The 532,202-nt window shown below is 40.8% G+C and overlaps 8 protein-coding genes, 2 non-coding genes and 5 pseudogenes across 24 annotated transcripts; 7 read left to right on the top strand and 8 right to left on the bottom strand.

Moving 5' to 3' along the window:
* Positions 1-4,016: 4,016 nt before the first annotated feature.
* CDKL4 (cyclin dependent kinase like 4) lies at positions 4,017-96,161 on the top strand. Of its 3 annotated transcripts, none has more exons than XM_039480323.2 (10): positions 4,017-4,125; positions 19,565-19,791; positions 24,015-24,136; positions 38,496-38,568; positions 47,021-47,111; positions 58,006-58,203; positions 61,432-61,514; positions 64,515-64,571; positions 70,363-70,497; positions 95,415-96,161. In XM_039480323.2, exons 2-10 carry the CDS (start codon positions 19,624-19,626, stop codon positions 95,460-95,462), a joined length of 975 nt encoding a protein of 324 aa, XP_039336257.2. In that variant the 5' UTR covers positions 4,017-4,125; positions 19,565-19,623; the 3' UTR covers positions 95,463-96,161. The 3 variants fall into 3 exon arrangements, with proteins under 3 accessions (XP_039336257.2, XP_003926838.2, XP_074252254.1); XM_003926789.4 differs by lacking the exon at positions 95,415-96,161 and adding an exon at positions 73,276-80,770; XM_074396153.1 differs by lacking the exons at positions 4,017-4,125; positions 95,415-96,161 and adding exons at positions 4,228-4,291; positions 73,276-80,770.
* Positions 96,162-122,674: 26,513 nt separating this feature from the next.
* On the top strand, positions 122,675-125,329 carry LOC101045152 (serine/arginine-rich splicing factor 3 pseudogene; annotated as a pseudogene).
* Positions 125,330-136,171: 10,842 nt separating this feature from the next.
* Positions 136,172-270,265, top strand: SOS1 (SOS Ras/Rac guanine nucleotide exchange factor 1). Of its 4 annotated transcripts, XM_074396201.1 has the most exons (24): positions 136,172-136,863; positions 187,693-187,818; positions 194,026-194,157; positions 196,243-196,407; positions 198,624-198,833; positions 202,138-202,281; positions 213,156-213,266; positions 213,344-213,442; positions 226,826-226,953; positions 227,750-228,405; positions 237,020-237,101; positions 237,870-237,992; positions 238,344-238,447; positions 239,603-239,825; positions 241,213-241,332; positions 245,434-245,596; positions 246,144-246,261; positions 249,454-249,546; positions 254,966-255,138; positions 255,331-255,447; positions 257,342-257,606; positions 263,672-263,716; positions 265,401-265,519; positions 266,987-270,265. In XM_074396201.1, the coding sequence occupies exons 1-24, from the start codon at positions 136,777-136,779 to the stop codon at positions 267,476-267,478; spliced, it is 4,095 nt and encodes a 1,364-aa protein (XP_074252302.1). In that variant the 5' UTR covers positions 136,172-136,776; the 3' UTR covers positions 267,479-270,265. The 4 variants fall into 4 exon arrangements, with proteins under 4 accessions (XP_074252302.1, XP_039331237.1, XP_039331238.1 ...); XM_039475303.2 differs by lacking the exon at positions 249,454-249,546 and having other exon boundaries at positions 136,173-136,863; XM_039475304.2 differs by lacking the exons at positions 249,454-249,546; positions 263,672-263,716 and having other exon boundaries at positions 136,173-136,863.
* LOC101044825 (ATP synthase F(1) complex subunit gamma, mitochondrial-like) lies at positions 151,378-152,485 on the bottom strand (annotated as a pseudogene).
* LOC120362040 (U6 spliceosomal RNA) lies at positions 174,194-174,300 on the bottom strand. Its single transcript, XR_005578045.1, has one exon. It is a non-coding gene; the product is annotated as a U6 spliceosomal RNA (small nuclear RNA).
* Positions 235,348-377,250, bottom strand: ARHGEF33 (Rho guanine nucleotide exchange factor 33). Of its 3 annotated transcripts, none has more exons than XM_074396251.1 (20): positions 377,199-377,250; positions 369,050-369,153; positions 362,476-362,548; positions 337,781-337,890; positions 335,439-335,488; positions 326,432-326,596; positions 325,991-326,112; positions 324,226-324,368; positions 319,721-319,780; positions 317,867-318,091; positions 311,273-311,402; positions 303,268-303,400; positions 300,997-301,080; positions 299,784-299,867; positions 297,389-297,537; positions 296,215-296,379; positions 293,858-294,677; positions 288,895-289,034; positions 281,266-281,423; positions 235,348-235,422 (listed from the first exon to the last, which is right to left on the bottom strand). In XM_074396251.1, the coding sequence occupies exons 4-19, from the start codon at positions 337,803-337,805 to the stop codon at positions 281,294-281,296; spliced, it is 2,625 nt and encodes an 874-aa protein (XP_074252352.1). In that variant the 5' UTR covers positions 337,806-337,890; positions 362,476-362,548; positions 369,050-369,153; positions 377,199-377,250; the 3' UTR covers positions 235,348-235,422; positions 281,266-281,293. The 3 variants fall into 3 exon arrangements, with proteins under 3 accessions (XP_074252352.1, XP_039318348.1, XP_074252361.1); XM_074396260.1 differs by lacking the exon at positions 235,348-235,422 and adding an exon at positions 283,195-283,269 and having other exon boundaries at positions 281,331-281,430; XM_039462414.2 differs by lacking the exon at positions 235,348-235,422 and having other exon boundaries at positions 278,715-281,423.
* Positions 374,339-374,445, top strand: LOC120362078 (U6 spliceosomal RNA). Its single transcript, XR_005578080.1, has one exon. It is a non-coding gene; the product is annotated as a U6 spliceosomal RNA (small nuclear RNA).
* On the bottom strand, positions 376,125-385,407 carry MORN2 (MORN repeat containing 2). Its single transcript, XM_010337483.3, has 7 exons — positions 385,330-385,407; positions 383,908-384,084; positions 383,654-383,783; positions 379,065-379,115; positions 378,569-378,675; positions 377,199-377,335; positions 376,125-376,384 (listed from the first exon to the last, which is right to left on the bottom strand). Exons 1-7 carry the CDS (start codon positions 385,405-385,407, stop codon positions 376,282-376,284), a joined length of 783 nt encoding a protein of 260 aa, XP_010335785.2. The 3' UTR covers positions 376,125-376,281.
* Positions 383,830-460,600, top strand: DHX57 (DExH-box helicase 57). 5 transcript variants are annotated; one of them, XM_074396173.1, is made up of 25 exons: positions 383,842-383,976; positions 385,647-385,742; positions 390,001-390,233; positions 391,765-391,923; positions 393,546-393,734; positions 394,308-395,146; positions 397,270-397,445; positions 399,981-400,102; positions 401,214-401,409; positions 401,956-402,080; positions 408,380-408,513; positions 409,381-409,435; positions 413,538-413,743; positions 419,529-419,645; positions 428,727-428,823; positions 430,119-430,292; positions 430,759-430,959; positions 434,525-434,801; positions 441,163-441,258; positions 441,346-441,429; positions 444,320-444,454; positions 446,107-446,181; positions 452,366-452,500; positions 455,601-455,801; positions 459,959-460,600. In XM_074396173.1, the coding sequence occupies exons 3-25, from the start codon at positions 390,007-390,009 to the stop codon at positions 460,100-460,102; spliced, it is 4,164 nt and encodes a 1,387-aa protein (XP_074252274.1). In that variant the 5' UTR covers positions 383,842-383,976; positions 385,647-385,742; positions 390,001-390,006; the 3' UTR covers positions 460,103-460,600. The 5 variants fall into 5 exon arrangements, with proteins under 5 accessions (XP_039317707.1, XP_003926839.1, XP_074252274.1 ...); XM_074396175.1 differs by having other exon boundaries at positions 385,626-385,742; XM_039461773.2 differs by lacking the exon at positions 385,647-385,742 and having other exon boundaries at positions 383,830-383,976; positions 390,001-390,097.
* On the top strand, positions 446,188-451,018 carry LOC141584003 (argininosuccinate synthase pseudogene; annotated as a pseudogene).
* A 17,239-nt stretch (positions 460,601-477,839) lies between the features above and the next one.
* Positions 477,840-485,596, bottom strand: GEMIN6 (gem nuclear organelle associated protein 6). The gene is made up of 3 exons (XM_003926793.4): positions 485,521-485,596; positions 484,532-484,678; positions 477,840-480,631 (listed from the first exon to the last, which is right to left on the bottom strand). The coding sequence occupies exons 2-3, from the start codon at positions 484,657-484,659 to the stop codon at positions 480,256-480,258; spliced, it is 504 nt and encodes a 167-aa protein (XP_003926842.1). The 5' UTR covers positions 484,660-484,678; positions 485,521-485,596; the 3' UTR covers positions 477,840-480,255.
* Positions 485,597-493,828: 8,232 nt separating this feature from the next.
* On the bottom strand, positions 493,829-495,127 carry LOC101037570 (N-acetylneuraminate lyase-like; annotated as a pseudogene).
* A 3,138-nt stretch (positions 495,128-498,265) lies between these two features.
* LOC101038210 (tetratricopeptide repeat protein 39B-like) lies at positions 498,266-500,024 on the bottom strand. The gene has a single exon (XM_010337575.2). It carries the CDS (start codon positions 499,982-499,984, stop codon positions 498,266-498,268), a length of 1,719 nt encoding a protein of 572 aa, XP_010335877.1. The 5' UTR covers positions 499,985-500,024.
* Positions 500,025-510,317: 10,293 nt separating this feature from the next.
* Positions 510,318-518,307, top strand: SRSF7 (serine and arginine rich splicing factor 7). 4 transcript variants are annotated; one of them, XM_010337487.3, is made up of 8 exons: positions 510,318-510,580; positions 511,909-512,089; positions 512,377-512,553; positions 513,435-513,509; positions 513,921-514,022; positions 515,707-515,760; positions 516,274-516,309; positions 518,006-518,307. In XM_010337487.3, exons 1-8 carry the CDS (start codon positions 510,553-510,555, stop codon positions 518,058-518,060), a joined length of 708 nt encoding a protein of 235 aa, XP_010335789.1. In that variant the 5' UTR covers positions 510,318-510,552; the 3' UTR covers positions 518,061-518,307. The 4 variants fall into 4 exon arrangements, with proteins under 4 accessions (XP_010335789.1, XP_010335790.1, XP_003926841.1 ...); XM_003926791.4 differs by having other exon boundaries at positions 510,392-510,580; positions 513,921-514,031; XM_010337488.3 differs by lacking the exon at positions 516,274-516,309 and having other exon boundaries at positions 510,384-510,580.
* Positions 518,308-528,562: 10,255 nt separating this feature from the next.
* On the bottom strand, positions 528,563-530,631 carry LOC101038529 (WD repeat domain phosphoinositide-interacting protein 2 pseudogene; annotated as a pseudogene).
* Between the last annotated feature and the right edge of the window lie 1,571 nt (positions 530,632-532,202).

Below are 532,202 nucleotides of genomic sequence, written 5' to 3'. Positions count from 1 at the left end.
CCAACAGACCCCAGTGTGTGATGCTCCTCTCCCTGTGTCCATGTGTTCCCATTGTTCAACACCCACCTATGAGTGTTTGATTTTCTGTTCTTGTGTCAGTTTGCTGAGAATGATGGTTTCCAGGTTCATCCATGGCCCTACAAAGGACACGAACTCATCGTTTTTGATGGCTGCATAATATTCCATGGTGTATATGTGCCACATTTTCCCTATCCAGTCTATCATCGATGGGCATTTGGGTTGGTCCCAGGTCTTTGCTATTGTAAACTGTGCTGCAATGAACATTCGTGTGCAGGTGTCCTTATAGTAGAATGATTTATAATCCTTTGGATATATACCCAGTAATGGGATTGCTGGGTCAAATGGAATTTCTATTTCTAGGTCCTTGAGGAATCACCACCCTGTCTTCCACAATGGTTGAACTAATTTACACTCCCACCAACAGTGTAAAAGTGTTCCTATTTCTCCACACCCTCTCCAGCATCTGTTGTCTCCAGATTTTTTAATGATCGCCATTCTAACTGGCATGAGATGCTATCTCAATGTTGTTTTGATTTGCATTTCTCTAATGACCAGTGATGATGAGCATTTTTTCATATGTTTGTTGGCCTCATGTATGTCTTCTTTTGTAAAGTATCTGTTCATATCCTTCACGCACTTTTGAATGGACTTGTTTGTTTTTTTTCTTGTAAATCAGTTTTAGTTCTTTGTAGATTCTGGATATTAGCCATTTGTCAGATGGGTAGATTGCAAAAAAATTTTTCCCATTCTGTTGGTTGCCAATTCACTCTAATGACTGTTTCTTTTGCCATGCAGAAGCTGTGGAGTTTGATTAGGTCCCATTTGTCTATTTTGGCTTTTGTTGCCAGTGCTTTTGGTGTTTTGGTCATGAAGTCCTTACCTATGCCTATGTCCTGAATGGTTTTGCCTAGATTTTCTTCTAGGGTTTTTATGGTGTTAGGTCTTATGCTTAAGTCTTTAATCCATCTGGAGTTAATTTTAGTGTAAGGTGTGAGGAAGGGGTCCAGTTTCTGCTTTCTGCACATGGCTAGCCAGTTTTCCCAACACCATTTATTAAACAGGGAATCCTTTCCCTATTGCTTTTGTCAGGTTTGTCAAAGATCAGATGGTTGTAGATGTGTTGTGTTGCTTCCAAGGCCATTGTTCTGTTCCATTGGTCTATAGCTCTGTTTTGGTACCAGTACCATGCTGTTTTGATTACTGTAGTCTTGTAGTATAGTTTAAAGTCCAGTAGTGTGATGCCTCCCACTTTGTTCTTTTTGCTTAGAATTGACTTGGCTATGCAGGCTCTCTTTTGGTTTCATATGAAGTTTAAGGTGTTTTTTTTTTTCCCAGTTCTGTGAAGAAGGTCATTGGTAGCTTGATGGGAATAGCGTTGAATCTGTAAATTACTTTGGGCAGTATGGCCATTTTCACAATATTGATTCTTCCTAACCATGAGCATGGAATGTTTCTCCATCTGTTTGTGTCCTCTCTTATTTCGTTAAGCAGTGGTTTGCAGTTCTCCTTGAAGAGGTCCTTTATGTTCTTTGTTAGTTGTATTCCTAGGTATTTTATTCTCTTTGTAGCAATTGTGAATGTCAGTTCATTCTTGATTTGGCTCTCTTTAAGTCTGTTATTGGTGTATAGGAATGCTTGTGATTTTTGCACATTGATTTTGTATCCTGAGACATTGCTGAAGTTGCTTATCATTTCAGGAGATTTTGGGCTGAGACAGTGGGGTCTTCTAGATATACAATCATGTTGTCTGCAAATAGAGACAATTTGACTTCCTCCTTTCCTATTTGAATACCCTTTATTTCTTTTTCTTGCCTGATTACTCTGGCTAGAACTTCCAGTACTATATTGAATAGGAGTGGTGAGAGAGGGCATCCTTGTCCAGTGCCAGATTTCAAAGGAAATGCTTCCAGTTTTTGCCCATTCAGTATGATATTGGCTGTTGGTTTGTCATAAATAGCTTTTATTATTTTGAGATACCTCAATTCCGTCAATACCTAGTTTATTCCATCAATACCTAGTTTATTCCGTCAATACCTAGTTTATTGAGGGTTTTTTGCATAGAGGGCTGTTGAATTTTGTCAAAGGCCTTCTCTGCATCAATTGAGATAATCATGTGGTTCAAAATAAATGCAAGTCTATAAACAATTCATCACATAAACAGAACCAAAGCCAAAGGCATTTTTCTTACCCAAATTTGGTACAAAGAAAAAAGGATTTACATAAAATTTACGGTTAACGTATATAAAGTAAGTAGTCAAAAGTCATAACAAAGACTTCCTTTTTTTTTAACTTTTGTGAGATAATTATTTATACAACATATAGTGATTATTTGCAGTGTAGCCAAGGCACTTTACTAGCACTGGAGAAGAGATGGAAACGATTTAATTCCCAACCAGTATGCATCCAAGGAGCACACTTGAATGAACAGAGGCAAACGGAAGTAAGTAGTATTAAAACGAGGTTCAGGCCAGGAGTTCAAGACCAGCCTGGGTTACATAGCGAGACTCCATCTCTACAAAAAATAGAATTAGCCAGATATAATGGCACATGCCTATATTCCCAGCTACTGAGGAGGGCGGCTGAGGTGAGAGAATGCCTTGAGCCCATGAGTTTGAGGCTGCAGTGAGCTATGATTGTGTCACTGCACTTTAGCCTGGGTGACAGAGTGAGCCTCTGTCTCCAAAAAACAAAAACAAAAAACGAGATTGTGCCTAATTCTGATTTGTGTAGAAACATTTGTTTATAGATGAAGAGGCGTTTATCATATGCAGGAAGAAAGCAAGGTAGGAACCTATAGCTTAGGCCAAGGCATGTATGTTCAAGGAATAGTGACACTGAATTGAATGAACCAGAGTTTAGGGTGCCTGGAGCAGGGTAATAGGGCAGGAAGCTGCATAAAAAGATAGGCCTGGTTGTGAAAAGCCTCCTTATGAGAGAAGCAGCTAGGAATCAACAGTTTCAGAAACTGGAAAGCAAGTATCATGAAGATATAAATATGTCGGTGGTTTTGTACATAGGATGATACTTGTATACTTAATGAGAAATTTTTCTATAGCATAATACTGCAAATTATACAGGAATTGGGTAGATGTGAGTTTTATATTTGAGTTTAGTGGAAGTGTGTTTGGTCTCCAAAGAGGAAGGAGATAAAGGTTTTTGGTTTGATTTTAAGATAGGAGATTTGAGCATGTATCTAAGGAACTGAAAGAAACGGAAAAGAAATGAGACGGATGAAAACAGGAGAGGAGAGTCACCTGTGAGGGAAGGAGGGAAGTGCTAAACCTGGCCGTGATCATGGGGAGAATTTTGCTGATGCTGAAACAAAGTAGTGTGTGCTTATTAACATACAGCATTTCTAAGTTAATCCTGGGAACAAAATGGGTAAGCTCTGGCAAAAATTCTCTGTCCCAAGTCATACATTATCTCCACATAGCATTCATTACATTATCTGTTTTATTAACTTTCTTCCCCAATGGGTATCAAACCTGTATCTGATTCTAAGCCCCAGATACGAGTACAATGCTAAGTAAATTAGGAAAATGGCGTCTGAGCCATAGCTGCTTTTCATCCAAAAACCTACATAAGTTTGCTGAAATGGTATTTGGATAATTAAGAAAGACTAAAAAGTAATGACTAATGACAGAAGATCTTGCAAATTCAAAGTCTCTGCAGGGAAACGAACTAATCAATATTCAAGCGTTACCTGTGCTTAATTTTAGTGCTCTCCATGCCTTGGGAAAGAAGGGGACTTGGAGTAATCACAATATTAAGGGGAAAGTGGTTGAGATGTTTCCTGAGCGCCCTCATGCATCTTTTGCTCCGTCCACACCCAGACATTACAGGCTCGGCCCCGAGGCTACCCACCGAAAGAGGAAGGACCGCGGCCGGGGCTGCAGGCGCCCGGGGAACCCGCTCCGGAAGCCGCCCCGCCCGGCGCGGCCTGAGCGTCCTGGTTGCCCGGGAGACGCCGCTGCGGTTCCGCTGGCTCCCGAGTCGCTGGGTCCGCGGCCGCCTCCTCCTCGCGACCCGCGCGCGGCGGCTGGGGCCGGGTGTGGGGCTGCTCGGCGCTGCTCCAGGCTGCGTCACCGTCGCCCCGTCCGTGCCGTAAGTGCGGATTCTGGCGGCGGCGGGGGACCGAGGGGCGGCGTGCGGGGCTGACGGGGGAGAGGGTCGGCGTCTGGACTGCGCCTCCGAATGCGGGAACGAAGAAAAGTTCCCCGGAAGAAAAGCGGGCCCGCCTTCTGCTTCGGTGGCCCCTGGAAGGGAAGGGGTAGGTTAGAGGCGGCAGCACCGACGCGGGCTGAAGCGGCGCAGCCCGCAGCCAGCAGCCCGGGGAGGGGTCGGGGTCGGGGGCCCAAGAGTGCGCGAGGCGGAGGCCCACGTGTGGCGGAGAAGGGTAACTGTTGTCATTAAATGAAGAAGGCTCAAGACCAGAGGCCTGGAAATAAAGAGGATTTATGCCAGACTTGCAGATGCGTTATGTGCACACACGAAATGTGTTACCGTTAAACAACATTACTTTATGGGGTTATGTATAATTACGTGGTCTTCTGGTTTTCTGGGGATGCTTTTCATTAGTCCGATTGTATTGCCAACTGGACAGGTTTGTAAATAGGTGTGTGTACTTTTGAAATTCAATAATTCAGTGTTATGTTGATAAAACAATGATTTAATGGCCCATTTTACTAATCAGGCTTATTAAATATAAATTCATGTTTGGTTTGGTTGAAAATAATAACAGCATATCAGGTTGTGACTTTAACAGCCTGTGGATTCCCTAACTGATCTGGCCTGTTCTTCAAAATCTCTTTTCCCTCGTCATTCATTTTTGTTTGTTTTGTTTTGTTTTTGAGACAGGGTCTCACTTTGTCCCACAGGCTTGAGTGCAGTGGCACGATCCTGGCTCGCTGCAGCCTTGCAGGACACCACACCCAGCCATTTTATTTTATTTTTATTTTTCACCACGTTGGCCAGACTGCTCTCAAACTCCTGGCCTCAAGTGGTCCACCCTCCTCAACCTTCCAAATTGCTGGAATTACAGGTGTGAGCCACCACGCCAGGCCATCCTCCTCATTCCTAATGCTGCTGTTTACAGGAGTTTCCTAAAGCTCCTAGATTAGAACATGTGTTTTTTTGCTCTTCTTTATTTATTTATTTATTTTTGCCCGTACGGGGATCGTCTTCTTTATTTCGACCTCTCCATTTCTTTTGTTTTCCTTCTTTCAGCGTATTCCTTGAGGTCCTCAGGACTTGACTTGTGATGCAATCATGGAAAATAACTCACCTCCAAGCCTATTCTGTTTCTGTGTACATCATTTTGCAAATACTTGAGACTAACGAAATTAAATAGAAATTTTCAGAGAATTTACTGAGCCACACAGGTATCTGTCTACCTCTTTCCGTAATCATCAGTGAGCCCAATTCTATACGTATCTGCCTTTGCACACAGAACTTTATTAACTTGAGAGTGAAATACTTAGTAAATTCTGAAGTCAGGAAGCCCTGTAGCCAAAAGATATAAAGCTTGCTTCAGTTTGAAGGTCACTGATGACTATGAAAAATAATTTCATCAGGCATGGGTGGCTCGTGCCTGTAATTGCAGCACTTTGGGAGGCCAAGATGGGAGGATCACTTGATCCCAGGAATTCAAGATCAACCTAGGCAACATAGTGAGAACCCACTTTTATGAAAAATACAAAAATTAGCTGGGCATGGTGGCATATGCCTGTAATCTCAGCTACTCAAGAGGCTGAGGCAAAAAGATTTCTCAAGTTCAGCAGGTACAGGCTGCAGTGAGCCCTGATCATGCCACTGCACTCCAGCCTGAGTGACAGAGCGAGACCCTGTCTCAGTAAAAAAGAAAAGAGAAAAAGAAAAATATTTTCAACCAATTGAATCTATTTTCTGCCAATAGATATATCACTGTTTAATCTTGATTTCTTGTCCAAGTACTATATTAATAATCAAAATGTACTTAATTGCCTTTGTTTAAAAAGTAAGTCATTTTGCATATTTATTAGAAAGGTTAGAAAATAAAATTACGACAGGACTTCAACAGAGGTTCACCATGTGCCAGACAATGGGCAAACAATGGAAGTCCAGTGTGATAATGTTTTTGAAACGCTAAAGGGAAGTCGTTAACATAGCATGCGTGTAGAGAAAAAGAGCATGCCTTTAGGGATTGGGAAAAGCTAAGCAGAAAGACATTTGACTTGAACTTGAAAAAGATGAAGACTAAAGGGTCAGACATTCCAGGCTGTGGTATCAACCAAGGCTTAGAAACCTGAAAGTGTTTGGGGAAGAATCAGAGAAGTGATGCTGGAAAGGTACATTGGAGCCACAGTAAATTTACAGTTAGAGAACTGTAAATATACTACAGTTTGAACTTTATTCTGTGGCTTTTGAGGCCATAAGACTTTTTTGAGAAGGGATGATACCTGATCCTGGTGATGTTTGAGAAAGATGTCTTTGGTGTAATGAAAGTAAATATAAAGAAGAAAAGTGAGATAAGACACTTTAAAATAGCTCTATTTTGATATAATCATTTTAAGCCAGCAATAAGAGTATAATGAGCTCATATATCTGGACTCACTGTTTATATTTTGCTCAATTTTTACATCATTTCATCGTTTTCTTTCTCTGTGTATATATAACACATGCATATTAATTTTTTGGTACCATTTGAGAGTAAGTTGCAGACATCAGATCCCTTCATCCTTAAATACTTCAGTGTATTCCTAAGAACTAGGACATTTTCTTATATAATCACAGTACAAATTACCAAAGTCAGGAAACTGATATCTAATCTGCAGTCAAAGTTTAGATTTCACCAGTTATGTCAGTAGTATCCTGTATAGTCACGTTTCCCCAGTCCAGGATCCAGTTCAGGATCACACATTGTGTTCTGACTGACATCTCTTTAGTCTACAAGGTGGAGCAGTGCTTTCATCTTTTCTTTCAGGACTTCGACATTTTTTTCAAAGTGTACAGGCCCATTATTTGGAGAATGCCCTTCAGTTTGGCCGTGTCTATTGTTAATTCATGATTAGATTTAGGTCTTGCATTTTTGTCAAGAATACCACAGAGGAGATGCACCCTTCTCACTTGCACACTTGTCTTTTCTATGAATTTCCTGTACTGGAATCATCAAATGTGTGGGGTTTTGTGTCTGGCTTCTTTCATTTAACATTATGTTTTGGGGCATGTGTTTTTTTTTCTTTTTTAATGTTCATCTACCTTATAACAAGTTCATTCCTCTTTATTGCTGAATACTATTTCATTACATAGCTAATCCTCATTTTGTTGACATATTCATGAGTTGATGAACATTTGGATTGTTTTCCGTTGAGGGCTCTCTTATGAATAATAGGGCTGTAAACATTTGCATACATGTCATTGTGTAGATGTATTTTTAAATTTTTCCTGGATAGATACTGAGGAGTGAAATTGCTGTTAATGGTTAACTTTTATGTTTATGTTTTATTTATTTATTTATTTTTTGAGACGTCACCTATGCTGAAGTGCAGTAGCACAATCTCGGCCCGCTGCAACCTCCCAGGTTCAAGCGATTCTCCTGCCTCAGCCTCCCAAGTAGCTGAGATGACAAGCATGTGCCACCATGCTCAGCTACTTTTTGTATTTTTAGTGGAGACAGGGTTTCATCATGTTGGCCAGTCTGGCCTTGAACTCCTGAGCTCAAGTGATTGGCCTGCGTTGGCTTCCCAAAGTGCTGGGATTATAGGCGTGAGCCACCATGCCCAGCCCTATGTTTAACTTTTATGACATTGCCAGACTGTTTTCCAGAGGAGCTGTGCTGCTTTACGTTCTCACCAGTGATGTGTGTAGGCTCCAGTTTCTATCTTATCGACACTTGATATTGTCAGTCTTTGGATTTTAGCCATTCTAATATGTATGTAATGCTATCTTACTGCAATTTTAATTAACATTTCCCTAATAGCTAACGGCAGTTTTCATGTGCTTAGTAGACATTTGTGTATCTTTGGTAAAATGTTGATTCACATCTTTTGTCCATTTCTTAAAATTGGGTTGTTTCACCTCTTATTGAGTTATAAGCACGCTCTGTGTATTCTGGATACAAATATTTTATCAGACATGTGATTTGCTAATATTTTTCTTCAATCTATGGCTTAGCTTTTCATTTTCTTAATGGGGAGATATTTTGAGGAGCAAGAGATTTTTTTTGTTGTTTTTTCCATTTTTATTGAGGTGGAGTTTCACTCTGTTGCCCAGGCTGGAGTGTAATGGTGAACTCTAGGCTCATCACAACCTCCGCCTCGGGGGTTCAAGTGATTCTCCTGCCTCAGCCTCCCGAGTAGCTAGGACGACAGGTGCATGCCACCATGTCTAGCTAATTTTTGTATTTTTAGTAGAGACGGGGTTGTTGGTCAGGCTGTTCTGAAACTCCTGACTTCACGATCCTCCCACCTTGGTGTCCCAAAGTACTGGGATTACAGGCGTGAGCCACCACACCCAGCTGAGGAGCAAAAGATTTTAATATTGATGAATTCCATTTTATCAGTTTTTTCTTTTATTATGCTTTTGCTGTCATATCTAAGAAATCTTTCCCTAACTGAAAGTCACAATGATTTTTCTCCTCTTTTTTTTTCTAAAAGTTACAGTTTTAACTCTTACATGTTGGTCTGTGATCCATTTTGAGTTAATTTTGCTGCATTGTGTGAGGTGTCTGTCTACTGCGTGTGTTTGTTGTTTGTTTGGCATATGGATATCGAATGGTCCTAGCATCATTTGTTGAAAAGACTGTTCTTTCCACGTCGAATTGCTGCAGCACCTTTGTCAAAAGTTAGTTGGGCCTGGTGCAAGTAGCTCATGTCTGTAATCCCAGCGGGCAGATCATTTGAGGTCAATAGTTTGAGACCACCCTGGCCAACAGGTGAAACCCTGTCTCTACTGAAAATACAAAAATTAGCTTGGCATGGTGGCACGCACATAATCCCAGTTACTTGGGAGGCTGAGGCAGGAGAATCGCTTGAAACCAGAAGATGGAGGTTGCAGTGAGCCAAAATTTCGTCACTGCATTCTGCCCTGGGTGACAGAGTGAGACTCTGTCTTAAAAAATAAAATTAAATAAAAATTAAATTTAAAAAGTCAATTGACCATAAATAAAAGGGCTTATTTCTTGATTCATTATGTTTCATTGATATATGTCTTTAAGCCAGTACCATAGTTTTGATTTACCATAACTTTATAATAAAATTTGAAGTCAAATTTAAAATAAATATTTAAAATAAATATTCCAAATTTGTTCTTTTTCAAAGTTGATTTGGCTGCTCTGGGTCCTATATATTTCCATATAAATCTTAGGTTCAATTTCTACCCAAGAAAAGCCTGTTGGAATTTGTATAAGGAATTAGTATTTGTTAATTTTGTTAATTTTGTTTTTTTAGAGACAGGGTCTTGCTGCATTGCCTAGGCTAGAGTGCAGTGGCATAATCATAGCTCACTGAAGCTCAAACTCTTGGGCTCAAGTGATCCTCCCACCTCGACCTCGCAAGCAGCTGAGACCACAGGTGAGGGCCACTACACCCTGGCTAATTATTGTTTACGTTTTTAGTGACAGGGTCTCACTGTGTTGCCCAGCCTGGTCTCAAACTTTTGGGCTCAAGCTATCCTTCTGCCTCAGCCTCCAAAGAGCTGGGATTATAGGCATGTGCCACCACTCCTGACCAGGAATTGGTTTATAGATGAATTTATGAAAAACAGATGTCTTGTTGAGTTTTCAAATCCATGAACATGGCATTTTCCTCCTTTTATTTAGATCTTTAATTTCTTTCAATGGTGTTTTGTAATTTTCAGTGTGCAGGTCTTGCACTTTACTTGTTCAGTTTATTCCTGAGTATTTTATTTATTTTTACATTCTTGTGGATGGAATTGTTTTCTTAATTTTCAAATTGTTTGTTGCCATTATATTAAAAAAACTATTTTGCATGTTGGTCTTGTATCCTATTGCATTGCAAACTTGGTCATTATTTCTAGTAAGCTTTTTGTAGTTTCATTAGGATTTTCTGTAGATAGTATCATGTCATTTCCAAATAATGACACTTTGACTTTTCCTTTTCTTTTTAAAAATATCATTCATATATATTGAGCACTTTATTTAATAATTATTTATTTTATAGAGACAGAGTTATTGCTTTGTTAGTCAGGCTGCTCTCAAAATCCTGGCCTCAAGCAATCCTTCTGTCTTGGCCTCCCAAACTATCAGGGTTAGAGGTGTGAGCTTCTGTACCTGGCCTTACTTTCCATTTTCAATGTTTATACCTTTAACTTCTTTTTCTTGCCTTATTGCACTGGCAAGAACTTTCAATACAATGATCAATAAAAATAGTGAAAGCAAGCATCTTTTTTCCAATCTTAGGGGTAACACATTCAATCTTTCATTAAGCATGATGTTAACTGTAGATTTTTCACAGACGCCCTTGAGAAAGTTCCCTTGTATTCATCATGAATGAGTGTGATTTTGTCAGATTCCTTTTCTGTGTCTACTGAGATGATCATGTGATTTTTTTTCTTTTATTCTTTAATATAGTATTTTACATTATTGATTTTCAGCATTAAACCAACTTTGCATTTCTGAGATAAGTCCCACAGAGTCATGGTATATAATCTTTTTTATGTTTCCAGATTTGGTTTGCTAATTATTTTGTTAAGGATTCTCATGTCACATTCATGAGAATAATCTGTGTTCTTGTGATTTCCTTGTTTGACTTTCTATCAACGTGACATTGGCCTCATAGAATGAGTTAAGACCAATTCCCTCCTCTTCTATTTTTTCAGTTTGTGAAGGATTGATTTTTCTTTGGTAGTGTTTGGTAGTTTTTTACCTGTGAAGCCTTCTGATCCTGGGCTTTCCCTTGTGGGTAGATTTTTAATTACTGATTGAATTTCTTTACTTGTTATGGTTGTAATTAGATTTCTATTTCTTCTTGAGCCCCTTTTGGTATTTTGTGTCTTTCTAGGCACTTGTCCAATGAAGCTGACTAATTTGGTTGCATAAACTTGTTTGGAATGTTGTCTTTTAATTTTTTAAAGTTTCTGTAGTATGGTCCTGACTTTGATAACTTTTCGTTTTTTCTTTTTTATTGCCTAGTCTAGCTAGTGCTTTGATTTTGTTGCTCTTTTCAAAGAACCAGTTTTTGTTTATTGTTTTCTATTGTTTTTCTGATGAAGAGTCAGCCATTAAGCATATTGTTCCCTTGTATATGAACGGTTCTCTGTCTTCAAGATATTGTCTTTAGTTTTCATCAGTTTGGCTACGATGTGTCAAGGTATGGATTTCTTTGTGTTTATTCTATTTGGAATTAATTGAACTTCTAAGATCTATGTATTAATGTTTTCCATTAAGTTTGGAAGGTTTTGGCCATTATTTCATAAAATATAGTTTTCTGCCATTTCCTCTTGCTCCTCTCTTTCTGAGAGTCTCATTACATGTATGTTGATAACACTGATTTTTGCCTCCATAGGTCCCTGAGGCTCTGTTCATTTTGTTTTTCTTCTTTCTTTCATTTTGACTATTTTTTATTGATATATTTTACTGATTCTTTCTTCTGTCATCTCAAATAGCAGATATGCTATTTGTCACATCTACTGGATTTTTCATTTCTCTTCTATTTTTTACTCTAAAATTTCCATTTGGTTCTCCTTTTATTTTCCAATTGAGAGTCCCCATTTATTGAGTCATTGTCATCATATTTTTCTTTAATTCTTTAAATTATAATTTGCCTTGATTATTTGAACATATTTATAACAGCTACTTTGAAGTGTTCGTCAGCTAAATCCAACATCTGAGTCTACTCAGAATCCATTTTTACTGGCTTTATTTTTTTCTGTCAGTCACAGTTTCCTTTTTCTTAGCATGTCTCCTAATTTTTTTCTTTCTTCTTCTTTTCTGCTTCCTCCTATAATCCAGTTTTATCTCCTATTTTGTTGTTGTTGTTGAAAACTGAACATTCTAGGTAATATTATGGCAATTCTGGAGTGTTTGTTGTTGGTGGTGGTAGTTCGATACAAGGTCTCACTCTGTCAACAAGCTGGAGTGTAATGGCATGATCATAGCTTTATTGTACTGTAACCTTGAACTCCTAGGCTCAAACCATCCTTCTGCCTCAGCTTCCTGAGTAGCTAGGACTACTGGCATGTACTACCACACCCAGAGAGTTTAAAATCTTTTTGTAGAGACAGGGTCATGCTGTGTTGCCCAGGCTGGTCTTGCACTCCTGAGCTCAATCCATCCTCAGGCCTCAGCCTCCTAAGTAGATTAATGGTATTTTTTTATTCCCATCTGTTGCCTATTCAATTATCAGTAAGCTTGTTCATCTTTCTTTCTTTCTTCTTTTTTTTTTTTTTTTTTTTGAGATGGAGTTTCACTCTTGTTACCCAGGCTGGAGTGCAATGGCTTGATCTCGGCTCACCGCAACCTCCGCCTCCTGGGTTCAGGCAATTCTCCTGCCTCAGCCTCCTGAGTAGCTGGGATTACAGGCACACACCACCATACCCAGCTAATTTTTTGTATTTTTAGTAGAGAGAGGGTTTCACCATGTTGACCAGGATGGTCTCGATCTCTTGACCTCGTGATCCACCCGCCTCGGCCTCCCAGAGTGCTGGGATTACAGGCATGAGCCACCGTGCCCGGCCTCTTCATTCTTTTAACATAGTTTAGTTACATTACTTTCTACTTTGTCAGAATTTATAACATTTATTTCTTCTTCCACTCTTGTTTCTACCGTTACTTTGATATTTAAATATATTAAATGCTCACCATAAATCCTTTTGCTGAAATTTTCCCAGTCAACCCTTGTTTGGATGAAAGTCTTTCACTAATAAATTCAAGAGGACTATGGGTACAGTATTCCTTGAGTTCTTGCATTTTTCTTTTTCTTTTTCTTTCTTTTTTTTTTTTTTTTTTTGAGACGGAGTCTTGCTCTGTTGCCAGGCTGGAGTGCAGTGGTGCAATCTCAGCTCACTGCAACCTCCGCCTCCTGGGTTCAAGCAATTCTTCCGCCTCAGCCTCCCAAGTAGCTGGAACCACACAGGCATGTGCCACCATGCCCGGCTATTTTTTGTATTTTTAGTAGAGACAGGGTTTCACCATGTTGGCCAGGATCTTCTTAAATAATCTCTTGACCTCGTGATCCACCTGCCTCAGCCTCCCAAAGTGCTGGGATTACAGGCATGAGCCACCGCGCCCGGCCCTTGCATGTTTTAAAATATTTATCAGTTGGGTGAGGAGGTTCATGCCTGTAATCCCAACATTTTGGGAGGACAAGGTAGAAGGACTGATTTCGTCCAGGAGTTTGAGACCGGGCTGGGCAGCAAACCAAGACATTATCCTTACAAAAATAAATAAATGAAATCAGTCAGGTGTGCTCCCAGCTACTTGGGAGGCTAAGGTGAGAGGATTGCTTGAGCTTGGGAAGTCAAGGCTGCAATAAGTCATGATTGCACCACTGCACTTCAGCCTGAGAAACAGAGCAAGACCCTGTCTCACAAAAAACAATTTAAAAATTTGTTTAATGTTTAGCTATAGCTTTGGTACTTGAAGGACACAGCTTGGCTGAATATAAAAATCCTTGGTTTTCACTTTTTTTCCCTTCAGTTTCTTTAAGATGTTGCTACACTGTTACTTTGTAGTGTGCATTGCTCTTAATAAGTCTGATGTCACTCTAATTCTCTTACAGTTATTTAATTTTTTTGTCTGGAGGTTTGGAGAGTATTTTCTTTATCTTTGATTTTTTTTTTTTTTTTTTTTTTTTTTGAGACGCAGTTTCACTCTTGTTACCCAGGCTGGAGTGCAATGGCGCGATCTCGGCTCACCGCAACCTCTGCCTCCTGGGTTCAGGCAATTCTCCTGCCTCAGCCTCCTGAGTAGCTCGGATTACAGGCATGTGCCACCATGCCCAGCTACTTTTTTGTATTTTTAGTAGAGACGGGGTTTCACCATGTTGACCAGGATGGTCTCGATCTCTTGACCTCGTGATCCACCCGCCTCAGCCTCCCAAAGTGCTGGGATTACAGGCTTGAACCACCGCGCCCGGCCTATCTTTGATTGTTTTATTCAAATAGTCTCAGAGTTAGTTGTTCTGGGTCAGTTTTCCCAACTACCTAGTGGGTCTTTTCAATATATGTAATTAGATTTTAATTTATTTCCAGAAAATTTTCTTGGATTACTATTTCAACTATTGATTCTGTTTCATTGTTTTTTCTTCTTCAGGGACTCCAGTTATACGTATGTTGGGTCTTATTTGCCTATCTCCATTTCAACTTTCTGTCTAATCTTTTACCTTTTTTTCTTCATTTTAATTTTCATAATTACTATTCTGCCTTTCTTTAATGCCCCAATCAGATTTTCACTGGAATCTCTTCTCCTATCAGCATCTCATAATTTAGTCATTTCTTAGATGATTTTATCTTTTTCTGATGATGTTTTCTGGGTTCAGTCAACTATCATTTTATATCTTTTATCCTAGTCTGCTCACCAGTAGCCAAAAGAAAAAAGTAAAAGTAAATTTATATGTGTGTGTGTGTGTGTGTGTGTGTGTGTGTGTATGTATACATATATATATCTTCTTAATTTTTGTCTACTTGTGATTTTACTATTTGAATTTCTGATTCAGAGTGGCTTTTCATATCTCCAAATTGTGAGAGGATATTTAAATCAGCTTGGAGTGTTTGTTGTTAGGTTTTTTTTGTTTGTCGTCGTTGTTTGTTTGTTTGTTTGTTTGCTTGCTTCCTGGTTAGATTTTGTGTGTTTCTTTGTAAATGATTTTCATTAACTGAAATTTTTAGATTCTCATTGATTTTTTCTTCCAGTAATACTTAGTATGGGTACTGCTTTCCACTGTTTCATTTCTCAGGCAGGTTTTGGCTGATAGTAACTGGCTATCATTCTAGGCCAAGAGAGTCTTTTCTGTCGCTGTAGCAAAGTGCAGGTTCTTTCATTAATGACACTTTTCCCCCATCTTCGTGGTGTCAGGAGGATTCACATGTCCTTCAATTCAGAATTCTCTTTTGTTTTGCAAGATGCCAAGTTTATCCCTCTTACTTCTTTTTTCTTTTACTGTCCAATCTCTAGCAGGTGCCTTTCTCTTCTCTCTTGTCTTTCTATTCCCCAAAAATGGTGCCATACTGATACCCATATACTTTTAAACCCCTTCCTTGTAGTGAATGCTGTCATCTACCAGGACACTCTTAGAGTATTTTTACACTTGTGATGTGTTTTCTCTTCGGGAAGGAGGTGATCTTAAGTCTTTCTTAGGCTCTTCTTTTCCTCTTCTGTCTTTCTTACAGTTTTTCTAGATCTCAGCCCACTCATATCTTTGCCTTCTGCCAAGGTTTATAGTGGGAGCTCAAGAGATATCCCTTCCAGAATTTGGGCTTTGCTTTTCTACCTCAGTTTTTAGAGCCCTCTGTCTTCTTATGATATTGAAGTCTTTGGATTTGTGCATTTTTATTTGTCCTGGTTGATTTTATTGCTTTGTGGAAGATGTATGAAGAGATTAGGTTTAGGCAGCTGTCAGTGTCCTTGGCTACCTCAAAGTCCCCCCACCACATGTACCTTGACAACCCATTTAGGCACAACGTGAAGCATGTTTGTGAACTTTGGGTGTGGACAGAGGATAAGAAAGAAGAGAAGGCATTTGGTTTAAAATGTTCCCATTTTTTAAAAAATAATAATTAATTAAAAGAAAATAAAATGTTCCCATTTTTAGATGATTCTGTCCATTCATGTGGAGATGTTCATCAAGCGGTTGGATAGTTGAATCTCAGATAAGAAATTAGGAATTACTACCTCCAGAAATTCTGTTACAGTCCTAGTAAGCCAGAATTAGAGCTGTAAATTCCTTTGTGGAATTTCTGCCTTGGTCTAATTCCTGTTTGCATACTCAGACCCATTTTCCATGAATGTATAGTAGGGTTTTTGAAAACAGAAATGTTGAGAGGTTACCAGCTGCAACACTATTTTCTGGAACTTTGTTTTATTGCATTTAGCAGTTTGGTTAATGTGACTGCCAGATCTAAATATTAGTCTGAGGAATCAGTCATTACTGAATCTGTTGAGAAAAAAGAAAAAACATTAAACAATAGATCAAATCAACTACATACAGGGAAATAAGAAAATAGGCTGGGCACAGTGGCTCACACGTGTAATCTCAGCACTTTGGGAGGCCGAGGCAGGTGGATCACAAGGTCAGGAGAGCGAGACCATCCTGGCCAACATGGTGAAACCCTGTCTCTACTAAAAATACAAAAATTAGCTGGGCGTGGTTGCACATAACTATAATCCCAGCTCAGGAGGCTGAGGCAGGAGAATCGCTTGAACCAGGGAGTTGGAGGTTACAGTGAGCCGAGATCCCGCCACTGCACTCCAGCCTAGTAACAGAGTGAGACGCTGTCTCAGAAAAAAGAAAAGAAAAGAAAGCATAAATTAAAACTTCATAATTAAGCTTTTTGTCATATTTATAGTTTCCCCCAGTGACTATAGTACTTATCAAGTAGGTTAAATTAACAAATATGTAAAGTTTATACCAATAACTTTATCTTGTTTTATTTTAGAGACAGGGTCTCACTCTGTCGCCCAGGAAGTAGTGCAGTGGTACAGTCATAGCTCGCTGTAACCTCAAACTCCTGGGCTCAAGTGATCCTCCCACCTTGGCCTCCAAAAGTGTTGGGATTACAGGCATGGGCCAATGTTCCCAGCTAGATACTTTCTAAAGCAAATTCCCAGTTTTTCCTACTCTCTTTCCAGCCATCAATTACTATGCAAATGTATGCATACTCTCATCTACATATCTTTAAAATAATAATACATAGGTAAAAATACAGTATAATAGGGTTTTCAGAACAAAATCTGTGATGGACTTTCCATGTGTTACTTGAGTGTGTATTCTTGAATTTTCTTTCTTTCTTTCTTTCTTTTTTTGAGACGGAGTTTCGCTCTTGTTACCCAGGCTGGAGTGCAATGGCGCGATCTCGGCTCACTGCAACCTCCGCCTCCTGTGTTCAGGCAATTCTCCTGCCTCAGCCTCCTGAGTAGCTGGGATTACAGGCACGCGCCACCATGCCCAGCTAATGTTTTGTATTTTTAGTAGAAACGGGGTTTCACCATGTTGACCAGGATGGTCTCGATCTCTTGACCTCGTGATTCACCTGCCTCGGCCTCCCAAAGTGCTGGGATTACAGGCGTGAGACACCACGCCCGGCTTCTTTCTTTAATAAGAGAGGAAATCTAATTTATACCTAAAAAAAGCAGCACTGTAAAAAACAGTATGTCAATAGTCATTTTATCCAGGTAAACATTTTTCTCCAGTGTATACTTTTATGGTGGCAAGTGGAAGTAGTCAATTTCTTTCACCATTGAGATCATCTGTAGATGGAAAAGACAATATTAGAGAAGTTTTTTAAAATGTGTACTCATTCAAAACAAGAGAAATTTTACAAGTAGTCAACTCTTTAACCTGGCCTTTTGTTATTACCAAGACCTGGATTAAGTGGTTCTTCGAATTATGCATTTTGTTTGTTTGTTTTTGGTTTTGTTTTTGGGTTGGAGTCTTGCTCTGTCACCCACGTTGGAGTGCAATGGGGCAATCTCGACTCACCGCAACCTCCACTTCCCAGGTTCAAGCAATTCTCCTGACTCAGCCTCCCAAGTAACTGGGATTACAGGCCTGTGCCACTACTCCCAGCTAATCTTTTGGTATTTTTAGTAGAGACAGGGTTTCACCATATTGGCCAGGCTGGTCTCGAACTTCTGACTTCAGGTCACCTGCCTCAGCCTTCCAAAGTGCTGAGATTACAAGCATGAGCCACCTCGCCTGGCTGAATTGTGCATTATTTTGAACTTAACTGAGAGGCTGTATAGTGTAGTGATTAAAATTGTGTTCTTTGAAATCTCACTGCCTGGGTTCTAATTCTGTAGTACCTTCACTGTGTCTTAATTTTCTAATATGTATAATTGGATAAAAATATCACCTACTTCACAGAATATTTGTGCCCATTATATGTAATTTGCATAGAACAGTGTTAAGTGCCATTATTATTATTATTATTAGGTTACATTAACAAGAGTCTGCTGGATAAAGTTTTTGAGACAAATTAGAATTTTTATTTTTTATTTATTTGTTTGTTTTTTGAGACAGAGTTTCACTCTTGTTACCCAGGCTGGAGTGCAATGGCATGGATTTGGCTCACCACAACTTCTGCCTCCTGGGTTCAGGCAATTCTCCTGCCTCAGCCTCCTGAGTAGCTGGGATTACAGGCACACGCCACCATGCCCAGCTAATGTTTTGTATTTTTAGTAGAGACGGGGTTTCACCATGTTGACCAGGATGGTCTTGATCTCTTGACCTTGTGATCCACCCGCCTCAGCCTCCCAAAGTGCTGGGATTACAGGCTTGAGCCACCACGCCTGACGACAAATTAGAATTTTTTTACTTTTAATTCTTAGACTGATTTATTTAAGTATGTTGGCCTTATTCATCATTTAATTTGATCACCAAAAAATTCAAGAATGGATGATACAGTACAGAAAAGCCCAGTAATTCTGTAGAAATCACTATAGATGTGAAAGCAGCCATGAAGAATGAATGCTTTTTTGTGCGTGCTTATCATTATTTTCTTTTGGGGCTAAGAACTTAAGAATCTGTTCTTCCATGCAAATAAAAACTAAGAGCAGAACATATTCTAAAAGGATTCTGTTATTTATTTATTATTTATTTATTTATTTTGAGATGGAATTTTGCTCTTGTTGCCCAGGCTGGAGTGCAGTGGCACAGTCTCGGCTCACCGCAACCTCCACCTCCCAGGTTCAAGGGATTCTCCTGCCTCAGCCTCCCAAGTAGCTGGGATTACAGGCATGCACCACCACACCCAACTGATTATGTATTTTTAGTAGGGACAGGGTTTCTCATGTTGGTCAGGCAGGTCTTGAACTCCCAACCTCAGGTGACCTGCCCACCTCAGCCTCCCAAAGTGCTGGGTGAGCCACCGCACCCGGCCTGTTATTGTTTTTAAAGACTGCTTTGTTCAACAGCCCACATTTTCTTTTTCTTATCTCCACCAGGTGGAAGTATAGCACTTTTTGTACCGTGTCTTCTTACACAACTCCTCCTAGTCATTGTGCATGCACTTGGGTTAGAAGAGAAAAGATAAGCAGCATATTCCGGAGTATGAAATGTTCCTTTAGCGGGATTTTACAGCATCATATTTCAGTTATTTACTTGAGGATAATGAAAACAATAGATAGGATAAGTTTCCTTTCCACAAATTCTTTTAATTCAACAGGGGTAAACATAGACCCATTGTCATAAAGAGCATTTGAAATCCTTTGATAGCTGGAAGAACTGCAGAGGACTAAACTAAATGGACAAAATAATATCCAAATATTTTTAAGTGGATTTCCAATTAATTGATGAAAATAAACCTTTGGCATCTGGGCAAATTGGTTGTATGTAAACTGTGAGAATATTGTCTTTCATAGCTTGGTTAAGGTAAGTCTCTTATTTTCCAGGTGCAATATTGTGCTGCAAGTCAATCAATACAATAATAATTTAAATCACTTCAGCTATAATGGAAAAGTATGAAAAATTAGCTAAGATTGGAGAAGGGTCTTATGGAGTTGTATTCAAATGCAGAAACAAAACCTCTGGACAAGTAGTAGCTATTAAAAAATTTGTGAAATCTGAAGATGATCCTGTCATTAAGAAAATAGCACTAAGAGAAATACATATGTTGAAGGTAGGTTAACTTTATATATATATACATATATATAAAGTATCATGGTATTGAGTGAACTATGCATGCTAAAATTACAGAGAATTTTAAAGTTATTTCCTCCATTGGACTTAAATTCCTTTGCATCAGCACCTTTGAATAATAAGTTGATTATCACTTTGGACTTTGACCATTCTGGTTTTGTCTGATATGTATGAATACAGCTATAGATCATGATATTGTAAAGAACTTTTATTCTGGTTAATAAATATCCTAAGTTCCTTCACCCCAGTGTTTAACTCACCCCCAATCCTGGCCCTCCTCTGGATAGCCCTCCAAATACTTCCCCTACCAACTAGCAACTTAAAAAAGCACCTCCTAGCACAGAGTCAGTCAATCCCACACGACCGTCCCACTGCAGTTGATGTTAAGGCATCAACATTGGTTCCTGCCTGCACTGCACCCCAGCTTCTTAGACATATTGAATATCACTCCCAGTGACTTTTACATTTTTTACATAAAGGTTTTTGTTATAATTGTTTTCACTCTGATAAGATTTGACACGTAAGATTCTTAAGTTCTCTATGTAAATGTTTTCTTACTCTAAAAATCTTACACTTTTAGAACTATAAGCAACCTTAGAGATGCTTGTTATCCAACACCCTTATTTTCTGTAGAGGAAACGGAGGTCTAGGGTAGCACTTCTCAAATGTGAATATGCAGTAGAATCCCCAGGACTTTGATGAAATGCAGATTCTGAGTTGGGAGGTCTGGGGTGGCCCTTAGAGTGCGGAAGCTGCTGGTGTGTGGGCTGCACATTATGTAACAAGACCCTGTGATTTCAAGGACACACAGGCGACCTTCATTTTTGACACATCATCTGGTTTTAGAAAATCCCCAGAAATTCAGTTTATAAGGGGGGATAATAATTGTCCCTAATAATTATCATATTATCTCTCATTTTCAAACATTATTTCCAGCAAGTTTCCTCAACTAATACACACTAGGGTTCTGTTTAAAATATAATGATAGGTACGTAGAGTCTTCAGGAACACATCCATCACGATAAAAAAGAGTTCACTGTTAACTCTTAGCCAGCAGAGGGCGCCGGTCAGCTAGCCACCTCTGGCACCCTCACTGAGCTAAGCTGCAGGGTGGGTCTGAACCAGGCTGTGTGGTTTTCTTTTTTGATACGGAGTCTCTATCACCCAGGCTGGACTGCAGTGGCGCAATCTCGGCTCACTGTAACCTCTGCCGCCTAGGTTCAAGCAATTCTCCTTCCTCAGCCTCCCGAGTAGCTGGGACTACAGGCCCCAGCTACCGCGTCCGGCTAATTTTTGTATTTTTAAGAGACGGGGTTTCATCATCTTGGCCAGGCTGGTCTTGAACTCCTGACCTCATGATCCACCTGTCTCAGCCTCCCAAAGTGCTGAGATTACAGGTGTGAGCAACCGTGCCCGGCCAGGCAGTGTGGTTTTCTAATAAAAATAATGCTTTTACCCCTCAGCCTCTCTCTCCCGAGTCTTCAAATAAAATTAATGCTCAGGTAGTACCTTCTGCATTACAAGTGCCCCAACTTGCGAATGAACTTTAAGGTAAAAAGTAGCCCAATTACGACTCAGCTTGGTCTCTGATGAAGGCCCTCAGAATGTCAGAGTGTGCATCTTTCTGCTTTTGGTATGCTGTGACCATGTATGCCCTGAGCAGCTCCTTCTGGGATCAATTTACCTTACTTTCCTCACATAGTCCTGTTACTTAAATTGTGTTTGCCTCTCTCTGCTTACTACCTTTTTTTTTTTTTTTTTCTTGAGACGGAGTTTCGCTCTTGTTACCCAGGCTGCAGTGCAATGATGCGATCTCGGCTCACCGCAACCTCCACCTCCTGGGTTCAAGCAATTCTCCTGCCTCAACCTCCCGAGTAGCTGGTACTATAGGCGCGCACCACCATGCCCAGCTAATTTTTGTATTTTTAGTAGAGACAGGGTTTCACCATGTTGACCAGGATGGTCTCGATCTCTTGACCTCGTGATCCACCCGCCTCGGCCTCCCAAAGTGCTGGGATTATAGGCGTGAGCCACCGCGCCCGGCCTACTACCTGTTTTTCTTTAGGCAAGTTACTGTTTTCCTGGGCTAGGTTAACTTCATTCGCAAAGGAAATATAAATTGCTGCCTACCCAAAGACAGGAGATTGGACCAAGTTTAACCTTGACATTGCATCAAGCTGTAGCATCTGTAAATATTTATTTTTTTGTGTGTATGAGATGGAGTCTAACTCTGTCACCCAGGCTGGAGTGCAGTGGCACAATCTCAGCTCACTGCAACCTCCGCCTCCCAGATTCAAGCAATTCTCCTGCCTCAGCCTCCCGAGTAGCTGGGATTACATACACCTGCCACCATGCCCAGCTAATTTTTGTATTTTTAGTAGAGACAGGTTTTCACTGTACTGGCCAGGCTGATCTTGAACTCCTGACCCCGTGATCTACCTGCCTCAGCCTCCCAAAGTGCTTAGATTACAAGCCTGAGCCACTATACCCAGCCAGCATCTGTAAATCTTTTACTCCCCTAATAGAGACCCTGCTTTGCTTCCATACTGTGGTTTTGCAGGAGCACAAAGCCTCTGGTTTCCCAGATGACCTAGTCTCCTCCACTCTGCCTGTCTGCTCTTTAGGCAGTGGGGCACCTAGAAAGCTAATTCGTTTGGTACCTTGGGCTTTCCTTTTTTTCCCCTAGAGAAATGGGGTCTCAGTGTGTTGTTTAGGCTGATCTCGAACTCCTAGGTTCACGCAACCCTCCTGCCTCAGCCTGGGCATATTTTTAATGTGTAATGGATTGTCTTTTCCCAAGCTGTTGAGCAGCAGGCACACAGTTGTAGGTGACATTTGTTTTGGTCAAGCCATGCTTATGTGAAGAGGTACTGAGGTAGAGGCATGCATTGTTAGTCTCTGTACCTAACACTTTCTACTGGGTCTGCTATTTGTTGAGCTTCTACTATATGCAAAATGCTGACCGGAGCCCTCATCTTTCTGGGTAAATGGTAGACAATTTGGAAAGTTGATTTGTCTGCTATGCTGGGAAAACAGCCAGGACGGGAAGATGGGTTAGGAATAGAGCAACCATGTCTCCTGATTTGCCCAGGACAGTTCTGCTTTATAGTTTTGGTCCCAGTGCCCTGCCTGGTTCACATCCCCTTTCAAAAGCGTCCTGGTGTGGCCAGACATGGTGGCTCATGCCTGTAATCCCAGCACTTTGGGAAGCCAAGGCAGGTGGAACACTTGAGGTCAGGAGTTTCAGACCAGCCTATCCAACATGGTGAGACCCCGTCCCTACTAAAAATACAAAAATTAGCCAGGCATGGTAGCACACACTGTAGTCCCAGCCACTGGGAAGGCTGAGGCACAAGAATCGCTTGGACCCAGGAGACGGAGGTTGCAGTGAGCTGAGATGACACCATTGCACTTCAGCCTAGGTGACAGAGCAAGAAAAAAAAAGTGTCCTGGTGTGTATGCTAAATTATATGGTCACCGTAGTTATAGGCAGTGATCATATGTGCTGGTTTGCCTAGGATAGTCCTGGATTCTACCCATTACCCTAGTTTGGAGGATAAAATTATGTAATCGCTGTAGTCATGGACTATCCTACCTAATCAACATTTTCCCTTGGGTTTTCCTCTTGGTTTCCAAGAGGCTGTCTTGTGAAATACTTCAGCTTGGGAATAGAATTTAACACACAAAAATATCTATGCACAAGAGAGAACAACAGAATCAAGGAACAATGCTGAAAATATAATAAATTTAAAACACAGACTAACGGTGGGGACTTCTAGAATAGACAGCTTAATCCAAATTGAAAGTTGGGATCTGATATTACTGGGAGCCAACACTAGAATCCAGACTGAGTTTAAATCCACATGACATTTACATAAAATCCCCCCAGCAATATGTAAGCTGAGTGGATATTGATGATTTTATAGTCTTTACTCAATAATTCCATTTCCTCAGTTTTCTACTCAGGTTATTTTGTGACTTGAATATATAAAATTTCCGTAAAATACATGAAGCGTTTTTTGTTTTAGTACAGTATTTTAAGTTACATACTTTACTTGCTATCACCAGAGAGATTCAGGTCCTCTTGTTACCACTTATTATAGGTACATTAGATGAATCTTAAATTTCTCCCTCCTCAGGGGTCTGAGGAGAAGCTCTTACTAGTAACAGATCACTAAATTTTGCATTTCAATTCTTTCACAGCAATTAAAACATCCAAATCTTGTGAACCTCATCGAGGTGTTCAGGAGAAAAAGAAAAATGCATTTAGTTTTTGAATACTGTGATCATACACTTTTAAATGAGCTGGAAAGAAACCCAAATGGGTAAGTAATCTGGAAACTGAAATTCTGTGCAGCCAGTTCTCAGCTTCATTGTCTATGGAGTTAACCATGGCACATTTCAAATCCCAGCTACAATTTCCCTCTCTACCCCAACGCATCTGGCTACCCCATCCAGTCTCAGGATGTCCTCAGAAGTCAAACAATGATTTACCTATAGGAGTTATAATTAGGAAAACAAACCTACTGCAGATATAAAATCAAAATGAATTTGAGGCTAAGTTATATGTTGGATTATCTGAATTCAAAAAATGAACCAGGGTTTGGTACTAGGAAACCTATTCACGTAATTCACTAATAAGTTAAAGGATGACAAATACCTATGATTGATACATTTGAAAATTTGAAATTTTGATAAATTCATCATCCTTTCCTGATGATTAAAAAAAAAAAACCCCTAGCAGCTAGGATTAGAGGAATAGTTTCTTAATACACACACACACACACACACACACACACACACACACACACACACACGCCCCTCTTCAAAGCAACTGCCAGTTTTATACACGATGGTAAAACTAAACTTCCATTAAAGTGAGGAAGCAAGACAAGGATGTCGGCTGTCACCACTGTCATGTAACATTGTTCTGAGAACTCTAGCCAACGTAATGTAATAAAAACAAAGAAAACATCGCTTTTGGAAATAAAATTGTCGTAATTTGCTAGATACTAATGATCTTTAAAATCTAAGAAAATCACCTAAATAGTTATTAAAACCAATAGAATTCAGTCCAGTGACCCTTATAATACTACAAATTCCACATGCAAAAACGAACAGCCTTCATATCAAACAGCACTTTAGAAAATCTAACAGAGAATAGCTGGGTGCAGTATCTCATGCCTGTTATCCCAGCACTTTGGGAGGCCAAGGCAGGTGAATTCACAAGTGTGAGACCAGCCTGACCAACATGGTGAAACCTGTCTCTACTAAAAATATAAAAATTAGCTGGGTGTGGTGGTTGGCACCTGTAGTCCCAGCTACTCGAGAGGCTGAGGCACAAGGATTGCTTGAACCCAGGAGGCAGAGGTTGCAATGAGCCGAGATTGTACCACTACTTTCCAGCCTGGGTGGCAGAGCCAGACTCTGTCTCCAAAAAATAAAAATAAAAAAACTCTAGTGGAGAAGGATCACATTCAAATATTGACAACAACAAAAGTGTAGGAATAAAGATAAAGGGTCGTTCTGACACTACGTGAAGACAACTACAAAATGAGATACATAAGGATTTTATTTAAATGAACATGTTTCTAGATGGAAATATTCATGATTATAAAAATATTGCTTCCACAGTTTATCTATTTATTTAAAAAATTCGAATCAGAATACCAATAGGTTTTTTTTTTGAAACTTGAAAAAGACTAAAAAGGGACTTTTAAGTGTTGAATATTAAATCACAGTCGTTTGAGAGATTCCCTTTGACAAAAAAGTACCATAAACAAAACTAAAAAAGAAATGAGATATTGGTTAAACTATTTGCCAGAATTAATAAATTTTATATCTACCTATGAAGAATTTACAAAAAACTTTTTTTTTTTTTTTTGAGACGATGTTTCGCTCTTGTTACCCAGGCTGGAGTGCAATGGCGTGATCTCGGCTCACCGCAACCTCCGCCTCCTGGGTTCAGGCAATTCTCCTGCCTCAGCCTCCTGAGTAGCTGGGATTACAGGCACAAGCCACCATGCCCAGCTAATTTTTTGTATTTTTAGTAGAGACAGGGTTTCACCATGTTGACCAGGATGGTCTCGATCTCTTGACCTCGTGATCCACCCGCCTCAGCCTCCCAAAGTGCTGGGATTACAGGCTTCAGCCACCGCGCCCAGCAAAAAAACATTTTTTTAAAAGTTAACATCCAATTAATAAATATATTCATTCAAAAAAACTGTCATAAATCCAGACTCTGGACCCAGCCATTGCTAAGACTACAGCATTGAACAAAGCCCTCACAGAAAAGGGGCCTCACCTTACATTCCAGTGAACATGGAAAGCAAATCATTAAAAAAGAAAAAGAGGCTGAGTACAGTGGCTTATGCCTGTAATCCCAGCCCTTTGGGAGGCTGAGGCGGACAGATCACAAGCTCAGGAGTTCAAGACCAGCCTGGCCAACATGGCGAAACCCCATCTCTACAAAAACTACAAAAATTAACCTAGCCTGTCATCCCAGCTAGTCGGAAGGCTGAGGTGGGGGGATCACTTGAGCCCAGGAGTTGGAGGCTGCAGTGAGCAGAGATCATGCTGCTGCACTCCAACCTGTATAACAGAGACCCCATCTCTCTCTCTCTTTTTATTTTTTTGAAGACAGGAGAGAGAAGGAAATGACCAATACACCTAAGAAAACATGCTTATCCTTCCCTATTAATCAAGGAAATCTAAAACTTTTTAGTGAGGTACCATTTCTCATCTATTAAATTTAGCAAAGATTTTTCAAAAATTGATATACTCAGTCTTATCAATACTGTAGTCAGGGAATCAGACCTTCTCATTCATGGCTGGCGAGAGTGCCAGTTGGAGGGCAATTTGTCAATATATATGAAAAAAATTTAACTTTTTATCCTTTGATCAAGAGATTCCATTTAGAGAAATTTATAGTAAGAAGATAATCAGATCAGGCAGAAAGTTATATATATGAATGTTCAATACGTCATTATTCATAAGAAAAATATTCTATTCATCTAATTTTCCAATAGTAAAGAATTGGTTACAGGCATTTTGGTATCTCCATACAATAGTACAATATGCAGCCAGCCCATTAGAGAGCATGCTTTAGAATAGTAGTTGATGTCCTGGGGAAATGTTCCTGGGATGATATATAAAAAAATGAGATAACATAATAGAATGTTACATGTAATTGAAAATTTGAGTTTTCTCAGTATTCTGTGAAGGCACATATATTACTTTTAAAATAAAAATTAATATAAAAACAATTAAAATGGTATGTTAATTCATAGTTCAACTTTATTCAGAACTAAATAGGGTGTTGTATGTTGACTTAGAAGACAGATACGTTCAGCCATTCTATAAATTAATTTATAAATTAATATACATTTTCATGAAGTTAGACATTTGTGCTTACTCCATGTATTGTTCAAGGCCCCGAAACTATTATAAAATGTGCATTGCGTATACCAGTTTTGACTGAACTGAACATCTTTCTCTTCCCTACTTGTATCCTAAGCTTTCCTGTCTAGAGACTTAGCTCATGTTCTTCTTATTTTAATCTAGAAGGTTCTAGTTTTCTTTCACTTTCACTGTCTCTATCATAATCTTTGTTTATTTATTTTTTTATTTTTTTGAGACAGAGTTTCACCCAGGCTGGAGTGCAGTGGGGCAATCTTGGCTTACTGCAACCTCTGCCTCCTGGGCTCAAGCAATCCTCCCACCCCAGCCTCCCAAGTAGCTGAGACTATAGGCACCTACCACCATGCCCAGCGAATTTTTGTATTTTTAGTAGATATGGGGTTTTATTATGTTGGCCAGGCTAGTCTCGAACTCCTGACCTAAGGTGATCCACCTGCCTTGGCCTCCCAAAGTGCTGGGATTACAGACGTGAGCCCCACACCTGGCCCATCATAATCTTTCAAATGTGAAATCCTAGATATTTGTAATATCTCTAGGTGTCCTTCATCTGGATGGAATTTCTTCCTTCCTTTGACCCCATGGAATTTTATTTTCAACCCTGTTATGGTACTTGGTACATACTACCGTATATGTTTTCATATGCATACTCTCTCTCACTAGAGCAGAAGTTTTTTGAGGGCATACTTCATGTCTTGTTGATCTTAATGGCTTCCTCATGCCTCGCATTCTTTCACTCAAAAAATATTTCATGGAGCATTTTACACTGGTGCAGAGGATAAAGTTATAATGGCACAATCCTGCCCTCATTCAGAAGCTTAAAATGTAATGAAGAGACAGATACTCAAAGTAACAACTACAAATGGTCATCTTGATTGGTTTAATGCTGATGCAAAGGACGCACAAGAGAAGCAACTCCAACATCTGTTGGCCCCAGGAAGTGAGGGAGATTCTGTAGAGAAGGCAGCATTTGGGCTTTGAAAAGGAAGAGGGGTTGGCCAGGTGGACACTCCTGGAAGAATGCACAGACACAAGAAAGAGCAAGGCATGTTCCAGCAACTCCTGCATTGAATATATATTTAGCAACGCCAAGGACCACTGAACTATCGTGCATGGCACTCTTAAGTTTTACAAGTGTGCTTAGCACTGCTAGTGTTCAGCCCTGAGACTTCAATCTATTATACATGGAGTAATGCAAATAAGAACAATCTAGAATATGCCACTCTTTTTATGAAACATCGGGTACCTCTGGATAATAATGATTAATTTAAAGCATTCATCTGCTTGTACTCCCTTCCTAAAATCTACTTAAACAACATGCAAAAGAGTATTTTTAAAGCCCTAAGTCCAGTGAATAGCAAACAGAGATAAACAACCAGCTAGCATATATCCCAAGCCTTTTGGACTATTGTTTATTAAGGGAAGCACATAGGAGAAATAACTGGTGTACAGGTATAAGATCATCAGTGTGGTGAATGTGGGGTGAACCACGGGATGGTGAGATAATGAAGGGACCCACGGACTAAATTACAGCATAAAGAAGAGTTGGACCGGTCACGACAGCTTATGCCTGTAATGGGATTAATTATACACAGACACTTTGGGAGGCCAAGGTGGGCAGATCACTTGAAGTCGAGTTCAAGACCAGCCTGGCCAATATGGTAAAACCCTGACTCTACTAAAAATATCAAAAATGAGCTGGGTTTGGTGATATGCCTTTATGGCCTCCATAATCCCAGCAATTCAGGAGGCTGAGGCAGGAGAATCACTTCAATCTGGGAGGCAGAGGTTGCAGTGAGCCAAGATTACGCCACTGCAAGCCAGCCTAGGCAACAGAGCGAGACTCCATCTCAAAAAAACAGAAGAATTTATGTCACAGTGAAGATGGTGAAAGTGTACTGCTTCTTCTGCCAAATGAAAGCTTCCCTACTTACTGGATAGAGATAAAAGCATTTGTTAGACCAATAGATGCATCCAAAGTAGTGAGGCTGTGCTGCATTTGCTCCAGTAGAGAAACTGCATGTATAAGAGCAGCTACAATTGGCATCATCTGATTAACATTAAAATAATCTATTCTCATTCTCTAAGATTCATTTTTTTTTTTGCTACAAAGCCTAATAGTAAGTTAAATGGGATAGTGATAGGAAGTATCATCCCTGTCATCAGGGAGGATTTCCCCAAGCTGCCATTGCACTACACATGTTAGAATGATCCTGCCACCAACAAGTTTAAAATCTGGCTAGTGCAGTGGCTCACTTCTGTAATCCCAGAACTTTGGGAGTCTGAGGCGGTGAATCACCTGAGGTCAGGAGTTCTAAACCAGCCTGGCCAACATGGTGAAACTCCATCTATACTAAAAATACAAAAAAATTAGCCAGGTGTGGTGGTGGGTGCTTGTAATCCCAGCTACTTGAGAGGCTGAGGCAGGAGAATTGCTTGAACCCAGGATACAGAGGTTGCAGTGAGCCAAGATCATGCCACTGCACTCCAGCCTGGGCAACAAGAGCAAAACTCCATAAAAAAAAAAAAGTTTAAAATCTAATGAAAAGTCAGATTACATGAGAACAATTATAGATTATGATAGTGTTATAAAACTGCTACTTTGGTTTATAAAAGTGCATCTGTCCACGTCTGACTGATACCAACACATGAGGTACATTGGTAAATTAAACTTGAATTTCTTCATCAGTCAATTGAGCATAAAAATTTACCATGAGGTTGTGGGTGTGGCTTGGTGGAAGGATAACAGTGAATCAAGAGTATTAAGAAACACATTATTGCCCAGGTATGGTGGCTCACGCCTGTAATCCCAGCACTTTGGGAGGCTGAAGTGGGTGGATCACCTGAGGTCAGGAATTCAAGACCAGCCTAACCAACATGGTGAAACCCCATCTCTATTAAAATAAAAAAATTATCTGGGCATGGTGGTGGGCCCCTGTAGTCCCAGCTACTCAGGAGGCTAAGACAGGAAAATTGTTTGAACCTAGGAGATGGAAATTGCAGTGAGCCTAGATTGTACCACTGCATCCCAGCCTGGGCGACAGAGCAAGACTCTGTAAAGTGAAGCCAATCACCAGTGACCTTGAAAGCCACTGTGGTTCACCAGTTTTGGGGCAATAGGGAGCTTAATGATAGTCAGGTGGCAAATGAGTCTTGACTCAAATCCATCTCATGGTCGTCCCAGTGGGTCCACAGATCCATCCTGGTGCATGTTTCCCAATTTCATAAGTGAGTTGCTAAAATGAATACACTAACAAAAGGAACAAAAGTGAAGTGGTTCTCTGGTCCAAGGAATGAAGGCCATTATGGTAGAAGAGCCTAGGAGAAGTATCTGGCATGTTGCTTCTTACCGATATAGAAAACTGAAAGCAATGCTGCAGATTTGGAGAAAAGCATAGATTAGCATTGCCGTTAAATGCTATGGGGAGACAGAGTTGGGAACTCGATGGGCATGGTGTCTATGATAAATTCTCTTCTTCAGCGTTTTTTTGTTTCTTTTTGTTTTTTGGTTTTTTTGTTTCGTTTTGTTTTGAGACGGAATCTCTCTGTCGCCCAGGCTGGAGTGCTGTGGTGCAATCTGATCTTGGCTCACTGCAACCCCCACCTCAGGTCAAGCAATTCTCCTGCCTCAGCCTCCCAATTAGCTGGGACTACAGGCATGTTCCACTATGCCTGGCTAATTTTTTGTATTTTTAGTGGAGACAGGGTTTCACCGTGTTAGCCAGGATGGTCTCAGTCTCCTGACCTTGTGATCCACCTGCCTCAGCCTCCCAAAGTGCTGGGATTACAGGTGCGAGCCACCGCACCCGGCCTCTTCAGCGTTTCGATTTCCTCCAGTCTCTGAATTCCTTCTTCCTCATTTTATTAATAAATTTCTGGCATCTTAACTTTCTTTGGCATAGAAAACCATTTGTTCTAGGTTTAGTCAACCACTTCAGCAACTAACTAGAATCATTCCTGGATACCCCAGGTAGTCTGTTGAAACCAGAATCTGGAGCCAGGTGTGGTGGTTCACACCTGTAATCCTAGCACTTTGAGAGGCCAAGGCAGGTGGATCACTTGAGGTCGGGAGTTCAAGATCAGCCTGGCCAACATGGTGAAACCCTGTCTCTATTAAAAATACAAAAAAATTAGCTGGGGGTGGTGGCAGACACCTGTCATCCCAGCTACTCAGGAAGCTGAGGCAGGAGAATTGCTTGAACCTGGGAGGAGGAGGTTTCAGTGGGCCAAGACCACACCACTTCACTCCAGCCTGGGAAACAGAGCAAGACTCCGTCTCAAAAAAAAAAAAAGAAAAAGAAAAAACAAAAAACCGGAATCTCAAATAAGTTGTGCCCATATTGTTAAAATCAGCCCAATATAAAGTCATATTTCTTCCTCTCTGATCCAACACCCACGAAATCCATTTCCTCATACATTCCTCGTTATAAATCAGCAAAATGTTGTAGTTCTTTTTGCTATGTAAATCCTCTCTTCCTCTGTTTCACTTTGCTGTAGGCCCCCTGGGTCATGCTGGGATCTAACTTTAGTTAAGATTTGGAGACCTTGAAGGGAGCTGGGTAGAAGAGCCTAGAAGACAGTGGGCATACCCACCCAGTGCACCTTCCTCAGGTGAGCTCTGAGAGTCTGCAGCAAGGCACAACCAGCCTCATTGTACAAGTTTGGGGGCTACTTCCCATGAGAAAAGAAATGTGGAAGGAAGTTGGGGTGCTCTTAGTTACGTGAATGCTTTCAAGTGTCACGTTCCAATTCCTGGACTATTTCTCCTTCTCTTTTCATTAACTGAGAAACTAATTATCTTCACATCAATTCAGTCTTTGTTGTCACTGAGCACCCTGCAGGGCGATTGTGTGTGTCAGTTTTTTTAGTAATCTCATGGTAGTCCCAGTGGATCTGTAAAGTGGGTCCTGCAGAAACAAGAAGTAAGGGATTCTTTAGGGTAAATATTGAAATACCTGATTTCCTAACTGTGCCTTGAACCAAGATATTAAAGCTCTGAACCTGTGCTTTTTTTCTTCAATTTCTCCAGTGAAATGAGAAGCAGCCAGACAACCTCATGTATCTGTTATTACTTATGTTCCCCATATTGTTCTGTCACACTTAGTTCACCAAAGCCTTGCCTTGAATCGATATTTTATTCCAGATGACCACAGATGAGTATGTAAATTCCTTTTTCAGGCCAGGTGCAGTGGCTCCTACATGTTATCCCAGCACTCTGGGAGGCCAAGGCAGGCCGATTGCTTGTGATCAGGATTCGAGACCACTCTGGGCAACATGGTGAAACCCCGTCTCTACTAAAATACAAAACATTAGCCAGACGTGGTGGTGGGCACCTGTAGTCCCAGCTACTCGGGAAACTGAGGCAGGAGAATTGCTTGAACCCAGGATGCAGAGGTTGCAGTGAGCCAAAATCACTCCATTGCACTCCAGTCTGAGTTACAGAGTAAGACTCTGTCTCCAAAAAATGCAAATACAAATAAATAAATAAATACCTGTTTTATCACTGGGTGGCCGTCTGCCAGTATCCCAGCCATTAATGGCAATTAGATGCTGCCCTTCAGACCCCATTACATCAGATGCCCAGTCCTAGATTCTCACGGCCTTGGGATTGTTTCCCATATTCACTTCTGGTACCATGTCCTGAATTGGTCAGGATTCAACAACAGAATTCACTCTAGCTAGTTTAAAGAGAAAGAGACTTGTCGCAGGGTGTTAGTTTATAAAATTTGTGGGAGTACCAGAGAAACAAGCTTAATGGAACATCTATTAGGTTCCAGGTCTTGTTCTAGGTGCTGGGGCTACAACAGTGGACAAGAGAAAGTCTTTGCCCTTGTGGAATTTACATTCTGACGTAGTCCAACAATAAAGAAGAGTTATGAGTCTTTGAAGAAAAATAAAGCACAGCATGGAGTTAGAGAATACCCAGGGAGGTGTATTAGTTAGGGTTCTTCAGAGAAACAAAACCAAAGGAATACATAGAAGTACTGATAACAGGAAATTTATTACGGGTATTGACTTATGTGATTAAAAAGAGAGAGAGACGTTCCTCAATCTACCATCTGCAAACCAGAGAACCAGGAAAGCCGGCGGTCTCATTCAGGCCAAGTCCTAAGGCCCAAGAGCTAGGAGACAGAGAGTTTCAAAGTCCAAAGGCCTGAGAGCCAGGACCTTCCACATCCAAGGGCAGAAGAAGATGGATGTCCCAGCTCAAGGAAAGAGAGAGAAGCAGCCCTTCCTCTGCCTTTTTGTTGTGTCCAGGCCCTCAACGATGCCTGCCTGCCCTCACCATTGTGGGTGGGTCTTCTTTACTCAGTCTACTGATTCAAATGTGAATTCCTTCCAGAAATGCCCTCACAGACACACCTACAAATGAGGTTTTGGGTTTTTTCTTTTTTTTTTTTTGAAAGAGAGGGTCTCATTCACTCATCTCACTCTCTGCAGTGGCCTGAACATGGCTCACTGCAGCCTCAAACTCCTGGATTCAAGTAATCCTCCTGCCTGAGCCTCCTGAGCAGCTGGGACTCTCACCATTATGTCTGGCTAATTTTTAAACTTCGAGTAGAGATGGGGTCTTGCCATGTTGCCCAAGCTGGTCTCAAACTCCTGGGCTCAAGCAATCCTCCTGCCTCAGCCTCCCAAAGTGCTGGGATTGCAGGCATGAGCCACCACATCTGGCAGAAATAATGTTTTACCAGCTGTCTGGGCATCCCTTAACCTAGTCAAGTGAACACAGGAAATTACTCATCATGAAAAGGGAGTAGAAGGAACAATAAGCACAAAGATTGAAGGTGTAAATAAGCCTGGCATGTTCAGAGAATAGCAGAAACTAATGGGCTGGGCTGGAGTGACATTGGGATGTAATAGGAGATAAAGTTGGGAAGGGAAATCGAAGTAAAATGTTATCAACAGCCTGGCAGGTCATAGAAACAAGGCTGGATTTTATTCTAGCCTAGGAAAGATTTACTGAGAAGGACCGAGTTCATCTTGGGTAATAATGAAATCAAGCTTCCCCTGTTCTGTTTTTATAACAAACTTACAGGCAATGACTTCTGACGTCAGCATCGTGTCTTCCCCTGAGTGCCTCAAAGAGCATATTCTGGGCAGTTCAGTCTGAATTCCCCCACCATGTTACCCTTTCTTGTTAACCCATTCAGACTTGAACTGTGATGTCTCATGTTTGCTTTCAGGCCTTCATTATAACTTTTAGTATTACTTTCTGTGGCAGAAACCTCCACTACTTTTGCATCAACTGAATATTTGTCTTTGTACTTGCCCAAAATATAATACTTAAACATTGAGCATCAGTTGATTTCACCAAAGGTTTATTTGGCTCCAGGATGCTTTGAAAAATGCTGCCTGTGGCTGAGCAGTTCTGCGGCGCCCTCTTTCTGGACTGAGCACCGCGCGGATGTGTATTCTCTTTGATGCCTGTCTTCTGTTTGCATGGGCAGTGGTGTCGATTTGCGGTTCTCTTTGACGGCCAGCTTCTCTTTGCACGATTGGTGGTGGTGTTTTGCCCCATGGAATCTGCCTTCTTGGAACCTAGCTGAACCAAACGGGGCACTTCCTGTGAGATGCCTTTAAATAGCTCGGGACTTCCCTATGAAACTACTTCATTCTCGAGTCCGTGTTATTAAGGCTAATAATTGGGGCTTTGCAGTTTCCGAATCCTAGCCCCTACCTTGTTTCCCAGTTCCAGTACTTACTCTCCTGCACCTGTAGTCTCTTAGATCCCGACCATCAGTGTTCCGTTCTCGCACCAGTAGAGGCGTGTGTTTCACGCTCGCTAGACCCTCCCAAGGACTGAAATCCATTTCCCTTCCTCTCACTGCTGCCACCATAACCTAAGTGTCTAAATCTCAGTTGGGTAACTGAATTCGTGTCCTAATTTCTCTCTCTGTATGTATGTTGCCCCCCAGAAATCCATTCTCCATATTTTGTGATTTCTTTGCTTGATTTCTTTCAATGGTTTTGAATTTGAAATAAAATCCAAATTTCTTACCGAGATCTAGATCTCTGAGGCCCTCCATGGACTGGTCTGTGCCAGCCTTCCCAGCTTCTTCACTCATGCGTCAGCCACACTGGCCTCACACTGTTTTCGCCACACTCCCAGTTCTTTCTCTCCTCGGGGCCTCTGCTATTCTTCTGCACCTCTTCCATCTTTTTGCAGGGGTCTCAGTCCCATCAACTGTCCTTATCCAATCTCAGACCTGTATCTCCAGAACCCATGTGGGTGTTAAAACCAGACATTGAGGGGATAGATTTCTCAATAAACTTATGAGATATTATTCTATGATTACACATGAGGAAAACCGAAGGCACAAAGAGCTTAGATAAAACGTTCAAGATTTAAGTAGGAAGCAGCGTATCTGGGATTTGAACTCAAGCAACCTGTCTCACAGTGCCCAAAACGGCTATACAATCCTTTCTGCCTCGTATTTTTTCTTTTCTTTTTTTTAAAATTAATTAATTAATTATTTTTTTAAAGATGGGGTTTCACCATGTTGGTCAGGCTGGTCTTGTACTCCCAACCTCAGGTGATCCGCCCGACTTGGCCTCCAAAGTGCTTGGATTACAGGCATGAGCCACCACGCCCAGCCTCTGCCTCGTATTTTTAAAGTGTAAACAATGTTGTTTCAGGTTTGGCCCTAGGTTAAGTGGAGGGAAGAATAAAGTTATATCAGAATTCAATGCTGGAAATAGACGTTTCAAGTGGAAAGGGATTTAATCATGAGAATTAGGTACATTCATAATAATAATTAGGAGAACTAGAGTCAAAGGGTTGTCACTGGGCCACTGATGTCAAGGATGTGCCACAGTAATTGTGGTACAAGATGAGGAAACTGCTCTGAAGAAAAATAGCTGTGCACGTTGCTTGCTGTTTCTCTGCGTATACTTCAGCCTCACATGGTGGTATCTTGTAGCTAGTGTCGTAACTGAGTCATGCGTAGGCCTTCCCACTGTTCTGTGAAGTCAGCTACATCTGTGCATGTTCAGTTTTTATTTTTATTTATTTATTTATTTTTTAAAGCCAGTCAACTTTAGCAGTGGGGGGTTGTATACCAACTTTAGTGACACTAATGTTAATAAGTTCTGATAACCCACTCCCATCGGACCAGCCGCATGTTAAATTTTTAAAAAGTGATCTAAATATACTACTTAAATATCCAAATATGACAAAATATTAAATCTGAGTGATGGAGATGTTTGGGGTATTACCTAATTTAATTTTTTTAATTAACAAAATCCTTGCAGTGGATATTTGGTGAAAGAAACCCTTACGTTTCAGATTTTTGAAAAACATGCAAACAACAGCCACACCTCTGTCAACAGGGCTGAAAGACAAACAACACTGAGAAAAATATTTGCAGCATGTGTAACAGACTGTGATGTACCTTGAGTCTTTCTAAATCAGTTAGAAAACAGTAAACAGACCAATTTAAAAAGCAATAAAGGCCATGAAATGGAATTGCACAAAAGAAGAAATGTAGGATCCAATAAGGGCGTGAAAATTAATAATCACTAAAAATTAGTGAAATACAAATAAAAACCACAATGAGACACGTTTTTATTTTAACCACAGATTGGCAAACATAACACTGGCAAAACCAAATGTTGGCAAGACAATGAGGAGACAGGGACTTTCATGCACAGATGTTTGGTGGGAGTGAAAATGGGTATAACCTTCCTCAGAAAGGGTAGTTTGGCAGTGTGTAAATGTGAAGGCATCATCATGGGACAGTGATGGGAGCGATGGAAAGCTACCAACGGAAAAGTTACAGAGAATGTAATTGCTATAATTTTTAGAGATGGTTACGTAAAGTAGAATACTCCCAGACAGAATAAGTTGCCCAGATTCCCAATCCCCAGTGGAAAATCCACCTCCCCATGATACTTCTCAATATTTTCTACACAGAGGGATGAGTCTGCCAGGAACAAGAAGCTCACACCCTCTCATTCTCATGGGATCTTTATTCTCCCTGGCCTCCTTTTGGGCTATAAACCTACCTGCTTACCAGGGACAAGTAACTATTACAAAATAACTTGAGTGTCTACTGCCAACATGAGTTGGATGAATTGAAGAGCTGTCTTCCAAGTATACTTTTTTCCTGCAAAACCAGGTCTCTGTCTACCTGAATTTTATCCTTGCAGGATCAAAATGTAATGCATGCCTACCATTGGTCTCAGATATCCCACTTCTAGAGCTTATCTTAAGAAGATAATTGCAAAATATCATAAGACGGATGATTACAGATACTCACTAAAGAATTTCTAGAAATAAAAACTGGCTAAACTTAACTGCTCATCAATGGAGACTAAGTAAATTTTTACACATCCATACGATGATCTCTGGAGCCATTAAAATATATGTGTACATGTTGGTATTTGTACCTCTATACATAAAATGTTTCTCAAAGTGGTCAGGGGTGAAATTAAAGAAAATAAATGGGTGGCTAGGTAGATGTCAGGGAGACTTCATATATATACATTTATACTTTTCAAATTTGACCATACAAATGTATTTATTTTTAAATTAAAGTTAAAAAGTAGATACTGGCCGAGAGTAGTGGCTCACACCTGTAATCCCAGCACTTTGGGAGGCTGAGGCAGGCAGATCATCTGAGGTCGGGAATTCAAGACCAGCCTGGCCAACATGAGGAAACCCCGGCTCTACTAAAAATACAAAATTAGCCAGATATGGTGGCACACGCTTGTAATCCCAGCTACTCTGGAAGCTGAGGCAGGAGAATCGAATCACTTGAACCCAGAAGGAGGAAGTTGCAGTGAGCTGAGATCGTGCCACTGCACTCCAGCCAGGGTGACAGAGCCAGACCCTGTCTCAAAAAAAAGAGAGAGAGAGAGACAGGGAGAGAGAAGAACAGAGATGCCTGAAGAGACAGCCACCGGAAGTTATAGAAGTTATTTTGGGGTAGGAAGATTTGACCCAACATGTTTTACTCCTTTTGTTTTGCATATTTTTAAATATTCATAAGCATGTGTCATTTTACATATGTAAAAAATTAAAATTACAAAAGGAAATTATGTAACTATAATAAACGATAGTAAAGCCAAATTTTCATTAAAATCTTTTGTTAGGGCCCCTCTGCACGGTGTTCCTTTCGTTAGGGCCCCTCTGCATGGTGTTCCTTTCGTTAGGGCCCCTCTGCACGGTGTTCCATCCCTCAGCATGCCACTTCTCTTCCCAGCCCTTGCTTCTGGAACTCTATCCTAGGAGTTTTCATTTCCTTTTTTATTTTTTTCCCTCAGAGTTGCTGATGGAGTGATCAAAAGTATATTATGGCAAACACTTCAAGCTCTTAATTTCTGTCATAAACATAATGTAAGTAACATTTTCTAATGTACTTGTTAATTTCTTCATGATGACTTTTTTCTTCTAAATAGCTCAGGGTTTTGTTCAGAGAGTTGAAGACAAAGGGAAAGTAAGACCCAAAGAAGTGAAACAAAAGGAAGTTGAGCCTGTGATCCGAGCACTTTGGGAGGCTGAGGTGGGAGGATCACGTGAGCCCCAGAGTTTGAGACCAGCCTGGACAATATAGCAAGACCCTGTCTCTTCAAAAAAGAAGAAAAGGAAGTAACAAAAGAAAGTCAAAATATGATTTTTTAAAAAAGTGATGCATTCCAATTTCTGTAAGAATCAAATTGCTCATTCCTTATGAATTAAAAACTTGAATAAATGTAATGATTCCCTTTGCCATAGTGCTAGTGACGCCTGTGAATATTTTTTAATTGAGCTAGCATAATTTTTCAGGGCCGGTGTGGGGGCTCACACCTGTAATCCCAGCACTTTGGGAGGCCAATGTGGGGAGATGGCTTTGAGCTCAGGAGTTCAAGACCAGCCTGGCCAAGATGGTGAAACCCCATCTCTACTAAAAATACAAAAAAATTAATCGGGCATGGTGGGTGGGTGGGTGCCTGTAATCCCAGCTACTCAGGAGGCTGATGCAGAGGATTGCTTAAACCTGGGATGTGGCAGTTGCAGTGAGCCAAGATCACGCCTCTGCACTCCAGCGTGGGCAACAGAGTGAGACTCCATCTCAAAAAAAAAAAAAAAAAGAAAGAAAATCAGCCAGCTATGGTGGCACGTACCCGTAATCCTAGCTACTTGAGAGGCTGGAGCTGGAGAATCACTTGAACCCAGGAGGCAGAGATTGCAGTGAGCCGAGATCCCAACACTGCTCTTCAGCCTGGGAGATAGAGTGAGAACCTGTCTCCAAAAATAATAACAATAATAATAATTTTTCAGGATACTGGTGGTGTAATCCCCCACGATACTTGTTTTTATTTTTTACATCTCTTATGTCCTTTATTCTATAGCAATCTAAGTCCCCCTTCCCTTTCCTTTTTAAAGTTCATTTCCATTAATTTTGTATAGCCATAGTTATCAAAGTTGAGCATGCATCCAAATCGCAAGGAAGGCTTGTTAAAACACAGCTTCCTGGGCCCCGCCCCCAGACTTTCTCAATCAGTAGGTCTGCAGTAGGGCCCCAAGAATGTGCATTTCTCATATTTTCCCACGTGCTACTGAAGCTGCTGGTTCAAGAACCACACTTTGGGCCCGGCACGGTGGCTCAAGCCTGTAATCCCAGCACTTTGGGAGGCCGAGACGGGTGGATCACGAGGTCGAGAGAGCGAGACCATCCTGGTCAACATGGTGAAACCCCGTCTCTACTAAAAATACAAAAAACTAGCTGGGCGTGGTGGCGCGTGCCTGTAATCCCAGCTACTTAGGAGGCTGAGGCAGGAGAATTGCCTGAGCCCAGGAGGCAGAGGTTGCGGTGAGCCGAGATCGCGCCATTGCACTCCAGCCTGGGTAACAAGAGCGAAACTCGGTCTCAAAAAAAAAAAAAAAAAAAAAACCACACTTTGAATACAACTAGTAATTTTGGCCAACTGTTTTCTGTATGTAACTTAACTTGTTCTTTCCCTTGTAGTTCCTGTAAATTGGAGTTTACATGTAGAGGCTTGGTCATATTCAGCTTCAGCCATTTTTTAGATAAGAATACCTCCTGTGTGGTGCCGTATACCTCCTATTGCCTCCGCATCGTGAGGCGTTTGGCATCTGGTTGTCCCACTTTCACAAAAGTTGAAATCGATTACTGAGCTCAGGAAGTATGCGTTTGGTCCCTTCCGTTATCATTTTCCCTGTCAACCTTGTTTCCTTGATGGTTTTAGCATCCAGTGATGATTATTGCCTGTATCTAGAATTTCATGACAGTAATTTTCTAATTGTACTATTCCTTCTGCATTTATTAATTGAAATTGTATGGAAAAGAACTCACCCTCATGGACTCTGGCTACTTTTATTTATCAACACTCAGAGTGGTGAGTTGGTATCTTAGCAACAATGACAAGTTTTGGGGAGAGGTGGCTGGAGCACCATTATAAACACGAGTTTTATGTTGTGTTTTCAATCCTTTGCTGTTATTGGTCTCTCTGATGCTCAGATTTTTCCATCTTAGGCCAATGAGAGCTTCTTTTAAGTTGGCTGCTGGTACCTTTGCTATATATCATTATATTTTTGAGGCAGTCTTGCTCTGTTGCCCAGGCTGGAGTGCAGTGGCGTGATCATAGCACACTTCAGCCTCAAATTCCTGGGCTCAAGTGATTCTCCCACTTCAGCCTCCCTCAGTAGCTAGGGCTACAGGCACGTGCCAATTTTTTTTTTTTTTTTTTTTTTTTGTAGAGACGGGGGTCTCACTATCTTACCCAGGCTGGCCTCAAACTCCTGCGTTGGCTGCCCAAAGTGCCAGGATTACAGGTGTGAACCACTGCACTCAGCCAATGATAGCTTTTAAAAAATATCTCTAGACCTTTTGAGTTGGTGCCTAGACAGAGACAGTGCTGAGGCAATGATACAGAGTACCATATGGTCAGTTTTGTTGCCAGCAGAATGTCTATCATAGCAGCCTAGGATTGCTGAAAAAGAAAGTATAAGATCATGGAAATACATTTCAATACGGAGGGGAAGCTTTCTTCAGTTTTAGGAAAGTCAGTGATGTTTTTATTAGGTTAAATCAAAAGCTTTCCTTTTCTTTCTTTCTTTCTTTTTTTTTTTTTTTTTTTTTTTTTTGGAGACAGAGTCTTGCTCTGTCTCTCAGGCTAGAGTGTAGTGGCGTAATCTCAGCTCACTGCAACATTCACCTCCCAGGTTCAAGCGATTCTCCTGCCTCAGCCTCTAGCGTAACTGGGATTACGGGCACCTGCCACCGTGCCCAGCTAATTTTTGTATTTTTAGTAGAGATGGGGTTTCACCTTCTTGGCCATGCTGGTCTCAAACTCCTGACCTCATGATTTAACCACCTCACCCTCCCAAAGTGCTGGGATTACAGGCGTGAACCACTGCGCCCGGCCAAAAGCTTTTATTTTCTATGAATGTAGAAGGACATTTTTTACGAACCAGTAAACCTGTTTTTCATGATGCAAATTGTGCTAATACTTAATAAAGATGATGCCAAATTGAGTCCCTATCTCTGTTGCTTTCCACCATGCTATAGGAGGTATCAAAGTTGCTGCAGGAGTTTTGCAGATAGTTAAAATGATTTCTAAAAATACCACTTACCACAAGTGTTTATACTTTATCCCTATATAACCAAACAGATTCCTGGGTACTTGGTGCTTGAATGCAATGTCTGTGGCTGCTTTATCTTTTTATCTCTCTAATACCTAAGCTGGATTTTTTTCTTTTCTTTCTTTTTGGATTTTTTTCTATAAAGGGTGCTCAATAAATATTTATTAAATAATTAGACAGATGGATGGATGGATGGATGGAGGGATGGATGGATGAGTCAGTCAACCCAAACTGCCTGACTGTGACTTGCTATTTCCAGTGGACCCAAACATTAGTGTAGATCAATACAACTGCTATCATTTCCCTGCTTGGAACAACACATTCTTTTTTTTTTTTTTTTTTTTTTTTTTTTTTTGTGACAGAGTTTCGCTCTTGTTGCCCAGGCTGGAGTGCAATGGCGCAATCTCGGCTCACCGCAAACTCCGCCTCCTGGGTTCAGGCAATTCTCCTGCCTCAGCCTCCTGAGAAGCTGGGATTACAGGCACGCGCCACCATGCCCAGCTAATTTTTTGTATTTTTAGTAGAGACGGGGTTTCACCATGTTGACCAGGATGGTCTCGATCTCTTGACCTCGTGATCCACCCGCCTCGGCCTCCCAAAGTGCTGGGATTACGGGCTTGAGCCACCATGCCCAGCCGGAACAACACATTCTATAGCTTAAGCTCTAAAACATGGAAAACTTCTGATTGATAATCTATGGCCTCTATTTAAAATAGATAATTTTTCAGGCCAAGCACAGTAATAATCCTAAGCAGGACACTGACGGTTAAGGTAGCAAGGGTTTCAGGCCTTGCTACTCCAAGCATGGATCAGAAACATCACCTGGGAGCTTGTTAGAACTGCTGAATCTGACGGCCACTACAGACCTGCTGAATCAGAGTCTGCATTTTAACAAGAGCTCCAGATGATTCATGTGCACATTAAATTTGGAGAAGCACAGGACTTAATACCTACTCATTTTGTTTTGTTTTACACTACAATATCGCTAGAGTGAGGTAACCGAGTGATCCATTTAGCACCATAATGAACACATGGATTTTTATATATTTGATGTATTGATTAGAGAAAAGGGGCTTCATCTCAAAATGGCAAAAATGACTTCTTTTTTCTTTTTCTTTTTTTTTTCTGAGACAGGGTCTTGCTCTATTGCCCAGGCTAGAATGCAGTGGTGCCTTCACGGCTGCAACCGCAGCCTCCCATGTTCAAGCAATCCTTCCACCTCAGCCTCCCAAGGAACTGGCACCACAGGCATATGCCACCATGCGTGGCCGATTTAAAAAAAAAAATTTTTTTTTTTGCAGAGATAGTCTCATTGTGTTGCCCAGGGTGGTCTCAAACCCCAGACCTCAAGCAGTCCTCCCACCTTGGCCTCCTAAAGAGTTAGGATTACGGCATAAGCCATCAAGCCCAGCTGGCAAAAACGACTTCTGTGATAGGAGTGGGTCACGCTGCAACATCCTTCAGCATCTTGTTGATATCTATGTTTTGATTGTCAACGAGGGGGTCCTTTTTCTCTCTCCTTGCTGTATGAGCATCCATGCCTAAGCCTCAAAGAGAATAAATTTCTCAGATAATAAAAAACTATTTATTGTTTTATCAGGCTATTTAAGAAGCAATTTCTGATGTGCAAGTTTGCAGAGATGATTTTAAAGTTAAAAGTCAGTTTTAAAATATCATGGATCTCTCTTTTGGCTGGCTTGTGAGACAAAAAAAAAAATTGCCCATCAGCCACAACAACCCAACCTGAGCAATGTTTGCTAAAAGCTGTGTATAAAACTCAATTTATTAAAATTATTTTGTTAAGAGACTTGCATGATTTTTGTTCTTTGAGGGAAAATAAGCTGATTGAAAGAGGCATTGCAGAGAGTTTGCACGGAATGTGGCTTTGCAGTGGAGTAGGTGAACGCTGTATGTCTAAGCATCTTCATCCCCTGCATCCTGTTTCTTATGGTTCCAATTTTTTGTTTTATTTTTATTTTATTTGTGTATTTTTAAATTTTTATTTATCTATTTTGAAACAGAGTCTGGCTCTGTAGCCCAGGCTGGAGTGCAGGGCTCGATCTTGGCTCCCTGCAGCCTCCACTTCCTGGGTTCAAGAGATTCTCCTTTATCAGCCCCCCCGAGTAGCTGGGATGACAGGCACCCACCACCACACCTGCATAACTTTTGTATGTTTAGTAGAGACAGGGTTTCACCACGTTGGCCAGGCTCGTCTCAAACTCCTGACCTCAGGTGACCCGCCTGCCTTGGCCTCCCAAAGTGGTGGGGTTACAGGCATGAGCCACCATGCCGTCTAGGTTCCAATTATTTTTACTCCCTTTTTAATTTCTTCAATATCCTCTCACTCTTTATCAGTAACTTCTCTTACCTGCTCCTATACCAATACATTTTCCTGTTTCTTTGGGATATGTCAACACTTCATTTCCCTTTGTATATTTGGTCGAAAAATAAGTGCTATAAATTTCACATGGATTAGATCCAGAAAACAGATGTATAGGCCAATGGACAGATATCGATGTAAATCCATTTACTTGGTAATGCTACACATAGTCTAGAAAATACTAGAATTTGATGCAAACTCATTTAAGGAACATAACCTGTTCTAATGTAATCACCAACTGTGTTACTGACACAGAGTGTTAGTCTGTTTCATAAGTGTGTTGCTTAAAAGGATATCAAAACTATGTTCATTTGTATTCCAACAATTTTTTTTTTGAGACAGGGTCTCACTCTGTCACCCAGGCTAGAGTGCAGTAGTGCCATCTTGGATCACTGCAACCTCTACCTCCTGGGGATAAGTCATCCTCCCATCTCAGCCTCCTGGGTAGCTGGTACTAAAGGTACATGCCACTACAACTGGCTGCTTTTTGCATTTTTTGTAGAGATGGAGTTTCACTAATGGACTCAGGCTAGTCTCGAACTCCTGAGCTCAAGCAATCTTCCCACTTTGGCCTTCCAAATTGTGGGATTACAGTCATCAGCCACCATGCCGAGCCTATATATTTTTTTTTAATTAGCATCTATGGCCTTAGTACTTTTAAGAGACCTAAAAAAGTTTCTTCAAACTGCTCTTCATACAAATTGCAAAGCAGTTGACGGTAATTGAGACTAAGCAAGAACGAGCTCCTGTTACCAGTGTCATTTCTGGAACCTAAAATGAATTTAGGGCTCAGCTTTTTCTCTTTCTAGATAGCTATTAGAGAAGCAAAGAAAATCGTTTCAGTATTGTCAATTTGACAGAAATACTTAAAGGTCCTGATGGCATAGCAGAGAAGGAGGCAGTAGTTGATTATTGCGACACTTAATTCGTGGACTCTGTCAGGGACCACTTGCAATCACAGGATTGTTGCAAGGATGAAATAATCCATGCTTTGAATTGAAAGTGCTTTGAAAAGTACAGAGTTCCCTGTGAGGGCCCAGTTGTGGAGATCGATATTATTTTCATCCATTTTCTTTTTTGGGGAATGCAGATAAACTGGAAAGTTCTGAAGAGTAGGCTGCAACATGGAAACCCATTTCTGGAATGCCCATGCTCAGCCTGCCCTCACCCAGGCCCTAGCCTGGCGGCTCCTGTCCAGCCAGGAGTCTCTACTTCATTCAGGGTCGTTATGATGAGGCCACAAATTGTCAGGCTGCTGCATATGAAAGAATAGCAGGGGCCAGGTGCAGTGGCTCACGCCTGTAATCTCAAAACTTGAGCACAGTAGTTCGAGACCAGCCTGGCCAACATGGCGAAACCTATCTCTTCTAAAAATACAAAATTAGCCGGCATGGTGATGAGCGCCTGTAATCCTAGCTACTTGGGACACACCTGTAGTCTCAGCTACTCGGGAGGCTGAGGCAGGAGACTCACTTGAACCCAGGAGGCGGAGGCTGCAGTGAGCCAGAGATCGCACCATTGCACTCCAGCCTGGGTGGCACAGTGAGACCCTGCCTCGAAAAACAAAACAAAAAACAAAGCGTCTTTGAGGTCAGAGTGCCTCATAGTGGGGTCCCACTTCCTCAGTAGGGATTCTGACTCAGAAGTGTTGATTGTTCCAGGCTAGCTCCTTGGTGAGGAGGTGGAAGTGATCCCCATCCTCCCTGAGGCGGAATGCCTCGGAATCTCTGCTAAGTAGGAGACTGTGCCCCAGCTGGCCCAGGGCAGTCCTGGCTTATGCCTGTTGTCCTGTGATTTTTAATAGGCCCCTCTTTCACACTTGGAAGTGTCCTGATTTGAATGATAAATAATATGGGCATTCTAACTAGAAGTGAATTTTGCTTTTTGTTATCATTTAAACGTTTTTCTAATTTCTCAAACCTGCAATAGTTTTTCAACCTGAATTGTGACTCTTGAGTGACAGCAGTTATTAGAGGTGCTCTGAGTCTAATCTCATTTAGGGTTTTACCTCTTACAGGATAAATAGGGCCCAGCAAAATGTGAAAGAAATAATTGTATGATACTCTCTTCTTGAGTTTTTTTTAATATATAGGTCAGGCGTCCCCAAACTACAGCCCGCGGGCCGCATGCGGCCCCCTGCCGCACTTCAGGAAGGGGCACCTCTTTCATTGGTGGTCGGTGAGCAGAGCACAGTATGTGGCGGCCCTCCAACGGTCTGAGGGACAGTGAACTGGCCCCCTGTGTAAAAAGTTTGGGGACGCCTGATACAGGGTCTAGCTCAATTGCTCAGGCTGCAGTGCAGTGTGATCATAGCTCACTGCAGCCTCAACCTTCCAGGTGCAAGTGATCCTTCTGCCTCAGCCTCCTGATTAGCTAGGACCAAAAGCACATGCCCCCATGCCTGGCTAATTTTTAAACTTTTTTTGTAGGGAGAGGGTCTCACTGCGTTGCCCAGACTGGTTTCAAACTCCTGGCCTCAAGTTATCCTCCCACCTGGGCCTCTTAAAGTGCTGAGATTATAGACATGAGCCACCACACCCAGCCTGATACTTCTTTCTTTAAAAAAAAAAAAAAAGACACAGTTTTCTTATGCAATTTATAATTCTAATTGTTTCAATAATAAAACAATATTTTAATAATTTTTTAAACTTTGGTATGACAAGATTTACAAGTGAAAATTTGCCAATTTAAGTTCTTTTAGAAAAATTAAGGAAGCCTGTATTTGTTTTTATCTCAAAAGTTGTGTATCTGTTGTTTAGTAGTTAATGTTTATTCTTTGTCATTTTGATGGTTCAGGAAAATAATCAAATAATGATTTTACAGTGTATTCACAGAGATGTAAAACCTGAAAATATTCTAATAACCAAGCAAGGAATAATCAAGATTTGTGACTTTGGGTTTGCACGAATTCTGAGTAAGTAGCAACATTTTTTACTAATATTTAATTCAGATGATAACAACATAACATGGTTTAAATTCTTGCTTTGGATATTGAATGTACTCCAAATGTTGTATTGTTGTTATTCAAAAAGGAAAATCTCACTTTAGCCTATTTGCACTTCAACTCTGCTCCATTTGGCTGATTTATTGTATGTCACCTTTCTGTGCTTTGCCCCATAGGAGAGGAAAAGAACTCTAAGAGCATTTCTGCTCTTCATGCACTTATAATCTACAGTAAAAGAAATAGAATAATACAAGATGATTAGCAATAAAGTACTAAAGTGAAGGTGCAGATGGTTCCCTGGAGGGAGATATTAATGTGGGCGAGAGTGGTTGAAAAAACTTCATGGAACTGGTGAGACCAGAAAGAGTAAACTGAAAATTAAAGAGACAGGATTCAGAGACAGTGCTAAGAAAAAGGAAATCATTCCAGGCAAGGAGGAACTGAAGGGAAAGGGGGATAAATACTTGTTTCTTCCTCAGTCTAGAACTTTACAGCAGGCAAATATATGTATTAGCAACATACACCTTGCAGTCTGGGTGTGGACATAATCGGTATTCTGATGGGGCCCAAACACGAGTGACTTGGCAATACATTTGGAAGGGCTGAGCAAAACCAAAAACTGATCAAGGCTCTCTGAGGTTGCTGTGCTTTGTGGTATAAGATAATAGGATCCTAGTGATATTAGGATCCTGTGCCATGGGGCTGAAAAGAGAAATAGACAAACACTGGAAGACTCTCCAGCTGTGAACGCTGCACATAGTACCAAGGTGCATCAGTGCCATGAAATGCTAGGCTGTCATTAGCAGGAATGATTGCAGTTTCAGTGACATCAGCAAATGTTTAAGACACAGTAAGGGAAAAAGGAGAGTGAAAACATATGGACACAGTATGATCACAGCTGTATAGGAAATACATTTAAAAATACTGAAATATATGTGACCCTCAATTTAGGAAATTAAGTGAATAATAGTCATCCAGGCTGGATGCGGTGGCTCACGCCTGTAATCCCAGCATTTTTGGAGGCGAAGGCGGGCGGATCACAAGGTCAGGAGATCGAGACCATCCTGGCTAACACGGTGAAACCCTATCTCCACTAAACCCTATCTCTACTAAAACCCTATCTCTACAAAAAATTAGCCAGGTGTGGTGGCACGTGCTTGTAGTCCCAGCTACTGGGGAGGCTGAGGCAGGAGACTGACTTGAACCGGGAGGTGGAAATTGCAGTGAAATGAGATCATGCCACTGCACTCCAGCCTGGTGACAAAGTGAGACTCCATCTCAAAAAAAAAAAAAAAAAAAAATGGCCAGGCGCGGTGGCTCACGCCTATAATTCCAGCACTTTGGGAGGCTGAGGCGGGTGGATCACGAGGTCAAGAGATCGAGACCATCCTGGTCAACATGGTGAAACCCCGTCTCTACTAAAAATACAAAAAATTAGCTGGGCATGGTGGCACGTGCCTGTAATCCCAGCTACTCAGAGGCTGAGGCAGGAGAATTGCCTGAACCCGGGAGGCAGAGGTTGCGGTGAGCCGAGATCGCGCCATTGCACTCCAGCCTGGGTAACAAGAGCGAAACTCTGTCTCAAAAAAATAAATAAATAAACATCCAATGTATGGTATAGATGCGGTGTCACAGATTTGGGGATTTTTCCTGGAAATCCATTATTCTCAGCTTAGTTGCTATTGGTGTATAGCAGGGCCACTTATTTGTGTACATTAATTTTGTTATCCTGAAATTTTGCTGAATTTATTTATTTACCAGTTCCAGGAGCTTTTTGAATGAGTCTTTAGGGTCTTCTAGGCATACGATCACATCATCAGCAAACAGCAAATGTTTGACTTCATCTTTACCAGTTTGGATGCCATTTATTTCTTTCTGTTGTCTAATTGCTCTGGCTAGGACTTCCAATACTATGTTGAATAGTAGTGGTGAAAGTAGGCATCCTTGTCTTCTTGCAGTTCTCGGAGGAAATGCCTTCAACTCTTCCCCATTCAGTATCATGTTGACTGTGAGTTTGTCATAGATGGCTTTTATTACCTTAAGGTATGCTCCTTCTTTGATTTTTCCTGAGGGTTTTAATCACAAAGCGATGCTGAATTTTGTCAAATGCCTTTTCTGCATCTACTGAGATGACCTTGTGATTTTTTAAAAAATTCTATTTATGTAGTATATCACATTTATTGACTTGCAGATGTTAAACCATCCCTGCATCCCTGGTATGAAACCCATTTGATCATGGTGGATTATCTTTTGGATATGCTGTTGGATTTGGTTAGCTAGTATTTTGTTGAGGATTTTTGCATCTATGTTCATCAGGGATATTGTTCTGTAGTTTTGTTCTTTTTTTGTTACGTCCTTTCCTGGTTTTGGTATTAGGGTGATACTGGCTTCATAGAATGATTTAGGGAGGATTCCCTCTTTCTCTGTCTTTTGAAATAGTGTCAATATTATTGGTACCAATTTTTCTTTGAATGTCTGATAAAATTTAGATGTGAATCTCTCTGGTCTTGAACTTTTTTCACTGGTAACTTTTTAATTATCATTTCAATCTTACTGCTTGTTATTGGTCTGTTCAGAGGTTCTATTTCTTCCTGGTTTAATCTAGGAGGGTTGTATATTTCCAGGAATTTTTCTATGTCCTCTAGGTTTTCTAGTTTATGCACATAAAGGTGTTCATAGAAGCCTGAGTGACCTTTTGTATGTCGGTGGTTTCAGTTGTAATATCTCCTGGTTTGTTTCTAATTGAGCTTATTTGGATCTTCTCTCTTCTTTTCTTGGTTAATCTTGCTAATGGCCTATCAATTTCATTTATCTTTTCAAAGAATGGGATTTTTGTATCATTTATCTTTTGTGTTTTTTGTTTGTTTCAGTTTCATTTACTTCTGCTCTGATCTCGGTTTTCTTCTGCTGGGTTTGGGTTTGGTTTGTTCTCATTTCTCTAGCTCCTTGAGGTGTGACCTTAGATTGTCCATTTGTGCTCTTTCAGATTTTTTGATGTAGGCATTTAATGCAATGAGCTTTCCTCTTAGCATTGCCTTTGTTGTATCCCAGAGGTTTTGATAGGTTGTGTCACTATTATTATTCAGTTCAAAGAATTTTTAAATTTCCATCTTGATTTCACTGTTGACCCAACAATCATTTAGGAGCAGATTATTTAATTTCCATGTATTTGCATGGGTTTGAGGATTCCTTTTGGAGTTGATTTTCAATTCTATTCCATTGTGGTCTGAGAGAGTTCTTGCTATAATTTCAATTTTCTTATTTTTTTTTTTTGTTTTATGGCTTATTATAGGGTCTGTCATGGTGAATGTTCCATGTGCTGATGAATACCCTGAGTTTTTTTTCATTGTGTTGTTGTTTTATAGGTCCTGTGAGATTAATGCTTTAAGGAGATTCTATTTCGGTGTACTTCAAATATTTGTTTCAAGATATAGAGCTCCTTTTAGCAGTTTCTGTAGTGCTGTCTTGGTAGTGGTGAATTCTCTCAGCATTTGATTGTCTGAAAAAGACTGTATCTTTTCTTCATTTATGAAGCTTAGTTTTGCTGATCATTGTTTTGCTTAAGGAGGCTGAAGATAGGACCTGAGTCCCTTCTGGCTTGTAGGGTTTCTACTGAGAAATCTGCTGTTAATCTGGTGGATTTTCCTTTATAGTACCTGATGCTTTTGTCTCATAGCTCTTAATATTCTTTCCTTTGTCTTGACTTTAGATAACCTGATGCTTGTTGCCTAGGTGATGATCTTTTTGTGATGAATTTCCCAAGTGTCTTTTGAGCTTCTTGTATTTGGATATCTAGAGCTCTAGTGAGGCCAGGGAAGTTTTCCTCATTTATTCCCTCAAATATCTTTTCCAAACTTTTAGGTTTCTTTTTTTCCTTGGGAACACCAATTATTCGTAGGTTTGGTCATTAAACATAATCTTAATTTTTTTTTTTTTTTTTTTTTTGAGACGGAGTTTCGCTCTTGTTACCCAGGCTGCAGTGCAATGGCGCAATCTCGGCTCACCGCAACCTCCGCCTCCTGGGTTCAGGCAATTCTCCTGCCTCAGCCTCCTGAGTAACTGGGATTACAGGCACGCGCCACCATGCCCAGCTAATTTTTTGTATTTTTAGTATAGACGGGGTTTCACCACGTTGACCAGGATGGTCTCGATCTCTCAACCTCGTGATCCACCCGCCTTGGCCTCCCAAAGTGCTGGGATTACAAGCTTGAGCCACCACGCCCAGCCATAATCTTAAACTTCTTGGAGCCTTTGTTCATTTTTGTTAATTCTTTTTTTTCTTTGTCTTTGTCAGATTGGGTTAATTTGAAAGCCTGTCTTCAAGCTCTGAAGTTCTTTCTTGTACTTGTACAGTTCTATTAATGAGACTTTCCAGTGCATTTTGCATTTCTCTAAGTGTGTCCTTGATTTCCAGAAGTTGTGATTTTTTTTTTAATTTATGCTATTTCACTGGAGATTTTTCCACTTGAATCCTGTATCATTTTTTTTGTTTTGTTTTGCTTATTTTGGTTGGACTTTATCTTTCTTCTGAATCTAGCCACCCAGAGAAGCTACCAGGCTCTAGGCTGGTACTAGGAAGTATCTGCAAAAAGTTCTGTGATGTGATCCATTGTCAGGTCTTTCAGCCATGGATACCAGCACCTGCTCTGGTAGAGGTAGCAGGGGAGTGAAGTGGACTCCGTGAGAGTCCTTAGTTGTATTTTTGTTACGTGCATGGTTTTATGTTGATTGACCTCCAGCCAGGAGGTGGTGCTCTCAAGAGAACATCAGCTGAAGTAGTATAGGGTGGATCAGGCAGTGGGTGGGGCCATAGAGCTCCCAGGAGAATATAACCTTTGTCTTGGGAGATCCTTGACTGTCCCACAGAGCCTGCAGCAGTAATCCACCTTCTTCAAAGGGTCTGTGGATTCTCTTGGCTTTCCTGGTAAATATTTCTTTAAAGAAGATATACAAGGCTGGGTGCAGTGGCTCATATCTGTAATCGCAGCTATTCAAGGGTCTGAAGCATGAGAATCACTTGAACTCAGGAGGTGGAGGTTGCAATGAGTGAGCCAAGATCGCACCACTACACTCCAGCCCGGGTAACAGAGTGAGACCCTGTCTCAAAAAAAATTCAGAATTAAAAAACAAAAAAAAAAGGCCGGGCATGGTGGCTCAAGCCTGTAATCCCAGCACTTTGGGAGGTTGAGGTGGGCGGATCACGAGGTCAAGAAATCAAGACCATCCTGGCCAACATGGTGAAACCCCGTCTCTACTAAAAATAAAAAAAATTAGCTGGGCGTGGTGGCGTGCGCCTGTAGTCCCAGCTACTCAGGAGGCTGAGGCGGAAGAATTGCTTGAACCCAGGAGGCGGAGGTTGCAGTGAGCCGAGATTGTGCCACTGCACTGCAGCCTGGCGCCTGGCGACAGAGTGAGACTCTGTCTCAAAAAAATAAATAAATAACATAAAATAAAAAATAAAAATAAAAACAAAAAAGATACACAAATAGCCAATAAGCACATGAAAAGATGCTTAAGGTAATCATTATTAGGGAAATGCAAATCAAAACCACAATGAGCTACCACTTCACACCCATTAGGATGACTATTATTTAAAAAAAACACACAGAACAAAATAACAAGTGTTGGTAAGGATATGAAGAAATTGGAGCCCTCAGGCATTGCCAGTGGGAATGTAAAATGATGCAGCTGCTGTGGAAAGCAGTATGGCAGTTCTTCAAAAAATTAAACATAGAATCACTGTATGATCCAGCAATTCCACTTCTAGGTACACGCCCAAAAGAATTGACAGGAGGGACTTGAAGGTATTTGCATGCCAATGCTTATAGTAGGATTATTCACAATGACAAAAGGTGGAAACAACCCTAACGTCCATCAAGGATGAGTAGATAAACCAAATGTGGTACATACATATAATGAAATCTTACTCAATGTTAAAAAGAAATGAAATTCTGGTATCTGCTACGACATGGATACACCTTGAAAACATTAAGCTAAGTGAAATCAGACATACAGAAAAGGACAAATATCATATGATTCTATTTACATGATCTACCTAAAATAGTCAAATTCATGGAGACGGAAAAAAGAATAGGGCTGGGGGAAGGGAGAATGGAAAGTTCTTGTTTAAAGGATGAAGAGTTTCCGGCTGGGCTGATGGAAGAAATTCTGGAGGTACCTGGTGGTGATGGTCACACAACACTGAATGTACTTTATGCCACTGAATTGTACAATTTTAAATGGTTAAATGGTAAATTTTATAAAATGTATATTTTACCACAAAACAAATTTAAGCTCCTCCTATATATAGATGTATAGATATATACAGAAAGATAAAATTTTTATTTATTTATTTATTTATTTATTTTTTGAGACGGAGTTTCGCTCTTGTTACCCAGGCTGGAGTGCAATGGCGCGATCTCGGCTCACCGCAACCTCCGCCTCCTGGGTTCAGGCAATTCTCCTGCCTCAGCCTCCTGAGTAGCTGGGATTACAGGCACGCGCCACCATGCCCAGCTATTTTTTTTGTATTTTTAGTAGAGACGGGGTTTCACCATGTTGACCAGGATGGTCTCGATCTTTCGACCTCGTGATCCACCCGCCTCAGCCTCCCAAAGTGCTGGGATTACAGGCTTGAGCCACCGCGCCCGGCCTAAAAATTTTAAAGTAAATAACCAAAGGAGACAATATTTCAAAATTGGTAATAGGTTGATAGATAAGAGCCTATATAAATTGGTTTTTAAAAAAAACACAAAAGCACTGAGTAGAAAAATTAGCAAGATATTGACAGTTCACAAATGAAAGAAAAGGCTAAAAACATGAAATAATCTTTCTCTTCACTGATATCAAATAAATGCACCTTAAAATACTACTCTTCACCAATGAATCTGGCAGAGTATTTTCCTTTTTTTGAGACAGAGTCTTGCTCTGTCACCCAGGCTGGAGTGCAGTGGTGCAATCTTACCTCGTTGCACCTCCACCTCCAGGGCTCAAGCAATCCTCCCACCTCAGCCTCCCAAGTAGCTGGGACTACAGAAATGCACCACCACACGAGGCTAAATTTTGTAGTTTTGGTAGAGACAGGGTTTCACCATGGGGCCCAGGCTCATCTTGAACTTCTGGCCTCAAGTGATCCTCGCATCTCAGCCTCCCAAAGTGCTGGGATTACAGGCATGAGCCACCATGCTGGGCCAGATTTTTCAAGTAATAACTACTCAGAGCTCACAAGGTTGTTTTTAGCGGGAACACAGTTTTGAACAAATCTTTGAGAAAGCATTAAGTACCCTTTGCATCTTTAATTCCACTTTTAGGAATCTCTCATAAGCCAAGATACTACCACCCCCCCCCCCCCCCGCAAATAATACAACATAATGTTTATTGTAGAGGCATTTATTACTGAGAAAAAATTCAGAGGAACACAGTCATTCAGAAATAAGGAAATGGCTAAAGAATTTATCTGACGTAATACTGTAAAAATATATTTTTAAAGGACTTTAATGACATGAGAAATGTTTCAGCTTACAACATGGGGCTAAGTAAAAAAGAACATGTAGCTGCATGTAGACTGGTCCCAATTCTATTCCAAAAGCTTGACTTGATTTCTGTCTGAGTGGTAGGTCATATTTTATTTTCTTCTTTATGCTTTTTTTGTATTTTCCAAGTTTTCTACAAAGAACATGAATTTCTTTAATAATTTTATAAATGATGTTTATACCTCTCAATCTAGTAATTCTACTCATAGAAAATCATTCTAAAGGAATAATAATTTTTAGAGAGATGAGGTTTCATTTACCATGTTGCCCAGGCTGGTCTGGAATACCTGGAATTAAGTGATCCACCCCCTTCAGCCTCTCAAAGTGCTGGGATTACAAGTGTGAGCCACCAAGCTCAGCTTCTTTTGTTTGTTTGTTTGTTTGTTTGTTTGTTTGTTTGTTTCAAGAGATGGAGTCTCACTCTGTAGCCTAGGCTGGAGGACAGTGGTATGATCATAGCTCACTGCAGCATACTCTCCTGGGCTCAAGCTATCCTCCTGCCTCAGCCTCCCATGTAGCTGGGACCATAGGAACATGCTACCATGCCTGGCTGATTTTTTTCACTTTTTGTAGAGACAAGATTTTACCGTGTTGCCCAGGCTGGTCTCAAACTCCTGAGCTCACTCAATCTGCCTGCCTTGGCTTCCCAAAGTGCTGAGATTATAGACATGAGCTACTGTGCCTGGCCTTGAGATAATTCTAAATACAGAAAAAGCTTTGTGCAGGGATTATTGAAAAATAATCTGGTGTTATTTATAGTGACAAAATATTGGAAAATTTGGGGAAGGTAAAGTAAATCCTGGCATATGCACTTGGTAAGCTACACAGCCGTTAAACTCAAGTTTAGGAAGAGTTTATAATAACATAATAAATGCATAGAATTAAATGAAAAAATCAGGACACAAAATTTTAAGTATGATCAAAAGTACATGTACCAGCCTGAGCAACATAGTGAGACCTCCATCTGTACCAAAAAAAAAAAATTTTTTTTTAATTAGCCAGGCATGGCTGCATGCCCCTATAGTCCCAGCTACTCAGGAGACTGAGGCAGGAGGATCGCATGAACCCAGGAGTTCAAAGCTACAGTGAGTTATGATCGTGCCACTGCATTTTAGCCTGGCGAACAGAATAACCCTGCCTTCAAAAAATGGTACTCCAAACTATGCTGAAAGTAAGAAAAAGACTCAAACAAAATATAGCAGAAGATTAACACAAGGTACCTTTTGGTGGTAAAACTTTGGTTTATTTACCTTCTGTTTATTATATATTTTTTCACATTCTCTGCAGTGAGCATATATGACTTTTAAGTAGAAAAATGTTTTAAACAAGCAAAACAGCTGACTTAGCCTGTGAATAGTGAAAATTGTTAGTAGTTGTTATTTTCTTTCTTATTCTCCATTTTCCAAATTTCCTACATGGCATTTATTGATTTTTATCATTTAAAAGTTTATATAATTTTATAAAAACGCAATGAGCAAGTAAAGATGATTTCCTCTTCCCACTCCTATGAGGACTGTTCTTTGACTGGAGCTCCAGCCACTATTTTCTAAGCTGCCTTTTGTGGCAGTCTTTGGGGCTACCCGATGCATTTACCAAGGAGAATTGCTCATTACCTCATCTCTGCAAGCCGGGCTGCTTTCCAATTGTTCCTTCTCTGTAATGCATTTGTAGTGCTTCTGATCTTTCAGAGTCAGGTGATGATTCTGGGATTAGCTTCCACCCACTTGGAGGCAGGTGCCTTGGGTCCAGGCAGTGCACACCTGTGGCATAGGGCAGGGCTGGGCAGTGAAGGTGCGCCCAACTCTCTGTCATCTACCTATCCCATACCACACGTGACCCATCCGTAGTACAAGCTGTCAAATTGAGGTCTTTGTCACAATGGGTTCTAAATAACACACTTGGATAGAAAAATTAATTTACGCAATCGTCTAGTGCTGCATTCGTTTCCCGGGGCTGCCATGATACATTACCACAATTTGAGTGGCTGAAAACAACAGAAATCTATTCTTTCCCAGTTCTGGAGGCCAGACGTCTGCCATCGAGGTTTCAGCAGGGCCACATTTCCTCTGAAGGCTCTAGGACTTGACTTCCATGACTCTCTCCCAGCTTCTTTGTGTGTGTGTATGTGAGTCAGAGTCTCTGTTGCCCTGGCTAGAGTGCAGTGACACTATCACGGCTCACTGCAACTTCTAAGGGTTCAAGTGATTCTCCTGCCTCAGCCTTCCAATAGCTGGGATTACAAGCTGGCACCACCATGCCTGGCTAATTTTTGTATTTTTAGTAGAGGCAGGGTTCTGCCATGTTGCCCAGGCTGGTCTTGAACTCCTGACCTCAAGTGATCTGCCCACCTCGGCCTCCCAAAGTGCTGGGATTACAGGCATGAGCCACCATGCCCGGCCTCTATCCCAGTTTCTGGTGGATGTGGGAAAACTTGGCATTCTTGTGCTGGCAGCGCATCATTCCAATCTCTGCCTCCAGCATCACATGGCATTCTCTGTGGGTGTCTCTGTGTCCCTGTAAGGGTCCAATCACTGGATTTGGAGTCTACCCTAATCTAGTATGGCCTCATCTTAACTAATTAATTACATCTGCAAAAATCCTATTTACAAATAAGACCACATTCACAGGTACCAAGAATTAGGACTTCAACCTATCTAGGGGGACACAATTCAACACACAACAACCACCATGCTGATAATAAAGTGGAAAGCAACAATATGGTTTAGACTTAAAGTTACACTCCAGAAAGTCTCATTCCCTGATCCCTACCACACCACCCACTGCACCAGTTTGGAGTAATAATAGCTGTTTACTGGCTAGGCGCGGTAGCTCACGCCTGTAATCCCAGCACTTTGGGAGGCTGAGGAGGGCGGATCACGAGGTCAAGAGATCGAGACCATCCTGGCCAACATGGTGAAATCCCATCTCTACTAAAAATGCAAAAAAAATTAGCTGGACATGGTGGCATGTGCCTGTAGTCCCAGCTACTCGGGAGGCTGAGGCAGGAGAATTGCTTGAACCCAGGAGGTGGAGGTTGCAGTGAGCCAAGATTGTACCACTGCACTCCAGCCTGGCAGCTGGTGATGGAGCAAGACTCTGTCTCAAAAATAAAAAAAAAATAGTTGTTTACCTAAAGTGCTCTTGAATGCCAAATTTACTATCTCAATGCACACTAACTGTTTCCTCAATTAGTGCCTCATGCATTAACTGTTAAGAGTATCATGGCCTTTGATGGTTATTGAAGCTCTCCTGAATGCCTGATGTGTTCTTGGGAGTAGTTCGTTCACATGTTGGGAGAATTGGCTCACCTGATCTGATTGATGCATTTGCAGTTCCAGGAGATGCCTACACCGATTATGTAGCTACAAGATGGTACCGAGCTCCTGAACTTCTTGTGGGAGATACTCAGTATGGTTCTTCAGTCGATATATGGGCTACTGGTTGCGTTTTTGCAGAGCTCCTGACAGGTCAGCCACTGTGGCCTGGAAAATCAGATGTGGACCAACTTTATCTGATAATCAGAACACTAGGTATGAATTGCATTTTATGGCAACAGAGTTGCTGAATTGTTATAGCATTCATATGTTATTGTAATTTAAAACAAACAAACAAACAAAAACAAGAGTTGTATTGCTTCTCCAAAGTGCCACTCAGGATGATTGTTCTGTGGTCTGGGTTTTAGCCAAAGCCCAATGCTTTTCTAAATATCTAGAACCATAACTCATCTCAGGGAGTTCTCAAATGCCCTTCCAAGAAAAGTCAATTAGCCATGGAATAAACTATACATTTACTTTACGTATCAGACTAAGATAGGGATAAGGATATGAGTCAGCTGCCTAGAGCTCAATCTAAGATATTTGATCAAATGCAATTTCTGTCCACTGTGAAAGAGGTTTCCCCACTTTACTCCAGAGCAGGAATCAGCAAATTGTTTCTATAAAAAGCCAGATGGTAAATATTTCAGGTTATGCAGGCTGAACAGTCTCTGTTGCACTTCCCCAACTCTGCTACTGTAGTGCAAAAGCAGCCATACACAGCATGTCCACAAATGAGCATGGCTGTGTTCCAACAGAACTTTATTTATGGACACTGAAACTTTAATTTCTTATTGTTTTCATATGCAACAAAATATCAGAAAATCTTTTTTGACTTTTAAAAATTTGCTTAGAGGCCGGGCGCGGTGGCTCAAGCCTGTAATCCCAGCACTTTGGGAGGCCGAGGCGGGTGGATCACAAGGTCAAAAGATCGAGACCATCCTGGTCAACGTGGTGAAACCCCGTCTCTACTAAAAATACAAAAAATTAGCTGGGCATAGTGGTGCTTGCCTGTAATCCCAGCTACTCAGGAGGCTGAGGCAGGAGAATTGCCTGAACCCAGAAGGCAGAGGTTGCAGTGAGCCGAGATCGCGCCATTGCACTCCAGCCTGGGTAACAAGAGCGAAACTCCGTCTCAAAAAAAAAAAAAAAAAAAAAAATCTGCTTAGGCTGGGCATGGTAGCTTACGCCTGTAATCCTAGCACTTTGGGAGGCCAAGGCAGGTGGATTACCTGAGATCGGGAGTTCGAGACCAGCCTGACCAACACGGAGAAACCCCATCTCTACTAAAAATACAAAAAATTAGCCAGACATAGTGACTCATGCCAGTAATCCCAGCAGCTCAGGAGTCTAAGGCAGGAGAATCGCTTGAACCCGGGAGGCAGAGGTTGCAGAGAGCTGAGATCACACCACTGCACTCCAGCCTGGGCAACAGGAGTGAAACTCTGTCTCAAAAAAAAAAAAAATCTGCATAAAAATGTAAAACCAATTCTGAGATTACAAACTGTATAGAAACAGGGATTAGGCCAGATTTGGCAGGTCATAGTTTGGCAGACCTCTGCCCTAGAACTTAAGAGTCTGATTTTACTTCCTGATTAGGAGTGGCTGCTGGAGTTTAGAATAACGTTAACACATCTTCTTTGTAAAGTACATAATAATTTACAAATTACTTTCATATGCATCATCTTTTTCAGTCTTAAGAAAAACCTGTTAAGGAAGTTACAACATTTTTAATTGTGCCTGTGTTATAAATGAGGAAACAGAGGCTTAGGGAGCTTCTGTGATTGGCCTGACGTCATATAGCCAGTTAAGTGCAGAATAGGAATATGGGACTCAAAGGGTTTCTTTTGTGAGCTTTCGTTATGTGTGAGCATAACCCAAAAAGTGAGCCAAAGCTTCATGCCAACAGCATGGATGCAAAGAAAGTGATGCCTCTACACACAAGATAAGCATTTGTTAATTACCTCCCATAGGCTCTCCTGGCAGCATGGCTGCTGGACAGTTCCCTGTTCAGTTCCAACACATTCTGGAGAATTCTGCAGTATGAAAAATGTGGGGTAACGCCGGGCACGGTGGCTCACGCTTGTAATCCCAGCACTTTGGGAGGCTGAGGCGGGTGGATCACAAGGTCAGGAGATCGAGACCATCCTGGTCAACATGGTGAAACTCCGTCTCTACTAAAATACAAAAATTAGCCGGGCCTGGTGGCGCGTGCCTGTAATCCCAGCTACTCAGGAGGCTGAGGCAGGAGAATTGCTTGAACCTGGGAGCCGGAAGTTGCAGTGAGCAGAAATCGCGCCATTGCACTCCAGCCTGGGTAACAAGAGCGAAACTCAGTCTCAAAAAAAAAAAAAGAAAAATGTGGGGTAGAGTACCACTACAGGCCATACTTTGTCTGATTGATTCCCTAAAAAGATTCTGCAAATTTACATTACAGACCTGAGTTTAAATCCTGGGTCTGTCAGTTACTGTGTGATGTTGGACAAGTTATTAAATTTCTCTGAGCCTCATTTTTGTCATCGGTACAATGGGGATTTAAAACAGCAACGACTCCAGCCTGGGCAACATAGGCAGACCCCATACCTCCAAAAAAATTTTTAAAATTAGCTGGATGTGGTAGCACATGCCTGTAGCCCCAGCTACTTGGGAGGCTGAGGTGGAAGGATGACTTGAGCCTGGGAGATCGAGGCTGAAATGAGCCATGATTGTGCCACTGCACTCCAGCCTTGGCAACAGAGAGATACCCTATCTCAAAAAAATAAAATAAAATAAAATAACAACTATAGTTGGGAGATTATGAGATAAAGTCTCATAAAATCTAATTTATGAGATTAAATGAGATAATGTGTGCAAAGACCATAGTACCATTATCTCACCTTGTCTTTTGATGGAGGCTGAATGGTGACCAAACCACATATGACAAAGAGACTGGTTTGGGAGAACTGGCCTTACCTGAGAAGACATGCATCTGCAGGATCCCCTTCCTCCCATATCTGGAGGGAACAATCAGACACAATATTTCTTTCACACCCGCACTTCAGGCATTAACCTACCCCCACCCTTTTTTTTTTTTTTTTTTTTTTTTTTGAGATGGAGTCTTGCTCTGTCACCCAGGCTGGAGTGCAGTGGCATGATCTCAGCTCACAGCAACCTCTGCCTCCCAGGTTCAAGAAATTCTCCTGCCTCGGCCTCCTGAGTAGCTGGGATTAGGCACGTACCACTTCTCCTGGCTAATTTTTGTATTTTCAGTAGACATGGGGTTTCGCCACGTTGACAAGGCTCATCTTGAACTCCTGACATCAAGTGATCTGCCCGCCTTGGCCTCCCAAAGTACTGGGATTACCACGCTTGAGCCACCACACCTGGCCCTCAGGAATTAACCATTTAAACACTTGGTTATTCTTTGCCAAATTTATGATAAATTATGTGGTTTACATTTTACAGGAAAATTAATCCCAAGACATCAATCAATCTTTAAAAGTAACCAGTTTTTCCATGGCATCAGCATACCTGAACCAGAAGACATGGTAAACTGCTCTATTTTGAATATTTTATTACTTGTGTTGCAGCTTTCTTACAAAGTTAGTTGTTTCTTATTTATTTTGAGATGATGTCTCACTCTGTCACCAAGGCTGGAGTGCAGTGTCAAGATCATGGCTCACTGCAGCCTCAACCTCTGAGGCTCAAGTGGTCCTCCCACCTCAGCTTCCCCAAGTGCTGGAATTACTCATATGAGCCACCATGCCCGGCCTGTTTCTTTTTTAATATTTGTTTTGGCTTGTTTTCCTTGTGACATACTGACACAGTGGATTAGTCTATTTTCATACTGCTGTAAAGAACTTCCCTAAAACTGGGTAATTTATAAAGGAAAGAGGTTTAATTGACTCCCAGTTCTGCATGGCTTGGGAGGCCTCAGGAAATTTACAATCATGGAGGAAGTGGAAGCAGGCACCTTCTCCACAAGGCAGCAGGAGAGAGAGGTGAGGGCACAAGGGAAAACTGCCACTTTTAAAACCATCAGATCTTGTGAGAACTCCCTTACAATCACTCACAAGAACAGCATGGAGGAACCCCCCTCATGATCCAATCACTCCCTCCCTGGACACATGGGGATTGTAATTTGAGATGAGATTTGGGTGGGGACACAGAGCCAAACTATATCACACATATTGAAGAAACTATATAAAAACTACATTACAATGAGCCAGGAAAAATGCTTTCAATGTTTAATTGTCTTATCTATTCAAAAATTAATGCTAAATTTAAAGTGAAGGTATATTTAGTATTTCAGATACTACATAGTTTTGATCCATTGGTCAAAGCCTTAGGATAATTTTCACTTAAATTATTACATTCTCATAAAGAGTACTTAGCCGGGCGCGGTGGCCGAAGCCTGTAATCCCAGCACTTTGGGAGTCCAAGGCGGGTGGATCACGAGGTCAAGAAATCGAGACCATCCTGGTCAACATGGTGAAACCCCATCTCTATTAAAAATACAAAAAGTTAGCTGGGCATGGTGGTGCGTGCCTGTAATCCCAGCTACTCAGGAGGCTGAGACAGGAGAATTGCCTGAACCCAGGAGGCGGAGGTTGCAGTGAGCTAAGATCGCGCCATTGCACTCCAGCCTGGGTAACAAGAGCGAAACTCCTTCTCAAAAAAAAAAAAAAAAAGTACTTATAGTAGTCTTCTTTATTTTATTTATTTTTTTAATTTACTTATTTATTTATTTTTAGAGCAGGAGTGGACATTTATTTAAAAGGCTTTAGATATTTTTTTTTTAACAGATAGAGTCTCACTCTGTTGCCCAGGTTGGAGTGCTGGAGTGCAGTGGCATGATCTCAGCTCACTGTAACCTCTGCCTCCTGGGTTCAAGCAATTCACCTGCCTCAGCCTCCCACACAGCCGGGATTACAGGTGTGTACCACCACACCCAGCTATTTTTTGTATTTTTAGTAGAGACAGGGTTTCACCATGTTGGCCAGGCTGGTCTCGAACTGCTGACCTCAAATGATCTACCTGCCTTGGCCTCTCAAAGTGCTGGGATTACAGGTGTGAGCCACTGCACCTGGCCAGTCTTATTTTTTTTTTTTTTAAGAAAAAATGCATTTAAATTTTTTTCAGCTTGTAAAACAAAGCTAAAATCAATCAAAAGCTTTTTTCTCAACATATATTTTCACATGGAAGGTTATTTAACAAAATGATCCCCATTGTACTCATTAAACACCAAATCACAGGGATCATCTCTCTACTCTTGCAATGGTTTTTGCCTTTATTTGAAAACATATCAATGACCACTTGACTCTCTCTCTTACTCTCTGTAGACACTGACTTCCTGTGTGTGTAACCTAAGTTCAGGCTATGCTCTTTAAAGCTCCATTTCATCCAGAATCTGCCTATACAAGAAAAAAACTATCAGGAAAATCACGTGTCTGCACTCCAGCTGTGCTGGAGTCAGAGCCATGTGGTGCTGCGGAAAAGTCTGAGAAGGCAGATCGTGATCTATGACAGGTGTGAACTGTCTAAATAACTTGAAATCCAAATAGTTCCAACCATCTCTAGATACCCTGTTCATTTTAAATCAATTACTTCATATAATATCTTGATTTATATGCTGGTTTCCTTTTTTATTGTATTTGTTAAAACCTTTAACAAATGTAATACAAGGTTCAAGGTTGAACTGCAAGGTTAAATGTTACAAAGGAATATTTATGTAACATGTGTTAAAGAATAAACTACAACAAACTTAAGTGTCTGCTGCCCAGTTAAAGAAGTAGATTCCCACCGTTATCTTTCAAGCATCTCCATCCCTTTCTTTCCTCATCATTCTGAATGTTGTGTTTTTTGTTCTTTTGATTTCTGTAGTGCTCTTATGCATGTAGTCCAGTGTATTTTCATGAATACTCAAAAACATCCTTAGAAGTAGATCAGGCACAGATATTATAGTACTGTTGTAGGATTTCAGATGGGCGCGTTCGGGACCCACATTTACCCAGCATCAGCTGCAAGACGTTGTGAAATTAAGAAAATAACTTCAGTTTTATGTATTTCAGATCTTTACACTATAATTCACAATTATATAAAAGCATGATTTTTAAAAAAATCTGAAATGAATTATTCAACCTACTAGAGAGTCTTTCTTTAAAGTTTTGTCATTACTAATATACTCAAAATATTGGTTAGGTGAGGTGGTTCACCCCTATAATCCCAGCACTTTGGGAGACTGAGGCAAGAGAATCACTTGAGGCCCAGAAGTTTGAGACCAGCTCATGTAACTTAGCAAGACCCCATCTCTACAAAAAATTAAAAAATTAGCTGGGTGTGATGACACCCACCTGTAGTCCTAGCTACTCAGGAGGCTGACGTGGAAAATCTCTTGAGCCCAGGTGTTCAAGGTTAGCATAAGCTATTATCATGCCACTGTACTTCACCCTAAGGGATAGAGGGAAACCCTGCCTCTAAATACACACACACACACACACAAAACTTTGTTGTTATGTAATATTGAATGTTTTAACTTTGTTTTCTAGGAAACTCTTGAGGAAAAGTTTTCAGATGTTCATACTGTGGCTCTGAACTTCATGAAGGTACTTAAGAATCAATTCTAACTCTTATTACCTACAAATTGTAATGACTGAAGCTGGTAATTTGGAAAGGGGTGGACAGTGGGTTAAATGATGTCAACATAGGATGTAGTCATTAAAAATGATAAAGAAATCATTCCAGTTAAAGGAATATCAGTGGTTTAAGCAGTGATTGTTCTAACATATCCATTAACATTAGTAGACGAGACAAAATCAGAGCCATGCAGATACCAGACCTAACTCCTCTACTAGGCCCAGGAGAGATGGTCAAAAGGACAGATTCAAATAAACAGCAGAAGAAATTTACCTATGACTAGTCTGTCTTTTTTTTTTTTTTTTGAGACGGAGTTTCGCTCTTGTTACCCAGGCTGGAGTGCAATGGCACGATCTCGGCTCACCGCAACCTCCGCCTCCTGGGTTCAGGCAATTCTCCTGCCTCAGCCTCCTGAGTAGCTGGGATTACAGGCACACGCCACCATGCCCAGCTAATTTTTTTTGTATTTTTAGTAGAGACGGGGTTTCACCATGTTGACCAGGTTGGTCTCGATCTCTCGACCTTGTGATCCACCCGCCTTGGCCTCCCAAAGTGCTGGGATTACAGGCTTGAGCCACCATGCCCGGCGACTAGTCTGTCTTTCATGCTTGACCAAATGGGGCCGCACCAGAAGGTGTGTGACCCTGCCATCTATTGGGCATATTGAAAGCCCATTGGACAATGAGTATGAGGATACTGGAGGGGCATCTGTCTTTAATAATCAATTAAGTTCTGTCTACAGCAGTATCTTCCAAATGTAGCTACTCATAAGAATGGCCGGGGAGCTTTTGAAAAATATGGATTCCAATATCTAGCCTCATATTCAGAAGGAGAATTTTCATGAGTGGGACCTTGGCATGTGTATCTTTAAACATGCCCTTACATGATTATGATAAACTGCTCAGTTTGAGACTCATCTGATCTAGATGGTGGGGCCATTTGGATGACGTATAGTCAACTTTGTAGACCAGCCTTTGTGCAAGTGCTTGTCACTGTCATCTTGCTAACCAGAGTGCTGAATTGCTTCCCTGAGTCCTCAGGGACTTCAACGTGGGTCCTCCTGAGAGTCAGAACCCAGTACCCCTGTTCTCTCAGCCTCCCCATACCATTGCTTCGCCAGACCTCAGCTGCCATCTGCCCTATCTTACTGCCCAAACCTGCCTTCACCCAGCACTCAGCAGGTCCTATCTAGAAGTCCAATTCCCTGACCTTGTTCTTGACAAGTTGTTCTAACCCACCAGCAATTTAGCAAAACCTCCAAGAGAAGAGAGAGGCATTATGCGCTGCAAGCCCAACCAATTCTCAGATGGAAGCCAGAACCTGTGGTTCCCTGGAAAGCAACTCTGGGGTATGAAAACTGCAAGATGTACGACAAGTTCCCTGTCCTCACCTCCAAAGATGAAGAGCCCTTGTTGGCTGCCTAAGGTTTTAGATGAAGCTAGGTTTGTTACTCAACTATTTTATTTAGACCCATAAGTATCAACCTAAGACTCAAGAATCCTCTAAGTGCATCAAGGACTGTGCTGTTTCATGAGCCACACCCTATCTTGTGGAATCCTGCCCCATGTTAGATGAAAGAAGACTTTAATTCTTTGCAGTTGAGACATCTTTAACAGCAAATAAGTAACTGGCTACCATAACTGGTGTTCATCGCATGGGACGGAATCATAACCTACTCAGGTGAATGGCGTATTGGCCAATGGCAGAGCCAAGGAGAGTGGTGGCATGCAGTGGTCAATCTATGGCAGGTCTTTTGTGTGCTCTTCATAAGGTTTAAAATGAGACCATGAGCACAGTCTTTTTTATTTATTACTCATTTATTTCTATAGTCATGATTATCCTGCCACCGTATCAGCTTAATCTGGCCATCAAGAAGAAGACTACAGACTATTGGAAATTTTATTAGAGCATTTTCTGTGAAATTTGAAGTTTGGATTTAAAAAAAGAATCCTGACTTGGACTTTATAGTTCTGATTTCTCATCTCCTATCTTCAAGACATCTTCTGGTTAGGTGTTCTACAGAGAACACCTCTAATAATTCATCAGCTTCTTGATATACAGAAAGTTATTAATCCAGGCAAGCAAGGACTCAGAAGCCTCAGTTCTACTCAGCTCATCTCAGTGCTCCAGAATTAATCAAGCAGTACACTGTTCCAGCTCAGACTCCATGGAGAGCTCAGCATTAGCAGCATCTTCTAAGAATCTAAAAATGTTCTTTAAAATGAAAATTCATAGGTATTTAGTGATGGACTAGATTTCACTAGTTTTGAAAGCTCATATAAAAACATGAATGAGGCTGGGCATGGTGGCTCATGCCTATAATCTTAGCACTTTGGGAGTCTAAGGCGGGAGAATCGCTCAAGCCCAGGTGTTTGAGATCAGTCTGGACAAAAAAGTCAGACCCTGTCTCTATAAAACATAAAAAATAAATAAAAATTATCCAGACATGGTGGCACTTGCCTGTATTCCCAGCTACTTGGGAGGCTAAGGCAGGAGGATTGCTTTGAGCCCAGGAGTTGAAGGCTGCAGTGAGCCATGATTGTGCCACTGCACTGCAGCCTGGGCGACAGTGAAACCTCATCTCTGAAAAAAAGTAAACATTAATAAATTCAAGATATATTTGAAAGGAAAACCAAAAGGACTTAATTTTAACTGCTAACTGGAGAATAAAGTAGAAGAGTTGGCAAGGGTACAGTACCTGTATTGGTTTCTCAGGTCTTGGCAGGTCTGGGCTTTCTCTGAAAACTCTTGGCGAGAGTCTTTCCTTGCCAATTCCAGCTTCTGGTAGCCCCAGGCATTCCTTGACTTGTGGTAATGTAACTCCACTTTCCGCCTCTATCATAGCATGGCATTCTCTCTGTGTGTCTGTCTAACCATCTTCCCTTTTCATATAAGGAAACCATCTGTAATTGGATTAGGGGGTCTACCCTGCGCCATTATGACCTTATCTTCACTAATTACATCTGCAAAGACCTTATTTCCATACAAGGGAACATTTTGAGGTACTGGGAGTTAGAACTTCAATATATATGTTTTTGCGGTAACACAACTCAACCCTTAACCTTGAGACAGACGTTAAGTTAGCAGTTGCACCCGCAGGTCTGGAGTTAGTTCATAGGGGAGGTCTGGAATGGAATTGTAGATGTGGACATGTCTGGTTAACTTTGATAATTGAAGCCATAGGTAGCCAAGAGATCACCTAGAAGAGATGAGAAAAAAAAGGGGTGGCTAGGATTTGGCCTTGAGGAATGTATGTAACCATAGAGGAGAAGAAGGTAAACTAGCAAAGGCCAGTTTGAAAAGGAGTAGCCAGGAGGGAAGAGGAAGGAAAGTGAGAGATTAGAGAAGCCAAAGAGAAAGTTTTAAGAAGGAGGGCTTGCTCAGAAGTGTCTAATACTCTTGAGACAAGAGACAATTCAAAATACATAATGGGCTGAAGGATATGGAAGTAGAGGCCAGAAGTATTAATAACAAGAGGCCGGGTACAGTGGCTCATGCCTGTAATCCCAGCACTTTGGGAGGCCTGGGTGGGTGAATCACAAAGTCAGGAGTCCAACACCACCCTGGCCAAGATGGTGAAACCCCATCTCTACTAAAAACTGTAATGCCTGTAATCCCAGCTACTGTGGAGGCTGAGGTAGAAAATTGCTTGAACTCAGGGGGCAGAGGTTGCAGTGAGCCGAGATTGCACCATTGCACTATAACCTGGGCAACAGAGCGAGACTCTGTCTCAAAGGAAAAAAAAAAAAAAGCCACTTTAATGGAACAATGGAAGCAAAAGCCAGAATGGAGAGAGAAAGAAATAGAGACGATCACAGTTTGTATTCAAAATAGTTTTTCTGGCTGGGTGCAGTGGCTCACGCCTGCAATCCCAGCACTGGGAGGCCGAGGCAGGAACATCACTTGAGATAAGGACTTCGAGAACAGCCTGGCCAACATGGTGAAACCCATCTCTACTGAAAATACAAAAATATACTCGGCATGGTTGCACACGCCTGTAATTCCAGCTATTTGGAGGCTGAGGCATGAGAATCACTCAAACCCGGGAAGTGAAGTTTTCAGTGAGCCAAGGTTATGCCACTGCACTCCAGCCTGGGTTACAGAACAAGACTTTATCACAAAATAAATAAATAAATAAATAAAGTTTTTCTGTCCTGGTGATAGCCCTGACAGTATTAGAGTTTAAGGAGACTGCTTTTCCAGCAGCAGCTGGAGTTGATGTATGGCCTGGGTCATTAATTAGGGGTCATCAGCTTGGAGCAGGCAGGATTGTTTTCTTGAAGAACAGGACTAATCAGATCCCTCGCCAAGGGCCAGGTGATACTACTTAGGGGCAGGCAGCCTGGGGATCTCAGAGAACTGAGGTCAGTTGGGGTCAGGGAGGAACAGACACTACAGGGTAGTCCCAGCTGGGGCAGCCTCAGGCAACGCAATTGTCTGGGCTTGAGAATGCCTCAAATGTTTGTGATGGTGGTGACCCTTATTTCTCTCTTATGGATAGAAGGGAAGAATTGTCAGGTCGTCTGTGCCTGGGTGTTGTAAAGCTGCTGTTTTTAAAAATGAAAAGGGAGAGATGGGGTCTCGCTCTGTTGCCCAGACTGCTCTAAACCTCTGGCCTCCCAAAGTGCTGGGATTACAGGCATGAACCACCAGGTCTGGCTTAAAGCTGCTGTTTATGGATCATAATCTGTCTTTATTGACGGGCAAAGTCCTACTCTCTGGCTGGAGTATCAGTGTTTCTCAGAGAAAACCTCTGTATTAGGAGCCCCACTGAGCCCTCCGCTGTCATACTCCTCCCCAGTCTTAGAAGCAGACCTAGAGGCTTTTAATGGTCTCAAATATAGAAGGGTCATAATGTCACCGTTTCTGTTTTGCCTGAAGTTTTTTTTTTTTTAACACAGAGTCATGCTCTGTCACCCAGACTAGAGTGCAGTGGCACGATCTCGGCTCACTGCCACCCTGACGTCCCAGGTTCAAGCGATTCTCCTGCCTCAGCCTCCTGAGTAGCTGGGATTACAGGCACCTGCCACCGCACCCAGCTAATTTTTGTATTTTTAGTAGAGACAGGGTTTCACCATCTTGGCCCGGCTGGTCTCAAATACCTGACCTCGTGATCCACCCACCTTGGCTTCCCAACGTGCTGGGATTACGGGTGTGAGCCACCACGCCCTGCCTACCTGTAGTCATTCTTAAATGAGTATGTAGTCCCTTTCTCCTTGTTTTAGGTTCATTCTCAGTGACTGAGGTTCTCACTTCCTCAGCCATCTCCTTAACCCAGAGGTTCTCAAACCTGAGCATATGGGCATCAGAATCACCCAGAGGGCTTGTTAGACACAAACTGCCGGGCCCCACCTCCACTGCTTCAATTCCACCGGGCAGGTGGGGTGTAGGACCCAAGAATTTGCATTTCTAGCAAGTTCCTGCAAGGCTGATGTTTTTAATCCAGGGACTACACTCTGCAGACTGCTACAAATGATTTGCTTTCCATAGTGATTTTTAAACCCCATTGGTGGGAACACCAGATCTACAGGTGGCCTCTTTTGGAGAGACATTGTCCATTCATTCTGCCCTCAAAAGACTTGGAAGTGGCAAAAGAAGAGCAATCCTAGCTATTAGAAAGCTCCAACTACTTGATAATATGCAAACTTGAAGATTTTCTAAGCTAATATTTATCCTAACAAGTTATTATTCAGTTTGTGGGCGCTGTAACAAAATAAGCCCCTCCCTTAATATCTTCTTTGCTATTCTCTTCCTCCAAAGGGGTGTCTGAAGATGAATCCAGATGACAGATTAACCTGTTCCCAACTCCTAGAGAGCTCCTACTTCGAATCTTTTCACGAGGACCAAATGAAAAGAAAAGCGCGTAATGAGGGAAGAAACCGAAGACGCCAGCAGGTACTTCCACTCAAAAGTTAAAGTGCTAAAAAAAATAATTCCTTTTTTGTTTTCGTTTGTCTACCTTTCAAACTGAGACAAGGTGGACAGCAAGACCTTTCCTTTGTACTGGTGTAGTTATATTTGTCTAGCTTAACAAATATTGGTAATTGATGTAATAAAACCATACAACAATGAAAATATCAAGATGATTGCAAAATCTTATTCCAAACACACTTAAATCGAATCGTTACACAACTCTTTGGCTGCTCTGATTGGATATACCACCCATGAGATCGTATACTCATAACAGCTACATACAATGAAACACTGTTTATAACAGGACTGAGTTTTGCCAGCAATACAAAGGAATCCAAGTACCTTTCTGTAGCCTCCAGATGTGCAATAAAGGTAACCTGACTTCCATCGTTTCACCCACAGCAGGCACGTTAGTCTGCCTTTCCTAGGCTTTTTCTCAAAATCAAGCTCTGCCAGGCACAAACGAATAAAACCCAGACATCTGGGAACCAAATTCTATCCAGTGGGCCAATATTGGGAACAGTATGGTGACTGTTACGACAAACATTAATTCTGCAGTTTATCAGGTGACTGTCCTTCACTTGCTTTCAGAAAACTTTGAAGTTAAAACATAAACTCCACGGAAATGGGTTTCTTTTGGTTCAGGGCTTTTCCTCACCTGGTAAACCCAACACCTAAAACAATATCTGACATATAGAAGGTACTTAATATTGTTCAAATAAATAAGTAGATGAAAATTGCCTAATAATAAACCAAGTTGGTAATTTTCAATTTATCAGAGGCTAGCAATTTTCACATTTTGCGTTTGCTTAATCTTTCATCTTCAATCTAATTTTCAGTCATTTGTCTTCTCATTAGTATGTTTTCCATAAAGGAAGAAAGTATTGTTTTTTTCCAACCTCTTAAGAGTTAAAATAGAAGTTTGTTTGCAGAGAAAAATCAAACTCACCAAGAAGATGAAATGTTAAATCATTGCTGTGTATCCAAAATCTCTAGATATCCATATTTTGATGACATGAGCCATTTTATCTTTTACCGTTAAGGGTTTGCATATCAAGCCCAGTGCAGCTTATACTTAAATAACAAAAATAATAATAATAATTTAAATAAAGATTGCTGAGGCAACAATTTGAAAGAGTGCAAATTGTGTGTAAAAGGACATTGTCCTGTTAAAAACATCTCAGCCAGGAGCGGTGGCTCACGCCTATAATCCCAGCACTTTGGGAGGCCAAGGTGGGTGAATTAATTTAGGTCAGGAGTTCTAGACCAGCTTGGTCAACATGGCCAAACCCTGTCTCTTCTAAAAATACAAAAATTAGCCGGGTGTGATGGTAAGTGCCTGTAACCCAGCTACTTGGGAGACTGAGGCAGAAGAATCACTTGAACCCGGGAGGCAGAGTTTGCAGTGAGCCTGCAACCTCCAGCCTGGGCAAAAGAGCAAGACTTCGTCTCAATAAATAAATAAATAAATAAAATCTCACTGGATTTCCCCCTCACTGGCCTGGGAGGGTGCACAGTGTCAGCTGCCCCAGCCGGCCTCCTGATCCCCCTAATCACTGTCTACCTGGAGATCTGTCATGGAGCTCTCCTTGCCTCGAGGAGGTTGGGTGCTGCTCTCCCTTCACACCTCCCGCTCTCTGCTTGGGTTTACAGCTGTGTTACCCTTTCCTTCAATGCCTGTAACCCAGCTGATACACATCAGGGACTGTAAACAAGGCCTTCCAAAAGGCCCAGAGGCAACAAAAGGAAAGGAGCACAAAGGGCAGCATGCATCTAGAGAATCTCATTTACAGAGCTCAGGTCATGCTCTCCATGCTCTGTGAACTGCATCCTATCCACCTCTGCATGGTGGGCTCCACTGTAGCACCCACCATTAGGCCAGCTCTCTCCTTCAAGGGTGGTGCCCAGAGAGCCAGGCCAAAAGAAAGACAGGAGTGCTTTTCAAGTTCTGGTTTGCTTTCAGAAGACACACCTGAATCCTAGACATTTTACCATATCAGAAAATAAATGTTACAGAAAAAGTCTTTTCATTCATTGTGGTTTCCTTAAGACTAATGTTTAAAGTTGATAATAAAGAGGTTTTTGTTTGTTTTTCTTTGCTGTTCTGCCAATATCCTAGCTATTAAAAATTTGAGGCCAGATGGGTGGCCCATGCCTATAATCCCAGCATTTCGGGAGACTGAGGCAGGTGGATCACCTGAGGTCAGGAGTTCAAGACCCACCTGGCCAACATGGTGAAACTCTGCCTTTACCAAAATACAAAAATTAGCTGGATATGGTGGCCCACACCTGTATTCCCGGCTACTTGGGAGGCTGAGGCACAAGAATCACTTGAATCCGGGAGGCGGCAGTTGCCGTGAGCTGAGATTGCATCATGCACTCCAGCCTGGGCAACAGAATGAAACGGTGTCTCAAAAGAAAATGTGTTTTTTTGAGATGGATACAATGTGGTCTCCTGAAATTATTGCATGGTAGCTGATGGGCATCTACCTTTTAAACATTGACTAGATACTCAGATTAAGTGTACTGAAATAAATAATAGTATATCCACGGGAATCCTAGAATAAGTAATAGAACCTAATTTTCAGGTATCAGAGAATCACAATTTTTGGAAAGGTAACCCTACTTACTTTTTAAATTGATGTTTTTTGACGTCTTTGTACCGTAATTATCCACTTGTCTTATCATCTTTAAATCAAACTGTACGAATAGAAATTGTTTTGAATTTACTTTCTTATTTTTGTCTTCTTCTGCTATTAGAATCAACTGTTGCCTCTCATACCAGGAAGCCACATCTCCCCCACACCTGATGGAAGAAAACAAGTCCTCCAGTTAAAATTTGATCATCTTCCAAACATTTAGGAAAATGTTCTTTCAAGTGCAGAGTAATTTAATATGTACACATTTGGTAAAAGTGAGATAGGAATTCTTAGTGTTTCAAATGCAAATGAGCCATATGAAAATTAAGATGCCTTCTAGAATTGTTTTGCTCTGTTCATTGCTGATTCCTTTCCCCTTGCTTTTTACATGCCAATGTTATCTTTTAGAATATTTTCTTTAAATGTTATAAAGCCTAAAACTGCACATATGGAGGAGATATTTTCAATTTCATCAGAGCAGCCCCTCCTGAGTCTGTCTATATGGAGAATTTGTGAGATTATACTTTGATTTATGAAAAAGATTTACATGTGTCATCTTGCTTTAGCTGACCACATAATATCTTAAAGCAATATCCAATAGCCTGCCTCACTGTTTGTGTAAGAAATGACATATGTTCCTGCATTGTAATTCATACTTACTGTAACCAGGTCTATTGAGTAATGCTGGTATCTTATTCTTTGTTTTTATATTGGTTTGGAAAGAGAACCTTGAAAGGTCATTCAGCTTTATCTCTAGATTCCAGAGCAGGCTCTACTTTGTCTCATGAGGCATTGATGATTCTATTTTTAAAGGTAGCTAGAGAAAATTACGAATTCCAATACATAGCAAACAGTGAACCAATGACAAGGAATCGTCATCCTCATCAGTAACGCTCTCGGATAATTGGCTGACATCCTTTGTTATATCACCATTCCTTATTCTTTTCTCCTCCTGGCTAAATCATCTCAGGACCCAAACCAATCCTCCTGGGTGTGTTATCTAAATAGCTCATTGCCAGTACTCTCTTGCATACATTTGCATCCATAGCCTCTATGAAATTGTGCAGCCTAAAATTAGTGGGTGCATCATAATCAGGTTGGTTTGTAAACACGAGAGAAGGAAGATTATCTTTCAGTTAATATCACTTTATATCTCTTACGAAACAACAAAGCTAAGCAAACCCCTCAATAGCTGAGCTGAATTTACTATGGGATATTTTCCCAACTAAACTTGACATATGTATATACACATATATTTGTAAATATATACTTAAAATTATGAATTTTGCAGCACCATAGTAGGTGCCTTTTATCCTGGATATCAAAAATAACGCAGAATATTAGAAAGTACGTTTAGTTTGCTAACAAGGAACTCATATAAAATAACAGCATAGGGCTATCACTGCTAGGCAAAAAGGCACAATCAGTGATATTCTTATCAGGAAAAATTAAGAGTATTTTATTAACTCATTTCTGCTCCCGTGTCTGGCATACGTACCTGAATGTTGTCAAATTTTGCAAATACACATTATTCCAGAAATTTTCTGTGTCCGGCACTAAGAGTTAAGGATATATTATAATTGAAGAAACATTATAACATCTTACCTTTATTTCTGAAAGTCTTCTGCACTTAGAAACGTAATCTCCCAGAGAATCTCATTCAGTTATGTAGAAGCATCCATTTAATAAGGAATTATGACATCTAAACAATAGTTTCTTGTTCACAGGAAGGATTTTTTTTTTTTTTTTTTTTTTTTGACAGGTTCTTGCTGTCACCCAGGCTGGAGTGCAGTGGCACAATCACAGTTCACTGCAACCTCCACCTCCTTAGCTCAAGCGATCCACCCACCTCAGCCTGTGGCTTGGACTATAGTGGAAGCCACCACACCTGACTAATTTTAAATTTTTTTTTTTTTTTTTAGAGACAAGGTCTTCTTATGTTGCCCAGGCTGATCTCTAACTCCTGAGCCCAAGTGATCCTCTCACCTCTCGGCCTCCCAAAGTGCTGGGATTACAGGCATGAGCCACCACGCCTAGCCAGGAAGGACTTTTTAAGTGAGCTGATCTGATCTGGCCATTTTACATTTTTAGTGTAAATATAAGCTGTTAAGGACTTCTTATTTTCATCCTGTTATCAAGAATGTGCCTTTTCAGATTTGTGTGTTTCTTGCCTTATTTTTTCTTTTCGAGACACTGTCTCACTCTGTCACCAAGGCTGGAATGGCACAATCATGACTCACTGCACCCTCGACCTCCCAGCTCAAACAATCCTCCTGCCTCAGCCTCTCAAGTAATTGGGACTACATGCCACCATGCCCAGCTAATTTTTTGTAGAGGAAAGGTCTTGCTACTTTTCCCAGGCTGATCTCAAACTCCTGGGCTCAAGCAATCTCCCTGTTTTGGCCTCCCAAGTCACCACATCCAGCCAGTTTCCTTCATTTTTAATAGGATGATACCACGGTTGCAAAAGAAATGAGAAATGAAAGATAAAAGGCAACTTTGCTGAACGATGTATTTTTAGCTTTCATAATGTTTTTCATTTAAGCCTTCTTGTTACCAAACCACTCATACTGCTCTAGCTCTCCTAAATATATATATATCTATATGTTATGTATCTGTATAGATAGTATATTTATGCATATACATATATATACACACATACAAGATATGATATACACATGCAGAAAACAAGACAGCATTCCATTGCCCATTTTGCTTGTAATTGTGTTTCAAATACCAATGAAGTTTTTGGCAGGGATGGTAGGGTGACTATTTTCCCTTATTTTTGCTTACATTAAAAAATTAATTCAGGCCGGGTACGGTGGCTCAAGCCTGTAATCCCAGCACTTTGGGAGGCTGAGGCGGGTGGATCACGAGGTCGAGAGATTGAGACCTTCCTGGTCAACATGGTGAAACCCCGTCTCTACTAAAAACACAAAAAATTAGCCGGGCATGGTGGCATGTGCCTGTAATCCCAGCTACTCAGGAGGCTGAGGCAGGAGAATTGCTTGAACCCAGGAGGCAGAGGTTGCGGTGAGCCAAGACTGTGCCATTGCACTCCAGCCTGGGTAATAAGAGCGAAACTCCATCTCAAAAAAAAAAAAAAAAATTAATTCAAACTAGCATTTCTCTTTTTCATTTTTTTTTTTCCTCCGACAAATCCATCACTTAGGTGTCACTGGGTAAGGGACAGGAGAGAGCATCTAATGCTTAGAAAAATGCTCTGATACAGTCATAGTACTGTGAAGAAAAATAAACAGACTGGGCACAGTGGCTCATGACTGTAATACTAGCACTTTGGGAGGCCGGGGCGGGCAGATCACTTTTTTCCTTCTAAATTAGGTGTCTCACTTGAGGTCAGGAGTTCTAGCTGAGCCAACATGGTGAAACCTTGTCTCTACTAAAAATACAAAAATTAGCCTGGCATGGTGGTGGGCTCCTGTAATCCCAGCTACTCTGGAGGCTGAGGCAGGTGAATTAACTTGAACCCTGGAGGTGGAGGTTGTAGTGAGCTGAGATTACACCACTACACTCCAGCCTGGGCAACAGAGTGAGACTGTCTCAAAAGAAAAGAAAAGAAAAATTAGCTTCTGGTGCTATAAGCCTGTTTAATTGTCCCTAGGTGCCCCAAGCCACATCATAGCATTGCTGCTGCCTGCGTTGCCCAGGATCCCAAGTCTCAAGCTGTAACTCCTTCCTGTTTCAAGTACATATCTCTCACCTCTGTACTGCACAGATTCTCCCACACCTGTCAGCCTGTGCACAACAGTTGCCCTTCAACATCTACTTCCCAAATCGTGTAATGTCTTTCATAAGGCTTATCTTTAGCAAAAAATCTTGTCCCAGACTCTTCACCGAAACCCACTTGATCCCGTAATCATGTGTTTCTGTCAGGTTCTTGTGCAGTTTCTGGATCACCTGGGTTCTGTCTCATTTATGCAAACTTTCCAGCCTTTTAACTTATTTATGTAGCTCCCAGCATTTTGGGAGGCTGAGGCGGGCGGATCATGAGGTCAAGAGATCGAAACCGTCCTGGCCAACATAGTGAAACCCAGTGTCTACTAAAAATACAAAAATTAGCTGGGTGTGGTGACACACACCTGTAGTCCCAGCTACACAGGGGGCTGAGGCAGGAGAATTGCTGGAAGCCAGGAGGCGGAGGTTGCAGCAAGCCGAGATTGCGCCATTGCACTCCAGCCTGGCGCCTGGAGAAAGAGCAAAACACTGTCTCAAATGAAAAAAAAAAAAAAAGAAAGAAAAAATTAACAACTTCATTCTTGTTTTAGTAGAAGACTAAAGGTCTTTAAGAGTAGTAATTAGGGCCAGGCATAATGGTGCATGCCTGTAATCTTAGCACTTTGGGAGGCCAAGGCAGGTGGATTACTTGAGCCCAAGAGTTTGAGACAAGCCTGGGCAACATGTCAAAACTGTGATCTCTCCCAAACAAACAAACAAAAAATACAAAAGTTATCGAGGAGTGGTGGCATGGGCCTGTATTCTCAGCTACTTGGGAAGGTGAAGGGGGAGGATTCCTTGAGCCCCTGAAGTCAGCCATGGTTGTGCCACTGCACTTCCACCTGGGTGACAGGTTTGCTTGAACCTGGGAGGTGGAGGTTGCAGTGAAGTGAGATCATGCCACTGCACTTCAGCCTGGGCAGCAGAGTGAGACTCTGTCTCTAAAAATAAAATAAAATTATAAGAGTGGTCATTAGAGAATATAAATAGATCATTTGGTCTGAAGTTTGGACAGCTAGGTTCTAGGCCTAAACTGCAACTCTCTGTGAATCCTTGGCATAGAATTCAACTTTTCTATGACTTCTGTAATTTTACTGTTTTCTCATTTGTAAAATAAGAGAGTAGTGAGGCTAGATAATTGCTAAGTCTCCCTTTCAACTCTAAACTTCTGTAATTCTTTATCGCACATAGTGTTTTTATCCTGTTTGTATGTCCCACTGCAGGAGGCTTTCTAGAGAGTATTTTTCATTACCAACACCAAGATAAAACATTTGTGTTTATGATCTAGCCAGGAGTTATCTTCCTCTCTCTCACCTCTCTTTTGCTTGCTTGCTTGCTTGCTTTCACACTCAACACAAACACACACACAACTACACCCTACTAGTTCCATCGGGTCAATAGTAGTTTACAGGCAACCATCTAACACAGGTGAAATTTTCTAAATGAAAGTGGGTTTTGAAGCTAAGTATCACTAGATTTTAATGAGTATAAATAAAATAGGCGTGTTTTTAAAATGTAGAGTAATATGTAATCATTCTTTGATGTTTTCATCCCCCTCTACTTAGCTTGGAAATGATGCATATATTGTGAAATACTAAAATATTCATCAAGGCAAAGAACATTTAATCAAGTTTTAACTTCAGGAACACTTTTAGTAGTTTTGGTAAATGATAATTAAATTTTACAGATATATCTGAATTGTATACATTTTATATTTCAAAAGCAAGGACTCAGGATCTCTTTTTTTTTTTTTTTTTTTTTTTGAGATGGACTTTCAATGGCATGATCTTGGCTCACTACAACCTCTGCCTCCCGGGTTCAAGTGATTCTCCTGCCTCAGCCTCCTAAGTAGCTGAGATTACAGACGTAAGCCACCATGCCTAGCTAATTTTGTATTTTTAATAGAGATGGGATTTCACCATGTTGACCAGGCTGGTCTCGAACTCCTGACCTTGTGGGTGGTCCACCTGCCTCAGCCTCCCAAAGTGCTGTGATTACCCACATGAGCCACTCTACCCGACCTGGCTCAGTCAACTTTTAATTTACCCCATAATTTGCTCAAGCTGAGAATTTTGGTATTCCTACCCAACAGGTGTATAGATGATTTGTATTTTTAAAGTTAAAATTTTTCTTTCTATTATGAACACTACTGATTGACCACGTGTCTAAATATTGTCATATTGAAGATTCTGTGTGTCCACTTATGATTTTAGAACATATTTGTGTAGAAGCAGGTATATTTCAAATCACTTGAAATTGTAGCTATATGTTAATTAACATTGAAAATTAGCCAAATCGTAATTTAAACTACTAGAAACAATTCACTAAAAGCAATTTTAGTTTTATTATGTTAAATATATTATGGTTTTTAAAAATTAGCTTAAGATACTTTGAAAACCTACATATGGGATTAAATATTTTGGCGACTTTATATTTGTATATATAACAATATAAATGAATTTTTGATGAATATTTTAGTATTTCACAATATATGCATCATTTCCAAGCTAAGTAGAGGGGGATGAAAACATCAAAGAATGATTACATATTACTCTACATTTTAAAAACACGCCTATTTTATTTATACTCATTAAAATCTAGTGATACTTAGCTTCAAAACCCACTTTCATTTAGAAAATTTCACCTGTGTTAGATGGTTGCCTGTAAACTTGAATATGTTCTTTAGGTTATTTTAATAAAAGTTAGAAATATTTCTGTCTAATTTCTATCAACTCAGCTATTCATTCATTTTCGAATACTTTGTATTTAAATGATAAAAATTGTCATCTTCATATGTAAATTTCATAACTTGTTATTTAATTTCCTACTGGTTGGAATATCTTAACAGCCGGCATGGCAAACTTTTTTTGTGTGTGCCTTGGGTTGGAAATTTTTACAAATGGAAAAACTAACAAAATATTTTCCAGTCTAACTAACTAGATGCTTATCCCTGAGAAAATCTTTACAACTTGACTTTGAGGCTGTAAAATTTTTTTCCTTTCGATTTATCAAAATATTTATCTGATCCCTTATAATACTGAAGCTTCAGGATATGAAATTTTCTTGCATCTTCATTTTCAGGCTATCACAGTAATTTCTGTTGTGGGTTTTAAAAGATGAAAAGGGCTGAAGACCAAACTCAGACTTAGGATCAAAAGAGAGAAAAACAACTATAAAATAATGAATGAGGTCACTATTTAAATATGCTCCAATTCTTTCATTTTCTTTTGAACTAATCTTTCTGCTTTTATTACTTTTAATGGTGCCAGTGGTAAAAAGAGAATAGTAGATTGTTCCCATTGATGACTGCAACCATTTCCCCCAGCCCAGATGCCTTTTGCAATGATATTTTGCCATTCTTTTATCAAAAGGTGAAGTCGCCCTCCTCTGTCCCCACCTTGGGTCCAAGCTGGCCTTGGGATTTCCTGAGGCTCACAGAATGCAGCAGAGGTGATGCTGTGCCATTTCTGGACCTAGCCCTTGAAAGGCCTGGCAGCTTCTGTTTCCTCTCTCTGGGGAAGCTGGCTACCACTCTGCAAAAGAGCTTAGGCTGTACTACCAAGTTACCACATGGAGAGAGAGAGAGAGAGACCACTGGAGAAGCACTAAAGGGCCAGATCCATGAGTGAGGCCTTCCTGGACCTTCCAACTCTGTGCAGCAACCCGCCTAATATAGCCAAACAAGGGTCCCCAGCCAGCACCAAGTGGAATAGGTTAACTGCTCAGCTGAGCCTAGTCAACCCATAGAATTGTGAGAAATAATAAATCATTGTTTTAAGACACTAAATTTTGGGATGATTTGTTATGCAGCAATATATAACTGAAATAGAGTATATTTTTAGATTGCATACCATTATAATTGAAAGCATGTTCCCAAATAATATGCACAGTTAAAATAAGGCATAAGATCTGATGTTATTTAACCTGGAACTCTAAGTACATTCTAGGGAATCTGTCCGCACCACCTACCCAGTCAAGGCTGCTATACTTCCAAGGGTCTTATAAAACATGTATAAGCACTCTATAGGGGAAATCTAAAGCAGTGTATTAAAGAAATGGTCCAAAGATTGTATTTTACCAAATATATGAACACATGCTAGAAATTTGCTCAAGTTTTCACAGTGGCCTAAAAGGAAACTTCCAGTTTTTTTCTTTTTTGAAAAAACAGGAGTCTCATTATGTTGTCCAGACTGGCCTCAAACTCCTGGGCTCAAGTGATCCTCCTGCCTTAGCCTCCCAAGTAGCTGGGCATGGCTTATTTATTTATTTATTTATTGGTAGAGACAGGGGTTGTCACTATGTTGCCCAGGCCAGTTGAACTTCTGGCCTCAAGCTCTCCTCCTTCCTTATCCTCCCAAAGTGCTGGGGTTACAGGAGAGAGCCACCATGAGAGGCCTCATAGAATTTTTTTTAATGCAGTAGTTGCCATGTTTCCTCCCAAAGAAGCATGAAACCTCATCTTACCCAATTGCTTGTATCTTCCATTTGGTGGCTTTTAAATTCCTAATGTGGAAAGGCTCTTATCTTACAGCAAAAAAAATATGTCAGGTTATTCTCTTTACACCAATTTAGCTCATTGACACTCTTTGAAAACGTTTGCTTATTGCTTAGCAAACACTATCACCTGGAGAAAATCAGCCTCGATGGATACTCAGCCACCAGAAGGAAACAGCCTAATGAGTTTAACCTGAAAGACGTAAGACCTCACCAGAAAACTTAAAACACCAACAGGAACATCATGAAATAAATCTGACCATGACTCCAGAAGACTCCTGAGGGATTGGAATGATCAGAGATAGTAGAGTTGGCTGGGGTGGTATCACCAAGTTTTGAAGAAAAAACATTTTTGGTTTGCAAATACACAAAACAAATTTAATATTGTGTCTATTAGACAGTCATTGTGTTTCTTATAGTGATTAGCTATAAGAAACAACTAGGGAAAGGATAGGAGATCTGGGTTAGAAACGCAAATCTTTCTCTTTTTAATTTTTTTTTATTTTTATTTTGAGACAGGATCTCGCTCTGTCACCAGGCTAGAGTACAGTGGCATGATCTTGGCTCAGTGCAACCTCCACCTCCTGGGCTCAAGCCATCCTTTCACCTCAGCTAATTTTTGTGTTTTTAGTAGAGACAGGGTTTCACCATGTTTCCCAGGCTGGTCTTGAACTCCTGAGGTCAAGCTATCTGCCCACTTTGGCTTCTCAAAGTGCTGGGATTACAGGCGTGAGCTACAGCATTCAGCCCAGATCGTGCCATTATACTCCAGCTTGGATGACAGAGTGAGACTCTGTCTCCAAAAAAAAAGCCGGGTGTGGTGGTGCCCCCCTGTAATCCCAGCTATTCAGGAGGCTGAGGCAGAATTGCTTGAACCCAGGAGGTGGAGCCTGCAGTGAGCCAAGATCATACAACTGCACTCCAGCCTGGGCAACAGAGCAAGACTCTGTCTCAAAAATTAATTAATTAAAGATTATTAGTCATGAATTGACTTCAAAGCATTCATTAGAAGTCCTATCTTCAATTTCCAAATGTAAGCCAGGGCTGCTACTGCCCCAAACTCCTGAGAGCCCTACTGGGTTCACACCCTGAAAGCTCACAGTACTTCCCACCTACAACAAAGAATCTCTTCTTTCCCTAAGGCGAACCAGCTTGCTTTTCCCTTCTTGTTGAGCCCTTTTTTACTTGAACTTGAGCAGGATCATAACTAAATCTGTACTATTGACCGGCTGGCCTAAAAGAGATAAAAATCCCTTTCTCATTCTGCTTTAAATATTTAACATTTAAAACTTAGAATGTAATTAGAAGTTAGTTTCAAAGCAATCCCACTGAGAAGGTTAGAGAGATTAAGTACCAGTTTTAAAGGGCTAGCTTTCCCAAGAGCTGTTTGTCATCAGTATGCTCAGAAAATGGATGTGGGGCTGGGGTGGTGGGACTGTTGGATGACCAGAGGGCAACATGAAGGCATTGGAGCTTTCCTTAGGGGTTGGGAGTGGAGGGCACCACAAGAGAGAAACAGAGAAGTTAGAAATTTGCCTATAGCAAACATGTCCGCTTTGGAAATTTACCTATGCAGACCTTGGCCGTCATTTCTTCCAAAGAAATCCATCAAAGCAGTATAGGAAAGCGGAAAACGCCTTGGCTGGGATCTAGAGCTACCTCTGCTACTAATCCCATGGCATTGGGTGTGTCCTCTCCTGTCACTGGCCCCTCAGTCTGTAATAAGGGGTATCGAGCTAGATCAGATGATTTTAAGGATCCTTCCAGCTAAGACACTCTGTGAAATGACATAACAGGCCGAGGGTGATGGCTCACGCCTGTAATCCCAGCACTTTAGAATGCCAAGGCAGGTGGATCACTTGAGGACAGGAGTTCGAGACCAGCCTGGCCAACATGGTGAAACCCCATCTCTACAAAAAATACAAAAATTAGCCGGGTGTGGTGGCCAGTGTCTGTAATATTAGCTACTCAGCAGGCTGAGGTGGGAGAATCATTTGAGTCCAGGAGGCAGAGGTTGCAGGGAGCCATGATCTCGCCACTGCACTCCAGCCTGAACGACAGAGTGAGACTCTGTCTCAAAAAAAATAAAATAAATAATGTAATTAAATAAATAAAATGGCACAACAAATGGCTGCCATCCATCTACTGTCCTGCTCCTGTGTCTCCATCCACCCTCCTTTTCTCAGGTCTGTTGCAGATTGAATTGAGAGGTGAGCACAGAGAGAGGGCCTGGCTATTGATTGTACTCTATCCGCTTCACAAGGAAGAAACTATGTAGTCCCGCATCTTTCCACCATCCTGATCTCCTCTGGGATCTCCATTCTTCATCTTGTCTGCTGTGGAGAGCTACTAGCTCCACAGTGGCAAATGGATCCTGAGGGTGCAGCTGCTTTGCAAAAGCCCGGCTTTTATTTTTAAAACAAGCCAATGATATATAAGAGGTAGATGTTCTGTTATTCAACACTGGGCTTGGTTTTGCTTTGTTGTTGCCGCTGTCCAGTCTTGCCTTAGTAAGCACTTCAGCTCTTTGTTGCCTTAGATGATGGCATGTCATAAATAGAGGAGCTGGAGGCCACTCTGAAGAGGAAGAAGGCCGTTCTTACCTAGTAAGTGCCCAACAGGCCTTTTGATCAATAACATTGACAAAGAAGAATGTGCATGGTGGGGCAGAATAGCTATTAAACACAAGTGAAACCGAAACTTCAATTTTCAAATTGCAAAATTCCTAAGGATTAAAGTAAATCCTTGGCCAGGGTCCTAAGAAGGCTCCATCTAGCAACACTGCCAGGAGATTTTCCAGCACTCTCAGTGTGTAAAAGTCCCAGAACATTATTTGCAGTATTCTGAATTTTATCTGAACTTGCTATCACTTACCTTATCTTGAACAAACTTAGTGGTGTTTTTGTTTTTGTTTTGTTTTTGTTTTCTGGTTGTCAGAACTTCTAAACCCTTAGAACAATAATGACCAATGCAGTTTAGTATTTTAGGGAATTTGACAGCATCAAAGCTAGGAAGAAACATTAAATAACTGGAGAAATCAAGCCAGGCGCGGTGGCTCAAGCCTGTAATCCCAGCACTTTGGGAGGCTGAGGCGGGTGGATCACGAGGTCAAGAGATCGAGACCATCCTGGTCAACATGGTGAAACCCCGTCTCTACTAAAAATACTAAAAATTAGCTGGGCATGGTGGCACGTGCCTGTAATCCCAGCTACTCAGGAGGCTGAGGCAGGAGAATTGCCTGAACCCAGGAGGCGGAGGTTGCGGTGAGCCGAGATCGCACCATTGCACTCCAGCCTGGGTATCGAGCGAAACTCCGTCTCAAAAAAAAATAAATAAAATAACTGGAGAAATCTCAAACTTAATGTAGTAAAAAGGAAAGAAATATTTTAAGTCAATATTCTAAATATAAAGCAGCTATCATATATTGAAATACAATCATTAATACATAATAGAGCTAAATTATGGCTTTTTCAACTCATTTTAATTTTACCCATTTATGCAAGTATCATAGTTACATATGTGTACTATTTTTGCTTTTTAATTAAGAAGTAAAAATGATGCATAATGTACACAAATGTTGTTTTGAAATAATATACATTATGGAATGGCTAAATTGAGCTAATTAGCATATGTGTTACCTCACATACTTAACTGTGTGTGGTAAGAACACTTACAGTCTATTCTCTTAGCAATTTTTATAAATTCAATACATCATTATTAACCAGAATCACAATTTAACTAGAGTCAACATGTTGTGCAACAGATCTCCTGAACTCATTTCTCCTAACTGAAATTTTGTATCCTTTGACCAACATCTCCTCAACATATATGTACTATTACTTCTTTTCTGATGGCCTTTAAGTTCTTCTCACATTAACTGGTCCAAGAGAGCTAAAGTGCATGAAGCCTTAATCAGATGCCAGGCGTTGTACTGGATGCTTTATGTATTTTCTCTCCCGTACTTTCCCAGACAACATAGGAAGTAGGTTTTGATATCCACATTTTACAAATCTTAGGTTCAGAGAGGTAGCCAGAAAGTGGCAAAGCCAGCTTTTAAAATTTCAGAAAATTTTCACCAAATTTTTACCTTATTTTTGCGTTTGAAGTTGGTAAGCATTGACTGCCAAAAGCTAAGTCCCTTGCATGGGCCATTTTCAATTTCCCATCAACTTTTACATCTTGATAACTTGTGATTTCTCTAATGCCAACCTTAGTTAAAACAACTATGTCAGAACACTGTGTCCGTAGCATGACTAGCTCCAAACTATAACAAAAGTATCTCTTTTGGGGAGATGGGTGAGGAGACTCACTCTGTCACCCAGGCTGGAGTGCGTTGATGTCATCTCAGTTCACTGCAACCTCCGCCTCCCAAGTTCAAGCAAATCTCCTGCCTCAGCCTCCCAAGTAGCTGGGATTACAGGTGTGCGCCACCATGCCTGGCTAATTTTTGTATTTTTAGTAGAGACATGGTTTCACCATGTTGGCCAGGCTGGTTTCGAACTCCTGACCTCAAGTGATCTGCCCACCTCAGCCTCCCAATGTGCTGGGATTACAGGCGTGAGCCACTGCACCCAGCCCAAAATGATCTCTGTCTGTGGACATCTCATCATACTTGTAAATAAAATTATCTGCATATTTTTCTGCATATGCAAGGCCTGACTCTAACCAAAGTGACAGTGTTAAAATTATCATGAAATATATGAATGCTACATAAAAAGAGAATTTAAGCCGGGCGCGGTGGCTCAAGCCTGTAATCCCAGCACTTTGGGAGGCCGAGGCGGGTGGATCACGAGGTCGAGAGATCGAGACCATCCTGGTCAACATGGTGAAACCCCGTCTCTACTAAAAATACAAAAAAATCAGCTGGGCATGGTGGCGCGTGCCTGTAATCCCAGCTACTCAGGAGGCTGAGACAGGAGAATTGCCTGAACCCAGGAGGCGGAGGTTGCGGTGAGCCGAGATTGCGCCATTGCACTCCAGCCTGGGTAACAAGAGTGAAACTCCGTCTCAAAAAAAAAAAAAAAAAAAAAAAAAAAGAGAATTTAAATCAGGGAGTCCTTAGTGGGATCACACCAAAATTCTGATTTTACAGATTAGGAAACCAAGACCTTGAAAAAATTAAAAGACCAAAAGAAATGTTAAACATAGATTACATAGGTTGTCAAAACCATATTTGTTATTTAATTATTTATGTCTCTTTACCTTATGTAACGGTGAATTTGAGACCTCTTTTATGTACAATAATTATAAAATAAAATAGAAAAACAATTTTAAAAAGCAAGGATGATGAAATTGTTTAAAAAATAAATAGTGGTGATAGTTGCACAATCTGTGACTTAAAAAAACACTGAATTGCATATTTGGAAAGGGTGGATTTTATGACATGTCAATTAAATTTCAATGAAACTTTCTTTAAAGCACCACTATATTCATTTTTTATAAAATAGAATAGATGATAAAACCAGGTAACGATGCTGGGCGCAGTGGCTCACGCCTATAATCCTAGCACTTTGGGAGGCTGAGGTGGTCAGGTCACCTGAGGTCAGGAGTTCGGGACCAGCCTGGCCAACATGGCGAAACTCCATTCTACTAAAAATACAAAAATTGGCAGAGTGCAGTGGCTCATACCTGTAATCCCAGCACTTTAGGAGGCCAAGGCAGGCAGATCACCTGAGGTCAAGAGTTCGAGTCCAGCCTAGCCAACTTGATGAAACCCCATCTGTACTGAAAATACAAAATGTAGTGGGGCTTTGTGGTACATGACTGTAATTCCAGGTACCCGGGAGGCTGAGGCAGGAGAATTGCTTGAATCCAGGAGGCGGAGGTTGCAGTGAGCTGAGATTGCGCCACTGCATTCCAGCCTGGTTGACAGAGCAAGACTCCATCCTAAAAAACAAAACAAAAAAAAACCTAAAAAACAGGAAATTATGACTTCACTCTTTTCAAGTCTATCTTAGAATATCACCAGTGAATTGGCCCCCACTAGATTATTAGCTTACTGAATCAAGAACATTAACCTATTGCCTCCATTTCTCTATGGTAGAGTTTTAGGCCAAATTTTAAAGTTCCTATTGGGGGTTGAGAAATTATTTCCAAATAAGACTCTGGAATGTATTTCCAAAGAGAATACATTTTTCTCATGAGAAAATCTTTGAGTAAATTAGAAACCATAAACTTTAGGGTCTTGTTGATTTCAATTAGGAAACAAAGTTCAATCTGTTGTTCTTTATGTACACAAGCATGCATTTCAAGCAAAATGCTTTAAGATGAGTACACACAAACTGATCTAGGAATTCCCCTTCTTCAAATTTATCATAGAATGTAATGAACTCAGAAAAAGATTTGAGAACAAAGATCTTCATCACAGAATTATCATGATTTATAATAATGAAAACGTGGAAATAAACCTGAAAGTCCAAAAACAGGAGAATTTTATGGTGTAGTAGAATATGGTGAAGACCTTTTAAAAATGGGGTTTTAGGCGAGGCACAGTGGCTCACGCCTGTTATCCCAGCACTTTGGGAGCCCAAAGCAGGCGCATCACCTGAGGTCAAGGCCAGCCTAACCAGCATGAAGAAACCCCATCTCTACTAAAAATACAAAATTAGCCAGGCATGGTGGCACATACCTGTAATCCCAGCTACTCAGGAGGCTGAGGCAGGAGAATCACTTTTTTTTTTTTTTTTTTTTTTTTGAGACGGAGTTTCACTCTTGTTACATAGGCTGAAGTGCAATGGCACGATCTCGGCTCACCGCAACCTCCGCCTCTTGGGCTCAGGCAATTCTCCTGCCTCAGCCTCCTGAGTAGCTGGGATTACAGGCACGTGCCACCATGCCCAGCTAATTTTTTGTATTTTTAGTAGAGACGGGGTTTCACCATGTTGACCAGGATGGTCTCGATCTCTTGACCTTGTGATCCACCCGCCTTGGCCTCCCAAAGTGCTGGGATTACAGGCTTGAGCCACCGCACCTGGCAGGAGAATCACTTTAACCCAAGAGGCAGAGGCTGTGGTGAGCTGAGATCATGCCATTGCACTCCAGCCTGGGCAACAAGAGCAAAACTCCGTCTCAAAAAAAAAAAAAATGGGGTTTTAAAAATCTGCATTATTTTTCAGATTACAGCGATAATAGCAATATACAAAAATTGCAACAACAAAAAAAATTAAACCTCCGAATACTTCCCCACAATCTGCACCTCCCCCAACCCTTTTTTTAAAGACAGAGTCTTGCTCTGTCGCTCAGCCTGCACACTGCAACCTCCACCTCCCAGGTTCAAGCGATTCTCATTGCCTCAGCCTCCCAGGCAGCTGGGATTACAGGTACCCATCACCATCCTCGGCTAATTTTTGTATTTTTAGTAGAGACAGGGTTTTGCCACAATGGCCAGGCTGGTCTCGAACTTCTGGCCTCAAGTGATCTGCCTACCTCAGCCTCCCAAAGTGCTGGGATTACTGGAGTGAGCCTCTGTGCCTGGCTACAATCCCCCTTTCTGAAGAGACAACCAAAATTAAGTGCTTGGTGAATATTTTATATGATCATCCTATAATACTGCTTTGCAGTTTGCTTTTATATTTCCCAAATTTTCTATGGTTGGCCTGTTAAAAATAGTACTGGCTTTGCTCCATCTAAAAATAATACAGGGTTTTTTTGGTAGACAAACTGGAAAATATAGATAACCCCAAATAAAACATAGGAAGTCACTTATGATCTCCCTATCCTGAGGTAATAACTATTGCCATTTAGATAATACTGTGTGTTTTCTATTTCTCAGAAATAAAATTATACTGGCCATAATTTTTGTAACTGCCCTTTGTCATTTAAATGTATTGTGGGGCCAGGCACAGTGGCTCAAGCCTGTAATCCCAGCACTTTGGGAGGCCGAGGCGGGTAGATCACGAGGTCAAGAGATCGAGACCATCCTGGTCAACATGGTGAAACCCCATCTCTACCAAAAATACAAAAAATTAGCTGGGCATGGTGGCACGTGCCTGTAATCCCAGCTACTCAGGAGGCTGAGGCAGGAGAATTGCCTGAACCCAGGAGGCGGAGGTTGTGGTGAGCCGAGATCGCGCCATTGCACTCCAACCTGGGTAACAAGAGTGACACTCCGTCTCAAAAAAAAAAAACAAGTATTGTGAACAGTTTTTAAATATTATTAAATGCTCTTCTACAAAATAATTATTTGGCCAGAGAGTACTATAATTCATATATAGGCATTCAGTTTTTGTTACCAGTGTTTGCTTTCATAATTGATGCATGAATATTTGTATAGATAAATCTTTGTGCACGTATACTGTATAACATCTGGAGGCCAGGTGCAGTGGCTCGCACCTGTAATCCCAGCACTATGGGAGGCTGAGCCGGGGGGATCACTTGAGGTCAGGAGTTTGAGACCAGTTTGACCAACATGACAAAATCCCATGCACTAAAAACACAAAAATTAGCCCAGCATGGTGGCTGGCGCCAGTAATCCCTGCTACTTGGGAGGCTGAGGAAGGAGAATCACTTGAACCTGGGAGGTGAAGTTTGCAGTGTCCAGCCTGAGTGACAGAGCAAGACTCTGTCTTTTAAAAAAAGTTGTGGAGGAGGCGGAGATTGCAGTGAGCTGAGATCACACTGCTGTACTCCAGCCTTGGCGGACAAAGCAAGATTCCATCTCAAAAGAAAAAAAAAAAAATCATCTGGATAAATAGCTAGAAATGGAATTGCTGAGTCAGGTATTCTGCAACATTTTAATGCTTATGATACTTATTGTCAAGATACTTCAGAAAAAGATTTAGTAGTTTTCTTCCCAGCAGTGGTATGAGACAGTGGTCATTTTCCATGCTTTCAGCAGTGCCAGATGTTGTTAATCTGGGGACTCACTTTTATTATTTTTTCTCTTATTTAAAAAATGATAAAGATTTGTTATAGAAACTTAGTGTGTACAAAGAAAATAAAATAAAAATCACTAATGATATCATCAATCATTGATTTTCTGTTTCTCTGTAGGTACTTAAATGCACATGTACATTTGTATTTTTTAATTTACTAAAATTAAATCATGGGAGTAATAAATAACACCTAATCGTGCCTGTAATCCCAGCACTTTAGCAGGCTGAGCAGGTAGATCACTTGAGACCAGGAGTTTGAGACCAACCTGGGCAACATAGTGAAACCCCATCTCTACTAAAAATACAAAAGTGAGCTTGGCTTTGTGGCACACACTTGTAATCCCAGCTCCTCGGGAGGCTGAGACATGAGAATTGCTTGAACCTAGGAGGTGGAGGTTGCAGTCAGCCGAGGTCATGCCACTGCATTCCAGTCTGGGCAACACAGCAAGACCCTGTTCCCCCCTCAAAAAGAAAAAAAACACGCAAAACAAATGCACACACACACAAACACCTGATATACATACTAATATTACCTTGTGTAATACGTTATGCTATTGGTTTAAAGTAAGTTAGCTCCTTGAATTTTTATACCCCTATATAATAATACTATTGTTAGTAGTTATGTTTCCGTTTTTTTACAAAAAGAAAAACTGAGTGAAAAATTAAGAAACTGACCCTAGGTAATATAGCTGATATGTGGCAGAGCTGAAATTAATCTAGTTTCAGAGCCCCTGTTCTTACATCCAATAGCAGCTTCTCACCTGGGATGGTCAGTTTACTACAACTATAAGTCATGACCTGACTCCTTTTACTTAAACAAGAGGATTTATTACTTTTAACTAAAAGGATGCCTCTATATAAAAATTACTGAATAAATAAATAAACTGGGAGGTAGGGAGCAATCCTTCTTACAGAAGAATTCCAAGTACTGTTATGTAGATATTACTCCCTCCAAAGGGTGGAGCTTAGCTCGCCTTCCCCTTGAATATGGGTTGGACTTAGTGACTCTCTCCCAAAGAACAGGGTATGGAAAGGGAAAAAAAAAAAAAAAAAAAAACTGGGGACTTTGCAAAGGAGAAACCTGGCAGATCCCACCGGAATCATGTGACCCGGTGAACATCACCAGTATGAATCATGTTGATGTCATGTATCCCGGATCTGGTGTGATGAGGAGGGCACCGTACCATTGGCATTCTTAGCACAATCCATAACCCTGGTACAATCATGAGAAATTAACATTAAACAAACTTAAGTTGAGGAACAGTCTACAAAATACCTGACTGGTACTCCTCACAAGTATCAAGGTCAAGGGTAACCAAGAAACTATCACAGATCAGAGGAAGCGGAGGAGACACCAGGATGAAGTGCACTGTGAGGTCCTGGATTGGATACTAGAACAGGAAAAGGGCATTTGTGGAAAAGCTGGTGACATCCAAATGAAGTCTGGAGTTTAATGGACCAGCATTGGTTTCTGTACCATAGTTTCATACGGTGTTAACTTTACGCAAAACCAGATGAGGCATGGAAAGGAATTACCAATGTTATCTTTGCAACTTTTCTGTAAATCTAGAATTATTCAAAAATAAAGGTGTGTTTTAAAAAAGGATGCTAGGTCAAGTGTGGTGGCTCACACCTGTAATTCCGGAACTTTGGAAGGCTGAAGCAGGAGGATTGCTTGAGCCCAAAGAGTTCAAGACCAGCCCGGGCAACACAGCAAGACGCCATCACTATTTTATTAAAACAAAAAGAAAAAAACACACACAAATATAGGACTCCTGTTTCTATATGAACACCACTTGTGGGTAGCAGAGGTAAGGTTCCAGCTGTGGCAGGCGTCTCAGACTGTCAGAACCTAAACCAGACCCCTCTCTTCTTCCTTTTTGGTTTTTGTTTGTTTTGATGGAGTCTCACTCTGTCGCCCAGGCTGGAGTGCCATAGCGTGATCTCAGCTCACTGCAACCTCCGCCTTCTGGATTCGAGTAATTCTCCTGCCTCATCCTTCCAAGGAGCTGGGATTACAGGTGCCTGCCACCATGCCGGGCTAATTTTTGTATTTTTCATAGAGACGGGGTTTCACCATGTTGGCCAGGCTGTTCTCAAACTCCTGACGTCAGTGATCCACTGGCCTCAGCCTCCCAAAGTGCAGGGATTACAGGCACCCAGCCCCTCTCTCTTGTCATTATTTCCTGGTGAGGGGCCATCATCCAGCCAGAGTGAGGTCTATAGGGAAAACTCAGGTACGTAGGGCCAACTGATCTCTAGGGCCTGATCCCAGGGACTAAGAGGCGTTTTTTTGCAAGGGTTCGTTTTATAGTTTCTGCAGAAGTGACAGACCTCTGATATTGATTAGTCCATACATGCCTCTGATACATTTCTAACTCTAAATATTAGCAAGCAAAGGAGGAGATGGTACAGCCCATTCTTTGGTTCACTTCAAGCATGGAAAAGAAAAGTATGTTAGGATCACCAAGTACTCAGAGAACATCAAAACCCTGTGTGTTATCTTTTGCTGGACTATATACCCGATATTTCCTTAGATCATGAACCAGAACTGTTTCCCTGGCTACAAGGACCAACTCACTAAGACAAAGAGCACAAAGAATGTATCATTCCAGGAATACGTAATGTCAAATGCCAAACTTTTGTATGAATATGTATATATGTGTGTCCTAACCATTGGAAAGAGACTTCTTATAGATTTAGAGACTAGTATAGCTCTCAACCACTTTGTAATCTGCTGCTTTACTTTTTTCACTTAATAAATTATGAACATCTGTCCATGTTATTAAATGTTCTTCTACAAATCTTCCATAGATATGATGATCACAAAAGGACTAGATAAATTAAGGGGCACATATCAAGTTCTGTGGTTGTTTAAAAGAATGAAATAGATCTCCATTTGCTCATATAGAACAGTCTCCAAAAATTAAGTGTAAAGAGCCAAGGGGCCAGGAGCAGTGGCTCATGTCTATAATCTTCCATTTTGGGAAGCGGAGGCCAAAGGATCATTTGAGCCCAGAAGTTCAAAACCAGCCTGGGCAATAGTGAGACCCTGTCTCTACAAAAAAGGAAAAAATTATCCAAGTGTGGTGGTGCACACCAGCTACTCAAGAGGCTGAGGTGGGAGGATTGCTTAAACCCAGGAAGTCAAGACTGTAGTGAGCTGTGATCATGCCACTGCACTCTGGCCTGGGTGATGGAGTGAGATCCTGTCTCAACAACAACAACAACAACAAAAAAGCCAAGAGCAGAGCAATAGGTATAATATGCTATCATAACTGGGCGCAGTGGCTCACGCCTGAAATCCCAGCACTCTGGGAGGCCAAGGCAGGCAGATCACGAGGTCAGGAGATTGAGACCATCCTGGCTAACACAGTGAAACCTCCTCTCTACTAAAAATACAAAAAATAAGCCGAATGTGGTGGCACACACCTGCAATCCCAGCTACTCAGGAGGCTAATACAGGAGAATCGCTTGACCCTGGGAGGTTGAGGTTGCAGTGAGCTGAGGTCATGCCACTGCACTCCAGCGTGGACAACAGAGCAAGACCCTGTCTCAAAAAACTAAAACTAAAACTAAAAATAAAAATAAAAATAAAAATGCTATCATATACATGAAAGAAAATATAGATATTCACTTTAACCTGGGAGGTAAAGGTTGCAATGAGCCCAGATCATGCTGCTGCACTCAAGCTTGGGCGAGCGACAGAGTGAGACTTCATCTCAGAAAAAAACAAAAACAAAAAAGAGAAAATATAGATATGACATAGCAGGAGAGAATGTCTCCGAATGGATTAGATTGAAAGGGAAACATTTTAGTTGTCTTCAAGGAGGAAACTCAGTGAGTGAAGGATAGGGATGGAAAAAAGTTTACTTTTTTAACTGAATAGCCTTTGTATCTTAAAATTTTGTATGATATTCATGCATTACTTATTTTAAAGGAATAATTTTTTAAAATTTCAATGTCATAGTTAATGCCTGCCTCATATTTGCATTAGGCTGTTTCTTTCTTTCTTTTAGAGATGGGGTCTTGCTATGTTGCCCAGGCTGGTCTTGAACTCCTCAGCTCAAGCAATCCTGCCTTGGCCTCCCAAAGTTCTGGATTACAGGTGTGAGCCTGGCCTGCATTAGGCTGTTTCTGAGGATCACTATTATAGATAAGGCTATATGCCATCTCTTAGTAGCTAAATCTTTGCCTACATTAATGCTAATTTCCTTCAAATAAATTACTGCAAATAAAATTGCTGAGTCAAAAGGTGGGAATATTTTTAGAATTTTTGGTATGTTTTGCTAAATTCTCCAGGAAAATTGAACTCATACTGACACCATCATATTTCCCTATATCTTTCACTGGTGGTAAAGAGGTTTTTTTCCCCTTCTCATTTTAGTAGGATAAAAATATAATGGAATTTTTTGTTTGTCTGTTTCAGGAGGAGAACATGGATGGTAAGCTTTCCAAGTCCTTGCATATATATCTTCATAGTTTTGTCCATTACAGTTACTTTTATTTTCATTGTTTTAGAGTCAGGGTCCATCTATGTTGCCCAGGCAAGTCACAGACTCCTGGGCTTATGCCATTGTCCCACTCAGCCTCCACATAGCTAGGACAACAGGTGTGCGGCAGAACATTATACATTTTAAAGTTTGAGATAATTTTGTTTGACAACTTTGAAGACAGACCATCTATTATCTTCTAATATCCAGCACTGCTGATGTAGAGTCTGACATTACCTGACGTGGGTCGCTTTGTAAGTTACTAGGTTTCTTTCTTCCTTTCTCGAAGCTTTTATTTTATTTATTTATTTATTTATTTATTTTTAAGACACAGTCTTACTGTGTCACCGAGGTTGGAATGCAGTGGTGCAATTTCAGATCACTGCAACCTTTGCCTTCTAGGCTTCAGTGATTCTGCCTCAGGCTCCCAAGTAGATGGGACTGCAGGCCCCAGCCATCACACCTGGCTAATTTTTTTGTGTGTTTTTAGTAGGGATGGGTTTTCACCATGTTGGCCGGGCTAGTCAGGTGTGAGCCACCACACCCAGCCTGGAAGTTTTTAGAGTTTGGACTTCATAGTTGGATTTTGCTAGATTATGCTGCTTTGCAACCTCAAAATCTTGTAGTTTACAATAACAAGTATTTATCTCCTGCTCATGTTACAGGTCAGAGGCTGTGTTTCCCTGCTGCAGCTCTGCTCCAGGCTGCATTGAGAAGTGATTTCACATGTCTTCTCATTCAGGGACCCAGCCAGAGGACCAGCTCGTATGGTAAATATGCCCTTCTCATGGCAGACGGCACGGGAAACCCACAAAACCCTTAAAATGTTCTGTTCAGGAGTGGTGTGTGTCACATCTGGTCACAGTTCATTTTCCAAGGCAAATTAATGGGCCAAGTTCAAGTCTAGGTCGCCTACCTGGAGCATGTGAACTAGCCTTCTTAGAGTTCTGAACTTTCCCTAGGAAGTATCCAGCCATGAATTCAGCTCCTTTATTTTCACAAAAATTCTATCCAAATAAAGCATTTTGTGAGTAGTAGTCTTTACTAAGGAATGGAAGAAAATATGAAAGCAGAGGCAGGGTATTTATAGCAGTGGCATAAAAAAAAATTTTAAATTGGAGTTTTGACATTCATGGGTATAAAATAAAAGTTTTTTGACTCCCTGACCACAGAGGGTCTTTGGCTCCCTCTTCCCCCCATGTCATAATCACATCTTACTGTCCTAACTCTCCTCTTCGTCCTCATCTCACTCCTCTTCACCTCACGCTCCAGTTCTTGGAATTTTGGGATTGATATTCTGGAACTTGAGCAGGAAGTGGGTGATCTGACGGAGGAAGATTAAACACGGCTGTTTCAGTTATCTCTGGCTGCATAACAAACTACCCCAAAACACAGTGGCTGAAAACAACAGCCATTTGATTATCTCTCACAGTTCTGTGGGTTAGCTGGAGCTGAGCGAGATGATTATTTCTGCTGGTTTCATTTGCGGCCTCACGTGCTGCTGCCGTCAGATAGCAGTGGGGCTGAAATGTCAAGATGGCCTCCCCCATGTGTCTGGAGAAGCTGGGGCACTGAGGCACCCAGGCCTCTCTCTCTACCCCCTATAATCTCAGGGCCTTTCTCTCTCCTGTGGTTGCTCCATGTGGTCCCTCTAGCAGGGTAGCAGGACTGTTCCGTGTTTGCTCAGAGCTCCAAAACGTGCAAAAGCAGAAGCTGCCAGGCCTTAAAGCCTAGGCCCAGGGTGGGGAGAGCATCACTTCCATAGTTTCTCACTAGATCAGGTGAGTTCCAAGGACAGCATGGCAGGTGACCATACAGAAGCATGAATAACAGGAGGCGTGCTACCTTGGGACGCACTTTTGGAGAAAGATACCACAATGCTTTAACAACAGCAGTTAATAGTATTCATGCCCTTGTTAACTGTAATCATGAAGTAGTAACAAAAGTTAATATTCACCATTGGCATTATTAAAGTACTGGCCAGGTGCAGTGGCTCATGCCTGTAATGCCAGCACTTAGGGAGGCCAAGGCAAGTGGATCACTTGAGGTCAGGAGTTCAAGACCAGCCTGGCCAACATGTCGAAACTACGTCTCCATTAAAAATACAAAAAAATTAGCCAGGTGTGGTGTTGGGCACCTGTAGTCCTAGCTACTTGGGAGGCTGAGACATAAAAATCACTTGAACCCGGGAGGCAGAGGTTGCAGTGAGCTGAGATCACGACACTGCACTCCAGTTTGGGCAACAGAGCAAGACTCCATCTCAAAATAAACAAACAAAAAATAAATAGTAAAGTACTGATTTTAAACTAAATCCTTCCATTACTTTGTTAATCGAAGATTTTGATTTTTGAGACCTCTCATTCCTACTTTCCTTCCATTCCAAATAGATAAGGGATTAGAGGCCAGGCACGGTGGCTCTCGGCTGTAATCCCAGCACTTTGGGATTACATCCCAACCCACATGAGGTCAGGAGTTTGATACCAGCCTGGCCAACGTAGTGAAACCACATCTCTACTGAAAATACAAAAATTAGTCAGATGTGGTGGTATCACCTGTGATCCCAGCTACTCAGGAGGCTCAGGCAAACAAAGATTGCAGTTAGCTGAGATTGTGCCATTGCACTCCAGCCTGGTGACAAGAGTGAAGACTCCGTCTCAAAAAAAAAAAAAAAAAGATATAGCATTAATAGGATTATTTAGTTTATCTGTTGAATAACTTTATACTTTAAATATGCTTACACTTTTTTTAAAACAATCAACAGTGTTTAGTTCATAAGTTAGGAGATACTATCACACCTAGCTGTCCTCTAGTCACTTGGGAAGCTAAGCTGGGAGGGCAACCTCTCCTCTCTTCTTGCTAATTTCTTTTCTTTCTTTCTTTTTTCTTTTCTTTTCTTTTTTTTTTGAGATGGGTTCTTGTCTCATTGCCCAAGCTGGAATGCAGTGGCACAATCATGGCTCACTGCAGTCTTGACCTCCCAGGCTCAAGCAATCCTCCTGCCTCAGCCTCCCAAGTAGTTGTGACAATAGGCATGCACTACCACACCCAGCTAATTTATTTTGTAGGTTTGTAGAGACAGGGTTTTGCTATGATGCCCAGGCTGGTCTCAAACTCCTGGACTCAGGTGACCCTCCTGCCTCAGCTTTCCAAAGTACTGGGGTTACAAGAGTGAGCTACCACACTCAGCCCTAACTGCTAATTTCTGTCTGCTATAATTTGCATCAAGGTTGATAACATTTACAGTATTCTGTAATTAGACTTGCCTTTCATACTTCTCTATATATTGATTCTGAAAGTTTAAAAACAATAAGAAGAGTTTGTGTTATCATTTTTCATCCAACTGTTTTTGAGGCCTGCTATGAGATAAGCAGATTCTTATAGTGTTAACAAGACACACAATTCCCCTACCTTTGTCAAGCTTAAATGGGAGAAAGAAACAATCAACTAGAAAACAAATGCAAAATAAAACATTAAGTAGTGCAATGAAAAAAAAAGCCAAGAAAAAAAAGAGAATGTCTGACAGGAGGTGAGTTTACACAGTACAGTCAGGCAAAGCCTTCTGAGGGTGACACAATTTGTTTCATTTTTTTGAGACAGAGTCTCACTGTATGGCCCAGGCTGAAGTGTGGTGGCACGATCTCTGCTCACTGCAATCTCCGCCTCCCAGGCTCAAACAATTCTCGTGCCTCAGCCTCCTGAGTAGTTGGAATTACAGGTGTGAGCCACCATACCTGGATGAGTGATATAATTCTGAGAGAGGTGATGGTTGCACAACATTGTGAATACTCTAAATGCCACAGAATTGTACGTTAAAATTTTTTATTTTATTTTTAATTTTTGAGACAAAATCTCGCTCTGTCGCCCAGGCTGGAGTGCAATGACACGATCTCGGCTCGCTGCAAACTCTGCCTCCACAGTTCAAGTGATTCTCCTGTCTCAGCCTCCCACATATCTGGGGTTACAGGTGTGTGCCACCACACTGGGCTAATTTTTGTATTTTTATTAGAGATGTGGTTTCACCATGTTGGCCAGGCTGGTCTCAAACTCCTGACTTCAAGTGATCCATCCGCCTCAGGCTCCCAAAGTGTTGGAATTACAGGCCACCACGCCCGACCCAGAACTGTACATTTTTAAATGGTTAGTTGGTTTTTGTTTTGTTTTATTTTGTTTTTTTGAGACAGGATCTCTCTTTGTCACCCAGATTGGAATGCAGTGTTGTGATCACAGCTCACTGCAGCCTCAGCCTCCCAGAGGCTCAAGCAATCCTCCCAGCTCCGCCTCCCAAGTGACTGGGACTATAGGCCCGAGCCACCACACCTGACTAATTTTTTGTAGAGATGGGGTCTCACTTTGTTGCTCAGGCTGGACTCAAACTCCTGGGTTCAAGTCATCTTCCCACCCCAGTCTCCCAAAATACTGGGATTACAGGCATGAGCCATCATGTCCGGCCTTAGTGTGTATAATATAAATTTCACCTCAATTAAAAAAAAAATGTCACATTTGAACAGATATCTGAATGAGCAAGAAGCTTTGTGGCTGTCTGGGTGAGGAATGATCCAAACAGAAGAGTCGGTGGGAAACGTCAAGGCAGGAATAAGCTGACTGAGCTTCAAGGATCAGGTGGAGGCTAGGGTGCCTGCAGCAGAGGGCGCAGGGGGCTGGGCAGCGGTTGCGGTGAGCTGAGATCGCGCCATTGCACTCCAGCCTGGATAACAAGAGTGAAACTCCGTCTCAAAAAAAAAAAAAGAAAGAAAGAAGATACTTTTTCCTCATAATTTCTTTTTTTTTTATGAAAGAGAAAGAGAAAGGGGAGAGAGAACAGGAGTCTTGCTCTATTGCCCAGGATGGAATGCAATCTAAAAAGAGATATTAAAAACCTCTTTTATGCCGATAATTGTACTGAACAGTGGAGACAGGAAGGAATAAGGGAAGAAAAAAACAGCCAATAAATATTTCATTTAAATCTGTGAAATGCTATGCAAATACTGACAGTAATTTACTTCCATTTATGTGGTCACTTTCAAAATAGGTGTAATGTGATACTGAAAAAAATGTATGTTTTGTGGAGCTGGGGTGAAGAATTCTGTAAATATTCACTGAGTTTACTTGTTCCAGGTCTGAGTTCAAATCATAAATGTCCCTGTTAATTTTCTATCTCGTTGATCCGTCGAATGTTAACAATGTGGTGTCAAAGTCTGCCGTTATTACTGTGTGGGAGTGCAAGTCTCTTTATGTCATTAAGAACTTGTCTTATGCATCTGGGTGCTCCTATATTGGGTGCATATATATTTATGATCATTGACTCCTGTTGTTACATTGATCCTTTTACCATTATGTAATGTCCTTCTTTGTTTCTTTTAGTCTTTGTTACTATTAAAGTCTATTTTGTCAGAGATGAAAGTTATAACTCCTGTTTTTGTTTTTGTTTTTTTCCTCTCCCCATTTGGTTGGTGAGCCTTCCTCGAACCTTTTGTTTTGAGTCTTGAGTCTTTGTGTGTCCTTGCTTATGAGTTGGATCTGGATACAGCGTGCCGATGGGTTTTGACTTTTTATTCAATTTGCGTGTCTGTGTATTTGATTGGGGCATTTAATCCATTTAAATTTAGGATTAATATTGATATTTGTGAGTTTAATACTGTCATTTAATGCTAGCTGGCTATTTTGCCCATTACTTGATATAGATTCTTCATTATGAAGATACTCTTTACCTTTTGGTAAGTTTTTGGGATGACTGATACTGATTGTTCCTTTCTGTGTGTAGTGCTTCTTTCAGAAGCTCTTGTAAAGCAGGCCTGGTGGTGATGAAATCTCTGAGTGCTTGCTTGTTCGTAAAAAATTTTATTTTTCCTTCATTTATGAAGCTTAACTTGGCTGGATATGAGATTCTGGGTTGAAAATTCTTTTCTTTAAGGATATTGAATATTGGCCCCCACTCTCTTCTAGTTTGTAGGGTTTCTGCTGAGACATCTGCTGTAAGTCTGATAGGTTTCCCTTTATGGGTAACCTGACCTTTTTCTCTAGCTACCCTTAGAATTTTCTCCTTTATTTCAACCCTGGTGAATCTAATGATTATGTGTCTTATGGTTGCTCTTCTTGAGGAATATCTTTGTGGTGTTCTCTGTATTACCTGGAGTTGAGTATTGTCCTGCCTCACTAGGTTAGGAAAGTTTTCCTGAATAATATCCTGAAGAATATTTTCCAGCTTGGATTCATTCTCTTCATGACATTCAGATACACCTATCAAATATAAATTAGGTCTTTTCACATAGTCCCGTATTTCTTGGAGACTTTGCTCATTCCTTTTTGCTTTTTCTTCTCTAATCTTGTCTTCTTGTTTCATTTCATTAAGTTGGTCTTCGACCTCTGATATCCTTTCTTCTGCTTGATCAATTCAAGTGTTAAAACCTGTGCATACTTGGCAGCGTTCTCGTATTGTATTCTTCAGTTCCATTAATTCACTTATATTCCTCTCTAAATTGTCTATTCTTTTTTTTTTTTTTTTTTTTTTTTTGAGACGGAGTTTCGCTCTTGTTACCCAGGCTGGAGTGCAATGGCGCGATCTCGGCTCACTGCAACCTCCGCCTCCTGGGTTCAGGCAATTCTCCTGCCTCAGCTTCCTGAGTAGCTGAGATTACAGGCACGTGCCACCATGCCCAGCTAATTTTTTGTATTTTTAGTAGAGACGGGGTTTCACCATGTTGACCAGGATGGTCTCGATCTCTCGACCTCGTGATCCACCCACCTCGGCCTCCCAAAGTGCTGGGATTACAGGCTTGAGCCACCGCGCCCGGCCTAAATTGTCTATTCTTGTTAGGATTTTGTCAAACCTTTTTTCAAGGTTCTTAGTTTCTTTACATTGGGCTAGAACATGTTCTTTTAACTCACAGAAGTTTCTTATTATCCACCTTCTGAAGCCTAATTCTGTTATTGGAACACACTCGTTCTCCATCAGGCCTTGTTCCCTTGTTGATGAGGAACTGTGATCCCCTGTAGAGGAAGAGGCGTTCTGATTTTGAGTATTCTCAGCCTTTTTACGCTGGTTTCTTCCCGTCATTGTAAATTTATCCACCTGTCGTCTTCATAATTACCGACTTTCAAATTAGGTCTCTGAGTGGATGTCCAACCTGTTGATTCCCAGCGCCAGAATCTGAGCAACCCACTGTGCCGGCCAAAACAGCAGCGTTAAGATTCATGGTGCTTTTCTGCTCGGGAATCTCCAGTCTGGCTTCCTTCTTGAGTCCCTTTTTCAATCAGCTGAATAGGCAACTCTGCCTTCCCGGAGCAAGGGGACCCAGTCCCATTTACTCTGCACCGAGAACTGTCTCACAGGCAAAACCGCCGTGCAGGCCACAAGAGTTGCGCCCGCGACCCGTGGGGCTCCTCCGCTGGGAATCTCCTGGTCCGTGAGTAACAAAAATTGATCTGAAAGTGTGGCCTCCTCTCGTTCTCTGTGCTTTCACTGGGAGCTACGATCCTGAGCTGCTAGTAATCAGCCATCTTGGATCTCTCTCCTCATAATTTTTTTTGAGGCAGGGTCTTACTCTGTCACCCAGGCTGGAGTGCAGTGGCACAATCATGGCTCACTGCAGCCTCAAACTCCCCAGGATCAGATGATCCTCCCAGCTCAGCCTCCAGAGTTGCTGGGACTATAGGTGGACACCACCATGCCTGACTAATTCTTTTGTAAAGGTGGAGTCTCACTATGTTGCCTGAGCTGGTCTCAGAACTCCTGAGATCAGTCAATCTGCCCGCCTCAGCCTCCCACCGTACTAGGATTGCAGGTGACAGCCACTGCGCTGGGCGTTTCCCTCATAATTTTGAAGGCATTGCCTCATACTATTCTAGCATCCAATCATACTGTTAAGAAATTTGAGGTCAATTTGATTCTCATTCTTTTTTTTTTTTTTTTTTTTTTTGAGATGGCATCTCAATCTGTTGCCCAGGCTGGTGTGCAGGGGCATGATCTTGATCTTGGCTCACTGTAACCTCCACCTTCTGGGTTCAAGCGATTCACCTGCCTCAGCCTCCCAAGTAGCTGGGACTACAGGCATGTGCCACCATGGCAGGCTAATTTTTATATTTTTAGTAGAGACAGGGTTTCACCAGGTTAGCCAGGCTGGTCTTGATCTCCTGACCTCAGGTGATCCATCCTCCTCAGCTTTCCAAAGTGCTGGGATTATAGGCGTGAGCCACCGCCCCTGGTGCATTTCTCATTTCTTTATAGCTGACCTGTTTTTGCTTTAGTTTGTTTTTGCCACTCACTCAAAGCTGTTAGGACACTGTTCTTTGTCCTTAGCCTCCAGAATTTTTGTACTGCTGACTCTAGATGCAGCCTTCTCTCCTTTCTTCCTCCCCTCATCCCTTCCTTCCTTTCTCTCTCTCTCTCTTTCTTCCTTTCTTCCTTCATGTCCTTCAGTACTGAAAAATCTTTTATTATTTATTTTATCATTGTTTTTCCTCTGTTTTCTCTTTGGTAACACTTATGAGTGGGATGTTGGGCTGCCTGGATTAATCATGTGTCTTTAACCTTTCTGTCATATTTTTCCTCTCTTTTGCTTTCCTTTAAAGTTGTTTGTTTCCATCATGGCCTATTCTTTTCTGTTTCGAATATTCCTCATAAACCTGCGTATGTAAGCCAAGCTTGTTAACTGAGGGTGAGCAGAGAGGAACTGACTGGAGGTCCTTACTGTAGCATCATCCCATTTCTTTAGCGCACGCCTGCCTTTCTGTGTCGGGGTTGGGCGTGAGGAGTAAACACTGCCGGAGGTGTTGGGTGCAGGGTGTGAGGAGGAAGGTCGGTTGGCTGATTGTTCCACATGCAGATGTGAATTCCACCACTGTTTTCTGCTCCCTGCCTTATTCACTTTGTCTTTCTACCCAACATTTCCAAGTCATCTCCAGGGTTCTTCTAGCATATCAGCTTTCTCCTGGGCTGCACTCCTTTGTCCATACTTCATGCTGTGGCTCTGGCTACATCTTATCATCTCTTAACCTCTCCTCATTGATCTGCTGTCTTTCCCAGACCTGTTGAGATCTCAGCTGCTATGGCTTCTCCTCCAGTCTCTTTGTCATTACAGGTTGCTTTGAAATGACTCAGGCAGAAAGCCTGGAATCTTATCAATAGCTTTGCTTAGAGAGCATGACCTCCTATAAATGGAAAAGTGAAAACTATCCCTGATTTGAGAAACGATCTTCCTCTCCCCAAGTTTCTTTCTTGACACATAAAGTAGCATCTAGTCCTCTGAGCATGCTGGGAATGACCTTCCTCCCTTTTCTACCCAGCTCAGCCGTGCTTTGCCTAAAGAGGAGTAAATCATCTGATGGGGGAGGTCGGGGTCTGATGTGTGGCTGGGCACCTTCTCCTAGGATCAGCTTATCCTCAACAGGGCTGACCCGCCCTTCTTTTGGGAGAGGCTCTGAGACTGTGGAAGGGAGGCTCACTATTGTTCAGGATACGGAAGTTCAACTCTGACTGAGAAAGAGTAGCAAATCTAATTCTGATTATGGCAAGCTACATTCTTAATATGAGGTTTATAGTAGTAAAAATAAAAAAAATTTATGTCATCTCTCAGATGGCTGGGCTCAGTTCATAATTGATTCAGAAACCATAGTCGTATAGAGGCATAACTGATTCTCATCTCTCAACCCCAACGCCCAGAACCTCTACTGAATTTAGAATTCTCTTTAAAACTTTATTGCTATGGGTTTGTTTGTTTGTTTGTTTGTTTTTGAGACAGGGTCTCATTCTGTCATTCAGGATGGAGTGCAGTGGCATGACCATGCTTCACTGAAACCTTGAACTCCTAGGCTTAAGCAGTCCTCTCACCTTAGCTTCCCGAGTAGCTAGGACTACAGGAGCATGGCCCCATACCCAGCTAATTAATTTTTTTTTTTTTTTTTTTTTTTTTTTTTTTAGAGACAGGATTTCACTGCCTCTACATATGTTGCCTATGCTGGTCTTGAACTCCTGGCCTCAAGTGATCCTCAGCCTCAGCCTCCCAACATGCTGGAGTTATAGGTGTGAGCCACTGTGTCCAGTGAGAGTCTAGTTTCAGAAGGTTAGGAATGATAGAAGATCAGTCACATGATCTGGGGAGGGACTGGAAAGGAATTAACCCTGCCTCATTGCAGCTTCAGGAGCCTCTGCAGTACATTCTACTCCATCACCTCCAAAAACAGCTCACAGTGCCTGTAGCATGGGTCCCTTTACTATCTATGGAGAGTTTGCCTCAGGAATACTCACCAGGGTCCCCGTCTCCTCCCTCAGGAAGATATTCTATTGCTGGCACTGGATGTATGTCCCATGCAGGATGAGAGTCACCTCACTCTGTGGGGACCTGACTTCCTAACGTTGACCAACATGTTACAACCAATCCGGTGAACTCAGTGGGCTGGCAGTGAGATTGGGGGAAGGCAGGACAGCAACTCCGTGTCAAAGGAAGAGAAACCTCACCTTCCTTCATGTTTTATTTTTTAGAGACAGGACCTTGCTATGTTGTCCAGACTGGTCTCAAACTCCTGGGCTCAAGCAGTCCTCCCACCTCGGCCTCCCAAAGTCCTGGGATTACAAGCATGAGCCACCATGCCCACCAGCACCTTTCTTGAAGATGATTCAGTTTAAATAGTGAAACTGTCTCTGAAAGAAAATTTTCCCATTATGGCGTTTTATGGGAAAAACTGCACATTCCACTTAAAAAAATCTATTTTGGCTAAAATAAGAAATATATTTCTACCAGGCATGGTGGCTCACACCTGTAATCCCAGAACTTTGGGAGGCGAGATGGGCAGATCATGAGGTCAGGAGTTCAAGACCAGCCTGGAAAATATGGTGAAACCCCATCTCTACTAAAAATACAAAAATTAGCCAGGCATGGTGGTGGGCACCTGTAGTCCCAGCTACTCAGGAACTGAAGGAGAAAAATAGCTTGATTACTTGAACCTGGGAGGTGCAGGTTGCAGTGAGCCAAGATCACACCACTGCACTCTAGCCTGGGCAACAGAGCAAGAATCCGTCTCAAAAAAAAGAAGTATAGAAGTATATTTCCAGGGTACTTTTTATACTCTTGAGAATCCACTAATAGCCTTAGACCTTTTAGAGGTGTGGTGAAAGCACAGGGCTGGGGTGGTATCCAGATTCCCAAAGATGACCGTAATTATTCTCATCTCCTAGTACTCATGTCCTTGTCTCATCTCCTCCCACATTGAATGGGGATGATTTGTTTAACTAATAGGATATGGAGGAAATAATGGATGACAGTTCTGAGGCAAGGTCATAGAAGAGATGGAAGCCTTTGCCTTGCTCACTTCGATCATTTGCTCTAGGGTAAGCTAGCTGCCATGTCATGAGGACACTTAAGTAGTCTAATAGGAAGGTCCTTAAGGCAAGGAACAGGCTCCTGGCAACTAAGCACCCACTTGCCAGCCATGGGAATGAGGCATCTTGGAACTGAATCCTCCAGTCCCAGTCAAGCCTAGGGATGGCCACAGCCTCAGGTGACATCTTGGCTGCAACCTCATGAGGGATCCTGCCCAGCTAAGCTGCTCTGAATTCCTGACCCGTAGGAACTGTGAAATAATATATGTCTATTGTTTCAAGCTGCCAAGTTTTGGGTGATTTTCTTATGCAGGACAACTAATATACCATGGCATGACTTCTTGGCAGGATTGGTTAGCATCTGACAGATGTTATAGGGCTTGGCTTCTGGCAGCAAACTCTTAGCAGATTACGTAAATAGGTCTAATGTTAGCAAAGAGCAGAAAAACAGCCCTGGGGGTTGTCTCAGGAGGTGATTTCTCCATCTAGAAAGAAAAGCGATACCATTACCCGTTTCTGATAGTATTATCCTTTTATTTTATTTGGAATATATTAAAATATTAAATATTTTTATCCATTTGACATTTTAGTACAGAGTGCTTACAAGGAATGTGTTAGAATGACAGATTTTTTGGTTTGGGGTAGGGCTTGAGCCAAGAGAAGTATAACTCCCAAAAACAACACAAAGGTTATGCATAGTTAGCCCTAAGTCATTCTGGGTATTTTTTTTTTTTCTTTTATTGGCATGAGCCCCTATTCTGGGTATTATTACACACAAAGTAAAAATAAATATTTTCAGAATTTAGAGAAAGAAAAGTGTCACAACAAAGTGTAAAAAAGTAACTATCTTTGAGATTGGGCCTCAGGATGTTTTGAACTCTTAGTGGAAAGCTTGGAAAAGAACTAGGCTAACTTGGTATTAGCTAACATGAGCGCTTGGTGCCTCATATATGGTCTCATCAATGGCCGAATAGCTCAGACTTTGAGAAATATACTGACACACACGATTTGCTGTTGGCTTTTGCCTTATGTGGGTGAACAAAGTTCACCCAGAGATCTGTTTCTTCTGCCTTTCTGATTATTATTATTATTTTTAATGTTCATAGAGATGGGGGTGAGGGGGACTCCCTATGTTACCCAGGCTGGTCTTCAAGTCCTGGCCTCAAGTGATCCTCCTGTCTCAGCCTCCCAAAGTGCTGCAACTACAAGTGTGAGCTACCACACCTGGCCCTGACTTTGCTTCTTAGTTACCTGTATCCTTTCTGCTCAAACTAGATAGTTTTTTTTTTTATTTTCAACAAAGAATCCTGGCCAGTTTCCTTAGTTTGCTCGGGATACCACAAGAAAATACCTTAAATTGGGTAACTTATAAGGAACAGAAATTTATTTCTTACAGTTTTAGAGGCTGAGAAGTCTGAGATAAAGTCACCAGCATATTTGGTGTCTGGTAAGGGCTCACTATCTGCTCATAGATGGTACATGCTCACTCAAGCCTCTTTTAAAAAAGGTCTAATCCCATGCATGAGGGCTCCCTAATCATCTAGTCAATTACTAAAGTTCTCACCTATAAATAGTATTTCATTGGGAATTAGGTTTCAATATATGAATGAGGATGAGGGACAAATATTCAGGCCATAACAACGTTGAAGACAACAGTTTCTGGTTATCTTCAGGCAATATCTTTAAAGAAATCATCAGATTTGGTGAAGAGTTACAAAAAGATAAGTGTTCCAAGTATGTTGACTTTTAAGTAATGACAAGAGGCTTTTTAGTAACTATAGAAATTTTTGGAGTGAAACAAATCAGACCACCTTTTCAACACATAGGTGATATTTTAACAATAGATGATATAGTAACTGCTTTTAGAAAGAAACACATATTAGAAAATTTGTTTCTGAAAATACCCACTTGGGAAATTTTCCTTCACTATGTGAACTTTTGGAAACCTCAAACAACATAATTATATCTAAAAGGAAAAAAGCTCTGCATATCTGCACGCACAAAAAACTTGGAAACAGAATTTTCTGTTCACAAATCTTCCAAATGAATTCTATTTTAAATGCACTTGTTAAAGATATAAGAATTAGACAGTTTCCAATTAATCTGTAAGAATAACTGATTGAGGCCAGGTGCAGTGGCTCATGTCTGTATTCCTAGAACTTTGGGAGGCCGAGGCAGACAGATCACCTGAGGTCAAGAGTTCAAGACCAGCCTGGCCAACATGATGAAACCTCATCCCAACTAAAAATACACAAAAATTAGCCAGGCATGGTGGCAAATGCCTGTAATCCCAGCTACTTTGGGAGGCTGAGGCAAGAGAATCCCTTGAACCGGGGAGGTTACATTGAGCTAAGATTGTGCCATTGCTCTCCATTCTGGGCAACAAGAGTCAAACTCCTTCTCAAAAAAACAAAAAGCAAAAAACTAAAAAACTGAAAACAGAAACTGTTTGAACTTAGGGAAAATTGAAAACTTTACTAACTAATTTTCAACAAAATACATAATTGTTAGAATTGAAAAATGAGAGGCCCAGTATGGTGGCTTATGCCTATAATCCCAGCATTTTGGGAGGCCAGGTAAAGAATCATTTAAGCCCAGGAATTTGAGACCAGCCTGAGCACCATAAGGAGATACCCCATCTCTAAAAAAAATTTTTTTTAAATAGCTGGGTAAGGTGGCGCACACCTATAGTCCCAGCTAATTGGGAGACTGAGGTGGGAGAATCATAACCCTAGGAGGCTGAGGCTGCAGTGAGCTGTAATGGCACCACTGAACTCCTGTCTAGTGACAGACCAAGACTCTGTATCAGAAAAACGAATAAGTAAATAAATCAACTTCTCTGTGAAAATAAAACATTTATAATTTACTGTTCTAAATTACATAATAGATAGGGCAAGGTCGCTCATGCCTGTAATCTCAGCACTTTGGGAGGCCAAGGTTGGTGGATTACCTGAGGTCAGGAGTTCGAGGTCAGCTTGACCAACATGTTGAAACCCCATCTTTACTAAAAATACAAAAATTAGCCAGCTGTGGTAGCACATGACTGCAATCCCAGCTACTTGAGAGGCTGAGGCAGAAGAATGCTTGAACCTGGGAGGCAGAGATTGCAGTGAGCCAAGATTGCTCCACTGCACTCCAGCCTGGGCAAAACTCCATCTCAAAAATAAATAAACAGAGAGATAGATAGATAGACAGACAGACAGATAGATAATCACATAGTAATTCAAATCCCTCTTGCAGGGGGATCAGAGAAATGTCAGGGAAAGTTTGAGGGCTACATAATAAATACAAGTGTGGGAAGTTGCTCAACATCATTAGCCATTAGGGAAATGAAAATCAGAAGCACAATGAGATGCCTCTTCACACATGCATTAGGATGGCTATTATCAAAAAATTGGAAAATAAAAAATGTTGGCTATGATGTGGAGAAATTGGAATTATCATGCATTACTGGTGGGAGTATAAAATGGTGCTGTGGAAAACTTTGGTAGCGCCTCAAAAAGTTAAACATAGAAGTACCATATGATCTGGCAATTTCACTTTTAGGTACATACCCAAAGGTATTGAAAGCAGAAATTCAAACAGATACTTATATGTCAATGTTCATATTAGGATTATTAACAATATCTAAAAGGTGGAAAGTACCCAAATGTCCATCAATAGATGAATGAATGAACAAAATGTGGTATGTGCTTATAATGAAATATTATTCAGCTTTAAAAAGGAAGGAAATCCCAACACATACTAAAACAGGGATAAACTTTGAAAACAGTATGCTAAGTGAAAGAAGTCAGACACAAAAGGACAATGATTATATTATTCCAGTTCTATGAGATACCTAGAATAGTCAAATTCTTAGAGACAGAAATTGTAACAGTGGTTAAAACAGGGGTTGGGAGAAGGTAGGTAAGACGTTATTGTTGAATGCGTACAGAATATTGTCTGGGATAATGAAGAAGTTTTCTTGAAATGGATCATGGTGATGGTTGCACAACACTGTGAATATATTTAATGCCACTGAATTGTACACTTAAGATAGTTAAATGGTAAATTTTATGTATATTTTAGCACAATTTTTTTAAAAAGCAGTAAAAGAAACAAACTATGAATACAATCAATCACATGGATGAGAGATTTGCTATCTCAGATAAATGATGTTGAGTGAAAAGAATCCAGACATGAAGAGTCATGATTCCATTTATAATATGAGTTTGAAATAAGTATATCTTTTTTTTTTTTTTTTTTTTTTTTTGAGATGGTGTCTAGCTCTGTCACCCAGGCTGGAGTGCAGTGGCATGATCTTGGCTCACTGCAACCTCTACCTCCCAGGTTCAAGCAATTCTCCTGCTTCAGCCTCCCAAGTAGCTGGGATTACAGGTGCCTGCCACCACGCCCAGCTAATTTTTGTATTTTTAGTAAAGATGGGGTCTCACTGTGTTGGCCAGGCTGGTCTTGAACTCCTGACCTCGAGGTATATCTATTGTTAAATAAAATGTATAGGAGGCCATTGATTTAGACTGAGCTTCTGCACTAAGCCCCAAAAGAGCAAATCAAAATGCAGTCATTCCTGCTAAAGTTTCATGTCACCAAATTAAATTGTTTATCTGATCTTCCAAGAAATCAGGGGAAAGAAATAGCCAAATCCCTAAACAGGCCACTTTTAGCCTAGTATGTAAGAAAGTCTCCTCAGTTTTAGCTCTATAAGGAAAGAAACTTTAAAATGATCAATCTGATTTTTGTTCCCTATTTCTGCTTTCTTCAGTCTTTTTCTGTTCATAAAGCCAACTTCCTCTGCTCAGCTCATTGGAGCCTTTTCTGAATTTTTAGAGAAGATGATGTCTTTGTTCATAAATCACAAATAGAAGCCAATTAGATCCTTTAAATTTTTGATAATTTTTTCCTTTGACACTAACTTAACAGTGACAGGAATCAGAAGAGTGGTTGCTTGTATTTAGGCTGAGGCAAGTGAGGTCGATTGGAAAGGGGCACAAGGAGAGTGCCCTTGAGAGGGATGAAAATGTTCTATATCTTGATTGGGGTAGTGGTTACAACTGGTGGTGTATACAATTGTCCAAACTCATGAAATTGTACCCCTAGTATGTGTGCACTCTATGTAAAGGATATGCCAATTAAAAGCAAACAAACAAAACAATATGATGCAAAAATAAAACCAAAGTAAAAATTTTTTAGTTAAAAATAGAAATAAGAGATATTGTAAAACAAAATGATACAATTCTGCTTTAAGACTTTAGGGTTTTCTGAGTAGTCAGAGCTCATTTCTTCACTGCTCAGTCAATATCAATATGAAAAATCCTCAACTCTCAAGAAGAACTTAAAATATGTTGTAATTATTTCTTGGGGCCTTGTTTTGTTTTGTTTTAGCTTATTTTTTATTTTTTATTTATTTATTTTTATTTATTTATTTATTTATTTATTTATTTATTTATTTGAGACGGAGTTTCGCTCTTGTTACCCAGGCTGGAGTGCAATGGCGCGATCTCGGCTCACCACAACCTCCGCCTTCTGGGTTCAGGCAATTCTCCTGCCTCAGCCTCCTGAGTAGCTGGGATTACAGGCATGCGCCACCATGCCCAGCTAATTTTTTGTATTTTTAGTAGAGACGGGGTTTCACCATGTTGACCAGGATGGTCTCGATCTCTTGACCTCGTGATCCACCCGCCTCGGCCTCCCAAAGTGCTGGGATTACAGGCGTGAGCCTCCGCGCCCGGCCCTTTTTTTATTTTTTTGAGACAGAGTCTTGCTGTGACCAAGGCTGGAGTGTGTGGTGCAATCTTGGCTCACTGCAACCTCTGCCTCCTGATTTCAAGTGATTGTCCTGCCTCAGCCTCCCAAATAGCTGGGATTACAGGTGTGTGCTACCAAGCCTGGCTCATTTTTGTAATTTTAGTAGATACAGGGTTTCACCATGTTGGCCAGGGTGGTACTGAACTCCTGATCTCAAGTGATCCACATGCCTTGGCCTCCCAATGTGCTGAAATTACAGGCATGGGCCACCGAAACCAGCCTTGTTTTAGCTGTTAATACAAGTTAACTTTCATCAGGAAAAGAGCTTTAATCTCCTCAACTCCAACTCCAAAGTATTGCTTTCCCAAGCATCTCCTTTATGGTCTATGTATTCTTGAGAACTTCCTGATTTTAGAAAAATACTCCCCCTAGGCTGGGCGCGGTGGCTCAAGCCTGTAATCCCAGCACTTTGGGAGGCCGAGGCAGGTGGATCACGAGGTCGAGAGATGGAGACCATCCTGGTCAACATGGTGAAACCCCGTCTCTACTAAAAATACAAAAAACTAGCTGGGTGTGGTGGCACGTGCCTGTAATCCCAGCTACTTAGGAGGCTGAGGCAGGAGAATTGCCTGAGCCCAGGAGGTGGAGGTTGCAGTGAGTCGAGATCGCACCATTGCACTCCAGCCTGGGTAACAAGAGCGAAACTCTGCCTCAAAAAAAAAAAAAAAAAAAAAAAAGAAAAGAAAAATACTCCCCCTATATACTGTATGATAGTCTACTCAGTGAGATACTAATTTTGATAAAAACATATTTGGTGACAAAAAAATTCTGCTTGGTTTTCTGCTGAAAAAGGCATAAGCAATTGATTAAATCATCAATGCAAACTGAAATGTAAATCCCAAACAAAACCTTCTGAGAACCACACCCAACTTTCAGGGTAGTAGGGCAGAGCCCGGGGAAATAGGTCAGCCAGGGCTGCAGGGAACTAGAAAGATAGATGAAAGAGGGAGGATCCCATTCATTTTCAGTGCCATCCACTGTTTTAGGAGCTTTACTGTAATTATGTCATTTAAAGAATATGAACAAGAGTATGCAAAAGGGATTGGAACAGAGGTCAAAAAATTCCTCGCTCTTTACCCACCAAGCACAAAAACATTTCTTGGCAGAGGCTGACAATGGCAGATTCCAGGAAGGCCTGGGTAGAGGTGGCTGCCAAGAACAGTCACCTCACCTCCCAGGAAGTCTAACACCTCCCCCCATCCCAAACAGGTGGCTGGGTCTTTGTAAGACTTGGCTAAATAGCCAATATAAGAAAGCGTGTGTTTAATTTTGGAGAAAGGGCCTGCTGTTTTATATGATTATTTTTAATTAGCTATTTTCTGGGGCTTGATTAAATTTGGAAATAATTGCATCTTGGGAACTATTCCAGAACCTCAGATTGTAAACCTAGGGCTGCCTCAGGAATCTGGGGATGGGTTGTCACCCTCTCACCAATTCCCAGTCCTGAAAACAAGCATCCTTTGTCTATAGAAGAGGTCGTGGCCATGCAAATTTTTCTAGTTCTTCTCTGCCTGGAAAGAGAATCCCATCTGGCTGACTTCTCTTTTTTTCTCTATTTTCTTGTATGAAATATGCAAAACACAAATGCATGAGCCACCAGAGCAGCAGACTATGTCGCCTGAATATTGCAGATAAAATGGAAACATGACAAGAAGTTAAAATTTGCCCTTGGGAAAAAGCATCCAAAAGATACTTTATTTGCATAATGATATTATAACATTTTTAATAAATCCAAAATGGGAAGTCACATAAATTATGGGAGAAAAAAGGAAATTTGCCGGCTTGAAAAATTCAGTCATAAATAAACTGTAAAGAAAAATACTTTAAGTATCTAGAATATTTAAAACTGGGACATGAACTCACTGTTTTATAAATAGAAAAACCTAAGTTTCTTTTTTTTTTTTTCTTGAGATGGAGTCTTGCTCTGCCGCACAGGCTGGAGTGCAGTGCGATCTCGGCTCACTACAACCTCTGCCTCCTGGGTTCAAGCCATTCTCCTTCCTCAGCCTCCCAGGTTGCTGGGACTACAGGCATGCGCCACCATGCCTGTCTAATTTTTTTGTATTTTTAGTAGAGATGGGGTTTCACCATGCTGGCCAGGCTAGTCTTGAACTTCTGACCTCAAGTGATCTCCCCGCCTCGGCTCTCAAAGTGCTTGGATTACAGACGTGAGTCACCGCACCCAGCCAAAAAACCTAAGTTTCTTTATAGTGTTAAGATTATGTGTCTGACCCATTTCTGTTTATCACTTTGCAATTTACAAAACACTATTATGCCCATTATACTGTCTGATACTCATGACAATCTGTGAGTTAGGTAGAGCAGCTATTATTAGACCTGGTTTATACATGAAGAAACTGAAGTTCAGAACAGTGCTGCTCAAGGTCATATGTGAGCTTTAATTGGAACCCACACACAGGTCTTGACATTCAAAACTCCTGAACTCTTTACATAATATCCCACTGCTTCTATTCTCTTCCTGAAAATATTATGAAACTAAATAAGTTAATCATAGGGCAAAATCCTTAGTTAATTATATTTACAAGCACAAATTTAGAAAGGCTTTAGAGTGTGGTGGTGAAGACCATGGAATGTGAAAACACTGCTTAACTGTGTGACCTGGAGTAAACTACTAAGCATTCTATGCCTCTGTTTACTTTTCTGTAAGATAGGAATAATAAAAGCCCTTATCTAATCCAGGTTTCGAAAGCAACACATGAGTTAATACATGTTAAGCACTTGGTACGGTTTCTGGTTCATAGTAATCACTTAATAAGTGCAGGTATTATTGTTTTTGAAAATTAATTTTTGTGCTTAGGGTACTCTGGTAAGAGTAATTGAGATACTTTAAGTAGCTTTGTATGTGTTGTTTTACATAGATCCTGAAACTATACAAAATAAAAACTGAAACCAGATATTTCCCTATCTCTAGTTTGCTCCTGTCAATTATGAATATATTTCTCTGATATCTGATTTGGGATCAGACCTCAGAGTCAAATTAATTCACCTAAAGTTGTAACAAAATACATTACATCAACCTTGCATTCTCCTAGTCTGAGAATCACAGGAACTTCAATGTAACTGTGAACAGCCTTTTGCCCTTTCCAAACAAATGGTCAAACACTTCCCTTGCTCAAGTGCATTTTTTATATAGAACATTATTTAGGTATCAAGTCCCCTCAGACAAATATTAAATAGCAGACTTAGTTCTTACTCTCAAGATTCAGTGTAAAAACAGGCAAATACAAAGTCAAATTATTGAGTCTTTTTGCATCGTAATGCAAGGATGCTCTCAAAAACTCTGGGGCCACCTGGAAAGAACACAGGAATAGCTTGAAGGGGATTTTATCAGATAAATGAAGAACTAGCTGGACGTGAAAAAGAATGGTGGCATTCAAGAATTAGCAACTGAGTTTCCAAAGTCTATGAATCCATACTGATGGGGGTGGTGATGGGGGAGAGATGGGATAAAGAGAAAGAAAGGCTTTTCTGTATAGAAAAATGGCAGCTAATGAACGTTCAATGAATACTGGAAATTTACCAGTGTTATAATTAATTAAAGCAAGGATTATGTAAACCAGGGGTTCTCAAATGTCAGTGTGCATCAAAATCACCTAGAGCCTTGTTAAAACACAGATTACTGGATGCCATCCTCAGGGTTTCTAATTCAGCAGCCCTGAGGTGGGACCGAAAAATCTGCTTTTCTATCAAGCTCCCAGATCATGCCAGAACAACACTTTGAAAACCACTTATCTAAACAATCAGATGACGGGTTGTTGAAGAACAGGATATTGACACAAACAAGCCTTCTTCTTTTCCTTCTTCTTCTAATGTAATACTGTTTAACTTCAAAAACATTGCAGCCTTCTAAACAAAACAAAGCAAAAATAACGGAACGTTGCAAGTTGCAGTTAGGTACAGAAGGTTCTTGAACTTTCATTGATGGGCAGTGGCTCTTCACTTTGCTGACAATGAAGACTTCTATAGTTTGTTTAACAAACACTTTGAAAACGATTATATTTAGGCTGGGGGAGATGGCTCACACCTGTAATCCCAGAATTTTGGGAGGCCGAGGCAGGTGGATCACAGGTCAGGAATTCAAGAACAGCTTGGCCAAGGTGGTGAAGCCCCATCTCTACTAAAAATACAAAAATTAGTCGGGCGTGGTGGCTGGTGCCTGTAATCCCAGTTGCTCAGGAGGCTGAGTCAGAGAATTGTTTGAACCCAGGAGGCGGAGGTTGCAGTGAGCTGAGATTGTGCCACCACTCCAGCCTGGGCGACACAGCAAGTCTCAAAAACAGACAAACAAACAAAAAAACTATCACACTTAACTGGAAAAAAAAAAATAGCAAAGCTGGGCACAGTGGCTCATACCTGTAATCCTAGCATTTTGGGAGGCCAAGGTGGGCAGATCACCTGAGGTCAGGAGTTCGAGACCAGCCTGACCAACCCACTAAAAATACAAAATTAGCCTGTGTGGTGGCACATGTCCGTAATCCCAGCTTACTTGGAAGGCTGAGGCAGGAGAATCACTTGAACCTGGGAGGCAGAGGTTGCAGTAAACCGAGATTGTGCCATTGCACTCCAGCCTGGGCCACAAGAGCAAAACTCCATTTCAAAAAAAAAAAAAAAAAAAATCCAAGGACTCATGCCAACTGACATTCCTAAGTTGGAGACAGCTAAGAATGGCAGCAGAATGCTATGTCACTATGTATAGAAACATGACAATCTGAAGCTAAATGTATGCCTGCTGCAAAGTCAACAGGTCCAGCCTCACCATGCACGCCCTGAGCCGCAGCTGCTCCAAAAGGCATTTTCCCCAACAGCCTCAATGCTAAACAAGAAGCAGCAAAAGTTTGTTTCAGTTTTGTTTTGTTCTTTTTACAAACCATAGATATATACAGTATCCACTGGCCACTGAGGATAACTTTTGACTCTCAAGAAACTTAACTACAAATGGCCTACTGACTAGAAACCTTACTGATAACATAAACAATCTATTAACACATAGTTTGTATCTTATATGTTTTATATACTATATTCTTACAATAAAGTAAGCTAGAGGAAAGAAAATGTTACTGAGAAAATCATAAGGGTCCAGGGGTGGTGGCTCATACCTGCAATCTTAGCACTTTGGGAGGCTGGGGCGGGCGGATCACTTGAGGTCAGGAGTTCAAGACCAGCCTGGTCAACATGACAAAACCTCATCTCTGCTAAAAATACAAAAACTTAGCCAAGTATGGTGGCATCTAACTGTAATCCCAGCTACTTGGGAGGCTGAGGCATGAGAATCACTTGAACCCGGGAGGCAGAGATTGCAATGAGCTGAGATTGCGCCACTGCACTCCAACCTGGGCGACAGAGCAAGACTCCATATTAGGAAAAAAAAAAGGCAGGGGAAGTGTCTTAAACTAAGTGTTTTTGGTAATGGCAGAGGGTTACAAAGCCTGAAGAAATTAGGCTGGAAGACATTACTGCACCCTGCAGCTTTGAAATAAAAAAATAGCAATAGAGAGACACCATCTCCAGTGAAAATTATTTTTGTAGCATTGCATCAGAGATTTCTTTTTCTAAGAAAGACGCTTGTCTTAGCAATATAGAGTTTAAAATAATGTGAAAGATAAATGTTTTAAGACAAGTTTAAAAAAATCAACGTTGCTGCAGCCACTCTGCTTTATATGGGTGACTAGGAATCACTTTACTCTGCAAAAATAAATTAACTCAGTTCTTTTGAACTATTACTTTCTTGCTAGATGTAAAACCACAAACCACTTTTGTGAAATTCTTTGTGTGATAATGCGGTAGATTAAGGGAGATATTTTCAGAAAATATATGTTTCTTTGCTCAGTACTATCTGTAAAACGTAGCTAATTGACAATGCAATTCTGGCAGGTCTGAGGCTTCTCTCCTTATGGAATCTGCATTCCAATCTTGAGGCCGTTCTGAGGAATAAATGGACTCAGAGATGCAATGGGCATAATTTCAGCAGTGCCTCGAAGACCACCTCTCCAGCTCCTGCCTTTTTTATATGAATCTCATTAAAGGTTTTGATGGGTATCCATGGGGAAAGGTCGGTTCCCCAAAGAAAAGCTCCTACTAGAGGAAGGGGTAGAGACAGGAAAGGCAAAAATACAGACTGTATGTCAGTGTTTGGTTCAGTGAAATCAGAATCTCTAAGGAAACAGGAGTTTGGAATAGGCAAGTGACAGGCTGGGACAGCAGGATTTGGGAGACAAATTATAGAGGTAGCCAGTGGGCAGTAAGAGTGGAGGGAAGCTCTGCGTAGTCTGAAGGCTCAGCCTATCTGTCGGGTGGGGAAGGAGAAGGTGACCCAGAGAAACAGGGCCTGCTTTCATTTTTCCTATGTTGCAAATGCATTATAAATATCACTTTCGGCAAAGCTGATAAGGCTGAAATTATGCAGCTCTGGGCTTAACGTTTTCTATATTTTTATCCCATGCCTCAATCAGCATTGCCTCCCCCTTCCTCTTCCTCCCACTCTTTACCCCAGTAAGATACCCTTTTGTCACTTGCTGTCACAGCAATGCATTGCAGAGCCAGGAAAGGAGGGCAAAGCAAAGGCTTTGAAGGCTGAGACCTATGTTACTCGGTCTGCAGTACCCAGCTCCTTCCTTGTCATCTCCAAGGGCTGTAGGAATTTTCCCAGTGGTTCCAAACTCTAGTTGGGATCTGCCTTTAGGTGGAAAGCCGTAGTCAGATGTGCCAGTTGAGAACCCAGAAGGGAAATTATGTCCAGCCTTTTTGGCTCATCTGCATTCCACGATAATGATATACAAAGAAACACATAATTAAAGACATTCCAAGGTGCACATAAGCATGCACACTTATTTATTTGGTTTTGAGAAGATGTTTTAATATTGCATAGTTTTAAAAGTTTATAAAATTGTAGAAAATTGCCTTTTCTTCTTCCTCTGATGATGTTAACTTAGCATGGCTTTCATTTTTTTAGAGCGCCCAAATATAGAGTGGTACATGCAATGCATATATCACGAACACAGAAATGTGCTTTCGGTTTGATGAACTTAGGTCAAGGATCCATTTTTCTAGCATTAAGTTTTAAGGGTAAGAGTTGAATAGTGACTAACGATTATACTTACCTCCTAAAAATAAAATGCTGAAGAACAAGAAAGAGATTGAGCAAGGGGACCTCTTCAAGTCACAGCCTGCCATCAGCCCCAGCAGGACCTGGCAATAGCCTTACACACTGATGTCCTTCAAAAGATTAAAAAACAAAGTTATTGGGACTTTCCTTTTGTAGACAGTCTTACTTTTTAAAAAGATAAATCTGAAACAGCAACGTACACACAGTCTTTGACATGAGAACCTACTGGGATGGAGTGAAGCAAGCACTGATCTTGGAGTTAGCTGACAGCTTTGCGCTGGGCAATATAGGTAGGGCAGAGGGCTTACATTCACTGGGCCTCAATTTTCTCCTCAGCAAAATGGGGATATTAACACCTGCCTCAAAATAAAATGTAAGCAAGGTACCTGGGATGTCAGATACTCAAAAACTGCTAATTTCCTTCCCCAGCAGCAAAAGTAATTATTTGAAAGAGGCAGCATGGGGTGATAGAGCATAGCCTATGTATGAAGAATGAAGCAGAAGGCTGGTGTGGCATGGTGGCTCATGCCTGTAATCCCAGCACTTTGGGAGGCTGAGGTGGGAGGATCCCTTGAGTTCAGGAGTTGGAGCCCAGCCTGGGCAACATAGTGAGATTTTGTCTCTACTAAAAATTAAAAAATAGGCCCAGCACAGTGGCTCATGCCTGTAATCCCTGCATTTTGGGAGGTTGAGGCAGGCAGTTACTTGAGGTCAGGAGTTCAAGACCAGCTGGCTAACATGGTGAAACCCATCTGTACTAAAAATCCAAAAATTAGCAGGGCATGGTGGTGCATGCCTGTAATCCCAGCTACTAGGGATGCTGAGGCAGGAGAATAACTTGAACCTGGGAGGCAGAGGTTGCAGTGAGCCAAGATTGCTCCACTGCACTCCAGTCTGGGAGACAGACTGAGACTCTGTCTCAAGCAAACAAAACCAAGAATGAAGCAGAAGGTAATGGCAACCTGAGGGAGCTCTGGGTTGATTATTTTGATTTGCTCAATAAAGTAAAAGTCAAGGTCAAGAAGAAAAGGCAGGTGGAAATGGGTGGAAAAATAAGGTAAAAGAAAAGAGGAAAAGCTGTAAATTAGATGTTCCGAAGATTGACGTATAGAGTTTACTAGAGATTCAGTGTATTTCTGGGTGACATTGAGCACTCCTTTGAGGCTTGAGATTAGGAAGTTAAGGTGACACCAAGTGGTACAATTGTATGATTCTCTAGCAATGCTTGGGTGCACAGGTGCACACACAGAACGAGGGGATGTTTGAGGTTATTTGAGGCTGGACTTTTTGCAAGACAAGTGTGGCAAAAGGAGGGAGGCAAGGAAATGGGAAGTATGTTCAAAGGTGTAATCATAATAATAATTATGAAATTTAAACCAAAGAGAGAAAAAAGACAGCAAGAGATTGCTCTGAAAGCAGAGGGAGTGTTATTGATATTCATTTCACATCTAATGTGAATTATGTTACCTTCCTCTTAGAAGGCATAAGCAGTTAAGACCAACTCTGTTTTGTTTTTTATTTTTATTTAAATAGGGTCTCACTCTGTCACCTCACTCAGCCTGGAGTATAATGGTGTGATCTTGGCTCACTGTAACCTTTGTCTCCTGGGTTCAAGTGATCCTCTGGCCATAGTCTCCCAAGTAGCTGGAATTGCAGGTGCCCACCACTATGCCTGGCTATTTTTTTTTTTTTTTTTACTGGAGACAGGGTTTACACCATGTTGGCCAGGGCCAGGCTGGACTCAAACTCCTGACCTCAAGTGATCCACCTCCCAAAGTGCTGTCATTATAAGCAGGAGCCACTGCACCCGCCCCCAACTTTCTTTTGAAATAATAATATTTTATCTCCATTACATTAGCAACTAAATCCAAAAGTTCATCAACAGAATAATACAACATGAGCATTAACAGTTTATTTTAGGAATACACAAGTGCTTAAATATTACACTGAATGACGAAAGAATTACCAAATGATCATATCATCAGATACTGTTATCAGCTATTGTGTAACAAACCACCCAAAAACTATGTAGCATAAAGTAACCAATGTATTCTACTCATAGATTCTCTGGGTCAGTAATCAGAACAGAGCACAGCAGGGACAATTTATCTCTGATCCACAATGTCTAGAGCCTCAGCTAAGAAGACTCAAAGTCTGGAGTGACTCGATTGCTGAGGGACAGAATCTTCTGGAGGTATCATTACTCACTTGTTTGGTACTCGAAGCTGGACATGGTTTCAGACCTCAGCTGAGTCATCAGATGGAAAACTTACACATGGCCTCTCCAGGTGCTTTCTTCAGGGGTTAATCTGAGCTTTCTTACAGTATGACTGATGTGTTCCAAGAATAAGCATTTCAAGAGAAGAAGGTGGAAGTGCTTGGCATTTTTTTTTTTTTTTTTGATGGAGTCTTGCTCTGTCACTAGGCTGGAGTGCAGTGGTGCGATCTCAGCTCACTGCAACCTCCGACTTCCTGGTTCAAGTGATCCTTCTGCCTCAGCCTCCAGAGTAGCTGGGCTTACAGGCACGCACCACCATACCCAGATAATTTTTGTATTTTAGTAGAGACAGGGTTTCACCATGTTGGCCAGAATGGTCTCGATCTCCTGCTCATGATCTGTCTGTCTCAGCCTCCCAAAGTGTTAGGATTATAGGCATGAGATACCATACCTGGCCAGTGCATGGCATTTTTATGATCCAGCCTCATAAATAACACGGTAGCCCTTCTGCATTACTTTTTGTCCAGGCAGTCACAGGGATCTTCCTAGATTCAAGAAAACAGGATATGGACCCCAACAATCTGTATTAGTCAGTGTTCTCCAGAAAAACAGAACCAAAAATATATATACAAGAGGGGATTTATTATGGGAATTGGCTCATGCAATTAGAGACTGAGCAGTCCTATGATACGTTGCCTGCAAGCTGGTGAGGCAGGGAAGCTAGTGGTGTAATTCAGTCTCAGCCCAAAGGCCTGAGAACCAGGGAGCCAATGACATGACCCTCAGCCTGAGGCCAAGGGCTGAGAAACCAGGAGCCGCTGGTTGAAGCCTTAGAGTTGCAATGCTCAAGAACCAGGAGTTCTGATGTAAAAGGGCAGGAAAAGATGGGGGTCACAGCTCCAGAAGACAGAACACATTTGCCTTGCCTCTGCCTTTTTATTCTATCCAGCACCTTGGTGAATATAATGGTGTCTGCTCACGTTGGATGAGGACAGATATTCCTTACTTAGTCTACTAATTCAATGGTCATCTCTCCCAGAAACACCTTCACAGACATACCCAGAAATAATGTTTTACCAGATGTCTAGGTTTGCCTTAGAAACTGACACCTAAAATTAACCATCACAAGTTCACCCCTTGACAACTTGTCACACATATTTCTTTTTTAAATTTTAATTAATTTATTATTATGATTATTTTGCCAAAGCCTAATACTTCTGAACCATATGCCTCCCCTTAAACTACACTTAATCTTCAAATAAAGACAATAACAAGCTGGGTGTGGTGGCTCACTCCTGTAATCCCGACACTTTGGGAGGCTGTGGTGAGAGGATCCCTTGAGTCCAGGAGTTCCGGAGCAGCCTGGGCAACATAGTGAGACCCTGTTTCTACAAAAATAAAAATAAAAAAATTAGCCAGGCCTAGTGATCTCAGATACTGGGGACTGAGGTGGGAGGATTGCTTGAGCCCAGGAATTCAAGGCTGCAGTGAGCCATGATTGTGCCACTGGACTCCAGCCTGGGCAACAGAGAGAGACCCTGTCTTAAAATGAATGAATGAATGAATGAATGAATGAATGAATGAATAAAACAGGGTTATAGTTCCACCTAATATGATATAATTATCCTGTGCACAACTGAAAACACACTAGTTCCTTCCCCAGTAGAGGAGGTAAAGTTCTTGAGTAATGTTTACTCTTCTCCTGATAGCCCATAATTTAAACACCATGATATAAAATTATGAACACTTAAAAATACTGATGTAAAGTCAAAACAGCTAGCTTATCTTACATGACAAAGGATTAAGAGAGAAGCCGTATCTTGGATGCTGGGTGAGCTTGAGCATCAGGAAGACACATCGGAGCGTGTGGATTTGAGCCTCTGCATTTTTTCACCCTAGATCTCGAAATGCATTGTGATTCCTGTCCGTTGGACTGTAAGGTTTATGTAGGCAATCTTGGAAACAATGGCAACAAGACAGAATTGGAACGGGCTTTTGGCTACTATGGACCACTCCGAAGTGTGTGGGTTGCTAGAAACCCTCCCAGCTTTGCTTTTGTTGAATTTGAAGATCCCCGAGATGCAGCCGATGCGTCCATGAGCTAGATGGGAGAACACTATGTGGCTGCCGCGTAAAAGTGGAACTGTCGAATGGTGAAAAAATAAGCAGAAATCGTGGCCCACCTCCCTCTTGGGGTCGTCGTCCTCGAGATGATTATCGTAGGAGGAGTCCTCCACCTCATCGCAGGTCTCCAAGAAGGAGAAGCTTCTCTTGCAGCCACAGCAGGTCCCTTTCTAAAGATAGGAGAAGAGAGAGATCGCTGTCTCGGGAGAGAGATCACCAGCCGTCCCGATCCTTCTCTAGGTCTGCTAGCCATTCTAGGTCAAATGAAAGGAAATAGAAGACCAGTTTGCAAGAGAATTGGTGTACAGGAAATTACTTCATTTGACAGGAGTATGTACAGAAAATTCAAGTTTTGTTTGAGACTTCATAAGCTTGGTGCATTTTTAAGATGTTTTAGCTGTTCAAATTTGTTTGTCACTGTTTGAAACAGTGACACAAAGGTGTAATTCTCTATGGTTTGAAATGGATCATATGAGGCATGTAATACCAAGAACTCTTAGCTTTACAATGTTCCCTTAAGCAAAATTGAATTTGCTTTGATTTTTAGTTATGCATAGACTGATAATAAACCTCTAAACCCGCCCAGCAGAAGTGTGAATTTTTTTTAAATACGGAAACAACTGGCAAAAATTGAACTAAGATTTACTTTTTTGGGATATAGGATGCAGCTATAGTTGAATAAACAGTCTTTAAGTTACTGTGAAACACAAGCCATCGGGTAAAAAACGCTGCACTAGTAAATTAGAGGTTTTTGAAAAAGCCAACTCATGTTTATCCTGGGCAGAGGTTGCCTAGTTGGTATAGAATCTGTTAAGTTTCAAGAAAGTTTATCTTCGCTTAGGTCATACGTTCCTTATTTGATTGCTGTATATGAATACATGGCTGTTCATGACATTATTTGCAAATTTGAGATTTCAAAAATGACCTGCCAGTTTAAGGGTACATTGTAGAGCCGAACTTTGAGTTACTGTGCAAGAATTTTTTTCATGCTGTCATTTGTAATATGGTTTGTGAGAATCCTTGGGATTAAAGTTTTGGTTACAAATTGTTGTTTAACTTGAAAGCCTGTTTTTCCTTGCAAACTCAAATTTGTGAGCTTGGTACCAAGTACAGGTATAACATTCTTATTGGAAGCCATACTTATATTTTCTTGTAAAGTGCTTTTGAATTAATAAAATATTAGCATAATTGTGTAATAGTTTAACCCACTGTTACCAGTGCTCTTATCCCATGGAAAGCAGTTGGTTACACGATTCTTATAAGAAACACAGGTGAGATGCACTGTGGATTAGTCTTCGTAAGTGAAGGAAATACAGTTGTCACCTAAGTGATAGTTAACCCATTTTAGGAGTAGAAGCCAGTTCAGGGTCCCTGATATTTAGTGACCAACATTCTAAAGTATAACAGCAACCTGTTACGTTGTAACACAAAGTAAGTTGCCCATTAAAAGCAGCTTTTATCTTTAGCATGAAAACTTTCCACAGTTCTAAAAATTGCTTCCATTTTATAATTTCAGGTGTTGCATGGGAATTCTAAGCTGATCCATCATGATGTAAAGTTCACAATATGGTTCAAATGTAACAGTGCAGAATTGAATATGGAGGCATGCATAACTTTCCTCTTAGAAAATGGGAGGAGTTGTAATTTCAAATTTTTGTGCAATTAGATTAAATCATAATGCAACAAAAAAAAAAAAAAAGAGAAAAAAGCCTGTTTTTGCTTAATATGTGTGTACATACACACAAATGTATTTTTTGGGGGGCTGGGGTACAGAATCTTACTCAGTCGCCCAGGCTGGAGTGCAGTGGCATGGTCTCTGCTCACTGCAACCTCTGCTTTGCTGGCTTAGGTGATCCTCCTGCTTTAGCCTCCCAAGTAGCTGGAACTACAGGCACACACCACCACACCCAGCTAATTTTTGTATTTTTAGTAGAGACAGGTTTTTGTCATGTTGCTCAGGCTGGTCTCAAACTCCTAGACCAGGCGTCCCCAAACTACAGCCCGTGGGCCGCATGCGGCCCCCTGAGGCCATTTATCTGGCGCCCCGCCACACTTCAGGAAGGGGCACCTCTTTCATTGGTGGTCAGTGAGAAGAGCACAGTATGTGGCGGCCCTCCAACGGTCTGAGGGACAGTGAACTGGCCCCCTGTGTAAAAAGTTTGGGGATGCCTGTCCTAGACTCAAGTGATCTGCCCGCTTTGGCTTCTTAAAGTGCTGGAATTACAGGTGTGAGCCACCGTGCCTGGCCACAATGTATTCTTAACAAGATAGGGAGGAAATTCTTATGACAATTATAGTCTTTGAGTCCATAACTGGTCACATGGTTGTCGCTCTTATTTATAACTAACTTCTATTACCTATTCTGTATTCTCTCTGCCTTCAGTAAGTACCTCACCTGGTCACAGTTCTTTATCTGGTGAGGTGACCCAAATCTTTATTTCCAAAGGATCTGGACCATTTGAAGTCCTGCCTAGTTTTAGCTATAGTTTCCCATTGATTTTAATCACAGGGCATGGTAATACTAAGATGTACCCCAAGGGATCTGCTGTATTCCAGACATACTATTTCTTACCAGCATTGTGGAGTATCCAATTTGGTAGTCTAGCTCAATCATCCCAGCCAACACTGTAACTCTCTTCTTAGCCTGCTGACCAGAGTCATGAGGCACACAAAGTGACCAGGTGGCAGTCTTAACTTCCAATTCAATGAAATCATTGTTGTGTCTCCAGACGAAAGCATTCCTCCCTGTGGAACTAAAGACCTTTGGGCCAGCAGAGAATGTCTTGGGAACAGGAAGCAAAAATTTTGCTAGTGGATCACTAGGGGTAATGGTGAGTGGTGCCACCTCCATTTCCACCCCTTGATTGCTGGACCCATGACTTCTAATTCTGGGAGAAACAATACCATATATTGGACGCTGATTCAGAAGAATATGCAGCCTTCTGGAGAACTTTGCCCCAGTTATATTGCCTTCTGGAGAACTTTGCCCCAGCTCTATAAGGTATTGTCACATAATGGGAAATAAAACTGCATCTTCAAAAGTCCATTCCACCATTCTATCAAGCCAGCTGCTTCAAGATTGTGAGGGACATTGTAAGACCAGTGAATTCCATGAGTATAAGCCCACTGCTGCAATTTTATAGCTCTGAAGTGAGTTCTTTGGTCCGTCCACAGATGACAGGTGGAAACAATGGAGACAGTGTCAAGCATGTGGAATGAGAGATTCTGTGGCCATCTTAAAAAACAATGTGCCAGCCGGGTGCAGTGGCTCATGCCTGTAATCCCATCACTTTGGGAGGTCGAGGCGGGTGGATCACAAGGTCAGGAGTTCAAGACCAGCCTGACCAACATAGTGAAACCCTGTCTCCACTAAAAATACAAAAATTAGCCGGGGGTGATGGTGTGCACCTGTAATCCCAGTTACTCAAGAGGCTGAGGCAGGAGGATCACTTGAACCCAGGAGGTAGAGGTTGCAGTAAGCCAAGATTGCACCATTGCACTCCAGCCTAGGTGACAGAGCAAGACTCTGTCTCAAAAAAAAAAAAAAAAAAAAAAAAAAAAAAAAAAAAAAAAAACTTGCTACAGATACTGAAAAATTATCTAATAAAATTCAGCAGCCTTTTCCATTTGAAAGCTCTTAGATCAAAATAAATAGAAGGATGGATATATATGCAAAATAAATGAAAGCAGCATCCCAAAGAAACACTTGTGAACCCAGGTTCACAGCAGCATTATTCACAATAGGTCAAACAACCCAAATTTCTGAGATTGCAATGATCTGAAATTTATTCATCTTGGATGAATAGTGATCTGTTGAATAAAGAAATGTATTATATACATATAATGGAAAATTATTCAGCCTTAAAAAGTAAGGAGATTCTGACAGATGCTATGCTACAAAATGGATGAACCTTGAGGACATTATTCAACCTTAAGTGAAACAAGATAGTCACAAAAAGACAAACACTGTATGATTCTACTTATATGAGGTATCTAGAGTAGTCAAATTCATAGAAACAGGAAGTAGAATGGTGGTTCCCAGGGCCTGGGGGTAAGGGAAATGGAGAGTTGTTCAATGGGTTCAGAGTTTCAGATTTGCAAGGTGAAAAGAATTCTTGTGATTGATTATACGATAATGTGGATATACTTAACACTACAAAACTACATATTCTAAATTGATTACGGGCTGGTCTGAGTGCAGTAGTGTGTACAGCTAATTGATTACAACTAGTTACAGATTTCTTTGTTACTTCACTCCCACTGCTTCACCTGACTAGCTTTAAAAAAAAAGTAAAATAAAAGGTTAAGATGATAAATTTTGCGTTATGTGTATTTGATCATTTTTTTCTTTTCTTTTTTGAAACAGAGTCTAGATCTGTTGCTCAGGCTGGAGTACAGTGGCATGATCTCTGATCATTGCAAACTCCACCTCCCAGGTTCAAGTGATCCTCGAACCTTAGCCTCCCGAGTAGCTGGGATTACAGGTGTGTGCCTTCACTCCCTGCTAATTTTTGTAGAGATGGGGTTTCATTATGTTTGCCAGGCTAGTCTCGAACTCCTGACCTCAGGTGATCCACCCTCCTTGGCCTCCCAGTGTTGGGATTACAAGCATGAGCCACCTCGCCTGGCATAGAAAACTATTAGAACTAATGACAAGTTAAGTGGCCAGATTTAAGCCAACTACATGAAAAACAATATTTTTTCTTTAACCCAGCAATAATCACGTAGAGATGTAATTTAAAAATCCCGCATCAGATGACAAAAAACTTGATAAGAATCAGGAATAAATTTATAAGAAATGCACTAGACCTATCAGCACACAAGTTTCATTTCAGTCCTCTTTCCCTCTGTTCCACATTCTCCGAACTAAATCAATAAACAACTAAAAGGAATATTATAAAAGACTATTTCATGAGAACTGTAGTCTCAGTAATAAGAAAACCCAGTTTTGCCTGATCAGCTGAGCAAATTAAAATTCAATGCTTCTTTAACCATTACTATTTTCCATCCCAAGGTTTTGTTTTTGTTTTAACTTCTACATTAGAGTTAAGAAAACAAAAACTCTATACCCCGTAAATCAAGGCAAACTTTTTCATTTTTAGAGAAAAAGAGGTTAGGAGGGAAACAATTCTAAAGAAGCAATGTTTCTGCCTCGGGGAGAGAAACCTTTAAAACAATCCTGTGAAACTGTTCCTGTCATTCCCTTCATAAATCATGCATGTTCAAAGATTTTGGGAAATGAGCTGTTGCACAAGGGATGATGGGATGTGTTATTTTGTTTCTGTATTTTTCTTTCTCTTTCTATTTTTTATAGTTGCTGGTCATTTATTGGTCAAAAATAAAGAGGGTGTCTCTGTCAGAAGCAGTCAAAAAAGAATAGATCTGATGAAATATGGATGACTGGGCTATATTCATCATAGTAAACTATGTTTATATTTAACGTAAGTAAACTGTTTAAGAAACATAGCCAAGTTGGGCACGGTGGCTCACACCTGTAATCCCAGCACTTTTGGAGGCTGAGGAGGGTGGATCACAAAGTCAGGAGTTTGATACCAGCCTGCCAATATGGTATTAAAAATTAGCTGGGCCTGGTGGCGGGCACCTGTAATCCCAGCTACTCAGAAGGCTAAGGCAGGAGGATCACTTGAATCTGGGAGCTGGAGGTTGCATTGAGCCAAGGTGGTACCATTGCACTCCAGCCTGGGCGACAGAGCAAGACTGTCTCAAAAAAAAAGCAGAGAAAAACATAGCCAAATGATGGTAAACTGCAAGTTCTTTCCTAATAGATTCAGAGCCACATCAATTTCTCCACTTTTTTGATAAAGGAATCACTTTGGAAAATTATATATTTCTATAATCAATGAATTTGAGGTATTTATATGGATTTATGATTAAAAATATGTTATCTTGTAAAATAATATACATATACAAATCAGTTGGGTCCTCTGGGAAGCAGGTGCTGAGCCGAAATTAAGAATGCAAAAGGCTGGGCTGGGTGCAGTGACTCACACCTCTAATCCCGGCACTTTGGGAGGCCGAGGCAAGTGGATACCTGAGATCAGGAGTTCAAGACCAGCCTGACCAACATGGAGAAACCCTGTCTCTACTAAAAACACAAAATTAGCCAGGCATGGTAATACATGCCTATGATTCCAGCTACTCGGGAGGCTGAGGCAGGAGAATCACTTGAACCCAGGAGACAAAGGTCGCAGTGAGTCAAGCTTGCACCATTGCACTCCAGCCTTGGCAACAAGAGTGAAACTCTTGTCTCAAAAAAAAAAAAAAAAAAAAAAAAAAAAAAAAAAAAAAAAATCAAAACGCTTATTGAAGAGTAACATACATGAAAGGAGAAAGGAGGAAGAACTGGGTCAGGGAGCCATCGGACCATGATGCAGATCAGCTGCAGACTCAGTTGGCCCAATAGGGAGCTCCGCAGCAAAGATTGCCCATTAGAGGAGTCCTGCATAGGGCAAAAATAGCCAGGCTCTGTTTCACCATCTTGCTGAGTTACCGATTGGGGCCACCTCAAGAAAAGTATGACCATGGCTCAAAAGCTAACAGACATGTAAAGGAGTTAACAGCTGGAGGCTGTTGGCTAAATCACATAGTTCTTGCAGTTGAGCAAGAAGTCCTATCTTCTTTCGAGTGGGGGAAACAGGGTCTCACTCTGCTGCCTAAGCTGAAGTGCAGTGGCGTGATCATGACTTACTGAAGCCTTGACCTCCTGGGCTCAGGTGATCCTCCCTACTCGACCTCCCAAGAGCTGGAACCACAGGCACAAGCCATCATGCCCAGCTCATTTTTATATTTTTTTTTGGAGAGATGGAATTTGGCTATGCTGCCCAGGCTGGTCTCAAACTCCTGGGGTCAAGCAATCCTCCCACATCAGCCTCCTGAGTAGTTGGGACTATGGGTGCATGCCACCATGCCTGGCTAATTTTTTAAATGTTTGAGAGACTGGGGTCTCTTTGTGTTGCTCAGACTGGTTGTATACTCTTCACCTCAAGATTGTATAACCTCAGCCTCACAAAGTGCTAGAATTAGAGGCATGAGCCACTGTACCCAGCTTGAATTGTCTTTAAAGTGTTTTTTACTAGCATTTAATTTCAGCCTCTTCCCATTCTAATCTATAGTTAAAATCAAGAATTTTTTTTTAGGCCAGGCAGTGGCTCATGCCTGTAATCCCAGCACTCTGGGAGACTAAGATGAGTGGATCACCTGAGGTCAGCAGTGTGAGACCAGCCTGACCAACATGGTGAAACCGCATGTTTACTAAAAATACAAAAATTAGTCATGTGTGGTGGTGGGCACTTGTAATCCCCGCTACTAGGGAGGCTGAGGCAGGAGAATCTCTTGAACCCAGGAGGTGGAGGTTGCAGTGAGCCAAGATCACGCAATTGCATTCCAGCCAGGGCAACAAGAGTAAAACTCTGTCTCAATAAATAAATAAATAAATAAAACAATTGGTTCCACTTGCTAGAGTGCTAAGGAAAATAAAGAAAAAAAGAAAAAAAAGATTTAAATAAATAAATAAATAAAAAGAATAGTTGAGATTACAGGCGTGAGCCACCATGACCTGCCCTTTTTATATATTTCTTAAGTGCATTTCTTTCTTTTTCTTTCTTTTCTTTCTTTTCTTTCTTTTCCTTTCTCTTCTTTCTCTTCTTTCTTTCTTTCTTTCTTTCTTTCTTTCTTTCTTTCTTCTTTCTTTCTTTCTTTCTTTCTTTCTTTCTTTCTTTCTTTCTTTCTTTCTTTCTTTCTTTCTTTCTTGACAGAGTTTTGCTGTTGTCCAGGCTGGAGTGCAACGTCATGATCTCAGCTCACTGCAACCTCCGCCTGAAGGGTTCAAGCAATTCTCCTGCCTCAGCCTCTCGAGTAGCTGTGACTACAGGCGTGTACCACCACACCTAGCTAGTCTTTTTGTATTTTTGGTAGAGACAGCGTTTCACCATGTTGGCCAGGATGGCCTTGATCTCTTGACCTCGTGATCTGCCTGCCTTAGCCTCCCAAAGTGTTGGGATTATAGGCATGAGCCACCGCACCCGGCCGTTTTTATAATTTTGCTTTTTGCATTTTCTTCAATCCAATGAGATTGTATTGTGTAGGGTGTGAGTTAGCAGTACATTTTTTTCTATGTGCATTTATCTATTGTACATTATTTCATTCACTGAACAGTATAGTCTTTACCTATTCATCTACAATGCTTACGATATCAGGTTCCTATATATATTTGGCTGTCTGCTGATCCATTGGTGTGTAGGTTCTTGGGCTAATATCCACTGTTTTACTTTAGCTATGTAATCAGTTTTCACATTTGGTAAATCAAGTTCCCCTATCTTCTTCTTTTACAGGAGAATTAGCCTTTTGCTCTTCCACATACATTTGAGAATGAGTTTATCAAATTCCGTAACAATCCCTGCTGGGAATTTCGTTTAAGTCCCATTGCATTTGGGTATGATAAATTTGAGGAGCTATTACAACTTGAATCAACTAGAAGGAGACTTTTGCAAAAAGTCTCATCTTCTCTCTTAGAAGATAAGCTTGGGCATATCCTATAAGCTCCCTGCAGGAATCCCGAAAATGAAGTGCGAGAAATAGTCTCATATATCTTGGAAAACCTCTGATAATCTCTTCTAACTGTACCATCTTTGCAAAGGCAGGGAAGGAAACGGGGGTTGGGGGACTCGAAGTATTAGCTAAAGGTGAGTAAAGGGTGGGCATCCAGTGTTCTCAGTCACTATTTTTCTGGTGTATTTTCTGAAGTCATAATATCTGGAGGAGTGGAATTGAAAGGAGGCATTGGAAAGAGAGAGGGTGAGGAAAAGAACGAAGGGTGGATATGTTCTGGAGGAGAGAGTATGTTAACTGATGATGGCTGAAACTGCTGTTTCTTCTACGTGTTCGGCTCTGAAGTTCAAGGGAAGGAGTCCTGAATAGAGGTTGGAAAAAAAACAAAAAAAAACGTTAGAGAAAAGGTAACATTTGAGCTGAGGGCGCGCAGGGTGGATAAGAGTTCCAGCGCAAGCGTCTACCCAGGAGCTGGGGTGGGACTGTGGCGGGCGGCACTGGAGAAAAAAGGAGACAGGCATTCTGAATAGCACATGCAGGAGACAGAGACAGAAGTGCTGTGCTTGCAGGAGGCAAGAGCAGTTCATTTTGAGTGGGAGATACAGCTTGCAAAGGTAAGTAGCAGCCCGATTGTGCAAGGCCATGAATACCAGGTTAAGGACTTTGGACTTTATCCTGGGACTCCAGTGTGAGTTCTTAAACAGATGAGTAAGTAGCTGGGTCCGAAGTTCGCGTCAGGAGGATCACTGTGGTTGCAGGAAGGTAGAGAACCAGGTGACCGCGTCCTGGCCAGCGGGGCTGGCAAAGGCGCGGCGTGTTGCACTTCCACCTGTAGGGGGCACACCGAAGGACCGAACGCCCGCCCCGCCCCCGTCCTCGCCTCCCTACTCCGACGCGCGGTGCTCGGAACTCAGCTAGCCTGCCCGGACGCGCCCCTCTCGGGCCTCGGCTATTCCGCCTGGACGCGCTTCCGTGCGTCACGTCCGCTGTGGCGTGGGGCTCGTGAGAGCTGCGGAGGGGAGCGAAACGAAGCCTCTGCGCCTGCGCCAAGGCTCACCCGTCGGCTGTGGAAGCCGAGGGGGCTGGTGCCGGGGATCGAGGGGGGACGCTTTGACGTTTACACGCGCCTACACGTCTGCACGTTTCTGAGTCCGCACGGTTGCTTTCTCTTGCTGAATGGCTATGGGTGTTTTGTTTCGTCCCAAGAGATAGAGGCAAACAGTCCTGTGGTTCGGGAGTGCTCCTTGACCTTAGTGGTGCTGACCCTGGCGCTCCCTCTAGGTCTCTCCGCCGCCAAGCACAGTCTGTTCACTGCAGTTTCCCTCCAGTTGCTTGCCCCGTCTGCGGCCCAAACTGCCATGCTAGTGAAAACCTGTCCTGGCCGCTAAGCATGCCCAGCCCAGGCTGTCATCCATGTTTCTAGGGCTTGTTTTCCTCTGCAGTCAAATCAGATTCGGAGTTGAAGGGGGCCTTAGAGGTCAACATGCCCAACCCCTTGGCCCTAGTGAGTGAACGTACGAATTTTACTTGCACACCCCGAAAATCGCCCGTTTCCTGGGATCAACGTTAATTATGTAATCCTGGAAGTTTCCTGCATGCAAATTTTATTTCTTCAACGTTTGTTGCTACCTACTGTGTACAGGCATTGTAGGTCCTGGGGATACGATCAAAACCGGTGATGCAACGAAACTCACAGGATTGTTGCTCTTGGCCAGGGGCAGTGGCTCACGCCTGTAATCCTAGCACTTTGGGAGGCCGAGGCAGGCGGATCACAAGGTCAGGAGTTCGAGACCAGCCTGACCAATATGGTGACACCGCGTCTCTACTAAAAATACAAAAATTAGCCCGGGGTGGTGGCGTGCACCGGTAGTCCCAGCTACTCCGGAGACTGAGGCAGGAAAATCACTTGAATCTGTGAGGTGATGGTAGCAGTGAGCCAAGATCTCTGCATTCCAGCCTGGGCGACAAAGTGAGATTCTGTCTCAAACAAAGATTGTCGGTCTCTAGGAGTTTATATTCTATTTGGAGGCAAAAGGGAAACCAACAACCAAAAGTAAAGGCCCGATTTGATTTAGTGCTAGTAGGAAATAAAAAGGACATACGGTAGAAACATACAGGTGAGAATTACTTGGAGTGATAGGAGAAGGTCTCTGGGAGGCGGTGATGTTTGTAACCAGCCAAGTGAACAGTTAGGAGTTCTGGACTGAGAAAAGAACAATGTTCTTGAGGCAGGTTCTTGTTTTCTGGGAATAGACAGAAGGCCAGTGTGACCGGAGTGTGGTGAGGCAAGGCTGTGAATGGTGAGAAAACGTTGAGAATGTGAGCAGGAGCCAGATGCATGCCTTTGTGGTGTACGGAAGAAGTTTGAAATGTATTCTAAGAGCAATGGGAAGCCAAGCAAAAGTGGTAGAGGCTTGTGGTATAGGCCTATACTTATAGGTATAGGTATAGTTTGTGGTATAGGCTTGATCTTGGTTCATTTGGAACCATACAAACCAATCTTTTCCCCCAAATCACAACCCTTTAAATATTTGAAGAGAGCTGACATGTTCTCCTGAGACCCCTTCTCATGCCCCCAGCTCCTTTCCAAGCTGGAGTTTCTCTACATCTTCTTATCCAAAGGATTTATGGATGGATTTCAGAACATTTCAAACTCTTTGAAAGTGAAGAGTTTTTCAAATGTAAATCATGTATGTATGTTTTTATTTTTAAAATAAAAAAGTAGAGATGGGTCTCGCTAGCCTGGTCTCGAACTCCTGGGCTCTAATGATCCACCTGCCTCAGTCTTCCAAAGTGTTAGGATTACAGGTGTGAGCCACTGTGCCTGGCTGGGGTATGTGTGTGTGTGTGTGTGTGTGTGTGTGTGTGTGTGTGTGTGTTTTGAGATGGAGTCTCATTTTGTCGCTCAGGCTGGAGTGCAGTGGCACAATCTCAGCTCACTGCCACCTCTGCCTCCTGGGTTCAAGGGATTCTCCTGCCTTAACCTCCCAAGTAGGTGGGATTACAGGCGCTCACCACCATGCCCAGTTAATTTTTCTATTTTTAGCAAAGACAAGGTTTCACCATGTTGGCCAGGCTGGTCTTGAACTCCTGACCTCAGGTGATATACCTACCCTGGCCTCCCAAAGTGCTGGGATTATGGGCATGAACCACCTTGCCCGCTGGCCTGTATATTTTTAAAGGAAATAACCGAAGACTTTCTTTTTAATTTTTCAGATTTTCAAAGAGGTCCTGTAAAGATTAAGAACCACTGAACATTTCTCATCTACGTGATCCTGGCTGTCGTTCTTAGGAATAGCAGGACACAGTGTCAGCTTCAACCCAGGCTAGTTCCTCTAAACTGCATTCTTATCGGTGAAATGAAAATAATAGGGTTGCTATGGGGTTTAAATGAGATGATACTCCAAAAGTGATCATTAATGATAAACCATAGGTGTCTGCCACAAAGTGCAACTATTATAAATAAACAGCGGCCTGGAGGGACAGTTTATAAATACTGGTCCTTTAGTATTCCACTAACATTCACTGAATGCCTGTTCTGTGTAGAGGACCTGGTGAAAAAGATCTGCCTTCCAGTTTATTACGTAGTTGAAAGAACCACAAAAGATACAAAACATGATAGACCGAATGCCCTGAGAGAGGAATAAGTGCAGTGTTCTGGGAGCTATAGACGAGATCTCAGTATCCATTGGAGGAGAGTGCTTATTGGAGTTCATATTTGGAGAGGGTTGAAAAAATGAACAAATGCAATCTAACACACAGAAAATCAATACTACATGTACACATTTTATTCCTGATGACGTGGAAAGACCAGTTAGAAACACTGCAATCACTTCTACTACCCAGCAGATACTTAGCAGTAGGTTTCGAGACAGAGCACCTGTATCTTTTGTCCGGTGTGTTTACTATACATTACGTGCTGGGCAGTCCTTATCTTTGTGTTCGGGAACAAAGTACACAAACCCCTTTCCGAAACGAAGGGCCCAGGGACTCCGAGAGGGTTGGGAGCCCTTACACCCAGACCACACAATGGGGGCCTCTTTACCGTATTTCTCACCCCCTCTGCAGGCCCCACTTTGCCAGGGTTCGACTTCTCGGGCCCTTTCGCCCCGCCTCTGGAGCCCCCAGGAGCGCAGCCACAGCCGGGTCGGGCGCCCTGCCTCCCTTCCCCACTCCCTCCACTACCCCCAAGCTTCCCTCCTCCTTCACCGGGAGCCGGAAAACCCGGAGCGAACCAGCCCAGCCCGGCAGCGCATGCTCAGTAGCGAGCAGGTTCAGTTCGCTAGTAGGAAGCTCCAGCGCTACACCGGCGGCGGCGGCGGCGGCACCACCACCTCAGGGGAGCCAGATTCCCCAACAACGAGCTCGGGTCCTTCCCCTTCCCCGCGAGACGCCCCCCCGCAGCTCCGCCCCACCCGGGGGCTCTAGCGTTTCGGAGTCCCAGCTGCGCGGAGCGGGCGCCGCGGCCAGAGCGTCCCTCCACACGTCGTCCCCCAGCCGCCAGCTCCGCCGCGGGGCCAGGCCGGACCCGGGAGTGCAGCCCCGGCAGTTGGCGGCGGCGGAGGGCCGCCCGGGGCGGCGCCGGCGGGCCGGGGAGGGGCGGGGGGCCTGGCCCCGGGGCGGTGGTGCGGGATGCCGCCGCCTCCGGGCCGCGTTCGTTCTCCACGGCTGGTACCCGTGTCGGGTGGGTGGCCGGGCGTGGGCCTCGCCCTTCAGCCTCCTCGCCAGGGCTAGCCCGGCTGCGCGGCGCCCGGAGGGGGCCGGGCCGTCCGGTGGGGCCGCGGCCCTGTTCCGCGCAGCGAGCTCGCCCTCTCGCGGCTCCCCGGCCGGGCCGCCGCCGCCCCTCTCCCCGCCCAGAGGCGCCCCGGGGGCACCATGCAGGCGCAGCAGCTGCCCTACGAGTTTTTCAGCGAAGAGAACGCGCCCAAGTGGCGAGGACTGCTGGTGCCTGCCCTGAAAAAGGTGAGGAGCACGTCGGACCCCGCTTCCCGGCCGCAGCCCCCCAGCGCGGGCGCCGGGCCGGCGCAGGGGCAGGGCTGGGGAGGCGGGGCGCGCGCGCAGGGCCGTCTTCCCGGTCTCGCCGCGTCTCCGAAAGGACGGCGCACACGGGGAGGTCCCCCACACGGCTGGCTCTCAGTGTTGACATCCACCCGGTGTGTGGGAAGGCCGCAGGGAGCCGCGGGCAGTTGGTCCGAATAATCCAGCCCCTGAGAGGTGAATGCTTTGCCCTTTGATTCCGAGACAACGGTTGGAGAAGCCTCAGTTTTCAGTGGAGGTCAAAGCAGGCCAGTTTTCCGCCTTCTCGGTCTTAGCCCGGAGCTGTTGTCAGCCTCCTGTTTTAGGTGTCCAGTATGCTCGTTTTAGTGGCTTGAGAAATGGCCTGGCCCTAACGCTTGCTCTAAGGAATTGCGAGCTCGCCTGCCAGCAGGAACGTGGCCTGCTCTGCTCGTCCTCAGTAATCTCTCGGTTCTCCTGATTTCCCCCGCTCCTCAGATTAACAGAGGCTGGTGCACATGCTCCCAATTTCAGGGGGGTTGTTTTGTTTTTGCAGCGTTCGAGATTCTTGGTGCTGTCATTTGGCTTGTTAAGAATTTTTAGTCTTTGTATGTTTAAGTTTGCTGTATTGTTATCTGAAGTTACATACCCCCGATCTGTGTTTTTAAATGTTTTAGTATAATTAGGAAATGTTACATTTTTAAAGCTTCTAGAGCAACAGTGTGACTACTAGGCTATTTTTGTTTCCTTTTCATTTACCTTTTCTACAAATATTGCTTTACTCGTCTAAGAGTGTTTCTAAACCCCAGTTTCTTGCTGCTCAAAGAAGTTTCATGCTAACTAGTTAACATATAGTTTTGCTTCTACTATGAATGGAGATTATGCTGTACCTTTTATGCTAAGCATTCAAAGGTGTCTGATAGTTCTCAGAGGCCAGTAACTTTTACTTTCCCCTTTGCCCTGTTCTCCTCTTGTCCCTCTTGCTATCTTACAGTGGAATCTATTTGGTTTGTTAGGAGAATTTGCTTTTATATTTCTGACTTAAGTTACTGACATTTTCCCCTTCAAGCGTCTGACCTGTCACAAACACCTATGTGATTTTTTTAAAGAAAACCAAAAAGATGCCGTATATCTTTTCTCTTTCTTTCTTTTCTTTTTTTAAATAAGATGGGGTTTCACCATGATGGCCAGGCTGGTCTTGAACTCCTGATTTCAGGTGATCCACCCACCTCGGCCTCGCAAAGTGCTAGGATTACAGGTGTGAGCCACCGCGCTCGGCCGCCATATATCTTATATACTTTACTCCTTAGAAATTCCATCAGGCTCTTCACTACTTACTTTTGCTTTACCTGCAAGTTTGACTTCTTAGCGTGTAATGGAAGGGGTTTAGGAGGTCTCTGTGATGGGAGAAGCTGATGTCCAGGTTGGGTAAGGGAAGACAGGGAAATTGTTTAAAAACCTGTAAAGGACCTCATAACGCATTGCCAATTAGGGGCCATTTTGCTTAGAGGCAAAAACAGCTATCCCAGGGGAATCACCAAGCTATCAGCTGAGGGTCTTTCGAAGTAGTGGAAGAATACTGTAGGAGTTGACAGACCTTGTTTAATTCTGCCATGCTGGTGGCCCTTGCTGAAATCTGTCCCTAGAAGCATTTTGTTTGGCTGGCACAGTGTTGTTTTATTTTATTTATTTTATTTTTATTTTTATTTTTTTGAGGCGGAGTTTCACTCTTGTTACCCAGGCTGGAGTGCAATGGCGCGATCTCGGCTCACCGCAACCTCCGCCTCCTGGGTTCAAGCAATTCTCCTGCCTCAGCCTCCTGAGTAACTGGGATTACAGGCACGCGCCACCATGCCCAGCTAATTTTTTGTATTTTTAGTAGAGACAGGGTTTCACCATGTTGACCAGGATGGTCTCGATCTCTCGACCTCGTGATCCGCCCGCCTCGGCCTCCCAAAGTGCTGGGATTACAGGCTTGAGCCACCGTGCCCGGCTGTTTTATTTTTAAATGTAATTAGTTGCTAACGTTTGAAAATGGGAGATATTACATAAAATCTGAATTTTCAGCTTTTCTTGAAGAATAGAAAGTTCTTGCTATTTAGGGCCTGTATTCAAGCAAGGCACTAAACTGCTGGAGATGAGTAAATAGTTGTCGTCTTTAGACAAGGTATGTATCTCCACCTTAACCACAACCCCCACTTGTCCTCTTTGTTTATTTATATAGACCAACTTTTGACTTTAAGGTAGAGATACTTTTGCAGTAAGTGATGGGAGAAGGTGAAAGTGTACATAATCTAGCTGATGTGTAAGGTTCTTCCAATTCTTATTTAAATAGCCAATAACAATGATTCTAAGACAAGATTGAAAATAACAGTGTATTTCGTATCTGGATATGTTGTCGGTAGCTCCAAACCTATATTTTTACCTGCCTGCTGGACATTTCATGTGGATATCTCCATATCTTGATTTCTTTTTTTGATTCATTATTGAATTATTTATAGATGCTTCCAACTTGTGTTCACTTACTCTTACCTGAGGCTCTTTGGACATGCTAGTCCCCTCATCTTTCTTTGCCTGATCCAAGACTACTCATCCTTTTAGACTCACTCAGCCTGGACTATCAATCATCAGGGCTGAGTTGGATATTACTCCTTTGTTTTCTTTTCGAGCCTTATCCTAGCTGTGTGAATTTTAAGTTCCTGTTTACTTGTCTATAACTACATTGGTTGCTCTTTGAGAACAGGGATAATATCTTACCCTCATTTTATTCCCCATGCATACAGTGCTTGATACCTGGTGGCCACTCAATTTGAATAACTAGGTGAGGGGATGTACAAACTAAAACTGTCACTTCTCTCCTCCACCTACCATTTAGGTTTTTCTTCTTAATGGCTTTATTACTGCATTTGACTGGTTTGAAATGTTGGAATCATCTCTGGCTTCTCTCTTTGTGTTACTGCCCACACTCAGGTAGAGCCTTTATGTTCATTTCCTTTTGACATATTCTTCTAGTCTGTTCCCTCCTCCAACTTCTCTTAAGTCTCCTTTCTCAGACTACTGTGATAATTTCTTAATTGAATTCACTGCCCCTCACCTCACCTTCTGTTTCTCAAATCTCACCAGTTATAGGATACTTCTTAACATGTCATACTCTTGTTCAGAACTGTTGATGTCTTTTCAGTTCAGCCTATGCTAAAATGCATACTTTTTATCATGGAATTGACAGCGATTGATTTCTAGTTTTATCCTGTTTTTGTGACTGGATTGTCTACCATAATCTTTTATCTTCTTTATGCTTTAGCCAGACTGGACTGCTGCTTTTGCTCAATATGGATGGAATGTCCCAGTGTATCTATTTTACTTCATCTATGAATCTAAATTCTGTCTTACCCGTTGCACAAATATATCATGCCTACTATAGACCAGGTATTGCCCTTGACACTCAGGTTAAAAAGGTTAATGACATAATCAGGAAAGACTAAATTAGAACGTGATGGGAAGTAGCAGGGCATGTCTGGAGAGACAACTGGTTTGTGGACAGTTTTTATATATGTTAAGCTAAGGAATTTGAATTTTATCTTGTGAAGTTGGAAGCCATCAATAAGGTTTCTTTTGTTTGTTTGGTTTATTTGTTTGTTTTGAGACAGAGTCTCACCAGGCTGGAGTGCAGTGGTTCGAACTTGGCTTACTATAACCCCTACCTCTCCAGCTTAAGCGATCCTCCCACCTCAGCCTCCTGAGTAGCTGAGACTATAGGCACACACTGCCACACCAGGCTAATTTTTGTATTTTTTTTGTAGAGGTGGGGTTTTGCCGTGTTGCCCAGGCTGGTCTTGACCTCCTGGGCTCAAGCCATCTGCTTGCCTCAGCTTCCCAAAGTGCTGGGATTACAGGGTGAGCCACTGTACCCAGCCAATAAGTTTTAAGTAGGGGAGTAACAGCACATTTGAATTTTAGAAAATTCACTTTGGCCATAGAATGGAAAATGGTTTGGAGAAGAATGAGACATAAAGTGAGAAGAAAAGTTAGAAGCCTAGTTTAATAGTCCAGTCAAGAGACAATATACATTTGAATTAAGGATGCATTTGAACTAGGATGGAAATGTGGATATGGATTTTATTTTAAATATATTTCCAAGGCAAAATTGACAGGACCTAGTAACTCACTGAGTGATTCGGGGAATGGTAATGGAACAGTAATAGTCTTGTTTCTGACTTGAATGCCTTTAGTCAGAATAGAGAATGTAGGAGAAGCTTTTAGGATGGAGAGAGGAATGGCATAATAAGATGATTTTTGGACATGTTGACTTAAAAGTTCTTTTGGGTTATTCAGGTGAACTTCTTCAACTGGCTATTCGTTGTTGGTGTCTGATGAAGCAGATTCAGAAATTCTAGATGTGTAATTAAAGCCATAAGTACAGATGAAGCCTGTATCTGTACTAAGACTTATACATGACTGTTTATGGCAGCTCTGTTCAGTCAAAAACTAGAAACAATCTGATGTCCATCAACAGGTGAATGAATAAGCTAATTGTGATAAAGCCCAACAGTGGAATACTACTCAGCAATATAAAGGAACAAACTGGCTGGGTGTGGTGGCTCATGGCTGTAATCCTAGCACTTTGGGAGGCCAAGGTGGGAGGACTGCTTGAGCCCAGGAATTCCAGACCAGCCTAGGCAACATAATGAAACCCTGTCTCTACGAAAAACTTAAAAAATTAGCCAGGTGTGGTGGCATGAGCCTGTAGTCCCAGCTGTTTGGGAGGCTGAGGTGGGAGCATTGCTTGAGCCTGAAGAGTTCAAGGCTACAGTGAGCTGTGATTGTGCCACTGTACTCCAGCCTGGGTGAAAAATTGAGACTCTGTTTCAAAAAAAAGAACAAACTTCATACAAATGACAACATGGCTGAATCTCAAAATACACTAAATGAAAGAAGGGAAACCAAAAGAGTATATGCTATATGAGTCTATTTGTAGAACATTCTAGAAGATGCAAACTAGTGCAGATCAGTGGTTGTTTAGGGAGAAGCTTTTTATGTTTATTTATCTTGATTGTGCTGATGGTTTCAGGGGTGTATGCATATACTGAAATTTATCAGATTGTATGATTTAAATATGTGCAGTTTATTGTCTGTCAGTTGTACCTCAATGAAGGTATTTTAAAAAGTAGATGAGACTACATGCTGAAAATGATTTGAGTAAGACTGAAAAAGGGCTGGCATAATAAGTGGGAGAGGAAAAGTAGTATATAGGGAGATAGCAGAGGAAAAAGAATGATGGATGAAAGGAGACTGAGAAGGAAGGAGTCAGGGAGAAGGAATGAAACCCTAGTGTCTGAGAAGTTGAGAGAGGAATGCTTCAAGAAAAGAGTTGTTAGCTGGGTGCGTTGGCTCACACCTGTAATCCCAGCACTTTGGGAGGCCAAGGCAGGTGGATCACCTGTGGTCAAGAGTTTGAGACCAGCCTGGCCAACATAGTGAAACGCTGTCTCTACTAAAAATACAAAAATTAGCCTGGCGTGGTGGTACACGCCTGTAATCCTAGCTACCTGGGAGGCTGAGACACAAGAATTGCTTGAACCTGGGAGGCAGAAGTTGCAGTGATCCAAGATTGCACCACTATGCTCCAGCCTGGGTGACAGAGAGAGACTCTGTTTCAGAAAGAAAAAAAAAAAAAAAAATTAGCCAGGGTTGGTGGCACATACCTTGGTGGTCATGGCTAATCAGGAGGCTGATGTGGGAGGATTGCCTGAGTCTGGGATACCAAGGCTGAGGTGAGCCGTGATTGTGCCATTGCACTGCTGCCTGGGTGACAGGGTAAAGCTCTGTCTCAAAAGAAGAAAGAAACAAAAATAAAGACGAAAGAAAAGAAATAATCATTAATCGTATCAGGCTACAGAAAAGTCAAATAAAGGGCCTGAAAAGTGTTAAGTTTGACAGCTAAGGGGTCATTGGTCATTATGTCAGAACAGTTTTATTGTGACAGTAGAAGATGGAAGAATATGGAAAAAGTAAGAATAGCAAGGGCAGCTGACCTTTTTGTTCAGATTTTTTTTTTTTTCTACAAGCTTAGAAAGGAAAGGAAAAGAGGGCTGAGGCAAAAAAGAGATTTCAAGATGGGCTAAGACATTTTTGTTTCTTATTTGGAGATGACAAAAACTTGTTAAGAGCCTTTGGGGAAGGAGCTAGTAGAGAATGCTGGTGAAGATTCAGGAACACAAAGCAGTGGGATTTGCCTTGAACTGTTTGGCAGAATACCACTTCAAGCACTTCATCCGTGTTCTCATTCATTCTCATAGGATACTATTATGGCTTCCTTTTCACGAGAGAGGAAATTAAGGGTTGGAAAGTTAAATTTGCCCATGTAATTTAGTTACAGAATCTTTATTTTTATTTTTAAAAATTATTTATTTATTTTTTTTTAATTTTTATTTATTTATTTTTTTTTTTGAGACGGAGTTTCGCTCTTGTTACCCAGGCTGGAGTGCAATGGCGCGATCTCGGCTCACTGCAACCTCCGCCTCCTGGGTTCAGGTAATTCTCCTGCCTCAGCCTCCTGAGTAGCTGGGATTATAGGCACGCACCACCATGCCCAGCTAATTTTTTGTATTTTTAGTAGAGATACAAAATTAGTAGCTAATTTTTTGTATTTTTAGATTTTCACCATGTTGACCTGGTTGGTCTCGATCTCTCGACCTCGTGATCCACCCGCCTCGGCCTCCCAAAGTGCTGGGATTACAGGCTTGAGCCACCGCGCCCGGCCTTAAAAATTATTTATTTATTTTTGCACCATGATCCCTCCCCCCCACTCTAAAATCTGTTTTTTTGTTTTTGTTTTTGTTTTTGTTTTTGTTTGTCGCCCAGGCGTGCAGTGGCGCCATTCCAGCTCACTGTAACCTCTGCCCCCCGGGTTCAAGCAATTATTTGCCTCAGCCTCCCGAGTAGTTGGGATTACAGGTGCCCACCACCATGCCTGGCTAATTTTTGTATTTTTTGTAGATACAGGGTTTCACTGTGTTAGCCAGGCTGGTCTCCGACTCCTGACCTCGTGATCCACCTACCTCGGCCTCCCAAAGTGCTGGGATTATCGGGGTGAGCCATCACGCCTGGCCTAAAATCTGTATTTTTAAACACTATGTTGACTGGGCATGGTGGCACAAGCCATTAATGCCAATACTTTGGGAGGCCAAGGCAGGAGGATCACTTGAGGCCAGGAGTTTGAGACCAGCCTAAGCCACCTAGTGAGACCCTGTCTCTACAAGGGGAAAAAAAAAAGCCAGGTATGGTGGTGCATGCCTGTAGTCCCAGCTACTCAGGAGGCTGAAGTGGGATGATTGCTTGAGCCCAGGAGTTTGAGGCTGCAGTGAGCTATGATTGGGCTACTGCACTCCAACCTGGGTTACAAAGTTAGACCTTGTCTCTTAATTAATTAATTAATAAACGCTATGCGATGCTACCTCTGGCAGGGGCAATGACAGCTTTTCTAATGAGATAGGAGGGAAAGTGATAAAGATGGTTTTATAGGTTGGGGAGTAGGGAATTCATGCTAAATCACCTCTATCATGCTAAATCACCTCTATTTTCATGATAAAATGAAAGGCATTCTTTTACAGTGTAAAGAAAGGGAAAGTAGTAAGGAATTTAGAAAGAATGAAGTTTGGGAATTGCTGCTGTGGAATGTAGAGGAGCCAACCGGTGGCTTAGAAAATTGGTGGCTCATGTCTGCAATTCCAGCACTTTGGGAGCTTGAGGTGAGAGGATCACTTGAAACCAGGAGTTCAAGACCAGCCTGGACAACATGGTGAAACACCATCTCTACCAAAAAAATAAATAAAAAATCAGCCAGGAATGGTGGTATGCCCCTGTAGTCCCAGCTACTCAGGAGACTGAGGTGGGAGGATCCGTTGAACTCAGGAGGCTGATGCTGCAGTGAGCCATGGGAAAGAAAGAAAGAGTGAGAGAGTGAGAGGGGGAGGGGAGGGAGGGAGAGAGAGGAAGGAAGGAATTGCTGAGCAGCCCTGAGTGTGGAGACCATAACTTGGAATCGGGTTGATCTGGTGGTTGTGAGATTTTTCTCCAGCAGTACTTATCTGTTCAGGTAAACAGGGAGAGAAGATAGTTGGTTGCAGGTAGCTGCAGTAGAGATTAAGAGGATAAGAATATTTCAAGTGATAGAGAGGAAGTAAGGCTATTTAAGAGAAATAATGGACTGGAAGAAAAATTAGGACTCCATGGATTCAAAGTCTTGGTGAGTTAGAAGGGTAGTGGAAGTAGATAGGGGATTATGATTAGAGAGGACAATTGTTATATTTTGGAGTTTTAAGATTCTAGAGATGGAGGCTGAGGAGAGTAGATCACCTGAGCCCAGGAGTTCAAGACCAGGCTGGCAAACATGGCTAAACCTTGCTTGTACAAAAAACGCAAAAAAAATTAGCGGAATATGGTGGTACGTGGCTGTAATCCCAGCTACTTGGGAGGCTGAGGTGGGAGAATCGCTTGAAACCCAGAGGTGGAGGTTGCACTGAGCTAAGGTCACGCCACCTCACTCGAGCCTGGGTGACAAGAGCGAAACTCTGTGTCAACAACAACAACAAAAATATTCCAGAGATGAAGCAGATGAAACCATTAGGAACTCTGAAGTTGATGTACTGGGTTGCATATGGGAATGATGATGAAGTTCACAGAGATTATGGAATATACTGTAGCAGAGAGGGAGACCATATTCTAGGAGTAGCAGGAAGATTCAGGATTAACAACTGCAAGGATGTTTTAATAAAATAATAGTAAAAGTGGCAACTATTTCTTACCTCCTCTGATGTGTTTATTACAGCTGTAGACAGAAAATGAGAAACTTTGCACTTCATTTTAGAATTTTGTCTTGTGGTAAAGTTTTTACCCTAACATTTTGTCATGAAGATTTTTCAGTACACAGAAAAGTTGAAAGAATGGTACAGTAAATACCCATATACTCATCACCCAGATTTTATAATTAATCTTTTATTATATTTTATTATGTTTGTTTTATGGCATGCCTATCCATCCCTTCATCCATGAATCCATCTTATTTATTTTTTTTGAGATGGAGTCTCCCTCTATCGCCCAGACTGGAGGGCAGTGGCGTGATCTTGGCTCCCTGCAACCTCTGCCTCCTGGGTTCAAGCAATTCTCCTACCTCAGCCTACCAAGTAGCTGGGATTACAGGGGTGCATCACCATGCCCAGCTGATTTTTGTATTTTTAGTAGAGATGGGGTTTCACCACGTTGGCTAGTCTGGTCTCGAACTCCTGACCTCAAGTGATCTACCCATCTTGGCCTGCCAAAGTGCTGGGATTACAGATATGAGCCTCTGTGCCCAGCCCCGTCTTATGTTTTGATGTATGTCAGAGTTCCAAACATTGTTCTACCTTACCCTAAACAAGCAACCTGCACCTTCCAGGCTCAAGTGATCCTCCCACCTTAGCCTCTCAAGAAGTGGGACTGATTACAGGCATGTGCCACCATGCCCAGCTGATTTTCTTTTTTGGTAGAAACAAGGTTTCACCATATTGCCCAGGCTGGTCTCAAACTCCTAAGCTCAAGGAATCCACTTGCCTCAGCATCCGAAAGTGCTGGGATTACAGTGTGAGCCACTGTGCCTGACCCACAAATGTTAATTGTACCATTTGATGCGTTTTGACAAATGCATACAATTAAGTCTCTACCAAAATATAGAATGTTAACATCATTCCTGAAATTTTCCTCACCTGCCTTCTCAGTCAACTTCTGCTCCCACATTCCAGAGGCGACCATTGATCTTTTATCATCCCAACATAGATTAATCTTATCTGTTCCAGAATATCATATTAATAGACTTACACTGTATATATATATATTTTTTTTTTTTTTTTTTTTTTTTTTTTTTGAGACGGAGTTTCGCTCTTGTTACCCAGGCTGGAGTGCAATGACGCGATCTCGGCTCACCTCAACCTCTGCCTCCTGGGTTCAGGCAATTCTCCTGCCTCAGCCTCCAGAGTAGCCGGGATTACAGGCACGCGCCACCATGCCCAGCTAATTTTTTGCACCTTTAGTAGAGACGGGGTTTCACCATGTTGACCAGGATGGTCTCGATCTCTTGACCTCGTGATCCACCAGCCTCGGCCTCCCAAAGTGCTGGGATTACAGGCTTGAGCCACCGTGCCCGGCCACACTGTATATATTTTTGTTAAGGCTTTTGAGGTTGTGGTTATCAACATAACTTTTTTCCATTATATGAATATATATCACAGTTTGTTTATCTACTGGCTCATAGGATAGGTATCTGTTTAGTTTGAAAAGCAGCTGCCACACCTTTTCCCACGGTGGTTGTACCACTTTACATCCTGCCATCAATGTATAAGAGTTCCAGTTGCTCCAAATTCTTGCAACATTTGGTGTTAATAGTCTTTAATTCTAGTCATTGTGGTAAGTGTGTTGTGGTATTTCATTGTGGTTTTAATTTACATTATCCTAATGACTAACGATACCACTTTTTTGTGTTCTTTTTAAAAATTTTTTTATAGCCTACATGATAGAAATAACTTTTTGTGTTCTTATGGGCTGCTTGTATATCTTCCTTTAGGCTGTGTCTGCTCAATTTTTTTTGCCTATTAAAAAACCGAAAGCCAAGTGCAGTGGTATCTGCCTACAGTCCCAGTTACTTGGGAAGCTGAAGCAGGAGGACCACTTGAATTCAGGAGTTTGAGGGTATTATACCCTATGATCATGCCTGTAAATAGTCAGGGCACTGTAGCCTGAGCCATATAGCAAGACTACCTTTTTTTAAAAAAAGGTGTTTTTCTTTTTAGTATTGAATGATGAGTTCGTTTGTCAGATATGAATATTTTCTTATAGCCTGTGGCTTGCCTATTTGTTTCCCTAATGAATTTTTTGACAAGCAGAAGTTTTTGTTTGTTTGTTTTTGGGACATAGTCTCACTCTGTTGCCCAGGCTGGAGTGCAGTGGCGCGATCACAGCTCACTGCAACCTCTGCCTCCAAGGTTCAAGTGATTTTTCTGCCTCAACCTCCAGAGTAGCTGAGATTACAGGTACCCACCACCGCCCAGCTAATTTTTGTATTTTTAGTAGAGATGAGGTTTCGCCATGTTGGCCAGTATGGTCTCAATCTCTTGACCTTGTGATCCACCCGCCTCGGCCTCCCAAAGTGCTGAGATTATAGGCGTGAGCCACTGCGCCAGGCCTGGATTCCCAGGTTTCTGACTGAGGGGTCTGAGTGGCGATGGTGATGAAAGGGGGAATACTGGGAGAGTATCAGGTTTGGAGGGGAACGAAGAAGCCATCAGTATTCTGGAGAAGAGGATGTGAGAGAGGGATTTACTCTTTGGTGGATATCCAAGTATGGAAGGCCTGTTTGATGGACTGTCCTTGATAATCACAGGCAGGTATAGCCTGAAGGCTCTGAGGATGACTCTAAAGTACATTTCAAACACCACCTCCTCCACAAAGCTTTCTACTACAACTCTGTCCCCTAAGTAGAGTAAATCTTTTCATACCCATAGTACATACACCTTAATTTTAGCACTTAATGACATTCTGCCTTTTAAAGTCTGTTTGCACCTGTGTTTTTTCCCCTCTTTTAGATTGGCAGTTCCTTCAAGGGAAGAACAGATTACTGCTTAGCTTTGTATTCCTTGTAGTACTTAGCATATTTCTCTTGTATAGCAGGTGCTCTATATATAGTTGTTGAGTTGTGTATGGTTCTGTCTGTCCCCTCAAGAATACACTACTAATGAGTTAGGTAGGTTTTACTTGAGATCTTCACCAGTTAAAAGGCATGTTGAGTATTTTATTTTAGCAAATAGGGAAGCAAATACTATGTTTTCAAAATAGTTAATGTAAAATGGCTAGTTTTTTTAAAAAGTGTGATGCTTCAAGGGGAGCTTTTTTCATTGTATTAGTCTAGGACCTCTTAGAAGCAGATGCTAAAATGGGATTAAGCATATAAGAAATTTGTTACATGAAATGTTTGTGAGGGGGAAAAAGGAAGCAGACAGGGAGAGTCGTCAGACTGTGATGTAAGTCTGACTCCAAGTTAAAAGAGAGGTAAGGAGGAAGGAAGGAACTCGGGTGAAAGTGTCTTAGACTGCAGTGCAGTACTAAGGAAACTTTGCAAGGCCTCAGGAAGTTTTTGAGTTTCAGTTGCCTATCACAAGAATAATGTGTCTCCCAGGAATAGGACTGCCTGGTGTGCCTGCTGAGCTCTGTCAGTGACTGGGAGGAGCTAAGTGAGAAGCGCAGCCTGGGTACAAACACAGTGATGGATTTGAGTGCAGCTACTGCAGCACTCAGTCTATTATGCTTCCTGTAGTTAGAGAGCTGAGAGGCTTATTCTCGTGGCCAATCAGGGTCATCTCTGGCTATGAATTGCCTGATTCGGGATAAATTATAGTTTTTCCCCATTTCAGGTGGGTAATTGGTTCCAAGAAAAGCCCCTGTGCTTAAAAAAAAAAAAAGTCGGGGGGCGGGTGTCTCAAGGTGAATTTTTTTTTTTTGAGACAAAGTCTCGCTCTGTTGGCCAAGCTGGAGTACAATGGCGCAGTCTTGGCCCCCTGCAACCTCTGCCTCCTGGGTTCAAGCGATTCTCCTGTGTCAGCCTCCTGAGTAGCTGGGACTATAGGCATGTGCCACCACGGCCAGCTAATTTTTTGTATTTTTTAATAGAGACAGGGTTTCACTGTTAGCCAGGGTCTTGATTTCCTGACCTCGTAATCTGTCCCCTCTTGGCCTCCTAAAGGGCTTGGATTACAGGCATGAGCGCCGCACCTGGCCCAAGGTGAATTCTTAAAAGTCAGAACTTAATTTTCATTGAAATTAATGGTACATAATTTACTTCGGTAGGTAATCATATAAACTTTGCATTCATATTCAGTGTTTATGTAATTAAATCTTTAATATGCAAAACCACAAGCAGAACAGTAAGACAAAAGAAAACAATTCAAGTAATATTCCAATTTATTACTCTATGTGAACTAGTGAACCAGGAAAACTTGAGGCAAACCAACAGGAAGTTTCTGAATAGTCCAACCATGTGGCCACAAAGATGACTCCTTGTTGGCTTTTCTTGCTAGTCTGGGCTACCTCACAGGCAGATAGGTGCAAAACAGTGAATGCAATTCCTCAGAAAGTCAAATTCTGGTAACTTCCTATTGGAGTTGGGAGTGGAGATACACATGGGAAAAAAATAAGTAATTTAAAGATTGGGTTTTATGTACCCTGAATCACTCAGACGTTACTTTTAAAAAATTTTGTTTTGAACTGTAACAGGAAGATGATTTGAGAAAAGAGTCTTTAATGCTACTTTCATGCTGATTTTTTTTTTTTTTTTTTTGAGACAGGGTCTCACTCTGTTACCCAGGCTGGAGTGCAGCAGCACAATCTTGGCTCACTGCAGCCTCTGCCCCCTAGGCTCAAGTGAACCTCTCACATCAGCCTCCCAGGTAGCTGGGACCACAGGCATGCACTACCATACCTGGCTAAGTTTTTGGTATTTTTTGTTAGAGACAGGGTTTCACCATGTTGTCCAGGCTGATCTCAAACTCTTGGGCTTAGGAGAGTCACCTGCCTGGGCCTCCCAAACTGCTAGGATTACAGGCGTGAGCCATCATGCCTAGCCTGATTTTTACCTTTTTTTTTTTTTTTTTTTTGAGACAGAGTCTTGCTCATACCCATATATGTAAAAATATCTATCACATGCACCTTCACCATTAGCCTCAACAGACCAAGAAGTCATTATCTCAAATTGATGTTGAATGACAATCCATATATACTCTTAAACTCTCACTAGCCCAGGCTGGAGTGCAATAATGCGCTCTTGGCTCACTGCAACCTCCGCCCCCAAGGTTCTAGTGATTCTCCTACCTCAGCCTCCATGCCTGGCTAATTTTTTATATTTTTAATAGAGATGGGGTTTTGCCATGTTGGCCAGGCTGGTCTCGAACTCCTGACCTCAGGTGATCCACCAACCTTGGCCTTCCAAAGTGTTAGGATTACAGGCATGAGCCACTGCATCCAGCCATTGGTTTGAATTTATTTACCAAATTAGTTGAGCACTTATTTGTATGGCAAGCATGGATATAAAATTTGAAAAGAAAACATAGTTGTTGCTTTTATGAAACTGATATGTGGTGATTTTAAAAAGTCTGTAATCTGTCCATATGAGTTAAGCAGCCCAACTGTAAATACAGTCAATCCTAGTATATAGACCGTAGTCTGGCAGCTAGCCTTGGTGGCTCATGGCTGTAATCACGGCACTTAAGGAAGCTACAGCAGCTCGAGACCAGGAGTTTGAGATAGCCTGGGTAACATGGTGTGAGACCCCATGTCTATTTAAAAAAAAAAAAAAAAAAAAAAAAAAAAGTAGTTCAGGATTTAAAAAAAACAAGTCTTGACAGAACACAAGTTGTTTTTAATTGATACAAACTCTTTGTAGTAAGCTAACTTAAATTTCAGTTATTTTTTTTCTCATTTTAAGTTGTTTATTGTAAGATAATTTACAAATATCTTGCTGTCTTCAGTAATTCAAACAATGGAGGAACAGAATCTTCAGACAAAGACAGCAGTAAGCTAAAAACAAAATCAGCTGGCTGAATTTTCCTTCTTTACCTCTTGTCTGAGGAAAGAACTTGATTTTCCTTAATCCAGAGCTGTAGCACCAGAGATGGTTTCAATCAACTCTTTTGTGATGACAGCCTGGTGGATACGGTTGAATGTCAATGTCAATTTGTCAGTCATCTCGAAGCATTCTTGCTGGCATTGTCCATAGCTGTCATCCTGGCACTCTGCTCACTACTGGTGGACTCCTTCAGAGAATAGTAGATGATGTTGGCCAGATTGTATTCTTGATAATTTTGCAACACATCAGCATCAGTATCATTGTAGATACTCATGCTCTCAGCACTTAAAATGGTATTAAGGGAAAAGATGGGCCTTTCTTCTGTTTTGTAGGAGATGACAGACCTGAATCAATTAAGATGATGGAGACTTCATCAAATTCATATCCAGAATTTAGTAATTCAAGGGCAATGACTGACGCCATCTCCAAAAGTAGGAAGCTTTCTTCCCATTTCTTTGAATGCCGCTAGAAACTGGTCAGAATGAGTCCTATATGCCTCTGATTTTGTCACCAATTCCAACAAGCATAACTTCTTTCCCAGTTGCAGTTAGTGTAGCAACCTCACTTTTCATCTATTTAGCAATGGAGGAATGAACAGCATCACACAGTCCTCGATCTGAGGACACAGCAATAAGGAGGTGTTTTTTCTTGTCTTCAGGCACCTTGATAACAGCTTTTTCATACAGAGCCAAAGATCCCAATCCATATATTCGAGCTGGTTTCAGCTCTCTCTCTCTCTCAGCTCGGGCATATTTTGCTGCTGCTACCATTTTCATAGACTTGGTAATTTTCTGGATGTTTTTGATGGACTTTAGTTGTTCGGCAATATCTTTCAAAGTTGCCATATTTCGAACTTGAATCCACTGTGGCTGCAAGGCCCAGGCCGGCAGCCCAGAGATGTCTGCGAGAGAGAACATGGTAGCCGTAGCCCTGCTGAAGGTCAGTCCTCAGTTATTTATTTATTTATTTTTTTGAGACGGAGTTTCGCTCTTGTTACCCAGGCTGGAGTGCAATAGCGCGATCTCGGCTCACCGCAACCTCCGCCTCCTGGGTTCAGGCAATTCTCCTGCCTCAGCCTCCTGAGTAGCTGGGATTACAGGCACGCGCCACCATACCCAGCTAATTTTTTGTATTTTTAGTAGAGACGGGGTTTCACCATGTTGACCAGGATGGTCTCGATCTCTCGACCTCGTGATCCGCCCGCCTCGGCCTCCCAAAGTGCTGGGATTACAGGCTTGAGCCACCGCGCCCGGCCAGTTTTTTTTTTTTTTTTTTTGAGACAAAGTCTTGCTCTTTCGCCAGTCTGAAGTACAGTGGCACGATCTCGGCTCACTGCAACCTCTGTCTCCCAGATTCAAGCGATTCTCCCTCTTGAGTAGCTGGGGACTACAGGCATGTGCCACCATGCCCAGCTAATTTTTTTTTTTTTTGTATTTTAGTAGAGATAGGGTTTCATCATGACCAGGATGGTCTCGATCTCCTGACCTCATGATCCACCTGCCTCAGCCTCCCAGAGTGCTGGGATTACAGGCGTGAGCCACTGTGCCTGGCCGGTTACTCTTTTTAAATTCCTGAAACAATTATTTTCTATGTATGGCTCAGTAATTTGTAATGGAATGCACTTAGTGATAATTCACAGGTGTTTTGCTTAAGAGCTTTGGTAGGGCCGATTTCTGTAGAACATATAATAACTTTTTCTTTGACTTTTTTTATTGTGGTAAAATATATTTATATAACATTAAATTTGCCATTTTAACCACTTTAAATTTGTAATTGAATGCCATTAATAACATTCACAATGTTGTGCAACCATTACTACCATCTGTTCTCTCCCAGTCCCCAGTAACTTCTAATCTACTTTCTGTCTCCATCAGTTTACCTATTCTAGATATTTCATGTGAGTGGAATAATAAAATATTTGTATTTTTGTGTCTGACTACTTTGATTTAGCATAATATTTTCAGGGTTCATCTGTCTTGCAGTATGTACCAGAATTTCATTCCTTTTTAACACTCAGTAATTTTGTATTTATTCAGGTGGACACTTGCACTTTTTGGCTAAACTGGATACTGCAGTGAACATTGGCGTACAATTACCCTATTTGCAGTTCTTTTGGGTATGTTCCCTGAAATGAAATTGCTGGATTGTTTGGTAATTAGCTGTGGTTAGCTTCTTGAGGAACTGCCATATTTTTCACAGAAGCTGCAATAGTTTACATTCCTACCAGCAATGTAAAAAGGTCAGTTTCTCTACCTCCTTGCCCATGCTTGCTATTTTCTTTCTTTCTTTTTTTTTTTTTATCCCATCCTAGTTGGTTTGCTTAAAGTTTATCTTTTTAGTTTCTTGATAATGTCCTCTGATTAACAAAAGTTTTTAATTTTGATGAAGTCAGATTTATCTTTTTTTTTTCTTTCATTGTCTTATGCTTTTTGTGTCTGATCTTGAGTGCAAAATCCAAGGTCATGAGGATTTGCCCTTGTTTTTTTCTAAGAGGTTTATGGTTTTAGCTTTTAAATTTAGGTCATTGATACGTTTTCAGTTAATTTTTGTATTTGGTATGAGTTTGGAGTCCAGCGTCATTCTTTTGCATGTGGAAATCCAGTTGTCCCAGCACCATGTGTTGAGCAGACCTTTATTTCTCCATTGAATGGACTTGGCACGGTTATAAAAAATCAATTGGCCATAGATGTATTAGATTATTTTGGTACTCTCAGTTTTATGCTGTTAATCTATATATATGTCTATCCGTTTTTCAGTAGCATACTATTTTGATTACTATAGCATTGTAGTAAGTTTTGAAATCAGAAAGTATGTGTTCCAACTTTTTTTTTCTTGATTGTTTTGGTTTTCCATGTTCCCTTGAAGCTCTGTGAATTTGAGGGTTAGCATTTCCGTTTCTGCAAAAAAAGGATTTTGAAATTTTGATAGGGATTGTGTTGAATTTGTACATTGCTTTAGGTAGTATTGACATCTTAACAATATTAAGTCTTCCTACCCAAGAATTCAGGATGGCTTTTATTTTGGTTATTTTAAATTTTCTTCAGCGTTTTGTAGTTTTCAGGCTAAAACTAAACCTCCTTGGTTAAATCTCTTTCTAGATATTCTTTTAGATGTTACTGTTCTTTTAGATGTTAAATGGAATTGCAATCCTAATTTCTTTTTCAGATTATTCATTGCAGATGCATAGAAACATAACTACTTAAATTTTATTTTAAGTTATTCTATTTTTTTTTTTTTTTTTTTTTTGAGATAGGGTCTCTCTCTCTGTCACCCAGGCCGGAGTGCAGTGGTACAGTCTAGGCTCAGTGCAACTTCTCGACTTTCTATGGGATGCCGCTGGGCTATGCCAATGCTACCCAGCGTGGTCTCGATGGGATTACAGATGTGCGTCACCACACCCGGCTAACTTTTGTGGTTTACTTAGTAGAGATGAAGTTTCACCATGTTGCCCTGCCTGATTTCAAACTCCCGGCCTCAAGTGATCTGCCCACCCGGGCCTCCCAGAGTGCTGGAATTACAGGTGTGAGCTACCGCACCTGACCTCTTTGGAATTTTTCTATATAGAGAATTATGTTATTAGCAAATCAAAATAATGTTTCAATTTGGATGCCTTTTCTTTCTCTTGTCTAATTGTTCTGCCTAGAACTATTATTTATTTATTTATTTATTGAGATGGAGTCTCTCTCTTTCGTCCATGCTGGAGTACAGTGGCATGATCTTCCCTTACTATTACCTCTGCTCCTCCCTTCCCCCCTGCCCTCGTTGGTTCAAGTGAGTCTCCTGCCTCAGCCTCCCGAGTAGCTGGGATTATAGGCACCTGCCACCGTGCATGGCTAATTTTTGTATTTTTAGTAGAGAAGAGGTTTCACAGGCTGTTCCGGAACTCCTGACCTTGTGATCCTCCCACCTCAGCCTCCCAAAGTATTAGGATTATAGGCCTGAGCCACCACTCCCAGGCGAACTTTATTATTAAAACTGGTTTTCTTCTGGCCAGTACAGTGTTGAATGGAGATGGTGATAGTGAGTATCCTTATTTTGTTCCTGATCTTAGGGAGAAAGTTTTCAGTCTTTCACCACTGAGCATGTTAGATAAGGGTTTTTCATAGATGGCCCTTTATCATTTTGAGGAAATTATCTTGTATTCCTAGTTTTCTAAGTATTTTTATCATGAAAGGGTGTTTGATTTTTTTCAGATGCCTCTTCTGAGTTAATTGAGGTCATGTCTCACCCCCTTCATTTTATTAATGTATATTTACATTGATTGGTTTATTTAATTTTAGTTTTTTTTTTTTTTTAAAAGAAGGAGCTCACTCTGTCACCAGACTAGAGTGCAGTGGCGTGATCTTGGTTCACTGCAACCTCCAACTCCCTGGTTCAAGTGATTCTCCTGCCTCAGCCTCTCGAGTAGCTGGGATTACAGGCATGTGCTACCGTGCTCGGCTAATTGTATTTTTAGTAGAGATGGAGTTTCACCACGTTTGCCAGGGTGGTCTCGATCTCCTGACCTCCTGATCCTCCTGCCTCAGCCTCCCAAAGTGCTGGGATTACAGGCGTGAGCCACCATGCCTGGCCAATTGGTTTATTTTTTTAAGACACTCAATCACCTTTGTGGTCTTAGGATAAACCCCACTTGGTCAAGGTGTATAATCCTTTTAATGTACAATTGGATTTAGTTTGCTAATATATATTTGCTAATATTAGTTTGCTGCAAAACCATTAAGAATATGTGCATGGTTAGCCGGGCACGGTGGCTCACGCCTGTAATCCCAGCACTTTGGGAGGCCGGGACAGGTGGATCACGAGGTCAAGAGATCGAGACCATCCTGGTCAACATGGTGAAACCCCGTCTCTACTAAAAATACAAAAAATTAGCTGGGCATGGTGGCACGTGCCTGTAATCCCAGCTACTCAGGAGGCTGAGGCAGGAGAATTGCCTGAACCCAGGAGGCAGAGGTTGCGGTGAGCCGAGATCATGCCATTGCACTCCAGCCTGGGTAACAAGAGTGAAACTCTGTCTCAAAAAAAAAAGAATATGTGCATGGTTATCAGCTATTGACTATTAACTGTTGGTCATTTGAGCATATATATATAAAATAATAATAATAATTTATTATTATTATTTTTTGAGACAGTTTTGCTCTTGTTGTCCAGGCTCCAGTGCAATGACACGATTTCAGCTCACTGCAGCCTCAGCCTCCTGGGTTCAATCGAGTCTCCTGTCTCAGCCTCCTGAGTAACTTGGATTATAGGCACCTGCCACCATGCATGGCTATTTTTTATATTTTTAGTAGAGACAGGTTTTCACCATGTTGGCCAGGTTGATCTCAAACTCTTGACCTCAGGTGATCTGCCCACCTCAGCCTCCCAAAGTGTTGGTATTAGAGGCATGAGCCACCACACGGGGTCCAAATGCATATAAATTAAAAGTGAAAAATCTCCTTTCTCTTCCTGAATTGCACCAGTCTTTCTTTCCCAGAATCTATATAGCCTAATCTTTTGGACTTCAGAATCCTTGTTGTTTCCCCTCAATAATGAAACTTTCTCCCCTTTTTAAAAGAGAAGTGGATTTTTTTTTTTTTTAAGATAGAGTCTTGCTCTGTTGTCCAGGCTGGAGTGCAGTGGTGTGATCACAGCTCACTACAACCTCCACCTCCTGGGCTTTAGTGATCCTCCCACCTAAGCTTAGTCTAGCCAAGCAGCTGGGACTACAAACGTGTGCCACCATACCCACCTAATTTATTTTCCCTTTGGTAAAGATGAACTCTCATTATGTTGCTCAGGCTGGTCTTGAACTCATAGGCTCAAGCAATCCTCCTGTCTTAGCCTCCCAAAGTGCTGGGGTTTACAGGTATGAGCTACCACACCTGGCCAAAGTGGTAATTTTTAATTAAAAAATGGATCATAGGCCGGGCGCGGTGGCTCAAGCCTGTAATCCCAGCACTTTGGGAGGCCGAGGCGGGTGGATCACGAGGTCGAGAGATCGAGACCAACTTGGTCAACATGGTGAAACCCCGTCTCTACTAAAAATACAAAAAATTAGCTGGGCATGGTGGCGCGTGCCTATAATCCCAGCTACTCAGGAGGCTGAGGCAGGAGAATTGCCTGAACCCAGGAGGCGGAGGTTGCGGTGAGCCGAGATCGCGCCATTGCACTCCAGCCTGGGTAACAAGAGCGAAACTCCGTCTCAAAAAAAAAAAAAAAAAAAAATGGATCATAAATGAAACTCAATACATAGGCAGGTCATAAAAAATGATTTTTTGTTTTGCACAAACAAAAATGATTTTTTGTTTTGCACAAACACTGAGTAGAAGTAAGCTGCTTCCTCACCTTTACCTGGTGGTACCTGGAGTACATTTTGGAAGTCCTCAACATTGAAATCCTTTGTTCCTGGCCGGGCGCGGTGGCTCACGCGTGTAATCCCAGCACTTTGGGCAGCCGAGGTGGGTGATTACGAGGTCAGGAGTTCAAGACCAGCCTGATCAACATGGGGAAACCTCGTCTCTATTTAAAAAAAAAAAAAGAAAACCTTTGTTCCCTATGTACTGCTGGTAATTAAAGGCAAGAAATTATTGTGAAATTTGTCAAACATTTAATGAAGGAGACAACGCTAGTTTGTTTGTTTTTTTTTTTTTAAAAGTATATTTTAAACATTTCCTTATATTCCTTATATAAATGTTGCTTTGTCAGAAATTTCAACATTTGGAACAAAATTTGATAGTTTCTAAATAAATGTAATTCAAACCAGGCTTAGTTAGGATGGGTGCCCAGAATGCTGTCAGGATACATATAATATTGTATATAAAGTTTATTTCTATATCGTCGAGTTGTTCAACAGTTGATTTAGGCATAATAATGAAACTGCTTTTGCGGTTTGATATAGTTCAGATATTTGACCCCTCCAAATTTTATGTCAAAATTTGTTCCCCTCTAATCTTGCGTCCCAGTGTTAGACAGGGGGTCCTGGTGGGAGGTGTTGGGGGTCATGGCACAGATCCTTCATGAATGGGTTGGTGCCATCCTTGTCTCAGAGGTAATGCGTGAGTTCCTGCCCTATTAGTTCATGCAAGAATTGGTTGCTTAAAAGAATTTGGCACACTTTCCCTCTCTCTTGCCTTGTGACATACTTGCTCCCCCTTTGCCTCTGCCATGATTGGAAATCTCCTGAGGTCCTTGCCAGAAGCAGATGCTAGTGGCACGCTTCTTGTACAGCCTGCAGAACTGTGACCCAAGTAAAACTCTACTTCATAAATTACCCAGCCTCACGTATTTCTTCATAGCAATGCAAACGGACTAAAAGATAGTTAAACACATGTTTCTTTGTGTGAGTTTTTTTCATGTCTCCTTACTATATTTTATGCTTTTTTTTTTTTTTTGAGACGGAGTTTCGCCCTTGCTACCCAAGCTGGAGTGCAATGGCGCGATCTCGGCTCACTGCAACCTCCGCCTCCTGGGTTCAGGCAATTCTCCTGCCTCAGCCTCCTGAGTAGCTGGGATTACAGGCACGTGCCACCATGCCCAGCTAATTTTTTGCACTTTTAGTAGAGACGGGGTTTCACCATGTTGACCAGGATGGTCTCGATCTCGTGATCCACCCGCCTCGGCCTCCCAAAGTGCTGGGATTACAGGCTTGAGCCACCGTGCCTGGCGCTATTTTATTCTATTTTTTGAGACAGGGTCCTGCTTTGTCGCCTAAGATGGAGTGCAGTGGTATGACCTCAGCTCCCTGCAACCTCTGTCTCCTGGGCTCAAGTGATCCTACCTCCTCAGCTTATCAAGTTGCTAGGACTAAGGGTGTGTACCACCACACCCAGCTATTTTTTTTAAAATTTTTTGTAGGACAGGGTCTCATTATGTTGCTTAGCTGGACTTGAACTCCTGGTCCCAAGCAGTCTTCCTGTCGTGGCCTCCCAAACCGTTTAGATCACAAGTTTGAGCCACTACTCCTGGCCTGCTCTCTGTTTCTATATGTTAAACTTTTTGGAGATTTCTACAGATAAGTGATATCATCCAGTATTTTCCTTCAGTGTCTGGCTTATTTTACTGAGTATAATGTTCTTCTCTAGTTTCGGCCACGTAGTTGCAAATGGCAGTATCTCGTTTTTTTAAGGCTGAATAATATTCCATTGTGTGTATCTGTGCGTGTATCACAATTTATTCATCCGTCAATTGACGCATTGTTTCCATAACTTGGCTATTGTGAATAATACTGCAGTGAACACAGGAGCACAGATATCTACCAGGTGCTGATTCCATTTCCTTTGAGTACATACCCAGCTAGGTCATATGGTAGTTCTCCCTTTAATTTTTTGAGGAACCTCTATTACTGTTTTTCATAATGGCTGTACCAATTTATATTCCCATTGACAGTCTACAAGGGTTTCCTTTTCTCCACACCTTCATCAACACTTGTTATCTCTCATCTTTTTGGTAACAGTGTGAGATGGTATCTCATTGTGGTTTCGTTTTGCATTTTTCTGATGATTAATGATGTTGAGTACCTTTTCATTTACCTGTTGGTCATTAGTATGTCCTCTTTAGAAAAAAACAGTCTTGGCAGGACACCGTGGCTCACACATGTAATCCAGCGCTTTGGGAGGCTGAGGCAGGCAGATCGCTTGAGGTCAGGAGTTCAAGATCAGCCTGGCCAACATGGGGAAACCCCGTCTCTACTAAAAATAAAAAAAATTAGCCAGGTGTGGTAGCGCATGCCTGTAGTCCCAGCTACTTGGGATGCTGCAACAGGAGAATCGCTTGAACCTGGGAGTCGAACGTTGCAGTGAGCTGAGATCATGTCATTGCACTCTAGACTGGGCAACAGAGCAAGACTCCATCTCAAAAAAAAAAAAAAGAAAAGGAAAAGGAAAAAACAGTCTTTGGGTCTTTTGTCCATTTTCTTATTGGGTTATTATTTTTTTTGTGTGTGGTTGTTGTTTTGTGATTGAGTTATGTGTATTCTTTTTTTTTTTTTTTTTGAGACGGAGTTTCGCTCTTGTTGCCCAGGCTGGAGTGCAATGGCGCAATCTTGGCTCACCGCAACCTCCGCCTCCTGGGTTCAGGCAATTCTCCTGCCTCAGCCTCCTTAGTAGCTGGGATTACAGGCATGCGCCACCATGCCCAGCTAATTTTTTGTATTTTTTAATAGAGACGGGGTTTCACCATGTTGACCAGGGTGGTCTCGATCTCTTGACCTCGTGATCCACCCGCCTCAGCCTCCCAAAGTGCTGGGATTACAGGCTTGAGCCACCGTGCCTGGCGATGAGTTATGTGTATTCTTTATATATTTTGGATATTAACCTCTTAACAGATACATGGTTTGTAAGGCCAATTGTGGTAGCTCACACTTAATCCCAGCACTTTAGGAGGCCAAGGCAGGCAGATCACCTGAGGTCAGGAATTTGAGGCCAGCCTGGCCAACATGGTGAAACCCCTTCTCTACTAAAAACTAGCAGGGCCTGTAATCCCAGCTACTCCATAGGCTGAGGCAGGAGCATTCTTTTAACCTGGCTTGGAGGTTGCAGTGAGCTGAGATCACACCACTGCACTCCAGCCTGGGCAACAGAGTGAGACTCCATGTTAAAAAAAAAAAAAGATACATGATTTCTAAACATTTTCTCCCAATGCGTAGGTTGCCTTTTCATTGTGTTGTTTCTTTGCTGTGCAGAAGCTTTTTAGTTTGATGTAGTCCAAGTTGTTTATTTTTGATTTTGTTGCCTGAGCTTTTGTATGCTATCCAAAAAATCATTGTCAAGGCCAACATCAAGGAGCTAATATTAACCTATACAATTCAGTAGTTTTTAGTATATTTACAGAGCTGTGTAAGCATTGCACAATCAATTATAAATCATTTTCATCACCTCAAAAAGAACTCCATACCCTTTAGCTGTCATCCTCCAAACCTCCAGCCCCAGGTAACTATTAATCTATTTTCAGTCTTTATGGATTTGTCTGTTCTGGGCATTTCATATAAATGGAATAATAGTATGTCGTCTTTCATGACTGGCTTTTTTCACTTAGTAAAATGTTTAAGATTCCTCTGTATTTTAGCATGTATGAGTACCTCATTTTGTTTTATGGCTAAATAGTATTGTGTTGCATTGACATGTACTACATTTTGTTTATGCATTCATCGATAGATGAACATTTGGGTTGTTTCTACCTATTGGCTATTAAGAATAGCTGGATAAGGCCGAGTGCAATGGCTCAGGCCTGTAATCCCAGCATTTAGGGAGGCCAAGGCAGGTGGATCACAAGGTCAGGAGTTTGAGACCAGCCTGGACAATATGGTGAAATCCCATCTCTACTAAAAATACAAAAATTAGCTGGGTGTGGTGGCACATGCCTATAGTCCTGGCTACTTGGGAGGCTGAGGCAGGAGAATTGCTTGAACCCAGGAGGCAGAGGTTATGGTGAGCTGAAATCGTGCCATTGCACTCCAGCCTAGGCAATAAGAGTGAAACACACACACACACACAAAGAATAGCTGCATATTTTCATTCCCAACATCACTGTGAAAAGGTTTCAATTTCTCTGTATTTTTTACCAACACTCGTCTTTTTTATTCTAACCATCCTAGTGGGTATGAACTCATTACGGTTTTCATTTGTATTACCTTAATGATTAATGATGAGGCAGGGCATGGTGGCTCATGCCTGTAATCCAAGCACTTTGGAGGCCAAGGCAGGCACATCACCTCAGGTCGGGAGTTCAAGACTAGCCTGACCAACATGGTGAAAACCTGTCTTAAAAAGAAAAAAAATAAAAATAATAATGGTGACCGTTTTTTCATGTGCATATGGAGCATTTGTAAATCTTGTTTGAAGAAATGTCTATTGAGATCCTTTACCCATTTTAAAATTGGGTTGTCTTTTTATTGTTGTTGTAAGAGTTTTTTTGTATATTCTGAATATAAGTTCCTTAATAAATATATGAATTGCAAGTATTTTTTCCCATTATGTGAAGTGAAGTCTTCTTATAGATACAGTATCATGATTAATAAAGAATAGTTAATTTAGAAGAGCAGAGTACAAGGTGCAGCAGTGGGAGTTTTGTCAGGACAAACTTTTAGAAAGTTTCTTCCACTGTATGACTGTATTGATTGAAAGGAATGTGGCTGAAACTGTAACCAAAGGAGATATTATGCTTCCAGAAAAATCCCAAGAAAATTATTGTAAGTGACAGTAGATATTGGATCAGACTCTAAAGTGTGGAGAATTAACCAGTTAGCATGTAAGTTGAAGATAAAGTTCTCCCAGAATATGTAGGCACCAAAGTATTGCTAGGCAACAAGGATTACTTCTCATTTAGAGATGGTGACATTCTTGCAAAGTATATAGACTGAAATAAATCACTGTTGAAATGGCATCAACATGAAGCTGCCCATTTACATTCTATCATGTAAAATAATTTTCATGTCTTTCTTTTGTAATAAACTAATGATGCCCAGTGTCTCTATAATTTGATTTTGCTGTACTGATACAAACATTTCCAAATAAAAATATGTAAATTTAAAAATAGTTAATTTAAAGCTTATATAGACATTTTATTTCGAAGAAATGATAATGTTCAGCACTTAAACTGTTTTAATCAATGGTTAAGAATTAACTTCGCTGGGCCCAGTGGTTCACATCTACAATCCCAGCACTTTGGGAGACTGAGGCATATGGATTGCTTGAGCTCAGCAGTTTAAGACATACCCGGGCAACATGGTGAAACCCCGTCCCTACCAAAAGTGCGAAAAATTATCTGGGCAGGGTGGTTGCATGCCTGTAATCCCAGCTACTGGGGGGAGGCTGGAGTGGGAGGATCACTTGAGCCTGAGCCTGGGAGGCAGAGGTTGCAATGAGCTGAGATGGCTCCGCTGCCCTCCAGCCTGAGTGATAGAGCAAGATCCTGTCTCAAAAAAAAAAAAAAAAAGAAAAAAAAAGTCTTGTGCTTTAGATCAGTGATCGCCAAACTTTATCAAGCATCAGAATCACTCGGACAACTTGTTAAAACATTCTTTGCTAGCCTCCATTCCCAGAGTTTCTGAATCAGAAAGTCTCGAGTAGGGGTCCAGGAATTTACTTCTTTTTTTTTTTTAAAGATGAGGTTTCACCATGATGGCCAGGCTGGTCTTGAACTCTTGACCTCAGGTGATCCACCCACCTCGGCCTCCCAAAGTGCTAGGATTACAGGCGTGAACCACTGCGCCCAGCAGGAATTTACATTTTTAACAGAACATGTTGATGCTTTGGTTCATGGACTACTTTCTTAATGATCCCTATAACTGTCATAAAGAATTAGTGATATGCTGATATGTAAGAATTTCTACCTGATAAAAATAAAATTTTTATTTATAGCTCATATTTGCATCTCTTTAATTTGCATATATTTGCATATATAAAGTTTTTATATTTAGTCATGGTTTGTGCCTAAATTGTTGGGTTTCTTTTAAATATAAAGTCCACTTTTTTCCATGGATGCTTGTCTCCTGTCAGATCCTCATGAGTTTCCTTGAGTTTAATAAAATAATAAAGACTCTTAAGCTTAAAGAGATTTTATAGATCATCCACTTCTCCCTATCCCTCAGAGATTAGTTAAATCTCAATCCAAGATTGTATAGCTAATTATTGGTAGGTATAGATAGTTCTTAGGGAGTTTATTTCTAGCAGGTCTTTATTGCTTGAAGAAAAGTAAAAATGTATTTCAGTAAGATATTTTTAGTGACTTTCAAATACAGATCTTTTTGGTAACATTTTATCAGATAATAAGCTTAAGTTATTTGAAATGACTTTACTTGATTATGTGCCAAATGCTATTTGATTATTTTATCCCGAAGTAATACATGAATTTAGCCTGATAAATAATTTTTAAAAGGTATGTCTTATAGGCATCTCTTTTATTCTGTCCTTAAAACATATGAGAAAGAAATAGCTTAAGAATATGTGCCAGTGAGATGTGGCACAGATTTCCATCAATAAACTCATATAAAATTGAGTAGAATCCACAGGTTGTTTTTTAGAGACGTCTGACACCTATTAGAAAGTTTAGAGGGAATGATGAGGAAGGGGTATGTAATAGAAAAAAATATTTCTGTCCTCTTCCTCCTTTTAAAAATTCTATCCCCCTAGCCAAGTCTGCTTAAGGAAAAAGTCTTGCTTTTCCCTGTCTAGGTTATAGGCTTGTAGATGTTCATTTTAATAATTGCCGAATTATTAAAATCTCTTTTAGCCCTTCACTTTAGTAGTCAATCAAGGTTTGTTTTTCTAAATTAAGTGATCTACATTGTTTGCTTCATAGGTGGAATTTGGGTAGCCAAATAGGTAGCTCCACACACATATTTAGCTTCTCAGGTATCAACTATAAAATGCATAGAAAAATACTATTAAACATTAAAAGCAGATTGAAAGCACTGTTGACTGACTTGTCAAATTATTTCCTGTTGCCTTTGGTCAGCACATGCCTAGACTTCTATACAGCCAACATTCTATTTCAACCATTCTGTAATGTTGCTAAGATAATTTTCCTGCTTCCTTGTTGAAACTCTGATGATTCCCTTCTGTCCTCTTTGCACACAGCTCTATCCTATATAAATTTCAGAATATGTGGAATTGAAATAATTTTTATCTCAGGAGCAAGTATTCCTATTAAGGCTTGGTGTGTGTTCATCATTTTAATTTTGCTTAGAATAGAGAACTCATTAGAGTGGGAAATGTACTTCTCCAGATTCAGGAATGAGGAGTTATTTCAGTGTGTCAGACACAAACTTTTAAATGTAGCCTGCAGAACTCTGGTACTTGAGAGCCACATTCTGCCTGGCTGTTAGTTCTCTTCATAACCTAGGAAATATGCCTCACCTTATCTTTTCCTAACTGAATCTGTCATCTCTGAGCTAAGACTTCTCCCCGCCCCCGCTTAATCATAGTTTGTCTTCCTACAGGAAACCTTTTCAGGTTGATCTGTACCCATCCACCAGTACTCAAGTAGTTTCTCAAACTGGAATCCCTAGACATTCTCAGTAGTCTGACAATTCTCTGAGATTTAAACAGTTTTGTGGTTCTCTGTATAGATGCAAATGCCATACATCTGGTGTCTACTGGAAGGTGGAGTTGAAAGTGATCATTGTGAAACAATGCCAGAATCTTTCTGAAACTTTTGCAAGCAGCAAATTTGAACAACTGGTTTACAGTAGAGGTTTTTAAATTTCATTCAGTGTAACTGTATGAAGTGCCTTAGGTGGCTTTTATGGTAACTGAGAGGAAGGATGAACTGGAGGCTGAAGACACCACCCTCATTTCAACCTGTTTGGACCTACTTTTATTTGTATTGTATATTATGGCTCAGTGAAGATTTCTCTTGTGAGATTCTCCCCGTCTAAAAATTTTGAAAACCACTGAACTGACAGGTTTATGGCTTGTGGTTTTGTTAGGGGAATAGGGATGATGTATGTGGCTACGTTATTTGTAAATAGATTTTTTTTAGTTAACCTAACAAAGAATCCTTAGAAATTGTTACTGATAATTGAGAATGTTATTCTAGGGCAGACGTCACCAAACTTTTTACACAGGGGGCCAGTTCACTGTCTCTCAGACCATTGGAGGGCCGCCACATACTGTGCTCCTCTCACTGACCACCAATGAAAGAGGTGCCCCTTCCTGAAGTGTGGCGGGGGACCGGATAAATGGCCTCAGGGGGCTGCAGTTTGGGGACGCCTGTTTGGTAGATAGTAGTTTTCAAGATTTTTGGTCTCAGGACTCCTTTTTTTTTTTTTTTTTTTTTTGAGATGGAGTTTCCCTCTTGCCCAGGCTGAAGTGCAGTAGCGTAATCTTGGCTCACTGCAACCTCCGCCTCCTTGGTTCAAGCAATTCTCTGCCTCAGCCTCCCGAGATGAGCTGGGATTACAGGTGCCCACTACTATGCCCAGCTAATTTTTTGTATTTTTTAGTAGAGATGGGGGTTTCATCATCTTGGCCACGCTGGTCTTGAACTTCTGACCTCGTGATCCACCCGCCTCGACCTCCCGAAGTGTCAGGATTACAGGCATGAGCCACTGCGCCGGCCCTCTTCACATTCCTAAAACATTATTGAAACTCCTCAAAAGCACTGTTTGTACACGTTATACCCATCAATTTTTAAATAAAATTTTCAATATTTATTTATTTAAAAATAATGAACCCATTACATGTTAACAATAACATTTTATTAAAATAGCTGTTTTCCAAGAAAGAAAAAAAAAAAAAAGAAAAAGAAAATAACTGTTTCCTAAAACAAACAAAAAAATTAGCAAAGATTGGCACTGTTTATTTTTGCAACTCTCTCTCTTTGTTTTGAGACAGTCTTGCTTTGTTGCCCAGGCTGGAGTCATAGTGTGATCTCAGCTCACTGCAACCTCCGTCTCCTGGGTTCAAGTGATTCGTCTGCCTCAGCCTCCCAAGTAAGTGGGACTACAGGTGCCCGCCACCACACCTGGCTAATTTTTGTATTTTTAGTAGAGATGGGGTTTCACCATGCTGGCCAGGCTGGTCTTCAACTCCTGACCTCGTGATCTGCCTGCCTCGGCCTCCCAAAGTCCTGGGATTACAGGTGCCACTGCGTCCAGCCTGCAAATCTCTTAATAGTACAATCTGGATTCTCATTTTCTGTTTCTGCATTCAGTCGGTTGTGATATGCTGTTTTAGTTGAAATATATGAAGAAAAATTCAGCCTCTTGCATATAAATATTTGAAAAGAGAAAAGGTATTTAACAGGTTTTTCAGATATTATGAACACTGTCTTTCTTTGATGTCAAACCCCTCAAGTGGTGGTTTCTTTTTTTTTTTTTTTGAGGCAAAGTCTTACTCCATCACCAGGCACCAGGCTGGAGTGCAGTGGCGTGACCTCAGCTCACTGCAACCTCTGCCTCCCAGGTTCAAGCAATTCTCCTGCTTCAGCCTCCCCAGTAGCTGGGACTACAGGCGTGCACCACCATGCCCAGCTAATTTTTTTGCATTTTTAATAGAGACGAGGTTTCACCATATTGGCCAGGATAGTCTCAGTCTCTTGACCTCGTGATCCGCCCACCTCGGCCTCCCAAAGTGCTGGGATTACAGGCATGAGCCACTGCGCCTGGCCAAGTGGTAATTTCTTATAGGTTAATTGCAACATGGAATCTGAAATTACAGCAATGAACTTTTTGTTCCTTACAGTAAAAGTAGCAACGTATCCTTATAAATAGGCTGTAAAGGCCTTCCAATTGGCTTTCCATAATTGCCACTTCATCGCACTCAAAAGTCAAAGTTCTTAAGTGATCTTGCCTCCTACTGTCTCTCTGATCTCATCAACTCTGCTGACTCTGCTCTAGTCACACTGGTCTCCTTGCTGTTTGTTCCTCTAAACAATCTCCCATCTCTGGGCTTTTGTGCTTGTTGTTTCCTTTTACTTCTTAACAAGTAGATTAGATATTGTGTAAAATGATCTTAATTTAGTAAAAACCTACCAGAAGAATATATTTGTTGAATGTGAAAATAATCTGTGAACAGAACTGCTTATACTTGGTAATGACGTTGTAATCAGAAACACTCAACACCTTCATGTCAGACTCTGACCCTGTCATGTCTTGGTGGAAGTGAAAGTTTAGGTAGCACCAAGTCCTTTGGATTGCCAGTACTTTGCTATAGAGTACACAAATGTGCCTCCTCATTGCAATGACACTAGAAATTGTTTACTACTGTAGTTTACAAAGAACTAACCACATAGATGATCATGCATGTCAGGAAAATGTAATAGAAAAAGAAAAGATTCTAACCTAGGTCTTAATTATTCACATACGGAAGAATGACCTGTATATCTTCATTATATGTATAGGAGAAAATAGTGCCTATCTTTCAAGATTATTGGAAGGTTAGATATCCTTTTTGTTAAATCATGTTAGTTTAAAACATGCATTTATTTTAAAAATTAAAGTATTTCTATAGGATTAATAATTGATTTTTTGAGATCTTTGTGCATGCGTAACATGACTTTTTAAGAGTCACATTTTACCAAAGAAGTAATAGTGCCTCTTAAAGTTCTGAAGTTAACATTGTAGCACTTTGATATTTAGAAGTAAATTGTCGTTTTCATTTTAAGCTTTAATTTGGGAATTTAAGTAATATGAAGTTTTTCTCAAATGCCTAGTTTGGAGAGACTAATTTTATAACTAAGAGCTTTGAAGTAGGTTTAAATTTGTCTTGCTTTGAAGATATTTTATTTCATATCACACTTTCAGATTTTAGTTTTGTAAAATTCCTAGTTGCTTTTTCTTGAATTATAAATTTATTTAATGTTTTGTTTTTTAATCATTTATTCATTCAACCCACTAACAGAAATGCCAAGCAGTATTCTAGATACCAGGAGTGGGCAGGTGATCAGACAAAGTCTCTCACATTCCAGTAGGAGAAAGCAGACAAATAAATAGACAAAGAAATACTGTGGTTTTAGATAAGAGTAAGTAGAATAAAGGAAATAAAGCAGTTTGTGATAAGTAGGGTCTGAGAGGCAGGAGAGGAGGTGGTACTTTTAAAAATAAAGGCCAAGGACCGCCCCTCTAAGGCGGTGACGTTTGAGAAGAGGCCAGAATGTTCAGAAGCAGCCAGTCATGCAAAAAAAAATATGATGGAGGAGCACCCTAGGAGAGGGCAGTTAGTGTAAGACCATGAAGCAGGACAAGCTTGGGGTGTACAAAAAACATCAAGACAGCAGTATGTGCAGTGAACCATGATCCTCCCACTACACTCGAGCCTGGGTGAAACCCTGTCTCCAAAGAGAAAAAAAGCAACCAGTATAGTATATATGAAGAAGAATGACAAAAGTTAAGTTTGTAGCGATAGACAAGGACCACTTCATGTAGGGCTTTAGCACTAGTGATAGTAAAACATTCGAGGATTTTAGGTGAAGGAGTGACGTAATCAAATTTAAGTTAAAATTTTAATTTTGGCCAATTTGTGAGGAAAAACAGACTTTCATGGGAGTACGAATGAAGCAAAGTGACTATTTTAGAAAAAAGCAATGGCAGTGGCTCATGCCTGTAATCCCTGCACTTTGGGAGGCTGAGGTGGATCACCTGAGGTCAGGAGTTAGAGACCAGCCTGGTTAAAATGGGGAAACCCTGTCTCTACTAAAAATACAAAAATTAGCCAGGTATGGTAGTGGGTGCCTGCAATCCTAGCCACTTGGGAGGCTGAGGCAGGAGAATCACTTAAACCAGGGAGACTGAGGTTGCAGTGAGCCAAGATTGCACCACTGCACTCCAGCCTGGGCTACAGAAGAGCCTCTGTCACAAACAACCAAACAAACACCTGTGACTATTTCCCTTTTGAAGAATATATTTACCACAGTTGAGCCCAGGAGTCAGTAGACTCCCTTCCTTTTCTAGGACATCCATCCATGTTTTAGTAAAGTAGAAAGATGTGGGGAAAAACCATTTCTAGTATTCCTGTTTTACGCTAATTTTCCTCTAGCCTTCCTGTCTACCAACATGGAATTGTTGGGGAAGGGCATTTTTTATTTTACAGTGATTTAATATCTAACCACTTCTTATTTTGATAGGATAGAGGCATTATATGATAAAATTATTAAAAATGTAATCCAGGCTTGCTTACCAATATCTGATATGTTAAATTGCCTGTTTGCTAATTGCATGTCTCAAAGCTCTCAGCATAATGGGGTCCGTAACTCTTGATCTCTTGTTCCCTCTCCCAGTTATAGAAACATCTGCTCATCTTACAGTATTCCTTATCCTAGTATATGCACCTGCCTCTGGCCAGTGATCTGGGCCCTACCTAGCTCTAATTTCACTTCCTTCACTGTCCCCTTCATTTGTATACATTCTGTTTCCTTTGCGTAGAATGTTATCCCTCTCACTTCATCAATACACTTTTCACCTAAATTCTGCCCACCTTTCAGCTTTCAGCTTTCATCTTTTCCAGAACCACTAGGTTAACTTAAACACCCATTTTGTAGCCTCATGTCCTATACTTTTACAAGAATGTCAATAATAGCTACAGGTAACATTTACTAAAGATCAACAATGTATTGGTACGTAATATTACCAGAAGGAGTAAGTAATTTGCTCAGGATTACACTCTGGTAATTGAAAAAACAAAGATTTGAATGTAAACAATGTAGCCCACACTTACCCTTTTTACTACTCTGCCTCTTACATAGTTATGTTTTTGTTTATTATTATTATTATTATTATTATTTTGGAGACGGAGTTTCGCTCTTGTTACCCAGGCTGGAGTGCAATGGCGCGATCTCGGCTCACCGCAACCTCTGCCTCCTGGGTTCAGGCAATTCTCCTGCCTCAGCCTCCTGAGTAGCTGGGATTACAGGCACGCACCACCATGCCCAGCTAATTTTTTGTGTTTTTAGTAGAGACGGGGTTTCACCATGTTGACCAGGATGGTCTCGATCTCTTGACCTCGTGATCCACCCGCCTCGGCCTCCCAAAGTGCTGGGATTACAGGCTTGAGCCACCGCGCCCGGCCTTGTTTATTATTTTTAAATAAATTATTTGTTTAATGTCTAGTTCCCCTACTGTACTTCTAAGCACCATGAGCGTGGGGTTGTATCTTTTATACTATCTGTTGAATATGTGCATGTATCCTGTTTGGGATACAGCCTCCCCATTACTCAGGAAGTCTGAAACTGGATAAAGTTCATAGATAGAATTCACAGATGATATTGACCATTTTACTGTCTAGAAATGATAGTTTGTATAAATGTGAGGAATTCTGTTCGTCTAATAAATCAGTTTACTGTGAAGTGGTCGTATGTCAGGGAACCTGATTTATTTGGAGACGTTCTGATTTTAAAAAGTTTTTTTTTCTTGCTTGTTACGGTTTTGGTTTACTAGAAAGACACTCAGATCACAGTTGCCATCTGTTGGCATTTTAAGGAAGACTGCCAACGATAGACAGTAGACACATATCACATGTATTGTGAATTGCCACTCCAGCTTTAAATACACCTCTTAGAATGTGGTTGAAACTTAACATAGGGTAGGATGGCTCTGGTGGCCCATGCCTGGAATCCCAATACTTTGGGAGGCCGAGGCAGGAGGATCGCTTGAGCCTAGGAATTTCAGGTCATCCTTAGCAACATAGTGAGACACCCATTTCTACAAAAAATGAAAAAATTAGCTGAGCATGGTGGTGTATGCCTATAGTCCCAGCTACACAGGAGAATGAGGTGGGTGAATTGCTTGGGCCTGAGAGGTCAAGGTTACAGTGAGCTATGAACACGCCACTGCAGTCCAGCCTCATGATAGAGTAAGACCCTATCTCAAAAAAATAAATAAAAATAAAAATAGAGTAGGTTGGATGGGAGACTAGCAGAAAAAACACTGGGAATTTGATAAAGTGCCCCTATCTGTGTTGGGACATCATTGATAAAGGGATACATGCCACTTTTGGAAGATAAAGAGCATAGTTGAAGAGTAACTAAAACACCATCAGAGACACTTTGCTTGAGTCAGTTCCTTATTTTATTGGTGAGAACTCTGTTATCACATAGTAATATTTTTAAAAAGTTGTTTGGGAAGGTCATTACTGTTTTTAAAGCAAAACACATGAAAGATGATATGAATTTAGCACTTGACACATGTTTGCAATTTGGTGTATGTAGTTATCTTCTGTGGGAAAGGACTTTAAATATGTCTTTCCCATGGCTAATATATACACTGGAGTAAACCACATACCAATGAAAAATTTTAATTAAATTCGTATTTTATATACACATAGGTATAAATGTTATAAATATGCATAAATAATTTTTAGTAGAGTTTTGGGGGAAGAATGGTTCATTCTTTCCCTTTCCCCCTTTTTCTTCTCCTCTATACACATCCCTGCCTTGCTCAGGACTATTTATAACCCATGGTGACGAGGAAGATTATATTCTGCTATATTTTGCTGTCATGCTCGTGTATAAATATATACGTATAATTACACATACATGTGTATGTATATGTGGGGTTTTTTGTTTTTGTTTTGTTTTTTAGAATTCCTTGTATTTAACATTCTTCTGTGAGTTTCTTTTTTCTCTTAAGAATAACTTGTGGAATACCTTCTTTGCTCACTTAAGAATAGCTCTAATTTGTTCTTTTTAATGGCTACATGTATAGCTGTATTAGTTTGCGAGGGGTGCCATAACAAAGCACCACAGACTGAGTGACATAAACAACAGAAATTAATTTTCTCACAGTTTTGGAGACTAGAAGCCCAAGATGAAGATGTTGGTGGGTTGTTTTTTTCTGAGGCCTCTCTCCTTGAGTTATAGATGGCTGTCTTCTCACTGTTTCTTTTTGTGGTCTTTCTTCTGTGTCCAAATTTCCTCCTCTTATTAAGGATATCAGTCTTGGATTGGATTCAGGCCTGCCCTAATGACCTCATTTTAACTTAATTACCTCTCTAAAGATGTTATCTCAAAATATATTCACATTCTGAGATACTGGGGCTTAGGACTTCAGCATATGAATTTTGTAGGGACACTATTCAGCCCCTAACAATCATATTCTACAGTGTATCCAACCATTCCCTTACTGGTGATCATTTACCTTATTTCTGGTTTTTGCCACCATGCAATAAAATCTTTGTATATCCTTTCATTTTTATAGGATAAATTCCTAAAAATGGATTCTCTGGGCAAAGGGTATATTTTTAATTTTGATAGTGGTTGTTAAATTACTTTTCAAAAACGTCCATATTGGTTAGCATTTCTACTTGAAATGTATGAGAATATGTTTTCCAAGAACAGTCTGCATTCAGGATCCCTCTTCCCATCTTTCTCCTCCCATCTACTCCTCAACTGCTTATAATTTGGGTTTTGCTCCAGCTACTCTATTCATATTCTTCTCTCAAAGGCCACTAATTTTGTGCTATTGCTACATTAATTGTTCTTTTAAAAATATTCTGTTTGCGTTTTGCAACATTTGAAGCTCCTGGAGACTGGTTTTTGTGTATTACTTCTCCTGACTTCCTTAAGAATACACCCTAACCACCATTTCCTGATTCTTTTGCCTCATCTTTGTCTGCTTGCAGCTTAGATGTAGTTACTTCCAAAGATTCCATTCTGCTTTATCTAGATTGCTCCTTTCCACCTTGGACTAGGAGATTTTTATCTACTTCTATTTCTGGTATTACCTGTGTGAAAGTTAATCATCAAATCGGGTCATTTTTGTCATACTCAACTAAATCAGTTGAGGGGCCAAGGGGAAAGCGCATTCAGGGTCTATAACATTGCTCTAGAAATGTAATTTTCTGCAAGTCTGGCAGCTAAAACTGCCTATTTATAACCCAAAACCAGTTTTATCTACATCTGCTGAGATAACTTGCTATACTCTGGGACTAATTTTGCTCACCAGCTGGAGCTTACCAGCTCCCCAAAGTTTTACTAATACCAATAAATTTTCTCTCAAGACCACACATAACATTTCCTCTTCTTTATAAAACTTCCAACCATATCTTTGTTCTTTGGACATACTGAAGACCACCCAGCCTATGTGTGTGCCCCAAATTACAATTCTTTCTTCCCAAATAAAACAAATTTACAGGTTTCTGTCTACATTTTTCTTTTGACTTTGACACCTGTGGGTGATTGGATGAATCCCAGATCTATGTTTTCGACCATAAGCTGTCTTTTTTTAAAAAATTAAAATAATAACAAATGGAATACTTCACTAATATACATGTCATCCTTGCACGGGAGCCATGCTGATCTTCTCTGTATCGTTCCAATTTCAGTATATGTACTGCCAAAGCAAGCACTAAGCTGTTTCTTGAGCCTCAGACCTAGCTAGATTTCAAGCTGTTCTCTAATAAATTTAAAGTAAAATTTAAAGTAAAATTTGATTATTACCATAAGATACCTCTGGGTTTTTCCTATTTCTCTTTATTCTTTGATTAACATAGATCTGGGTTTTTTGTTTGTTTGTTTTTGCCAGTAACACAGAGAAAGTGAAAGATGTGGTAACACAAAACTAACAATAGCACAAATAATGTAAGCTTTGTGAGGACTGGAACATTGTCTTATCCTGCTTTCCCAGACGCCTTCTATACTGCTTAGCATATGAGAACTCATCTCAAAGACAAAAATCCACCAGAAAACAAAAACTTTTTTTTTTTTTTTTTTTTTTTGAGACGGTCTTGCCCTGTTGCCCAGTGTAGAGTGCAGTGACATGATCTTGGCTCACTGCAACCTTCACCTCCCAGGTTCAAGCGATTCTCCTGCCTTAGCCCCCCGAGTAGCTGGGATTACAGGTACCCGGCTAATTTTTGTATTTTTAGTGGAGTTGGGGTTTCACCATCTTGGCCAGGCTGGTCTCAAACTCCTGACTTCGTGATCCACCTACCTCGGCCTCCCAAAGTGCTGGGATTACAGGCATGAGCCACCATGCCCAGCCCAAAAAACTCTTATGAACTAAATATAAATAATTAACTATTTACTGTTTCCAATTAGTCTTAAAGATTGAACAGGCAAGTTTTTACGGGGGTTGTAGGGATGGCTACTAGGTACAGAAAGTAGTTAGAATGAATAAGATCTAGTATTTGATAGCACAACAGAGTGACTATAGTCAGTAATAGTTTAATTGTACATTTTTAAATAATTGAAAGTATAACTGGACTGTTTGTAACACAAAGGGTAAATGCTTGAGGGAATGGATACCCCATTTACCATGATGTAACTATTATGCATTACATATCTGCAAAGTATCTCATCTACCTCATGAATATATGCACCTGTGTACCCACAAATTTTTTTTAAAAATTGGTTTTATCAAAAAAGGTTGAATAAGCAAGTTTTTATAACAGTATTTTCCAATATTTATTAATTTAATAGCTATGAACATTCTTTTTGAGACAGAGTCTTGCTCTGTTGGCCAGGCTGGAGTGCAAAAATTTTAGCTGGGCATGGTAGTGGGCGCCTTAATCCCAGTTGGCACTCACTGTAACTATTGCCTCGTGGGTTCAAGTGATTCTCCTGCCTTAGCCTCCTGAGTAGCTGGAATTAAGGCACCCACTACCATGCCCAGCTAATTTTCGTATTTTTAGTAGAGACAGGATTTTGCCATGTTGGCAAGGCTGGTCACAAACTCCTAACCTTAAGTGATCTGCCTGCCTCAGCCTCCCAGAGTGCTGGGATTACAAGTGTGAGCTAACAAGCCTGGCAAATTTTTTCCTCCCCAAGACGGGTGTCTCACTCTGTTGCCCAGGGTGGAGTGCAGTGGCGTGATCTCTGCTCACTGCAACTTCTGACTCCTGGGTTCAAACAGTTCTCCTGCCTCAGCCTCCTGAGTGGCTGGGATTACCCCTGTGGGTTGCTGTGGCCAACTAATTTTTAGATTTTTAGTAGAGATGGGGTTTTATCATGTTGGCCAGGCTGGTCTCGAACTCCTGACCTCCAGTGATCTGCCCACCCATGCCTCCCTAAGTGCTGGGATTGCAGGCCTGAGCCACCACACCTAGCCACTATGAACAGTCTTTACTAATAAATAGGCACTATCTTGTATTACAGCTATAAAAATTTTTTTCCTTGTTTTTGAGAAAGGGTCTCACTGTCACCCAGGCTGAAGTGCAGAGACAAAATCATAGATCAGTGGAGCTTTGAATTCCTGGGCTCAGCCTCCTGAGCCTCCAGAGTAGCTGGGACCACCCAAGCCCAGATAATTTTTTGATTTTTTTGATTTTTTTTTTTTTTTTTTTTTGAGAGACAGGGTATCACTATGTTGCCCAGGCCGGTCTTGAACTCCTAGGCTGAAGCAATACTCCTGCCTTAGCCTTCCCAAGTACTGGTATTATAGGCGTGAGCCACTGTTCCTGGCCTTACAAAAATTATTTTGTAGGTTATATTTTAGCCAGCCTATCACAATTCTTCCAAGTTTTAAAATTGTTTCTGTTGCTGATAAAATATCCTTTATTGCTAGCCAACAAATTCTAATTTGGTTAATAAACCAGGCTATTACTGCAAAAAAAAAAAAAAAAAAAAAAAAATTACAGTTGAAAACTTGTAAAATCTGATATGCCTAAATGCCAGGACTGGGTTTATAGTTGTATCAATTTATTGTTTTTCTCAATACTCAGCATCCAAATTAAAAATGAGTGTTTTGTTTACTTTAAAAAGTGATGTATTATTTATATTTGTAACATGCATTGAAGAAAATACTTAAAAACTTCAAAAGTGGAAAAATTTTAATTTCTTAAAGCTTTGAAATATGAAAAATTATTTTAATTTCTTAAAGCTTTTAAAATACACATTAAAAGGAGTGCATATAACTATAGTTTAAATGTTCAATTTAAATTAAGGGTCCCCAACTCCCAGACTACAGACTGATACGTGTCCATGGCCTGTTAGGAACCAGGCCACACAGAGGTGAGCAAAGCTTCATCTCTGTTTACAGCCACTAACCATCACTTGCATTACCACCAGAGCTCTGCCTCTTCAGATCAGTGGAGGCATTAGATTCTCAGGAGCTCAAACCCTGTTGTGAACTGTGCATGTCAGAGACCTAGGTTGCATGCTCCTTATGAGAATCTAATGCCTGATGATCTGTCACTGTCTCCCATCCCCTGCAGATAGGACCACCTAGTTGCAGGAAAACAAGCTCAGGGCTCCCACTGATTCTACATTATGGTGAGTCGTATAATTATTTTATCATATATTACAATGCAATAATAATAGAAATAAAGTAAACAATAAATGTAATGCACTTGAATCATCCTGAAAGCATCCTCCCCACCCCAGTCTGTGGAAAAGTTGTCTTCCCCAAAACTGGTCCCTGGTGCCAAAAAGGTTGGAGACCACTGACTTGAGGCATGCTTCCCCACCCACCACTCCCCAGTCTGTGGAAACACTGTCTTCACAACCCTGGTGTCAAAAAAGTTGGAGACTAATGGTTTAAATAATAATGAAATGAACATATATGTACCTAACATACAGGTTAAAAAATGAAGTATTTCCGGCCAGGCACGGTGGCTCGTGCCTGTCATCTGAGCACTTTGGGAGGCTGAGGCAGGCGGATCACGAGGTCAGGAGTTGAGACCAGCCTGACCAACATGGTGAAGCCCTGTCTCTACTAAAAATACAAAAATTAGCCAGGTGCAGTGGTGCATGCCTGTAATCCCAGCTACTCAGGAAGCTGAGGCAGGAGTCACTTAAACTGAGAGGCAGAGGTTACTGTGAGCCAAGGTCAGGCCACTGCACTCTAGCCTGGGCAGCAGAGCAAGACTCCATCTCAAAAAAAAAAAAAGTATTTCTAATACTTTTAAAGACTTCTGTGTTTTCCTGATTGCATCTTCTTTCCCCTCCCCTGGAGGTAGTAACTGAGTTTTACATTATAAGCTACTTAAATTACTTTATAGTTTTGTCACATATGAATAAATTTCTAAACAAGGAACATGGTTTGGTTTTGCTTTTCTCTGAACTTGATATAAATGGAATCATATTGTTTATACTGTTCTGTAACTTATATTTTTGCCTCATTTTATGTTTTTCAGATTCATTTATGTTATATATAATTTCAGGTCATTCATTTGCACTGGTACTTATATTCGTTTTCTAAATCTACTGTAATATATTGGTACATTCTAATGTTGATGGACATTCTGGTTGTCTCCAAGCTTTGCTTTTTTGTGCTATCACCCATTTTAGAAAATTGAGTTTGTTTTTATTAATACTTTGTTATTATTTATCTTGGATATTTCCTTTGTAGGTTATATGTGTCCCAGTGTGTGACTTATCTTTCCACTTTTTGTGATATGTTGATTAAGCAGTTCTTAATGAAATTGAATTAGGATTTTTCTTCATTTTATATTTCTTGTGTCTTTTAAAATAATTTCCTAACTTGGGTTATAAAGATATCCTGCTGTGACTGTTATGTACTTGATCCATCTTCAGTTGGTTTTATATATAATGTGTGATAGGGAATGATTTGCCAATGTCCTAACACTATATATTGAATGATCCATCCTTTCCTCATGAATCTGCACTACTGGCTCTTTGTTTTACATTATTTTCGTACAGGATCTGTATATGAGCTCTCCATTATGGTGATCTTTTTGTTTCTGCACTAATATCTTACTAACTTAATCACTATAGCTTAGTCATGTCTTTATCTTGCAGGAAAAATAGTTTTTTTGCCTAATTTTTCTTTAGGAGTGCCTTAGTTCTTGGCTTTTCCAAATTTAAGATCAACATCTCAAATTTTCAGAAAATTGTTTCAATTTAATAGGAATTGTAATGTTTAGCACAGGCGTCCCCAAACTGCGGCCCGTGGGCCACATGCGGCCCCCTGAGGCCATTTATCCGGCCCCCCGCCGTACTTCAGGAAGGGGCACCTCTTTCATTAGCGGTCAGTGAGAGGAGCACAGTATGTGGCGGCCCTCCAATGGTCTGAGGGACAGTGAACTGGCCCTCTGTGTAAAAAGTTTGAGGATGCCTGGCTTTAGCATATGGGAGAATTGACATCTTGAGATTATGGTACTTCATTAATACTGTTTAAGGTCTTTTAAATGTCATTCATTAAAGTTTAAAAATTTTTCTTTGTAAAGGTTTTTTCTTTTTTTTGAGAAGCAGTCTTGCTCTGTCATCCATGATGGAGTGCAGTGGCGCGAACTCAGCTCACTGCAACCTCCACCTCCCAGGTTCAAGTGATTCTCTTGCCTTAGTCTCCTGAGTAGCTAAGATTACAGATGCGCACCACGACACCTGGCTAATTTTTGTGTTTTTAGTAGAGACAAAGTTTCACCATGTTGGCCAGGCTGGACTCCAACTGCTGAAAGTGATCTGCCCGCCTCAGCCTCTTAGTGCTGGGATTATGGTCGTGAGCTACTGCGCCCAGCCCATAAGAGTTTTATACACATTTTATAAGATTATCTTCCTGGTTACTCTATTAATTTATTTTTGCAACTATCCTTTTTAAAAAGTATTTTTTCTGTTTGTTGCTTATGTAGCAGTATCTTTTATAGATTATTTCAACAATTTTTGTTTTGTTTTGTTTTGTTTTGTTTTTGAGACAGAGTTTCGCTCTTGTTACCCAGACTGGAGTGCAATGGCGTGATCTCGGCTCACCGCAACCTCCGCCTCCTGGGTTCAGGCAATTCTCCTGCCTCAGCCTCCTGAGTAGCTGGGATTACAGGCATGCGCCACCATGCCCAGCTAATTTTTTGTATTTTTAGTAGAGACGGGGTTTCACCATGTTGACCAGGGTGGTCTCGATCTCTTGACCTTGTGATCCATCCGCCTCGGCCTCCCAAAGTGCTGGGATTACAGGCGTGAGCCACCGCACCCGGCCTATTTCAGCAATTTTACTGAACTCTTTTATTCTTGTAATTTTCTTTTTTTTTTTTTTTGAGACGGAGTTTCGCTCTTGTTACCCAGGCTGGAGTGCAATGGCGCGATCTCGGCTCACTGCAACCTCCGCCTCCTGGGTTCAGGCAATTCTCCTGCCTCAGCCTCCTGAGTAGCTGGGATTACAGGCATGTGCCACCATGCCCAGTTAATTTTTTGTATTTTTAGTAGAGACGGGGTTTCAGAATGTTGACCAGGATGGTCTCGATCTCTTGACCTTGTGATCCACCCGCCTTGGCCTCCCAAAGTGCTGGGATTACAGGTTTGAGCCACCGTGCCCGGCCTATTCTTGTAATTTTCTGTAGATTCTTTTGGGTTCTCAATGAGGGTAATTATATTACCTGCAAATGATAACAGTTTTATACCTTCCTTTCCAATCCTTTCTTATCTTATTGGCTAAGACCTCCAGTACAGTGTTGAGTAGGCATTGTGATAGTAGGTATTCTTGTCTTGTCCCTGGGTTTTTTTTTTTTTTTTTAATTTAATTATTACTTTTTTTAGAGACGGGGTTTCACCATATTCACCAGGCTGGTCTTGAGCTCCTGACCTCAGGTGATCCACCTGCCTTGGCCTCCCAAAGTGTTAGGATTACAGGTATGAGCCACCGTGCCCAGCTGTCCCAGGTTTTAAAGGTAGTTCTTTTAGTATTGCACTATTGACTATGGTTTTTGCTGTAGGCTTTTTGTTTATATCCTTTATCAAGTTTAGGAAATGTCCTTCTATTTCTAGGGCCTGAGTTTTTGCTTGTATATTTGTTAGGAACCATGAATTGTTACCTTTTCTGCATCTATTGTTATTTTTCTCCTTTAATGTGTTAATGTGAGAATCACAAAATATTTACTTCTGTTGAACCAGTCTCAGTTCCTGAAATAAGCCCAACTTGGTCATGGTGTAGTATCTTCTCTAAATATTTCTAAATTTGATTTGCTACTTTTTTTTTTTTTTTTTTTTTGAGGCAAGGTCTCACTCTCACCCAGGCTGGAGTGCAGTGGTATGATCTTGGCTCACAGCAACCTCCACCTCCCAGGCTCAAGCGATTCTCCCACCTCAGCCTCCCCACCAGCTGGGACCACATGTGTGTGCTACTACTGTGTGCGGCTAATTTTTGTATTTTTGGTAGTGATGGGTTTTTGCCTTGTTACTCAGGCTAGTCACAAACTTTTGAGCTCAAGCCTTGGCCTCCCAAAGTGGTGGAATTACAGGGATGAGCCACCACATCTAGCCAAGTTTGCTAGTTTTGTTTATAATTTTTTTTTTTCATCTATGTTCATGGGCAATTATTCTTTCCTAGATAGTGTTGGTTTGATTTAGTGTCAGTTGTACACAGCATACATTGTATCAGGTTGGAATTGTCTATTTGTGGAAAGGTAAAATTACCTTCTTTGTGGGAAGATTTTAAACCTTCTATACAATTTCTTTGATGGTTAGAGAATCATTAGAAATGTCTTATTTCTTTTTGAGTCAGTTTTGATAATTTACAATTTTTAGAAATTTGTTCACTTAACCTAAATGTTCAAAGCTTGCTTTGAAGTTTTTAATAATTTTCTTTTTTAAAATCATATAATTTTCATTCCATCAGATTTCATAAAAAAATTTCTCTTTATAAACTTTGCTGTATTTGTAGTTATGCCCTTCCTTTTTGTGTATAGTAGTATTTGTGCCTTTTCTTTTTTTTCTTGATCTTTTTTTTTTGAGATGGCGTCTCGCTCTTGTTACCCAGGCTGGAGTGCAATGGTGGGATCTCAGCTCACCACAACCTCTGCCTCCCTAGTTCAAGCAGTTCTCCTGCCTCAACCTTCTGAGTAGGGATTACAGGCATGTGCCACCATGCCTGGCCAATTTTTGTATTTTTAGTAGAGACAGGGTTTCTCCATGTTGGTCAGGTTTGTCTCGAACTCTCAACCTCAGGTGATCTGCTTGCCTCAGCCTCCCAAAGTACTGGAATTACAAGTGTGAGCCACCGCACCCAGCTTTTTCTTGATCTCAGACTCAGAGAATCCTCCCACATCAGCCTCCCAAGTAGATGGGATTACAGGCATCAACCACCACACCTGACTCTCAAGTTTGTTTTTAATTTATTAACTGTTGCTTTTCCTTATTTCTTTCCTCCTTTTAGAGGAGAAAGAAAGGTTAAAAAAAAAATTAGGAGCCACTTGATAAAAAAACAATTTCAAGTTTGTTTCCCTAGATATGGTACAGGAACCGTAAACTCATCTGTCAGACTTCAATTTCTTATCTTTCCTGGAAAATAGCACCTTCTACTATTTCCTATTCGGACTAAGTTGGTGGTTATGTCTTGTTGCTGCCCCTACAACCCAACAAAATTATTATCTAAGCCTATCTCCTTCTACCTTAACAGGCCCTTCTTTCCCATCTCCCACTGTTTCTGGCTTGGTCCAGTTCTTCTTTCTCTCTTCTTATAGAGCCTGTGGCATCATTTAAACTAGTTCTGTTTCCCTCAACCTTTTTTCTGTTAGCCCATCCTTCGTACCAACACCCTCCTTCATACTGACATTGTTTGACTTCAGCAAACCGTCCAATTATGTTTGTGTCTTATTTAGAGCCCTACAGTTATTTTCTGCTACCCTGATCACTTCCCAACTCCTTAGCATGATATGCAACCTGGGTCTTCTAGTCTCCCTACATGTACTCTTTGGTTCAACGTCCAACTCAGTCAGTTTCCCTAACACATCATTTTGTTCTTGGTCTCTATGACTTTTTTTTTTTTTTTGAGACAGAGCCTGACTCTGTCACCCAGGCTGGAGTGCAATGGTGTGATCTCATCTCACTGCAACCTCTGCCTTCCAGGTTCAAGTGATTCTCCTGCCTCAGCCTCCCAAGTAACTAGGATTACAGGCCCGTACCACCATATCCGGCTAATTTTTTTGTATTTTTATTAGAGATGGGGTTTCACCATGTTGGACAGGCTCGTCTCGAACTCCTGACCTCGTGATCTGACCGCCTAGGCCTCCCAAAGTGCTGGGATTACAGGCATGAGCCACTGTGCCCAGCTTTATTTTTATGATTTTTATAGAGAAGAGGGTTTTACCATGTTGGCCAGTCTTGAACTCCTGACCTCAAGTGATCCACCTACCTCAGCCTTCCAAAGTGCTGGGATTACTGGCTTTTTAAGTTATTTTTATTTGCACTCACACATTTATTCATCCTTTATGCCCTAGTTTAAGTTTGTCTTAAGAAGAATTCCAATTGTTCACACACTTCAACACATACCTCCGCACCAAAAAAGGTGATTTTTTTTTTTGGTTATCATTATACCTTAAATGTATCTCTATTTAGTCCCTGCAATACCCTGTTGCAGTAATTGTTTACATGTCAAATGTCTCTGTGAGGTGAACTCTTTGAGGACAGATGCTATGTTTTCATTTCACCATTAAGTCCCCTGCCAGTAAATAATGAGATCAGGGAAAAAAAAAAAAAAAGATTGTTACATACATGGGCCTAAAGGGGAATTAGCAGGCCCCAAGAAATAAGTAAATATTTTTAGTCAGTTTTATTTATGGGAAAGATGTAAGTACTCTGGTTTGTTTGCTTTTTGTCTTTTTAAATTTATTTATTTATTTTTTTATTCCAAGGCAGGGTCTCACTCTGTCACCCAGGCTGGAGTGCAGTGGCACGATCTTGGCTTACTGCAACCTCTTTCCTGAGTTCAAGCAATTCTCCTCCCTCAGCCTCTTGAGTAGCTGGGACTACAGGCACGCTCCACCATGCCCAGCTAATGTTTACATTTTTGTTATAGAGACGGGGTTTGGCCAGGCTGGTCTTATTTTTTTTTTTTCCCTGAGATGCAGTCTCACTTTGTCACCCAGGGTGTAGTATAGTGGCGTGATCTTGGCTCACTTCAGCCTGCACCTCCCAGGTTCAAATGATTCTCCTGCCTCAGCCTCCCGAGTAGCTGGGATTATAGGTACGCACCACCACAACTGGCTCTACTTTCTGTATTGTTAGTGCAGACAGGGTTTCACCATGTTGTTCAGGCTGGTCTCAAACTGACCTCAGCTGATCTGCCTGCCTTGGTCTCCCAAAGTGCTGGGATTATAGGTGTGAGCCACCACGCCCAGCCCAGGCTGGTCTTAAACTTTATTTCTTGATGAAAGATTTTTGCCTTGGTTTTTAACCTCAGAGTGAGGAGAAATAAGCACCTGAAACATCAAACATTGACTAAACAATTGTAACACTAAGAAAAAGATTTGATGATTCAGATCTTTATTATTTGGTATAGTAAAGGCTTTGAGAATACCAGTTTTACCTCAAATTCTCTCTTTATATTTATAAATAAAAGTAGCACATCTGGGCCCAAGACATGACAGAACACAATCTAGAAGTCCAATTCTCCAGAGAGCTGTTAGCTAGCAAAGGATTTGAAAGATTCATCAGAATTCAACATAGTGTTTTCTGGCAGTTTACCCAAGGGGTTCCTGAATACAGTTGGAGGCTTGTATCAAACAACTAGAAATTGATATACACCTAAACCCCTTTACCTTTTCAGATTCTACAAAATCTGGCAATAATAGTCAACAAATTGCCTCAGAATCTGCTGGAAGTTACTAGAGACAAAATGAACTGTCAAGATAGAATCAAGTAGTCCTTAAGGAAAGTTTACAATTCAAGAGTTGTCATCTTTAACTGAACATAGTGATTACTCCTTAAAAGAAGAGTTACTATAAAATTCTTATTCAGGCTATTGTTAATTATTTAGTAAAGTATTTGCATTTATTGTACTTAATTCAAGAAAATATAGTTAAATAAATATGACATTTTCTATGTCAGTAAACATAAGTATAAAATGTAATGTTTTTGGAAACTGTTAGGTTGGTGTAAAAGTAATTGATGTTTTGCCATTAAATGGCAAAACAGTGAAAAACCCACATAGTTAAAACCCAATTTGAAGTGCTTATTTACAATTGTTCTTAAACATACATGCAACTCAGTATCAGCTGTACATGACTTCTGAAGATTGCCATAAGATTTGACAGGGTGACCTATTCTGTATGGAGTTGAACAACTTGGATAATTTGATCTATTAAATGTCTCTAAGTACCATTTATGATGGAATGGAGCACTTTAGCTGTAACACTATCTCATGGAATAGAAGTGTTTTTATTCTGCCTACGTATGAAATATAATACTACTTCTGTTTGCTCTTTAGAGAAATATCCTAACAGTATCTTCTTGAAAGAATAAAAAACAGCCTGTGTATTTTTAGGAGCTGGTACTCTACTTGCCTTTTAAGTATGGACCATTGCCTATGTTTTTCAGTTAGAGTTTTTGAAGTTTTATTTTTGTTTTTAAGGGTACAAAGCAGTTTATTGATATATACATGGATGAGTTTTGTGATTCTGATTTGATAGATTTTAAGATGTGAGAAAGATTAATGTCCAGAAGCTTAGAAGTACAGTCGGCATCATGTATTATTTTCTGTTTAAGCTGACCAATTCTTTATTTGACTTACTTATTTAATAGTTCTTATTTGGATATTAGTAACCACCAATAAATAAAATTGAATATGAATTTCCAAAATTTTGCTTGTCATACAAAGTGCCAAACTTAATCAACATTTGAATGATATGTTCTAGAATTATAATCAGTATCATGTTGTTTTTAATGATTGCATTTTCACTGTTGTGGCTATATACAACTCGACATAATTAACATCTATTTCAGTTTCAACTGCTTTTGTATAATGAATGGTTTCTGGTTTAAAGGCTTATGCTCCTGATATCAAGCAAACAACCAGTCTCTCTAGTCTTACCACCACCCCTTTTCAATTTTAATTTTAAGAAAGAAATATTTTATTCCCCTCGCCTCTTATAACACAGAAGCTTTGAGTATCCCCTGAATGTCAGGGGTGTAGAGTGAAAAACAAGGAGAAAATTACTCTGTAAGTATATAAACAAAGCCCTGCCCAATTGGAACATCACTGTCCAAAAGAGGAAACAGTCAAGGGAACATGTAATTATAAGTCAACATGATAAACCCAATAAGAGAAATGTGGTACATGGTACAGGGATTAGCCCACGGAAGAGTATAAAGACCATATGAGTGGGATATGTTTGATTCATATCTGTATATCCAACACCTTACAGAGGGTCTGGTATTTAATAGATTCAACAAATCAGTTAAAAAATTATTACATAGGATACCATCTTTTGTTGTTGTTTTGGGACAGGGTCTCCCTCTGTTGGCCAGGCTGGAGTACAGTGGTGTAATCACAGCTCACTGTAGCCTTGGCATCCTGGATTTAAGCAATCCTCCCACATCAGCCTCTGGAGTAGGTGGGACTACTACAGGCATGTGCTACCCTACCTGGCCTTTTTTTTTTTTTTTTTTTTTTATAGAGACAGGTTTTCCCTATGCTGCCCAGGCTGGTCCTGAACTCCTGGCCTCAAGTGATCCTCCTGCCTCAGCCTCCCAGTGTTATGATTACAGGCATTAGTCACCATACCCAGCCTAGTACACTGTTTATAAAAATGTCCCTGTACACTGAGGCTGTCACACCCTCTCAGTCAGTGAAGTGTAGGACAGACAATACTGTATGCTCTGAGCCAGTGAATACTGTGCACTTTTAACGAGTAAGTGCCCTACTACCTGTTGAGAGTTGAGCATGTTTTGGAACATGCATTGTTTCTCTCCTGGAACTACCTTTTTTGCCGTTTATTTAGTGAGGAACAATTTTGGCCCATATAAAGAGTGACAAAGAGATGCAAGTAAAGATTATCATGCTGTTTATTAACATGTAGGCTTTACAGAGGCCAGTAGCCTGAGGCTCAATTAAAGAAATGGCCAAGGCTTCTTTCCAGTGTGGACTCTTAAGTAAAACTTCTAATTAAAAAAACAAAGAAATGGTTGAGGAAAAAGAAAGTAAAGATTAGGGCACCAATATTCCTAAAGTATAGACAGTCACACATTTTGTGTCCTTTTGATAAAGAGTGACTTTGTGTTCACAAATATTATTTAAATTTATCAAGCTCATAATATGCATGCCTTACACAGTGCTTGCTGCCATAGATGTGCTGGTGAACTTGATGAGACATGTCGCTCCTGGATTTTGTCAGTTAGTAGGAATGGTTAAGTTAAACAAGGGTCAGAGACCCTTAGGAGGTCAGTTTTGCCCGAGCAGAATGTTGAATAAATGGTCTAACTGGTTCCTGGCAAAAACCATATGAACTGTATATTTTGTCATCACCTCGGACTTTCCCTTCCTTTCCCCATTTCTGCATTGTATTGTAACCATAGTATGAGAAAAAGCATACTGAAATTATTTAATTAAGTAAACTGGATCTCCAGGAGCATATAAGCATGTATGGTGCATGTGGCTGGGAAAAAGTGTTGAGAACTCCTGACTTCTAGGTCAGTATCATTCAGATCTGTATTTGCAAGCCAGACCACATTCTTAAGTACAAACCCACTTTTGGGGTGGGGGGTATGCAGGAGGCGGAGTCTTGCTCTGTCGCTCAGGCTGGAGTGCAGTAGCGCAATCTTGGCTCACTGCAGCCTCTGTCTCTCAGGTTCCAGTGATTCTCCTGCCTCAGCTTCTGGGGTAGCTGGGATTATAGGTGCCCTGTACCACGCCCAGCTAATTTTTGTAATTTTAATAGAGACAGGGTTTCACCATGTTGGCCATGCTGGTTTCGAACTGCTGACCTCAGGTGATCTGCCCACTGCAGCCTACCAAAGTGCTGGGATTACAGGCATGAGCCATTGTACCTGGCCACAAACCCACATTTTTTAAAGTTTTAAAAATTTGTTCAATGATATGGAACCCACATTTTAATTACTTTGCTTTTTGTTTATAGGTCCAGGGGCAAGTTCATCCTACTCTTGAGTCTAATGATGAAGCTCTTCAGTATGTTGAAGAATTAATTTTGCAGTTATTAAATATGCTATGCCAAGCTCAGCCCCGAAGTGCTTCGGATGTAGAGGTATGACAAATATTGTCTTGTATTTACTTTATATCTAATTTGTGTATTGGTTTTAATGTAAGTGAAGGGGCAAATAATTTGCTCTTTAATTCCACAAATATATACATATATTTGCTCTTTATTATATGTGTATATATTATATATATATTACTTATATATATAATAAATATATAATTTGCCCTTTAATTCTACAAATATATATATATATGAAAGTGAAGCCTGGATTTCACTCTTTACAGCTTGAGTATTCCTTATCCGGAATGCTTGGGAACAGAAGTGTTTTAGATTTTGAGGGGTTTTTTTGGATTTTGGAATATTTGTAGTATATTTACTGGTTGAGCATCCCAAATCCAAAAATCCAAACTCTGAAGTGCTCCAGTGAGCATCATGTCAGCATCTAGAAGTTTGGATTTTGGCTTGATGTGGTGGCTCAAGCCTGTAATCCCAGCACTTTGGGAAGCCAAAGCAGAAGGATCCCTTGAGCATAGGAGTTCGAGACCAGCCTGGGCAACAAAGTAAGACCCCTTCTCTAAAAAATACTTTTTTATAATTAGCAGGCATGGTAGCATGCACCTGTAGTCCCAGCTACTCAGGAGGCTAAGGCAGGAGGATCACTTGAGCCCAGGAGGTTGAAGCTACAGTGAGCCCTGAATGAAAGAGTGGAACCCTGTCTCAAAAAAAAAGAAACTGAAAGTTTTGGATTTTGGATTTTTGGATTAGGAATAATCAATCTGTACTGCATATATGATAGTTTGTATGTATTCTAGTTGTGAAATTATTATTCCATTTTTTGTTTGTAAGCTAAAACGAACCATTTATTGATGACAGAATGATATACCCATACTTTTAAGAGTGGCATATGTCACCGGGCACGGTGGCTCAAGCCTGTAATCCCAGCACTTTGGGAGGCCGAGGCGGGTAGATCACGAGGTCAAGAGATCGAGACCGTCCTGGTCAACATGGTGAAACCCCATCTCTACTAAAAATACAAAAAATTAGCTGGGCATGGTGGCATGTGCCTGTAATCCTAGCTACTCAGGAGGCTGAGGCAGGAGAATTGTCTGAACCCAGAAGGCGGAGGTTGCGGTGAGCCGAGATCGTGCCATTGCACTCCAGCCTGGGTAACAAGAGTGAAACTCCTTCTCAAAAAAAAAGAGTGGCGTATGTCTAAGCATTTCTTTTATTAAAGCCAGCTAGCATTCCAAAAACATTTCTGTTAATGTTTTGCTCTTCAGTTGTTACATGCATTTTAGGTGGTAAGTGAATTATTTCCCACCAATTGAGGGAGAGGGAAGCATCTAAACACCTAGGAAGGAGGTTCTGTAATCTCTTACGAAGATGCTATGGCCCCTGTTTTTTTTTTTTTTTGAGATGGATTCTCACTCTGTCACCCAGGCTGGAGTGCAGTGGTGCGATCTCAGCTCCCTATAACCTCTGCCTCCCAGGTTCAAGTGATTCTCCTGCCTCAGCCTCCCGAATAGCTGAGATTGTAGGCACTCGCCACCACACCTGGCTAATTTTTTTTTATTTTTAGTAGAGACAGGGTTTCACCATGTTGGTCAGGCTGTTCTTGAACCCCTGACCTCGTGATCTGCCCACCTCGGCCTCCCAAAGTGTTGGGGTTACAGGCATGAGGCAATGTAATGGAGATACAGGTAGATATGTAGTCAGTAACATAATGTGTTATTTTATGAATAAAGAGTATGTGGGAAGCCATGAAAGTGGTAACTATACAGGCTTTGGGGTTTGGGGTAGCTTCCAAGAAGAAGAGATGTCTAAACTGAGTCTGGAAGGAGTCAGAAGTTGGAGAGAAGAAGGTTTGAAGTACCAAAGGTAGAAAATGGGAGACACAGGCTAGAAATACAGACATCTCTGGCAATGATGAAGGACTATTTGACTTTAATGACTTAAAGTATACAGTAGTTCAAATCTTTGGGTTTCCATGACTTTTTGTAGCACTCAAGTGTGAGCACAAAAAAAAAGATAGTTGGACTGAATGTGGTGTTTCCTCATGGATGTATAGCAGCAGAACGGCGGGGCAAGGGAATTGTAAAAACTGGTAGTAGCAGTGCTTTGCAGCCTTTTCAGGACACAACACATATAGAACGTAATGTTTTTATGCCACATAGTGATTGGGTAGGAAGTAGTCTCTAGCTACCTCCGGTCTTGCCCTGATCCCCTGAAGGCTGAAGGATTGATAGACATATCCAATGAGAAACTGCTGAGAGGAGCATCACTGAATTGCAACTGGATAAGGAAAAAAGTGAAATGTGACTATAGTTAATGATGGTATATTGTATTCTTGAAAATGCTAAGAGTAGAAATTGACTGTTTTCACCACAAAAATAACTATATGAGGTAATACATTTGCTGATTAGCTAGATTTAACCATTCTGCAGTGCATAATATATGTACTTCCAAGCATCATGATGTTATACATGATAAAGATGTACAGTTTTATACATAGATTTAAGGAATAAATAAATTTGGCTGGTGTGGTGTTTTACACCTGTAATCCCAGCACTTTGAGAGGCAAACGTGGGCAGACTGCTTGAGCCCAAGAGTTCAGGACCAGCCTGGACAACATGGCAGAACCCTATCTCTGCTAAAAATACAAAAATTAGCCGGGCATGGTGGTGCATGTCTGTAGTCCCAGCTACTCAGGAGTCCTGACCTCAACCGACCCGCCCAGCTCAGCCTCCTAAAGTGCTGGGATTACAGGTGTGAATCACCATGCCCAGCCAAGCCCTTATAATTTCTAATAAGCTTTCCATTAACATTTAGATTACCCAAATCATTTATCCATATTTTCTACCTTTCTAAACAAAAACAAATTTCTCCCACACATACAAAAGTATATGGGGATATGATTTTTTTAAAATTGAAGTACATATATAGGAATTTATATAGGCCCTAGAATATTCTTGGAATTGATCAAGATTATCTTTTTAAACCTATTATGTAAAGGAAAAGACAAGGTTCTGCTAATAATAGAGCTAAATCTCAAACTTTGCTCTGTATCTTATTAATGTTTTCTAAAGCTACTAGATGTTAATCAAGATAGAGTTTCTCATTTAATACAAAAAAAATTAACCTTGAAATTAGGAGAGTAATAATATTTTAATTCATCTTTCATTGATAAGTCCTCCTCGGGCTTCTTTTAAAAAATACATGAAGGCTGAGTATAGTGGCTCATGTGTATAATCCCAGCACTTTGAGCTCAGGAATTCCAGAGCAGCCTGGGCAACATAGCAAGATCTCATCTCTACTAAAAATAAAAAAATTAGCTGGGTGTGGTGACACGTACTTATAGTCCCAGCTACTTGGGAGACTGAGGCAGGGAGATCACTTAAGCCCAGAAGGTTGAGGCTCCAGTGAGCTATGATCTCATCATTCTCCAGCCCAGGTGACAGAACAAGAGACCCTGTTCTCCCCAAAAATAAATAAAAAGTAAAAAAATATAAAGCATTTATGAAAGAAATTTTATTTTGCTATAAAATTATAAATTTCCCACTACAAGAAATAAAGTAATTCCTTGAGTTTTGCCTCTCGGCATTCAAGACAGCTTTTTCTTTGACCCTACTAATCTTTCCCCATGCATTTTGACCCTTGGCATTATCTCCTAAGTATGTATTTGGTAATTTGATTTCATTAATACCCTTGTAAGTAAGTTTAAAATGTGCTGTGCTTCATCATTACCATTTTGCCTTTAAAAAAAATCATTCAATTAGCTGATCCACTAAAAAAAAGAAAAAGAAAAATCATTCGAGATTTTCTTTCCCCTTCTTTCCTTCCTTAAAACAGTAAACCTGGAGTGAGGTAGATATAATTGATACAGATAGGGATTGCTGTTCTATTTTCTTTTTCTTCCACCTCAACTCCTGCCTACAGTTAGTCTCTGTAATTCCACCACTGGTGAGTTTCTTTTCAAAGACATGTAAATCTATTTAGAATTGTCAGGTTGAGTTCAACTTCTGTCCTTTTCTACTGCTTTTATTTTTTTATTTTTACTTTTTTCCCACTGCTTTTATATCTCTACTGTACACCAGTGTTTTTAGATTCCAGATCTTGACCACTGGTAAGTCATAAAATTCCTTTAGTGCATTGCCCAACCCTCATTTTAAAAGGTAAAACAGGCTGGCACAGTGGCTCACAGCTATAATCCCAGCACTTTGGGAGGCTCAGGCAGGTGGATCACCTGAGGTCAGGAGTTCAAGACCAGCCTGGCCAACATGAGGAAACCCATCTCTATTAAACATACAAAATGTAGCCGGGTGTGGTAGCACATGCCTGTAATCACAGCTACTCAGGAGGCTGACGCAGGAGAATCACTTGAAACTGAGAATGGAGGTTGCTGTGCCACCGCACTCCAGCCTGGGCAACACAACAAGACTCTGTCTCTAACAGACAAACAGAATGGAAAATGCCAGTGTGCTGCATATAATAAGGACAGATTTGTTTTATGAAACTTTGTTTCATTTGAGTATGTTTGGCATAGGTTTAAAAAAAAAAGTTGGAAAGCCACAGGGTCATAGCATTATTAGGTTTATACCATGGTTACACTTACTCAGTTAATCATGGGTTAAACACTTCACTATAAACATTTTAATTGAAAATCACATAAGTTAGTCCTAAATCTGGTCATTTTTGATTAGCAAGCCTGCAAAATTAACTTGGAGAAAAGAAAAGAATTCTGTTTTGGATGTTCCTTTCTCTCCCTTTACCCTTCCCTTCTCTTCCTTTACCCCTTCCCTTCTCTCTCTTTTCACCTGCTATGCCTCCTCAGTATTTTGGACCTTTGTATTGCCTTTTGCTGCATGAGGCTGATGTCCTGGCAAACAGCTTTTCAACTAGACAGTTGAAAAGGTTTGTAAATCCCGTTTTAAACTGCTGTATTTTCTTTCAACATACTTCAGGCGGGTGGATCATGGGGTCAACAGATCAAGACCATCCTGGTCAACATGGTGAAACCCCTTCTCTACTAAACATACCAAAATCAGCTGGGCATGGTGGCGCACGCCTGTAGTTCCAGCTACGCGAGAGGCTGAGGCAGGAGTATTGCTTGAACCCAGGAGGCGGAGGTTGCAGTGAGCCAAGATTGCACCACTGCACTCTAGCCTGGAACCTGGTGACGGAGTGAGACTCTGTCTCAAAAAACAAACAAACAAACAAACAAACAAACATACAAAATGGCTGGGTTATACCCCTCAATTATAGATTGGCTTATAAGATAGCCAAGAATCATTGTGTTCTCTGCCCCTCCCTCACCACCAAAGGCATCACATGGCAGTCACTTTTTTTTATTTTCCATTTTACTAGCAACTAATAAAACTTTATATTCAGATTTATAAACAGGGGTTATGTTTAATTTCTTCTAGTAGTTTTTATGCACCAGTTGAATACTTTGTCAAAAAAGTGTGTAAAAGTTATATAGTAGCGACCTCTACTGGTTTTAGTTATGGTATCCTGCAAGTGGGTTTTAAAAGCTTTTAGAGGATGAAAGTGCCTTTTGTTTGAAGTGAATTACATTAGTTTAATAAGGAAGGAAATTCAGCTGCCATAGTAACCCGAGTTCGTTCACTCTCAGTGGAAATTTTAAGTAAAGAATTTCTGGAAATTAAAAATGAAGTATTTTGTTAAAAACAAATGACCTATGGAGGACTTCAGAGAAACTACAATGTATTAAAATTGCTGTTACCAATGCAAAACCATTGCTTTCCATGATTTGTAAATAGTTTTGAAGTTAAATGCCTTTGCATGGTGGATAAAGAATATTCATAGAGGATTCAATTGCAAAATGCTACTTGACCTTGTAATTAGTGCTGAAAGTAAGGACAAGTAAATGAGAATTGGATTTAGATATTTACTTCTTGATCTTGGGTCTTGTTCCTTGAAATTTTATACAAGTACTATTTAAAAGTAGCTTCTACTCATTCTTGTAATTAGCTTTATCACAGTGAAGCTGAAATTCAGGATGTGATATTCACCCTACATAATAGAAAGAATATTTAGTCTCTTATTGCCTAATTAAGGAACTTATACATTGACAATTACTGTTTTTTCTTAGCTTCAATATGTTTGTAATGTAAATTATACCATATGTGAAAAGCTCTACTTTTGGTATTCTTTGATTTTAAAAGTAAATTTTAAGCGAAGAGCACTATTTAATATATTTGTTGCTTAGTTGTTATTTTCCTATTTCCCAAGGAACGTGTTCAAAAAAGTTTTCCTCATCCAATTGATAAGTGGGCAATAGCTGATGCCCAATCAGCTATTGAAAAGAGGAAGCGAAGAAACCCTTTATCTCTCCCAGTAGAAAAAATTCATCCTTTACTAAAGGTAATGCTGAAATGCTACCTCCTTGCATTTTAAGGGAAAAATAAAATCTATCATTTTCATATAGTTAGAGTATATTTTATGGATAATTGAGTCAACTTAAGAGTAAAATTCTCTCTAAGTTTTCCGTTGATTTATGTGGTGGAAGGAGATGCTATGATAATAAAATATAAACTGGACAACATGATTTAAAGTAATTTCATATCAATAGTAGTAAGTTGAAGGACTAAGAAAGTTACCGTGGATTTTGTTTATCTCACATGTACTTAGGACCACAAGGAGAATTTCTAAAACTCATCCTCTCTTATTGGTTAGACCTAAGTGTTCCTGTAAATCCTTTAGATGTTAATATTTTGTGTAGAGACCTCTGTGAAACTGTCATAGGCTATGTGTAATCTTTCACCTAAACTATCCAGTCCTACTTATCATGTAAATAAGTCAGTCAGTCAGTTGAATCTCTACAGAACTAGTAGAGTAACTGCTGGAAGCTCAAATAATGCTATTTCTATTTTAGTTAATATAATGAACTGTTGTTATTTCTCACAACAAAAATACAGATATTATAATAATTAAAACTTTAATTTAGATGCCAGTAATTTTGTACATACTATAATACAGATCAAATGCTAATACATTGTCTGAGTTTTATTACTCATCAAAGTTATTATCCACAGTTTGTAAATGAGGTGACAGAGGCAGAAAGTGAGTAAGTAACTTCTAGGCCAAGTTCACAAGACTCTTTAAGTGATAATGTTAGAAAGTTCAGGTTTGCTTGGTGTTGTCCAAAATTTAAACACTTGAATGAGTTTAAGGTTTTATCTTGTATTCAGTTGTTTGAATAGAAATATCTGCCTTATGGAAAACTACTTCGTCATTCTCTTCTTGATTTTCATTGGCCATAGATTGAATTGTATTCTAAGAGAATTAACAAATTGAGTTATATAAATAATATGTTAATAATACTAAATTTTGAGCTTTATGTGCTAATTGTGAATATGTTTCAATTTATTTTAATAAACCTTTATCGTGATACAGTTAATAGTTTTTACATACCCTAAAAGGTAAATGCAGCCTGTCTCCAATTTGTAACAAACTCCTTATTTCAAAGTTGTTGGTTTTTTCCCTTAAATGGGTTGTTTGGAAAATAGAATTTATTATTCTGTATGAACTGGCCAGTCCCGCAAAAGCTAATATTCTCTTTGAAGTCTAATATTAGGACTATTTAACATTCTCTCTCTTTTTTTTTTTTTTTTTTTTTAAGACGGAGTTTCGCTCTTGTTACCCAGGCTGGAGTGCAATGGCGCGATCTCGGCTCACCGCAACCTCCGCCTCCTGGGCTCAGGCAATTCTCCTGCCTCAGCCTCCTGAGTAGCTGGGATTACAGGCACGCGCCACCACGCCCAGCTACTTTTTTGTATTTTTAGTAGAGACGGGGTTTCACCATGTTGACCAGGATGGTCTCGATGTCTCGACCTCGTGATCCACCCGCCTCGGCCTCCCAAAGTGCTGGGATTACAGGCTTGAGCCACCGCGCCCGGCCAACATTCTCTTTAACAGCAACCGTTATTCAGTAGGACATAGCATGAATTTTATTTTCATAGAAATTGCCAGGGATAGCAGGAATGTGCCATTTTGGTTTTGGAGAGCCCATCTTCCCTGGGAAAAGATAAGCATATAAGCCTGGTAGAGATTCCTAAATACCAATAATATATTAACTCTAATTTTTTGTAAAAGAAAAAAACTTGTTTGTTGTAGTTACCTCTAGGTATTCTGAATTAGGTAACAACGAGCATTTGCTCCCCACCCCAAACTTGGTTTTCCTTTATAGGTTAGGGATTATCTATTTGTAATGTCTACCTCTCAAGTATTTTACATCATCAGAGGTAATTTTGCCTTGCCTTTTCTTCACTTACATTTTCAACAGTAATACATATATTATTCATTGTTGAACCACTTAAAATTAAATGTTGCTGGTAAGCACAAGGCTCAGGAAAAAAGTGTAAGCTAAGTTGCAAATATGTTTTTCATTTTTAATCAGAGTGTTAAATTTATAGTATGTGATGTTTAAACATGCTTTTAATTTTGCAGGAGGTCCTAGGTTATAAAATTGACCACCAGGTTTCTGTTTACATAGTAGCAGTCTTAGAATACATTTCTGCAGACATTTTAAAGCTGGTTGGGAATTATGTAAGAAATATACGGCATTATGAAATTACAAAACAAGATATTAAAGTGGCAATGTGCGCTGACAAGGTAGGAAACAGCTTTTATTTTTTTCTTAAGTTTCTTTTTATGACTTATTAGATGCTAACATACTATTCATATAGAATAAAATTATATGTTTGGGAATATTTCCAGTAACCTAATAGCAGGGATTCAAGATACCCCTTTATAAAAATATTACATGTATAATATTAAAATATGTTTCAATATGCAGTTTTTTTTTCTGTGCTATTGCAACGAGGGTTAATTAGAGTAAACTCTTAATAATTTCTTAAAATTTATTCAGATTGAAAGATTTATAAGGTTATGGATTTACTTAAAAATAATTTTTCAAAATGCAAAACCACAAAACGATACTTTTACTTTGGTATCTACCTTTCTTCAGATACTACTTTGTGGTTTTACGATAATAATAATAAAAGCAAACACTTACTGAAGGTTAAGCACATATGTGGCTTATCTCCATTGGTCCTTACGATATTCTTCTGAGGTAAGTGATACTACCTACATTTTATAAAAGGGAGACAGAAATTCACAGGGATAAAGAAATTGGCCCAGAATTTTCTTTTCTTTTTTCTTTTTTCTTTTTTTTTTTTGCGATGGGAGTTTTGCTCTTGTTACCCAGGCTGGAGTGCAATGGCACGATCTCGGCTCACCGCAACCTCCGCCTCCTGGGTTCAGGCAATTCTCCTGCCTCAGCCTCCTGAGTAGCTGGGATTACAGGCATGCATCACCATGCCCAGCTAATTTTTTGTATTTTTAGTAGAGACAGGGTTTCACCATGTTGACCAGGATGGTCTCGATCTCTTGACCTCGTGATCCACCCGTCTTGGCCTCCCAAAGTGCTGGGATTACAGGCGTGAGCCACCGCACCAGGCCTTGGCCCAGAATTTTCTGAGAAATTTCAAAGCCTAGACTTGGACTCCAGGTCTCTGAGTCTAAAGCTTTTAGTCGTTACCTAAGTTCGTTTTATGAAAACAACTTTGCAGAAAGGAAAATATTTCTGATGGAGCATTTCATTCCATTTCCTCAATATATTCTTACTGATTTGGAATATTCTTTTTGATTACTGATTCCACTAAATTACGTTTTAGTATTTATTTGTTCTTTGAGAATGTGGTCATATAGAGTGAAAAAAAAAAACAAAACAACCTGATTTGAAGAATTTCAAATGTTTTAGTATTTCTAAATGAATAAGTATTTAGTTTTGAAAAATATTATCTAGACATGAATATGAAATATGTGATTTTTTTTTTTTTTTTTTTTTTTTTTGGAGATGGAGTCTTGCTCTGTCACCCAGGCTGGAGTGCAATGGCACAATCTCAGTTCACTGCAACCTCTACCTCCCGGGTTCAAGTGATTTGCCTGCCTCAGCCTCCTGAGTAGCTGGGATTACCCGTGCGTGCCACCATGCCTGTCTAAATTTTGTATTTTTAGTAGAAATGGAGTGTCACCATGTTGGTCAGGCTAGTCTCAAACTTCTGACCTCATGATCTGCCCACCTTGGCCTCCCAAAGTGCTGGGATTACAAGTGTGAGCCACCGTGTCATGGCCTTGATGCTTTTTAATGAATCAGATAAATAAAATATTTTTGAGTACCTACTACATGTTTACACAGGGAGGAGATGCAAGAGAAGTATGTATAAAACAAGGCTCCAGAGCTGATGAAGGTATACTTACATTCATGAAACAGTCAGAAAGCACACAAAGTAGAATATTATCATTTTATGTGTTATAGGGATATGATGCTATAGAAACTCACAAGAAGGCGAAAGATGTGTTTCAGCAAGAGTAGCAATAGACTTGGAGAAAAGTTTGTTTTGATCTATATCCAACAAATTTAGGAAAATAGGACAAATAAAAGGGTATAAAAATTATTTAAATATGAGATATCAAGGCCATGGAATAAAGTGATGATGGCAGGGCATAAAACAGAGAAAACCAAGCCAGAGAAATTAAAGACAGGATCTGGGAACAAATTGGAAGTAATAGGTTAACAAGAGAGACAGACAGATAAATACTAGTAGTGATAGAGAACTTGGAGGAGGGTAGTAAGTGGTATCAGATGTAGAGTTCTGTTTTAGAGAAGCTGTGGAGGAATGCTGGCAATATATCGAAGAGGAGAAATTTGCACGTCTGCTTTTTTTATCCTTTAAGAACTTTATTCAGAGAACTTGGAGCATTTCACTTCAAATTTGACTAAAGCTTCATTTTTTTTATACTTTTTAATACTTCTGACTATGTAGGTATTGATGGATATGTTTCATCAAGATGTAGAAGATATTAATATATTATCTTTAACTGATGAAGAGCCTTCCACTTCAGGAGAACAAACTTACTATGATTTGGTAAAAGCATTTATGGCAGAAATTCGACAATATATAAGGGAACTAAATCTAATTATAAAAGTTTTTAGAGAGCCTTTTGTCTCCAATTCAAAATTGTTTTCAGCTAATGTAAGTATCGTTGTAATATGCTTATCATTGGATGTGTTGTGAAATTTGCATGACCACTTCAAATTTGAAGTTATATAGTTCATGATTACTAATTTGTTCTTTTTTTTAAGTTGTGGGACTTAATTGATGATCACAAAGTGCTGTAACAGTTTCAAGAGACTTAACATCAGAAATTAAGGGACAAAATACGAAGTAGACTGATTATATAAGTGCAGATGAGTTCAAAGAATTGTTCATGTACTCCAAAGGATAAACCTTCTTGTTTAGGTGGAAGATATTTTTGTTTAATTTGAATCATTTGACTCATTCAGCGTCATCAATGCCAACTGTATTGTCAGGTACCATGCTTGGCAGCAGGGATTCAAAGATGGATAAGAAACAGTTCCTTTCCTTAAGTTTAGTCAAGACAGAGACAGAAACTTTAAATTGCAATAAAATATGGTAATTAGCATAGTAGAAACATGATAGCAGTATTATTGGGAGCACAAAGGAAGGTGCCAGTAACATTGAAACTTAGACAAAGGATTGCTGATCTTAGGATAGTAGTCAAACTAACCTAATTGGATCCTGAAGAAATGCTGACTGAAAACAGGTGAGACTATCATAGGAGTTACACACTAGTAATTCCTGGAACTGTAGGCACACAGCCTTAAATGATTGAGAGAGAAACAGTACTCACTATAGAGGCTGGGTTTGGGTTCAAGCTATGGCAATGAGTGAACATTAAAAAATAAAGTAGTAGATCATGGTAATGGTTGTACAAACCTGTTATTCAGATTTACATTAAAGACCATTAAATTATTCACTTTGGCCGGGCACGATGGCTCAAACCTGTAATCCCAGCACTTTGGGAGGCCGAGGCGGGTGGATCACAAGGTCAAGAGATCGAGACCATCCTGGTCAACATGGTGAAACCCCGTCTCTACTAAAAATACAAAAAATTAGCTGGGCATGGTGGTGTGTGCCTGTAATCCCAGCTACTCAGGAGGCTGAGGCAGGAGAATTGCCTGAACCCAGGAGGCAGAGGTTGCGGTGAGCCGAGATCGCGCCATTGCACTCCAGCCTGGGTAACAAGAGCGAAACTCCGTCTCAAAAAAAAAAAAAAAAAAAAAAAATTCACTTTGCATGGTTTGTAAATATTGTTTCAATAAAGTTGCTTAAAAAAATAAAAGAGTAAAGAAGAGGCAAAGGCTTCTGAGGACACAAAAGAACCAAAATGGCCAAAAAGCACATCAAAAGGTGTTCAGCATCATTAATCAGAGAGAAATGCAAATTAAAAGCACGAAATACTACTACATACTGGTTAGAAAGGCTAAAATGTAAAAGACTCATAATACCAAAAGTTGAAATGAGTGTGGAGTAACTAACTGCTTGTGGGAATATAAAATTCCCACATTACTTGAGAATGTAAACTAGTATAAACGTTTTGGAAAATAGTTTGGCAGTTCTCTCTCTCTATTTCTCTCTCTCTCTCTTTTTTTTCCTTGAGACAGAGTTTCACTCTCTTGCCCAGGCTAGAGTGCAGGGGTGCAGTTTTGCCTCACTGCAACCTCTGCCTCCGAGGTTCAAGGGATTCTCCAGCCTCAGCCTCCCTTGTATCTGGGATTCGAGGCACATGCCACCAAGCCTGGCTAATTTTTGTATTTTTAGTAGAGGCAGGGTTTCACCATGCTGGCCAGGCTGGTCTCAAACTCCTGACCTCAAGTGATCCACCAGCCTCAGCCTCCCAAAAATGGTGGGAGGCATGAGTCACTGTGCCCGGTCAGTTTGGCAGTTCTCTGTAACAATAAACATAAACTAAACCATATTGCCCAGCAATTCTAATCCTAGGTTTTTGCCCAGAAGAAATGAAAACATGTGTGTCCATGCAAAACTGGTTCATGAATGTTTGTATCAGCTTTATTTGTAATAGCCCCAAACTGGAAACAACCCAAATGTCCATCAGCAGGTGAATGTATAAACAAATTGTGGTATGACCATACAGTGGAATGCTACTCAGCAATAAAAAGGAATGAAATAGTTATGCATGCAACAACATGGTTGCACCTCAAAAACATGAGCAAAACTAGGCACAAAAGACAATTTATGATTCCATTTATTTAATATTCTAGAAAAGACATTTCTATAGAGACAAAAAGCAGATCACAGGTTTCCTGGGAGTGAGACGTAGTAAGGATTGATGGAAATGGGGCACAAGGAAACTTTTTAAGATGATGAAAAGGTTCTGCATCTTGATTGTCATGGTGGTTAGGAGAGTGAATAACTACACAAAAATCTACCAAAAGAACATTTAAAATAGCCTCAAAGTCGACTTGATAAATATAGTCACTGATAAAGAAATCAAATAATAGTAACCAATTTTAGTTTAACAGTATAAAATGGATATGGTTTCAGATTCCACATTGCAACTAACCTTTAAGAAGCTACCATTTGTTGAATTTCAGTATGGTACCATAAAAGAATAGTCACTCTATTTATATGGAAAGTCCAGAATAGACAAATCCATAGAGACAAAGTAAATTAGTGGTTGCCAGGCACTGGGTAGAGGAAAGGAATGGAGAATGACTGTACCAGGTATTTAGCTATCCACCTTCCAAAAAAATCACAGGGTTTACTCTTGCGATAATGAAATGTTCTAGAATTTGATACTGGTGATGACTGCACAACCAATATTGAAAACCACTGACTAATAAGTACACTTACAATGGGTGAATTTTATTGTATATAAATTTTATCTCAATAGAAAAATTACACAGAAAAGCTAGATTTTCATATACTTTGAAATAATGTATCACAACAGATTGTATGCAGAAATAGATATGAAAATCCTGCTGTCTTCTCTTACACTACGGTCGAGATTTGCAATGTAAAACATTTCCATTCTTCTAAATGTTTTCTGTTGTAGTTTAAAAAAAAACCTTTTTATAAAAGTGCTATTTATATTAACACATAATGGGTTTATTATTTTTAATGAATTAAATATTTTTAAAAATTTTGGTTTTAACTTCTAATGTGGTAAACATTGAAATACATAGTTATAAACAAAAGGTTTTTAGAATCTTCAGTAATTTTTAAGAGTGTGAGGAACCCTGAGAACAAAAAGTTTCAAGACCACTCACCTAGAGAAATGTATTTGCAAAAGGAATTCTTGAATTGTCTTTTATTCATATTTGTAAGTCCTTAAAATTTTTCACTGTATATGCCGTGTTAAATTTTGTGATTATAAAATGACATATTGGCTCAAAATTTGTTTAATATTATAATAATACAGCCTCACTGAATTAATGTGTTTTCCCCCAAACAGGATGTAGAAAATATATTTAGTCGTATAGTAGATATACATGAACTTAGTGTAAAGTTACTGGGCCATATAGAAGATACAGTAGAAATGACAGATGAAGGCAGTCCCCATCCACTAGTAGGAAGCTGCTTTGAAGACTTAGCAGAGGTAAGTTCTTCAATTATATACCCAAAAAGTCTGCATGTAAGCCTACATTTACATTAAAATTGAGAGTCTTACTTCTTTCCAGCTAAAGTCATAGATACTAATTGTTGACTATCTGTTATTGCTCCTTTTCCATAGGGTCATTGTTAACATATGTCTCTGTTATCTTACCAAACATAGAAAAATGGTCTCTGGTTAATTATAGGAAAGCAGATACCACCAAGGGAAGGTATTATAGCTGTCACCCAATGGCCTACTGTAAAAGGTTAAGAAAAGTCAATAAATGAGTTTTTTTTTTGAGACGGAGTTTTGCTCTTGTTACCCAGGCTGGAGTGCAGTGGCGCAATCTCGGCTCACCACAACCTCCGCCTCTCGGGTTCAGGCAATTCTCCTGCCTCAGCCTCCTGAGTAGCTGGGATTACAGGCACATGCCACCATGCCCAGCTAATTTTTTTTGTATTTTTAGTAGAGATGGGGTTTCACCATGTTGACCGGGATGGTCTCGATCTCTTGACCTTGTGATCCACCCGCCTCGGCCTCCCAAAGTGCTGGGATTACAGGCTTGAGCCACCGTGCCCGGCAATAAATGAATATTAAGGAAGAGACCACAGAACTTGGACCTGAGGTCAGATTACTTGTGTTCCGGTCTAAGCTCCACTACTTATTAGTTGTGTGACCAGTGGGAAGTTATTTTGTTTCTCTAAACCTCTGTATCATTATTTGTAAAAATAGAATGATAATACAGGTTGAGTATCCCTAAGCCAAAAATCCCAATCCTGAAATGATCTAAAATCTGAAACTGTTTGAGCACCAACGTGATACTCAAAGGAAATGTTCATTGAAGCATGTTTCAGATTTGGGATTTTCAGTAGGTATACTTCCAAAATGTGAAATCTAAAACACTTCATTTTGAGTAGGAGATACTTGACCTGTAATAGGACTCAGGATATTTGTGAAAATTGAATAACCTATCTGAAGTGTTTAGCTATCCACCTTCACATAGTAAGCTACTCAGTATGTGATAACTGCATTATTATTTAGAATAGGAATGAAGTGAATAGGACAATAACGTCCAGGGCCTGGGTGATTCAGATACCGTGAGAGAGAAAGACAGGTAACTAACTCCTTAGATATTTCAAATACTAAAATACACGAGTCATTAAGTTAGCATTAAGAGTCATTCTGAGGTTTCTAACTCTTGCTGTGTTCTCTAAATTCCATTCATTATGATACAGTATTGAGCTTGTAAAATATTTTTTAAAATGAAGACTTTCAGGCAAAACACAATGGTAAGTTCAAGCACCACCACAGCCTCTACATTCCTGCTCTAAACACACATAAATAATAAAGTATAAAAATTAAAAAGTGGAATATATATATAACTAGACTTGAAAACAAGATTAGAAATGTAATAGACATTCAAGGTAATGAGCTCTGTTATCTGGGTGTTTAGGCTCTTAAGGACAATGAAGTGTTTCAAATGTGTTCCATGAAAGCCAGAGCAAGAGTTCTTGTTCAAGTCCTTCCTTATAATAGGATGCTGGGAAAATCTGCCAACCTGCAATCTACAGTAAAGTCTTCTGAAAAGTTGTAGACTTGACATGGGGAGACAAAAATATTGCCTTACAATAATAACAATTTTCCCACATTAAGTCAATATGAAGCCTGAACCCCCAAAGTCATTCGAAGAGTAGGTTCTAGTTTGGAAGAGTGATCATAAAGGAATGGGAGAAAAAAAGAAAACAAAACATTAAAAGTCTCCCACTAAGTATGTAATACAAAATTCTAAAAAACAAGGCAGATTCTATTTTTCAGAATGATAATCTAATAAAATCAACAATTAGATCATGAATTTATTCTAGATGAAATTAACATTGTACAATAGGTATACAAAAAGTTTAAAAGATTAGGATGCTCAAAGAGATAAGTGAAGGAATATGATCCATTTATAAAGAAGACATTGTGAAACAAAAATAGGTGGAAAGGAAATGAGCAGATAGATATCAAAAGACAGAGACACTGATAATTAAATATATTATATAATCATTGAAATAACTCATATAGTATAACATTTGCTGGACCCAGTTCAAGGATAAAATTAGTAAATTGGAGATTGAATTGAGGACTTCACTGAGAATGTAACACAGACTAAGATAAGAAATATGAAAGAACAATATTGAAAGTAATAAGGATAGCCGGGCGTGGTGACTCAGGCTTGTAATTCCAGCACTTTGAGAGGCCAAGATGGGCAGATGACCTGAGGTCAGGAGTTTGAGACCAGCCTGGCCAACATGGTGAAACCCCATCTCTACTAAAAATACAAAATTTAGCTGGCTGTGGTGGCGCATGCCTATAATCCCAGCTACTTGGGAGGCTGAGGCAGGAGAATCACTTGAACCCAGGAGATGGAGGTTGCAGTGAGCCTAGATCACACCACTGCACTCCAGCCTGAGCAACAGAATGAGACTCTGTCTCAAAAAAAAAGCAAGTAATAAGGATACACTGAGAGGTTTAGTATATATCTAATAGGAGTTCCAGACAATGAGTGATAGAGAAATAATATTTGAAAAGATAAAAATGGATAATTTTCAAGAAATGAAAGCATTAGTTCCCAGATCAAAAATGAATTCCAAATATTGCTCAAGATAAATAAAAATACACAGCTAAAAACATGGCTGTGAAAATAGAGAACATTAAAGATAAAGAGAAAATCTTGGGTTGGGCACAATGGCTGATGCCTGTAGTCCCAGCACTTTTGGAGGCTGAGGCAGGTGGATTGCTTGAAGTCAGGAGTTCAAGACCAGCCTGGCCAGCATGGTGTAACCCCATCTCTACTGAAAAAATACAAAAATTAGCTGAGTGTGGTGGCGGGTTCCTGTAATCCTAGTTACTTGGGAGTCTGAGGTAGGAGAATTGCTTGAACTTGGGAGGTGGAGGTTGCAGTGAGCTGAAATCACACCACTGCACTCCAGCCTGGGTGACAGAGCAAGACTTTCTTAAAAAACAAACAAACAAAAATCTCCATGCCTACAAATCAATAACTAAAACTTCAGTGTTTTGCTTTTTAGCAAATAGGCAAAAGACTTGAGTAGGTACTTCACACACACAAAAGATGCTCAACATTGTTATTCATCAAGGAAATGCAATTTAAAACCATGGAGCAGTTGGAAGTTTCCTTGCTGATCGGGGCTAGGGTGTAATTTGTCACAGTCACTTTGAAAAACTGTTTGGCATGTCTACTAGAGCTAAGCATACAACTGTACCCTATGACCCAACATTTTAACTCTTAGGCCTATACTAAACAAAAATGAGTGCTTACATTCACTGAAAGACATGTTTAAGAATATTCACAGTAGGTTTATTCATAAAAGATAATTAGTGGTATATTCACACAAGGAAATGCTATATGGCAATAAAAAATAACTGCAGATAAAAGCAGCAACATAATGTTGAGTGTAATAAGACTCAAAGTACGTATTATATTGACATATGGAAAGTTCAGAAACAGGTATATAAGATCTTTGGAAACAGATTATTAGAATAGTGGTTGACTGGGAAGCATGAAGGAGATTTCTGAGGTGCTAGAAATGTTCTATTTCTTTATCTGGGTGGTGGTTACAGAAATGCATTGTATACATATATTAAAAGTCATCAAATTACAGACTTTATATAAAGTTACACCTGAATTTATCAACAATGAGGAAAAAGGAATAAATAAATAACCATTTCAAACATAAAGTGACCAAGAGAGTTTACTACCTCTAGACACTCATTCATTATAAGACATATTGAATTGTGTTCTTTAACAAGAAGGAAAGTTTTACTTAGAGTAAAGTCAAGAAATACAATAACTAATGGTGAAAAAGAAACTGGTAGATGTAGCCTGGTGGCTTGCACCTCTAATCCCAGCACTTCAGGAGGCCAAGGTGGGCAGATCACTTGAGCTCAGGAGTTTAAGAGCAGCCTGGGCCACATGGCAAAATCCCATCTCTTCAAAAATAAAAATAAAAATAAAAAATTATACAGGTGTGGTGATATATGCTTGTAGTCCCAGCCACTTTGGAGCATGAGGTAGGAGGATCACATGCACCCAGGAGGCTGAGGTTTCAGCGAGCCAGAATCATGCCACTGCACTCCAGCCTGGGTGACAGACTGAGACACTGTCTCAAAAAATAAAAATAAATATTAGTAAATGTATTAATAAATTTAATGAATTGCCGAATAGTTAAAAAAATTTTTTTTAAAGTTTTTTGTCTTGGAAAAGCTAAGCTATATTTCTATGTATCAGTAACAAAATGAACAGTATGTAAAGTGGATTTGTGTTTGTGATAAAAGAATGACTTTTGAAAAATGTGTAGGTAACTATTTGTTTTGAAAAACATTGAGGAAAATCAAATAACAGAAATAGTACCTGTAGCTTACAATGTATAGCTAAGGAGAAAAGAACTATAGTAATACTTTTTTATTATTTTCACTGATAATAGGAAAGAATAAATGAAGCAAACAAAAACAATGATAATGAAGATAAAAGATGATCTTTAAAAAATCCAACCACATATTTGATTTTTAAAAAATCTACTTCATGCAGCTTACAAGAGGTTCTTAAAACAGAACCACAGAAATATTTTAAGATAAAGGGATGAAAAATCCTAACCTAAAAACAAGTCAAACTTGTATATCAATATTAATTTAAATTAACTGATAAAATTACACAAAGTAAGCACTGAGGAGGGAAAAAGAGGAACACTTCCTAATAACAAGAGGGAAACTATCATGAAGATATAACAACCATTAATGTGTATGCAGCTGCTGATAAAGCCTCAACATATAAGTAGAAATTGACAGACTTACAAGAAATGAAAAAAAATAGCTACCACAGTAGGACATTTTAACACATGTCCATCAGAAATTAACAAATCAAACAGAAAAAAAGATTAGTAAGGCTACAGAAGATTAGACTAACACATTTGATTTTACACACACAGACACACACACACACAGTCTCTCTCTCTCTGTCTCTTTCTCTCGCTCTGAATTAGCCCCCCACCCCCCCTTTCTCTCTCTCTCTTTCTCTCTCTCTCTCTCTCAATTAGCCCTCCATGTCCATGGCCTCTGCATCTGTGGATTCAGCCGACTGGATTGAAAATACTTTTAGAGAAAAAAAGGATAGTTCTATGTGTACTAACATACTATAATGTTCAGCACATTACAATGTATTACATGAGCGTACATTACAATATCCTAAAAAATACAGTGTAATAGCTCTTTACATAATGTACATTATATTAGATATAAGTAATATAGGGATCCTCTGATGGTTATATGCAAATATACCATTTTATATCAGGGACTTGAGCATCCCTGGATTTTGTTATCTGCATGGGATCCCTCACTCATACCACGGGATAACAGAGAGAGTGAGTGTGTATGTACACAGTCATCCCTCAGTATTTGTGGGGAATTGTTTCTAGGACTGCCCTCAGATACCTGAATCCACACAAACTCAAGTTCCATATTGGCCCTGCAAAACTTGCATGGGCCCTGTGGAACCCACATATTCGAAAAGCCAGCTCTCCGTATATGAGGGTTTCGCATGCCACAGATAACTGTATTTTTGATCCTCATTTGGATGAAAAAAATCTGCATCTAAGTGTATCCGTGCAGGTCTAACCCACAGGTTGTTCAAAGGTCAATTGTATATATCTTAATACTGTTGCATTGAGGATTAAGTTTCAACATAAATTTCAGAGGGGACACTGTCATTCAAATCATAGCAGGAGCAAAAGCTCTGCAGAGAGAAGCTTAAGGTTTTACACATTTTTTGAAAAATTAGGAATAATTAAAAATGAATGAGTTAAGCTTTCAACCCAAAAAACAAGAAAGAGAACAGGATACACCTAAGAGAATAATATGTAAGGAAGTAACAGAGCAGAATTAATGAATTAGAAATTGATATAAAATTTATCATGGCTGATCAATGGAAAAAGGAAACACAAATACCAGGTGCGATCTCAGCTCACTGCAACCTCCGCCTCCTAGGTTCAAGCAATTCTTATGCCTCAGCCACCCCAGTAGTTGGGATTACTGTGAAAGAATACTAAGATCCACTTCAAAATGTTTTAGAATTGTAATGAAATAACCCTTAAAAATATATAAAACAGCAGTATCAATGTCCTAAGTTAAAAAAAATTAAAAAATGAATGCATCAAAAGTATATTTCAACAAATGACTTGAGGCATACACCAGGTGTTATGAATGCTGTGGTTTGAATGTGTCCCCATATTTTATGTATTGGAAGTTTAATCTCCAGACTTATATATTGATTGGAGGTGGGGCCTGTGGAGGTAGTTAGGATTAGATAAGGTAATCAGATTAGGGCCCCCATGATGGAACACCTGTCTTTATAAAAAGAGGAAGAGACCTCTGAGCTGACATGCTGTAGTCCCCTTGCCATGTGATGTCCTGCACCACCTCAGGACTCTGCAGACTCCCTATCAGCAAGAAGGCCCTCACCAGATGCAGCTGCCTGTCTTGAACTTCCAGCCTCCAGAAGTGTGGTCAATAAATTTCTTTATGAATTACCCAGTCTCAGGTATTCAGTTATAGCAACAGAAAACAGCATAAGACAATGATTTTTGCCAATCTTCAGGAAACGTTTAATATTACTCTTTCGCAAATTGTTCGAATGAGTGGAGACATGAAGGGTAACTTAATCAGGATTGTATGAACACTTCATCAAAACTAGATAAGGACAATACAAGAAAAAAGTATGGAGACATTCTCAGACATCAACAAAACTGGCAATGAAAATTCAGTTTATAATACAATAAAACATTTGACCAAATATGATATATCTTATGATGTTTATTCTTAATGTGGTTTAACTTTAAAAAAAGTTTTAATGTAGTTTTCTACTTTAGCAGGTTAGAATCTCAAGAAAAAGGGTTTCATAAAATTAAACATTCATTCATAAATTTCTTTTTAAAAATTTTTATTTTTTTTTTAAAGACGGGGTTTCACCATGTTGGTCAGGCTGGTCATGAACTCCCGACCTCAGGTGACCCACCCGCCTTGGCCCCCAAAGTGCTTGGATTGCAGGCGTGAGCCACCATGCCTGGCCTCATTCATGAATTTCTTTAAAATGTTGGGCAAACAAAGAATAAAAGGGAACTTTCTTAACCTAATAAAGGATATTTACTAAAAGTCTGTAAGAGATATAATAATGGTTAAACTACAGCAGAACTGAGAAATTAGAAAAGAATACCACCATCGCCTTCTATTCAGCACTTTAATAGCAAGTACTACCCAATACTAAAAGACAGAAAAGGAATAGACAAGACAAAGTTGTCCTATTTTTAGTCAATGTAATTATATAGCAAACCCAAGAAAATTTATATAGTGTTAGAACTAGTTGGCAAGTTCATCATAGTTGTTGGATAAAAGGTCAGCCCATAAAAATTGGTAGCATTACCGTGCTCACTTATAGTCCATTGAATATATAATATTTTTAAAGGCTGCATTCACTATAGAAATAAGGCTATAAAGTACTTGAACTCCTCAGAGCCATCCATGAGAGTTGGAAATCAACTTCCAAACTCCTGCTAATATGAATATTTTGACCTTTTCCATGAATAATGAATGTTCTTAGTGGCATCTAGAATAGTGAATCCTTTCCAGAGGGTTTTCAATTGACTTTGTCCAGACAGCAGAGGAATCACCATCTATGGCTGTTACAGCCTTATGAAACGTATTTGTTAAATAATAAAACTTGAAGGTCTGAATTATTTCTTGATCATGGGCTGCAGATTGGATGTTGTATTAAGAGACTTGAAACAACTCTTTGCATATCTCAATCAGAGCTCTTAGGTTTCTAGGTGCAATGTCAATATTTTGAAGGATTTTTTTTTTTTTCCCCTGAGCAGTTAGTCTCAATAGTGGGCCTAAAATATTCAGTAAACCATGTTGTAAACAGTTGTATTATCATCCAGGCTTTGCTGTTCCATTTATAGGGTACACGCAGAGTAGATTTAGCATAATTCTTAAGGGCCTTAGGATTTTCAGAACGGTAAATGAACACTGGCTCAATAATAACGGTGAAGAAGTTTGAAATATTTTGAGAATTACCGAAATGTGACACAGAGACAAAATCAGCACATGCTATTGGAAAAATGGGGCCAATAGACTTGCTTCACATAGGGTTGCAATAGATCTTTGACTTATAAAAAAGAAAAAAAGTAGTATCTGCGAAGGACAATAAAATGAAGTGTAATAAAGTGAGGTGTACCTGTATACCAAGTGCTAATTACAGAATTTTTTTTGTTACAGAATTTTTTTGTAATTATGAAACACAAGAAACAGTTACTATCAATGGAGAACAGATTAGAGAAAACTGATATATTCACATGTAGAATATTATACAATTTTAAATAAAAGAAACTATATAAATCGAAATGGATAAATCTTGAAAACAATTTTGAGTATAAAAAGCAACTTACAGAAGAATGTATACATTATGATATTTATATGAAGTTTGAAAGCATGCAAGACTATATTGCTTTGTTTTTTGATACATATATAATTATGATATAAAAATGTAAATGAGAAGGATAAGATTCAAATTCAAGATAATGACTACCCCTGGTGATCAGCAGGAGATGAGCTTATGAAAGGGAGCTCAGAGGAATTAATTATATCTGTAATGTAATAATTTCTTTTCTAAAGAGCTGAGGCAGGTACTATAAAATGTTGAGCTTTTTTGAGTTTGATGGTGTGTATAGTTAGGTTAAGCTGTTCTCTGTACTTTTCTGTCAAGTATGTGTATTGACAATTAAATTTTATATTTTCCTATGAATCTTGTTGCATTTTAAACAGTGACCCTATCATAAAATCATCTATTAACTTATACCAACTGTTAGAATTGCTTACCATTCTAAAAATTTGTTTTCAAGGATAAACCTATGTGAAGAGAATTTGGATTCGTGGTTAATTGTTGATTTTTTTTTCTCTTGAGATTAGCTATTTCAAAATGATAGTACTAGCTACTACCATTTATGCAGTGCTTACTCTGTACCAGACACTATAATAAACACTTTACTTATATCTCATTTAGTTCTGTAAACAACTCTGTGAGCTAATTATTCACATTTCCAATGGGGAAACAGGCTTATAGAAAATAAGTAGTTTGTTGAAGGTTACACAGCTAATAAATAGTAGGGTCAGAATTGGAACTATGACTCTAAAATCCATGTTTTAAAGCCACATTATAAAGCCTTTTCTTTACCTATAGTTATAAAAACTGTATAATAAATTAGAGCTTATTGAAAGGGGAGGAGGGCAAACATGTCTGTGGTATATGATCATTTCTAAGTTGGAAGAGGCCTAAACTATAAGCATCTCTTCACATTTTTAGTCTTCCCTTCCATCCGCTGTATTCATACCTGACTCCATCCTCTTGTTATTTTTGAAACCTTACTGTCAATTTCTGTAAAACATAATAGGTTGCAATTTCTGCTGTCATGATGGCAATTTTTAGTCGAGAAGACAGTTAAAGGAGTTAAAATTGGGAGGTCAACCAGGAGCCAGCTCAAGGAATCCAGTATGACTTGGAAGTTTACATGCCATATTGCATTTTGCAACAACCAGAACTCATGTCTTCTGATTTCTGATCTGGTGGTGTTACTATTCAATCATTCTTTAAAAAGCAATCTGAGGTCAGGCATGGTGGCTCACATCTGTAATCCCAGCACTTGTGAGAGGCCAAGGCAGGAGGATCACTTGAGTCCAGCAGATCAAGACCAGCCTGGTCAACATGGTGGAAACCCTGTCCCTAAAATATACACACAAAATTTAACCAGGCACAGTGGTGTGTGCCTGTGGTCCCAGCAACTCAGAAGACTGAGGTGGGAGGACTGCTTGAGCTCAGGAGGTAGAGGTTGTAGTGAGCCATGATTGTACCACTGCACTGTAGCCTGGGTGTCAGACTAAGACCAAGACGCTGTCTCAAAGAAAAAAAATAAAAAGCAATCTGAAAAAACAACATTAAGGTTGATTAATTCATAACCATCTTTTGTTATTTTATTCCCTTCTACCTCCTCCTACTATGCTACCACTAGATGTCCTCTTCCTCTTGCTAGAATTACCCTTTATGGAAATGAGCTCATGCTAGAATCCAGAGTACCATTTTCATAATAGTTTTATATCAGGAAGAGAGCAGAAGATAGAAGAGTAGCGACTCTATTTCTCCTGCTAAAATCAAGATACCTACTCTCTTTTTTCCCAGAAATCTTCAAAACCAGTAGATTCTAGTTTTAACTGAGCCATTAGAATTTAGTTTATTAATGATAAGTAATATTAATGATGGCAAAGTTTTTGGCAGTTTGGATTTTGTTTAATTGTTCTGTGAAATTATAGCAATGTATTTTAGATGACAAGAACTGTTACCTCTGGTTTACAGAATATGGAAGTACATGTCCACCACTGAGAAAGAACTATATAAAAAGAGTCTGGCTTCAGTATTCTAATGTTTATACTTTACCTAGTTGTACATATCTATATTCTTTGTTGTTCAAGTTAAACTTTGTTTTCTAGAACCAAAAGTCTGCCCACTCTTATGGCTGTGTTTGTTGATAATATTCTGTTGGAAACCTTTCATGAGAGCTGTTATTTAAGGATTCTGTTACTCATCAGAAAGAATTGATTTACTCTCTTGAGAATATTGGGATCTCTTCTATTAAAATTATAATTAATAGTTATATAATTTTTGTTTAGAGACTTTCAAAGAAATACATAATTGTGCTTGCATAGTTGTGCCCCATAATTAAATCTTTTGGTGTTTGTAGTGGTAGATTATTTATGTTTTACCTTCTTTATTTTCTAAGGAACTGGCATTTGATCCATATGAATCGTATGCTCGAGATATTTTGCGGCCTGGTTTTCATGATCGTTTCCTTAGTCAGTTATCGAAGCCGGGGGCAGCACTTTATTTGCAGGTATAGTAATTTTTAAATCAAGATGTACAGTGTCTGAAAAGCAAACTTAAAAAAAATTAAATCACTTTGTTTTCTAGTCAATAGGCGAAGGTTTCAAAGAAGCTGTTCAATATGTTTTACCCAGGCTGCTTCTGGCCCCTGTTTACCACTGTCTCCATTATTTTGAACTTTTGAAGGTAAGAAAACTTACTGTGATTTATAACATATTCAAGTGTGATGAATTTTTTTTGCTACTTCATTTGTAAATTACGTGAGTACCCATGTACATTAGTGTGTATCCATTTTCTTTTTCCAGTTAAGAAGCAAATGCAAATCAGTCTGCAAAAGAGTGGCATATTTTTTTCAGTTTTAGTAGTGAATTTTATTTTTTGTTTTTTAAATTTTTTTTTGTTTTTTATTTTTATTTTTGTTTTTTGTGAATTTTAAAGCAATTGTCAGATATTTTTATCTTGTACCTTTAGTTTTTGTTTACATGGCTGATTCTTTGAAAACAACCTTGGATTTATGCACTGCAGTTTCCATTTGGGGACCTCAGCAGACTCAGGGACTCAGTGTGAGAATAAGGGACCCAGTGTGAGGATAAGGCCAAAGTAATGAGGAAGGTTAGTTTACTTGATTTTCATAGCTCAAGTTGCAACTATATTAAACTATTTATCATTACTTTAGAAACTATAAATTTCTTTTTTTTTTTTTTTTTTTTTGAGACGGAGTTTCGCTCTTGTTACCCAGGCTGGAGTGCAATGGCGCGATCTTGGCTCACCACAACCTCTGCCTCCTGGGTTCAGGTAATTCTCCTGCCTCAGCCTCCTGAGTAGCTGGGATTACAGGCACGTGCCACCATGCCCAGCTAATTTTTTGTATTTTTAGTAGAGACGGGGTTTCACCATGTTGACCAGGATGGTCTCGATCTCTCGACCTCATGATCCACCCGCCTCGGCCTCCCAAAGTGCTGGGATTACAAGCTTGAGCCACCGCGCCCGGCCAAATTTCTATAATCTTAGTAAAAATTGACTATTTGATCACAGTTCAAAGTATTAAGCACTGACCAAAAGGAAAGGGTTTTATTTTCCTGTTATACACTGAAATTAAAGAAAAGAGAAACCTTAGTCTGTATAAATTATAATTCAATAGTGTAGCTCAAAGTGATATTCTCTCTACCTTTGAGGGACTAGCCTTGTAAAGACAAAACAAGAGATGCATTAATAGCATTATTATTTCTTTAGCTTTCAAATGAATATTTCATCAAAGAGAACTTCTATTTAATGTCATGATTCTGTTACGGAAAATATAGTACTGGAAATCATATTTATAGTTTGCAGATGATAAAATGGGCTGTCTGTAATACATAAACAAATGAATAGAAAGTCTGAATTTATTAACAGTAAACTGGAGGAACTCTCATCCTACATTTTCTCAGATCTCTCTGCACTGCATAGTAGTCATTTGGAACTCAGTTTGATTTCTCAAGTAGGAATGTTTACATTGAGAAAGGACTGAGGGAGTTAAAAGGTAATTTTAATCACTAGGCAGAATGACAGAACTCTTAGCAATCTATTTCAGACTTCAAACAGCATACCACTTAAGGTCTTTGGAAATACAGGATGAGTATCTTAAGAAGAAAATCAAGAGAGGAAGCATTTAGTATGTAAAGTCTTTACAAAGAATTCATTATTACTAACTTTAGATAGAATGGGACATTCACTTAGCTGTTTTGTTATATAGAATTTTTCTTTCTAATGGTTTCTCTACTAATGGGATTTTTTTTTCTTACCTGATCCTGTAATGATTTTCAGAATGATTCAGAGGCCATAAAAATTCTTAAGGCCATTATCAATAAAAACAAGAAGGCCAGGTGTGGGCTCTCGCCTGTAGTCCCAGCACTTTGGGAGGCTGGGGTGGGAGGATCGCTTGAGCCCAGGAGTATCAGACCAGCCTGGGCAGCATGGCAAGACCCTATCTCTATAAAAATAAAAATAAAAACATTAGCCGGGAATGGTGGTGTGCACTTATAGTCTCAGCTACTCAAAAGCCTGGGCAGGAGGAATACTTGAGCACAGGAGGTCGAGGCTGCAGTAAGCCATGATCATGCCTCTGTACTTCAGCCTGAGAAACAGAGCAAGCCCCTGTCTCAAAAAAACAAGTGAACCCTCCAAATGAACCCAAGAAGCTTTGATGAAAGTTCAGAAGGTTATAAAACAATCATCTTAATAATATAAAAGAAATTTTTAATCCTTCAAGAGTAAGCAATTAAAATTTCTAAAATTATAACTTGCATTAATAGAATTTTAATAAGTGCATCATTTAGCAATTTAAGATTTCTACTGATTTAAGCATGTATATCCCTGTTTCATATTACTGCCTAAGTTGTATTGCAATGTTAGCAGTATATTGGGCAGGAAATTTTGTCTAATTAATTCATAAGACTCTCATCACTTTTTTTTTTCCTACATTCGCTCAGTATTAATGTACTTATTGGTACTTATTTTTTATTTGTATTTGTTGGTGTGCTGCTTAATTAAATATTTTCATTGAGTAGTATTTTCAAAGTATATTCTATTGGATGCTAGTCTTATGAGATGGTTTCTAAATAAAGTTGGCAGGTATTTCGGGAGTTTGAGGCTGCAGTGAGCTAGGATCACATTACTGCTCTCACTTAAGCTCGGGCAACAAGTGAAACCTGGTCTCTTAAAAAAAAAAAGTTGGAGGTTATTCAGTGATCAAATATGTTTGGGAACATCGCATTCTTAAATTATACCTCTAGAAATTTTCAGTGTGCATGAGAGTATTAAACCTTTGTAAAACTGCACAATAAAGCAATCTAATTGTTTTTCAGGATTTCCCAAATCAATTAGCCCACGGTACCGTTTTATAATATAATGCATTTGTGGATGTTACCTAGGGAAACTATCATAGGGAGTTCCTCCCCTAGATGAGCTAGAAAAAACCTTTCAGTTCTCTAGGATCTAAGCTTTTTTTTTAACTGCATGATGCTTACTGGTTCCAAAATTTTTTTTCTTAGTATTGCAGTTACCCTGGGTGCCAGTCTAAAGTTGGTAATTCTGGACTTGGCAATGACTGCATAAAATTGAGGCAACTAGAGGCAGCAAAACCCTAAGACATCAGTGACAATTGGAAACTAGCTAGGATTTACCTATGGCTTGGAGTGGCTCCTGAAAGCTCATTAGACTGGGTTGAAGTCTGATGTTTCTTCTTCAGTTCTAGCCAGTAGCCTACTAGCTGTGTGGCCTACAACAAGTCACTTTTTTGGAACCCTAGTATCCTTTATTTATGAAATACTTTTCTCACTGGGTTGTTCTGTCCACTAAGATAATGTATGTAAAAATATTTCATATATAGTGAAGAATACAAATATCGAGTATTGCCATCACTAGAGATTTTTCTTTTTGTCCTGCAGCTATCTTAAACTTAACATTTTACTCCCTTCTTCCTTCACTATTTTTCTCCTTCCCCTGCCTGCCCAAATCTGTACTTTTTCCTGTATTCCATATCTTTGTTGAATAACTCGGGTCCCCTCACCAGAAGCCAGAGTACCGTCGTTGATTCTTCTTTCTCCCTTACTGCCACATCCTCAATATGTGATTCCAGAAATGACTCTGAAATATAGGCTGTTCTGTTTATTCTCACTGACATTGCCTTAGTTCAGGCCCTCAGCATCTTTTGCCTGTGGTACCTTCCTTGAATGGTCTTTGTATATCATAAAACTCCCAGTTTGAAAAATGCTGTTGGCTCCCTATCAACTGTGACACAAGGCTAAATTCTTTAGTTCACCATAGCAATCTCTCCAGCTTCATCTCTCAATAGCTGATTCTACCAACCTTTTGCTTTAACCATAAAGAATTTCCTGGCTGGGTGTGGTGGCTCACGCCTGTAATCCCAACACTTTGGGAGGCAGAGGTGGGTGGATCCCCTGAAGTCAGGAGTTTGAGACCAGCCTAGCAAACATGGTAAAACCTCGTCTCTATTGAAAAATGCAAAATTACCTGGACATGGTGGCACATGTCTGTAATCCCCGCTACTCTGGAGGCTGAGGCAGGAGAATCACTTGAACCTGGGAGGCAGAGGTTGCAGTGAGCCAAGATCAGGCCATTGCACTCCAGCCTGGGCAAAAAGAGCAAAACTCCATCTTAAAAAAAAAAAAAAAAATTCCTAGCAATCCTGGATATGCCAAATCTGTCCAGGGTTCCATGTGTATCCTGGTTCATATTATTGCCTTATTTGCTTGTCCTTATTTCCCATTTATCTGGAATTCCTCTTCTACCCTCTCCTTTCATCTAGGAAATTCAAAGAGTTTGTTCAAGTGTTGGTTCCTCTGTCAGGTTACCCTTGGTTTCTTAGGCTGATCCTTTCACTGAGCTCCTTACTGTCTTACTTTCTTTTTTTTTGAGATGGATTATCCCTTTTGTCACCCAGGCTGGAGTGCAGTGGCATGATCTCAGCTTACTGCAACCTCCACCTCCCAGCTTCAAGCAGTTCTCCAGCCTCAACCTCTCAAGTAGCTGGGATTAATTACAGGTGTGTACCACCACGCCCGACTTATTTTGTATATTTAGTAGAGACGGGGTTTCACCATGTTGGCCAGGCTGGTGCCGTACTCTTGACCTCAAGTGATCCGCCCCCCTAGGCCTTCCAAAGTGTTGGGATTTCAGGTGTGAGTCACCATGCCTGGAGTCAGTTCCTTCCTTTCTTTACATACATCTCTTTAGAGAACTTGTCCTATTTTTATTCTCTGCTTTGTCATTTAACTCTGCTTCATGAAGAATGGAGCGCTGTTACCTTTGAATTTTCTTTTTTTTTTTTAAAGTCTGTGGGTAAGCTGTATTTGATTTAGAAACATGTCCATGCTATATTAAAGAAACTTGAAATTTACAAAATAACAACTATCATAATAATCACACATTTGTAAACAAATTCCATGTAAAGTTATATATATAAGTTTAGAAAAGTTACTAATAACTATACTACAAATGGCTAACTCATGAAATCTAGGAAGTACGATTGGAAGATAGATAAATGACCACAGCTTGCTTTTTATCACTGAGAGACTCACTCATTCTTGCTGGCCCTGTTTCAACGAACTTGGTGCCAAGCTTTTAAAAGTTGTGCCCCTTGAGACGCAAAGATGCAAGAAGATCCCAGAAAGAAGCAGTAACAATAGGATTTACGTGATGCTGTCTTTGAATTTTCATACCTATCACAGTATCTGGCATTCAGGCATTCAATAAATGCTTGTTAAAAAATGAATAGCAATATATATATATATTTTCCTTTAAATTCCTATGTCATATTTTAAAGGAAATTTAACTGTAAATTTTATATAATTACATTTATTTTGGAAACTTAGGTAGAATGCCTTAAACTTTACAAAAGTCAAAAAATAAGTTTAGCTATTAATAGTATAAGACTTTTGAACCCAAAGAAATAATAAAATGGTAGTTACCAGAGGCTGGAGGGTAGGGGAGTAGGGAGATACTGGTCAAATGATACCAAATTTCAGTTAGAAAGGCGTACATTCCAGAGATCTATTGTACATCATGGTAACTACAGTTAGTAACAGTATATTGCATATTTGAAAACTGCTAAGAAAGTAGATATTAAGTGTTCTCATTACAAAAAAAAGTGAGTTAATACGTATTAAGTAGTTTGATGTAGCCATTCCACATTATATATATGTATCAAAATATTGTTATACACCATAAATATGATTTTTACTTGATTAAAAAAAAGTACAAGTCTTTAATGCTACTAGAACTTAAAAAATACTCTTTCCTTCAGTAGTTAAAGGTAGCAGTCAAGTCTCTAGACTCCTTAACTTTAAAAGTTAATTTTTTTTCTGAAGTAAAAAAACTTACTTTGTGCCCTTTTGGAAACCATTTTGCTTCAATAATGTGATTTTCTATGTGAAGTTTAATTTATTTTATTAAACAAATTTAGGTTTCTTTCTTGGGGCTAAGTAAATACATTGACCAATATTTTATTTTATTATTTTTATTTTATTTTATTTGAGACAGAGTCTTGCTGTCACCCAGGCTGGAGTGCAGTGGCCCGGTCTTGGCTCATTGCAATCTCTGTCTCCTGGGCTCAAGTGATTCTCCTGTTTCCCATGTAGCTGGAATTACAGGCACCTACCACCACGCCTGGCTAATTTTTGTATGCTTAGTAGAGATAGGATTTTGCCATGTTGGCCAGGCTGGTCTCGAACTCCTGACCTCAGGTGATCCACATGCCTTGGCCTCCTGAAGTGCTGGGATTATAGGCATGAACCACCACACCTGGCCTGACCGCTATTTTAAAGGTTTGCAAAGCAGTACATGTTTGGTTCCACAAAAGTATTAACTTTTTCCTTGTTCCTTAGACATGGGATTTTATCTTCACAAGATACACCCAAACAGACCTTAGAAAAAAATCACTGAGGATGACTTTGAACTAATTAATTCTCTAAAGAATTACCTATTCTTTTTCTCATATGCTGGGTGCTTGTAACCTAAGGGAAAGTAAGTTTCCCTCTGTTTTAAAAATCAGGTTGAAATCTATGTTGTTATGTATACATGAGTGTATTTGGTTTCCTAAGGCTGCTACAGCAAAATACCACAAACTCAGAGTCTTAAAAACAACAAATTTATTCTTTCACAGTTCTGGAGGCGAGGAGTCTGAAATCAGTGTGTGGGCAAGCCAGACTTCCTCTAAAGGCTCTAAGGAAGAGTCCCTGCTGCTTCTGCCTAGCTTCTGGTGGACCCCAGCAATTCTTGGTGGTCCTTGGCTTGTAGATGCCATCACTCCTGTCTTTGCCTCCATCTGCCCATCAGGTTCTTCACAGCTTCACATTCTTCTCTTATGTATCTGCATCCACATCTCCCTTTCCTTTAGCCACTGGATTTAGGGCTCACCCTAATCCAAGATGATCTCATCGCAACTTGATTACATCTGCAAAGATCCTATTTCCAAAGAAGATCACATTCATAGGTAACAGGGGTTAGGACTGGAACATATCTTTCATGGGGGACACAATTCAACCCTTAACAGTTAAGTTTTTGGTACACTATAAAAGTTATATTTATTTTTATTGTTTTCATTCTCCAGCATATACACTGGCTACATTGGCTTTATATGCTGGCTACCCCTCAACCCTCCAACCCCATTTTTTGGAGATAGGTCTCACTCTGTCACCTAGGATGGAGTGCAGTGGCATGATCATAGCTTGCTGTAGCCTGGAACTCCTGGGCTCAAACAATCTTCTCACCTCAGCCTCCCAAGTAACTGGGACTACAGGCATGTACCATCATGCCCAACTAATTTTTTAAAATTATTTTTCGTAGAGACACGGTCTCATTTTGTTGCCCAGGCTGATCTCAAACTCCTGGGCTCAAGGGATCCTCCCATCTTGGCCTCCCAAAGTGCTGGGGTTAAAGGCGTGAACCACCACACCCAAACTTTTTTTTCCTCTCTTTTTTTTCTGTTTTCTTGTTTTGCATTAGGCCAATTAATCATTTCATCCTGATTTTAGATTTCTAATTTTTATTTATTTATTTATTGAGATGGAGTTTTGCTCTGTCACCCAGGCTGGATTGCAGGGGTGCTGTAGCTCACTGTAACCTCAACCACCTGGGCTCAAGTGATTCCTCCACCTTACCCTCACAAGTAGCTGGGAACCACAGGCACATGCCACCACACCTGGCTAATTTTTAAAAATTTTATTTGTAAAGATGAGGTTCCACTGTGTTGCCCAGTCTGGTCTCAAACTTCTGGACTCATGGGCTCCTCCCACCTAGGCCTTCCAGAGTATAGAAGTACAGGGATTATAGGCATGAGCCACTGAGTCTGGCAGAGAACAATGGAGGTTCTCTCTAGTGTACATTTCCTTGAACCAGCTTTCTAAATTCAGAAATTCTTATCTAGAAACCATGGGCTAAGCCAGGCGTCCCCAAACTTTTTACACAGGGGGCCAGTTCACTGTCCCTCAGACCGTTGGAGGGCTACCACATACTGTGCTCCTCTCACTGACCACCAGTGAAAGAGGTGCCCCTTCCTGAAGTGCGGCGGGGAGCCAGATAAATGGCCTCAGGGGGCCGCAGTTTGGGGACGCCTGGGCTAAGCTGTATGGTATTGGAGCTGACCGCAGATGTTGAGTATCTGAAGTTAAACACAGAATAGTATACTACAGGAACCATTGTAAACAAACAGCTAACTATTGTGTTACTCCAATTTTTTGATTTTGGTGTTTTGGTTTTTTTTTTTTTTGAGATAGGGTCTCATTCTGTCACCCTGGCTGGAGTGCAGTGGTACAGTCACTGTTCACTGCACCCTCAACCTCCCAGGCTCAATTAATCCACCTACCTCAGCCTCCTGAGTAGCTGGGACTATGGGTGTGCATCACCATGCCTGGCTAATTTTATTTTCTGGTAGAGACGGAATCTGGCTATGTTGCACAGGCTTGTCTTGGACTTTTGGACTCAAGCGATCTGCCCACCTCAGCCTCCCAAAGTGCTGGAATTATAGTCATGAGCCATTACACCTGGCCAATTTTCAATTTTAAACAAACTAGACTGCTGTGAGGTGCATTTGTAGTTAGTGATGTTTTCTCTGATTAGAACAAAGATGGTTTTAAAAGGTATATTATTTTCGTAAATGACATATCCTAACTTTTTTTTTAGGGTTGATTGCCTGTTTCATGTTCAGAATTGAAATCTCGTTTTGGTTAAGACTTTCATCTTCTCCAGTCACACCTTTTAGATGTGCTGGTACCATCAAATACTAATTAATTTATTTGAATGTCATGACCTTTCTTTTCCTCAGCCTTTAGTGGAATGTTTAAAATGATGTCATGGCGAACAGGAGCAAAAGGCTTAAATTACTCAGCAGTTAGTTAATTCCTTCTGGAATAATTTGGATAATATTTCATACATTTGCTAAGAGGACTAGTAAATCAAGTGTTACTCTTTAAATTTTCCATGTTGTGATCCACTGTGGTGTCTCATCAGACAGTACACAAATATTCCAAAATCAAAACGTGAACCTCATCTTTGCTTTTCTTCTCTTATGTTGTGATGAGCTCTTTCTGTGTAATAATATTTACAAAATGCAGATCTTTATATCCCAAATTTTATACAAATTATAATATGTATTTCTTGGCTGTATACTTTGTCATTCTTGTGCATTGCAATTTACCTGTTTTATGGAATAGGTTTTATTTAGGGAATATTGAGGATTTTCAAAGTCATTTCAGTTATTTGGGTACTTAATATAGTGAAAAAGTGTCTGGACTGAGACTCAAGAATTGTGGGTTCTGGACCTACCTGTTAGTGCCTTCAAGTATATGGTAGTTCCTTCATTGTATACAACGCCATATTGGAGAAAATTAATTCCAAGAAATAAAAATAATTCAACCGTTCCCTTTTTTAACCAAAGGGAAGCCATTATATGATTGTGAATGAATTGAGCATATAAAATGCATTGGGTACAACTATTTATTTATTTATTTATTTAGACAAAGTCTCTCTTCTCGCCACCCTGGAATGCAGTGGCATAATCTCGGCTCACTGCAACCTCTACTTCCTGGGTTTAAGTGATTTTCCTGCCTCTGCCTCTCAAGTAGCTAGGACTATGGGCACGTACCACCACACCCAGCTAATTTTTGCATTTTAGTAGACGGGGTTTCACCATGTTGGCCAGGATGGTCTCGATCTCTTGACCTTGTGATCTGCCCACCTCTGCCTCCCACAGTGCTGGGATTGTGGGCGTGAGACACCACACCCGGCCAACAATTTATTTTTCATGTATCAAACAATCTTGAGTTTTATTCTCCTGAACACCACTGTATTCTTTGTATTGATTGTAGCTTTTTGACAGCTCCTTACATTTAATTCCATTTATCTCCCAAGGTTTCCTTGCACATACAACACACCATATTGACTACTGCCTCTTAGTTCTAAGGGACCAAAAAAATTAGTCACTGATAAATGTGGTTTCTTTCTTGTGAAAAGTTAAATTTTATCATCTCAGTAGAGCATACGAGTTTTTATTTTGCTATAAAATACGATTCCCGGCTGGACGTGGTGGCTCATGCCTGTAATCCCAGCACTTTGGTAGGCCAAGGCGAGCAGATCATCTGAGGTCAGGAGATCAAGATCAGCCTGGCCAACTTGGGAGACAGAGCAAGACTCCAACTCAAATATGTGTGTGTGTGTGTGTGTGTGTGTGTGCGCGTGTGTGTCTGTCTGTGTGTGTGTGTGATTCCCTAGATGAGTCTTAAGTACAATCTCATATGGCAATATAATCTCAGGACTTATTAATTTTTTTAAATTATTGAAATAAACTGCATTTGTACAATGTAATTGTTACTATTGGACATTATTATTAAATAGGCAGTCATGAAAATGTTTATTGAATATCACTGGTACAAGGAGGCTGCTTTGTTGAGTCTCATTTACATACCAGTTGCCACTGCTTTGTATCTGTAGCCACAGTAAGCCATCCCTTTGATGGTAGTTAGCGTGAATTATTTTGTACCAGTTTAAATGAGCTATATTAAGTTAAAAACAAAAAATGCTTAAAATAAAGGTCATTTGTTACACTGTAATTCATTTTAGATGCTTGCCTAATGCTATAAATGTAAAAATGACATTTTAAAAGTATTTCATAAGGAAAGTTTTATGGGTTTGAAATATACTTTGGGTTTGTGGCTTTTAAAATATTAACATTTTTGACATCAGAATATTCTGTATGTAAAATGCTACAGTTAAATAGTAGCTAAATGATTCCAAAACTTGAAACATTTTTAGAAGAGAAAATCAAAGGATGTCCAAATGGATTTTTTCTTTTATGAATATTTTTATGTGTATGAGAATTGTATATTTTGTATACCATTAGGTATGTTTTCCTGAATTAAAAATATAAAACATTCACGACAGAATATCAAATGCTTATTATTTTCATTAGTTTGCTACCTGTTCTTTAATACTGAAAAATTGCCTTGTATCTTACTGACTTGAAATTTCTCTGTGCTTTACTTTTGAGTTATTAAATTCTAAATCAACTCAATGAACTAATTCATTGTTCAGTGGTGCCTTCATTAAGTTTACCTTTTCTTAATGTATACAGCAAGCTTGTCTAACCCATGATCCAACACAAATTCATAAACTCTCTTAAAACTTTATGAGATATTTTTACAATTTTTTAGAAGCTTATCAGCTGTTGTTAGTGTTAGTATGCTTTATGTGTGGCCCAAGATAATTCTTCCAGTTTGGCCCAGGGAAGCCAAAATATTGGACACCCCTGGTATATAGCTTTCAGTGTTACATTATCTGCTGCTTGAAAGGCTAAACTTGATGTTAATGGTAACATTTTATTTGTCTCTCAGAATTCAACCATGTGAGAGAGAAATAGTTTTAAATGATAGGGATGGAAAGTACTTTGAGAGATTACCTGGATTCCAGCCTTCAGCCTACCAGTAATGTCTGTTAGGTAAAAACCTACTATCTTACTTTATGAACACCTGGCCATTGGCTTTCTTTAATCTAGCTGGCCATTGAAGAACAATACTATGAATAAAAGATATGAGTTTCTTTTAATGCATATATTTTTAAAATCTCTTATCCTTTGGAAAATATCTTTCATTACCCTTTTTATGTTGAGTATTGTTATGAATAAATTTTTCTTTTACTTAGCACAGCTAAGACTGAAAATTTTCCTAAAAATGTAGATTATGCCTCTAATAGAAATAATGGTGAGTTTTTAATAATGAATGTAAGAAATCTGAATAAAAGCTAAGTAATATAATATGGTATTTATTACTTTTATAATGTTTGAACATTAAAGAATTTTAAGTAAATTTTAATAAAAATGGTTTAGAATGTAAGTAAGAAATCTGTTTACTTTTCACAGGTCATCAGTGCATGTGTGTGCACATGCATGTAACTGATTTTTATCAATTGAAGCAGAAAGGAATGTGTTGTTGACCTTTAAGGAATACCTATCAAGAACATAAAATCCTTAAAGTACTAATATACTAATGAATAATGAAACTAATTGAAAAGTAAACTTCTAGCCAGGCATGGTGGCCCATGCCTGTAATCCCAGCACTTTGGGAGGCCAAGGCAGGCAGATCACTTGAGGTCAGGAATTCAAGACTAGCCTGGCTAACATGGTGAAACCCCATCTCTACTAAAAATAAAAAAATAAAATAAATTAGCTGGGTGTAGTGGCAAACATCTGTAATTGTAGCTACTCAGGAGGCTAAGGCAAGAGAATTGCTTGAAGCTGGGAGGCGGAAGTTGCAGTGAGCTGAGATCGTGCCACTGCACTCCAGCCTGGGCTACAGAGTGAGACTCTGTCTCAAAAAAAAAAAAAAAAAAGAAAAGAAAAAAAAAGTAAACTTCTTTATAAATCACTTTGAATATTCTTTATAATAGAGTAGGTATTCCTAAATTATTGCATGAAAACTCTATTGATAAAATGTTAATAGATCTCAAACTCCTAGGCTCAAGTGATCCTCCCACATCAGCCTCCCAAAGTGCTGTGATTATAGGCATAGGCCACTGCAGGCAACCAAAATGTGATTTCTTAAATTTCCTTTTGGTAACCAGGAACAGGTTTAGAAGATTTTAGTTACTGAATTATTGTCATTCATATATCTGTTAATTGCTTGTCTGAATCATAGTCACCTTACTGTATTGATAATTAGTAGTCATTGATGACTTAGTTCTTGTTAAGTACAGACTTTGTCTGACATAGATATTTGCCAGTAATAGAAAATATGTTTGAGTTTCATAAATACATATATTGCAGCTTTATTCAAAATCTTAATGTAGATAAGGACAAAGTTCTTCATTACACTAATGTTAATTCTGTAGGAGAATCACAAAGAAAACAATTTATACTTACATTGTATGCTACCATTTACAAAGTATATTGGTTTTTAATAACCCCTAAAAGTAGGCAGGGTAGGCCTTTTATAAGACTTACTTGACAAATGGGAAAAGTGAGGCTCAGAGATCAAATGACTTGCCCCAAGGTCAGACAGAAGTAGAAGTAGAGTCAAAATCTGATCCTAGGTTTTGTATGTGAGATTCCCTCTACCATATTGCATCCTTCTTGGTATATTTATCTTCCTTATCATCTCAATATTATATAACAATAATATAGGGATCAGAAACCTAAAACCAAATTCCACACTTTAAAAAAAGAAAACCTCATCTACATGCTTAGTGCTGTGCTAACTCCTATGATAATTCAATAGATCCAATTGTGCTCCTCATTTCTCTTCAGGGGTATGCACCTTGAGAAACTACGTATTATTGCCTGTCACAATATGTAACCCATCTTAACACTACTAATCTTGGTCTTTTAATGTAGAAAACTTGGTTGTGTATTAATACAGGTAGTAACACACAAGAAAAACACTTCTAAAAAGAATATTTGATGACACATTTAACATTTTATTGTGGTGACAGTTGAATAAACGTTATTTTTGTCCTTAAATGAGCTTATTATTATCTTATCCAAAAGTGTACTATTGGTTCAGATTTGTCTTTTTGGCTTTACAGCAGTTAGAAGAAAAAAGTGAAGATCAAGAAGACAAGGAATGTTTAAAACAAGCAATAACAGCTTTGCTTAATGTTCAGAGTGGTATGGAAAAAATATGTTCTAAAAGTCTTGCAAAACGAAGACTGAGGTGAATATTTTTACTTTTTAAAATACCCTTTTCACCCTGAATATTATGGTGTAAATTCAGGGATCCCAGTTCCCTCCTCAAGTAAACAATGAAGAAAATAGTTTTAGTGACAAGCCTGGTCTTTCAGAGGAAGTGACATCAAAGCCAAGAGAATTGTTATTGTTTGAAAAACCTTTCATATTTGTGCATTTTCCTTGCATACTCCCAGACAAGACCTCCTGAGAGTCAACTGGTAAGCTAAAGGAGAGACACAGTAAAATGTATTGGGTAGATTTATGCTGGCATCATTGTTCTGTCAAAGTAAAATTAGTAGTGTCCTTTAGTTTAGGGATTATATAACTTGAGGCATTAATTCAGATAACATTGCTTCTACTTTCCTAATCATAATAAGTGCTACATGTTTTTTGCTTTGGGTCTTATCCATTTAAGCACTTCTGAATAATTTAATCTTTCAAATCCCTTTTTTTTTTTTTTTTTTTTTTTTTACTGTATTGGGCTTTTTAATATTTGTCATTCTAAATATTTAGTAGCCAAGATAGAAATGATCATTTTGTAGTTAAAATTCGTAGGGTAGAATTTTGTCAATAATCATTGCACTTTTTAGAACACTGAAAAATTTTTCTAGGTTGCTTTAAGTTTCAAAATTGTGTAATTGTGTAACACTAATATATTGGGGAATTAGTGAATACCTTCTCAGTGAGACTTTTAAAAATCTGCTTTTACACTTTCCCTTATTTACGTGAACTCTGGGTTTTCTGTCATCTGTGTACTAATAATGCCTTTTTCTTTATTCCAGTGAATCTGCATGTCGGTTTTATAGTCAGCAAATGAAGGGGAAACAACTAGCAATCAAGAAAATGAACGAGATTCAGAAGAATATTGATGGTTGGGAGGGAAAAGACATTGGACAGTGTTGCAATGAATTTATAATGGAAGGAACTCTTACACGTGTAGGAGCCAAACATGAGAGACACATATTTCTCTTTGATGGCTTAATGATTTGCTGTAAATCAAATCATGGGCAGCCAAGACTTCCTGGTGCTAGCAATGCAGAATATCGTCTTAAAGAAAAGTTTTTTATGCGAAAGGTACAAATTAATGATAAAGATGACACCAATGAATACAAGCATGCTTTTGAAATAATTTTAAAAGATGAAAATAGTGTTATATTTTCTGCCAAGTCAGCTGAAGAGAAAAACAACTGGATGGCAGCATTGATATCTTTACAGTACCGGAGTACATTGGAAAGGATGCTTGATGTAACAATGCTACAGGAAGAGAAAGAGGAGCAGATGAGGCTGCCTAGTGCTGATGTTTATAGATTTGCAGAGCCTGACTCTGAAGAGAATATTATATTTGAAGAGAACATGCAGCCCAAGGCTGGAATTCCAATTATCAAAGCAGGAACTGTTATTAAACTTATAGAGAGGCTTACATACCATATGTATGCAGGTAAGAAATACGAAGTTGGCTGTCACTTTTATTTTCCTGCTTCAAACTGATTTTCTTTCCTGCATGGGTTATTGTGCCTAAAATAGAAAAGAAACTAACAACCAAAGACCTCTTTTCTTTGACTAAAAATACCAACACTATATTTCTTTGGAATGTTTTACTTTTTCTACTACACTTACATACTTTTTTTTAACCTTACCATCAGTTATAGATGAGAAAATGTGGTCACTTGGCTAAATTTATCCAATTAGAAAGCGACAGAAACAAGACAAGTTCGTAATAAATCATTATTAACTGGATCTAAAAAGTTTACTCCTTTATCTTTTTTTCTTCTCTTTCTGTTACTGAGATTATAAAGTAAAAATGTTAATATAACAAAATTGTTAATATACAAATATATACAGCATTGCTTTCTCTTCATTTCCACTCCTAAATCTGATTATTTAATATTAAATGTGGCAATCCTGGAAGCCAAGGATTCCAGTTTTATTATTTTTCACCTAGAAATGTGTATAGTCAATGTATTTATTTTATTGACCCAAAAAATTTGAAAAATAAACCATAGGAAATAGGTTGCCTAGATTTTACATGAAAAACACATTAGGTTACTGTCATTTTTTTTCCACATAAAGCTGTTTTTTGAGAGGTACAATTTTCAGTAGTATCACCTGCTAATTTAGTTGTACTTCACCAACCTTCTCTATATTCTTTATGATCTAGACTACAGCTATAAAAATGTTGTTAAATTACCCAAAATTTGTGGTCCCAAATAAGGGATTTTTAAGGTTATAAAAGTTAAATTAACCTTCTTGCCACATTTTCCTGGTTTTTAAGTCCCCTTAGAGGACTCAGAATTTTTATAACATAACCATTCTAAACTTATCATTTCATCCTAAATATTTTTGTTTGGGGTTCTTAGACTCATTTGGAGTAAAATTAATCTTTAGATTTTTATCTGTGTTTGTAAGAAAGAAGTTTTAATTTTTTTTTTTTTTTCCCTGTAGAGGATTTTAAGTGGCAACTGCCGAAGATTTACTACCGGTGTTTACCGTCACAAGTCAGTGATTTTTGGGCAGGAAAACATTTTAAAATTATAAAATTTGTAATTGTTTCTTTTAAGACTTGATAGTGATAAAAGTTTTCTTTAAGTTGCTATATTTCACAAAGTTTATGATTATTAATAAGCAGCTGAGGAATGACAGCTATTTTCTGAGGAACTATGTTTTTTTATTTTTTAAATGACATTTTAAAGCAAACTTGAATCTGTAGTCTTGAAAGTCCTTAATGTGTACAGTGTTGGCTAAAGTCTTATTATGGATGTGGTACTTTTGTAATGATGCTTTGTTATTTCTGATCTTTTCTGTATCAATTTTTAGCTTTGATATAGAGTAATATTTTGAGTGCTTTACTTCTAATAAATATAAAACACTTAAATTTCAAAATTTATAGAACCTTGTCAAAGTTAAGTGTATTGAAAATTTAAATCAATGGTATTATTTTACTTAAAAAAATAAGGTTAAAAAAAATCCTTCCAATAATTTCTTGAGAAATAAAAGGCCAGTGTTGGTTTTAGAAGTTCTTTTTTTAGACATTTTTCTTTTCTGTCTTCTTTTGGAGCTTAACTGAATATGCCATAAATATATTGCTGGTGAAACTGGAGTCTACAAGCAGCTTTTGTGAGTTGTGGTTCACAGTACACAAAAATTAGTGTTAACTGTTAGCTTATTTGGTCTATTCTGTAAGGTCTGTTACTGAACTTAATTACTGGCAACATAGAATGGGTTTTTAATAGACCATCTATGAACTTGTAAAACTGAAATGGATTTTTAAGGCCTCACTACAATGGCAACAGATCAAGTTACCATTTGTTTTTAAGAACTATCGGTCTGCTCTTCTCTTACCTTTCATCAGCCTACCCAAAGAAAAAAGGGATTTATGATTTGGTTAGTAGGTATATTTATTGGAGAACATACAGTACAGGTTGTGGCTTACACTGAAACAAAGCTAACATTTAACTTACACATTTTCATTATATTATATAAAATTGTAATAAAAGACATTGGATATAATACATGAGAAAATTTAATAATGAATACTATAAGACATCACTTACAGACATCTTTTAGATTATTATAGTTTGGTTAGACATTGTCATAAAAACAGAAGAGAAACTGGTTTAACCTTACTTTATTCAGACTTCACTGTGGTGTTCGGCCAACTTTATCTCTCAGGTGTTTTAACAGTAATGTACAAAATGGAGCCATAGATCTCTAGTGCTCAAAGAGATGTACAAGCCTTCACTCTGTAGACAAATCCCAAGTCCCCTGAAGATATGATTTGCCAGAAGTCATATTACCAGTTAATTCCAGGACATGGACTTGAAATTAAGTTTCTTGATTCAGTAGAGTACTTTTCGCCTAGTTACACTGATTCATATAAGGTGACTGTTCTCATGAATAGATTATGTTACAACTTTTAATTATGTTAATAAAAGGATCTGGTACAGATGTGAACTCTAAAAAATAATAACTTCCTTGGTTTGAATTGCCAATAATATAAATGGCTTGTTCATTTTTGGGCAAATATGTGTACTACGAAGATACTGTCAGCAATTTTTTTTTTCTTATTGAAATAGGATAGAGGTGAGCCCTCACTATAGATACACTTCTGTTGGACTGCATAGATTTTTTTATGTAGAGATACTGATTATCATTTTATTTTTTTTACAATTAGAAAATGGTTAACTTGCTTAAAAGATTGCAACAGGGTCTTCTGTGGAATCTAAAGCTTGACTTGGTGTTTCTGGATGTATCATAATTTCTAACTATATCAGAACTTTGGGATTTGTCCCAAAAGCTAGGGGAAAAATTATCCAATTGGATGGATCATTCTAAATCTGGAAATAATATGAAGAGACTATTTCCTTATCCTAAGTAAGAAAGCAAAAAGCAATATGCACAAAGAAAAAGTTGAGAGTAGGAATTTCACTTCTGTTACAGAGCTGTAGGCAACAAAGTACAAGTTAGTTAATGAGACCTAAAACAACATGAGTAGAGAAATGGTAGGTGGTGCAGTGTCCAGTTTAATAGTGTATTTCAGAAAAATGAGATGGCCCTAAAGTAAGGATAATAATTCAGAATTGACATTTTTTGGGAAATAAAAGCTTTGTATATTCAACTGTGGGAAAAGGTGTTTCCCTTGCATGGGAATTTCTCTTTTACAGAAGATGATACTGAAAAAAACTTAAGCCAAAAGATATTTTTCTTTAAAGTATATACTGCTATTTTATACCTTCATATGGGAAAGCCTCAAAAACCTGAATTAGATTTATTTTGAGTTTGTGTCCTATATAAGCACAGTCTGGGTGTTTTAACTTTTTAAAATCTTGGAACAATTTTTGATCTGTAGGGCAGTGCTGTTCTATTTTTAAACTCTCTGATTTTTTTTAAAAAGTGTTTGTGCGTCAGCATAGCGTCTGTTTCCTTTTTTAAGGAATTCAAGACTGATTGTTTATAAATCCTTGTTGAGGAGCTTATTGTTTCTTGTAGCTTTTTAAATGGCTGCTTTAAAGGGAGAATTATCACATGAACAGACATCCTGATTAACAGTGTTTTACTATGGTAGTTGGGTGTAGAGTGGTCTTTACATAAATAACTTTTTTATGTAATAAATATTTCACAAATCTCATTGACCTTGTCAAATAAAATGTCAAGCGTCAATCAAAACAGGCACATAAGGAAAAAGGATTGGATTATCACTTCCAATCTATATTCTGAACACTAATGTAGGTATATTTTGAGTTCCTAAAATTTTGAAGAATTGGGTAGTAAAATATCAAAGAATGGTGGTTTTACAGTGAGGAAGACAGAGACAGTTAAAAGGCCAGTACACAAAAATAACTATAACTTCTGTTTGAAATAACCTGGGCCTAAACCAGCTTGGTGATGGTACAGTGGCAGGTATTTCTATAGAGTTAGCTGTTTTGAGTAGGGGAAGCAAAGCAGCTAATGAACATGGTGGAAACCTTAGTGCAGGGATTTGAGAGTCAAGTAGCCAAGTAAAGTTATCTCTAATGATGGGGGGGAAAAACTGTAGAAAAAGTTTTTGTTGACCATATTAAAATCCATTAGGAGGTCATGTTTGAAAAAGAACTTTGTGGAATTATCTCCACAAGCAAGTGATAAACAGAAAGGAGAATATAAAAATAGGCTTTTTTTTTTTTCTTTCTCCAATTATATGTTCTTGCTTATGTTTTAAAGCCAAACCCAGCCTGGCTTTTGTATTTTTATGTGTTTACCTTTCATCTCTCTCTGCAACTTGGTTTTAGAATATGGGTAGATAACTGCTGCTCTATACCTAACAATGGCAGTATAAAATTTCACTTTTACCACTGCCTAATCAATAGAATTAGGTACTCTGTTTCCTTACAAAATTATATAACCTGTCCTTATTGATGGGCATTTGTTTATGTTATCTTAGTTCTTTACATTATCAGTAAGATAAAGGTCTCCAGTGGTTAGAGACGTGGTGTATGTTACAGTCATTGAAATGGAGAAACCAATGCAATAGAAATTAAAGTAACTTCTGGAATTTGTATGCTTTTCTGTATAAAATTTCAAATATAAGTATTTTGTCTTCTCTGTGTTTTTGATTCATTAGCAATTTTTCATTGCTTTAGACTAAAAATAGAATATAAATTAATACAAGCCTGGGACTATATGCAGCCTTTAAGATATTATTTCAAAGTACTTAAATTTTTGCCAGATTTTCTTGGTTTATTTCTAGTTTCTGCTACTTTTGTCTTTTGGCAAGACTACTATTAATTCTAGTCAGGCTAAAAACAACTCTAGAACCTAATACAACAGTCATGATTATGGGAATGTTAATTTCGCTGCCAGCTGCAGAAACCCTATACAGCATACGGGAAGGTACAGTTGTTAATTCCTAAAATCTGGAAGAAGACTGATGAAGAGTTACAGAATCACAATTAGACTGCTAGTTTTTCAGTCTTTCTGGTGCATTTAACCAAGATTAGCAGTACAGGTACATTCTGAATTAATCATTCATGTAAGTTTCTATAGTGATAATAACTTGTAATTTAATTCTTTATATTTTGATCTCATAGCTGTGGAAACTTTAAGGAACCCTGGATTTAAGGGTTTCTTTAATCCAGGGAGGTTATATGATATGATAGAAAAGAGCACTAAATCAGGAATCACATGATCTAGGTTCTGGATCCATCTCTGCCACTCTACTGTACGACCTTAGATAAGTCTAGTTACATCTCTTCCTTGTTTCTGCTTGTTCATGTGAACACTTTCTGCAGAAATCATATGAAATAAGTTATGTGAAAGTTTCTTTGAGAATGTTACATAACAGCCCAAGAATTGATGTGATCCCATTTGACTATGCCACTGAAACACATCATGGCTTTCCCAGCATTATAATCAATTACTAAAGTAATGGAATGGCCAGAAGTTTTGGCTTAAGAAGATGAAAAGTTTGTTTAGAAATAGCTTGCCTTGGCCGGGCACGGTGGCTCAAGCCTGTAATCCCAGCACTTTGGGAGGCCGAGGCGGGTGGATCACGAGGTCAAGAGATCGAGACCATCCTGGTCAACAAGGTGAAACCCCGTCTCTACTAAAAATAACAAAAAACTAGCTGGGTGTGGTGGCGCGTGCCTGTAATCCCAGCTACTTAGGAGGCTGAGGCAGGAGAATTGCCTGAGCCCAGGAGGCGGAGGTTGCGGTGAGCCGAGATCAAGCCATTGCACTTCAGCCTGGGTAACAAGAGCGAAACTCCCGTCTCAAAAAAAAAAAAAAAAAAGAAAAAAGAAATCTGGGTAACAAGAGCGAAACTCCCGTCTCAAAAAAAAAAAAGAAAAAAGAAAAAAGAAATAGCTTGCCTTTGGCCGGGCGCGGTGGCTCAAGCCTGTAATCCCAGCACTTTGGGAGGCCGAGGCGGGTGGATCACGAGGTCAAGAGATCGAGACCATCCTGGTCAACATGGTGAAACCCCGTCTGTACTAAAAATACAAAAAAAATTAGCTGGGCATGGTGGCACGTGCCTGTAATCCCAGCTACTCAGGAGGCTGAGGCAAGAGAATTGCTTGAACTCAGGAAGCGGAGGTTGCGGTGAGCCAAGATCACGCCATTGCACTCCAGCCTGGGTAACAAGAGCGAAACTCCGTCTCAAAAAAAAAAAAAAAAAAGAAATAGCTTGCCTTTGGCCGGGCGCGGTGGCTCAAGCCTGTAATCCCAGCACTTTGGGAGGCTGAGGCGGGCGGATCACGAGGTCAGATCGAGACCATCCTGGTCAACATGGTGAAACCCCGTCTCTACTAAAAATACAAAAAAAATTAGCTGGGCATGGTGGCACGTGCCTGTAATCCCAGCTACTCAGGAGGCTGAGGCAAGAGAATTGCTTGAACTCAGGAGGCGGAGGTTGCGGTGAGCCGAGATCGCGCTATTGCACTCCAGCCTGGGTAACAAGAGCGAAACTCCGTCTCCAAAAAAAAAAAAAAAAAGCTTGCCTTTAAACATAGCCAGTTTTCTTAAAACATACTTTAATTCACTTAGAACTTGATTTTATTCTGTTTTTCAACTTAAAATTCCCCTTGATATCCCTCAGTTTTTTAGCCTGATTTTTTGGCATTTGAGAAAACAAATGGATGTGGGTGTTGATTTTAGATTTTTAGACTGAAATAAACTTTTCCTTTAAAAAGGGAGAGGGCACCCTAAATTTGGAACACAGGTCAGGGATGCTTGGAGTACTCTACTGTGGATGTGGTCTCTCTCCAACAGTGACCACTCAGCATTTCTCTAGTGGCCACTGCTTTTGCTTTTTGAGTAGCCTCACCTTACAAATAGATTTGCAGAACAGGAAGAAGATTCTTGAAAGGGAAGATTGTGATGAAACCGATAAAAATCTCTGTATTAAAATCTTGTACAGCCTTCTGTTTTAATATCTTTTCTTCTGGATGAGACATTAGTCTTTAACTTTTGAGGAACTCTGTAACTGAAGACAAACAATAAGATACCAACAGAGAGGAAATTATTAAAGGATTATATGTATTTAAATTACTTTTATCAGTAACCCACTCTAGCCTCAGAAGGTATAATTAAGCTTAAGGAGAAGGGGGCATTTAAAACCAGTGTATTTTTATCCTGTAAATCTTTCTTTAACTTAAAATAGTGTTATTTTAAATTAAAGGTTGTCTGATATTTAAATCAGTTATTATCTTGATGACTATATATATATATATATATATATATATATACACACACACATATCAATAGATTGGAAGTATATTTCTGTTTTATGATAAATCCATGAATTTGCTTTTTGGGGAAACAGTTATTGTAAACATTTTATTTTAAGGCTAAACCTAGGATGGCTCTTAGTGAGAATCAGCCTAAACAGAAATTTTCCAAACAAATACAGTCTGCTTTTGCTAAATCCTATGCTAATAAAAGACATTGTGCTTCTATAAAACTTGACCCACATTATGTAGCCTAACAGAAATAAAGGCATCTGCTACCTTCTATGAATTTACTATTGGAGTTTGCCAGTCCCTAATATAAATAGGAAAAGAATGCTCCCAATAAAAGATTCAAGTTACTGAACTTTCCCCTCCATTTAAAAAAAAAAGACTTACAATTAAATGTAGGCCTTGACAAAATTTGAGTTATAGAAGTGAGTGATTTTTTCCCCCCATTATGGGAGATGTTTTTCCCCCTTTATGCAAAAGACAACAGCCCAAATCTCTTGTGCTGGTGACAGCAGCCTTTCTCCACAACATAGGAGAATACCGTCATCATGGAGATAAGGAGTAGGCCAGGCCTGGGGGAATGATCACATTTAGCCTCCTGTTTTACTTCATGGAGATGTGAATGAAAAGTAGGTCCTTTCATGGAAGGGTTTGGAGACTCCTGTATTTATGATTGACCTCTCATTGTGACTACTTGAAATAAAGGCAATTAAAGGTTAGAATAGGACCAAACCAAAATATTCTAGCACATTTAATAGTTCAATAGCTTATAAGTTTTTGTAAGCATCTTTAAGCAGTTGTGAGATTTTTGGCAAATAATTTAAATACTATATTTAACTTAAGCTACTACTTTATAAGTTCCAATTTCCAGTTGTATGTTCTTTTAACATGATTTAAAGAAAGCTAGATAAGTAATCCCAAATAAACTAAGCTTGATGTAAAGAAAAGTAATGGGTTATTGCTGTGGCCTTTCTCTTTACAAGGGAGATAAACCAACTGGTGATGCTTTGAGATCCTGGTAGCTGGTGGGAGGGGAGCTTGGCTCTGTGCTTTACCTTTGCTTTTCTTTCTTGCTCATTTGTATGAACGATGAGTTTAAGATCATCTTGTCAGTGTGCAGAGGACAAGAAATAAATTGATGTAAAGTTTTAATATCAGTGTTTTCACGACTAATTTAGAAGGCACTAAGCTAGCAGTGCATTACCAAGTCTAAATCCTTATACTTGTCAAAACATTTTGGAACCTTTGAACTTGACTATTTGATCTATCTCGAAAATGTAAATAATAGTTTTAATCATTTTGAATCAAAGACTTTAATAAGATATTTTTCCTTTTTCTTCATAGATCCCAATTTTGTTCGGACATTTCTTACAACATACAGATCCTTTTGCAAACCTCAAGAACTACTGAGTCTTATAATAGAAAGGTCTGTCCAGTTAAAAAATATTTAAATTTATTATTTTTTTAAAAAAGATAGAGCTAAGATCTTATGTTTTTCAGAAATATGTTAGGTGAGCTTTAAAATAGACTTCATGAGCAGTTTTTCAATAAACAAAATCTCTTAGATTAATATTTATAATAATATGTTAGCTTTTATTTAAAGAAAAAAATAAGCATTCTTTTTATATGTGAAAACTCAGCATTTGAAATTTCAAATTTACAGAATTAAAGATCTATATACAATTTATAATTTAGAGTCTAGAAATTCAAATTTTGATGAATCATGTTCTAAATAGAAGTTTTCAAACATGTTAAGTAAAATGGAGCTTCTCAGTGAACAAATACTGTAATAAAAGGAAAATATTTCCTGCACCTAAACAAAGAACAGTCAGTTTTTCTGGAATTACCCTTCAAAGTGATTTTGTCACCTGATTTAGAGTAATTCCATTAACCAAAAATGAGTATCAGTCCCATAACTTTATAGTCACATTTATTTTTAGAATTTGCATGTATTCTTTATTTTGTTTATAGTTAGTTTTATCTATATTGGCAAGTACTAATTTCTTTTAAAATTTTTAAAATAATTTTATTAGCCTTTAATATTATAGAATTCTCACTTGTTTACACTGATATGCATATCTTTAGTAATTTTTTACAGTATTCTCTTTTTGCTGACTGGTAAAAAGGTTTGTGGTTTTCTATTTGTATAACTCTATAATTAGTATTTTCATTAATTTATTCTGTTTTATGTTAGGTTTGAAATTCCAGAGCCTGAGCCAACAGAAGCTGATCGCATAGCTATAGAGAATGGAGATCAACCCTTGAGTGCAGAATTAAAAAGATTTAGAAAAGAATATATACAGCCTGTGCAACTTCGGTAAGCATTAAATAAATGTAGTAAATAAGTCTTTATCAAACTTCCGTTTCAATGTTGAAGTATATAAGGACCTTTCCCAAACAAGTTGGGGGGGGGGGGTGACAATAAAATTAGTAAATTAAATTTACTAATTAGAGCAGTTTTCAGAAATTATAAGTCTCAACATTAGAATTTTAGAAGTGTTAAGCACACTGATAAGATTAATTTGGTAATTGATGGAACTGAAAAAGACAGTATTTAAAAAAAATATATAATTTGGTAAGAGTTAGAGTCTGTTTTCATTTGTATTGTACTATGCATTGTATTTATATTTGAGTTCCAATGTAATTCAATTCTGTGTTAATGCCATAGAGTATTAAATGTATGTCGGCACTGGGTAGAGCACCACTTCTATGATTTTGAAAGAGATGCAGATCTTTTGCAACGAATGGAAGAATTTATTGGAACAGTAAGAGGTATGTTTTTTTTTTAGGTGCCTAGTTTTATATGTAATAAAAGAACCAATATGGTGACTATCAATTGATGTCATTGTGGCTCAGTAGTAAGAAATGTTTATAATAGTACCAGCATAACCATTTGAAAAAGTTAAAATTTTTCATCAAACAACCTTTAGACCTGCAAATTCCTCAATAGTCACCCTGTTGATCCAATGTGTTTTCATTTAGTGATTCAACTTACTGATTGTTTTAGAGTTGGTTAAGCCAATTTTTCATACATATCCGAAAGTGTGAGGGCATTTGGGAACTACATTGTGCCATTATAATACTACTGATGGAGGTCAAGCGGGCCGCAGGGCAATAGAGAGAATCTGAGAGGAAGCAGAGTATATTAAATTGAGAGTCTGTGTCTAACGCTGCCACTAATCAGATACGTGACTTTGGGCAAAATCACTTAGATTCTTTAGACTTCAGTTTTCTTGTCAATAACATGAGGAGCTAGGTTTAATAATCTCCATGGTTTTCCTTCTAGTTTTAAAGATTATATGACTGCTTGGCTCTAAGGATGTCTTAGACTGCGGTAAGCATTAAAGTCTTAGACAAACTTATTTTTACTTCCATTGTATGCTCTAAATTAGAATCAGAAAATAAAGCATTAAATAATAGTACTTTCATGTACAGTACAAAACAGAGCCACATCAAAACTCACATTAAAAATGAAGAAATCAGTCCTCTGGCACTGATATTTATTGGTTTATAAAATGCAGTGTTAATTAGATTAATAGTATTGTACTATTAGATTAATAGTGAATGTGTATAATCTATCCTTATAAATCTTGTGATTTTCTTGGAGGATTATAAAGTAATACATTAAACTGAAGATCAGAACAATAGGGGTAGACAAGCTCTACAAATTAATTACTTTCAAATTTTGTTTGGAAAGGGTCTGGAAGAATACATACCAGACTATTAACAGTGGTTACCCATGTGGAGAAGAAAGAGATTGGGATGGGGGACTGGGAAATGGAAAAGGGAAACTTGGATTTTTTCATTTTGATCATTTGAACTTTTTATAGCAAAGATACATTCAGGAATCATCTTTGTGATTTTAAACTATTTTTAAAATATAAAATAATAATATTTCAATGTTATTTAAAATATAATGTATTGCAGGTAAAGCAATGAAAAAATGGGTTGAATCCATCACTAAAATAATCCAAAGGAAAAAAATTGCAAGAGACAATGGACCAGGTCATAATATTACATTTCAGAGTTCACCTCCCACAGTTGAGTGGCATATAAGCAGACCTGGGCACATAGAGACTTTTGACCTGCTCACCTTACACCCAATAGAAATTGCTCGACAACTCACTTTACTTGAATCAGATCTATACCGGTATGTAATTTAACATTCAAGATGAAAAATCTTTCAAAAAAGTTAATTTTTAAAATGAAATACTGATTTCTGCCTTACAGGGTTGTCATAAGACTTAAATGTTACATAAAGTGTCTAGTAATAAGGCCTGGTAGGCAGTTCCTGTTCTTTCACTCCCTTAGTCCATCTAGCTGAATTTACACCTTCTCTCTTTCTGTGGTCACCCCTAGGTGGTAAGGGTAGGTTTAAATCCTGGCTTTAGCAATTGCTGGCCCTGGGCAACTTTAACGTCCTTGTGTAACTTTATCCTTCTGCCCCTTCTTTTCCTCAGTAGTAAAATGGGGCTACTGATGGTACCCTACTCCTGGGGCTGTTTTGAGGTTTGAAAGCCAGTGTATGTACGTTACTTAGCAGAGAATAAGGGGTCAATAAATTGTTAGCTACTGTTGTTGTGAACTTCGATCATAGCCATTATAGTCTTTTTTTAGTTTATAATACTACATTGATATAATTATCTTGAAAATATCTTTCCGATTTTAAATGGGGACTATTTAGAATCTCAAACTATTCATTTTTAAATAACTAAATGAGAAAATGAGCTAAATTGATTGATCTTCCACTAAAAATCATGTTTCTGAAAATTACAGCATTAGAATCTATTTTATTTCCTAGGACCCTTTTGCGACAGGTTTTTTTCCTCTCCTCCTTTATACCAAAAAAAAAAAAAAAAAAAAAAAAATTCTTTGAACTGATTATTATAACAGCTGTCATTACTTAAATGTCTACTTCGTAATCTTAATTTATTAATAATGTTTATAAGTGCTGGGAAAGATATTATGGAGCAATCTCAACCTTGCCAAAGCAAAATGCTACTATAAAGCAACACTAAAAGTATATAGGTATTTCCATAAAAATTAGTTTTTAAAAATAGTTTTTAAAGGCTGGGCACAGTGGCTCACGTCTGTAATCCCAGCACTTTGGGATGCTGAGGCAGGTGGATCACCTGAGGTCAGGAGTTCGAGACCAGCCTGGGCAACATGGTGAAACGCCATCTCTAATAAAAATACAAAAAATTAGCTGGGCATGGTGGTAGGCACCTGTAATCCGAGCTACTCAGGAGGCTCAGGCAGGAGAATCACTTGAACCAGGGCGGCAGAGATTGCAGTGAGCCGAGATCACGCCATTGCACTCCAGCCTGGACAAGAGCGAAACTCTGTCTCAAAAAAAATCCATAAGGAAATATGAGGCCTAATTATAATTTTTTTGTTATACCTTGTTTTCACAAACCTTTCTTTTGGTATAAGAGGAAAGTTCATATGGGATTTAAATTTGTATTTATCTCATTTACTTAATAAACAAGGTCTATGTTAGAGGAAAAGTGTCATGTAGCATTATGTATTGATTTTAGAGCTGTACAGCCATCAGAATTAGTTGGAAGTGTGTGGACAAAAGAAGACAAAGAAATTAACTCTCCTAATCTTCTGAAGATGATTCGACATACCACCAACCTCACTCTATGGTTTGAGAAGTAAGTATTGCTGGCATTCTTATATTTTATATAGCTGTCAACGATGTTATAAATTTCAATGCAATTTTTTGTTTGTTTTTTGAGACAGACTGTCACTCTGTTGCCCAGACTCGAGTGCAGTGGCGCAACATTGGCTCACTGAAACCTCTTCTTCCCAGGTTCAAGCGATCCTCCCACCTCATCCTCCAAAGTACCCAGGATTACAAATGTGTGATATCATACTTGCCTACTTTTTTTTTTTTTTTTGAGACAGAGTCTGGCTCTGTCACCCAGGCTGGAGTGCGGTGGCGTGATCTCAGCTCACCGCAACCTCTGCCTCCCTGGTTCAAGAGATTCTTAGGCCTCAGCCTCCTGAGTAGCTGGAACTACAGACATATACTACCACGCCCAGCTAATTTTTGTATTTTTAGTAGAGACAGGGTTTCACCATGTTGGCCAAGCTGGTCTTGAACTCCTGACTTCAAGTGATCCACTTGCCTTGGCCTCCCAAAGTGCTGGGATAACAGACATGAGAGCCACCATGCCCAGCCCTAATTTTTGTATTTTTAGTAGAGACAGGGTTTCACTATGTTGGCCAGGCTGGTCTTGACCTTCTGACCTCAAGTGATCCGCCTGTCTTGTCCTCCCAAAGTGCTGGGATTACAGGCATGAGCCACAACTCCCAGCCAATGCAATTTTATTTCTATATGTCTTGTGTTTTCCTTCTGCTACTCCTGTCTTTTGCATGGAGTGTTTTTCATTGAATGAAAATGACAGTATTTTTCATTAAAAAACACTGAATGTTTTTCCAATGTAGCATTTTAGTTTCACTAATTTTTTTCATTAAATTTTTTTGAGGTTCTTTTAGTGGTTGCCTGGCTACTTTAGAGTTTGCCATACATTAGAGTTTGCCATACACATCTTACCAAAATCAGCTTTAGACTTATAGTAGCTTAATAACAGTGATATATAGAAATGTTACTCCTATGTAGCTCTATTTCCTTTCTCCCTTTTTTTGTGGTACTGTAATACATATTACATCTCATTAATGATGCAAATGAAACAATACATTGTTACAGTTACTACTTTACCATTTGTTGTCATCCTTTTAGCCCATTAAAGCTTTGCTGTCACCCACTTCCTTTGTGTATTATTGGCGACATATTACACATATATTACATTACAATATATTATATTACAGTGTTATAAGCCCAACAATATATTTATATTATTTTATACAGTTGTTTAAGTCAGTTATGAGAAGAAATTAGAAAAAAATATGCATTTACAAAATGTCTTTAATAATTACACAATTACCTTTGCTGATGGTCTTTTGTGGGGATTCGAATTACCATCTGGGATCACTTGCTTTCGGCCTGAAGAACTTCCTTTAGTATTTCTTCTGGTGGGTTGGCTAGCAACAAATTCTCTCAGTTTTTGTTTATCGGGCAAATCTTTATTTTACCTTCATTTCTGAATAATAGCTCTAGCTTCAAGTTAACTAATTTTTTTTTTCAGTTCAAATCTATTGAGCCTTTCCAGTACGTTTCTTATTTCAGTTATTGTACTTTTTAATTCCAGAGTTTCCATTTGGTGCCTTTTTATAATTTCTATCTCTTAAATAATATCCTCTCTTTGATGTCATTGTCATCAATGTCTTCCTTTCCTTCTTTTTCATGCTTTCCTTTAATTCTGTGACTGTATTCGTAATGCCTACTTAGAAATCTTTTGTTATTGTTGTTAAATCTGACATTTGGTTGCTCTTACAGACAATTTCTGTTCCCTTTTTTTTCTGCCCAGTATAAGAGTCATACTTTCCTATTTCTTTGCACATCTCTTTTTTTTTTTTTACTGGAAACCTGACATTTTAGATAATATATAGTAGCAACTCTGAGTACTGTTCCACATTCCCCAACCCCATTCCAGGGCCTCTTATTGAGTGGCAGTGGTACTGGAAAGACGCTCATCACTCCTTCCCTGACCACACACACCCAGCTTTTTCTTTTTTCTTTTTTTTTTTTTTTTTGAGATAGATTCTCACTCTTGCCACCCAGGCTGGAGTGCAATGGTGCAATCTTGGCTCAGTGCAACCTCCGCCTCCTTGGTTTAAACGATTCTCCTGCTTCAGCCTCCCGAGTAGCTAGGACTACAGGCGTGCACCACCACATCTGGCTAAATTTTGTATTCTTTAGTAGAGACAGGGTTTCATCATATTGGACAGGCTGGTCTTGAACTCCTGACCTTGTAATCCACCTGCCTCAGCCTCCCAAAGTGCTGGGATTACAGGCATGAGCCACTGCACCCAGCCCACCCAGCTATTAAACTTCACAATTTGCCAGCTGATTGTTCTGATGTTTTCAACAATTTCCTTGTGGCATAAATTGTTATATAAAAATAATGCAACCAAACTGTGGCTCCTTTGAAGGAATGGTGTCTGAGATTTCTGTTTGATACTTGTTCTGACCCCAGGAGGGCTCCTCTCAGCTGTTGTATTTCCTAGTTCTCTCCTGCAAACTACTCTGCCTACAGTCTAGGCTATATCTTCATTAGATCCATAAATCTCTTCCCCATTGCTTTTCACCACAGTTTCCACTGTTCTTAAGGGAACCTTTAAATTTAAACTACTTTATACTTTGTTGTAAATGACAAGAGATTAGGAGCTATCTGTTTGAAACAGAGCTCTGGGGACAATGGCAAACTTTTCTGAGTGACACTTCTGCCTTAGGAATTGAGTGTTTGGTTGAGAGGGTAGAGTGGCAGACGTGGCACTGTAGCCAGAGGTCTTCTTACTTGTGTCTTCTGGCATGGAACTACACCCTTGGGAACCAGAGGAAGGGCTCTTTTCTCAGTATTCTCAAAACGTCACACCCAAGGTAGAGACTTCCCACTTCTCAGCTGCACTCAGTTGGGACTTAAGCCTCAGCAACAGGCAGCTGGGGCAGGATTAGAAAACTAAAGCCCTGCTCTTGTACCTAGCTGGGAGCTAGGTGTTCTTGACTGCAGGAATCTGGAGTAGATGCTGAGTTCACCCTCACTGAGCTGGGAGGAAGAAGGGAGGGAACAGTCTTGGTTCAAATACCACAGAGTCTGTCCCCTCTCTTACCAAATTTTTGTAGATTTTCTTGAATAGATGTTTCTTCATTTGCCATTTGCTCTCAGGGCCATTACTAGAGACTTTGAGAGAGAGAGAGAAAGAGTGTGTGTGTGTGTTATTTAATAATTTTTACCAGTTTTACTCAGTGGAGCGCCTCACACTATCATATCACAAGTCCAGAATCTCAATGCAATTATATATTAGGTTGGTGCAAAAGTAACTGCGTTTCTTGCCATTACATTTAATGCTGTTCCTAGAAACGTAGGAAACATTGGAACAGAGCTATTCCTAGAAATGTAGCCAATTATATATGAAGGAAAGAAAATAAACATTCATCACTAAAATCTTGCAATTAGCTGAAGAATAGAAGGCAAGAGAATTCTTGAATTCAACTAGAACACACCCATATTACAAAGACCTACATACTTTCCACAAGATAGAAGCCTCACCAGCTAGTTCTTTTTTTGTTTGTTTGTTTGTTTGTTTGTTTTTGAGATGGAGTTTCACTCGTTACCCAGGCTGGAGTGCAATGGCGCGATCTCGGCTCACCGCAACCTCCGCCTCCTGGGTTCGAGCAATTCTCCTGCCTCAGCCTCCTGAGTAGCTGGGACTACAGGGGTGCGCCACCATACCCAGCTAATTTTTGTATTTTTAGTAGAGACGGGGTTTCACCATGTTGACCAGGATGGTCTCGATCTCTTGACCTTGTGATCCACCCGTCTCGGCCTCCCAAAGTGCTGGGATTATAGGCATGAGCCACTGCGCCCAGCCCTCACCAGTTAGTTCTAATGCTAATAGAGGATGCATCAAATATAGTAGAAAAATGATTGTACCAGTCTGGAAAACAGGAAAGAGCAGTATGCCTGACTGGAGGTACTACCTTCCTTCTACTTTGAATGTGTGTTCTCTATTGTAGTTATACGATAGCCACCCTCCACTCTCTATTTTATTTACTAAATTCTTTAAGCTATAACTTTATTGGAAAAACTCTAAAATCTTTAGTTCACTTTTTTGTTGTTGATTCCCAGATGTATTGTAGAAACTGAAAATTTAGAAGAAAGAGTAGCTGTGGTGAGTCGAATAATTGAGATTCTACAAGTCTTTCAAGAGCTGAACAACTTTAATGGTGTCCTTGAAGTTGTCAGTGCCATGAATTCATCACCTGTTTACAGATTAGACCACACATTTGAGGTAGGTTTATACATGTGTTTTTAAAATGAACTTTCATTCCCTATTACAAAAATTAGAATTTTAACAATTATTATCTTTAATTTTTAAATGTCTCATTTGTCGTTTTAGTAGCAGATTAAATGACTGAAATATCTAAGTTTTGTAATGAATCGGTTGCTTTTTAAAAATTAGGCATTCCTATTAAAATATATTCACTTAAATTAAAATATATTCACTTCTAGCTTAGGTCCCAGCCTAAGCTAGAAGAGGAAGAAACTTTCAGCACTTAATTTGTAAGATAATATATAATTAAATGTTCACATAATTCTGTAAGGAATGACATGATAAACTAGATCTGTCTCTTTCTCACACACACTTTAAGTAAATTTATACTGAGGTCTATGAAGATAGTCTATTTGAAACAGTATTACAGTCATAGAATCAAATTAATACTATTGTATTGGGCCTTTCTGTTAGCCTAGCTTTTTGTTTTTTTGTTTTGTTTTCTTTTGATAAGACCTTTAATTTCTTTTGTAAACTTATGGCTCCTATTTATTTTTTCTTATAGCAAATACCAAGTCGCCAGAAGAAAATTTTAGAAGAAGCTCATGAACTGAGTGAAGATCACTATAAGAAATATTTGGCAAAACTCAGGTCTATTAATCCACCATGTGTGCCTTTCTTTGGTAAGTATTTCTTTCTTAATTTTTATTGCATTTCTATATAAAACAAAACATTTATTTCAATAAATGACTGAAAAATTACATGTGTAGTATGCCAGCAGAAAATACTTGTTTAACCAATGTTTAGCACCTGAGTGCCCTTAGAATTTTTCTCATTAAGACTTTTTAAGGTCAAGTCTAATATACATTTCGTTTTCTATTTTCATCTTAGGCAGCCATTAGAAATTATATAATACTTTTGTTTTTATATTCATAGAAGCCTTTTTAATTGAATTTTAGTAAGCTAAATACAGGAGAGGCATGGCCAAACTCAGTTATATTTATAATCATTTTTGTAAACAGTTTCACATGGCTAAATATCATGGTGTGCCTGTGCCTTTGGGCCCACAACTCTGGCACATGAAAATTTTATTCTCTTCATCCTCTCTTATTTTTCCCCTTCTGCTTCCTTTTAGAACTGAATCTACCTCCTGAATCTCCCTTTCTGTAGGTCCCTCTATCTTTTTCCATTATTTATTTCCTGTATTTCATGTATTCAATTATCTCTTTCCTACTGTCATCTTTTCTCTGCCTGAGTATATACTCTGATGATCCTTCTTTTGAATGTTTACTGAAACTATGATCTCTCTCTAGTCTAGTATGTGCTGTAGTTTCTTCTAGCCTTTTCCTCATCTACATGTATTTTTTCTATGTAATTTTAAGTTACACATATAACAATGTTATGTCCTGATATTTTTAAAATTTTATATATTTTTTTCCCCACATTTTATTGTTTGGGTTTTAGAGCAACCATTTTTGTATTTACTTCTAATCTTTTTGCAGTGTACATTGTATATAATTGTAATTGTATGATGTGCATATTAAGTTTACTTTATTCACTTAACATATATTTTTGTATTCTATTAGATAATCTTAGTAATTATATAGAGTGGCTGCATAATATTCCATAAAGTTGGACAATTTGTTTAACCATTACTCTGTGATTGGACACATGGTTTCCAGCTTTTTTTGCTTTCTAAATAATTTTCTGATTTAGATTTTCATTTATACTGTTTTTCTGTATTTGAGAATATCTTCTTGAGACAGATCACCAGAGGAGGAATTACAGTAGTGCTCCCATCTCCACGGTTTGGTTTCAGTTATCCATGGTCAACTGTGGTCCAAAAACATGAGATATTTTGAGAGAGACCACATTCATGTAACTTTTATTACAATAGATTGTCATAATTGTTCAATTTTATTATTAGCTTTTTTAAAAAATATCTTATTGTGCCTAATATATAAACTAAGCTCATAGGTATGTATGTATGTGTATGTATGTATGTATATATGTATAGAGTTTAAAACTCTCCATGGTTTCAAGTATCCACTAGGGATCTTGGAACATACCACCTTTGGATAAGGGTCTACTTTACATAGGTTAAAAGGGGTCCATCTTTAAACTGTTGATAGGTATTTTTAAGTTGCTTTCTGAAAGGCTGCCATGAGAAGTGTATGACATTTATGCTGCCATCAAGGGTATGACAAAGCAAATATCCCATGTTTTCCAATTTTGGATACTTTTTTTTTTTAATTTCTGTTATTACTACTAAGTTATTTGTTAAAATAATTTCCATTATTTGATTACCATGGACTTTTTTTCATACATTTCTTTAATATTTGCATTTCCTCTTGTCCATGTCCCTTTTCATATATCCTGCAAACAATCTGCCTTTTACTTTTTATCATTCACATGTTTAGTTTTAAATTCTACAATCTGTCCTTTCTCATTCTGATTTCTATTGTTTCTAATCTTAGAAAGTTCATATAATCTGGTAATTTAATATTCAATCATATTTTCTTCTAGCATTTTTATGACTTTCAAAATTATATTTAACTCTACTATCAAACTGAAGTATCTTTGATATCTTATGAAATACTCAAATTTACTTGCCCACCAAATTATTTATTTGTTAATCCAGGTTTATTGAATGATTCTTCTTTTTCCCTGTTTACATACAGGACCTCCTTCTTTAATACTTATTATGTCCCACTGACTTCTTATACCCCTACCATAGTTTTAAGGATTGTCACTTTATAATCAGTGATTCTCAGCAGGGGGCACTTTTGTCCCCTAGGGACCATTTAGCAATGCCTGGAAGCATTTTTTTAATTGTCCTAATTGGGATTGTGCTGCAGGCATCTAGTGGGTAGAGGATGGGGATATTGCTAACATCTGGCAATGCACAGGACAGTTCCCCACAGTCCATAAGTATCCGGTCCAAAATGTCAGGTGTTGCTAAGACTGAGAAACCCTGCTATATAGTTTTTCGCAGTGATAAAGGTGATTCTTTAGGGTTTCTTTAGTACCTTTTCTTTCTTTTTTTTTTTTTTTTGCCAATTTTGCCTATTTATTTTTCCAAATGAACTTTATAAGTTTAGGTGGAGGGGGATGCCCCCAAATATAACTGGAACAAGCTATCAGTTAATCTGGAAAGAACATTTACTATATTTAGCATTTCCCTTATTTTTCCTAGGTATTTTTGGTTTGATATTCATTCAGTTACCTTTAATTCCAAGAATTTTAATTTCCTTGGGTTCTCTAAATATTTAATCATGTTGCTTCCTTTGAGCTTATTTCTGTGTTATGCTTTAATTGGTCATTACCTTCCCAAACAAAGCTTTAAGAATAATGGCAGAAATAAGCAGCTTATTTTAAACTCAGTTTTAGCAGAGATAAAGTGTAATTTTACTACTTGCTTGATTAAATGGTTTTTAGCCTTTTAAGAAAGCATCCTCCTTGCTACAGAATTGCTTCATTATTTAAAAAATACTAGCATTCAATTTATATCTACAAACATGTTTTTAAAAATTAACTCTATTTGTAATATAACTTTCTCATCTCTATTTTTACTTACTTGCTTTTTCTTCAAAAAGATAGTCTCTAATTTTCTGCTGATTTTATGAGGTTTAAAAAATCACTATTAATTCCTAGTTTTCCTGAGGACTTTCCCCTACCCCCTGCTTTTTTTTTTTTTTTTTTAAAGACAGAATCTCACTCTGTCACTCAGGCTGTAGTGCAGTGACACCATCTTGGCTCACTGCAACCTCCACCTCATGGGCTCAAGCGATTGTCCTGCCTCAGCCCCCCAAGTAGGAGGAACCACAGGTACAAACCACTATGCCTGGCTAATTTTTGTATTTTTTTTTTTGTAGACATGGGGTTTCAGCAGGTTACCCAGGCTGGTCTCGAACTCCTGAGCTCAAGCGATCCACCCGCCTTGGCCTCCCAAAGTGCTAGGATTACAGGTGTGAGCCACTGTGCCCAGCCTGACCTTTTACATTCTTGATTAAAATACTGAATTCATTTATTTTCTGTTCCTGGTAAAATATTAAAGCCTGTATGTTTTTGCTTAAGTATGGTGACTATATTACCAGTTCATTCAAGAGAACTGGAAAGGCTCTGGATATATCTGACGTTATGTCATTCAATCTGTGAGTGTATATTTCTTGAGTCCTACTAAGTACTAGGACTATGTCAGGTGCCTAGAGAAGTGAAAAATACACAGTCACTGTGCTCACCTAGCTTATAGTCATGCTACTCATGATACCCTGTGGTTTCTGGTACACAGACATGAAAAGACCTCAGGACCCATTTATTGACTGGCCCCTGCTACTCCATCACCCTGATGGTGGGTATTTATTCATATTAACTGAAACTGTCCAGAGTCCTCTCTCAGATCGTTGTAAACTTAACTGATCTTCTTAACATGTTCTTTAATTTTTGTATTTTTAGTAGAGATGGGGTTTCACAATGTTGGCCAGGCTAGCCAGGCTGGTCTCAAACTCCTGGCCTCAGGTGATCTGCCCACCTTGGCCTCCCAAAGTGCTGGGATTACAGGCATGAGCCACCGTGCCCAACCATAACATGCTCTTAAATGAAAGAAGTAAGTTTCAGACCTATTTTAGAGTATGATTTCAATAAGGTATTTTAAGGTGAGTAAGTGTGATTTATTGAGTGAATACAAACATATGTAGGTACTTTGATAGGTACACAAAGTTTGATAGGTATAGCCCACCTGCCAGCCTTCATACCCTTTCTTCTTGCTCATCTTCCTAGTTACTGAGCCTCTGCTCCTTTAAGGTAGTTTATCTACATCTGACCCTGGTCAGTTTTGCTGCCTTATCTTTGCTATTCTTAAGCTAAAAGTTACCAGTCAAGGGAGTCAGACAGCCTTTCATGGAGTTCTTACCCAGTGGGTAAAGCCATATGTTATTGCTGCTTCTGAATTCCATCTTGTCTATATGATAGTTTACAGAAACTCCTTCCATATTCTTATCCAAAATTTCTGGATTCTGTTTTTCAAACCCCTTCTATGGGGGAGGGTCAGGGACAGCAGCTGATGTTTCCTCTGTTACCTTACCAACATTCCCATCTTTTGCTGGCACTATCACCATTTACAGAATAAAAGTAGGGCAGTTACTCCTTCCAAAGCTCTGCCAGATGTTTCAGGTCTATATCAGTTTTTCTCCATAAACTAAAATATTCTACTTACAGGTAGAATGGATATGTGGCTAACAAATGAATTTTTTCAGCTGGGCATAGTGGCCCATGCCTGTAATTACAGCACTTTGAGAGGTTGAAGTGAGTGAACTGCTTGGGGCCAGGAGTTTGAGACCAGCCTGGCCAACATGGCAAAACCCTATCTCTACCAAAAATATAAAAGTTAGCCAGGCATGGTGGCGCATTCCTGTAGTCCCAGCTACTCAGGAGGCAGAGGTACAAGAATCGCTTGAACCCAGGAGGCAGAAGTTGCAGTAAGCTGAGGTTGCAATGAGTCAAGATCGCACCACCACACTCCAACCTGGGTAACAAAGTGAGACTCTGTCTCAAAAATAGAATTTTTTTTTAGGTAAAAGGAAGTACCTTAATCAGGTTGGTCATCTGTGTACAAACATACAAGACTTTAGCATTGGCTTTGCCCTTTGTTTTTACACAGCTCTGATCTTGTATCCTCCTTCAGTTATGTGTAAATTAGCTTTGTCTCCATTCTTGCTTTCCAGCTATTTTAGAATTGACTCTCATATCCTGGTCTGTCTTTCAAATGCCTCTCTTCTATTTTAAAATAATATACTTCTTTCATTCAATCAGAAACATTTATTGAATACCTCTATGTGTTATGTCCAGGGCTACATGCTAAGAATACACAAATAGATATAGTTCCACAGTTTCTGCTCCCTCGAAAGAGCAGAGAAATAAGTCATAGCACTGTGTAGTAAGTATCACACTGTATTGTAGAAAAGTATAGATTGAAGTGTGGACAAATGCTATAGAAATCTAGAATCCTAAGCAGCCACTTTCTCCTGGAAAGGGTGGGAAAGACATCAGCAAAAAAAGGTAAAACCTCAGCCGTCTTCTTTATGTCATAATGCTGTCTTTTCCCTTTCCCTAGAATAGCTGCCTCCAGAGTAGGGTATGTTAAATGATACACTGAAGTACAAGAATAACTATTTGTTTATATATTTTTTAAAATATGAAAAACAACTAAGCTTTACTGTAAGTATATAATTCTCGGGTTTTTGTTGTTTACATATACACTATGTTTTTATTAAATTATATATGTGTATATAGAGAGAACATGAGGATAGGTGCTTAAACATTTTTTAACTGATTCAGTGTAAGATTAAAGTTTGGACACAACTGCTGTGATCATTTGTTATTTTAGCTAGCCATCAGTTAGGCATAAAATAATTTCTATATTTCATCCTGAACTATCCCAAAGTGCTACTTATAAGCATTTTCACAACTTCATTCAAGTGTGCTTTCAAAAACAAAGCTGAGAGTCTTCATTCCCACTGCCCCCATTTCCTCCCCAAACCAGTTAGTCAGTTCTTGGAAAGTCTACCTCTTAAATATTTATCCACTCCCCATTAGTCCCATAGACACTAGGGCAGCCCTCATCATCTCACCAGGACTATTGTCAGCCTACTAACTGCGCTTCCTGTTACTGGTCTTAACTCCTTCCAACCCATCTGGCTTCACAGTACTAGAATAATCCTTCTAGAATGCAAACAAAGATCCTTATAATTCCCTAATTATCTCCTAGATAAAAGTTAAGCTGTTTAACAAAAAGCATTTCATGACCCAGTCCAAGCACTAATACACACAAACTCTTCGCAGATGGACCATCAATCTGTGACCAATATGGAAAGTTGATTTGGGCTGCCACTGAATATGCATACTCTTATGGACATGTTTGTCAGACTGAACACTGAGCTGAATGGATCATGCAACTTGTGTGGAGGAGAGTATAATGGCTGAAAGTAAAAGAGCCAAATGATAGGCAGAAGTGAAAATAAAAAAGCCTGTGCTTACTAGAACACACAGTAACTTTGTCTTATGAATGTATCATCAAGCATAGCCTAGGCGCTGAAAAATAACCAAGTAACTAATGCACTTAATAACTGGATATGTTTAAAAACCAAACAGGCATTAATGTTGATCAGATTTCATTATTGCTGATTTGTTCAATATTGATTTGGGTCCTTTTATCTTTTCAAGGATATGACCAAAGATTTCTGTGGTATGCCACTACCACAAAAGCATTTAGAACTATAAACCCAGCCCTTGCCTGTGTCTGTCATATCCTGCCACTCTTCCTCTACACCCCATGCATCAAACCCCTATGGTCTAGCCGTACTGAAGAGCATATTATCTCTAAGTATGCCTTTCAAGCAAGCTTCATCATGAATCAGTGCCTTTATACTCACTGCTGCTTTGCTTAGAATGCCCTTCTATCTTATTCTACTCGTTACAGCTCTCATTTGTTGAGACTTACTTTTTTTTTTTTTTTTTTTTTTTTTTTAGATGGAGCCTCACTCTGTCGCCCAGGCTGGACTGCAGTAGCACAGTCTTGGCTCACTGCAACCTCCACTTCCCAGGTTCAATCAATTCTCCTGCCTCAGCCTCCTGAGTAGCTGGGATTATAGGCATGTGCCGCCATGCCCAACTAGTTTTGTATTTTTAGTAGAGACAGGGTTTCACCATGTTAGCCAGGCTGGTCTTGAACTCCTGACCTCATGATCTACCTGCCTTGGCCTCCCACAGTGCTGGGATTACAGGCGTGAGCCACCATGCCCGACCTTTTGAGACTTATTTTGCTTTTTTTAATCCTCCCAGCTCAAGACAGAGTTTGGAATACCTCCTTTTTGCTCTCATATGCATTACTACTAATATAGCACCTCCTAGTATATAGCAGTTAGCAAATTATACTGTAGTATAATTTGGTTCAAAGTTCTGGACTCCCTGAGGTCAGGAACTCCTTAAGCACTGAACCACTAGAGGTCTTTCTCATCTTTGTACCTGCAGTACCTAATGCAGTACTTGTCTTACAGCAGAGACTCAGTACACATGTGGGCAGTGAGTGAACTCAGATATTCACACTCCCTTTTCCTTCCCCAAAACATCATAGTCAGTACTTTGGGGGAAAAGGTAAAAGCATAAGAAGAGTATTAGGGCAAGATGCAACAACAGCATCAACAATCACAACTATAGCTAATTAATACTTAACTGTTGTCAGGCTATATTTTAAGCTCATACATACATTCACTCATTTGTTTTTCACAGCAACCCTCCTGTCCTAAATTTACAATGAGAAAAGCTGAGGCACAGAGAGACTAATTAAGCAATTTTCATGAGATCATGCACTTAGGCTGGGCACAGTGTTCTCACACCTGTAATCCCAGCCCTTTAGGGGTCCAAGGCGGGCAGATCACTTGAGGTCAAGAGCTCAAGACCAGCCTGGCCAAAATGGTGAAACCCCATTTCTACTACAAACACAAAAATCAGCTGGGTGTGGCAGCACATGCCTGTAACCTCAGCTACTCAGGAGGCTGAGTCAGGAGAATTGTTTGAACCCAGGAAGTGGAGGTTGCAGTGCACTGCACTCTAGCTTGGGAGACAGAGTGAGACTCCATCCCCTCCCCCAAAAAAAAGAAAAAATTAACAATAATAATAAGATCACATATAGAGAAAGCAGCAGAGCTGGTTCCAGAGCCTTTATGCTAGAATAGGAAGTACCTGTTATTCTGTTCATTCTCCTTCTTGTCCAGTGTACAACTATAGTGTTGGGGAAACAGGAAATCAATTACAGGGTTGCCACTAAGTCTAGAAACTATTGAAGACCAGAATATACATAAATTGTATGCAGTCTTTTGTTTGACAGGCTTGGAAAACCTTCCACATTTCCATGAGTAATCCTATCCAAATAGTACTACTTCTGAACTGCAAATCATAACAGCCTCTTGTGGGGCCACCAGAGTTGACTAAGCAGAAACTATGATCCTCTGAATGTAGCATTTTTCCTGTTTGCCAGAAATGATGTGTCATTAGTGACAAAGTTAGTCTTAAAGTTCCTTTAACAAAACTGTGATTTACCTCAAATAACAATGGTTTGGAGGGGGTATGGAAAATTGGTTATTCTTCCTAAAAAATGTATTAATTTTATTAAACTTGATCTCTCCCTTTTTCTTGGATGTTTATAAAATTTAAGTCTTTCACAAGTACTTTCTCTTAATCTGCTGTTTTTCATATCATGGAAATCTAAGCCTTTGTTTTTTTGTTATGGCAGTTGAGATGGTACAGTAGAATATACACACAATTAATGAAATAGAAAAAAACTCGCATTTTCCTTCTTTACCCTTGAAATCATTCCGTTGTATCTTCTAGGAATTTATCTCACTAATATCTTGAAAACAGAAGAAGGCAACCCTGAGGTCTTAAAAAGACATGGAAAAGAGCTTATAAACTTTAGCAAAAGGAGGAAAGTAGCAGAAATAACAGGAGAGATCCAGCAGTACCAAAATCAGCCTTACTGTTTACGAGTAGAATCAGATATCAAAGTAAGTTGAATTATTTAAAGATTCATACTTCTGATTATAAACTACCTAATAAAAGGCAGGTTTATTTTATAGGGGAGAAAAAGTAAAATCAACCTTAAAAGAAATTTACTTAGATTAAATGTTTTCTTTCCATGAATTTCAAACTAAATTTATAATTTTTAATATTAATTTTTTTCTTTGCATTTATTTTAGAGGTTCTTTGAAAACTTGAATCCAATGGGAAATAGCATGGAAAAAGAATTTACAGATTATCTTTTCAACAAATCCCTAGAAATAGAACCACGAAATCCTAAGCCTCTCCCAAGATTTGTAAGCATTTGTATATTTATTTCTTTTACATTTATATACTTTTTCCAGTTGTCATCTACATCTGGTGATGTCATTACTACCATATGTGTTACATAGATGAGTTTTCTATAAAGGTATTTGGGGATGAAGTATACATGTGATAGTTAAAAGTAATGAAAAAGTACTTAATAATTATGCCCAGGAAGATCCCACTTACTTCCAAATAAATGAATATTAATATTAATTTGAGGAAATCTTGATACCAAAGATGATGAAATTGAGCAAATATATAAGTTTTTAAAATTTTGTTACCTCAAAAAGTTATTTATTTAAGATTTTAAGAACAGGAAATTGAATGAATTTATACTAATTCATGTATAATAAATATATCTACTTATGACATTTTAAAAGTAATGACTTATTAAAACTTTTAACTATGAATCAGCCATAAAATACCAAGTTTTGCTAACAATACTTTCTTGGGAAAATAAAGTTTCCATTGTTTTTTGTTACTTTCAGTGCCTGGCCAAACATATTCAGAATCATCAGCTCACTGATTTGACTATGTACTCTCTTATTCATAAAAAAAGTAAAAAATCTGCCAGGTGCAGTGGCTCGTGCCTGTAATCCCAACACTTTGGGAAGCCAAGGCAGGTGGATCACCTGAAGTTAGGAGTTTGAGACCAGCCTGGCCAATGGTGAAATCCTGTCTCTTAATGAAATACAAAAAGTCGGGCACGGTGGTGGGTGCCTGTAATCCCAGCTACTTGGGAGGCTGAGGCAGGAGAATCACTTGAACCCAGGAAGTGGAGGTTGCAGTGAGCCAAGATCGTGCCACTGCTCTCCAGCTCCAGCCTGGGAGACAGAGCAAGACTTGTCTCAAAAAAAAAAAAAAAAAAAAAAGTAAGTCAAGAAAAGAAGCTGGAATTAAACATAGGTGGCTTCTAAGTGACCAAGATAAATCACGTGTCTTTTAATTAAAGTGTATGCAATTGCCTGACAAGAAAATTTCTCAAGCCCTTGTTCAGTTTTTAATAAGATGAATTAAAAACAGAAAATTAGAAATAGGTATATAATCTGCTGCACTGAGGCACTCTGATATAACACTGAGAAATGATCATTTTGCAAGAAAAATGCCATAAAACATACATACGCAAATGAAAATTGGGGTAATTCAATGCATTTGTAAGTATCTCAAATGGTCCTAATGGCATCACTGTATTACAGGATAGGAAGGTATTGTAATTCATAGTGATGATCGTGGCTTTTCAGCAAGGTTAAATTTGCTCAAAATAGTCTAGATTAAAAACCAGGGAGGGCCGGGTGCGGTGGCACACGCCTGTAATCCTAGCACTTTGGGAGGCCGAGGCAGGTGGATCACGAGGTCAGGAGATCGAGACCATCCTGGTCAACATGGTGAAACCCCGTCTCTACTAAAAATACAAAAAATCAGCTGGGCATGGTGGTGCATGCCTGTAATCCCAGCTACTCAGGAGGCTGAGGCAGAATTGCCTGAACCCAGGAGGCGGAGGTTGCAGTGAGCCGAGACCGCGCCATTGCACTCCAGCCTGGGTAACAAGAGCGAGACTCCGTCTCAAAAAAAAAAAAAAAAAACAGGGAAATACACATTTCAGAATAACTTCCATCCAAAAATATTTTAAATAACAACACTCTAATATTTATAGGACTAAAAGTTATTTAAAGAAATGCATTCTTTAATAATTTAGATACCCAGGGCTTCAGCAAAATAGAATGTTAACACTTTAAATTTTCTACTTTTATTTGAATCATTATGTCCTTGTTAGTGAATTATGATTTTCCTCTATATTAGCTGATTTTTACCAGGCACATATAGAAGACTCTTCCTTTCTACTACAGTGTTTAAAGTATTGTGTTTCTTTTGATATGTCTACAGCCAAAAAAATATAGCTATCCCCTAAAATCTCCTGGTGTTCGTCCATCAAACCCAAGACCAGGTACCATGAGGCATCCCACACCTCTTCAGCAGGAGCCAAGGAAAATTAGTTACAGTAGGATCCCTGAAAGTGAAACAGAAAGTACAGCATCTGCACCAAATTCTCCAAGAACACCGTTAACACCTCCGCCTGCTTCTGGTGCTTCCAGTACCACAGATGTTTGCAGTGTATTTGATTCCGATCATTCAAGCCCTTTTCACTCAAGTAGGTGCAAAAATTCTAAGTGCATTAAGGTATTCGTTAGTATTATACATGCTAGAGGTAAAAAAGAATCTATTATTTTGTATATATGTGAACTTGTAGATAAGTCAAATGCCATTTCAAAAGATACCATTATTAAAATATAAGACAAATTCTAAACTCCATCAACTTGAAATTTCTAAAAAAAAAAAAATCTGCTAGAACAGCCCTCTTTAAATTTATGGTACTTTAATGAAAGAGACCTAGTGATAAAACTGGCAGTTTAAATTTCATTTGAGCTTTTCAAATGCATTTCTCATATCCAGAGGAAATGAAGATTACTTTTAAACTCTACAATTAATTGTAGTCCCATATTTCAAATGTTGCCTGCCCCAGAATTATTATACAGGCTGAGTATCCCTAATCCAAAAATCCAAAATCCAAAATGTTCTAAAACCCAAAACTTTTTAAACATCAACATGATGCTCAAAGGAAATGTTCATTGGAAGATTTCAGGTTTTTCTATTAGGGATGCTAAATCAGTAAGTATGATGTAATATTCTGAAATCCAAAACACTTTTGGTCCCAAGCATTTCAGATAAAGGATACTCCCCATCAATTTCTTTAGTAGCTTTAAATTTTGCAGTGTATAAGATTTAAGCCCTTCTTGTCTACCCAGTGGTACCCTCATGGTATATAATGTCTGCTATTACACTGTCTGTGCTTTTCAGTGCAGCCAAACAAATCTCACAGACTGCACACTACTGCTTATCCATCTCTTATTTCTAGACCAGCACTGTCCTGTAGAAATATAATGTGAGCCACATGTATAACTTTAAATGTCTAGTAGCCACATTAGAAAAAGCAAAAATATTTTATTTAACCTACTATATCAGAAATATTGTCATTTCACATGAAATCAATAAAAGAATTTATGATTGAGATATTTTATGTTCCCTTTTTTTGTTCTAAGTCTTTAAAACCCAGTGTGCATTTTACACACAGTACATCTCAGTTCAGACAAGCCACAGTCAGATGCTCAATAATCACATGTGGCTAGTGGTTGCCAAACTATACAACTTAACCTTTATTTGGTCTTTTGAAAGGCTACCTTTTCAATCTAGATCACCATTAATTTTCTAATTAATTTCATGTGAAACTTTAAAGCTCTTCTAAGAATCTTTTCTCATTTGTTCATTATTGAATCACAACTTGAATTCAGTCACCTTTAACTCTTTCATGACCATTTCTACATGCTCTTACTGTTGGCTGTCTTAGCTCGATGTGCTTATCAAGTTCCCCCCTAATACTTGACATAATAGAATCTAATACTGGAGGCAGCATGACATTATTATGGGGGAGGAAGTTGAGAAGCACTAACCTCAAAGTTAGAATTTCTGGTTTATCATTCCAGTCTGCTAATTTGCTTTATGATTTCAGAAAAAATACTTTTTTTGTACCTCCTGGGGGTCAAATTAGATTTTTAAGATTCTCTCAGTTGGAAGAAATGTACCTAAAAATATACTTAAAATAATTCTTTGGTAGTGTATTATTTTGAAATTTGGTCCAGAATCCCACTGGTTTCTTCCTGTAGTATACATACATTTGTAGTTACTGAGTAGTCTTTGTGCCATCTAAACTGTATTTGGGCTGGGCATGGTGACTCATGCCTGTAATCTCAACACTTTAGAAGGCCTAGGTAGGAAAATCCCTTGAAGCCAGGAGTTTGAGACCAGCCTGGGCAATATTGCGAGACCCCATCTCTCCTAAAAAATAAAAAAATTAGCTGGGACTGGTGGTGTGTACCTGTAGTCACGGCTACTTGGGAGGCTGAAGTGGGAGGACTGCTTGAGCCGAGGAGTTTGAGATTGCATTGAACTGTGATCATGCCACTGTATTCTAGACTGGGTAACAGTGAGACCCTGTCTCAAAGTGTATTTGTCTTGAGAATACTGTGACTTGGCATTATTTGGTGACTGAAGATCACTGAGGTTGTTTTTTTTTTTTTTTTTTTTTTTTTTATAAAATTTTTGGTAGAGATAGGGTCTTGCCCCATTGTCCAGGCTGATCTCAAACTTCTTGCATCAAAACAAACCTCCTGCCATAGCCTTCCAAAGTGCTGGATTACAGATGAGCCACTGTGCCTGGCCATGGAGTCATGTGACACAAATAATAAGCTGTAAGATATTTTTGATAAGTTCAAATAAAAACACCAAATAAAAAAATTCCCATTCTCCCCAACTTGCCAAGCCCCTAAATTAAGTAATGAAATGAAACCGGCACCTTTTCAGTACATATGATTTAAAATCATTATTTATTCTGACCCATTTAATTCTTTGCAGGAATTTTTTTCCCCAGAGCAAACAGCTGTAGGTCTGTATCATTAAGGAGTCTCAAATAAATGTGTTATTGAAACCACATAAAAGTCATGAATTGCAAATTCTACTTCTCTTTGTTTAAGTAGCTAAAAATGAAAGAGGTGTAAAAACAGGAGAGAAGCACATTAAGTTCTCTACTAGTGCTGAATCTTTAAATGACTCAACAGGGAAGAAGAAATCATTCTAGAATGCAGTGCTCTGGATCCTGCTTTGTTATAAGTAGTTACGATAGTATTAACAGTATTAAACAGCTGGACAGGTGGAGAAAACACTGTTTCAGGAGTTAGGCTTTGTAATCTTAGACTTGAGGGTTTTCTCAATTTCTCTTCATCTGTGATAAAGAAAAACCTTGAGCCGGGCACGGTGGCTCAAGCCTGTAATCCCAGCACTTTGGGAGGCCGAGGCGGGTGGATCACGAGGTCAAGAGATCAAGACCATCCTGGTCAACATGGTGAAACCCCGTCTCTACTAAAAATATAAAAAATTAGCTGGGCATGGTGGCACGTGCCTGTAATCCCAGCTACTCAGGAGGCTGAGGCAGGAGAATTGCCTGAACCCAGGAGGCGGAGGTTGCGGTGAGCCGAGATCGCGCCATTGCACTCCAGCCTGGGTAACAAGAGCGAAACTCCATCTCAAAAAAAAAAAAAAAAAAAAAAACCCTTATTACTGCTCCCTTTGCCTTTGGTAAAAATTGAAAATAGCCATGTGCTATATTAATCCCTTCCTTAAAACTACTCAGTTGCCTTTGTGTATTTAAGGTCTCCTCCACATGCTTTTGTCTTCACTTTTGCCTAACAGATCTGTGAGTGTCAGAAGATCACCCAGAGCTTCCAACTTGCTACCCACTGTTTAGCCACCAGAGTGAATACCTACTTTCTTGTTTCCCTCAGGGCCTGACAGAAAAGAACTGCCTTAATTGCAGTGGATATCATCCCAACATACTCCACTCAATACAAAGCAGTACAAAGTTCCATTGTTTAAGTTTTTCAAAAGGCAAAGTTTGAGTAGAATTTTTTTATCAGTTACAATACTGTTATTTTTTACTCTTACGGTTTTTCCCCAAAGTAATTACTTTTAAACCTATAATTAATTCTTGGAGCCAGTGTCTCCTACATGTTTTACTCCTTGCCAAGCACTTACATGTCTTCATTGGGAAAGCTTGCAGTCTTACTGAGAGATTAAAAATATTCATAATGCAAAGAGATTCATAGTTAAATTCTAAAAAAGTGATGAATAAATACTGGAGAAACTTATTGAAAGATGACCTCAGAATGGGCAAGAATGGTCATGGAAAGCTTTGTGGTAAAGACAGGGCAGAGAAGTGGCCACCTACTTAGTGCTGCCACATATACATTCAAATCCCTGTTCCACACCTTACCCTGGCCAGGTCCAGCTTTGAGGTGATGACGACAGCTGCTGAGAAAATGAGAAAAGACCACCAGCTCACTACTTGTTTCTACTGCTATAGTAGAGAGGAGAGAATGATGAACGGCTCTTGTTACCTTCCTGTTTGAAGACTCCCTGGTTGTAAAAGGGAGTCAGAGGTCTCTGTATCTCCATCCCTTAGGGGGACTCTTTACCAGCAAAAAGACTGTATTACAAGCATGTTAAGCTGATATGCGAGGCTTTTCCTCCTGGAAGATTGGTGTAGGTGATGAGTTTCTAATCTCAAAAACATGTGTGTTTAACTGGCTTTTATAGGTTTAAGAAGTTATCTATCATTTATATATTTTTTTCTATAGGAAAATGCTTGCTATCAAGAATGACTCCTATGTAAACTGGGGAGTATCTTTCAGAGTGGTTTCAACCCTGACTGTGTAGTTCAGTCTGTTGAGGAGCTTTAAAAAAAATATGTAGGCCCAGCCCACACTAAACTGACATTGGTACCTGGGCATCAGTATTTTTTAAAAACTTCCCATAGGATTCTAATGTACAGCCAAGATTGAGGACCATTTGTGTGTCATCTGGGATTATGCTTAATAAATTAATACTGTTTTAAAAATTAATTAGATTTCATTCCTAACTCATTATTAGTAAATTTGTTCAATATCTGACAAGAATTTCTAGCATATATTTCTTGATTAGAGCGTGTAAATTTCTGAAATAATTTTTGTAGCATTTTCCAGGCAGTAAGACGAAGCAACTAGTGCCCCAAATTTACCAAATGCATGAGTCTAAAAAAGCCTCTGCTATATATAAATATACTCAAAGCCAAGTTTACATCTGTGTACACAAGTGTGCATGCATATGTATAATTATTCTTTAAGAATGACTGCAGTTGTAACAGTCATGAACTTTGTGCTTTAATTTTATTCCTATTCCTATAATGTATTCAGTGTACTATCATGTTCTCGAGGCCTATCTCCAGGAGATATATATATATATTTTTTTTTCCAAGAAAAGTGTGACATATGTAAGTAGGTAAACAACAAAGCTAGATACTCCTTTAATCTCTATTACGTCAGATCTCTGGCTTCCTTTTACAACCAGGCAATCTTCAATTATAGGTGACTAATAGGAAAGAAAATCATTGGCAGAGCAACAGCTTCATGTAATTTCAGAATATAAAAATGAATTTTAATCTTCTGAAAGGTAATATTAGAATTAGCTGGATTGCTACACTTAGGAATCATAGGTTCCAAATAAATACTAGTACATATGGAAAATAGATAATGGGACAGATTACTTGAAATGAGGGCTGCCTAGAAAATAAGACTACCATGTCTATATAAACAATCAAGTTAACAGAAGTCATGACAGCCAAACCTGGAATGTGAGATTATCTTCCTTCTGACCAAATGTGCTTGAATAAAATTAATGTTCCAAGTTATGTGAGAGATTGCTTAGAGTGTAAAAAAAATATATGAATTAAATCAGCTCAGTCTAGTATTATTTTAGTCTCGTGGATATTATAATGTTATCTGTTCCATGTGTTGTTAATATGAGACACCATAATATAAAACAACTATATTGATTTAGAAACAATAGTATTGATCATTTAGCCTTTTGTCTCAGTTTTCCTACTTCAATGCTCTTGGGGCTTTCACTTTTGATTTTCAATTTTTTTTTTCTTAAAATAATATTGTTGAAATTAGACTTTCTAAATTTAAATTTATCAGAGTTTCCTATGTAAAATGAGTCCTAGCACCAAATGTTTATTGACTTTTTTTAAAAAAATGTTTATGACTATAAAAGGAAAAACCCTGTATCACTTTTGAGCTTGTTTAAATATCCAGAGTGCTAGTTATTTTGTGATGAGAACATACACCCCAAGAACATTTTTGAAAGACATGTAATTAGTAACTCTTTTATTTTTCTATTTATATACAATAAATTTACTTGTTTTACAAGTTTGAATTTTCAAAATAATCTTTAGTAAATAGCATATTTATATACATCCAGTTGAACTTTTTGCTTGAATTGGGTTTCTAAATTTTAAAAAGTCTTTCAGTAATATAGGATATTTTAGTGTTTTCATGAATGTTTTTCATTTAATTATTATGAGATCAAGTCAATCTAGAAGGAACCTTTTAAATTCCCAATATGATACCAGTTTTTTCTTCTCATAAGTAGTAATGAGCTTTTACTATAAATGGTTACAGCGTTCTTTAGAATGACAATAACATTTTCATCATAAATACAAATTTTTGCAGATAAGTTGAATATATCAATGAAAGAAAAAAATCTACTTTTTCTTGTTTCCTTTCACAGGCAATGATACCGTCTTTATCCAAGTTACACTGCCCTATGGCCCAAGTTAGTATATTTGGCTTAAGACTCATAATTCTTGCTTTGGCTTTAAAAATCAAACCAAGTATAACCTTTCCTGCTAAAACTCTTCTTGGGTCTGGCAGCATTGGTACCTTGCTTGCAATGTCCTAGAAGTGAGGCCTTCACTTGTGCTATCTTTTGATCATAAATGATTTGCTTAAATTTATGGATTTTTCATGCTTTTTACAAAATCTTGTTTCTGTCTTAAAAGAACATATTAAATAAGTGGCTTCCACATTTAACCATTTCTTTTTTCCAACTGTAGAGTTCTAAATATATTTTAATGCTCAACTTTGAAAAAAAAAAAGCAAGAGCATGCATGCGCATATGGGAATGCTGGCAGCTACATGCAGTTTCTAAATCATAAAATATACTTAGCCTGATGGCAGGATAGATTGTAGACAACTGCTTTTGACTTTAGAATAACTTTCTTATAATTGTAATCATTCAAAGTATAGCCTAAATACTGATAAACAAAATAAAGCTCCATTTTAATTTTAAGGTAAACTAACAATTCACTAAATTTCATTGTATTAATTTTTTTAAGCCAGTTAATATTTTTTACTGTCCTTTCATACAAGTAATTTCAAAATGTGTACAATGGAAAATACTAGTTACCAGCTGAGTTAACTGTATATTCGCAAGGAAAAAGGTAGGTGATCAAAATGTTGATCATTTTAATAGTATCAGTACACAAAGTACTCTTTTTAAGATCTATATTGTTATAACATATAATTGACAAAAAGCTTAATGCTTAAAGGGAAAAAAAGTGCCAAGTATAATTTTGAATGATGGTTTAAGTATTTTTTTCACGTCTTTTTTTATGATGTGTATAAACTAACAACCAACGTAAGTGTTGTTTTCCAAAGTGTAATTATTTATATGCCTACCTTACGTTCTTGTTACCATAAATGTCTGTAAGAGAGGTTCCAATTAGTAGCTTTACTTACCTTTTTTGTGCCAGTTCACCAACTTAGTTCACTAGATTTTAGTGTAATTTCTGTTTTCATTGTCAGGGCTGCCTCAGTTGTCTTGAATAATGCCCATTGCTGGTAAAATGTTTAGGTTTAAAGTATAATGAGCCTCTTTTTGCTTACAGGCAAAGGAGAGCCTATAACTAAACAAAATGAGGAGAGCCCCCTCACCTAGACACTATGATTCTTTCCCTTGCATCCTTTGAGAGAAATGCTAGGGAGAGACATTAGAGAGACTGGTTAAGAGCAGAATCTCTACTCCCAGGGACTATCCAGTAAGGTGGGGAAGTTCTATAAATTCTAATAAAGTCAAAGAAAAAAGTGAACCCATTATAGAGTTTAAAATTACCATTCCAAAGATTTTCAATAGCTCACTGTCTCCTAGACATCTGAGAATCAGACCCAATTAAAAATTCCAATAATGGATTAACGGTGGGAATGTTACTTTGTTCAGGCAAAATAACAGAATATCTTAGGCAGCTTTTCTCTAAATATTCTGCTAAAAAATGTCTGCATGCTTTTATGGCAGTTTGCTTTAATAAATGAAATACTATTGGGTATTGGTTTATTGAACTGCTTTTGGTACTTCTATACATTGCTTTTAATTATAAGCAGTTTCCAGCTAAGCCTTTTCAAGATAAATAAATGAAATAAAATTCCTGCGAACTTTTTCTTAAAAATTTAACATCCTACAGGATCTGCTTCCGTATCATCTATAAGTTTAACCAAAGGCACTGATGAAATGCCTGTCCCTCCTCCTGTTCCTCCACGAAGACGACCAGAATCTGCCCCAGCAGAATCTTCACCATCTAAGGTAAAGGAGGAAACCTTGTTATGTAGAAATTGGAATCATTACAGTTACATTATAAACTGCTTATGTCAGGTTTAGTTCTCACTGGGATAAGATAACATTTCAGAGTATATGGGCTTAATCGTTTAAACAAGGATTACATATGGATTTAGCATGCAGTAATGTTTATTTCTTTTCTTCTGACGGTAGTTTTTTGGCATGCTTTAAAAACCATTGTAAACCTAAGGCTATGGTTATTTTCGGGAAAAAAACAAAAGCTTTAATCTATAAAGTAAGAAGAGTTTGGTTTCAGGCAGTTCTTTAAAACATACAGAGAGAAAATGCTGAAGCTTTGTATGAAGGCACATTATAAGTCAAACTGTATCTTGGCATGTGCTAAAAGTTATTTATCTGAGCCCTTAATAGTAAATCTGACATACTTTTAAATGGAGTTTTCATGAAAATTCTGGGTTTGGAAGATACTCTAAAGGCTCAAAATAGCTGTTATTTCTACTTATTTAAATTTATTTCTTTTTGGCCAGCTGTCAACTTAATTCATTAATTCTTTTTTTTTTTTTTTTCTGAGACGGAGTTTCGCTCTTGTTACCCAGGCTGGAGTGCAATGGCGTGATCTCAGCTCACCGCAACCTCCGCCTCCTGGGTTCAGGCAATTCTCCTGCCTCAGCCTCCTGAGTAGCTGGTATTACAGGCATGCACCACCATGCCCAGCTAATTTTTTGTGTTTTTCTAGTAGAGACGGGGTTTCACCATGTTGACCAGGATGGTCTCGATCTCTCGACCTCGTGATCCACCCACCTTGGCCTCCCAAAGTGCTGGGATTACAGGCGTGAGCCACCGCGCCCGGTCCATTAATTCTTAAGCTGTCCAGAGAACAGAGCACGAGGATAAGTCAAGACATTCTTTGTAGAACTTCATGAATGTTCATATAGTTAAAATTATAAGATAGGTAATTTATGCTAAATTAGAAACATTCTTAGATTGAGTGACAAGCTAAGCAAGCAGTAGCAAACAAAAAAATTGTGAGGAAAAACATTAAAGTAAAAACTTTGGTAAAAAAAATTTTTTTCTGTGAATTGGCAGAACCTCCCATATAAAACATATGACAGCCTTGGCAACATAGCAAGACCGTGACCCTACAAAAAATGAAAAAAAGTAGCCGGCATGGTGGTGCATGCCAGTGGTTCTTGCTTCTTGGGATGCTGAAGTGGGGGGATCATGTGAGCCCGGGAGGTCAAGGCTACAGTAAGCCATGATTACACCACTGCACTCCAGTTTGGGCAACAGAGCAAGGCCCTGTTGCCCCCCCAAAAATTTTTAATTTAAAAGAAAACATACGGCAAAATTACCTGTTCCACCTTTAGCATCCTTCCAATAGCATGTTTGAAAACCCCAACTTAATTCTTAATATAGTCATGGTACTTCATAAGTGTATTAATAAATGTGTATTTTATTCTTTTTTTCATTTGTTAGATTATGTCTAAGCATTTGGACAGCCCCCCAGCCATTCCTCCTAGGCAACCCACATCAAAAGCCTATTCACCACGATATTCAATGTCAGACCGGACCTCTGTATCAGATCCTCCTGAAAGCCCTCCCTTATTACCACCACGAGAACCTGTGAGGACACCTGATGTTTTCTCAAGCTCACCACTACATCTCCAACCTCCCCCTTTGGGCAAAAAAAGTGACCATGGCAACGCCTTCTTCCCCAATAGCCCCTCCCCCTTTACACCACCTCCTCCTCAAACACCTTCTCCTCACGGCACAAGAAGGCATCTGCCATCACCACCACTGACACAAGAAGTGGACCTTCATTCCATTGCTGGGCCGCCTGTTCCTCCACGACAAAGCACTTCTCAACACATCCCTAAACTCCCTCCAAAAACTTATAAAAGGGAGCACACACACCCATCCATGCACAGAGATGGACCACCACTGTTGGAGAATGCCCATTCTTCCTGAGTTCCTCTGTACTGGGATGTATATTTTCCTAGCCCCAAATCCATTGCTGGCAATGGATGCACTGAATGTGCCAGCACTGAGGAGTTAAAATGAGAACTCCAAACACTAACGACTTTTCTTCAAGATGCAGTATAAGACAATGAATTTTAACCTAGATGTAATTATAAAGTGGAAATTGTATTCCAGTTTAGAATATGGAAAGACTGACCTAGAGGAATTGGACAACTGATTGCACCTGAAAATCAAGTAAAGGGACTTTTTCTGGCCAATAGGCTGGAGTCCTCTTTTTGTGAAGTGATCTTTATCATGAAAGGGATGGAAAACAGTCTGGTGTCCAGCAGGCCCACCTGATGACAGTTTTTGTAATTCAAATTATGCACTTTTAAAAAAAACTTAAACAGGGATCTTAATATCTTCCTTTGTTTTCCTTTGCTTTACTCTTCTACTTTAGAATATTTTCTTAAAAATCACTCAAAGGACTGTGAGGAAAGGCTGTGGTACCTGACCTTGTTGAAATCAAGGCCCGGCACTGTACTACAGTCCTGTTTACAGATTATTACAGTGAACTGAATGGGTACCGAGGCTTCACCAAAGAGGTACTTTTTTGTTGTTGTTGTTTTAGGAATAATTATATCAATTTTAAGAGCATTCCCCGTCACCTGTCTCCACACACCCAAACAAAATGTGGTGGTGTTGCCTTCAAAAAAGAGAAGTTGTGTGTCATTAACATGACAGAGGAACTTAAAAAAAAACTGTCAAGTATTCTATTTGCATTTAGGAGACTGTTAATCTATGCTAGATTGTCGTTTTCCCTCCTTCTCCCACAAAAGTTTACTGGTAATCCATGTCATGGCTCAAATTATCCCTCTAACCATACCATGGAAATGCAGGCACCCAATGTGAAAAGGAGCACTTGCTGGGCATCACTGACACCGTTCATGTTTTACTAATAGTTGAGTAATCAGCATCTCTAGAATTATCTTGCATTGCCTAAATCATATGTATATAGTGAATGTTATATAATATACCTGGCAGGTCTGTTTTAATTTAATTGAATAAAGATACAAATACTTTGTTTGGCTGGCATATATTAAATTATTATATGAAGAAAATGGTTGATTCTTATTTCTTTTAGTTGAAAAACACACAAAAACACTAAACATAAAAGCACGTATTGTGGTACGCCTTGGTTTCTAGTTCTGGATATATGTCTTAATCCTAAAGAATGATCTAAAGTCATAGTTTGGCATATAGAAAGATATTTGGTTAGAATAGGATGGGTACCTTTTAAGCAGAACTTTGTAAGTTTTAAGTTCCTAAGCAACATGTATACAGTTTGCTAAGGTTTATATAGAACATTCTACCTTGCTTGAGGTTTTCTGCTTTATCAAATCTATTCATAATAGAACATCTACCTGCATCATCACTATCATAATATGGATTATTCATAAAGTGTATGTACTGTTCTGAGTCTAACAAACACTGTGACTGAAATGCATGCACCTTGTTGAAGAGAAAACATTTTATTAATCTCCACTATAATGTCTGTGAAATGTGCAGTATTCCATCCTTAGAGTTAAGTGGTTCATCAGCGTCTGCATGTATCCTCTGATGAATGAAACATTTCCACAATTCTGTTCATCACACCATTAGAGACATTTTTAGGAGTGCTGCAACATGGTGGGAACTTAGTACTTTAGTAATTTCCTATATTTATTAAAGCGTAAAATATACATCATGATAGTACAGATGTAGTCCTTTAAGACCAGAAGGTATGTTAACTGCACCATCATTAAAAAATCTATCCTGTCATATTTTCTTATTTATTAGAGTTGAATCCTTTTTGTTCAATATCTATACCATTCCTTGATGGTAGCCATTTTTCTCTTTATAAAATATTTCTTCTTTGAAAAGTGTCCTAAAAAATTAATTTCATATCCCTTCTTGGATGCAAAGTGTCCGTAAGACCATCCACTCAACAGTATTTATCTAAGCCAACTTACTAGTGCTGCTACAGCTAATCATGATACACAGTCCAGAATCTCCCAGGACTTTTTACCGCGCCAGCCTCGTTGTCCCTAGGATTTCCCTTTTTATGTCTCATGGATTACTTGTCTCTGTAATTGCCCCAGGCCCATTTCAAATGAGAACCTGATAAAAGTCACATTGGACCCCACTCAATATGTCTTTGGCTAATGAGTTAGCCTTCAATAAGGTGATAACCCCTTTTCACTCTGTCTGTAAGGAGGAAAAATTCAAATTTGGAGTTCTAATCTTATTTCTCCCAAAGGGAACTATTCTACCCCATGGTTCTAGGAGACCACTTCACTGTGCAACAGCTTTATATGCATTGTGGATAGAGGATATTTTTATTCCGAACTGTGACATTTGGGTAAAAATATTTTCTGCAGTGGTAATTGATAAGAAAAATTCCAGTTGGATGCCCTTAGGTGGAGGTGAGGAAACGGTACCCTCACCTTCTTCTCAGTATGAAACATTAACTAGTTGACAAATTTATCTTTGTAACAAAAATATACTTAATGAGGGACCAGAAATGCCAGAGAAGATAAATGCATCATTACAAAATTCTGCTTTTCAATCCTGGACATTACAGGGGGGTAAATGCAGCATGACTTTTTGTTAAACACATTTTAAAATGTGGAACATTTCTTTTAGAAATAAAAATATTTCAAGGCTGACTTGACTTAGTGGGCTGATAATCAATATAAATAAAGAGAAGCTTTTCCCATCTACATACTTTTTAAAGCAGGAACAGATAAGAAATATGTGCTTCTAAATTTATTGAAAAACAGGTTATTTACTCTTCCCAGTCCTCCAAATGTATTTTAAGACTATACATCATCAGGAAGTATACAAACTGAGATTTTGCTTATTTAAAGGTTGTTGGGTATCAAGTTATGTTTAGCAGGTTACTATTCTCTAACAACTCAAGGATGCTTTAACGGATCTGAATTTAACAAAGAGCATACCACACTAACACTACAATCAACAACAGTCCAGTGAACAATTACTATGTCAGCTGGAGGCTATATTATGATTCTAAATTCTTAAAGGTTTTTTTTTTCCTCCTCCATAAATTAAAAATTACCTTATGTAAACCAAAAATTTGTTGGTATTTATGGTCATGATCTTAATTCCCAAGTTTAGCTTACTTTAATCTTGTACTTCATTGTTTTTTAATATGACAAATTCAGATTTTTAAGTGGCTCAGCAAAATAAATGGAGGAGGAGTGTCCCAATTAGTGTTGTACATACTGAGGAAAACCTTTTTGTTCCTTCAGATTTAGAAACAATTTAACCATTTATTTCATGGTATTCTGCTGCTGTGAGTAGGTTGACTTATTCTTTTAACATACATTGTATGACGGACTACACAAGCATAGGTCCTGTTGTATTCCACATTAATCTTTACCAGTAAATAAACATCACAAGGTAAATACTGGTTTGGCAGAAAGAATTATGCAGTAAAATTATTTATAAGGGAACATGATGATTTTATTCAATATTTTTATTCTTTGAAACATCTCATTACTAACTTATAAAATTATTTCATAATCCCTTATACATGAGCCAATGAAGTATTTTTTGAGCTCTTCTTAAGCATGAAGTCTATATTATAAATCTAAACAACAAAAGCACTTGTAACTTGTTTAGTAAATTCCATGCCTTATTTTCCATTTTTGACACCGTAAAGTGCATTTTCTGTCGACTGTGAGCAAATTTCCCTTTTGCCTTTAATGAAAATAGTGCATTAAGTAGCCAATTGCTGCAGAATTATAAAGCAAGTTAGCTAACGGTGGGTCACATTGGACTACCACTCAAAGAAACAAGATATATAACAGATGGAAGGTACATGTGGTGTGGCTTAGGGAGAGCGCACCTGTGCCAGATGCATGCCACTTTCAGTAGCTGCCAAATGTGCCTTTAATTAAGAACATCTCTAATTTTTTTCTTCAGATCAAGTCAGCATTTGGGGGCGGGATTAGGGCAGGGGACTTTGGGGTGCAAATATCTGGTGAAACCACCAGAGAATTTGTCAAAGTGACATGTATAATTTTAGTTGAGACGTGTTTGTGTATATATGTGTATTTGCCTTTGTTTAGTAGCACAGTTATTTACTAAAATTAATTGTCAAAAAAAATTGCTCTGTCGGTCTTACTTTGATGTAAGAACAAAGTGTGGTCTATACATCTAATATGGCCTTTGTACCTAACCATGTTCATAGGTAATCTTTGTACTCTGTGTGCAGCAGTATTTGGTTTGCATTTAAAGTGAAAATAACGGCTGTTATTTTTCCGGCATTACTAAGATAAACCGAAAAATAATAAAGAAAAATGCCTTACATAGCCCACAAGTGTATTATTTTTGCATGTATTTATTTTAGAGAGCAGTATTTTTTTAAATCATTAGTGATTCCCATTTAGCTCATACTTGCCATATAGAAATATTTTGCATTTTATCAAGGTCTTACTTTGGAGGCACTTTTTCCTCTATCAAGTTAGTTATTAAAGGATAAAAGAAGTTTCATATTTCCCTCTGTGTCAGATTTTCTCATTGTAGTGAGTGGGAGGCCCTTGGGATGAAAATTAGTAACTTAAAGTGATCTTGGGTGTCACCTGGATGAAGTTTCAGAATGCTAAGGCATTTGTATTCCATAAAAGAAGTTTTGAGATAAAACCACAGCTCCCTGACAGGCAGCTTTTGCTGAGATCTGCTGGAATGAGGCAGCCTGACAGTAATGCTTTTTAGGCTTGCAATGAAAATATGAGCTTAAGGTTGTAACTAAAGAATAATGCAAATGTACTGTCATTCAGTGGGAACTATAGAATGTAAAAATTAATGAATCCTTAGAGAGCCAAACCCCTGATTTAAAAATAAAGGTAGATGAGGCCTGAAGAAGTGAGATGACTTAGCTAACATCATGTAGTAGTGAATCTGACCACTGATTCAGCTTTGATCCCTGGTAATTTGGAGGACTGCTTTCAGGAATACCTAAAATTAACTGGTGATTTTTACCCCCTGGTTTAAAGACATGATGTCACTGATTTATACAGATTCATTTGGTAGACCACTGTGAAATCCAAGCATGAATTATCGAGTATATTCTAGGAATTTAATAGCTATAGGAAAATAACGTTCTTACTAGTTCAACTTTCTGAATTTTTCTCTTGAAATGTCACTTATTTTGAGCTTTAACCAAGTGATTTACTTTTTAACTCATTTTAATCCTGTTAGGTCATTGCAGACCTGTCATATGGTACAGGCCATGGTTAAGCCTGCCTTTTTTGCTGACAGACACACATAGTGTCCAGAGGGAAGGAGGGCTTTGATATAAAGTACAATTCCAAAAAGGCAGTTTATCCATTCTAACATTTCAGGACTCTTGATTCTTACTGGAGACAAGAAAAACGATAGCCTACTTAAAAGCTAATTTCTCTTCCTCAGTAACTCATGAAGAAAAGGAAGAATCAACTTGATAGAAACAAGCAGGTGCTTTGGAATTATGTCTGTGTTCACCTTCTGGTTCCATGACCTATTACATGAGTGACTTTGGAGAAGTTAATGTTTCACATCAATACAAGGAGGTTAACAGATCTACTATTTTAGTCTATTATGAGGTTTAAAGGTAATATGTATAAAGCACATGCCTTTCACAGAGTAGGTGCTTAGTAAATGCTAACTAAACTTACAAGGGATGCATTGTCAAAGTTTACTTTTAGCTATGTTTTAAGAGGTTGGTTGCTTATCCTGAAGCCCTCATAATTTGATTCTTTACAATCTGACTTCCTTTGCTGTTTCTCATCACTTAAATTGGTTCTGAGTGACCTTAGGTTATAAGCATTTGGTAAGGGCCCATCTGACTATTCAGCATTCAACAAATATTTATTCTTCCAGGTACAATTCTGATATTAGGAATATGGCAATAAACAAAACAGGCAAAAGTACATGTCATCATGGGGTTTATAATCTAGTGAGGAGATGCAGACAAAAAGTAGTAAGCATAATAAGTATATTATACATTCAAATGTTTTCACTTATGAACAAAAAATGATAGGTAATTGGGAACGGGGGGTCCAGGGGAGGTGAATTTAAAATGGAATGGTCAGAAGCCTGCCTCCTAAGAGATGGCATTAATAGACTTGGAAGAGGTGAGGGAACAAGAGGTGAGGGAACTGCACATATCTGGGAGAAGACTATGTCAAGTCACAGGGAACAGCCAGTGAAAAGCCCAGAGGCAGAAGCGTACTTGGTATATCTGAGGAATAGTGACGCTGCTTGTATCTGGAGAAGAATAAATGTGGGCAGAATAGAAGGAGATTCCATCAGAGGTTTGATAGAACCCAGCTCACTTAAGGCTTTAAAAGCCTTTGTAATGACTTTGACTTCTTAGTGACAGAGCAACCAGTGACAAGATCTGATTTACATTTTAACAGGATCACTCTGGCTGCCCTGTTGAGAATAAAATAGTAGGAATAGGGAGACTAACCCAATACAAAAGTGGCTTGGACCAGGATGATGGCAGTGGAGGTGTTAAGAAGAGGTCAGCCAATATGCTGATGGACTGAATGTGAGGTGTAAGAAAAACAGAATTGTTAAAGATGATGTCAAGGTTTTGGCCAGAGCAACTAGAAGGATAAAGTTACCACTAACTGGGGTGGGGAAGATACGGTTGAAGCAGGCTTGGACACATTAAGTTCAATGAATATGTTAGACGTCTTAAGAGATGTCAAGGAGGGAGTCAAAGATGTTAGTCTGGCGTTTTGGAGACTAGACTAAGCTAAGGATATTAAATTGGGAGTCACTTTCATAAAGATATTAAAGCCTGGATAAGACCACAAAGGAAGTGAGTATAGGCTAGAAAAAGAGGAGCTCTAAGCAAAAGGAGAGCTGTGGGGCACTCTAACATTAAAAGACCGGGGGACAGGCCAGGCCTGGTAGCACCATCTACTCTGGAGCCCAAGGCAAGAGGATCACTTAAGCCCAGGAGTTTGAGGTTCCAGTGAGCTATGATTATTCCTGTAGAGTAGCCACTGCACTCTAGCCTGGGCAACACAGAGGTCCTGTCAGAAAGAGGGAAAAAGGAAAGGAAGAAAAGTGGGGAGTGGAGATGGGGAATCAGCAAGTACACCAAGAAGAAACTGCCAGTGAAGAAAAATTTGAAAACCAGGAGTATGTCATGTCTTTGAGTCCTAGTAAAGATAGGAGGACGTGATCAGCCTGTCAGATGCTACTTGAAAGAGTAAAATGACTGAGAAGGAACCATTTGTTGGACAGTATGGAAGTCACTGGTGATCTTGATACAAGCAGTTCAGAGTAGTGGTGTGGGCCAAAGCCCGGGCCTAGTTTAATAAAGAATGGAAGGGAAGCAGAAAACTGGGGCATAGCTAGAACTGTCAAGAGAAGATTTCTTTTGCTTTAAAGATGGGAGAAATAAGAGCATGTTCGTATGCTGAAGGGTTTGTCCCAGTTTAAAAGAAAAATGTGATGAGAAGAGATGGAAGCACAGATGGTATCTACCAACATCTTTACAGTAGATCCTACTATTAATATCTTCAGATAGATAGGCTTACATACATGAGAACAAAAGCCAACGCATTCAGCTTTCTTGATAAGAATTAAGAGCATTTACTGTTATTATGTATCTGAAGGGAATGAGGCACGAAGAAATAAAAATCTGTTTTGTAGATAAGAAATTGTGATGACTTATTCAAGATTATGTACTAAGCTCCTGGAAAACAACAACAGATTTTAAAGTTAACTTGGTTTGGGGATAAAAAGTTTGATTATTTTGAACATCTGACAATCTCCAACAAAAATATTTTTAGCATTGACTAAATTCATCCCTTTATGTTCTATATTTAAAACTCAGCTATAGTGTCACACATCAATTTCTATTTTTTTCCCTTAAAATATACAGGTCTCCATCAGTTTTCTCAACCTTCTTGTAATCCATCTCCCTTTTTGAAAAACTGTACCTCTCCTTTCCTTTCCTCCCAACCCACCCCTACCAGGTGAGACTCACTGGCCCATATACTATAAATATCAGACTGCTCAGATGCTGTGAGTGCTGCCCTTACACCTTCAAATGAACTTTAAGGACAAAAGAATCCCAACCATACCAAAAGCATTACGGTTCTAGACACAGGAAGAAAGTTATTAATGGTGATGTTTCAAGAAAAAGTTTAATCTGAAACTAATTTTATGATACAACTTAATGCAGAAAGATCTGTCATGTTTCTAAGTGCATGCAATTAGTTTTCTGGAATATACAGTAAATTTTACCAGTTTATAAAGAGTAATGATCATGTGCAGACGTACATTCTTAAATCAGAATCTTACTGTGTGTGATAGTAAAGGTCACAGATAATCGTGAATACAAAAATATTCACTGGTTTTCAATGATTTGTTTTTTGTATCTCAAGATAATCAGTTCTTTACTCTGTTTTAAAATCCAGTCTATGAATAGAATCTGAATGCTGAAACTTACATACTAGATCATACTATGTATTGACCTAATAGATGGTATCGCTAAAATTTCAGTGGGACAGTGACTCGCAGGACTACATTAAAATGCAGATTCCTTTGAAAAACTATCAAGTCCTATGCTTACAACCTAGGTGACAAAAAAACCTATAAACCAAACCCCCATGACATACAATTTACCTATATAACAACCCTGCACATGTACCCTGAACCTAAAAGTTTAAAAATGCAGATTCCTGGACCCTACCTCCAGATATTCTAATACAGTAGGACTGAAATGGTGCCCAGGAATCTGCATTTTTACAAGTGCCCTCATGGAGGTGATGTATTAGTTCAGACTTAAAGGCAGTGAGGAAATGAGAAACGAGGTGCTATAGAAAACACTGTTCAAAGGGTTTCCCTGATGTTCTGGTATCAATTCCCAGACTAAACTATTTGTTATAGGATGAAATAGCCCACTGGGGAGAACCCTGGAGTCTGGTCCACAAATCCTTGGTTCTCAAAGGCTCCAATTCTGTAGTCAGAGAAGCAGGACAGTCCTTGCTTGGGCCTATATATACTGATCTCAGAAGGCTATGGAAAGGGCCTACTGTAACTCCTAGCCTGTGCAAAATATCTACGTCATCTTTTGGTAGAATGCTTCTTTCTGATTATCAACCCAAATACTTCTCAAAGACATCTGTGGTCTCCTATGTACAGTGGACTTCTCCAGAGGGCTGGAGGTCACAGATGTAGTGGTCGTTGTCAAGTTCTTTTCCACACTGCTCCATCCATGCATTACTTGATGTGATGCAACATAGTGTCTGGTGGCCCACACCTGTAATCCCAGCCCTTTGGGAGGCTGAGGTGTGAGAAGGCTATAGAGCCCAGGAGTTTGAGACCGGCCTGGGCAAGATAGTGAGACCCTGTCTCCACAAAATTTTTAAATCAGTCAAGTGTAGTGGTGCACACCCGTAGACCTAGCTACTCAGGAGGCTGAGGCAGGAGGATTGCTTGAGGAGTTCGAGGCTGCAGTGAGCTATGACCTTTCTTTTTTTAATTGATGAGGTGTTTTCTAATGCTAGATGCTGTGAAAGTGACAGTGGTGCCTTTAACTGCTTCTAAAGGCAACTATATTTTATTTCCTTCATGACTGATATTTTTTCTTTAAAAAAAAGGCAGGGAGGTAGAGGGATAACTGAAGCTGTCAAATTAAGAGTAAAAATTATTTTCTGTAGCTCTCTATTTATTAAAGCACCACCATCAATGTTGGCATCAACTACTTATTGAGTACCTACTATGTAGTCTTCAAGAGGTTAAAAGGAATTTAAAAATATATGGCAAATATATATATTATACATACATACATATAACATATATATGGCATAGTTCCTGCCCTTGAGGGGACTCACATTCTTACTAGGAAGATACAACAAACACATAAAAAGGTAAGTTACACCACAAGAAATCACAAAAAGATGAAGAGACCTAAACTGGGTCTTAAGATCGGCAGAGAGGAAGGAACTAGAGAAAAGGCATAATGCAAGAGTGAGCCTGGGCAAGGTGCATGAAAGACTGGGAAACAGTAAAAACCCAGTTTACTTGAGGTAAGTCAGTTCACCTAGAACTTTGAAAAGTATCAGATGGTAGTCAGCAAGAAAACCTAGAAACTTACTGGAGAGAGCAAGCCTTGGATGTCAAATGGAGAAGTTTGGAATTTCACTGTAAACCAGTAAAAACAGAAGAGTTTCACATAAAGCAATATTTGGGAATATTGTGTTAGAGACGTGCAGGACAGATGGGAACAAAGAGTGCTTGCACGCAGTTAGAAATGGGATCTAATTAAACTTAAGAGCCCTGCACAGCAAAAGAAGCTATCAATAGAGTGAACCGGCAACTAACAGAATGGGGAAAAAATTTTGCAATCTACCTATCTGACAAAGGGCTAATATCCAGAATCTATGGAAAACTTAAATTTAAGAAAAGAAACCATCAAAAAGTGGGCAAAGGATATGAACAGACACTTTTCAAAAGAAGACATTTATGCAGCCAACAAACACGAAAAACTCATCATCACTGGTCATTAGAAAAACACAAATCAAAACCACATTGAGATACCATCTCATACCAGTTAGAATGGCAATCATTAAAAAATCTGGCCTGGCGCGGTGGCTCAAGCCTGTAATCCCAGCACTTTGGGAGGCCGAGGCGGGTGGATCACGAGGTCGAGACATCGAGACCATCCTGGTCAACATGGTGAAACCCCATCTCTACTAAAAGTGCAAAAAAAATTAGCTGGGCATGGTGGCACGTGCCTGTAATCCCAGCTACTCAGGAGGCTGAGGCAGGAGAATTGCCTGAGCCCAGGAGGCGGAGGTTGTGGTGAGCCGAGATCGCGCCATTGCACTCCAGCCTGGGCAACAAGAGCGAAACTCCGCCTCAAAAAAAAAAAAAAAAAAAAAAAAATCTGGAGATCACACCTGTAATCCCAGCACTTTGGGAAGCCGAGGTGGACAGATCACGAGGTCAAGAGATCAAGATCACCCTGGCCAACATAGGGAAACCCCGTCTCTACTAAAATATAAAAAATTAGCTGGGCGTGGTGGCACGCGTCTGTTGTCCCAGCTACTCGGGATGCTGAGGCAGGAGAATTGCTTGAACCCAGGAGGTGGAGGTTGCAGTGAGCAGAGGTCGTGCCACTGCACTCCAGCCTGGCACCTGGCGACAGAACGAGACTGTCTCAAAAAAAAAAAAAAAAAAAAAAAAAAAAAAAATCTGGGGACAACAGATGCTGGAGAGGATGTGGAAAAATAGGAACACTTTTACACTGTTGGTGGGAGTATAAATTAATTCAACCATTGTGGAAGACAGTGTGGTGATTCCTCAAGTATCTAGAAACAGAAATACCATTTGACCCAGCAATCCCATTACTGGGTATATACCCAAAGGATTATAAATCATTCTATTATAAAGACACATGCACACACGTTTATTGCAGCACTGTCCACAACAGCAAAGACTTGGAACCAACCCAAATGCCCATCAGTGATAGACTGGATAAAGAAAATGTGGCACATATATACCATGGAATACTATGCAGCCATTTAAAAAAATGAGTTCATGTCCTTTGCAGGGACATGGATAAAACTGGAAACCATCATTCTCAGCAAACTGAAAAAAGAATAGGAAACCAAACACCGCATGTTCTCACTCATAAGTGGGTGTTGAACAATGAGAACACATGGACACAGGGAGGGGAACATCACACACCAGCGCCAGCGGGTGGGGGCTAGGGGAGGAGTAGCAGGGGGTGGGGGGACTGGGAAGGGATAGCATTAGGAGAAATACCTAATGTAGATGACCGGGCAATGGATGCAGCAAACCACCACCATGGCACGTGTCTACCTATGTAACAAAGCTGCACAATCTGCACATGTACCCTAGAACTTACAAGTATAATAATTTTTTTAAAAAAGAAAGCTACAGAAAATCCAGGTGTCAAATGATTGGGACCACCTGGGGAGTAAGTACAGCATTAATTATTTCTAGTTTCATAAGCTAGTTTCATAAAATACAACTCAATTATTTTGGAGTTACACTACAGATGTAACATCAAGATTTTTCATAGGATGCTACCAAAATAAAATTGGTGAGGTATGTGATAGTTTTTCAACCTTTCTAGTAACTGATCAATTTTAGTGATAAACAGAAGATGAAAGAGAAAGGAATTTATTGTGTTTACATTTTATTTAATAGGTTGTGACTTCTGTAGTATTTCACTTTCCATGTCCAGTCAATTTGGCATTGTGCTTTCAAGCACTGCTGGCCTGATAATAGAGAAAAATCTAATTTCAAATGAATTCATTAACTTCAGGGAAATGAAAATCTTGGCTTAAACTTAAATATTGCAAACTCCAAAAACTTGGCAGTGATCCTTTTATGTGTTCCAGACAATTACTGTTCCAAATGCACTAGGTTAAGTTCCTAATTTGTCATCAAACAGAAGAAAACTTGCAACACTTAGAAGTGAACTTTTGCCTGTTTTATCAACAAATGCATCAGTAGAGGAACAGCTTCTGAAGACACCAGTTTGAGTAACAAGACTTTGAATGAACATAACTCAAATACCCCTAATTTACTATAGGGAACTGCCTGCGAGTAAAGACAAATTGTTTAAACCTTATTTTTTTTTTCTATTATAAATCTGATATTTGGGGCATATCAAGGATGCTCACCATGTTGGACATATACATGTGGAAACAGCACATTTTATCACCCCAGAGCCAGGCAGACCTGTTGCAATTTGATTCCTCTATCTGAGCTGTTAGCTTTATTTACAAAATAGGAAAACAGTCAAGTACTGCAATCCTGAATTTTCACTTTGACCTGGTGTTTGTAGCAACTGCTGTGTGTGAGCCACTGAAGTTTTGGTGTTATTGCCACCTTCTTTACAGGCTGCAAAGTCTTTCTAAAGGATGTGGCTAAATCACTGCTTTTTTCCTAGTCCATCAGGTCATGAGTGTGTGTGACACTCAAGATCACTAGTGGATCTTGAATACTGAGTACTCAACAAAACAGAGTCTGCACTGTTTCCATCCTCAGCACAACCCACACAAGGGAAAATGTTTGCCTTCCTCTCTCCCCAGTTTCTACAGAAATCCTTGTTCCCTTTACTGATTTCCATAACCACAGAACAAGTTTGTAGATCAATGTGTTTTTAAGCTTTGAACTTTCTGAATCATGGTTTCAGCACAAATTCTCCGTAACTCGGATTTGTAGCATATAAAATACAGTTTGTTAACTAATCCTTTGCCTTAAGAGATGTTAGATATGGCCTTAGGGTTTTTGGAAGACATGAAGCCAGACATAACTAGACCCTAACATAATGTATATTAGTCTAAGAACACTGGATGAATTAATAAGCTAAATGCCTAGGAAGCATAAAATTCACATCCATGTTAAATAGGAACATTCTTAATATTATACTCGGGGAATGACTTCAAGGTAGAAGTTTTCATTCTTACAAACGTTTATTTTCCTTCAAATTTATTGTGTTTTTCTGTAATGATGTGAAAAGTCTTCATTTCCCTTTTCCCCAATGGTGAGGTTCAAAAAGCCAGATCTTAACCAGAAACTAATCTTCATCTCTTCAATGTCTTGTATGTTGATTTAGTTTCATATGTATTTATATTAGTTTTCCTCAGGGATTTATACAACAAGATATATGTGTATATATATATATATATATATATATTTTTTTTTTTCCTACACAGATATATACAAGCTTTTTATCCTCATCTTACCACTTGACAATACAACTTTAAGTATGTTTTACACAGCTGTTCCTTGGTCAAGGTCATTTGCAAGAGCAAGTCGGTTTCTGAAGAAATCTTGTTTGGTGGGTGAAGGATCCATTGAGAGATTCTCATTAGTTTTTTCCCTGTATTCTGATCCACTGGACCTAAAATCTCAGCACACAGATAAAGTACAGGTTGATTTGGTTTTAATTGTTTTCAAATATTTTATCTATCCCAATTGTTTTGCATTTGTAAAACAGTTGCTTCCTAGATCTGGAATACTTTTTACACCCCTGAGTTTCATGACTTAGGATATGTGTATCTAAGATTTGCATTGAACATAAAGAGAGTATCTTTCTAATGCTTTATGGGGACAATTGTGACAACTGTATATGTCAGTGTAAGATACTGTGTAATAATATCATAATAGGGGAACAAAAGCTCAGAAAATTCAAGTAATCCTGTTTTTGATTCAGTGAAGTAACAACTCCACAAATTACCAAGGCCCTTAAATTAAAATGATGGGATTCATGGTTCTCAACCAAGGTTACCAAGAACCTTCACTGAATTTGGTATTACATTACAAACTCTTGCTTTTGCTTGTTTTCATTTTTAAATCAAAGATTTATTGAAGCCAACCACACATGTATGCTACATTTGGTAGAATGCAGAAATTCGTACAGTAGTCAGATTGCAGAGATACTATAATCTCAACCACCACAAAAGAGACCAAAGCCAATCAATAGTCAACAACTCAAATCAGTCCATTTGAGTCCCCAGTCGAGGGTGCATTCTTCCTTTATCTTGGGTAAGCCACTTGGGTAATCCATTCCAGCTCTGTACCTTCTCCAGTTTTCTCATGTCAGAAGTCCCTGGAGGGAGGAGGCTTTCTGGAAATAATCTCTGATAAGCTAAAATGGGGCCCTTTGGCTAGCTTGAACTCTAACCTAGAATGGTAAAACTAGTCCAGACACTCAGAACCAATATCAAAAAACCTCATGCAGGGTATATGAAAGTGATGTTAGACATGAAGTTCTTTGTCCAAAGTTCCTATACAACTGACCAAGTTCTCCATCTGCTGAGGCTGTCAGGTACACTTCCACTGTCCACCAAAGAAGGGTCCAGGGCCTCTGAGTCCTTGCACTATCATTGGTTTGCTACTGTTGAGTCCTCACTCTTGTAATTAGATAAGTTAATCATGACTATCATTTACTAAATTAATGGGCAGAATTCAAACATCTCTTTACATTATTCAAGGAAAGAAGTTGGATCCACAAAGACTAAAAACCCTAATGTCTGGAAAACCTAATGACTGACTAGGTATTTTCACTTTGCACCCTGATAATCAATATCACAGATGAAGCCATAGCCACCTGCCATGCTTTCTACTTCGGGTTTGTAAGGAGCACTTTTCCACTACATCCCAGTGCAGAGGAAAAACTATTCTCTCTCTCAACTCCAGTACATCCGGGTACTCATCAAGCAAGATCTCTGAGTGGGATGAGGTTCTCTTCCTTTTCAGGAACCCCCCCGAGTTCTCCCTTGAAAGAGCTTCCACATGGCCCACCCTAAAACTCCAGGCCTTCTCTCGTCTTTCACAGATTCCCCCTACCTCCAGTTCAAATCATCCCTGATTAGTGCAGTTGTACCCCAAATTTAGGAAGATGTATTTTTGACCATTTTATTCTCTCCCTATGTCTTCCAATATTCAGAAGACAAGGAATGCCTACAGTTTTGGGGGCAGGAAGTAGGGGGCAGGATTTGAATTGGGCTGCTATTTCTTCTTGTTCCCCACAGGACAATTTCTTATCAGAAAGTCATTAGTCAAAACTTGAAATCTTCGCCTGGTATTTCCCCTCTTGGCTACATCTGGTCTCTCCAAAACCCAATATGCCACACTTTGATGGTTCCAACATGCAACTGTTTAGTGTTTACCTGAAAATAGGAAAGCTTTGATGTCACCACCAGCCCCAAGGACCACAGAAATCTTCACCAGTTGCGTTCCCATTTCTGAAACAAATGCCAAAATCGCCCTGTCTAGTTTTCAAAGTCCACAAACTCAGCTTAATTTTTTTTAACTGCTCTTCTCACAAATTGTACCTTCCCTGTCTCCAGTGTCTGAATTTCTCTGCATTTCTTGATATTAATTAAACAGCTAAATTGCTCATCCTTTTCAAAATCCAGCATTCTACTATAGCCATGACTAAAAGCTCATTTTCATCCTTGTAAAGATCATTTTAACTGACCTCTTTATAATGCTTACGTGTATATAGCCACCCGGACTCTTCCAAAGGTGTGACTGTTAGGCTCTGAGGTAGTGCATACCTAAATTACTAGGAAATAACCTGTAGAATCAAGGAGAAAAAGCCAGCAGATCTGCTTTTATTACCTTTCTCTATGAAACAGAAATGGCGTTTGAGCTCCTGGAGCCATGGCGGCTGACTGCAGGGCATATCTGAGCAGACATTAAAGGAACAGGTAGGCAAACACTTGCTAGGGAAGGGCACAATGGCTGCCAGGACATACTGACACATAACCATCCAAGTATTTGATGTGAAGAGGATAAGACAACAGACCTGTTGCTAACTTTCCTTTCACTCAAGGGTGACAAAGAAAATAGCAAATTGAATAGGTCAGACAAGGTCTAGATTTGCTATCAATAAACTTGGAAAGCTTGTTTGGAGCTGGGGATGGGAGTAGTTGAATCCAGTGCTGCAAAAACCTCTGACTTAAGAAGGCTTGGTTCTCTGATCAGAAAGACTGTCTTCCTTGAAAGCTTTAGGAGACATGCATCTGTCTCAAGAAGTAAAGGGCAAGGAAACACACATCCTGTCAGCCAGTCAGCCAGCCCTGGTAATCAAAGCAACAGCCTTGTGTGGTTCCACCTTTATTTCCACTCAGACAACCCTTCAGATTTTAAATACAAAGGACAGCACCATTACCATGGAGGTAATCTGATGGATGCAGGAGGGACTGATCTATGAGACAGGACAAGAGGACTAAGGGAATCCACTGGCCATTTACAAGGAGAATCCCAAACAGCTGCAAGAGGACTGACAGCAATTAACCAACATGAGTTTGGAGAGCCCATAGCAAATGAGCATTTATTTAATGTATATTAGTTGAGTGCCTACTATGTGCTATGTATTACACCTCATATCAATAGTTAGGTTACCCTTACATTGATCTGTAAGCTCCTAATGGGCAGGAATTATTTCTCTTATATCTTTTGTGCTGGACAGACCTAGTATATTGAAGACCCTTAATTGAATGGTTGATTTCGGCTTATTGAGAAACATGTGTAATCAAGGTTAAGTAATCTAAAATGTTTACCCCTTCAACTATCCCCTTTAAAGTTATATAGGAAATGAAATGGAGAATGAGAAAGAACCCCAAACTGAGTAAGAGTGGGAGAGGGACTTGAAATGAGCTTTAAGGAGACAGAGAATAGGTGAGATCAAGTTATCAATGGATTCTTTAGCAGCCCTGCTTTCTATTACATGGTCTGTTGAACAGCTGAAGCTGGGCATATACAAAAACTGCTGGGAAGACACCAAAATAAGACAATTCACTGAGATGAAATGATTACATTCGGGGCCCTGTAGAAGTACTCTCTCTGTGTATGATTAAGAAAATAGATGGTGATGGGATTGGTGGAGGGAGGGTGATGATAAGGAAGGAGACACTCTGACGCGTGTAAATTTTAAAGCGCTAAAGAGGAAGTGGATGAGCAAGGAAGTAGAATTAATCACTTGGAAGCCATATTCTTTATCTTCTACTCCCCTGAAATTTGAGGATAAAAGAGAGTACCATCTACATGCCCTATTCCTAAGCTGTCTCACGTGATCCTCTTCCCCACTGCCACATCTGCCATCGACAATACTCGTTAAGTGGTGCAAGGTGTATATATTAAGGTGACATGTAATTTGCCCCATACTTCACAATTATCTAGGTTTAAGTCTTTGACAGCCTCTGTATAGATCTTTCTAGAAAGGGACAGTTTGTCTTCCATCCTGCTTAAAGGCAGGGGAATAAGTTCCAGTCTAGCATCAGCCTACCATAGTAAGTCTGTTCCCTCTAAGAATACTCATTTAAAATGTTTAAAATCATTTAACATTTCCAAACTTTAAGATATGTAGCCTTTATTCTGATCAATTCTGGGTACCCTTCAGGGACATGTGACCTTGTATCTCCCCAGCACAAATGTGCCTGAGATGGAAACAATCAGAAGGTCATTCTTTTCCCCAAATATTGTGGGCATTTTTCAGGATTTTTTTAATGATGTCAACTTGACTCTCCCTTTTGAATCCTTGTGGGTATGAGCCTTCGGCCCTCCCAGCCTCAGAGGGAAGAGAACCCTTTCTCAGGTTTTCTGTTGCATCTGGCTCCATGCCTAGCTTCATCCCGAAGCAGCATTCTGGGTGTGTGGGGCCACCAGCCAAACAAGCCCCTATGGAACAAAAAGTGTATCAGTGTAGACAGGAATGAGCCTCCAGAGGGCTGTGGGGGAGGAAGGCAGTGAGCCCCAGACATGACACAAGTGGCTTTGCTGGCACTGGCCCATGTGAACCTGTGAGGCCAGGCTCTGCAATGGTTCCAGTACTCAGGATTGGCCACTTCTTAAATTCCCAGGGCTTGCTGCCAGCCTGACCTCCTGACATGCAAGAGGAGAATGGGCTGAATGTCTCTTCTGGTTCCTTCCTATGCCTGTCCACAGGCCCGACTTCAGAGTGCAAGTTCCTGTGTAATGGCTGGGACTATGTCTTTCATGATTCCTATACAAGTGTCTTGCATAGTGCATGCATATAAGATTGAATGCTTAATTGATGAGAAGAATGGTGTGTTCTCATCTGAGTTAAAAGCCACTGCCCTTCCTGTGCTACACTGGGGCCTCCCTGACCTTCCTCTCTACTTTATAATGGAGCAGACTTTCCATCGTACTCACATGAAAACACTCAGAAAATGCTACTTAAGCTGCCTCTTCAACCCATGCAAAGTCTCAAGAGTGCCCACTGCAGCACCCCAAGCACCTGATGGTACTGATGACCCTAGGCCAGATCTAAAAAGCCAGGAAAGCCTGCCAGATGGTCATCTGTGTGGCTCCACCTTTACTTCCACTCAGACAACACTTCAGATTTTAAAAGGGACAGCACCAGTATTGGTGGCAGCAATGTGATTGATGCAGGAGGGACTGATCTATAAGAAAGAACAAGACGACTAAGGGAATCCCAAACAGCCCCAAGAGGACTGATAGCAACTAACCAACATGAACTTGGAGAGCCCATAGCAAGTCCTCTACATTATACCAAGGTCTGTGGGGAGTTACAAAAAGATAAAACCTGGTCTTCTACATGCTAGGGCTTTAAAACTGTTAAGTCCCAAAGCCTCATTAATTTCTTGTTTCAGATGATAAAAAGATGTGATTACCCAGATTGAACTACAACAAAGACAAACTACGGATAAAGTAAATCCCCACACTAGAAAGGACGCTGGTGATTTCTTAAACAATCTCCCATTTGGTGCAGGGATCACTTTCATAGCATCCCTGACCAGAGACCTCTCATGAACCCATTTCCTCATGACGTAGCCAGCTCCAGTTCCAGGAAGATGCATTTTTAGGAAATTCTTCCTCTTAGCCACTGCTCCTAGTTCTGCCCTCTGAATCCAGAGAGGACAAATATACTCCCTCTGCCTCATGTCACTGGCAAAACATTTTCTTACATCTCTGACAAATAGCAATTTGTAAAGGGACCAGTGGTGGATCTATTGCTCATTGCTTTCCAACAGACAGCACCCAGTTATTATAAATGACAGTGGGCAAAAAGTGGCTGTTTTGGGAATACTTTGGTTAAAAAAAAAAAAAAAAAAGGCTCAAGTTGTACCCTTAGGATTTTGGAGTCCTTAGAAGGATTCAGGAGTCTGGCTGGACACGGTGGCTCACACCTGTAATCCCAACACTTTAGGAGGCCAAGGCAGGTGAATCACTTGAGGTCAGGAGTTCAAGACCACCCTGGCCAACATGGTAAAATCCCATCTCTGCAAAAAATACAAAAACAAAACAAAACAAAAGTAGCCAGGAGTGGTGGCAGGTGCCTGTAATCCCAGCTACTCAGGAGGCTGGGGCAGGAGACTAGCCTGAACCCAGGAGGCAGAGGCCGCAGTGAGCTGCGGTTGTGCCATTGCACTCCAGCCTGGGCAGCAGAGCAAGACTCCATCTCAAGAAGGATTCAAGAGTCTAAATCCCAAAGGTGGACTGGAGACGTATCTGTTTCCAGGTTCTCCCACCCCTGTAAACTTGACAGATGTTGGCGCTGGGTCAAGTTAGATCTATGATTCTAGAAAGAGAAATTCAATTCTTAACCCTTCAAACCCTGAGTAAGGTGGGTTGAGGATCCAGCAACGGCATGCAAGCACGCACTGGGTTCCTCGGCAAAACTGAGAGGGAATGCTGGGCTCTGGCTAAGTGTAGACCTGTTGCTCTTTCTTCCTCTTCCCCCTTCTCCAGTAACAACAGGTACCACTAATCTTAGTACCACCCTCCCCACAGGAGAACAATTACAATTAGACAAACCAGCAAAAACAAAGTCCTCACTCCGGGGCTGCCCCCAATTCCTCCATTAAGACCACAATCTAAATCCACCAGTGACCTCAACCTTCAAGGAAAAGGTGATTTCCCTGTGCTTCCTCACTCAGCAGCAGCTCTCCAAAGGCAGCAATAATGCCTCTGTTTAACTTTCCCACCCACTAAAATATGAAGACTTGTTATTTAAAACTGACTGCAAGAGCATCCTCCACCAAGAGTAACTAAGCAGCAGGGAAAATCTTTCTAGGGGAGAGGGAAGGAGGTCTGAGCCAGTGGAGACTGAAACAGCAGTCTCTCAGGCAGGCAGTGGCTGGACTGACAAATCCCTCTATGGTCAAATCCTAATGCTCACCCATCTCTTCCTTATATTTTATGCTGGGCTTTGGCCACTGCCTCCCAGATTGTAAGACAGTGCTGACCAAAATGCTTGGTGGGTGATGTTTTATACAACAATGATGACTTAGAATCTCAGAAGGACCACAGGAGGAAAATGCCTTGTTTTTCCTCCTAAGGAATACGGAAACTACATTAAAGTGATTTCTAACTAGGGCCACGCCAAATCCACTCATTCAGGGAAAGCACTAACAGAAGTCCCAATAAACATGAATCAGCACCCAGGATGACAATAAGTCCCTAAATGCAGAAGTGCTGAGATCCCATAGAAAACTTTCCACCGATGGGGAGATCTGATGGAGCACCCATGACACCCAGCCCCAGCAGTGGATCCCACTCCTCCCAGTCTATAGGGGCTTGTCACCAGCTCGTTTCTCAAGGGAACCACCTCTGCCCACTCCTCTTGGGACACGCGACTTTGGGAACAAGGAAGGAGGGATAAAAGAAGAGGCAGGGCAGAGAGCTGAGTTTGCTTCTACTCTGGGAGATTAAAATGAGAAACAGCTTCACCCCGCAGGAATCATGGCTACTGGGTACAGGCATTGTACTTGAAGCAGTTGTGTGAGACCAGGCTACTTGATACTTATCATTGTTAAAACCTCAAGATTTAGCCCAAAGGGAAATGAGTTACAATGCTGTCTTGTCTAAGGGCTACTCACTTCTTTTTAAAGAGCTTGCGGAAGGAGCTGCGAAAGCCCCCTTTCTGGTCTTGCCTGGGATTTTGATCGCTGAAAGATGTTTGTTCACTTTCTCTTTCTTCTTTGGGACAGAATCTGGTAGTATCTTCTAAATGCATCTCCTGGAAACAAAAAAAAGAGGTTTTTTTTTCACTCCTTTCCAACGTTATTATGGATCCTGACTATGGGCAACTTTGCAATGTTGTTACTTTCCTCTTCCACGCCAAAAGACTACCAGTGGGCACCCAATCCCAACTAAAGCAAACCCTAGGCTAATGAAGAAGCCAGTAGGTGAAGAGAGGATAATTTTCTGCTGAGTATAGTATCTCCTACGTATCAAGGCAAATAGTCTAGTGTAACACAACAATAATTAAGGGAAATAAATTTAGCTAATGTTTAAAAAGTGAATAAATTAAATTCTCATTTTGGCACCAACACTGGTGCTGGAAAACCAGCAGCAGTCCCCTCGTATCTCCAGGTGTTTCTCTTTCTACAAAATAAGGATGTTCCTTACTTGTAATGCTAGTTTTAAAGTCATGTTCCTAACTCTCCATTTCAGACATAAACGAAGGAAGGCATTTTTGAGAAGGCAGATCTGTTTAGAAGTAAATGTTAACTAATATTTCCAACCTGCAAATACACCTGTAATAGTTTTTTCAATTCTTAACCCATGCTATTTGGAGTATAAAGTAAAATAAGTTAAAAATAAGGCTGTATCTTTTGTGAACTCTCTAGCTTCTTTTTAAATGTGAGATGTGCTAAGCAGAAGTGCATGTATATTTATATGCATACAAGTCCTATATGCACTTATATACATGTTTCTATTCCATATGAACGAAGTGTTTACCTTGAGGTGACTGTAATTTAAAAGCAACCTAAAAATAGCTGCTGAATTTTGAAAAACCTTTAGAGAAGCCAAGAAGTCAAAGCAAAAACCACAACAATGATGCCCTGAAAGTTTCATGATTAGATGGGTGACTGCTTGCTGACAGAGAAACAAAGTGTGAGGATGGATTTTTTTTTTTCCAGGAAACATATGGGTCTGACTTTGAGAACTGGGGATCGCAGATACAGAAACTGAGATTCTACTAAGATTCCTAACTAGACCATGGAGATCGACATGCAGCGTTTCTTAAAGTATTGTCCTGTGACTACAGGATCAGCTCGGGCCTTTACTTAAAGTGTAACTTCCTGAGTCCCACCCCAGACTTTCTGAATCAGAATCTCTGCAGTTAGACCTAGTTAATCCTTATGCACACTTAGATTTGAAAACAAATGATTTTTGGGAGGGGTCCTCAACTCCCAGTACCAGCCTGTGACCTCTTAGGAACTGGGCCACACAGCAGGAGGTGAGTAGTGGGGTGGGCGAGCCAGCGAAGCTTCATCTGTACTTACAGCCGCTCCCCATTGCCTGCATTACTGCTTGAGCTCCACCTTCTGTCAGATGGGCAGAGGCATCAGATTTTCACAGGTGCACAAACCCTATTGTGAAATGCACATGCAAGGGATCTAGGCTGCACACTCCTTAGGAGAATCTAATGCCTGATGATCTGAGGTGGAGCTGAGGCAGTGATGCTAATGTTGGCGAGTGGCTGCAAATACAGATTAACATTAGCAGAGAGGTTTGACTGCACAGAGACCATAATGAATCAATTGCTTGCAGACTCATATCAAAACCCTATCAGCGAATGGCAAGTGACAATTAAGTTGCATCTGGTGGCAGGCTTTATAGTGGCAAGTGAGTTGATGTACTTCGGTGGTGCAGCTACATCTGGTGGCCTTAAAAGTAGTTTTGAGACCATTTCAAATCTCCCTATGTTCTGGACTAACGTCAAGGAAGAATATCCTAAGATTGCCACAAAGCACTGAAAAACCTGCTTCCATTTCCAACATCCTATCTTTGCGAAATGGGGTTTTCTGTAGTGACAGCAACCGAAATGAGATTCCAGAGTACACTGGACATAAGCGAGACACTTTGGGTGTCACTATCTCCCATCATCCCCAGATGGGACCATCAAGTTGCAGGAAAACCAAGTCAGGGTTCCCACTGATCCTACATTATTGTGCGTTGTCTAATTATTTCATTATATATTAGAAAGTAATAATAATAAAGTACACAATAAATGTAATGCACTCAAATCATCCCAAAACCACCTCCCCAACCCCAGCCTGTGGAAAAATTATCTTCTCCAAAGCTGGTCCCTGGTGCTGAAAAGGTTGGGGACAACTGACTTAAGGCATGCTTCTGCCCACCTACACTTAATGTTTATATGAATCACCTGGGAATGATCCCAAATTCTGATTCAGTAGGTCTGGGGTGCAAATCCTGCATTTATAACACGTTCCAGGCAATGCATTTACTACTGCCCCCAAGGACCACATTTTGAGAAACGGGCTTTTAGAGATCATTTAGTGACTAAATCTATTAATGATTTAAGGAAAATCTTTCTGTGAAATCATGATCTCAATAGAATTTCATACGTTAAGAAGCCTACTCAAAAACTGTATCTTATTTGGCCTGATCCTCACAGCAACCCTGTGAGGCAGACTGTCTTTATTTTGAGACAACTGGAGGCACAGAGAAGCCAACTGACTTGTCCAAAAGCACAGTTACTGGGCAGCAGAGCCAGGACTAAAACCTAGAGGTCCTGACAGAGACAGAACACTAAACACTAGGCTTTAAGTGGCTCTTCTGGGCAGGGTGAAAGATATACAGAGCACTTAAAGGGATGAAACACTAGGAGTTTTGCAACTCTCAAAAGCAGAGTTGACACCTTTAAGGACAGAGCTTTTGGGGGTTTATCTTTTGCAACTAAAACCCCATTGTGCCGCCACCGCCAACACAAACAGGCAGATATACAGACATGCACACATGCACACACATGTCCATGCATACATGTATACCCACATGGCCTCTGCCCACCTGCACTCTGCATGCCACCTCTCTCTAGGATTCCAAACAACTAGGGCCTTTTAAGTTTTGGAAAGAAAAATTGTGTCCAAAACCAGAAATAAGTAATGGGAACTTGGTGTGCTTGAAAATTTTAATGATACTGCTAGAGAAAACGCCTTTCTTAACTGACTTCCATTTGACGTTTCCTTGGCACCTCATCCTGAACTGACTTGACTCATGTCTTACTCTGTTAGGAGATGAAACCTGCTGTCCAGTATGTGCGATTAACCGTTCCTAATACATTGTTCGTTGTTATTTGGTATGTCTGGTAAACAGCCACAAATATATGACTCATTGTTTGCTTCTTGGATATATATTCATTATTTCTGATTAATCATTTTTACCTTGCAATTGCTGAACCCCAAATTTTTCACACATCAACTAGAAAAGGACATTTTTATTACATATGAAATAAAAGCGCTTTACAGTACAAACTATACTAATTAGAAGGTTTTATATGTAAACCTCTGCTCATCCCAAGTCACACCCAATTGGCACTACAATTTCCATCCTACTTCCTTTTCTATAAACTTCTAAGCTTGACACATGTCTAAGATTGATTTCTCCAAGAAATTCTGCCTAAGCAAATTTTACAAAGCTTGGAGTTGAAAATCAGAGCTAGGGAAAATCTAACAACTCCAGGAAACCTCAGCAACGTTAGCTGAGCACACTATGAGGTATTTTTGTCCTCTGCAGGGACCAGACACAGACTCTGACTGCTGTAGTGCAGGTGGGCAGCAACCTCCTTGGCTCTTCCTGTTCTGCTGGCCTAATTTCCACCACTCTGACCTGGCACGGTATGCCAGAGAAAAGGCATCGCCCTGCTTCTTTTATGCTTCCCTGCCTCACTGTTCCCCTAGCCAACTTCTAGGCAGCTTTTACAATCTAATTCAGACATTCAACTTATCTAGGAGGCCTTCTCTGACCACCATGACCCCAAAGGTTTTAAATATCCCTCCCATGTGTTCCCACAGTTTATGACATAATTTTGTGTTTCTGTGTCTCCTTCCTGTACTAAGCCAGTGGTCCTGAAGGATAGAGACTTGTTTGTTTCAGCAATTAGCACAGAGCCTGGTACACGACAACCATTCAGTGTTTGCTGAAAAACTAATGAATGAAAAAAGTCAGTGATCATGAATCTGTTCCCATTAGAAAATGAGAATAGTTGGAACGGAAGGGTGGTCGCACAGGTCAGAGCTATCATGTTACCTACTCTCTGCTTAAATAGATCAGAGCAATTATTTGCTCAGAAACTATCAGCACTTCATGGGTAAGTATTTAAAGACCTCTTTAAATGACTTCCAGGCTTGCAGACATCACAGCGAAACATCAAAATATCAAACACCTGCAGGCAGCCTGCAGGCAGTAGGGGTGGCCATCGGAATACCTCAACATTCACTGAGGCCAAAGGTGTTTCTATTTTGGGATGTCCCTGTCCCAGTGGACTTTGCAAATTAATATGACACTCTTTTCCAGTCAAAAGGAAAAGCAAGCAGAAATACAGTTGGCTTTGCAGCGCACTGCTCAGCGACTCGACTCTGAGCTAGGGCAACTTGCCTCCCCTCTAGCTACAAGCAACACACTGGCCCGGGATCTGCGTGCAGTGCTCTGAAAAAAAGCGCAACTCTTCACCTAAGCAGGAAGAGTCCCCGTAACGCCCTAAGTGTGTGTGTGATAAATCAAAGACAAAGAATCGCGGGATTCTCTGCTATCTCTGCCGTCCCTCGTATACCATACGAGGCATGCTCTTTGGGTCCTGGTACTGGAGAACACGCGCGGCCACTTCCCTTCCAGGGCCACCGAGGCAGCCTACAGCTCGCGGGGTGCAGGGCTCCCCAGGCTCCCCCTCCGCCTCCGCCCCCCGAGCGCGCTCCCGAGCCCCTAGCCTGGCCCGGCCCCCCATCCCTGCACACTAGGAGAACTCGGGCTGCTTCCTGCAGATCTAGGCCTGGGGCCGCCGACGCTGTGGGTTTCGGTTCGGTGTTACTTTACCCTCCTTACTTCCAAATAGGTCTGTTTTTCGCTTTGGGACCTCTGTTGGGGGAAGAAAGTCCGGGGCGCGCCGCGGGCGGCGACAGCTGCGGCGGCCGGGCCGTGAGGCTGTGCGGCGCGCTCGGCCTTGATGGGCGCGCGGCCGCCGCTGCTGCTGCGCGTGCTGTAGAGGCGCGGGGCCACGCCGTCGGCGGGCGGCGCGCGCGGGAACTCCTTGAGCGAGCGGCTCAGCGGCTTGGCCTTGCCGTGCGCCTGCGCCTGCGCCTGCGCCGCCGCCTCCAGCTTGTAGGCGCCGCTGCTGCCCGCCGGCGACGTGGCGCTCTTGGGTAGCGGCTGCAGCGGGTGCTCCGGCCGCTCGGCCTCCATGGCGAAACTGACGGGCCGCAGGAAGCAGATGTCCAGGCTGGACTCAGAGGAGGCGGGCGAGCAGTTCTCGAAGAGGGCCGGGGCCTGGAACGGCTCCTCGTCGTAGGGCGCAGGCAGCGCGAAGATCTCGCCGCCGTACTCGAACTCCTCGTAGGCGGCGGGCACGAAGCTGCGGGCATCGGGCAGGAGCTCGGCCGGGGCGCGCAGGGAGCGCTCCACGTTGCCCAGCGGCTCGGCCGGAGAGGGGTCGAAGTCCATCTCCGGGATGGCCTGCAGCGGCCCGGCCAAAGCCTTCACGTCCTGCTCGGCCGCGCAGAACTGCGTGGGCGCCAGGAGGCTCTCGGGCCGCTCGTGCTTCCTGCCCTCCAGCTCCCAGTCACTGGGCTTCCCGGGCTGCATGCTCTCCATCAGGCTTTGCTGCTGTTGGCTTTTCTTCACTGGGGGCATCAGATGTCTTTAGGAGGGAAACAGAGTACAAAAGAGGTGTGCTTACAGCCAGTGAGTTCCGGCTTCTCGCCTGCCCGCGCCCCTCCTGGCCGCCACCTCCCGAGCTTCACAAACTTCCACTCAGGCGCTTCCACGAACCCCAGCCCCCAGGCGCAGAGTGGAAATGGTAGTCTGTCAAGCGGAGGCCCGAAGGCATTGTCTGAGCTTCCGGGAGATGGCCGGCGGGTCAGGGATGGCCATCATCCCACGTGGAATCCCAGGCCCTTCCTCACCACCTGCGGTGCTCCAAGGCACCTTCAAGCGCTCTCTCCCTTGCTTGCCCTAGCAAAGTCATACGAGATAATGGAGACTCAACTCTTGTTCGACTGGTGGATCTTCACACTCAAAAAACAAATTACGTTCCTAAAGTAAACGTAGGGTGATCTTGATAACTATTGAATCTGGATGATGGCATGTGGGGTTCACTGTATTCTATGTAGATTTGAAATTTTCGTAATAAAATTTTAAAAGTATTCCTTGTCGCTATAACACATGCTGTATAATTCAGCTCAAACTTCCTCCCACAAAGAATTACCAATATGTAAAACTGTCACTCTGGATATGCCCAATTTCATGAAGGGATTTTGGTTTTTGGCGTCATGGGTAATGGATAATTTACACAGTTTACAAACTAGGACAGGGTACCATCAAATGAGATGTCCAGTTGTGCTGGACTTGACAGATGTAAATTGACACTGACCAGAAGTAGTTACTCTGCTAGTTTATATATTCATATTTTAATTCTACCATAAAAGTGCACAAAGAGTTTGGGAGGCTGAGGCAGACGGATCACCATAGGTCAGGAGCTTGAGACCAGTTTGGCCAACATGGTAAAATTCTGTCTCTACTAAAACTACAAAAATGAGGCGGGCATGGTGGCATGCACCTGTAATCCCAGCTAGTCGGGAGGCTGAGGCAGGAGAATCCATTGAATCTGGGAGGTGGAAGTTGCAATAAGCTGAGATCATGCCATTGTACTTCCATCTCAAAAAACAAAAAAACAAACAAACAAAACCAGAATGCTAAAACCAATATTTCACTCTGGTGGTCTTGCAAATTAGGTCTCACATTAACATGTGAAAGAAATAGTGAAAATATTGACCTCATCTGAATTCTCTTTTAACTTGGAAGAAAAATTGGGGGTTTTATTTTCCACACAAAGTGCAGTGACAGCCTTACTATTCAATTGGTCTAATCTCTAGAGGTTTCATATTTTGGCTCTACTTGTTGCATTTCAAAGAAGATGAAGTTTTGTAACTGCCTCAAGAGTTGAAGTGATCCATGAAGTAAATATCTACTTTCTGCCTCTCTTCCCACTTTCCACACCTGTCCCTCAACATTAGTGCATTCCTCTGAGACCTAAGCATCTGATTGGCTGCTTGGCTGGCACAAAGAGGCCTGATGGGGAAAGGGACAGAGGAATCTAGGCTGCCCGGCTGACCCACACAAACTGGCTGGGTCCCAAAGGCATTGGCATTGACCTGCCCACAGCAACAGGTGCTTACGTGACGGCAGGGCCAGAACTGGGAGCAGAAGGGTAGGGTTGCAGCATCTCCTCTGAATGGATCCCAGTGTCACGGACAGCCTCAGGACCTGCAGTGGGGGAAGCATCTTGCCCAGTATTGGCACACTGGGAAGCCAGCCCTTTGTACAGCTTCGCCATGGATGACCTAACAGAATGGAAATAACAGTTCTCAGGTTGTACAGTGGCAAAGTGGCTCTCTGAACACATAGATTATGCCAAAAAAGAGAGATGTCTCGGATGAAGTTTGCTGTGAAGGTCTCTATCTCCAGGGCCTTTGCAAACTAAGTTGCTTACTTAATAGGGTGCAAGCTAGCAGAAGTAGGGATGCTGATTCACAGGCTGGAAAGAGCTTGGGGGAAGGGCTGGGGTTGTGGAGAGACACATTCCATCACAGTAGCCCTGGCTTGGGAGATAGCATCTTTTTCTGGTCTGAAGCTTCCACAGAAATGATTCTGTTTTCCTCCACAGGAGTTGGGATGAAATTGAAGGAAATCCAGGTCATTAGGAAGCTGTGCTGTGGGTTGCTTCTGTTCCCTCCAAAGCTCAGATTCTCCCTAATCAACCTTCCTATTGCTCCCTAATATAAAACCTAACCAAAATTCCCCTCCCTTATTTGCTTTATTTTTATCCATATCACATATCACCATCTTATTTACTTGCTGACTGTCCAACTCTAAAAAGGAAGCTCCATGTGGCAAAGATTTGGTTGGGGCCATTTTCTTCCTTTCAGTATATTCAGTGCATGGAACAGGGCGTGGAACAGTGCCTGACATAATATAGGTGCTCAATAAATATTTGTTGAATTAATAAAGGGAGCCATGTTGCAGACTTTTAGCTGAAATTTTGACCAGGTAAGTTTAGAGCAGTGAACTATTTTCAAGGTGGTTAGCAACATGGGACAAGAGGGGGTCTATGTAAGCAGTAGAGTGAAATGTTTTTTTTGTTAAAGTAATTTCCCCTGGGTGGTCAGTGTCTTCCTCCTATAGTCAGCCTGACCAGCTCTTTCTCTCCCCTTTTCTCTTCTCTTCTACCACCCATCACTGCATTTCAACTACTTAACACACAACGTGGTTACTTGTGAAAGACACCCACAGTAACTGGTGTATATCTCTACTCTCAGAAGTCTTTAACCCTTTACACCATCAGAACCTTACTTCTTGAGCTTTTTCCGTTTCTGAATAAGCAAATCTTCATTGCATTGAAACAGCAGGGTGTAGTGTGAGATAAATACTCGGAGGCGCTGGACACACACCAGGAGTAGATAATAGTCAGGGTGCTCCTGCTCTGTGAACTTCAGGACATTCTGGATGGAGGGAAAAAGGAAGCAGCATTGCATAATTAGCATGAAAATTTGTTTTGTCTCTTCTGCACCTCACCTTGATCTGTTGTGAGAATTTGATAGCCGTTTAATCAAAACAACTTACAATACACATGACCCATCTAATTATATGCTGAAAGGTCAAACTGGCTGCTCTCTATCACACCAAGGGAAAAATAAGTCACTATCGTTCCTGTTTGAGTTGAACATGAACATTATTTCATTTGAAAAGTTAGAAGCATCTCCTAATTAGACCTCTGAAGTAGTAGAGGCATTCTAACAATTACTGTCTATAAGCAGTGCCTTAACTCAAAAGAGCCAGACCAATGTTAAGAGCATCAGGCATCAAGGCAGGTGAGGGAACAGGATGTTTATGATCAACCTGGTGGCCCCTCCTGTTATATTCCCTGCTGTGCTGTAGCAGAACATGAGTGCGATTTGGATTTGGGAAAGCTAAAATGTATCGAGTACTTCCTATTGCCAGGTAGTAAGTCCTTTACGTATATTATCTCATTTAATTTTTACTGCAACCTACTTACATCGGTACTATTATTACTCCATTGAACAAATAAGGAAATCGAGGTATGAAGAAGTTAAATGCTCTTCATCAGGTCACACCTGTAGTAAATAATGGAAGCAAGATTTGAACTCAACTCAGAGAGTAGAACCAGGGCTTGTTCGCCATATTCTGCGATTTGCAAAACCTGAGTTTCAGTCCTAGGTTTTTTTTTTTTACCTACTAGGTGTGTTAACTTGGGTAAATTCTTAATTTATTTGGCCCTGCATTTTCTCTTGTAAAATATAACGACAATAGTACCTACTTCATGGGATTGTTGTAAGAATTAAATAAGATCATTATTGTGAGAAAATGTTTTTAAGAGCTAAAGCTATACACAAGTGAAAGTCTTTTCAGGCCACGGGTGCTGGCTCACACCTGCAATCCAAGCACTCTGGGAGGCCAAGGCGGGAGGATCACTTGAGCCCAAGAGCTCAAGACCAGCCTGGGCAACACAGGTAAACTCTGTCTCTACAAAAAATACAAAAATAAGCTAGGCATGGTGGTATGCACCTAAGTCTCAGCTACGCAGGAGGCTGAGGTGGGAGCATTGCTTGAGCTGGGGAGGTTGACGCAGCAGTGAGCTATAATCATACCACTGCACTCCAGCCTGGGCAACAGAGCCAGACCCTATCTCAAAAAATATATATATATATCTTTTCAATATTGGTGCTTTGATACTGAACTACTGGACTACTTCTACCTGAGATTAATCCCAAGCATTTTAAGATGCTTTCATTGAATTAAGAAGATCAGTCAGCAGTTAAACCAGAACAGGTGGGTAGTGGAAAGAAAAGAGTCTGGTGAGAAGTTAGTGAGCCTGTCTTTCAAGTCTGCTTCCTCCAGGATATCACAAGCCCTACAGGAAAATGGTGTGAAGACATCAGCTCATCATCTTCATGCCTCTTTGATGACATAAAGCTTGAGCATGGTATAGCAGAACCCTGGACCCATGCCAAAAGAAAGTAGGATAGCAATAAAGTGGGCAGGTTAGAGATATTTAGATGTCGGGGGTGGCGTTTAGATGGCTGTAAAACCAAAGTGGAAAGAACTGGATGAGGTGCTTAGAATCTAGCAGGGGTGGTTACAGAAAGATCCTGCATCAGCTGAGGTGGAAATTGCTGGTAAGTAAAAATAGAACTTCAGAGGTAAGCATCATGAGCTGAAAATTTTTAGAAATAAAGATTTTCAGCTGGTCACAGTGGCTCACACCTGTAATCTCAGCACGTTTGGAGGCCAAGGTGGGTGGATCACTTGAGGTCAGGAGTTCAAGACCAACCTGACCAACATTGTGAAACCCCATCTCTACTAAAAATACAAAAATTAACTGGACGTGGTGGTGGACGCCTGTAGTCCCAGCTACTTGGGAGTCTGAGGCAGGAGAATCGCTTGAACCCGGGAAGCAGAGGTTGCAGGGAGCCAAGATCTTGCCACTATACTCCAGCCTGGGTGACAGATCGAGACTCCATCTCAAAAAAAAAAAAAAAAAAAAAAAAAAAAATTTAGCTCATACCACAGGGCATTATGGGCTATGGGGTAATCATAGCAATCTAGGTAAACACTTTTTAGAAATACTAACGATTCTTGAGGCGTTACAGTCTTTCTCAGTTGGGAGCCAAAGACAATCATTATTTAGCATGAAAATCAGTTCAGTGGCTTTCCCACCCACGCCTACCTGCAGATGTATCAGGTATTCAGGGATGCGCTGGACTATGTGGAAAAACAACGTGTAGATGTCAGATTTAATCTCTTCATCACCCTGAGTGAAAGAAAGGTCAGGTCACTCTTCAGTGTTCCTCTAGCTGTGGCAGCAGAACCTCTGAGTTGGTCCCGCCAGAGTAGGAAGGGTTTCCTCCCACAGCATTTTCTTCCTGGAGATTGTCATAGAGCACTGATCTCTCATGGGAGAGGCCACACGTTCAGGGACACGCCTTAGGGGATAACTCTTCTCCCGAAGGGAGCATTTCATATACTTCTTCTGAATCCACCCAAATCTCCAAACTACCCTCTCCTTCCTCTCATCTTAGCGCAGTTCCAGACAGAAGTGAGTACTCAATAAACCATATCTGAGTTGAATGAATTCATTAAGGCTCTCCACCAAGTCATCATGACAATGGTGTAGTAATAGGCTTGAAGGGAGACTTGGAGCCTCAGGAGAGTGGAAAAGGGAGTGTGTGTGATTCGAAACTGGTGAGCTGGCCTGGCCGCAGAAAACACGCTGCACTTTCTGCACGTCCCTTCCTTCTCCTTCTCTTCTTTCCCAGATACTAGCTGAAAGCTAATATGTGGTAGGCATTATACTGGGTTGGGAGTAGTGGGAGGTTGAAGTGGACACTTAATAAGACAGAGAGCCTCTCATCTCTTGTGAAATTTGATTAATTCTTAGTGTTGGGGCTTCTGACACTGTTTTATCCTATTGATCTGAAATAACTAAGTTGTTACACATGTTTATGGGCTTACTGAGCACCTAATGTATCACTGCAGTAGCAATACTTCGAGCAACATGACTAAGCCACCTTACGATCTTATAAACTGACAAAGGACGAGAAGTTTAATATTCAGAGTCACATCTTCTGAGACTGAAAAAACCCCACCACATACAGCATGTAAACTGCAGCCTGGAGATCTCTAGATAGAACGCCCGTTTCGTTTGCCTGTGATTCCAGTGGAATGGAAGAGAGGGTCAGGAAGGCAGGGAGAGGACCGACACAATGCCACTGATCCGTGATGAGTTCCCCTAATGCCAGGTAGCAGTGTCAGTGGCTCTGTTCAGGCCATTCCCCAGCCTAGAAAGCACGGTGCATGTGCCGTATTGACTGCGTGGATGAACAACATCATATGGATGCCATGTGCAGACGAAGGATAGCAGATACATGGTGTTAACTCACCTCTTTCAGGACTACAACGTGAACCAATGAGATGCACTCAGGCAGGTCCCTCAGGTAGGCAACATAATAATCCAAGAAATTATTCTTTAAAACAAACACATAAAAAGAAAGAAACAAGAAAGTTACTCCAGCTCTCTCCTGATTTAAATATTTAAAAATAATAAAAAGAAATAAACAAAAAAACACAAAAATACATGGTAAGAACCTGAAAACAGGATCAATAATATTTTTATAGAGTTATATATGTAAAACAAAAAAGTATGTTGCAGAGATTATCTTATTCATTTAATTGTTCTTTATATATTTTGGGGCTTTAAAAAAAACTTTTTGGTTTTACGGTAAACATCCCTACTGCTTAGGAACCAAAACTCAGCATCAGCCAGGTGCAGTGGCTCATGCCCATAATCCCAGCACTTTGGGAGGCCAAGACAGGCAGATTACCTGAGGTCAGGAGTTTGAGAAAATCCTGGCCAACATGGTGAAACCCCATCTCTGCTGAAAATACAGAAATTCACTGGGCATGGTGATGTGTGCCTGTAATCCCAGCTACTGGGAGGCTGAGGCAGGAGAATCACTTGGACTTGGGAGGCAGAGGTTGCAGTGAGGTGCAATTGTGCCATTGCACTCTAGCCTAGGTGACAGAGTAAGACTCTGTCTCCAAAAAAAAAAAAAAGAAAAGAAAAGAAAGGAAAAGAAAACCTCAGCATCCTTTCCCTAATGAGAGAAAGTGAAACAATAAACCCAGGGAGGAGGGAGGTTCATGTAAATTGAAATTGTATTTTTTAATCATTTAATAATAAAAACGTATATTTTTGTAATTCCATTTCATTTCAGTCAATCATCTATGTCCAGATGAAGGACTCTGCCCACGCCACTTCATGTTATGCAGACTGGTGGTTCACAACATTTTCTAGTAACTGCATATTTCCACTAATTGAATAATATTCAGAAATATGCAGTTACTAGAAAATGTTGCATTATTATAGTTTATATATATATATATTATATATAAAAATAAACTATGCATTATTCTTTTAGGAAAATCATTATCAGCTTCTAAAGTTATAATAATTCTGAGCTAAACAAAGCCTTCTGAACACAAGAGAGTAAAAGTGATATTAAAGTATAAAATAAAATAAAAGTATATTAAAGTATAAAATAAAATAAAATAAAAGTGATATTAAAGGATATTATATCCACTCTAGTCTATGGAAGAAAATAATCTGTAAACTTTGTATTGTTATCCAGAGTTGAGAATAACTGATATACAAAAATTGATTCCAGGCAAAGTCTGGCTTGCAGACCAATTTTAATTAGCCCACAAAATCTTTTAAAAATCAGAAAATTTCCCACAAAATTCTGGATTTCCAGCTTTTCTTAAAATATCAGAAGCTCAGGCAACTCTGCTCCTTTCTTCCTGCATAATGAGTGGATAGAGCAGAGCAGCTATTCCTTGTAGGACCACACAGGTGCTCCACTCCAGCTCACACTCCGCACCAGTCCATACTGTGTTCACTCATTTATGCCACTGTCTGGCCCTGTAGGCATTTAAGTTTGCAACCTCCAGCTTAGATCATATTTTCTTTGTAGGATATTATAGAGATTGTAAAATTCAAGACAATAGCCACCCATCACATTTTTTAAAGATCTCCAATAAATAAAAATTGTGTGTGAAAATACATACGTATATACAAACTTTCATGTGTGTATATATATATGCATGTGTGCATATATATACAAATATATATATATACAAATATATATACACACACACACATCTTTTTTTCTTTAATTTAATTGAGACAGGGTCTTGCTGTGTTACTCAGGCTAGTTTCAAAGTCCTGGGTTCAAACAATCCTCCTGCCTCAGCCTCTCAAAGTGTTCAGATTACAGGAATGAGCGAGCCACCACACCAGGCCCACAAATATATATATACATGCATTTACATAAACACAAACACAATACATACACACATCCACATGTGTGTTCAATGTAGGCAGTTATAGGACAGTGGAAAGCTATGAACTAGAAGTCAGAAGACCTAACTTAGGATTCTAGTCACAGATCTCCAACTACCTGTGATTCCAACAAGGCTTTTAAATCTCTCTGAATCATGGAATGATCTGCATGCAGAATGAAAAGTTACACTAGATCTCAGCAGCTCCTCTACCTCTGAAATTCACTGCTTCTAGATTCTCCATTAAGAGAAGTAGACAAGTGAGACACAAATACATATAAGTAAAACTTATAGAGGGGCAGATAAAAGCTTACCTCATCATTTGTTAATTTAAGGAATAAATCTCCAAGAACGCCTTGGCGTGGCCACTTCAGGACCCTTTCCTGCAGCGCGTGAAGCAGGTCCAGGTGCTGCTGGACAAGGTACCGTAAAGAGCCAGGGAAGAGGCTTGAAACAGAACAGAGACGAATCACACACACCAGGTGTAGAGAAGAAAGAACCCTACAAATATACGCATGGCAGGGCCCATTCTCCCAGCCATCACCATACCCTGAGTCACAAGCCTGCATTTAGGATTTTTTTAAGTTTTTTTTTTTTTAAGTTTTTCATTGCACACCTAATAGCAGATATCCCCAGACTACAAAAACAACAAAAACCCTTTACTGATGGCTCCTATACAAATACATATTGAACTAATAAAGAGGCCCAGTGTGCCACGCCTGCAATCCCAGCACTTTTAGAGCGGGTGGATCACCTGAGGTCAGGAGTTTGAGACCAGCCTGGCCAACATGGCAAAACCCTGTCTCTACTAAAAATATAAAAAATTAGCTGGGCATGGTGGCGTACACCTGTAGTTCCAGCAACTTGGGAGTCTAAGGCAGGAGAAATCACTTGAATCAAGGAGGGAGAGGTTGCAGTGAGCTGAGATCACTCCACTTCACCCCAACCTGGGTAACAGAGTGAGACTCTGTCTCAAAAAAATAAACACACACATAAATAAAATAAAAATAAAGAGTACATCACTTGAAAGACCTTTTTAAACCTAACCTGGTACTCACTCATTTACACGACACTCGGTGGAAATTCTAAGGGATACCTTTTCAATGTTTTAGAGTTATTCCTATTTGATGGGCAAAATTGTCTATTCTAGTTAGTCTGGTGGATGCAGCACTCAGGTGGCCTCTACATGACCATTCTCAGCTACCAGTAGGAGACTGCTATTTAGGTATGCCAGAAAAATTGTTTACAGCTGGCAACTAAAAAGCTCAGGGAGTTGTAGGATGTGAGAGGGTTTCTTTTTTCCTTTTCTTCGGTGTCTAAGAGGAATACTGGGCCAGGACAGAGTGTTGTTTGGGTAGACTATTCAAATAATTTGGACGTGTGTCCCTGCCCAACTCTCATACTGAAATGTAATCCCCGGTGTTGGAGTGGGGCTTGGGGGGAGGTGACTGCGTCATGAGGGTGAATTTCTCGTGAGTGGTTTAGCGCCATCCCTTTTGATACTGTCCTACCAATAGTGATGGTGATTGAGTTCTCGTGAAATCTGGCTCTTTAAAAGTGTGCAGTGCCTCCGTCTTTCTCTCTTGCTCCTGCTCCGGCTTATGGCATGTCTGCTTCCCCTTCACCTTCCACCGTGATTGTCAGTTTCCTGAGGCCTCCCCAGAGGCGGAGCAGATCATGCTTCCTGTACAGCCTGCAGAACCTTAATCCAATTAAACCTCTTTTCTTTATAAATTGCCTACTCTCAGGTATTCTTTACAGCAATCTGAGAACAGCCTAACACAGTTACTGACCAGGCCCGGCCTGCTACTCCCTGAAATTTGCACCTTTTCTACTCTTCCATCCCTCTCTTCTATTTTGCAATGTACCTTGCAATGTACCTCAGAAGTAATGAAGGGAAGAAGGGAGGCATCAGAGAAGGGTGGGTGGAGAGGAGAGATAGAGAGAATCATGGGAGGAAGCGGAAGGGGGGCTAGCTGGGTAAGAGTGAGGCGATTAGAGGCCTATAGGAAAGAGGAAGAAAAAAACAAAAAGAAGCAGAGTTTTTCTGGGCTTCTAATTTGGTGACTTAAGGTAGGTTCCCTTACGCTTTCAGCACCACAAGTTTAACATACAGAAAAGAGATGGTCTGGTTCATCTGAACTTATCTGAGTATTTCCCCAGGGTCAAATGAGAGTAAGTTGGTGGACAACCGGGGTGCTCTGCCAACAAGCAAACCTTTGTTGGGACAATAGGAAGGACACCAGATTGAGAGGAGGTTTTTTTCCAACTCATTTCCAAGCAAAGCAAAGTGACCCCTGTGACTATAGCTGAGAGGAGACATATAAACACCAAAAGAGGGTACTCAGCCCCCTATGAAAAGATACAAGGAAGCCTGCTTCCTCCACTACCTATGCCTGCAGCCTCCACACATCCAAAGCCAGCTGATCCATTAACACAGGAGAAGAGGCCTCCTGATGTCAGCACCTACAATGGAACAGTGGGCTTAGGAGATCAAAGAAATCCCTACCCAGATCAGAGGGGAATTTGGAGGTGTGGCTAGAAGATATACTAACTGGGAGAAGACCATAAACCGATGGAGAAAAACACAACTGATTGTACTGAAAAAGCAAAATAAGGCTGGGCGTGGTGGCTCACACCTGCAATCCGAGCACTTTGGAAGGCCAAGGTGGGCAGATCACCTGAGGTCGGGAGTTTCAGACCAGCCTGACCAACACAGAGGAACCCTGTCTCTAATACAAATACAAAATTAGCTGGGTGTGGTGGTGTGCTCCTGTAATCCCAGCTACTCGGGAGGCTGAGGCAGGAGAATCGCTTGAACCCTAGAGGCAGAGATTGTAGTGAGCCGAGATCACGCCATTGCACTCCAGCCTGGGCAACAACAGTGAAATTCCGTCATAAAATAAAAAACAGGGCTGGGTGTGGTGGCTTATAACCATCACTTTGGGAAGCCAAGGAAGGCGGATCGCAAGGCCAGAAGTTCAAGACGAGCCTGACCAAGATGGTGAAACGCTGTCTCTACTAAAAATACAAAAAAAAAATTAGCTGGGTGTGGTGGCAGGTGCCTGTAATCCCAGCTACTCAGGAGGCTGAAGCAGAGAACCGTTTGAACCTGGAGAGGCGGAAGTTGCAGTAAGCGAAAATCACGCCATTCCAGCCTGGGTGACAGAGTGAGACTCCATCTCAAAAAAACAAAACAAAACTGAAAGAGCAAAATGCTGAGGCCTCCCCAGAGGCTGAGCAGATGCCAGCATGCCAGCTTCATGCTTCCTGTACAGCCTGCAGAACTGTGATCCAATTAAGCCTCTTTTCTTCATAAATTACCCAGTTGCAGGTATTCTTTATAGCAATGTGAGAAGAGCCTAAGCTATGACATGAAGTGTACTTACTGTTTCATAAGTTACATGAAAAACAATGACCTACAGTGAGTTCTGTATAAAATGTTGAAAATGGGCTTTAAACTTAAAAAAAAATTTAACAAGGGTATTCGAAATTAGGGAGGAGTGTAAAATCAGAAGACAGAGAGTAAAGGGAGAAAGACGCACGAAGCACAGCCACGCTTCACTTATTTCAGTCTTTCGCCTGGCACCAGACCTGACTCCCAGAAGCAGCTTTTTCAGAAGACAAAATATTCAGAGATCAGCTTTTTTTCTTTTCCTCACTGGAGATGAAATTATGGCAAGATGAGTAGTTTATTATTTCTAAAGCCTTCTAAGTATTTATCTCCCAAGAATATATACTTAATCAGTGAGGGAAATACACTAAAAGCAAGCAAGAAAAATCCAGTTATAGTTTCAGGTTAATAACTTAGCTTTTGCCAGCCCAGTAAGAGGCTACAGTAACTCCTGAGCTTCGCAGCAGCAGGTTCCCACCACCTTGGATGGGCATGATCATTAAACGTGTGCCACCTGGTGGTGATCTGTAGCATGACGCTTGCTGAGTTCTTGGCGGACGTAGCACTGGAATTTAGCTTGCAAGGCTAATGGACAATCCTGCTGAACTGATCACTGCCCCCTCCACAAGTGTTCAGACAGCACTGTGATCCTGAGGCTGTGGCTCTACCTAGGTCAGAGCCAAAAAAGCCCAGAACTCCAACTTCTTTTTTTTTTTTTTTTTTTTTTTTTACTACTACTCAGCCATAACAAGGGATGAACAGAACCCCAACTTCTGTGATCCTTCGACACATGACAACCTGGGTAACAGAGCGAGATGCCGTCTCCAAATTAAACTGAAAAATTAGCTGGGCGCGGTGGCTCACGCTTGTAATCCCACCTACTGGGGATGCTGAGGCACGAGGATCACTTGAGCCCAGAAGTTTGAGGCTGCAGTGAGCTATGATTGGGCCACTGTACCCCTCTCCAGCCTGTCTCTAAACAAACCAAACAAATGAACCATAGCCCTCTATCTCTGCCCAGTTGTCAGCCAGCAGCAGCATGTGCCCCTGCAACTTCCAGCCCTTTCGGCCAGGGGCAGGGCTGGCTTCAAACAGGCTAAGGAAGCTCTTGAGTGACTCACTTTTTTTTAAGAAAAACCTAAGGTTTTATTTAATAGGTTGGAGAAGATGTGGCCACCTCAGGCTTGAGTGTCAAGTTGTACTTGCAGTGGGGATTATTTGCATCCAGGTTACTTTACAACAGGGTAAAAAGTGTTGAAGCTTGTGTTTTGTGATGGGAAAGGTAGTAAATGTTAATAATACACTTATTTTCATCTTTGCATGGAGAAAAATGCCAATAGAGAAAAGGAATAATCTTGTTCTGCTTTGTATTTCCTTCAGCTGGAGAAGTTGGGCATGGTGGCTCATGCCTGTAATCCCAACACTTTGAGGCACCGAGGTGGACAGATCACTTGAGGTCAGGAGTTCCAGACCAGCCTGGCCACCATGGAGAAACCTCATCTCTACTAAAACTACAAAAATTAGCTGGGCATGGTGGTGTGTGCCTGTCATCCCAGCTACTCAGGAGGCTGAGGCAGGACAATCACTTGAACCCAAGAAGTGGAAGTTACAGTGAGCCGAGATTGCACCACTGTACTCCAGCCTGGGCAACTGAGTGAGATCTTGTCTCAAAAAAAATAAAGAAGAAAATAAACTGCACACAGAGGTTTCAGAAAAGCTTTTAAAAAAAGAAAAAGATAATGAGTGGAGGAGGATAATGAAAATATAACCCTAGGAGAGAAAAATAGCAGCACCACCAAGCTTAGAACCAGAGACTTCATATTCAGTACTAATGAAGAGTATTGGGTTGAAGCTTTTCCCTGCTTGGTCTGTGCAAAGAAAAAAGAGGGTTAGCCTAGCAAATAAATAACATGAATAGCATTATCATGGATTCTTGAAATAACCATTATGATGGGTTTTTTTTACATGGAGTTTCACACTTGTTGCCCAGTCTAGAGTGCAATGGTGTGATGTTGGCTCACTGTAACCTCCGCCTCCCGGGTTCAAGCAATTCTCCTGCCTCAGCCTCCTGAGTAGCTAGTATTACAGGCATGTGCCACCATGCCTGGCTAATTTTTATATTTTTAGTAGGGACGGGGTTTTTCCATGTTGGTCAGGCTGGTCTCAAACTCCTGACCTCAAGTAATCTGCCCACCTCAGCTTCCCAAAGTGCTGGGATTACAGGCGTCAGACACCGTACTCAGCTATAACTATCATCTTACTATCATAGAGGATTGTATGATACCTTTAATTTTTAATCTTGTAGGATTTGGGGGACAGATCTACTCCTTCCCGGTGATGGGTCAGAAGAGAATTTCTTAGAAAAATAGGAGGTGACAAGGCCAGGCGCGGTGGCTTACGCCTGTAATCCTAGCACTTTGGGAGGCTGAGATGGGTGGATCAACTGAGGTCAGGAGTTTGAGACCAGCCTGACAAACATGGCAAACCCCCGTCTCTACCAAAAACACAAAATTAGCCGGCGTGATGGCATATGCCTGTAATCCCAGCTACTTGGGAGACTGAGGCAAGAGAATTGCTTGAACCCGGGAGGCAGAGGTTTTGGTGAGCCGAGGAGGCACCACTGCGCTCCAACCTGGGCAACAAGAGCAAAACTCCAACTCAAAACAAAAAGAAAGAAGGAAAGAAAAGGAAGATAAGAGAAAGAAGAGAGAGAAGAGGAGAGGAAATAGGCGGTGACAGCAAGTCAACAGGGGCCCTCTCTTTTATCTACCCAAATCCTCTGCAGGGTCTGGCTTCTCCCCTATGATCTCCTGCCTGCTGGAGGCTTGCAACAGGGCTAGATAAACATACCTAGAAGCCCTACTTAACAAATCAACTGAGATCTGAAGGAAAAACTTATGGTTCAAGAGGGAAGATTGGGTTTTAAAATAGGAAGAGATACTCAGTGCTTCTGCCTCTCTGAGAAACTTTACCTAGTGCTGTTAATGAAGGCGGTGGCCTTAGGGAAGTGGTGTGATGTGGAGACCACACGCAGTACAGGGTAGGGCAGGCCTGCTTTGAATCCCGGCACTACTGGGCTCTGTGGCTTTAGACTTCCCTGGGCCTTAGTGCCTGTATCTGTAAGGTAGGGGTCACAGGGTTCTGCTGAATGTTCATGAAGTCATAAATCAAGTGCCTAGCAGAGCAGCTGCTTACTCCTCCCTTCCACAGTAAACAGTTATTTCTCTTTTCCCAGCCTTGCCCCACCTCCCCAGATTTTCAGACTAAGAAGAGATGCTGCTGGCTTAGAATTTTCCATGTGGAAGTAAAGCCACACCAAAGGGTAGACTGCCTTTAGATTTCAAAAGCTATATAGCTAGAGGCCATAGAGACTTCCAGAGGCCTGCAGTGCAGCTGGGAGGGCCTAGGAGGGGCAATGGGAAGGGTCAGATGGGGAAGGAAGTGCTGAGAATCTGGCAGCCTCTGAGAGAAGGTGAGGCCCAGTCTAGAGCCTTGCCTGGTCACAGCGTTAGCTGGGTCACCTTCGCCTTTCTGTTCTTGTCACTTTGTATTTTGTTCACCCTGCTTTTGTAGTAAAATCACTCTTAAAAATAGTTAAGCCCCTTGTGGGTTTGTCAGGGGGCCGTGCCTCACTCAGTCATTTAGGTAGGAGGATCAGCAGTGTGTTTGGGTGACTGAGTGTACTGTTGGCAGCCACCAAGTCCAGTGGATTCGGGGGGATGGTAAGGAGTCGGAAAATATAATTAGGGGCTTCCCTGGGTAGATTCAGAATTTACGAACCACCAGTGTATATTGCCCAATGGAATGTTTAAAGTAATAGTGCCACATATGTTCATAGCGGTCTATAATCCAGATTTCTCATTCCTTTGAATTGGCCTTTCCTCAATTTTTCTGGATTATTACATATTCATTACATTAATCTTTTTAACCAAGTCTCACTTTCCTCCTTCCTGCTTTCTCCGAACAGAGAAGGAAACAGAAAAAAAATCTAAAGACTAGGAACAGATATAGGTGGAGGAGTGCTGTAACATTGGGAAAGCGTGTTGTTACAACAGGTGGCAGACCCTGTGTGTGCCAGTGTGCATTACCCAGTGCTATGAGATCACCCACATGATAATAAGAAAAGCCCAGGTCCAGAGTTGTATCAGCCCTGTGTCATTTCTCTAATGGCCACTGAGTGCTTAAGTTTTCCACACATTCATTCCCTTGTGCTTCTAAGAGATCTGTGACCTATGGAGACCCCATGCAGATGGTAACAGAGAGCAATGCTTCCCTCACTGTAGCATTTGTTCCCCCTTAAAGTTTTTAAAAGGCATGTTAGAGACACTGAAGGCCCAGCAGAGTACACTCATTTTCTTACCTTAATGAAAATCTAAGTTTAAGGCTTGCCAGGGGTTCCCTATTGCTATGATCTAAATGTGTGCCCCAAAATTCATGTGCTGGAAACTTAACCCCCAATGCAACAGAACTAGGAGGTGGGGCCCATAGTGGGTGTTTAGGTCTGAGAACTCCACCCAATGAATGGATTATTGCCACTACAAAAGGTGCTTGAGGGAGTGGGCTCTCCTGCTCTCTCCTGCTCTTCTGCCACATGAGGCTACAACATTCCTCCTCTCTGGAGGACACGACAATAAAGTGCCATCTTGGAGCCAGCGATTGAATCTGCAGGCACTTTGATCTTAGACTTCCCAGTCTCCAGAACTGTGAGAGAATAAATTTCTGTTCATTGTAAGTTATCCAGTCTGTGATATTCTGTTATAGCAGCACCAAGTAAGCTGAGATACCTGCTATCACTGCCTCTTCTCTTTTCAAAGACTGTTTCTGGAACTCTTTATAGGCCCCAGACATCCCAAAGTGGAAACAATAAACCACTTACCTTAAATCCTAATCACTCTGAAAAGCAAAGGCAATGAGTGCATGGATACCTTCTCTCTTTGGAATTCCTCTTTCCATCAGACCCCTGGAATGTGGCTTTTATCTTCAAGATCAGAGAGATGTTAATGACATATTTTCTTTCAGATTCAAGCAGTTCCAGGGCCACAGTCTGTCTTTTAGCTTTAGAAATAAACCAAAGAGGGACTTGATATTAACCATTTCTTCCTAAAATCCTATTAAATGCAAGCAATAAAAAGCGATAAAAGGATATTGAAAGCAATAAAAAGGACCATCTGCAAGTTTTTGAAAGGTAGAAAGCAGAATAGAGGCACAGTAATTCATTCAGCAGAGCAAAGGGCACAAAGTCTTGGTGTCCCCATCTGCAGATGAAAAATCTGCTGAGAAGCAGCCAGAAGGCTCAAGGATTGGAGACATCAGGGGCAACATAGAAAGTGCAAATAAGGGGCAATGCTGAGAGCAGGAGCAATTGTTGAAAGTCTACACAGGAGGCAATTGAACCTCCAGATCCTCACCCCCATGCCAGATGACTTCCTCACTTCCTCCCCATGGCAAAGAAGAAAAATGAAACTAGAGAAGTCCTGGCTTCTGGGATCTGGGCTAAAGACTTTAAACATAGTAGAGTTGAGATGCTAAAATGAAAACAAAAGGGCTCAGGGAAGGCTTCACACTGAACAGTGAGACTTCCCTCAGCCTCCTTCCCCTGCAGATCTAGAGTGCCAGCAGCCAGGTTTAAACTCTTCAGGCAGGAGATTGGAGGGTCTTCCACTTGAGAAACTGAACTGCCCAAGGAAAAAAATCCACCGACACTGAAATAAAGAGGTCAGCTATCTGCCAGGCAAGGTGGCTCATGCCTGTAATCTCAGCACTCTGGGAGGCCAAAGTGGGTGGATCGCCTGAGGTCAGGAGTTCAAGATCAGCCTGGCTAACACAGCAAAACTGCATCTCTACTAAAAATACAAAAATTAGCCAGACGTGGTGGCGCACACCTGTAATCTCAGCTACTCAGGAGGCTGAGGAAGGAGGATTGCTTGGAGGCAGAGGTTGCAGTGAGCTGAGATGGTGCCACTGCATTCCAGCCTGGGCAACAGAGCAAGACTCCATCTCAAAAAGGAAAAAGAGGTCAACTATCAAAAAGTTAATTTGCCATCTGATTAGCCTGTCTATAATGAAACCCACTGATTTGCAAGCCTGGTCAATACATTCCAGGGTTTTTCTAGGAACTCTTTCTTACATATATTTAGCTAAGGATGCTCATGCTTTTGAATAAAGCTTATACTACAAAAGAAAGAGAGGAAAAAAGAATATATACTTATATTTTTTATAAGGAGGGAGTACCCTAAAGAAACAGAGACAATGCAGGATACAAAAGAATAAAAACTTTTAATCTTACAATTCATATTCTCAAAGAGATACAAGAAACATATTCCAGCCATTTAACAATTACAGGATGCTAGTTTTAAAAAGAGAAAATAATTTTTTAAAAGGAGAAACTTTTAAACATCGCTTAAAAGATAGAAAAAATTAAAAGAGTAGAAGATGAAGTAAAAGAAATTTCCCTGCTTAAAAAAAAAATAAGAAAGAGATGTATTGAAGAAAAGTAGAAGAGCAAAAGATGGCAGTTGGAAAATCAGTCCAAGAGATCCAACATCGGATTTCTTTTTCAGAAAAAAGAAAGAAAATGGATGAGAAGATATTATCAAATTAGTAACAGGGGGAAAAAAAATCTGAGGACATGTGTTTCCAGAGAAAAGGGCCCTTATGCCCAGCAAATTTAATGAAAAAGACTCACATCATTCTAAGACATATCACATCACTGTGAAACTTCAGCACACCATGGATAAAAAGAAGATCCTAAAAGTTACCAGATAGAAAAATCAGGTAACATACAAAAAACTGAGTATCAGAATGGCACTGGACTTCCTGCTAGCAAAATTAGAAGCTGAAGGACAATGGAACAGTTGCTTCAAAATTATGAGGAAAAATATTTAATATTTGGCCAAATTATTAATCAAGTATGTAAAACCATTTTTGCAAAATTATGACAGCAAGGGAAATCTGACATAGTTGACTCTATCTTGTGTCTAACCTCAAGCTGCCCTTGTTCATTCCTGGGCATAGGCTGAGCTTTTGAGAGCAATTTTGTTCATAGTTTAACTTAAAGCAAGGATGATAACAGCCCTTTCCAAAACTAACCCCATGCCCTCCAATTTGGTACCCACTATCTTTGAAAAACCAATGAAAGGCCAAAAGGTGAGTATTATGAATTATGAATTCATATGATGAATTATGCTAAGATGTATAGGCATAGTTAAATGATAATCAGCCATTGTTCTGGAGGTCACAAGATTTGTAACTTCCCTGGTTATTGCTATAGATAATATCACTACTGTAGAAACTAAGATTGGTCTTTTGAGACATCTTTCCAGACTTTTCCACTTCTGGAAGCTGACTCACTCCACCTGGATCCACAACCAGTGACTCAACCAGTCTTGTGGCCCTCACCCACAGGCTGACTCGGCATCTGAGGACCAGATTCCTATAATTTCATCCCCAACCAATCAGCAGCACCCTTTCCCTATCCCTCTGCCCACCAAATTCAGCCTTTGAATTTTCAGGGAGATTGATTTGAGTAATAAACTCCCATCTGCTGCTTAGCTGTCTGTATGTTTATTCAACTCTTTCTCTATTGCAATACAGCAGTCTCAGTAAAGCAGCGCCACCTGCACAGCAAGCCAGGCAAGAAGGACCCACCAAGCGATCACATATGTGGAAGCTACTGGACAATGTGTTCCCCCAAAACCAGGAGTAAACCAAGAAACCAAGGATACAGAAGATGGAAAAAAAAATCAATAACAAGCAAACAGGAATCAAAAAGAGGAGAAAGATTAAGGGAATTCTTTTTTAAAAAAAATTTTGTGTGTGTGTTGTTTTTTGGGAGCAGTTCACACTGTAGATGACGGGAATTCTTAAGAAGACTGGAAAGTCCCAGGATGACGGCAGTACACTGGGTTAAAGCAGGATAGGCTGATGGAGGCAAATGCTTGTTAAAAAAAAAAAAAAGGATGAGCCGGGCACAGTGGCTCACGCCTGTAATCACAGCACTATGGGAGGCCAAGGCAGGCGGATTACGAGGTCAAGAGATTGAGACCATCTGGCCAACATGGTGAAACCCCAACTCTACTAAAAATACAAAAATTAGCTGGGCATGGTGGCGTATGCCTGTTGTCCCAGCTACATGGGAGGCTGAGGCAGGAGAATTGCTTGAACCCAAGAGGCAGAGGTTGCAGTGAGCCAAGATCATGCCACTGCACTCCAGCCTGGTGACAGAGCGAAACTCTGTCTCAAAAAAAAAAAAAAAAGATGGCTGGGCTTAGTGGCTTGTGTCTGTAGTGCCAGCTACTTGGGAAGCTGAAGCAGGTGGATCACGTGAGCCCAGGATGTTGAGGCCAGCTTGGGCAACAAAGGTAAACTCCACCTCAAAAATAAATAAATAAATGGATAAAAATAAATTAAAAATTAAAAACATTGATGATGTAAATAGTAAAGTTTCTGTTATATTGCTAAGAAAAATTCAAGAGCTATATAAATGAAGAAATATACCATGTTTTTCGAATGGAAGACTCAATACTGTCAAGATGTCAATTATCTGATAACTGGAATTTTTAAAAAGAGAGTCTAGAATTAGATACCCATATAAGACCACTTGATTTGCTGCATGCAACAATGGAAAACAAAACATATTTTCAACTAATGGTGCTGAAACAACTGGATAGCCATCTGGAAAAAAAAATGAACCTGAACCCCTTTCTCACACTGTACATCAAAATTTATTCAAGATAAGTCATAGACCTAAATGTGAAAACTAAAACTATAAAGATTTTAGAAGAAAGCATACCAGAATATCTTCAGAACTGTGAGATAGCAAAGATTTCTTAGAAAGACAAGAAAGTCGTGAGCTATTTTAAGAGTTTAAAATTGGTAGCTAGGTGCAGTGGTGCACACCTGTAGTCCCAGCTACTTGGGAGGCTGAGGAGAGAGAATCACTTGAGCCCAGGAGATCAAGGCTGAAGTGAGCTGTGATCACGCCACTGCACTCCAGCCTGGGCAACAGAGCAAGACCCTGCCTTAAAAAAAGCTGGTCAATGGACTTACTTAGGCACTTTATAAAAGAAGATATATAATAGCCAAGCATATAAAAACATACTTAATATCAATAATTCCCAGGGAAGTGCAAATTAAAACGACAGTATGATACCAGTACACATCCCTGAGAATGGCTAACATTGAAAGGACTAACCATCCTTCCCAAGTATTGGAAAGTATGTGAAACAACAGGGCTCTCATACATTGCTAACGTGAGTATTATCCAACGGCTTTAGAAAACTGCTTGACATTTTCTCTTAAACATAACCATAACCTACAACCCAAAGATTTCACTCCTAGGTATACATCCAAGAGAAATGAGGGCACGTATCCCCTCAAAATAAAAATTGTACAAGAATATTCATAGCAAGCCAGGCACGGTGGCTCACGCCTGTAATCCCAGCACTTTGGGAGGGATGAGGGGAATTCCAAGACAGGCGAATCACTTGAAATCAGGAGTTTGAGACTAGCCTGGCCAACACGGTGAAACCCTGTTTCTACTAAAAATACAAAAATTAGCCAGATGTGGTGGTGCACACCTGTAATCCCAGCTACTCAGGAGGCTGAAGTAGGAGAATCCCTTGAGCCTAGGAGGTGGTGGCTGCAGTGAGCCGAGATTGCACCACTGTACTCCAGCCTCAGCGACAGAGCAAGACTGTCTCAAAAGAAAAAAATATATATATATTCATAGCATCTTAGTCATAATAGCCCCAAAACTGGAAGCAATATAAATGTCTAGCAACAGGAGAATGGATTTTAAAATTGTAATAAATTTATTCAATGTGATTAATAAAAAGGAATGAACTACCAAATGAATTGTGTACAAAAATATACATAAATCTTTTTTTAAAACATTATGTTGGGAGAAGGAGGCAAGACACAAAAGAGTACACATTGTATTGTTCCATTCATATGAAGTTTAAGAATTGACAAAACTAATTTGTGGTACTAGAAGTCACTATAGTAGTTTTCTGTGTGGATATTGACTGGAAATTTCATGAAAGAACTTTCTAGGGTTCTTTCATGCACAGAAATATTGTATATCTTGATCCAGGTGCTGACCACAGGGGATTTACACATGTAAAACGTCTATCAGCTTAACTGTAAGCTCTGTGAATTTTACTCTATGTAAATTAACCCTCAATAAAATATTAGTTAAGAAAAAAAGTAGTATAAAACTTTTTTTTTTTTGAGCTAGGGTCTTATTCTGTTGCCTAGGCTGGGGAGTGCAAAGGCAGTATCACAGCTCAATGCAGCCTCTACCTCCTGAGCTCAAGTGATCCTCCTACCTTGGACTCCCATGTTGCTGGGACCACAGGCACATGCCATGAACCCAGCTAATTTGGTTTTTTATTTTTTGTAGAGACAGGGGTCTCACTATGTTGCCCAGGCTGGCTCCAACTCCTGGGTCCAGTGGATCCTCCCAAAGTGCTGGGATTACAGATGTACAGCCACCATGCCTGGCTAAACAATTTTTTTTAAACACAGAAGCAGAGGAGGACTGTGTACCCAGCCTGCGCCTGCCATTCTTCCTCCCCTGTGCCTCCAAAAGAAATCATGGAAGCAAGTGCCAGAAAAAACTGTCAAAAGAGTTTAAAGTTGTTGCCACTCTTTTTCACAACAAACCTTTTAATACTATTTGACTTTTCATGGATTTGATTTTAAAAATTCTTTTTTTTTTTTTTTTTTTTTAGACGGAGTTTGGCTCTTGTTGCCCAGGCCGGAGTGCAATGGCGCGATCTCGGCTCACCGCAACCTCCGCCTCCTGGGTTCAGGCAATTCTCCTGCCTCAGCCTCCTGAGTAGCTGGGATTACAGGCATGCGCCACCATGCCCAGCTAATTTTTTGTATTTTTAGTAGAGACGGGGTTTCACCATGTTGACCAGGATGGTCTCGATCTCTTGACCTCGTGATCCACCCGCCTCGGCCTCCCAAAGTGCTGGGATTACAGGCTTGAGCCACCGCGCCCGGCTGATTTTAAAAATTCAAAATAATTTTTAAAAAATTACCTCCCCCCAAATAGCCAGGAGGAAATGCCGTTGTCTGACACAGTAATTGTTCAGCAGTGATTTATGATATGAAGGGAAGGAAGGAAGGAAAAAGGAGGGAGGACAGGCCCTGTTGCAGGTGTGATGTTTTGGTGGTAGACTACTGATGAAGGGTCTGTTTACAGAAGATTCCACATCATTGGCTAAACAGTTCTGCCTTCTTCTCCACCAGCCTCATGCCTCCCCCAACTCCCACCACAGCACTACATTACTAAGTGTCATGAACACTCAGAATCAAGGTGGTAGTCACTGGCCAAGTGCTGGTGAGTCCCTTTACCTCTATAGGCTTTAGTTCATCTGAAAAGGAAACCAGGAACTAGGTGGCCTCATGAGTCCACTGAATCTAAACTGTAAGGATTCTCTCCTTAGGGTTCAAAGCTCTGGTACATCCCGTTCTTTAAACTATCAGCCTGCATTCCCCTTGGAACTTACCAGCTAAGGAGGTTTCACATAAAACATTTTCCAAGGAGCTGTGTCTACCCTGGCTGGCCTCCTTGAGTTTATCCGGGTGGTCTTTGGTGACGTATTCTTCACCCCATTCTTTACCATCCTTAGGCTGCCTCCACATGCCAGATGGGAGATGGCCCTTGGGCTGGATCTCAGCTGAGAGGCAAGACTTGAGGTTTTCTTCTGCTTCTGGAGTTGTTGGGTTCACTCCTGGTGTTGTGGAAACAAACAAACCTGCTATCAAAATCTTTTTTAAAATTATGTTTGTTACTTTTCTTTTTTTTGAGACTAAATTTCACATTTGTTGCCCAGGCTGGAGTGCAATGGCGTGATCTCGGCTCACTGCAACCTCTGCCTCCCAGGTTCAAGTGATTATCCTGTCTCAGTCACCCAAGTAGCTGAGATTACAGGCATGTGCAACCACACCCAGCTAATTTCTTTATTTTTAGCAGAGCCAAGGTTTTACTAAAACCCAGCTAATTTCTGTATTTTTAATAGAGCCGAGGTTTTATTAAAACTCAGCTCATTTCCATATTTTTAGTAGAGACGAGGATTTTTGGCTAGGCTGTTTTGAACTCCTGACCTCAGGAGATCCACCTGCCTCAGCCTCTCAAAGTGCTGGGATTACAGGAGTGAGCCACCACACCCAGCCCTGTTACTCTTTTTTTTTTTTTTTTTTTTTTTTTTTGACTGAGTTTCCGCTCTTATTGCCCAGGCTGGAGAGCAATGGCATAATATCGGCTCACCGCAACCTCCACATCCCAGGTTCTAGCAATTCTCCTGCCTCAGCCTCCCAAGTAGCTGGGTTACAGGCATGCACCACCATACCTGGCTAATTTTGTATTTTTAGTAAAGATGGGGTTTCTCCATGTTGATCAGGTTGATCTTAAACTCATGACCTCAGGTGATCCACCCACCTTGGCCTCCCAAAGTGCTGGGATTATAGGGGTCAGCCACTGCACCCAGCCTTGGTTACTAACTCTTAATGAATCTGCCTCTGTTTGGGTACAGCTATCCCTTGAGGATTAAATATGCCAATTAAGGATTAAAAGTGTCCGAAGCTGCATGGGGTCCCCTCTGTTTCTGGTCTATACATCCTCCATGTTTTATACATAGTCTTTACTAAATAAGGAGTTTTGAAAAATGAATTTATCAAATAGTATAGCTAATTTATAGTAATATGTATTGACTCCTTCTATCTGCTTCCTCTCAGGTGAGCACACCAGGCGCTGGAGCACTCCTGGGAAGAGAATACAGAAAGACGAGGCGGAAGGGTGCCAAAAACAATGTCTTCTTCGGCCGTTTTCTCCTTGACCCTAATGCTAGAAAGGAAGGAGAAAGGGAAGATGAAATAATTTACAAAATTCCGCCAAATTGTCGTTAAGAAAATTAAATAAATCCTTTTTAAAATTTTGTTGTCTTTTCTCTTCTTTTGTTTCTTTTATATTATTTAGTCTTTATTACCTGCACTACACAGATGTAAAAGTAAATAACTTTTGAATTCAATTACACAGCATGTGATCCACGGAAAATTAATGTCATGCCACATTTACCTGAAGTTTCTGCCAAGTGTGAATTCATTAGCCATTGAAGTAAACCAGAAAGAAGGAAGCATACTGGTTTTGACTCAAGCTTTCCTAGCCCTTCTCTCTCCTTGGGTTTAAACGAGTCACCTACCTGCTCTAGCACACATCTTAGAATCTTTGTAACTTTGCAACTTTCTCTTTTGTGAGTTCTTTCATGCCTGTTTTGAAACTGAGGAAGTGGAAGCAGGGAAGGTAGAAGAGGTGAAGAATGGAATTGCTGGAAAAAAAGAAAACTAAGAGAAAAGCCACTTACCAGGACCCATCATTCCCTTCACATTACTGTCTCCTACATGAACAGATCTGGACTCCTGGGCTGCAGAGAAAGGAAAGCATTCATTCAGCGTTCATTCTACTAACATGGACTTAAGCACCTTTCATAAGCCAGGCACTCAGGGCAGACTCAGAGATTCTACAGTTTTATGGGGGAGGCAGAGCAGTAAAAAAAAAAAAAAAAGAAAGAAAGAAATTACAGTATAGTATGGCAAGTGCTATTTTCGCAGCAGTAAAAAGATATAATAGCGGTACTTACCTCAAGGATTACAATAAGAAATAAATAAGTTAGTATTTGTAAACTGCTTGAAGTACTACCTGGCATATTGTAAGAGTTAAATAGTTGTTTGACTATCATGGTGGTGGCAGTGGTATGATGGTAATAATAAAAAGAGACAGAATGATACTGTTAAAATGTAAAATGATACATGTGAAAATGTAAGCCAGCCTGGGCAACAAGACAAAAACCCCGTCTCACCCCCCACCTCCAAACCACAGAAATCAGCGAGGCATGGTGATGTGCACATGTGGTCCCAGCTACTCAGGAGACTAAAATAGGAAGATTGCTCGAGCTCAAGAGGTTGAGGCTGCAGTGAGCCAAGACTGCGCCACTGCACTCCAGCCTGGGTGACAGAGCAAGACCCTGTCTTAAAAAAAAAAAGGGGGGGGTAAACCTGTCACTTCTCTGGTTAGCCCTCCAATAGCATCCCATTTCAATGTCAAAGCCAAAGCCCTTATAATGATCATAGAGTGCTCTAATATCTGCTCCCAGCTCATGCCTGCTGTTTCTTCTTTTTGTTTTTTTAACTGCACCTCCTGTTTTCTCCCTGGTTCAATCTGCTTTAGCCCTGCTGTTCTTTTTTTTTTTTTTTTTTTTTTTTTTTTGAGGAGGAGTTTAGCTCTTGTTACCCAGGCTGGAGTGCAATGGCATGATCTCAGCTCACCGCAACCTCCGCCTCCTGGGTTCAGGCAATTCTCCTGCCTCAGCCTCCTGAGTAGCTGGGATTACAGGCACACGCCACCATGCCCAGCTAATTTTTGTATTTTTAGTAGAGATGGGGTTTCACCATGTTGACCAGGATGGTCTCGATCTCTTGACCTCATGATCCACCCGCCTTGGCCTCCCAAAGTGCTGGGATTACAGGCTTGAGCCACCACGCCTGGCCTAGCCCTGCTGTTCTTCTTGGTGTTCCTTGAACATGTCAGTTATATTCTCACAGGACCCACTGGCTGTTCCCTCTCTTCCTTCCCCTCGGTGCCCATAAGTGAACTTTCTCCTTCCTTCCAGTCTTTGTCTGGCACCCTATTTAAAATTACAATTGCTCTTTACTTATTTTATTTCTTAACTTGTCACTCTCTAACATACCACATATCTTACTTATCTTGCTCATTGTTTGCTTGCCTCAGAGGAAAGGCTCCATGAAGGCAGGAATTTTTGTTGTTTTGTTCATTCCTATATCTTACCACCTAGAACAGTGCCCGGGATGGAGGGAGGGAGAGAAGCAGGAGGGACGGAGGGAGGGAAAACATCAGGATAGCTTGAATGCAGAGAGAAGTCAAGGGTAACAAAATCTAAGTCTGAAGAGAAAAGCAGAGGCAATTTAAAACAGGGCCACATAGATGGTGTTAAGGAACTTGGACTTTATTCTGAGAGTCATGAGGAATCAAAGAGAATCTAAGAAGGAGTGTCCAGAAAGTAGGTGGAAATTCAAAGCAGCACAGTGTCAGCCAAAAGAAGAGCATGTTTCAAGAAGGCAGGTATCAAGGGTACCAAAAACTATCAGGAAAGGTAAGGAAACCGTTTTAGTGAATTGGTAAGACATTCTGCACGTACTTGGCAGCTTGTGTTAAAACTCAAGGTTCAAGAACCAAACATTCAGAAAGTCTTGGCTTATCCACTGTTAATGATAAAATAGTACAACTGTTATCTATCGTCCCAAAATTCAGTAGCTTAAAATAGCAACTATTCACGGTTCAGTTTCTCTGAGTCAGGAATCTGTGCACAGCTTGGCTGAGTGCCTCTGGCTCAAGGTCTCTCATTAAGGCTGTAATCAAGGTGTTGGCTATGGTTGTCATCTCATGTGAACGCTCTACTCAGGGGCATCTATATCCAAGCTTATTCACATGGTTATTGGCAGGCTCCAGTTTCTGTAACATGGGACTCTCCAAGTTGCTGCCTTACAATTTGGCAGCTAGCCTCTCCCAGGGCAAGTGTTCTAAAAGAATGCTCAATACGGAAGCCTCAGTGGGTTTTTTTGGTTGTTGCTAGTTTTCTTTTCTTTTCTTTTTTTTTTTTGAAACAGAGTTTCACTCTTGCCATCCAGACTGGAGTATAATGGCACAATCTTGGCTCACCACAACCTCCACCTCCTGGGTTCAAACGATTCTCCAGGCTCAGTCTCCTAAGTTGCTGGGATTGCAGGAACCCACCTCCATACCTGGCTGATTTTTGTATTTTTAGTAGAGACAGGGTTTTGCCATGCTGGTCTTGAACTCCTGACCTCAAGTGATCTATTCACCTCAACCTCCCAAAGTGCTGGGATTACAGGAGTGAGCCACCGTGCCCAGACCACAGTCTTTTCATAACCTAATCTTAGAAATGGTAGTCCATCTTTTCTGCCATATTCTATTCATTAGAGGCTAATCAGTAAATCTAGCCTTTACCTGAGGGAAAGGATTACGTGAGGACGTGAATGCTAAGGGGTGGGGATAATTGGAGCCATCTGGGGCTGCTTACCACAAAGAGCTGACCTCCCCTTCTGAGAAGGCAACCCCTTTAGGTGAGCCCTGATACAAAAACTTCATTTATGTGTCTTACAATTGTATAACTTGTCAGTTGGAAATGTCATTTTGCAGGCCCAAGCACACCTTACCTTTGGGTTGCTTTCCCCACACAAGACACTCTCAAGATGTTCAGCCTCCCCGTTCCTGACATTCTTCCTTGAGAACATGGAAAACTAATTTTTTGGAAGATATAATCTTCCTATCCATCTCTTCTTTTTACTTCCTGTTTATTCTACCCTTTCAACATTGGCTTTCATCCTTACCACTTCACTAAAACGGTTTCCTTACCTTTCCTGATAGTTTTTGGTACCCTTGATACCTGCCTTCTTGAAACATGCTCTTCTTTTGGCTGACACTGTGCTGCTTTGAATTTCCACCTACTTTCTGGACACTCCTTCTTAGATTCTCTTTGATTCCTCATGACTCTCAGAATAAAGTCCAAGTTCCTTAACACCATCTATGTGGCCCTGTTTTAAATTGCCTCTGCTTTTCTCTTCAGACTTAGATTTTGTTACCCTTGATTTCTCTTTGCATTCAAGCTACCCTGATGTTTTCCCTCCCTCCGTCCCTCCTGCTTACATTAATCTTAAATTGCTGCAGCAACTCAGTAGAATAAACTATGACCACGTCTATGTAGGAGGAAAGAAAGGAGGGGTTGCCACTAAATAGTTCATTTAATCCATGTGGGCACTGAAATCATCTGGATCAGCTGTTCTCAGTAGATTCAACAAATTCTGTGATTATTTATTTCCCTGGGGACTGTTTCACATTGTCTAAACATGTACAGGTTTACTTTGTAAAAATAATTTTTAACCTTTTATCTTGTGAACATGTTTAGCTGCTCCAGACCTGGCACTGAACGTTTACTTTCTAAGCCTATTGTATACTATACTCTTTCCCAGTGACGCTCATCCTCTTATGTAGAGCTGTTCATGTCCTAGAGGAAAGAAAATAGAGCCACCTGCAATGAACCCAGTCCCCAGATGGATCAAGTGAGTTTTCCCAGGTTGTGCTTATCAGTTTCTCAACGAATTACTCAAACAGATAAAAAATAAAAATAAAAATAAAAATAAAAAGGCAGGCTGGGCACGGTGGCTCACACCTGTAATCCCAGCACTTTGGGAGGCTGAGGTGGGCAGATCACGAGGTCAGGAGTTTGAGACCAGACTGGTCAACATAGTGAAACTCTGTCTCCACTAAAAATGCAAAAAGTTAGCCTGGTGTGGTGGCAGGTGCCTGTAATCACAGCTATTCGGAAGGCTGAGGCAGGACAATCGCTTGAACCTGGGAGGCAGAGTTTGCAGTGAGCTGAGATCCCACCATTGCACTCCAACCCAGGCAACAGTGTGACTCTGACTCAAAAAAAAAAAAAAGACTTATTAGAGTAAGTGATTTTTTTCTAACATTTCTCTCTTACGGGTTAGCATAGCATTGATTGCACAATAAATTATTTTAATTCAGTTGAAATTTAGAAATATGCAGATTAGTATTCCCCCACCTAAAAAAAAAGATATTTAAATTGGGCAAACTCTTGTGGCCTCTTAGATCCTCTGGATTCTCCTAAATTCCAGTTACAAGAGGAAAAAATCCAGGCAATACATCATTTTCCTCTAACAAAGATGAAGAAGGGATTAAGCCCATTCTTAAGCCCTAGGAATCAGGAGAAAAATACTTGATTAATTCAGTATGATTTGTGAACTGTACCTTTTTCATAGGCCTGAGAAGGCAAAAGGTTGGTAAAGTCTTCACTTGGAAGAACAGGCTCAGGGATATTGATTGAACGAAAAGGACTTCCTTGTGCTTGTGCAGGCCCAGCCTGTGAGCTGTGTTCTTCTTTCTGAGTTTTCCTAGGAAAGAGAAATAAAGACAAGGCTATTCTGGTTCTTTTTTTTTTTTTTTTTTTTTTTTTTTTTGAGACGGAGTTTCGCTCTTGTTACCCAGGCTGGAGTGCAATGGCGCGATCTCGGCTCACCGCAACCTCCGCCTCCTGGGTTCAAGCAATTCTCCTGCCTCAGCCTCCTGAGTAGCTGGGATTACAGGCACGCACCACCATGCCCAGCTAATTTTTAGTATTTTTAGTAGAGACGGGGTTTCACCATGTTGACCGGGATGGTCTCGATCTCTCGACCTCGTGATCCACCCGCCTCGGCCTCCCAAAGTGCTGGGATTACAGGCTTGAGCCACCGCGCCCGGCCGTGGTCTCTGGTTCTTAATATCTGATCTATTAGGAGGAGATTCAGTTCAGACTAACTCAAGAAAATGTCTGAATTATTAGGTTGAATGATATAAATTGCTATTTTTGAAATTTAAAAGTGGTCAAATACTAGCAATTCATATGGTTCAACTTAATTCATCACCTCAGTTGGAGAAGAAAAAAACTGCAAATATTTACAAATCACCCTTCTAATTATAATATCCACATTCTTCTTTTTTTGTTACTGGCTTTCTTATCATCAGGATCTTCAGAGTTTGCAGTGGTGACAATTTGCTTGAGATGATTTACATTCACTTGGCAATGCAACTCAGAAGTAGCAGAAAGCAGCAGGTCCTCTCCTGAAAACAACCTATTCTCCAGGGTCACACACATATTATTCCTACAATTCTATTTTCAATTTGTTAATAACAAAAACACATAAGTAGGCTGAGCACTGTGGTTCATGCCTGTAATCCCACCACTTTGGGAGGCCAAGCCAGGAGGATCACTTGAGCCCAGGAGTCTGAGACCAGCCTGGGAAAACATATTTCTAAAATCTTTTTTTAATTGCACATTTCTACAATTTTTTTTTAATTAGCTAGCATAGTGGCCACACCTATAGTTCCAGCTACTCAGGAGATTGAGGTGGGAGAATCGTTTGAGCCCAGGAGTTCAAGGCTGCAGTGAGCTGTGATCATACTACTACACCCCAGCATGGGCAACAGAGCAAGACTCTGTCTCAAAAAAAAAAAAAAAAGAAAAGAAAAAAGGAAAAACAAAACCACATAAGTAACAATAAAGATTATGTATGTTTAATGGTGAAACTTTACTTGATTCAACCTGGTCCAGGCATTGTTTAACATAAATTTATTTTCAACCCTAGAAGTAAAATAATAATTGCATTAGAGATATTTTAGAAAATTAATAAAAAAAAATCACTGATGTTGCTACTATCTTAACAAAGCCATCATTATTTTTAAGTATATCTTTCTAGTTGTTATTTTACATATTTTTACCCTTGTAATCAAAGCACTCATGCCATTTTATGTCACTTTCATTTTATATATCATATTAAATGCATTTTTTTTACATAATAGGTACCACCCATCTTTGGTATTAGCCAATGTTATAATTCTATCAGCTTCATCGAATGCTGAGCCATGAAGCACTGTGGCCAGCTAACTAGATACTGATAGTGGGGAAGCTGTTCCGGGTGCCTCTGCAGAAGCCATTGCTTACGGGTTTGCCTTCGGTACATTTTTAAAAGACACTCACTTGGCTTTAACTTTTCGAGATTCTCTTCGCTTCTCCTGTTGAAGCTGTTCAATTTTCTGTTGCATTTCTTCTTGTTTGGAAGTGATGGCTTGGATCATTGACATGGCATTGCTCAGCTCTTCCTAACAAATAAGAATTGCTGTGTTTTAAACTGGCACATGGGGTAAAAGTATATAACATAATCTAGCCTACTGCACACTTTTAATACATGTTTATTGAATGAATGAATGAATAAGATTAAACAAATTACTTCCATTGTGGCCTCAAATTTTAAGACAGAGCTCCAAAAAAGGAAACATGAAAGGTATTTTTCCATGATAATTATGAATGGCCCAGAGGAAAAATTCTTATATTTGGCTGCTATGGAAAAAGGAAAGTTTTCTACTCCTGTTACTGAAACCAAAATTCTCTTGTCAGCAAGGAAATAAAAGAGGGGCTTACCTTGAAATAGTTTAATGAATTCTTCATCTCAGTCACTTTTTCTTCCATGGAACATCTGCAGCTCTTAACCTTTTCTTCCAAAGCATATTCTCCATGTTGAATTCTTGACAGTTCTTGCATTGCTTCTGTGAAGCCAGTTTTGAGTTCAGAGGCTAGGGCCTGCAACTAAATAATGCATGAAAAGTTAATTCAATTTGCTGAAAATTATTACAAGTGGCACCATTGGCCCTTGAATCTTTCTTTTGTTTGAGAAATGAGGCTTCTGAAAATCTACAGACCTCATTTACTAGTGTACTTCAGTTTGGACAACTTAAGACAACCTTGGCCCCATTCGTCTAAGAAAAAGAGTGTCTTCTTTACATAGCACATGCTAAAGCTTGAAAAATGACAAGAAAGCAAGCCATTAATTAAGTTTACAAGTACTTCTGCAAGCTTCTATTTATTCTGACACCTTTGATTAAAATGAGATTTACTTGAAAAGAAACATGTATGTGAATCTTGATCCAATAACTCTTCAAAATCTGTGAAAGAAGAAAATGGGTCATATTATCTCTGGTTATTATAAGAAGTAAGGAAATTCAGTTCTTGTTTTCTTAAAACAATTTAAAAACAAACAGAGTAACAACCAAGCATAACTGAGAATTTATTTGAAAGAAAAGAAGGTTTTTTTAAAAAAATGCTCTTGGACGGTATCATGAGAAAAAGGAGGTAATGGTATTTTCAATGACGGTAGGCTTTAACTCATAAGAAAGGCACAGAAATATCTGATAGAAAATGGTAGGAGCTCAGAATGTTGTTGATGGTGATCTGAGTCATCTTCAGCAGTAAGTCCTGGTCATATAGGAGCTCACACACTGAACTTGTGTTGTCAACTCCAACATCATGAAAGAGGTGTTCAATTTTGGATCAGGTAGAGTACAAATCCTAGTTCTGTCCTAAAGTACTAAGACCTTAGGCATGTTGTAGCATTTTTCTCATCCATAAAATAGGTATGATAATATCTATTTCACAGGGCTGTCTTGAAAATTAAAAGCATAAATGTAGGTAAGCTGCCTACCACAGCACATACTTGGTACACAGATGTTCAAGAAATGTTCATTCTTCTCCCCCTTTAGGTGGCAAATCAAAAAGTTAAGCACAAACAGAAATGTGGAGAAAATGAAGCACTTCTAAAGTTCAGTTTTATTTATTGAACAAATGAAAACATTTTCAACAGACAGTAAGTTAAAAATAACAATAAGATAACATTACTTTCTTGACATTTATGATCTTACACTCTGCTAGTTAGAGGCACTCTTAGCTCCACATGTCTCTTTAAAACAGAATCATTTAGAAGGCTTATTCTATGATCAAGTTTTTTGTTGTTGTTGTTGTTTTGTTTTGTTTTGAGACAGGGTCTTGCTCCATCACCCAGGCTGGAGTGCAGTGGCGTGATCTCAGCTCATTACAACCTCTGCCTCCCAGGTTCAAGTGATTCTCCTGCCTCAGCCTCCCAAGTAGCTGGGACTACAGGCATGCACCACCATGCCCAGCTAAGTTTCATATTTTTAATAGAGATGAGGTTTCACCATGTTGGTCAGCCTGGTTTTGAACACCTGACCTCAAATGACCCACCCTCCTTGGCCTCCCAAAGTGCTGAGATTGCAGGCATGAGCCACCATGCCTGGCCTCAAATATTTTTCTTTTAAAGGAATGAAAACTAAAGTCCAGATACCTTCACAAAGTTTCTCTGAATGTATATTTCTGAACATTTTCAGAATCAGGTCATCCACATGGTTTCCACCTACAAAGGCACCTCCCACTCTACAGTGTCTCCTGTATCACATTTTAAAAATGTAGGATTTTGCCGGGTGCGGTGGCTCAAGCCTGTAATCCCAGCACCTTGGGAGGCTGAGGCGGGTGGATCACGAGGTCAAGAGATCAAGACCGTCCTGGTCAACATAGTGAAACCCCATCACTACTAAAAATACAAAAAATTAGCTGGGCATGGTGGCGCGTGCCTGTAATCCCAGCTACTCAGGAGGCTGAGGCAGGAGAATTGCCTGAGCCCAGGAGGCGGAGGTTGCGGTGAGCCGAGATTGTGCCATTGCACTCCAGCCTGGGTAATGAGCGAAACTCCATCTCAAAAAAAATAAATAAAAAAAAATAAAAATAATAAAAAATAAAAATGTAGGATTTTGTGGTTCATTGTGCCTTACAAAGGATTGCTGGGAGTAGGGAGAAATAAGAGGAACCAGAGAGATCATTTTGAGCAAAAAAGCAGGAACTGTCAAGTGTTTGGGGCTAGAAGGCTGGGAAACATCATGAACAATCTATTTTTCATTTCAATCATTTTAAATTGTAATTAATCTTTGCAATGGATTTTGGCACATGTCCTAATTTAGTCATCATGGTGGATTAAATCACCAGATCAACCACTTTCTGATCTGATAATTTTTCATTATACAAATGTATATTCTGTAAGAAAAAAAAAATTGATAGCTATGTAACATCAAATCAAAAATGTATGCAAGTTTTAAAATTGGAAGAAGAAAAGCTGACATTCATCTTAGTGACATTCATTTAGATTTCCTGATTGGGAAAAAAAAAAAAAGAAAACACTATCCAACAGAAATAGGTTTCATTATCTTGCTCTCCTAGGCAGAGTTTTTTGCAGAGACCAAAACGCAGCAACAAACTCCTAGGAAAAGGACCTTTCCTTCCCTGCAGAACCCCAGCTCTCAAAAAATTATTAAAATTTTCCCCTAACAGCCAGGCGACATAGGTACTCTGGGTCTTTGAAAGCTATTTTTGAATCATGTGCCCATTTCCTACCAACATATTACTCTGAGCTCCATGGGTACCTGCTACTGAAGTCTTGCTACTGCTTTGAAAACAGCTTTACAGCACTGATCAGTGAGGGAAGGAAGCCGTCAGGAGGACACACACCTGATACAACATGTCATTTTAGTTAACAGCCAAAGACGCTAACCAATTGCACCACAGAGACCGTGACTAACATGTCGTTTTAAGATGCTGAGGGATCCTAATATCTTCAGCCCCTATAGAGTGCTTTTCAGCTACCAACCTGACCACTCCCTTGTGAACAATAAATACTGTGAAGACACCGTCTTAACATCTTTTCTCGGCTCTCTCTTCAGCTTCTTTTTTGACAGCCCACAGCCCACCCCAAGGATTAGAAACGGGTGTCTACCTTGTTCTCCAGCGAGTTGAACACGTTCCTCATCTCGTTGATTTTTTCATGAAGCTGCTCTAGAGAGGTTATGATCCCTCCATCCTGCCGCTGGAGGCGGGCTCCCGCTGGAGGTAGGTTCAGGGAAGACTTGTACTTCGAAGCCTACGGTACCACAGAGGGCATCTTAGGCTCAAATAAATAGGGGAGAGGAGTCCGAATTCTTCCTATTTCCTGCTCTTAATTTCTGAGTCTCAATTTTCTTTCTTTTCTTGGCTTCTTAACTCTTCTTAAGATGAATTTTAGTCAGTGTCTTCCAATTTTTTTTTTCATGAAAGGTCTCTCAGGCCTCAAACTTAATTTTCATAAATCTCAACTTGTGTTTTATAGACATTTCTTCCTTTTTGCCACATTATGCAGGCCAGGAGGCTACCAAGAGGTAAATTAGGGGAACTGGACCTGTGCCTTGGGAATCTTGCAAAGTCATAAATGTCGATGTTTGGGAAACCTCCCAATTCCTACAATTCTATAAGAGCACAAGCCAGGTGTTCCGCAGTGGCACATACATGATGGCAAGGAGGCCAAGGTAATTGCCCTGGTTTCCCCCTAAACCAGGGTCACTGCAGAAGCAACATGAGTTTTCTGCCAACTTCCATCTTCCAATTGTAGGGCTCTTTATTGGTCCCCAGAAGTGCAATGATTTAAAATAGAAAGTGAGCAGCAAGTAATTTGAATGTTGAGAGTAAACTTCCCAAATCTACTCCTCTACATTCCCTTAAAGTCATTCTTGCAGGGCCTTATTGAAACTGACAGGAAGCCTGGTGTGCTGGAAATTTCTCTTATTGATCCCTGGATACATTACAGGCCTAGAAGAGTTAACTTCTCTGGTATCAGAAGAACATTCCTCAACGGCAAAAAGAGACTGAGGCTCAATCAGGATTTACAAATCCTAAAAAACTTTCAATGGCAGTTTTGATGATGAAACCTATTACTGTAGGACTGATTCCCAAGTGTTTCAATTAGAGGTCCTTTTGGCACATCACTTCTTTTACAAATTATTTTCATTACAGAGAAAAATAAAGAAGAAAAAAGAGAATCGCCAAATAGAATCATCCCAAATTTCATTATTTCAGTGTTACCATTAACCCTCACATTTCCTTCTATTTTGTTCTATGCATATAAATGCAGATATTTATATTGTCTGAAATTACACTGCAGATACATTTGATTCTACCTCTCTTTTTTTCCTCCTAATATTCCAATAAGGCACTTACAATAGCCTTCAAAATTTTTCTGAATGTCTACTTTTGATGGTTACATAATATTCCATCCTATGAATTTGCCATACTTTACCTACCCATTCACTTTTGTTGGAAGTGTATGTTGCTTGTAATTTTTCAATGTTATAACTCATGCTGCAAATTATGTTTTTGTTTTAAAGTTTTGTATATATTTCTAATTATGTCCTTAGAATAAATTCCTAAGTATGAACTTCCTGTGGGTCAAAGATGTTAGTACTATTTGACCCAAAGGGAAAGCTACCATATCACAGGGAGGCAATCTGTTCAACTAATTAATAACTATACAAGTTATATTTGACCAGATGATTTGAAAAGTTATGGTAATATGTCTGTATATTCTTGGAAATGTTATATATGATATGTAATGTCCTAAATTAGTAGATTTGGAAAAACGTATCTTGAATAATAAAATACATGAAACAATAGAAATAGAAGAAGCCACAGTGTTTACATTCCTAAGGCTACAAGTGAGTTTAAAACAGTTGGAGTTCAAATCATTAGTGTGAATGTTGGGCTAGCACTAAATTGTGCAGTTACTATGTCTGTTGCCTTAATTATGGGATCCCCTTCTTATGTTAATGGGATAGTAATTTTTATAATCCATATGCAAAATGAAGTAATAAAGGGTAAAATGACACCACCTGACTCCGGAAAAGAGATCTAATTCAACAACTCTGAGAGGGGTATGTGCAGTGAACAAAGGATAAGATAAAAAGGAAAAAGGGAATAGACTTTTCTAAAAGTTTCTAAAAATTAAACATACTTAACAGAACTAAATATTATTAATTATTATTTGCTAATTAGTCAAAATATAATACTCCTTATTTTAATCATTGCTTCTTTGAGCTTCAACTTTTTCTTAGCCATCTATAACTTTACTTTGGTAAACTGTCTGTGTTCCTTGCTCATTTTCTACTGTAGTTCTGGAAGTTTCCATTTTTATTGGCCTTCATGAATTACTAATATATGATTAAATGTTTGAAATATTAATGTGTCTGTTCTCACACATAGGCAGGTGTTGAACATTGAGAACACATGGACACAGGGAGGGGAGCATCACACACTGGGGTCTGTTGGGGAGGTTAGGGGAGGGACAGCGGAGGGTGAAGAGGTTGGGGAGGGATAACATGGGGAAAAATGCCAGATTTAGATAACAGAGGGATGGAGGCAGCAAACCACATTGCCATGTATATACCTATGCAACAGTCCTGCATTATCTGCACATGTACCCCGGAACCTAAAGTACAATTAAAAGAGAAAAAGAAATACTGTTGTGTCTTCCTAATTTTGTTATTTGCCTCTAAATTTGTTTAGAATATTTTTATGATGGAAATAGTTTAAATTATAATGCGGATAAACTCAAATCTCTTTCTTTGTGATTTCTTCCAGTGCTTTTTAACTTAGAAAGACATTTCACATTTGTAGACAAATGAAATATTCACTTATTTTAAAATTTTATGGTTTGAATTTTTAATATTTAAACCTTTAATCCACTTCGGAGTTTGTTTTGATTAGAGTATGAGGATCCCTTCTTTTTTCCAAAAGATCCAGACAAAATCTTCCCAACACTGTTTGGTACAAGACTAAATGAGTGCATCGGACCTCTTGGCTCAAAGCAATATAGACATCTTATAATATAGTCATCCATTCATTCATTCATTCAGTTCATATTTATTGAATATGTATTATATACCAGGCATTGTACTTTACACTGAGAATTCAACAGAGCGCAAAATGGACTAAATTCCTGCCCTTAGAGCTTACATTCTATATGAGGAGACAGAAAAAAAAAACAAACCAGGTAATATATACGATAATGTCAGGTAGGGATGGGATCTATCCAGAAAATAAAGTGAGAAAGAGAATGACCAAAATTTCATATTTTACTTCAGGTGCCTTCCCTTCTACTATAGATTTTATTCTGTTACGGTTAACTCCTCCCCAGTTCCCTCCTTCCTCTTTCTCTTCTTCTTTCTTTACTTCTCCTTTTTCTTCTTCTTCTTTTGGTTAAATGTTGCTTGGAGTAAACAGACTGGGGCTTAGGAAGTGTTCTTTTAAAACAAGGATGGCGTTATGACAGCATCACAGAGGTCATAGAGACCAACTTCACTTCCATTGCTTTGTGTGATCCACTGTGAACAGATGTACTAGGATTTGTAACACAATAAGATAATGAGGCCACCCCCACTGCAGCTATATTTAGCCAACATTCAGGGAGTGACCTACATAAAATCTATAATAGACTTTAAATCGTACCTGACTTTAAAGAGGTACTCACACTCATTCAAATGTCATACACAGGTGAGATGAGAACAGAGGGGAGGTGGGCAAGGAAAGCATCTGGAGGACTTGGACCAGTGAGGCATCAAATCAGCACTGAGTGAAAACCCATTTTTGCTTCTAGGCCTTTGTTCAAGCTAGTCCCCTGCCCCAAACAACCTTACCTATACCTACTTGTCAAAAGATCAACTTGTCCTTAAGTACCTAGCTCAAATCCTCCAGTCAATACTAATTCATCCCTTCCCCACAGAATTTTATCAATGCCTCTATTACAATCCTTTCAACAAGTTACCTTGTAAGAGCTATTATTCTTTTTTATTGCTGTTTTTTTGAGATGGAGTCTTGCACTGTCACCCAGGCTGGAGTGCAATGGCGCGATCTCGGCTCACTGCAACCTCCGTCTCCTGTGTTCAAGTGATTCTCCTGCCTCAGCTGCCTGAGTAGCTGGGATTACAGGCATGTACCACCGCGCCTAGCTAATTTTGTGTATCTTTAGCAGAGACAGAGTTTAACCATGTTGGCCAGGCTGGTCTCAAACTCTTGACCTTGTGATCCACTTACCTCTGCCTCCCAAAGTGCTGGGATTACAGGTATGAGCCACTATGCCCAGCCAAGAGCTATTATTCTATGTGTTCTTCAGGTTGTGGACACATAAAAATCAATGAGAATGTCTGTTTTATCTGTTTAATCTGCCACGAGGTCAAGCAGTAGACTTTGCACATAGTAACTGCTCAATAAATGTGCATTCTATTGAAATGAGGCTGTTTCTTCCATTCATCCTATAGCTGGTCTGAGATAGAGGCAATATAGTTAAGTAATGTTTTAATAATCCTGTTGGCTTGCCCTAGTTTGGTCTACAGCAAAGACCTCTTACATGATAATTCTGGGCACTAGTTGTCATTTTCACTTTACTGTCATTTAAACTCAACAAATCTAAATAACATTTCCCCCAAACTATCTACTCTTCTGGACTCATATATTTCTGCTTGAGAAAGCACTCTCTTTTCCTAGTTACCAGGGCTTAAAACCTTAGAGCCAACTTTGAAAGCATCCTTTCTTCCAACCGCCCACCAAGCTCTGTCAATATTTTCTTCCTTTTCAGATATTCCAGAAAGCACTGCCTGAGTCTGGAGAGGAGCATAGATTTCCCTTGCCCAAGCTGCATTTATATTACAAATTATGTCAGAATAAAGTTCCATGATTTTTAAGAACAGAAATATACTTTTAATTTATGGTTGGGAGACAGAAGCCAAGTAAACACTACTTAGAGGACCAAAGCAATCTCATATGACTCTTACTGCAAAGATGTTTTGCAGAACTTTTATCTTCTTGTAAAATAAATTGTTCTCATTGTTTAAAAAGAGCTTGAAAATTTTTCCTATACATATATTTGAACATTTGCAATGTTAACCCCCTTTTCATTCTCAATTCTCCCTGCTGACATAGAAAGTAAGAAAACAGATCTTTCTCTCTCCTCTCTGATGGACACGTTACCTTGCAGTTTAACAGCCATGGCGATGGGGGCAGCAGGCAAGAGAAGCAGAGTGGAGGTGGGGGTGGTAGTGCTGCATTTTATAAATGGGATAAATTGTCTTTCTTTTCTTTTCTTTCTTTTTTTTTTCTTTGAGATAGAGTCTTGCTTTGTTGCCCAGGCTGGAGTGCAGTGGCATGATCTCGGCTCACTGCAACCTCCGCTTCCCGGGTTCAAGCGGTTCTTCTGTCTCTGCCTCCTGAATACCTGGATTACAGGTGTGCGCCACCATGCCCAGCTAATTTTTGTATTTTTAGTAGAGATGGGGTTTCACCATGTTGGTCAGGCTGGTCTGAAACTCCTGACCTCATGATCTGCCCACCTTGGCCTCCCAAAGTGCTGGGATTACAGGTGTGAGCCACTGCACCCAGCAAACAACTTGTCTTTCAATAATGAGTTCTCAGCCAAGCACAGTGGTGCTCCCCTATAGTCTCAGCTACTCAGGAAGCTGAGCTTGAGCCCAGGAGTTAAAGACCAGCCTGAGCAATGCAGAAAGACCTTGTCTCAAAAAAAAAAAAAAAAAAAAAAAAAAAATCAGTTCTCTACAAAGTACACTGTGAGTAGTGGGACCTATTGCACTGCCTGTCTCAAAGCCCTGTTAAGAGAGTAAGTGCAACAATATATATGGAAGCATTTGTGAGTGCTAAAGACGTCTACGCATAAAGAATAGTCAGTCATCACTATTATACATGGAAGCATTCCAAACAATCGATTTGTCTTTACCTGGTAAATCTGCGTGGAAGGATTATTCACCGGCATATGTTCATTCTCTCCTGCAGGGAGAAAGAGCTTTGTTCAATCAACACTACTCATTCTGTCCCTATGCCCTTCAGATATATACAGGAAATAAGGGAACACATAGGATCCTACATTTGTGCCTGCATAACAAGAAACCAATGATTCAAGAGGAACAAAAAATGAGCTGATGTATGTGGTGTCCATATTCACACATCCTAATCACTAAACCGTTATCTGCCTGATAGACTCTTGCAATAGAAAACCACGTTCTACTACAGTAGGGAAGTTTCTCAAGCAAACTGAATGATGTGTGATTATTAATCACACAGAAAGGAATTTGCAGGAAATGTCTTTATTATGTTCTTGAGGCTGACTGAAATTGACCTTCGGGGACAGTTCTACAGTCAGGAAGGCGGCTCTTCACCAGGCACTTACTGATCTTGGTGAGCCTGCAAACAATGTCCTCTACTTCTCCCACCTCTGATCTTGGCCAGACTTCGGAACTGTGCCCTACTGTCACGGCCAAGTTCAGCTAAGGGAATCTTGCTGTCCTCCTGGGCAAGACTGCTGACAGAATTGTCAACAGAAAGGTTCTGGGAAGGATGCAGGCAGAAGAAAACAGTATTGTATAGCACTAGACTTCAAGAAACACAGGGCACACACAGAGGAGGTAGTAGGTTGTAGAAAACCATTCACAGGCCTGGCACAGTGGCTCACGCCTGTAATCCCAGAACTTTGGGAAGCTGAAGCAGGTGGATCACCTGAGATCAGGAGTTGGAGACCAGCCTGGCCAACATAGTGAAACCCCATCTCTACTAAAAACACAAAAATTAGCCAGGCATAGTGGTGGGCACCTATAATCCCAGCTACCCGAAAGGCTGAGGCAGGAGAATTGCTTGAACCTGGGAGGCGGAAGTTGCAGTGAGCCGAGATGGAGATCATGCCATTGCATTCCACCCTGGGCGACAAGAGTGAAACTGTCTCAAAAAAGAGGAGAGGGGAGGGGAGGCAAGGGGAAGAGAGGGGAGGGGAGGCGAGGGGAGGGGAAGGAAGGGGAGGGGAGGGGAGGGGAGGGGAGGGGAGGGGACTGGAGAGACCATTCACAACCTAGGGAGAAAAAGAGGTTGGCCTAGAATGTCTTTTTCAGAACCACATTGGTTGGCCATAAAGATGAGGCAATCCATATAAAACATTCAGCTGGTTGTTTATCCATTTAGCTACTTCTCCAGTATGTCACAATGCATACATTGTGTGCATTAAGCAGTTTATAGAGGAAAGCCCTGGTTGCAAACATTTGGTTGTGTAGATATGTATATTGTTCTCCTAAGGCAAGCTGGTACAGGAAACCCCCTCCAGCCTCGGTATTTAAGTTCATAAATAATATATAACCTTAGCCCAGAATTTATACGCACAGAAGCCTGGCCCTACAAAATCCATTTGATTTGAGGTTACTGAAAATTCCTGCATAAGCTTGAGTAAAAATTATTTAGAGAATTTCATACTATGTCCCAACAGCCTGGTAAAATAGCAAGAATTAGGGCTTTGGAGGAAATATCCAGATCCCAGACCTAACTTTGATACTTTGTAGTTGTCACCTGACTTCTCTATGACTGTTTCCTCTTCTGTAAATTGGAGATGATAAGAGAATCTGCTTCTATACAGTTGTTTCTATATGGTAACGATTAAAAGAGAAAGCACTTACGCTTCTAGGCTAGTTTAGAAGGTGATAGATGTCTAGTAGTTGACTCTGTGTCTTGGCCTTACCCAGCTTGTTGTTCTGAGAGAGTCCTAAAGTTATTGCTAAGAAAAATAAGATAACAATCCAGAACAAATTCTAATAGCATTTCCTATTTTTTCAGCACCCAGTCTATAGTCTTCATAGTCATTATATTATGACAGGGAAATGAGAATAGTTGACATATTGTCCTGTCTCGAGATAGTGGTAAGACAAGACAAAAACCTACATTTCTTTTTTTTTTTTTTTTTTTGAGGCGGAGTTTCACTCTTGTTACCCAGGCTGGAGTGCAATGGCGCGATCTCGGCTCACCGCAACCTCCGCCTCCTGGGTTCAGGCAATTCTCCTGTCTCAGCCTCCGGAGTAGCTGGGATTACAGGCACGCGCCACCATGCCCAGCTAATTTTTTGCACTTTAGTAGAGACGGGATTTCACCATGTTGACCAGGATGGTCTCGATCTCTTGACCTCGTGATCCACCCGCCTCGGCCTCCCAAAGTGCTGGGATTACAGGCTTGAGCCACCGCGCCCGGCCCAAAAACCTACATTTCTTGAATCCTAAGCCCTAAAGCAAGACATAGGAAAAATCTGACCTTGCTTTGTTTTGGTTTTTTCCATAGTGCCGGTTACTTCTCTTCTCCCGCTTATTCTTCAACATTGCATCCTCATCGTCCTGGCTCAGGCCACCTCCTCTTCCCTGCACCTGTCAATTCAAATCGAGAGTAAGGGATAACAGGTAGAACTGTCAAAGAAACTGAACTTACTTCAGGTGTTAACTTTAAAAAATGGAAATGAACACAGCCTGAGGTACATGCAATTTCAGAAGAGGAAAAAATATTAAGTTGAGTAAACATTTAGCATCAAGATAAATGTCATTTTGTGAATACATATAAAATCCATTATTCAAATTTAGGGCAGTTTTTCAATATGTTACATTCTTTTTTGGATCAAACCAATTAATTAAGACCTATTGGTTTTATTAGCAAGTCATAGTTTAAGGAAATTTTCTTTGCCTTTTTTTTTTTCAAACAGGGTCTTGCTCTGTCACCCAGGATAGGGTGCAGTGATGCAATCATGGCTCACTGCAGCCTTGACCTCCTGGGTCAAGCCTCCCACCTCAGCCTCCCAAATAGCTGGAACCACAGGCACATGCCCCCACACTTGGATATATATAAAAATATATATATTTTGTAGAGATGGGGTCTCCCTATGTTGCCCAAGTCAGTCTGAAACTCCCAGGCTCAAGTGGTAATCTGATTTTAGCCTTCCAAAGTGCTGGGATTACAGGTGTGAGCCACCATACCCAGCCCCAAGGAAATTATCTTAAGAAGAAAAAACTTGAGCAGATATGAAGGCCAATACATCTGTTTCCATTCCATTAAATAGTACGTTTCTTGATAGCCTTGTCCCCACTTTTGGCACCTGGTAGACTCATTTGCATCCATGAAATGCTAATCGAATTTATGGTCTGTAAATTCTATTGATCGAATTTACAAATGGTCTGTCATCTTTAAATGGTCTGTCGTGACCATTAGACATGTAGCTGCAAGGTCGGAACACAATCCAACACACACTCAGTTTTGAGGATACTGGCCCTCTTTTTAGCCATCCAGCATTTTAATCCTTTCCTAAGTTTGAAGAATTCCCCTGCCTTGTGAGGCTTGATCAGATGCCTCCCATTATAGAGGCTGAAAGCCCCAGATTCTTCTAGTCTCCCTTGCAGCTAAGGCATGATAGACACATGACCTAGGACACACCACTCAGATGCACCTACCCCAATTAACACCAGCAGTTGCAAAAATAATTCCTACGGCAGATACTTGATATTCTTTCTACCTTCTAAGACAGCAGTGGCAGTGAGGGTAGTGGTGGTGACCATTATTTGTTACGAACATATTAGGAAATTCAAGATGCTGTTTTCAGTGCTTTCCTCACTAGAATAGTTGTACTATGTAATTTAGGCATTGCTGCTAGCCATAGAATCCCAAACTCGGTTCTCCAGCTTCCCAGCAATTACATGAGCTGTCCATCTCCTTTCAACAAATTCCTTTGCTGCTTAAATCAGCCAGAGTTTGTTTTCTGTTGCTTATAACTAAGAAACCTGATTGAAACAACACAAACATCTGAACACTATCCGAGATTAAGAAAACACAACTTTAAACTTTGTTCATCATTCTAGAATAGACAAATCTAATCTATACTGACAAAATGGGATCAACAGTTGCCTGGAGGAGGAGGTGGAGGGACAACTGGGAAGAAGCATAGGCATTTTCTTCTTCTTCTTCTTCTTTTTTTTTTTTTTTTTTTTGAGACAAGGTCTCACTCTGTTGCCCAGACTGCAGTGCAGCGGTTTATGATGGCTCACTGTAGCCTTGAACTCCTGGGCTCAAGTGATCCTCCCATCTCAGCCTCCTGAGTAGCCAGGACTACAGGTGGATGCCACTATGTCTGGCAGATTTTTTTATTTTTGTAGAGTCAGGGGACTCAATATGTTACCGAAGCTGGTCTTGAACTCTGGGACTCAAGCAAATCCCCTTCCTCAGCCTCCCAAAGTGCTGAGATTGTGGTCATAAGCCACTATGCCTGGCTGCACAGGAAACTTTAGGATGATAGAAATGTTCTACTGCTTAATTGTGTTAGTGGTATATGGGTGCACTAATTTGTCAAAACTCACTGAATGTATATTTTAATTGGGTACATTTTATCTTACATAAATTATACCTAAAGAGAGTTGATTTAAGACTTTATTATGGGCCAGGTGTGGTGGTTCATGCCTGTAATCCCAGCACTTTGGGAGGCTGAGGTATATGGATCACTTGAGGTCAGGAGTTGGAAACCAGCCTGGCCAACATTGTGAAACCCCATATCTACTACAAACACAAAAAATAGCTGGACATGGTGACAGGTGCCTGTAATCCCAGCTACTGGGGAGGCTGAGGCAGGAGAATTGCCTGAACCTGGGAGATGGAGGTTGCAGTGAGCCAAGATCATACCACTGCACTCCAGCCTGGGTGACATACCGAAACTCTGTCTCAAAAAAAAAAAAAAAAAAAAAAATAGGCAGGGCACAGTGGCTTATGCCTGTAATCCCAGCACTTTGGGAGGCTGAGGTAGGCAGATCACCTGAGGTCACAAGTTCGAGACCAGCCTGATCAACATGGAGAAACCCCATCACTACTAAAAATACAAAATTAGTCAGGCGTGGTAGCACATGCCTGTAATCCCAGCTACTCAGGAGGCTGAGACAGGAGAATCACTTGAACCCAGGAGGCAGAGGCTGCAGTGAGCCATGATGCCATTGCACTCCAGCCTGGGCAACAAGAACAAAATTCCATCTCAAGAAACAAACAAACAAACAAACAACAACAACAACAACAACAACAAAAACCACTTTACTATAAAATATGGAATGCGTTCAAACCAAAAAATAATAATAAATTGGCAGGGTGGGAAAATACACACTGGTAAAAAGCTATTGGAAAACAGCTACCTAGTTATAAAAGAGGAATATAAAGAAAGGACCAAAGTCAAGGCCATATGCTGTTTAAACTCTTGCACATTTTTCATGTAAGCATGAAAGTTATGCCAAGGTAGGGCATCTTTCATAACTATCTTGAATCTTTTTTCACAGCCAATATAAACATTACTAAGATGAAGATTTTCTCCTCCTTAGCAATTGTTAATTTACTTGATATCTAATCCATTCTAGGATGAATATAATTAAATCACAGAATATTACAGCCAGAGTCCTGAGAAAATTATTCTCTCCAACTTATTCATTTATAAAAGAAGCAAATGAGACCTGAGGAGGGGAAGAGAATTGGCCTGCCCAAAGCCTAACATATCTTTAAAAATGGTCTTTAGAAGTGATTTCTGGCTGGGCGCGGTGGCTCAAGCCTGTAATCCCAGCACTTTGGGAGGCCGAGGTGGGTGGATCATGAGGTCAAGAGATTGAGACCATCCTGGTCAACATGGAGAAACCCCATCTCTACTAAAAATACAAAAAATTAGCTGGGCATGGTGGCGCGTGCCTGTAATCCCAGCTACTCAGGAGGCTGAGGCAGGAGAATTGCCTGAACCCAGGAGGCAGAGGTAGTGGTGAGCTGAGATCGGGCCATTGCACTCCAGCCTGGGTAACAAGAGCGAAACTCCATCTCAAAAAAAAAAAAAAAAAGAAGTGATTTCTGTTACTATTTTGGGGAAAAAAAATCTTTAAATATACAAAGCCATGTCTTTATGGGATTTTTGTGGGTGATTTTTACTGGAGATTTAGTCATTAATCTGTAACTAATTGAAAACAAAAAACAAAAATCCATGTATCATAGGTAAAATGAAAACTTACACATTTTCTAAGCTAGAATATCCTCACACTCATGTATGTACACATGACCACTTATTTCAAGACATAATACTTTATTTTATTTTATTTTTCGTAGAAACGGAGTCTTGATCTGCCCGGGCTGGAGTGCAGTGACATGATCATAGCTCCTGGTAACCTGGAACTCTTGAATTTAAGGGACCCACCTGCTTCAGCCTCCCAAGTAGCTTGGATTACAGGCATATGCCACCATCCACGGCTAATTTTTTACTTTTTGTAGAGAGAGCATCTCCCCATGTTGCCCAGACTGTTTTTGACCTCCTGGCCTCAAGCGGTTCTTCCACTTTGTCTTCAGGTGTGAGCCACCATGAGACATAATAAACATGTGTGATGGACAGTAAGTTAGAAATTTTATTTAGTAAATTACAAAAGCAACAAAACTACATTAGAGGCCAGGCATGGTGGCTCACGCTTATAATCCCAGCACTTTGGGAGGTTGAGGCAAGCAGATAGCTTGAAGCAGGAGTTCAACAACAGCCTGGCCAACATGTTGAAAACCTGCTCTACTAAAAACATAAAAATTAGTCAGGCATGGTAGCACACACTTGTAATCTCAGCTACTCAGGAGAATCACTTGAACCCAGGAGGCAGAGATTGCAGTGAGCCGAGATCATGCCACTTCACTCCAGCCTGGGGAACAGAGTGAAACTCCATCTAAAAACAAAAGATGGAGTTTATACATCAGAGAAAATTTGGAAAGTATATAGGGAACAAAGCAACTGTAACACTTCTACTTAAACAACTATCCTGATCACTTGTTTGTATTGACTGTTAATATTTTTTCTCTGGAATGTTTTAAGTAATTATTAATGAAGCCTATCTAAAATTTTATGTCTACCTTTCCCAACTATATTATAGCATAAACATTTTACTTTCTTTTAAAAATTGGATCATGGCTGAGTGCAGTGACTCATGCCTGTAATCCCAGCACTTTGGATGGCCAAGGATGGAGGATCGCTTAAGGCCGGGAGTTCAAGATCAGCCTAGGCAACATAGCAAGATCCCATCTCTGTAAAGGAAAAAATACAACAAACATGGGATTATTATTGTTGTACAGATAAAATAAATGAAGAAAAACCTTTTAAAAATTAAAAAAATTGCACCATTATTATTTATGCTGTTTTTATTGTGGCTGTTTGAGCAGAAGGTAAAAGTGTTTCTCCCCAATCCCAACTGATGTTAATAATCTGTGGTATTCTTTCATTCTTTTTTCTATCCTCATATAATTGCATGCAGTCATATACAGAATATATATATATATATATATGGACTATGGTTGTCATTGTAGGTTTATATATTATACTTCTCTGCATCTTACTCTCACTTAATACATTGTGGAAATCTCTCCAAGTTAATTGGCATAGATCTAAGAAAATCCTTTTTTTTTTTTTTTTTTTTTTTTTTTTTTTTAAGACCGGGTCTCACTGTCTTCCCAGGCTAGAGTGCAGTGGTAGGATCTTGGCTTACTGCAACCTCTGTCTCCTGGTTTCAAGCGATTCTCTTGCCTTAGCCGCCAGAGTAGCTGGGATTACAGGTACATGCCATTATGCCTAGCTAATTTTTGTATTTTTAGTAGGGATGGGGTTTCACCATATTGGCCAGGCTGGTCTCGAAGTCCTGACTTCAGGTGATCTGCTTGGTTCGGCCTCCCAAAATGCTGGGATTACAAGTGTGAGCCACCACACTTGGCCCTAAGAAGTTACTTGTAATAATATTCCATGGTACAAATGAACTGTGTTCATACTTCTCCACTGATGAACATTCCCTTTATTTCCATTATTTTGCCACTGGAAACGATCTCACAATAAACATCTTGATACATAGAGCCTTACATATTGATGGTTTTATTTATGTGGAGTTTCCATAGGTGTGGCTAGGCTGCTTTCCAAAAAGGCTATAACTATTCTCATTTCCCCCAGGAATGTTGCCTGAGTACCTTTCTCCTGCATTCCAGCCAGTAGTAGATTTTAACACTTTTTAAAGGTTGGGTGGGTGACAAGTGATAGCTCATAGCTACTTTTGCTGATTGCTAGTGCTACTGAGCATCTCTATGTTGTATACTTACTATACATTTAGATTTGCTTGTCTGTAAATTAACCCTCTGATTTGCCTAATTTTCTTTTGGGTTATCTGCCTTTTTTTTTCCCCTTATCAAGTAGTGAGAGCTTCTAAATAATATGTATTAACTGCTCATTTGTTATATGCAATATTTTTCCCATTTATTTTTTTGCCTTTTGACTTTGTGGCACTTTTGCTATTGAAATATTCTTTTTTTTTCTTCTTCTTTTTTTTTTTTTTCTGAGACAGAGTTTCTGTCCCCCAGTGCAGTGGCACAATCTCAGCTCACTGCAACATCCACCTCCTGGGTTCAAGCGATTCTTGTGCCTCAGCCTCCTGAGTAGCTCAGATTACAGGCATGTGCCACCACATCTAGGTAATTTTTTGTATTTTTAGTAGAGACGGGGTTTTGCCATGTTGGTCAGGCTGGTCTCAAGCTCCTGGCCTCAAGTGATCCACCCACCTTGGCTTCCCAAAGTGCTAGGATTACAGATGTGAGCAACCTCACCCACCTGGTAAAACTTTTTTTAAATTATGTTTTATTTTGTCATTAAGCTTATATTAGCCATAATGAATTAGAAGTTTTCCATCTTTTTCTATAACCTATAAGAACTTCAATTATATTGGAATTATCTGTGGGTTTTTTTTTTTTTTTTTTTGAGACGGAGTTTCGCTCTTGTTACCCAGGCTGGAGTGCAATGGCGTGATCTCAGCTCACTGCAACCTCCACCTCCTGGCCTCAGGCAATTCTCCTGCTTCAGCCTCCTGAGTAGCTGGGATTACAGGCACACGCCACCATGCCCAGCTAGGTTTTTGGTTTTTTTTTTTTTTTTTTGTATTTTTAGTAGAGACGGGGTTTCACCATGTTGACCAGGATGGTCTCCATCTCTCGACCTCGTGATCCACCCGCCTCAGCCTCCCAAAGTGCTGGGATTACAGGCTTGAGCCACCGCGCCCGGCTTTATCTGTTTTTTTAAATTGTGTTTTAGGTTTTGGGGTACATGTGAAGAACATGCAATATTGTTGCATAGGTACATACACGGCAATGTGGTTTAGAGCATAGCTATGAAACCATTTGATCTTGGTACCTTTTTTAAAAAGTAGTCAGATCTTCAAAGCCTTTTCAATTTTTTCAAAAGAAATTGATCTAGGCAACTTTTCAGCTTAATTTAGTCATTTATATTTTCCTAGGAACTATGTATTTCCTTAAGTTTGTCAAATTTGTTGACAGAGCCTGTAGTCTCAGCTACTTGGGAGGCTTAGGTGGAAGGATCATTTCAGCCCAGTAGTTCCAGGCTGCAGTGAGCTAGGATTGCACTACTGCACTCCAGCCTGAGTGACAGGGCAAGATCCTGTCTCAAAAAGAAAAAACAATTTGTTGACAGAGCATAGGCATTTTCCCATATGCTCTATAAGGAATGGTGGAGGGAGAAAGAACATTTGTTGGACAGCTGTTATGTGCCAAACACGATGCTTCATATTTTATTTGTATTGTCTCATTTAATTAAATTCTCATATTGATTCTGTTGAGGATGTGTCATTATCCCCATTTTCCAGATGAGACCACTGAGGCTTGGGAAAATGAGGTAATAATATGCCAGGATCATGGCACAGGGAGCCAGAATTGTAATTCAGGCAGGTTCATACAATTTCAGAACTGGTTCTTTTATTTATTACTTCTGGCTTTCTCCAAATAGTTTCAAAATCATTGTATTTAGTGACTAAGAAATAGTTGCTTAAGAAAATTTGTCATCGTTTTCTTTCCCTCCCCCAATTACTAGGGAAGTTTTCTGGTTTTTACTATAATAAATGAATATAAAAAGAAATAGAGTCCCTTTTCTTCATATTTAGGACGTTTTTTTCTTAAGCTAAGTTTACAGAAGAAAACTTCTAGGTTGACAAGAACAGCTGTGATAATGAATAATATGTATTAAAGAGTACATTTTAAAAGGGAGCATAGTAACAGGATTATATAGAAAGGTAATATGACTTATTCTGGAAAAAGCCTTGATATGATTATGAAAGTCCCTTTGAGATCTCACTTGTAGTCTGCTCTTCATTTCATACTGGGAATCCCTCACCCTGAGCCTAGTAATTCCTCACTCTGCCATTGCTAGCCCTCGAGTCACTGCCTACCTTTGAATAAATAACCATCAGATGCTGCCACATGCCTCTCACCAAGTTAATGTGGCTCCTATTCCCCCCCAACCTTCCTCCATTCTTTCCATCTCTATGGTTGCAGTGCTAACCCCTATAAACACCCATTCAGGCCTTGGTAGACCCTCGGGAAAATATTAAGTTTTTAGAAAGAGCCTTTTGGTCTCTATGTCATGCCTGATCATGATATAAAGCAGTGGTTTTCAGGTTATATTTTTCGAAGCCCTCAGTCATCCTCCAGTCTGTCTTGAATGCAGAGAGGAAGCCACCAAGCTGATGGGGTTCTGGGTCCCTCTTCTTACCCGCTTCAACCAGAGTCTCTCTGTTCTTGTCTGGTTCACATACTACAGCTTTTGGGAAGGATTTCCCTTTTTTAATTTTTTTTTTTTTTTTTTTTTGAGACAGGGTGTCACTCTGTCACCCAGGCTGAAGTATAGTCGCACGTTCATGGCTCACTGTAGCCTCAACCTCCTGGGCTCAAGTGATCCTCCCACCTCGGCCTCTCAAAGTGCTGGGATTATAGGAATGAGCCACAGTGTCTAGCAGGGAAGGATTTCCTTTGAAGATTAGTTTCCACTGTTTAAAAGCAAGGGTTCTAAAATTATTTATATAGAGAAATAAGAATGTTGAAACAATAAGAAGTTATAGCCAAACTTTTCAGTATTCTTTCGGTTTCTGTTAACTTATTATTTAAGAAATTTTTCTAAATTAATTCAGAAAAAATTTTAAAATAATAAGTTAACAGAAACCTAAAGAATACTGAAAAGTCTCCTGACCCTCCCCGAGACTGACCTAGAATGTGTACCCTCCTCCCCACATACACACATAAGACTACAAAAACTGAGGATTTTCTATTACTTTCCAATTACTGCTGTGACAGAAAAGGAAAGTTTTACACTTTGGGGAATTGAAATTAATTGAAAGCAGACTTGAGTTAATTTCCATTTCAGTGTCCTTTATTGAACAGGTCTTTAGTGCACATTTCTAATTTAGTAGAATGAGAACTTTTTATGCTGGGGGGAGGGTGATGAGGAAATACTTTCCCCTGAAACTAAAATAATTCATCAGGACAAATCCTGCAACCATTTTCAAGAAGAGAGTCTATATATATGATCTCTGTGATGTAGAAAAAATGCTTTCAAGGTTATGAAAAGGGCTATTTGCTTGTTTTTTTCTATACAGCCTAAAAGCAGCATTATTTTGTGACAGTAACACTTTGTTTGTTCATGTTTTGTAGTTTTCAAAGCACTCTCATGTACGTTATCTCACTTGATCACTACAGCAATGCTGTGCAGTAGGCCAAACACATGTTCCATTCATTTTATACCCAAAGAAGCCATAGCTCATACAAATTATTTGCCAAAAGTAACACCAGAAGTCGCTTCAAGTAAGACGAGTAGTCTTTCTATGATTCTCTAAATAAACTGCTTCATGTCACAGTATTCCAAAGCACTGTAATTTAAAGTACCACTTTAAGGTACCATTGTCATTTTTAAAAAGGTATCATGTGGACTCTGATGGCTATCTGAATAAACAGGTTGGATGGATGGATACAAGGAAAAAAGTTTTGGCAGGTCTGATGAAAGAGATTGAGAGAAAGGGAAATAATACTAAGTCAGATTAAAAAGAGGGATGTAGCCACCAATTCAGAGAACATGAAATATTATTTGTAAAATTCGATATGCAATTTGTGACTAATTATTTCTTTTCTTTTCTTTTCTTTTCTTTTCTTTTTTTTTTTTTTTGAGACGGAGTTTCACTCTTGTTACTCAGACTGGAGTGCAATGGCGTGATCTCGGCTCACCGAAACCTCTGCCTCCTGGGTTCAGGCAATTCTCCTGCCTCAGCCTCCTGAGTAGCTGGGACTACAGGCATGTGCCACCATGCCCAGCTAATTTTTTTTTTGTATTTTTAGTAGAGACGGGGTTTCACCACGTTGACCGGGATGGTCTCGATCTGTTGACCCTGTGATCCACCCACCTCGGCCTCCCAAAGTGTGTGGCCAATGATTTCTAAAAGCTAGGTGAGATTAATAATTTTCTAGGAAAACATACATTACTGAAATTTGTTTTTAAAACACTAGAAATGTTTTAATGCAGAACAAGTATCTGTAGAAAATATTTAAAGGTAAGGTCAAATATCTACTCTCCAATAAGAAATGGTTCAGCATACTATCACATAAATAGATAAATAAATAAATAAATAAACATAGTCTAAATAAAATGCCAGAAAATAAAAATATAATACTATGATCAGCAAAGTTTGTTCTAAAATTAAAGATGGCTTAATGCTTATGAAACAATTAATAGAATTAATTAATCAATGTAACGCAACAAAACAAAGAGTACAGTGTGACCCTAGAAGCAAAGTGGTAAGGAGATAAGACAATTCTCACAATATGTAGATACACAAGTGTTTAAAACTAGGATACCTCAACGAAAATGTAGCTTTTTATGCCCACAACCAAACAAAATCATCCTCGAATACATAGCAGTTTAAAGTGGCAAAGCCAATAAATTAAAGAATTAAAATTAAAATAGGAGTGTGGCGCCTTGACTCATGCCTATAATCCCAGAATTTTGGGAGGCCAAGGCAGGTAGTTTGCTTCAGCCCAGAAGTTTTAGACCAGGCCGGGCAACATGGCAAAACCCTGTCTTTACAAAAAAAAAAAAAAAAAAAAAAAAAAAAAAAAAGCCAGTCGTGTTGGTGCACTCCTGTAATTCCAGCCACTCAGAAGACTGAGGTAGAAGAATCACCTGAACCCAGGAAGTCAAGGCTGCAGTGAGCCATGATAGAGCCACTGCACTCCAGCCTGAGTGGCAGAGTAAGAACTAGGCTCAAAAAAATTAAAATAAATAAAAGAATTAAAATAGGACTCTGTCACCAGACATCTCAAACAGTAAGTGGCCTTATTTTGAAAATGGTCGTTGGTGCACAAGTCAGCCTCTTCCGTGACCCCTTCTCAAATATGGGCTGCTAGAAACAGGGTGGCTCCTGCCACTGAACTAGGTCACAAGGCCATCACTCCTTCTCAGTTAACTGCCTGCATGGCTGTCCCTCCCCAGACTGTGAGCAACTAAAGAGCACACAGGGAGTTCTATTCATCTTTCTGTCTCCAGCTCCTGGCACCATTCTCAACATACTCTCAACAAATGTTTGAAGTGACCTGAATTCTCATGCAATAGACTACCAGAGAAACATACTTTAACTATAACCTCCTTCACATCAACAATAAAAAGTGGTAAATATAAAGAGTTTGGCCTGAAGATAATTTTTATTAGCAAAAAAGCCCTGTTTTATTTTAACAAGCAAAGTTTCACTGGCAGAAACATATCCCCTTGTTCCCACTCCCTGGCTTGAAAAACCAAGAGAAAGCAAGCTCTCCTAGTGAATGGTCCCACCCTAAAACGAACTGTAGTGATGTGCATCACTGCCAGCGGCCCCAAAGTGACCAGAGCCAGTGAGAACAGGAGCAAAGCATAGAGAACAGATCCATAGTTCGGGAGCACAGAAGGCTCAGAAATGAAATAACAAAGATCCTTCCATCCTCACTCCACTGGCAGGTTAATTTTTGTCATTGTTCACCTAAGATCAGTCAAGAGAAAGTAAATTGGTAGAGTTACTATGTGTCTACATCAATCAGGAAAAAAAGAATATGAGCATGCTATCACACACACAAAACCAACCACTGGCCAGAGATTATTTTAAGTTTAGAAATGCCTCATTAGGCTGGGCGCGGTGGCTCAAGCCTGTAATCCCAGCACTTTGAGAGGCTGAGGCGGGTGGATCACGAGGTCAAGAGATGGAGACCATCCTGGTCAACATGGTGAAACCCCGTCTCTACTAAAAATACAGAAAATTAGCTGGGCATGGTGGCGCACGCCTGTAATCCCAGCTACTCAGGAGGCTGAGGCAGGAGAATTGCTTGAACCCAGGAGGCGGAGGTTGCGGTGAGCCGAGATCGTGCCATTGCACTCCAGACTGGGTAACAAGAGCGAAACTCTGTCTCAAAAAAAAAAAAAAAAAAGCCTCATTGAAAACATGAAAACTTACTAAAAGTTTCAGATCAGGGCTGAAAGTCACTTCCAGGGCTCTTCTGACTCATTTTTATGCTTGGCATACATACTTAAATGTCTCAGAACCAGATTTTGTGAGACTGAATGTCTCCCAGTCTCTGCATCTGGTCAGGGAAAACGTGCTACGTCTCTTATCTTATCCTGATTTGACTCTCTTTAACTCAATCTGTCAAACACATTCTCTCCCTGGATTCATCTGAGTGTAAGTTAAAAGCCTCCTGGAGGCCAAGCACGGTGTTCAAACCTATAAATCTCAGCACTTGGAGAAGCTGAGGCAAGAGGACCACTTGAGCCCAGTAGTTCAAGACCAGTCTGGGCAACATAGTGAGACCCCACCTTTACAAAAAGTTTTATTTATTTATTTAACTGGGCATGTTGGCATGTACCTGCAGTCCCAACTACTTGAGAGGTTGAGGTGGGAGGATTGCTTGAGCTCACGAGGTCAAGGCTGCAGTGAGTAATGACTGTCCCACTGCACTCCAGCCTGTATGACAGAGTGAAATCCCGCCTCGGAAAAAAAAAAAAAAAAAAAGCCTCCCGGAGACACTGTGCAAGAGGCAGAGAGCCCCAGTAAATACCTACTTAAAAAGACAAAAAAGTGTCTGTCACTATACATTCACTAAGTAAGTCCCGATTAACAGGAAGGAAAGACAAAGAAGGACAAGAGTGCTCTCCTGGGAAATGCTGGAGGGAAAGAACCCTGGGCTCCAGAGACAACTCCCTCCAGTCCTAGAGATGGCTCTGATTTGCAGAGGAGTATATTAACATGGAAAAACTTTAGTCCTCAGGAAATGTTCCTTCTGCTAAAGCAGAGGCAGTTCCAGGACTCCCAAGATCTGAACCAGGTGGCTGAGTTAGTAGTACCTTGTGAAATGGATCATCAGTCACCAAAGCTTAATTTAGGTGAGAGGGGAAACCAGGTTACTGCTGCCCCTCCTGGGAGAATTTTTTTCATAGTTCAGATGAAATGACATTCAATTTGGAGCTGCCTTTGGCACTTTCAGAACAGCTAGGAAGGAGAAAAAGAGTACAATCCAGTCTTCAGAATGACTGTAATTTCCCACTACTGCTCAGTGAACAAAAACTCCCAGGGAGCAAAGCCTTCAAAAGTTGGAAATCATAGTGAAACATTGAAAATCAATGACCTCAGTTAGAAAAATAGCCCACAGCCCATGCATACTTGACAAGGGTCAGCAGTGGTCTCTGGGTACTAAAGCCACAGTATGTCCCCCTACAGAACTAGTCCACTTACAGGCCTATCTGGAGATTTTGGCCCTACAGTCCTCTGCTCCCTGCCAACCAAGTCCTGCTTAGCCCTCAAAGGGCAGCTCATGTCTTGGGGCAACCCTCAAGAAGCCTGCCTTGGCCATTCTCCTCAACTGTCATCTGTCATCTCTCCTCACCTAACCCAAGGATCATCTTTTTTTTAAGACAGAGGGTCTTACTCTGTCACCAAGGCATGGTGTAGTCATGGTTCACTCAAGCCTTGACCTCCCCGGCTCTTCCCACTTCAGCTGCCCAAGTAGCTGAGACTACGGGAGTGCACCACCACACCCAGCCCATTTTTATTTTTGTTTTTGTTTCTGTTTTGTAGAGACAGGGTTTCACCATGTTGCCCAGGCTGGTCTCGAGCTCCTGTGCTCAAGCGATCCTCCCACCTTGGCCACCCAAAGTCCTGGGATTATTACAGGCATGAGCCAATGCACTTGGCCAAGTCTCACCTTATAACCCATTATTATCACAGAGCCCAGCAGCAGAAGCCTAGATACGGGAAAGAGTCAACATTTTTGTTGACCAATGACAAGTGTAATTTCATCATTAGTTTGATTATTTCTTTTAAATTTCAGCTTATTTCATACGTGCCCTCCCTATAGCTAAAGCATACTGAACCCCACCAATGAGCACATTTTTACCATATCTGAAAAGTTTAGAACAAGGAGAAAAGGGCTAGAGACATTCCATAAGGAAACCAGAACACACCGGGGCAGGTTTTGCTAAGAAGCTATTTTCTGATTCCTCAATCTAGTATTGTATTATTTCAATTTCTTTGTTTGGAACAAGTTGGGACAGGAATAAGTTAATAAAAAATAGAAGAGAAGTGTTCCATCCCCCTGCCTCCAAACTGAATTACATACTTCTCCTTTGTCCCATATAGTTAATAGCAATCCTGTTCTTCAGATTTTTTTTTTTTTTTTTTTTTAGACAGAGTCTTGCTCTGTCACCCAGGCTGGAGTTCAGTGGCACAATCTTGGCTCACTGCAACCTGTGCCTCCTGGGTTCTTTTTTGCAGAGACAGAGTTTCACCATGGAGTTTCACCTGTTTCCAGGTCATGTTGCCCTGATCTCAAACTCTTGGGCTCAAGCGATTTGCCCACCTGGCCTCCCAAAGTGTTGGGATTACTTCAGCATTTTTTTTTTTTTTTTTTTGAGACGGAGTTTCGCTCTTGTTACCCAGGCTGGAGTGCAATGGCACGATCTCGGCTCACCGCAACCTCCGCCTCCTGAGTTCAAGCAATTCTCTTGCCTCAGCCTCCTGAGTAGCTGGGATTACAGGCATGTGTCACCATGCCCAGCTAATTTTTTTTGTATTTTTAGTAGAGACAGGGTTTCACCATGTTGACCAGGATGGTCTCGATCTCTTGACCTCGTGATCCACCCGCCTCGGCCTCCCAAAGTGCTGGGATTACAGGCTTGAGCCACCGCGCCCGGCCTCTTCAGCATTTTTAAAGGTATTTAAGGGAAGACACTAAACAACCTCAGTTGAAATCTATTCTAGGGCTGCTTAAGCATGCCACAAGGAAGTCAGCCCCTGTGTAGATTATGCTCATTTCATCTCTCTCTGATGTTACTGGAAAATGATTCCTTTACCTGAAGACAAGTTGATCTAACAGGGCACATACATGCTGCCCCACACCACTTCCTGCCTTTAATGCTCCTCAGAGGGTCTTCCATTTTGATTTTTGATAATGCAATCTATGAACATTTTCATCAGGCTTCTCACTGTAGAACTAAATAAAAGGGTTCCTCAAAAAGTCAGGAAGACAGGTCACCTGCTGGCTCATACAGTCTGGGAACGGAAGAGTACTAGACTGAGATCTAACCCGTCATGACTTCTTACTGTGGGGCTTTAGGAAAGCCAGGTACCCTCTCTGGGCTTCCATTTCCTCATCTGTAGTATGAGGGGGCTTTCAAAGTCCTGGTAGCTCTAAAATGCTGAGGCTAAAATATAACAGCGTAGTTCCAAATATCACTCAGCAGTGTGGTAACATGGTGATATCACAACCAATGGCCTCCCTTCCCTAGCCCTCCAGCCCCTAGAGCCTTCTATAACTGTTCTTTTGTTTAATCTAAACAAATCACCACCTTACTCCAAACTGAAATTATGCTAAACAGTTCATCATTTCTGAATCCATAATATTTTCACTATGCAGTTTTATCTGTCTTTAAGGAAAGGAAACAAACTGGCTTTTTTTTCCCTTCTTTTTTTCTGCTAAATGAATATCCCTGGTCACCCATATATTTCTCTCCATCGAGTATTGCCACTGGGCTGTTCCCTGGTCACCTCAAACTCCATCTGTTTAGATCACATTGGTAACTTTAACCTTTCCAGTCTCTCCCTTCAGGTTCCCCTAGCTCTGTCACCAGCACCGCCACTGACCCAGGCTCAAGACTGCAGAATAATCGCCTCTCATCCTAAAATTCACGTCGTGAAATCCTTATTCAAATCCACTAGTTGCAAAATCCTTATGAGTCTTACTTTGTAAGTTTTTTTATTTTCTCCTTTGCTTTTCATTGTCACCTCTTTGGTCAGCCTTGACTGCTTCGTGCCTAAACATCTCTAGGAGCATCCTAATTAGTTCATCCATCCTCTTCACTGCTACTAGATTGTTTTCCTTTAAATGTCACTTAGATGATCTTTTGCTTCTGCTCAAAAACTGCAATAGGGGTTTTTTGTTTGTTTGTTTTTTGATACAGAGTCTCGCTCTGTCTCCCAGGCTGGTGTGTAGTGGTGCAATTTCAGCTCACTGTAACCTCTGCCTCCCAGGTTCAAGCAATTCTCTCTGCCTCAGCCTCCCGAGTAGCTGGGATTACAGGCATCAATCACCACACCCAACTAATTCTTGTATTTTTAGTAGAGATGGGATTTTGCCATGTTGGCCGGGCTGGTCTCGAACTCCTGACTTCAGGTAATCTGCCTGCCTCAGCTGCCCAAAGTGCTGGGATTACAGGCATGAGCCACTGCACCTGGCCCGTATTTTTCTTCTTCATAAAATAAAATGGAGATCTCAAGGTCCTCCACAATGTCCCGGGGCCGGCCCTCCAACCTCATTTCTGATGCGTAGGAGGTCTGCCAGCCACCTCAGCCTGGTTCACCACTTGCATTTCCTATTTTGTCTCTCCTCCCTGCTGTCTGGTCTGCCCTGCTCACCCCACTTTAATGGACAAATCTTTGCTCATTCTCCAAAGTCTAATGCAGGCCCATTCCCTTTCTGGAACTTGAACCCTTCAATCCAACAGAAAATCATCCTTCCTTTCTTGGGATAACTGTAGAACTCAATAGGAGTCAAAACAAATTTTTCTACTGTTATTCATCTTATGTAAATAATCTCATTTTCTAAGTTAATTGTAAACTCCTTTGAGAAAAGAGGCTATTTTTTCCACCTCTATTATCCCTGTACATAGGATATATTCTAACATAGAGTAGAAGTTCAATAAAGGTTTATTGACAAAGACACTAAACTGTCCTCAACACTGACAGTGGTAACTCCTCAGCACACAATCCCCCTCAATCAATTATTAATGATTAATTGATAAGGTATTCTCGAATCTAAAAATCATGGATGTAAAGACTAAGGGAGAAATGACTGATAGAAGGAAATACAGACTGGGAGAGTGGAACAAAGGGATTTAATGTTCTAGTTAGGCTCTACATGGCATTTTCAGAGTTACAGGGTCATAAAATAGGATGATCTGCAACAGCTTAGCCCTTGTTACATACATTAGATTCTAGTGTTTTGGATTGAAAAGCAAACTCAATCCTTTTCTTCCTTCACCCACTTTGGAATGCACCTTAGAATCCTTACTGCCTGTTGTCTGCCCACTCCTTTCCTCTTAACACCTCTCCAGAGCTTGCCTTTGGCCCCTAGTGTCTGCCATTCATCTGCTCCTGGATGTTCCTGTCTCCAAACCAAATTATATGATGGGCTTTGAATCATGAGCCACTAGATGCATAATAAATCTAAAAAAAGAAATGTATCCCTTTGAAAATAGTATTTCCAGCCTAGTCCTTGCATCTTTAACTCCTTCCCACACATTTTTTAGTGTAGGTCCTTCCTTTAGCCTGTAGTATAAATCTGGATGTAAAATTCACATGCAGAACAGATCCCTGCTTCTTAAAATCCTGTAAATTCAGTTTTCATAGTTTTTTTTTTTTATGTACTGTTAATTGCCCATTGGTAGAAATTAAATGAATTAGATGCAATACATTTGAAAAGTCATTAAAATGTTAAAATAGACTGTCTGGAATCATAGAAGCAGAGAGAAGCTCATTTGTAAAAATCCTGGGCCGTAAGGCATATGAGGAGGAAGAGCTAGGTTGAATCTCAAGCTGTGATTTATCTCTACCAAAGCCTATTTCTGCCCTGTCTCTTGGCAACTTCAAAGTCTTCTCAACTTTACAATATCCTACTACCCCACATCAAGGATAAAAAAAGATCTAAGGTCTCTGCTTAAATGTCACTTTATTAGAAAGGCCTTCTTTGACCGATACATGAAAGAAAGGAGTCCCAGCCTCTATGCCCGATCTCCCTTTCACTGCTTTATTTTTCTCCACAACATTTACCAATCAAATGATAATGTTATATATTTATTTGCTCATTGACCGTCTTGGCTTATCAGCTCATGAGGGCTTGGACATTTTTGTTCACTCTGTATTCTCCAAGACCTAAACCAAGGTCTAGCACAGAATAGGCCTTAAATAAATAGGTGTTGAATAAATGAATAAACCAATCTCATAGTTCAGAAAGACCAAATGAAACAAAACAGCACCCACCACAACTACTTGCCATATCAACTAAGGAATCAATGTAGAGTGGTAAAGAAAATCAAATGGAAAGAGTATTCAGAGGTCAGTCCCGTCACTTTACAAACACGGAAAATGAAGTCCAGAGAAGACAAGTGACTTGGCTAAGTTATAAGGTCTTGTTTTGACAGAGAAAAATAAAATGATTCACTAGAGAGTCCCAAGTTCTTATACATATATGGTGATTATGGAATTGGATAAAATGTCTTTAATTTCAGTGAGGCAGGACTCAGAAGTCAGTGGTATCAAATTGCTGTCAAGTTAGACACCTTGCCCAGATATATCAACCTCATTGCCTGTCATCAACATTATGACTCTGTTCGTTTTAATCTTGAGAGATTTTTTAAAACACTCTTTAATCTGTTCTCAGCTCATACTTCAGCCAGTTGAGAGCAATAGCGAGAGCCATGCTAGTTGTTAATAGGGAGTAGAAATGGAGAATTTGAGTTTGATGTCTGAAAGATGTGGATTCAAATCCCAAGTCCATGATTTAAATAGCTGGTTGACCTTGGGAAAATTACTCCCCCTATCTGAGTCTGCTAGCCCAGTCTCTGGAATGACCGTTAAGTCTCTAGTGCTGATTATTGCTATGCTTTGCAGTTTGGAAACTCAGCTTTAGCCTGAGATCAGTAGAGATAAGAGAAGAAGCAAATGTGGAGGTCTCCTGAGGAGTCCAGATGTAAAGGTCTTTCAGGATAGGGATGTGTTAGCTTCCAAGGTCTGAAGCACGGAGCTCAGAAATGAGCCCCACCAGGGAGCTGGTTACTGCTGCAGCCATCAGAATGGAGCCCTCCATCCACAGCCTCAGCCCAGGAGTGGGTAGGAAGGGAGCCCACCAGCAACCAGCTGCTTGGCATCACTGGGCCTAAATATGGGGTTAGAGCTGGATGAAGGGGCTGCCCCTGCACCAATCTATCAGAGGTGCTAAAACATCCCTGGAAATGTGACAAGGAGAAAACTAGATTTATCAGGAGTTCTCTTAAGGAAAGACTCTTGTGTGATTGAAATGAATGCTTCCTTCTGATAGGGGTGTGTGGGGGCGGGGGGGGGTAAGAATGGGGTATCCTAAATGCAGGCTTGAGTAGCAACACATGGTCACCAAAAAGCCTTCAAAGAAGGCTGAGTCTGGTTTTCTTGCAGGATTTTTGTTTTGTTGAGTGGTATAGCCACTGTGAAGCCAGAGCTGAACTGTTATTGATCCTGAATAGGAAACTGAGTACTGCTCTTGGGAGCCTCCTCTTCCACATTTCCTCCAGGAAAAGGTCACCCTCTCCTCATTTAAGTGTGAGATATTGAAAGAAAATCTGTTTAAGCAAGTGCCAGATTTTTAGCCTGCCTGCGGTATCTTGACTCAGCTCTGTCTGTGGGACCTTAATCTTAAATCTCAGAAACACCATCTCACTAACTCCAGCTCATCGGCTCTGCAAATCACTACCTCCCCATATCCTGTGGGACTGCTCCTCTAATCAGAGTCTTGAGAGGTTGTCTGGATGGAGCTCAAGGTGTGCCCCTGTGGACAATTAGACACTGGTTGATATGATTTTGCTACTTGTAACAGCTCGTGACTGGACTAGCTGAAGTTACTTGGTTTGTTCCTCTATTTCAGAGTAATTCAAATAAAACTTTATAGTAGTTAGAATATGCATATACATGGGTAGATGATCTCAGTTCATGCCTTTCACCAAACACTTTCATGCTGCTGTGGCTTTGTTCCTCCTATCCTCCGTTCCTCAAACATCTTTCTTTATCTAATGAAATACTTTTTATCCTTCGGGGCTCAGTTCAAGCACCTCTTTCTCTATGAAGCTTGCCCCTATCCTCTAAGTCATAATCAATCAATCCCTGTTCTACCACATTCTCAGACAGCATTATTAGTGTTTCTTCCTGCCAGGAATTTTAGGCAATAGTCTCTGTGTATTTACTTATTTATTTTAGAGATGGGATCTTGTTCTGTTGCCCAAACTAGAGCGAGTGTATAATCCTAGCTCACTGCAGCCTCGATCTCCTGGGCTCAAGCAACCTTCCTACCTCAGCCTCCCAAGTAGCTGGGACTACAGGTGCGTGCCTCCATACCAGACTAATTTTAAATTATTTTTTGTGAAGGTAAGGTCTCGCTTTCTTGCCCAGGCTGGTCTTGAACTCCTTGGCCTCAAGCAATCCTCTCCCATCAGCTTTCCAAAATGCTAGGATTACAGTCGTGACCCACTGTGCCCAGCTGACCATTTCTTTCTTTTTTTTAATTTTTTTTTTGAGACGGAGTTTCGCTCTTGTTACCCAGGCTGGAGTGCAATGGTGCAATCTCGGCTCACCACAACCTCCGCCTCCTGGGTTCAGGCAATTCTCCTGCCTCAGCCTCCTGAGTAGCTGGGATTATAGGCATGCGCCACCATGCCCAGCTAACTTTTTGTATTTTTAGTAGAGACAGGGTTTCACCATGTTGATCAGGATGGTCTCGATCTCTTGACCTCGTGATCCACCTGCCTCGGCCTCCCAAAGTGCTGGGATTACAGGCGTGAGCCACCGCGCCCGGCTCCAGCTGACCATTTCTTATTCATATCCATTGAACCTGGAAGGTAATAATTCTTTTTTAAAATTTCTTTTTTTAATTCACAAATTATAATTGTATTTATTTAAGAAGTGTAGTGCAATGTTATGATAGGTGTATACAATGTAGAATGAGTAACTCAAGCTAATTAGCCTACCTGTCACCTCACATACTTGTCATTGTTGTGGTGAGAACATTTCAAATTTATGAAATCTACAATATGTTAACTAAAGTCAGCCTGCTATGCAATAGATCTCAAAAACGTATTCCTCCTGCCTTACTGAAATTTGTACCCTTTGACCAACATGTCTCCATTCCACCCCCTCACTTATCCACCCCCAGCCTCGTTCTACTCTCCACTTCTATGATCTTGACTATTTAGATTCCACATATAAGTGAGCTCATCTCATATTTGCTGTTTGGTGCCTCGCTTATTTCTCTGAGCATAATATCTTACGATCCTAGAGTGCTGGACTTGAAGCCTCAGGATAAACGGGGCATATCTCCTCACAATAGCAATTTTACTCTTTATAGTAGCAATTTTACTTAATTTTCAGCAATTTAAAAAATTATCAAACATTTTTAATTCTCAGATATTTTATAGAGGGGAGTGCAAAATTAGCTTGAATTTTAACGTAACTACATTTAAATCATTTGTTCACATTCCTCTGACGTGAGGATTATTTGCAGTGGGCACTCAGCACAAGTCTGAGTTGAATTTAATTCCAGGAGATGTTTATGATTAATTATTTCTCTTCCTAAAAAACCCCACAGAACTTTATTTGTTCATATTAATAGCAAGAAGACCCATTTAAAAAAAATTAATGAGTTGGAAAAGGCAAGCTGGAAAAATAATGCTATTTCACCTAAATTGTAAATTTTGGTTTAGGAAAGTTCACTATTTAAACATGCCTGAGAAATCTTTCAGAGCACTACCCTTTGGCAAAGACCAAATGATTCTTTGTATTTAAAAAAAATATTTATAGGATACATTATACATGTAAAGTAGCATATGCAATATATGCATAGTTTACTCTTCCAAGTCTTTACAGTATCTGATAAGTTAAAAAATTAAATGAATAATAAATAATAAGTATTTATCAAGTGAAATGTCCTTGAGACTTTTTGAAGCCACTGCCAAGAAGTAGGACTTAAGACTAATATTTTCCTTTTTTTAAGTATATTAGGTAAAGTACAGCCAAATAGAAATAAACCAGCTATGATGTTATTTGTAAGCCTTGCTTTACACTACATTACTTTAAAATCTTAATCATAAAAGCAATACACACTTAATGTAGAGATGTTAAAAACCTGAACCACTGTACCCTCTTTCTCTTTTCCTGCTCATTGTAGGTGGAAGGGTCAATAGGAAGGCCCCTCTGGAGCTCCTGGAAGACAGCAGAGGGCATGACAGTGACTGAATCAGGAGTGAATGACCCACCTTGAGTGACTGACACTAGCTTGACTGTGCATGGAACTTCCTGTAGCCCAGGAGTCAATGTGCACCCAAATTTTGTGTTTGACAATCACCCTTTTGTCTTTTTTTTTTTTTTGAGACGGAGTTTTGCTCTTGTTACCCAGGCTAGAGTGCAATGGCGTGATCTCGGCTCACCGCAACCTCCGCCTCCTGGGTTCAGGCAATTCTCCTGCCTCAGCCTCCTGAGTAGCTGAGATTACAGGCATACGCCACCATGCCCAGCTAATTTTTTTTTTTTATTTTTAGTAAAGATGGGGTTTCACCATGTTGATCAGGATGGTCTCGATTTATTGACCTTGTGATCCACCTGCCTCGGCCTCCCAAAGTGCTGGGATTACAGGCTTGAGCCACCGTGCCTGGCCTCACCCTTCTATCTTATAAATACAGTTTCAGAACTTTATTCTCCCAACTTTCTTTATAAAAGTAATGGCTTTCCAAGCAATTCTATTTGATTTTAACAATATAACTTTTAAATAATATGTCATTAGTCAATAATCCCCTCCAAAATCAGAATTAAATGATCTTATCTACTTTTTATATTTTATTCCATCATCCAAATCATTATTCCTATGATGATTTATTTAGACATGCACTAATACAGACTTTTTGCCACCTCTGAAAGTCTTTATCAAAATTCTTCTGTGACTCCTAAAGTTCAAATGCCCTAACCCAACAGACAAACCCCTTTGTGCTCTGGCTTCTGCCCAGCTCTGCAGACTCATCTTTAGTCACCTCCATACACACACTGGGTTCCTATCACGAAGACAATCATGTTTCCCCATCCACTCTAGCCTCTGGGGCTGTTCCATCAGTGGACAGTCTTCCCCTGCACCAGGCTAGCTGTCAAACTCCTAGTGCCCTTCAATATTTTGTGCAAATGTCATTTTCCCCTGTCTTTCTTGATATGTCCCAGGAGAGTTAAACCTTGTTTGTCTGTGCTGTGGTCGCATCTTGTCTACACTTCCATTATAGTATTTCTATCAAACTATAAATTTAAAAGTCTCACTTCTACAAGATTGGGGTCCAATACTCTCAAGGTTTCCAGGAATCCTCTAAATTACAGGCAAAATTTTATAGGTTCATTTTCTTCTCAGGAAAGAGTTCAGAGCTCACATCAGTCTCAAAGGAGTCTATAATTACGCTCTCAAAAATAAACTTAGAAACCACTGCACTAGATTATGAGTCCTTAGGAGACAGTGGGTGAATTCTATTATTCTTTGAGTCTCTACAGATAGATGCCTGATGTTAGCTGAATGAGCATTTCAGTTATTGTTTAGAGGTAGATGCTTATTCCAGTAAAGATATATAGTAAACTCAACCTCCTCTGTTTTTTTATTTAAGTAAATAGGAAGTATGATACTGTGAAAAATATAGATACTTTTCATACATTCAAGTGTGATACTGTGAAAATCCTTCCATATCTTTCTTTTTGCCCAGTGTACTTTCCATACTATGGAAAGTACACCGGGCAAAAAGAAAGATATGGAAGGATTTATACTAAACTAATAACATTGGAAAGAGGGATGGGGTTCAGGGTAGGATGGGCTTTTAAATCTTATTTAAACTCTTCTGTCATAATCATGTTTGTATTTTATTTTACAAGAGCACTTTTGGGTTTTGAAGTTTAAAAATAATGTTTTAAATTATGAGACTTTTTTCCTAAGTGTGTCAGACATCTAGCTTCCAATCCCAGCTCTGCTACTTATTCCATTTTGTGACCTGGGAAAGTTAATCTTCCTAAGCCTATGCTCCCTCAAATGTCAAGTGGGCATAATAGTTACTAGCCCACATTCTTATTAAGTGAAAAAGCCCAGTATGCACTAGGGACTCAGAATCTACCACTTCAATGGAAAGTAAATGTTGTCTTTCTTAAAGTTTTTTGCAATCACCAAAGACATTCAAAATAGAACTTAATTAAAACATAGTACTGCTGAATGTGATGGCTCACACCTATAATCCCAGCACTTGCAGAGGCTGAGGCAGGTGGATCATTTGAGGTCAGGAGTTTGAGACTAGCATGGCCAACATGGAGAAACCTCATCTCTATAAAAATACAAAAATCAGCTGGGCATGGTGGTGTGTGCCTGTAATCTCAGCTACTCGAAAGGCTGAGGCAGGAGGATTGCTTCAACCTGGGAGGTGGAGGTTGCAGTGAACTGAGATCATGCCATTGCACTCCAGCCTAGGCGACGGTGAGACGCCATCTCAAAAACAACAAACAAACAAAAAAACCCAACATAGTTCATTCTTGTCTCAATGCTGTCAGCAAGCACTCATATATGCAGTCAAGTCTGATATAATGTGGCTGGTTTAGAAGGTGGCTATTTCCCCTTACTGCTAGCTAATTAAGTAATCTCACAATTTGCTTATTTGATTGTTTTCAAGCCAAGAAGGGTTATAAAATTCTACAAAGAAATTTATAATACTCTGCTTCAAGAATGATCACTGGTTTAATCTGAGCTCTCAGTTTGCCTGTGTTCTTATTAGAAACCAGTTCTTTGCAATTTTCACTCACCTCGTGCCCTGTCTCCACTGGGAGACATCATATCATTTTTTTTGAAGTCTTCTTCCTGATTTCTCTAGAAGTTCTGTAAAAAACAAAATGCCATTGATAATGATAGCTACCTTGAATTTATGCCATCATTTTTCCTATAATTTTGTAATTAAAAGTTTTATTATATATGCAATTCACTGTTGTTAAAAGTTTCTAATAGGTCCAAACCATACAAAGCAAAAAAGTAAAAGTCCTTGTTTTTTCTAGTCTTTTAATTTTCAAGTCAGTTGGTATTGAGTAAGTACAATCACCTCAGCATTCACATGTTTGGGGTGACTAATAAAAATAAATTCCTATGTACTTAAAAACAGAGCTGGAGAACGCCAGCATGGCTTAGAGGGCTTTGCTGAATCAGAAGAGTTCAAAGCAGTTGAATTGACCCTAAAATATTGAAAGCCACAAATCTAGAGTCTTTTCTAATATTCCACATTAAATCATTGATTTCCAGTGACAAATGAAATATGTTTATAATAGGTTTTTCTTTAGAGACTAATTACAGTGATCTATCCTCAAAATTAAGAACAAATCTAATTAGAAAACATTCTGTGATTTATATAATTTTTGCTGCAGTACAGGCAGAAGTCCACTGAATCTTCCTGGACTTCAGTATCCTCACCTGTATGATTAGCTTAGTAATAGCAATACTTGCCTCACGGTGTGGATGTGAGGATTAAGGGACATGAAGACTGGAGGGAGGGAGAATGGGATGTAGGAGTGTGGGGAGGGGAAAAGCCTAACTTGGTCACCTTTTGTCATTTTTATCAAGGGGCCTTTATCCTAGGTGAATCTGTTTATTCCCAGCTTGGCTTGCTCTTTTTTTTTTTTCCTTTAACTTTACCAATTTTTTTCTTAAAAGATTACTTTTGTACATAATGCTGTATTTTGTCTAAAAGAATATAAGAAGCCATGTAAGGTCTGATACTGGCTCTGTCAGACACTGCTAGTTGCTACCCAGTATTCATTGTCCTCTTTTTTTTTTTTTTTTTGGAAACCCACTTAAAAGACTGTATTTCCCTTCTCTCTCACAGCTAAGTGTAACCACGAGACTAGATTTCTACCCATGCAATACAACTAGAAACACTGAGTGACCTCTGGGAAGTCTCCTAAAAGAAGAACACACCTTTTTTTCCCCATTCCTCATTCCTGCTGGCTGAACCCCAGTGAGATCAGTGGAGACCTAGCAATCAGTGAAATCGATGAAGACCTAGCAACCTTCTTGGACCAAAAGGTGATACATTAAGAATGGCAGGAGAAAAAGATGAGACGAATCTCCGTACCTCATAGCAAAGAACTCATCTAACAGCTCTAGACTGCCTACCTTTGTGGGGTTTTTCATTTTGGTTTGTTTTAGTTTTTATTTATGTAAGAGAGAAATATACTTCTAGCTTGTTTAAGCCCCTATTATTCTGTTTGTTTTTTTTTTCCCAGCATAGCATATGCAGATGAACCCAATCCTTACTGATATGCTGGTCTTCTAGGCAGCTATACAGAGCCTAAAAACAACTTTTTTTTCTTTAAAAGAAAGGTTTTCTCTCTGAAGCCTAGGCTGGAGTGCAGTGGTGTGATTGTGGCTCACTGCAGCCTTGACCTCCTGGGCTCAAGCAATACTCCTGCCTCAGTCTCTGAGTAGCTGGAACTACAGGTGCATGCCACCATGCCTGGCTAATTATTTTTATTTTTATTTTTATTTTTTGGTAAAGATAGGGTTTTGCCATGTTTCCCAGGCTTGTCTCAAACTCTTGGGCTCAAGTGATCCAAGAGTTGTGGCCTGCTAAAGTGCTGGGATCACAGGTGTGAGCCACCACACCTGGCAGGAACAATTTTTAATTCTGGAAAGTTTTTTCACATTCCCTTGGAGCCTATGTGTGCTTTCTGCTTATTAACAACAAAGTCTTCAGAAAACTCTAGTGTGTCACTCCAGCCCTTGTTTGTACCCTTTCTCCCTTGAATTGCCTTCATTTCAGATACTACTCACTCCTTTGAGCTCCTCAGATAAAAACCTGGAAAATGAAGCAACTCAATTGCGGAAGAAAGAGGGAGAGTTTGGATAAAATTAAGTTTTTAGGGCTTTTTGTGAAGTATAGGAAAAACAGAGTTCACGTGCATTCAGCAAGTATTTAATAAGCATATACCATATAAAAGGCATTGTACCAGGTGCTGGGAGAAATGCAAGGATGCCATTGCTTCTGCTTCCAGTCTAGCAGGGAACATGAGACACACAAATAATGGTAACATATGAGGGATTGTGACAAATGAAATAAGAAAAGTGTAAAGTGCATAAACTTTTCAGAGAATAGATGAATTCCATTGTGGGAATTGGAGAAAGCATCAAGAAGATAGGATTTGAGCCAGGCTTTGCACAATAGTCAAAAGGGGATCACCAGAGGGGCCAGGCACAGTGGCTCACATCTGTTATTCCAGCACTCTGGAAAGCTGAGGCAGGTGAATTGCTTGAGGTCAGGAGTTTGAGACCAGTCTGGCCAACATGATGAAACTCTCTCTATTAAAAATACAAAACTTAGACCATGTTGGTGGGTGCCTGTCATTTCAGCTACTCAGAAGGCTGAGGCAGGAGAATCGCTTGAACTCAGAAGACAGAGGTTGCAGTGAGCCGAGACTGCGCCACTGCACTCTGGCCTTGGTGACAGGGTAAGACCCTGTCTCAAAAAAAAAAAAAAAAAGAAAAGAAAAGAAAAGCAGAAAAAAAAGAGGATTACAAGAGGAACAAAGCACAAGGCCCAAATGGATTTAGAAATCCTAGGGAGCACAGAAGGTAGAATAGAAGGTGGGCCTAGACAGGTAGATTGGGGACAGATAGAGGGCCTTAAATCTTTTCTTTGGAACTTGCTTTGCAGTAGAGAGAAAGAGTTGTTGAAAATATTAAAGCAGAGATATAGCACAGGTGTAACAAGATCACGAATCTCTGGTAAGAAATGACTTTGTGGTTCTGTAGAGGAAAGAGCAGCTGCAAAGAGGCCAGTGAGCAGGCACCTTTAATAACCCAAGTAAAAGACTATGATGACCTGAATTAGGGAAGTGGCTCTTAGAAAGGAGGGCACAGATAGAAGTGACATTTCAAAGATTGTTCCATGAGCCCAATATATGCTTTGCCCAAGAAAAAGAGTTGGATGGTCACTCTCAGATTCAGAAGGAGAAAATACATTCATAAGATAATTTTTAAAATTGCTCTAAACTGAACTGGGAGACTAAAAGGAGACTAACTATGATGTAATAATGAACTTCTTGGTTATACAATTTTACCAAAGGCTTAACTTTTGCTTTTCCCAAATGTCAATTGGGGTTGCACTGACTAGTTCTGCTAGGAGATGGGGAAAGCACATTAAAAAGCATCTCAGAAAAGAAATACAACCATCCTTTCTTTCTCATTGCTCATCCTTTGCCCAGGTGTTATGGTAAATAGCAGATGTCAGTTAGGTTATTCCACTTTTCCCCAGTTATTCCTTTACCCACCTTTAGGCATCATCTCTACCCACCCCACCTTCCCACACACTCCATAAGAAATCCAATGAAAATGTAAGAGGAGGATTTTTTTTTTTTTTTTTTTTTGTGAGACAGAGTTTCGCTCTTGTTACCCAGGCTGGAGTGCAATGGCGCGATCTCGGCTCACCGCAACCTCCGCCTCCTGGGTTCAGGCAATTCTCCTGCCTCAGCCTCCTGAGTAGCTGGGATTATAGGCACGCGCCACCATGCCCAGCTATTTTTTTTTGTATTTTTAGTAGAGACGGGGTTTCACCATGTTGACCAGGTTGGTCTCGATCTCTCGACCTTGTGATCCACCCGCCTCGGCCTCCCAAAGTGCTGGGATTACAGGCTTGAGCCACCGCGCCCGGCAAGAGGAGGATATTTTTTAGGGAGCATAAGAATTTTCCAGTATTTGCCTCTTCGTTGCTTGCTAAAAGCATGCCAGTGGCCGGGTGCGGTGGCTCACGCCTGTAATCCCAGCACTTTGGGAGGCTGAGGCGGGCGGATCACGAGGTCAAGAGATCGAGACCATCCTGGTCAACATGGTGAAACCCCGTCTCTACTAAAAATACTAAAAATTAGCTGGGCGTGGTGGCACGTGCCTGTAATCCCAGCTACTCAGGAGGCTGAGGCAGGAGAATTGCCTGAACCCAGGAGGCGGAGGTTGCGGTGAGCCGAGATCGCGCCATTGCACTCCAGCCTGGGTAACAAGAGCGAAACTCCGTCTCAAAAAAAAAAAAAAAAAAAAACATGCCAGCATAGCCTGCAGAAAAGTGGAAAGGGCTGACATTGCCCCATAGATGAGAATTATATCCTCAAATCGCTTGAGATAAGTAGACCCCAAAGACAAATCCAAAAGAGCAATTCCCTCATTCTCAGGAAATAAATTCCAGAGATTTCTTCAAATGGATACATTTGAGAATCCGGTTAGCTGCTGCTTTCTCTTTATTTTTCTGGTTATTTTAGGAAGACTTAAACAAATGTTAATTCCTACTACCCTCTTTTTGTCAATAAAAGTAGTAACAGACAACAAAATAATCATGAATATACCAATCAAAAGAGTGCTGTCTGTAATAATAGCAATTTAAGATTTGTTTTGTTCATCTTATTCAGGACATTCAAAGTGCTTTACAAATAACGTAATGAGGTTTTTTTTCCTTCCATGGCTACCAGGGTGATTCCTGGCACTCTCGAAAGGCACAGTGATTAGTCAAGTCCTTGGGGCCCAGCAGCAGTAATGTGATGCGTATTGGTTAAACTGTTTCACATTCATGTAAATTGCGTGTGTGGGGGGGGCGGGGGGGTCGGGGGAGAATCTTCCACACTGTCCTTGAGAAGATTAGCAAGAATTATGAACTTAAAGATTCTTACATTTTATAAAAATCCAAACAAAGAGAAATATTGAACAAATCATACTCTCGTCCTAAAATAAAAATCTCAGGGTCTTAACCTGTGGTACTGGGAATTGGGTTTCATGTCACCTGTAAATCTACAATTGTATGCAAAATTTTGTGTGCTTTTACCTTTTTTTTTTTTTTTTTTTTTTTTGCAGAAATGGTGGACTGGTTTCTGAAGATTCTGAAAGCAATTCTTGACACCGAAAAGGGTTAAGAACTGCTGTCATTAAAGAAAAAGAGAGGAAGGAAAAGGGACAGAGGAAGGGAAGAAAGGAGAGGAAGATGAGGAGGAAGATCAGTTGATCTTTGTATCCACATTGCTTGGTTTACCACTGGCCTGCTATGTTGAAGTACACCCTTATACACAGAGAAAAGGGAAGGTAAATAAAGGGAATAAAGAAAAAGTCAACAGTAAGGCCAGCATGGTGGCTCATGCCTGTAATTCCAGCATTTTGGGAGGCATAAGTAGGAGGAATGTTTGAGATCAAGAGTTCAAGACCAACCTGGGCAACATGACGGAACCCCATTTCTACAAAAAATACAAAAATTAGCCAGCGGTGGTGGTTAGTGCCTGTGGTCTCAGCTACCCGAGGGGCTGAGGCGGGAGAAATGCTTGAGCCCAGGTGGCAAAGTGAGACCTTGTCGAAAAACAGAAAAGAAAAAAAACCTAATAATATGATTATCTTCTTTGAAAAGCCTCTGAGTTTTTAGATGAGCTTAGATTGCATTTTCAGAGTCCATGGTATGAAAATCATAGACATTAATTAATTAGGTTTGTGAAAAATGTTTAGAATAAATATACATCAAAACCTTTTTTCTCTAGTGTAAATTTCTGATTATTGCATTGAATCCTTCAGAAGTAGACTTCAGTGAAATACCTATACAACTTACAGCAATATAATTTTATATTAAAAGAGGCTATTAAAAAATATAAAAGAGTGATATAAAGACAGATTTCTACATATTCAGAACACTATTTCAGCATAAAAAAACTCACATAATTCCAATACTAATTATAATAGAATGCTATTCTCACCTAAGTAAAGCCAGTGTCAAGTGAAGCTCAGTTCTCATTACACACCAAAGCCCCATGAAGTGTTTAGAATTAGGTTTTACCAATAAAGCCCCCACGTAATTAATCAGTATACATTTTCAATCAGGATGTGTTTTCTGTTCTGTACATAGAGGGGTGAATGCTGAAGATTTTTCTGTCTTTTTTCTGTTAGAAAGGAATAAACCAATTTCCCTCCATCCCTAATCTTTTTCATTCTTTCATTATTCTTAATCTCAAAGAGGCATGTCCATGTCGGATTTGTGCTGCCTACCATCCTTTCTTTAAGATTGCTCTCAAAATTTAACTCAGCTTCAACTATATTTATTAATATGCAGAACAACTTCTGTCTCCAGTTTATTGATAACCTGCAAAGGCAGTTAAGACATCATATAAAAATTAAGCAAGGAAATAAATGAACATTTTACAAATTGTTATAACTTTTAAATAAAAGTTATTTCTTTGAATGGCTACCTTAAATAAATGATAGCATACATTGGATTTAAATTGATACACCATATGGTAAGGATTGATGGGTTTTCATCTCTTATAAAATTATTTCCCCTTTCAGTGCCCCTTAAAGCATATAAAAGCACATACTTACCCCATGTTGCTTGGGGTGGTTATATCATCCTCAGATCAAGGCTTATCTGGGTTCTGAATTAACTTAAAGTTATAAAAAGAAGCAGTAGAGAGGTTTGACTTCCCCTGAAACGAGACCGTAGTATGCTAACCAGGCTTTTAAATGAGGAAAACTAGTGTCTCTTCTAATTATATAAGCTCCAGGTCAAATTCTAGCATCAACTAATCAAATAACTGAGCTGCATTTAGTTTCAATGAGTAAAAGGAAGAAACCCATTTAAGAGGAATATCTTTGGTATATTAGAAAATTGAAAAACTGTACATTGAAAAGTTATTAATAGCAATAAAAGTTAAATATTTTAAGAGTAAAATATGTATCTTGCTACATTAAATGAATTGAAAAAAAAATAGGGAAAATTTAGTTTGCAGCAAAGCAAATACTTTTCTATAAAGTATTTTCCAGAAGTTTTTGAATTAGAATTATATGTCCTGGTCCCTGAAAACATCTTCTCACCTTATCTTAACTTGTCCAGTATTTATATCTCTTTACAAATTTCCACATAATAATACTTAATTCTAAAGCCACGCCAACTAATGTTAAGCAACTCATGCAAAAAAGTCCAATTCTTAAAATGTATCTTTGAACACTTATAAATAGGGTCTTTTGAAATTAAACATAGAGCTATTATTATGAGAAACCAACAAAAATGCCATTTTTATTTTAACATTTTAGAAGATGGTACAACCCAAATTTGTGCCAGTACAGTAAAAAATAGATAATACATTTTTTGGCTATAATATGTTGAGAAATACAAATATTCATAAGATTTTGAATAGAGAAATATGACAAAGAAGTTATATATTGCATACAGTATTTTTTGTCAGTTTTAGAATAATAGAGTTTCAGCAAAAACATTCAGGTCTTTATTGTAATTTTTAAAATGTAGCTGACATAATTTTTAAATTATTTTATGTGAAAAGTAAAGAGGTTTTCTGGATATAGACTATATGACAACACACAGATCTACTTTTTAAGAAATTGAGATATAATTTATATACCATACATAAAATTTGTCCTTGTAAAGTGAACAATTCGTGGTTTTTAGCATATTTTCAAAACTGTGCAACCATCACCACTGTCTAATTCTAGAAACCTCATGCCTCCCAATTCCTTCCTCCCCTGGCAACCACTAATCTATTTTCTGTCCCTAAGGATTTGCCTATTCAGATCATTTCACATAAATGGAATCATACAATATGTGGCCTTTTGTGACTGGCTCCTTTTACTTAGTACAATGTTGTCTGTTTGTTGTTTTTGAGATGAAGTTTGGCTCCATCACCCAACCTGGCGTGCAATGGCATGATTTGGTTCACTGCAACCTCTGCATCCTGAGCTCAGGAAGTCCTCCCAAGTAGCTGGGACTACAGACATGTGCCACCACATCTGGCTAATCTTTGTATTTTTTGTAGAGATGGGATTTTTGCCATGTTGCCCAGCCTGGTCTCAAACTCCTGGACTCAAGCGATCCATACACCTTGGCCTCCCAAAGGGCTGGGATTACAGGATGAGCTACCCCACCTGGCCAGTACAATGTTTTTGAAGTTCATCCATGTTGTAGTATAAGTACTTCATATTTTTTATGGCTGAATAATATTCCATTATGCATACATTTTGTTTATATATTCATCAGTTGATGGAGAGTTGGATTGTTTCCAGTTGGAACTATTATAAATGTCTTCGTCCATTTGAACTGCCGTAACAAAACACTTTAGGGTAATTTGTAAACAACAGAAATGTATTGCTCACAGTTCTGGAGGTGGTTAGGTCCAGGATGAAGGCACCAGCAGATTCAGTGTCTGGTAAGGGCTTGCTCTCTTCTTCAAAGATGGCACCTTCTTGCAGCAATCTCTTGTGATAGAAGCAGCAAGCAATCTCCTTCACATCTCTTTCATAGGGCACTCATCCCATCCATGAGGGCTCTGTCCTCATAACCTAATCACCTCCTAAAGGCCTCAACTTTAATACTACCAGAATAGAGATTAGCTTTTTATTGTTGTTGTTGTTGTTGTGTTGTATGTGTGTTTTTCTTTTAGTTTTAGTTTTTATAGACAGAGTCTGGCTCTGCTGTACCTGCTGGAGTGCAGTAGCACCATCTTGGCTCACTGCAGCCTCCGCCTCCCAGTTTCAAGCGATTCTTGTGCCTCAGACTCCTGAGCAGATGGGATTACAGGCGCATACCACCACAACTAGTAATTTTTCTATTTTTAGTAAAGAAGGGGTTTCACCATATTGGCCAGGCTGGTCTCAAACTCCTGACTTCAATGATTCACCCACCTTGGCCTCCCAAAGTGCTGGGATTATAGGTATGATATTAGCTATAATCATAAATTTTGGAGGGACACATTCAGACTCTAGCAATGAATAATGTTGTGTACAAGTCAATTCCCTTGGGAACATACCTACGAACTGCTGAGTCATGTAGTAACTCTATGTCTAATATTTTGAGGAACTATATTCCACAGTAGCTGCACCATTTTATGTTCCCACGGGAAATGTGTGAGGGTTCCAATTTCCCCATATCATTGCCAATCTTTGTATTGTCTTTTTTTTTAATATAGCCATCCCACCAAACAATGCATGTTTTCACTTATAAGTGGGAGCTGAACAATAAGAACACATGGACACAGGGAGGGGAACAACACACACGGGGGCCTGCTGGGCGAGTGGGAGAAGGCAGAGCATCAGGAAAAATAGCTAATGCTTGCTGGGCTTAATATCTAGGTGACAGGTTGATACGTGCAGCAAACAACCATGACATACATTTACCTATGTAGTAAACCTACACATCCTGCACATGTACCCCAGAACTTAAAATAAAATAAAATAAAATAGCCATCCCAGTTGGTGTGAAGTAGTATCTCATGGTGGGTTTGTGGGTTTCAATTGCATTTCCCTTAAGAGTAAGGATGTTGAGCAACTTTTTGTTTACTTATTGAGTGTTTGTATATCTTCTTCAGAGAAACATCTATTCAAATTCTTTGCCCTTTTTTTTTGAGATGAAGTCTCACTCTGCTGCCCAGGTTGGAGTGCAATGGCATGATCTTGGCTCACTGCAACCTCTGCCTGCCAGGTTCAAGCGATTCTCCTGACTCAGCCTCCTGAGCACCTGGGATTACAGGTGCCTGCCATCAGGCCCAGCTTTTTGTATTTTTAGTAGAGACAGGGTTTTGCCATGTTGGCCAGGCTGGTCTCAAACTCCTGACCTCAGGTGATCCACCCACCTAGGCCTCCCAAAGTGCTGGGATTACAGGCATAAGCCACTGTGCCTGGCCTCTTTGCCCATTTTTAAAATTGATTCCTTTTTATTGTTGGGTTGTAAAAGTTCTTTCTAAATTCTGGAAATTAGACTTTTATCAGTTTCATAATTTTTATTGCTATGGTTTCTGGAAGTCTGGAGGTGGCAGGGAGCTCAACCAGTGAGTTTGAGGTGAGAGGGAGGACCACAGGACTATGCCTCTATTAACGTCCATGGATGTTATCCCTTAGGCTTTCCCTCTGGGGTTGTGGATTGGCTAGTTTAAAGAAAACATGTGGAAAGGGGGAACTTATTTTTGCGTGGCTTATGTTGACCTTGAGGTTTTATCATGGTCAGCAGCTGTGGGATGTGTTGGGTTTTGGGTCAGCAGGGTGAGGAACAAGTGGGCTGTATTGCAAACAACTACAAGGGGAAGGAAAGTTTTAACTAGGCCAAGAGTAATGGGATATGAATGGGCTTCGGACAACTTATATCAGGCCAAAAAATAGACACTGAGGCAGCAACTATATTAATCAAATTTCTGACAATCAGATATGATTTGCAAATATTTTCTCCCATTGTGAGGATGGTATTTTCATTTTCTTGATAGTCTCCTTTAATATAGAGATATACTATTTTAAAGATAGAAGTGACAAGAGTTGGCATCCTTGCCTTGTATCCTATCTTAGAGTAAAAGCTTTTCAGTTTTTCACCATTGAGTATGATGTTAGCTGTGAGCTTTTTATATATAACCTCTGTTATGTTTAGGTAATTTCTTTCTATTCCTAATTTGTCAAGTTTTTTTTTTTTAAATAATGAAAAGGTGCTGAATTTTGTTAAATGCTTTTTCTGCATCTGTTGAGCTGATTATATGATTTTTATCCTTTATTCTGTTAATGTGATATAAAACATTAGTTGATTTTTGTATGTTGAACTACCGTTGCATCCCAGGATAAATCTCACTTGGTCATGGTATACGATCCTTTCCATGTGTTGTTGGAAACAGGGGAAAATCTCATGACATAGATCTTGGCAATGATTTCATGGATAATGACACTAAAAGCACAGGCAACAAAACAAAAAATAAACAAGTAAGACTACATCAAACTAAAATCTTCTGCACAGCAAAGGAAACAACAGAGTGAAAAGGCAACAACCTACAGAATGGGTGAAAATATTTGCAAATCATAGATAAGGATTTAATCTGCAAAATATATAAGGAATTCTTACAAATCAATGGTAAAAAATTAATAACCTGATTTTAAAATGCATTGGGAATGGAATAGACATTTCTCCAAAGTAGACATATAAATGGTCAATAGGTATTTGGAAAAATGCTCAATGTCACTAATCATCAGAGAAATAGAAATCAAAACCATAATGAGATACCACTTTATATTGGTCAGGATGGCTATCATCAAAAACAAAAAACAAATGCTGAGGTGGAGAAACTGAACCCTTGCTGTTTTGCCTCTCTAAACCCTCAAATCCTCGGCTGGAATCACCCCAAAAGCAGTAACAGGGGGATTTCCCACAAGGAAAATAGGGCTGGCTGGGATACCAAAGGAAAAAACTCTAAACTCTGGGGTGATTGGTCCAAAGAATGTATTAGGGAAACTTCCTTACTGAGTGCTGCAATAATCACTGAGAGAGAAAAGGGTGTTCTACCCAGTTATGTCTACAGCAAGGGGCTCAGAGTCTGGAGATTCTATGACAGCTGGAGAAATTTGGCTCAGGGATGGCGGCCAGTTTCAGTGTTTCGAGCAACAACCCAAATACCTTTCTCAGTGCCTGGGAATGTTCAAGACCCAGTTTGGGTTCAAGCCTGTAGAGAAAAACCTGTAGCCAGCTGGGTCACAGAGCAGTCAAGGTACTCTGATTTTCAGTAAGGGCATAGTAAGAAAGTGGGAAGAACTGGGCCATACACTTGCCCACTGTTGCTGGGAATGCAAAATGATGTAGCTGCTACCGTAAACACTATGGAGGTTCCTCAAGGAATTAAAAATAGAACTACCGTGCTCACTACAGCAGAACATATACTAAAACTGGAATGATACAGAGAAGATTAGTGTGGCCCCTGCGAAAAGATGGCCTGAAAATTTGTGAAGCAGTCCATATTAAAATAAGAATAAAATAAATAACAAAATAAATAAATAAAACTACAATATGAGTCAGAAATCCTACTTCTTGATGTTTTTTCTAGAAGAATTGAAGCCAGGTACAGTGACTCATGCTTGTAATTCCAGCACTTTTGGAGGCCAGGCAGTCAAGGAGTTCAAGACCAGCCTAGCCAACATGGTGAAACCCCATCTCTACTGAAAATACCAAAAAATTAGCCATGTGTGGTGACACACACCTGTAATCCTGGCTACTCAGGTGGCTGAGGCACAAGAATCGCTTGAAACTAGGAAGCAGAGGTTATAGTGAGCCAAGATTGCACCATTGCACTCCTGCCTGGGCAACAGAGTAAGACTTCTCTGTCTCAAAAAAAAAAAAAAAAAGAACTGAAATGAAGATCTCAAATATTAGCACTCCTATGTTCACTGCATCACTATTCACAATAGCCAAGCTGTGGAAACAAACTAAATGTCCACCACAATGAATAAAGAAAATGTGGTATATACGTACAATGGAATCCCATTCAGCCTTAAAAGAGAAATCCTGCAATTTGTGACAACATGGATGAACCATGAGGACATTATTCTAAGTGAAATAAGCCAGTCACAGAAAGACCAGTACTGTCTGATGCCACTTAGAAGTATGAGGTATTAAAATAGTCAAATTCGGCCAGGCAGGGTGGCTCACACCTATAATCTCAGCATTTTGGGAAGCCAAGGCAGGTGGATCAGGAGTTCAACAGCCCAGTCAACATGGTGAAACCCCATCTCTACTAAAAATACAAAAATTAGCTGGGTATGGTGGCGCGTGCCTGTAATCCCAGCTACTTTGGAGGTTGAGGCAGGAGAATCGCTCGAACCCAGGAGGCAGAGATTGCGGTGAGCCAAGATCATGCCATTGCACTCCAGCCTGGGCAACAAGAGTGAAACTCCATCTAAAAAAAATAAAAAATAAAATAAGATAGTCAACTTCATAGAATCAAAGTGTAGAATAATGGTTACCAGGGGCTGGGTGATGAGAAAATAAGAGGTAACTAAACAAAGGTCATAAAGTTTCAGTCAAGCAAGATGAATAAGCTCTCGAGATCTACTGTACAACACTGTACCTGTAGTCAACAATAATGTATTGTACACTTAAAATTGTGTTCATTATCTTTAGCAAACTATCACAGGAACAGAAAACCAAATACCACAGGTTCTCACTTGTAAGTGGAAACTAAATGATGAGAACTCATGGACACAAAGAAAGGAACAACAGACATGGGGGCTATTTGAGGGTGGAGGTTGGGAGGAGGGAGAGGATCAGAAAAAATAACTATTGGGTACTATGCTTAGTACCTGGGAGACAAAATAATCTGTACAACAAAGCCCTGTTACATGAGTTCACCTGTATAACAAACCTGCACATGTATGCCTGGACCTAAAATAAAAGTTAAAAAATAATAAATAAATAAAATGTATTATAGCCTAAAAAAGTTTTTTTAAAAGAGGGTGGATGTCAACTGGGATACACAGCACAAACTAGAAAAAAAAAAAAAAAAAAAAAAAAAAGATGACAAAACTCAGAGGATTGGAAAGCAACTTTGCCAAGATTTGGATGGTTCTGTCATAGTTATTATAATAAGCAGACTGAATTGAATCACCTAATTCATTTTAAACTAATTATAAAACAATGAAAATGAAGTTCAAAAAGATGTAAGTGATGATTTTATTGGCAAATTTATAGGGGTAGTGTATGAAGTCACTTCCAAGAGCAGATTTAGTTGATTTCCTTACAACTGAAAGCTTCAATTACTACATTTAAACTTTACTGTAACATTATATCTACATGTGAATAACATTTACATGTGAAGCTTTAATTTCAGGTCTGGAGCAGCTGTAAAATGAAAGTTACCACTCCATTCTAGTCCTTGAATATCAGTATATTCCCCTTCACCTTCCACCCTGCAATAGTAAAAAATAAGTTTTTCATTAACCAAGATGAATAATTTACAGTCCAGATATAAGATTGTCTAGCATAATGTATACCAAGTCTGAAGTATTATATCTTTCTACTTTCAAGCTTTACTTTTAAACCTAGCATCCTGCTTTAATAACCTACTAAAAAACAAAAACAAAAAAACCACATACTATTCCAAACAAACACAATTATTTGGTGTCCATGATTTTAGGATCACATAATCTGAATTCATACAAAACCAAAACAATGAGTTTTTAAAAAATGAAATGTTCACATTGGTTATCTAGCTTAATTGCTTTAGTTATTCAACAAATATTTCTTGACCATCAGTGATTTTTGAGGTGTCATGCCACCATATCCGGCCTCCAACGATTTTTAGAAACTAGATACATTATAAAAAATATTTAGAATTAACTATAGTATTTAAGCAGCCGGGCATGGTGGCTCATGTTGTAATCTCAGCATTTTGGGAGGCTGAGGCAGGCAGATCACTTGAGGTTAGGAGTTCCAGACCAGCCTAGCCAACATGGTGAAACTCCGTCTTTACTAAAAATACAAAAAGTAGCCATGTGTGGTGGTGCATGTCTGTGGTCCCAGCTACTTGGGTGGCTGAGGCAGGAGAATCGCTTGAACCTGGGAGGCAGAGGTTGCAGTGGGCCGAGATCACTCTACTGCACTCCAGCCTGGATGACAGATCAAGACTCTGTCTCAATAAATAAATAAATAAATGTTTAAGCAAACATGCCAGAAAAGAATTTTTTAGAGTTACAGTGATTTTTTTTTTTAATTTAACCTTACCTATTTTCATTGAAATTTCCAATATATTTTGCCCCAGTTGGGAATGTGTAAGTCCCCAGGCCATGAAACATGTTATCCTTAAATTGTCCTTCATATACTGCTCCTGAAAAATGTTCAAGTCTTCCAAAACCATTCATCTGTTTGTAACAAAGATAATTACCTTAGAAACTAATCTTCAGTTTCCTAAGAACCTTTAAAAAATGTACAAATATAAGTCTATCACCTGCCAATTATTACTTAATCAACTTTATATCATCCTTTATTTCAATAGTATTAAGACAACATTTTTATCATTTTCCTTCACCTGTATCTATCTGTGAAGCCCACTAAATCAAATGTTCTGGATCTGGGACATTTGAACATCAGGGGGTCCATGACGAAAATAATAGGGGTCATCAAGATACCCTAAATGTATCAGAAATCTTAAAGGGCAACCAGTTTAGTTAGTTCAGGAAACCAGTAAAAAGTAGTTGTTAAGAATTCAAATTTGGCCAGGCACGGTGACTCACACCTATAATCCCAGAACTTTGGGAGGCCAAGGCGGGCAATCACGAGGTCAGGCAGGAGATTGAGACCATCCTGGCCAACATGGTGAAATCCCATCTCTACTAAAAATACAAAAAATTAGCTGAGTGTGTGGTACACGACTGTAGTCCCAGCTACTTAGGAGGCTGAGGCAGGAGAATCACTTGAACCTGGGAGGCAGAGGTTGCAGTGAGCCGAGATCACGCCACTGTACTCCAGCCTGGGAGACAGAGTGAGACCCTGTCAAAAAAGAAGGAAGGAAGGAAGGAAGAAGGGAAGGAGGGAAGGAAGGAAGGAGGGAAGGAGGGAAGGAGGGAAGGAGGGAAGGAGGGAAGGAGGGAAGGAGGGAAGGAGGGAAGGAGGGAAGGAGGGAAGGAGGGAGGGAGAGAGGGAGGGAAGAAGGAAGGAAGGAAAAGAAAAGAAATAAAATTGTCTTTAAAAAAAAAAAAAGAATTCAAATTTGGATTCGAGCAGACCTGGGTTTACTTTCCTGTTTTATCATTTACTAGCTGGACAAAAAACCTGGGCCTGATTTTCCTCATTTGTAAAATAGGAGTATTAATGGTACCTATCTCATGCAGTTGTTATAAGGATTAAATGAGAAAATTATGTAATGGATTCAGCTTTATTCAGTGAATAGGAGATGCAAAAGATAATAATGATGATTAGCTTGCTGCAATGAGTTTAATATTACTCATAAGTTAATACATGTTACTATGATCATTTGTTATTTTTATTATATAGTCTACTCATTATAGGAGTTTTTGATTAATGGTGAAATGCCTGGAATCATTTAACCCACAGGGTTATTTATCCATTGCCAGTATTAAAAACAACAATAATACCTTGTCATCTTTCCAGCTTCCCGTGTAGACAATCCCATTAGGAGTGGTATGAATACCTATTCCATTTCTCTCATAGGTTCCAGAAGATGTTCTTGTACAGTCACCATCTAAACAAGGGAGAAATACTGAAGATTATAAATGAGAATAGTTCTATCTAGGCCTAATTGCAACTACATCTCCTGAGTTTTTTCAGCTCCCTAGCACTAAAACCAGTGAGACCAGAGATGAGTAAATCCATGAATGTAGAACATCTTGTAAACAGTTGAGAATCAAGGGCCAGGAAGACTGACAGATCCCATAGGTTTCCGAGGCATATCGTCTAGAGTTAACATTGAAGTTTTAATTTTAAAACCTGTTTATCTATTAGGATTTCTGTCATTTTGGTTAATAAAGTTAATATTCCAATAGTAGTTTTATAAAATTTAACAGTCTCATTTTTTTATTCTTAAGCTATTTAATTTTCTGTACAGAAAAAGTAACTGAAGTGTATGCTTACCATACTTGTCTCCATTTGGAAAGATAAAGCTGATCTTATACACTTCTGAAGCTGTTTTAAAAGATTTAAGAAGAATGACATAAGTTGACTTTTTTTTTTTTTTTTTTTTCAGTAGAGGCAAAGTTTCACTATGTTGCTGAGGCCAGTCTCAAACTCCTGGGCTCAAGTGATCTTCTCGCCTCAGCCTCCCAAAGTGCTGGGGTTGCAGATGTGAGCCACCACATCTAGCCAAATGTAAATATTCTTATGTCATAACACCTATAACCAATGTGTTTTAAACACTATCCAAATGAACTCACTTCACAGGGTCACAAGCATACGATGATTACTTGGCATTTCCATCATCTAATGTAGGGTTCAGGGGAAATAAATAATTTTGCCCAGATGATCTCTTTTAAGATGTATTTATTATTATAGCTTTATTAATATATAATTCTCATACCACAAAATTTACCCTTTAAAAATATATAATTTGATGTTTTTTAGTATATTCATAGAGTTGTGCCACTATCATCACAATCTAATTTTAGAATATTTTAATCATCCCAGAAAGAAATCCTGTACCCATTAGCAGTTACCCGTTACAATTCCCATCCAACACCCCTCACCCCACTACCCCAAACTCCTGACAACCACTCATCTACTTTCTGTCTTAGTGGATTTACCTATTCTGGACATTTCTTATAAATGAAATCATACAATATGTGGTCCTTTGTGTCTGGCTCTTTTCACTTAATGTTTCTAAGGTTCATCCATGTTGTATCGTGTATCAGTACTTCATTCCTTTTTATAGCCAAGTATATTGTATAAATATTTTGTACAGAAATAGCATGTTTCTTTAATTCATTCATCAGTTCATGGACATTTGTTTCCAGTTTGGGGCCATTATGAATAATGCTGCTCTAAACATTGATGTACATTTTAAAAACACACACACACAGCTTCCCAGGAGTAAAAAAAAAAAGGGTGTACAAATTTTTGTGTGGGTATGTTTTTATTTCTCTTTGGCAGCCCATATGATTTATTGATTGTCCCACAGAGGTAAAGTGAAGTGAGGAATCTCTAATTTGGCAGTAGGAAGAAATGGAAAATAAAGATAGCAAGTGTGGAAGGGCTGGTAGACCCACACAGAATGAGGCTGGAATGGAGACCAAGTGAAAAAGGAAGAAAGAGGACCACAAGACTGAGGGGGACTCGGCCTCTGAGCCCTGGACATTTAGTGAACTAAAACATTAGAAACTGTATTTTCCGATACTGAAGAAAACTTATGTAGAGAGGGTATGCCAGCAGAGATGCTTCTAAGTTCCCTCTCTCTATCCCACATCTACTGAATCCGAGTCTTTATGGTAGGACAAGGGAATTTAAAAATTAATTTAAGTGCCAGTTGAGAAAGGTTGGAGGCTCATCTCTGAGGAAACAGAGTTAACACAATAGATAGAGGACTTAAGCTGTAATATCCTCAGAGAGAAAGAGAGAGTATTAGTATCCTTGAGACACAAACAGGTGATTATAAAAAAAAAAAAACAAAAACAAACGATTAGCAATCCAGAAAATGAATAATATAATTGGTGAAACAAAACTTCTGAGAAGGGATGAAGAGCAGAATAGATACAACTGAAAACAAATTAGTGAGCTGGAACATTAGGTTGAAAAATGTGCTTAGAAAGTACCAAAAAGTGTGAGTAAGATGGCTGGAAAAAACTTTTTTTAATCAAAAAAGAAAGAAAGAAAGTAGCACAAAGAATTTTAAAGTAATGGAAAACAGATCCAAAATGCTAATGTCAGTCTAACAAGAATTGCAGAGGGAAAGAATAAGGGATATTTGAATAAACAGCTAACAATTTCTCAGAACTGAAGAAAATGACTGCTTGGACTACAAATGAGAACTAAGCAAAACCCCACAATAGATAGATTACAGTAAAATTTCATGACATAAAGACAAAAGCCAGTTAGACTAGTTAAAAACAAGCAAACAAAAACGAGATTACCTACAATAAACTACAAAGGACTGACATCAGTTGCAGCGGATTCTAAAAAAAAATGGCATGATATCTTTATTTATTTATTTATTTATTTATTTATTTATTTATTTTTTTGAGATGGAGTTTCGCTCTTGTTACCCAGGCTGGAGTGCAATGGCGCGATCTCGGCTCACCGCAACCTCCGCCTCCTGGGCTCAGGCAATTCTCCTGCCTCAGCCTCCTGAGTAGCTGGGATTACAGGCACGCGCCACCATGCCCAGCTAATTCTTTTGTATTTTTAGTAGAGACGGGGTTTCACCATGTTGACCAGGATGGTCTCGATCTCTTGACCTTGTGATCCACCCGCCTCGGCCTCCCAAAGTGCTGGGATTACAGGCTTGAGCCACCGTGCCCGGCTGGCATGATATCTTTAAAATTCTGAGACAGGTCTGGGTGCAGTGGCTCACGCCTATAATCCCAGCACTTTGGGAGGCCAAGGCAGGTGGATCACAAGGTCAAGAGATCGAGACCATCCTGGTTACATGGTGAAACCCTGTCTCTACTAAAAATACAAAAATTAGCTGGGCATGGCGGCGCACGCCTGTAGTCCCAGCTACTTGAGAGGCTGAGGCAAGATAATTGCTTGAACCCAGGAGGCAGAGGTTGCCGTGAGCCGAGATTGCGCCATTGCACTCCAGCCCAGGTAACAAGAGCAAAACTCCGTCTCAAAATAAATAAATAAATAAATAATAAATAAAATTCCAAGACAAAATTATTTTCAACCTAATATTCTACATCCAATGAAACTGTCAGTCTAAAATCATGGAAACTGGCAGGCATGCTGGTAGGATTAATTAGTGGATCAGGCCTGGAATCCCAGCACTTTTGGAGGCTGAGGCGGGTGGGTTGCTAAAGCCTAGGTAGGAGTTTGAGACCAGCCTGGGCAACATGACAAAACCCTTGTCTCCACAAAAAATACAAGAATTAGCCTGGTATGCTGTCGCATGCTGGTAGTCCCAGCTACGTGGGGGGCTGATTGCTTGAGGGAGGATTGCTTGAGCCAGGAAATCAAAGCTGCAGTGAGCCCTGATCACACCACTGCATTCCAGCCTGGGTGAGAGAGCAAGACTCCGTCTTTAAAAAATGATAAAATAAAAAAGAATTAAATTTAAAAACAGAATCTGATGGCACATGCCTGTAATCCCAATGCTTTGGGTGGGTGAGGATTGCTTGAGCCCAGGAGTTTGACACCAGTCTGGTCAACATAGTGAGATCCCATTTCTACCAAAATTAAAAACAGAAAACAAAAAACAAACAAAAAAAGAATCTGTAACTAAAACTCAGGTAATACCAATATTGAAATGGTGTGGAGGGTAGACAGCAATCTTGCTAGAATTCTGATCTTGTTTAGGGGTTAAATACAGACACTAATTAACACTAACTCTTAGAAAAACATGAATTTAGGTATGTCTGCTCATTTTTTCCCTATAATTTCTATGATTTGGTTGTGGATACAGGGTGAAGTATGGCAGTATATAGAAACTGCCATGTGTGCTCATAAATTGGTTATTTACATGTCTGCAAAATTTGAAATTCCAACTGGGCAGGGACACAGAGCTGCTTTCTAAGTGTTTAATGATAACTAACTAGATTACCAGATCTGCTTGTAGTTTCCCACTGATGCCATGCTGTACTCTGGGTGGAACACCCTTCTCTTCTTTATCTGGTTAATCGCTATTCATCCTCAAGAATTGGCAAAATAGAGTGTGGTAGTTAGGGTTCCATGCCCTGGCATGGGACTACCTAGCTTTGCATCCAGACTCCACCATTTTCTTTGGCCTCGGCCAAATAATTACATTATGCCTCAGTTTTCTCATCCTTAGATGAGGCAAATTAAGTAAATGAGCTAATCTAGTTAAAGCACTTAGCCCAATGTCTAAAGTAAATATTAGCTATTGTTTTCTTGTAGCCCCAGCTCAGGTATGAGCTCTCCCACAAAGCCTTTTTTCTCATTACTGGTCAACCTCAGACTCATCTGGGATCCCCTACAGCACTTTGGGCCAATTCCTACTATAGTACTTAGGGCTCTATTAAAACCATGCTTTTGTATCGGGATCTCCTATCCTACCCGGTTCCTCCAGGACACAGATGGCGGATTAGTCAAATCTCTTCTCACCCTACCGTCCGACTCCTCGTTTAGTACTAATTGTAACAGAACGTCTAGTGAATGAAGGGCACTTCGGAAGCAATCGCTATATGCTTATAAAGCAGAACATTAAACATAAACATGTCAGAAACTGGACCGTTTTCAATTGCTGCTAGAATGTTCTACATTAGAAACTTGGAATGTCGGAGCTAGAGGGAACCTCACAGAGACGGCCAGGCATCATAGCGGACACCGAGGCCCAGGGAAGTTGGCACGCGTCTCGGTGTCTCAATAGCGAATTAACGACAGAATCAGAGCTAGATTCCCAGACCAGGGGTTCCTCCGTGGCCCTCGCCTAGATGGTCAGGAAGTATGTCACACCCCTACAGGAGTTACCAGGGGCCAAGCAAGTTCTGACTCCATGCTAGTCCGACTTAAAGGAGCTCTTCTTTGCCCGGGTCGTTGGGGGGACGGGCACTCACTTGACCGAGAGGTGTTAGAGAGATCATCCAGACTCTGCGTCTCTCCCTGGGCGGCCAGCTCTGCGGCCGGGAGAGACCTAGGCGCCAGGACAGCTCCAGGTGCGACTTGGTTGCTGGGGCGACCGGGCACCTCTCACCCGGAAGCGAATACGCGAGGGGCCGAAGCTGAGCCAATCAGAAGGCGCCGGGGCTGTGCCGCTGTCGCTGGGCCACCACAGTGCCGCTCCAAGTGAGAACCGTGAGAGTAGCCGAACCCAGTGGGGACTCTGACCCTTGGGCAGCACCTCCCGGCAGCCGGCTCGAGACCCAACGCTGCGAGCCAGGTACGTCTTCCACTTCTGCGGACAAGTGATGCGCGTTGTGCGCAAGGTCTGCGCGTCGCTCTGTTTGTGAGTGTGCCTGCTGCTTCCTGCTTCAGGAGTGGTCCGGATCTGAGGAGCATTGCGGCCCAGTGTATCTCAGCCTGTCTGCCTGGGACCGGTGAATCTGGACCAGCAGGATCCCAGGCCCTGGGACCGGACCAAGGCGGAGCTTTGCCGCTGAGATTGGTCCACGCTCAGACCGCAGGTGGGGAGTGAAATTCAAGCTTGGAGCGGACTAAGGGGTTGATTGAAGGGGCTCAGGCTCCTTGCCTGTCTCTGTGTGGCCTTTGTGGGGAGAAGGGAGGGGACGATGTGAGTTCGAAAATGGGTACGAGATCTGTGTATCTGGATGGAGCTGGATATATTGTGATCAGTCAGAGATCTGCCTGGGAGGAGAGTAGTGTATAGTCACTTTTCACCGCCTTGGGTATCAAAGAATACTCTTACAGCCAAACATAAGTTCCTATATCCATGGTGAAGAAAGATAGTTGGAATCTTCCTAGGCTAGATGGAATAGATTGTGTAATCTAACTACGTGGATGGAAAACTCTGGGAGAGTGGTACTTGGTACCACTACAGTCAGCAAATCTTTGTTTAAAATTTTGAGTGCGTATCTCAGATCTAGTTGTAAAGGTAACATTTTCTGGGTTGGTGTGAGGCAACTTGTTTTGAATCAGAGTAAATATCCTCTTGCTTTTTCCTAATGTTTCTCAGTACACAAATTTATGTGGGCTGCATGGTTTTTGAGATGAAGTTCTAATCTGTCTGCTTGATTTGTTATATCCTTTCCCTAAATTTTAGAAATAATAGGTAATTATTGATGTACGACCTTACAGAATTCAGTTTGACCTGTTCTTTTTCTTTCCTGTTAAGATTTTAATGACTACATTTTTGTGAGTAAAGTTGACACTTGAACAACATGGGTTTGAACTACATAGGTCCACTTACAGGTGGATTTTTTTTCCAACCCAACACAGATTGAAAATACAGTATTTCAACCAGGCACAGTGGCTCATGCATGTAATCCCAGCACTTTGGGAGGCCAAGGTGAGAGGATCACCTGAGCTAAGGAGTATGAGACCAGATTGAACAACATAGTGAAACCTCATCTCTACTAAAACTTTCAAAAAGTAGCTGGGTGTGGTGGTATGCCTGTGGTCCCACCTATTCAGGAGACTGAGGCAGGAGGATTGCTTGAGCCCAGGAGATCGAGGCTCAAGAAAGAAAAAAGGAGATCCAGTCTCAAAAAAGAAAAAAAAAAAAAAAAAAGAAAGAAAGAAAAGACAGTATTCCTGGAATTTAAAACCCACATACAGAGGGCCAGCTTTTCCTGTATGTAGGTTCTACAGGGCTGACTGCAGGACTTGAATATGCGTGGATTTTGGCATACATGGGGTTCTGGAACCTTATACCCTGTGTATACTGAGGGATGATCATTTCATGGCTCATTCTCTTAGTTTCTTCCAGATGTCTTTTAAAATGTGATCTTGAAGAGACCTTACCCAACCACTCTGTCTAAAATAATAGCCTCAGGGTTTCTTTTTTCTTGATAGCACTTAAGTAATAATATATATCTATTTGGTTTTTTGTTTTGTTTTGTTTTCTGACAGAATTTTGCTCTTGTTGCCCAGGCTGGAGTGGAATGACGCTATCTTGGCTCACCACAACCTCTGCCTCCAGTTCAAGCGATTCTCCTGTCTCAACCTCCCGAGTAACCGGGATTTCAGGTGTGTGCCACCATGCCCAACTAATTTTGTATTTTTAGTAGAGATGGGGTTTCTCCATGTTGGTCAGGCTGGTCTCAAACTCCTGACCTCAGATGATCTGCCCATCTTGTCCTCCCAAAGTACTGGGATTACAGGTGTGAGTCACCACACCCAGGCCATATTTATTTGTTTAGTATCTGTCTTACCCTCTGGAAAGTAAGCTTCAGGAGGCAGAAATTTTGTCTTCTTTGCTGTTATATCCCCAGGATCTGGTACATAGTAAGTGTTCAATAAATATTTGTGGAATGAATAAATAGATGGACAAATCTCCATTCCCACATAAGTCATTGTTTTCAGCCTTCAATCATTTATTCCACAAATAGATATTGAATTCGTACTATATGCTGGACACTGTGTTAAGGGTACAGTGGTAAGTCATTGTTTTCAACCTTCAATCATTCATTCCACAAATAGATATTGAATTCGTACTACATGCTGGACACTGTGTTAAGGGTACAGTAGTAATCAAAATAGACATATTCTTACTTTCAAAGAGCTTTCAGGGAGTAGGAAGGAGAGACAAACTTAAGATAAACACTGGATACATATGTATAATCATCAAGAATTTTGAAGAAAGGAATACTAAAAGATCTAGTTTAATAGCCACATATTTGTGAGTTGCCCAAATTTTTTCTAGCTTTTGATTTTTAATTCCATTTTGGTTAGAGAACATACTTCATATTATTTATTTCTTTTTAAATTTATTGAGCTTTATGGCTGGGTGCCCGTGGCTCATGCCTGTAATCCCTGCACTTTGGGAGGCCAAGGTCGGTGAATCACCTGAGGTCAAGAATTCGAGACCAGCCTGACCAACTTGGTAAAACACTATCTGTACTAAAAATACAAAAATTAGCCAGGGGACATGGTGGCACATGCCTGTAGTCCCGGCTACACAGGAGGCTGAGGCGGAAGAATCGCTTGAAGGGAGGTGGGGATTGCAGTGAGCCGAGATTGCACCACTGCACTCCAGCCTTGGTGACAGAGTGAGACTCTGTCTAAAAAAAAAAAAAAAAGTATTCAGGTTGTTTTTTTTTAAATCACCTAGCATGGTCTATTCTGGAAAATGTTTCATGCGTACTTGAGAAGTATGTATATTTTGTTATTGGGTGGAGTATTCTATAGACATCTATTAGGTCTAGTTGATTTAGAGTGTTAAGTCTTTTATTTTCTTGTTGATCCTCTAATTGTTCCACCATTATTGAAAGTAAGGTATTGAAGTCTCCTACTATTATTATTGAATTGTCCAATTCTCCTTTAATTTCTGTCAGTTGTTGCTTTGTGTATTTTGATGCCTTATTATTAGGTACATACATGTTTTTCATTGTTATCTTTTCCTGATAGATTAACCCTTTTATCATTAAGAAATATCCCTATCTCTAGTAACATTTTTTGCTTTAAATTCTATTTTGTCAGATATTAACATAACCACTCCACTTTTCTTGTGGTTGCTCTTTGAAAGATCATCTTTTTCCTTTTCATTTGTTGTGTCTTTGAACTTAAAGTGTCTCGCCTGCAGACAGCATATATTTGGATCATGTTTTTTAATCCAGTCTGCCAATCTCTGTCTTTTGATTGGACTGCTTTATTCTCTCACATTTATTTTTATTATCTGTATACTGGGAATTACATCTAATTCTATTCTACTTTTGGATGTCTGTGTGTCTCATTGTCTATTTTTTCTTCTGTTCCTTATGCTTTCATTTGCATTTAGTCATTAAGTGAATATTTTCTAATGTGGTATTTTTGTGATTGCTTTGAGGTTAATCATATACATTATAATTTATCAGAATCAGCTTCAGATTTATACTAGCTTAATTCTAGCAATATTGCTGTGGTTTGAGTATTTATCCCTAAAGTTCATGTATTAGACATTTCGTTTCTAATACAACAGTGTTAGGAGATGGGGCCCAATAAGAGGTAATTAGATCATGAGGGCAGAGCCCTCATTAATGGATTAATGTCACTAGCACGGGAGTGGTTAGTTATAGGAAGAGTGAGTTATTATAAAATAAGTCTGGCTGCTGGTGCCTCTCTCTGTATCATGCTCACTTCTGCCTTCCATCTTCCACCATGAGGTAACACTCTCCAGATGCCTGCATCATGCTCCTGGACTTCCCAGCCTCCATTACCATGAACCAAATAAATTTCTATTGTTTATAAATTACTTAGTCTGTGGCATTCTGTTATAGCAGAAAACAGACTAAGACAGATATATAGAAGTATTCATTTTATATAGCTCTATTTTTTCCTCCCTTTTATAGTATTGTTATACATATTATATCTGTTAATGTTATATGCCCAACTATATATTGTTACAATTATTACTTTACCATCTGTGGACATTTTCTCAGAATAGTACAATTATGCTCCCACCAATCTTCTTTGTGCTGTTATTGGCAAATATATTACACACATATTACCTTCCTATAGGTTACAGGCCCAACATTACATCATATATATATTATCTTATATAATTCATTTTAAAATCATTTCAAAGGAAAGAAGAAACAATACATTTATACTGGTTTTCAAATAAATAAATATCCAGTATAAATTTTTGTGTGTGTGCATTCCTTTATTACTGTGAACATACTTATAATGACTATTTTGAAGTCTTTTTCTGTTAAATCTGACATCTTGTCTCATTCACAGGCAATTTGTGCTTTTCCCCCTCAGTATATGGATCATACTTAAGTGTTTCTTTGCATGCCTTGTGATTTTTTTTGTTGTTAACTTGTAGGTAACAAACTGTAACAACTCTGGGTACACATTCTCCCCTTTCGGGGGCTTCTTCTTGTTGTTTGCTGGTTTAATCTTTAGTGACTGGCTAGATTATTTTAGTAAAGTCTGTTTCCCTCCTATGATTTTAAGCCTCTGCTGTTGCTCCTCTGGGAGGTACAGCTTTGGGTATGCCCATGGTTGGTGGCTCAATTATTTTCAGCAATGCTCTGGAGAGTAAATTCCTTTACAAACTAATCCAACCAAATTGTGACTTCTTTGAAGCAATGATTTCTGAGATCCAATATTTGTTCCTCCAAAAAGGCTCTTCCTAGTGATCTTATCCCTTGGTTTGTTTCCTGCAAACTAGTTGGCCAACAATCTAAACTATATCTTTATTTAATCCTGTAATCTCCCTTTCACCACAACCTCACTGTTTTTTAAGACAGGGTTTCACCATGTTGGTCAGGCTGGTCTTGGACTCCCGACCCTAGGTAATCTACCCGCCTTGGCCTCCAAAGTGCTTGGATTACAGGCGTGAGCCACCACGCCAGGCCCAACCTCACTATTCTTGAAAGTACCTTTAGGTTCGAACTTCTCCACATTCCATTGTAAGTGGAGTCAGTCCTTTGGAAAAAGATTAGGAGCTATCTGCTTTATGGCCTACTTCCCTTTTGCCCCTGGCAGAATCTCTAAACCCAAGCTGTATTCCTGATAGAGCATATGTAAATTTAAATTTTGTCAAAACATATATTAAATACATGAAAACTTCTCTTCTCAACTGGAGTTTTTAAAATCCTATACTAGGCTGGGTGCAGTGGCTCACACCTGTAATCCCAGCACTTTGGAATGCTGAGGTGCACAGATCACTTGAGATCAGGAGTTCAAGACCAGCCTGGCCAACATGGTAAAACCCCGTTTCTACTAAAAATACAAATATTAGCTGGCCTTGGTGGCAGGTGCCTGTAATCATAGCTACTCCAGAGACTGGGGCAGGAGAATTGCTTGAACCCTGGAGGTGGAGGTTGCAGCGAGCCGAGATCATGCCACTGTGCTCCAGCCTGGGCAACAGAGCGAGACTCCATCTCTATATAAATAAATAAATAAATAACTCTGTTAGACCTAACCAAATGAGAATCTAGGGTTAAATTCTAGACATATGTGTTTTGAAACTTCTCCATATGTTTATGATGTACATCTTTGGTTAAGAAATCTGTGTCAGAGGCACTCACTAAGTATTAGTCCTGAGGTGGAAGTGCTTATAAATCTTTTGTGAAGACTTTATCCATGCTACCCCTAAACTGGCCGGCTCTTTTTATTTTGTAGTTTTTAAACTTTTTTTCACTGGAACAGATTCAGAATCCTGACCTAAGGCCAGCTGTTTTTAGATCTGCATTTTCCTTTATTTCTTTAAAGTAGCCTATATTCATAAGTTTGGCAAACAAAGGATTATCATACATGTCTGGTTTTATGATGTTTACATTAATTTTTTCTCTTGTAGGTGAAAATGAGCTCTTCAGTAAGAAGAAAAGGCAAACCAGGCAAAGGAGGTGGAAAAGGGTCTTCTAGAGGAGGAAGAGGAGGCAGGAGTCACGCCAGTAAATCTCATGGGAGTGGTAGTGGTGGCGGTGGCGGTGGTAGTGGTGGAGGTGGCGGCAATAGAAAGGCCTCCAGTAGAATTTGGGATGATGGAGATGACTTTTGTATCTTCAGTGAATCACGACGCCCTTCCAGGTCATTGTAACTCTTTAAATGTTTAAATATGGAAATGGTATTAATCCCCAATGTATGGGACAACAGATGGCTGAGAAGGGAAAAAAAGTCAAGTAATTCTGGTCAAATTAATTGTCCTCCTCTTTGTACCCTTTTCTGAAGGCATGATGGGAAATAACAGCTTTTGTGTATATGTAGGAATTATTATTATTTTATTTTTATTTTTATTATGTTTTTTTTTTTGAGACGGAGTTTCACTCTTGTTACCCAGGCTGGAGTGCAATGGCACAATCTCGGCTCACCACAACCTCTGCCTCCTGGGTTCAGGCCATTCTCCTGCCTCAGCCTCCTGAGTAGCTGGAATTACAGGCACGCACCACCATGCCCAGCTGATTTTTTGTATTTTTAGTAGAGATGGGATTTCACCATGTTGACCAGGATGGTCTCGATCTCTTGACCTTGTGATCCACCCACCTCAGCCTCCCAAAGTGCTGGGATTACAGGCTTGAGCCACCGCTCCCGGCTGGAATTATTTTAAGTATTCCTTAGGCATCATAGATTGATGTTAAAATGATGATGTTAACATTTTTATTTCTCTCTTTTTTAAATAGAGACAGGGTCTTGCTATGTTGCCAGGCTGGTCTCAAACTCCTGGGCTTAAGCAATCCTACCACTTCAGCCTCTTAAAGTGCTGGAATTACAGGCATGAGCCACTGCCCCTGGCATTTATTTTTAATAATCAGAAATAAAGATAATTGGTTCTAATAAAGAAAGATAATTGGGTCTTATTAAAGAAATAAAGAAGTAGGGCCTAATTTTGACAAGGAAGGATGAAATTTCATTTAAAACGAAAAATTTTAAATTTCATTTTAAATTTCATTTCATTCCAATGCAGAATGAAATGAACTGCTCTTCATGTGTAGCTTATTTCTTTTCAGAGCCCTGTAGTGCAGAGGGAACCATCACTGACATTGCTTTTTCACAAGGATTCTTGAGTTAGTGAAGCCAGATTTAACAATTAAGAATCTGATAAGTTTGTTTTTTTTTCTTTTTCTTTTTGTTTCAAGATGGAGTCTTGCTCTGTGGCCCAGGCTGGAGCACAGTAGTATAGTCTCGGCTCACTGTAACCTCCGTCTCCCAGGATCAAGTGATTCTCCTGCCTCAGCCTCCCAAGTAGCTGGGATTACAGGTGTGCACCACCACACCCAGCTAACTTTTGTATTTTTAGTAAAACAGAGTTTCACCCATGATGGCCAGGCTGGTCTCAAACTCCTGACCTCAGGTGATATGGCCTGTCTCAGCCTTGCAAAGTTCTATGATTACAGGCATGAACCACTGTGCCTGGCCAAGAATCTGATAAGCTATTTTCTAGCAGTTCTGATATAATGATGTCTGGTAAATACTGTAGAAAATGGAGAATCTCCTCACATTCATTGTCATCTTTTGTAACATACATGTTAATCCAGTTGTATTGTGTATATTTGGGGACCCTAAGGAGAGTGTAAAAGTTCTGATCTCAAGTATGTGTGTAATTTTCTTTTGTCCTCTATAGACCTAACAACAGTAACACAAGCAAAGGAGAGGCACGCCCAAAATGGAAACCCAAAGCCAAAGTACCCCTTCAGACTCTACATATGACTTCTGAGAATCAAGAGAAAGTGAAAGCTCTTCTCCGAGACCTGCAAGAACAAGATGCTGATGCTGGATCTGAGTAAATTGTTTTATTTGAGTAAATTATTATATTAAGGAAAACGTACTGGCAGTGTGAAGGTCCTGTGCGTCTTTGGAATGCTGTGTCAGCACTGATTGTATTGTGGCCATATAATTAGTTGAAAGTGAGGGCCGGGCGCGGTGGCTCACGCCTGTAATCCCAGCACTTTGGGAGGCCAAGGCGGGTGGATCACAAGGTCAAGATATCGAGACCATCCTGGCCAACATAGTGAAACCCCATCTCTACTAAAAATACAAAAAAAATTAGCTGGGCATGGTGGCGCGTGCCTGTAATCCCAGCTACTCAGGAGGCTGAGGCAGGAGAATTGCCTGAACCCAGGAGGCGGAGGTTGCGGTGAGCCGAGATTGCGCCATTGCACTCCAGCCTGGGTAACAAGGGCAAAACTCCATCTCAAAAAAAAAAGAAAGTGAGCCAAGAGAGATATGAGAATAATTATTCAGCCACAATTTTAGAGTGAGTTTGTTTTGCAACATCCATGGGATTGCCTTTTTATCATTATTTTTTTTCAAGGCAGTGCTCATATGGATTCAGTAACTGATTTATCTGTAACCCTCCAGATAAACCCTTGTAATGAACAAGCAGAAGTAGTACTCTAGGAGCCAATATTGACTCAGTCAGATGCAGTCTTAGGATTTGCTTGTCATGACCATCTGCCTAAGAGAAAGCTTGTATTCTTAAATCTTAGTCGTTTCCCACTCCACTGCCTTTTGGCTCTTTTGCTTTGTGATTTCAGTTGGAGAAGTTAATTCCTTCCTTCCATTTAACAGAATTAATTAGTGGCCAGTCATGAACAGCTCATTTCCATCCTACATACAAATCTCTTATCTGTTTTAGATTTAGAAAATAAGTTTATGCAGCAAAACAAAAAATTAGGGATTTTTTTTTATGAATGAGAAGAGAGAGGATAGCCAAGGTTTCTGTGGTTAAAAACACAGGCTCTGGAATCTGTCTGCCTTTGATACAATCTCTATTTGCCCCTTAATGTGTAATCTTAGGCAGTTTCTAATCCTCTCTGAGTTTTAGTTGATCATCTTAAAAAAAAAAAAGGACATTCCAATAGTACTTGGTACAGTTATTAGGAAGATTAAAGGAGTTAGTTTATATAAAGCACTTAATATAGTACCTGGCATTTGATAAATGTCTGGCAAATGTTAATTGCCAAGATATAAATTAATAGTTCAATATAGGGCCAGGCATGGTGGCTCACGCCTGTAATCCCCGCACTTTGGGAGGCTGAGGCAGGTGGATCACAAGGTCAGGAGTTCAAGACCAGCCTGACCAAGATGGTGAAACCCCATCTCTGTTAAAAATACAAAAAAATTAGCCAGGCATGGTGGTAGGCACCTGTAATCCCAACTACTCGAGAGGCTGAGGCAAGAGAATTGCTTGAACCTGGGGGCTAAGATCACACCACTGCACTCCAGCCTGGGCAACAGAGTGAGACTTTGTCTCAAAAAAAAAAAAAAAGTTCAATATAAGGTTAAATCAGCAACTGAGGAGTAGTCAGGATCCTGTGAATTAAATTTTTAGACTTTTGCTAAATTTTTGTTTGAAGTAAGTAGAAAGTAATATCTAATATATTAAAATGTTCCCTTTGCTAGAAGAGGCATTTCTGGGGAGGAGGAAGATGATGAGCCTGATTGCTGTAACGATGAGCGGTACTGGCCAGCTGGACAGGAACCTTCCCTTGTTCCCGACTCAGATCCTTTGGAATATGCTGGCTTAGCCCCAATGGAGCCTCATATTCCAGAATTTACAGTCTCGCCATTTGCAGTGCAAAAACTTTCCAGGTGATTGCTTTGATCATTTATGGGAGTTGGGAAAGAATTCAAGGAAACCGAAATTATATAAAGCCAACACGGCCAGGTGCGGTGGCTCGTGCCTGTAATCCCAGCACTTTGGGAGGCCAAGGTGAAACCCCATCTCTACTAAAAATACAAAAATTAGGGAGGCGTGGTGGCAGGTGCTGTAATCCTAGCTACCAGGAAGCTGAGGCACAAGAATCGCTTGAACCTAGGAGGCGGAGGATGCAGTCAACTGACATCACACCACTGCACTCTAGCCTGGGCGACAGAGCATGACTCCGTCTCAAAAAAAAAAAAAGAGAAAAAACAAAAACCAACTACCCCTCTTTGTATACTCTCCTATTGTGTGGGTTCCAGCAGTGCCTGATAGGCCTAATATTCTGTCTTACTGGATGGGGGCATTCAGGAGGGCTCATTGTTATCAGGGATACTTTTTCAAAATACAAGCCTTGCCTATGTATAGTCATAACTTCATGTAAACATATTTAAGTGAATTTTACTGTAATGCTGTGATATTCCTTTTTATGTGTCACTTTTATCATGTTTTGCCCTTGACAGGTATGGTTTCAGTGTTGAACGCTGTCAAGCAGTCCTGAGGATATGTGATGGAGATGTGGGAGCATCACTGGAGCATCTCCTTACTCAGTGTTTTTCAGAGACATTTGGAGAGAGGATGAAGATCTCTGAGGCGGTCAACCAGATAAGCTTGGATGAGTGTGTAGAACAGCGACAGGAAGAGGCATTTGCTCTCAGGTCCATCTGTGGAGAAAAATTTATAGAAAGAATTGAGAATAGAGTCTGGACCATTGGATTAGAACTGGAGTATTTGACAAGTAGATTCCGCAAATCCAAGCAAAAAGAAAATACCAAAAATGTACAAGAGAATTCACTTGAAATCTGTACATTTTACCTCAAAGGAAATTGTAAATTTGGATCAAAATGCAAATTCAAACATGAAGTGCCCCCAAATCAAATTGTTGGAAGAATAGAAAGAAGTGTAGATGATTCTCATCTTAATGCTAATGAAGATGCGTCTTTTTTATATGAACTTGAAATTCGATTTTCTAAAGATCACAAATATCCCTACCAAGCTCCCCTCGTGGCATTTTATTCCACCAATGAGAACCTACCTCTGGCTTGTCGTTTACATATTTCTGAGTTTCTTTACGACAAGGCCTTGACATTTGCGGAAACTTCAGAACCTGTTGTGTATTCTTTGATAACCCTGTTAGAGGAAGAATCGGAAATAGTCAAGTTGCTAACGAATACCCATCACAAGTATAGTGTCCCTCCTGTGAACTTTCTGCCAGTACCCTCTAGGACCAGAATCAACAATCCTGCCTGTCATAAACCAGTGATTCCAAATAATTCTTTTGTTTCTAATCAAATTCCAGAAGGTATGTAAGGCATTGATCTTGTGGAGGGAGGCATTCAGAATGATGGGTTTAGAAGTCAAAGCTTTTAAGGCTGGTCTGGGATGGCTTAGTGATCTTGAACAAGCTGAACAAGTCATTTGGTCCCATGGGCAAAAAGGAATGAGAATTCCCTGAAATATAATTGTGTCTGACTTTAACTGTAAGGCCCAATTGTGTTGCTTAAGGCCTAATTGTTTTGCTATGGTTGGGTTCCCTGAGTTGAAAGTTTGTAGTGATGTATGTTTAACTATGTAAAATCTGAGGCTTGGAAGAACCTTAATTTAATTTAATTCCTTTAGTTTTCATATGCTTACTTCTTATGCTGTATACTAGATTACTTTCAAATGAATTTTTAGAGATATTTTGCTTTCTATACCACTATCCATACCCTCCTGCTTTTGGTATACTAGACCCCCAGAATTCATTAGGGATAGCTCTATGAATCCCTAAATCCTCAAATACTTGTGTAAGCTTCCAGCTTTGTCTAGATCCAGGTTTACTGTGCAGATTCTTTTTTTTATTATTATTGAGATGGAGTTTCACTCTTGTTACCCAGGCTGGAGTGCAGTGGTACAGTCTCGGCCCACTGCAACTTCTGCCTCCTGGATTCAAGCGATTCTCTTGCTTCAGCCTGCTGAGTAGCTGGGATTACAGGTGCCTGCCACCACATCTGGCTGTTTTGTATTTTTAGTAGAGACAGGGTTTTACCACGTTGGCCAGGCTGGTCTCGAACTCCTGACCTCAGGTGATCTGCCTGCCTCAGCCTCCCATTGCTGGAATTACAGGAGCTACCGCACCTGGCCTGCTGTGCAGATTCTTACACCACAAGTAAGCCCCTTTCAAAAAATTATTGGCTGAGGCAGGAGGATTGCTTGAGCCCAGGAGTTTGAGGTGAGCCTGGGCAGCATAGCGAGACCCCGTCTCTACAAAATATATATTTTTTCTTAGCTTGTCAGCCATGGTTGTGCACTCCTGTGAGTCCCAGGTAGTCAAGAGGCTGATGTCAGGGGGTCACTTGAGCCTGGGAGGTGGAGGCTGCAGTGAGCCATTGTACTTCAACCTTGGAGACAGAGACTCTATCTCTTAAAAGAAAAGAAAAAAAAAAGGATGCTCTTTTATTTGTTGCTATCTATCTTTCTTCCAGAGAAACAAAAGTTTTTATTATTTCATAAGAGTTCCTTGGTAAACTTCAGTAAGTAGAGAACAGTGACACTGTACTGAGATGTGGCTGCTGGTCAGTTAGCCAATTTCACTCACTAACCACCCAACCCACTCCCAGATGCCAGCTTCTAGCACTTGGAATTCAAATATGTTCCTTGGGAAGTGATAATTAAGTGCCATGGACTTTTTTTCTAAAATAATAGTTTTATTGAGACATAATTTATATACCATAAAATTCACTCTTTTAAAGTATACAATTCAGTGATTTTTAGTATTTTACGGAGTTATGCAACCATGACCACCTTCTAATCCCAGGATGTTATCACCCCCAAAAGAAACCCTGTATTCATGTACCCATAGTAGTCTCTCATTTTTCCCTTCCCCCAGCCCCTGACAACCACAAATCTGCTGTCTATCTCTATGGGTTTTCCTACTCTGGACATTTCATAGAAATGGTATTATACAATATGCAGCTTTTTGACATGGGCTTCTTTCACTTAGCATAATGTGTTCAAGGTTCATTCATGTACTAGTACAAATCAGTATAGCATCCCTTTTTATTAGTGAATAATAGTCTATTATGTGGACATACCATATTTTGTTCATTGATTCATCATTTGATAGACATTTGGGTTCTTTTATGTTGTGGGATTTGGGAACACTTGAAAATAGTTGAAACATTCACTGCTAATTCTTTTAATGTTAATTACTTTGTTTTAATTTGGTTTAAAAATAATCACTTATGCTTGATAAAAGTTTATTTGAGGATGCATTTTAAGTTCCTTAGTAATAGAAATACTAGAAATGAATGAAGTTATTTTATTCAAGTTTTAACTTTTTCTCCATTTTGAATTTTTGTTGTTGACACTCTGTTAAACAGCGACTTTCCTTTTTTGTTAAAGAAAGGGCTCCATATTGAAATGTTTCCTTTTATTTCCTTCAAGTTGAAAAAGAATCAGAATCTGAGGAGTCAGAGGAGGATGAAGGTCCTGCACCTGTTATAGTAGAGAATGAAAGCTATGTGAACCTTAAGAAAAAGATTTCCAAAAGATATGACTGGCAGGCAAAGTCAGTATATGCTGAAAATGGTAAAATCTGCAAGCAGTTCCGAATGAAACAGGTAGGGTATGCTGAGAGAATGATTAGCATTGCTTCCCTAATATCCCGATGATGGGATTAGGAATTAGGAAGCTTTGGCTACCCTCCCTAATGTTCTTTTGGTTCTTTTTCTCCCTGCGTGGTCAAAGTTTCTATAGGCCACAGCAAACTTGGGTGCATATGCTAGATGGTTTTGGGAAATCCTTTAGCTCGTACATATCAAACACACACATATATGCCAAATAGTCTCAGAATCATGTGCCTTTGGTACTGTGATGGACAGTCTGGTATGTAAAAGGAATAGCAAGACTGTGGTTTAATGGCCAGGCACAGTGGCTCATGCCTGTAATCCCAGCACTTTGGGATGCTAAGGCAGGTCGATCACTTGAGGTCAGGAGTTTGAGACCATCCTGGCCAACATGGCAAAACCCCATCTCTACTAAAAATACAAAAATTAGCCAGACATGGTGGCGGGCGCTTGTAATCCCAGCTACTCAGGAGGCTGAGGGATGAGAATCACTTGAACCCTGGAGGCAGAGGTTGCAGTGAGCTGCGATAGCACCACTGCACTCCAGCCTGTGCGACAGAGCAAGACTTCGTCTCCAAAAAAAAAAGAAAGAAAGAAAGAAAAAAATACTGTGATTTAGAGCCAAGCAGGCCTGGTAGCACATGCCTGTAGTCTCAGCTACTTGGAAGTCTGAGGCAAGAGGGTTACTTAAGACAAAGCCAGCCTAGACAACACAGTGAGACCCTATCTCTAAAAACAAAACAAAACAAATATTGTGATTTACATTAGAAAAATTAATATATAAGAGAAGGATAAGAAAGTACTTTTACCCTCTTTCAAAGACTCAAAGGATAAATAATGTGCCCAAGGTCACATGGCTAGTAAGTGGTTTAGCCAATTGCATTTCTAAAGTCCATTTTGTTTTTACCCCATTCACATGAAGATTGTTTTAAAAGAATTCATAAGTAAACTCTGAGGGCAAAGTTAGAGATAGGGCAGAGGCAAGTTGCTTAATCAATATGGAAATTGGATTAAATGCTCTCTAAGGGTGCTTCCAGTTCTAAAGTCCTGTGAGTCTGATTTTTAACACTGTATAACATCATCACATCTGTAGTGTAATAGCCATAGAACATCAAAATGTATATAAATTGCACTGTAGATAAGATGATAGAAACAAAAAATTAGATATTCAAATTTGATCAGTGTGATAAGTTTATGATAAAATTACATGTAGGAAATGGCATGTTCCTGTAAATTTTATTGCAGTATTCAAAAGTATAGCCATAGTTTTAATAAACAAGGCAATATTTATAGTATTGGCCATTAAATATGAAATTGATTTACATAGTTATAGTGATTGGCCAAAAATAACCCTTTAGTGAGTGCTTTTCTATTATTGATTTAGGTAAAAATATGATATTGTTTAGAGCTATGCTGTCTGATATGGTAGCCCCTACCCATGTTTGGCTGTCTAATATTAATTAATTAAAATTAAAACTTCTGTGCCTCAGTACACTATTTACACTTCAAGTGCTCAATAGACACATGTGGCCAGGGGTTGCTGTATTGGACAGCACAGGTATAGAACATTTCCATCAAAATAGAAATTTCTATTGGACAGTGCTGGTATAGAGACTCTTGCTGGGAAGAACTGGATATGTGCTAAGCAAGAGGGCTTTATTTCACTTAGAAAATCTTTCAGTTTAGGCCGGGCGCGGTGGCTCAAGCCTGTAATCCCAGCACTTTGGGAGGCCGAGGCGGGTGGATCACGAGGTCAAGAGATCGAGACCATCCTGGTCAACATGGTGAAACCCCGTCTCTACTAAAAATACTAAAAATTAGCTGGGCATGGTGGCGTGTGCCTGTAATCCCAGCTACTCAGGAGGCTGAGGCAGGAGAATTGCCTGAACCCAGGAGGCGGAGGTTGTGGTGAGCCGAGATCGCGCCATTGCACTCCAGCCTGGGCAACAAGAGCGAAACTCCGTCTCAAAAAAAAAAAAAAAAAAAAAAAAAAAAGAAAATCTTTCAGTTTATTCAGATGTTGGAAAACTATTTAATGTACAGATTCCATGGCTTACTCTGGCTGCTTCTCTGAGCAGCCTTCTGAATAAAGACCTCTACATCCAATCCCAACAAATCCAACAAAGAATCACTCAAGGCCAGGAGTTCAAGACCATCCTGGGCAACATAACAAGACCCTGTCTTGATAATTAAAGTAAAAAAAAAAAAAAAGCTGTAATCCCAGCACTTTGGGAGACCAAGGCAGGTGGATTGCTTGAGCACAGGAGTTCGAGGCCAGCCTGGGCAACCTGGTGAAATCCTGTCTCTACAAAAAAATACAAAAAGCTGGGTGTGGAGGGACACACCTGTAGTCCTAGCTGCTTGGGAGCCTGAGGCAGGAGGATGGCTAGAGGCTGGGAAGTGGAGATTGGAGTGAGCTGTGATCATACCACTGCACTCTAGCGTGGCAAGAGTGAGACCCTGTCTCAAAAAAAAAAAAAAAAAAAAAAAAAGGTAACCCAACTGATGTCTTATCTTTGATTTTATTAGGCTTCCAGACAATTCCAGTCCATTCTGCAAGAGAGACAATCACTCCCTGCTTGGGAAGAAAGAGAAACCATCCTTAACTTACTGCGTAAGCACCAGGTGGTTGTCATAAGTGGTATGACTGGGTAAGAATGCAATTTATTCATATGCAGCTTTCATCTATAAATATTATATGCACCCTGTTTACCATAACCAGTTCAACTTTTTAAAAACTGTAGCTGGATTTATGGGCATTATATACCTCTGCCTGGAGACATAAGTCAAAAAAATCCAGCTGCAGACTTTTAACAAGGCTCATGTTTAAATTTAAAGGATAGTTCTAGAACATTTAGCTTGAAAGCTTTTCATCTTCTGAATTTATTCGGATTTCCTATCACCCAGGCTCGAGTGCATGGCATGATCTCGGCTCACTGCAACCTTTGCCTCCCAGGTTCAAGTGATTCTCATGCCTCGGCCACCCAAGTAGCTTGGATGACAGGTGTGCACCACCATACCCAGCTAATACTTTTGTATTTTTAGTAGAGATGGGAGTTTGTTACCATGTTGGCTAGGCCAATCTCGAACTCCTTGCCTCAAGTGATCCAGTCGCCTCGGCCTCCCAAATTGTTGGGATTACAGGCATGAGTCACCATACCCAGCCATTTTTTTTCTTTTAAAAACAACTTAATGATGGTGCATTATTTTTCCTGTTTCACATTCTCCATATATTATGCAAACCTATTTATCAGGGACAAGTTGTAAACTTAATTTAATTCTTTGTTCAAGAGTATACAATTTAATAATTACATTTGTGTCCAGACTCAGTGATATGGTAATAATCTGTATCATCTAATTTATCTTTTTAATCTCAGCCTAATCTTAGCTAAATTAATACATATCAAAGGGGAAAATGTAAAATATTTTGATAATCATAAGTTAATACTCCTTTTCTTTAGGGTTCCTGTATAGAGTTTACATTCCTAAAAGCATTTACAGACCTTAATCTAATGTCTGTTCAATAGTCCCAGTTTTACAAATATTACTAAACTATTATTTGATTGTCCTTTTGATTGGAGTGCAAATTCCTAGAATTTCTCACCTCTAGGTAATAAGTCAGGAGGTTGTTTTACAAAATACCTGAATCTGAACAACTTGTATTCTAGTTAGCTTTATCACTTTCCTCATTCCATATGATTACTCTTTAATTAACTAGCCCTTGAAAACTTCATTTTAAGACTTACTTGTTTTAATATACAGATGTGGGAAAACCACACAGATTCCACAGTTTATTCTGGATGATTCTCTGAATGGACCACCTGAGAAGGTAGCCAACATCATCTGTACCCAACCCCGACGGATATCTGCAATCTCGGTTGCTGAACGTGTTGCTAAAGAAAGAGCAGAGAGGGTGGGTCTGACCGTGGGATACCAGATTCGGTTAGAAAGTGTCAAGGTTTGTATGATGCTCTGCTTATTTCCTGGTAACAGAAATTTACGATTTTTAGGTATAAAGAGTTTGGGAGGTTAGGAGATTTGTGGGCAATTTGAGATATATACTTTCAGGTTATTTTTAAATTAATGATTACCTTCAGTAGGGTGAAGTATTTTTAGAAATATTTTGGTATAAAAACTCTTATTTGGTTGTACTAAATTTCCTCTATAAAGCTTTTTAGTTTTTACTGGCAGAGTCATGTAGTAAAGACTGTTTTGCTCTTGAACTTGGGACTTAATCCATTTAACCAAATAAGGAGCAGACAAATTGAGAACTGATTTCATTATTCACTGTTTTTTAATGCTTTTTATGAAAATCTTAACATTTTGATATGAAGTAGAAAGGCTGTTGTTACTGTCTGGCAAGAAACTATATTTAGTATGGTTTCCTATTAAATGGAATTGCTGGTATTTTCAATATTATTATCACTATTCAAATGACTTTACAGTAATATTTCCTTTTTTTGAAAATTTTATTAATGATTTATATTACCCTTTTATCTGTAAGTCCTCAGCCACCAGACTGTTATACTGCACCACAGGAGTGCTGCTGAGAAGGCTAGAAGGAGATACAGCTCTACAAGGAGTCTCCCATATCATTGTTGATGAAGTTCATGAGAGGACAGAAGAAAGGTAAAACAAAGATTTTCCCAGTAGACACCCACACACATGAAATGAAAGCATGGCTGAAAAAATTGTTTTGTAGTTCCAATTCAGTTTTATGGAGCTAGTAATGGTAATTTGTCATAAGGAAAGCTATGTTAGAGAAGAGCACCCGCTTTCCTGGTCTCCAGGGTCTATAACACTAAAAAGGACAGCACATGCTCATCACTTACTAGATGGAGTCACCCTATTAGGTTAGAAGGTATACTTCACACCATCCTGGGCGTTAACGCTAAGTTGAATACCGTACTTAGTAGAAATAACAGATGTCATGCATGCTGTGGCTGAACGTATCTTCTTCCTTCCTTGTTTATTTGGTCAGTTATTCATTCCTGACATTGATTCATGTATTTATTGAGCCTGCATTAAATGCCAAGCGACATATTAGTTGCTGGGGATACAGTGATGAACAAGCATGTATAGCTCCCCCTTATCTCTTACAGTCTGGTAGAAAAAAACAAATAATGAACAAGTAAACCAATAATTACAAATTGGAATAAGTACTATGAAAGAATAAATGGCATGCTGTGTTTGGAGGGAGAGACCCATAGATGCGCAAAGATAATATCTCTGTAAGATGACATTTAAATTGAAAACTGAAGTAGGGCCAGGTACGGTGGCTCACGCCTTTGGGAGGCTGAGGCAGATGGATCACAAGGTCAGCAGTTCAAGACCAGCCTGACCAACATGGTGAAACCCTATCTCTACTAAAAATACAAAAATTAGTTGGGTGTGGTGGTGTGTGCCTGCAATCCCAGCTACTCAGGAGGCTGAGGCAGAAGAATCACTTGAACCCAAGAGGCAGAGGTTGCAGAGCCAAGATCGTGCCACTGCACTCAAGCCTGGGTGACAGAGTGAGACTCTGTCTCAAAAAAAAGAAAAAAGAAAACTGAAGTATGGCAGGGTGTGATGGCTCACACCCATAATCCCTGTACTTTGGGAGGCCCAGGTGGGAGGATCGCTTGAGCTCAGGAGTTAGAGCCCCAGCCTGGGCCACATAGTAAGACCATGTCTCTATGAAAAGTAAAAAAAAAAAAAAATTAGCCAGGCATGGCAGCTCACACAAATGGTCCCAGCTACTTGGGAGGCTGAGGCAGGGGAATCAACTGAGCCCACAGGTTGAGGCTGCAGTGAGCTGTGATAGTGCCACTGCACTCTGGCCAGGTCAATAAAGCAAGACCCTGTCTCAAAAAAAAAAAAAAAAGAAAGAAAGAAAAAAGAAAACTGAAGTATGAGAGGGAATCCCATGTGGCAAATGGGGGCAAGGAAAGCATGTTTGAAGTGGGAAGGGGCTTTATGAGTCTAGAAACAAGGAAGCTCAGTTCCACTGCTGTGTAGCAGCAAAGGGGAAAATAGCACAGGAAAGAAGCAGCAGGAGCCAGATTTTCCAGGGCCTTAAGCACCGTGAATAATAAAGCATGTGGGTTTTATCTTATGAAATTAGAAGTCATTAAAGGGTGAGGCATAAAATAAAAATTCTTGCCAGGTATAATGGTACATGCTTGTAGTTCCAGCTAATGAGGAGGCTGAGGTAGGAGGATTGCTTAAGTTCAGGAGTTCAAGGCTATAGTGTGCTGTGATTGCACCTGTGAATAGCCACTTCAGCCTGGGAAATATCAAGAGACTCCATCTATTAAAAAAAACAAATTATAAGTCTCAATATTTTAAGTACTGAGGAGGGCCAGGAAGAAGGATAGCATTAATCATAGTTTGTCATGTGGATCATGCCCTAGAGCAGTAAAAGCAAACTAGTGGGAGACTGAGGTGGGTGGATCACCTGAGGTTGGGAGTTTGAGACCAGCCTGATCAACATGGAGAAACCCTGTCTCTACTAAAAATACAGAAAATTAGCCAGGTGTGGTGATGCATGCCTGTAATCACAGCTACTCCGGAGGCTAAAGCAGGAGAATCGCTTGAACCCGGGAGGCGGAGGTTGCAGTGAGCCAAGATCACACCATTGCACTCCAGCCTGGGCAACAAGAGCAAAACTCCATTTCAAAAAAAAAGCTAGTGGGAAAAAAGAGAAAGTCCTGTGAAAATTATGAAGTTTTCCCAAAAAGTATTATACTACTATAAATATCTTGAGAAGAAGGAAAAAAGTCTAAGTAAACTTGGTGGACTGATAGGAAAGCAGAAAATAGCTGAAAGCAAAACGTTAAGAAAAAAAAAAAAAAGGAAATGAACTTGAAGAGAAGACCCAACTATGGGAGACAAAATGTTTTAAAGAATTGAACAGGAGCTGGGCACAGTGGCTAATGCCTATAATCCTAGCACTTTGGGAAGCCAAGGTGGATGGATAACTTGAGGTCAGGAGTTCAAGACCAGCCTGACCAATATGGTGAAATCCCATCTCTACTAAAAATAGCCAGGCATAGTGGCAGGCGCCTGTAGTCTCAGCTACTGGGAGGCCGAGGCAAGAGAATCGCTTGAACCCAGGAGGCGGAGGTTGCAATGAGCTGAGATCACACCACTGCATTCCAGCCTGGGCGACAGAGCAAGACTCTGTCTCCAAAAAAGAAAATAATTGAAAAGGGAAGACATTTAACCAGAAGAACTATTAAAAGAAATAATGCATTACTATATTAGTAAATAAGAAATATGAAGTAATTAGAAACTAAAGAAAGCAGACTTTTAGATAAAAAGAATAAACCAAAAGAAAAAGAAATAATTCCTAGAACAAGACCACACTAAATATTAAATAACTATACAGAAAACACTGGCAATCTTTAAGGGACACATAATGTTTTTGTAGAAACTCCAGAAAACAATGGAAAAAAATTTAATGGTAAATAATGTCATTTTGCAGCTGTTGGAAATGAATATCTGAAAGAAGTAATTTTTTTAACAAAATCACTGAACAACTTGGAAGAGAAAATCAATTAAACCATTCTCTCAAACTAATGGTATTTAAATGATTGAGTTATAAAGATAAATTTAAACTTTTAGGGAAACTTATATCCAGTATGATTTTGAATATGAAGAATAGTTTTGAATTCTAACATTTGTACTTCTACAAACTTAAAGAAACGAGAGCATAGCACTGGATTTGGTTCCTGGCTAAAGTAGGAGAAAGATTTTTATAAAATCTAATGATCTGTAGAATATGAGCAGTTGAAAATTCAAAAGATTTTCACATCTGAATAAAGGTAAATTATACAGTGGAGAAGGGTACTTCAAACATTTTAAAATGCCAGTTTACAGGAAAGGGTATACAAATTACAGGAAAAAGTAGAGGAATATTTGCTAACTGATTGAAAAAAGCAAAAACTAATAAAATCTAGGAACAAAACTCAGTAAAAATATTGACAAGATTAAAGGTCGAATGTAGAAAGATGACAGTTGTGTTAGTTTGAAATTTTAATAAATTTTCCAATCACAGAGATAACTTGATTATTCTAAAGCATTTAGTAGATACCAAAAAATATAAGAGAAGAATCTCTGTCCCCTATAAAATTGCTAGTTATATGTTACAATTTTGGTCTCTTTTTTTCTGGGACTATATTGGGAGTTAGAAGAGGGATATGGTAGAATGAGATGTATTTCCACAAACACTATTGGGATTATATGGTTTTGTTGTGCTGCTTTTGATTGAACAGAATGATAGCATGAGCTAATGAATTATCCCTTTTTTTTTTAAAAAAAAAAAACAGAGTCTCCACTCACTGCAGCCTCCACCTCCTGGGTTAAAGCAATCCTCCTGCCTAAGCCTCCCAAGTAGCTGGAGCTACAGGTGTGCGCCACCAGGCCCAGCTAATTTTTTAATTTTTTTTAGTAAAGTTGAAGTTTTACCATGTTGGCCAGGCTTGTCTTAAACTCCTGAGCTCAAGTGGTATCCTCACCTTGGCCACCCAAAGTGCTGGGATTACAGGCGTGAGCAACCATGCCCAGCTGAATCATCTGTAAAATTAATAATTACATAAGGAAATTCTGAAGTCTGGATATACCATAAATTACTTAACTATTTGTCTGTTGTTAGATTATTTCCCTGAAAAAGAAACAAAAATAGTGATAAATGTAATTAAATTAGCTCATTAAAAAGAGCTAAGTAGTATAAGAATAGTTTTCATTAAAAACTCAGATAGGCCAGGTGCTGTGGCTCACACCCACAGGCCTCCCATTCTAGGATTACTGACTATATGTTCAAAAATCCCAGCACTTTGTGAGGCCAATGCATGAGGATCACTTGAGCCCAGGAGTTTGAGACCAGCCTGGGCAACATAGGGAAACACTGTCTTTACTATAAAAATAAAAACAAAAAAAAATTAGCCCCAGCTTCTTGGGAGGTTGAGGCAGGAGGATCACTTGAACCCAGAAGTTCAAGGCTGCAGTGAGCCGTGATTATGCCACTGCACTACAGCCTAGGTGACAGAGCCAAACTTTGTTTCAAAAAAAAAAAAAATAGAAAAGAAAAATATTACAGATAAAGTGAAAGTTCCTCTTAATACTCCCAAACCACTCTCAGTTTCTTTCTTAGAAGTAAGCTGGTAATACATCCTTCTATGCATGGATATAGATGTTTACTTTGTTAAAAATAGTTACTTTTGTTTTCTGACCTTTTTTTCTTACACGGATGATATATTCATTTAGTAAGTCAATGAATATTCATTAAGTACTTACTATGTCCCAGGTGTTGTTGTAGATCCTGGAGTAGTGAATAAAATTCTTGTCCATGTAGAACTTCTAGTGGGAGAGCTCATCAATAAACAAGATAATTAAGTAAAATACAGAGTATGGTTAGTGCTAAGAAGAAAAAATAAAGCAAAAAAAAGACAATAGAAATGCAAGGGAGGAGGGCATTTGAAATTTTAAATACGGTAGTCAAGGAAGTCCTCGCTGAAAAAATGTCTTTGGAGTAAGGACTTGAAGGAAGTGACAGAGCTACCTGTTTGAAGGACTAGGAGAAGCCCAGTAATCCAGGCAGATTAATAACATGTACAAAAGACCCAAGATACGTACCTCAAAGACAGCAAGAAGAGCAGTGAGCTGTTGCTGAGTGAATGAGAGAGAGAGAGCACTAGGAAAAGATGGGGGCATGGGGTACAGACCATGCCATGTAGAGCCTTGTTAGTAAGGACTCCAAGGAGTCATTGGATTTTACGTAGAAGAGTGGCATTGATTTTTCTTTTTTGGTTTAAGAGATGGGATCTTCCTATATTGGCCACGTTGGTCTTGAACTCCTGGCCTCAAGCATTCCGCCCACCTCAGCCTCCCAAACTGCTAGGATTACAGGTGTGAGCCACTGCACCTGGTCAGCACAATCAGATGGACATTCAAAGAGCATTATTGATTGGCTGTAATGAGAACAGATTGCATGGGGGCAAGGGCCAAGAGACCAATTAGGGTGGTGTTATTCTGCAGTGCATATTATTCTAGACAACTTGGGATTTTTCCTACTAATGATATGTCTTAGAGATGTTTCCTGTCATTATCTAGAGCTCTACCTTATTCCTTGTATCTATCTGCCTCATGTTATTCCATAGACTGGATGATATTGTTATAATTAACTATTTCTCAGTTAATGGACATTTGGGTAGTTTCTATTGTTTTATTATTACAGCCAATGCTATAATGAAAATCTTTGTATATGCCTCTTTGTGTACATGCAGATATCAAGAAGTAGAATTATCAAGTGTGTACCCTATACCAGCTAAGAGTGAAAAAAAAAATTATAAAATTTGATGATACATCCTGTTGGGATTTTGATTTGATTTATTTGGGAAAGAATTTGTATCTTTCTTTATACAGGTTAGCATCCCTAATCCAAAAATCTGAAATCTGAAATGGTCCAAAATCTGAAACTTTTTGAGAGCTGACATGACACTACAAGTAGAAAATTCTACACCTGACACCTTTACTCTCTGATGGTTCAATATACACAAACTTTATTTCACGGGCAAAATTAATCAAAATGTTGTATAAAATTACCTTTAGGCTATGTATATAAGGTATATATGAAACATAAATGGATTTCATGTTTACATTTAGGCCCCATCCCCAAGATATCTCCCTGTGTATATGCAACTATTCCAAAATCTGAGAAAATCTGAAATCTGAAACACTTCTGGTTCCAACCATTTCACATAGAGGACATTCAACCTATAATATTAAGGCTTCACATCCAAGAACGTGACACATATGAATGTTATGGGTTTTGTTTTTTTTTTTTTCACAGAGATCTTATGTATTTCTTGCTCAAAATATGGTAAAAGTTATCAATTTTCATGTGTTGAATTTGTTTGATACTCGGGTGTTTCTCTTATTTTCTCTAGTGACTTCCTGCTGCTAGTTTTGAAGGACATTGTATCGCAGAGGCCAACACTTCAAGTTATTTTAATGAGTGCGACTTTAAACGCTGAGCTTTTTTCAGAGTATTTTAATTCCTGCCCAGTTATTACTATACCAGGTGATTAAAATGCATCATTAAATATGTATAATTCTAATGCTTTAAGCAAATATAATTATTTTAAAGTTTGACACATAAGTAGATATTTATACCTCTTTCTAGAGAAGTGATTCATTTATAACATAAAATCATAAACCTTTAATGTAGTTGAGATAACATGTCTTGCTGGGAGATTTTAATTTTTTTAGGTGACTTATAAAAAAAGTCATGGTTACTTATCACTAGCATTCCATCATGTTTAACATCAAAGTTTATAGTGGCAGTATGTCATCAAGAGGGAATTTGTGCCTGCAACAGTATATTTGTTCATTTCTGGATTCTGCTAAATTTCTGGATGTTGGTCCACTCTGGGAGAAAGTAAAGTTGGATAGTCTGCTTTTTCTTTCGGTGCTTCCACAGTCTCATTGTGAAATTAATTTATCACCCTGAGCTTTGATTTATCCTTCAATCAAAAAGACTCTTTGGAAGTACTGACTGATAAACAATAATGCGGTTTGTTTTAGTTATAGAGAATGCCGACAATAAATTTAAGGAAGAAACTTTGTGTTTAATCTAGAATACAATTTTTGAATGTTTAAAGATCCTCTACGGTGGAAGTGGGGCAGGTATGAAAGGTGTAACAGGTTAAAAAAAAAAAGTCTTAGGAAATGATCATTTCTCTACCTATACACTGTCTTACTGACTGAAATCTACCCTTTCCTATTTCTGTTACCAAGAACTTTTCTTCTTGATACTTTTAAGACCACAGAACAAATAGGACCTTAGTATGACAAGCTTTGTTTTAAGAGAATTATATATATAAACTATTTCATGATGGTTAAATGGGTGTTCTCAGGCTTTTCTATTTTTATCCCCTTGTTTTTCTAGGTCGTACATTTCCTGTTGATCAATTTTTTTTGGAAGATGCAATTGCTGTGACAAGGTAGGGAAGATACTAATTAAGATTCAGTGAAAGGACCTGGCATGGTGGTTCATGCCTGTAATTCCAGCACTTGGGAGGCCAAGGTGGAAGGATCCTTTGAGGCCAGGAGTTCAAGACCAGCTTGGGCAACATACTGAGACCCACATCTCTTGAAAAAAAAAAAAAAAAAAAAGACTCAGTGAAACTTTGAAAACAGAATAATATTTTACCCTCAGTGTGCCAGAATACTAATACATGTGTTAGTCTTTTTTTCTAATTTTTCTACACTTTGATCTTAGCCAAAAAGCCAAGAAGTGACTTTCTTCTGTTTTTTCTGTTTGAGTATTTTGTTCTCTTCTCTCTTTCAGCAAACAGATTGCCAATATTTAAATCCTTCTACTTACTTTTTTTTTTTTGGAAGTAGAATCTTACTCTGTGGCCCAGGCTGGAGTACAGGGTTGTAATCATAGCTCACTGCAGCCTCAAACACTTGACTCAAGCAGTCCTCCTACTTCAGCCTCCTGAGTAGCCGAACTGCAGACACACACCACCATGCCTAATTTTTTTAGTGGTTTTGTAGAGACAGGAGTCTCGTGTTGCCCACGCTGGTCTCAAACTCCTCACCTCAAGCAGTCCTCCTGCCTTACCTCCCAAAATGATGGGATTATAGTCATGAGCCACCATGCCTGGCCCCCTTTACTTACTACAACTTTGGCAAGTAGCTTAAGTCTCTCTGTACTTTAATTTTAATGAATTAATACTTGCTGATTCTGCTGAGAGCATAAGATAATTAATGAATTAATACTTGCAAAGTGCTTAGAACTGTGCCTGGCACATAGTGCATGCTCTTAAAAATGTTAGCTATTACTGGCCAGGTGCAGTGGCTCGTGCTTATAATCCCAGTACTTTGAGAGGCCAGGGCAGGTGGATCACCTCAGGTCAGGAGTTCAAGACCAGCCTGGCCAACATGGTGAAACCCCGTCTCTACTAAAAATAGAAAAATTAGCTGGGCGTGATGCTACATGCCTGTAGTATCAGTTACTCTGGTGGCTGAGGCAGGAGAATCACTTGAATCCAGAAGGGAGAGGTTGCAGTGAGCTAAGATTGTGCCATTGCACTCCAGCCTGGGTAGCAGAGTGAAACTCTGTCTCAAAAAAAAAAAAAAAAGTTAGCTCGGCCGGGCGCGGTGGCTCAAGCCTGTAATCCCAGCACTTTGGGAGGCCGAGGCGGGTGGATCATGAGGTCAAGAGATCGAGACCATCCTGGTCAACATGGTGAAACCCCGTCTCTACCAAAAATACAAAAAATTAGCTGGGCATGGTAGCGTGTGCCTGTAATCCCAGCTACTCAGGAGGCTGAGGCAGGAGAATTGCCTGAACCCAGGAGGCGGAGGTTGCGGTGAGCCGAGATCGCGCCATTGCACTCCAGCCTGGGTAACAAGAGCGAAACTCCCTCTCATAAAAAAAAAAAAAAAAAAAAAAAAAAAAGTTAGCTATTATTATATCATCATTCTACACACATAGAGTTTGCAGTATAGCCTGAGTGTTAAGATGTCTGTCTAATTAATTTTAAGTACTAGATAGAAAATGGTAATGTCCATTGTATATAAACAGATCTCTCTTCTTTGAAAGCCCTTGAGGATTCCCCAAGATTTCCTTTGCACTGTTTCTTCGCACTGTTAACTCTCCCTTAGACTCGTGTGATTTCAACTGTCATCCCTGTGTCAAGAACTCCCAGATCAGTATCTTCATTCCTGACCTCTGAGCTCTAGATTGAAACACCCCTAATATCTGGCACCTTAATACAAGTCAGAATTTTTCTCCTTCTCTGTTCCTTCCTTCTCTAATAAGCCCCCTCCTAATTCCATATTCATTTAATGGTACTGTATTCTCAAGCTAAAAACCCAAAACCAGTGGCTCTCAAATTTTAGTGTGCAATAAGAATACTTAAGGAGCTTATTAGAATTATTATTTTCTGGGCCCTATCCCACTACCATGGCATATGAGTTTCTGAAGAAATCATCTTTCAACCAGTTTACCTGTCTTTTCTTTTTCAAACTCACTGCTTTCAGAATTTTATATATAAATATATAGGTGTGTGTGTGTGTGTGTGTGTGTGTGTGTGTGTGTATGTGTGTGTGTGTGTGTGTGTGTGTTTTGTTTTGTTTTTTTTGAGAAAGTCTCACTTTGTTACCCAGGCTGAGGGCAGTGGTACAATCATAGCTCACTGCAGCCTCGGTCTCCAGGGCTCAAGTGATCCTGCCACCTCAGAATACCAAGTAGCTGAGACTACAGGTATGTGCCACCATACCTGGCCAATTTTTGTATTTTTAGTAGAGACAAGGTCTCGCTATGTCACCCAAGCTTAGAATTATCTTTAAACATAGAATTGGTAACATTCCTCCTGTTCTTAAAAACTTTCACTGGTTCCCTATCACTCACACTTTGTGGACACTGAAGGCCCATGTCATCTGACCCCAGCCAATATTTAACTTCCTTTCCTACTTTATTTTCCTACCTACGTAAACCTTAGCATTGTGAGACTACTTGTTATTTCTCAAATATGCCATACTATTCCTATCTGTATTCCTTTTTCCCACTTCCTTCTCTAGCCTTTCTTTAACATCCAACTTGAATGCTGACTCCATTACATTTCCTATTTTCTGCTATTAAAAATTAATCACTTCTTTATTAAAAGTCACAGAGTACTTTTCTTGTGTGTCTAATGACATTTATTTCTGTCTTGCAGAATAGTGAGTTGTTTTGTTCTGTTCTCACTAATTTGTAAGCTCCTTGAAAGTGTATTTATTTTTCTATGCTATACCACCACCATCACCATAGTCCCTTGTACAAAATAGACATTCAGTAAATGTTCAATAAACAAAAAACTGGTGAATGTGAAAAGAGTGTATGGCATTTAGTGGAGAGAAGGGGTTGGAGGAAGTCAGGATTATAGAATCATAGGTTTTTAAATCTGTTTGTTTGTTTGGAGACAGAGTTTCACTCTTGTTGCCCAAGCTGGAGTGCAATAGTGTGATCTTGGCTCACCATAACCTCCAAATCCCAGGTTCAAGCGATTCTCCTGCTTCAGCCTCCTGAGTAGCTGGGATTACAGGCATGCACCACCACGTCTGGCTAATTTTGTATTTTTAGAAGAGACGGGGTTTCTGCATGTTTGTCAAACTGGTCTCAAACTCCTGGCCTCAGGTGATCCACCCACCTCGGCCTCCCAAAGTGCTGGGATTACAGGAGTCAGCCACTGCACCCAGCCTCTAAATCTTTTTTTTAACAGGCTACAATACACTTTATGCAAATGAAATCTTAATAGGAAATCATACAGAAATAACAGATAAAACAGGAATTATCAGGCTGAAAGAATAGCCCCTAATTACTTACTTTGCTCCCATTCCCTTACCTTACCTTGGGGCTTTGAGCAACATTTAAGGGTCCAGGAAAAAAAAATTGCGGGATTTATCTATGCTAATTTCCCAAAAGATGAGAAAGTAAAGCCCTTTGAAACTGACTTGCTGGAAGTCTCATGGCAGTTTGGTTTAGTGGCAGACCTAGAACTCAAATCCAGAGCTTTTGGTTTTAAATCTAGTCATTTTTCTGCTTTGCCATGATGTCTAATAGTATTGTCACTAACAAATATTAAACTGACGAGTTATAAGAGTTTTGAAATGTTTTAAGGACAGTCCTAGGTTGATGTTCAGCCAATAGCTAGAAACTTGGGTCCAAATTTCATGGCAACAAAGAGGTGTCAGCTTCCTGGGAATTATCATTGAAACAAGAGGATTGATAAGATTACCATGGAAGAATTAAAAATGAAGAGGGCTGTTACTAAGGCTATAACTCAAATGTGTTTTCTGAATGTCCATGCCATTATTCCTGGATAGAGCTTTTCTCCAAATTCTTAGCTGGTCTCCTAGACAGACCTAAAAGCATTGCAGTGTGTTCCCAACCAGAAATAGGGTACAGGCAGCATCCTGGATTGGTGGAAGGATGGCACATGAATTGGGCAGAAACAGTGACATTTCGCTAATGAGCACATTAAATAGGTGAATTCTTTCGCTCCCCACCAACAGAACCACATATACACAACCACATTCCTTTGTCTTTCTCAGGTATGTATTGCAGGATGGGAGCCCATATATGCGGTCCATGAAACAGATTTCAAAGGAAAAGCTTAAAGCAAGGCGGAACAGAACTGCATTTGAAGAAGTGGAAGAAGACCTGAGGCTCTCCCTTCACCTCCAGGATCAGGATTCTGTCAAAGATGCAGTGCCAGATCAACAGTTAGATTTTAAGCAGCTCTTGGCCCGCTATAAAGGTAACATGCCTCCTGGGGGAATATTATAATTATGCCAAAGATTTCTGACACTCTTTCCTACCATGATTTGGAAAATGAAAAATATGACACTTGTTTCATAGTTACATTGCCTTTAATTCATCAGAGCAACCTTAAACTTAGAAAAACCATTCAGAGGCTGGGCATGGTGGCTCACACCTGTAATCCCAGCACTTTGGGAGGCCGAGGTGGGCAGATCACCTGAGGTCAGGAGTTCAAGACCAGCCTGACCAACATGGAGAAACCCCATCTCTACTTTGAAAAAAAAAAAAAGAAAGAAAAATGGTTCAGATACATATTTAGAATACAATTGTTAACCATACTTGCCAATGGGTTTTTTTCTAATTATAGAAGAAATATGTGCTCATTAAAGAAAAATTATGAGGTAGTAAAATATAAGTTATATTCTTGTGCATTTTGTAGCTTTTTATTTTGATGTAATTTCAAATTTACAGCAAAGTTTGCAAGACTAAACAATCAACTCTCATATATCCTTTACCCCAGTTCACCAGTTGTTAATGTTTTCCTTCATTTTTTGCTTTACCATTTGCTCTGGGTGCATGTATTTTTTTTTTTCTTCTTCTGAATCTCCTGAGAGTAAGTTGCAGATATGATACCCTTTTACCCTTAATATTTTAGTATGTCTTTCCTAAAAACAAGGACATTCTCTTATATAACCATAGTACAGTGATCAAAATGAAGACATTTAACATTGATACAATTATTTAATTCACAATCTATACTCAGATTTGAATAATTATCTCAATAATATTTATTTTTGCTATTTTTTTCCTGATTCAGGATCCTATCATGGATCATATATTACATTCAGTCATGTGTTCTTAGTCTCCTTTGATCTAGAACAGCTCCTCGTCCTTTGTCTTTTAGTGACCTTGACAATTTTTAAAGATTATTTTATACAATGTCCATCCATTTGGGTTTGGTGTTCCCCCGTAATTAAGTTTAGGTTATACATTTTTGGCTGGAGCACCACAAAAACAATCTTGATTTCTTGATGCATCATATCAAAAGGCACCTAGGCCCACAGTGCTGACTTGTCCCATTATTGGCAATGTTAACTTGCTCACTTGGAAAAGATGATGTTAGCTAGGTTTCTCCCCTGAGTAATTACTATTTCTTTTGTAGCGAACAAGTCACTTGTGAAGTGATATTTGAGATTATTTTAAAATCCTTTAATATCCCACTAGTTTTGGCATTATTCTTGGGCTTTTAAAATAACATCGTTTGGAGGCCGGGTGTGGTGGCTCACGCCTGTAATCCTAGCACTTTGGGAGGCCGAGGTGGGTGGATCACCTGAGGTCAGGAGTTCAAGACCAGCCTGGCCATCATGGAGAAACCCCATCTTAAAAAAAAAAAAAAAAAAAACATCTTTTGGGGCCTATCCTGTGCTGAGCTTTTTATATTTGCTGTTAGGTAAACATAAAAAGACTCTATGCCAGACTCTAGCCAGCTACTCTTTTGTTTCTATGTGGTCTTCTATCCATATGAGCTAAACTAAACCCATAGAAACCCAGTATTACTACTTTTGCTTTCTTCCTTGAAGCCTAGACTAGAAGCAGATCTCAGCTGCCCTTCTTTCTCCTTTTTCCCTAGACTGTCACCCCTGTTCCTCTTAGTTCTTCCCAAAAAAGGGATGTTTATCTTTCGTAAGAGCTTCCAACCCCTGTTACTGCTTCTGTAGGATAAGAGGCAAGTGAATTTTCCTTTTTCTGTATCTACCAAAGATAGTTCCCATTCCTGGATGGGGAATGGTAATCACCAAGTAATTAAGACATTAGCCATTGTTCTGTTGTTTAAGAAGGTAACCATAGTTCCCAAATATTTTACTTCATCTTCCTAATATTCTGAGATGTAAAGCTAAGAGAATGGACTGTATTTTATAGACCTGGGTTCAACTCCCAAGGCTCTCATAAAACCAGCTAATGATCTTGAGCAAGTTCTTTATTCTCTCTGTGCCTCAGTTTCCTTATCTATAAAGTAGAGTCATTTAGAGAAATATAATACAAACCCACAAGGATAGTGCCCAGCTAGTAAGTACAGATCTGTGATTCTAATTAAAATACATCTGACTCAAAAATTTGTGTTCTATGTATACATCATACTAACTGATAATTCCCATTTCCTTATTCTATTAAACTGTGGAACAAGAAAATTCCTTTCCAGCTGGGCACAGTGGCTCACGCCTATAACCCCAACACTTTGGGAGGCTGAGGCAGGAGGATCACATGAGCCCAGGAGTTCAAGGCCAGCGTGGGCAAATATTGAGACCTTGTCTCTACTACAAATGTTTTTTAAAATTGTCCAGGTGTGGTGACTGGCCCCTGTAGTCCCAGCTACTTAAGAGGCTGAGGCTGGAGGATTGCTTGAGCAAAGGGGTTCAAGGTTGCAGTGAGCTATGATTGCACCAGTGCACTCCAACCCCAACAGAGTGAGACCCTGTCTCAAAAAAAAAAAAAAGAAAATCCCTTTGGTTTCTCTTTGAAAATTTTGGAGTTTTCTTTTAAAATTATCACTGAATCGGCCGGGCGCGGTGGCTCAAGCTTGTAATCCCAGCACTATGGGAGGCCGAGGCTGGTGGATCACGAGGTCGAGAGATCGAGACCATCCTGGTCAACATGGTGAAACCCCGTCTCTACTAAAAATACAAAAAATTAGCTGGGCATGGTGGCGTGTGCCTGTAATCCCAGCTACTCAGGAGGCTGAGGCAGGAGAATTGCCTGAACCCAGGAGGCGGAGGTTGCGGTGAGCCGAGATCGCGCCATTGCACTCCAGCCTGGGTAACAAGAGCAAAACTCCGTCTCAAAAAAAAAAAAAAAAATTATCACTGAATCTAATCCATGACTTTCTAATTTTAAGCACAAAGGTTACTAAAGTTCAGAAAGTACCTTTGGGACCTCCTTTCTAAGGAAGGAGAATGGAGGAGTTGAGGTCAGGAAACATGACTCTACCACCAGCTTCTGGATATGATACTGGTCTGATTGCTTAGCTTTTCTGAGCTTCTGGTTCCCTGTTTTGTTGTGTTTCTTTTTTTAAAAAGTCCTTACAAAAATTAGCCAGTCATGGTGGCTCACACCTTTAGTCCCAACTACTTGGGAGGTTGAGGCAATGAGAATCACTTGAAACCAGGAGGCAGAGGCTGCAGTGAGCAGAGATTGTACCACTGCCCTCTAGCCTAGGCAACAGAGCAAGACTCCATCTCAAAAAAAAAAAAAAAGTCTTGAACTAGTTGATCTCAGTGTTCTCTTTCATCTTTCAGAAAATTAAATAATGTTTCCTACTTCAATTTTTAAGGCATTTTCTAGTTTTTCTTTGAAAAAATTAATAATCTTTATTTTAAACATATTATTGATTTGGCTGGGCACAGTGGCTCATGCCTATAATTCCAGCACTTTGGGAGGCTGAGGCTGGAGGATTGCTTGAGCCCAGGAGTTTAAGACCAGCCTGGGCATCATGGAGCTGCCTTGTCTCTAAAAAAAAAATTTTTAATTAGCTGGTATGGTGGTGTGCACCTGTAGTCCCTGCTACTTGGGAGGCTGAGGTGAAAGATTGTTTGAACCCCAAGGGCCAAGGCTGCAGTGAGCCATGATCATGCCACTGTACTCCAGCCCGAGCAAAAGAGTGAGACCCTGTTTTAAGTAATAATAATAATTTACAGAAATAAAATTATGTTCAATTTTCTTTTTTTTTTTTTGATTAGTTGATCCTTTCTCCTTTTTGAAATGTCTGGTTTTTTGGAATCTTGGTAAAGAAAAGTGATTTCCTGCTCCACCTTCCTCACTTAACCATACCTTGTTGTGGAGGCTGTTTCTTCCCTTTTTTTTTTTTTTAAGACAGAATTTTGCTCTTGTTGCCCAGGCTGGAGTGCAGTGGCTCGATTTCAGCTCACTGCAATCTTGGCCCCTGGGCCATGCACTCGGACCCTTTTTTCCATTTTTGACCAACATGGCATTCATTCTACCACAACAATATTGTTTTGCAACTGCTTCTTTTTGTTGAGATGGAGACTCGCTCTGTTGTCCAGTTGGAGTTCAGTGGCACAATCTCAGCTCACTGCAGCCTCTGCCTCCTGGGTTCAAGCGATTTTCCTGCCTCAGCCTCCCTAGTAACTGTGATTACAGGCAGCCGCCACCATGTCTGGCTAATTTTGTGTGTGTGTGTGTGTGTGTGTGTGTGTATTTTTAGTAGAGACGGGGTTTGACCATATTGTCAGGCTGGTTTTGAACTTCTGACCTCAGGTGATCCACCCGCCTTGGCCTCCCAAAGTGCTGGGATTACAGGCATGAGTCACCACACCTAGCCGAAACTGTTTTTGTCCCTCTTCAAACTTCTCAGCACCATGTAAGAAGTTTCCCTTCCTTGGTACCAACTATAGTTATTTTGTTCCGTTTAGGCTGTAGTTAGGATGATAGGTCATTAGGAGGGCCTGAGAAAAAAGGGCAGCAGTCATGGAAGAGTTAGTCACCAACAATATGCTATTTGCTTTTAAAACAGCTGAGGTAACTGGGCTCACGCCTATAATCCCAACACTTTGAGAGGCCGAGGCAGGTGGAACACAGGGTCAAGAGTTTGAGACCAGCCTGACCAACATGGTAAAACCTCGTCTCTACTAAAAATAGAAAAATTAGCTGGACATGGTGTTGTGCACCTGTCATCCCAGTACTCAGGAGGCTGAGGCAGGAAAACCCCTTAAACCCGGCAGGCAGAGGTTGCATTGAGCCAAGATCACGCCACTGCACTCCAGCCGGGGCTATAGAGGAAGACTCTGTCTAAAAAATAAATAAATAAATTTCTAAAATAAGTAAAAGAGCTGAGGTTTGTAGTACATCCTAAAGAACTATATTATTTACCAGGCCACAGATAGATTAGAAGATTGTGACAGAGGAGCTTGTGAGGGTCTATGAATAGACTCCATGGGTGTTGGTGAAGCCATTACAATCACATTTATTTTTCGGGGAAGATCTGTCACTTACCATTTTCTCAAAGGAACCTAAAGTTTAAGTGAGTCACTGTTATAAAAATACTGGTGAAAGCTGTGGTCTCTGTCCATTGTTGCCATAGGTTAGTGTTACCTGGGCTTCCAGCATATCTCATTCATGAGTCAACTGAATCTAGAAGGAGTTTCTAAAATGTATTTGACTTTGAATTTTGTTTCCAGAACTTAAGTTTTCAATAAATATTTGAAGGGTAAAAGAGGGGAAGGAAAGAGGAGAGGGGAAAACTGGCCCATCTGGGTCTTTCCAACAGGGGCAGGCGCCTGCTTTTTGGGTCATTGTTGAAGCAAAAATACTTCTGATGAGGCTGGATTTTCTGGGAAACTAAAAGAAAAAAGTAGCCTGGGTGTAGTGGCTATAAACCTACCACTTTGGGAGGCCGAGGCAGGAGGATTGCCTTAGTCCAGGAGTTCAAGACCAGCCTGGGCAACACAGCAAGACCCCGTGTCTACAAAAAATAAGATTAACCAGGCATAATGGTGCATGCCTGCAGTCCCAGCTACTCAAGAGGCTAAGATGGGAGGATCACTTGAGCCTGGGAGGTCGAGGCTGCAGTGAACTATGATCACACCACTGCATTCCAGCCTGGGCGACAGAGCAAGAACCTGTCTCTAAACAAATAAATAAAAGAAAAAAGTTCATTTCAGTACATTAAATGTTAATATCTGTACAATTAAACCAACACTCACCTAATTCACAGGCATATTGTCTTCAACAAGGTATAAATATCCTTCTCATTTTTACCTTTTTTTCAGGGGTTAGCAAGTCAGTCATCAAAACAATGTCCATCATGGATTTTGAAAAGGTGAATCTTGAATTAATAGAGGCTTTATTAGAATGGATTGTGGACGGAAAGCACTCCTACCCTCCAGGTAACTGCTTCTTTATTTAAGCCTGGATGATCCACAAATGAAACACTCAGTCCTTGGCTAAATGGGAACCTACCCATGAGTGTTTGAATTACATGCAAACTCTTTGCACACAGTATACAAGGCTTTGCAGTTTGATAAACTTCCCAGCTCTGCTATCCAGGAATCTTGGAACCTTGAATAAAGTCCTTATCTTTTTTTATGTTTCAATTTCCTTGTAAAATGAAGACCATAGTAAATCCTGTTACTTAAAACTATTTTGGCTGGGCGCGGTGGCTCAAGCCTGTAATCCCAGCACTTTGGGAGGCCGAGGCGGGTGGATCACAAGGTCGAGAGATCGAGACCAACCTGGTCAACATGGTGAAACCCCGTCTCTACTAAACATACAAAAAATTAGCTGGGCATGGTGGCGCGTGCCTATAATCCCAGCTACCCAGGAGGCTGAGGCAGGAGAATTGCCTGAACCCAGGAGGCGGAGGTTGCGGTGAGCCGAGATTGGGCCATTGCACTCCAGCCTGGGTAACAAGAGTGAAACTCCGTCTCAGGAAAAAAAAAAAAAAAACTATTTTGGAGATTAAAAGAAACCATATGTAAGGCACTTAGCACAGTATCTGACATATAGTTAAGGCCCAGTAGATACTGCCCCTAATACTGATGGTATTATAATTATAATAATATAGTCCAGATGTGGTAGCTCACACTTGTAATCCCAGCACTTTGAGAGGCTGAGGCAGGTGAATCATTTGAGCCCAGGATCAAGATCAAGATCAGCCTGGGAGACATAGTAAAACCACATCTCTACAAAAAATGCAAAAATTAGTCAGTGTGGTGCCACACATCTGTAGTCTCAGCTCCTTGGGGTGGTGGGAGTGGGAGGATTGCTTGAACCTGAGGCTGCCATGAGCCATGATGGCACCACTGCACTCCAGCTTAGGCAACAGAGCAAGGCCGTGTCTCAAAAAAATACACATCATGTTTTGTATGTTATATGTATTACGTAGTGTATTCTTTTTGGTTTGGTTTGGTTTGGTTTTGGGGTTTTTGTTTGTTAGTTTGTTTTGAGACAGAGTCTCACTCTGTTGCCCAGGCTGGAGTGCATGATGTCGGCTCACTGCAACCTCTGCCTCCTGGGTTCAAGCAGTCCTCTGGCCTAAGCTTCCTGAGTAGCTGGGACTACAGGTATGCGCCTCTGTGCCTGGCTAATTTTTGTATTTTTAGTAGTTTTAGAGACAGGGTTTTGCCATGTTGGTCAGTCTGGTCTTGAACTCCTGCCCTCAGGTGATCCACCCGCCTCAGCCTCCCAAAGTGCTGGGATTACATGCGTGAGCCAACATACCTGGTGTACATTACTGTATTCTTACAATAAGCTAAAGAAAATAAAATGTTATTTTAAAAGTCACAAGGAAGAGAAAATATATTTACTATTTATTAAGTGGAAGCAATTTATCATAAAGGTCTTCATCTTTGTCGCCTTCGCATTGAGTAGGTTGAGGAGGAGGAAGAGGAGGGGTTCCTCTTGCTGTCTCAGGGGTGACAGAAGTGGAAGAAGTGGAAGGTGAGGCAGAAGAGGCAGTCACGCTCATTGCAACATTAAGGAAACATTGTCATTTCTGTCTCACTTTGCTCTTTCATTTCTCCAAAAATGTTTCTGTATAGTATCAAATCTTCCACTGTTTGCTTTGGTTTCAGTGCCCCATCACAGAATGGTCCATGTCATAGTAGAAGTTAAAAACAATCTTGAACCATTCTGCCAGATTGTCTAAGGTCAATTTGTTTTCTGGCACTGCTGCTTCTTTTACATCTTCTTCATCGTCCGGCACTATTTTGGAAGCACTCATCTCCATCAAGTCTTCTGTTAATTCCTCTGGTGTGGTGTTTGCTAGCTCTTGAATTTCTCCAGGATCCAAGATCTTGAAATCCTTCACCACTGCTACCATCTCCCCACCATGATTTCATATCGATAGTCTCTTTTATGATTTTCTCAATTGCATTATAAATCCTGTGAAGTCATGCACATCTGGACACACAGCTTTGTCTAGCAGGAGTTTATTGTTTTAGGCTTGAGGGCTTTCATGCTTTTTCTGTGACAACTGTGGCATCTTCAATGGAAGAATCCTTCCAGAGATTCATGATGTTCTTTCTATCAGAATTCTCTTTCGTAGCGTTGACAGTCCTTTCCATAGAGTACACTGTATAATGAGCCTTAAAGGTCCTTATGAACCCCTAATACAGAGGCTAAATGTGTTTTGGGGCAAGTAGGTAGATCTCCAGTGTCTTTGATGTTGAACTCATGTCGTTCTGGGTGGCCCGGGACACTGTCCAGTATGAAAAGAACTTTGGCAAGGTACTTCCTGATTCCAGGGACAAAGCACTGATGGAACCAGTCCAGAAAAGAGATTCCCACTGGCCAGCCTTTCTTGTACAACCAGAAGATTGGCAGCTGGTATTTCTTCTTTCGCTTCAGGGCTAGGGATTAGCTTTATAGACAGGGTTCATGAACCCTGTGTTTGCACAAAAGAGTAGAGTAAGCCTGTTCCTTCCTGCCTTAAACCCTAGTACTCACTCCTCTTCCTTACTTATTAAATTGCCCTTTGTGGCATTTTTTTTTTTTCCAGAAGAGGGCACTTTTGTCTGCATTTGAAACCTTTTCAGGCAGATGTCTTTTCTCCTCAATGATTTTCTTAATGGCATCCGGGAACTCATCGTCTGCCGCCTCTTGTTCAGCAGAAGCTGCTGCTTCCGTTATCTCGGTATTTTAAAAGCTAAACCTCCTTTTAAATTATCAAACTATCCTTTGCTGGCATTAAATTTTCCAGCTTTAGATCCTTCCCTTCCATTTACTTTAAGTTGTCATATAATACTTTGCTTTTTCTTGAATCATATTAGACTCTATAGATATGCTTTATAGCAATCTTGCACCCACATAAAAATTGCATTTTCAATAAGATAAAAAGGTATTTCTCAAAAAGCACAAGGCTTTCACACCTGCTGGCATAGCTGCAGTGACAGCTTCACAGATTTCTTTTTCTTCTTTCACAATGGCCCTTACTCTGGATTCATATATCCGGAAATGGCAGGCAATGCACAGTTACAAACCTCTGCAGTACATATTGAGCAATTCAACTTTTGCTTGTCATGACTTCTCTCTGTTTCTTGGGAGTACGTACAGCATCACTAGTGGCACTTTGTATAGATCCCATGTTATTCAAGGTTTACTGTATTCCACTAAACACAATGGAAAATACACAAGAACCACAAGAGATCACTTTTTACTGTAATATACAATTTACTGAAAAACAAATGACTTACGTAGAGATGATTAGTGTCACAGTACATTTTAAATGGATTTTCACAACACTTGAGCTCACTGCAGTAGCAACAGGAGGTGACTGCAAAATCATTTTTAATAAAGTTATTAACAGTTATATGCTGTACTATAGTTCATTTTGTGTAGTTTGATTTAATACTGCATTTTTATATTTGTTCACATTTCTCTAGATGCAAATGGTGCCAGGTACAGTCTATAAGTGTGTATGTGTGGGTGTGTGAGTTTTGATAAATTTAACTTTTTATCATAGATTTGTGTGTATTTTATGATATACTATTTTATGATATAAAATAGACTAGTATTTATATATATCTTATGCATTTATGACATATCTTTTTAAATTTTTTTCATATTTCTAGGCTATGCAGTTCATCTGCTAGTTTTTTATTTTTTTTTTCAAATTGTCCCAAATCTCCAAAAATTTTTCAATGTATTTATTGGAAAAATATTGCCTGAGTATAGACTCATGCAGTGCAAACCTATGTTGTTCAAGTGAACACTTATTATTGTTTTTATTTTTTTATTTTTATTATTTTTATTTTTTTTAAGAGACGGAGTTTCGCTCTTGTTATCCAGGCTGGAGTGCAATGATGCGATCTCGGCTCACCGCAACCTCCGCCTCCTGGGTTCAGGCAATTCTCCTGCTTTAGCCTCCTGAGTAGCTGGAATTATAGGCACGTCCCACCATGCCCAGCTAATTTTTTGTCTTTTTAGTAGACACGGGGTTTCACCATGTTGACTAGGATGGTCTCGATCTCTTTTTTTTTTTTTTTTTTTTTTTTTGAGACGGAGTTTTGCTCTTGTTACCCAGGCTGGAGGGCAATGGCACGATCTCGGCTCACCGCAACCTCCGCCTCCTGGGTTCAGGCAATTCTCCTTCCTCAGCCTCCTGAGTAGCTGGATTACAGGTACGTGCCACCATGCCCAGCTAATTTTTTGTATTTTTAGTAGAGACGGGGTTTCACCATGTTGACCAGGATGGTCTCGATCTCTTGACCTCGTGATCCGCCCGCCTCGGCCTCCCAAAGTGCTGGGATTACAGGCTTGAGCCACCGCGCCCGGCACACTTATTTTTGTTAAATGCTATTACTACTACTGTACTATAACACAGAGCAGTTACTGCTTTTCCCTACTCACTGTCTTCCCATACTGATAGCCATCTTAACCTCACTTGCAGTCCCTTGTCCCTAGAATAAATACTCCAAATCTTCTCTTTACTAAATCTATTATTTTCTTCAGGTTTCTCCTCAATTTACCTCTACAGACCACCCTATCTGTTGTCCTGCCCCACTCCCCTTACTGTATTGTAATATCTAAAAATAATTTTTATTTTCACTGTAGCACTTAACACTGTCTGAAGTTAGAGTTTTGCTTACTGACTGCCTCCTTCAATAGGATGTAAGTTCCTTAAGAATAGAGATTTCTGGCCAGGTGCGGTGGCTCACGCCTGTAATCCCAGCACTTTGGGAGGATGAGGTGGGCAGATCACGAGGTCAAGAGATCGAGACCTCCTGGCCAACATGGTGAAACCCCATCTCTACTAAAAATACAAAAATTAGCCAGGCATGGTGATGGGTGCCTGGAATCCCAGCTACTTGGGAGGCTGAGGCAGGAGAATCGCTTGAACCCAGGAGGTGGAGGTTGCAGTGAGCCAAGATTTCACCACTTCATTCCAACCTGGGTCACAGAGCAAGCAGAGCAAGACTCTGTCTCTAAAAAAAGAATTTTTTTAGGCCGGGCATGGTGGCTCACGCCTGTAATCCTAGCACTTTGGGAGGCCGAGGTGGGTGGATCACCTGAGGTCAGGAGTACAAGACCAGCCTGGTTATCATGGAGAAACTCCATTTTAATTTTAAAAAAAAGAAAAGACAAAAAAAGAAGAAAAAAAAAATTTTTTAATATATATATATATGTGCTGGGTGCGGTGGCTCAAGCCTGTAATCCCAGCACTTTGGGAGGCTGAGGCGGGTGGATCACGAGGTCAAGAGATTGAGACCATCCTGGTCAACATGGTGAAACCCTGTCTCTACTAAAAATACAAAAAATTAGCTGGGCATGGTGGCACGTGCCTGTAATCCCAGCTACTCAGGAGGCTGAGGCAGGAGAATTGCCTGAACCCAGGAGGTGGAGGTTGCGGTGAGCCGACATCGCGCCATTGCCCTCCAGCCTGGGTAACAAGAGCGAAACTCCGTCTCAAAAAAAATATATATATATATATATGTATATATATATGTATACACACATATATACGTATATATATATATACACACATATATACATATATATATACACATATACATATATGTATAAAAATTTATGTGGTCATAAAGAACTTAAGAGAAATAGGAATAGTTGCTCTCTTCTGCTTACACTTTAATCATTATGTGGTTTTCTCTTTTTCTTTCTTTCTTTTTTTTTTTTTTTTGAGACAGAGTCTCTGTTGCCCAGGCAATGGAATGCAATAGCACAATCAGCTCTGCAACCTCTGCCTCCCAAGTTCAAGTAATTCGCCTGCCTCAGCCTCCCAAGTAGCTGGGACTACAGGCATGCACCACCACACACCCAGCTAATTTCTGCATTTTTAGTAGAGATGGGGTTTCACAATTATTTTTCAACATAAGAGTATGTTTTACCATTCTTTAATTGTGTGGCTTTTTTTCCTTTGTATTTTTCTTTTTGCTTATCTTCTCTTTTAATAAAAATTTAAAAAAAAAATTTTTTTTTTGAGATAGAGTCGCTTTGTGACTCAAGCTAGAGTGCAGTGGCACAATCACAGATAACTGCAGTTTCAACTTCCCAGGCTCAAGGGATCCTCCAGCCTCCCTCAGCCACTCGAGTAGTTAGGACCACAGGCATGTGCCACCATGCCCTACTAATTTTTTAATTTTTTAAAGTGACAGTGTCTCCCTGTGTTGCCCAGGCTGCTCTCAAACTCCTAGGCTCAAGCAGTCTTCCTACTTCAGCCTCTCAAAGTGCTGGGATTACAGGCGTGAACCACCACACCTGACCTCAATAAAATTTTGTGGCATTTTAGTAGAGAGGATCATGAGTATGTAATGGAAAGAACATGGATCTGATGCCAGACACCTCAGCTTTGTGTCCAAGCTCCATGCTTATTAACTCTGTGGCCTGAGTCTGAAGTTACTGAGTCACTTGCAGGGGTACTAGTAGGCTTTTTTTTTTTTTGAGATGGAATCTTGCTCTGTCACCTAGGCTGGAGTGCAAAGGCATGATTTTGGCTCACTGCAACCTCCGCCTCCTGGGTTCAAGCGATCTCCTGCCTCAGCCTCCTGAGTAGCTAGGATTACAGGTGTGTGCCACCACACTTGGCTAATTTTTTTGTATTTTTGGTAGAGGCAGAGTTTCACCATATTGGCCAGGCTGGTCTCGAACTCCTGACCTCATGATCTGCCCACCTCGGCCTTCGAAAGTGCTAGGATTGCAGTCATGAGCCACTGTGCCTGGGCTTCTTTTTCTTTTTTATTGAGTTGGAGTCTCACTCTGTGGCCCAGGGTGGAGTGCAGTGGCAGTGGCACAATCTCAGCTTACTGCAACCTCCACTTTCTGGAATCAAGTGGTTCTCATGCCTCAGCCTCCCAAGTAGCTAGGATTACAGGCATACACCACCATGCCAGGCTAATTTTTGTATTTTTAGTAGAGACGGGGTTTCACCATTTTGGCCAGGCTAGTCTCAAACTCTTGACCTCAGGTGATCCACCCACCTCAGCTCCTAAAGTGCTGGGATTACAGGTGTGAGCCACTGTGCCTGGCCACTAATAACCTTCTTAATGGATGGCTATGAGGATTAAGTGAGATAATATATGTGAACATTCTTTGTTACTATGAAATACTAAAAACAAGGATGAAAGCTCTCTTTCAGCCTTCTTCAGAGTTCTAGTTTTGTAATAATTCAGGTATCTCAGTTATTTAGTGGGAAGGATAACTATGACTAAATAATAGGTCATGAGTTCTCTATTGGCAGATGCTTTTTTTATATCCCATTGCACTTCATGTGAGCTGACATAGGCACCCAATAAATATTTGTGGGATTAAAGGAGGGACTGGTGAAAACAGTACCATTTTTCTCCCTGAATCAAGCACAAAAGAAGGTAACTCTTGCTGAGTTACTGCTCTTGACAGAGAAATATACTATAATCAGTTTTCATTCTTATTTTTTAATGTAAAATTTAAAAGCCCATAAACTTAATATGATATTGTTAATTAATGTGCTGTCTCTAAAATATATCTGAATTTAGATTACCAGATTGGCCAGCCAATTATTGTTTCCTTTTTTCATTTCCAGCAAAATGTTTATGGATTTTATTTATTAATAGAGGGAAGAGCCTTCCTGTCTTATAAGGTTAGAATAACTCTTCCTATGGAAATAGAATGTCAAGGTTGAGTGCGATGTTGCATGCCTGTGGTCCCAACTACTCAGGAGGCCAAAGCAGAAAGATTGCTTGGGCTCGAGAGTTCAAGACCAGTCTGGGCAGTATAGTGAGACCTCATCTCAAAAAAAAATAAAGAAAGAAATAGAAAGTAGCCAGTGTACTGAAAAAGTATATTTAAAGAACTTTGCTAGGCCAGGCACAGTGACTCACGCCTGTAATCTCAGCACTTTGGGAGGCTGAGGTGGGCAAATCACTTGAGTCCAGGAGTTTGAGACCAGCCTGGGCAACATGGTGAAACCCCATCTCTACTAAAAATATGAACAATTAGCTGGGCATAATGGCATGTACCTGTAGTCCCAGCTACTCGGGAGGCTAAGGTAGGAAAATAACCTGAGCCTGTGGAGGTTGAGGCTGCAGTGAGCCTGATCATGCAACTGTACTCCAGCCTGGGTGACAGAGCAAGACCTTGTCTCAAAAAATTAAAATTAAAAAAAAGAGTTTAGCTAATAATTATTGGCATTACATTGATAGACATTATACTTTTCCACACCTCAGTTTTTCTGTTTGTAGAATGATAATAATACTCCATTTTGTCCTTATTAAGTCAGAGAATATAAAACATGTAATTTTTTAATTTGTTTTTTATTTGATTTTTTATTTAATTTGATATTTTTATTTACTTTTTTTATTTGTTTTTATTTTTTATTTGTCCCCAAATCCTTGAGAACTTTACAAAGAAAATAAAACTGATAGTGAAAAATTTTCTTATTTTATTTATTTATTTATTTTGAGATAGGGTCTCACTCTTTTTCCCAGGCTGGAGTGCAGTGGCGCAATCTTGGCTCACTGCAACCTCTGCCTCCCTGGCTCAAGCAATCCTCCTACTTCAGCAGGCGAAATTCTCAGATTATTGCATATTTTGGTTTAAAACAACTTTATAGGCCGGGCACGGTGGCTCAAGCCTATAATCCCAGCACTTTGGGAGGCTGAGGCGGGTGGATCACAAGGTCAAGAGATCAAGACCATCCTGGTCAACATGGTGAAACCCCGTCTCTACTAAAAATACAAAAAATTAGCTGGGCATGATGGCGCGTGCCTGTAATCCCAGCTACTCAGGAGGCTGAGGCAGGAGAATTGCCTGAACCCAGGAGGCGGAAGTTGCAGTGAGCCGAGATTGTGCCATTGCACTCCAGCCTGGGTAACAAGAGTGAAACTCTGTCTCAAAAAAAAAAAAAAAACCTTTATAATCTATATTAATTTTTCATTTACTTCACTTATCATATTGATTCTTTTTTTTTTAGGTTTTTTATTTTTCCTTTTCTGTGTCTATGCTTACCCACATATTGATTCTTTTTCTATACCCAGGTGCTATACTTGTATTTTTACCAGGACTTGCAGAAATCAAAATGCTTTATGAACAGCTACAGTCTAATTCTCTCTTCAACAACAGACGTAGTAATCGGTAAGACTTTCTACATTTTAAATCATCTATTGCAGTTACCTCTAAAGATCTCACCACTCTCTTTAGAACCTTGAAGGGTATCACTCTTGGAGCATACATTTGTTTATGCCAGCTGGAAATGAACAAACCTAATTGCTGCAGGAAATCAGTTACTCTCCCTTTATTAAAGAAAAATATTTCTTTTCACTTAGCATAGTGACTTAGCAAATTTGCATATAATTTTGGATGTCAGAGGTGGGGGAAAGGCAGCATTAGTAACAATGAAGTCCTACCATTTTGAAAGAAAATCATCTTCAACAGTTCCTGTTTCAGGAGCAAGACACACTGGGTGTGTCTTCATATTTAAGAGGAAAACTGTTTAACTAACAGTCCCTAAAAATGTAAAAATGAAATTTCTGAGGTTATATCATTGTCATTGCCTCTCTTCTATATACATATATTTATTTTATTTTATTTTATTTTTTGAGATGGAGACGTGCTCTGCGGCCTCGGCTGTAGTGCAGTGGTATGAGTTCAGCTCACTGCAACCTCTACCTCCCAGGTTCAAGCGATTCTCCTGCCTCAGCCTCCCAAGCGGCTAGGATTATAGGCTCTTCTCTATATTTAAAGGAAGAATGATTCTTTGCTGGTTTGTTTGCACTAGGCTTATTGCTAGTAGAATATCAATTATTTATTTCTCTTCATTATTTATTGCTGAATTACACTCCAACATTTTCCCCAAGTTGGTATGAGGCTTTTGGTTCCTAGAACTTAGTAAATATTCTGTCCCCACAAGACCAGAAAAAAAGAAAAAAAAAAAAAAAGAAGAAGTAAATATTTTGTAAGGATCAGAAAGGACTTTACCATTTATTTTATTTATTTTATTTTATTTTATTTTATTTTATTTTTGAGATGGAGTCTCACTCTTGTTACCCAGGCTGGAGTGCGATGGCAGGATCTCGGCTTACCTCTGCCTCGTGGGTTCAAGTGATTCTCCTACAGGTGCCCGCCACCATGATCAGCTAATTTTTGTATTTTTAGTAGAGAGGAGGTTTTGCCATGTTAGCCAGGCTGCTCTTAAACTCCTGACCTCAGGTGATCTGCCCACCTTGATCTCCCAAAGTGCTGGGAATTACACACATGAGCCACTGCATCCGGCCAAGAGTTACCATTTAGAAGAGCTGGGCTCTGATGATAGGTCGTGGAGAAGTTGCTAATACCTAAAGTCATTGTTGGTTTTAGTAGAAATTCACCCACTGTAATCCAGTTTCTGTGTTACGTGCTAGAGTACTTCATGTGCTTTTATTTTCTTCCAGATGTGTTATTCACCCACTTCATTCATCTTTATCCAGTGAAGAGCAGCAGGCAGTGTTTGTAAAACCTCCTGCAGGAGTAACTAAGATTATCATTTCCACCAACATTGCTGAGACATCCATAACCATCGATGATGTTGTTTATGTCATCGATTCTGGGAAAATGAAAGAAAAGAGGTATTCCGTCTTGTGGTGATGTAAGAGAGGGGCTAAAAATGCTTCATTTGGGGAGACAATTGTTAATGGCTAATGCTGTTAAGCTACATGGATTACTTTTGAAAAAATGCTTAATGAAAACTGTCAATGAATGTGTGAGTGATTCTATAGCCAGGACCAGGGACCTTAACATCAAATGGGGATGAAAAGTAATGAATTACTTTTTCTCTCTTTTTTTCATGTGATTTTATATGTGCTTGTGTGAAAAAGGGTTGAATAAAGAAACTATGTCGTTTGGGGAACTGTGTACTTGACACCACTTAAATCAGCACTAGCTGCTCCCACCAGGGACTCAACGATCCCAGAATACACAGGGAACTGTGTCCTTCTACAGGAGGAAGCTGGTTCATCCATTCTGTCCCTGCCAAGCAGTCTTGGCCACGTTTTTGTAAAATGACTCAATTTTATATTTTCTTTTTCTTTATAGATATGATGCCAGCAAAGGTATGGAAAGTCTAGAGGACACTTTTGTATCTCAAGCCAATGCTCTACAAAGAAAAGGCCGAGCAGGCCGGGTTGCATCTGGGGTCTGCTTCCATTTATTCACTAGCCATCACTACAATCACCAGCTTTTAAAGCAACAGCTACCAGAAATACAAAGAGTGCCATTGGAACAGCTGTGTCTAAGGTGACATCTGTTTTTTTGTCTTTTGCCTTCAAAAGGTCTAAATGTTTCTCACCCTATTAAGTTCCACGTTTTCCTTTTTCTCCTGGAAGATATTTGGCTAAGAATGGCCACCGATAATCTCATTTATTTGTGAAGAAAGAGATCCTTAGTGTTGCCTTTACCATTCCTTTTAAATTTCTGCACATAAAGCTCTCTTACATTGGAGAGCATGGCCCTAAAATTGAGCTTAAGAATACATCTGTAGGGCCAGGCATGGAGGCTCACACTTGTAATCCCAGCACTTTGGTAGGCCGAGGCAGGTGGAAAACCTGAGGTCAGGAATTTGAGACCAGCCTGGCCAACATGATGAAACCCCATGTCTACTAAAAATACAAAAATTAGCTTTGTGTCGTGGCACACACCTGTAATCCCAGCTACTCGGGAGGCCAGGGAAAGAGAATCTCTTGAACTTGGAAGATAGAGGTTGCAGTGAGCTGAGATGATGACAGAGTGAGACTTCATCTCAAAAAAATCTAAATAAAATAGAATAAAATTTGAATATTAATAAAAAGAATACATTTGTAGGCCTGGTGTGGTGGGTCACACCTGTAATCCCAGCACTTTGGGAGGCCAGCACAGGAGGATTGCTTGAACCAAGGAGCTTGAGACCAGCCTGGGCAACATGGCAAAACCCCATCTCTACAAAAAATATGAAACTTAGCTGGATATGGTGGCATGCACCTGTGATTCTATAGCCATTTGGGATACTGAGATGGAAAGATTGCCTGAGCCCCAGAGGTTGACGCTGCAGTAAGTTGAGACAGCCAGCTTCTGAGACAGAGAGAGGCGCCATCTCAAAAATCAATGAACAAAATGGGCTGGGTGCCAAAGCTCATGCCTGTAATCCCAGCACTTTGGGAGGCGGACAGATCATTTAGGATCAGAGTTCAAAACCAGCCTGGCCAACATGGTGAAACCCCATCTCTAATAAAAATCCAAAAAAATTAGCTGGGCATGGTGGTGCACCCCTGTAATCCCAGCTACTGGGGAAAGCGGAGGCAGGAGAATCGCTTGAACCTGTGAGATGGAGGTTACAGTGAGCTGAGATCCTGCCACTGCATTCCAACCTGGGCAACAGAGTGAGACTCCATCTCAAAAAATAAAAAGTAAATGGCCGGGTGCAACAGCTCACCCCTGTAATCCCAGCACTTTGGGTGGCCAAGGTGGGTGGATTACCTGAAGTCAGGAGTTCAAGACCAGCCTGGCCAACATGGTGAAACCCTATCTCTACTAAAAATATAAACAATTAACCGGGGGTGGTAGCAGGCACCTGTAATTGCAGCTACTCAGGAGGCTGAGGCAGGAAAATCACTTGAATCAGGGAGGCTGAGGTTGCAGTGAGCCGAGATCACACCATTGCACTCAAGCCTGGGTGACAGAGCGAAACACTGTCTCAAAAATAAAAAAATAAAATAAATGAAGGAATAAAATAAAAATGAAATTTTAGTAAGTGGATTACTGTCAATACATGTCATAAAGTGAAATACATTATGTGATAAAAGCCTAGGTACCAAAAATATGCATGTTAATGAAAATGTAAAATTGTATGTATATAGGTTGGCAACTTAAAAGGGAACTGAATGTAAAGTAAATAAAATTTTATGTATGTTACACTTTTCTCTTAAGTTGCTGACATTCATAATTTGTTTTTTGTTTTTTTTTTTTTAAATAAGAACCCTTTTTCTGGATGAAGTTCATAATTTAAAACACTAGTTTTTAAGAGCTATCACAAGGCAGGACACAATGCAGATTTATTTTATAAATAATGACTGCAACTTTGGGCCAGGTTTGCTGGCTCACGCCTTTAGTCCCAGCAGTTTGGGAGGCTGAGGCAGGTCGATTACCTGTGGTCAGGGGTTAGTTTGAGGCCAGCCTGGCCAACATGGTGAAACCCTGTCTCTACTAAAAAAAAATACAAAATTAGCCGGGTGTAGTGGCACACTCCTCTAATCGCAGCTTCTCAGGAGGCTGAACCAGGAGAATCACTTGAACCTGGGAGATGGAGGTTGCAGTGAGCCAAGATCATGCCATTGCACTCCAGCCTGGACAACAAGAGAAAACTCTGTCCCAATATAAAATAAAAATAAATAAACAATGACTGCAACTTCAGATGTAAGAAGCAATAAGTGGATCATTTAAACTTGTCTCATAAATACCTTTAATTGTACAGCAGTCAGAACTATCTAAGCTAATCATGTCCAGTTTTTTATTATGGTAAGAATACTTAATATGAGATCTATTCTGTTAACAAATGTTTAATTTTACAACACAGTACTGTTAACTATAGTCATAATGTTGTACAGCAGAGCTCTCGAACTTACTCATTTTGCAAAACTGAAACTTTATACATAATGGACAGCAACTCTCCATTTCCCCCTCATGTCCAGCCCCTGACAACCACCATTCTACCCTCTGCTTCTGTGAGTTTGACTATTTTAGATCCTTCATACAAGTAGAACCATCCAGTATTTGTCTTTTTGTGACTGGCTTATTTCGCTTAGCTTAATGTCCTCAAGGTTTCATCCATGTGTTGGATATTGCAGAACTTCTTTCTTTTTTAAGCCTGAATAGTATTCCATATATACTGCACTTTCTTTCCTTTTTTTTTTTTTTTTTTTTTTTTTTGTGGAAATGCTTCATTCTAATATACTGCACTTTCTTTATCCACTCATCTGTCAGTGGACATTTAAATTGTTTCCACATCTTGGCTATTGTAAATGTAATAATATAATACTACAGTGAACACAGGAGTGCAAGTATCTCTACAAGATTTTTTTTTTTTTTTTTTTTTTTGAGACAGAGTCTTGCTCAGTCACCCAGACTGAAATACAGTGATCTGGGCTCACCGCAGGCTTCACCTCTGAGTTCAAGAGATTCTCCTGCCTCAGCCTCCTGAGTAGCTGGGATTACAGGCTAACCACTGCACCTGGCTAATTTTTGTATTTTTAGTAGAGACAGGGTTTCACCATGTTGGCCAAGCTGGTCTCGAACCCCTGACCTCAAATGATCCACCCACCTCAGCCTTTCAAAGTGCTGGGATTACAGGCGTGAGTCACTGCGCCTGGCCCCTCTGCAAGATTCTGACTTCAATTCTTTTGGATGTATACTCAGAAGTGGGGTTGCTGGATCATATGGTAGTTCTATTTTTAATTTTTTGAGGAATCTCTACCCTGTTTTTCATAGTGGTTGCATCATTGTACATTCCTACCAACAATGTGCAGGATTCCAAGTTCTCCACATCCTTGCCAACACTTTTATCTTTTGTCATGAGCTCTATTTCATAATTCGATCCCACTATTACGGAAAGAAGCATTTTGAAAGTTTTTAGAGAGGATTTAATTCTGAATATGAATAAGTTTCAGAATCTGAAAGAGCTTTTGTGGTTTATTGGTAGAAGTAGAAAACATGAGATTTTAGAAATTTCTATTTAAACTTGTAAATTATTCTCACTCACAAAAGAAATTATTCCTCTGTGTCATCCTACCAGAAATAAAATTGACAAATTATCATTTTGTTTTCTTTTCAGAATTAAAATTTTAGAGATGTTTAATGCTCATAATCTCCAATCTGTGTTTTCTCGGCTCATTGAACCTCCACACGCTGATTCTCTTCGCGCCTCAAAAATACGATTACGAGACTTGGGAGCATTAACTCCAGATGAAAAATTGACCCCTCTTGGGTATCACTTGGCCTCTCTGCCCGTGGATGTGAGAATTGGCAAACTAATGTTGTTTGGGTCTATCTTCCGCTGTTTGGATCCTGCTCTCACCATTGCTGCCAGTTTGGCTTTTAAGTCTCCTTTTGTAAGTAAACAACATTCGTCTAAACTGCAGTTTATAACATAGGTTTCTAAAAGGACCATGGGGAAATCAGGGGCATGTGGGCCCCCTAAAAATTTGCTTGAATGTTAGATATGAATTTTTTAGGACACAAATACACAGGAGGGAGAAGGTCAAAAATTAAATTTCTGAAAAGACAAAAACAAATAAAACCAAAAAAAAAAAAGATTTTTTAGGGCACAATGTCATCCAATCCTCAAAGAGATCCATTCCCCAAATAAAGACTAAGAACTGGAGATATAACTTACTAAAAGTAATTCAGGCCAGGCACACTGGCTCATGCCTGCAATCCCAGCACTTTGGGAGGCTGAGACAGGCAAATCATTTGAAGTCAGGAGTTTGAGACCAGCTTGGCCAACATGGTAAAACTCCATCTCTACTAAAAATGCAAAAAATTAGCGAGGCATGGTGATGCATGCCTGTAGTCCCAGCTATTTGGGAGGCTGAGGCAGGAGAATCACTTGAACTTGGGAAGGCAGAGGTTGCGCTAAGCTAAGAGCGCCACTGCACTCCAGCTGGACACAGAGTGAGACTCCATCTCCAATAATAATAATAATAATCCAGATGTGCTTTCTGTTGCATCTGTTATACTTGTTCATTATAGAAAAATCAGATAATGCAAACCAACAAAAGCTGTCTCTGATTTTAAAAACCATTAAATATATTGAGCCTTTTAAAAAACTGCTTTGGCCAGGCGCGGTGGCTCACGTCTGTAATTCCAGCCTTTGGGAGGCCGAATTGGGTGGATCACCAGGTCAACAGATCGAGACCATCCTGGTCAACACGGTGAAACCCCGTCTCTACTAAAAATACAAAAAATTAGCTGGGCATGGTGGCGTGTGCCTGTAATCGCAGCTACTCAGGAGGCTGAGGCAGGAGAATTGCCTGAACCCAGGAGGCAGAGGTTGTGGTGAGCTGAGATCGTGGCATTGCACTCCAGCTTGGGTAACGAGCAAAACTCGATCTCAAAAAAAAAAAAAAAAAAACTGCTTTATTGAAATATGATTTATATATCATACAGTTTACCCATTTAAAGTGTACAACTCGGCCAGGCATGGTGACTCCTGCCTGTAATGCCAGCACTTTGGGAGGCCGAGGCAGGTGGATCACGAGGTCAAGAGATTGAGACCATCCTGGCTAACATGGTGAAACCCTGTCCCTACTAAAAATACAAAAATTAGCTGGGTGTGGTGGCATGCACCTGTAGTACCAGCTACTCGGGAGGCTAAAGCAGGACAATCGCTTGAACCCAGGAGGCGGAGGTTGCAGTGAGCCGAGATCATGCCACTGCGCTCCTGCCTGGTGGCAGCACAAGACTCTGTCTCAAAAACAATAAAAAAATAAAGTGTATAACTCATTACAGGCATACCTTACTTTATTATGCTTAGCTTTATTGTACCTTGCAGATGTTGTATTTTTTACAAATCGAAGGTTTGTGGCGACCCTGTGTTGAGTAAATCTGTCAGTGCCATTTTTCCAACAACATGTACTCACTTCATGTCTCTATCACATTTTGGTAATTCTCACAAAATTTTAAACTTTATTATTATATCTGTTATGGTGATATCTGATCAGTGATCTCTGACGTTATTATTATTATTTTTTTTAAGTTGGGGTTTCATCATGACGGCCAGGCTGGTCTTGAACTCCTGACCTCAGGTGATCCACCCACCTCGGCCTCCCAAAGTGCTAGAATTACAGGCATGAGCCATCGCGCCCGGCCTGACATTACTATTGTAATTGTTTTGGGGTGCATGAACTGCACCCATGTAAGACAGGGAACTTAATTGATAAATGTCATGTGTGTTCTGACTCGCCACCAATCGGCCTTTCCTCAGTCACTCTCCCTCTTTTTGAGCCTCCCTATTCCCTGAGACACAGCTTTGTTGAAACTGGGCCAGTTAAAAATGCAACAGTAGCCTCTGAGTGTGCAAGTAAAGGAAGACTCACACATCTCCCACTGTAAATCATAAGCTAGAAATGATTATGCTTAGTGAGAAAGGCATGTCAAAAGCCAAGATAGGCTGAAAAGCTAGGCCTCTTGGCGCCAGTTAGCCAAGTTGTCAATTTAAAGCACAAGTTCTTGGCCAGGGGCAGTGGCTCTGACCTATAATCCCAACACTCTGTGAGGCCAACATGGGCAGATCACTTGAGGCCAGGAGATCAACAGCAGCCGGGCCAACATGGCAAACCCCATCTCTACTAAAAATACAAAAATCACCGGAGCGTGGTGGTGCTGGCCTGTAGTCCCAGCTACACGGGAGGCTGAGACACAAGAATTGATTGAACTGGGAGGGCAGAGGTTGCAGTGAACCAAGATCGTGCCACTGCACTCCATCCTGGGTGACAGAGTGAGACTGTCTCAAAATTAAAATAAAATAAATAAAGGGAAAGTTCTTGAAAGAAATTAAATGTAATATTCCATTCATGTGTCCAGTGAACACACAAATAATAAGAAAGCAAAAAAGCCTTATTGCTGATATGGAGAAAGTTTTAGTAGGTTGAATATGGAGAAAGTTTTAGTAATCTGAATAGAAGATGAAACCAGCCACAACATTCCCTAAGCCAAAGCCTAATCCAGAGCAAGACCCTAACTCTTTAATTCCATGAAGGCTGAGAAAAGTGAGGAAGCTGCAAAAGAAAAGTTAGAAACTAGCAGAAGTTGGTTGATGAGGTTTATGGAAGGAAGTTGTCTCCATAACATAAAAGTGCAAGGTGAAGCAGCAAGTGGAGGCTGCAGCAAAGTTACCCAAGATCTAGCTAACTGATGAAGGTGGCTATGCCAACAACAGGTTTTTTCTTCTTTTTCTTTTTTTTCTTTTGAGACAAAGTCTTGCTCTGTTGCCCAGGCTGGAGCGTAGTGGTACATTCTTGGCTCACTGCAACCTCTGCCTGCCGGGCTTAAGCCATCCTTCCACCTCAGCCTCCCGAATAGCTGTGACTGCAGGCATGTGCCACCACACCCAGCTAATTTTCATATTTTTTGTAGAGACGGGGTTTCACCATGTTGCCCAGGCTGGTCTCGAAGTCTCAACCTCAGGTGATCCACCCACCTCAGCCTCCCAAAGTGCTGGGATTAGACGTATGGTATTTTCAGTACTGTATCAATGAAATAGTCTTCTATAGGAAGAAGGTGCCATCTAGGTATTTTCATAGCTAAAGAGGAGAAGCAAGCCAGGCACGGCCGCTCACGCCTGTAATCCCAGCACTTTGGAGGCTGAGGTGGGTGGATCACCTGAGGTTGAGAATTCGAGGCCAGCCTGACCAACATGGAAAAAACCCACCTCTACTAAAATTACAAAATTAGCTGGGCGTGGTTGTGCATGCCTATAATCCCAGCTACTCTGGAGGCTGAGGCAGGAAAATCGCTTGAACCCAGGAGGCAGGTAGTGGTGAGTCAAGATCGCACCATTGTACTCCAGCCTGGGCGACAAGAGCAAAAACTCAGTCTCAAAACAAAACAAAAAAAAAGTGGGGTGGGGGGGGAAGGAAATGCCTGGCTTTAAAACTTCAAAGGCCAGGCTGATGCTGACTTTCATGAGATAGGGGCTAATGCAGCTGGTGACTTTACATTGAAGCCAATATTCATTTACCATTTCAAAACTCCTAAGTCCCTTAAGAATCATGATGTATCTACTCTGTCTATGCCTTATAAATTGAACAACAAAGCTTGCATGACATTACATCTGTTTACAACATGGTTTAATAATTTTTTTTTTTTTTGAGACACAATTTCACTCTTGTTGCCCAGGTTGGAGTGCAACGATGTGATCTCGGCTCACCGCAACCTCTTCCTCCCGGGTTCAAGCAGTTCTGCCTCAGCCTCCCAGGTAGCTGGGATTACAGGCATGCGCCACCCTGCCCACTAATTTTGTATTTTTAGTAGAGATGGGGTTTCTCCATGTTAGTCAGGCTGGTCTCGAACTCCCAATCTCAGGTGATCTGCCCATCTTGGCCTCCCAAAATGCTGGGATTACAGATGTGAGCCACCACACCCAGCCGGTTTACTAAATATTTTAAGCCCACTGTTAAGAAGCCCATGCTTAGAAAAAAAGATTTCAGAATATTACTGCTCACTGACAATATGCCCAAGAGCTCTAATGGAGATGTACAGGGAGATTAATGTTGTTTTTGTGCCTACTAATGCAAAATCCATTCTGCAAACCCTAGATCAAGGAGTAATTTTGACTTTCAAGTCTTAATATTTAAGAAATATATTTCATAAGGCTATAGCTGCTATATATAATGAGTCACCTGATGGATCTGTGTAAAGTAAATTCAAAATCTTTGTCTGGGCATGATGGCTTACACCTGTAATCCCAACATTTTGGGAGGCCAAGGTGAGTAGGTTGCTTGAACCCAGAAGTTTAAGGCTGGCCTAGGTGACATAGTAAGACCCCATGTCATTTTCTAAATTAAAAATAAAAAATAGAATATTACATAAACTTAGTTAATAAACCAGTGGCAGGGTTTGAGAGGATTGACTCCAATTTTGAAAGAAGTTCTATTGTGAGGCCAGGCGCAGTGGCTCAAGCCTGTAATCCCAGCACTTTGGGAGGCCGAGGCGGGTGGATCACGAGGTCAAGAGATCGAGACCATCCTGGTCAACATGGTGAAACCCCGTCTCTACTAAAAATACAAAAAATTAGCTGGGCATGGTGGCGTGTGCCTGTAATCCCAGCTACTCAGGAGGCTGAGACGGGAGAATTGCCTGAACCCAGGAGGCGGAGGTTGCGGTGAGCCGAGATCAAGCCATTGCACTCCAGCCTGGGTAACAAGAGCGAAACTCCGTCTCAAAAAAAAAAAAAAGAAGTTCTATTGTGAGTAAAATGCTCTCAAACAGCATTGCATGCTACAGAGAAATCTTTCGTGAGAGGATTTAGTTGATACAGAAAACTTCATTGTTGTCTTATTTTAAGAAATTTCTTTCCTTCAGCACTTCTTGGGACCAAAAAAAAATAGAAATTGCTGGCCTAGGGGAGTGGATCACTTGAGGTCAGGAGTTTGAGACCAGCCTGGCCAACATGGTGAAACCATGTCTCTACTAAAAATAGCTGGGCTAGGCCGGGTGCGGTGGCTCAAGCCTGTAATCCCAGCACTTTGGGAGGCCGAGGCGGGTGGATCACGAGGTCGAGAGATCGAGACCATCCTGATCAACATGGTGAAACCCCGTCTCTACTAAAAATACAAAAAATTAGCTGGGCATGGTGGCACGTGCCTGTAATCCCAGCTACTCAGGAGGCTGAGGCAGGAGAATTGCCTGAACCCAGGAGGCGGAGGTTGCTGTGAGCCAAGACCGTGCAATTGCACTCCAGCCTGGGTAATAAGAGCAAAAACTCCATCTCAAAAAAAAAAAAAAAAAATAGCTGGGCATGGTGGTACACTTCTATAATCCCAGTTACTCGGGAGGCTGAGACAGGAGAATCGCTTCAGCCTGGGAGGCGGAAGCTGCAGTGAGCCAAAATTGTGCCACTACACTCCAGCCTAGGTGACAAAGCAAGACTCCCTCTCAAAAAAGAAAAAAAAAAGAAAGAAAGAGGCCGGGCGTGGTGGCTCAAGCCTGTAATCCCAGCACTTTGGGAGGCCGAGGCGGGTGGATCACAAGGTCAAGAGATCAAGACCATCTTGGTCAACATGGTGAAACCCCGTCTCTACTAAAAATACAAAAAAAATAGCTGGGCATGTTGGTGCGTGCCTGTAATCCCAGCTACTCAGGAGGCTGAGGCAGGAGAATTGCCTGAACCCAGGAGGCGGAGGTTGCGGTGAGCCGAGATCGTGCCATTGCACTCCATCCTGGGTAACAAGAGCGAAACTCCGTCTCAAAAAAAAAAAAAAAAAAAGAAAGAAAGAAAGAAAGAAAGAAATTGCCCCAACCACCTGAGCTTTCAGCAACCATCATCCTGATCAATCAGCAGCCATTAACATTGAGGCAAGACAAAATGTACAATTTGCTGAAGGCTCAAATGATTGATAGCACTTTTTATCAATAAAATATAAATATATTTTTGAGACAGACAGAGTCTCACTCTGTCACCCAGACTGGAGTGCAGTGGTGCAAACATGGCTCACTGCAGCCTTTACTTCCTGGGCTTAAGTGGCTCTTGTGCCTCAGCCCCCTGAACAGCTGGCATGATGGGACACACCTGTAGTCCCAGCTACCAGCGAGGCTGAGGCAGGAGGATTGCATAAGCCTGGGAGATCAAGGTTGCAGTGAGCTATGATCACACCACTGCACTCCAGCCCGGGCAACAGAACAAGACCGTGTCTTTAAAAAAATTAAAAAAAAAAAGGTGTTCTTTAAATATGATTTTCCTCCCTCCTTTAGGTATCTCCCTGGGATAAAAAAGAAGAAGCTAACCAGAAAAAGCTGGAATTTGCGTTTGCAAACAGTGATTATCTGGCCCTTCTACGAGCATATAAGGTAAGCATATAACTAATAGCTTAGTTTTATTACCAGCGTTGGCACTAAAGACTGAGTATATTCAGCTTGATTTTCTCCAAAATTTAGGGATGGCAGCTAAGTACAAAAGAAGGTGTGCGTGCAAGTTATAATTACTGCAGACAAAACTTCTTGTCCGGAAGAGTTCTGCAGGTGAGTTGTGTCTGTGGCCATTTCTTTTCTTCATTTTATGTTAGAGTAGTTCACCAGAGGGTGCTGCGACTTTGTCTCATGTGTCCTGTCTTAACATTGCAAATGTTATTTCTGGAACGTTTGCCTTTACCAGCCATGTAAAACGGACTCCTGCACTGTGGTATCAGACTTTCTGTGCTGAACCTTTCCACTGACCTCCTTTTCCTCTTTGTGTTGAAATTTTGTTTACTTATGTGGAGGATAGGGTAGAACACAGGTACTCTGAAGATTGTTGCTTACTGGTAGTCAGTTTTTTCAGTAATTACACCAGGCAGTCTTAACCTGAATCTCCAAACCCCTGAAAATGTGTACAAAATTGTATGCTTATACATATGTGCATTATTCTGGAGAGAATAGCTTTCATCAGATTTTCAAAGTGGTCCATGGCTGTCTTTAATCCCCTTACCCTCTCCCCAAAACCAAAGAACTAATACTGAACCAGGTTTTGTTAATTTTTCTTATATCCATCAGAACCTACTATGTGAATATAATGAGTATACAAGAAAATGTTTAGCCCAGCCCGGTGGCTCACACCTATAATCCCAGCACTTTAGGAGGCTGAGGTGGGAGGATTGCTGGAGCCCAGGCATTTGAGACCAGCCTAGGAAAAATGACAAAACCCTATCTCTACAAAAAAATAAAAAAATTAGCGAGACCTAGTGACACGGGCCTATAATCCCATCTACTCCAGAGGCTGAGGTGGGAGGATCACTTGAGCCTGGAAGGTCAAGACTACAGTGAGCCAGGAACGCCGTACTGCACTCCAGCCTGGGCAACAGAGGGAGACCCTGTCTCAAAAAATAAAAACAAAAAATGTATTATCTTCTGTGTAATGTAGACAGGCTTCTGTCCCCTGTTGCAACAATGTTTTAGGTGCTCTTCTAAAGTGGTGTGAGGCCAGGTGCTGTGGTTCACACATGTAATCTCAGCACTTTGGGAGGCCCAGGCAGGCAGATCACTTGAGGCCAAGAGTTCAAGACCACCCTGGCCAACAAAGCAAAACCCCATCTCTACTAAAAATACAAAAAATTAGCTGGATATGGTGGTGCATACCTATAATCCTAGCTACTTGAGAGGCTGAGACATGAGAATTGCTCGAACCCAAGAGACGAAGGTTTCAGTAAGCTGAGATTGCGCCATTCCAGTCCAGCATGAGCAACAGAGCGAGACTCTGTCTCAAAAAAATAAGTAAGTAAATTCCAAAGTGGTATGAGAGGCCAAAATAATAATGGCACACATCTTTGCAAAGCATATTTTACTCAAAGATTTTAGAGCCCGGCACAGTGGCTCATGCCTACAATCCCAGCACTTTGCAAAGCCAAGGCAGGCAGAACCCTTGAGCCCAGGAGTTTGAGACCAGGCTGGGCAGCATAGTGAAACCCTACCTCTACAAAAAATATAAAAATTAGCCAGGCGTGATGGTACACACCTGTGGTCCCAGCTACTTGGGAGGCTGAGAATCACTAGTCAAAGGGGGGTATTTATATGTACAGGGCAATAAGAAATATTTTCTCAAGTCATTAAGATGCTTAAATATAAAATGAGGCTATTTCTTTTAAATTACATTTCCTACTAAATTTATTTATTATTTTTCGTTATCATATGTTTAGATTTTGCTGTGACTTATGAGAGCCATCAAACAAGAGTTGTATCTTTTCACCAAACTCCAGCTTAGATTGTAGGATTATTTTTATTAAGATTTCAATTAAAACTTTGTCATGAAATAGAAATTGTGGTAAATCTAAGTCCTAGTTATAGTCTAGTTATCAATGTATACTTGAGCCATTCCAAGAAAATACTTAAACCGTGATTGAGAGACAGGGCAGTGTTGCCTAGCTTTCAGTTCCTTGAATAATCATTATCTCCTCCTTGTCTGATGTGCTGCCTGTATGAGAACAGTAGCCACAAGAGAAAGAAGTTTGTGCTTTCTTTCTCACATTTGTGCTCAGCCAGTAAAAGGAGTGTCCAAATATTAAACCACAGCCAGGTGTGGTGGCTCACGCCTATAATCCCAGTATATTGGGAGGCTGAGGTGGGCAGATCACCTGAGGTCAGGAGTTCGAGACCAGCCTGGCCAACATGGTGAAACCCCATCTCTACTTAAAATATGAAAATTAGCTGGGCATGGTGATGCATGCCTGTAATCCCAAGTAGCTATGCTACTCGAGAGGTTGAGACAGGAGGATCACCTGGACCCTCGCTTGAACCCAGGAGGCAGAGGCTGCAGTGAGCCAAGATCGCACCACTACACTCTAGACTGGGCAACACAGTGAGACTCCGTCTCAAAAAAAAAAAAAAAAAAATTCTTAAACCACTCAATGATGTCCCTATTCCTAGGAAAAGATATGAGCCAGAAAGACCATAAAGTGGGAGAAAGAGGAAACGGTCTGCTGAGTTCCACCATAGAGCACTAACCACTGTAGGCCTGAGTAAGGAACTAAGAGGACAGGAGCAGAAATGCAAGTAGGAAAAGCTAGATAGTAGACAGTGCTGAGCACCTGGAGTTGGAATTCCAGTCAAAACAAACTGCATTTTTTGCTGTCCTAAGAATTTCGTGGAAAATCAGGCCTACCCAAAATCCAATGAAAGTGTTTAAAATTGTAAGCTAGAGTTAAATAAATGATCTTTGGTTTTACTGAATTTTTGTATTTCTGCATAACTGTTTCTGTCTGCCTGCCAGTTTGTGTAAGTGAAAATGGCCTCTTGGAAATGACCAGACAAGATCATCTTAATCCCTGAGTGATGAATTCACTTGGGCCTCATTGCTATCCTCTGAGTCTCTCATTTTTAAAATACTTAACACTTTGTTATACTGATGCCCTTGCTTAAAGGTTTTTCCACTTCTTTCCAGGAAATGGCCAGCCTCAAACGACAATTCACAGAACTATTATCGGATATAGGGTTTGCAAGGGAAGGGCTCAGAGCAAGGGAAATTGAGAAAAGGGCCCAAGGAGGAGATGGTGTCTTAGATGCCACAGGAGAAGAGGTAAAGAATGTGGAGTTGGTTCTTATTTCTCTTTGATTAGCACCTAAATACAATCTTAACCTGGGAGCACTTGTAGGCGTTCTTCTTCACTTAACCTTATGAGCAGTGGGTCAGTGGCATTCTTAATTTTCTACTTTGCACAAATAAGTATCAGCTGGCCTGGCACAGTGGCTCATGCCTATCATCCCAACACTTTGGGAGGCTGAGGTGGGTGGATTGCTTGAGCTCAGGAGTTCAAGACCAGCCAGAGCAACATGGTGAAACCCCCATTTCTACAAAAACATACAAAAATATTAGCTAGGCATGGTGGTGTACCACCTGTATGTAGTCCCAGCTACATGGGAGGGTAGGGTGGGAGAATGATCTGAGCCCAGGAGGCAGAGGTTGCAGTGGGCTGAGATTGAGACACTGCACTCCAACCTGGGTGACAGAGACAGATCCTGTCTCAAAAAAAAAAAAAAAAAAAAAAAAAAAGTATAAAAAAAATTAAGTATAAAAAAAAATCAGCTAACACTCATAAGAATAGAGGGTTTTCTGTCCATTGTTGCTGTTGTTTTTGTTTTTAAAATTTCACACTGGTTCTTGATAAATTTATAAGCAGTAGAACAGACTTCTGGTAGAATTTTCTCAAATCAGGCCAGCATTTTTCCTAACAAAGGTCAATTTTTTTCTATAACTATAGGAAGAACACTTCTGTAAGATGAACCTGGTACCCCAGTTCTGAATGCAGTTAGTACTTTCTGGAGATTCTGAACATCTCATGAACCATAATTTCTTTATCTACTCATACTTAGGAACACTGGCTTTGTAACTGCTTTGCAAAAGTCTAAAAAGTCATTGTAGGCTCCTTGGAGTGGGTCCAATGTGACTGTAGCCCAGTAGATTTTTTACTTAAAAATAGTTTTTCTAGCAAAGAGATAGAAATTAGATGCTCTAGCCGGGCGCGGTGGCTCAAGCCTGTAATCCCAGCACTTTGGGAGGCTGAGGCGGGTGGATCACGAGGTCAGGAGATCGAGACCATCCTGGTCAACATGGTGAAACCCCGTCTCTACTAAAAATACAAAAAATTAGCTGGGCATGGTGGTGCATGCCTGTAATCCCAGCTACTCAGGAGGCTGAGGCAGGAGAATTGCCTGAACCCAGGAGGCGGAGGTTGCGGTGAGCCGAGATCGTGCCATTGCACTCCAGCCTGGGTAGCAAGAGTGAAACTCTGTCTCCAAAAAAAAAAAAAAAAAAAAGAAATTAGATGCTCTTTTTTGCTTTATGATAGAGATCAAATGTAATAAAATGGAAAATTCTAGGGCATAGATAGAAATAGCCATATTAGAGCTGGGTGCAGTGGCTCACGCCTGTAATCCCAGCACTTTGAGAGGTGGGTGAATCACTTGAAGTCAAGAGTTCGGGACCAGCTCGGCCAACATGGTGAAACCCTATGTCTTGTAAAAATACAAAAATGAGCCAAGCGTGGTGGTGCACACCTGTAATCCTAGCTACTCAAGAGGCTGAGGCAGGAGAATCACTTGAACCCAGGAGGCAGAGGTTACAGTGAGCCGAGATGGCACCACTGCACTCTGGCCTGGGTGACAGAGCAAGACTGTGTCTCAAAAAAAAAGCCATATTACTTGTTAATTAACGATATACTTTTCTCATAGGCAAACTCAAATGCTGAGAACCCCAAGCTGATATTAGCAATGCTGTGTGCTGCTTTGTATCCAAATGTAGTGCAGGTAACAAAACATTTTTCCTAGATCCTTCCATTTTTTTGTTTGATTTGTAGCCAAGTAATTTAAGATGTGCACATTAATTTTCTTACAAAGGTATATATACACATGTGTGTACATATATACACCCTTTTAAACTTAGTATATATTTCCAATCCTTCAGTTCCCCAAATCTGTTTGGATACATTATTCAATAACACATTTATTGTATACAATTTTTAATCCTCTGACGTGATATTTCAAAAATTAAAATAGACATAAATGTGAGTCGGCCAACCTATACATAACTAACTTTCTATGTTAGTTGCAAACTTGATTCAACTACAGTTTATCTTACACCCTCTACTCTGGAATAAAAGTAAATGATAAATCAGTGCATTGCCATAAGATCACCTGTGGCCAACCTTCTCGAAACCCTACCTGAGTGCGCTCTTGGACTTTTACCTGAGTTTTGATTATCCATCCCTAACAAGGCACCATTTTCCCCCAAAGAGCTTTAATTTGGCAGAATACTGAATCATTTTTCAAAGCCTTAACTTTTTAAATTAAACCCTCAGTTAACATCTGATTGATTTAGGGCTCATTTTCTGCTTAGCACTTGAATGCTTTTCAAACCACTTGAAATGTACTTTTAAAAAATTGTTTGTGCTTTGTAGTGGGTTTATGAAAGGGAAAAAAAGAAATTTGGATATAGATTTACTAGTTTTGATATTATACTATTTGGATATAGATTTACTAGTTTTGATATAATGTAAGGTCTTACCGTTGGTGGAAGCTGGGTGAAGGGTACATGGAACTCTGTACTATTTTGCCGCTTCCTATGAGTCTATAACTATTTCAAAATAAAAAGATTATTTAAAAACAATGTGGGGGCCAGGAACATTGGCTCATGCCTGTAATCCCAGCACTTCAGGAGGCCGAGGTGGGTGGATTGCTTGAGCTCAGGAGTTTGTGACCAGCCTGGGCAACATGGCAAAACCCTGTCTCTAAAAAAAGAAAAAGAAAAAAAAATAATGTGGGGAAAAAAATCATTTGGGGACTTAAAATGTAGAAACAAAGAACATAAATATGGTATGAGAAGTGTGGGGCTGGGCACAGTGGCTCACGCCTGTAATCTCAGCACTTTGGGAGGCCAAGGCAGGCAGATCACGAGGTCAGGAGTTCGAGACCAGCCTGGCCAACATAGTGAAGCCCCGTCTCTATTAAAAATACAAAAATTAGCTGGGCGTGGTGACAGGCGCCTGTAGTCCCAGCCACGTGGGAGGCTGAGGCAGGAGAATTGCTTCAACCCAGGAGGCGGAGGTCGTGGTGAGCCGAGATCACACCACTGCACTCCAGCCTGGACATCAGAAATGTCTCTGTCAGGGAAAAAAGTAAAATAAAATAAAAATAAAAAAGACCAGGCACGGGGGCTCACGCCTGTAATCCCAGCACTTTGGGAGGCTGAGGCGCATGGATCACAAAGTCAGGAGTTCAAGACCAGCCTGGCCAACATGGTGAAACCCTATCTCTACTAAAAATACAAAAATTAGCTGGACATGGTGGCCCATGCCTGTAATCCCAGGTACTTGGGAGGCTGAGGCAGGAGAATTGCTTGAACTGGGACCCAGGAAGCAGAGGTTGCAGTGAGCCAAGATCATGCTACTGCATTCCAGCTTGGGCTACAGATTGAGACTCCATCTCAAAAAATAATAATAATAAATAAATAAAAATTTTAAAAAAGAAGTTTTGGCCAGGCATGGTGGCTCACACCTGTAATCCAAGCACTTTGGAGGCCAAGGCGGGCAGATCACCTGAGGTCGGGAATTCAAGACCAGCCTGACCAACATGGTGAAACTCTGTCTTTATAAATAAATAAATAAATAAAATAAAAAAAGAAGTTTTAGGCGATAATATAGTTTTGAGGCTAAACCAAAAAGGAAAAGGTGATAGATGTGACTGTGTCCAAGAATTCATCAATATGAAAGTCTAGGGCCCTGCTCTATCACCTGCCACTGTGCCCAGGCCCCAAGTGGTTCACTAAGCCATGAAGACAGATTCTAGATGCTGAGAACTTGTACCTCCCATCCCAGATGCTATGTCCAGGACAGACGTGGTGGCTTATGCCTGTAATTCCAGCACTTTGGGAGGCCAAAGCAGAAGGATCATGAAGTCAGAAGTTTAAGACCAGCCTGGCCAACATGGTGAAATCTCATCTCTACTACAAATACAAAAATTAGCCAGGCATGGTGGCACGCACCTGTACTCCCAGCTACTCAGGAGGCTGAGGCAGGAGAATTGCTTGAACCTGGAAGGTGGAGGTTGCAGTGAGCTAAGACTGCACCACTGCACTCCAGCCTGGGCAACAGAATGAAACTCTGTCTCCAAAAAACGAAACAGAACAAAACAAAACATAAAAACAGATGCTATGTCCAGCAAAGGTTCTGTGGTTCTGGCCTACAGCGGTGGCCTAGATACCTAGGTGTTCATTTAACTAAAGGAACAAGGCTATGATGTCATTGCCCACCTAGACAACATTGGCCAGAAGGAAGACTTGGAGGAAGCCAGGAAGAAGGCACTGAACGTTGGGACCAGAAAGGTGTTCATTGAGGATGTCAGCAAGGAGTTTGTGGAGAAGTTCATCTGGCTGGCCATCCAGTTCAGTGCACTGTATGAGGACCACTACCTCCTGGGCACCTCTCTCATTAGGCCCTGCATCACCCACAAACAAGTGGAAATTGCCCACCAGGAGGAGGCCAACTAAGTGTCCCACAGTGCCATGGGAAAGGGGAATGATCAGGTCCAGTTTGAGCTCACCTGCTGCTCGCTGGGTCCCCAGGTTAAGGTCATTGCTCCCTAAAGGATGCCTGAGTTCTACAGATGGTTCAAGGTCCGCAGTGATCTGATGAAATACACAGAGAAACATGGCATTCCCATCCCAGTCACTGCAAAGAACCCATGGAGCATGGGCGAGAACATCATGCACATCAGCTACGAGACTGGAATCTTGGAGAACCCAAGAACCAAGCACCTTCATGTCTCTACACAAAGACCCAGAATGAAGCCAAAGCCCCCAAGACCCCTGACATTCTCAAGATTGAGTAAAACAAGTTTCCCATGAAGGTGACCAGCATCAAGGATAGCACCACCCACCAGATCTCCTTGTAGCTCTTCATGTACCTGAACGAAGTTGCAGGCAAACACAGCGTGGGCCGTATAGACATGGTGGAGAACCGCCTCATTGAAATGAACTCCTGGGGTATCTACAGGACCCCAGGAGGCACCATTCTTTACCACCCTCATTTAGACATTGAGGCCTTCGCCGTGGACCAGGAAGTGTGCAAAATCAAATGAGGCCTGGGCTTGAAATTTGCTGAGTTGGTGTACACCAGTTTCTGGCACAGCCCTGAGTGTAAATTTGCCTGCCACTGCATCTCCAAGTCCTAGAAGCAAGTGGAAGGAAAAGTGCAGCTGTCCATCTTCAGTGGCCAGGTGTACATCCTCTGCCAGGAGTCTCCACTGTCTCTCTACAATGGGGAGCTGGTGAGCATGAACATGCAGGGCGATTAGGAGCCAATCGATGCCACCAGCCTCATCAACATCAGTTCCCTCAGGCTGAAGGAATATTGTCTCCAGAGCAAGGTCACTGCCAAATAGACCCCTATACGGTGGGGAGCTGGGGCCCCCTCACTTTGCAGATTCCCCAAGTACAGGCACTAATTATTGTGATAATTTGTAATTGTGACTTATTCTCCCCAGCTGACAGTGTAGTGGGGCTGCCAGGCCCGAGATTTGTTCTCTGGTACCCCTGAAGCCTGCAAAAGTGGTCATCAAAGGGAAGGGTCGGGGGCAGCTACAGTAGGGAGCTATAAAATGACAATCAAAAAAAAGAAAGACTAAATAAATGATCTAATAGAACCTAATAGAAAAGTGGGCAAAGGACATGACTGAACCGATAATACATACACAAAAATTACGTTCAGTGTTAATAGTAAAAAGAAATGCAAATTGAAACAGCCTCTTTTTACTTTTGAAATTGGCAAAACTGGGCTGGGCATTGTGGCACCTGGCACTTGGAAAGGCAGAGGTGAGAAGATCACATGGGCCCAGGAGTCTGACACCAGCTTGAGCAACATAGCAAGATCTTGTCTCTGCAAAAAATTTTTTAAAATTAGCCAGGCATGGTGGTGCATGCCTGTAGTCCCAGCTACTTGAGAGGCTGAGGTAGGAGGATAACTTGAGCCTTGGAAGTTGAGGCTACAGTGAGCCATGATTGTTCCACTGTACTACAGCTGGGGTGACAGAGTGAGACCCTGTCTCAAAAAATAATAAATGAATAAATAGGCAAAACTTTAAAAATTATAACACTGCCAGGCATGGTGGCATGCACTGGTAGTCTTAGTAATTTGGGAGGCTAAGATAGGAGGACCACTTTAGCCCAGGAGTTCAAGATTACTATGATTGTGCCTGTAAATAGCTACTGCACTCCAGCCTAGGCAACACAGAGAGATCCTATCCCTAAAATACTTACAGTATTTTAAATAGTATTTTAAAATAGGCCACGTAAGGTGACTCAATACTTACAGTCCTAACATTTTGGGAGGCCAAGGTAGGAGGATTGCTTAAGGCCAGGAGTTGAAGACCAGTCTGGGCAACATAGCAAGACCCCATCTCTACCAAAAATAAATAAATAAATTATTGTTTGATAATAGTGCAAATAAATAATATAATGCTGCTGCTGTCATGAACCCCCCAAAATGAGCACTCTTACTGTGGGTGGTTGAAATATAAGTTTATACCCCCTTTCTAGATAGCAGTTTTATTTCTAGGGATTTATTAGGACATAATTGCATATATTCACAAAGATACAGCTAGGAGAATATTCATTTCAGCACTGGTTATAATTGTAGGCAATCTAAATTTGCAATAACAGGGAATTTATTGGTTAAATTATTATAACTTCTTGTAAGGTCTTATATACCCATCAAAAATTATGTTTTAGGAAAATACGTCACAACATGGAAAAATTTTCTTAATATTTTAAGTTTAAGAAGTAGGCTATAAAAAATGATTCTATTTTAGTTTCAAGACATCATTGAAAATACATCATTTCCAAGATATTTACATTATATATTTATGGTTTTCCACATATAAATATACATTTGGAAGAGAAGATTAAAATTACATTTACTGACTGAGCACAGTGGCTCATGCCTGTAATCCCAGCACTTCGGGAGGCCAAGGCTGGCGGATCACAAGGTCAAAAGATCAAGACCATCCTGATCAACATGGTGAAACCCTGTCTCTACTAAAAATACAAAAATTAGCTGGGAGTGGTGGTGTGTCCCTTTAGTCCCAGTTACTCGGCAGGCTGAGGCAGGAGAATTGCTTGAACCCAGGAGGCAGAGGTTGCAGTGAGCCAAGGTCGTACCACTGCACTCCAGCCTGGTGAGAGAACGAGGCTGTATCTCAAAAAAAAAAAAAAAAAAAATTACCAGACTGGACACAATGGCTCACACATGTAATCCCAGCACTTTGAGAGGCCAAGGCAAGCAGATCACTTGAGGTCAGGAGTTCGAGACCAGCCTGGCCAACATGGTAAAACCCCATGTCTACTAAAAATGCAAAAATTACCTGGGTGTGATGGTGCACACCTGTATTGCCGGCTACTCGGGAGCCTAAGGCAGGAAGAATCACTTGAACCAGGGAGTTGGAGGTTGCAGTGAGCCAAGAGTGTACCACTGCACTTTGGCCTGAGAGACAGACATGCCATCTAAAAAAAAAAAGGAAAAAACAGCAACAACCAAGAAATGTTTTGGGATTGGGATTCATACTCAGATCTCTGGTCCAGTGTTGTCATATGGGTCACTGCACCTGATCATCAAACTATGTTGATATTTTGAGTCTGTACTCAAAATATCAACATAGTTTTCCCCCACCTGGCTGCTATGTGGTTAGTCACCCAGAGCCACTGCACCGATATTCACACTTCTTGGTGCTTAAAAAAAAAAAGGCATATGCTTGTTCTGCTTTCAGAAGGAAACAAAATAAGAAAGAAAGGGAAGAAACAGGAAAGCCATTCAAGGAAGACTGAGCAAGACTGGTTTTGTGCTTTTGTGAGCAAGCCTGGTTTTGTGCTTTTGTGCCAAGGGATACTTTCTATGAGAATACATATATTATATGTCTATTTTTACAAATACTTGTTGTTTAGGTGAAAAGCCCAGAAGAGAAATTTCAGAAGACCAGTACTGGAGCTGTCAGAATGCAACCAAAATCAGCTGAGTTGAAGTTTGTCACCAAGAACGATGGATATGTACACATTCACCCTTCATCAGTGAACTATCAGGTCAGAAGGGTGATGTATACTTATGTTTACAGGTTGTCCGTGGGTGGGAAACACGATTCCTTAAATTCAGCCATACCTTGTTCTACCACTTGCTGTACCCAGCAGCACCACTGACTTAGGGAAGATTGAATAAGAATAAACAGACTGGAAATTGGACTATTTCTGGAAAGACTATTTCCATGTGAAGAAAATTCTACTGAATACCAAAAAGTGCTCGAGCCTGCTCAGATATAAAATTGTTTCTTTGCAATGGTAATTGAAGTCATGAGCTAATTACATCACTGAATCTGTGCCTTAAAAGGGAATGAATGACCTATTCTTGCTGATCTCACTTCCTCAGCTCTCAGCCTCCCACTGTGAGGCTTCTGCCCCCACCGCTTCGCTAAATCCATCAGAGGTTACAATCACTTATTAGTTGTCAAAGCCAGTGCCATCCCTTGGTCCTCATCATATCACCTCTCACATGGTATTTGACATTGCTAATCTCTCTTCCTCTTGAAATTCTCCTTGATGTTATTTTTGCTTCTGAAATATCACTTTCTTCTCTCTCTCTCTCTCTCTGGTCACCCCCTCTATCTCCTTTATTAGTTTCTCTTCCTTTGCTCTGAAACAGTGGTTCTATCCTTTGTCCTTATCTCTCACCATCATGCACTCTTTCTGAACCACCAAAGGCACAACATCACTTACACTTCCCAACCGCCACTTACACACAGACACAGACTCTCTCTCCAGACCTGCAGTTTTTTTATGAGCTTTCCTGCTGGAGAACATCAGCTAGAAGTCTTTTAGTCATCTCAAACATAAAAGCTGAAAAATCAAACTCATTATCCTCAATCCACTCTTCTCTTTCTGTGCTGTCTTTGGAATGACACCATCAAAATCAGAACCCTGAAGTCACATAGATCCCACTTCTTTTCTCACTCCAGTCCAACTGGTCACCAGGTCCCAGCAGTGCCTCCTTTTTGACATCTCTAAGATTTGCCTTTTATCCCCACTGCCACTTCCTTAGCTCAAACCCCAAACATCCATTGCCTGAAATGCTGTAATAATCTTACTTCTGGTGCTTTTTCTCTCCAACCTTCTACTCCTCTGCTGCAAGAATTACCTTTACAAAACATATATTTGACCATTTCAATTTCCTGCTTAAATCTTCATATCCAGAGTGTACTACACACTCTCACATGACCCTTCACATGGCCCTTCCTATACCATGTCCCCAAGTTTGAAGTGTTCAGTCTAGTCTGTTCTCTGGAACTACTGAGGACAGTGTCCACAAGGTACAGAAAGGATTTCCCTAAGCTCAAGGACTTTGAGAGTCAGGAGGTCATCTGCCATTTCAGCTATTAGGAATCAGAGGCCTGAGTTAGCTCCATGCCTCCTCCTTTATATATATATATATGTTTTATTTTTTGCCTGTTTCTCCAAGAAAGAACTATTCTTCTTTTGAGAATCCAAATCGTTCATGTATCCATGTAATATCTACTAGTGCCTACTCTGTGCCCAGCACTGTTGTAGGCTGTTGAGGATATGGAAGAACCTGATGGACACAGTCTCTGCCCTTGAGGAGAGCAGGCAATGCATAAGTAAACGGACTCTCAGGTGATGCTATCTAGCAAAATAGAGCAGGATAGAGAGACAGAGAGTGACAGGAAAGGGGTCCTGCATGTGGGTGGTCGGGGAGGAACTCCATGAAGAGAAAACAACTGAGCAAATCCAAAATGAAGAGCGAGTCATGCCAATATAGAGAAAGGAGAAACATTTCAGCAGAGGATATAAGTGCAGATACCACAAGGTGGGAGTGTATTTGGTGTGTTCCAGGAAATGCTCGAAGAGACCAGTGGAGTGGGATGATCAAGGGTGAGAGTGGTGGGAGAGGCACAGGGACGAGCAGGCAGGAGCGGGGTGGGACAGACCTGTAGCCATGGTAAGGACTTTAGCTTTTATCCTCGGAAACCACTGGAGGCTTTTGAGCCATACTTAGACTTAATGTTTTTATTTTTATTTTATTTATTTATTGAGACAGAGTCTCTCTGTCACCCAGGCTGGAGTGCAGTGGCACAATCTCAGCTCACTGCAACCTCCACTTCCCAAGTTCAAGCGATTCTCCTGCCTCAGCCTCTCAAGTAGCTGGGATTACAGGCATTCGTCACTGCCCCCAGCTAATTTTTGCATTTTTAGTAGAGATGGTGTCTCACTATGTTGGCTAGGCTGGTCTCAAACTCCTGGCCTCTGGTGATCTACCTGCTTCAGTCTCCCAAAGTGCTGGGATTACAGGCGTGAGCCACTGGCCAGTCTCATGTTTTTAAAAGATTACCTTAATTGCTGCATAGAAAAGAGACAATAAAATGCAAAAATAGAAGTGGGGAGAGCACCTACTCAGTGGTCTATGTGAGATGACAATGGTTTATACTAAGTTGGTAGCTGTAGGCCGTGTACAGTGGCTCACACTTGTAGTCCCAGCACTTAGGGAGGCTAAGGTCACTTTGGGTGGTTGACTTGATGTCAGGAGTTCGAGACCAGCCTAGCCAACATGGTGAAACCCCATATCTAGTAAGAATACAAAAATTAGCTAGGTGTGGTAGCGCAAGTCTGTAGTCCCAGCTACTTGGGAGGCTGTGGCAGGGGAACACTTGAACCCTGGAGGCAGAGGTTGCAGTGAACCAAGATCACACCACTGGGCTCCAGTCTGGGTGACAGAGAGAGATTCCATCTCAAAAAAAAAAAAAAAGCCTGGGCATGGTGGCTTACACCTGTAATCCCAGCAATTTGGGAGGCCAAGACAGAAGGATTGCTGGGGCCCAGGAGTTCAAGACTAGCCTGGGCAACATGGTAAGACCCTATCTCTACGAAAAAATTTTTAAAATAAAAGCTTTTTTTTTTTTTAACACAAGAAGTGTGAGACGCTTGTTAAATGTCTAAGAGGAGATGTAAAGTTGGTAGTCATACATGCTAGTTTGGAGCTTAGAAAAGGCACAGGCTGGAGATAAATTTGGGGAGTCATATAATGGACAGGCAGTATTTAAATCCATGGGATTGGTGGGATATTCCCTTTTTGTTGCCAGTGAGATCACTGATATCATCTGAGGTGTTTTTGTTACAGGTGAGACAATTCGACAGCCCCTACCTGTTGTACCATGAGAAGATCAAAACTAGTCGGGTATTCATCCGAGACTGCAGCATGGTGTCTGTATACCCACTGGTCTTGTTTGGAGGAGGCCAGGTGAATGTACAGCTTCAAAGAGGAGAGTTCGTTGTCTCCTTGGATGATGGTTGGATCCGTTTTGTAGCTGCTTCCCATCAGGTAAAGGGAGAATTGGTCTCTTCATGAGGTTCAGGCCATGAGGGGCTTTGACAATATGAAGTTAGGAAGTCTAGTTCATTCCTCTAGGGACCAAGGTAACAGAGCTAATTAAAAATGAATGATGGCCGGGCGTGGTGGCTCAAGCCTGTAATCCCAGCACTTTGGGAGGCCGAGGCGGGTGGATCACGAGGTCAAGAGATCAAGACCATCCTGGTCAACATGGTGAAACCCCGTCTCTACTAAAAATACAAAAAAATTAGCTGGGCATGGTGGCACGTGCCTGTAATCCCAGCTACTCAGGAGGCTGAGGCAGGAGAATTGCTTGAACCCAGGGGGCGGAGGTTGCGGTGAGCCGAGATCGTGCCATTGCACTCCAGCCTGGGTAACAAGAGCGAAACTCCGTCTCAAAAAAAAAAAAAAAGAGTTCCAGAAAGGACACTGGGAGGGTAAGTATGGTATGGACTGGGGTTGGTGTAAATGGCTAGGACAGCCAGGCGAGGTGGCTCACACCTGTAATCCCAGGACTTTGGGAGGCTGAGATGGGTAGATCATGAGGTCAGGAGTTTGAGACCAGCCTGACCAACATGGTAAGACCCCGTCTCTACTAAAAATAAAAAAATTAGCTGGGCACAGTAGCACACACCTGTAATCCCAGCTACTGGAGAGACTGAGGCAGAAGAATTGCTTGAATCTCGGAGGCGGAAGTTGCAGTGAGACAAGATCACACCATTGCACTCCAACCTGGGCAACAGAGTGAGACTCTGTCTCAAAAAAAAACCTATTAGGACAGAAGCTATAAAGTGAGGGTGCTGGACATTCCTTACTATTGTATAAATAATAGATGTTCACCAAAGAGAAGTCAGACAATATACACAAACAAAAATAAATAAGTGAAAAACACCCTGATTCCACCACTACCATTTTGAAAAAAAAGATAATAGGTCTGAATTCCTCCTTTGTTCTCAGGTCTCAATTATTTACTATATGGAATCTCTGTGAAAAACATTTCATGGGGAGTACATGTTTAGGAAGTAAAACTTCAGCTGGGTGTGGTGGCTCATGCCTGTAATCCCAACACTTTGGGAGGCTGAGGCAGGCAGATCACCTGAGGTCAGGAGTTTGAGACCAGCCTGGCCAACATGATAAAACCCTGTCTCTACTAAAAAATACAAAAAAAAGTAGCCAGGTGTGGTGGCGGGCACCTGTAATCTCACCTATTTGGGAAGCTGAAGCAGGAGAATCTCTTGAGCCCAGGAGACAGAGGTTGCAGTGAGGTGAGATTGCACCATTGTACTACAGCCTAAGTGACAAGAATGAAACTCCATCTCAAAAAAAAAAAAAAAAATATATATATATATATATACACACACACACACACATATACATAAAAATACAAAAAAATTAGCCAGGCATCACATGGCAGGCACCTGTAATCCCAGCTACTCAGGAGGCTGAGACAAGAGAATCGCTTGAACCCAGGAGGCAGAGGTTGCAGTGAGCTGAAATCGCACCACTGCACTTCAGCCTAGGTGACAGAACAAGACTCCATCTCAAAAAAATAGATAGATAGATAGATAAAACTTCAGGCTGGGCACAGTGGTACACACCTGTAATGCCAGCTGTCAGAGGCTGAAGTGGGAGGATTGAACTTAAGAGGTCAAGGCTTCAGTGAGCCGTGATTGTACCACTGTACTCCAGCCTGTGTGACAGAGTGAGACTCTGTCCTAAATAAATAAATACATATTCATTTTAACATCTGCATCTGTTAGAATTCTGTTACAAGCAGATATACCAACTCAAACATTTAAAAAATGGATTGGCATATTTAACTGTAAAGTCTAGAGCAGAGGTGTCGAACAGAAATATAATGTGACCCACATAATGTAATTTTAATTGTTCTAGTAGCCACATTTTTAAAAGTAAAAAGAAATAGATGAAATTAATCAATATATTTTATTTAACCTAATACATCCAAAATGTTTTACATGTAATCAATATAAAAATTATTGAGTTTACATTACCTTTTCATATTAAGTCTCAAAATATATCTATTTTATGTTCACAGCACATCTGAGTTTGGACTGGCCACATTTCATGTAGACATTAGATAAGTCACTTGTGACTAGTGGCTACCTTACTGGACAGTGCAGGTCAAGAGGGCCAGGCAGGTTGGTTTGATTTAGCAGTTCAGTGGTGACAAAAACGTGGCTAACCTTGTGGTATCGAAATGGCTGCAATAGCTTCCTGGCATCACATATGTACAGCATACTGTCCAGAAGAAGAGCCAGAAACTTTCTTGTCTACAAGCTTAACCAAAGCTCCCCTCCTGAACCAGTTCCTGTGACCAAAGGGATGTTCTGAACTTGAAGACTTGGAGTACCTGAGCCATTCACCCAGGCAAGGCTCATAGTGTGAACCTCAGTTAGAGCAGGGTCCAAACTGCATGGTTTCCGTACAGTGGGCAAGGGGCAAAACAGATGTTGGGAAGATGTCTACAGTGCCGAGACACCACCGTAAGCAAAATGCTATAAAAGCATACAGTGTATCCCAAAGCTACAGAGATTTATTTGTTTATTTATTTATTTTTTCCCCAAGACAGAGTCTCACTCTGTTGCTCAGGCTGGATTGCAGTGGCAAGATCTCAGCTCACTGCAACCTCTGCCTCCCAGGTTAAAGCAGTTCTCTGCCTCAGCCTCCCAAATAGCTGGGATTACAAGCGTCCACCACCCCCTAGCTAATTTTTGTATTTTTATTAGAGACTGGGTTTCACCATGTTGGCCAGGCTAGTCTTGAACTCCTGACCTCATGATCCACCTGCTTCAGCCTCCCAAAGTGCTGGGATTACAGGCCTGAGTCACCACACCTGGTGCTACAGAGATTTTTTATTCATCTAATATCTACCACTTTTTTTGTTTTTTTGAGATGTAGTTTCACTCTTGTTGCCCAAACTGGAGTGCAATGGCATGATCTTAGCTCACTGCAACCTCTCCCTCCTGGGTTCAAGTGATTCTGCTGTCTCAGTCTCCCAAGTAGCTGGGATTACAGGCATGCACCACCATGCCTGGCTTATTTTGTATTTTTAGTACAGACTGGGTTTCTCCATGTTGACCAGGCTGGTTTCGAACTCCTGACCTCAGGTGATCGGCCCACCTCAACTTCCCAAAGTGCTGGAATTACAGGCTTGAGCCACTGCACCCGGACTATCTACCACTTTTAATGACCCATTTTCCTTCTTCTCCTCATGGGATAAATCATAAAAATTGATCAAACTTTAAAATGGAAAACACTATATAAAAGCCATACTTCCAGACTGAATCTTTTCTTTTGGCAGCAGGAGTTTGGGGGCGGGATAGAGTCCCACTGTTTCACCCAGGCTGGAGTGCAATGGCATGATCTCAGCTCACCGCAACCTCTACCTCCTGGCTTCAAGCAATTCTCCTGCCTCAGCCTCTTGAGTAACTGGTATTACAGGCCTGTGCCACCACAACCGGCTAATTTTTGTATTTTTATTAGAGACAGGATTTCAGCATGTTGACCAGGCCGGTCTGGAACTCCTGACCTCATAATCCACCCACCTTAGCCTCCCAGAGTGCTAGGATTACAGGCGTGAGCCACTGCGCCTGGCCTGAATCTTTTTTTTTTTTTTTTTTTCTGAGACGGAGTCTCCCTCTTCTCACCCAGGCTGTAAGTCCAATGGCACCGTCTCGGCTCACTGCAACTTCCGCCTCCTGGGTTCAAGTAATTCTCCTGCCTCACCCTCCTGAGTAGCTGGGATTACAGGCACCCACCACCACACCCGGCTTAATTTTTGTACTTTTAGTAGAGACGGGGTTTCACCATGTTGGCCAGGCTGGTCTTGCACTCCTGACCTCAGGTGATCCACCTGCCTCGGCCTACCAAAGTGCAATTACAGGCATGAGACACTGCGCCCGGCCGAATCTTTTCTTTAGATGAGATGTGATAGAGGCACCCTTTTATAATGGACTTCATTTAGTTTATTACAAAGTAAAAATATGTTTAGGTTTTTTTGCTCCTAATATAGTTTACAATTAGTACCAGAAATCTAAATAATGGTAATCATAACTGGAATATTTCCCTCCAGCAACCTATCCGGGCTGTTGCTCCAAGCACTGCTTATATTGTAGCTTTCATTTTAGGTGGCTGAATTGGTAAAGGAGCTTCGTTGCGAACTTGATCAGCTTCTCCAGGATAAAATTAAAAACCCAAACATCGATCTGTGTACATGTCCTCGAGGATCCCGGATCATCAGCACGATTGTGAAACTTGTTACCACACAATAAAGAGCAGTCTTAGAGAGTGCTTGCTACTCACCTGGGAAATAACAGCAGAACCTCTACCTCGAACTAAAGACCTGATGGGGCTGGCCCTGGTGGAGGAACCCAGGGCCTGCAGTCCCAGGCAGCTGAGGCAGCACATACCCTAACAAAGACTTGGCCACTCCCAGCACAATTTGGAGTGTCAAGGGTGAGAGCCTAAAACCCAGCTTGCCTTTCTATTCTAGTGACTGTTCTAGAGTGAATTGAGTTCACCTGATAACACAAAAGTGAATGTATAATACAATTCTGTTTTAATCTGTGTATTCTTTTTCTCCTACTTTTTACTGGGGTGAGACGGGGCATGAGGAGAAATAAGCCTTTATTTTTTCTTTCTTTTCCTATTATCAAAGCTCAACTGAGAGAAGTCAGAACAGAGAAGGGGAAAAAATATTATGTGAACAAGAAAAATTAAAATTTCATTTTTAGGCTATTGGGTACTAAATAAACTTGACTTGTGAGGGATTTTTGTTTTTACTCATTAAAGGCCAACTTAAAAAAAATTGAATGAGTTCTCTTTGGGTATTAAAATGCAAGCCGGTCTTATTGATAACACTCCTATTCTTAAAAGAAGAACAATCTGGATGTCTTCATTCTCAAAGTTCTACATTTAGGAATCTTTACTCTCTCCTATGAACTCACCCAGATGAAGTGATCACCGAAGGAGAATTTTTTTTTTTTTTTTTTTTTTTTTTTGAGACGGAGTTTCGCTCTTTTTACCCAGGCTGGAGTGCAATGGCGCGATCTCAGCTCACTGCAACCTCCGCCTCCTGGGTTCAGGCGATTCTCCTGCCTCAGCCTCCTGAGTAGCTGGGATTACAGGCACGAGCCACCATGCCCAGCTAATTTTTTGTATTTTGAGTAGAGACGGGGTTTCACCATCTTGACCAGGATGGTCTCGATCTCTCGACCTCGTGATCCACCCGCCTCGGCCTCCCAAAGTGCTGGGATTACAGGCTTGAGCCACCGCGCCCGGCTGAGAATTTTAATAATATTCCTGAAGCAGTGTTGGCATGGATGCGATCAAAATGGTTGCCATCTGATTTACAGCCATTACAATGCTTTCCATGAAATTGTTTCTTTTCTTTTTTTCCCTTTTTTTTTTTTTTATAGACAGTCTTGCTCTGTCACCTACACTGGAGTGCAGTAGTGTGCTCACTGCAACCTCTGCCTCCTGGGTTCAAGCAATTCTCCTGCCTCAGCCTCCTGGCAACCATTTTGATTGCATCCATGCCAACTCTGCTTCAGGAATATTATTAAAATTCCCCTGAGTAGCTGGGATTATGGCACCCACCACCACGTCCAGCTAATTTTTTGTATTTTTAATAGAGGTAGGGTTTCACTATGTTGGCCAGGCTGGTCTCAACTCCTGATCTCAGGCGATCCACCTGCCTTGGCCTCCCAAAATGCTGGGATTACAGGTGTGAGCCACTGGGCCCAACCAAAATCTCTTATTTTCAACCTCCACTTAGGTTAATGGGGCACTAGCATTTTGAAAATAATAGGGGGGTTACATTTTCCCTGGACATCTATCAGTGTGGCCAGGAAGGATCCCAAATTGCTGAGTAGAAAAAATATTTGAGCCGGGCGAGGTGGCTCACACCTGTAATCCCAGCACTTTGGGAGGCCGAGGCAGGCCAATCACTTGAGGTCAGGAGTTCAAAACCAGCTTGGGCAACATGGTGAAACCCCTTCTCTATTAAAAAATAGAAAAATTAGCTGGGCATGGTGACAGCCACCTGTAGTCCCAGCTACTTGGGAGGCTGAGGTGGGAGAATCTTTTGAACCTGGGAGGTGGGGGTTGCAGTGAGCCGAGATTGCACCATTGCACTCCAGCATGGGCAACAGAGTGAGAGAATTCGACTCAAAAAAAAAATAGACCTTAGGACAGGGTCACTATAGGTTCCATACTATGGATAGAATTCAAACGAAATCAAAACTATCTCACTGAAATCAGCGAAAATCAGTGTTCACTTTTCAAGGTATTATTTTAGTTAAGTTTTCAGGAAGTCTCCTGTGCTATCCAAAATGATCATTAGCAAGTATATTTAAGCTCTGGTGCACTTGAAGAGCTTAGACTCTAAGCAGTATTTTTAAAAGGCATCGATTCATGTCATCGCTTTAAATAAAAAACATACATATGCAAGCACCCACAGAATCCAAATTCTGACTTGCTGTTGAAACAAGGCTCCTATTACGGAACTGATTAGGCTGAGACCTTTAGAAGAAATGAAGGAGAAAGCTGCATTAAGCCTCTAAAAAATTTTTCCTCTTTTTTCCCGTTTTTTGAGACGGAGTTTCACTCTTGTTGCCCAGGCTGGAGTGCAATGGCACAATCTTGGCTCGCCACAACCTCCGCCTCCCAGGTTCAAGCTATTCTCCTGCCTCAGCCTCCAGAGTAGCTGGGATTACTGGCATGTGCCACCATGCCAGCTAATTTTATATTTTGTATTTTTAGTAGAGACAAAGGCTGGTCTCGAACTCCTGACCTCAGGTGATCCACCCATTTTGGCCTCCCAAAGTGCTGGGATTACGGGGGTAAGCCACTGCACTGGGCTTTTTTTTTTTTTTTTTTTTTTTTTTTTTTCAGATGGAATTTCACTCTTGTTGCCAGGGCTGGAGTGCAGTGGCGCGTTCTTGGCTCACTGCAGCCTTCGCCTACCAGGTTCAAGCGATTCTCCTGCCTTAGCCTCACCAGTAGCTGGGACTACAGGCATGCACCATCATGCCTAGTTAATTTTGTATAATTTAGTAAAGATGGAGTTTCACCATGTTGGCCAGGCTGGTTTCAAGCTCCTGACCTCAGGTGATCCACCCACCTCAGCCTCTCAAAGTGCTGGGATTATAGGCATGAGCCATCACGCTCAGCCTAAAAAATCTTTTAAGAATCAGTTTTCACTTTTGGTGCTATTGTGATACTCATGCCACCCTAGCCAGAGCCATCTGCCCAAGTGGACCTGCAGCTTTTAACACAAGTTTGTCCCAGAGCACTCAGCTGGGAGATAATTAACAGCAAAACTTTCCACCCAGTGAAATTGGGAAGTCAGCTCTTGGATGGTCACTTCTAACCACATATAGATGCACAAAAACTGTCATGGTATAGATTTGCCAGAATGTGAAAAAGATTGAGACGCCTTGACTGTTGAGAAATACTAGGTGTGTGATTGCTGAGAAATCCTGAGTGTATGATAGAATAAATTGTTTGCTGAGAAGAAGGATGACAAGGAAAACCTAGCCACCACCCCACCCCATGTAGAAAACTATTTGGGGCATTCTAAAGGGGCAGGACAATATATAAATATCATACACCAGCTAAAACAATTCTTTAAGGCCGGGTGTGGTGGCTCACGCCTATAATCCCAGCACTTTGGGAGTCCGAGGCGGGTGGATCACGAGGTCAAGAGATCGAGACCATCCTGGTCAAAATGGTGAAACCCCGTCTCTACTAAAAATACAAAAAATTAGCTGGGCATGGTGGCACATGCCTGTAATCCCAGCTACTCAGGAGGCTGAGGCAGGAGAATTGCCTGAACCCAGGAGGCGGAGGTTGCAGTGAGCCGAGATCGTGCCATTGCATTCCAGCCTGGGTAACAAGAGTGAAACTCCGTCTCAAAAAAACAAAACAAACAAACAAACAAACAAAAAACAATTCTTTAAGTGTGGGACATCTGACCCTGCCCTTGTGGCTCCCTTGTGGAGAATACTTTTTAGTTTGTCTGTGATCAGTGGTAAGTGTGCACTAACTGCCTACTGGGTATATTTTTGTGTTATAAGAAAATACTGAACATTTGTTGTTAATAATAATCACCTGTTCAGAGAGAATAAACCCGTGGGTCAAAATCAGCTGGAGGCCCTCAGCCCAGAATGCTGTCAGCCCCTGAGGCTCTCAGCTCGGAAGGCTGCTGGCCCCTTGGATAGACCCACTTTGCGGTTCTATCTGGGTGTCTGCTTCTCAGTTCCTTCAGTGCTGCCTGGGTGGGGGTCTCTATGGTTGAGCTGGTCTCGGTGCTTGACATAAGGCATTAAGTAAGAAAATCCTCACCCCAGAGACTAAACTTCTTAAACTCAGAAGTAAAGGAACAAAATAAAAAATGAAATAAAATTACTTCTTTACGACAAAAGATCAGAATGCAGCCTGGCGCAGTGGCTCACGCCTGTAATCCCAGCACTTTGGGAGGCCGAGGCAGGTGGATCATAAGGTCAGGAGTTCAAGACCAGCCTGACCAACATGGTGAAACCCCGTCTCTACTAAAAACTACAAAATTAGCCGGGTGTGGTAGCGCATGCCTATAATCCCAAGTTATTTGGAAAGCTGAGGCAGGAGAATCACTTGAAAGGGGAGGCAGAGGTTGCAGTGAGCCAAGATCAATCGCACCACTGCACTCCATCCTGGACAACAAGAATGAAACTCTGTGTCAAAAAAAGAAAACAAAACAAAAAAAAGAAAAAAAGATAAATCAGAATGCAGTATAGTATTTCAAGGATTTATAACCCCCAACAAGATAGTCAGCATTTAATGTAATTTATGGAGAGCTTGGTAAATAATTTCTTAAATATTTGTTTTACTGGCCAGGTGTGGGGGCTCATGCCTGTAATCCTAGCACTTTGGGAGGCCGAAGTGGGTGGATCATGAGGTCAGGAGTTTGAGACCAGTCTGGCCAACATGGTGAAACCCCATCTCTACTAAAGACACAAAAAAATTAGCTGGGCATAATGGCACAAGACTGTAATCCCAGCTATTCTGCGGGTGGGGAAGGCAGGGGTGGCTAAGGCCCGAGGCAGGAGAATCACTTGAAACTGGGAGGTGGAGGTTGCAGTGAGCCGAAATTGCACCATGCCATTGCACTCCAGCCCTGGCAACAGGGCAAGACTTCATCTCAAATAAAAATAAAAATAAGTCCCGGTTCAGTGGCTAACACCTGTAATCCCAGCACTTTGGGATGCCAAGTCAGGCAGATCAGGAGGTCAGGAGTTCAAGACCAGCCTGGCCAACATGGTGAAAGCCTGTCTCTACTAAAAATACAAAAATTAGCTAGGCATAGTGGGGCATGCCTATAATCCCAGCTACTCAAAAGGCTGAGGCAGGAGAATTGCTTGAACCAGGACCCAGGCGGCGGAGGTTGTGATGAGCCAAGACTGCACCACTGCACTCCACCCTGGGCTACAAAGCAAGACTCCATCTCCAAATAAATAAATAAAAATAAAAATAATTGTTTTACTTCTATTGGAATCTAGCAAGGGAACAACATTGATAAAATACTTGCCCTGAAACAAATCCGCGCTTCTATTTTACTGTGACTAATTGGGAAGATCTTAAGAAGTGAGATTAAGGCCCGGCGCGGTGGCTCAAGCCTGTAATCCCAGCACTTTGGGAGGCCGAGGCGGGTGGATCACGAGGTCGAGAGATCGAGACCATCCTGGTCAACATGGTGAAACCCCGTCTCTACTAAAAATACAAAAAATTAGCTGGGCATGGTGGCGCGTGCCTGTAATCCCAGCTACTCAGGATGCTGAGGCAGGAGAATTGCCTGAACCCAGGAGGCGGAGGTTGCAGTGAGCCGAGATCGCGCCATTGCACTCCAGCCTGGGTAACAAGAGCGAAACTCCGTCTCAAAAAAAAAAAAAAAAAAGAAGTGAGATTAGCTAAGCATTCTGCTAGAAGGGGGTCATAGGATAACAAGGCATGAGCTTCGTCTTCCTCCTTGAGTTCCATGTCAGATTATTACAACTCAAAACTCCCTGGCAAGTAATGAACTTTGATCTTTATCCTCCTTCTATTTAATATTGTCTGAGCAGCTTAATTTAGATAAAAATCTAAGCTCAGGACATGGATCTGTAGGCATATGGTAAATGTGAGTTCCTTTTCCTTTCTAGGGAATGGTTTGAACATGTTCCTTTTTTTCTTTTCTTTTTTTTTTTTTTTTTTTGAGACGGAGTTTCGCTCTTGTTACCCAGGCTGGAGTGCAATGGCGCGATCTCGGCTCACCGCAACCTCCACCTCCTGGGTTCAGGCAATTCTCCTGCCTCAGCCTCCTGAGAAGCTGGGATTACAGGCACGCACCACCATGCCCAGCTAATTTTTTGTATTTTTAGTAGAGACGGGGTTTCACCATGTTGACCAGGATGGTCTTGATCTCTTGACCTCGTGATCCACCCGCCTCAGCCTCCCAAAGTGCTGGGATTACAGGCTTGAGCCACCGCGCCCAGCTTGAACATGTTCCTAAGAGATTATCATAAAATAAGCTATTGTGGGTTGGGCGTGGTGGCTCATGCCTGTAATCCGGGCTACTTTGGAGGCTGAGGCAGGAGAATCACTTGAACCCTGGAGGCAGAGATTGCAGTAAGCCAAGATCACGCCACTGCCCTCCAGCCCAGGCAGCAGAGCAAGACTCCATCTCACAAAAAAATAAAAAAGATCTTGTGAAAGTACTTTGTAAAATTAAAATATAGCAAATGTAAGGTATTAAGACTGAGGATGTGATTTTCCAGGTGCAGCCCAGGCTGGCTCTGTGGGGACTCCAATCTGTGCTGTTTTTTCTTGATTGCAAGGCCCATAGCAGGTGAACTCGGGCTTCACACTATTGAGGGTGGCTTACGGGTGTCATTCAGTTGCCACATAAATGATGGATTCCTGGAGGCAACGGGATATGCTCACGCTGCCATTATTATGCTTGAACAAGCCTAGGCAAAGGCGGCATTTTCCTCCTAAATCACGCGGGAATTAAGCATAATTCCTCCGGCTTATTTTCCCCCACTTGCAGGGAGAGAGTTTGCTTAAAATACTTAGCTAGTTAATAAATACAAGGCTAGTTGTTGTTTTCAGAAGTTAGATCTTGGTCACAAATCTGTGTCAGTCAATATTTGCATGATCATAGTACAGAGGTGCCCTAAATGGAAACAACATAGAAACAACTCATTCAGTTTGTTGTCAGAGAAATAGTTTCAGATTGTTCCAGAGTGATAGGCTTCGCCCATGTCTTTTGGTCCCATAGATGTAAAGCTATGGAATTATTATATGAACAGTTAACCATGATGAATCATTAACATGGAGAGACTTTTTGCCATTTCTAAGTCATCACCTCTAAAATTATTTATCAAGGATATTGGTCTTAGATGGAATTTATAGCTGATCACTTATACCTAAGGGGCTTTAAAATCTTACATGTTTTAGTAATTTGTTTTATCAAAGAGCAGAAAAAGGGAGTTCTTTTGGAGAATCACTCATGCCCTGTCATTCATGAACCCTCAGGAATTAGAGGAATCAAGTTTCATAAAAATACAGGACAGCCAGGCATGGTGGCTCATGCCTGTAATCCCAACACTTTGGGAGGCCAAGGCAGGGGATTGCTTGAACCCAGAAGTTTGAGACCAGCCTGGATGACATAGGGAGAACCTGTCTCTACAAAAAATAAAAAAAAAAAAGAAAAAAAAAGAAAAAGAAAATTAGCCAGGCATGGTAGTATGCGCCTATAGTCCTAGCTACTTGGGAGGCTGAGGCAGGAGGATCACCTGGAGCCTAGGGAGGTCGAAGCTGCAGTAAACTGCGATCCTGCCACAGGATTCTAGCGTCCCAAGCAGCTGAGACTTTGATATCTAGATCCCATCCCAAACAACCAACTAAACAAAAAAGATACAGGGCAGCAACCCAAACATGAACAACCTGTTCCCCCAGATAGTTCAGCCTCTTTGCCCCATCTAGGCTAGCCCCGGGGCTGCTCCTGAGTCAGTTCATACCTGGCTAATTGAGGAAATAAGCCAGGATACAGGGCCCCAACTGAGATAGCAATGATAAGGGACTTAGAATCCAGTCACCTAGATTTTTTCACCTCTTTGAATTTTTTAGGAGAGACATAGCAACAAAAACCATTATGAGACATTTGTTTGGAAAAGCAACTTCTACAGGGTGGGCTTGGAAATTCAGTCCAATCTCATAACTACCAGCAATGAAAATCAATGTTTACAGTGATCCCTGATTTGCTACAAACACAACATTGAGAAGCCAGGTATAATAATATATAAGTATTTAATAAACATTTTCAGCAAGAGCACTTCAGTGAGGTTTTTTAAATTATTCCCTTATTCAGAAAATGCAGTAACTGCTACCTCCTCCATCCTAGGTTTTACTGAAAATGGCCTGAAGGAGTTATTTTTCCTTCTATGTTGAATGAATTTATACTATAGAGATCACCCATGTCTGGTTTTCTTCTATGCTAATGAAGGACAATTAGTGGCTCATGCCTCTAATCCCAGCACTTTGGGAGCCCAAGACCATGGATCATCTGAGGTCGGGAATTTGAGACCAGCCTGACCAACATGGTAAAACCCTGTCTGTACTAAAAATACAAAATTAGCCAGGCATGGTGGCGCATGCCTGTAATGCCAGCTACTTGGGAGGCTAAGGCAGGGGAATCGCTTGAACCTGGGAAACGGAGGTTGCAGTGAGCCAAGATTGCACCATTGCACTCTAGTCTGGGCAACAAGAGTGAAACTCTATCTCAAAAAAAAAAAAAAAAAAAGACAATGAACCTCTAGGTGGACAAAAAGAAAGTAATAATAAAAGACAGGATAGCAGCCAAGAAGATTCGTTTATATCCTGAGATTCCACTTTGAGTAAGTTTTGCTTCATTCCATCCTTGGGTTTCTCTTTTTTTTTTTTTTTTTTTTTTTTTGATGGAGTCTCGCTGTGTCATCCAGGCTGGAGTGCAGTGGCGTGATATCAGCTCACTGCAAACTCTGCATCCCAGGTTCAAGCAGTTCTCCTACCTCAGCCTTCTCAGTAGCTGGGATTACAGGTGTGCACCACCATACCCAGCTACTTTTTGTATTTTTAGTAGAGACAGGGTTTTACCATGTTGGTCAGGCTGGTCTCGAACTCCTGACCTTGTGATCCACTCACCTCAGCCTCTCAAAGTGCTGAGATTACAGGCATGAGCCACTGCACCCACCTTTTTTTTTTTTTTTTTTTTTTTGAGACAGAGTCTCACTCCAAAGCCACTGGAGTACAGTGGCATGATCACTACTCACTGCAGCCTCAACCTCCCTGGGCTCAGGGGATCCTCCTGCCTCAGCTTCCAGAGTAGCTAGGACTATAGGCACATGCCACCATGGCCAGCTAATTTTTTGTACTTTTTGTAGAGTCAGCGTTTCACAATGTTGCCCAGGCTGGTCTATCCTTGAGTTTCAAACACATTTTAACAACGTTAGCCTTTCAAATAAGACTTTATTTGTCCATAGAGATTAACAAATATGGAGCCCTATCCTGTACAAAGACTATAAGGAAGTTTCCTCACCCAGGAACAATGTTGGGGTTTCTTTGTGTTTTTGGTTTTTGAGACAGGGTCTTGCTCTGTAGGCCAGGCTGGAGTGCAGCAGTGCGATCTCTGCCTCTCAGGCTCAAGTGATCCTCCCACCTCAGCCTATTGAGTAACTGGGATTACAGGCATCCACCATCATGCTGGGCTAATTTTTAAAATTTTTGTTTTCTCTTCCCAGGAATTTTTTTTTCTTAATTTTTTATTTTTTTGTACTTTTAGTAGACACGAGGTTTTGCCATTGCCTAGGCTGGTCTCCAACTCCTGGGCTCAAGCAATCCACCCACCTCTGCCTCCCAAAGTACTGGGATTCCAAGCTTGAGCCTCTGTACCCAGCTCAATGTAGTTTTTATTTGTTTTAAACTAATGGTTTTCAAATGGGGACAGTTTTGAGGGGGCAGGGAACATTTGGCAATGTCCAAAGATATTGTTGGTTTTCACAGCTTGTGGGGTGGGAGGTGCTACCGGCATCTAGTGCTTAGAGGCCAGGGATGCTACTAAAAATCCCACAAGCCACAGGATACCCAAACACAAAATTATTCAGTCCAAAGTGTCAAATGGCCAAGGTAAAGAAAACCCTGCTTTAAACAAAATGAGGTAAGTAATCACTAACAAAGTCTATTATTAGGTGTAAATTATGCCCACAGACATCTCTGAAAATGAACATATATTTTGGACTACAGAAAGTAAAAACCTCAGCAGGGCACAGTGGCTCACACCTGTTATCCCAGCACTCTGGGAAGCGGAGGCAGGTGGATAACCTGATGTCAGGAGTTCAAGAGCAGCCTGGCCAACATGGTGAAACTTCATCTCTACAAAAATATAAAACAATTAGCCAGGTGTTGTGGCACATGCCTGTAATCCCAGCTACTCAGGAGGCTGAGGCAGGAGAATCACTTGAACCTGGGAGGCAGAGGTTGCAGTGAGCAGAGATAGTGCCACTGCACTCCAGCCTGGGTGACAGAGCAAGACTGTCTCAAAAAAAAAAAAAAAAAGTGAAAATCTCTGCCAAATCACCTCTAATAAACATGTACTGTGTGAATAAGAGCTTGTGTGTACATTGTGTTGTTATCAAGAATTGTGAGTACTTAAGAATTTGAAGAAATTTTTTTTTCTTTTTGTTTGTTTTTATAAAGATGGGGTTTCACCATGATGCCCAAGCTGGTCTTAAACTTCTGACCTCAGGTGATCCACCCACCTCATCCTCCCAAAGTGCTAGGATTACAGGCGTGAGCCACCGCGCCCGGCCAAATTTGAAGAAATTGTATGTACAAATGAGAAAAGCCTGGCATAGATGAATAGGGATATCTTTACTTTCAAAACATGTTCTACCATTAAATTTTGTTTTGGCTTTTTACCAAAAAAATCACTTTGTTTTGTTTTGTTTTTGTGATGGAGTCTCGTTCTTGTCGCCCAGGCTGGAGTGCAACAGCGCGATCTCAGCCCATTGCAACCTCCAACTCCCAGGGTTAAGCAGTTCTCCCGCCTTAGCGTTCCAAGTAGCTGGGATTACAGGCACGCACCATAAGCCACCATAGCAGAGATGGGGTTTCACTATGTTGGTCAGGCTGGTCTCAAACTCCTGACCTCAGGTGATCTGCCTGCCTCAGCCTCCCAAAGTGCTGGGATTATAGGTGTGAGCCACCATGCCCGGTCAGAATCACTTATTTTGAAAATATGAAGACATGACTTGTACATGAATGCTACTACTGCTAAACCTCTGCACTGCAAAATTCAAGTTGTCACAGTTAGGCCCACATTAAAATGTTTAAAACACACACATGCACACACACCCTCTGTTGCCTTATCTTTGAACAAAGTCCAACCTACTCGACTTTGGCCAATATGCTAAAACACAAACAGGGTTTTGTAGGTAACCCCCCATATAGCCACCGAGGAATGAGAGCTAAGCAGAACTCTGGCACAGTTAGGGCTTGAAGAATATCTCACTTTATAGTGTTACTACTCAGCTATTTCCTTTTATATAATCCTTTATATAATCATATATTAGTTTATAGAATCAGGGCTTGTAGAATCCCTTTATATAATCCTCTATATATAATCATATAATAGTTGATAGTATGAGTGCCTAAAGAATATTTGCCTACATATATACCTATAATTACATCTTGGTTCACAATCGGGAGGAATGCCTAGAGCAGACACAGTGCAGAGCATGGTTTAAGGGAAGACAGTTATACCAGGACAAGAATCCATGGCCCAGGCAGCAGCGTTCAGTATCGTAAAGATACCCGCTGCATGGCAGGCTTGGGGCAAAAGCCACTCCTGATAAAGGAGCTGTAGGACCTTGCTCCAGTTCTTGTGGAAGGCTGCCCTCAGATGGGCAATCCACCTTGGTGACTGTGAACTTTATCAGCTCTTGCTACTGTGCTGCTCGAAAAGCATCTTCCCATAGAACCCATTGGAAGTTGCCAGAAGGTGGCGGTAACCTTGACAGCTCTGTCACTGCTATGTGACTTAAAGCATCCTCCTATAAATCTTCTTAGAAGTAGTTTGCCCATAGATAGAAGTATTGCACACTGTACCCTCTTCACTGTGCACGGCCCGCCTTCAAGCCTCGGTGACCTAATGGGGGTGGACCTCTTACTGCACACGGCCCTTGCCTTCCTGGGAACAGGCCCCTTGCTCTGCACTGTCCACCTCCTGGCCTAGGTGACCTAATGCGGGTGGACCGCATGTTTTATTGCTCACAACCCTATCACTATCCTTAAAGATGACCGCCCTGCCCCCTAACCTATACACAATAAATACTGATGCTTCTGGGCATTCGGGACCTTGCCTGACTCCGCTTATAGGTGGTGTGGCCCCCCGAACCCAGCTGCATTTTCTTTTTTTTTTTGAGACAGAGTTTCGCTCTTGTTACCCAGGCTGGAGTGCAATGGCATGATCTCCGCTCACCGCAACCTCCGCCTCCTGGGTTCAGGCAATTCTCCTGCCTCAGCCTCCCGAGTAGCTGGGATTACAGGCACGTGCCACCATGCCCAGCTAAGTTTTTGTATTTTTTTTAGTAGAGACGGGGTTTCACTATGTTGACCGGGATGGTCTCGATCTCTTGACCTCGTGATCCACCCGCCTTGGCCTCCCAAAGTGCTGGGATTACAGGCTTGAGCCACCGCGCCCGGCCCCAGCTGCATTTTCTTTGTACTTCTGTGTCCTCTTTATTTGTCGGATCCTGCACCTCAGCACAGCATGAGGCTCACCCCACAACTCTGTGGGGCCCTCAGCCTAAAGGGTTTTGTTTTAAAGTATATGACTCCAGAGGGTTATGACTGTACAATTTTTTTTTTTTTTTTTTTTTTTGAGACGGAGTTTCGCTGTTGTTACCCAGGCTGGAGTGCAATGGCACAATCTCGGCTCACCGCAACCTCCGCCTCCTGGGTTCAAGCAATTCTCCTGCCTCAGCCTCCCGAGTAGCTGGGACTACAGGTGTGCACCACCATGCCTGGCTAATTTTTTGTATTTTTAGTAGAGACGGGATTTCACCTTGCTGACCAAGATGGTCTAGATCTCTTGACCTCGTGATCCACCCGCCTCGGCCTCCCAAAGTGCTGGGATTATAGGCGTGAGCCACCTCGCCCGGCTGACTGTACAATTTTTTGTTTGTTTGAGGAGTCTCACTGTGTCACCCAGGCTGGAGTGCAATGGCACGATCTCTGCTCACTGCATCCTCCACCTCTGGGGTTCAAGCAATTCTCCTATCGAGTAGCTGGGATTACAGGTGCCTGCCACCACACCCAGCTAATTTTTGTATTTTTAGTAGAGACAGGGTTTCACCATGTTGGTCAGGCTGGTCTCAAACTCCTGACCTCAGGTGATCCACTCACCTTGGCCCCCCAAAGTGACGGCATTACAGGTGTGAGCCACCATGCCTGGTCAACTGTACAATGTTTAAATGTATAGTGAAGCCTAATTAGGAACTTTAGTTTCTAGGGTCAGTAATGCTTCTCCTATAGTGTGAACTGGAAAAATCAGTTTGTTTTAGGACTTAATTATTAGTAAGACTATCAGACAGAATGGCGAAGACATGCTATGCTCCCTAGAGGACAGATGTCTTTACAAATCAGGAACTATGCTATAGAGTGGGCACCAAGGGACTATCCCAAGTGGCAACTAATCTACTGATTATAGAACAAGAGCAAAACAATCAGTAATTAGAAACGTTTCTGTTAAAGGTGCCCTTCTGTCTCTGAAATTTACCTGTGCACCTTCCCATTTAAACTCTAGCTGTTGCTACTACTTCTAGCTCATAAATATTTATACCATCATTTTTTGCAGTAAGACAATTAATTGAAGCATGTAATCTGATTAACTAACAAGAAAGCAAATGTTTGCTACTTGGCTAGTTTGAAACCCATATTGGGGTTGCAAAAATGTCCTCCACATTTATGCTTCTAATGTTTGCTACTTAAATCTCTCTCTCTTTCTCTCTCTCCCCAGAGTCTTGCTCTGTCACTCAGGCTGAGGTACAGTGGCACAGTCTCGGTTCATTGCAACCTCTACCTCTCGGGTTCAAGTGATTCTTGGGCCTCAGCCTCCCGAGTAGCTGGGATTACAGGCATGCACCACCATACCTGGCTAATTTTGTATTTTTAGTAGAGATGGGGTTTCTCCATGTTGGTCAGGTTGGTCTTGAACTCCCAACCTCAGGTGATCCAACTGCCTCAACCTCCCAATGTGCTGGGATTACAGGTGTGAGCCACAGCGCCCAGCCTAGCAAATTATTTATCTTTTAAGGCACTTGTTTCTAGAATATAGAACTATTAGAACTCAAGTACACAAACACCCTATTTTTAAAATGAGTGCTTTCCTGGAAGTTGCAAAAAAAAAAAAAAAAAAAAAAAAAAAGGTTGTGGGGGGGGGCAAAATATCTGAATAAAGGTTTCACCAAAGATGATAAACAAATGGTTTAATATGCATATGAAAAGATGCTCAATATCCTAACTCACTAGGGAAATTCAAAATGAAACCACAGGAGATACTGCTTCACAACCTAACTAGAATTGCTATCATTAAAAACACAGGCTGGGTGTGGTTAGTGCCTCAAGCATATAATCGCAGCACTTTGGGAGGCTAAGGAGGGAGGATTGTTTGAGCCCAGAAGTTCAAAACCAGACTGGGTGGCACAGCCAGACTTTCGCTTTAATAAAAAATTTTAAAAAGCCTATGTGGTGGCCTGTACCTGGAGGCAGGATTGCTTGAACCTAGGAGATCAAGGCTGCAGTGACCCATGATTTTGCCATTGAACTCCAACCCCTGACAGAGCCAGACCCTGTATCAAAAAAACATTAAAAACTCAGTAAAGTCTAAGAAAACATACTTTTTTTATTTAAAAAATATGGGCCAGGCGCTGTGGTTCACACTTGTAATCCCAGCACTTTGAGGGAGGAAGAAGCTGAGAGCAGATACTATCTAAGAAAAGGAGGATTGCCAGGCGCAGTGGCTCAAGCCTGTAATCCCAGCACTTTGGGAGGCTGAGGCGGGTGGATCACGAGGTCGAGAGATCGAGACCATCCTGAGACCTACTAAAAATACGAAAAATTAGCTGGGCATGGTGGCACATGCCTGTAATCCCAGCTACTCAGGAGGCTGAGGCAGGAGAATTGCCTGAACCCAGGAGGCGGAGGTTGCGGTGAGCCGAGATCGCGCCATTGCACTCCAGCCTGGGTAACGAGAGCGAAACTCCGTCTCAAAAAAAAAAAAAAAAAAAGAAAGAAAAGGAGGATTAAACGCTTATATAGGCTGGGTGTGGTGGCTCACGCCTGTAATCCCAGCACTTTGGGAGGCCAAGGTGAGCAGATCACCTGAAGTCTGGAGTTTGAGACCAGCCTGACCAACATGGAGAAACCCCATCTCTACTAAACATGCAATATTAGCCAGGCATGGTGGCGCATGCCTGTAATCCCAGCTACTTGGGAGGCTGAGGCTGGAGAATCACTTGAACCCAAGAGGCAGAGGTTGCAGTAAGCCAAGATTTCGCCATTGCACTCCAGCCCGGGCAACAAGAGCAAAACTCTGCTGTCTCAAACAAAAAAAAAAAAAAAAAATATATATATATATATATATATATATATATATATACACACACGCACACTATAGAAACAAAGAAAGCCAGGCGCGGTGGCTCAAGCCTGTAATCCCAGCACTTTGGGAGGCCGAGGCGGGTGGATCACGAGGTCGAGAGATCGAGACCATCCTGGTCAACATGGTGAAACCCCGTCTCTACTAAAAGTGCAAAAAAAAATTAGCCGGGCATGGTGGCACGTGCCTGTAATCCCAGCTACTCAGGAGGCTGAGGCAGGAGAATTGCCTGAGCCCAGGAGGCGGAAGTTGCGGTGAGCCGAGATCGCGCCATTGCACTCCAGCCTGGGTAACAAGGGCGAAACTCCGTCTCAAAAAAAAAAAAAAAAAAGAAAGAAAAGGAGGATTAAACGCTTATATAGGCTGGGTGTGGTGGCTCATGCCTGTAATCCCAGCACTTTGGGAGGCCAAGGTGAGCAGATCACCTGAAGTCTGGAGTTTGAGACCAGCCTGACCAACATGGAGAAACCCCATCTCTACTAAACATGCAATATTAGCCAGGCATGGTGGCGCATGCCTGTAATCCCAGCTACTTGGGAGGCTGAGGCTGGAGAATCACTTGAACCCAAGAGGCAGAGGTTGCAGTAAGCCAAGATTTCGCCATTGCACTCCAGCCCGGGCAACAAGAGCAAAACTCTGCTGTCTCAAAAAAAAAAAAAAAAAAAAAAAAAAAAAAAAAAAAAAAAAAAAATATATATATATATATATATATACACACACGCACACTATAGAAACAAAGAAAGCCAGGCGCGGTGGCTCAAGCCTGTAATCCCAGCACTTTGGGAGGCCGAGGCGGGTGGATCACGAGGTCGAGAGATCGAGACCATCCTGGTCAACATGGTGAAACCCCGTCTCTACTAAAAGTGCAAAAAAAATTAGCCGGGCATGGTGGCACGTGCCTGTAATCCCAGCTACTCAGGAGGCTGAGGCAGGAGAATTGCCTGAGCCCAGGAGGCGGAAGTTGCGGTGAGCCGAGATCGCGCCATTGCACTCCAGCCTGGGTAACAAGGGCGAAACTCCGTCTCAAAAAAAAAAAAAAAAAAAAAAGAAACAAAGAAAAAGTATATACATTGATTACAATTACCTAAAAGTTTTTAAAGGATTAAAAAGCAATATGCAACAGTGAAAAACAAGTATGGATACTGGAGTAATTTTTATTTTTGCTTGAAAAATACACTTAATGGGGCCCAGGTGCAGTGGCTCATGCCTGTAATCCCAAAATTTTAGGAGGCTGAGGTGGGTGGACCACTTGAGGTCAGGAGTTTTAGACCACCCTGGCCAACTTGGTGAAACCCTGTCTCTACTAAAAAAAATACAAAAATAATTAGCTGGGTGTGGTGGTACATATTCGTAGTTCCCAGTACTCAGGAGGCTGAGGCAGGAGAATCACTTCAACCTGGGAGGCAGAGACTGCAGTGAGCCTAGATGGTGCCACTGCATCCCAGCCTGGGCAACAGAATGAGACTCCATCTCCAAGAAAAAAAAAATTAACTGCATGGGTAATGTGCACCTGTAGTCCTAGTTACTCAAGAGGCTGAGATGGGAGTATCACTTGAGGCCAGGAGTCTGAGGCTGCAGTGAACTATAATCTTGACACTGCACTCCAGCCTAGGTGACAGAGCAAGACCTTGCCTCTTAAAACAAAAAAACATTGTGAAATTTTCATCAATTCTCAGCAAATTAAAATGTTGTGAATGTTTTAAATGTCACTTTAAAAAAAAACTCAGTGCATGGAAAAATCCACTTCAGTATATTTAGAAGAAAAAAGTGGACTTAGGAAATAAGATGAAAAGGGGATGGTGAGAAATCAGTGCAAAGATTAAACCTTTGCTTCCAAGGAGACCAAAAATACACAGAAGTCAAAACACTCTTTTACTTTAAAAACTATTCTTGATAATGTGTTCAAAGACTGCCCTGGCTACCACCCAGAGCTGGCAACAAATAGAACCAGGTTTGGGGAGGAATCTCCCTCTGGGGAATCTGGAATCACAGATGCTGATAGCCCCAAGGAGGAAACAGAAACAGGTGAGTGAAACTCCTGGGGAGAATCTTAGCTGAGGAACTAGCTAGGGAAACTTCCTAAGCAGGAAGGTTTCTATGGCAGATCTGGATCACTTACCCTTTCAAGCACTCCGGCCTTGTTTGCAGGCAAATTCTTTACACAATCAGAGGACTCAGTTGCCAGGAAACAGTTAATGTCCCCAGCTCATTAGTCCGATGGCAAATAAATCTGCCAATATCAAGGCACCAGGCCTGGTCCCTGAGCCAAGATCAAGTCCAATCGACGCTTTGGATAATTTCCTAAATGGCAGGCATTTATTTATTTATTTATTTAGCCAGTCCAATCCACGCTGTGGATAATTTCCTACATGAGAGGCAGACATTCATACATTCATTCATTTATTCATTCATTCATTCAGGTAAAGTCTTGTTCTGTCACCCAGGCTGGAGTGCATACAACCTCAGCTCACTGCAACCTCTGCCTTCCAGGTTAAAGCGCTTTTCATGCCTTACCCTCCTGAATACCTGGGATTATAGGCACACGCCACCGCACTCAGCCAATATTTTTTTTAGTGGAGAGGGGTTTTTACCATGTTGCCCAGGCTGGTCACAAATCCTGGTCTCAAGTGATCTGCCCGCCAGCCTCCCAAAATGCTGGGATTACAGGCATGAGCCATGGCACCCAGCTGGCTTCTTCATTTTCTTTCTTTTTTTTTCATTTTTTTTTTTTGAGACAGAGTTTCGCTCTTGTTACCCAGGCTGGAGTGCAATGGCGCGATCTCGGCTCACCGCAACCTCCGCCTCCTGGGTTCAGGCAATTCTCCTGCCTCAGCCTCCTGAGTAGCTGGGGTTACAGGCACGTGCCACCATGCCCAGCTAATTTTTTTGTATTTTTACTAGAGGCGGGGTTTCACCTTGTTGACCAGGATGGTCTCGATCTCTTGACTCGTGATCCACCCGCCTCGGCCTCCGGAAGTGCTGGGATTACAGGCGTGAGCCACCGCGCCCGGCCGGCTTCTTCATTTTCAAAGGCCTTCCTCATCTTCTCGGAATCATTTCCATGCTGACTTCAGGGTGTTCATATTCCCCTTCTATTTGCTTTCTGAAGACCTCCCAGGGTTTGAACAGGAGAGTCTTCGTCAGAAGGAGAAAGACTATGTGTGCTAAATTTTGCTTTCAGGATCATGGAACTTTGAAGCCATCAAGGAAGGACTTTCTGTTCCCCAAAGTTTCTGGACTGCTTCTGCAAGTGTGGTCTGGGAATGGTAACATCAGTATCTGGGAGTTTGTTGAAAACACAAATTCCTGGGTCCCAACTAGAACTACTGAATCAGAATCTAGCAATCTGTTTTGAAAAGCCCTGCAGCTGTTTCTAATGCTTGCTAAAGTGCAAGAGGCATTGGGCTATACCATATTGTTATTAGACAACTATGCAGGAAAATAGCTATGTTATCAGACTGTATTCAAAGGCCCTGAAACCTGAATGTTTTAAAATACTTCTTCCAGCTAGATGTGGTAGCTCACAACTAAAATCTCAGCATTTGGGAGGCCAAGGTGGAAGGATCACTTGAGTCCACAAATCTGGGCAACATATCAAGACCCTGTCTCTCAAACACACACACACACGCACACACACACACACACAAAACACAAAAACAGACAGGGCGAGATGGCTCACACCTATAATCCCAGCACTTTGGGAGGCCTAGGTGAGTGGATCACTGGAGGTTGGGAGCTTGAGACCAGCCTGACCAACATGGAGAAACCCCATCTCTACTAAAAATAAAAAAAATTAGCTGGGCGGGTGGCACATGCCTGTAATCCCAGCTACTCACAAGGCTGAGGCAGGAGAATTGTTTGAACCCGGGAGGCAGAGGTTGCAGTGAGCTGAGACTGTGCCATTCATTGCACTCCAGCCTGGGCAACAAGAGTGAAACTCTGTCTCAAAAAAAAAAAAAAAAAAAAGTGGTCAACATGGTGAAACCCCGTCTCTACTAAAAATACGAAAAATTAGCTGGGCATGGTGGCACGTGCCTGTAATCCCAGCTACTCAGGAGGCTGAGGCAGGAGAATTGCCTGAACCCAGGAGGCGGAGGTTGCGGTGAGCCGAGATCGCGCCATTGCACTCCAGCCTGGGTAACAAGAGTGAAACTCCGTCTCAAAAAAAAAAAAAAAAAAAAAAAAAAAGAAAAAGATTTTATTAGTAGTCAAAACTTTCAAGTTTTAACCAAAAAAGGATACACATACAGTTAATGCAAGAGATTTAACAAGACTGTGATCTTACCATAATATTTTATACTAAATCTAACATATTACATTGTTTTCCAAATGCTTTTCTTGCCTAACAAAAATGGGGGTGTAACCCCACCACAAGAAAAGACCCATACAATTCTGATGTCCCTGTGCTAATTTTATTCATGGAATGCTATCCTTGCCCTAGTTCATTAATTTCCCAAGGAAATTAGCACTCATAACCCACTACTTTTATTTTACCAAAACAACAAAGAATTAAAACACACACACACACTCACATACCTTTATAGTCCTACAAATGTATCTTTAAAAATAGATACATTTTAAAAAAATACAAAAAAGATACAAATGTACCTTCAAAATTCTACAATAGGATGGCGAACTTCACATTCAAAACATTTTATGAAAGATAAAAAATAGTCTTTTTCAATCAGTATGTTCACACTTTCTGGCCTCTCACTGGGAAGCTGTAAGATGTCCTTCAATAAGATCCTGAACACGGGACAGAATAATCTCATTAGAGCTGCTGCAATTTTCTGGACCATATGGTGGGTCTATAGTCAGGACCCCAGCCACACAGAGAGTCCTTGGAGAGTCTCCCTGTTCAGTGATGGGGATGTGGTTCTTCTCGAGCCATTTCTTTAGGCTGTTCTTTCTCTCTTCCAGATCCTCCTGGCTGTACGCTTTGCAGTCTCCAGACATAAACAAATGCATCAGCTTCTCCCTCACTCTATGGTCCCCTTCATTCATAGTTTCAACAGTTTGCACAGCATGTCCCATAATTCCAGTCACAGACATGCTGCCATCTTCAAGGAAGTTCACAAGGACGATACTTTGGAGGAAAAGTAAGTTTAGAGGTATCATCAATCTAAGTAGGTCACTAGAATAATAGATGATACTCTTTCCTGTTTGAAATTAATCCTGTCACCAAAAAATGCTTCCATTTATTCAACAAGCATTCATTAAGGATCCTAAACATGTAAACTTTTTACCCAGCTTACAATCATTGTGGGATACAATTAAAGGATTAAACAAAAGGGTTATGAATGACTTAAATGTGTATTAGAAAAGAGGGCAGGGTACTTAACTTTTAGAGTTAAAAAAACAGGGCCGGGCGCGGTGGCTCAAGCCTGTAATCCCAGCACTTTGGGAGGCCGAGGCGGGTGGATCACAAGGTCGAGAGATCGAGACCAACCTGGACAACATGGTGAAACCCCGTCTCTACTAAAAATACAAAAAATTAGCTGGGCATGGTGGCGTGTGCCTGTAATCCCAGCTACTCAGGAGGCTGAGGCAGGAGAATTGCCTGAACCCAGGAGGCGGAGGTTGCGGTGAGCCGAGATCGCGCCATTGCACTCCAGCCTGGGTAATAAGAGCTAAACTCTGTCTCAAAAAAAAAAAAAAAAAAAAAACAAAACAAAACAAAACAATAACTGGGCCAGACACAGTGGCTCACACCTGTAATCTCAGCACTTTGGGAGGACAAGATGGGTGAATCACTTGAGGTCAGGAGATCGAAAAGAGCCTGGCCAACATGGTGAAACACCATCTCTACTAAAAATACTAAAATTAGCTGGGTGTGGTAGCACACATCTGTAATCCCAGCTACTTGGGAGGCTGAAGCAGGAGAGTCACTTGAACCTGGGAGGCAGAGGTTGCAGTGACCCAAGATGGAGCCACTGAACTCCAGACTGGGCAACAGAGCAAGACACCTAAAAAGAAAAAAGAAAAAAAAAAGCCAGGTGCCATGGCTCCTGCCTGTAATCCTAACACTTTGGGAGGCCATGGTGGGTGGACCACGAGGTCAGGACCATCCTGGCTAACACAGTGAAACTCGTCTCTACTAAAAATATGCATCTGTAGTCCCAGCTACTTGGGAGGCTAAGGCAGGAGAATCGCTTGAACCCGGGAGGTAGAGGTTGCAGTGAGCTGAGATCGTGCCATTGCACTCCAGCCTGGGCAACAGAGTGAGACTCTGCCTTAAAAAGAAAAAAAAAGTTATTGTGGTTACATTTATTTAAAAGTCCTTATCTTTTTTTTTTTTTTAAACCACTGTGTTAGATGACAAAGTCCTTATCTTTTAAAAGATATATTGAAATATTTATAAATGAAATTATAGGCTGGGGACTGTGACTCAGGCCTATAATCCTATCACTTTGGGAGGCCAAGGTGGGCAGATCACTTGAGGTCAGGAGTTCAAGACCAGCCTGGCCAATATGGTGAAACCCCATTTCTACTAAAAATACAAAAATTAGGCCAGGTGCTGTGGCTCACACCTGCAATCCTAGCACTTTGGGAGACCGAGGCGGGCAGAACACCTGAGGTCAGGAGTTTGAGGCAGCCTGGCCAACATGGCAAAATCCCGTCTCTACTAAAAATACAAAAATAAGGCCGGGCGCGGTGGCTCAAGCCTGTAATCCCAGCACTTTGGGAGGCCGAGGTGGGTGGATCACAAGGTCAAGAGATCGAGACCATCCTGGTCAACATGGTGAAACCCCGTATCTACTAAAAATACAAAAAATTAGCTGGGCATGGTGGCACGTGCCTGTAATCCCAGCTACTCAGGAGGCTGAGGCAGGAGAATTGCCTGAACCCAGGAGGCGGAGGTTGCAGTGAGCCGAGATTGCGCCATTGCACTCCAGCCTGGGTAACAGGAGAGAAACTCCATCTCAAAAAAAAAATACAAAAATTAGCCGGGTGTGGTGGTACTTGCCTATAATCCTCCCAGCTACTCAGGAGGCTGAGGCAGGGGAATCGCTTGAACTCAGGAGGTGGAGATTGTAGTGAGCCAACACTGCTCCACTGTACTCAAGCCTGAGTGATAGAGCAAGACTCCATCTCAAAAAAAAAAAAATTAGGCCTGGTGCTGTGGCTCACACCTGTAATCCTAGCACTTTGGGAGGCCAAGGTGGGTGGATCACCTGAGGTCAGGAGTTCAAGACCAGCCTGGCCATCATGGTGATATCCCACCTTTATAATAAATAAATAAATAAGTAAATAAATAAGCCAGGTGTAGTGGCACAGGCCTGTAGTCACAACTACTCAGAGCCTGAGGCACAAAATCACTTGACCCGGGAGCACGAGGCTGCAGTGAGCCCAGATCCTCCCACCACTGCACTCCAGCCTAGGAGACAGAGCTAGACTCATCTCAAAAACAAACAAACAAACAAACAAACAAAAAAATTATATGATGTCTAGAATTGTATTTAAAGTATTTGGAGGGAGTATAAAGTTAGTGTATGTTTTACTATTTTCACATTTGTGCGTGTTTGAAACTTCCCATTAAAAATATATTAAATTGGCCAGACGTAGTGCCTCACACCTATAATCCTAATACTTTGGGAGGCCAAGGCAGGCGGATCACCGGAGGTCAGGAGTTCAAGACCAGCCTGGCCAACATGGTGAAACCCTGTCTCTACTAAAAATACAAAAATTAGTCAGGCATGTGGTACATGCATGTAACCCCAGCTACTCAGGAGGTTGAGGCACAAGGATCGCTTGAACCTGAGAGGCCGAAGTTGCAGTGAGCTGAGATCGCACCACTGCATCCCTCCAGTCTAGGCGACACAGAAAGACTTTGTCTCAAAAAAGAAATATGTGCAGTAAGAATAATTTCTGTGCCCCATTTCTATGAACTTGTCTGGTCTGATAAGGTAATCTGTAGTTGGAATAGCACTTAGTTCGAAGGCAGTTAAGTTCTTTTTTTTTTGAGACAGCGTTTCACTCTTTTTTTTTTTTTTTTTTGGAGACGGAGTTTCTCTCTTGTTACCCAGGCTGGAGTGCAATGGCGCGATCTCGGCTCACCGCAACCTCCGCCTCCTGGGTTCAGGCAATTCTCCTGCCTCAGCCTCCTGAGTAGCTGGGATTACAGGCACACGCCACCTTGCCCAGCTAATTTTTCGTATTTTTAGTAGAGACGGGGTTTCACCATGTTGACCAGGATGGTCTCGATCTCTTAACCTCGTGATCCACCCGCCTCGGCCTCCCAAAGTGCTGGGATTACAGGCTTGAGCCACCGCGCCCGGCGACAGCGTTTCACTCTTATTGCCCAGGCTAGAGTGCAATGGTGCAATCTCGGCTCACCACAACCTCCGACTCCCAGGATCAAGCGATTCTCCTGCCTTAGCCTCCCGAGTAGCTGAAATTACAGGATCTCGACACCACGCCCAGCTAATTTTTGTATTTTTAGTAGAGAAGGAGTTTCACCAAGTTGACTAGGATGGTCTTGATCTCTTGACCTCATGATCTGCCTGCCTTGGCCTCCCAAAGTGCTAGGATTACAGGCGTGAGCCACCACACCCTGCCAGCAGTTAAGTTCTTATTTGTAGGCTGGGTACAGTGACTCAGCCTGTAATGCCAGCACTTTGGGAGGCTAACGTGAGCAGATCCCTTGAGCTCAGGAGTTTGTGACCAACTTGGGCAACATGGCAAAACCCCGTCTCTACAAAAAATACAAAAATTAGCCAGGCGTGGGTGGCAAATGCCTGTAGTCCCAGCTACTCTGGAGGCTGAAGCAGGAGAATCACTTGAACCTGCAAGGCAGAGGTTACAGAGAGCCGAGATCGCAGGACTGCACTCCAGCCTGGGTGACAGTGAGACCCTGTCTCAAACAAAAAAATTCTTATATGAAAATATTAATAATTAGCCTTTATTTGCTTTCTTAGTTTGACTATAACATACAGGCAGCACAAAAATGTATCAAAGATTTCAGGCAAGTAGGATGCATACTCACTTGGCAGAGACTGGGTCTGTAGTTAAAACCCATCCTTTATACTCGTTCTTCTCACTGGCTGTCACTCGGACCTCTTTGTAAATGTAATCTTGCCATTCTAGGGGGCCTTTCTTCATCCATTCACTCATGATTGCCACCTGGCTAGATCTGAAACAACCACCAGTGCTGGTTAATGTATGTTCCACTTAAGCAAACGTCTTATCCCTAATCTCCATCCTGTCCTAGAGACAGAGAACACCTGTGATTTGCCTCAAGTTCGTAATAAGCTACTTAATACAAGTAAATACATGTACAAGGAACTGATACTATAGTTGGGGGAAAGAACACGTATAAAAACTGCTTCAGAATTTTTGTTGGCCAGGCATGGTGGCTCACACCTGTAATCCAAGCACTTTGGAGGCCAAGGCGGGTGGATCACCTGAGGTCGGTGGTTCAAGACCAGCCTGACCAACATGGTGAAACCCCGTCTTACTATTAAAAAAAAAAAGAGAGAGAGAGAGAGAGAATTTTTGTTTATCAGGAAAAGTAAAATAGTTAATGTGTACAGTTCAGCCTGAAGCCGAGGGGGACACCGAGCTGCCGCAGGTGCAGTCTGGGGAAATTCATCTGGCCCAGATCTATTCCGGTCCGCAACCACGTTCCAAATCGTTTTCACTCTGGCCTGCAGATGATGCTCAAACCCTTCAACTCTTGCTCTTCCCTTCCATCAATGAAAGGAGTTAGCCCCACTCCTCAACTTAAGCAAAGAACTCTCCTGAGATCCACCCACTGACTCTCTGGCCCTGTGTCTCAGCTGGATCCCGCCACCAAAAGGCATCCGATTTATGACAACTGCCCCTTAAAATTTGTTTGAAGGATGCACAAACGAGGGGCCAGAGGCTACAGCTCTAGAGCTTAGATTTCTGGTCCTGGAAAGCCACACGATACATAAGGCTGTACTAAAAACCAAGTGGTACTTAACGTTTAATCCTGACAAACGAGAAAAATACCGGTTAAAAAACTCCTTGCAACACTGGGGACTCCAGGAACCACGCTGGGAGGAAGGATTGTCGAGCGGAGCCCGCCTAAGACCAGCATGCTTTGCGCCGATCGTCACTTCCTTCCCCCAGAATCCTCTGATTTGTAGTCCTGCTTGGAGGTCTGAGAGTCGCGGGGCTTCGAGAGCAGGGTGCGGGCAGGGGCTGAGATTCTTCTGTAATAATAATAATAATAATAACAACAACAACAACAACAACGTCATGTCATCTAGGGCTACACCTCTCCATTACCATGACGGCCATTTCAAATAATCTCTTTTTTAAAGACGAAAAAGCTCTTGCCAGGTACTCAATGATAGTAGACCTGGAAATGCACTTTTACCTTAGAATCAAAGCACATGAACCCTCTGGGTAAATCCTAAAGTTTTAGAAATGTGAGGAGAACGTGCCGTTTATAAGAGCGATAGGGCTGCTACAGGAAAGGGGTCCCGATCTAGACCCTAAGAGAGAGTTGTTGGATCTTAGGCAAGAAGGAATTCAGAGCGAGTAAGCAGTGCAAAGCAAAAGCAAGTTTACTAAGAAAGTAAAGTGGTGGCCGGGAGCGGTGACTCACCCCGCTCACCGTAATCCCAACACTTTGGGAGGCCGAGGCGGGTGGATCACGAGGTCAGGAGTTTGGGACCAGCCTGGCCAAGACAGTGAAACCCCGTCTCTACCAAAAATACAAAAATTAGCCGGGCGTGATGGCAGGCGCCTGTAATCCCAGCTACTCAGGAGATTGAGGCAGGAGAATCGCTTGAACCCAAGAGGCAGATATTGCAGTGAGCCGCGATAGCGCCCCTGCACTCTAGCCTGAGCGACAGAGCGAGACTCCATCTCAAAAAAAAAGAAAGAAAGAAAAAGAAAAAAAGAAAAGAAAGTGGTGAAAGAACAGCTCCTCCATAACTCCATAGACAGGTAGGATGTTCCCAAAGAGGAGGAAGGTGTCCACCCTAGATACAATAGTCCTATATACGAGGGGATGCGCTCTGCTACAAGGTTTTGTAGTAATGGATTAATTTTCTTAATTCTATATTTTGCAAGAATCAATATTATTATATTTATTTTATTTTATTATTTTTTTTTTTTGAGACGGAGTTTCGCTCTTGTTACCCAGGCTGGAGTGCAATGGCGCGATCTCAGCTCACCGCAACCTCCGCCTCCTGGGTTCAGGCAATTCTCCTGCCTCAGCCTCCCGAGTAGCTGGGATTACAGGCACGTGCCACCATGCCCAGCTAATTTTTTGTATTTTGAGTAGAGACGGGGTTTCGCCATGTTGACCAGGATGGTCTCGATCTCTTGACCTCGTGATCCACCCGCCTTGGCCTCCCAAAGTGCTGGGACTACAGGCTTGAGCCACCGCGCCCGGCAATATTATTATATTTAAAGCAAAATTAGGAATGCTTTTGTTCTGCATATTCTGGACACTCCTAAGTCTGGGTCTGTTTAATAACTTTTTTTTTTTTTTTTTTTTTTTTGAGACAGAGTCTCACACTGTCACCCAGGCTGGAGTGCAATGGTGAAATCTCGGCTCACTGCAGCCTTCGCCTCCCAGGTTCAAGTGATTCTTGTGCCTCAGCCTCCCCAGTAGCTAGGATTATGGGCGTACACCACCACATCTGGTTAATTTTTGTGTTTTTAGTAGAGATGGTGTTTCACCATGTTGGCCAGGCTGGTCTCAAACTCCTGACCTCGTGTCCACAGTCCTCAGCCTCCCAAAGCGCTGGGATTACTAGCGTGAGCCACCATGCCTGGCCAGTAAATATTATTAATTTGTTCCCTTAACCTCAGTGACTGGGAATGCCTAACTTTCTGAGAATGCAGACCAGCAAGTCTCAGCCTCATTTTCCTAGCCCTCCCTCAAAATGGAGTCACTCTGGTTCGAACATCTCTGGGAGGGCCAAGGTATTTCTTGTTTGCTTGGCTTGTAAAGGGCAATTAAAAAGCCTGCTCCTTTGGGATGTGCTCTCAGTACAATCTTGAGAAAGGTGCAAAAGCTGGAAAGAAACGCATCAGATGGGGTTGAATTTAATCCAGCAGTTCACTCTCTATAAACCCCTCCAGTGGAAAGTGCAAAAGACTTGTTTCTGTGGCTGGACATAGTGGCTCAGGCCTGTAATCCAAGCACTTTGGAGGCCAAGGCAGGCGGATCACCTGAGGTCGGGAGTTCAAGACCAGCCTAACATGATGAAACCCTGTCTAAAAATATATATATATAAAAAGACTTGTTTCTGCTACAAAAAAAAGTTTCTGATCACAGACTTAACTGGCTTCTGGCATGATCCAGAATGTTTTTTAGGACTGTGATCCTGAAAAATGGTACAAGGTGATAAACGCTGAATTACTGCAAATGTAAAAACCAAGGGAGATTTGCAAAAAACGAATGAAAAGACTATCAGACAAAGGTGTAGAAAACATCACAAATTAATCACTCCTTGAGATTTAGGTTCCATATAACCCTCAAAGCATATTTTCTTATTGTCATCATTTCAATAATCTTTCCTATAGCTTTTATTCATTGCATGATTGACTGATTATATTAATGTAGTTTTGGTGGATTGTTAGATTTTGCTGGTTAAAGCCCTCTGTAAACCTACAAAGAGCTCATATAAATGCCAATTGTTATTATAGTGTGAAGGAAAACATTTGACCTCGTAAAAAATCAGTCCTTTTGGAGTTAAAACCAATATGTGACAAACTGTTCATTTTCATTTTAAGCTACACTTTATGCTCCAGAATGAAAGCCTCTGTGTTTTGTGTGTGTGTGTGTGTGTGTGTGTGTGTGTGTGTGTGTGTTCTGCAAGTAGAAACTAGTGTCAAGGCAAACTTCAGTTACTCCCCATCCTTTTTTGCTTTGTTTCGTTTTGTTTTGAGATGGAGTCTCGCTCTGTCACCAGGCTGGAGTGCAGGGTTGTGATCTCAGCTCACTGAAACCTCCGCCTCCCGGGTTCAAGCAATTCTCCTGTCTCAACTTCCTGAGCAGCTGGGACTATAGGCACGTGCCACCACCCCCAGCTAATTTTTGTATTTTTAGTAGAGACGAGATTTCATTCTGTTGGCAAGGATGGATGGTCTCGATTTTTTGACCTTGTGATCCACCTGGCTCAGCCTCCCAAAGTGCTGGGATTATAGGCGTGACCCACCCTGTCCAGCCTGTTTTTTGTTTGTTTGTTTTATTTTTTTTTTGAGACAGAGTCTTGGCCGGGCATAGTGGCTCATGCCTGTAATCTCAGCACTTTGGGAGGCTGAGGCGGGCGGATCACATGAGGTCAGGAGTTCAAGACCAGCCTGGCCAACATTGTGAAACCCTGTCTTTTTAAAAATAAAAATAAAAATAAATAAAAAACAAGAGACAGAGTCTCACTCTGTCACCCAGGCTGGAGTGCAGTGATGTGATCTCCGATCACTGCAACCTCCAACTCCCAAGTTCAAGAAATTCTCCTGCTTCAGCCTCCTGAATAGCTGGGATTACAGGTGCATGCCACCATGGCTGGCTAATTTTTGTATTCTTAGTAGAAATGGGGTTTTACCATGTTAGTCAGGCTGGTCTCAAACTCCCACCTCAGCCGAGCATAGTGGTTCACGCCTGTAATCCAAGCACTTTGGAGGCCAAGGCGGGTGGATCACCTGAGCTCGGGAGTTCAAGACCGGCCTGACCAACAAGGTGAAACCCCATCTTTAAAAACAACAACAACAACAACAAAAAACCTTGCCACCTCGGCCTACCAAAGTGCTGGGATTATAGGTGTTAGCCACTGCATTTGCTTTTGTTTCCGAAACAGGGTCTCATTCTTTCTCCCATGGGGAAGTGCAGTGGCAGGATCATGGCTCACTGCAGACTGGACTTTCTGAGCCCAGGTGATTCTCCTGCCTCAGCTTCCAGAGTAACAGAGACTACAGGCTTGTGCCAACCATGCCATCCCTGCTAATATTTGTTTGTTTATTTGTTTGTTTGTTTTAATTTTTAGTAGAGACGAGGTCTTGCCATGTTGCCCAGGATGGTCTCTAACTCCTGAGCTCAAGCTATTCTCCTGCCTCGGCCTCCCAAAGTGCTGGGATTACAGGCATGAGTCACCCTGCCTGGCCAGTTACTCTTTTTAAGGTGATGAGACTGGGGCAATTTCCCTACCTTTTTGCCCCTTCTCTTTAATCTCTTAGAGTTCTCAGGAACTGCTGATGCAAATCACTGACTTCTAAGAGACTGGTACCCAGCCTACTTCCTAACACAAGTTCTCAGAATGGCCCTCTCCTGTGGCTGGTTGTCACTGAGTTCAAATGGTGCCACCTCCTTTCCTAGGTCAACCCTTACCCTTGGTCCACCTAGAGCCTCTCTCACTCCAGTTGGTCTCCCTCCTCTCACATTCTCTGCTTTTCTACCTCTCTTCCATCTCCTTCCAAAGGTTTGCCTTCCTCACCCTCAAACCCACAAACACACACACCTTTCTCTGCCAAGTCCAAAGTGACTTATGTTGTGTTATGCTATGTTATGTTATGTTATGTTATTTAATTTGAGATGGGGTCTCACTCTATCACCCATGCTGGAATACGGTGGCCTGATCATGACTCACTGCAGGCTCGACCTCCTGGGCTCAATCGATCTTCCCACCTCAGCCTCCCAAGTATTGGGACCACATGTATGTGCTCTGCCATGTCTGGCTAGTGGCTCATATTAGATTCTGAAGTTCATTCAGTTTAATTTTAGCAAGAAATATTATTTAAATTTTTTTTTAATCAGTGGAGATGAGATCTCACTATGTTGCCTAGGCACGTATCCAACTCCTGGGCTTAGGTAATCCTTTCACCTGGACCTCCCAAAGTGTTGTGATTATAGGCATGAGCCACCACGTCCAGCCAAGAAATATTCTTTTTTTTTTTTTTTTTTTGAGACGGAGTTTCACTCTTGTTGCCCAGGCTGGAGTACAATGGCGTGATCTTAGCTCACCACAAACTTCCACCTCCCAGGTTCAAACAATTCTCCTGCCTCAGCCTCCCGAGTAGCTGGGATTACAGGCAGGCACCACCACGCCCAGCTAATTTTGTATTTTTAGTAGAGACAAGGTGTCTCCATGTTGGTCAGGCTGGTCTCAAACTCCCAACCTCAGGTGATCCTCCCGGCTCATCCTCCCAAAGTGCTAGGGATTATAGCTGAGAGTCACCACACCTGGCCCAGCCAAGAAATATTCTTTAAAAGTTATTTTTTAAGGCCGGGCGCGGTGGCTCAAGCCTGTAATCCCAGCACTTTGGGAGGTCAAGGTGGGTGGATCACGAGGTCAAGAGATCGAGACCATCCTGGTCAACATGGTGAAACCCCGTCTCTACTAAAAATACAAAAATTAGCTGGGCATGGTGGCGTGTGCCTGTAATCCCAGCTACTCAGGAGGCTGAGGCAGGAGAATTGCCTGAACCCAGGAGGCAGAGGTTGCAGTGAGCCGAGATCGCGCCATTGCACTCCAGCCTGGGTAACAAGAGTGAAACTCCTCCTCAAAAAAAAAAAAAAGTTATTTTTAAAAAATGAATAGAAGAAAATCAGAATTTAACATAATGATCAGTCTTCTTACACTGTTCTTTATCATGGTGCAAAGGCAAAGTAGCCCCGCCCTAGACAAACTATCACAAATTTTAATTCAGTGTTGGGTATTAAAAGAGGTCTCAAGCCTGGCACAGTGGCTCACATCTATAATCCCAGGACTTTGGGAGGCTGAGGTACGTGGATCAGGTCAAGCATTGGAGACCAGCCTGGGCAACATGGTGAAACCTCATCTCTACTAAAAATACAAAAATTAGTCCGGTGTGGTGGCACGTGCCTGTATTCCCAACTACTGGGGAGGCTGAGGCAGGAAAATCACTTGAATCTGGGAGGCAGAGGTTGCAGTGAGCCAATATCCCACCACTGGACTCCAGCCTGGGTGACAGAGCAAGACTCTGTCTCAAAACAAAAAACAAACAGAGGTCTCAAAAATGAGGTTGAGATGGGGTGGTAACTTATGGAGTACATTTCTTTCTTTCTTTCTTTTTTTTTTGAGACAGAGTTTTGCTCCTGTTGCCCAGACTGGAGTGCAATGGTGCGATCTTGGCTCACTGCAACCTCCACCTCTCAGGTTCAAGCAAATTATCCTGCCTCAGCCTCCCAAGTACCTGGGATTACAGGCATGTGCCCAGCTAAGTTTGCATTTTTAGTAGAGATGGGGTTTCTCCATGTTGGTCAGGCTGGTCTGGAACTCCTGACCTCAGGTGATCCACCCGCCTCTGGGATTACAGGTGTGAGCAACCGCACCTCGCTATGGAGTACATTTCATACAGTATGTATAATCAGAGGAAAAAAAAAAAAACCCTTGTCATTTTTGACCAAGTAATTTCTTTTTCTTTTTTTTCTTTTTCTTTTTTTTTTTTTTTTTTTTGCGATGGTGTCTGGCTCTGTCACCAGGCTGGAGTGCAGTGGCGCTTACTGCAACCTCCATCTCCCGGGTTCAAGCAATTATCCTGCCTCAGACTCCTAAGTAGCTGGGACTACAGGTGCACGCCACCACACCCAGCTAGTTTTTTTGTTGTTGTTGAGATGGAGTTTTCGCTCTTGTTACCCAGGCTGGAGTGCAATGGTGCAATCTCGGCTCACCGCAACCTCCGCCTCCTGGGTTCAGGCAATTCTCCTGCCTCAGCCTCCTGAGTAGCTGGAATTACAGGCACACACCACCATGCCCAGCTAATTTTTTGTATTTTTAGTAGAGATAGGGTTTCACCATGTTGACCAGGATGGTCTCGATCTCTTGACCTCATTATCCACCCGCCTCGGCCTCCCAAAGTGATAGGATTACAGGCATGAGCCACCTCGCCCAGCCCATACCCAGCTAGTTTTTATATTTTTAGTAGAGTTGGGGTTTCACCATGTTGGCCAGGGTGGTCTCGATCTCTAGACCTTGTGATCCACCCACCTCAGCCTCCCAAAGTGCAGGAATTACAGGCATGAACCAGCACGCCCAGCCAATCTTTCTTTCTTTTTTCCTTTCCTTCCTTCCCTCCCTCCCTTCTTTTTTCCTTTCTTTCTTCCTTCCTTTCTTCCCTTCTTTCTTTCTCTCTTTCTTTCTCAGACTTGCTCTGTCACAAAGGCTGCAGTGTAGTGGCGCCACTCAGCTCATTGCAGCCTTGATCTCCAAGATCAAGCAATCCTCCTGCCTTAGGTTCCCAAGTAGTTGGGACTACAGGAACTTGCCACCATGCCTGGGTAAGTTTTGTTTTTGTAGAGATGGGGTCTCACTGTGTTGCCACACTGGTCTTGAAGTCAAGCAATCTGTCCTTAGCCTCCTAAAGTACTAGGATTACAGGCATGAGACATGGCACTCAGCCACTTTTTAAATAAACTTCTGTTTGTTAGAACTTGCGACAGGCACTATTCTAATAACTTTCAAATATTCACTCATTTGGTGAATAAGTAAACAGCCTACATTATAGTGATTTAAAATTAGAAAAAAAAATTTTTTTTTGAGAGACTGGGTCTCACAGTCGCCCAGGCTGGAGTGCAATGCAGCCTCAAACTCCTGGGCTCAACTGATCTTCCCACCTCAGCCACTCAAGTGGCTGGGACCACAGGTGTGCACCTCCACCTCCAGCAGAAAACTTTAAAATCAGATTAAGAACTAGAAATCGGCCGGGCGCGGTGGCTCACGCCTATAATCCCAGCATTTTGGGAGGCCGAGGCGGGTGCATCAAGAGGTCAAGAGATCGAGACCATCCTGGTCAACATGGTGAAACCCCGTCTCTACTAAAAATACAAAAATTAGCTGGGCATGGTGGTGAGTGCCTGTAGTCCCAGCTACTCAGGAGGCTGAGGCAGGAGAATTGCTTGAACCCAGGAGGCGGAGGTTGCGGTGAGCCGAGATTGCGCCATTGCACTCCAGCCTGGGTAACAAGAGCGAAACTCTGTCTCAAACAAACAAACAAACAAAAAAACTAGAAATCAAGATAACTGTAATTGATTAATTCCAGCTCCCAAAGACAGATGGAATTAATCATTACAGTTTTCCTCTTGATTCCATTTCATCCACATAAACAGAAATCGCTACACAAAAAATTTGTGAAATGAATTACTTAGGGCTCATGATTCTTTTGAGTTTTTGCCCCTTCACAAAATAAAACTTTCCTAGGCTCATAGTAAGTACTTAAATATCTGTTGATTGAGTCAGGATTTCATTTGCTAGGAGAGAGTTCAGTTCAAGTTTGTCTAAAAAGTCCCTGAGAAAAGCATGCACTATTTAGGGTGGGTTATGTCTCAATGTACACACCGTGACTAGATATACAGGCACTGGCTACAGGCTTCCAAGTTTCCATCTTTTATACCAGTGAAAGAGAGAAAAATCCAAGCTTTTTAGTTAAGCTACAGCACTATCAGTAAATTCCCTAGAGGCTTTCTGCAGTGGAAGCTGGGATGGGCCCTCCTCCACAGCAGGGACCAGAGTCATGATAACTTTTGATCTGTAACACTAGAAAACCTAGTTTGACCAAAAAGTTGATAAATCTCTGGATACAAATCTGCCCTCTGCTCCAGTTGCTCCCATCACCAGAGCACCCAACAGTTGCTCATCCACCCCCAAAAGGAAGGGAAGCTATTGCTAGTGATTCTGATCAACACAATGCCTGAAGTCTAAGATCTGTGTCACTGAATTTCAACCTTTAGAAAGTGGGGCTCTTGGCTGGGCACACTGGCTCACAGCTGTAATCCCAGCGGTTTGGGGGCCAAGAAGGGCACATCATTTGAGCTCAGGAGTTCAAGACCAGCCTGGGCAACATGGTGAAATCCCATCTCTACAAAAAATACATTTGTTCTGGGTGTGGTGGCACATGCCTGTAGTCCTAGCTACTCTTGAGGCTGAAGTGGGAGGATTGTTTGAGCCCAGGAGGCAGAGGCTGCAGTGAACCATAATAGTGCCACTGTACTCCAGCCTGGGCAAGAGCCAGACTCTATCTCAAAAAAAAAAAAAAAAAAAAAAAGTCAGCAGGGTTCTTATGCTGAATCCATCGAACAGCTTCTCAGCACAAATCTTTTTTTTTTTTTTTTTTTTTTTTTTGAGACGGAGTTTCGCTCTTGTTACCCAGGCTGGAGTGCAATGGCGCGATCTCGGCTCACCGCAACCTCCGCCTCCTGGGCTCAGGCAATTCTCCTGCCTCAGCCTCCTAAGTAGCTGGGATTACAGGCACGCACCACCATGCCCAGCTAACTTTTTGTATTTTTAGTAGAGACGGGGTTTCACCTTGTTGACCAGGATGGTCTCGATCTCTCGACCTCGTGATCCACCCGCCTCGGCCTCCCAAAGTGCTGGGATTACAGGCTTGAGCCACCGCGCACGGCCCTTAGCACAAATCTTTACCCTTGTCAAGGCAGGAATGTGATAGCAATAAAATGGCAATGCAGGGGTAGCAGCAGCTGCCTCCATTAGGAAATTAATCAGGGCGTCTTTGTTTCATGATTTGAAAAGAAAGTTGCAATGACAGCAATGCCATTGGCTTATATTTCTTCTGCATGTTGGGCTAGTTCTTGTGATTCTTTCAAGCTCAGTACTCCTATATCAATCACTACCTGACCCAACATTTACCAGTTTTTTATAAACAATATTATAAAGAATACATATGAAGAAATGTATATAAGGGGCTGGGCCTGGTGGCTCACACCTGTAATCCCAGCACTTTGAGAGGCCAATGTGGGCGGATTGCCTGATGTCAGGAGTTTGAGACCAGCCTGGCTAACATGGCGAAACCCCATCTCTACTAAAAATATGAAAATGAGCTAGGTGTAGTGGTGTGTGCCTGCAGCCCCAACTACTGGAGAGACTGAGGCAGGAGAATCACTTGAGCCTGAGAGGTGGACGTTGCAGTGAGCCAAGATCACGCCATTGTACTCCAGCCTGGGCAACAAGAGTGAAACTCTTCCTCCTAAAAAAAAAAAAAAAAAATGCATATTGGGGACAGGACATGGAGCATATCTGCCCTCCCTGGGTGCACCACCCTCCAGGAATCTCTACATGTTCAGCTATCTGGAAACTCTACCTAGTACTCTTTTTATTTTATTTTTTGTTTTTTGAGACTTGCTCTGTTGCCCAGGCTGGAATGCAGTGGTGCCATCTCAGCTCACTGCAAACCTCCGCCTCCCAGGTTCAAGCGATTCTCCTGCCTCAGCCTCTCGAGTAGCCAGGACTATAGGTGTGTGCCGCCACGTCCCCAGCTATTTTTGTATTTTTAGTAGAAATGGGGTTTTACCATGTTGGCCAGGCTGGTCTCGATCTCCTTCTTGATCCACCCACCTCAGCCTCTCAAAGTGCTGGGATTACAGGTGTGAGCCACTGTGCCCAACCTTATTAGCTCAATCTTAACATAGCAAAACCACGAGACAGATACTACTTAGTATCCCTATTTATATCCAAGGAATCTGAGGTACAGAGGCACAAGGCCACACACAGCTAGTAAGTGGCAGAACTAGGATACAAATTCAGGTAACCAGGCCAGAACCTGCCCTCTTAAGCAGTATAACTATACTAATTAAATAATAAAGAATAACTCAAGCACAATTGTTCACTTCAAAGTCTATTTTTAATTTATGAGGAAAATGTTTTTAAAAGCAAACATTGCTAAACCTTGAAATACTAGCTCCGCATCTTGTTTTAGTTGGTTGTTTGGATACTAAGTATTAAGGTAGTATGTTTCGTTGATGTGTTTTTAGCAAGCTACGCTTTTCTAGCAACTTCTGTTCCAAAGGGTGACAACCAGGAAGACACACTCAGCCAGACTTAATGACCTGGAAATTAGGTCTTTTTTTTTTTTTTTTTTTAATCCCTAAAATAAAATACCAAGCCCCATCCCTACAGCTGCTATTTACTCTCAGATTAACCCACTCACAATGGATTGATGCAATCGGTCTAATCGTGTTGAAGAGCTGGTCTTATTGAGAACTACACCTTAGGGAGGACGACTGAAGGGAGGACTGTATGGTAACCAAACTCTTCCTCCAACAGCCGTGCGTCTATCCTCTTGGCCTTATGTGTGTGTGTAGAAAAAGGAGAGGGCTTTCTTCTCTATCCTGTGGCAAACTGTAAACTCACATTTTGCTTCTTATTACAAAAAGGGTAAGAAATATTACTGATCACACAGGGCGGACAATCCCCTCTGGTATAAAAAGCCAATAAAAACAATTGTGTATAAGGGAAAATCATTCAGAGTCTGTGCCAGTGCATCACTGTTTAGATTTTTTTTTTTTTTAATTCTTCAGCTAAGACAGCAGAAGAGGTGATTGATTGCATGCTTGTTACACTTGGCCACAAGTGAACACAGAAACAGTCCTGAATGTCACAGGTCCAGGGCAAAGAACCAACATGGGCTGTTTTGGTTACGAGCAAGGTGGGTCTCAGAGGTGGTTTCCATGACGAGATGGCGATGGAAGCTCTAGATCCACTTAGACGAGTTCTAGACAGCAGCATGCAGTCCAGCAACTTATACCAGCATCTCCAGCCTCTGACATTTCATGTTTCTGGGTACACAATCTAGTGGTTTACTTGGACCTCTGTTTCATCTTTCTTCTTTTACACTTCAGCCTGCGGATTTGCTTCTTCCTCCACTTGGCTCATGGTACAGCAGTTTCCAAGAAGGTGGTGCTAAGGCTGAGAGCTGAAGTCTCTTTTTTTTTAAAAAAAAAAAAAAAAACACAGTTAAATAAAAATATGTATAGGGTACTGGGATCCCTGGCATAGTGAGTTGTACATGTTACCTAGTGAGATGTTAAAAATGTTTTTGAGGTTTTGAAAATGCTTTCTGATATAATTGTATAATTGATACATTTGTAACATAGGAGAGTTTTTTGTTTTGTTTTTTTTTTTTGAGACGGAGTTTCACTCTTGTTACCCAGGCTGGAGTGTAATGGCACGACCTCAACTCACCACAACCTCTGCCTCCTGGGTTCAGGCAATTCTCCTGTCTCAGCCTCTCAAGTAGCTGGGATTACAGGCACGTGCCACCATGCCCAGCCAAATTTTTGTATTTTTAGTAGAGATGAGATTTCACCATGTTGACCAGGATGGTCTCAATCTCTTGACCTCGTGATCCACCTGCCTTGGCCTCCAAAGTGCTGGGATTACAGGCATGAGCCACCGCGCCCGGCCTGAGATTTTTTTTAATGAACATAATTTTCCTTTCATTTTTCAAAAATGTGCTTCACCTCATTTGCCTTTAAGGCATCGCATTTTACAGGTATGAGAAAGAAAGGGGGAAAAGTCATGGCCAATTCCTTTCTCGTTACTGATCAGATTCTTGGCAGCCACCTCTTGGATCTTTTTCCACAAAGAAATGATTTTTCTACCTATTAATTACTGCTCACTGTAGATATTTCACTTACACTAAACAAAACCACACTTGGCTTTTTTTTTTTTTTTTTTTTTTTTTTTTGAGACGGAGTTTCACTCTTGTTACCCAGGCTGGAGTGCAATGGCGCGATCTCGGCTCACCGCAACCTCCGCCTCCTGGGTTCAGGCAATTCTCCTGCCTCAGCCTCCTGAGTAGCTGGAATTACAGGCACGCGCCACCATGCCCAGCTAGTTTTTTGTATTTTTAGTAGAGACGGGGTTTCACCATGTTGACCAGGATGGTCTCGATGTCTCGACCTCGTGATCCACCCGCCTCGGCCTCCCAAAGTGCTGGGATTACAGGCTTGAGCCACCGCGCCCGGCCACACTTGGCATTTAAATCATTTTTCTTTAGCTATTTGTTCAAGGGCTATGTGAGTCCTAAACTGTAATCGGGCTTCCATGGAATAGTCTTTGTAATTTCTTACTTTGTCTAGGTTTTTCGTTGCACTGGCATAGTCTCCTTTTAGATAGTGTAAGATTCCCAGTTCATAATAAGTATATGGCACCAAATAGTGGTCATATTTTAACAATTTCTCCTTTTGAATGACATGATTAAAGTAATACTCAGCCTTTTCGTATTTGCCTAAATGTCTCAGGCATAGACCTTTCAGTAAATTTAATAAACTTATGTCATCTGTGCCATACTCTTTATGTGGATTTTCATGTAAAAGATCTTCTCCTCTGTCAATTATTGATAACCAGCTTGAAATAAGCTCAACTTTTTTGCTCATGACTCGGAAACCACTCCAGGCATAAATGAACTCCAGAAGGGGTTGAGCTGTAAACCAGCCTGTTGTAGTGCCATAGCGCTGACCCTTCTCCGCAACAAACTTTTCTATTGGCACAGAACTGCCTAAAAATTTGATTCTCAGGCCATCCACTTTTAAGAAGAGAGAGTTTATATCCTCACTTACTGATTTCACAAAATCAGAAGGAAGCAAAGCCAGGATGATAGCTTTACTGTACATGTAGATTGCCTTGGACCATCTGCTTTGTTGAGACAGTAGATTGGCATAGTGGTAAGCCTGCCTCCAATCCTGCCGTAAAATGTGGCACCACATGAATTCCCAGTAACAGAGGTGATGAACCTGCTTCCATTCATTCTGAGTAAAAATGCACTCCTGTAATTTTAACTGTGCATTTTCAAAATCTCCTTTCAACATACTAGAACGTGCATGAAAAAATTTAAATATGACAGAGTTTGGAAATTTCTGGAGGTAGACTAGGAAGAGATCTTCTGTAACAGAATTGTAAACCTTTTCAACACCAAAAGCTACATAGATATAATTGTAATAAAAGAGTAGAGTCAAAAGACTTACGATATTATTTAAGTGGGTTTCAGATGCACTCTCATGAAGCAAAGACAAGCCCACTTCTCTATCACCAGAATATCCAATAATATTGAGTAGTTTAAGTGTCCTTGGTGGCACAAGTGATAACATCAAATTGAATGCTCCAAGTCCACATTTTATACCTCCAACCAGGTGTTTGCGGGTTTTGCTTTGGTTGTCAGGTATCTGTGCTAATACCTGTTGACAGTCTTTGTATATTTGGTAACTTAACCCAACACTGATCCCGCTTTTAAGGAAAGCAAGCATGCTCTCATCTTGTATAAATGACATGAAGGATTTCAAGATCAAACACTCAGCATAACAGACTTCTGCATGCAATTCCTCTTCTGTGATAGCCGTTATTTCCTGTTTACTTACTAGATGAGACAATGTCATTTTAGTTTTTTTTCGGAAATTGTTACAGGTGTTCAAAGCGTCCTTTGCAGCTATCATTCCAATCTGTAAATCCTGTGGCTCAAAAGTCAGGATGGCCTTGACAACCATAAAGAAACCATACATTAGGGAATGGTACATGCTGTTTTTAGACCATGGATGAATGAGATTTATTGCATCTGAGAATCTGTTATTTAGAAATAAATACAATCCAGTGGTGCATTCTTCCAAGGAAGATAGTAGATTCATTTTTGTTGCCACAGGGATACTTTCACAGGCATCTTCAAACTTGTCCTCCTGATCATTTTTTCTTTTACTTAGAGTAAGTGACATATTTGTTTCCCCACTTAGAGATGAGAAATATCTGAAGTGGAAGTGGAGTGACGTGGTTGCGATGAGGGTAGCTCCTGATCTCCTGATTGAGATCACTTCTTCCACACAAAGCTCACTCTGAGGTGTTGCTGTTAAAACAGAGGCAAACAAACAACTAGCTGTGAGGTGCAGCATTAGGATATTATCATCTATGTCAGAAAATGGGGGAACAAAAGATAATTTTAGTTACCCAGATGCATTTCTGAAAAGTCCAAATCATTTGAAATGTACTAAAGAAAACCTGTTTTAAAACTTTGTAAATTTAACTGTAGATGAGGAAAACATGCTTTTTTAAAAAAAAAAAAAAAAAAAAAAAGCACTGCAAAGTAAATCCTTTGTAAGCAGAATTCTTTTTTTTCTGTATTTGCGTTATAGAACTGTACTGTGATAGCTGTAAAATTTCTCTATAGGAAGGCCTTGTGGGGCAAGAATCTGGTTGGAAAAGGGAATGTATTTATGTAGCTCTCTCTCTCTTTTTTTGAGATGGAGTCTCACTCTGTTGCCCAGGCTGGAGTGCAGTGTCACAATCTTGACTCACTAACAACCTCCACCTCCTGGGTTCACGACATCCTCCCACATCATCCTTTTGAGTAGCTGGGACTATAGGCATGTACCACCTCACTCAGCTCCTATTTTTTTTTTTTTTTTTTTTTTTGTATTTTTTGTAGAGGCGAAGTTTCACCATGTTGCCCAGGCTAGTCTCGAATTCCTGGGCTCAAGTGATCCACCTGCCTCAGCCTCCCAAAGTGTTGGGATTACAGGCGGGAGCCTCTGTGCTTGGCCTAAAACTACCTTTTGACGAAATGAAACATTGTGGTCAATTGTATAGAACTTTGGACATGGAGAGATTTGAGTAAATCTAGAAAGATTTCCTAGTATTGTTCCTGTTAGAAAAAATAATTCAAATGTAATAGCTGTTATCACAGCATTTGGTAGGAAATCTTTTTTTCTACTGGGAGTCATTTAATACCTGGAAGCTGGGGTGGCAGTGGGTACAATGGAAGACCAATTCCAAATAGCAAGCTATTTAATTTATTCATAATAACAATAGGTTCAATTAATCTATTTTTAAAAGTAGAAATAGCAAAACACAACAGTAATTATTAAAATACTTCCAAAAAAATCCAAGTATACTTTAAAATGTACTTGAATTCTGTATTTTGATAAGTCAAAAGACAAAAGGGAGAGGTAGAACAGAGGAGAGTAGTCAAAGGAAAAGAAAAAGAGAAGGAAAAGCAGAAGAAACAGTTGCAAATTTTTACACAGAGGGAGAGAGAAAACAAAGAGGGAAAATATGTCACATATAAGAAGAAATGATAAGGAGGACAGACTCTGAGGCATTATTTTAGATAAATGCTTGATTTTTTTTTAAATTTTATTTGTGGGTTTTGTTTGTTTGTTTTTCTTTTTTTTTCCTCCCCTCCACCCCTGCAGCTGTTTGTTTATTTGAGGAGGAGTCCAATTTTATCGACCAGGCTGCAGTGCAACTACATGATCTCAGCTCACTGCAACCTCTGCCTCCCGGGTTCAAGTGGTTCTCCTGTTTCAGCCTCCTGAGTATCTGGGATTACAGGCATGTGCCGACATGCCTTAATTATTTTTGAATTTTTAGTAGAGACTGGGTTTCACCATGTTGGCCAGGCTGGTCTCAAATTCTTTTCATTTTTTAAAATTTATTTTTATTTTTATTTTTTAATAGACGGGGTTTCACAATGTTGGTCAGGCTGGTCTTGAACTCCAAACCTCAGGTGATCCGGCTGCCTTGGCCTCCAAAGGGTCTCAAATTCTTGACTTCAGGTGATCTACCCACCTTGGCCTCCCAAAGTGCTGGGATAACAGGCATGAGCCACTGTGTCCAGCCCAATAAATGCTTGTTTCTACACTTAAGATTCAATTATATTTCAGGTTGTTAGCAACAGTAATCACTAACTTTTTTTTTAAATTTTCTTCCAGAAATATTTTAACAAAAATTGGCCATTTCCAAGAGATACCCACTGCATGTCCATCAATAAGTCACTAACTTTTTTTTTTTTTTTTTTTTTTTTTTGAGACGGAGTTTCGCTCTTTTTACCCAGGCTGGAGTGCAATGGCGCGATCTCGGCTCACCGCAACCTCTGCCTCCTGGGTTCAGGCAATTCTCCTACCTCAGCCTCCTGAGTAGCTGGGATTACAGGCACGCGCCACCATGCCCAGCTAATTTTTTTTTTGTATTTTTAGTAGAGACAGGGTTTCACCATGTTGACCAGGATGGTCTCGATCTCTTGACCTCGTGATCCGCCCGCCTCGGCCTCCCAAAGTGCTGGGATTACAGGCGTGAGCCACCGCGCCCGGCTAATAAGTCACTAACTTTTTAAAAGCTAGGTTAAGGCAGACCACGGTGGCTCATGCCTGTAATCCCAGAATTTTGGGAGGCCGAGGCCAGTGGATCACCTGAGGTCAGGAGTTTGAGACCAGCCATTAAAAATACAAAAATTAGCGCCGGGCGCGGTGGCTCAAGCCTGTAATCCCAGCACTTTGGGAGGCCGAGGCGGGTGGATCACGAGGTCAAGAGATTGAGACCATCCTGGTCAACATGGTGAAACCCCGTCTCTACTAAAGGTGCAAAAAATTAGCTGGGCATGGTGGCACGTGCCTGTAATCCCAGCTACTCCGGAGGCTGAGGCAGGAGAATTGCCTGAACCCAGGAGGCGGAGGTTGCGGTGAGCCGAGATCGCGCCATTGCACTCCAGCCTGGGTAACAAGAGCGAAACTCTGTCTCAAAAAAAAAAAAAAAAAAAAAATTAGCTGGGTATGGTGGCGGGCGCCTGTAAGCCCAGCTAGTTGGGAGGCTGAGGCAGGAGAATTGCTTGAACCTGGGAGGCAGAGGTTGCAGTGAGCTGACATCGTGCCACTGCACTTCAGCCTGGGCAAAAAGAGCGAAACTCTTCATCTCAAAAAAATAATTAATTAATTAATTAAAAACTAGGTTAATTATACATTTATCTGAAAGGCCCAGTTCTTTTTTTTTTTTTTTTTTTTTTTTTGAGACAGAGTCTCATTCTGTCGTCCAGGCTGGAGTACAGTGGTGAGATCTCAGCTTACTGCAACCTCTGCCTCCTGGGTTCAAGTGATTCTCTTGCCTCACTCAGCCTCCTAAGTAGTTGGGACTACAGGTACCCACCACCATGCCTGGCTAATTTTTGTATTTTTAGTAGAGACGGGGTTTCACCATGCTGGCCAGGCTGGTCTCAAACTCCCAACCGTGTGTTCTGCCCACCTCAGCCTCCCAAAGTGCTGAGATTACAGGCATGAGCCACTGCGCCCGGCCTGAAAGGCCCAGTTCTGAATGGAAAAGCCATGTAGCCTATTAGAAGGGAAATTCTTCTTCTTCTTCTTCTTCTTCCTTTTTTTTTTTTTTTTTGAATCAGAGTCTTACTCTGTCACCTAGGCTGGAGTGCAGTGGCATGATCTCAGCTCACTGCAACCTCTGCCTCCCACATTCTAACAATTCTCCTGCCTAAGCCTCTGGAGTAACTGGGATTACAGGCGTGGACCACCACTGGCTAATATTTGTATTCTTAGTAGAGGCAGAGTTTCACCATGTTGGCTAGGCTGGTCTTGAACTCCTGACCTCAAGTGATCTGCCCTCCTTGGCCTCCCAAAGTGCTGGGATTACACGAGTGACCCACCTCACCTCACCAGATTTTTTTGTGTTTTCAGTAGACACAGGGTTTCGCCATGTTGGTCAGGCTAGTCTCAAACTCCTGACCTCAGGTGATCCACCAACCTCCACCCCAGTCCTTTTTCAATTTACCATTTTTATTTCTACTTTCTTTTATACATAAGGATGAAATCTTGCTATGTTGCCTGGGCTGGTCTCAAACTCAAGCGAGTTCAAGCTTGAGTTCAAGCCTGGGCTTAAGCAATCCTCCTACCTAGGCCTCCCAAAGTTCTGGGATTACAAGCATGAGGCACTGTACCTGGCCTGTATTTTTAAACATCTGTCTTCTGATTATATTTCTTGTATTTGTTTTCACCACTGAGTATGACTGGCACTTAGTCATTAAACTAAATTATGCTGGGAGCAGTGGGTCATGCCTGTAATTCCAGCATTTTGGGAGGTGGAGGTGGACACATGCTAAGGTAGGAAGATCATTTGAGCCCAGGAGTTCAAGACCAGCCTGGGCAACATGGCAAAGCCCTGTCTCTACAAAAAATACAAAAATTAGCTGGGTGTGGTGGAGTATCCTATAGTCCCAGCTACTCTAGAAGATGAGGTGAAAGGATTGCCTGAGTCTGGGGAAGTCAAGGCTGACATGAGCAGTGATTGTACCACTGCACTCCAGCCTGGGTGACAGAGTGAGACTCTCTCAAAAATATAAATGAATAAATAAATAATTGCTGGGTGTGGTGGTTCATGCCTGTAATACCAGCACTTTGGGAGGCTGAGGTAGTCAGGAGTTCAGACCAGCCTGACCGACAAGGTAAAACCTGGCCTCTACCAAAAATACAAAAATCAGCTGGGCGTGGTTGCACGTGCCTGTAATCCCAGCTACTCGGGAGGCTGAGGCAGGAGAATTGCTTGAACCAGGGAGATGGAGGTTGTGGTGAGCCGAGATTGTGCCACTGCACTCCAGCCTGGGCAACAAGAGCTAAACTCCATCTCAAAAAAAACAAAAAACAAAAAACACTAAACTAAAAAACCCCTGCTGGGCACAGTGGCTCATGCCTGTAATCCCAGCATTTTGGGATGCCAGGGCAGGCAGATCACTTGAGTTCAGCTCAAGACAAACCTGAGCAGCATGGCGAAACCCCATCTCTACAGAAAAAAATACATAAATGAGCTGGGCATGGTGGTGCTTGCCTGTAGTTCCAGCTCCTTGTGGGAGCTGAAGCCAGAAGATCACTTGAACTGGGTAGGTGGAGTGTGCAGTGAGTTGAGGTCATGGCCACTACACTTCATCCTGGGTGACAAAGTGAGACCCTATGTCAAAATAATAATAACAATAAATAATAAAATGATTTAAAAATAATAATACAGAGTCTCGCCATGTTGCCCAGGCTGGTCTCCAACTCCTGAGCTCAAGCAATCCACCTGCCTCTGCCTCCTGAGTGTTGGGATTACAGGCATGAGCCATTTCATACTTTATAATACAATGTGACATTCCTCAGAAAACTTCACCATTACCTAGATTGTTTTACACAGCTAAAACCATCCATTGAGGTCATATTTATATCAGTGGGGCTTTCCTGCACCACATTATTCCTTTTCCTAGTTTTACTCTTGAAGTTGGTCAAAGCACTGCAGTTCTTTAGCCTTTCATCCTTTAGTATGGATAGTTGTCCAATACTTGGTTAATGAGAAATTAATTAATTTATTTTTCTTTTTTTTTTTTTTGAGACGGAATCTTGCTCTGCCACCCAGGCTGGAGTGCAATGGAGCGGTCTCAGCTCACTGCAAACTTCGCCTCCCGGGTTCAAGCAATTCTCCTGCCTCAGCCTCCTGAGTAGCTGGGATTACAGGTGCCTGCCACCATGTGGGCTAATTTTTTTGTATTTTTTGTATTTTTTTTTTTTTTTGAGACAGAGTTTCGCTCTTGTTACCCAGGCTGGAGTGCAATGGCGCGATCTCGGCTCACCGCAACCTCCGCCTCCTGGGCTCAGGCAATTCTCCTGCCTCAGCCTCCTAAGTAGCTGGGATTACAGGGACGCACCACCATGCCCAGCTAACTTTTTGTATTTTTAGTAGAGACGGGGTTTCACCTTGTTGACCAGGATGGTCTCGATCTCTCGACCTCGTGATCCACCCGCCTCGGCCTCCCAAAGTGCTGGGATTACAGGCTTGAGCCACCGCGCCCAGCCAATTTTTTTGTATTTTTAGTAGAGATGGGGTTTCACCACGTTGGTCAGGCTGGTCTCAAACTCCTGACCTTGTGATCTGCCTGCCTCAGCCTCCCGACGTTCTGGGATTACAGGCATGAGCCACCACGCCCAGCCTGAGAAATCAATTTCTTAATACAGTATGAAATAATTATGAACATGCCTCTTCCTTCTCAGAACATCCTAACAGCATTCCAGAGGAAACAGAAGATCATGAAATGTTGAAAAAGAAAAGAAAGCTGTAGTTGAACATAGCTGTTTGGTTGAACCTAAGTACATACATAGACAGTACATACATAAATACATATTAAAGATCAGTATTTGTTACTATAGACTACTTATTTATATTAAAAATAGATTCTTGCCGGGCGCAGTGGCTCAAGCCTGTAATCCCAGCACTTTGGGAGGCCGAGGCGGGTGGATCACGAGGTCAAGAGATCAAGACCATCCTGGTCAACATGGTGAAACCCCGTCTCTACTCAAAATACAAAAAATTAGCTGGGCATGGTGGCACGTGCCTGTAATCCCAGCTACTCAGGAGGCTGAGGCAGGAGAATTGCCTGAACCCAGGAGGCGGAGGTTGCGGTGAGCCAAGATCGCGCCATTGCACTCCAGCCTGGGTAACAAGAGGGAAACTCCGTCTCAAAAAAAAAAAAAAAAAAAAAAAAAATAGATTCTTGGCGTGGCGGAGGAGGATCCTGGGGTCCAGGAGGCAGAGTGTGAGGTCTGCCCACCTCTTGTCCTGCCTTTAAAAAACAAACAGCCGGGCGCGGTGGCTCAAGCCTGTAATCCCAGCACTTTGGGAGGCCGAGGCGGGTGGATCACGAGGTCAAGAGATCGAGACCATCCTGGTCAACATGGTGAAACCCCGTCTCTACTAAAGGTGCAAAAAATTAGCTGGGCATGGTGGCGCGTGCCTGTAATCCCAGCTACTCCGGAGGCTGAGGCAGGAGAATTGCCTGAACCCAGGAGGCGGAGGTTGCGGTGAGCCGAGATCGCGCCATTGCACTCCAGCCTGGGTAACAAGAGCGAAACTCCGTCTCAAAAAAAAAAAAAAACAAAACAAACAAACAGATTCATGAACAAAAGGTTTAAATTTGTTTTTCCTGTCTTGTTTTTTTTTTCCTTTCTTGTATTAAGGTTTTCACATCCAAGCTCAACTGGTGATAATGATTTAAAAGTGAAACTGAAATGGTGAGAGAAGTAAGATTAAAAAGGGAACTTTTTTGTTACTATTTCTCTGGAGATACCAAATGTAGGAAATGCAGATACATTTTGAAAACTGCTGTAAAAGGCTTATGAATTACTCTCCTTTCCTAAACTCATAATATTGTCAAAATTTAACAATAGTAACATGTTAATAATTAATATTTCATATTAGGAAATATTACAACATTTGAATTAAGTAGTTTTCATATTCAAACAATCTGAGAATGTAAATTTAACACAGATTTCTAGAGGCAGAAACATGTGGGTAAACGTGATTTCAAAGAGAATCAGCAGGAATAAAAGTTCTCTGCATAGTAAAATCTCCCTGATTTGGATTGGATTGACATTTAGTGAAAAGAACTGGTTGCCTGTTCTTAAAGAGTGTTCAGTAGAAAGTAGAATAGTGTATGAGAATAGTATACAGTACTATTATTTTTTCATGGTAACCAGATCAACAAAGCCTGGCCTCCTAATGGCCCTGCTTTCATAGGGATAAGTAGTATGTAAGTAGCTTATTGAACACCTGTCTTCAAGACAGGCATGTCTGCGAATTAGGGTCTGAAACCAATTGGTTAGAAATTTTAAAACTGTTTCTATTTACTATTATTTGCTTAGAAATTTCTTTAGTACAACTATAGACTTTGTTTTGTTGGTAGAGATGGAGGTCTAGTCCTGTTGCCCAGGCTGGTCTCAAAGTCCAGGACTCAAGCAATCCTTCCACCTCCACCTACCAAAGTGCTAGGATTACCAGCATGAGCCACAAAGCCCAACCTAGACTTTGTATTCAGAGTCAAAAGAAGTTTATTGAGCTTTATTAGGAACTATACAGTATAATATGCACTACCTCTCAAGCAGGTATCTATGCTTGGTTCACAGTAATTTTCTTTATTTTATTTATTTATTTCTCCCACCCCGACCCACAGTAATTTTCATAGCTTCTTAACAGAAGAAAGTCAACTTAGTGAGGCTTTATAGAACTGATATTCTATCTTTTAGGGACTATATAATTTTTTTCTTTTTGAGACACAGTCTCACTCTGTCCCCCAGGCTGAAGTGCAGAGGCAGGATCTCGGCTCTCTCTGCAACCTCCACCTCCCAGGTTCAAACAATTCTCCTGCCTCAGCCTCCCAAATAGCTGGGACTACAGGCACACACCACCTCGACCAGATTATTTTTTGTATTTTAGTAGAGATGAGTTTTACCGTGTTGCCCAGGTGGGTCTTGAACTCCTGAGTTCATGCAATCCACCTGCCTCGGCCTCCCAAAGTGCTGGGTTACGGGCGTGAGCCACCGCATCTGGCCCCTATATTAATTTTTATAATTATTGTTTAATTCTTTTGAGAAGAACCTATAGGTCTTTATATTGTTTCTTTTGAGAAGAACCCAGTAGATAAAAACAAAAATCACTAAGACTAAGGAGAACACATATACTCTACAGAGCTTCTATTTTCTTTCTAGAGATGTTCCTGAGACAGACTAATTCTCTCCATAACTTAATCAATTTAAAAAATATGCATACAATCATAGCATGACCTGGAGGGAATCCTTGCTTTATTCACCAACTAAGCCTCCTTTCCCTGTAATCTACATTCCACACCGATACACACCAAATGAAGTTGCAGAAGATGAAAAAGATAAAAATGCAAATACCTAAAGATGTCTTTTTTTATGTATAACATTTCCAACTTTTGTGTATTCTAAGAATTTATGATGTAATGTCTATGTTTCTAGCAAAAAAGGACTGAAATCTGTATTTGTAGTTGGTGTCTGGAGCAATTCTAATGTAAAGAAGTTTGGCATTTATTTGGTACTATTGAGTGGCCGAGCAGCAAGGCTGCTACTTCCACTGCGTGGAGATATTCAAAGATGATTTAGTGGCCGGGCGCCGTGGCTCACGCTTGTAATTCCAGCACTTTGGGAGGCCGAGGTGGGTGAATCACGAGGTTAGAAGTTAGAGACTAGCCTGGCCAACATGGTGAAACCCCGACTCTACTAAAAATACAAAATTAGCCAGGCGTCGTAGTGCATGCCTGTAATCCCAGCTATTCCGGAGGCTGAGGCAGAATGGCTTGAACTCGGGAGGCGGAGGTTGCAGTGAGGTGCCACTGCACTCCAGCCTGGGCAACGAGAGCAAGACTCTCTCCCTAAAAAAAGGATGATGTGCCGGGCGCGGTGGCTCAAGCCTGTAATCCCAGCACTTTGGGAGGCCGAGGCGGGTGGATCACGAGGTCGAGACAGCGAGAGCATCCTGGTCAACATGGTGAAACCCCGTCTCTACTAAAAATACAAAATAATTAGCTGGGCGTGGTGGCACGTGCCTGTAATCCCAGCTACTCAGGAGGCTGAGGCAGGAGAATTGCCTGAGCCCAGGAGGCGGAGGTTGCGGTGAGCCGAGATCGCGCCATTGCACTCCAGCCTGGGTAACAAGAGAGAAACTCCGTCTCAAAAAAAAAAAAAAAAAAAAAAAAAAGGATGATGTAGGAGTCCCAATAATCCCCAGGAACTGACTATTAGTGGATATGTGTTACTACAATACAAAGCAGAAAACATTAGAAAGGAAGAGCAAATCTATTACTTTGGGTTTCAGATGCAAATAATTTCCAAATTGCCACTGGCCAAAATGCTTCAACCATTCAGGGTTTTGTCACAGTTTCAATATACCCGGGAAGAGGGGGAACCCCACAGCTCTATTCTTTTGTCTTTCAGACCCCAAGAACTCAGACCGTGGTGGTGACAAACTGGTGACCGGTTCGGAGGAAGCTGGAGGGGGGTGTGCAGGGCAGGAGACTGTACCACAAGTCTCCGGGGGCGCCATCCTTCCTAAGGTCTAACGGTGTAAAAACCACCCCTCAGAATGGTGGGGTTCATGGACTTTTCACCATGGCCAAACTTTCGGTTACCTCTGATGCGCCCCAAAGATGACAGAGTAGCAGACTAGGCCAGTTCCCGCAACAGAAAGGCGCAATGGCTGCAACATCAGCGGTTAAATTGTACAGCTTTTCATAGGCCGGTCTAACGCATCTGTACGGAGATTGCTAAGGCGAGGGTCCCTAAACTGGAGAGAAGGAAAAGGCGGCAGGGGGTAGGGAGAAGGAAAGGAAGACAAGGAGGGTGTAGAAAAGGGGGAGGGGAGGGGGTGGGACACCACGGGAAAGGCCTCAGGTTGACTGGCGAGATCGTGGCGTTCCCATGGAAACGTATCCCTCCGCCCGTGACCGGCGTGTTGGTCTCTTCAGTTCCTTCCGCGTCGCTTCTCTGCTGTTTCCGCCCAGCTCCTTTGTGCCGCGCAGAACAACGAGATGACGCATGCGCAAAGCCCAGCCGCCGCATATATAAATGCGAACCCGGGCTCTTCCTCGTAGTGCCGTCGGGACCGTTGGCGGGTGAGGGTCTGCGTTAGCTTTTGCGTCGCTCGAGCCCAGGGCGCTGAGAGCTATAGCCGAGCACGCGGGTCGGTCATCATGTCGCGTTACGGGCGGTACGGAGGAGGTAAGAGACTGGGGTCCTCTGAGGGACGTTGGTGTGGTGTAGTGAGCACTACGAGGCCGTAGAGTTGGCGCGGCGGTTGGGAGACGGTTATTCCGCGTGCGTAATGGCGGCTTCGGCGCACGCCATACGAAGCCGGAGGCAGCGGGGGCGGGGTGGTGAAGGGAGACGGGGCATGGCGGGTGTACATCTCTGCCGAGTTCCGTACTCTTGGGCATTTTTGTGGCCCAATCCAGCCTGAAGCAGGGTTGAGATGACGGTTTTCGCGTTGCCCTTCTCGGAGCCGCCCGCCGGCCCCCTCCCCCCGCCCTCGGCGGCGGCTGCCATTTTGCGCACATTGACGACCGCGGTGGCGCATTTCCTCAGCGCTTTCCCGCCACTTCGGCGGACAGATCTGGCCGCAGCCGTAACTAAGATCGTGGTTGTGTTTGAGACGGAACGAAATTGGCAGCTGTGAGCTGCGTGTTCTCGTCAAAAGGTTAAATTGCGGAATGGGAGAGTGAACGTAACCTTTGCGACTGGCGGCTGTTTTTTTTTTTTTTTTCCCTCTCTCTTAGTTCTTTGGAGCGCGGCTTATGGCTTTGGGGCGGAGAGCTGGAGTCTTGGGCGAGCCTATGCTTGGGGCGGTTGCCGCGGAGGACGAGAGCCTGGGCAGCTCTCCCCGCCCGGCCCTTATCGAGGCCCGACCGCCGCGGGCCCGCGCGCTTCTAGCGCGCTCGGGGCTGCCGGGACTCATGGGTGGGGCGGGGCCGGGCGGGGTCCCGCCCCACGCTTCGGTGTATCCTACCACGCGTCTCTGTTGGGGACGGTCACCCCTTAGTAGAACGTTAAGAACTTTGTTAAAAGTCTAGGTTTTCAAGGATTTGCCGACTTCACCGGTTTCAGGACTAAGTTCATTCTTTTTTTTTTTTTTGAGACAGTTTTGCTCTTGTTACCCAGGCTGGAGTGCAATGGCGCGATCTCGGCTCACTGCAACCACCGCCTCCTGGGTTCAGGCAATTCTCTTGCCTCAGCCTCCTGAGTAGCTGGGATTACAGGCACGCGCCACCATGCCCAGCTAATTTTTTGTATTTTGAGTAGAGACGGGGTTTCACCATGTTGACCAGGATGGTCTCGATCTCTTGACCTCGTGAGCCACCCGCCTCGGGCTCCCAAAGTGCTGGGATTACAGGCGTGAGCCACCGCGCCCGGCCTTAAGTTCATTCTTTAATAGAGGATATTAAATGTGCTTTACCCAATTTTGAGGATGGCCCATTTTAAGGCAAATAATTCATTGAAACTTGGGCCAGATTTTGCATAATGTGCATTCTTCTATTTGCGTTTTTAAACAGAAACCAAGGTGTATGTTGGTAACCTGGGAACTGGTGCTGGCAAAGGAGAGTTAGAAAGGGCTTTCAGTTATTATGGTCCTTTAAGAACTGTATGGATTGCGAGAAATCCTCCAGGATTTGCCTTTGTGGAATTCGAAGATCCTAGAGATGCAGAAGATGCAGTACGAGGACTGGATGGAAAGTAAGTAAGATGTTACGAAATTCATGTGCATTAAAATATATTGTGGGCTACATAATGAACTGAATGCTAAGTTTGGATTCTGAAATCTGGAGGAGACCTTAAATAGCTGATTATAGTGTCACTCGCTAAAGACTCAAGAAGGTTAAAGAAGATAGAGATGGAGTTAGGGCTTAGTAAAGACTGCTAAAGTTTGCGAGGGGGAAACAGTGGTTGGAAAGAGTTCTTTTAAATCCAGAAGTTCTGAATATATTTTTAACTGTAGAATTTCGTTACTTTACTTTCATTAGAGTGATTTGTGGCTCCCGAGTGAGGGTTGAACTGTCAACAGGCATGCCTCGGAGATCACGTTTTGATAGACCACCTGCCCGACGTCCCTTTGATCCAAATGATAGATGCTATGAGTGTGGCGAAAAGGGACATTATGCTTATGATTGTCATCGTTACAGCCGGCGAAGAAGAAGCAGGTATTTATTTTAATAAAGGAATGGTTGGTATTCTAGTTAATCAAGTAATTTTTTTATTAGCAAGGCAGAAACTAGTGTCTTTCTATAAACTTGAATGTTAATTGTACAGGTGTATTTTTACAATTTTTGTTTAATTAAAAAAATGTTACTATATTAATAATCAACCTGGTCAAAACCTTTCAGGTTTCTTCGTTTGAGTCAGTCGCCTTGATTCAGAATGTCACGAGCCTTATGATATCATGCTGAGGCGCCTTGCAAATCCGACAATTAAGATCCTCCTAGACCTTGAGGTGATCAGCATAAGAGGCCAGATCCCCTCGAGTCATCTACACCTAGCTTCACCTTATTCTTTAAAGGGCAGAAAATTTGAGACGGTGATCGCCGTAACAGTAAATTTGGCTTACAATTGGGGGCCCCCCTCCGGTTTAGAAAGAGGAACACCAGATTGACCACATTCCCAACTAGAAAAATCTTCTTGCGTCAATCAAGCCTCACCTGGCTCATTTGGCTGTCAGTTTGATCGTCGTTAGATTGAAGAAAACATCTAGATGCAGCGATCGGCTATAGATACTTCTAGATCGTCTAGATCTGCTAGACCATGGGCCAAAGAGGGTCGACCTGCAAACTTGCAAGGTTTATTTTAAATACACATTATAGTGTTTTATATTATGTAATTCTAAGTTGTAATTCAGCTTTTAACAAATCTTTTTTTAGGTAGTAAAAAAAAAAAAAAAAAAAAAAAAACTAATAGGCCCAGAGTTTATTTCCAAATGAGACACTAAATTTAAATAGTTTTGAGATTTGATTTCAGCAGAGGCACACAAACTCTCAAAAATGAGTTATTGTCTGACATTTTGTTTTTTCTCTAACTTGAAAAATAGGTCACGGTCTAGATCACATTCTCGATCCAGAGGAAGACGATACTCTCGCTCACGCAGCAGGAGCAGGGGACGGAGGTGAGATCTTGTTTAATTCAAGTCTTAATGGATTATTTTTAAATTCACTGATAATTCAACACAGAAAACTCATTTTATTTGGAAACAGTGTCTTGCTCAGTCAACGAGGCTAGAATACAGTGGCGTAACCATGACTCACTGCAGCCTTGCCCTCTTGGGCTTGGCAGTCCTTGGGTTGAGGCAGTCCTCCTGCCTCAACCTCCTGAGTAGGTGGGACTGTAGGGACTGTCACCATACCCAGCTAATTTTATTTTTTGTAGAAGTGGACTTGCACTGTTTCCCAGACTGGTCTCAAGCTCTTGGGCTCAAATGATCCTCCCAAAGTGCTGGGATTACAAGCATGAACACTGCACCATTCCCTAATTGAAGTCTTAACAGGAAAAAAAAAAAAAACTGTTCTTTAATTTTTAGGTCAAGGTCAGCATCTCCTCGACGATCAAGATCTATCTCTCTTCGTAGATCAAGATCAGCATCCCTCAGAAGATCTAGGTCTGGTTCTATAAAAGGATCGAGGTATTTCCAGTATGTAACACTTTCTTCTTGTTTGTGTTTGGATTGTTCACATTTTAACAGCAGTAGAGTGTCTTAAGGACATAATTCATATGGATTACTTCAGGGAATATTGAGATGTAAAAGTTAAACCAAGATTAAAATTTATGTTACGTGCAACGTATACTCTAAATTTTAATCTAGGTGTTTGTTTTTTTGAGACAGTCTCACTCTGTCACAAGGCTGAAGGGCAGTGGCATGATAACTGCAACCTCTGCCTGCCAGGTTTGAGTGATTCTCCTGCCTCAGCTTCTTGAGTAGCTGGGATTACAGGCATGGGCCACCATGCCCAGCGAATTTCTGTGTTTTTAGTCAAAACAGGGTTTTACCATGTTGGCAAGGATGGTCTTGATCTCTTCACCTTGTGATCCGTCTGCCTCGGCCTCCCAAAGTGCTGGGATTACAGGCATTAGCCATTGTGCTGGCCATGTTAATCTAGTTTTACAGTTGAAGAAAAGGGCTACTAGAGATTTTAAGGCTTGTTACAGGCCATGGTGGTAGAGAAGGGTCTAAAGTAACACAATTCTAGTGAAGACTATGGGTGAGCATGTTGCTGTAAATATTTATGGCTTCAGCCGGGCATGGTGGCTCATGCCTGTAATCCCAGCACTTTGGGAGGCTGAGGTGGGCAGATCACGAGGTCAAGAGATCGAGACCATCCTGGCCAACATGGTGAAACCCTGTCTCTACTAAAAATACAAAAAGATTTGCCGGGCATGGTGGCACGTGCCTGTGGTCCCAGCTAGCTACTCGGGAGGCTGAGGCGGAAGAATTGATTGCATCCGGGAGGCAGAGGTTGCAGTGAGCCGAGATTGTACCACTGCACTACAGCCTGGAGACAGAGCAAGACTCGTCTCAAAAAAAAAAATTTTTTTTGGCTTCAGATTATATGATACTAGTTCTGAAAGATGGTAATTGATTTTCTTGACAGAAAGGCCCATTAGAACCAGGAAAAGAGTAGAAGCAAGTAGAAAACATTGCTCATTTTTGGAATGATGGGGTTGATTTGAGACACTGGAAAGTTGATTGGGGTAGTAGTGTGTATGTACAGATGAATGTGGTTTTGTTTATATGGTTTCAGACCTGAAAAAGCTAAGATCCAGAGCTTTACTCTTTGTAGAAGGCCTTAAAAGGCGATAGAAGAAAATTGTAAAATCACTATTGCAGTAGGTAATTAATATTTGCAATGATAGTGGTACAGAATGCTGCTGGGAGTTAATTGCTGTTTAATAGCACAAAACCTTTAAATGCAGGAATTCTGAATCGTGTGGTCTACTAGATAAAAGTATTTAATTTGATTCCAGGACCTCAAAATCTTTAAAAAAATAATGTCAGTCTGTTTTGGTTTGTCAGCAAATTGATGGCTCTCAAACATTTGACGATCCAAGATTAAAGCCTTACTAAGTGGTGGATTTCTTTTCATCTAGCGTTAATCACCTGAATTAGTCTCAGAAACTAACCAATTGAGTGATAGAAGTAATTGAAATGGTGTTTCCTTACATTTGATAACTGTTTTTTGAAAGCGTTAGAATAAGGCAAGTGTTGCATCTTCCTTAGGTTTAGCTACTCTACACCAAACCTAATACAGTGTTTTGTAGTTCAAGGAAATTCCTGTGGACTAATTGGTATAATTGTGTTTTTCACTTAGATCCCCGTCGAGGTCAAGATCAAGATCCAGGTCTATTTCACGACCAAGAAGCAGGTAGGGTAAAAATCTGATTATGCTCTTCTAGTTATATGGCACCAATATCCAAAGAGTTCAAAGTGTTTTTAATTTTGAAATTATAAGTGATAACTCTAAACTTAGGTGTTAGTGGAAACACAGTACCTTATTTATGTATGTCCTACTTACTACTGGTTGACTTTCCCTGAAGAAGGGAATGTAACACTGTAGTGAGAAATAAGTTTGTGACTTTGGGGATTATATTAAAGAGGCCCTTGTTAGAACTCATAGCTGCATGGAGAAGCATCCTGAAAGTAATGTCCTCAGCAGAATGTAAAAGATTAATCTTGATAAAATATAGTAATTCATTTTTTTTGAAAAACAGTTGGAAGATTGGCCTTTGTTAGCAACAACTGGTAGGATGTTCTTCAGTTGAAGTGCAGTGTGACATTTTAAGCTTAGCACATTTGGGGGTTTGTTTTATGGTATTGTGACTACAAGAAAGGGATTGGTTAGTACTCTTTCTTAATAGAATTTCTCATGTTTTGACAGCCGATCAAAGTCCAGATCTCCATCTCCAAAAAGAAGGTAAGCTAAATGTTTTGTTGCCAAATCTTGCTTGTCAAGTGTGGCCTCTGCAGAATTTGTTTGCTTATTGCTTTGCAGTCTTTGAGCTCTTTGGAGAATTGGTGCTATATAGATTAAAATACTATGCTAAGTTTCTGAACTGATTGCTTTTCTTGATTCATAAAATATTAGGGTGATTATTAAGATATGATTGGTCCTGTGAGTACTTGGTAGAAATTTTGATCAGAAACATGCTTTTTCCTCACATGTACAATAGATACAAAGTGAGGAGAGAAGTCTTGCAAATAGCTATCTGACTAGTGCTACTTAATGACCAGAAAACTTCAAATAGTTGTTGTATTTAACTGCAGGTTGACCTGGTAGTTAGTTTTGACAAGGGTACGCTATTCTTTCTTTGCTTTTCCTTTTCTTTTTCTTCTTTTTTTTTGAGGGAGTTTTGCTCTGTCGCCCAGGCCTGGAGTGTGGTGGTGGAATCTTGGCTTACTAGTTCAAGCGATTCTCCTGCGTCAGCCTCCTGAGTAGCTGGGATTATGGGCGCCCAACACCATGCCTGGCTTATTTATGTATTTATTTATTTTATTTTTTTGAGACGGAGTTTCGTTTTTGTTACCCAGGCTGGAGTGCAATGGCGCAATCTCGGCTCACCACAACCTCCGCCTCCTGGGTTCAGGCAATTCTCCTGCCTCAGCCTCCTGAGTAGCTGGGATTACAGGCACGCGCCACCATGCCCAGCTAATTTTTTTTTGTATTTGGAGTAGAGACGGGGTTTCACTATGTTGACCAGGATGGTCTCGCTCTCTTCATCTCGTGAGCCACCTGCCTCGGCTTCCCAAAGTGCTGGGATTACAGGCTTGAGCCACCGCGCCCGGCTGCTTATTTATTTATTTATTATTATTACTATTTTTTTTTTTTTGAGACGGAGTTTTGCTTTTTTTTTTTTTTGAGACGGAGTTTCGCTCTTGTTACCCAGGCTGGAGTGCAATGGCGCGATCTCGGCTCACCGCAACCTCCACCTCCTGGGTTCAGGCAGTTCTCCTGCCTCAGCCTCCTCAGTAGCTGGGATTACAGGCACGCGCCACCATGCCCAGCTAATGTTTTGTATTTTTAGTAGAGACGGGGTTTCACCGTGTTGACCAGGATGGTCTCGATCTCTTGACCTCGCGATCGACCCGCCTCGGCCTCCCAAAGTGCTGGGATTACAGGCTTGAGCCACCGCGCCCGGCTATTACTATTTTTTTGAGACAGTCTCACTCTGTTGCCCAGCCTGGAGTGCCGTGGCACGGTCTCAGCTTCCTGAGCCTCTTCCTCCTGGGTTCAAGTGATTCTCCTGCCTCAGCCTCCCGAGTGGCTGGGATTATAGGCGCCCGCCACACATCCAGCTAATTTTTTTTATTTTTATTAGAGACTGAGTTGCACCATGTTGCCTAGGCTGGTCTCGGTCTCGACCTCAGGTGATCCACCTGCCTCGGCCTCGCAAAGTGTTGGGATTACAGATGTGAGCCACCACACCTGGCCAGGGTAGCCTAATCTTAAGCCAGGGACAAGAGATAAATACGTAAGTCTCATGTCGTTTTTAGGCCTTTGCTATCAGAAATCAGTACCTTAGGCCACCTTTGAATTTATTGAAAGTTAGTGCATGTACATGAGAGTTTCAATCAACACTAATTGGATCCAAACCTAATGTTTTTCTTTTTAGTCGTTCCCCATCAGGAAGTCCTCGCAGAAGTGCAAGTCCTGAAAGAATGGACTGAAGCTCTCAAGTTCACCCTTTAGGGAAAAGTTATTTTGTTTACATTATTATAAGGGATTTGTGATGTCTGTAAAGTGTAACCTAGGAAAGATAATTCTACCATCTAATCAAAACGGATCTGGATTACTACTACTATGTAAATTCACAACAGTAAGATAATATAAATTTTTGTTGAATGTATTAACATCCTATGGTCTGAAAATGTGGGTTTTTATTTGGCACATTTAAATAAAATGTTTCTAACTAGATTTTTGATTTGTGTTCAATATTAACACTTCAATTTGGTAAATTTCAGTCAGACGTCATAATTGTTAACCGTATTCAGACAGACCTACATTCAGAATTGAAAGATGTTGGTTAAGTCTTGAACATCACTGCTTGTTCTATACATAAAACTTGGCCAGGATCTTAAGGGACTTTGAAAATTCCATTTTACCCTTGTAGCTTTGGGTAAGATGACCTTGAGTCCCCTATAATACAGCATTAATACATCATGACAGATCCCTAAGTTCGTTAATCTCTTTGAAGTTGGTGTTAGTAGGTATTGTCAAACTAATGATCAGTGGTCAAGCTAGTGGGACCCCTGATTTGTCTATAAATGAGCATGACAGAAACTAAGCAGAACTGATTAACTGTATGAGAAGTAGGGAGAAACTGTTTTCTGGTTGACCTTTATACTAATTGCAGCTTTCAGGCTACTACTAGGTGGCATAGTGTCAACTTTCCAAGATGTGGGGAGTTCTACTCGATGGCCTTTTGTTTCTTTGCTTTCTACGTTAGTTAACCAACCAGTTTTATACCAAAAAAATGCATGTTTGAGGAATTGTCTGAATTTGGGACAAACACCTTCATGTAAACCAGCTTTGCAAAATTTTCCAGCCCAGATACTCTTCCTCTATTCAAATGGATTGTCTTACTCTGAGCAATGACCTGTTAATCTTCAAGCTAGGTTTTGCAGTTACCAACCACCAACGTTCTTCTATTTTGCCAGGCTGGTGCAAAGTAATTAAAAATGTCAATCGGAAATGTTAATAAGACTAAAGTCGTTTTGTAAATCTCACCTATATTTAGCAACACTCCATGTAGCTTAATTTTTGGTAGCATCTGGTAGACCTTAGAATGTTATAGTCAGTAGGTTCTTTATTCAAATTTTAAATATCCTAAGAATAGTAGGGCAGTAACAGTTAATTATGAGAGTTTTCTGGTCAAGATTTTTACCAGGCATTCTCTAGCCTTGGTACAAGAAAAACCCTGCTGTTGGCACAGATAACTAGCCTTGTCCATTTTATGCTTTTCAGTGATACCATTGCAACTTGGGAATACTGGTCTGCATCAAGTTTATTTGGTAGTTTGAGTGATTGCTAGTATGTTGGAAGTTATTTGGATTGTTTTTTGGAATTTTGACAACTGGGTGAATTATGGTTGGTATAAAGTTATATGTATAATTGGCAGGCTTATTTATCTGTTGCACTTGGTTAGCTTTAATTGTTCTGTATTATATAAAGATAAGTTTACTCAACAATAAATCTGCAGAGATTGAACAAATAATCCTGATACTTAATTTTTGGAAGTGGGAGCTCTCAGCCAAAAGTAGGCAGCTTTAATTCTGTAGCTTTAGGTTGGGCAGCTAGCAACGTCCTAGAAACGAGTAATGAAAGGATAAAAAGGGTATGGAAGAGGGGTAGGGGCAAAAACGGTTTTAAACAAGTAAATTCTACCCTTGTGGGGAAAAGGGCTGTCTGGGCCAATACCTCTTTATCATGTGCAACTTGGCACCCCTGCTATTGCTGGATGCATCTCAATAAGCTTTGGTGCATCCCTCACTTGTTTTCTGATTGGAACTGCCAAATTGCTTGTTACCGATTTGAAAAGTGCCAGTCCAGACTCACTCTTAAAAAATCAGTCACTTTTACTAATTTTTGAATTTTTTTGGCCAGGTGTGGTGGCTCATGCCTGTAATCCCTGTACTTTGGGAGGCTGAGGAGGGTGGATCACCAGGTCAACACTCTTGACCCTCATCTCTACTATAGATAACAAAAATTAGCCGGGTGTGGTGGCAAGTGCCTGTAGTCCCAGCTGCTCGGGAGGCTGAGGCAGGAGAATCACTTAAACCTGGGAGGTGGAGGTTGCAGTGAGCAAAGATCACACCACTGCACTTCAGCGTGGGTGACAGAGAGTGAGACCCTGTCTCAAGAAAGAAAAATTAGTAGCAGTGAATAACTATATAGTACATCATTGCACAGGTGAACATGCTTATCTAGATCATCCCCAGAAATTGAATTAAGTCAAAGGGAATGTGCATTAATTTTTGCTAGGTATTGTTGGGTTGCCTTCATGACAGCGTGTATAGGAGTACCTATTTCTATGTCAATTCCTACATGCCAGACTATCTAACTAGATTTTTGCCAATCTCAGGTTGAAAAATGGTCTTTCAGCATAGATTTTTTTAAATGATGGAGTCTTTATCATCCAGGCTGGAGTGCAGTGGTCTGATCTCTGCTCACTGCAATCTCGGCCTCCTGGGTTCAAGTGATTCTCTTGCTTTCGCCTCCCTAGTAGCTGAGATATTACAGGCACCTGACACCACGCCTGGCTGATTTTTGTACTTTTTAGTAGAGACAGGGTTTTGTCATGTTGGCCAGACTGGTCTCGAATTCCTGACCTTTAATTTATCTCAGGTGATCTCCCTGCCTCAGCCTCCCAAAGTGCTGGGATTATAGGCATGAGCCACTGTGCCTGGCCTCAGCATGGATTTTTAAATTTTATTTTATTTTTTTGAGATGGGGTTTCACTCTTGGCACCCAGGCTGGAGTGCAATGGTGCAATCTCGGCTCACTGCAACCTCTGCCTCTCAAGTTCAAGCAGTTCTGCCTCAGCCTCCTGAGTAGTTGGGATTATAGGTGCCCACCACCACACCTGGCTAATTTTTGTGTTTTTAGTAGAGATGAGGTTTCACTACGTTGGGCAGGCTGGTCTTAAACTCTTGACCTCGGGTGATCCACCTGCCTCGGCCTTCCAAAGTGCTGGGGTTACAGGTGTGAACCACTGTGCCCTACTAGTTTGAGACAGTTTCTCACTCTTGTGGGCTGGGCTTGAGTGATTCTCCCACCTCAGTCTCCCGAGTTGCTGGGACTACAGGCAGGCACTAGTATGCCTGGCTCATTTTAAATTTTTTTCGTAGAGATCTCACCATGTTGCCCAGGCTGCTCTTGAACTCCCGGGCTTAAGTGTTTCTCCCATTTTGGCCTCCTAAAGTGCTGGGGTTATAGGCATGACTCATCATGCCTGGCCAGGTTTTACATTTTGAAGTGGTTGGAAAAAAAATTGTAGCGATTCATGACATGTAAATTGTATGAAATTCAAATTGTAGTGCCCAGAAAGTTTTATGGAAACAGCCATGACTTGTCTACTTACCATCTGTGACTGTTTCTGTGCTACAGTAGTGGAGCTGAGTAATTGTGACAAAGTATCCCACAAAGCCTAAAACCTACCCTCTTCATTTTACAGCAAATATTTGCCAGTTCCTGGTTTAGACATTTGTCTTCAACTTTACAACTTTCAGAACAATTATCTCTGGAGATCTTGGGTACCAAGATTATTTGTAGGGTTGCCAGAGCCTTAAGATAGACTTTTGGTCTGGGAAAACCGACTTCTTCAGGAGTCATTCCTTGAAGTGCTTTGTGAAGCTGGGGGCAAATTCTAGCCAAACACAATGCACTTACTATAAAATTGGTGAGTGAGAGCATAGTAGGGAAGGCTTTTACTCTAGGATAGTGGTTTTGATTGCTAGTTGCAGACTAGAATCACCCAGGGTGCTTAAAAACATTTGAATGAAAGAATCACTGAGGTGAAGCCTAGGTATTCTAAACATTTCCACTGGTGATTTTTTTCTCTCTTTTCTGAGACTGTCTCTGTCACCAGGCTGGAATGCAGTGGCATGATCACTGCCTTGAACTCCCTGGGCTCAAGTGATCGTCCTGCCTCAGCCTCCTGAGTAGCTCGGACTACAGGCACATGTCACCAAGCCCAGCTAATTTTTGTATTCTTAAAAGATGGCGTTTCGCCATATTGTTTGGGCGAATCTTGGACTCCTGAGCTTAAGCATTCCACCTGCTTTTGCCTCCCAAAGTGCTAGGTTTATAGGTGTGAGCCACAATGCCTCGGCTCCTCTGGTTCTTCAGATACGCAACCAGGATTGAAAATCACTGCTCTGCCCTCTGTTCACTAGTTATTGGAAGATTGGTTTATTCTATTATAATAAGGAAGTAGTAGCACTCATGAATCAAAGGGAGATTCTACTATGTGTCCTTCTCTAGGTTTCTCTGATTGTCTCTAAACAAGCAAATGATCCCATGTTGAAAAGGAAACTGTGGGTAATCAACCCAGAAACTGCATTTTAATTTATATTAGTACCAGTAGAGGTCACTGTGCTCAAGGAAATAACTCATCTTTTAAAAAAAGTTAACATTCTATTCAGGAATTTTGAAGTATTTACCAGAGCTCTTGAGTTATGCCAAGCATTAGGGTAACTCTAGTTATGGCCTCTGACTACAATGATTGCTTCAGAGCATCTGAGGCTCTGTTATTAGATGCAAACATGAAATTATAATTGTTCTATCTTGCTGATGTGTTGACTTTTATCATTATGAAGGATCTTTGTCTCCAGCAATATTTATTGTCCTAATATCTATTTTGTCTTACATGGATATAGCCACTCCAGCTTTCTTATGGTTACCATTTGCATGGTTTATGTTTTCCATTGATTTCCTTTCAATTTATTTGTGTCTTGGAATCTAAGATACACATGCTTGGAATCTAAGACACACTTATATATGCTCTGTAGATAGCATATAGTTGTTGGATCTTGCTGCTGCTTCCATTTTTTGAGACAGGGTCTTCCTCTGTTGCCCAGGCTGCTGGAGTGCAGTGAGGCAGTCATAGCTCACTGCAGCCTTGAACTCCTGGGCTTAAACCGTCGTCCTGCCTCAGCCTCTCAAGTTGTTGGGACCACAGGCGTGAGCCACTGCACCTGGCTAGATCTTATCTTTTAATTCTGATAAACCACCTTTTGGAGTATTTATTCATCTATTTTGTTTTAACTTTTAGAGTATTTAAACCATCCACAGTTAATAGATTATTGATTTGGTTGGGTTTACATTTGCCTTTTTTTTTTTTTTTTTTTTTTTGAGACAGAGTCTTGCTCTGTCTCCAGACTGGAGTGCAGTGGCACAATCTCAGCTCACTGCAACCTCCGCCTCCTGGGCTCAAGTGATTCTCCTGCCTCAGCCTCCTGAGTAACTGGGACTGCAGGCACATGCCACCACACCCAGCTAATTTTTGTATTTTTTTAGTACAGACTGGATTTCACCATGTTGGCCAGGATGGTCTTGATTTCCTGACCTGGTGATCAGCCTTCTTTGGCCTCCCAAAGTGGTAGGATTACAGGCATGAGCCACTGCGCCCAGCCAGTTTTCTATATGTCTTCTTTTTTTCTTCCTCCCTTACTGCCTTTTGTACTAAATATTCTGTTTCGTACAAAAAATTTATTAAAGAAAAGTGTGTTGTCTTAGTTCCTCATTTTTTTAAACTACATTTTTAGTTATTAGTGGTTGAATCTTGTTTGTCACAATCTGCAATCTAATTCTGATTAACATTCTGGTAAAATACAGAAATTATACTCCAATGCTATTTCCTTTTCCTCTTCCCTCCTTTATGCTGTATTTATGTATTCTAAACTCAATGATACAGTGTTATAATTAATTGCTTTATGCAATTGTACATCTTTTTTTCTTTTTTAGACAGAGTCTCGCTCCATTGCCTAGGCTGGAGTGCAATGGCATGATTATGGCTCACTGCAACTTCTGTCTCCTGGGTTCAAGTGATTGTCCTGCCCCAGCCTCCTAAGTAGCTGGAATTACAGCTGCATGCCACCATGCCTGGCTTATTTTTATATTTTTAGTAGAGAGGGGGTTTCATCATGTTGGTCTGGCTGGTCTCAAACTCCTGACCTCATGATCTGCCACCTCGGCCTCCCGAAGTGCTGGGATTACAGGCGTGAGCCACTGCGCCTGGCCATATCTTTTTTTTTTTTTTTTTTTTTTTTTTTTTTTTTTTGAGATAGAGCCTTGCTCTATTGCCAGGCTGGAGTGCAGTGATATTATCTCGGCTCACTGCAACCTCTGCCTCTCAGATTCAAGTGATTCTCCTGCCTCAGCCTTCCAAGTAGCTGGGATTACAGGTGCCTACCACCACACCCAGCTAATTTTTGTATTTTTAGTAGAAACAGGGTTTCTTTTTTTTTTCCTTTTTTTTGAGATGGAGTTTTACTCTGTTGCCCAGGCTGGAGTGCAGTGGCACAATCTCTGCTCATTGCGATCTCCACCTCCCGGTTCAAGTGATTTTCCTGCCTCAACCTCCTGAGTAGCTGGGATTAGAGGCATGAATCACCACGCCCAGCTAATTTTTTTTTTTTTGAGACGGAGTTTCACTCTTGGTACCCAGGCTGGAGTACAATGGTGCGATCTCGGCTCACCGCAACCTCCGCCTCCTGGGTTCAGGCAATTCTCCTGCCTCAGCCTCCTGAGTAGCTGGGATTACAGGCACGTGCCACCACGCCCAGCTAATTTTTTGTATTTTTAGTAGAGATCGTGTTTCACCATGTTGACCAGATGGTCTGGATCTCTTGAGCTCGTGATCCACCCGCCCCGGCCTCCCGAAGTGCTGGGATTACAGGCTTGAGCCACCGCGCCCAGCCAATTTTTTTGTATTTTTAATAGAGATGGGGTTCCACCATCTTGGCCAGGCTGATCTCAAACTCCTGACCTTGTGATACATCTGCCTCAGCCTCCCAAAGTGCTGGGATTATAGGTGTGAGCCACCACGCCCGGTGTCACAGTGTTTCTCCATGTTGGTCAGGCTGGTCTTGAACTTCTGACCTCAGGTGATCTGCCTCCCTCAGCCTCCCAAAGTGCTGGGATTACAGGCATGAGCCACTGCGCCCAGCCTAATTTTTGTATTTTTAGTAGAAACGGGGTTTCACCATGTTGGCCAGGATGGTCTCCATCTCTTGACCTCGTGATCCACCTGCCTTGGCCTCCAGAAGTGCTGGGATTACAGGCATGAACCACTGTGCCCAGCCAATCTTACGTCTTTTAAGAGAATAAATGAAAAAATACAGCGTTTTCCTTATTAATCATGTATTTACTATTTCTGATCTTTTTTCTTCCCATAGATTCTGGTGTAATTTCATCATAAAGGACTTCATTATTTCTCACAAGGCAGGCTTGCTAGCAATGAATTTCCTAGTCTTTTTTTTTTTTTTTGAGACGGTGTTTCGCTGTTGTTACCCAGGCTGGAGTGCAATGGCACAATCTCGGCCCACCGCAACCTCTGCCTCCTGGGTTCAAGCAATTCTCCTGCCTCAGCCTCCCGAGTAGCTGGGACTACAGGCGTGCACTACCATGCCCGGCTATTTTTTGTATTTTTAGTAGAGACGGGGTTTCACCTTGCTGACCAAGATGGTCTCGATCTCTTGACCTCATGATCCACCTGCCTCGACCTCCCAGAGTGCTGGGATTATAGGCGTGAGCCACCGCGTCCGGCCGAATTTCCTAGTCTTTATTTCACCTTTGCTTCTGAAGGATAATTCTGGGTGATAATTGAATCTCTGGTTTTGAAGCACTTTGACCATGTCATTCCACTGCATTCTGGACTCCATTGTTCCAGATGAGAAGTCAGCTGTTAATTGTACTGGTGGTCCCTTGTAGTGAGGAGTCATTTTTCTCTTGTTGCTTTCAAATTTATTTGCTTTTGACATTCAGCAGTTTATGTGTGTCAACAGTTTGATGTGTCTATATGGGAATTTCTTCTAGAAGTTTGTTGAGCTTAGATTTATAGATTAATGGTTTTCATCAAATTTGGAAGTTTTTTGGCATTATTTTTTTCTGTCCCTCTCTTTGGACTCCCATTACACATATGCTCATGTGCCTGATGTTTTATCACAAGTCTGAGATTCTGTTTAGTTTTCTTCAATCTTACATTTTTCAGATTGAATAATTCCTATTTATCTAGCTTCAAGTTCACTTTTCTGCTGTTTCAAATCTACTTCTGACTCGTTTCTTTCTTTCTTTCTTTCTTTCTTTTTTTTTTTTTTTTTTTTTTTTTTTTTTTTTTTTTTTTTTTTTTGAGACGGAGTTTCGCTCTTGTTACCCAGGCTGGAGTGCAATGGCGCGATCTCGGCTCACCGCAACCTCCGCCTCCTGGGTTCAGGCAATTCTCCTGCCTCAGCCTCCTAAGTAGCTGGGATTACAGGCACGCGCCACCATGCCCAGCTAATTTTTTGTATTTTTTTTTTAGTAGAGACGGGGTTTCACCATGTTGACCAGGTTGGTCTCGATCTCTCGACCTCGTGATCCACCCGCCTCGGCCTCCCAAAGTGCTGGGATTACAGGCTTGAGCCACCGCGCCCGGCTTCTTTTTTTTTTTTGAGACACAATTTCACTGTTGCCTAAGCTGGAATGCAGTGGTGTGATCTTGGCCCACTGCAACCTCTACCTCCCAGGTTCAAGTGATTCTTGTGCCTCAGCTTCCCAGTAGCTGGGATTACAGGCAAATGCCACCATGCCTGGCTAATTTTTGTATTATTAGTAGATGGGGTTTCGCCAGGTTGGCCAGGCTGGTCTTGAACTACTGACCTCAAGTGATCTGCCTGCCTCAGCCTCCCAAAGTGCCAAGAATTACAGGTGTGAGCCATCGTGCCTGGCCTCTCTAGTTAACTTTTCATGCATTATAGTGCTGTTTTCAACATCAAACTTTTCACTTGATTCCATTTATTTAGAGACAGAGTCTTACTCTGTCACCCAGGCTGGAGTGCAGTGGTACAATCTCGGCTCACTGCTACCCCTGCCTCCCAGGTTCAAGTGATTCTCCTGCCTCAGCCTCCCAACTAGCTGGGATTACAGATGTGTACCACCACACCTGGCTTATTTTTGTAGAGATGGTTTTGCCATGATGGCCAGGCTGGTCTCAAGCTGCTGGCCTCAGGTGATCTACATGCCTGGGGCTCCCAAAGTGCTGTATTACAGGCGTGAACCACCGGGGCCAGCCTACTTGATTCCATTTTATAATCATCAGTTTTGTTTTTTCAACATTCTTGTGTTCATCTTTTAAGAGACAGTCTCCCTGTGTTGTCCATGCTGGGGTGCAGTTGTCTATTCACAGGTGGGATCATAGCATACTACAGCCTTGAACTCCTGGGCTCGAGCAGCCCTCCTGTCTCAGCCTCCCGAGTAGCTGGGACTACGGGCATGAACCACTATGCCTGGCTTAGGCTTATTTTAAAATTCTAGGGAGTTGCCTTGTGTCTGCGTAGCTTAGCTCAGCCAGTTTCTGGAGAGAGGTTGTGCTGACATCTCAACCAGTCAGACTTCTGCACTCTGCTGATGGATCTGTGTGTAGGTAGGTGAGTAATTTTAATATTCAGGCTGCTTTCCAGTCTGTCCAGACTTTTACTTTTTGTTGAGCCCTCTTTGATCTTTGCACATGCATCCAGCCTCCGATCAGCCAAAAATCTTGCTGTAGCTACAACTTCAACCTCAGGCCAGTAGAAGCCATAGGCCATCCCTGCCTGCACAGCACTGGATTATTTCTAATGACGATGTTTTGGGTTTGGCTGCTACTCACACCTCCAAATGGAGTGAACCCTCTTTCAACCACAGCCACTTGCTCATCCTCGTGTTCCATTTTGTGTCAGCAGAACCTTCACAATCACTTGAGTTGGAGGAGTGAGGGGAATGGGAACAGCCCAGGCAAGAACACTACAGACTCCCACTGTTCCTACCCAAAGTTCAGTGGTTTTTCAAACAATGTATCTCAGACTGGAAGGTTTTATGTCTGTTTCCAGAGCACCAAAATTGTTTTGAGCTGGGAGTAGCGGTGTGTATTATAGTCGCAGCTACTTAGGAGGCTGAGGCTGGAGGGATTGCTTAAGGGCAAGAATTCGAGACCAACCTGGGCAACAGAGCAAGACCCCCATCTCTAAGCAAAAAGAAACTGTTTTGTCAATTTTTTTCTGCATTTTAATTGCTTGAACTATAATAAGGAGGATTTGCTGACATCCTTGCCTGGCTATAGCTGGAAATGCTGTCCAAAGCATCTGAGACTTTAATGATGATCTGGGTAACTGAGTTCAGGAAATGCCTTGATGGGAAAAGGATTGCACTGCTGTCCAAACAGCCTCTTGCAAACTGATGATCCAATTGCTTAAAATGGTTAAGAGTGAAAATGGGAACTGGCCAGGGACCAGGACACATGATGTGCTTCCTTCCTGCTCTGTGCTGGTAGTCCTGCGTTTTTTTCCATGTTCTACTTTTCGTAAACTCTCCAGTTCTCCCTCCACAGCATGACATCTTAGTCTTTACAGCAATATTTGTGTAATTATTTTAATATTACATCTTACCTTGTAAAATTTTATTCTATTTTTTTTTTTTTAGTAGAAGAACAGATCATTTAATTATACAAACAAAATTGCTTTCCTTTGCTCTGGGGAGTCCAGGCAATCTTTCAAGTTCATTTGCTGCCTGACAGGTTTCTGAGTGTCAGAAAGAACCTCGCTCTTCTCCGGTATCCACATGGAAAACAAGATCAGAAACAGAAGTCCACCATGGACAAAATCCCAGGATGATCCAATCTGGAAAGAATTTAATTAACAAAATAAAGGGAAAATGGTCCAGGTGGGGCCCTAGGGAGGGAGGACTCGTGTCCCAGGCTGAGGTCCGCCCAGCACACCCAGTGGGCAGCCTTGGACCTGTCACTGCAGAACCAGCCTTGACAAGCAGACCCGGTGTGCTCGGCCACGGTTTTCTGATGCACTTGGCATACGTACAGATATGAAAAACCCAACGGCAGGTGGTTGGAAAGTGGTTTCTAGCTCTTCTACGCTGGCTTGGCACATTCACGCATGCAAAGCAAGGAGGTTTTGTGGGCTTCACCAAACAAATTTTAAGTTATTTTTGGCGAAAAGAAAACAAACAAAAAGCTAAAATTCATAAGCAGGATTAAAAGCCACTGAAGTGAAAACGATATATTTCCTCAGTGTTGTGGAGTTAAGACTACCACTACAATCTTTTTATTTTTATTTTTTAATAAAGTCTCTGCCATCCTCTCCCTCGACTCTGGTCAATAGCAGCAATGCACAAAGTCCTCTGTGAAGCCAGTGGTCTCTGCTCCCCGGGTCAGAGGTCATAGGTCAAGTTCAGTCCGAAGAATCATGGGGGCTGCTCGCTGGTCTCATCCTCCAGGCAGGTGCCGCCCATGGCACCCAGGTCATCTGCATAGGCTTTTGCTGCAGCCGCGCCGTACCTCTGAGTGACTAAGGGGCAGTCTGAGTGAGAGGCAGAGTCCAAGATCTCATTGGCCGTTTCTAGACTGCCATCCAGCTGGTGCTGCTTCATCAGGGTGCACTCGCCGTCCCCCTGTTCCAGGTTGTACATGTACAGATACCCGTCGGAGGCGCTCACCAGCAACCGTGGGATCTTCTGAATTGCGGCTAGCGACCGGATGTTTTTGTGGCCGCAGAATGGCAGGCGGACCGTGGCGAAGGCTCGGCCCTGGTTGAACATTTCTGTTACTTGGGAAGGCAGGTAGCTGGTGGAGGCCATGAGCACTTCCCAAAGTACCAAGTCCAGGTGGTGAGCTCCTCTGGGGGTTTTTCTTTCACAGTCTGGAGTTTGAAGATGTGCACGGTCTCTGTGTTGCTGGAGGCGGAGAGGAACATGCTGTCCATGCTGAAGGCCAGGGAGGAGATGCTCAGGCACCTCTTCACTCCTCTCCGAAACTCAAAGTTTTTGTCTCTCTGAAATGGAAAATACCCTAATCGCGGTCCCCTTCTCTGAAGCCGTGGCAAGCTTAGTTCCACTAGCATCAAAAGCCAACGCTGCTAAAGGACTGTCATGAGCCGGAATCATGTTTGCAGCTCTCAAATTAATGGTATCGAAGACCTGCATCTGTCCGATGGTTGCGCTCCCTGGGTAAGCCAAGTAGCAGTGGTCATTGTTGACAGCACACACAGGCCTGCAGGGTTTAGAGGCGTCTCCCTGATCATGTGCAGTACCTTCATGTCCCGAATGTTGTGGATGTACAGGGACTCTTCCAGGCATGCTATCAGCCTCTGCCTGTTGAGCTTCACAGCCAGAATCGTGTTGGAGTAGCTGTAGTTGCAGATCTCAGTTCCCTTAAAGTGGCGCACACCTTTAGCTTCCTTGGTGCTTTAAGGCTCACGATGGCCGCTAAGCTGCTGGAGAACAATCTCTCTACAATGCATACACCTTCCATGTTGGTGCGTTCATAGATCTGTTCCAGCCTATCCACAGAAGAAAGAAAAATTTATAACTGGATTTACTACCAACAGCTAGGGACCAGACAACAGCGAGATGGCCAGGACCAGTTGCTCTTGATCCCCGTTTCACTGCTGTGTTGTCCTGGTTGAAGTTGGTGAAGAGCACAGCTGGCCGGTGCTGGCCTCCCCGCTCTGGCTCGTCAGGTTCATAGGTGGGCCCGGCCGGGGAGGGCGCACACGCGAGGGTGGGTCAGGCTGCACTCAGGGTCGGCGCCTGGCCCTACTCGCCGCCTTGGTCGCCCCGGGATCAACCAGCGCCTCATCTCGTCCCCACTCTTGTTTATGCTGTGGACGTAAATTTTATTTCTTGCTGGGGCCTTCAGTGGTTTCATCATAAAATTAAAGTTATGCTCACATGCTGTCACATGCCACAATGTACATCTCATAACCACGGGGAAGGGCTTCTCTCAAGCAAAGTTCTCGTCTGTGTGTTTCATGAAAAAGGACAGATTGGTTGCTGCCACAAAAAGAGTTTCTCTCAGTTTTTGCTTTGCTCAGATGCACGGTGTGACAAATGTAGGCTTTTTGTTTTTTTCTGAGATGGAGTCTCGCTCTTTCACCACGCTGGAGTGCAGTGGCATGAACTCGGCTCACTGTGACCTCCACCTCCAGGGTTCAACCAATTCCCCTGCCTCAGCCTCCCGAGTAGCTGGGATTACAGGTGCACAGCACCACGCCCAGCTAATTTTTTTGTATTTTTAGTAGAGATGGGGTTTCACCACGTTGGCCAGACTGGTCTCCAACCCCTGCCCTCAGCCAATCTCCCTACCTCGGCCTCCCAAACTGCTGGGATTGCAGGCGTAGGACACCAGGCCTGGCCACCTTTTTACTTTCTTTTATAAACTATTAATTTAAATGCCAGTAACTTATTTCAGCTGTCCCACAGGCGATGAATGCACTTACTTAGACTACTGCAGACTTGGCTTATAAAAACAATACTATTTTTGGACAGAAGAAATCGAAGTATTTGGCTAATAAATGCATTCTCAAACCTAGAGACTATTACATTAAGAACTAATTTGTAGTTTGTTTTGTCTCAGTGGATCCAGGGCTGGAATCGCCCCCATAGCGGCAGCAAGGGAGACCCTACTAGGGAGTGCTCCAAACTGTCTTGAGATAGGGCTGGCTGGATTCCAAAGAAAGAAGCTCTAAGTGTCAGGGTGATCGTCCAAAGCACTTATTAGGGGAACTTCCTTACAGAGTGCTGCAGCAATCGTAGAGAGAGAAAAGGTGTTCTGCCCAGGTATGTCAGCAGTGAGGGAACTTCTATGACAGTTTAAGGAATTTGGCTCAGAGCCAGTTTCTTTTAGTGTTTTAGGCAACAACCTAGGCGGTTTTATCAGTGCCTGGGAATGTTCAAGGCCCAGTTTGGCTTCAAGCCTGCTGTGAAAAACCTGCAGCTGGATGGGTGACACAGGGCAAGGCACTCTGTGACTTTTGGTCAGGATACAGAAAGGAGGGGGAACTGTGAATAAGAAAACGTTCATTCTCTTCTCTGGGATTTCCTAAATGATTGCTGGCACCTATAGTATGAGAACCCTGCATTGAACAATTGAATCAAATTTGTAGCTGGGTTGCAGTCAGATTAGTATTTCACCTCTGAGGCCTCTTGGCTAATAAATACATTGGAAATTTTAAAGAGTGGAGAAACCTGCAGGCAGCATCTTACTCAAGTCACCAAAGTTAACCTCACAGTAAAAAGACAACTGATCCTGAGATGTTTAATCAGCGTTAGATTAAAAAAAAAAA

This window comes from Saimiri boliviensis, chromosome 1 (assembly GCF_048565385.1).
Source record: "Saimiri boliviensis isolate mSaiBol1 chromosome 1, mSaiBol1.pri, whole genome shotgun sequence".
Classification (NCBI taxonomy): Eukaryota; Metazoa; Chordata; class Mammalia; order Primates; family Cebidae; genus Saimiri; species Saimiri boliviensis.
This window is presented reverse-complemented; position numbering and strand designations above follow the sequence as displayed.

Excerpts from the sequence above, each read along its gene's own strand:
- CDKL4 (XM_003926789.4), top strand. The coding sequence starts at position 19,624 with ATGGAAAAGTATGAAAAATTAGCTAAGATTGGAGAAGGGTCTTATGGA. Across the intron at positions 19,792-24,014 it reads GAGAAATACATATGTTGAAG|CAATTAAAACATCCAAATCT; the intron begins GTAGGTTAACTT and ends ATTCTTTCACAG. Across the intron at positions 38,569-47,020 it reads ATTTCTGTCATAAACATAAT|TGTATTCACAGAGATGTAAA; the intron begins GTAAGTAACATT and ends ATGATTTTACAG.
- SOS1 (XM_074396201.1), top strand. The coding sequence starts at position 136,777 with ATGCAGGCGCAGCAGCTGCCCTACGAGTTTTTCAGCGAAGAGAACGCG. Across the intron at positions 136,864-187,692 it reads TGGTGCCTGCCCTGAAAAAG|GTCCAGGGGCAAGTTCATCC; the intron begins GTGAGGAGCACG and ends TTTTGTTTATAG. Across the intron at positions 198,834-202,137 it reads CAAAATTGTTTTCAGCTAAT|GATGTAGAAAATATATTTAG; the intron begins GTAAGTATCGTT and ends TCCCCCAAACAG.
- ARHGEF33 (XM_074396251.1), bottom strand. The coding sequence starts at position 337,805 with ATGGAAAAAACCAAAACAAAGCAAG. Across the intron at positions 326,597-335,438 it reads CTTCCACGCAGATTTACCAG|TTGCAGGCCCTAGCCTCTGA; the intron begins GTAAAGACAAAT and ends TGCATTATTTAG. Across the intron at positions 303,401-311,272 it reads AGGAATTCCAAAGAGAGAAG|CCTCTTCCCTGGCTCTTTAC; the intron begins GTATCCATGCAC and ends TTCTGTTTCAAG.
- MORN2 (XM_010337483.3), bottom strand. The coding sequence starts at position 385,407 with ATGTATGCCAAAATCCACGCATATTCAAGTCCTGCAGTCAGCCCTGTA. Across the intron at positions 384,085-385,329 it reads ACAGGAAAAGCTGGCCCTCT|ATCCGGACCACTCCTGAAGC; the intron begins GTATGTGGGTTT and ends AATGCTCCTCAG. Across the intron at positions 379,116-383,653 it reads CTCTAACACCTCTCGGTCAA|CTTCAGAAGTGTATAAGATC; the intron begins GTGAGTGCCCGT and ends CTTTTAAAACAG.
- DHX57 (XM_003926790.4), top strand. The coding sequence starts at position 390,007 with ATGAGCTCTTCAGTAAGAAGAAAAGGCAAACCAGGCAAAGGAGGTGGA. Across the intron at positions 408,514-409,380 it reads CCCAGTTATTACTATACCAG|GTCGTACATTTCCTGTTGAT; the intron begins GTGATTAAAATG and ends TTGTTTTTCTAG. Across the intron at positions 413,744-419,528 it reads GCTCTTGGCCCGCTATAAAG|GGGTTAGCAAGTCAGTCATC; the intron begins GTAACATGCCTC and ends CCTTTTTTTCAG.
- GEMIN6 (XM_003926793.4), bottom strand. The coding sequence starts at position 484,659 with ATGAGTGAATGGATGAAGAAAGGCCCCCTAGAATGGCAAGATTACATT. Across the intron at positions 480,632-484,531 it reads ACAGACCCAGTCTCTGCCAA|TATCGTCCTTGTGAACTTCC; the intron begins GTGAGTATGCAT and ends TTTCCTCCAAAG.
- LOC101038210 (XM_010337575.2), bottom strand. The coding sequence starts at position 499,984 with ATGTCACTTACTCTAAGTAAAAGAAAAAATGATCAGGAGGACAAGTTT.
- SRSF7 (XM_003926791.4), top strand. The coding sequence starts at position 510,553 with ATGTCGCGTTACGGGCGGTACGGAGGAG. Across the intron at positions 512,554-513,434 it reads AGCCGGCGAAGAAGAAGCAG|GTCACGGTCTAGATCACATT; the intron begins GTATTTATTTTA and ends CTTGAAAAATAG. Across the intron at positions 516,310-518,005 it reads TCTCCATCTCCAAAAAGAAG|TCGTTCCCCATCAGGAAGTC; the intron begins GTAAGCTAAATG and ends TTTTCTTTTTAG.